The sequence below is a fragment of the Cheilinus undulatus genome, linkage group 3, assembly GCF_018320785.1.
Source record: "Cheilinus undulatus linkage group 3, ASM1832078v1, whole genome shotgun sequence".
Lineage (NCBI taxonomy): Eukaryota > Metazoa > Chordata > Actinopteri > Labriformes > Labridae > Cheilinus > Cheilinus undulatus.
This window is the reverse complement of record NC_054867.1, coordinates 16,909,941-17,486,656: the sequence shown is the minus strand read 5'-3', so window position 1 is coordinate 17,486,656 and position 576,716 is coordinate 16,909,941. Positions and strand designations below refer to the sequence as shown.

General features: G+C 40.1%; 5 protein-coding genes across 8 annotated transcripts; 3 read left to right on the top strand and 2 right to left on the bottom strand.

Annotated features, from left to right (window-relative positions):
- The first annotated feature begins 8,513 nt into the window (after positions 1-8,513).
- On the top strand, positions 8,514-34,852 carry si:ch211-253b8.5 (dysbindin). Its single transcript, XM_041783001.1, has 4 exons — positions 8,514-8,760; positions 30,796-30,948; positions 31,026-31,169; positions 31,244-34,852. Exons 1-4 carry the CDS (start codon positions 8,718-8,720, stop codon positions 31,465-31,467), a joined length of 564 nt encoding a protein of 187 aa, XP_041638935.1. The 5' UTR covers positions 8,514-8,717; the 3' UTR covers positions 31,468-34,852.
- Positions 34,853-36,021: 1,169 nt separating this feature from the next.
- Positions 36,022-52,425, top strand: LOC121506761 (cadherin-like protein 26). The gene is made up of 16 exons (XM_041782619.1): positions 36,022-36,074; positions 36,602-36,724; positions 38,421-38,570; positions 43,325-43,466; positions 43,554-43,717; positions 43,990-44,121; positions 46,679-46,861; positions 47,026-47,330; positions 47,410-47,552; positions 50,195-50,413; positions 50,496-50,717; positions 50,817-50,938; positions 51,025-51,123; positions 51,359-51,424; positions 51,546-51,629; positions 51,737-52,425. Exons 1-16 carry the CDS (start codon positions 36,036-36,038, stop codon positions 51,935-51,937), a joined length of 2,394 nt encoding a protein of 797 aa, XP_041638553.1. The 5' UTR covers positions 36,022-36,035; the 3' UTR covers positions 51,938-52,425.
- On the bottom strand, positions 52,054-55,813 carry LOC121506763 (protein LSM14 homolog B-like). 2 transcript variants are annotated; one of them, XM_041782620.1, is made up of 8 exons: positions 55,599-55,813; positions 55,297-55,478; positions 55,079-55,208; positions 54,801-54,986; positions 54,606-54,683; positions 54,257-54,397; positions 54,035-54,161; positions 52,054-52,637 (listed from the first exon to the last, which is right to left on the bottom strand). In XM_041782620.1, exons 1-8 carry the CDS (start codon positions 55,723-55,725, stop codon positions 52,481-52,483), a joined length of 1,128 nt encoding a protein of 375 aa, XP_041638554.1. In that variant the 5' UTR covers positions 55,726-55,813; the 3' UTR covers positions 52,054-52,480. The 2 variants fall into 2 exon arrangements, with proteins under 2 accessions (XP_041638554.1, XP_041638555.1); XM_041782621.1 differs by having other exon boundaries at positions 55,315-55,478; positions 55,599-55,811.
- Positions 55,814-55,967: 154 nt separating this feature from the next.
- On the top strand, positions 55,968-81,832 carry taf4a (TAF4A RNA polymerase II, TATA box binding protein (TBP)-associated factor). Of its 2 annotated transcripts, none has more exons than XM_041782618.1 (15): positions 55,968-57,922; positions 58,264-58,415; positions 58,686-58,805; positions 61,505-61,594; positions 61,791-61,913; positions 62,390-62,479; positions 63,222-63,434; positions 63,575-63,719; positions 63,818-63,920; positions 66,589-66,758; positions 66,843-66,973; positions 67,131-67,256; positions 71,443-71,499; positions 71,591-71,713; positions 80,535-81,832. In XM_041782618.1, the coding sequence occupies exons 1-15, from the start codon at positions 57,136-57,138 to the stop codon at positions 80,697-80,699; spliced, it is 2,595 nt and encodes an 864-aa protein (XP_041638552.1). In that variant the 5' UTR covers positions 55,968-57,135; the 3' UTR covers positions 80,700-81,832. The 2 variants fall into 2 exon arrangements, with proteins under 2 accessions (XP_041638552.1, XP_041638551.1); XM_041782617.1 differs by having other exon boundaries at positions 67,128-67,256.
- Positions 81,833-105,170: 23,338 nt separating this feature from the next.
- On the bottom strand, positions 105,171-479,436 carry cdh4 (cadherin 4, type 1, R-cadherin (retinal)). Of its 2 annotated transcripts, none has more exons than XM_041783129.1 (17): positions 479,332-479,436; positions 478,059-478,170; positions 327,674-327,697; positions 250,989-251,215; positions 229,977-230,159; positions 196,546-196,701; positions 183,888-184,032; positions 162,284-162,456; positions 144,452-144,589; positions 133,300-133,485; positions 131,595-131,848; positions 125,695-125,846; positions 116,014-116,250; positions 115,054-115,287; positions 114,807-114,946; positions 106,505-106,669; positions 105,171-105,377 (listed from the first exon to the last, which is right to left on the bottom strand). In XM_041783129.1, exons 1-17 carry the CDS (start codon positions 479,383-479,385, stop codon positions 105,171-105,173), a joined length of 2,787 nt encoding a protein of 928 aa, XP_041639063.1. In that variant the 5' UTR covers positions 479,386-479,436. The 2 variants fall into 2 exon arrangements, with proteins under 2 accessions (XP_041639063.1, XP_041639064.1); XM_041783130.1 differs by having other exon boundaries at positions 125,704-125,846.
- Between the last annotated feature and the right edge of the window lie 97,280 nt (positions 479,437-576,716).

Below are 576,716 nucleotides of genomic sequence, written 5' to 3'. Positions count from 1 at the left end.
GTCAATGCCCTATATTATGTCATCATCACAGCCGAGCACCGCCGCTGAATGAACCTCTGTGCCTGACAGGCATGTCTCTGATATGAGCAGCTTCCTATAATGCTGCACACTGACATTCCTGTGCAGCATTATACCATGAGACATAAATAGACAAGTGTTTGTCTGCTAAATGCCTGCAGTGTAAATGCAAATTCATCCAAATGGCCTGGATGGATGAGCGTCTTACTTACACACAGGTACAATCAGATCATGACCCACACAGGCCCCACGCTGTCATGCTGCACAGCCTCAACAGCCATATGAGGTGATGAGTTCACGACAGGAAGTATGTCATGAATGCACAGCAGTGTTTGGTGTGCTTGGTGTCATCATGATTATGGTAATCTGCTCAGAGGATGGGATTATTTGCATATCAGTAGTGACAATATTGCACTTAGTCAGCTTGATGTTTCTATCTGTGGAGCTTTAGCGCAATACAAGCAAATTTAGGCTGCGGTGCAGATTCCCACAGAAAGCAAAGAGTTCCTCAGACATGCATTTACAGTCAGACTAATGCATAAATCATTACTGGAGCATGCTAGAGAAATCAAGAGAGAAGCTTCAGACTTACTTACTGTACATGCTCCTCCATCCATCTGTCCATGGATCTGTTTCTCTGTGCATCCACCTTCACAAAGCTCGTCCCTCCATGTTCACAGACTCTCTCACACCTGTCTGGCTTCCAGTCTGCAGGTGCAAATGGCAACAACAGAGCAGAGTGATCAGAAGCATCCAGACAGACTGTCTATCAGACACGCTCTCCTCCTTTTTCTCTTCTCCTCTTCCCCTCTCTCTCTCTCTCTCTCTTTTCCCTCCTACTCGCTTTTTACATTTTACACTCCCACTCTACTTAGTCAGTCAGTCCTGTTAACCTTTCTCAGACACATTTCATGTCTCTCCCTCATCCTCTCTTACTTTCTTTCTCTCGCGTGCATCTGAACTTGTTCACCCTGTGTTTGCTGCTGAGTAGCACTCTCAGCCTCTCTTCCATTTGTAATCACACTCCTCTTCCTCTCTCTCTCCCTCCATATTTCCACCCCTCTCTCCATCGCTCTCTGTTGTTGGGTGTATAATTAGAAATGAGACTGCTGTGCAACTCCTCAGCTGATGGTAGGCGTATGACCGCCTGATGGCTCTGGCGCTCTGCCTGGTGTAGTGAGGGCGGGAAACCGTTGCTTTAGACCATGCAGCCTAGACACACATGAGGGAAAAAAAACTGCAGCACAGAAATCTCACTATCATATGTGCAATCTACACACCTAGCTAATCTCACTTCCTGCTTTTCTCACCTCAGTGGGCAGACATGGACTAATAATGTTTCATCCTGAACAAGTGAGATGGCAAACAGCATGAATGCTTTGAAACATCCTGTAATTGCTTATTTCAAAGTGTTTAAAGGTCAGCTTTAAGTACTCCAGCCAATCATCAAAAAAAGGAAGCCCTTTCATAATCTTGCAGACAACATAAACACTGTCCCTTCACCCACGCCATGCTGCCTGCCTGCTCCATTTCTATACGTCTCTCTCCTGCTTTGCTTTCTTGCCTCCTTTCATCTTGTTTTAAATGCACAAGAAAAGGAAGACTTGGCTTCTTGCTTCACGGCCGTCTCAGCAGCACAACTGCCCAGGTCTGTGCTATTGATTCTGCAGGGCCTCAGCAGGTGAACCCCCAGTCATGAAGCAACCCACGCAGAATTTAGTTTGAGGTGAAGAGGATTTCTCACTTTGAGTCACACCAGGCTTCCTCTGCCCACTCTTTCTCTCTCTTTATCCAACTCTCTGTTTTCTCTCTCGTTTCTGTCCTCTGATGTACACACAAACATACATGCTGCACAAAGCTCACAGCACGGCAAGATGCTGCATCTTTGTTTCGAGCGGCACATTAAGGCGAAACCACAACAACCACTGACATTTACAGAGTGTGTTTTTATTGATAGAAATCACCACTTACTCCCACCACTTCCCAACTGCTACTTGACAGCCTGTATTTGAAGTTTCACCTTTCAGCTTGGCACAGACACAAAGTGTGAGTTTCAGTAGTGAAAGTTTCTTTGCTTATGAGCTTTGAAATGTAAGCACTGGCAGTTTTTCATACATTTGGGTCTGCGTTTGAAGAATATCATGGAGTCATTTTCATAAAGATGACTGAAAATGTCCTAAAGATTAAAAAATATTTACAGTTGAGTCAAAAAAGTTATTAACACTGATGAACAAGTTTCTGTCTTTGTTGTTGCTCACTCAAAATCTCTTGAAATGACTCACACCACCAACCTAAACTTCCTGTGACTGAAGCATCACACGCTAAAAACCCAGTTCAAAATGTCGATGTAGTGTTTTGGAAGAAGGTGGGGATGATGTAATGCTGCTTTGTGAAGCCTCTGCATGCAAATCTTGTGTAATCAGCAGGTCCAGCTTGGAAGAGGTGCAAGTTTTGTCTTTTGTCCACTAGGTGGAGTCCAGGGCCTATAGACTGTCTGATGATGAACTTTATCTTCTAATTCAAGAGACTGTTTTGTGGGAATTTGCTTTTGGAAAAGGAGCATTGTTTTGCATTGTTTTTGCATTGTTTGATTTCAGATTTTTCAGAGACTTTGAGGACCTTCTAAAACCTCATCTGGGGTAATATGAGTCTATAAAGACATCTCTGACAGGAAGAAAATGTCATGTAAAATCACACTTCCTCACTGAGGAAAAATGTACCTTCTTTTTTAGGACTTGGGTTTATTGAAGCAGCAGCTCAACAGAATAAGTTAGAGTTGGGGTCTAGAGCCAGGCTATTCATATGAAGGTCCTGGGGCCAGGTTACACCCCCAATGCCATTTTAAGTGGACTATTTTCCTTCAGGATGATCCACACACATTTTTTATAAGCCAAAAAAGATGTCTCTTCTGCTTTAAACGAAACAAAAAGCAGATAAAGAGAACAAAGGATGGAGAACTGTGGTCAGTTGTTTGGGTCTGTGTGGGTCTGTGTCTGTGCATTAATGTGCGAATAATACAACTTGAGAAGACATTTTAGGACAACAATTAAGAGTAAAGACATGACCCTCTTCTGGGGCTTGTACAGAAAAATGAGAGAGCTAAACCAGCATCACATCAAGTGTGGATTTTAGGCCAAAAGAAAGAGCTGTTTACAGCTACAAAGACCATGAAGACATGTGTTTGAATCAACTGAGAAGGTTGTTATGGATGAGAAATATAACAGTTTAAATTAACTGAGTCTATGACAGTTATTACATAGATTGTGTGATATGAAATATCTCTCAGGTCCTTCATATGAATCCTTTCTCAGAAACTGGCCACTTTCCAAACTAACTGAAAAGCCCTGGTCTAGAGGGTCCTTGGAAAAAGAAAGAATATTGAAACTTATGTTTTCAACAGCATAAGCGGTATCATATTTCAGGAAATTTTATTTCTGTGCCTCTCTGATATTTCTGTGCCTCCACAGATATTCTGAGGGTTGTTAATGTTTTAAGAAAACCTGAGTTAAATAATGATGAATCCCTTCTGCTTATCCCCATTTTTTATAGTTTTCACTGAGAAGATCAATTCCACCTGATCCATCACCAAAGTCATAATGAATTAATCACACACAACAGCCGGTAAAGTTTTAGCTGAAGCAACAGCTTTTAGCTCACATCGTCATCATGTTGTCATTGTCAGGCCTCCATGTTCACCTGCCTCACCCAGATCAGCACCTTTACCTCGCTGATGACATCACCCCCGTATCCACCTCTGATTGGTCTAAAATGGTTGAAGAAAAGAGGAAATAACACTTTATTTAGGACCTGCTGCAAGTGAAACATGCACTTCAACAGAAATAAAGAACAGTTTTCAGGCACTGACATATCTGGAGTACATACTTTTCAGATTCACATTAATAATGCAAAATATAAAAACAAACAATAAGAAATTAAAGCCATTTTGCTCTGGTATAAGACAATCTGCATGAGTAATTTATCTCTTTGGTTATTCCAGGTAACTATTTTATCAATCAAATTTTCAATGCATGGCTTTTACTTGGAGCAAATTATCTGGGTCCTTTTCTGCGACTTAAACCACATTATTGTCACATTAAGACATAAAGGGTAGGGGTATATATCTCACTTAAAATAGCCCACATCGTCCTGAGTTTTCATTCTTTAAATCTGGTGCTTTGTGAAGTTTTACAGATGAAGATATTTCACTGATCCTGACCTGAAACTATAACACAACTCTACCTGTTTCCTCTGGTTTAGTGTTGAGAAAATTAACTGCTATTCCTCTGAATGCTCTCATGATTTACTCAGTGCTTACCTCGCTTTATCAATACAGCACAGAAAGCTGTTTAAACAAGTTACAAACCAGGGAAGCAGAGGGCTTAGCCAACCCAATTAGTGACAGTAAATGTTTTAAGCAGGTGCATAAAGATGTGTAAGTTGTTGTATTTCATATTTACATGTTTGAAAGAAAAGCTTCATGCTCTGTAGTCTCTCAGTAGCATCTCAGTGAGTCCGTGCATCCGCTGCTGGAGCTGAGCGCGTGCAACTACAGGAAGGAGGCGAGGAGGCTAGCTCGTGTTTGAGCTAGAATTATAGAACCAAAGGGAGAATTCCGCCAAATTAAAATATTGACTGTTAGTACATAGTAGACAGAATAAGTAATAATTATAATATTAAGATTTGAGGGACAAATGTCTTTAAAAATCTGCCCCCCCACCCCCCCCAACCAAGTAGTTTACTTAGCTAGCACAGCTTCATTAGCTTTAGCCTTAGCTATGTTTCCTGCGTTGTTTTTCTTGTAAGCAGACTGTTTTCTTGGCTTTATTAAACATGTTGTAAATACTTCTGGCCAGTCAGGTTTCTGACTTAACTTTTCGTAGTCTGACCCTTACCTTAACCCTTAGCTACCCTAAATACTAACCTAAAGTTTAACCCATTTTTTTGAAACATTAAGCTAGAGTCTTTCACAGAGAGAATGTCACAAATATATGGAACTGTGTTTGGCCACTGAAGTTGGATATTAACACTACAGCTAATTTCAAATGAGGACACAATTCCTTCATGATGAAGCTGAACCCCTTCAGTAGGATTTAAAGTGACTTAAAGTCTGTTTATTTACAGCCTTGTAACATCTTTTGTGTCATGGTGTAATGGATTTTCCATTAGGGACAAGAATAGCCTTCATAGCATTGTTATGGTCTGCTCCAGGTTCACTGGAATCAGTTAAAGAGACTTAATTTTCCTCTGGGGAAAAGGAGGCAAGAACATTATGGGTCAGCCTTATCATCACATTTTGGCTTGTGAGTTTGCAGTGATACCTTTAGGTCATCATTAGCACCTCTGAGTAGAACTACTTAAAATCAGCTATCTCTTCTGCCCTGAACTCAGGGATAGTTACGCCCCAGGCAAAGTGCAATATTTGGCCTTTCTTCAGTTTGCTTAAAGCAGTCATTGCAAGTTAAGAAGATATTGTCACCTCTTGCATGAGTAACAATAAAACTCAAAGTCTCTACAACTCAATGAATTAGTCTGCAGGAAAAGTGTGACTTGCTTGATAAGTCTGATAGAAGTGGAGCAAATTATGATGTTTTAGATAGTCTAAAACATCATTGTCATACTATACATTATGCACAAATCAATTCTAAATACTGTTCTTAAATATTGGAATTTTTTTGTTGTAGCCCTCACAGCTGAATGCAGACCCTTGCCTATAGCCCCTTGTAGCATCAGGCCCTGAGCAACTGCCTTCTTTTGCCTAATGGCTAAACATTTTTTTTAGCCATTGAGGCCTATTTTGTGACACATTGCTGAAGCAGAGCCTGAGCCAAGGTTGCAGATGGAAGGAGTTTATTTACAAGTAATAATAGCGCAAACAAAGGTGAATTAGCTGGCTGGTGGCAGCCAGAAGCACTGGCAGGGTGTAGGAGGCTCTGCAAGAAAAAAGGGAAAACAGTGTAATAAACTTAAAAAAATCACAGAAAAAGATCACTTGTAAAGCACATTGGATGTGGGGTTTAGAGAGCTGGGTACCACTCATGGAGCTAAGGAGATATTCTGGCATCTGAAGGCTAAACACGAGGTGGTAAAGAGAAGATCTTTGTTGCCCAATGATTGGCTGCAGTTTAGATGGCTGCTGAACTGCAGCTGTGACTGCCCAGCGCTCCTTCCCTCACCAATCAGCCTGCAGTGGAAGTGAAAACACAAAGCGCCTCCTCTCCAACACAACAATATAAACACAAAATCCTGAAAACACACAGTGTAGATTTAATGTTATTGAACTGGTTCGGCTGTCCAACCTCCACTTGTTGATCTGTCACTGTTGACCTGCACCAGTTGGATGTTTTGTGTTGACACCGTTGGGTGCAAACCTTCTCTCTCCAAAATTACTACATTTCAGGACATGGGAGAAAGGAAAGGAAAAAAATTGGATTCATACATAAGTCTAACACTGCATTGAAAAAAAACAGCATTATGTCTTCCCATATGGTAAGATCCAAGTATGTATCATGAAAAATTGAAAAATTACCAAAACTGAGCCAAAATATAATTCAGTCAGGAACACTCTTGTGATACATTTTACTATTTCAGTGCAAAATAGATCTACAGTTTTACTTGGCAGAGAAGGCTCTGCTCAAAAGATGCTCCCTGGGTTAGTCAGGCAGCATGCTTTGACTTTCCAGGGAGCACATACATAGCTAGAAACCCCCATACACGAAATATAAAGAGGCCCAATGCCCCACATCTAAATGTCTAAACATGTGACCAGGTCTAACTTATAAAAATGAGATAGAAATGCTAGCTATTGGTGCAATATCCATTTTCCTACCATCAATCAAACAGTTAATTTACTGCATGCCATTTGAACACACTTTAATACAGTAGTTATTTCTTTAAACACATCTAAAGGAATTTACCAAACTAATCTGCTTGATATAAATGTATTTTAAGGGTCTTTTCAGAGGCTTAGAGGTTGCTGTTGGTGCAAGGGGTCCTACCCAGGGATGTTTTTTTGAGTTATCAAAATATTTTGATGCTTTTTTACTCCCTCATGGTCCCTTATTAGTAATTTAAGACTGGTGTATCCTGTAAAAATATGATATGTTAAAGTTCATTTTTTTCCCCTGTGATTAATTTAAAGTTACATTTCCATGTATTCTAGATTCATCTCAAACAAAGGGAAACATTCAATGACTCTTTTGTTTTAATCTTGATTAATGCGGCTTTAGCTAACAAAAATAGACAATCTCTAAATATCAAACACACACAACCACAATCATGGGGAAGACTGCTGACTTAGCAAATGTTCAGAAGACAATCATTGTCATCCCCACAAGAAGGGTAAGCCACTGAGGCTCACTGCTGAAAGGGCAGGCTGTTCTCTGAGGCTGTATCAAAGCATATTCATGGAGATTTGACTGGAAGGGAAGATTGTGGTAAGAAAAGGTGCTGAAGCAACAGAGATTAGCTCAACCGTAGCTCAGCCTTCAGAGGATTGTCAAACAAAGCAGATCCAAGAACTTACGGGAGCTTTGCAAGGAGTGGGCCGAGGCTGGAGTCAGTAGATCACGAGCCCCTACATACAGACGGGGCCAGGAAATGAGCTACAAGAGTCATGTTCGTAGCGTCATTCCACTCCTGAACCACAGATGTTATAAGCATCTCAACTGGGCCAAGGACAAAAACAACTGGATCATTTCTCTGCCATTGTGGTCCACTTTGGAAACCGCAGCTGGAGAGAATCTCAACAGACATGCCTCCATGCCATGTCACATAGATGCAGTAGTTTGTGCAAAAGGAGCTCCAACAATTACTGAGTGCATAAATCATCATAATTTTCCATAATGTCAACATTTCTGTATTATAAATCCTTTTTTGACTGATGTTTTGTGATATTCAAATATTTTAGGATAGTGGATTTTTTTTGTGAGCTGTAAGTGTAATCGTCAACATTCAAACAAAAAAGACTTGAAATATTTTCCTTTAAATGATAAATCTAGATTATATGGAGTTTTAACTTCATGAATTAAAACAGACAAAAACAAACTTTTTCATGATATTACAATTTTTTTGAGTTGCCCCTTGAAGCCCCAGGAAACGTGCCTGTGTCTGATACAGTTTCACTCAAGCAGGATATACTCTCCTTCAAAAGAATAATGAAAATCATTCAGCATTACTAAATGTGCTTAGATATGACAGGAAGATACTTAAATGCTGTCATCTCCTGACACAGAAAAGAGCTTTTTTTTAAACAAAGGCAACAAAACAAAAAGGACATGGGAACAAGAGACATAAAAGGAGGAAGGGAGGGTGGAGTGGGTGTAAGAAGACAAAAATAACAAAGGCATGTGTCTGACTCTCCTTGGTATTTTCCACTCTGTTACATAAAATCCCTTCATCCCCCCTTCCTTCTTCCCAATCCCTTCCTCCCTCAGCTCCTCCCTCCCCCCTGTCATTGGTCAGCTGGTCGACTCCACGGAGCCTCAAACTTATTCTCTCCTCCGCTGAGCGTCTCAGAGCACCGCTGAGGAGAAGAAGGAGGGGAGTGTTGTAAGGAGAGCAGCAGGGAGACCCTCAGCATCAGTCACAGAGGAGCTCTAGAGGAGGAGGGAGATGATCGGCAGCCTCTCCGCTGACCTGCTATCACACACCCATCAGCTCTGCTTCATTATCTCTGTTTCCTGTTACAACTCTCTGGCAACATGAGCTCCTCGTCTGCCAACCTTCACAGCAAACTCCTGCCCTGTGAGTCCTCTCTTCAAACTTTTATTAGAAGAGAATGATACTTTACTTTTGATTTACCTGTACGGCTAACTTCTTCTCAAACTATTATTCAATTTAACCATTTAAAACATCATCTTTTTGATGTCAAAGTTACTTTTCTTTCTAATAACGTGTTAATAAAATTAGAAAGATGTCAAATACTTTCAAGTCACAAAGAAAAAGGGCATAAAAACAGTCTTTTGATGCTTTCTTGAGGGTTTTCTGTGTTTATGATAAACTTTTAATGTATTCTGCATCACTTTGAGTGTTTGTTTCTGGTAATGGTACAATATAAACAGTGCTGTGACAGCTCGGCTAGTGCATTAAATAGCTGCTGTTCTGTTGATGTTGCTTGAAGTGACTGGTCCAAGTGCTGTGCCAGCCAAAAAAAAAAATCAGGCAGGAATGTTGAATCATCACCCTGAGTAATGCTCGCTAATACCAAGCCAACAGGTCATATACTCATCGCTCTGAACACACATGCTCACGCGCACATGCACACTAAGCAGGCCTGGATTGGGGCCAAGCCTCAGACAAAGATCTCTTATTTCTAATGGGATTGTGGCTGCAGATCTGATTTGGGTCTATCTGCTGACTGCAGCGGGGTCTGCAAGCTTGTTCCACAAACACACAGACCCAGATCCACGATTGGACATGCAGCACACAAAGTGATTTTGTCCCACTGAGATCAGTGTGTGATTTTAGGAGGCTAAAAAGGATCAGGGCTGGGGCTCTGGAGAAGACGTCTCCCATCTGTTGCTCTGCCTGCAGCCTCTGTGGCTCAGCGGTGCAGGCTTTCACACTGTGGTTAAAGTGAGAAAGTGGCAGAGAGAGGCACATTGGCCCCGCTGTGGAGTGATGGGCTGGCCAGCTGTGGAGAGCTGGTTACTAACAGGAGGGTGTTGAAGAATTGTTTCTATTCTCCAAGTATTCTCGGCTCAATCCCCTCGGACATGACCCAGATAGGACTGAGGAGACGATACCTTTAATGAGCAAATTAGAGGAGTTCAGATCCATATCATTGTATCCTGTATGCTATGTATCTTTAATTGATTGCACTCTGAGGAATTTCTCTGTGCTGTTCTGCTTTTGTCTGCAAGCTTTAGAGAGGATACACAAGGACAAAACTGAACACACTGGAAATGATCAAAAGCACAATATTTTGTTCTTCCTTTTGCAAATCTCAAGTTTACTGTTTTGATGTATTAAAACTTTATTTTTCTTGTGAGCTCTATGAAAGGACTTGGTAGATATTTTACTTATTGATCAAAGTATTGTTTTATTAACAGGCCTATTTTACATTCTTCTGCAATACAAATTTTTTCCTGCCTTAATGGCAGCAGTCACCTGCTGTAAACACAACATATGGTCCTAAAAGGGTGTTAAATCTGCATTAATATCATAGTGGAACAAGTGTTTGTAACATCGGACAATAGCATTAACTTCAACATTAACTAAACTACATCTATGTTTTTGTCTCTACAAACTTTGCTAGCTGTTGGATGGGTTGTTGCAAATGATTTTATTTTAATGATAGAAAAAATACTTTCAGGGAAATTCCCTAGAGGAAAACTAAAGTTTATCGCATCGTATCTTTTATCATATCGCATCATATCGTACCGTATTGTATTGCATCATAATACATTGAATCATATTTCATTCTATACTGGCAAAGCATAACCATATAAGAATGATATCTCAAAAGCAAAATAAAGTTTGTTGTATCGTATCCTATCATATTGTATCGTATCTTATTGTATTTCAATATATAACACTGTATCATACTTTATCTCATCATGGCACAGCGTATTGTGTCATATCTCATTGTGCCACATCGTAACATGTATCATATCTTCATGTTTTATATTGCATTTACTGCATTATATCACTTTGTGATGTACTTTATTTTACCATGGTACAGCTTATCATTCTAACAAATAACACCCTATTTCATCGTCTCACATCACAACACCTATTGTAACATACTTTATCTTAATGTAGTGCATTGTCTCATATCCTATCTCATTGTGACACTTTGTATCATATTGTATCGCAACATATTCTATCAAGTTATATCATGATGTATCATATACCATATTAAGCCTAATTTATCTCATGGTAATGTATCACAGGGGTTCCTAAACTTTTGACTCCCAAAATAAAAGTGCCTGAGACCTGGACCCCCACTGTACCTGTAGGCAATGTTAATTTTGACACCTATCAGTCTTAGTCTTTTGATTACATGTATTTTAATTTAAGTCACATTTTAGTCATTTTTACCCTTTTTAGTTTTAGCCTAGTTTTAGTCGACGAAAAGTCCCCAAAATTTTACTGCAGTTTTAGTCCATAAAAAGTCCTCACATTTTAGTCTTTACTTTTAGCTCAAGCATTTATTCACTTGCCTAAATCTGGTACCAAGTCATGGCAGTGTGTTGTATGCACCCTGCCAAACCTGGGGTCCCTGCTTTCTACTGCTAAGAGGCAAAAGAGATACAGATGCACTGTTTTTCAACACATTTCCCCACGGTGGAGAAATAACATTGTCATGTCGGACGAAAACTAAATTTCATTTTAGTCTAGTTTTAATCATCTTGATGAAAACTAAACTTACATTTGTCAGTTTTAGTCATAACAGATCTATTTTTGGCTAGTCTTCATCTAGTTTTTGCCATGGAAGAAAGGGTGTCCACAATCATTTTTAGTCATAGTTTTAGCCAATGAAATTAACACTGACTGAAGGTGGTTGCAGCCTAGCTGAACACAGCCATATCCTGTCATATTGGATTGTACTTCATGGCTTTTAATCTTAACATAATGTTTATCTTATCGTATCATCCTATGGTATCATATCTTTTCCTTATCACGGTATTGTATTGTACTGTATTTGATGGATTGGATCATACTGCATCATATCATATTGTATCTTATCTCACCATATCCTATTATTGTTTTGTGCCATTCTTTATCATACTTTTTTTTTCACTGTGACACGTCAGTTTTTATCGTATCATATCATATTTTGTTGTGTCATATTGTATCATATCTAGCATAATGCATGTTAAGGAATTTTATCATATTGTGCCATATCATATCAAGTGTATGGCATGGTATGATATTGTATCATAACGTATCCTGTCATACTGGATTGCCCTGTAGGGCACTGATCATCAACTGGAGGCCCGGGGGCCAAATCCAGCCCCACAGAGATGATTAAATTCAGAAAATGTGAGATGGAAAAAAATAAGATGTTTTTAGGGTGTCTTTTGTCTTTAAATCCCTATAGTTATCATATCAAGATTTCAGCATTTTTGCAGGAATGACTAAATGTTTGATCCAGTTTTTACAGAAATCCACCCGCCAACTATAAATAATTATGTTGCGTGATCAGTCTGCAGTAGTCTTTTTCAACTTCAGGCTCTTGGAGAATGTGATTTTCCTGCCTGAGAATCAAAACAATAGACCATTTCCCTCCATTTTTTTCCACCAATCAGCACGCAGCATATTAGCGTCCTAGTGACCTAGTGATGGCAATCAGCAGTCCTAGAAATATGAAGCTAAAATATTTTGATTGCCCATAGGCAGTAGGGACTGATCTCACTGTTAATACATAAAAAATGCATTTTGAAAGAAAATAGGAATACAATATGTTAATGGACCAAAATATTATTTTATTTTAGTGAATTTGAAAGCCTGGCCCCCAAAGCACCTGTCAAGACAAAATCTGACTCTTGTACAAATGTAGTCGATGACCCCGGCTGTAGGGTTTGTAATCCTAAGCTTATGTATTGATTTGTATCATAGTGTTCCAAAATTGATCATAATGAATTGTTTTGATACGTTTGCTCTTCTACCAGGATGTGTGCTCTTCTTGTGATCTATGGGGCTGATAAAGACTATCACTCTGAGACTGAGACTGTGAATAGTGACTGAATTATAAGGGCTGACCATGGTAAATGCTCAGTGATCCTACCCCACTGTTTTTGTAAGAAGTGTTAACACTCTCAGTCAGAGCAGGAATGCTAAGAGGATCACTGCCTCAAAATGTGAGAAAAGTTCACATGTTGCAAATACACAGATTTTTCTGCCCTTTGGCCAGTCAGCACTTTAAGTTGATTATTAGTGTGTGATTAAACTAAACAGCCTCTCATGGAGGGCTGAATAAGATTTCCATCAGTTCAGCAGTCTGAGCTGTGAGCCCCTGGGACCCGAGCTGCTCTTCTCTTCTCATTAGTTCTCTAACAAATCCATCCAGATTCCTCAGTGTGTGGACAGAGAAAATGCCTCCAGGCAAACACTGAGAGTTCACAGAAACACAGCAGCTATGATCATATGATCCCACATGCAGCCCAAAATTAAAACATGAAGTTTAATCTCTAACTCTGTTACTGGGATGAGGAAACATATCACTCCAATACCAAAAAGGGGGGAAATGAAAGCTGCTGCTTCTATATTTATAATGTACTAACTCTTTATATTGTTATCCACATTGCATTGCTCTCAAGCTAGATATGGCATGCTATGTAATTAATCTTATTGTTCTGGTAGAGCAGACTAAAACTTTGCAGTCTTTACTCACCTACACTGTTCTAATGCCATGTAAATAACTTACTGTCTGAAACCTGCAGCACCAAATGCCTTCTGAAGGCCAAGAGAGGAACAGTGGGATATAAAGATGGAGCATTAATTCGCTAAAGAGACAGATATTTCCATCAGGAGTTCGTTAAGACCAAAAACAGAGCTAAAATAATATTTGACTCAAATGATCTGTTTGCAAGAGTTTTTTTAGGAATGCTTTGCAGCTTAAAACTTTTGTGTAGCTTTTCAGAAGATAATACTTCAGTTGTGTCCTTTCTGCCATGTGGGACTCTTGCGGCAAAGAAAAATGAGATTATACCATGCAAAAACATTCAAATCAGTTCAATTTAATTTAATTTCTGTGAGCTTTAGCTAAAGCTAATTTAGCTATGCCTGCTACATAGTTAACATAACCATAAAGCCATTTTAGCTATGCTAACTTTAGCTTTACATAAGCTTTAGCAAAAACAGCTAATTCTAACATTAGCTATCTAGCTAATGTAGCTAGATAGCTAATGTAGCTAAAGCTAATGTAGCTACAAGGCTAGTGAAGCTGTAAACTAACAGAGCTAACATTAGCTGCTTAGCTAAGTTAGCTTTAGCAAATGTAGCATTAACTCACATAACTACAGTAGCTAACTTGCTGAAGTTTTAGCTACATTAGCTACATAGCCATTTTACTCAAAACATGGGTTTGAGATATGAAAAACTCAGAAAGGTATACATACCCCGGCTACATGACTAATTTAGCTTTTTTAGCTTTAGTCTTAGCTACATTTGCTGGATTGGTTCATGGATGATGAGCTTTTCCTGTAGGCAGATATTTTGCTGGGCTTTATTAAACATTTTGTAATTAGGTTTAGCAGGATTTGAATTTAACCTTTAACTTTTGGTATCCTAACCCTTACCTTAACCCCAACCCTAACATAATAGAAGCTGAATCTGATTTTATTTGGAAAGTTTTAGCTTGTATTTCCATTCTGACAGATATGGGGTCTCACCATAACAGTCTGCACGAGGGGGTGTCTGAGAGCAGACAGGCCCCTCTCTTATAAGACCTCTTTGCTGGCATTGGCTCATGAATGTCATTAAAATAAAAAGCACCCATGTAAAAGTTAAGCTCCATCCTACCCTCTCTCACAACTTTAGTGAAAAGCTGTTAAAATGGCTTTCCCAGGTAACATTGCAAGCATGAATACTCTGTGAGTAGCTGACTGACACTCTTGAACTGGAGTGCCAGTGTTGCCCTTAGGCCCTCATTGTGTAAATACACCTTATGCAGTGCAGTTTTTATTTGAACAGTCCTCGATTCAAAACACAAAGTAAGCAGTCAGCTGAAAATGTCCAGGACGTCATGCACAGTGTGATGCATCCATCACAAATAAGCAGCACAAAAATGAATGAGATACAGCAACAGAACGGCCAGCTTCCAGCAGAAGTTCACTCCCTAATGTAGCAGTCCTTGATGTAACAGTGACCATAAACATATCTAAAAACATATAAACAAACATATCTTTTCTGTCTCAGCAGCTCTGTGACAGAGACAGACTATTGAAACAATAAAAATGAAGAGTTTTCTGGCTTTGAAACCTACCGTTAGCATCTAAGGCATAGTATAAGTAAAAAAAAACAACAAAAAAACATCTTTATAAAATGAAAAGTTCTAATTTTTAATGTCAGTGCTTGAACTATATAGAGGAAAATAAATCCAGCCAGGTAGAAATTATACACATATTTGAGAATTAAATGGCAAGAAATCCATTTATGGGCCACTACAGTGCGGTACTGACCAAAAGGGAAACAAAAGAATCCAGGAGGCCTCAAATGTAAATACTGTGGTCAGTCGTGATCCCAACATGAATATTTAATCTCTCAGACCACTTAGAGCTACAAAAATCATGTTTCAGTCTGAACAAACAGAGGAGAAAAGAACAGACCATGTTGGGTTTAACCAAACATTCCTGCAGCTCTCTGTGCTGAGGTGAAGATAGATTGAAGCAAATATGTGGAGAGACTGTGCAGCTTTCCCAGGGAGCTGTGTGAATGTTGAAATGGTTACCATGAGAGAAGTCAGCATGTGACAATTTAATGGTGGAAGACCAGCGTCTCTGTTTAACTCGTCCTCTTGGTAAAGCGTCCTTTAACAGAGAGAATACTGTGTCAGCTTTACAAGTGACGCTTATCTGTTATTAATAACGTTCTGTTATCCACTGGACCGAAGCTATTAATATGGCTTACTTTTATTAATATGAAACTACACAGATTAAGTGACTGTGCATGGCCGACCGCAAAGTGAGCATCACACAGATTTCATTGACGAAAAGACGAGGGATTTTTTTCCCCGAGGATGTTTGGATTATTGCTGAAAATAAGCTCTTATAAAACATATTTTGTCCATAAATATAACCTTCACAAATGAATACTGCTTTTGTTGTTTTGAAGCATAATCGGTGACGGTACAAATGATGTTAGGCTAAAAGGAAGTACACCAAGGTCAACTACCCTCAGCATCATTACTGCTAAGCTTCTAATGTTTCTTGTGCTCTTACTTCTTATCTAAAAAACTTTATTTTCAGTGTCAACGATAACCTGCAGAGTTTGATTCTGTGTAGTTTTGCTACAAATGACACACCAGGTAAAAGGCAGGCCAGATGTGTGGTCATATTAGTGGTGAGGATGTTTAATGTCCTTGACAAAGTCTGTAGTCCCAGTTAGTTATTTTTCTAAAACCGTGTCCTCACTACTTATGACGCAAGCAATCATCAGGTAAATAATAAGCCTCATTACATCGATTCCTGTTGTAGTATCCTGACAGCCTGCAAGCAAATGAATACACTGTGGTACTATGTTTTTCCTTGCTGTTTTCCCGACTGTCGCTTGTGTAGAGCAGTGTGGAGTGTAACTCATTACTGTAATCACATCACATTTGTTTCTAACGCAGTGGTGTAACACGGGACTGTTGCTGTTAGTAATCACATTAAATGTACTGTAAAATGATTATCTCATTTCTTCATTAATATAAATTCTCCAACTTCCTGTAAAACGGGGGCAGGGAGTAAACAAATCAAGCGTCCCTTTAAATATGAGCTCATGCAACACTCACTGATCCAGGTGGCTGACATCAGCTGGAGATCATGGAGCAAGGAGAGGGAAACTACTTTGTTTTTTTGTTGTGCAACAGGACGGTGAATGTGACGGTGATTTGTAAACTGTGCTCATGTCTGCTCCAACTCTTTACACCTGCAAAGGCTGCATGCTAACACTAGGAGACCCCCACAGGTGTGAGTGAGGGTAGACAACTGCATGATGCTGACACCTACCAAGCAGACAAAGCTCCATTTTCAACAGCAGCCACATGCGACCTCAAAAGCTGAGGAAAAAGGCTTTTGGCAGAATATGTGGAGAAAGGTTACCAACTGGGGACTTGTTCTTGGCATCTTTTTCTTTGTATTGTACCTTCATATTAAAGAGCAGAAAGGAGAGATCTTGTGTCTTTCCTCCTTGTTAGAATAAGGATTTGTGCTAATTGTAGTTTTATGCAGAATTATCAGGAAGCAGTGACTATCATTTGGTGACTATTAACACAACTTGACTTAACTAAAAACTTAACTTAGATTTTATATATATATAGGTAATCGGTAATATATAGATAATATTACAGATTATTAGCAGTAACTCTCGAGGATTTTTTCATCAGAATCATGTGAATGTGACTAAATCAGCTGATAAAGCTTGAGGCATTGATCATGACTGAGTTTCTGTGGGTGAATGGAGGTCAGTGGGACAGGACACTGAAACACAAGCTGTCCTATTGTCAGACGGGAAGAAAAGAAGGGGTTAACACTGATGTCATTGTTGTCAGTCAGACTGGCCTGATGGTGCTGGACACAGCTATGTTAGTGATAAACAGAAAGATCTAATATGCAAATAAAAACACACAAATGCATGCACTGAAATGTGGAGCAGGCAGACGCACACACACATCAACAGCTGCCATGAATTATTCACCGTCCCTGCAACCAGAGCCCTGTAAATGGAGGCTTTTTGGACAGAACATGGGGAGAGAGGGAAACCAAAAATAAAAGTGTGAGACGGAGAGAACGGTCCACTTTACAAGCTTGGCTTGTGTCCACCTGCCTGGTTTACTTTAGCTAAAAGTATTTCCAAAGATACAAGCAAGAAGTGTGAGTGTTCTCAGACAGCAGACTCTAAAAACAGAACATTACACGCTAGGAGGAGCAGCTCATGCTGCTACATCAGGATCAAACTGCTACCTGTAGCCAAGTAGAGAGACAGCGTTAATTAGTGTAACAGGCAAAGTGAAGAGACTGATCCACTAATGACCAGCTGGAGCGTGTTAACAGCTGGCTGCTGCTGCTTGGGTCAATGTTTAGCTGGAAGGCATGAAAGAGACACTCAGAAAGAATAACAAGACATCCTCTTTGGCTCATTATCCTGTGCAGGATATTTCTCTCTGCTTGCTCCATCTCTACCTACACCCTTATGTGAGCTCACTTTTGGCAGGCCTCTTTCTGCATGGCGCTTCTTTGAAGACATCCTCCTCTTCATTTTTAGCCTTTCTGCAAGTGTTCCTGTCCTCCCTGACCTTTCCTCCCTCATTCCTTTAGCAGCTCTTCTGTGTTTACATCGACTCACTCCTGCTAGTGCTCTCTCTTACTCTCCAGTTAGGCAGTCAGGAAACCCTCAATGTGAAATAAAAATGTCTCTCTGCTGACATAAAGTGTCACAAAAGGGTCTAAACAATCTACACTTCAGATCTCCTGGTCTCTCCTGGTGTTAGGAAGTGTTCTGCATGTTATCAGAATGAGTTTAAAAGAAAAACAGAGAAGGAGAGGGGCTGTGCTTTTGAAATAGGACAAAGGATTATTAATTCATCAGGAAAAGAAATTACATTTATTTTCCTTTTTCACTTTGAAAGCTTTGAAAGATTTATTTCTCTCTAGATTTCTGCTTTTTGTGGATTACAAACTTTTGTTTAAGGACATAATGTGCATGAATTGGTGAAATAACATGCAGTATAACCGACGGGCAGAGTGGGTGGTTGAGCTGGTTCTTTCTCAGCCTGAATGATGGCGGTTCAAATCCATCTCCTGCAGTCTGCAAGTTCAAGTGTCCTGGGGCAAGGCACTTGTGCTTTTAGTGCTCCTGAGAGGTAACTATATCAGTCTGTTTGCATAGGTGGTTTTACCGTTAGACAAAGGTATGCAATAGCCTCAGCCTTGTGCTCCAGGGGACCTCAAGATAGAGCCACCATGCTGCATCAAATGGTAAGTAGTACGTCTAAAACTTCTAAAAACAGGCAAGAAGAACAATCTGCATCAACACAGAATTTGGAGGAGACCCCAGGCCCCAGCAGCAACTTCCAGTCTCCCCAAAAAGCCCCATAATGTCTTCATATCAAGCAAATTATGGCCAAGTACAGCCTTACAGACATATTTGACAGAATCTGTGGATTACTGTTAGGTGAAATGGCAAGCAGTTTATAGTAACGTTTAATTGTTTGGTGGAAAAATGACCATAATTTAATTCTTTTAATTTTAAGTAACCTCTGCCAGAGAGGCTAAATATTAAGTTGTGGTGAGTTTGAGTTATCATGCACTTCTATGAGGTGATGAAACAGTACGTTTAAGTATTTGGTTATTTTTGGCCTATTCTTACTCTCTGGCTTTTTTTCCAGAAAAAAGGAGAGCTTTTTCAAAAATGTTGTTCACTTGCTGTGACTGCATTTGGCTAAATGGGGGAGCACCTCATTGATCTTTGTCTGGGGCCTTAAAATGACTAAAACAGGCCCCTAAAAAATGGGATTAGTCAATACTGATAGACAGATACACAGCATCCTGTTTCATCAGTGTGTCACTGCATCAATTTTACATGTGTGAAAGTGCAAGAATGCTATTAAATATACTCCGTGTATCACATGAACATTTTGTGTTTTGCCTTTAATTCAGACTTTGTGCATACTTATGCCACCTTTTATACATGGGCCTATCTGTATGCAGATAGTCATTATGACTGTTTTCATAAATGTCTGGTTACATGTTAAGAAAGAGAAGTAACATTTCTTTATATAGTGCTTTTCACATACATGCAGGTCATTTGGAAAGTATTCAGACCACCTTCACTTTTTCAGTTTTGTTCAGCCTGATGCTAACCTGACACACCAGATGGATTTGAGCACTGCAGAACAGGTTTTCATTGAAGAGATCCCTGTTCTCAGTTTTCCAGTAACCCTGATCAATCTCCCAGTCCCTGCTGCTGATAAACACCCGCACAACATGATGCTGCCACCACCATGCTTTACTGTTGAATGGCACTGGGCAGCTGATGAGCGGTGCCTAGTTTCCTCCAGACATAACATTTAGAATTAGGCCAAACAGTTCAGTCTTGGTTTCATCAGACCAGAGAATCTTGTTTCTCACACTCTAAGAGTCCTTCAGGAGCTTATTTTGCTTACTAAAAGTGGGGCTTTCATGTGTTTCGCACTGAGGAGAAGCTCCCGTCTAGCCAGTCTGCCACAAAGCCTAGTGACCATCGGGTTCTTGGTCACCTCTCTTCCTAAGGCCCTTCTCCCGTGGTTGCTCAGTTTGGCCAGAAGACCAGCTCTTGGAAGAGTCTACTTGTGCCAAACTTCTTCCATTTGAGAAATATAGAGGTCACTGTGATTTTGGGAACTCCAGAGCAGAAAAGTTTTTTGTAGCCTTTCCACATCTGTGTCTTGCAGCAACCCTGCCTCTGAGCTCTGTAGGTAGTTCCTTTGACTCATGGCTTGGTTTTTGCTCTGATATGAACTGTCAGCTGTGAGGTGTGAGCCTTTACAAATCAAGTTGAATCAGTTTATTTTACAGGTGTAGAAACATCTCAGCAAAGATCCAGAGAAATTGGAGGAGCCTGAGCTAAATTTCAAGTGTTATTGCAAAGGTTCTGAACACTTGACATATCTGGTTCTTGTGTATTGGCATAAATATTTTCCTGTAAATGGCTGGATAAGTTTTATATGGATTTCATGCTGAGGATTGTGGGGAACAAGAAAGGAAAAACATTTTGTCACAATCTTATTTTTACTTTCACAGAAGACAGCTGACTGCAGTATTATTTTTTTCTTGGCAGTCTGGTATTTAATGGTCAGAGTGCTGAGGCCACACAAAGATGTACCTTCCTGTAATACAGATTTTTTTACAGCACTGAGCTCATCTGTTTGTTTAAGGAAACCACTTCTCAGAAAACCTCGCTCTTGGCACAGAAAGATGCTCTCAAACTGAACATGTGGCAGACCACTGTAATAACGCAGAAGAGGAAATGATGGTTACCACTGAGGTTTCTGTTTCTGAAGGAGCTGCAGACAGAGCTGCTGCTCTAAAACAAGTGTAAAAACAACTGGATCAACAGGAGAGGCACTCTTCTCTGCTCTGTTCCTGACCTTCCCTTTGTTGTCCCAGGGGAGTTTGTGAGCTCACATTTTCAGTCAGAGCAGTGAGGGGCTAATGGCAGCCTGTGGGTGACACCGAGCCCTCCCATCTCTGCATTTAGCCTCCAGATCAATGTGGAGCCTCTGCTATTTGTGAGGTTTGAGCTTCTTAACCTGAAATTTAGGGTTCTGTCTTTGAAATGTGGCAAAAGAAAGAGGTTCATGACATTTAAATTACCTGTTGTTGCTTTTCCATGTTCAATCTAAAATCTTCTATGTTGGGCTGGTTGCACACTCCAGATTTTGGCTGATTTTAAAAAAGTGGGAGACCTCAGATGTCAGGACAGTTTCAACTAATTTTTAAAATTAAATTCTTTAAACAAGGGTGCAGACAATCAAGCAGTTCAGTCCGACCTGTAGCTCCTTTTATGCACATCAATACCCACCCTCTCACAACTGTTTCTATCTCTCTACACTTACCTCCTCAATAAATGATGGCATAAAAAGCCCAAACAATGAGATCAAGAGATCTCACAGAAATATGTGATCAAATGTTACTTTAGAAAAAAACTAATAGTACTATCGACTCCATCAGCTGACTGTCCTGGTGTATAGTCAACACAAAATGAAAAAAAAGGACAAAAATATGGGTGAAATCCAGATGGTTAAGTTCATGCTTTCGAGTTGCCCCATCCAGCAGGTGTGGTTTTAATCATTTGGAGGCCCAGGCAAAGATCAATATGCAGCCTTTACCCTTTTAGCAAAAAATAATAATAATAGAAAGAGAACAAAATAATTAATTAGCTTAATCAATGTCAGGTATTTCCACAGGTGTATAAAATCAAACACCTAGCCATGCAGTCTCCAACACAAAATGGATCATTCTAAAGAGCTCAGTGACTTCAAGCATGGTACTGTGAATGGATGCTACCTTTACAGTAAGACAGTTCATTAAATTTGATCCCTGCTGGATATTGCCCAGTCAAAGTGATACTATTAGAAAGTGGAAGCATTTTGGATCAACATTAACCCAACTATAAAGGTTAGGATTCCAAAAGTTCTGAACTTCCACTAGCATTAATGTAAGCCCAAAAACTGTGTGACTGGAGCTTCATGGAATGGGTTTTTATGACTAAGCAGCTGCATGCAAGCCTTTTCAGGGTTTGGGCTAGGCCCCTTATCATCAAGTGCACTCTTAATGATTCAGCATACCAAGACATTTGTGACCAAAGCTGGTAAAAACTCCTGCAAGTCGTCCGAGGTCATTTTTGAGTTTTTTTTACACATTATGAAAGCATAGATTCCAAGCTTTCAAATGGTGTATCATACACCCTAATCTGAGCGTATTTTACAAAGATATGCTAATCTGAATGTTAACTTCTAGTTCCTGTTTTTTCTGAGAAAACCAGGCTCAAAGTTTCAGGACTTTACATACCTTCACGCAGGCCAGGTAATGGGTGTGAACAACAGGGCCATATTTACATAAAGTCCACCCAAACCAAGCTTCTGAATCGGACTGGTGACGCTCATCAAAATATTCCCATAGGAAATCCGCCTTCATCAAACTTTAACTGTCGAGTGATCTTGAAGTTTTCCCAAGCCTGTTGATAATTCTTGCTGCTTCGTCATCGTGTCTTCTACTTTTCTTCGCTGCAGGCCTCATCTTGAGGCTTGTTGATAAAGGTGATAACTAGAAACAGCTGTAGTTACGTGCCGAGGGGGCTGGCGTTTGAGCCATGCGGTGTTAATTATTGTCCATCTCAATGGGTGAAACTGGGAACAATGCCAGGCTGAGTGGCCAATTATCACCCAGCAGTTTTGCTTTCCCCTCCCCTTAATCCCCCCACAGAGACTACGAAAAGAGGGCATTTTTAGACACAAAATCAACGCTTTTAAATATCACATTTGTGTTACTTTTTTCATGAAATGAGTAGTTTAAATGTCGGACTTGCATAAAATGAGAAAAAACAAAAAATGATCATTTTGAAGAAAATGACTTTGTATTCATTTTTCTCAACCACCGGAATGCTGACTTGCAGGACCTTTATCTGGCTTCAGTCACATTTTGGACAATGCTATGCTTCCAACTTCATGGCAACAGTTTGGGGAAGGCCCTTTTCTATTCCAACATGACTGTGCTCCAGTATACAAAGCAAGGACTATAAAGACATGGTTTGATGTGCTGAAGAACATGACTGGCCCCTGGCCTCAACCCTATCAAGCATATTTGGGATAAACTGGAATGGAGATTGCAAGCCAGGCCTTCTTGTCCAACATCAGTGCCTAACACTCATAAATGCTCTACAGAATGAATGGGCACAAATTCCCAGAAACACTCCAAAATCTCATGAAAAGCCTTCCAAGAAGAGTGGAGGCATTTATAGGGACAAAGGAGGGCCAATTTCATTACTAAAGTACATGAATTTGAATACAAAGCCATAACAGTCCCTGTTGGTGTAACTGTCAGACAGCTGAATATTTTTGTCCATATAGAGTAGATTCTTTAAACATATCAGTATGTCACTGCAGGAGTTAGGGACTGAACCTCTGACCTTCTGGTTGAGCAATGACTGCCTCTACCTACTGAGCCTCAAATGTGATCAGCCTTGATGGATGCAGTCACAATGAAGATAGCAGAGCAGTGAAAAACTCTGTCATTATGAAGGAATGGGGATCTGCTGGCAGCTGTGCAGGGATCTGCTAGGAAGTCTGACTCATCATGACATAGTTTTCATAGAAATTATAGCGAAAGGAGAATAGAGGAAAAGAAGAATTTTAATGGGACAATGACACAATCCCACTGAACAATTTAATAGGCTGAGTTGAGGTGAACTCACTTTGTGCTACTCCTGAAATGATTTCCTGTTAATGGCATCATGTCAGAGGAGTGCAGGCCGGTCCCGTTCCCATCCATCTCTGCCTTTGTCCCTCTCTGAATGGGCTCTTTCTCCCTCCTCCCTCCCCTTGAGCAGAGGGTCTGGGTTTGTCTTTATGTGGGGAGGAAGAGTGGCACGCACACACGTCCGGTCCACTCTGTCGATCTGTTTCAGTCATTCTGCACGTCCAGCTGGTTCAGAGCCCTGACCTATCACCTTTTCTCCCTCAAGTCTGTGAGCATTTAGAAGAAGGAAGGAAAGCGAGAGAGAAAGAAAGGAGACAGGCAGAAAGGAAGACAACCATAAAAAGAGAAGGCCCAAAAAGAATTAGTGATATTACTGAGTTATTACTTGTGAAATGCCAATTTATTACTATGTATTTGCCACTAAATTTGTAAAAAAGTATTAGATAATTATACTTATTACTATAAAATCATAGGTTAATAATATGCTCAGAGTCCAGACTAGAAAGACAGTAAAAACCCTGATGGATATAGAAACAGAGCAAGAGAAAACAAGAAGGAACACAAGGCTGATGTATCATAAAAAGGAAAGATTGGGATAAAATGAACAAGACACAAAGAAAAGAGGGCAAGACAGGAACGGGCAGTTTAAAATGGAGACATAATGAGGGCAAAAGAAAACAAAAAGAGATAATAGACCAAATTCTGTGAAAAATAACAAATCAAGTTCAGAAAGAGAGAGCCAGGAAGATAAATAAATGAAAGAGAGACAGAAAGAAAGACAGCATGACCACAAGAAGGAAAGAAAGAAAGAAAGAAAGAGAGAAAGAAAGAAAGAAAGAAAGAAAGAAAGAAAGAAAAAAGAGAAAGAAAGAAAGAAAGAAAGAAAGAAAGAAAGAAAGAAAGAAAGAAAGAATACCAGGCCAAGCTGTGGAGCTGCCACAGGCCCTTCACTCATCTGGTGCTATGAAACTAAACACTTAGGTTTGTGGCGGGGCTGCAGCAGACCAGACATGTGACCTCACCAGTCTTGGACACTGTGTTCAGGCGTTTCTTGTGACAGAGGATTTTCCCGTGTGAGCGGCTTTGCTAATCAGAGGTTACAGGGGTCATCCACGGCCAGGGATGTCAAATCGATAAAGGTGATTCAGAGGAAAAAAGAACTGGATAGGGAGGCAAAATCAATGCAAGGATATACATCAGTAGCTAACCTTTAGCTGCTCTGCACAGGCCTCAGCCTTAAAGTAGAAACAATCAATGCTGTGATCAATCACTGTTACACTGAGTGGGGAAAACTCCACGAGAGGCAATTTGTTTAAACCTGTAGCCTGTAATAAAAAGACATAATTTCAGGAGATGGTCTAAACAAGCCTTTTGGGGTTTTGAATCTACAATCCTTTAGAAAGGAAAGAAAAGAAAGTCAGTCATCTGGTACAAATCCAGCGTTTTGTTCGACATGATGTCCTCGCCTGGTCACATGTAACAAGGAGCTCTTTTTATCCGCACACTCACATGTCAAACAGGCCGCTCTGATAGTTACTGACATCCAGCTTTGTCAGCGCTGGCCCCTTCGTGTGTCTGATTGTGTAACATTGCAAAAAGCAGAGAGCGTCACAGACTCGCAACCTGAAACGTCTTCACAAAGACAGAAATGCTGCAATGACAAATGCCCTGGCTGATAAAAGTTAAAACAATATATCCCTTACCTCTGATCTGATGTGCAATAATAAACTGCTGAACTTTTTACTTTTGCAGATTAAAAAAAATGATTCATTGAGATGGTAAAAACCCCTCAGTTGATCTTTAAAAGGTCTCAGTTAAAATTACTCATCAGGTCAATAACAGCTCTGGTTTTCAGAGACTTCCTGGAACAAAGGCTGCGTTGTAAACTACAGCTGTGGAGTTTTAATCATATAGACGTGTAACTCTTCCCATAGGCTGATCAGATAGAAAGGAGCCACAAAGGATGAGCCCTCTGTGTGTCCCTTCAGAGACATGAACTGCTAACTTTACTTAATACTGAACTTATTGTTGAAGCATAAATAGAAGGAAATGTATTAAAATAGTTAATATATAAAACTAAAACTACCACCTGGCGGTTTAAGCCTCTATAAAGTATGCATTTTCCAGACAGTGAAAGTACAGTGCTGGGCCAAGCTATAATATGGTACAAGGTCACTGTTGTCCCTCACAACATGATAAGGCTGCTCATAAAGAGGGAAAAAGGTAAACCTTTCTGGGGCCCAGAGTCATGGAGGGGCCTGTGGAGGTTAGCAAAGACATAATCAATCCTACATTTATGCAATAATTATGGTTTATTGTACAACAATAAAGTCACCATTACTTAAAGCAACAAAAACTGCACATTTAAGTGTTGCCTGTTTCAAAATGTAAAGCATTTCTTCTTAAGATCGTATGAGCTTTTTTTTTTTTTTTTAATGTTAACATGTTGGGTGCACCCATAGACAAACATGCTTATGTCAATTTAACCAAGTCAAGACCTGCAACAATTGTGTTCCACTCTGCTGCAAAGCTGATTGGAGACGGGCCAAGAAATGAATGCCAACTCTTGGAGTCCTAAGCTATTTTTAACCATTTTGTCTCACCTGGACTTATTGTCTTAAAACACTTGTAAAACACCAACCCTGCAGTGCAAAGTCAAGCTCTAAACATCCTTTGATCAGGACACCTGGGCTTTACGAATATGTGAGCTGCAGTGATGTCACTTGAATTAAAAAAAAAAAAAAAAAAAGATTTTGGGCCTATGAAGATTACAAAAAAACCCCAAAAAAACTAAATGAAAATAAAAACTGAAAGATTTTTAAGTGTGACACAAGGTTAACAACAATGACTACAACATATTTTTTGCTCAAACTTGTTTCACCATCTCTTTGGGACTGAAAAGTGAAAAAATAATTCTGTAACAAAAAGTTTAAACCATTAAAAAAAGAGTCCTTGCACTTCTTTAAATTGGCTCTGTTTGTGCCTTTACTCAGGGCAGTTCCTGTCTGCAGTGACACAGAGGGCCACATCGCATCTCTGTCTCTCTTTCTCTCCGTTTTGAGCCATTAGACCGTTTCTGGCATGAGCCAAGTATAAAGACACCTTCAGATTGACAAAGCATGATGCGATGACAGAACAGCTTGCCAATGGTTGTCACAGCTCGTCACAAAGCGTTAAGGGATACAAAATAGCGTTTAGAATTAGTCCATAGCAGCAGAGACAATTGAAAATGGATTAAAAATGGTTGAAATGACATTAAATAACAGATTAGCTGGTGTAGATTTAATGTTTGAATAAATGCAATAATGCTAAATTGAAGCTAATGCATGCATAGATGCTTTTACATTGCATCCATGGAGGGCCTATCTACTGGACCTTTCAAGGGCCCCACCATTTCTTTGGTCGGGCCTGTCCCACTGACGTTTACACTCCATAATGTAATATGTTCATCCACAAGTCCTAATGAGGTTTGTGACAAAAATCCATCAAAACATTTTTTAAATGTTTACAAAATTAGAGGTTGCAGACCTTGACTCATGACCTCTAAATGTAATCAGCTTATCTTTGAGTCAGAGCAGAAATTTGTGCAAAGTCTGAAAAACAATCATTCAAAGCATTCACAAGATTCTATGTTTGGAAGCAAGATATGAGCATGAGACCCACTGACGTTGACTTTTATATTTGACCTCCATGACCTAAGTAGTTCATCTGTTGGTCAGAGTGGACTTTTGTTCAAATTTAGAAGCAAATTTTGAAACATTTTTGAGAGGTTTTGTTTAAAAACAAGGGATAAAAATGAGGCCCAATGACCTTGACCGCATACCTTTGACACCCAAATTCTCCTGAGATCATACTTGAGTCAAATTAGAAATTTGTGCAAAGTTTGAAGAAAATCCCTCAAAGCATTCAAAAGGCACAGATGTACGAATGGATGGACAACCTGCAGATGCACTCAGCCCTGACCGTTGCTGCTGCAGAGGCATTATAAAGTGAACTATTGATTAAATTATTGTTTCAATGAGAAAATAAAGTAATGTGCAGATGCCTCAGGATATTTTTACAGAGTTGCAGTTGTAAGGAGGAGGATGAATGAGGTTGAGAGGAGCATTAAAAGTGTTGTCAGACTACAACTGGAGCCGTATGAATCAGTTAATTAGATTATTATAGCTGCCAAGGCAGTTAAGTGAATCTTTAATATTTTGTCAACAGTATAATTAGAGATTAATTACTGGCATTATTTTATTAAAACTAGGCCTCAGCATTGAGCATGGGCCAGGAGAGAACACTTTTTGTTTTGGACTTGATTCAGATGAAACAGAACAGATCGTTCATACACTCTTACAGAAACAGTGGTCTTGCTTCAGGTTTATGGGGCTGGGCAGATAGTCTCATGTTTCATGTGTTTTAGATGTACAGAAGTCTTGATCTCTGTCCATGCACACATGATGAAAGCCCATTGGTGCTGTCAGTAACTCCAGCTCCGGGCTTTGAGTTGTCCTACTCTTCTCTTCCCTCTAAAGCTGTCTGCCAATCTGAACCCAGAGCCAGCGAGGTCAGAGTACCCAGGAGGCAGGCTGTCACACAGGCCAGAGCAGAGCCGAAGTGACTGGCGTGTGTCCTTCTGTCCACACAGACATGTGCCTGCTTTAAACTCGTGAGGCGAAACTGCGCTGATGCTGCAATCTGAGGACGACAACCTGTAGCTGCTCTGCATTTTTTTATCTACAGGGCTTGCAGCTTTCCAGAGTTGAGCTGTTAATGAATTATATCTGTAGATCCTTGAAGGTGGTTTTAAATGGGGACCTTTGAAATCACCAGTGACAAACAGAAAGTCCCCTGTGTCTCTGTCTTTCCTGGTATTGTCAACATCCGGAGTTAAATGTCTTTCTGTTCCACAGTGGTCTATTTATGGAGCTGCTGCTCTCAACACACCAGATAATCTTCATATTATTCCAAGTTTAGTCAGGGCTTCAAGACCTTATCTAATTACTCTTAACCCTCCCTGCAGGTTGTCATACTTATGGTAAAGGGAGACATCACTCTAAAGTGTGCAACATTTGGATTCTGAGCAGCAAAAACAGGTCACTTACACTTAATAATAGACTTTTGCTTGTTCAAAATGAGGAAAATGCGAGCTATATCTTTCTTTTAGAAAAAAAAAAGTTTGTGCGCAGATTGATCTACATGCATACATTTCCAGGTGGGTTGGGATTTATAAAGAGAATTGTGTAAAGATGTGGAAGGCCATAGTTTTTAAATCTGAATTATTCTTGGTGCACGCCGTTTCCAAAATGTGGGCTCATGTACGCTTTCAGGCTGGATTCTATGCACTGTTTTATACATAAATGAGACTTCTGAACTTTTTGCACATATGCAATGCATGCTATCCCTCCAGTTTAAGGTGATGACCAACACCTACCACATACATGATGTATGCTAAACATAAATTTGGTGACTTTTCAGTGCAGAAACTGTGGAGCATGTGCAGAATGCCAGTCAGGTTAGGGTTGATTAAGATTTATACAAACAAAACTAAGTTTATCTCCAACTATATCATCTAGGTGTACTAGTTCAACTTAAATACGATTTAGCATTGTCTCAGTCAGACTAACATGTTAGATGCACTTTAAAGACCAGTTGTAGTTGGATTACCAAGGGGGCCATATTTGGGTGTGGGGGTTGGTGTAGGGGGAAATGGAATTGTGTGGTACCTTAAACACGACTGACTTAGTAAATACCTGACTAGTTGCTTTTGTGTGAAGGTACATGTGCTTGGAAAAATTATGTGTTTTAATAGAGGAATGATGATGGAATGGATTCTAAATCATTCACGTCACATGATTGACTTATGTCTCCTGGCTGTGTTAAATTTCAATCATAACAGAGCGCTTAGAGAGGAGATCTGTTCTTTGCATGTCTCTCACTCACAGCTAAATGTCTCCCTCTCCTGGCTGGTGACATTCGTCCCCCTAGTGTCCGCAAAATGGGCTTCAAACTGTGTATTATACAAGTGACAGCCCTGCCTAGAATATCTAATGCTATATTGGAACGATAGGAGAATTCTCTTCAATGTTGTTTGGAATCAAACTTCACATCGTAGCTGAAGCTATGGTGCAATTAAAAAAAGTATTCACCCCCTTGGATGTTGTACCATCTTAGCAATTATTTAAATCAATTATGGTCAATATATTTGTCAATATTTGACAAAAAAACCCATTTAAATTCAAAGCAAAAACAGATTTCTACAAAGTAATTTCAGCTAAATGAAAAAATGAGATATAAGACAAGTGCATAAATATTCACCCCCCTCAAGTCAGTAGATGCACCTTTGGCTGCAATCACAGCACTGAGTCTGTGTGGATAGGTCTCAATCAGGCTTGCACATCTGGACACCGCAATTTTGCTCCATTCTTCTTTGCAAAATTGCTCAACCTCTATCAGGCTACACAGGGATCAGGCATGAACCGCCATTTTCAAGTCCAGCCACAAATTCTTTATTGGATTGAGGTCTGGGCTTTGACTCAGCCACTCCAGAACATTCACCTTGCTGTTGTTAAACCTCTTCTGTGCAGCTGTCACTGCCTGCTTTTTCTTGCTGGAAAATAACCCATCTCCCATGTCATAGTAATGAGATTGTCCTCCAGGATTTCCCTATATTTTGTTGTATTCATTTTACCCTCTACCTTTACAAGCCTTCCAGGGCTGGCTGCCGAGAAACATCCCCACAGCATGATGCTGCTACCACCATACTGCACAGTGGGGATGGTTTGTTTGTGGTGATGTGCAGTGTTGGTGTCCAGCAAACAAACTGTCTTGTCTGATGGTCAAAAAGCACCATTTTGGGTGTTCATCCCGAGAACTATTGACCACTTGAGAAACATTCACTAGAAATTCACAGTTTGTGAGACTACTTGAAGCAACTGGCTGTTTCTTTAAAAAGAGGCTGAGTATTCATGCAGCCACTTATTTTAAATTAAATTCTTTTTAATTGACATTATTTTGTAGAAATGTTCTTTCACTTTGACATGAAAGAGTTTTCTTTGTTCTGTTTTGTTTTTTTGTCATAAAGCCAAATTAAATTGGCCATGACTGATTTCTAAAATCATTAAAAGGGGTGAAAACTTTATAAAGACACTTTTTATCTAACTTCCTGTTCTTATGCTGTGATTTTTAGCTGAGACAGAGCACGGTCAAAGGCTTCCAGATGTGGACGCAACACAGCAGCTCAAGATGAGAGAGAGACAGCGGTTCTTTGAAGAGGTCTTCCAGCATGATGTGGACGTCTACCTGTCCTCAGCACACCTTTGTATACGAGACTACAAGAGACGTAAGTTTGATAAGAATGCTAACAGATTAAAACACATCCATATGGACATCATTTCATCACTTTTATCTTCCCTCCAGCTCCAATTGGCAGCATCTCCTCCATGGAGGTGAATGTGGACTTACTGGACCAGATGGAGCTGATTGACATCTCAGATCAGGATGCGCTGGACGTCTTCTTCAGCTCTGGCGGAGATGAGGGGGCAATGACCTCCCCACTGCCAGGTATTCAAATGGACATAAATTATAAAACACACCACACACTGTAATCCCTGACAGTATTCTCTTCTGATTCACAGTCCAAGCTAACAACAACGTCATCAGTAACGGACTCTTTCGGCACGTTCTTGAGGGCCTCGACGCCAAGCCTCGCTCGTCCTCCACATCTTCAACCTCTTCCTGCGACAGTCAGACCCCTGACGCCACCGGAGGAAACACTCCTGTGGTCCGGTCTGATGATGAGGAAACGCACACAGGCACTCTCAAACGAAGAGAGAAGAGTCAGACTCCGTCATCTTCATAGGAGACCACATTAAAGACTGTCTTCACACATGGCTCTTAACCTTTCCTTTGATTTGTGAGTTGTCGGCTGGAGTCTGTGCATCTTCTGGAGATAAGAGCCATGAACTGTAAATACAAAGATTTTTGAATAACTCCTGCGTTTTCAAATTTGTTTCAGCATGTGTTGATGGACTTGCTCCTCTGTTTTTGACCTCACATGACTTGTAGTTGATGACCGCTGATTTTTGTACAGTATTAACACAACTGAGAACAGTGAACGAGGGACTAGAAATAAAGTGATCGTAGTTTTTTAGGATGAAATGGTAAGAGAAGGATCGGAGTCTTTTTTGGTTGTTGTTTATGCATCTGAAACAAATATGGAAACATGGTTGTTTACATTTTGTTTTAAAAAAGAAAAAAAAAACAATTGAAGTAGGCATTTTAAATTGATTAAGGTTCACTTTTGGAATTTGGAAGAGAAAAGAGCCAAATTGACTATGTAACAGTCATGAAACTTAGCTTAGTCTTTGGATGATAAAGACCTAAAGTGTTTTTGTTTTCTTCAAAAATTGGTGGAGACCAAAAACTGAGCTATAAGTGGATTGAGCTCATATTCATCTGGTGGACACAGGCATGACCTCAAATAAGGGTGATCGGTGTTATTGCATTAATCACAACTGAATAAGGCCTATCTTTTTTTTTTGTAATTAATCACATACTTTATTGTCCCTTCCAGCACACTTGTTAAGCCACTGCAACATCTCCCTACAGCCATAGTGATGTAAATAGATACACCACTACACTTTGATTTCTCATTTCATATTTAAAAAAACAGCTCAGCGGGTAAGTCAAAAGTCATTTGCACTTGTCATCAAACATTTACCTTTTCAGACTTCCTTTATTTTCTTATTAATCTATCACAAGTTCATTTTTCTGTGGTCACATTGTGTCATAACTTTCAATCTACCAGTTCCTTTTTTTGTAAATAAAAGTTGGTCTGTAGCCACACAGGAAATTCATTATCCTTAGATTAAAAAAAACATATCAAAAATGAAACAGAAACACAACTGGAATTTCAAAACACCACAGGTCTCAGACACACCAGACCACTTAGCTACTGTGAGACGCCACCTCTATCAGAACATAGACATAATTGGCTGGGACAATGCATTTCCAGTTTTATTTTTATTTTTTTGATTCAGCTTCATTCATGAACAAGGCTGGCAGTTACATTCATAAAATACCCATATTGCTAACATTTCAGACTAAGCAATATTCATATAATCTGGGATTAGATTATAGACCTGGTTTAGAAGTGGTTACAGGTTCTGTGGCTCACTTTAGCTTTGTTAGCTTTAGCTAGCTAGCTAACATAGCTAGGCTAGCTATATAGTGTGTTCCAAATCACATTAGTGCATAAGTATGCAGAGTGTGTTCACGCTGAGAAGTTTTGGCTACTCAAATCCAGAATACTACCCCGACACTCAAAATAGCTGAAAATTGAGTGTGGGATAATGGGCACGTAGCTCATTTTGTACTGTTAGCATGCTAACGTGCTAACTAATGGTGTCTGAAATCACTCTGTATTACACCATTTTGTAGTGGTGTCCAAATTCTGAGCGACGATGGGTATACACTATCTAGTGCACTCATTCTCTCCCACAATGCATTGTGAAAGTAGTGAACAACTTATGGTCACTAGTCCAGCAATATTCAGCAATACATGCATCTTGATTGCTGCTCTCAAATATGACGGACAAATGAGAGGAGCACAAGAACACAGATCAGCACATTTTTTAAAGGCTTTTTTTGTTTGTTTGGTTTTAATCAAAGTATTTAATCTGTAAGAAAGTGTTAGGGATTCAAAGACAAGTTACTTCTTTACCCCCATGATGATTACAAGACATAATGAGACCATCATCCTTATACAAAAGTAAGTGACAAAACACAAAAAATATTTATAACTATTTTACCACAAAAGTCACAAAACGTTTTAAATATAAGTATTTTTTAATTTTTGTCAAAATCTGTATCATTTAGTATCAGTTTTCAGTGTAATTCTACCTTTAATTTTGATCCCAAGCTGTTGTCATTGATATCTATGAGCCATTGGTACTCAACGTTTTAACTGTGAGACAGTGATGATGTCATTGTCCGCGGCCGGAGTAGTGTTTGAAATAATTTGTGTTTTGGCAGATGAGTCCACTATTAAGTCCACTATGCTGCTCAATATATAGTGGGTAGGGATTAGGGAATGAATGTGTGGTTTCGGACACAGTCAATGTTAGCATTTGCTGGCTAGCTAACATGTCATTAGCATTAGCAGCACATTTCAATTTTATTTTCCTTATGGAACAAATTTAAGCATGACATACACATTATATGAATTCAAGAGAGTTAAAACAACCATTACTTCCTGTTGAAAAAGAAGTAGAAGAAGAAAACAGAAGCAGTAAACCGCTGTCAACTCTTTTCAGTGAAAAAATATTAGTGCACAGTTTGAGACAATTCTGACCCTCTGTAATAAAGTGCTCTGTACTGCATTTGACTGTACTGTCTTACAGTATACTTACAGAAATATGCCATTTGAGACACAGCGACCACCTCTTGTTGTAAACGATGTTGCTATGTTAGATTTAGCTTTAGCAAGGTGGGCTTTAGTAGTTTTGTCAGCTGTATAGTTGATGTAGCTATGCAGCTTATGTAAAGCATATGTAGCTAAGAAGTTAATGCAAGCAACGTAGCTACATATGTTTTAGCAAACCTAGCATAAGCTAACAAGCTTCGTTAGCTTTAGCCTAAGCTATATTATCTGCGTTTGCATGTTTTTTTTAATGGAGAATAAGATTTTTCCTACATGCATACTGTTCACTCAGCTTTATTAAACTTGTTGAAGTTAGGTTTTGAAAGTCAGATTTTTGAGTTTTAACTTCCCTTATCTTTAACCCTTAAAGTTTTGGGTGCATTGCCATTCTGACATGCATCTCACAGTAGTGGTATGTTGCAGTGGCTTAGCCAAAGTGTGCGGAGATCTGCGATCTACAGCCAGACTGTCTTGACATTTAAACTACTTGTAGGATATATATGTGGTGCTAGTGGTCTAGAGAATGACTTCAGTTTGCTCTCTGTGTGATTGGGGCCAGAGAAAACCACTGAGTCTTGCCTGTATTCATCTGCAGGAAATTATAGTTTATCCATTTCTTACTGGTGGCAAAGCACCACTGAACTGTGCAGATGGCTGATGTTATCTTGGGTTGTGTTATCTAACCTATATGACAAGTATGATTGTGTGTCATCAGCAGAATAGTTAACCTTGCAAAGCAGATGGATACGCCCGTTTCCTTGTTTTTCACTGGCGAATCCATCTTTCAAAGCTCCCGTCTGAACCGTTTGGGCCTGGTTAGACAGTGACAGGACCAATCAGTGTCAAGGGGCAGTACTTTCAGGCACAGCAGTGTCGTGACATAAACAAACAGCAGCAGGAGCTAGTGCAGTTATGGAGGCAGAAATTTTTTTTTTTTTTATCAGAACATGAGGACATTTCTTCGTTGAAAGAAGAACAAAGAACAGCAGTGAGTTGTTTTCTTTTCAGAAACGACAAAAGTCGAGTACTTAAATGTCTATAGTCACCATGTTTTGCGTTGTTCCTCACTAGCTGAGCACGCGGAGCTCGATAGCAGCTACGTCACGTGTTTTGTTGCTCTTATTGGCCTGTAGAGAACATTCATCCAGTCACACTCTGAGTTTTTTACAAATCCTCTGCCTTTTCTCAAACATTTCGTATTGAAGCTTTCCCAGATGGATGTGTGAAACACATCAATCTGGCGTGTCAGGTTACAGAATAGTTGTATGAGAGGTGAAATCGCACACAAATAGAAATCCAACTTTTAGTTTAGTTTTCACCTCTCCATCTAATAAAAACAGCCATTTTTCAAAGTATTATTTGTTTTAGAGCCATAAATTAAAACCAAACCACAAATGATGTTAAAATCACAACATTGTCCTGTACATGCATTTTGATCCTCTGATTTCAAGTTCTCATTTTTAATGACTGTCTCACAGGATTTCTTTGTTTAAACAATAAAGTCAAAGAAACAATTTTTGTTGCGCTTCTAGGAATTGATGCTTTTGTAAAACTGTTGTTCTCAGACATGTCCTGATGCTTCAGGGGAAACCTGAGGATACTACAGTCAGAAACCAGCTGGACAGCCTCATAAAAGGCCTCATGTCAAAGTCAAGTTTGAAGAATGCAAAGGCCATAAAAATAGTGTTTGAACAATGCATTGTTTTCCCCTTAGTATTTTTGCAGAAGGGGTGATTGTTAAAGTTATAGCACATTAGACCAATAGCTGCAAGGTTGTATTTCAAAAGGCCTGATTCCAGCACGCTTTGTTAATTCTCAGGAAAACATCAGGAGCAAACAGTGGCGTGTGTAAGACTGAATATTTTTGAATGAACACATAGCATCGCATACACGCTGTAACCTGATTATCATATTCATGTGTGTGGGTGTGTAAAGCAGAGAGGGCAGGATCTCTGCTGGGTCTTTATTTGCTCAGAAGTCAGAAGAGAACTTGCAGAGTGAGCTGGATGACCCAATCAAGCATAATGCTCTTCTTCTCCCTCCTGGTACGTACAAACACAGAATTTACGATTATATGATGCACCTTTAATTTGAGATTAATTCTGATTTAATTTAATTCAATGTCTGATTTAATCCCATGTTAGTGAATGTGAAAAAGTTTTAAGATGTGACATCATACAACCTTAGATTCTGTATAAAGATTGCAGGTGGTTTTATAGTCATCAAATAAGATTTAGTCGATCAGATGCTTGTTTTTTAGTCAATATGAATTCTCCATCACTCTCCTGGTGTGTAAATTAATCGACATGTCACGGGTCAGCATTTATTAGTATTATTATTCACCTTGATGAATACACACAGAGGAGAGGCTAGGTGCAAAGTTCACTCTCCCACTGTGATGCTTTTGTTTCTCCGGACATGCCTCTGTGTACTCTTCAAACAAACTGGTTCACCGAGTCTGCAGCTCTAAGACTTATTCCCAGATCTCAAGATAACATAAAATGTAAAACGTTGCACGCTTTGTCTGGGTGAAAAAACTGAGACTCAGGTTTGGTTGGTTGTCCATCTTCAGGTGTTTTATGTTCTGAGCGCATCGTGCTCAGAGCAGCTAAGCCGCCACAGAAGAGCCTGGATCATCGAGTCCTTCACCATCGAGGAGGGACATCCAGGACCCTTTCCCTATAAACTTGGCACGGTGAGAAATCCTAAAACTTACAGTTAACACCAGCTATTTAAAAAGAAAAGGCTATGACCTCATTTTTAAATACAAAGCACAGCGGACAATCAGAAAGTATTCAGACCCCCTTCACTTTTTAGTTTTATAATGTTATAGCCTGATGTTCAGTTGTTTGAATTTGTTTTTTCTCAACTAAACAGTATGCCAGAATGACTGATTAAAAAAATATAATTTTAGAAATATTTGCAAATGTATGAAAACTGAAAAACTGAAAAATCACATCGACATGAGAGTCCACCTGTGGTAAAGGAAACTGATTGGACACTCTATAGAAGGTCTCACAGCTGACAATGCACATCAAAACAATGACCAAGCCATGAGGTCAAAGAACTGCCAACAGAGCTCAGAGACAGGATCGTTGCAAGGCACCGATGTGGGGAAGGCTACAAAAAAATCTGCTGCACTGAAGGTACCCAAGAGCACAGGGGCCTCCAAATTCCAAAATGGAAGAAGTTTAGAGCTGGTCCTCTGGCCAAACTGTGCAAGATGACCAAGAACTTGATGGTCACTCTGACTGAGCTCCAGAGTTCCTGTGTAGAGATGGGACAAAGTCCCAGAAGGATAACCATCACTGCAGCCCTCCACTAATCTAGGCTTTATGGCTAGATGGGAGCCTCGTCTCAGTGCAAAACACGGAAGCCCTGCTTCGAATTTGCAATATAGCTCCTGAAGGACTTTCAGATTGTGAGAAAAAAGATTCTCCAGTCCGATGAAACCAAAACTGAAGTGTTTGTCCTCAATTCTGAGCATTATGTCTGAAAGGAAACCAGGAGCCGCTTATCACTTGCCTAAAATCATCCAACAGTAAAGCATGATGGTGGCAGCGTCATGCTGTGGGGGCGTTTGGTCAGGGTTGAGGGAAAACACACTGAAGCAAAGAACAGAGATATTTCTCAATAAAAACCAGTTCTTCAATGCTCAGGACCTCAGACTGGGCAAAGCTTTCTCTTGACAGTGACCCTAATTACAGAGGGGTGGCTTAGAGACCACCATTAATGTCCTAGAGTGGCCCAGCCAGAGCCTTCACTTGAACCCTTTCAGTTATCCCCAGAGAGGCCTGAAAATGGCAGTCCACAGACTGAGCATGAGAGGATTTCTAAAGAAAAATGAAAAAGAAAATCTCCCAGTCCAGGTGTGTTGAGCTTCTTGCATTATATTCTTAAACACTGAGGGTATAATTGCTGCCAAAAGTGCATCAGCTAAGAACTGAGTAAAGGGTCTGAATGCTCGTGTCAAAGTGATCTTTCAGTTTATTCTTTTTGATAAATTTAAAAAGTTTCTAAAATTCTGTTTTGACTTTGCCATGATGGAGTACTGAGTGTGTAGATTAATGAGAGAAACAATGAAAGAAACAACTGTAGCATCTGGCTTCAACACAACAAAACTGAAAAAGTGAAGGAGGTGGATACTTTCTGATTTCTCTGTAGGTACCCATTGTCTTTTTTGACTAATACGACAACATGCATTCCTGTGCAATGTTCATAAAAGAAAATCACTTTTCCATTCAGTTTTCTTTGTCTGTAAAAGCTTTGTGGACATTTACAAGCTCTATAATCTTTATCCTTTAATCCAAGTAAAGAGCCTCATTTTAAAATGAAAAGTCACAAATCTCTTCCTGTGAAAGCTGACGGTTGTGTTTGGTGTTGTGTTGTAGATCCAAGTAGTTCGGGATAATGGGATCTACTTTGATCTGTTAGGGGAGGGAGTGGATGAGGAGCCAAAAGGAGTCCTGTCCATTGATAAGAAATCTGGTATCGTGTATGTCAACAAGCCTGTGGACCACGAGGAGAAGACTGAATTAAAGGTCACACTAAAATCTACTGCTGTGTGGTGATGGTTTCTGTGATTTCCATGCTTCAGAAAGCTTTGACTCATTGTTTTATAACTGGTGCTCTATAGAAACGAGAGGAAGCTCTTGGCTTAGACAGTTTGTTTTTGTGGCTGGCTTCTGTAAAGATAATAAATACTGCAAAAGATACTATCAGCCTTCTGCTGTACTAGTTAAACACCTATCTGATTCTTTGGAAGAGAACTTCCTCTCTGTGTTACGATCCAAACACAATTACAAATCAGAAAGACTTTACAAACATTCACAGCTCCTGTGAAGATTGTTTAAATAGTAAAAACAGATTGAAATTAATACTGACATCTGTTTCTCATCCATAAAGGCACATGAGACCTTAGGACAGCACACTTAGTTCAGAGAGTTTCTGTTTTAATCCAGCTGTCAACACTGCTGTGGGGTAGCTGTAATGTCAAGCAATTCCAGCATAAAGCATTATTCAACACCAAACATATTTTGACCTGCAGGTGCACTGTAAGGCTGAACTTAAGGGTTGTTTAAAAAAAGTCAGTTGCATTAACTTGAAAATCCAAAACAGCTTTATCAGCTCCATTTCCTGAGTCAATAGAACAAATTTTTAGTTTTGAAGAATACTGATTCTAAGTATTGTTTGTCATTGTACTCAAATTGTTTGACAATCGACCCTTAATTTGCATATTTTTCCCAGAATGCCTTCAGGCATTAGACAGTCACTGACTCAGTCAAGCGAGTCCCTCATCTGAGTTGTAAGGAAGATGTACTGAGTTCTGAGGAAATGCACTTTCTGGATCAAGTGCATCTTTCATACTTTCACTGTAAGGCTGAACAGAAGAAAGTTGTTAAAAAAAGAGTTGTTAACTTAATTCAAAACAGCTATTTCAGCTCTATTTCCCTTAGTAAATACAACCCTTTACTGTTTTAAGTAATACTCAACTGGGGCTGCATGGTGGCGCAGGGGTTAGCGCTGTTGCCCAACAGCAAGAAGGTCCCTGGTTTGCCTCTCGGTCAGGGCCTGTCTGTGCAGAGTTTGCATGTTCTCCCTGCGCATGTGTGGGTTCTCTCTGGGCACTCCGGCTTCCTCCCACCGCCGAAAACATGCTTATTAGGTTAACTGGTGACTCTAAATTGCCCGTAGGTGTGAATGTGAGCGTGCCTGGTTGTCTGTTTCTGTGAGCCTGTGATTGACTGGCGACCAGTCCATGTTGTACCCCCCCCCACCCAATGACAGATGGGAGAAGCGTTATAGAAAATGGATGGATAGTACTCAATCACAGTATTTTTTGTCATTGTACTTAAATTATTTGACAATCATTGCTTAATCTGAAGTTTTTCCAGAATGCCTTTTGGCATTAGACACTTTTGCACAGTGAGTGAAGTTACTGACTTAGTTAGACAAGTCTCACCTGTGAGGAGAAGCCTGTGTGTCCTTCCAGTTATAGCTGTTTAAGTTGGCCTACCTTGGTTGAATGTTTAGATTAACGTATGTGATAGAAATAAGGGAAAATTTTAGTGGATGAAGATAATGCAGCATTACAAAAAGTACTAAAAAAACATGTTGTTTTGAGTTTGATTCAACCAAAATATTAAAGTGTAGTAGAGTTTCCACAGTTTAGTTTAACTCAAAAAAGTAAAGTTCACATAAAATAAATGTCCAAGTAAGGATATATATATATATATATATATATATGTATATGTGTGTATATATATATGTATGCATTTTTTTCAGTTGAGTAAATTTTAGGTAATCAGTTGCTTCTAATGTTTTGAGTTTTATTCACTCAGTGAGGATTACTCATAAATTTTTTCCACTATTCAAAAACTGAATCAACTTAATCAGTTAAAAACGTTTTTGATTATTTTCAGCTACTTTGGTTTTGCAGTGTGAGACAACTGAAATGAATAATGTTTTTTATTTCTTTAAGAAAATACTTCTAACACCGTATTTCCACTTTCCACAAAACTCCTGCAAATGTTCCTCAAATTTTCAGATTGAGCTGCGTGTGTGAATGCAAACTGTTTTCCCTTGGATGAAAAATATTTTGAAAAAATTCTCTTACATGCAGTGAAGTTACTCCATGCTCTTTCTGCTGATCAGTACCTCATTAGCTGATATTCTGGATGCACTGGATAACACACACAGCTGACATGGATGGATAAAATGTTCATATCATTGTTGGTATTTGTGCCTGTTGTCATCTTGGACTACTTATAAACATAACCACAGCGTCCTTTTATGCCGGGAGAAATTAATCTGAGCAAAAGTAAATTTAACTCAATTCACTCTGTGACAGTAAAGGTACAAGTTTCTAGTTTTACATGCGTCTAGTTTTGAAGTTTTTATTTGCTACAAAATCAAGGCATTATTCATTCAGATAACAAAACCTGATCTGTTCAGTACCCATGAACAGTCAGGGTCCCCTTGCAGTGCATTCTGGGCATGTTTCCAGGAACAAATCTTGACAGAGGGCTGCATGGTGGTGCAGAGGTTAGCACTGATGCTTCACAGCAAGAAGGTTCCTGGTTTGCTTCCTGGTCAGGGAGTGTCAGGAAGTGTGCTCTCCCCGTGCATGCATGGGTTCTCCTGGTATTCCAGCTTCCTCCCACCACCAAAGACATGCTTGTTAGGTTCAATGGTGACTCTAAATCAGTGTGCGAGGGAGACTGTTTGTCTCTATATGTTAGACCTGTGATTGGATTGACTGGCAACTGGTCCAGCGTGTACCAATCACGTTTGGGAAAGGCACCAACCCCATAGAAAATGGATGGATGGAAGTCTGAACAGACTGCAGAGCAAAGACTGGAGTATACAGAGCAAAGAATGGAGATATTTCAGTGTTACACATTTCAGAGTTGATTTGAATTCTCTTAACCTGGCACGCCAGATGGATGTGTTTCACACATCCATCTGGCAAACCACTCATAGACAGGGTCTGGGAAAGGGCAGAGCCTTTGAAAAAAAACTTGGGGGGTAATTGGATGAATGTTCTGTCTGTCACATCTTTACGAGCCAATCAGAGCAACAAAATACGCGATGTCACTGCTTCCAAGGAGTAAACTACATAGAGAACTGCATAACACAAACCATGGCGACTGTAGATATGTCAGTACACGACTTTGGTTGTTTTTGTAAAGAAAACAACTCACTGCTGTTCTTTGTTCTTCTTTTAATTAAGAAATGTTATCAAGTTCTGATAAAACTGGCGCTTTAGCAGCATCCATGCTAATCTCTTCCGCCAAAATTGCACCAGACTCTTGTTGCTGTTTGCTTATGCGCCCGCAAGTACTGCCCCTCATCGCTGATTGGTCCTGTCACTTTCTAACCGGGCCCAAACGGTTCAGACGGGAGCTTTGCAAGATGGATTCGCCGGTGAGAAACACGGAAACTGGTGTATCCCACTGCTTTGCAAGGTTAGAACTCTCTGCCATCTTAAATGTGGCCATATGTAGGTAGATTTTTCCCATGATGCCCTTGAGCCGAGTGTTTAGATGTGTTTAAATGTGTTTTAATGAGTTCAGATTTTGCCAGCCTGGTGCGGAGCCAGATGTGTTAAATATCTGGGGCTGAGCTCAAACGAGCATTTCACAGAGATGTTTTGCTTAGCAGGCAGTTGTATACATATTTTTATGAAATTTGAAACAAAAAATTAGAATTAAAATGCTGAAACATCATCATTTGGGCAAAAATGATGCAGTCCAACATGAAAAAGAAATCCTCAGTGCTTACATAATTTTTTTCTCAATCTGAATGCACTAAAATGGTCATGTTCAATAATTTCCAACTTTGCCGCTTAATAATGTGTGCCATTTCTTCCTTTGCTTTCTTTGCATAGGTAGGGTAGGAATCTTGTGTTAAAGTTTATGAAAGGAACAATGTGTTTCAAATAAAGGAGAAACAGTTAAAAGCAACATTTAGGGTTGCAAATATTGATTTATTCACAAAAATGCTGAAAATTGAATTTTTTTTAGAACAATGTTTGTTGTTAAGGGTAAAAAGGATTGGGTTTTTCAAAAATTATTGTAATGTTTTAAATTATTATCACATTTCCATGTTGTGATCAGTTAGGCCCAACTGTTTATCACTTATTTCTTTTTAAATCGGCCTATCATAGCATATATAGGCAACTTACTTTTAATAAACCGTACAGATTTGGGGCTTTTAAGAAAACATTCGGGGCTTAAGCCCCATAAACCACCCACTTGCTCCGCTTATGTTGCAAGAGATCCCTGCTGGGATTCAACTGCTCATGTTTCTGGAGAATTGTTGTTGTATTTGACATTAAACACTACAGCTGCAGTTTCATCTGAACAGGAAAACATTTCTTCTGCATGCAATAGTTCTGTGAAACAGTCCATATGGCCTGTTGGGTTACAGGAGTCCCCAAATTCAACAGAGCCTGGAAGCCCCTTACCGTGTTTTAATAGAAATATTCATTACTCTTCAAGAATTTCAGTTTTCTACATCTATCTTAAAAAGCTGAAGGCTCATATTTACATCAGCTGAGCTTAAAGTCTGTGCACAGAATGATACTGTTGGTATATCTCCACACTGGAATCACATTAGGATAGTAAGATGTATATAATTAGACTAAGTAAAAGTAGCTGATGAGACAACAACACAAAGATTAGAACATGCTAGTGCCTTTATAGACAGACTGAAACCATTCTATGGAAAACCTTAACCAAACATTATTTCTTTCATCTGTGACTAACTTTGAGTTCTCTCTCTCAATCTGTAGCTGAAACTGAAGGCAAAGAAAGAAGATTTTTCCATCAACACTGAATTAGGGGTTTATATTTCCATAGTGGACATAAATGACAACCCTCCACGCTTTCAGAACGATCTATATGAAATCAGCGTCAGTGAGGAGAAAGAACAAGGTGACCAATACAATGTTTCCTATATCTCTTAACAAGAGGCTTCTTTGTTCTAACAGCAGCCCTAAAGGTTTGGTTGTATCCCAACAGGCTCAAGTCTCCTGAGGGTTTTGGCCAGTGACAGAGACCAGAGAGGAACAGCAAACTCAACATTTCACTATGAGATCAAATCTGTGTCTCCAGATATTCCAGACACTGAGTTTTTCATCGATAAGTCTGGGGAAATCTCATTTCAAGGATGTTTGAATTATGAGGCAAGGACACACTTTGTCTGTCAGCTGTATAGTGAATCAAACAGCTGTAACTGAGAGTTAGCACTCTGTTTTTTGTTCATTTAATGCTTGACATCCAGAAATTGCAGTGAATTTTTACTATTACAAATGGATGTATTTTTAACTGGAAAAAAAAACTCCAACAAAAATGAAGTGTTTATAACAATCTTTAAGGTTCTTCACTGGAAATGTGAGAATTAAATAGTGTGGAAACAAAACTATGAATATGTCTGTCTTTCTTTGCATGCATTCAGGCTGCAGAAATGTTCACAGTCATGATTGAGGCAAAGGATCATGGTGAGGTCGTCAGTCTGTCAAGTTCAACCACCGTTCTCATTCATGTCCAGGATGGAAACAACCACCTGCCAACTATCAGTGGACATACAGTAGGCTAATTCTCTATAACTTCTCTTCACATCTGCAGATCACACAGTTCTTCATGCTTTTACATACATGTACACTTGACCTCAACTCTGTAATTTAATTATGTGCAATGCATTTAACTGACAAGTTGCTGTTGCAAAAAATTACGACAAAACTATCAGCAACCTGGGAACCCGATAGATTAGATATTAAGACTAGTAAGATATTATTATACATTTTGCCACAGTAGGATGAAATATCTGATTTTCGAGGTCCTAAATCCCTGCGACTGTCCAGTTAGACTATATTCATGCTTTAGCCCTTCCAAACAGAGATCTCAGATGTTATTTCTGGACCCTCCCAGTTTGGAGTATTTGGCCCTGAGTGCCCCGGTGCCACAGCTGCCTTCTTCTGTTGTGTTGATGTTGCTGCCATTTGGGATTGCTGAACCTATCAACACTGCCACCTTCAGCTGGTTATCAAATTTTACTTTGTCTGGTAAATAAGCCACCACCTGTTTGTCAGTTTGGATCTTGCAGTCCCACAGGACATTGGCTTGTGTATTATTAACCACCTTCAAGGCAGTCTGGCTGTAGACTGCCCCCTCTTCCAGACCACTACTGTGAGACTAGGACAAAATACATGCTGAAACTTTCAAAATAAAATTGGATTAAACTTAGGGTTAGGGTAAAGGTTAAGGTAAGGGTTAGGATATAAAGGTGAAAAGTTAAAAACATGACCTGCATTTTACTTAAAAAAAAAAAAAACTCTCAAACAGCTCAGTTGACAAGTCAAAAGTCATCTGGCCATTGTGTTATCTTAACTGTTGCTTCATATCTTTTTTAGTCCATAACATGTTCCTTTTTTCCATGGTTAAGTTGATGTCAAAATCTTCTATCTACCTATAAAAGCAGGTCTGTATCCAAACAGAAAGTCAGTTAGCTTTACTTTAAGATGGTGGACAAATCCAAAGTGACAAAAAAATAAAAAAATGAATTTAAAAGCAAAATAGTTTAAAATTAAATTGTGATAAAAAGAGTGCGATTAAGGGTTGGATTAAACATTATCAAATATTTTAATCTTTTGACAGCCCTACTAGTTAGGAAACATTTAATAAAGCCAACTAAACAACTAATGTAGCTAAGACTAAAGCTAATGAAGCTATGTTAGCTATATGATGCTGAAGACGGTAAACCTTTTACAGCACCGATAATCAACTGGCGGCCCGGGGGCCACATCAGGCCCTCCAAAGCTTCCTGTCTGGCCCCCAAAAGATCATTAAATTCAGAAAAGGAGGAAAGGATGATGTTGTGGTTTTAAGAATATCCCTTGACTTTAAATATATGCAGCTGTTAAATCCACTCCAAAAAACTAATATTAAAATGGTTTCAGAATGACTTAACATTTGATCTGTTTTTACAGAAATTCAGAATTAGTGGATATTTAAAAAAGGGGTTCAGGTTGGCAGAAGTGCTGCAAAAATGACCAGATAAAGTGGTGAAAAGGGGCTAAAGCGTGGCAAAAATGGGTGGTAAGTGGCAAAATGGGTTGTGGAGTGGCACAAAGGGACAAAAATTGGCAGAAAAAGTTGTAAAAGAAGGTTAAAATGTGGAAAAAATTGGAAGAGGTAAAAGGGAGCAAAAAGTATCAAATACTGGTTAAAAATGAGAAAAAAATAGTGTAAAAAAGTGATGAAAAGGGTTAAAAACTGGCAAAATAGAAAAAAGTGGCAAAAATAGACAAAAGAGTGGCACAAAGGGGATAAAGCATGCAGGAAAAGTGGTTCAAATGGGTTTCGAATGGCAATAAATGTGTCAAAGAGGCAAAAAGTATCAGAAATTGTTTAAAAGTTGCAAAATTTGAATTTAAAGTTGCAAAAATTGCTGAAAAAATTTAATGAAAAGTGGTTAGAAAGTGGCAAAAATAGAAGAAAAGTGGCTAAATGGACAAGCGTGTATAAAAACATACAGGAAAATGGGTCAGAAAGGGTTAAAATCTTAAAATCTTATGCTTAGGACCTGTTTTTGTGCAGCCATGATTAGTGCCTCTGTGCTGGAGTGTTTTACTGACACCATTCATTCACTCATGTTTTAAATTGTTAGATTCTACATTTTTCAACAGTTTTATGCATCACTTACTCCACGAAAAATGTAAAAAGTCTTCTTTTGTAGTGTGCTGTATCTCACTTCGACACCTACCCTGCAGCAGTAAGCAGTAAAAAGATACCTACATAAAAATGTCTAATAACTGATGGCTTTGTTTGCTTTACAGGCCACATAGAAGCATCAGTATCATTTTAATTTGTATCATAATAACCAGCTAAAAAGTCCTCACAGGAGCTTTAAATAAAAATGATATTTTACATGTTTTTATAAATATTAACAACATATTTCAGTTTAAAAGTTCTTTAACAACAGCACTATGCCAGTATTTACTCTGTTAATTTCACACTTTCAAAACACAGCTATATGAACAACTTAGTGATAAATTCTTATCATCTTTGAATAAACCTAGATGATGCATACACTAATCACATGTCTGCATCTTCTCCCCTGACTTTTGCACTGTGGATTCATCCAGGGCTCTGGTAAAGTCAAAGAGCATGAGACTGGGACATCTCCTCTGCGTCTGCATGTGACAGACAACGACAGTCCAAACAGCCAGGCACAGACAGCCAGATTCAGCATTCAAGGCGACGAGACAGACAGCTTTAAGATAGAGACAGACCCACACACCAACGATGGAGTGCTGACTGTAGTAAAAGTGAGTGCTGTTTGACTGCATGCTTTACATTACTGTGACACTCTGACATGTAATTAACACACACAGTATGTCTGTCCTACATATTTTACCTTAATGTCACTCTTCAGTGCTGAACAAATAACTATTAAATGAACAATTCATCTGAAACCACTCTCTTCTTCCAGCCTTTGGACTTTGAGGATGGAGCACAGAAGGAGCTGCTCATTTCTGTGGAAAACGAGTTGCCTTATTTTTCCTGTAAAGTGAAGGAGAAACCGTCCTCAGGCCCGTGGAAAGTTGATGTGACTAAAACCGACGGAGCTCAACCTCATTCTGTGAAAGTTGTGATTGAAATCGAGGACGTCAACGACCCCCCGGTGTTCAGTGAGACCGTCAAAGAGGTCATGCTGGAGGAGAACTCTCCCGCAGGAACCTGGGTAGAGAGAGTGACAGCTGTAGACCCAGACTCCAGTCACGCAAGAGACTTTGTGTAAGTAGGACTTTTATTCCAGTAGGTTTAGCCTCTTATTTTGAATCTCTTGGGCTAAAGTAAAGTGGGTTTTCCACAGGTACAAAGTCGGGCATGATCCTGCTGGCTGGGTGACAGTGGATCCTCAGAATGGAGACATCACAACAGTCAATATACCAGACAGAGAATCTCCTCAAGTCGTCGATGATGTCTACACTGTCATACTGCATGCTGTGGATGATGGTAAAACCCTGTTCATGGAGCTAAATTTCAGCCAAAAGACTGAAGAAAGAAAGTCAGTTAAAAAAATGCGTATGAAAACTAGAATTTAAAACAGATTAAAAAACTATTACACTATAAAAACACAGCATTATACAAATATTACTGCACATCGCTACTAGAAGACAGTATGTGATGATAAATTATTATGATAGGAGAAGATTGCACCAGTGTTGTAATCTACTGAGAAGGCTTGCTTAAAGACTGCAGCAGGAGGGAAGGATCTGTGCTATTTTTCCTTCACACATGGCATGTGAAGCAGTCTGTTGCTGAATGAGCTGCCAGAGCTGTTACTGTGCCATGCACGGAGTGGGAAGTGTTCTCCATCAAAGATGATAGCTTTGCCATCATCCTCCTGACTCCCACCACCTCTGCAGGCCCGAGGTGGAAACCCAGAACAGAACTGGCCTTCTTTACAAGTTTGTTTAGTCTGTTCCTGTCTATAGCCGTAATGCGGCTGCCCCATCAGACCACGTCATAGAGTATGCCTGATACCATAGCAGTCATTAGAGGTCCTCAGGTCTGCTCCCTGCATTGAGAACCTGAGCCTCCTCTGCAGATGGAGTCTGGTCTTGCCTTTCTTTTGTTGACAGGACCTTGTCAATCGTGTAGTAAAGTCAGAGTACTCCGTCCAGCCATCCATCTTCTTCGCTTATGTGAGGCTGGCTCAGAGTTCTGTTTACCATAAATAAATAAATAAATAAGAATAAATGGAATAAGGCCAGGCTACACATGTCTGGAGATCGAGTTAATTTTACTCTATAAAAAACACCCTTAAAACCAATGTTTCAGTAAGTAAGTAATATCCATTCATATTTTAAACACTACTACAAAAATGAGACTTACTGATAGTTAAGTACACAGCAAAATCAGTGTAGTCAAATTAACAATCTCAGAGTGAACACTGACACTTTCACAGTGTCGAATAAACATAAATAAACACTTTGGAAAGTGTTAATATCTCAACTTTCTTGTGATGTTAATTTCTAACACCCACCATATTATTCTGTCACACATTAAAGTCTACTTTTAACATAATAATGGGTGTAAATTTACAATATCTTGCTCATCAACTCTTCACAGTTTTTGTATTTTCCTGAGATTGCCGCCTCATGGTGAATCTCCATGGCACAGAGGAGTAACCTGTGACACAGATAACATGAAGTGACAAACTCTCAGCCAGGCTATGCCCTTGATGAAGTAAAGTTAATCAGATAAGCTTTTGCAAAAGCATCAAACATCAAAATCAACAAAGATGAGCAAAGGAATCCCAGCAGTGATCACTGTGCAACAGACAACATCGCAGGTGTAAACATACATACTTCCTAAAACAAGTCCAGACACTCTGCTCAAGGGCATGGTGGGAAAACTCCACCTAAATATCCAAAAAAATTGAAATGGCAGTGAGCAGAGCTTTGATAAATTGTTTGACTAACAATGATGGATCAACACTCAGAAAACTCCAACGCTGTAGGCTTTTGAACTCAGAATGTAGTTAACATTACACTTTGGGAGTTCAAATCAACTCTGAAATGTTCAACACTGAAATACCAAAACTTCAGCTAGGTAGCTCAACACTTGTTTGTAGTGTTTGAAATGCACCCCTTAGTAGATCATTATCAGCTATTTAAATGTTATCCTCACGTTAACATAGTGAGATGTAAATATTTATGGAATCAGTTGCTAAAAAAATGTAAATATAACTGAAATAAAGATGCCATGTTTGTTAACATATACAGTATTTATCACAGAGGGTGTGATAACCAACACTTCCAGTGTCACATCCAGGTTCAGTGCAGAGTCAAAGATCCCATTCTTAACCAACTTTTGCCACTTGTCTCCCATATTTACCACTTTTAACCCCCTTTCACTATGCCCTCTCATGCTTCTGTAAACCAATGTTGCCCTTTTAACTGCTTTTCACCATTTTTCTGTCGCCTTTTAGCATTTCCTAACTCATGCCTGTATCCAATTTTTACCACTTTGTAACCTCATTGAACACTGTCTCCATCCTTTTTGCCATATTTGTTCCACATTTTGCCTTCTTTTTAAAATTTTTTATCATTTCTTGCTACTTCTAACCTATTTTTGCCATTTTTAACCCCTACTCACTTTTTTAGCCACCCTTTTTTGGCTATAAAGGTTATATTCTACTACATCATAAATAAACAAATAACTTTTGTTCCTTTGATAAGAGTGGTTATTATTCAGGTTGAAAATAAAATATAGGTATCACAGCTTAACTTTATAATGGATTTGGAGTTTGCTGACCTCCTTGGGCCCCCCACTTGGCTGGGCCCCAAAAAGCTCCACCTTTTTACTACCTTATGGGTGGCGCTGCCCAGTTGTAATCCTGGTACTCTGCTTTGCACTTGAAAAGGTGCATAGAACTTTTTAACAATACTACTCAAACTTAACCACTAACAATAGACCACATGAAAACTGAGAAAAGATCAAAATCATGAATCTTTCTGCTGAAATTTGGCTCCATGAATCTCTCAATGATAGGCAAATGTACAATATTTGTTCTATAAGGTTGATATCTTTGAACATTTTAATCAAATTTGATTGCTATTCTCAACTGTTTTGTTTATTATTTTGGACAGGTAGTCCACCAATGACGGGCACCACAACATTGATCATCCATGTGATTGATCAAAATGACCATGTGCCTCAGTTGACAGACAACATGCTGCATATATGTTTATCTAAAGACACTGCCAACATCACAGCCTTTGACCTGGATGAAGATCCCTTAGGAGGACCTTTCACATTTGAACTGCTGGGGGACGTGGAAGGAAAATGGAACCTAAACCCCTCCCATGGTAGAGCCAGCCGTTCATAGTAGCTAAATGTTTCAAAGTATGAAATTCAGAAGTATACATATAATGTGATTATTTCTCACAGGGTACACAGCCCACTTGGTAAAGGAGCCCGGTGTATATGCTGGTTTACACACAGTTGATGTGAAGGTCTCTGACATGCAGGGAGAGTTTGGTGTTTACAGTCTCAGTGTGACCGTGTGTGACTGCTCTGTGACGCCCAACTGCCGGATCCGTCGAAACACCACCGCAATCCCTGCCTTGAGTGCTATCGGGATAATGTTTGCCTCGTTGTTTTTACTCTTGAGTGAGACACATCATTCCCCTTTTAAGCTATACTTTAAGTGTTAAACTGATATTTGATTGCAATCAAAAGCTCTCCTCTCTCTCTCCTCGTCTCTGACAGTTCTCCTACTGATGGCAGTTGCCATTTCCTGCAAAAAGAAGTTCACCCCTCTGCAGACCGGGGAGTCCTCTGGAGAAACCCTCCTCACCTCAAACACTGAGATACCAGGGACGGATTGCAAGGTCACAGCTCAGAAGCATTTGCCAACAAACCAATGTTTACATACTCACTATGCAAATATCAGTGACTGTGTTCTTTATCTTTCAAGGTTCCTGAGAATTTCTTGGCTGTGCCCACTAACATAAAGGATCAGGACATCACGCGAAGTCTGCCAGATGGACTGCAGCTCACACAGGTAGAAGTGCAGGTGGGGACTGACAGAAAATAAAAGGGCAAACTTTTACTGTTTTGATTGCTAAACTTGAAGAACCTGAAGTAGATGTGTCCACCATTCTTCAGATGCTTTAAAATAACAGTCTTTTACAAGTTCAGCCACATACTTTGATGGAGACATCGCTAAAGATTACCACCCTGAATGTGTGATCCAAAGATGTGTGCATGGACACAGCCATTCTCACAGTTCCTTTCGTCTTTGTCTTCAGCAGCAAAATATATTCAACAGTTATCAAAGGAAGGAAAATCTTTATCTAAGAAGAGACATGAACCAGGTATGTCCTCAGGAGATTCGGGATCACTTAGAACTGTCGACTTTCAAACATTAATTTTATATTGCTTTGGGAGGAAATTGCTGCAAAGTTCATATTTAAATCAACTTTCTCTTGTGTTCAGATTGAAAAAATGGGCTCTAAAATTTTCAACAAAAGAAACTCAAGCTATGCATCAGACAGAGCCATCTCAGATCTGCTTCACTGGGTTGGTTTTGCACTTATATCATTTTACTCTGCTGCAGCAGGGACAGCAAAGTACACCCATCAGAGCAGAATACACACCATTTACTAGAGTTTGATCTCCTCTTACAGAGGCTCTCGACTGTACGGGAGAGGGAGGGAGAACGCGTTGACTATCAGCCTCACCTCTACGCAGACGAGGGAGACATGGACAGACTCTCAGAGCTGGACGACATAGTCATTCCTGACCAGGACTCAATCCAGAAAACATTAAGAGACTTGGGGCCAAAGTTCAACCAACTGGCTTCCATTTGCAGGAAGTCAAAGGGTTAAAAATTAATGTTTCCTGCAGCCAACATGTCGAAGCAGGAAATATTTTCTAACTGTACTTAAGATTGTAATATTGGATGTTTGTGGGATATACCACGTCAAACCAAAGAAGAGACTCACTCTGTTAATCATTTAATAGCAACTGTTAAGAGTCCAACACAGTTTCTTGATTTACGTTTTGGGGAAAAAAAATAAACTGCTGTCCTCCAAAAACTATTTGGAGTTACATTTGACAGTCAAGAAATAAATACAATAACCAACAAAACTAAATAGTGTGCCTAGTGGCCTATTAAAGGGATAAATTTATATTGGATTTAACCAAATCATTACCAGTGAATATGATTCCAGCATACAGCTGTTATTTTTAACAAATGGCTCTCCCAATTCATAGAACACTTCTTTAAAGTTCAGAATTATCTTAATTTAAATCTCTGAAACAAAACAAAATCATATTATCCTTGAAATCTTCAAATGGGGAGAAGGGAGTATTTTTTTTTAAATAAGTAGAAAACTACAATATTTACAGAAAAAATAAGAAAAATGACTTCACACCCTCCCACTGCCTATTTTTGGGAGGGTCCGTTGGTCAGTTGTGCTCTGCCCGCTACGGCCTCGGCCCCTGAATCCTCTGCCTCTAAGGAAGCGACCTGGGACTCCAAAGGTTTCCATGTTAAGCTTTTTCTCCTCGGCCCAGGTGGTTCTCCTGCGGACACAAGTAAAGTAAATTTAGAAAACAAGGTTATAGTTTTCTCAAACAACTAAAACAAAGGTGTAAAAATCATTTTAGTTAAGAGAAATTAAAAGAAAACAAGGCTTCACAAAAAAAAATTACAACCAACTAAAACTGTATTGTATACAGAAGGGGATGTAGGGCCAGAGGTGAGGGGAAAAATGCTGTGCACTTCAGAATTAAAGTCAAAATGACAAGAAAAAGTCAATAATGAAGAGAGCCTAAAATTGAGAATGAGGTTAAAATACAATTTCAAGATTAAAGCTGAAATGTTAAGAAAAAGTCTAAATGACGAGAATAAAACTGAATTACAATTTCATGAAAAAAGTTAAAATTGTGAATAAAGTCAAAGCTTATAACTATGTCAATCAGCTGATCTTAGACCCTGTGTTTATGAGACTGAAAGAATCTCATTGTTAAATCCAAAGTAAAGTTTCACATATTCATCCATGCAAGGTGTTTTGTAGAGACAGTCAAGATTCGCTGTTCCTTATATAGTCTTCAGCACTGTTCGCAAGGGATTAGTATTATGAATCATCGTGTGACGTCAGTGCGGTACATTTGCATGAGGTAAACAAACTCAATGTAAACAAATTTACTGACATTTCTGAAGGGAAGCATAATGGTGCTACATGAAAGCTGCAATGAAACATGATTTTTTTTTTTAAATTTCTAAATTTCATACAAAAACACAGCAATGTGCCCATTGCATTTTATAGGCAAGATTGTATTAAAGTGCACAGGATTATTTTTTTCACTTCTGGCCCTAATCCTCCTCTGTAATTGTTTAAAAGACAAAACATCCTTTGGTCTAGTCTTTGACAAACTGATGCACCTTATGATTGATCTTAGGCTCAGATTTCAACATTTTGAATTGTTTGTTTATAGCAGAAGTTAGAACTGATTCTTTTCTTAAATATTTTAATGTTTTGTTGGAAAAAAGACACTGGGGCACCGATTTATCAACCTATGCATTAGTGGCATTACGTTTGTGTGCAGATTCATGAACAGCATGCATTTACATGTTTGACATTTCTAATCCTCCAAGCCACTAATTGGTCAATACTTAAAATTGTAATTCGATGTCCATGTCAAATTTGAATAAATAAAATGAGTAAAGAGAAGCCTGTTTGACTGTATTTTAAAATTATAAATGGCACTTAATTTTCACTAAAACTAAGAACTTAAATAAGGCACTCTTGCCAAATAAAAACTTACCTAATCTAACAAACCAGCAGTAAAAACCAATAAACCAACATAAACTTAAAAAAAAAAAAAAAGTGAAAAACCCTAATAAATTAAAAAAACAACCTCGTTAGGGGCACCACAAACCCCTGAGATAACACAGATAAACACTCAGTATTCATCACCTGGGTTTGAGGTCTGATGAGATGTTGTCAAAGAAGCATTTTGCTTTGTCGTAGTACTTGTCACCCAGTGTTTCCTCCTCTAGCATGACCTGGCCTTCCTGGACCTCCCCGGAATCCACATTTTCAACTGTTATAATTTAAATAAAACATGCATATAAACTTACAAACATTGCTTTATATTGCATTCAGGGTAATCAGGCAGACACATTGATGTAAACATACCTACAACCTCCTTTGTAAGGTCATCTTTAAACTGAGCATTTGCAGTTTCAAAATCAAAATCAGACTCAAACTGCAAGGTTGAAGCCTTCGAGTTTTTCACAAGAAGTTGGCCTCTGCTTCGATTTCTAGGCCTGCGACTGCCTACACATCAGCAAGAGAAAACATGAGAATCCATACAGGAGGACTGGTTCAGTAACAACTTCTAATAGATTCATCAAGCCTTGGGTTTACTTTTACACATTCTGACAAAATTAGTTTAGTTCTATGTATTTTTGTACTTTGCAGATGCTTAGGTGTGAATGTACTGTTATGTATAAGGCAGCATAAAGGAGCTATTCTCATTTTATACCTTGTTTTTGCCTTTGTTTTGGAATCTCTGTTCCTTGACCTTGAGTCTTGGTGACACTTGGCTGAGATAGGGCCCGACCTGAACAGAAACAAAGATGTTAAAAATGTTTTTTCCCCCCTTGATTTGCAAAACAAGATATGCAAATATAGAGTCGTTATTTTTTTACATGTTACTGGCAAATTATAGTTTGCTCACTGGTGGGTAAATTCTCTTTCTGAGCCTGGGAACCAGCCCGGGTGGATCGCTGGCTGGGACGTGTAGGCTGTTTGCCTTGTGGCTGGGTTACAGTCTTCCCTCTTTTCTGGGCAGTGCTGGTCTGTGGTACAGTCTGGACAGCCTGCTCCACCATGGGAGCTCTTCTGGCAGGGATGCCGTGGAGTCCTGAATGATACAAAAATTAGGTGAGGCTTTACCTACTGCAGATGCAAGAAAAACGTTTGCTGTAAGGTCTGTGTTACACATTTCAACATTACCTAGACCCAGGGCTGCGTTGTACTGCTGGTTCAGTAGAGAACTAGCAGCCAGCTGGTTGTAGGTGGGCATCATGTCTCTGTATGGACTCCAGCGTGGGTGATAAGCAGCAGAGGGGTTGCCAATAGATGACTGAAATGACAAAGAATGAATTAAAAACTTTTGTCAACTGTCAGTTAAGAAATTTCAATAAAATGGTCCATCTAAAAAAAAAACCCACCCTCTCTGAGCCACACACCTGTACAATAGCTGGGTCACGAGGCAGCCCATGATGTGGTTTTGGTGGTTCTGACACTGTGATGTCTTTAATGTCGCTGCCTCTGAAGATTATGTACTCATAAATTTCATCTTTGGGTGGCACTGGTCTGTCTGTGTGCCGGTCCTCTGTGCCATAGGATTTAACTGTTGGGACAGAGTTAAAAAGGGAAAAAATTACATACCTGCATGCTTTGGTTAGGCCTTCTTATGTCACAAGTACTGACTTCAAGAGAAAAGCAAATGAGTCTGGACTAGTAAACCTACCTTTGGCTAAGGCAACCGTCGACCTCTCCGTGTCGACAGAGGACAATATACCCTCATAGCGAATCTGTGCCTTTGATATTAAACTTATCTTACTGCCAATGTAAGGGGTTCCTCCTCCACCACTCATTTTTGCAACAAAATGCGTTCGCAAAAGCGGCGTCTGAACCACACACCATCAAATACACGCATAAACTAATTAACGCCCTTAATCACCGTGCACCTGTGTGCTTTATAAGATGCAATGACGCGTCGTCGCTAGGCACCTGTGTGGCAAGAAAGGTAGTTTCTTTTATCAGCCGGCGTGCACCGCAAGAATCACGGAAGGATTTCTGTCTCGCCCGCAGCTTTGGCATATTTACGTAATTTAGGCTGTTATTATAAGACAGTCGGATGAGCTTTTATAGCTTTAGGATAATTATAACCGAAATGAAAAAGTGAAAAAATAATCTTTTCTGTGATCACTGTATTTTAAAAAGACTACAGGGTGCCTTAATGACTCCTGTTCATCAACTTTAAGTTTGTAACATTTAGAAAAATAAAGTATTTGTATTCATTTTATACTTGAATGAAGTAAGTTCAGTTGTGTTTTTATTTTATGTTTATCTCTAAGTCAGCGTATATGGGAATTTAATGGCACTATAACCAGTGACTGCTGACAGTACAACACATTATTTCCTCTCTAAAAGAGGGTGGGGCGCCCTCAAACGACTCATTACAACAGCAACTTCACTCGCTGGCCAAAAACACTGCAGCCATCTTGCACAGCGAAACGGGAGTGATTAAACTCTGAAATTAGGTTTGTTAGCTCATTGTAAACCAGGGTATTATTTGACCTACTGTCAGACGGTACGATTCTGAAACTGAAAAGTTATCGTGACAGCACAAACACTCCGGCAACAAGCTAGTATTTGGTAAAAACATTTCGTCTCCGGTACGATGTTGTTCCTTCTCAGGCATCCCATGGAATGACAGCTGAAGCCATTGGTACCGCCTTTTACAATGCCGAACAGCCAATCAGAGCTCGCTGAAATCCCTGCACGGAGACGTTTAGCCGTTGTGCGCAAGCGCATGTCAGTTGGTAAGTACCTCACTTCTCATAAGCTCGCAGGAGTGTGAAGATGGCGGTTGGCTCCGGCCCGCTGGATGATCCTTTAGTGCATACAGAGGTGAATAAAGCGACAATTTACCATCCTGTGCAGCTTGTAGAGTCACAGCTGTCGTTCTTGTGTCAAAACAACCACTTGAATAGGCACGAGACAGCCGGTAATTACATGGCTATAGTTCCGGGACAAGGGGGTAGCGCGAGCTAATGTCCAGCTGGGACTTGGTCAAGACGGTTGCTGAAGCAGGTACGCTGTAACTACTAATATTGTTTTCCTCTTTGTCTCTATGAGTAAACACAAAAACAGGCAGCTGACAGCGAACGGTAGTTTGTGTAAACTAGTCTTGCCCCATCACATTCAAGATTGTTTGTGGTGCTTCTAAACAAGTTGAAGTGCAGGGGGTCTAATCATAACGAGGTCCCCATGGTTCAACTATGGATGCATCGACGGCCAGCACGGACCACAACACTGGACACGACCCTGGCAAACCACTTGTTGTTAGTGGCAGTGTAACTTCTCTTCCCAATGCACAGGGGAAAGTAGGCTTATACTCTGTTCAGACTTTCAATGGGAGCCAAACTATGAACTCTCACAATTCAGGAAGCGCTGCCTCTCTGAGGGGGGCGACAGTGACGGGTGGCACTGGTGGCAGCAGCAGCACTGTTACTGCGATATCTGCCACAGCTGTCAACAGTGGACCAGTGATGTCAAAAGGGCTGACCGCTGCGTTGATGCCCCCTTCATCAAACAGTGTAATTCAGACGCCCCTCGTGAACTCGCAGAATGTTGTCGCTTCACCTCAGCCTGTGAGCCAGGCAACAGGAGCCACTGTGGCACTCGTCAGGCCGCCTATGCAAACCGCGGGGCCGGGGACTATGAATGGAAACAATAATACGAGCCCTGCTGTGGTTGTCAATGCAACAGGTCAGACAGGTATCAACATACAAACCCCGCTTGTAAACAATAGTCAGCCGCCAAACCCGGTGTCTGTCAGTGCTGGGTCGCACATAATCAAAGCAGAGCCCCCCACTTCTATAATACAGTCAGCACCGCAGCCGGCTGTCACTCCTGAAACAGTCGGGGCTCCCCGGGCTCCGGCGACGGTAGCTGGTGCTCCAGGTGGGATCCGAGCACTTTCACCTCAGATGCTGGCCCCAAGGGTCCCTCAAAGCTCACCAGGACAGCCCAGTATAGGCCTACACAACATCCAGCTCCCCCCTGGTGAGTGAAGTCACGACTTTTTACCTTAAGTACACTTTCAGTAACATCTCTCAACTTTAGATATACACACAGTTGGTTTCATGTTCATTTGCCTCTGATTAATATTTGTTTAAAGAATGTTATCCATTATTAAATGGGCGTCTTGTTTGGATCACTTCGATGTCCACTTATCTGTTTTAAGCTATGTACACTGTTTTGAGACCTACAACAGGAACTGATCATGTTTACTCTGCATTGTGGTTTATGTTTAATAGAAAATCATCCATTTAAAAAAAACTCCTGTGTGATTTAATGTGATTTCTCTCATAGATGTCTCTCTTATGCTTTCTAACTTGTTTTAGGAATGATGCTTGTGCGTAGTGAGAGTGGACAGCTATTGATGATTCCTCAGCAGGCTCTGGCACAGATGCAGGCCCAGGCCCAAGCCCAGGCCCAGGCACAAGGGGGCATGGCACCTCGGACTGCTACTCCAACGAGTATGCCCCCTGGCCAGGTAAGACCACAATGTCAGCCCTGATAACAGCATCATATTTTCTTTCAGCATGCCTTGATTGATAACCATGGTGATGCAGACCTGTTAATATATGTGCATGGAAATAAGGTTGTTTTATGTTATTATCATGTATTACTTATCTTTATTTCCACTGTATATAGAAAAAACAAAACAAGCTTTTTACTAATGCCCTAAGTTGTAATAACTACAGTCTCTGGATTGATGAAACCAGGTGATGCACATCATATCATGCTCTTTGCCTTCTCTTAGGCTCCTGGCAGCACCATTATTAACAGACAGGTGGCTCCCAGCACCATCATCCGTCAGGGCTGTCCAACTCCTACATCACTTGCTGCGACCACCACTCTTCACAGACCTCAGATTCTTCAGGTAACCCAGTCTGTTGATGTCAAGATATTTTATGTTTATTTTATGAAGTGTTGATTGCTTGCACAAGCCACAGATGATGATGATACAGTGTTACATTAAGTCATTTGAATTAGGTCATCAGGATATTTTACACTGCTCTACAGCTGACCAGCTTATGTATCATAACAGCACTTGTAGGATCTTATGGGTTATTCCTCATTGTAATAAAGGGAGCTTATGTATGATAGATTTATTATCTATTCTCAGCTTATTTTTAACATGGCTTGTTGATGGTTAAGGAAGAAATTCTTAAGTCATAATTATTTAATCTAATTTTATTCAATATTCAGCATGTGCAGTATTTAATTTTTCCTGATATCTGATATGCCAATATTTCCAAACTCATTTTAGCAGTACTGATATGGATGTATGCACCTTTTTATTGTAAAGAGCACGCAAGTCTGTCCTGTACATGTATTGAGCTCTTACTCTCATTTATTTATTACCTATTTATTTAAGGAAACAGACATAAAACAAGATAACATTTCATTCTAAAATAAATGATAGATGCATTCTTTTTTAAATACAGACATTTAGTAAAAAGAAAATGAAAAGTAATTTCTTTAGATTACATGCACATTATATGCAAAGTGTATTTTTAACAGTAAGCAAGAAAACAAAACTTCATCTTCATCAGACAACACTGTAACAACCATTTAGATTACTAAGTGAAAAAGTATACTTTGGCCCTCAGTCAGTACAAAACATGTTAAAAAAATCCCCAAAGAGACCAGATAAAAACAAGCTTCACAGACTTTTTGCCAAAGTGTTTTTTTTCTCAGGCATACCTTCATGACCCACTGAGAAGGTCTCCATGACCCACCAGTTTAGAATCAATGGTTTAAACCATCCTCCTGTGTGACAGTTTCTATTTCACTCTGCAGAGTCCACAATGTGTGCTTTGCGTGCAGCTGTGTCACTCTTTTAGTATCATCTGCTTTTGTTGTATACGGTTTTGCATCTGCTAGCTTACAGTATGGTAGTTGAGCTCACAGCCTCGGCGACTGAGTCGCTCTTGTTGCTTGTTTTCCTTACTTAGGAGTCTCTCCGGTCAAAACATTACTCAACAGTAATGGTAACACCAACAATTTGCTTCCTATTTATTTTTAATATATAATAACATATGTAATGATAGTGATTATGACTGAACAAGGAACACAAGTTTTTAGAAGTGGTGATGAATCTTGCAGGCCTGGTCTGTGTTGTTTTGTATTCCAGTGTGTTCTCAGCAGTAAAGCAACTGTTTGCAATGCATAGTGGCTGGGGTGGACTTGCGATGGTAGGAGGTCTTGCGCAGCATGTGACGGGGGCAGCTGCATGCACTTGCGGCTATGACTTTTCATTTCTCAGCACTTTATACTGGTATATAAGCTGCAGACGAATTTTTAGTTGAAAAAGTAGGTATTTGAAATGCGGATTATTAGACTGATTTCGCTGCAGATGTAATAAATAAACAACATGTTTTCAGGGTGGTTGTCGAGTCCTCCTTGCATCACACGTACTTTAAAAGCGATGCAAACAGCTACTTTGCTGTCTTGTTCCCACACCTTAAACTTCACACACACAGCCGACATGTTGAGTTTGTTGTTTGCGCATGTCCAGCGTCATCGCGTGCATGTGATTATGATGTCACATTATTGGCCGTACAGATCCGCATACATTTTATTATCGACCGACACCGTTAATTAACTTTATAAGCTATTATCGGCCGATACGACATACTGCCGATAATATCTTGCATCGCTAGCTAAGACAAAGGCTAGAGCTGCTCCTCCTAATTGACAGGGTTTATAAAGTCCATAGTCCCATTAAACTCCTCCACAAAACAATCAAAATATATGTAAATAGCAAAACAATAACAGAAAAGTAATTCAAGACAGCAATATAATGTGCAGAACCAGATGTGTTCGTTATCAAAATGACAAAAACACAGACTATAGAGCTTGACATGACTCATAAATGGTCAGACTGTAGCATTAACATTACTTCATATTTTAGACAACAATAACCTTAAATGATTTTCTTTGATAGAGGTAGGAGAATCAATTAAAAATGAGGAAAAGCAGGCAGCTGCAGCAGAAGTCTGAAACCATAGCCCTTTTCAAAACAGTAACCAGTTTGCTAAAAGGAACAAAAATCACTGTCAGCTGTTGAGCATTTTAACTCATTTACAGCTTCAGTATATTGAACTTTCACTCAGCCAGCCGTATAAATGTAAACGTTCGCAGCTCACATTTGCACATGGTAATGAGACATATGTGTTGAAACATGTCATTTGTTTTTGGCTCATGCAGACTTTTCCCTCTTACAAGTTGATAAAGCTTTATTTGTTACACATTTAAATACATCTGTAGATCTTGGAGTTAGATCTGTTGTAGTTTAAACATTTTCAGAAGTCACAGTTCTAGAGAGCTAAATTCTCTCATGGTCTCTTAAGAAAAAGAAAACCCACCAGGTTCTTTTTAAAGGAAGAGCACTTAACTGAAATTCACCACTACAGAAGCACACCTGTTTCCTGTTTAAAATGAAATTTTACGCAGTTATTGCATTTTGAAACCTTTCTCATGCCCTCACATTCCCATGATGACTTGACAAAGTAGTGTTTCAAATCAATCCAAAATCTTAATAAGTCACTGTTATTGTGATGTTTGTGTTTCCAGAGCTCAGTTGGGGCTGCAGTTCCAGGAATGACCCCCAGGACTGTGAGCCAAACAGCTGGGCCCACGGTTACCTCGGTAACAGTGAGCAAAGTGAGTCGTGCTTAACCAAAGGACTCACATAGAGCTGATGCTCATGCACTGTCCACTCCTAATAAGCCCATCATTCATACTTTACTGGGCGTAAATATCTGTGCAAAGAAGCCAAAGCTTGCTGTGGTGTGAAGCATCATTAATGTTGTTATTTATAAACGAGACTTGATCAGAATGGTGTCTGTTTATTTTGCAGGAGACAATGGAGAATGTGAAGAAATGTAAGAACTTTTTGTCCACACTGATCAAGCTGGCATCCACGGGGAAGCATTCAGTAGAGACTGCAGCCAGTGTGAGAGAGCTGGTCAAGGACCTGCTGGTGAGTGAGCACTTTATGCAGGAATCACAGAAAAGCTTGCCATCTGCTATAGCATGTGCATGTTTTATTACCTCCGCCAAGGAGGTTATGTGATTGGCAGGGTTTGTTAGTTAGTTTGTTTATTATTTTATTAGCAACATAACTCAAAAAGTTATGGACGGATTTTGATGAAATTTTCAGGAAATGTCAGAAATGGCATAAGGAAAAACTGATTAGATTTTGGGAGTGATCCAGATCACTGTCTGGACCAAGGAATTTTTTTAAAGGATTCTTTACTATTGGGAGATAAGGCTAATGGCGGAGGTCTGTGCTCTCTGAGTGCCTTTTTAGTTTTATATATTTGATTGGGATGCTGACAGATAAAAGCTTCTAAAATTTTTAATCCTTTAAAAGTGGAAAACATTCAGCTTGCAGAAGTATTACCTGTTCCTGTGAATAAGACAGATTTCACTCCCAAATCTTCATGTTACCTACAGGAGGGCAAACTAGAAGCTGAAGAATTCACCAGCAGATTATACAAAGAGCTAAACTCTTCACCCCAACCGTACCTTGTGCCTTTCCTAAAGGTAAGAAAGCTGAAAAAATATCATTTTCATATTCATGACATAACTCTGAGCAAAGATTGTTTACATCAGTGGTTCTCTACTGGTGGGTCAGGACCTAAGACTGTTTTTTTTTTTTTCTAGTTTTTCTTTTCTCTATTTCTTCAAATTGTCTTATTCTATTCCTTGCTGTCTCTTGCTCTCTTTGGTTTTTATTGATCATTGCTGTCTGTCTATTCCTTTGTAAAGCACTTTGGGCTGCATGTCTATGTATGAAAGGTGCTATACAAATAAATAAAGTTGAGTTGAGTTGCCAAGCTGTTCCCATTGGGTTGCTGATGTGTGCCAGGATTAAAAGTGGCAAAAAGTCAATGATGTATGGAAGCCCTCAGAGAATATACAGTACATCCATACATTTTTTTTTATGTTTTCCTGTGATGATGGGTACATTTATATGTTTTTCCTCAAGATTTTAACTTAATTATCTACTTTCTCTCTCATAACAAAGCTGGTTTTACCAAGTTGATAAGGGAATTCCTCAAGAAATGACCAAATTTCTATGGTATTTTGGGAAAAATAGAGTAAAAAATGTACGCAGGCATGTCGTTCTGTATTTATGTGCTCTATAAGCATTGTTTGCTTTGTCCTGTCTCTTTGTTTAATCATCTTTTTGTGGTGTCTGACTAGTTGAGAACCACTGGTTTAGATCATGTGATATATATTTTCTTGGGATCTCAGTAATGTTTGTTCCTCTGTTGTCTTATAGAGAAGCCTTCCAGCACTGAGGCAGCTCACTCCAGATTCAGCAGCCTTTATCCAGCAGAGTCAGTCCCCCCAGCCTGCCTCAGCTCCAGCCTCTTCCACCTCTGCCACCCCTACCACTGTGGTCCTGGGCAGCCCAGCCCCCCGCCTCGTTACCCCAGTCAGCAGGCCCCAGCTCCAATCAGGGGTCAGCAAACCAGGACAGACCCCCTCACTGGTAAACTTAGTCATTAATAGCCCATATCTGTACCCCAAATTTGTAACTTAAAATGTCCTTTATATCAAAAATAATCAACTGTGAACTACCCTGCTATACAGAACAAACATTCACATATTCTGTCTACATTGATCCTGCAGGTTCTCCAACCTCAGCAGCAGAGAGCGATACTGAGGCCTCAGGTAACCTTACCGGTAACAACCCCCATGGTGACACTCAGGAATCAGGCCCCTGGACGCCTCATAGTGGGACAGCAACAGGTCCAGCTCAAAGAGCTGCAGCCAGGTGAGGAAATCAGTCTGCAGCACCTCTGTCTGAGAATGTGAGAGTGCTGTTTTAATGTGTGACCGTGTGTGTTTATTCTGGCTTTGTTTCTCTGCCAGTTCATGTGAGACCAGAGGGGCCAACTATTGGTAAACAAGTCTGTGCAGCAGCGTTGACCCCAGCTCAAAAGAACAAACTGAAAGAAGCCGGGGGCACTTTCAAGTAAGAACAAAGACAATTGAATTTTAACCAGTTTTACCTGGAATGATGTTTAATGTCAGATGTTGTAATTGTTATGCCTTGGTGTGACAGAAGTAAAACAGAAGGCTTATTTGAGCTCATTGTTCAAATACATTTATATATGTCTTTATACCTTATGTGTTTATATTTGTACCATAAAACTCCTGTTTATAACCTTTACTTTTAGTCTAGTATTGCACGATCTGGTAATAATGTGCAATTTCGAGTGCAATTAAACAGGACAATTTTCGATTGTTATTATGATATAATACATAAAAGGTATCATTAGCCGACTTGCTCAGTTATCAAGGAAAATGCAGAGGATAATGATGGTTTTGAAGCATTTATGTCAACCCCTGGCTTGTGGTAAGTGACATAAACGAAAAGAGTAGGGATGTGCAACAGTTGAATAAAGATTTATTACAAAAACAAGTAAATTATAAATGTACAACTGAATGAATGAATGAACATAAGCTAAATCAAAAGGATGGGTCAGGCTTGGGGCAGGCTGACTGGGAGAGAGATCAGCCAGAAGCCAGCTTTTATAGACTGGGTGGAGCAGATGGACCCAGGTGATCCACACCAGACAGCTTTACAGTACCTAAGAAAGAAAGACACTTGCAAGCCACACAAACAGACTATACAGGGGCTGTCAACCCCCCCATAAAGTCAGTGCTTCAAAGGGAGACACTTGCAATTTTTCCTAGCGTAAAGAATACAAAACTTTAAGTTTTTACTGTACTGCTTTAAAAACAATGTAATATTTTACAAAAAAGAACGTTTTTCCTTTATTGAAAATAAAGATACTTCTTCAAAGTGCAATAGTGGCACTGTTGTAATCTTAAAGGCCTTTCTATAGACATTTTTGTAAACCTTTTAAGTACTTTTTGATACAAAAATAATTTTTAAGTAGAGTTTGGAGTGGAATTTTTGAATTTTAAACACACCAATAGACCCACATTTTTTTCTTTCTTTATCAATTTCAATTTTTTTCAGTTTTTCTTCATTGCCATGAGCAAATCTGTTACTGCCAAAGCAGTTTACAAAACAATGTACAAAACAATTAATCCTTACTCCTTAAACTTACAAGTGTGTTCTAAGGACTGAAGTTTGAGGTCTGGTCTACAGGTATTTTATTGTTTTTACTACAGAAAATGATCTGTCTTTTTTAAAGAGAATTTTTTTAAAGATATGTTTAAAGGCTTTTTATGCCTTTATTCAGAGAGGAGGACAGTGGATAGAAGCAGAAATGGGGGTGAGAAAGTGGGGGGAGACATGCAGGAAAGGAGCTGCAGGCTGGACTTGACCCTGGGCTGTCTGTGTACATGGGGTAGGTACCTAAATGCACGGCCATCCACGCCCCAATGTGAATTGATTTTAATTTGAAAGTTTACGCTCCATACAAATGCAGTCAACTTTTACCTAGTACTCTGCAGAGCTCACTGTCTGTCGTCAGGTCGTTACAGTGCTGTTTGAAGCTCTCAGAAGGCAGATAAAGCTTTATTTTCACTATAACTGTTCATAATACACTTTATGTAAAATATACATGCGGTGCAATGAGATGACTTCAATGTTTTGATTTCTAAATATCTATATTTAAAAAAGAATACATCTTTCATTTGTTGAAGGGTCAGATTTTGTTTCTCTTGTCAGCTAATTAATTCTGAAAAATAAAGGCTGCCACAGTTAAAGGAATGCTTCAATTCTAGTACTTGGTGTTCCCCCCAACAAAGTGTGTACATATCTTAATCAATATCAGCATCAGTCAGAATGAGTTTGGAAATGTCCAAATATTTGGTGGTGACAAAAAAGACAATGTTGTGCATTCCTAGACTTTAAAAATTATAGTAAAATCATAACAAACAAAATTGTAACAGATTAAATTTTAGTTGCTGATGGAGTCCTATTTTGCAACCCAGCTAATCAAAGCTAACCTGCTTCTCCATGGGGAGGGAGGGAAAGACCTCCGTTACTATCATGAATGCTGTGTAAATGTATCAAAATGTCTTCAGTTTTTTAGTAAATATCGCTACCATCATGACAAAACCTTCTATCTCCAAAATCACCACTTTTAATGGCATGAAAACAACACTGTTTTTTTTTTTTTTGTATTTAATTTTAACAGTGAATGGTGATTGTTGGCATCCTTTTGACTTTTTTTATTGGTTTAAAATGTGTAAAATCTAGTGACAGATGTAGGGTGACCAATAGCCCTGATTTATGAAAAAATTAGAATAATAATAAATGGAGATATGAGGTTTTAAAATGTAAGGACAATAACATTTGTTTTTATATACTTTCAACCTTTATTTTCTAAGAATGCAAAACATTAGATTTTGCTGATATTTGATATTCTGGTATTTCCAAACTGATTTTGTAGATAAGGACATCTATAACAAACTTAATGCTGAAAATGCCTTATAATATTTTTATTTATTTTTGATCCACAGTGTATTTCAACACTCATTGTAAAGTGGCCTCTAACTGAGACCTTCCTTGTTTTATTAGAATATGCAGCAACACCAGGCTAGTAAAAAAAAAACAACCCTTTAAGTGGGATTGACTTGTATTAGAAGTTTGGCGTTATGTTCGACATGCATCATGCTGGAGCCTGAAGATTGTATTTGCCTGACCACACATCTGTTTACAGAGACGATGATGACATAAATGACGTGGCCTCCATGGCTGGAGTGAACCTATCAGAGGAAAGCGCTAATATCCTTGCAACCAGTTCTGGACTAGTGGGCGCTGTGACACATTCCTGTAAAGACGAGGCTTTTCTCTCCTGTGCTGTGCTGCAGAGGAGAATCCTGGAGATCGGTAAGATGGTGACAATGTTATTGACTTTATGACATCCATCTGTACACCTTCACAGCCCAAGGTGACTTGCTGTTTCTCTTCCAGGCAGGAGGTATGGTGTGACAGATCTTGGTGCAGAGGTGGTGAACTTTGTTTCCCACGCTACTCAGCAGCGGCTCCAGAACCTGCTGGAAAAAGTTTCCCAAGTGGCCCAGCAGAGAAACATCAATTTTAAGGTTTATTTATAACTAAATAAAAGATTGCTAGAATGTTTGCAGCCTTTTATGGTAGTTAAATATAGCAGTAACCAAATTCTTAAAGGAGGTATTTATCTGTCGTGCAATCATTTGTTCTTTTCATGGATTACACTGCGACATATCTGTCTGTCAGCAGGAGGATGACAATTATGAGCAGAGCAGTGATGTCCGTGCACAGCTCAAGTTCTTTGAACAGCTGGACCACTTGGAGAAACAGCGGAAGGAGGAGCAGGAGCGAGAGATCCTTCTTAAGGCAGCTAAGGTACCGCTGGTGTTGACATTTCTATTGATCCTTTGGATACTTTAGATATGTTGTCATGACTTGAATGTAAAGGCCTTTCAGTAATGAATAGCAAGATCAACATTCTTTGAGAGACTAAAGCAGAAATTTTCACGCCATTACAACACATGCTTTGTTTTCTTTCAGAATTTCCCATCAGGGGTTGATTAAGTTTTTCTAACAATGATTCAGGGTCTTGATACATGCATTCACACACCTGTCACTGAAGATCTTGCTGCTTTAAACAACACAGCTGCAGTTTTAAACATGTTACTATTTTAAGGCTATAACAACATCTATAACTTTCTAGATTCAATTGATATCAGCAGGTATGTAAAATGTGTTGATTTGTTTGGCCTACATTCAGGGTGTTTGTGTAGGTCTTTGCAGCCATGTGACTACTACGCAGTGTTGGGGTAGTTACTCAAAAATTTAATCCATTATAGTTACTCTCTGAAAAAGTAGTGTTACATTACTAAGTTACTCAAGACTAAAATTTGCTATTTACACTACCAGGCACTTTACTTTTGCATTATTCGTCACATGACATCTTCTGTAACTTCATTGCCAGTGAAAATAAAATGCTAAACCTTACATATTCCCACATTAGTGTAATATAATGTAATGGCACTATTTCGTGCAGTAGAAGGCGTACGTGAGTAAGAAGATGTTACAACATGGGACTGTATATACTGTATGTGCTCTGTAAGATGTTAATGGGCAGTCAGGTATGTCTGTTGTGTTATATTAAGTCAAGTCATGTTAAACTGGGAAATATTAGCAAAGTCTAGCAAAATTCTTTTGAGCTTTACACAAATATCTACTCTGACTTAAGGGTAAACTAAGTAGATAGATTCTGGTTGTTAAAGGTCAAGGTCACTGGTAGGCCTGGGTGATATGGCCTAAAAATCATATCATGGTATTTTTCTTGCCTTTGACTGTAACGGTATTATATCGCAAATTACAAAATTAAAAAGAGATAATGCTTTTCAATCCAAATTCAAGTGTTATTAACCCCTTCTCCCCTGAAAACAAGCCTTTGATGGCATACTCAATTTATGTCTAAGCATAGGAACAAAGAAAAAAAATGTTTGTTTTTTTTTTAGTCTCTCTAGGTTTACTTCCGTCTAACTACACTCCAAGTTTTAAATTTTATCTCTATCCTGATGAGATGTGTTAAGCTACTAATGACTTGGATATGTTGAAGGTGTCCACAATAAAAGTGTTTCAGAAAAATAACAGCCTTGGACTTTTATTGTGAAGAGCTTGACAAGGTAGATGGTTTAGCATTGAGTTAGCTTAGCTTTAGCTGTCGTACCGGAGAGTTTTTGCAGTTAGTTTACAGCAGCCTATTTGACCTCATTTGACATTGTAGCCTGGACCTTTGACTCACTGTGGACTTAGAAAAGAAAGAAAAAGTTAAAATAGACCTTTAAATAGGGATGCACCGAAATGAAAATACTTGGCCGAAACCGAAAACCGAAAATGAGGAAACCAAGGCCGAAAACCGAAAACCAAAACACCGAAAGAAATTATTATGCCCATTATTAGTACCATTGCATTCATGGCTATGACTGTGTACTAACTTCACTAAAATGAATTGAAATTGCAAAAATTAATATTAATGCTTCAAAGAATAAATTAATTACAAAATTATGGAAATATTTAGTAAGCACTTTATTCTAACAATGCACAATATAAAATAAAATAAAATACAAAATAAAATGTTTAACTTGACCTCACTCATGTATAAATTAAATCAGTGGTTCTAAAACTTTTATCAGTCATATACCCCCTGTGAAGTATTTTTTTCAGCCAAGTACCCCCTAAACAGCACAAAGATTTTTGGCCAAAAAGAAAGACATTGAAGAGTGCTGTAACAGCCGTCTGATTTATCAAACATTGTAACTGAAAAACACTTTCAAATTACAAATATTTGATTTTTTTTTCATACATTTTAAATGTTAAAAATGCATGACTAAAGTCATGGCACATCTTCTCATCTCTAAATGTGGGAATTCAAATTAATGTAGCTATTGAAAACAGTGACTGGAAAGGCTTTAAACCCAGAAGTGTGCAAAACTCTGAATACAGTGATTGACAGGCATGTGCCAGTGTGGGTCAAACCATCCTGCCATGGGGGAGACTCAGGGGGTTTTAGGGTGATTTAATTAAAGAGCCTACAAAATTTTAAAATATTTCAAATATTTAAATTTAGAATCTGTAGTGAGTCAAAGCAAGCTTCCACACCTGCAACATCATTTTGCAGCGCGACATTGCTGTGGATATTTAGAATGAATGAAAAGTCAGTCCCTCCTCTAACAAACTTGGCTGGCACAGTGAATGAAACCGTGAAACAAAATGGCACTGACGTCCTGCCGCGTTATGCACGGAGTGAAGGACAGAGAGGGACAAACCTCCTTTTATCTTCTGCTTCAGTAAATATCACTGTTTATCAGAGGACAGAGAAAACTCACCGCAGAAAAATGTGATTTTAGAATGTATGTAATATACTCGCAAAATTGTGTCGCTCCTGACGTTCAAAGAAAGGCGCTATTTTTCTTAAATAGTCAGCATGTATTTTAAAATCTTGCGTACCCCCTGGAGTGCCTTCACATATACGTACCCCTATTTGAGAACCACTGATCCAAGTGTGTGCTGGCCGTGGTTTTGCTTGCATCATCACAACGTCATGTTTCGACCTTGTTGTTTCGGTGATAAAAGTCTTTTGGCCGAAAATGCACTTTTGGGCCATTTCAGTGCATCCCTACCTTTAAACGATTGTTTAAGCTGTTTTAAGATGAAGACCTGCAGCACTGGGCTCTACACAAACTGAGACCAGCCAAAGCAACACTTAGCTTATGTTAAAGCCCCAGGCAAGCGGACGGAGACTGTACACTGACTTCGTTGCTGTACAGCCATCAAAGTTTGAGAGAAAAGAACGTGTTTTTGCCTGCAAACCATGCTTAGTTTCAATGGCAAGAGCGAGTGACATTCGGTTAGTTACCTGGCCACACATAATACTAGAGCTAAACGTGCCGTTGACTGGAGTCAGCCTGAGCTTTCCGTCACAAATCATTTGCTCCTCCAGCTGTGGGAGCGGATGTGCCTCGTGCATGCATCACAGCACAATGTAGGCATTCAAACCGGTGATGACGGTGTTGCAGAAATCCATACCGTGGCAAAAACTTTACCAGTGACGGTATTAATGCCAGTTTACTGCCCGCCTCTAGTCACTGGTACCTTAAATCATATGAGGACAATATTTGAAGTAAGCATCATGGGATTTTTGATGAATTTGTCACAAAACTACACCTCGACTTAAGGCTGACTAATTACATTTTGGAGGCCAAAGGTCACTGTGGCATTAGGGATACTGTGACTGCAGTGACCTTGTACTGTATTGTATCTTGTCTTGACCCATCAGTATACTTTTTCTGCCCAGCAATTGTTACCCTGTGGAGGCATGTATCCATAAGGTGGTTGTTCGGGTTACAAATGTTTTTGAGATACATTAAAAGGCACAAAATAGGCTGAGAAATGAATAGGAAGATCTTAGTTTGCAGATATATGATGTTTACTATTACAGCTGTGTACTGTCAGTGACGCAGGCTCTTGGCTACATGTTATGTTTCCTCTAAGGGGGCTTTTCTACTTTGGCTTTTGGCTGTGCCGAGCCAAACCAAGCCATGCTGATTTGCTTTTCCAACACCAGTTTGGTTGAGCCACGCCACGCTCAAATGGCCCTGCTCATGAGTAAATCCCCTGCCGCGCTGGGCTGCTGTGCTGAGTCAAACGAAGTCGAGCTGTTCCATGCCGCGCCAGTAATGGAAAAAAACCTATAACTCTCCACTATCTCTAAGTTAAACTATAATAATGAAGGTAAACAGAGTGCATTGTTTAATAGAGAGTAGGTTTTTATTCGAACTTCAGAATGAATTATTATTGATTTCTACTGACCTTTTCGGGTTTTCCGAAGGCAAAACAAGAACATTTAATCTGTTTTTTAAACCCAAGTTCTCATGAAATTGTGAATGTAAGAAGAATAAAGTTTATTAATTTTCAAACACCTGCAAATTCGACCGTACCTCTAGACTTCCAAGAGTAAGAGTTGAGTGCTTCTTCAGCTGACATCAGTTATTAATGTGTCTTGCTTTTGGTCTTGCAGTCTCGAGCTCGGCAAGAGGACCCAGAGCAGCTGCGTCTGAAACAGAAGGCAAAGGAGGTAAGTTGAGCAGATCAGTGCAGTCATTTAGTCTTTGTTTCTATAGGTCTGTGTGCCGTATACTTCATGTTGGTATGTGTGCTCTGTCCAGATGCAGCAGCAGGAGCTGGCTCAGATGAGACAGAGGGAGGCCAACCTGACGGCACTGGCAGCCATCGGCCCGAGGAAGAAGAGGAAAATTGTGGACTCTCCGTCATCGTCTGCTGCAGCTGAGGTGACCCATCACAGTATCCCACCCAAGTATAGACCTATGAGGACTAGATGTCAGGATTATATCAGGGAGACAAAAGACTTAAGGAGATGGAAAAAAATGTAAAATTAGAACAATATTAAGAGATAAAACAATACAGGCTGTAAGACGGAACAGGAAAAAAGATTAAGAAAGAACTATAAATGAAAAAATAACAGATAAAATCAGTCAAAGAGTGAAAAAGCAAAAAAAAGATATGATAAAAAGTAAAAGAAAGAACAATTAAGCCTGAAAACATAAGAAATTAGAAGAGTAAAATGAAAAGAGATGATAGTGAAATGATGCAGTGAGAAGACAAAAGTCACATAGAATTTATAAATGTGAGTTTTAAGAAGTGATTCCAAATAAATCTTTGATTCTTTTGGCCTTATCTACATAACTCTGCCTTTCTAAAGCCCTGACGGCAAAGGTAAGATCTCAGTTTTATGCATTGACTTTAGAATGGCCATTTACCTGGATCCTTGACCCACAGAGCCAACAGCGATTACAGGTCAGGAAACCCATTGCTAAGGGTTAGCTTTTCAATCTTTGGTAACTTTTCTTCCACTGTCAAACACTGAAAATGACTGGAAAAGACATGCAGAGAGCTAACTTCATGCCACCAGCTTGGCCTCACCAACAAAATGCATCAACACTATAAAACACCAAAAAGGTTGCAGTTGTAATATAGTAGAGCAGAAAAGCTGACACAATAAGAATTGTGTATTTCAATACGTTCCTAGGTAAAAGCAAACAATGGGCACTAATCCCCAATCGTTCTACAGAAGACATCAGTTCTTAAAACCCTCTTTCTTATCAGCACTCAAATATGAGCAATAAAACATTAAAGCATTTTTTAAAATTAGTTTTACATTTTTTGTAGGTAACTAATATCCACTAAAAGATTGCTTAAATATGGTCAAATGCTTCTTTAAACATGCAATGTTTGATCTTAACAGCAAAATGATGAATCCTTAATAAGAATTTTTGCAGGTTTAGGAGTTTTAGTATTTGACACTTATTTGAAACAATTAAAAACTATGTTCACACACAAGGTTTAATGTGTTGAAATGGTGTTCCGTCATTTTAAAGTGTCAGGTTGTAGAATAAAAGTACTGTAGGTGTTAGTCAAACCATGAAAAAAAAAAATCAAAATTCATGTGTCATGAATCCCAGACTGGTTTGTCTTAGAAATTTTCTTTATAACAAATTTAAGAAAAACCATGGGAAGACATGAGTGAAATAGGTCCCCTATTGATACCTGTTTTGGTGGTGTGACAACAGAAATGATAATCTGGATACCGGAAACTGCTAAGCTTATTTATTTCTTTTGATATTCATTTGTTTTTTAATTTCAAACCAAAAGAAAAGTTTACTTAACAGTGAACACATACCAAATTTGGTAAACTGCTAATAGTAATAAAAAAAAATCAATAAGATTTTCCTGAAAATAGTTTAGGGCCTACTTAAAATTAAGTATTTCCACTGAATTATCATTATTAAACCAGAAGAAGTGTGTGCAGTGTCTCTGCTCTCTGTAATTTAGGATCTGTTCTTATTTAGGTCATGTTATGGGCGTCAGTGTTTGGGCAGGGTTATAAAGCTGTCATCAGTCCACAGGTGGAGATGTTAAGAAAACTTGTAGGGACCAGGAGACATCGCTGTCTCTGCCCTCTGTTCTCCAGCGGTGTTTAACAGACATAAACTTGAACTTGAAGCATGCCTTCTGCATCAATCAAACAAAATTGTTAAATGTGCTGCCATGACTGTGAGGTTTTGGTGTTTGTAATTTCTTTGAAGATGAAGCACTGTGAAAAAATCAGGAAATATCATCTCTCTGTATCACTGCTCTGTTTAAGCAAAACAGCTGGCACTGGCACTCATTTGATCACCAATTGCTGCATGCTCTCTCTCATTCCTCTCATGTTATCTTTAGGTTTAAATATGAATGTATATTAGTTTTTCTCTTCAAAAAACTGTACTTTCGGGAACGAAACGTAAAAAAAAAATGGATATTGTACGATTCAAAGCAAATTATATCAAAAAAGTATCAAGGTTTTGAAAATTTTAGCATTAGACAACACACAAGTAAGTATCATTGGGTCACTTTGCAGTTTTCAATCTTTTGACTCACGTTATTCAACAAGCAAGTGCACAGAGACAGAACTGTCCCAAACTGAAAAAAGGGAATGGACTTGTGCTGGTAAAGTTCTTTTTAGTCACCAAACAACTTAAAGTGCTTTAACACCACAGATCACACTTACCCATTCACACACTGATGGTGAGGGAGGCTTTGAAAAATATCCATCAAGTATAAAATAATCCTATCCAAACACACTGACATGTGACTGCAGGAGCTGGGGATCAAACCCCTTATCCTCAGTTTGAGAGAGGGCCAACTCTGCCACAGTTGCCAAATGTAGGAAACAATGACACCTAGTAGCATCTTTTCTCAGTCACCCAAGAGAAGCGAGTACAGAATATGAATACACTAACAGTCTCTCCCTTTTTTCTCTCCTGACTGAATCAGTCAGACTAAATCGATCTGGCGACGAGCTGTCACTGCCAGCACACAGCGCTGTGACAGAAACCTGCTGTCAGTCATCTGTACTGTTCACATACCTGCAGAAAAGGAACATAATGAAGCAGGTCATTAGTTCCGGCAGAGCACTTCATTCCTGCTCATTGTCAGCTGACAGTTGTAATTAGAGATCACATGAAAAAAGACACCTGCCATATTCAATCAATGCTGTGAGACAAGGTGACAAATCTTTTCTCAGCTACTGCCTATGCTTTGTTTCACCTGGTTCACATCACATATTTATTGAGTGAACTGATCTCCCCTTTGATCATAAATCTGTGTATCTTGTAGTTTTTGATCTTTAAGTAATGATGTTCTTTTCCTTTATGTACAGTATATGAAGCATGTGTTGGGTTCTGCTCTGTTAAGTGAGAATGTTTGGCGGTGTGTTTGATTCCCTGCTGAGTCTCTGTGCGGTATTGAATCGCTGGGGAGCATCTACCAGCAGCGTCTGTTCTTTCAAATAAATGTCTGACAGTTGGCTGCAGGAAATGGTTCTATATTCTTTATCTATCACTGACAGGAACTGGCATGTAGACTTTGTCTGGGAACAGTTTGTTTTCTCCATTCTTTTATTTACTTAATTTGACAAAGTCTGCATTGATTGAGCACTACTGCTTTTTAGGGAGGCACGATATTATCAGCATGATATTGGTATCATGAACATTTCTGTGGATACTGACAACCAATATATCAACTGTGTGCTTCAGCAACATGGAGCTTATGGGGTTTTAGCTATGACCAACAGACCTATGCCAGCTGAAGTCTTTTCCTAGTTCCTTCTCAATCTCTAAACTTTAAATGTATTCAAAGCCACCCATAAGGGGGGATGAAGGGAAGGGCTTTCGCGGACTCTGTCAAATAAGAACCCATAGAGATCTGCAGGATCATGTTAAACTGTGATAGCCATTTTTTCCTGATTGAAACCACTCTTATCAAAGCAAGTAGAATTTATTTAGGTATTTATGCTGTAATACAATAAAGCCTTTTTTTAAGTGTTAACCTATTTTCTTCACACAGAAATATGGACAGAAGTAGGGGTGGAAAGGGGTTAAAAAGTAGCAAAAATTGACAAATGGGATAAAAAGGGGTTAAAAAGTTGCAAAAATGGGTTGTAAGTGGTAAATGTGATTAAAAGGGGGAAAAGTGGAAAAAATGGTTAAATGTGGTTTGAAAGTGTAACAAATTGTAAGAAATAGTGGTGAAAGTGGTGAGGTTAAAAGTGTCAAAAATTGGTAAAAAGAGGCAAGAATAATTTAAAAAGGGGAAATTTGGTTAAATAGGGGTTGAAATTGGACAGAAATGGGGGGAAAGGGGTTAAAGAGAAGTAATGGTTCAAAGAAGTAAAAAAAAGAGGCAAAACTGGTTAATTGTGGGTTCAAAGCTGCAAGAATGGATAGAAATAGGTGTGACAAGGGGTTAAATAGTAGTGAGAATTGACAAATAGGGTGAAAAGTAGTTAAAAAGTGGCAAAAATGGATGGAAAAAGTGGTGAAAAGGGGTTTTAAAGTGGCAAAATTGGTTGAAGGAGAGAAACAATGAAAAGTGGCAAAACTGTTTAAATGCTGGTTGAGAGTAGCCAAACTGGATAGAAAAAATGGTGAAAAGGGGTTAAAAAGTGGCAAGAGAGGGTTAATAAGTTGCTGAAAAAGGTTTACAGTGGCAAAATAGGCAGAAATAAGCAATTTGAACATCAAATAAATGTAAATTCACATTCACTGGGTTTCTCAGGGGCCCAGCCAACTCTGAGCAGGCCTGATTTTAAGGACTAAAGTTTTAGGTTTGAGCTACATCTGTAGGTTTCAATTTCAGTGTCGGCTACATTTAATTGATAAATATCGGAATATCAGATCCCTGCAAAAATATAATATTGTGCATCCCTACTACTTTTATTTTATATGGTCTAGCTAAAGACTCATTTGTGCTGCCCCTTAACCCGTTTAGACCTAAATACACCTTGAAAAACACCCTCTAGGACACCAGTTTAGCTCAGCTGGCAGAGCAGGTGCCCATATACAGAGGCTAGAGTCCTTGATCCACTGGTCACATGATTGTTTCTGGAGCCTGGCACTGATTAGTCTATGTCTTCCCCCACTCTCTCTCCCCATGTTTCCTGCCTCTCTTCAGCTCTCCTATCTAAATTAAGGCATGAAACCCAAAAAATAATCTTTCAGGGGAAAAAAAACTAATTATTGTTTGAAAACCTGAGGCTTTCAGAAAAACTGCACTGCATATCAACGTTTACTAAAATCTTTATGTCTCAGCCTTGGTAGCAGATAGGGACAAGAAAAAAAACACCTTTGAGGGCTTAAGCCCCTGCATTTAACTGTGAAAATAAAGTTTTTTATAAAATTTGATAACATTTTTTAAGTCACAAACATCCTCCTCTCCAAACATTTCCCTTATCCACTGAGCACCAGCAGGTCCCCAGTCACACTGTTATCTAGCTTTCATCAACTAAATACAGCTGTGCTCATCCTCTATGTTGTCTCCCTGCCTCAGGTTTTCAGCCATCATCTTTCTCACTGCTTTAAAACTTTAAAACTTCAGCCTGCAGTTTTTACAAATGGCAGCTAAAGAGCCAAGTCCAAAACTTTTATCTCATGCACTTCCCAGCATGCATTTGAGCGAACTGTATTATTATGACATGTCTGTCACATCTTAAACACAACAAGATCATCCAGTGCATGCTGGCATTGCACCATGCTTTAGAGATGAAGGCATTCCTGCATCTCATCCAGTCTAAATGGGTTAAAACATGTTGAAAAAGTTAATTAATTTGAGTTGTATTCAGTTCTTTCTAACATAGCAGTGACTATTGAATAACACTCTCCAAACATTTTCTTCACAGGTTTTTCAAAGGTTAATTTTCGTCTACTAAAATTGTATGTGTGAATTTATCTTATAAAGAGTAGCTATATTCAAAGACAGAGTCAAGAAATGAATATCCTTAAAAGACTAAAAACAAAAGTCTTCATCACTTTCTAAAGGGCATCTCTGGCACAGCAGTTTTACTCGAGGACAGCTCTACTTTCTTATTTGACCCTAATAGAGAAAACAGTTAACTAGCAAACAAACATCCATCCCTTTGTTATCTTGACAGCTTGATGCTGTTCAGGGTCTGAGGGGCTAAAGTCTATCCCATCAAGCACAGGACAAAGAGGGGGAGGAGGGTGCTTTTCAGGTTAGAGCTCTGTTAAACTTCCAATGTACAGAAAACATAAACATCACTCCCTCTTGTTCCTGCCAACTGTCTGCTTCAACTAGTGGTTCTGTTTCAACCTTTTATCCAATACTTCATGCTAGTTAGAGCTTTAATCCAGTGCTTACCTCTTGTGGTTAGTCTCCTTGTTTGTCAATCACTGATGTAATCAGCTTTTGACTGTGTGAGGAATGCAGGGCATGCAGGAGAAACTCAAACAGGAGAACATGCAGGCTCTGCACAGGAAGGGAGCACTTACACTCAGTCAATCTTCTGCTCCTTTTGGTAAAAAATATTCAGATAGCTAATTACAGTGCATTCAGAAAGTATTTAGACCTCCTTCACTTTTTTTCAGTTTTGTTATGTTGCAGCCTGATGCTAAAATCATTTAGTTGATTTTTTTCTCTTATTAATCTACAATCAATGCCTCCTGATGACAAAAGTGAAAACAGAATTATGGACTTTCTTTGGCATTTTTTTTTTAATCAAAAACTGAAATATCACATTGACTTAAGTATTCAGCCTCTTTGCAGAACCATTTCATATTGGTGCCCAATTTCTCTACAGAAGGCCTCATACTTGGAGTTAGCAAAAAACCCCAAAAAACTCCACATGAAAGCCAAGTGGTCTGTCATGTATTTTTCACTGAGAGGCTTCTGTCTAGCTACTCTGCCATAAAGCCCAGATCAGTGGAGGGCTGCAGCGATGGTTGTCCTTCCAGAACTTTGTCCCACCTCCACACAAGATCCCTGGAACTCAGTCAGAATGACGATCTGGTTTTTGGTCACCTCTCTTACTAAGACCCTTCTCTCCTGATTGCTCAGTTTGGCTGGGCTTGAGCTCTTGGAAGAGTCCTGGATGTGCCAAACTTCTTCAATTTAAGAATTATGGAGGCTGAATACTTATGTCAATATGATATTTCAGGGGACATTTTTATCATGGAGTACTGAGTGTAGATTAATCAGAATACATCTTTTTTTTACTGTAGCATTGTGCTGAAACAAAAACAAAACTTTAAAGAAGTGAAGGGGGTCTGAATACTTTCTGATTGCACTGTAGTTCAGAAAAGGGTTTCATGGATGCATCAGTTTGACATTAGCAGTGACCAATATCGACCCTTTTTACAAACATCAGCCACAGGTAGAAAATGTGAGCATTAGCTGTTGTCAGCAGCTGATGTTTTTACTGTTGTGTCCTGTTAATTCAGTGTTTGTTTTTAGCACACATTACAGCTAATTCAGAAATAAAATTAATTATTGGGCAGAAGATGTGACCTTTTGGATAAATTGATCTATTTCTAGTTAAAAAATCAGAGAAAATGGGGGTATCATGGGTGCGTTACACCCTAAGAAGTAATGAAATATAAACATTGGCATCAGCCATCGGCTGAATTGTTCTTCTAAACATCTGTATGTGCATTGGTCCTGAATTTTTCAAGTTCAGAACTAAAACATCAGTCCTTAAGACACACTTAAAAAGAATAAGAAAAGAAACAAATTTCAGTACTTGAAACATGCTTAATGGTTTAAAAATAAGGATGAACAAAGAAGAAGACTTCAGAAGGCATGGTTCTTTTGGTCCAGCTTAAGACTGCACACATGTATTCATACATTGGCTAATATTTGCAGTTAAAATAGGGAGACAATTAAGGCTAATATATTGGTTGTAAATATTGGCAGAAATTTTCATATCTGCAGCTATTTTATATCTTATAATTACATTTGCAAGCTAAATCTGCTAATATCCATTAGGGGTGTAAATCACCAGTTTCATCACGATATGATACAATATTGATTCTCAGAACAATGATTTGATATTTGCTGATACCACAAAGTCTGCCACCATACAATTTCAATTTGATTCGATTTAAAGGCCTGTGATGGATTTCAGACGATATTGTGAACCCATTTACCACAATCTGTTACTTTTCACATAATGGAAAAAAAACACAGTATTGATACTCTCTTGGCTGCTAGCCATTACCTGCTATCCGTGCCTAGCAGTGTTGTGACTAGTGGATGGGCAGAAACTATCATAACCAAGCACGTGGGGGAACTTTCAGAATAAAAGTGTAAGGTAAAAATGGCGATTAATCTCGATGTTTATACTTTTAATCGATTTTACTTAAATCATTGCTCAAAAAATCAATATATCGATCCAGATCGATGAATCGTTACACCTATAATATCCATGTCATGCTGAGAAAATCAAACAAGATTTTCTGATTTTTTCCTCCTTGTAAAAGGTCAGTGTTTTTGACAGATTTTTTTCTGAAAAGCAAGGAAGCAGGCTCCTGTTGCCTCTCTTGCCCTGGTAAAGAAAAAAACAAAGCCAGGCAGGGGTCACACTGGTCCTCTATCTACTGTACCTACAGTCATGGACGAAAATATTGGCACCCATATTTTGAGTTTTGTGTAAAATTATGTCTATTTTGTCTTTTTTCTTCTGATTTTTTGTGTTGCTCCAATGCACAGAAATGAAAAAAACACATGTATACCAAAAACATTTGTAATTGCAACAATTTCTGGGAGAAATGGTGTATTTTCTAGAAAAATTCCAGGGATGCCAATACTTTGGTCCATGACTGTACCCATAATTAGCTCAGGAGCCTACAGTGTCAGCCATTCAGCATAACTAAACACAATGTTGACTAGACAGGCTAAGGATAATAAGCAGAAGAAAATACTATGATATCTGTTCTAAATCAAGAAAGGGTCCAGAATAATCTAACAAAAAAAACACTATTATTATAAGTACACTTAATTAAAAAAAAAAAAACCTTAGAACAAGTGAATAGCTCCTACAAAAAGTTTAATGCTAATTAAAGTAAAATTTAACCGGTATTGGACAGGAGCAGTTTTTGTGGGAAAGTTCCTTTTGGTCCATTTAGCTGGAAAACTTAAGTAAATTTCAGTAACGGTGTTTTAAATGTAGGATTTTATATTTAACAGAACTTTAAAATCCCTGCATAGATACTTCTACTTGACCATCTCTTTCCCCATCCCATCTGTCTCATCCTGCAGGGATCAGGATCAGGTCCCTCTCTGTCTGGCGGGGCCGGTTCATCAGGCTCCAGACCCACACGGCAGCGCATCACGCGTGTCAATCTCAGGGACCTGCTCTTCTGTTTGGAGAACGAGAGATTTACCAGTCGCTCCCATTTCCTCTACAAGGGCTTCCTCAAATAGGTCTGATGTCAGAGAGGAGAGGAGGAGGAGGGGTGGGAATAAAGTGTGTGGAGAGACCAGCAGCTCCCACCGCACAGAGAGCTTCAGAGACTCTTACAAATAAAGAGGAAGAAGGCTGCGGCTTGGCACATTTCAAGGTCTTTGGGATATAGATGATAACCTGAAATACTGTAGTAGCCATATTGGATGGCCTCTCTACCTCTCCCCTCAGTCTTTCTTTCAGAGCAGTCATGGACTGATTCCCCTTTATCTGCCCCTTCTTTTTCAAGAAAGTGCATAAACACATGACATGTTTTTCTGAGGGTGATTTTTTTGTATAAACAAATGACCTGTTGTACAATTATGCACTGTCACACAGTACAGTTTATTTTCTGGTCATTTCTTTGTGTGCATTAGGTTTTTAAAGCAATGAAAATCAACAAGAATGTTTTAATTTGATTTAAACCACCGACCTATTTAACAGACTAATGATTTAATTTTTTTGTTTGGTCAACTTAATTTAGTTTAAGCTTCATACTGTGTAACCTACTGAGTTGCCTTTCTAATGAAGAAGCCATATAGCCATCCTGAAGCAATTAACCCTTCTGTACTCCTGAGGCAGTAGCTCCCTCTCTGTCATCATCATCATCACTATATTTGATTTTTTCTGCATATTTATTTACTAAACTCAAGCTCAAATGAATGTTCAGTTATTTATTTAATTACTTGTGACTCCTCATTTTTTTGTGTTGCTTAAATTCAAAACAAATGTGCATTTTTTTTTTTGCTTATATCATGTTTAAGATAATCTGTTGGGTATATAGTTTTCAGTGCATGAAAAGAGGTGTGCACTTTTTTTAAACAATCTGTTTATTGTTCTTTTTTAGTTTGACATGTATTGATTTCAACTTCAGAAAGCTTTTAACCTTTATTGCTATACCAAACATACACCTACTGGATACTGATTTCTATTTTTGTAGCTTCCCACCGACACATTTTTACTCTTTTAATAGTGACTGACGTTGTCCTTGGAAATGAGAAACTGGAGTTTCTTCCTGTATATTTGTAAATGTTACACCTAAAGTTTTACACACAGTTTTGTATAGAATTGAGAATTTATCAATATAGCATAAAGAAGAGACACGTTTTCTCTATTACAACTTTGAATAAATAAGGATTTTACAGAAACTGGAGCTGTTTTGTCTGTCATCCTTCCACCAGAGGGCAGCATTGCAGCATTAGTACATCTGCAACTCTCGTGCTTGAGGAAGCTTTGTCCATGAATAAGCCAAATGTCTTTAATTCCTCCTTACTCTACCTGCCCACAGATAATTCCAGCTAATCCCCAAACATCTGTAAAGCCACACGTAGTACACAGAGTGTCCCCTGGGTCTATAGGCAGCCATTGAACACAACTCCCATGAGCGCAGCACACAGCTCCCAGAATGAAATCACACTCACACAGTCTGCTAGCCGTCTGTGCTCTTCTTTGTTGGGCCGTCTTGTGTGAGTCCGTCTCCATTATCAGCCAACACACAGTGCTTTGGCAACAGCTGCAACATCAGCTGCTTACATTCACCACGACCACAGGCTGGAAATGATTAGGCCGTTCTGCCTCTGGGACCGCAGCCTGATGTTACAATGATTGGGAGCAGCTTTTGTATCTGCGTCGACCAAAGGGGAACAATAAGTGCAGATTTGGAGCAATGGGGTGGTTATGAACCACAATCACATTTTTTCAATGAAAGTACATGTGTTGGCCACTAGGTGGCAGTAGCTCATTTTACTACATTACAGCATACTTGTGTTGCTGACATGGACTGAGCTGCACTCTCAGGTTCAACTTTAAAGCTAATATCAGCTGCTAACATTTAGTTGACTCTCTGTCAATGTGGGCCAGCCCATGGGGTGCTGGATTGTTTAATAACATTGAAGCATGCTGCTTCAGTGAGGAAACTGAGCCAAATAAAGCCAATCTTTGAGTACAGAACCGGCATGGTCTGACTAGTCCATCATGGCTTCCCTGCCTGGCGTTGAGTCAGGTACGCCTTGCCCCTTGTGCCACGGCCCAATCCAATATTTTTCTTGGTAATCCCGCTTCCACTCCTCAACACTGCTGCTCTTTCAGAGTTAAGTCCACATAAGCTTCCACTTGAGTGCCACAGACAGAGCAACAACAGGGATGGTGTGGTTGCCTAGCGACGTTTCAGTCACTGCACCTGAGGGTGTTGGGTAAACACCCTGAGCCTGCCAGAGGGGAGAAGAGAGAAGTAGTAGCATCACTTCCTTCCATGACATTTATAAAAGAGGGCTGCAATTAATTTGTTACATTCAGTGTTGTCATTTTGGCTTCACCTCAGGGTGAGATTATATAATATCTAAAGTAAGACTATTTGTGTGTTTGTAGGCATGCTCACACTCACATCTTTGACTGTTCCTCTGTTCTCTCATGCTTTTGTCTGATTCCTAGATGGGAATTGACAGCTCTGATAGTTCTTCTCAGCAGGGGGTTCCTCTCATACTTTCATAAAAAGTCTCCGCTCTGAAATTCTTTGCTTGTTTGTGTTCACACATGGGATCAGATTTGATGATAGTTAGAGGCTCATGAAAGCTCCCCCTGCCCCCATTTCTGACATGAATATGATTGTTATGATAATCTTTATTAAAGTCCCAGTGAAGTGAAATCCAAACTTTGTGTTTTTTTCACACTAGATATGTTGGAATAAGGCTGCCGTAAACATGTGAAAACCCTGAGATCTATATGTAACTGAATTTTGGATTTAGACTGTTAAAAAGTTGTTTACCTCTTTCCTGGTTTGGTTTAGTTTGAGCAGGGTAAATACAGGAGCCCATGACATCACTGGTCCCTTTAGGGAATAACCCCACCCCCTAGCAGTTCACATCAAAAGAGTGGTGCAGGAATGAGTCCTAAAAAGCAGAAAAGAGATAGCATTTTACCACTTCTGGTTCCCTCATCAGTCAAGAATCTCATAGACATCCAGAGAGAGTTTAACATTTTTTTCTACAACATAAAAAACATCTGAAAAGTGCTGCACTTTGATTTTTATATCTTTTCACTGCTTAAAAAAGTGGATGCTAAAGGGCAGCTAACTAGGACTACAGCGTTTGTCAGTACTATTATATGGCATCGCGCCGAGCCTCTCACTCGTGTCCTTGCATTAGACTCACAGGTGATGACATTAAATTCAGTTAGCCGTGTTGTAGTTCAGTTCAGTGTGACTATAGCTTTTTACTTTCATCAATTATATTTACCAAAAAAATGATGCATATATAATTAATCTATGAAGATTTTCTTTTTAAACAAAATATGTAGGTTTCATAAACTTAATTGGACAGAGGTCTTATTTTCAGCAATGATCCAAAAACCCACTGAAAACTCCCATAGGCTTGCCACTGAGGGATCCTATGTGATGGGTTTTGCCTACAAAATTACGTCATCACTGCATTACTCTATTGTTTGCTGATGTCACTGACTCCACTGAAAGTTAACAGCCAGCTACATGCTGTGTTTTTGGTCACTGTGAGGTAAATATCCCAAATCTATCAGCCATGGTGGTCTACGGGTCATTAAAAGTGTCATAACAGAGTGATTTGTGCCAGAAAACAGTAAATTTAATGCCCAACTTCTGTCTCTCTTCAGGCAGAGCCAGGCAGCTGTGCTCTGATCAGTGTTCACTGTAAGATCAGGGGGCAGGCTGATGCTGGAGTACTTGTCTATTTTTCACTTGAACCAGAAGCAGCAGGAACAAACACCTTACCTGCTGTTTTAATCCATACTTCCCTTGTTTTTAGTCCTGGATGATTAAAAAGAAGCAGGTTGCAGCTGCCTATGTTAGCATTTACTAAAGTTTACTGAAGTATTTGATGATGGACACGGTATATACCTGCCAAGTCTGTCACAGTAAAAGCCTCCAATTCAAATCATCATTGAAGACTTTCATTTTGAAGAGAAATGTCAAGAAATGGAATGTTTTCAGCAAACCAACAAAGATGTTTCACAAACAGGGAAACAAAACTTTACACAACTCAGAATATGAGGTATAAGAACTCCAGAAGAGTTGAATACAGGATAAGAAAATGAAACTGAGACTTTTTAGCTCTAAACCAGTTGTGTCCAATCTATGGCCTGGGGGCCAAATGTGGCCTGCAGCCAATTTTTGATCGGCCCTACAAAAACTCTTTCAGTTAAATGAAATATGGCCCTCAACAGAGCATGAAGCCTGTGCTTGACTGTATTATTACTCTTAGTTTCAGCACAAAACAGTGGTACCATGTCAATACTGTAAACAAACATTTTGACAAGTTTTTATGCAGTTTTTTCAGGGCTAAATTGAGACAACACTATAAATAGTAAAGATATTGATAACCAAAATAATAAAGATATCTTGATTTATAACACCCTTATGGATTATAGCAGCAAATATCAGCACCAATGATGTCCCGGGGTGGAGCCAGTGGTAGCCAGAGCTGACAAGGGCCCACTGAAATCTGATTGTCCTCCCCAAAATCACAAATGGAAAAAGTTTGGACATCCCTGCTCTAAACTGTCTATCTGTCATGACTGAAATGTGATTGTTTCTCTCGTGGCTGACAGAGATGACTGGTCCAATAGAGCAGATGGATGATTCCTCCTATCAGGTTGTATTTCTTGTAAGTGGGTGTGGCTTCGGCTCAGTCAACTGACACACCCACACCATCCTGTGGCAGATTGTACAGCCCCATTATTCACTATTTTAAGTCTTAATTTTTTCAACTAAAAGATGTTTTTTGTGACTGAAATTTTGCCTGGTGGTTTATTACACAGTGGCTTGTCATACAACAAACCTGAAATAAAGATTTTATTTTATCACTTTACAGGGACTTTGAGGTAACACCTCTATTGCTAAGAAGGTTATGATATCTGTCTCACTGACATTGCTTTGTAAACCAATAAATTAAAAATCCACTCATAATCCTGCCTTATTCACGCTGAGACAAATGCCACACTAAAGTCTGTTAATTAATATGATCCTTTTCAACGCCTCCTTGCATATTGTTGATTAAGCTCTGAGCATATAAATAAAACTCTCAAAGGAGGGACATGAAAATGTGATTTGGATGAACTGATGTGGTAAACTGTGATCCACTGGCTGCTCTTTATCATCTATTAAGATGTGCAAATCCAGCAGCCTATAACCGCTTTTATCCTGAAATAAAACATAATGGTTTCTCGAGGAATCCGAGCCAGAGACATAACATGCAACACCAGTTCATTAGTTTACACCCCTTCAAAAGTCTATTTCCTCAGCGTCCGTGCCCTTGCTCTACACAGGTTAATGCTGACTTTAGGAGTCTTTTGTTATAGGGTCAGCTGGGGCACTTTGCTTTGGCCTGGAGATACTATAATAAGACCAGTGTTTATGACCCGGTGCTGAAATGGGTTTGTAAGCGCGGCTGAACTGGTGAGGTATTGATGCGGGGGTTAATAGCCCTGTTGGCCTCTTTAATGGAGCTGAATCAGGTCAAGCAGCAGGCAGTGTCAGCCCACAGGAGAGGAACATCTTCATTTACGAAGTCAGCGCTTATATGAAGTCATACAGGCCCCAAAATGTGTTATACACCTGTGGTTCACATGGAGGAATGTGTGACATGCACTTTAACATGAACTCTGATGGACAACAAGCTAACGCACCGGTCTTTATTTGTCAAAGTCTGACATGAAAAGCAAATGGATTGAATTTCAAAGCTCCGTTCTTTTATTCTCCACCTAGATGAGGATTTGTATAGTATTGTAAAAATGAAGCGTTCACTATAACAGTGGGAAACAGACAATGAAAAATAAGAACCTAAGGAAATGCTCTGTGAGGTTCTGCCTACTCACAGCAGGGGTCTGTGCTAAATGCTAACTCTAGCAGTGCAGCGTTTCCACCAGTCACAATGCTCAAATGCTGATGTGAAAGTGTTTTTCCCCATCATATTCACAGTTTGAGTTAAGCCTTTTAAAACATTCATATTCGCCAAAGGAGCTGGGAATGTTCTGGAAGTATTTGGTTATAAACACTTGTGTAATGAGAGGCACATTATTGTGTGAAGAACATTCAGAAAAAGAGGAAATATTTGCTGTTTAAGTGAAAAGAGTGACATGCTGACACTTCTAAAGAGAAGCTGATGGATTAACAAAAAAGGCAAACTCAGAAGAGATTACATTTTTATTTTATGAAACCAAAAGGTTGTGAGACTGACAGCAAAAAAGCAAAAAAAAAAAAAAAAAAAAACCCATACAGAGTCTAGACACTGTAGGTGCTGGAAAAGAAAGACAGAGGATGTGATGTGGGGTGGTCACCTCAAGAGCTGAACGTGATGATCTGGACAGGAAGTGACTTGAGAGGAGGAACTGTTTGAAACCCTTTGGGTACCCAAATAAGATAAAGATGATAAAGTGCCCTCTAGGGTGCTTGTAAAGCAGAAACATTGTGGTAAAGTGCCCTTCAGGGTGCCCTCTCAATGCAACATCTAATAAGGTGCCCTCAAAAGATAAAGTGCCCTCCAGCTGCCCTTCCAGTTGGCAAGACATGATAAAGTGCTCTTCATTATACCCTCTAAGTAGATGAAATGTTGTAAAATACCACCCAGGGTGTTTTCCAGCAGACAAAATATGATAAAATGCCCTCCAGGGTGCCCTCTAAATGAGCATAATGTAGTAAAGAGCCTTTCAGAGTGCTTTTCTAGCAGATGAACCATGGTAAAGTGCCTTTTAAGTGTCCCTTAAGTGGACAAGATAGGAATAAGTTTTCTCCAGGTTCCCATTCTAGTAGACAAGAGAAGACATGATAAAGTGCCTTTCAGGATGCTCTCTAAAAGGGTGGAATGTCATAAAGTGCCATCCAGAGTTTTTTTTTTGAGGGGATAGAATATGATAAGGTGCCCTCCAGGATGCCCTATCACATTTTATGTACTGGAAAAACCTCTGGGTGGCACAATAGATTGACTTTTTATGGGACATATCATGATAAGGTGCCCCCAAGGGTTCCCTTTCACAGGACAAAGGGTAAAGTGCCTTCCAGGGCGTCATAGAAGTCAGAAAAAGGAAAAACTGCCATCCATGTTCCCTTTTCAGAGGACAAAATGTAAAAAAGTACCCACCTGAGTGCCATTCTAGCATAAAAAACATGGTAAAGTGCCCTCTGAGTGCTTCTTAAGTGGACAACATGCAAAAAAGTGCCCTCTAGGTTGCTTTTCAAGCAGGAACAATGTGATAAAATGCCCTCCAGAAAGCCTTTTAAGTTGACAAAATATGAGAAAGTGCCCTCCAAGGTGCCCCTTTAGAGGACAAAATATGATTAACGGTCTTTAAGGTTCCCATTTTAGAGGAAAAAAATCCAATAAATTGTCTTCCTAGTGGACATTTGGTGGTAAACTGCGCTTAAGGGTGCTCTTTAAGGGGTTAAAACAAGATAAAGTATAGTGCCCTTTATGTAAGAAAGGTGTGATAAAGTGCCTTACAGGGTACCCATCCAACAGACAAATTAAGTGCCCTCAAGGATGCCTCTCAGTGGACAAGATACAATAAATTGCTTTTTAGAGGACACTTGCTTGTTAAGTGCCCTTTAGGGGTTCTCTTTCAGCAGTCAAAACAGGATAAAGCACTCTCCAAGGTGCCCTATAAGTGCTAAATGTGAAAAATTGCCTGCCTGGTTTCAAGTTCCCTCCAGAGTGCCCTTACAATGAGGGGCACACTGTTAGTAAGCAAGGCGTGATAAAGTGCCTTACAGGGTACCCATCCAACAGACAAATTAAGTGCCCTCAAGGATGCCTCTCAGTGGACAAGATACAATAAATTGCTTTTTAGAGTGCCTGAAAGGTTGCCCTTTAGGGTTCTTCAGCAGTCAAAACAGGACACAAGCACTCTCCAAGGTGCCCTATAAGTGCTAAATGTGAAAAATTGCCTGCCTGGTTTCAAGTTCCCTCCAGAGTGCCCTTACAATGAGGGGCACACTGTTAGTAAGCAAGGCGTGATAAAGTGCCTTACAGGGTACCCATCCTTCAGACAATTAAGATAATGTGCTTTCTAGGGTGCCTTTTAAGTAAACAAAATGTGATAAAGTGCCTGAAAGGTTGCCCTTACAGCAGAAAGACACAAAAAAATGCCCTCTACATGGATGAAATGCTATACAGTGCCTTCCAGGATGTTTTCCAACATACAAAATGAGATTATAAAGGGTCCTCAAGGTCCTCATTTCAGGGGAGAGAATTTGATTAAGTGCTTTCTATTGCCTTCTAAATGGACACAGAGTAATAAAAAGAGTGAGCAACTTAATCGAAATATATCAGACTTTCTGCTTGAAATAAACAAATCCTTTTGTCAAGTTTCATCCAGTTGATACAATGTATATGTAAACCAACTTTCATGAGAACCCTGTCAGACGTGACACTAAAACCAAACATTTTAACATGGGATGGCATCAGGGGTAAATTCAGAGACATGTATTAATGCTGGTATAACATTTCATGACAGTCCATTTTAAGATTTGTCAGTCTTACTGATGGACACATTGACATTGCTATTCATGACGCAGAACTTGGCTTAAAAATGCTTCGATTTACCTAAAAAATAAACCACGTTTACACAAGATATTCACCTCACCTTGGAGCACTTTTGAAGTTGGGGGAAAAAAAATGAATAATGTATAAAAAAGTGTCACCTATTAAGCTGAGAATCTCCATGAAACTTATGTAAATTCTACTCTTGAAATATTTATATACATAAGTCACACATTTAAGAACAGAGTCATCAAACGGAGTCTAATCCGCTTACATGGGGCACATAGCCAGATAGGCTGTCCCCCCTCCCGTCTTGTAACTATAAAATCATCATTACATTTACACGGCCAGTTCTGTTACACACTGTTGGTGGTCATTTATTTATTTATACTAATGAGTGTGCTATACATCCATTATTCATGGTAAGAGTTGCTGTGTCTTCCTGCAGTAATGCTGACAGTGTGAATCAGGAGGGCAGATGGGAATGGAAGCTTGATCTTGCCCTTAAGGACACCAGAGACCGACTCGGCTGTGAAGGAGTCATCTCCTACCGTTTAGAGGGGTAGCTTGTGTCCCGGGGAAGGCACTTAACCTGTGGCTAAGGTAAGGAATTACATGCAGTTGATTAGAGCAGCCACTCTGCCTGAGGATGCAGCTTGAATTTCCAACTGCAGTCTAGCATATAATCACATCCTGGAGTCAGAGATGCTCAGCAGTAGCAGCAGCAGCATAGATTTCATGTACTTGTGTGGAGGACTGTCAACAAATAATACAAGAGCCATCCAGCAGTGCGTCATTTATGCTGATTATATCAAAAGTGCTACTAAATATGACAAGTGGCCTGTTTGGGCAGTTGTGTGATAGTGTTAACATACAAGCCCTGATTCCAAAAAAGTTTAGACGTTATGGAAAATGTGAATTAAAAAGGAGCACAGTGTTCTGCAAATCCCTTTCAACCAACATTATATGGACAAAAGTATTTGGCCACACCTGTTAATTATTGAAATCAGGTATTTCAATCAGACCCAATGCAGTAAGTCTATAAAAACAAACACTTAGCCGTGCAGTCTCCATTGATTCGGTGAAGAGCTCAGTGACTGGTACTGTGATGGATGCCACCTTATCAGTAAGACAGTTTGGGAAAATTCCATTCCTGCTAGCGGAGGAGTTCTGAACTTCCACTGGCATTAACCTCCTGAGACCCTGCATGCACATATGAGGGTTTTACATTTTGACTTTCCTACAACATTACAACCAATTCTTCTATTAGAATTTTATAAAGAATTGTCCAGAATGGCCATAAAAATGTAAGTAATATGCTTGGAATGTCTGGGGAATTTGTTTCAAAATTTCTTGAGTTTCTTAAAAATTTTTCTTTGCACATTTTGTACAGTTTGATTTAATGGTGCTTTTGTGCTTTGAAATTTTAGGGAATTTTACAAAATTTTTGAGGAACTGATATTAAATCTTTGTACATTTGATTTGAAATTTGAGTGGGAAATTCACTTCAATTAGTCTTGAATTTTTATTGAATTTATAGGGAATTTGTTTGGAAATTTTCCACAATTTTCCATGGAAATCTGGGGTAATCTATCTGTAAATTATGGAGAAAATGATCAGAAATGTTGGATGGAATTAGCTTTGAAAGTTTGAGGAATTTCCTTGGAAATTTTCAGGAATTTTATCAGAAGTTTTGGGGAAAATTGTATGTAAATCTTTAGGCTTTTTCAGAAAAAGTTACTGAAATGTTTTGGGAATATTTGAGGACATTTAGGGGTATTTTTATTTAGGGACTTTTAGATTTTCACAGATTGTCTTAGTAATGTCTTAGAACTTTTAGATTTTTTAATTCTTTTTTGAAATCTCACATTATTTTAAAGGGAATTTTCCAGGATCTCGAGAACTTTTAGAGGAAATTTCGTTCATACATGACCTACACAAGTTGTCCATCATCAGAAAAGGGACTACGCTGTACATCTTTCAATGACTGACACCATTTCTATCTGACCTAACTGCCCCCTACCGACTCGTCGAAAGACATTCAAAATGTATAAGAACTAAAACACATTTAAAAAAAAAAAAAATCAACATTTTTTTGTGTGATGTACAGTAAGAGAAGCCTGTTGTCCTTGTATGCAGACATCATTTTTAGGTGAAAATTACATCCTTTTCAAACACAAGGCTCAAAACTGTACAGCAGGCTCTTCATGGAATTTCAATGGCTGAGCAGCTGCATGCAAGCCTTACAATACCAGGTCTCATGGAGTGGTGTAGAGCACACTGAGACCGGACTGTGGAGCAGTGGTTCTGTGGAGGGATAATGATATGGGACTATTTACACAGTTTGGGCTAGGACCCTTTTCTCCAGTGAAGGCCAAGCTTATTGCTTCACCATACCACCACATATTGGACAATGCTATGCTTCCAACTTTGTGGCAACAGTTTACCCCAGTGCACAAAGCAAAACATGCTTTGATGAGCTTAGTGTGAAAGAACTTGACTGGCCTGCACAGAGCCCTAACCTGAACCCCAAAAAGCACCTTTGGGATGAACTGGAACAGAATGAATGGACTCAAATTCCCACAGACACACAAAATCTTGTGGAATGTCTTCATATTAAAGTACATGTATTTGAATACAATGTCATTACAGTGAAATGGTCAAATGATCCAAATACTTTTGTCCATATAGTAAATTTTTGACTGAATCTCCACAAAAGACAGAATATTTCCTGTTCAAACTGAAAAATGTTTGAAGGTTTTTCATTTTAAGGAGACTCCACTGATGTACCCATGGTCTATAAAGCTGGTCCAATCACAAAACACATAATAAAGAAAAAGAAAAACACACACATTAGCCTCATATTTCTTCTTTTTAATAGCTCCATCTCCAAAAACACTTCATACCGCATTTCCAATATTTCCTCTTGTGTTTTATTCCAGACTCCTCCACAGACGGCTGCCACAAGCCAAAGAGAAACCATGTTTTTTTGCATGCTGAGCAGAATGCCTTGTGACAGGTACACTGAACTTCACGTGTAAAACAGCTGGAGTACCCCTTTAAGAATTCTGCTTAAGTATTAGCAGCAAAATGTACTTAGGTATTACAAGTAAAAGCCTTCATAAATCCTCTCAGAGTGTTTTAAATTATTGATGCATTAACTGTAAGGCAGCTCAGTTATTTCCTAGGGATCCAGAAATCAACCAGTCCTCCTGTGCTGGAATAAAACTACCTTCCTTTTTTTTATTGTGTGTCACTGACTGTGTGGTGATTTCATTGTATCATGCTATCCAAGGGTGAGTGCTAGCTTAGATCAGGGCACATCACTCTACCTGCAAAGCTCTCTCTTCTGTTGTTCTGTGTTCTCCTTGGTTCTCTTTACAGTTAGTTTTCATGTGCAATGTTGATGCCTGGAACAGTAGTTTGTCTGTGGTGGCCTTTAGGGACCATGGGCTAATGTAGGCCAGCATTATCACTATCTGGAGTTTGCATTAAGATAAGATTAAGATCTTTGTATTGGTATGGTGGGCGATGAGAGCTAGTATGGATTAGAGTGGCTGTGGGACTCTAGAGTTCACTGACTGGCCTTCTGAAGGTGTTTTTGGGAATGGCAGGATAAAACACTAAGGGAGGTTCCCACTCGATAACCCCTGAGATGCTCTGGCTGCCCATCAGTCTGCACAGTTGGATTGAGGGCCCTGAGAGGGGGCGTGTACTGAACGGAGCACTATGCTTTCAGAGGGCACATTTATCTAGTGTTTATTTCAAAGATGAAGGGATTTTAGAGCCTTTTTGAGCTTCAATGTCTACATGTCCCAATACTTTTAGGAGTTGAGTGCCCCAAAGGTTTTTATCCTAAAATAACCCTGGATAAAGTTTATGTTGGATTATCAATATTTATGAGCTCATGGATTATGCAGCTACATAAGTAGCTCTGTGATGCTACACTGGCTTTACTTTGAGATGCATGCTCACAATGGCATAATATAATGTTAACTGTCCGTCCTGTTTGGCAAGTCAGCTGTAAAAGTGCAGTGCAGACTCATTAAATCTTATATCTCTAGGCAATTAGATACAATCATGATGTCTTCATTATTCCTGAGCGGTAGTGAGACTGACAGCAGGATAGGATGACCCCTCATTGGAGTCTCACTGATGAGACTATTGGAGGTGACATTTGTGTGAGGAAAGTTTGCATAAAGACATGCTAAAATGACCTGTCAATCACTGGTGGTCTCAGAGTGGTCAGTTGCCCCTCTGGTGCCCTAATATTGAAATAAATTCAGCAAAATTGCACTGGCTTTGCAATTCTGAGATATCACCATGTAAGTACAAAAGATTCATAAAGTGCCCTTTTAATGCCCTTAAAATGAACAAAATTTGACAAAGTTCCCTCTTTAGTGCCCTCAAGATGAATAGTTTGACAAGTGCTCTGTTAAGTGCCCTCAGAATGAACATAGTTTGACAAAGTTTCCTATTAATTGCCCTCAAAAAAAGCAAAATTTGACAAGTGCCCCATTAAGTGCCCTCAAAATGAACAAAGTTGGACAAGTGCCCTATAAAGTGCCTTCAGATTGAGCAGTTTGACTAAGTTTCCTCAAAATGAACATGGTTTGACAAGTGCCCTCTTAAGTGCCCTCCAAATTAACACAATATGACAAATGCCCTACTAAGTGCCCTCAGAATGAACAGTTTGACAAAGTGCCCTCTGTAGAGCCCTCAGAATGAGCATAATTGTGCAAGTGCCCTCTTTAGTGCCCTCAGAATGAGCACAGTTTGACCAAATGCCCTCTTTATTGACCTCAAAATGAACAAAATTTGACAAGTGCCCTATAAAGTGTCCTCAGAATAAGCACAGTTTGACTAAGTGCCCTTTTTAGTTACCTCAAAATGAACAAAGTTTGACAAGCGCCCTTTTCAGTGACCTAAAAATTAACACAATTTGACAAAGTTAAATCTTTAATGTCCTCAAAATGAAAAAAAAATTGACAAGTGCCCTCTTTAGTGACCTCAAAATTAACAGTTTGGCAAGTGCCCTATTAAGAAAAATCAGAATGAGCACAGTTTGACTAAGTGCCTCTTTAGTGAACTAAGAATGAACAAGTTTGTCAAGTGCCCTCTGTAGTGCCCTCGAAAAGGAACAAAATTTGATCAAGATCCCAATTAATTGCCCTCAGAATGATTACAATTTGACAAAGTACCTCTTTAGTGACCTCAAAATAAACACAGTTTGACAAGTGCCCTATTAAGTGCCCTCAAAATGCCCAAAGTTTGACAAATGCCCTTTAAAGAGACCTCAGAATGAGCAGTTTGGCTAAGTGGCCTTTTTAGTGCCCTTAAAATGAACAAAGTTGGACCAATGCCCTGTAAAGTGCCCTCAGAATGAGCAGTTTGACAAGTGCCCTCAAAATGAACAAAGTTTGATCAAGATCCCAATTAACTGCCCCCAGAATGATTACAATTTGACAAAGTACCTTTTTTAGTGTCCTCAAAATGAACACAGTTTGACAGTCTTTGTATCTTTGTGAAGTAAAGGTTTAGTAGTCAATAATTTCTCACCTTTTCGATAACAGTTGTGCATAATTTAAGGACTGCAGGAGGGATACTACAGTGGCTGGTAAGGGCAAACATCCTGCAAAAGCCAGACGCATTCCAAATGAAACAAAATAGCTTCAACAAGAGGAACACTTCAACTTTAGAGACAAAGCCAAAAGTCCAAGCAACCTTCATACAGGAAAACGCGATACAACTGACAAAACACTCTCCAAGAATCAAAAACCTAAAACTTCAAAAAGTACCCAGCCTCCAGGTGGCTCTCTAGCAGGAAGAGCAATAGGGAGAGACGGACAGATAGAAAAGAGAATGAGCCAAGAATAGACGTGTGATTGTGTTTGGAAGGTCATTACGCAGTAATAATATTCATTACCAGTTATGTAGTTACATTAGGGTGTGAATTGCTGGGGGGATGGGACAGATTTCCCCTCTCTGATGATAAATTTTCATCTCTGGGGGGTATACGTTCTTTTCCTGCCAGTTGTACCGCGTTTCCACTTTTAAAGTTCTTTTGGACTTTTGATTGCGTCTCTAAAGTTGAAGTGCTCCTCTTATTACAGCTAATGAGAAGGAGATGTTTCTTGACAGCTTTGTTATATGTCAAAAAAATACATTTCATTTTTGTTTGGATTTTTTCCACCAGGGTTTCCTAGACTTGTAAATAAGGCTACAAAGGAATGGATGGATAAATGCTAAAATATAAGCATTAGGGTGACTCGTTTTTTAAGATCGTGGCAGTATCTGGTTGGTTAGAACTTAAAAGAGTAGCCATCCAAAATCAGCTGATTTGAGAAGCAGGAAGAGATGGAGGAGAGAGGTGCAGAGAGTTCTGAATAAATGATGAATTAATGTCTGAAGAAAAGAATACAAAACAGTCTTCATGTTTGATCTTGCATGGAGCCTCAGTGAAACTCTCCCTGAATCAAAAATTAAAGAAAGAATGTTTAAAAGCTGTCAACACATTCCACTCAAAGACAAAAATAAGGCCGTAGTCAGAGTTATTTACCTCTCCCTTATCCCTTTCTTGCTTGCTAACTCACACTTCCTGCTGTCACTGGCTGTTTCATCAGCTGAGTCCATCGATCCAGACATGTGGCATCTCACCTTCAGTGTTAGCCAATCATCTTTCTGCTCCCTGTTTAGATATGATTCTCTCCAAGTGTTAAGTTCCTTCATGCTGCTGTAACACGCACCCCTCCATCTCCCCACAGGTTCACAGTATCATCATCCATCAATTCATCATCCGACCGGGCTCATCAGCCATAAACAACACCACAGTCCAGTCTCCATGGGAGGATCTCTCTACTGCTCATGCAGTCAGTCACAAAATATCCCTGCCTGATTATATCATTTTTTCAATGATTCTTCTTCTCTTTATTTACTTTCTCTCCTAACTGAAGTTATGTTCGTTTAAGTGGCACAGTCTAGAGTTCACTGACAGCATTAGGATTCTTCTCCTGTGGCTCAGCACAACTAAAAATGATAGAATTAATGTTCCCTCAGCTTATGTCGCTACCAGAGGATCTACTTTTAACAGGCAAGACAGGCAATTGCTTGGAACCTCAGCCCAGTGGAGGGCCCTGTCAGGCTGACTTAAAGTACTTATCAACAGCAGAAACTTTCCCCAGGACTAGGAACCTTTTAAGAACCTATACTTTTTGACCACAGGAACCAGAATCAGGCAAAAGTAGCTGCAGGTGGTTACTGTGGGACACCACATCTGTCAGACAGATTGAACTTTCAGTCAGGTTAGGGCAAGGTGTTAGGAGTGTTAGGATTCTAAGAGCCTAATGTTATGAACCTGACCTGCAGAACCGGATTTCAAAATGTTTTATAAAGCCGAGTAAACAGTCTGCAAAAGGCAATATAGTTCATCCTCCATGAAAACATAATAACCAAAGTAGCTTCCATTTTTAGCTAATGTAACTAATGCTGCTAACATAGCCAATGTAGCTAAAGTGCACAAAGCTCATGGATTTTCTAATGAAGCTACAAAGCCAACATAAGCTACATAAGCTATGTATCTTCATTATCTATGACTTACATAGCTATCTTTAGCTACATTTTCTAAAGCTCACATTGCTAAAGCTTACTGGATCTGGACCCCAGTGGAAATACAGACAACACTGAGCCACAGGAACCATTTGGTTTCTTCAAGAAAAGTATTTGGAACTTGAAATTCCTGGTACTTTTGGTTGAAAAGCATCCACAGTTTAAACCACGGCAGCAGTTAAGAATGTGCATATTTTACAATGACAGTCAGGAACCACCTGAACTGGCCCCATCTAACAGGTTGAACTTGCTTTGTTAAGTGTTACATGCATTCTTCCTGTGGAGCTCATGGAAGTCACCTGAGAAAACTTGAGAGCAATTATTCCACATGATCTGTCCATGAGTAAAAGAAAAAAGTCAGAGGAAAATGTGGGAGAAAGAAGTTAAAGCCTGTTTATTTCCCTTTAAATGGTGCTACATTTGTAAGGATCATGCATTTGTGGGATGAGCAGCAGAGCTGAGTATGTGGGATGCACCCATGAAAAATTTGCCAAATCTTCTCTGCCAGTGCCAATCAGCTCATTCTGCCATTTACTTGTTTGGTGGATTGGATGATTGAAGTTGGAAGAAACAAGCCATAAAGGCAATTTAACAATATTTAAATTTAACATTTGTCATTTATCTCTGACACTACTCTCAGATGGAACTTGGCCTTTAGTTTGGAGTTGGTACTACTCAGGCTCATTCCAAATAATGCTGCAACTTGATTTTGCAGAACACCAGCTAGAAGTTGCCCTATTGCACAAGCCCTATCCATGTCAGACAAACGTGGCATGCTAATTCTTGCAGAAGACGCCTAGTGATGACTGTAGCAGGGCCAATGCTCACATGGGTTCCTGGGGTACCAGGTGCTCAAGACAAGGGTCAGTAGCAAAATAAGCAGTTTTGCATCAGCAGAGAAGATCTGAACATTTTTTCATGGGCACAGTCTGCATACTGAGATCTGATGCTCAACCCACAACAGTATGTTCCTTAAAAATGTGGCACCATTTATTAATCTATTATTTATTATTACTAGTGTTTGCACATCATAAATTATGATTTATACAAGCACAGCTTTCACAAATGTAGGGAAGTAAACAGGCTTTCCAACAGTATAAGATTTACTGCCAGATGCATTGTTACAACAAAGAAATAATCTACCAATCACAAATTTTCTCAAAGTTTATTTTGAAATGGTTTCCAAAGCTTTGGAATTAAATAAATGTTCAGATTTAACATTTTTTCCCTCTCTGTCAGATCATCTCATGGATGTAACCTTGCAAAGCAGATGGATATGCCCATTTCCATGTTTTTCACTGGCATATCTATCTTGTTAAGCTCCCATCTGAACTGTCTGGGCCCAGTTAGAAAGTGACAGGACCAATCAGCGACGAGGGGCAGTACTTTCAGGGCGGCAGAGTCGTGACGTAAGCAAGCAGCAGCAAGAGGCCAGTGCAATTATGGTGGAAGAGCTTAGCGTGGATGCTTCTAAAGCCTAAGTCTTATCAGAACTTGACAACATTTCTTCGTTAAAAGAAAAACAAAGAACAGCAGTGAGTTGTTTTCTTTTCAAAAATGCTAAAAGTCGAGTACTTACATGTCTATAATAGCCATGTTTCGTGTTATTTGATAGCTGCTACATGTTTTGTTGCTCTTATTGATTCTAAGGACAGAGATGTGACAGACAGAACCTTCATCCAATCAACAAAAGTTTTTTTTCAAAGCCTCTGCCTTTTCTCAAACATTTAGTATTGAAGGTTTGCCAGATGGTTGTGTGAAACAAATCCATCTGGCGTGTCAGGTTAGATGAATAGTGGTTGAAAGAAACCTGACAATCTAGACTGAACATTTCTCATTTACATTGGAGTAAATATATTCCATCTCCATCTGGGCAGCCATGCATTTGAAAGGGCAGAACATTAAAAACAAATCTTGGAGGATGATTGGATCAATGTTCTGTCTGTCATTACCGGTCAGTCATAGAAACTAAACAGACTAATTGGGCATATGCTGCCCTGGGGAGTGAACTCCATAGTGTGAGCTCCATAGACAGCCATTATTGCTGTTCTCTATCAGTGGAACCATTTGGGAAATCAAACTCTTGCCAGAGCCGGTTGGAAGAAGAGCAAAAGCATCTCCCCTGCCAATAAAAGTTTTTGGTGTGTTTTTTGCTGTTTTTTATAGAGTTATGTTGTCCAGTTCTGAAAAAAACTGCCTCTATAGCTACATCCAAGCTAATAGCTGCACCACTTGTCATTGTTTGCTGGGTTGCAGTTAACCTTCTCATAACTACCACCTCATTTTCCTCAAATGTTGCTGATTGGTTCATTCATCCTCAGACTGGACACACATGTTTCAGCTTGAAGCTGCAAGATGGACCTGCCTGATGACAGCCATGGGCCATCCATCGACCACTGCACAGTTTGGTTGAGTCAGTTTTTGTCAACTTCAGTCCCACTATTACCAGTGAACAAATATGGTTAACTAACTTGCATACTGGAGTTTTTGAGACCTCAGAGTTTGGGGACCCTGGGATGCTTGCATTTTTTTTCTCCTTATACAGACAAAGACTTGGCATCTTTACTCTGCCTGGTGCTTTGTTTCTTGTGATAATTTTTGTGAAGAAGTGTCTGCTACTGGTAAAAATGGTAGAAAAGGAAACATTCCTCTACCACTACAAGCATGACTCATCACTTCATCTCCACACAGAGGCTGCATTATAATTTTTGTGTGTGTCAAACTCAGCTTGCATGATATAACAGAGTAATGAAAATTGATAAAGATATGATAATCATATTTCTAAGTCAACTCTTGATGCAAAAAAATGAGTGCACATATTTCTAGGTCAAAGCCTTTTCCTGATTGGTATTCTAAGTCACAACATCACTGCTTTGCTAAAGTCCTTCACTAGTTAAGTCTTTTTTGATAATTGGATGTAAATGAATGTGTCCTATTATGAGTACACATGTACAGAATGAACAAAGGCTGTTGAATAACAGAGTAGTAAATTATTTATTGATCCGACTGCACTCTAAAAAGCAATCATAATTAGCAGAAAGGCTCTTTTCAGACCTTGTTGGATGGTGAAACAGGCAGTGTTTCAGCCCTGACTGGTGGGAGCACTCTCAGTAATAGCAGAGAGCCTGTACTGGACCAGTCATCCATATCATAAATGGCTGGTTGTTAAACAGTAGATATTCTCTTTCCCACTTGCCGCAGGAACATCAAATTTATTCTGCTGCTTTGATCTCATTTTAGACCGAGTCCTGAAATAGCAGGAGGCTCGGAGTGGTGTCAGCAGAAACGCAGCCAGCAGAGGCAGGCCAGCCTGGGCGGTGCCTTCACTGAACAGCTCCATCGACACTAAACAGGGAAGCCGGCATCAGAACCAACATCCGCTGCTGTTTTCTGCGATTGGACTGTTCCCAGCACAAACCCAAGAGACCCACTAGCTTTATGGAGAGGAAATGAGAAGAGCCAGGCTTGGACATGTTTGAAGAGGAGAACTTTATTTACAACACACAAGGCACTGGCTGCACGCCAGCAGCAAAGCTTTCAGTCTATATGCGCCATTTATCAAGGGAGCAACTCCGGTTTGCTTTCGTCTCTCACTCTGCCTTTCTGCCACAGAGAAACCAAGTGAACTTCGGCTAAGCTCATCAAAGAAACCATCCCTGAAGTTAATCTCTTTAGCTGCTGACTAGCTATGACAAAGATGACCTTTTCCCAACCTGATTATTATTTCCGAGCAGTGCGGCCCACCTCTGATGGTTCTTTTATTAACACAGGTCCACGGCAGAACTCGCCATTGCAGTACAGTAAAGGTTAACTTGGGTTTATTACTGAATGCTCTCATTACTCATTTCTGAGGCACTCAGAGGAAGATGAAGAATCAAAGCAGCCTTTATTAACTACTCCATTCTGCACCTTTAGCTCTGATCACTTCTTCATTGCCCACCCCTCTCATTTGCGGTCATAGAGGACAAGCTAGAATTAAGTTTCCTTTATCCTCTTTTAACCTCTTTTTCAAAGCCTTTTCTAAATGTTATCTGTTGTCCCTGCCGTGCTGGAATCTCTCTTCCTCTGCCCCTCCCTCTTCCTCGTGCTGACCCTCTCTTCCATCCTACTAATCACCTCTCCACACGGCCTACCTGCATCCTCCCTCTACCTCATATTTCTCCCTCCCTCTCTTCCTGCCTCTATGCCTTCTCTCTGGGTGTCTCATTAAAGGCGCTCTATCTAATGAGATTACGCCGTGGGGATTAATGGTGTGGCTAATTGATAGACACACAGCCGGAGAGGATTAAATCCCTTTAAGTCCCTAGCGGGTTTTTTTGGCGCTTCGGCTGACTAATTGAAATCACGGGAATGGACACAAATATACTTCCTGACCCTGTACGCTGCTCTGGAAGCCTTTCTTCTGAGGAGCAATAAAAGGACAAAAAGTGGGAGTTTTATTAGAAATTGTAGCCATATCCAAACAGTGAGGTCAAAGATTAACTGTGTAGTTCCAAAGGGAGTCTGTTCTGCTTCATTTCTCTCTCCTACACTTAAAATACATGATTCCACTGTGTATAAAAAAGACTTGGTAATCATTTGGTGTGCAAATAAAAAACAAAACATCTCATGGAAGAATAAAGGTGGAAGAGAGAGATATTTTAAGCAACAATGTAGATCGTTTTAATTACATTAAAGCATATTTAAAATGCCTCCATGATGTGTCAGTATAATGAGTAGATGATCCCAGTGAAAGCTGATGCAGTCTGTGCTGCTTCCAGCTCATTCATCATTACTCTTCCCCGGCTGATCCATGTGGGTGGGAGGGGCCCAGAGGCATGCTCTGCTGTCTGCCAAACTATCTGCTTTGATATGACCACTGTAGGGTGCTTGCATCAGAAACACTCCAATCCAATAGATGGTGTCTTTGAGTCTGGAGAAAGCTGTTATAAATGACCACAGAAACAGGAGCACATAGTCCCAAGAGACCCTTCATGGTTTAAAACTGGAAACACCATGGCGGTCATTTGCACTGTTTTCCATTAATTTTACATATAACTATCAAATCAAAACTGCGATGGTCCCTGTCTGCTCCTAAAGGTCTTTAATTTTAAATGTCTATCCATCCATCTTCTTGCACTTATCCGGGCTGGGTCGTGGTGGCAGTAGGCAGCCCAGACATCCCTCTACCCCAGACACTTTCCAACTCCTTCTGAGGCATTCTCAGACCAGACAGGATATAGAATCCCTCCAGCCCAATTTTGGGTCTTCCCCTGAGTCTCTTTCCAGTTTGACGTGCCTGGAAGACCTCCACAGGGCGGCGCCCAGGATGCTTCCTGATCAGATGCAAAAACCACCTTAACTGGCTCCTTTTGATGCAAAGAAGCAGCAGCTCTACTGCGACTCCCTCCAGTTGTTTGAACTTCTCACCCTATCTCTTAGGTTGAGCCCAGCCCAGCCCAGCAGCTTGTATCTGCCATCCCCTCCTTTTGGTCATTACCCAGAGTTGACTGTTGGATCAAAACTCCTCATATGGAGGAAGTGATCCACTGTTTTCCTGCAGAGAACCATGCCCTCAGACTTGCAGGTGCTGACCCTTATCCCAACCACTTTACTTTCAGCTGACTGGAGTGTTTCTGTCTGATTGGAGTGTGTCAAGCAGGCTTTAATAACAGGGTAACAATTACTCTGCTTTCCGGTCAGGCTTGATTTCTACTGTCTTGATTTTGTTCAGGTTCAGAAATAAAACGTTTCTCCAGTCCTGCTTGATATGAAGCTGTATCACAGTGTTTCAGTTTTCTTTTATAAACTTTGAATTCAAATTCTATTTGTCACACATGGCTGTGTCATTATCCTCCTGAGACCTTAGCTTTTGTTTGATATGCATTTTTAGTTTCTCCCACTTATCAGTGATAAGTTGGACCTGATAAATATAAATCTTATCCCAGGAAAAAGTTTTTGTAAAAAAAAAAAAAAAAAATCCTGCTTACATATGAGGTCAATAGACCTATCTTACTGCACATTACAAACAAAATTATTTCTTTACTTGGAATAAGTAATTTTGATTAAGTTTTACCACAGAAATTCTTCCTGGAAGGACTTAAGAAATTTTCCTTTAAAATTATTCGATATTTTCAAAACACAAAAAAATCCCCTCAAATTTCCAAGATATTACCAAAAAACATGTTTTAAAATGCCATAAAAAAAATCCTCGATCATTCCCCCCAATTTTTTTTTGGGAAAAATCCTTAAAAGCTTTGAGCAAATTCCCCAAAATTTAAGAGAAAATCACACCCTAACTTTAATCAAATTCATAAAAAACACAAAAAAACCCCCCCCCCCCCCCCCCCCCCAAAAAAAAGCCCAATTAGACACTGAAATATACAAACATAAACATATCCACCCAAATAAAGCACACCCACCTGAATTTCACAATCAAATATTAAATAAATAAATTCAATGGAAAAGTAAGGAAAATTTCCTAAAATTTCATGGAAAAATTTGGAGAAAACCCCACATCAGATAAAAAAAAAATCCAGATAAATTCCTCAGATTTCATTGAAGTAAAAATTTCAAAAATAGCTGAATCTATGATAGTGTTGTACAGACTGCCAAAGTGTGTTGTCCTCATATATACAGTATCTGCAAGGTCTCAGGAGGTTAAAACACATACTTTCACATGATGCATGTTGGGAATATAACAAAAAAGATGTCACACTTTCAAAACATGTCTCTTTTATTTTCTGAAGCACACATCCAGTATCTAGATGAATGGGTAAAAGAATTCCAGGACACACTGAGTTATAGAACAACTATCAGCAGGCATTGCCAATGAACCCTCCGCCATTCCCAACACCGGGGGCCACCAGGAGGAACACGTCTGTCTGAGACAATTACGAGTGAAAACAGGTAGAGGAGGGAGGTGTTCTCACATATAAAAGGAGTATAGAAAGCATGTCTATAAAACAAAGAAAAGAAGCAAGAAATGTAGAAGCAGGCATCTTAAAAATGAATTAACAGAAGACAAAAAATAATTCCGGATATTAAAATGAACGGGCCAAAAATCCCCCTGAGCCCAATGAAGAGCCGGAGAAAGAGCAGCAACTTTAATGTCATCAATACTTCAAAAATAGGTATCTTACAGTATTTTATTTTCTCAGTGTCTTTATACAGAGTATATTCATATAGTTTCTGCTGACTATTTTCACATTCTCACCACATAGTAACAAGTGCTTTAAGTAAATCATTTAGAAAAAAAAAATCATGCACCTTTTAATAGTTTTGTTGGCCTATAAAAAACAGGAATGTTCAAGGCGACAAAAAAGAAAATCTTCCTCAGATGCCTTTGTTCCAGGTCATTTCAAGGTTCCACTTTCTTACACTGTCTGACTAATCAGATCATGCCAACATAAGCTTTACACTGTGGAGAAAGCAACACAAAACCATACAGGGCAGGCAAGCGTCTCAACAGAAAGGCTCCTAACGTTATGAGTCCAGAGAGGAAAGGCAGGCATTCTCCGCTAAATTAGAAAACCCCCACATGTATAAAAAATGGTCTCACACAATGTCAGCGTGTCGACAGGTGATGCTTGTGAAAGTCAAACTGAGCAGGTCCTTGAAAAGGAGGGTTGTCTTCCCCCACGTCAACTCCTGTTGGCTTTTTTAGGCCATAATTCACTGGGTTATGGTATCTGATAGTCTGCCCTGGTTGTGTCCTTTCCTCATGGGACTGTCTGCTGGGGTTGTTGATCTGCACCGCTCTGATAGCAGAGGAGAGAGACAGGCAGGGCTGGTTTGAGGAGCGCAGGGGGGCGACGAGAGAAAGCGCCTCCGCTGTACTGCACGAATGGCAACCGATCCTGAGTTAGCAGGAGTCTGATACAAAAACACACCACAAAAGGCACTTTATAAAAAAGACAGTGCTTCTGTTCTAAGGAAATTCAAGTTGACAGAGTGAAAGAGAGAGTCAGAGTCCCAAAAACATTCTCTTCAATGTGAGACTAAAGCAAGAGATGGTTTTGTTTTAACAATCAATCAAAGCACAAATTCACTATCCTGTCTCTCACAACCGCCTTGATTCATCCCCAGAGACCTCCGGGTCCAGCACGGTGAGAGAACGACAAAAGAGAGAAAGAAAATCACACTACAAACTCGCCACTAAAAAGTATAAAGCCAGAATACAATTGCGTTGCAGCAGGATTCATGTTTGTAGGCTCGGCTGCTGTGAGCCCATTGAAGGGTCTGTTCCTCACATTAAGCCTGCACCACGATCGCTGCTCCTTCACATGGTTTCTAGGAGCGCCCATCCGTTCGACCCCACCTCTCCTGACCCCTGCCGCAGCCCCGCCCAGTCCCCCATCTCCGCTCTCAGTCATCGTCCCCTCCTCCGTAAAGGTCGGCCAGCTTCTTGAAGCGAGGGCCCCAGTCGTTGAGGTAGTCGTAGTCCTGGTCCCCTGAGCTGATGGAGTTGAGCGAGCTGACGGAGCCGGCGGTCGAGCCGCTGCCCTCGTAGTCGAAAACCAGCAGAGAGTCATAGGGAGGAGCGGTGGGGTCGTTGTCTGCTGCCCTCAGACCCTGGAGAAAAAAAAGATGGATACAGAGAATGTGAAAGATCTGCAAAAGTTTCACGCTTAACACTCTGCTCTGTTCTATTCTGTGTGGTTTTGTAGCAAAACTCGACTAACCCAAAGGCTAATTGTTGTTCACCTGAGGCGATGGTGTTTCACACAGTGTCAGGTTCAGATGGCTGCTCTGTAAAAGTTGCAATAAACCGTGTCTCATCTTGCTCACACACCCATTTACCCTTTTATTGCACCATCATGGTCTGAATGATGTTCCAGAGGCAGACACCAGATTGTGTAAAACAACAGAATACTTTCAGGAGCATGCCTGCTTCAGGGATGGGCAACTTTAGGTACTGAGAGGACCACATAAGTGTTATTCTCAAAGCCAGAGGGCCCACACATTATGCTGTTCTCTTAGTCTAACGACTAAAGACTTTAAATTTAACAAAAGCAACAAATGTATAGCTTTCATCATGCAAATACAAATAGCAATGTTTAATTTAATCATCTAAACTTAGAATTTAAGCTGATTTAAACACCTTATTTAGTTTGTATATCTTTTTTCAAGACACTTCCATAATATTTATCAGCAATATTAGCACCACTATTTTTAATCATTACAAGCAAGTTAGAATTTCTTTTACGATTAATTATGTTTAAAATATCACTGAATCAATTAATTTATAAAGGCACAGTATGTATATTCTCCAGTAAGATAAGAGATTTAAAAAGATAAACGCAAAAAAAGTTCACTTCAAAATAATTTTAAAATGTCCTTACTGCATTGGTAGATATTTTTACTTGCTTTGGGCAATTCAGACCTTATTTTTTTGCATAATACCTTGAAATAAGATGTTTAGCTGGACATTTCAGGTGAATGTGGCTCATTTAAAATAAGTAATAGGATATTTTTGACCTGAAGTCAGACAAATAGGCTTGCCAAGCTTTGAGTTTTCACAGTAAGTGAGGGCAAATCTTTCAGTCTGTAAGAGTGAAGTTGCGTAAGCCTCAGTGTGAGACACATCAGTCAGGTAGCATTAAGAGACTGTGAACACAGCTCCACTGTCCAGACTATGAACAGAAAAAGTTCTGGAAGCATTTTCTCTTCAAACACTTTTCTTCCATTGTTGAACTTACATCATTAATGAAGTCTCCTATGTCTCCAGGGTGGGGCAGACTGGGTCTGACGGGGTACTGGGACTCGGCGATCACAGGTCTCTCGTCCACCCTGCGCACCCCCGAGGGCTTGTTAATGATGTGGTCTAAGGACTCGGGCTGCTGCAGCTGGCTCAGGTCATAGTCCTGGATGGAGGCGAAAAGAGAGAGTATTGAGACGCACGGCATGTTTCTGACTTAAGCTCTGTTTGAAAGTCGTTCATGTACTTTGACCTGGTCCTGTTGTCCGCCCTCACAGACTCCCACACTTTGATGTAGTTTTCTGTAAAGTCTCACGGCTCAGGGCGGACTTGCAGAGAAATCGCTGCTACAAATCTGTGCTTTCTAACAGACTTCTGAGCCTTTTATAAATCTCCTGCAGACTTTGCTGGAGGGAATTACCCACAACTCTTAGTCCTCTAAAGTTATAAACAAAAATGTTATAGGAAGTCTAAGATGATAAAAAGTGATAAAACACTCAGAGGAACATGTTTATGTAGGATATTAACATATTATATTTGATCTTTTACTCAGAGCTCCTGTGAAAAGTTTTAAGTGGTGATAAAACAGACTAGAATTTACAGTGGTGCCTCTATATGACCAATTAAAGCAAACCAGACCATCGGCAACAAGACTGAATATTTCTATAAACTTGTCTGACATGCCTGCAAACCATAGATGAAGCTGAGATGGATAGTTGTCACACCAAATATCAGTACCCTGCAAAAATACTTCTTCCATGCCCCTAAAGTCACGGTTTTAGTTTTACTCCATCTCAGAGCCACTTTTGACTGACAATATAGCAGCGACTCACCACACTGACTTTATGTCTTTCTATAGTGTACTGTACTACATTGGTCCAAATATACTTAAAGAAAGAGAAAACGTATCTTTTACTAGTTATGAAGCTGAGTGTAAATGTGGCATTCCCCAGTGATCAATTCTGTGTCCCATTCTTTTTACAATCTATGTGCCACTTGCTTAGCTCCTCATACCATCTCTTACTATGCAGATGACACCTATCTGTACACCTCAGTGTCATCACACGACTACAGTCCCTTCCTCTCATTGGTGTTGAAGAAATAAATGAGTTGATGTGCCAGATTTTCCTGCAACTATCTAAAGAAAAAACTTAAATACTTGTCTTTGGTCCAAAATAAGAGCGGGCAAAAGCAAGTGATTCCCTGACTCCATGACACTAAAATCTACCGAGCAAACCAGGAATTTTGGTGCAATCATGGACTCAGTTCTTGGACACATAAAGACAGTTACAATTTCTGCCTATTACCGTCTTAAATATAACAAGAATGAAATTATTTCAGTCCAAAGAATCCATAAATTAATGCTGTTGTGTTGTGAAGGAGTTTCCGTTGGTCTGAGTGAAAAATCCAGCCGTCAGATTCTTCACTGACACCATGAAAGTGGAGCACATCACACCACGCCTCAGATCTCTACACCGGCTTCCTGTGAGTCAGAAGATCGATTCTGATTCCTTGTGTGTAAAGGGCGGAATGGTCTAGGGGCAAAATGCCTATCAGCTCTTTGAGTCCCTTAGGAGGAATCCAGACCCTGCAGAGACCCTCTGGGACAGGTTTACAAGCTGTTCCCAGAACCAGAACCAAGCTTGGTATAAAAGCATTGAGTTTCTATGCTCCTCATTTGTGGGAACAAAACCACCGTAAAACCTGTGGATTTATACGTCTGATAGCTCTGTTGGCACCAGGACTTTAAACATCTGTATCTACTACTGTCGCTTTAGCTTCTTCTTTATTTCTTCTTTGATTTCTACAAATATTATTTAAACTGGTCTTATGGTTAAATCTAGCTTTGAAGTGACACACTTTCTTGCTTTCCTTATTCTCATGATTTCACTTAGGACCACTCTTATCATACATTTGACCATTTTATTACAATACAGTTTTACTTGCTGGAGAAAGCTCTGCTCAAAAGATACTCCCTGGATTAGCTAAGCAGCATGTTTTGACTTTCCAGGGAGTGCATGACTAGGAATCTCCATATGGATAGATACATTTATGACAATGTGTACTGAATACAATGTTATTATTTCAAAAGCAATTAATCCATAGCAGCATGACTATGGAGGAGCTCCTCCTGTAAAGGAGGAGGCTGGGGTGGAGGGGGTTAAGCAGTGTGATGCATCAGCGTTAATGCAAACAGGGATTAGTGAGAGGGATGTCATGTTTAAATTCACTGCTGTGTTGACAGACAGAGCTGTGATTGGCTGTGGGAGCTGGGAGACGATAATTGGGATCAGCTGGCTGTCAGCTGATCAAGACTGGGCGTATGACTACACCCTGTCCTGCATGAACTAACGCTGAGCTTCATTTATATTCATTAAGTTTGAAGAATTATTTTCATAAATTTCTACTGGTTATCTCTTTATAGTGCACTCACTGAAATATTTTTAAATTCAATGTTCAAGCCCTAGAATATTATTGGTGGACATCCCATGACTGTTTTACTTTTGCCTCTTTTTTATAGGTCATGTCTATTTAAAAAGTTTCCATAGAGAGTATGCAAATAAAGATGTGATTTACGGAAAAATAAACTCATACAAAGTCAAATGAATATTAACTAACATATAAAATATGTAAATATTCATTGTATATGCATAATTATTTTTAGGAACATAATGACAATTCAAAGATGAATCAGCATGCTGCTTTTCCATAAAACTTAGGACATGAAACGGCAACAGGTCAAATCACATGGAGTCATCTGAGATGACATCAGAGCTGGTGAGGTTGTCTTTACATTTGGATTGTTTTTGGAGGCAAGATGTGACAGGCTTCAGAATACTGAAAAATCACCCATTTTAATAATTATTTGTTGAAAATATATATAAACTGGTAAAATTGACCACTGGATCACTCTTTCATTTTTTACATGTCTGTGGTAACATGTAACTACACTATAGAGAACTATTATCCAACACATAACAGAGATGTAGCACTGTTGTTAATACCGCGGTATCGTGGTGACAAAAGCGCCTCGGTGTCAGGGTGGATGTGACAGTAGGTCAAACAGAAGGGCGAAGTGGAGCAGAGTGACCGGACCGTTATGATGAACTTAGTATGCATTGGTGGGTCATGTGCAGCCCCAAGTAATGCACACGGAGGACAGGGTGGGAGCTGGAGCGGTGATCTTAATGGGTCATGGATCAGCTGTTATTTCATTAGATGTCAAACCAACAATATTAAAGTGTCCAGGGCATCTTTGTAGTCTTTTATAATTTCCAGTTTGTTATTGTTTTCTGTTAGGAGGGCTGCTGCTCCAAGTGTCTGCCCAGTCAGTCAGACAGCTCATTAACATTTACAGCCATGGACACAGAAACAGCTTGTTCTGAGCAGGGCTGAAACAGAGGGTTTTTTAGACATACAAAAATCCTAAACTGGAGGTATTTCTTTGACAACAGACTTCACAGGCATTTCGTGGGGACCTCTGAGATTAATATAAACTTGCTTTAAAAGGGTAAAATATGTGACCTTTAATTGGAAAATGTCACAAAAAAGGACAAGATCAGTAAAGAAATATGTTACTGCTTGTCCACAGGCGGCACCAAATCAGCACAAACTTTAAATTCCTCACAGGAGCTTTAATTGATAACAAACATTTGAATATGATCTTTCTACCTTACTACTGCGTTCCTCTATGCAAAGCATGTTTGTGGTTCTTGTGCATCCCAGCATGCCTCTGGTCTGCTCTATTTAAACACTCAGACAGTCTGCTGGTAATTATGCATAAATTATTCCTACTGCACCATGTGCTTGCTGTTTAATCAATATCTGTGAGTCTACAGTAAACACTTAATAATAGTCAGTGGATAAAACAAACAAGCTTAACAGTATTCTTAAAAATTCTTCCAGTTGTTTGACCACTTGCTGTAAACAGAGCAGGTTGCTGAGGCGTCTTTCCTCCTGCCTGCAGCTCATTGTTATTTTGGTGCTGAAAAAGTGAAAATGTGCCAAATGAAGGCTGCAATCATCAAACGCTGGCGTGTGTTTATTCTCTAGATCCCTGCTGAGTGTGGGTGTTGTGTCAGAAATGGCAAAATTAATAATACACTTCTAAATTAATCAAAGCTGTTGGAGGTTAGAATCATTGAAGGTTTTTATTTATGTGGAGAGTAAATATAAAGAGGTGGTGTTCAGTATTTACTGTAGGTGTGTAACTGATGATTTCTGACTCATCTAATGGACAGAGTTTCACTCCAAGTTAAAGTTAGAGTTAAAGCCAAGCTGCCTTGTTGGACTGAGGACTTTTTAGAAGGCAGAGGGCAGGAGGTAGCCTGAAACTGTTTTTGAAAGTTTCACTCAGAATCTGAAAAGGACATTTTGATCTGTGCAGACTCTTTCTGCAGAACATCAGAACAAAGCATTCCCATTTCTATGTTCTGTCACTGACATTAAATTCCTCCTGCGAATCAACGAGTTTTAAAAATGAGAGAGACTGCATCACCCACTCTTACTTTGAAACCAGTGGAGCTTATTTATTCAGTTATGTCTATCAGTGGTGTATTTAGTTAATTCAGGGCAGCTGTTGCTGCTCTAATCATTGGATTGTCAGTTTGGTCCACGGCGCCTGCAGCCCAAATATTGACATGTCCTTGGACAAGACATTGAGCACCATATTGCTGCAGACAGCTGAGCCAACCTGCAGCGTTGCCAAGTCTGCTTGTTATAGGTGACTTTGGGTTTGTTTTTCTGGAAGGTTGCTTACAAATATTGTAAGAGTTATGTTTTATGGGGCTTGTATCTAGAGTCTCTGTTTGAGCCTGTCCCGTTTCTCTCCAGCTCTCTGTTGACATTTTTCAGCAGGTTTAAAGACTTGGACTAGTGTTGCACAGCAGTAAAAAGTAGAAGAAGAGGGGGGTCTGGGGGTCCTGCCCAGGACATTTTGGGCATCCAACACTTAATTTCCTTCATTTTGTTAAATATTTAATAATAAATAATACTGAAGGTTTCTCTCTGGCCGTGCTCACACTGAGGGGCCGGGCTGACACACACAGTAACTGCAACGTGGGCAAACACACACAAGGCAGAATAATAAAAAAATTAGCTAGAAAACAAAGACTGGAAAAAAACACATCTTAGGCAGTGTGCTTTCTAAGATTTAAGACCTCTAACAGGCAGATTTAAAACTTTTTACAGCCTTAATTCTTAAAAGTTCAACTGAAGAATTTGTAAGACTTTTTAGTTTGAGGCTGACACAGTGTGGGATCTAGATTTGAACTCAGAAGTCTGCTTATAGACTCAACCAGAAAAAGTAGAGCTGTTTGACTCAAAATAAAATTATATATAAAAAATCACTGTGTTTATCTGTTACATTTTCTTTTTAATTTAAAAGAACCACAATGTATATGGTAGAAGGAAGCAGTCACTGTGTAAGTTTATCTTTCAGGCCTGGAGTTAAGTCACTTCTTTTGGGCCTCCATAGACTTGGTCGCTTGTTTTTCTCAGAAGATCTGGCAGCACTGCCAACATGTCTGAACTTGATATGGTGTGATAAAATTAGAACTGACTGGCAGTTTGGAGCTTTACACAGTAACCTCTTATGGAATAGAGAGTAAATGGTAAGTGCTAGCATGTGTGGTCAAGAGAGCACAAAATTGCCTATGATTGCCATCAATGCACCAGACACCCAAGGGGTCATATTGTTATGAAGGGGTCTGGTCAGAAAATCTTAAAGCTGTAAATCAGAAAAAGAAGCACTTTTTGAAGAAAACAGCATTGCACTGACTTAAAGTGTTTTAAGCCAATGTCATTAAATCTTTCATGACAGGGAAATGCACCTATTCTAAGAGATGAGCTCTATTTTTGACAAACATTTTCAAGGTTTTTTTTCCTCCCAAAATTTTTTTGGTTGCATCTTACCTTTCATTCATACATGGTTTTACACCCTGCAGAGGTGGAGTCAGGGGGTGGCTTACAGGGCTAAAGCCCCAAATGTTCTGTCTGATAAACCTTCAGTCTTTCAAGTTGGTAAAAAGGGGTTTTCTGCTGAGCGTTATAAAGGATGACTGGAAATAGAAAAAGATGAAAAACAACAACAGCAACAACAAAAATGGATCCTGCTGGTCATAACATAAAATTTTATTCTGGCCACCAATTATACAAAATAAACAACCATTTTTTAGAGAAAAATATCACTTTTAACATTTAGATACTGCATAGTAAAGAGTACTAATTAACACTGTACTGGAATTGACCTTGTTCTGTAGTAAATAAATCACAATCTGAGTAAACACATTTCTCTTTTATATTCTTTCAAGCACCAATTATAAATTCTTATACATAACCCTCTGAGCTCTACGCTATTTTTAATCATTTTGTCTCACCTGGACTTTTTGTCTAAAAAAGCTTGTAAGACAGCAACCCTGTGGTGCAGTCAAGCTCTAAACATCCTTTTCTATTAGGACAACCTGGGCTTTAAGTTTATGTGCTGCGGCAATGTCACTAAGTTTAAAAAGCTAAAAAAGTTATGGGACAATAAAGACAAAAGAAAAGAAAAAAACTAAATGAAAATGCAACTTTTGTGCGACACACAGTAAACAAAAACAACTACATGCCAAATGAGCAAAAAAATGTCCTGTACCCTCCTAAGTGTGAGAAAAATCCCCTCAAATTTGACACTTACGCACCACTTACAGTCACATTCTAATGATTAGCAGAGAGATGGAGAGCTAAAACAGCGTTTATCAAGCATGTTTTCTGTCAAGGCATCCTTTAAGATTTAAAACAGTCTCATCCCAGACAAAACGTATTGATAAAAACAGCATTCTACATGCCTATGACTACTGAGAGATGTACACAGTAAAAGAATTAACAAGATGACCTGTAAAGCACTTTAATAAAACCATTAAAATGCCTTTATTTTTCCAGAATGGGCAATTGGCTGAAAGCTGAAAAAATGAACAAAATGAAATACAAAGACATTTGAAATTCTTGCGCAGTGCGTATTTACACAAGACTACTCATTCACTGAGCCAGATGCTGATATGATTTCAAGAAAATTGCATTTGAGACAATTCTACCTATTTTATACATGCTAGGGAACAAATAATCTGGATATTTGTGGTAATTCTCTGTTAAACTTTTATAATATTATTGGGGGCACCCCTGCCAATGCCATAAGGCATCCCAGGGTGCCACAACACCCTGGTTGAGAAAGGCTGAGCAAAAACATTCAGGACATGAACTAGTGACTGTAACAGTTTTGACAACAGTCGTCTTTATTTTCTGAGAAGAAAACATCATCCCTGGCCTGTCTCTGTCATGTACAGGGTTATTTTGACATTGATGATGGCTGTTTGTTCAATGGATAAATACTAGTGTTGTACTCAAAACTACACTATCTGAGACCAAGACTTGCCTGAGACCAGAGTGCACCGAGACCAAGACAAGATCAAGACTTTTGGGAGCTGAGACCGAGTCAAGACAGAGAGAAGTTAAGACAAGACCAAGACCATAAAAATCAATTTAAAAAAACATGGCAAGATGGAACATTTAAAGAGCATTCTCTCTATAATTTCAGTTTTCTTTTAAATAAATCTGACAGATTTAAACAAGGTGTCTGCAACTCTTTTAAAGCACAACATGGAAAAATCTCAAATCTTAACACGTTTGTTTAACTTCTTGTAAAATAAAAAAAATCCTTGTAGTCCATGTATTTCAAAAGGCACTGAAAAGTCGTAGTTATTCTGAATATCTGAAAATGAGATGTGTGTCTCTATTTGTCAGGTGAATGAGACCCAAAGGAAGTGTTCAGAGGTATTTCTGACTAGAAATAAGATGGACTGATGTCCGGGTTTTTTCAGGTGTAGCTATTTGTTGTTTTAGCAAGTGCTGCTCCTTATTATCACATTCATGAAGTGGAAGAATAGCAGACCAGTGCTGGTCTTGACTGGTCTTAATGGAAAATCCCAAGTCCAGCCAGTCCCAGACAGAGACAAGACCGAGTAAAAATGCTCTTGAGATGGGTCCACGACCGTTCACCAATACTACAACACTAATAAACGCTTCAAATTAATTATCTTGATCTGGAAAAATACTTTTGGTATCTTGTGGACAAAATATAAAATGATTAAAAGCAACAATGTTATCAGTAAAAAACATCGTCAATCTCCAGCTGTAGCAAAACTAAACTGTCTTCATGCATATATTTGTGTCTTTACTTGCTGACTAGTTAGTAGGGTCTGTTTTTTCAGTGTGCTTTTAATTGCATGTGTTTATGATTTTTCTCACTTGTGTCTTTGTTATATTACCTGGTCCTCCTCTCCTCCTCCCTCTTCATCGTACTTGAGGATGTTGTCTCTCACATCGTCCTCAGGGTCGATCAGAAGAGGCTTCGCTTGCCGCTCCTTCTCTCTGCGCTTCATCCACACCACAAACAGCAGAACCATGCCTGAAAAAACACACAAAACACCATCAGTAACACACAGAAGCTGTAGATTTGTTCTTCTTGATGAGCACAGTGCATAGTTTTGGGGATTTCTGCTGTGTTGTACTCACTGAGCAGTATGATGATGCAGATGAGTATGGCAATGATGGCCCCGGTGCCCAGTCCAGCAGCTGCCACGGCCCCTGTGGCGCTGCAATCCCCGCTATCATCGCAGGGACAAACTTTGACTCTGATGAGAGAGCGGTTGGACAGAGGAGGGTTCCCTGAATCAGACACAATGATTGGGATATCGTACACATTGGCCTCCAGGTAAGGAATCCTTAACCTCAGCTGGGCGTAGTCTCCTGGTGAGGCGGATAGAAATTGTGTCGGATGGTGAGAAAACAGTAAAAAGAAGGGAGAGGAAATAAGATTAGACAGTGTACTGCAGAGAAATTACATTGTGCTTTCTGCAGGATATCATGTCATCATGCACACAACTTTGACTGAGTGACACACCAAATAAAAGACACCAAACAAGCCAAACCAAAGCAATCGTCTTGACATATATGCATGCAAGGACACATTAGAGATATATAAACTCAAGAACGTATATGCGTCTTCAAGCGCTCAGTCAAGCCGAGACTAGAGCCTCAGAGGGAGAAGAATCCAGGTATGAGATCAGATTTGTCCTCAAGACAACTACTGTGATACATCCATCTGAGTGGATTAGGTGACAGATCGGGCGCTCAGGGGACAGAGAGATGAATGGATCTCATTTGTCACAAAGGATAGATCGTACGTCAGCGCTGGATGGCACCCGCGTCTCTCACTGTGAGCTTTGTGAGACGTTTTGTTAAACTTGGACTTCTCTCACAGCTTACAGCAATCCCTGCTCACCTGATTGATGTCACCAGTTACTCTGCAGAGGGGCTTTTGCATCCCATCTGTTAAGTTTATGGTTTAATTCAACTGGGGATGCCGAATGGTTATACATCATACCCACACGCCTCCTAAATGTTACATCACAAGGATAGCATTTCTAAGAAGGACTGTAGCTGCAGTAAACACAACATGCAGTATTTAATTACCGCTGAGTCTGGAAATTGTCCAGTTGCGGCGAACGCTGGCAGGAAAAGAAGGCAGCTCAAAGACAAAGGGCCCCACGTTTGGATCAGCGTCGGCATCAGAGGCTGTGATGTTGATCCGAGAGTTTGGGCGCGCTCGCTCACACACCTGGGCCTCACGGGGAACCAGCACCGGTGCATTGTCGTTCACATCGATCAGGTAGATCTGGAGGGTTCCAGTCCCGCTGGCTTGAGGCGAGCCTGAGGGGAGACGTACAGAGAAGATGGTGAGATAAAAAGAGAGAGAGAAGTATGGAGGTGAAGGAGAGGATTGGAGATGAAATGATTGGAGCAAAAAAGCAGAAAAGCAGAGTTGGCAGACAGTTGATGAAAGGAGCTAGAGAAAAAAGGGAAAACAATCTTTCCACTTCAATTACTGTTTTCCAGCTGATTCAAGTGTAGAGGTGAGAAAATGAGGTGTACAGAAAAGACGCTATTGAGAAGAGCAGGTTTGATTACTGTGGAGGACAACACTGTGTACATTTACGCAGGGGCAACCAAACAAAACAGCCAAAACAAATAAAAAGACACATACATTTTTCAGTCCTTGTGTTTAGAGGCATCTGCTTCTGAACACGCTGAGGCAAAGGGACAACACTCATATAAAGATTGCCGCTATCTGCACTCTGCAAAGCCCCCTGGGAAATGACTCAAACGCTAACCCTACACTGCATCCAGCAACACAAGCTCATCATAACTTATTCAGGCTTTTCCCATGACTGTCAGACCAGAACAGAGCCATCAGGCTGGGAGGCACATGTTTGATGTTTTATGCATTAACAGCAAATCCTCTAATGTGTTCTGATTACAGTGAGCACATTGACTCGACTGCACCTTAACCGACTGAGAAATGTTGTTTTGCCGCCACACTGTTCCCGCTGCTGTTGATGCTGTTCAACATGGTGCTGGGAATAAGCGCCTCATTGTTTTTTAAGTGCGCTGCTTGCTTCCCAACGAGTGGAGTGAACTTGGAGTAGTTTTGTTGGTCTGATTCAAGTCAGTGCAACACAAAAGCAGTGAGAACATTTGTAATGAGACTGAACTCTTGTCTAAGGTTAAATATTTAACTCTGGGACTAAAAACATAACTAAAAACATAGTTGGACATGTCTTTAGCTGTAAAAGCTTCCACTCTTCTTGGCAGGCTTCCCACAAGATTTTGGAGTGTTTCTGAGGGAATTTGTGCCCATTCACTCTGTGGAGAATTTATGTATTCATGAGGTCAGGCTCTGATGTTGGCAAGAAGGCCTGACTCGCCATTTCTGTTTCAATTCATCCCAGTGGTACTCGATGTGGCTGAGGTCAGGACTCTGAGCGGGGCCATCAAGATCTTCCACACTGAACTCATCAAACCATGTCTTTATAGTCCATGCTTTGTGCGCTGGGGCACAGTCATGCTGGAATAGGATAGGGCCTCCCCCAAACTGTTGCCACAAAGTTGGAAGCATAGCATTGTCCAAAATGTTTTGAGCATTAAGACTGGCCTTCACTGGAGAAAATGTGGCCTGAAAAACAGCCCCCCTTTCTCCAGTGAAGTCCACATGTCTTAGCATGCAGGCCTCATTTTAAATAACTAAGTAGCATATTTTCTGTTATTTGTATTTTAAATCAAAAGGAAATATTTTTCTCATTTATTCAGGGGAGGAAAACGTACCTTAAATTTGTCTTAGGAGCTTGTGAGCAATGTTTCAGTCCTGAAGCATTATTAAGAATTTATCTCTAGTTTAGAGAGGTCAGCATTTTCAATGACAAAAGGGAGGTGGAAGAAATCCTGTGAAGACGGTGTAGTACTGTTTGTCTTTGTACGCTCTAAAAGTGTCTAACCTCTGGTTGTGACTCTTCTCCGTCTGCTTTTTATGCTTTATCAAAACATGACATGTTAGAGCTTCATATTTTTGTTTCCAGGCAACTGTCGATCAAATTCAATCAAACCTTCTTCCAGACGGTCCCAGTGAAGCAGCTGAGATCATGAGTCTTTAACTCTTATGATAAATATTACAGAGTAATGTTTTCTCCTGCACTTAAACTCAAACTCATGTTTGTTAACTCATAAATGTTTAAATATCACAGAGAAACTGTTAGAGATGTTCTGTTTTCAGAAATTTCACAACTCATAATGTCTCATTTCAGAGTTTATTTTCACTGGGATGTGGTTCAAAGTAATTTAAAAAAAAACATTCAAAGTGGTGCTTTAAAAGAAAGAACATGGTGTGAGTTTATTTTGTTTTTCTGCAGTCATGAATACTTCAGTGACAGGATTCAAACTAAAGCAGGGAAAGTGATCAGATAATTATTTTCAATCCCAGATGAATCCTTTAGAGCACTGAGCACATGTGAGAAATATGGGCTGTATTTTTCCCAGTTTGTCTTTTATCATAATAAACTTTTAGCTTCACTATTTCTATGTGACTTTATAGCCAAAGTTACTTTACTAATGTTGACTTAGAATAAGACATTTAATCAGCATCATGATGTCTTTGAGTGTTTTCCTCCTGAAATATATACACCATAATACAAGAATTATCAATTTCCATGCATTGTGTCCCATAAGTATCAACAATGTAAACTGCTCTTTAGATTTTCACTTATATGACTTCCTATTGTCTCCATCTGTCCATTATATGCCAAACATTAATGCCTTTCTTTAGCTTGTGCTGTCATCCCCAGAATCCTTCACTGAACATGTCAACCCAGTCCTCCAACAGCTTCACTGGCTGTCATACAACATACTGACTATAAGATTCTCCTCCTTATATTCAAGGCTCTGTACCTGTCTGACCTCCCTCACACCTACATCTATTCTCTGATCTTTCACCTTCACTCTTGTCATTGTATCTCTGGCCTGCTGAATTTCTATGACAGAGGCATTAAACTCAATTACAGCAGGGGCTGAAATCTGAATTCAGGTCTAACCTGAGGGCCTAACAGGGTCAAAATTTAACCATAAACTGTCAACCTTATTTATTTCTTAACCTTATTCATTACAAGAAATGAATTATGGGGAAAAAAATACAATTTCTTATTGTTTAACTCTTTACGTTTTCATTTTTTATGATGTAACAGGGATATTTTAAATCATAGAGGTTAAGTTTCCAATTTTAGGAAATCTGCAGACCTCATACTGGTGGGCCAGCCATGATCAGAATATGATATGATCTTGTGGGCCAAGTATAACTGTATCATGGGCCGGATTTGGCCCCTGGGCCTTGAGTTATACACCCCTGCTCCATGAGGTCTTGAGGAGTCAGCTGTGCAGCCCCTGGTCTCTGGAAACCTCCCCAATAAGCTATCCATAGCACAGACTTTTGAGTCCTGCCTGAAAATTCAAGTTTTTTGGATTGTAACCATTTTCTATTCTGCTTTTTACTGCAAATTATTCCCCTTTTATTGTAAATAGTTCACTCGGACTCTGATGTTGTTCCTATTACTGCTGTGTTTATAAGGTGACCTTGAGTGTTCTGAAAAGTGCCATAAAAATGTTTTATTAATATAATAATATCTGTGAATAAAAACATGTTAATAAAGCACTAAAAGAGCAAGTTTGTGAAGCTTTTGATAGCAAATATACTCAGAAGAAGTGCTGGGCCTGAAGCCCTTTAATCCCAGTTAAACAAGACATTATTACACTGCTCCTTCATCCAACTTTCATAGCTCCACCAAATTATTCCCCCAAATTATTACAAAGCTTAAAGGTAAAATCCATAGATAAGCCAGAAAAAGCCAGAGAAAAAAGTCAGAATTTTGAGATTAAAGTCTGACCGGGAAGCGAACCTGAAACCTTACACCAGCGTTATGTTGTAGAGAAATTTCTCTCTCTTTTTGACATTAAGTATTTGCTTGCACGATGAAATAGCTTGTGTTCAAATTTGTGAACAAGTTTGCTAACTCTGCACTGTCAAGTCCTTCACTCTCAAAGGTTGCAGATGTAACATCTGCTCCTAGATGCTTATTGACAACATTCAGTGATCCTCACAATGATCAGAACATTACAACCTCCAGTTATGGATGAACTAAGTATATGCACTGCTGGGTAAAATGCCCTGCGGTTAACTAATGTGGCCTTGATGTGCAGCTGTAAACACACTACACACTGACTCAGTGTAGAAGAGCTTAACCTACTGCTCATCGTTGCTGTATTTGAACGCGTTTCCCCCTGAGACAGTAACTTGATGCATTAACTATGTAAAGGTCTGGTGCCTGAAGCCCAAAGGCCCATCGACCATCTTGTCAGTTATGATTGGCTTGGTGATTTGTTGCTTCTTACGCTTGGCTTGGGTGGAATAAGTAAAGAGAATTTCAATCAAAGTGGAATATATCCCCTTGTTGACACTGGGTTTTCAAATCAATACACAGTCAACACTTTGAGCTCAAGTTGGTGTGCTTGGGGGCAACACATCTCTCATCTCTCACCAGAGCACCAACACCTGGATCCCTCCTACTATACACAGAGAGCAAGCACCCCTGCTTGTACTGCTTTAGTTCTTTAGCTTTGTATATTGTAGCAGCACCTCAGGCTGATACTTGAGACCTTCATCGACAGGTATTTTTATTCTTTTTCTTCTGGCAGGGACCTGGAAATGAAGGTCAGAGAATATATTATAAAGTATAGAGTACAGCACCCAACAGACCATCCTACTCATTCACAACCCTGCTACAACATCATATGACATCTGGAGGAAAAGTAGCAACATAGTTTCCATTCTTTAAAAAAATCTGTTTCCAATGTTTATGAAATAATTTTGTGTAAAAAGGAAAGTCCTTATCCTCCGAGTAATAATGGGTTTAGTGGAGCTAACTCCTACCATCTGTTAGCCCTAAAAATACAGTCATGGAGAAAATTATTGGACCACCCTTGTTTTCTTCAATTTCTTGTTCATTTTAATGCCTGGTACAACTAAAGGTACATTTGTTTGGGCAAATATAATGACAACAACAAAAAATAGCTCATAAGAGTTTAATTTAAGAGCTGATATCTAGCCATTTTCCATGGTTTTCTTCATAATAACCAAAATCACTTAAGTTCTTACATCAATAGCTATGGCATTGTACTGCCAAAAACAGTGCTTTTAGGCATTCCATGTTTTCTTTTCTGTCTGTTAGTCACATGATACACACAGGAGTTAGTACTTGATTGCATAATCATTGTTTTTGATGACTGCAGCCATGCGTCTTGGCATGCTCTCTACCAGCTTCTGACATCGTTCTGCTGTCACAGCAGCCCATTCCTGTTGCAAAAATTCAACCAAATTTGCTTTGTTTTTGGGCTTGTGGTTCTCCATTTTGAGTTTGATGATGTTCCACAGGTTTTCAATTGGATTTAGATCTGGTGATTGAGCAGGACAAGGCATGGTTTGAATGTTCTGGTTCTCCATCCAGGCTTTAACTGACCTTGCCATGTGGCAAGGGGCATTGTCTTGTTGGAAAATCCAGCCATTCGAGGCAGGAAAGAGTTTATCAGCTGATGGAAGAAGACTGTTTTCAAGAGTAGCCCTGTACGTGACCTGGTTCATTCACCCTTCACACAATTGCATTTGCCCTGTTTCACCCATACTGAAACAACCCCAGATCATCACCGATCCACCCCCATGTTTTACTGTAGGGGCGAGACAGTCTGGTTTGTAGGCTTCTCCAGGCCTCCTCCTAACCATTAAGTTGGCTGGAGTGGGCATTAAGTCAAAATTGGATTCATCACTGAGGAGAACCTTAGCCCAATCATCAACAGTCCAATCCTTGTGATCCCTAGCAAAGAGTAACTGGGCCTTCCTCTGCCTTTCGTTGATGAAGGGCTTCTTCCGTGCCCCGTGTGACTTCAGACCAGCTTCAAGAAGTCGGTTTCGAACTGTCCTTGCTGAACAAGTCACATGTCTCGACAGTGCCCACTCATTTTAAGGTCCCTGGAGGTCTGACGACGATTCCTGACACAGGAACGGATGAGTGCACAGTCCTCTTGTGGGGTAGAAAGACGTTTCCTGCCTCGAGCAGCTAGGAATTTGGTAGTACCATGTTCGGCTTGCATTTTCTTGGTGTAATGAACGGCTGTCTTGGAGATCTTCAGTTTTTTGGCTACCTGTCTCTTACTCATGCCAATTTCCAGCAGTGCCAAGATGGCTGCCTTTGTGGCTTCACATAATTCTTTTGTTTTAGGCATTATGTTAGAGCTGACAACTTCTGAGTTGTGCTACGGCTTGAATGTAAGCAGTAAACCACTCTAGGCCTTTGCATGTGCAGTGCTGCTTATGACATGAAATGGCCTCTTATATACCCTGGGAATACAATTAAGCTTAAGCATGTCAAATAGGACATAAAGTATTATGGAATCAGCTGCATTTTTTGTCATGTTCATTGTATTCTTCAGGTAATATACCTTTAGTGGTATCAGGCATTAAAATGAACAAGAAATTGAAGAAAACAGGGGTGGTCTAATAATTTTTTCCATGACTGTATATCTCCATATTGTACTGAGCTGCTTTATTAATCATGCCTTTTGGATAGAAGGCATTCATTTTTCATTAACAGAAAAGAATGTTTGAAACGAAACAATGTGAAGATGATTTCCATCCAGTCCTTACAGAGCCCTTTGTATGCAGTGTTTAGGTTACTTACACAAGTTTGCACATCACAGCGCTGTGCAAAGTATTAAAAAGCCATGTTAAGATGTCTTCCTTCATTTTCATGGTTGCAAGTAAAAATTTTGGCCTTGATTTCTTACATGGTTCCATGTTTGAAATCCTCAGAGAGGACACAACTTGGGTTAAGATTAGTGACAAGTTCTCGCACATCTTTAAGCTGTGAACTGGCTAAAAGATTGGGTATTATCCATGGAGCATGTGCAAAAGAGAAATCCCCACTAACTGCACACAAAATGTACTCAAACTGATCAGCTGAGCAAACTGCATCCTGTCCCATTTACATGTATGTAAATGAGGGGCACAAATATTCAAAACTCAGTGCAAAATTGCTCCACTCAGATGCAAATCAGCCTCATTAAAATTTGCACCTAATCCATATAGGCCCATGCTAACTGCCACAGGCAGTGAAAGTGGGGCAATTTAACACCAAATGAAACCAGGTATTAACCTGGCACTATCTCTCTCTCCCCATCTCTCCTTGTCATTTCTCCTATTATCACCTCAGTCAGTCATTACTGTGTATCCTAAGATACATTTATAATCATCAAAAACGTGCTGTGGAACTGGTAGGACCTCATCATGAGCCACTTTAGAATAAAAAAATGTTTAAAAATGAAATCAGTAATTATTGAAATATATATCTTCCTCTGCTGCTATGTCCATCATCAGAAAGCAATATTATTTTGTTTAGAATACCCTGCGAGATGAAATATCTGAGGAGCAGCAGTGAGTATGAAATGGCTTATGATATTTTACATTATAAGGTCAAACTTTAGAGCAGATTGAGAGCATGACAGTGCGTGATTGGCATATTGAGCTGTTTCTGTTTTCAGCACTAAAACAGTCCTAGATATCGAATCCTACTGTCAAACAAAGCAGGATCAGCATAGACAGATGTGTCTCTAATATTTATTTGTTTTATTTTGATCATTCTTTTGAAAGAGAGAGAACGAGTGCATCAGGATGTTGGAGGGACTGTCATTACTCACGGAAATTGGGTGAAAAAAATCACAACATTGAGTGTAAAGAAAACTGTAGTGTCTAGCTACGTTTCCATTACAGTTTTACGCTAATCTCTTCTACCGTAATTGCACCGGCCTCTTGTTGCTGCTTGCTTACGTCACGACTCCACCATGCCTGAAAGTACTGCCCCTCGTTACTGATTGGTCCTGTCACTTTCTAACTGGGCCCAAACAGTTCAGACGAGAGCTTTGCAAGATGGATTCGCCGGTGAGAAACACGGAAATGAGCGAATCCATCTGCTTTGCAAGGTTAGGTGCTAGTAGCATGACACAAAAACTCCTATTCAATCTAGGGCTGTCAGTCACCACCTTGACCAAATAAAACAATGACTTGTGTGGATGCAAAAAAATTAAAACGACTGAACCACTTCCCACAACAATGATGATGGAAGAAAGGTTTTGGACTCAGTGTGTTTGACAGACAATAAAAATTAACCAAGCCCAGGGTGATGTCACCTGTTCTCTAAAGCAAAGCCTGAAGATGAGGGTAGTGTAAAAAGTAAAGAGGTGAGATTGAGGCTGGCCTTGAGCATCCTGGCAGAATGCTACAATACACATGTCATATTATCAGCCATAGCCTTTATCATGCCAGTACGTGAGGGTTTCTTAATGTTAATAAAATCATAATAGACTAACTATAAAAGATTCTGCTCTTGACCAGCAGGTCCAGAACTGTATTACTGGAGGGCCTCTTATATGGTTATACCCTAAAACAAAGTGCACCCGCATTCACAAAGTGATAATAGTTTTAGTTTCTGATACCAGGTTTCGCCCATTATGATGTGATGACACACTGTGGCAAATACAACACTCATCCTCTGTTTGAGCAGCAGTACCTTTGTTCTGATGCCGATAAAAAAATAATAATAGACAGCTCCCTTTATAGTCAAATAATGATTGACATATTGTTCATGCAAATATTTCAGAGTAGAAAATATCAGAAATGTCCAAAATTTTATAGCAGGATGTCAAAACGCTAGTTTAAGCAAACTGCTGGCATCAGACTGATAACAGTGACAATGCTAACATGTGGACATTTGACACGTTTACATTTTCATCTCTGCTTGGTGCTGGGAGGCCAGTCAGCAGTAAGGCTTATGAGAATGTTATTAGTTTTAAAGGTATTGGGGCATAAACCAGAGACCAAAAGAAGAAGTGAAATTTCTTACAATTAAGAAAAGGTTCAGAACTTGCTTTTTTTACTGTGGATTATGGGTAAGGTTATCTGAGGTAAGCCTTGAACCAACACTTGCTGTAGTTATTTTGCTATATGCCCTCACTTTTGACTGGCAGGATGCACTGAGCGCTCTCTTCTTCTGTCCTCTCCCTCTCTATCTCTCTGCATTCTCATTTCATTAATGCTTTTCTAACTGGATGCCAGACATTTCAGGGGGGTGTGAGGCTCTGTCTGCTTTGAGGTTGCCAAAATTAGATTCACTTATACTAACTAAAATCATGATAAAACACTAATGAAAAGTTTATGCAAAGTTCTCTTCAGAAGAAAACGTTTGTGTGGTTATTTTATATAGATCTGAACAATGAAAACTTTGATGTTAATTTTTGACATCTATGTAACACCTTTTTTGTGTGGGTCCTGGTGGTCTTCAGCTCCTCTACGATACAAGTAAGGGGGGGCTCATAGCAAAAAAAAGTTGGGAATCCTGGAGCCGAATAAAGGGATACAAGAGTCTTGAGACTTGTCTTGTAGGAGTCTTGTACTTGTACTGAGCTAAGAGGCTCAGAAAAGCCCGTAAACATTGTGTAGTGATTGAACAATGCTACTGATTGCTATTCAGTTAGCTGTGTTTTGTTAGATTCATCTCCTCAGAGTCAGCGCTGAGCTTCCTTAGTTTTTGAAACATTTTTGTCAGAACCAAAATGGTGGTGTGAACAACACTGCCAAGTCCAGCATCTTATAATGTGGGGGGATTGTGCCCCTGTGTTTGTTCTTCTGTTTATCACATAATTATAACATGCACATTCTGTCAGACTTACCAGACTTACCATTGTCGAAAGCCAGGAACGTGGCCTCATACACGTTGTTTTTGACGTACATGGACTCCCTGTCGAGCATGGCCATGGTGGTGATCTGACCATTCGTTCTGTTGATCTTCAGCCAGTTAGCTGGGTCGGACAACTTTGAGTATCTGTAAACACAAAAACACACCAACATAAGCTGTGAGACGGACAAACACTTGACTAAAAGAAACACAATCCTCACATTAACTTTCGCAGCCATGTGTTGCTTACCTTCCAGCAGCTGAATCATGTACTTGTTTTGTAGTGTACCCATTATCACACTGAATGTTCATTACCATAATAAGCAATTTCAGCCAAGTACCTTAGAAATATTTCAGTGACATGGAGAGTTGAACATATGTTCACTGAGCTTATCATAGCAGCAGCTCATTAGCATGAAGACCGATGAAAACCTGAACCCATCTGCAGAACAGTCAAGCAGCGCTCTTAACAACACCACCTCTCTTTAGACACACACATCCACTGCGATGGCTCTCCCTGCTGTCACCTGTCGTGACAACAAGGCGGGGGAAAGTGACAGCTGCAATTAAAATCTCCTTAACAACTGTGACAAGTTCTCACTAGTGACCGAGTGGAAGGAACGCTTTCCGCTTAGGCCTAATGAGGATTGGTTAATGTGGACAAGCGAGAAGTCCCACCTGTGGGTGGATGGTCAGTGTGTGACACCAACGACGAAAGGTGAGGGTTATAGAGACTGGCTGATGGAGAGCGATACAAAGGTTGTTTTTAAACGTAGCGTTGTTCATAGAAGACTTGATGATGGGAGAAGTGGGTTTAATTAGAGCACTGCGCTGAAGGCTGACACTGATTGACCACAGCGACACAGGCATGAAATACACAAGTTCTACTTCTAACTAAAGAAACACGGTTCATGATCATAATAACAGAAGGACAAGGTGACTATCTTCCATCACATTTCATTTTTCTCTTCAAAAGATTAAAAAATAGCAAATAATTTCTGTTAAAAGAGCTTTTCATGCAGTGTTAGAGGGGATCTGATGTTGCCCTGCAGCTTTAATTTGCATGTTTGTGTCTCATGTCTAGCACTCTCACCTCCCTTCTGTGCCAACAAGATGTCACCTTATGCAGGCTTCATTTGCAGCCAGGACAGTAAAACGTCTTATGGTGCTTGTGATGACAGGAATAAATCTTAAACCAAATAAATGAGGTTTGGATCAAAGGGTATCCAGGGTAGCGTTAACAGCTTAGAAAAAAAAAAACAAAAAAACAAAAACCTCCACTTAGATGCTTTATTTGCTTCAATATTACAAAATATGCTTGTAAATCTGGAACTACTGCCAAATGTTACTATGCCTCTGTAACCTTGCTAGCTGTTGCCATTCTGTTTAATGTTTTTTTTAATATTTACACTAGTCTAGAGCAATGAAAAACAGACTGAAATTATTTTTATTTGCTCACGTGCATAGAGAAGGCACAGGGTCACTGCAACCTCACACTATGCATAGTTACAGTGACCTTTGACCTTCCAAAATCAAATCAGTTCACCCTCACCTCCGTTGTAGTGTGTATTATATGCCACAATCTAAAGAAATTCCAGAACAGATAAAAAACAAAGTCACTGACATCTGTCAGTCTGGAAAGGGTTACAACGCCATTTCCAAGGCTTTGGAACTCCAGCGATCCACACTGAGAGCCATTATCCACAAAATGAGAAAACTTGGAACAGTGGTGAACCTTCCAAGGAGTGGCTGGCCTACCAAAATTACTCCAAGAGTGCAATGATGACTCTTCCAAAAGGTCACAAAAGATCCCAGAACAACATCTAAGACGTATCCTCTAAGTTGCAGGGGGATGATGTGTGAAATTTTCAGAAAAATTCACAGCGAGCAAACAGGAGAGGGGGTTGTGGCATGTACAGTGCCAATAAAAAGTATTCACCCCTTGGATTCTTTACTTTCTTATCCATTTTATAGTCCAACCATGGTCAATATATAGTAATTTGGCTTTTTTTGACAAACCCCCCCCATCTCTTTAAAACCCCTCTTAAATATCAAGGCTTGTTAAGGTAAAAGGTAAAATGAATGCGGCGAAACATAGGAATGTCCTGGAGGACCATCTTATTTAGTCTGCAAGAGAACTACAGCTTGGGAGAATATTTATTTTCCAGCAAGACAATGACCCTGAAGTATACAGCAAAAGCTGCACAGAAATGGTTGAAAGACAACAAGATGAATTTTCTGGAGTATTCGAGTCAAAGCCCGGACCTCAATCCAACAGAGAATTTTTGGTGGAGTTGAAAAGGGATGTTCATACCTGATCCCTGTGCAACCTGACAAAGTTTGAGCAGTTTTGCAAAGAATAATGGAGTAAAATTGTTCTTGTCCAGATGTGCAAGCCTGATATTCACATAGACTCAGTACTGCGATTGCAATCAAAGGTGCTTCTACTTAGTACTGACTTGAAGATGAATATTTATTGAGTCACTTATTTTACATTAAATATTTTTATTTAACTGACATTACTTTTTAGAAATCTGTTTTTAATTTGTCATTGAAGAGGTGTTTTGTTAATAATAATTTTTGCCAAAGGCCAAAATATATTGACCATGATTGATTTATAAATTCAGTTAAAGCTTCCAGTATCCTAGGGGGTGAATTTTTTTTTACCATTAAGTCATTGATACGTCATTGTGTTCAGTCACATGTAGTTGTGATTCAAAGGCAGCTTTCAATACAGTGTTTGCCTCCTGAGACTCCCTTTTCCCGCACTCTGTTAGATGTAGAGGGTCTCCCATGGGAGGTGAATACGTGAACAGGCATGTGAGGAAGATATCAGGGCAGCCTATATGGATATTTTCTGGAAATTTTCAGGAATTAATGTGTGAAAGGCTGAAGAATGAAAGAGGATTTTGATAAAATATGTATCTAAAGTGTGTTGTTGTCTTCCTTGGCCTTGTGTAAATGCCAAGATATTTTCTCTGGTGTTGATTCACATTTAAAAACTCCAGTTTTTACGTGTCTCATGAGTCTCATAAAAATCCTAAAACTGAGTCAAATGCAGAAACATACAAGTACAAACATACATTTGTCCCTTGCTTTTATATAAATCCTGTCTCTAGTAATACTAAATTAAGCAGACAAAAAGGCTAGGCCACCAGTGACACAGAAAAAAAGCTAGAAATGGAGAGACATAATAAAAAAGTGGCTCTCTTCCCACTGCTTTCGCTCAGGCCTTTTGCTGCACGTTGTTGGGTGCCCGTGAGCATGTAGGCGTACGTTTGTGAGTCTACAGTTGTGCTTTTCTTTGCCTTTTGTGTGTGCTTTAGGGCACAAGCGAGGTCACCGAAAGGGAATACAGCAGCAGCAGAGAAGAGGTGAGCTGTCTGAGCATGAGCCGAGCGTCTGCTGGCAAGCTGCTTTGGAGCAGACAGCAGCTCTGAGGTGCCGTCAATAAAAAAAGGCCCACAGAAGTACAGGCAAGAAAGTGACAGGGTCAGAATGAGAGCGAGACAGAGAAAGAAGAAGGGAGGGATGAGAGAATAGAGAGTAACAGGGGAGTTACTTCTCTCAAAGGGCAGCAGAGCTCAGCCCACTTAGTTTGCATGACATGTCTTTTAAGAAGAAACCTGAGACTTGGGTAATTCTAACTATTCTGCACAGTATAGATATAAGAGCGCATCTCCTAGCCTCTTTGGCTTTCAATTCAGTAACATTTCTACAGGGTTCCTCAGTGGAAGCGGCCGTCTCACTGACATTAAGAAAAATCAATCTCTCTCGTTCCGCTTGGCGATGGAGCAGAACGATGGCGCTGGACCTCAGTGGGCACGTGGGAGTTTCCTTCACACAGGGTCGATGCCTGGGTGGCAAGATGCCCGCTGTGTGTCATCCCACTTAGTAAGGATGGTAGGAGGGATCAATGAAGAGAAAGAAAAGAAGGAGATAGGGATCTTAAGAGGGCAGACAGACAGTGTCCAACTCATTACAGGATGACCTCTTCACACCAGTCACCTGGCAACAGGGAGGTAAATAGAGCCTGGGCTGAGGTGGGGGGCAGAGCAGAGGGGGGTCTGCAGAGAATGTCACAGTACAGGGACAAACTGTGCAGAGAGGGTTCATCGCTGTATTCACACAGCTGGCAGTTTCCTCTAACTTTGACCTCAGCGTGGGAAGCTTAAATGCTTCTATGAAAAGTTAACTTTGGTTGTAGAAGTTTATACTTTGAATAAACAGAGAGAAACAGGAGAAAATGTTTTAATTTTACTGTTTCTTATGACATTAACAACTGAAAAGCGGTATTAATTTCATCAACTAAAACTATGGCTTAAAATGTTTGTTGTCTACCTTTTTCTATGAGGAAGACAAGACTAAGACAAGCTATAATGAAAATTTAGTTTAGTTTTTTTATGATCTTTGTGATGTGAGGCTTGCCTGCAGTTGCTCAGCCATGGAAAACCTATTCCATAAAGCTCCTGCTGCACAGTTTTTGTGCTTACATTAATGTCAGTGTAAGTTCAGCGGAGCGTTGGTGGGATAGCTGAAGAGGGACAGGAAATACGGGAAGAGAGTGGGGTAAGATATGAACCAAACTGCACAGGGACCAGGAATCAATTCTGCGACTATGGCGTTGAGAGCTATGCAAATGGGCGCCTGCTCTACTCACTGAGCTGAAATGACACCACCCTGATTTTACAGGATTTTCCACTCTGTGGCTGAGTTGCTGTTGCTCCTAAACGCTTCCACTTTCTAATGATATCACTTATAGTTGACCGTGAACATCGAGCAGGGATGAAATTTCACAAACCATCTTTTTGCAAAGGTGGCATCCATCACAGTACCACACTTGAAGTCACTGATCTGTTCAGAACGACCCATTTTATATCACAAATGTTTGCAAATGAAGACTGCATGGCTAGGTGCTTGATTTTATACACTTATACACTTTTATACACTTTTATACACTTGGTTTTGATTCTGATTGAAACACCTGAATTCAGTAATTAACAGGTGTGGACAAATATTTTTGTCCATATTGTGTGCCACTACATCTATATAATAAAGGATGACTTTAGCTTTGAAAACTGTTGGAAATATTTATGGTTAATTCAGTTATTAATCATAAAAAAAAATATATAGGCTATATAACATAGGAGCCATCACTCTTTAATCGATGAAGACATTTCAGTGTAAAATGTAAAAAATTGCGCCTTTGAGTCATCGGCCATTAGAGGAACTTTATCCTCATCTGTGACTACTGTGAAATAAATCTCAGGATGAAAGAAATCACACAGCAGCTGTTGTTTTGGCATAAATAAATGAAGAATGCAGCAGGCGGTACGAAGTCTAAAAAGAAAAGAATTGACTTTGACATGAAACAAATAACTTAACATTAGATCAAAAAGGTTATGTAATGCAGTCTGCATAAATTATGAAGCTACATTCATTTTCTAGCAACTGACACTTCAAATTTCTTTTAAGCAGCCTTGTTTTTAATGTGTTAGAGTTTTTCCCTTGTTCTTTATTTACTATGCCACTCAATGTAATTAGTTTTCTTCCCACTCCCACCATGAAAAATTAGAAAACAAAAAAACTGACAAATGGAAAAGCATTGCATCATGTAATCTTTTACACAACAGAAGAACAAAAGACAATGAATCATTTTATTTTGAATTTGGCTGCTGTTATAAAGATTTTTAATGGGAAATAGCTCAAATGAGAAATGTAATTAAAAAGGGGTTTTCTTCATGCTGAACCCTTCCTTAATTAGCAGCTAATTGTAGATGTGTCACTACATTTTATTGTTTTGTTTTTATCATCTTAAGCTTTTTGGCTCAGTACAATGTTATAATTTACCCTGTTAGGGAGAATAAAGGGGGCATTTGGTGCCCTTTAATGTACCTGACAATCTGGTGGATGAAGTGGTCGGGGTCCTGAGCAGCAAACACAGTCAGCGTGGTCCCTGCCGGTACGCCCTCCTCAAAGCGAATCATCTTCGGGTTGACGGGGAAGACGGGCGGCTCATTCACATCCTGCACCGAGATGGTGACTCCGGCTGTGGACTGAAGTGAGGACTGGATGCCGCTGGCCAGGTGGGCCTGGTTGGACACCACCACAGTCAGCATGAAGGCACGATTCATCTCAAAATCCACCGGCTGGATGAGCACAGATGAGAGGAGAGACAGACAGGGAGAGAAAGAAGGGTGCAGAGTGATGAGGATGGGAGGAAAAGGAGCGACGCTGATTGCAAGATTGGTTCTAACTGAGTTTCAATTTGAGAAATGACATACAATTCAGAGAAAACAATGTGAGAGCAAAGGACGCAGCCATCAACATCTGGCACTTCAGCGCAGGTGGACTCAAGGCCTCCCATAAAGGGGGATAAAGGGGAGGGCTTCCTGGGGCCCAGCCAAACTGGGAGCCCATGGAGATCAGCAAAAACATGGTCCATTATAAAGTTAACTATGACAACAATATTTCATTTTTAACCTATATAATAACCACTCTTACCAAAGCAACAAATATTTTCTTTCTTTCTTTATGCCTTAGTAAATAACCTTTTCAAAATGTTAAACCTCTCATTTTCTTTTTTTAAATACCTTTGGTAATGTTAACAGTGTGGATAGGCACATTAAACTAAACCATTTGGAAAGAAAAGCAAGGCCCCAAAGATAAGCCAGGATATGCACAAATGTATGGATGCCAGGAAATATAGGAGAAACTGAGACAACTTTAAGAAAAAAGTTGTGACCAAAAGACAGAAAAAGGTGAAAAGTGGCAAAAAACATGGCAAAATTTAAAAAGGGGCAAAATTTAAAGGGGCAAAAATTGGAATAGGAAGTTTCAAAAATGGGTTTAAAGTGACAACAGAAGTGGCTAAAAATGTTTTAAAGGAATTGAAAATGGGTTAAAAGTGGTAAAAGTGGGTTTAAATGGGAACAACGGATATAACAGGTAGTGAAAAGCAATTAAAGGGACAAAAATGTGAATAAAAAGTTTTGGAGGGGGATTTAAAGTGGTAAAAATGAGTTTTCAGAGGCAAAAACATGCTGAAATGGCTTAAATAGGCTCAAAATGGGCAGGAACCACAGTGCAAAGGGGTTTAATGGTGGCAAAAATGGGTGGTAAGTTGATATGATATTATAAATATTATAAGATATGAGATTATAAAGTTCAGCAATAGGTTTAGTGGCAAAACTGGGTCAAAACTTGCAACAGAAGTTGCAAAATTGGCTTTTAGAGAATTGAAAATGGGTTTCAATGGCAAAAATGGACAAAACAGGTAGTGAAAACTGATTAAAAGCGGCAAATGTGGCTAAAGAAGTTTTGAAAAGGGTATAAAATGGCAAAAATTGTTTAAAAAATGGCAAGAAGAGGATGAATGCTAACCTGACACACCAGATGGATTTGTTTCACTCATCCATCTGGGAAAGCTTTAATAGGAAATTTTTGAGAAAAGGCAGAGGATTTGAAAAAAAAAACTCGGAGCGTGATTGGATGAATGTTTTGTCTGTCACATCTCTACGGGCCAATCAGAACAACATAACTCTTTCACTTAATAAAAGTTGGATACCAGTCATCAGAGAGTGTGCAGATTCTGCTTTACCTTGACCACTGTGAGCATGCCCTCGTTGGTGATGGGGTTGGTGCGGATGGTGAAGTGTCCAGAGGGGTCTCCGCTGACGATGCGGTACACGGCGTTCCAATTTGGACTGTGGGGTTGATCCCTGTCCACCACGGTCAGGTTTGTCACCACCACGTTCACCTTGTTCTCCGGCACCTCTCCTGAAAACTGCAGAGTGGGGGCAGGGAACGGAGAAGATGGAGAAGATCACATTAGGCTGATGTTGCTCCAGCAGCACGCTAACGAATGTTAATAGGCTGATTTATTGAGATTCACTTTTGCTTGTGCAATCATCAATCATTGGGCATTTTCTGTAATTGTTCTTATGAAAACAAACTGCTTTTAGTGTCACCCCATGATGCTCATTACATTGAAACATGAAGAGAAAGAAGCTAAACGAATGGGGGACAAATTAGTGGGATGGGAAAGGAAGGAGAAAGGGAACATATTGGTTTAAAAGTGGATAATAGAGAATCATATCTTCCATTATGCTAATGCTGTCCCTCATTCCCTTCTACATATGAAACTCTTTATTTTAACTAATAGATTTGTTCAATTAACTGTTTACTCATTTAAATGAGATTCTGTGCATTCACCAAATCTGAGTCTTAATAAGCAATTAGATAAGTACTGTAATTAAAGCTGCAGTAGGAATAATCTTTGACTAATGATCTTCATTATTTTGCAATCTCAAACAACTCCCCTCTGAAGTAACCGTGGAGGAAAGTCTAGGACAGCTGCAGAGTCTGAAGAAGCCAGTTTCACAGAGCAGAGGGATACATGTCCTCCTCTACTGGGCTTTGTCTGGCACTCAAAGGTAGACACACACAGGCGTCTCCACACTAAAAGCTCTTATTGTCAGAAGATAATCCGTATTTCCTCTTGTGAAGTGTTAACTTGTTTATGGTGAGTGTCTGCCAGCTGCTGTTCACTTTAATGGCCTCATCATCGTGGGATTGAAGCAGTGTCCAAACCACTCACTTCCTCTCTTCTCATTCTCCCCCCTCCCTCCTTGCCCCGTCTTTCTCCTATTCCCTGCAGTATGACCACGCTGATAAGCACAAAACAAATTAAATATGCACTCTCAGTCCCTGCAGCGTGGGCTCCTCCATTTCATTTTCACCTCGAGCTTTAGCACAAACCTCCCCCAGCTTGTTGGGCCAAATGGAATACGCTCTCTCAAAGGCCGGCACAAGGGTGCCGAGGGGAGGACGCTTCTAAAATGGCCACTTTCTTCAAAATGCAATATGGATCCATTGATAAAACCACAGCAGACACAGAGTCTGAGTTTCTGAGGGGTTGTGTTGTTGCAGAAAAGCAGGAAAAAGGAACGGGAATGATCAGATTCGGTAACTGTCAAACAAGATCTCAATCTGCCCTGCCAGTGAGAATAAAAAACCAAAGAGACAAACAGAAAAAGAGACATAATTAGATGGAGCATTTACAAAAGGTTTTGTTGGTGCTGTAGATTCTGTTTTTATCAGCTTTTAGAAAGAAACTAGAGTTTTTTTTTTCAGACTTCAACAAGGACATAATTCAGAGCAAAACCTTCAAAGAATGTGAGTTTGTTAAGCCAAGAGGATGAACAGATTCAAGAAAAAACCTCCCTCAAAGAAAGCTGTGTTGATTGCGAACAGGATTTTTATACTAAATATTGTTATTGCCGTGTTTTAATCATTTTTATTAATATTATCTTTATTACTTCCTGTTTTATTTTGTACTTTTTACACACCTTGGTCTCTGGCCTGACATGTTCCCACCTGCTGTGCATTAGCCCCGCTCTGATTAGCCACACCTGTGCCTCGTTATCTCCTGATTGTCTGTGGTTAATCCCAGTGTTTCCTTCCTCATGTTTCCTGTCTGTTGGGTTTGTCCTTTAATTCTTGTGGTCTAGCTTTCACTTGTTTGAAACCTCATATATGTTTTAAATATATATATATATATATATATATATATATATATATATATATATATATATATATATATATATTTTTTTTTTTGTTTTGTTTTGTTTTGATCTAGTCCACACATAGACTAACCTGACATGCCAGATGGATTTGTTTCACACATCTATCTGGAAAACCTTCGACATGCAGGCTGTGTCTGAAATCACTTCCTATTGACTACATAGTGCACTATATAGTGAATACGCCATTTTGTAGTGGTGTCCAATTCTGAGTGAGCATTGTTATTCACTATATAGGGCACTCATTCTATCCCATAATGCACTGTGAAAAGTAGTGAACAACCGATGGTCACTAGTCCAGCAATATTTACCATAATGCATCGCGATTGCTGCTCTATAACATAATGAACGAACAAGAGGAGCACAGGAACATACATAAAAACTTTTTTAAATGCTTTTTTGTTCGTTGGTTTTACCAAATCTGTAAGAAAATAATAAGGATTCAAAACAGTAACTTTTTCCCTATGATGATTACAAGACATGATACCGTCATCTTAATGCAAAAATAAGTGATAATACACACAAAAAAAATTATATTGTTTTGTCACTATAGACACAACTTTTTAATCTATTAGTATATTTATGTTTTGGGAAAATACATTATATTTGTATCAGTTTTCATTGAAATTCCACTGTTAATTTCAATCCTCAGCCGTTGTTGAGAAAATTTACGAGCCGTTGCTGCTAAACAATTTAATTGTGAGACGGCCATGATGTCATCGCCCGGGCCGGAGTAGTGTCCGAAATCCTTTTTGTGTTTTGCAGTTGAGTCCACTACATAGTCCACTATATGCTGCTCACTATAGAGTGGATAGGGAGTAGGGAATGAGTGTGTGGTTTGGGACACAGCCACAGTGTTTGGGAAAGGGCAGAGCCTTTGAAAAAAAAAAAACAAAACTTGGAGGGTGATTGGATGAACGTTCTGTTTGTCACATCATTACGGGCCAATCAGAGCAACAAAACACATCACATCGTTGCCACTACCGAGAAAAAAACTCCATAGAGAACAGCCTAACGCAAACCATGGTGACTGCAGACATGTAAACACATGACTTTTGTCATTTTTGAAAAGAAAACAACTCCCTGCTGTTCTTTGTTCTTCTTTTAACGAAGCAATGTAGTCAAGTTTTGATAAAACTGGCACTTTAGCATCATCCGCGCTAATGTCTTCCGCCATAACAGCACTGGCATCTTGTTGCTACTTGCATACGTCACAACTCTGCCACGCCCAAAAGTACTGCCCCTCGTCACTGATTGGTCTTGTCACTTTCTAAGCGGGCCCAAACGGTTCAGATGGGAGCTTTGCAAGATGGATTCGCCAGTGAGAAACAAAGAAACGGGTGTATCCATCTGCTTTGCAAGGTTACACATAGACATAGCTTGTTTTTTTTTTTCCACAGAGGGTTTTTTTGTGCTTGTCCTTTCATACACATGCAAACAGCATGTTAGGACACTGAAAATGCACTTTTTGGAAAACTACTTCCAGTGTGGAGATTTTTTTTAATATTTATTTTTGAGAACTCTACTTGGGATGTCATCACGTTTGTTTCAGCAGCCTGGTAGGCTTAGCCAAACTCGTGCTTGTGTAATCATTGCCAACTGGACTTTACACATGTTCCCACTATGTTGATGAACATAGATGGACTCCACAGCTCACTGCTGCTTCATACAACACTTCAAAGACAAAAATCCCACCACAGTGACTTTGGACTAGATTTGGGTTGCTGGGACATCTTTGAAAATGACACGGTCATTGCAGAGGAACAGGGAGAAAAATTTTCTTCATTGCTGCCTGTAAGTGATCTGTTTCTGTCCTGCTGCTCCTGAGGAGGACAGACAATTGCTGACATGACGTTCTCTCCACAGTCATAGTTCATTTTTGTGTTTTCCACACAGGAAAGTGTTTTTGAGAATGGCTTACCAGACATGCCAAACAGACTGTTTCTCATAGCAGTTGCATTGATAATAGGGCTTCAGGAAAACAATCTGATTGTGAGATTTTTCACCCAGCATTGTGATTGTGGTTAATTTTTCTTTTTTTTTTTCATCTTTTGTGTTTTTCAAGAAACATAAGCAATAACTCATTATATGTTATGACCAACACAATATTAGACTAACTGAATTAAGGCTGAAAGTTTAAAAACAAATCCAATCATTATTATCTTGACTCATACTGCAAATTCAATTTGAATTTTTGTGGTCAAATGTATGTTAGTCTCATTTTGACAAATTAAAATACACAAAAATGAGTAAAGCAGGATTTTTGTAAGCTATTCTAAGAAAAATGATACTCGAGTGATGCATGATGTGCAGGGCATTAAATCTCTGCTGCAAAAACAAATTTAAACTGTTTTTTGACACATTTCAGGTGAAAACAATATTGCACCTTCAGCCATTTGAAAATTGCAGTAGGACATATTGTGAATTGATGAAAATTCTGATTAATTGTCCAGTCCTAATGTATATATTTCAAATTCATTTGGGAATCTCCCATGCAAAACCTTTGGAGAGGGCAGAACTTTCGAAAAATTCTCGGAAGGTGATTGGACGAACATTCTGTCCATCACAGTCATCAGTGCCAATCAGAGTGACAAGACCAAATGAGGCAGTAGGTAGAACAGCTCTGGTAAGTATCCTTAGCTCGACAAGTTAGCGCCTCTGTAGTTTAGTGACGGTGGAGCTTGTTGGTAGATAAAACTCATGCCAAGGCCAGTTGGGAGAGGTGCAAATATCTTCTCCACCACGTGAAGTTTTTAGTGTGGCTCTTTGCCCCTGTTTCAATAAAGAATGTGGCCTATAGCTACATCAAACATCCAGTGGCAGCAGCCATTACAAATTAGTTTACAGTACAACTCAATCCAGCTCGTTACTATCACAGACTCATGCCAAAGCAGGCCAGTCAGGTTTGGGAGTATAGGCCATATCCTGTACTGCTCCTGATGGCCATCATCCAGGCCTGCACCAGGCCCATGCCTTATCTCTCCAGGTATCCTCCCAGCTGCCCCTTCCGCGATGCACGCTGTCACCCCTGGCATCTAGACATGCACATCGGGTCCTGGGCGCCTAGGCCCAGGACCCGATGACACCTGGGTGCCTAGGAGAGCACGCCAGGTGCCCTTGAAAGCACAGTATCAAGCAGCTGACCCTTCCTATCCTCGCTCTCCTAAACATGCTGGCTAGAGAACGCATGGTCTTGCCAATGATACCCAAAGTCCAAGTCTGCAGTTGGTGTCAGTGTTATGTAGGTGAACTGCTCTACAATTTCTGGCTCTCACCACTCACAGTCAAAGATTTGATGACAGCATCCAAGGCATCCCCAAATGCCTGAAACTTTATTTTGGCCCAGGAGACATGCATTTCCAACGCTTCAGCCTCCTCACTCAGCAAGTTAAGAGCCCCATCAAGGACATCTACAGCCTTTGCAAGAATCACAGCATCATCAGAAAAATCAAGATCAGTGATCTGGACATCGTCAAACACTGACACTCCACAGTCCACTGCCTCTGTTACCTGCCCCATTGTCCAGTCCATACAGGTACTGAAGAGTGGAGGGAAAGCAGGTCGGGAGAAGCAAAAACATAATTTCCGTCATGAAAAGCTTTCAGGGCTGTTCTTTGCTCTTTATTTAATAAAGTCATGTCCAGTTCTGATAAAACTGTCACTATACTATAGCTAGGTCTGAGCTAACTCTACACCAGTGGCAGCCGTTGTTACTGGTTTCCACTACGACTAAACCCAGTGGTAGCTACCTCCTTGCTCCTCAAATGATGCTGACTGGTCTAGTCTGTTTTTAGACCTGGCACAGTCGTTTCAGACTGGAGCTTTGTAAGATGTATTTGCTTGATGACAGACTTGGAATCTGGTCAATCCATCTGCTTTGCAAGGTTATGTGTGGACAGGATTTTTTTTTTGAAAATGGAGAAGGAAAAACACCTGACTACGTAACTAGGCCTTCGTTGAGTTTTGTTTGTTGCCTTGATTACTTTTGTGTGTATTTACCTTTTTGGACTTGTGTCAACACTTTGATCATTGCAATTTATTGGGTTAAAATATTCCTTTAAATAAATGACCTATGATCCATGATTTGATCCATGTTCTGTTCAAATTGTCAGGCCTGAATCCAGCAATAAATCAGAGATAATTTGCAAGTAACTTTGCAAGCAGCCAATCGCAGCAACTCTGTGACTGCATGGGAGATACATGGGGCTTTCTCTCTGCAACATTCAAGTTTCAAACAAGCATCTTGTTCCATGTGACTCATGTCAAGAGCTCTCTGTCTCTGTCCTCACCACAGTTGTGCAGAGAGCAAAACTGCTTTTTTGGGATGTATACTGATCCCCTGTCAGTGTTTCTGTCCTTATTCCAACATAACTAGCTAAGTAGGGCAGTCACAGTGGCATCGGTTGGTGTGCATCCCATAGACACAGTCAGCAACGAGAGGAAAACCAAGAAAATGTCACATCTGTTTGAGGGGGAAACAAGCCATTAACCTCAATGAAGTCATACTCGTTGTGACCAGACCACATGTTTATGTGAGCTACATGCCTATATCTCTCTTTTTTTCTCACCTTAGCTTATATAAAAATGGACAGAGGGGGGCTTTTGTTGCTTTCACGTTCAGTTTTCATTTGTGAAAATAAAAGAAAAGTCTTCTCTAATATATAAAAAACACAATCAGGCAAAATGCAGAGTGCAGGGTGAGCTGGGGTCAGGAACATTTCAGAGCACACAGGTGCAGAGGGTCTTTTTTATTCATCAGATATGTTTGAAGGCTGACACCAAACAAACCCGGCCTGTACAGATTCATGGATCATTCTGATCATCTAAACAGTCCATAGTCACGACTAGCCTTCAAACATCTGCAGTGAAACAGCAGACATTATTGGTGCTGTGGAGCTGTACAGACCCCAAATTATGTTAGAAAATAAACCTGCCTCTCTGTGCACTGCCCAGCAGGGGAAATCTACAACCTTCTTACTGAAAATTGACTCAGCAAATGAAAATGTTCCATTTTAGACCACAGCGCTCTGGCTAAACAAGACTAAATGAGCTCTTCTTTCCCCTTATGGGGCTCTGAAAACAACACAGAATGGTTATGACAACATTACATATGAATAAATGCAACAAAAGCAGACTCCTACTAATATCAGACCAAATTCAGTCTCCTTAGCCCGGCTGTTATACTGCAGTAAAGATGATGCTACAGACAACGGGAACCGACTCTCACTGTCTTTCCCAAACCATACAGACTATCAAGAGGCTTTTTCTAGCAGCACAAATCAAAGTCAAAGAGTGGGAAGCAGAGGAAAGTGGTGGATGGCACTCTGACTCTTTTAGGTGTTTAAAGCTGCAGCTCTACAGGTGAATCACAAAAAGCACTCAGCCTTCATTTAGATCTGTGCACCGGCGAGGCTAAGTCCAGACTTTTGACCTTACAAGTCCTCAGAGAAACTCTCCAGCCTGCAATCCTATTTCAGTGAATGAAACCTCCTGGGAAACTTAAGGAGGTGTATGATACACTTGATTAGTTTGCTTGATGAGATAGCTTGTGGACAGTGGCAATCTGTTGTCTTCTGGTTATCTTCTAATGAAGAACATAGCACTCACATGGTGGATCCAGGCTCATGTGTTGATATGAATAATGCATTTGTTTTTTTTCTTTTATAAATGAGAGTCTATATATCAGCTTGGTTTACGCCCCCACAAGCAATTCCACTTAATTAGCCTGCTTATGTTTTCTCTATGCCTCCCATAGAGCAATGAATTCTTCATGCACAAATAATTACTGAAGCACTCAGAGTTGAGTTGAATTCGTGGGATGCAAAACAAAAAGTAGAGATTGACAACGCAGTGGAAAAACATTACGTGGAGAGGGTTGTTTTTGTTTTTGTCAAAGTAAGGGGTATGCAACAATGCCATATCTTTATTCATTTTATTATCTACTATGAGTGAGTCATGCAGAAAAATATGGTGAAATGCTCCTTTACAGCTTAGGCATTTTCTCAGGAGGTTATGTGGTCCAAAGAGATGAGAAAGGCTTACTAGAACATGCCACATACATGCATGTCAAGGGCTTTATACATGTTTTTGAGTCTATTGAAGCGCAGGATGTCCATTGTCCTGAGTAGCAGGGTGAAAAAGTCAAGCGCAGAAGGGAGCGCAGAGCATTTCTGAGCCGGTTTGCTCTGTGAGCCCCCCCCCAACAGCTGGGGAGCTCTTATCAGAGCACGCGGCTGGAACTTCACTGGCACGCATGCCGCAGACGGACCCGCCGAGGAGACGGGGATCACAGTGTGTGACGCTGACATACTGCTGCTTCTGCCACTGAGCTGCAGACGGCATCTGTCTCTCTTTGGGATCTCAAAAATCCGAGCATTGACGCAAAGACGGGCTACGGCATCTTATCCCGCTCTGATCAGGAAAGTTTTGTGTTGGGGAAAATACAGAAGCAACAACATAAAAGAGTGTTTTTTGTTAAGTTTCTGTCTGTTCAACCATAACTTTTTCCTCAAGCCTCACTTTAAAAAGAAAAACCTCCCTACTTGACCACAAACACTACAACAGTAAAGTGTATTGTAGCGTGACTTCCTGTCAGACCAATGTGAAGGTATCAGGGGCCAGGGCCAGATGTGTGTAGACAAACCCGGGCCACTAGAGGCCCTGCTGGCACGGAAAACAAGAAAAAAATGGAGGAGAGAAAGAGATCATCTCTTCTCACTGGTCACTTTATTAGGTACACATGTTCAACTGCTCATTAATGCAACAATGAGCCACTTGCATGGCAGCAACGAATGTTTAAGCCATACAGACATGAACTACACCAATGGTTTTAGAATTTTTTTGGCCTGGGCACACCTGCCGTCAAGTCAAAATCATATTCAAATCCATTAAGGATCTTCAACTCATATCACAGTGACTGTTTTTCAGGGGTCATCAACTACATTTGCATGTAGGCCAGATTTCATCTTTTAAATAAAATAAAAAAATAATTCTGAGATCAGCCACAAAGGGTCAATTGAGATCTTTTAGCTATGTTTCTGGGGCTGTCTTTGAGTTTTGATGCTAACATTTGTGCTGTCATTGGTGCACACTGGTGCTCAGTAAACAGGTCTTTAGATTTTGTAGCAGAAAAGCACCCTCAAACAGCCTGAAGTGAAAGGCTAACACAGAAAACTGCAGAAGTAATTAGGACTAGCATGATAAATATGTGTTTATTATGCATCATATTCTTTAATAATGGTTGACAGGTGTTTCTGTAGAAAGAGATCAATTTGTTTTTTTTAAGATTTATTTTTGGGCATTTCATGCACTTTTTAGATAGAGGAAGGACAGAGACATGCGGCAAAGAGCCACAGATCAGATTCAAATCCAGGCAGCCCATGTACATGGGTAGTGCCTTATACCACTTGACTATCTGCGCACCCAGAAATATATCAAATTTGAAGTTATTCCTAAAGCTGCTTCAATATTAATTAGTTGGGAGGGACCACAGATACTCTTTATACCATGACCTGCCATAGGCTGCGTTTCCATTACCCTTAGAAATATGCAAAATCTAAATAGAGCAATAAAAAACTGGTAATAGAAACACCTAAATTTTGAAAAACTTCTCAGATATAGCTAAAAAGTGTTTATGCCCTCATGAGGAGGTTTTTCAGACGTTTCGATATATAAGTATATCGCAAAAGTGTAATCAAAACACTTTTTATGCATTTACAAGTCATGGGATGTGACGTACAGTGTCACATGACCAGTTCACTCTGAGACAACATGGCGCGGTACGTTTGGACAGAAGTGGAGACGAGACTTTTCTTAACATCATACTTATACCCTTATACATGGCTGTAGCGGATTCAAGCAAGATGAGATTTTACAAGAATTGTGAGCCTCATTCCCTAAACCTGCCTTAAATGGAAACACATTCAAAGCGCAATTGTACTTAGTTGAAATTTAAGAAATATTGCTTTTATTTTGTAAAAAACTGTAATGGAAACGCAGCTATATTCTCCTACTCAGATTTTATGAATTTTATGATTTTGGATTGGTCTAAGAGATAGTTCAAATCCCAGTCAGGTCCTTAACTTTGGATAAAAGAGTAACATCAGGAGTGCCGCAACCATTTCCTGAGAGGGGTGTGGTCAGGGGCGGAGTCAGACAGCTCATTTACATTTTTGCGACTGGATAGCTCATTGGTTTACATTGCTGACCGTGGTGTGGGAGGTTGGAGCTCAAATCCGCCAGGTACACCAGTCCCAGTTGCAAGTCACTCTGGATAAAAGCATCTGATAAATGGCATTGTAAACTGTAGTAATCTTTTGGGGGCTGTATGGGAAGCTTTGGGGGTCCTGATTGGGTCAACAGTTGATGATCACCACAAAAGTTGTTAGAATAATATTTAATATGTTTGCACAAATCTCCAAGGCACACCTAGACTTGCCCTGTGCCATGCAAACCATTTGAGAACCAATGTTCTAGAACATAGGTTTCCAACCAGGGGGGAGCACCAAAGATCTTAGGGGGCCTCTACTCTGAGGCTGCCAAAATTAGATTTGCAAATATTGACTAAAACCATGACAAAGCAAGGAAAAATGTTTGGGAAACTCTAGTCTAGATGATCTGAAGTTAACGCCGAGCATCAAAAAATTTAAAAAAAGATGTTCCTGTTTGTCTCAACTTTTTCTATGTTCTTCCTTATCCTCCATCAGTCTCAGCTGTTTTATATGCTTTCCTTTCATCTCAATGTCCTCTGAAGACAAATAATATTTTAGCAGCTTTTGTATGACTGTTATCTGTCGCAGGGACCAGGTAATATGTTTTCTAATATTCATGATGTTTGTTTTTTCACAGGGACCAGATGATATATGCTCTTATATTAATGATTGTTGTCTCTCAGAGAGGTGAGATTATATTCTTTTTTAATAAGAGGCCGTCTCCACCTGTGAAAAATCTACCTAAGAAGCACAAGGTGGCTCTCTTATGTGGCATTCAATAAGAAACAGGGAAAATGCCAGATACAGGGTCAACACTGACGTGCGACTTTCCTTCTATGTGGCTGCATATGAAGGTGAGAGAGGGTGCCTGGTGCTCACTCTACCACTTTGGCTGCTGAAAAGTCTGTATCATCCTTCACCTGGACATTTCTTATCTATAGGACAGCTGTGTACTCACCGTTCTGACCGTCAGCTCTGGGGGATTGTCGTTGATGTCAGTGATGCTGATAAGCGCTGTGGCCGTGTTGGACAAACCAAAGTTCAAGTTGCCCTCCATGTCTGTGGCCTGGACAATGATGGTGTACTGAGACACTTTCTGTGGGAGGAGAAGAGAGGAAACACTCAGGGAATGGTATATCAAATAGCATGTCCTCAAAAAGGCGATGTAGAGACAGAGGGGGTTATGGGAGTGAACACAGGGGAGACAACGATAACCAACAACGAGCAACCCTGTAAACTGGTGACTTTCAGCTGAGTGCGTCTGTGTATGTGTTTGCATTAGTTCAGTGTTTACTAAATACATATCTGGTGAGTATACAATGAAACTAAACAAAGAGACATTGGAAAGACTCTCTCTGCTTTAAACAGCTGTTATAATGTTGATATCCACAAACACAATCAACTGAAAGTCACCAGTTAACATTGGTAATGCTGGGCAAACTACTGAGGTTCAGTTTAATCACAATGTTGGCTTCCCACAATCACAGAGGCAAGATAAACATGGTTAAACAATTACTGTGTCATATTTTAGTTTTGTCTGTAGTTTTTATTAGATGGTGAATGCTTCAATGCTAGATTTTTTCATAGTTATTACAGTACTATGCAGAACTTTTAGGCATGTTTGGGCTGAAGTAAGGCGTGTAATGGCGAGAATGCCTGCTTAAGGGTACCATCAAGCAGGAAGGAGGATTGACAAAACCCTGGTCATGCTCTGGATGTCCTTGATATGACCAGAGGTATGGGATAACAATAAAAAAATAACAAAGTCCACACCTTTAGGTGGAGTAAGGAGTGGATTTGGTGTGTAGGCCCAAACGGGGGTAGTGGTTCCCAAGGGGCCCCCTTGGTGGGGGCGCTAAAGATCTCAGGGAGGTGAGGCTTGGTCTGCTCTGAGATTGTCAAACTTAGATTTGCACATATTAAATAAACTCATTGGTTCTCAACTGGCGGGTCAAGACCCAAAAGTGGATTCTCAGAGGTCTTTTCAATGGATCATGAATGTGTGCCAAAAGAAATGGCAGAAATGAACAAATTTTAACCAAATGTCTGGGGAAAATGGAGTGAAAGAGATGTATGCATGCAAGTCCTTCTGTAATGATTTGCATTTTAAACATGTTTTGTTTTTTTCTCCATGTTCAGTTATGTTTTGTTCTTTTTAGGGTCCAAACTACAGCTTTTTTTCCATTAAATAAATTAGAGTGGTTTGATTTTTTTCAAAACTTGGGTCACAAATTGTCTTAAGGAGGTGGTGATGGGTCCTGATGTCTGACCAGTTGAGAACCACTGAGTTAAATTATAATAAATTACTTAATAAAAAGTTATATGATTATCTTTTGGTAAGTTTCCCAAGTTTCCCAAGTTTCCCACGTGGATCTGTCTGGGTGTAGTAGGGCTACTATGGCTTAAAACCAACTGCCAGAAGTCTCTGGCTGTCCCTAGAGGTGAAAAGGCTAAAGAGATGCTTGACCTTGGCTGCCGAGTGACACCCGTGTGTCAACATGGTTTTAAGCTAAAGATTTGGGCCTGATGTTTGAAAACTAGCAGTGATGTAACAACTGGGTCAAAAACTGGTTAAATTTGTGTAGTATGATCCAGTCCAAAGTAATCAGTAGCTGTTTTATAACATTTAAAGAGGAGAGAGTCTCAACTAATACTTCACTGGTTTGTTCCTTTTTTTTTTTTTGTGAATGACATCGTAAAATGTTGACCGCCAAACCTGAAAACAGTGATCAATCAATGCCCATCTCTTTGTGCCATGTAACAATGACATAGTGAGTCATAAAAATGACAAATAAATGAATGCATGAATAAAAATCATTCAAAACTCACAGCCAAACATACACATCTACCCTTCTTTCACAGCTCACTAAAACAAAACAACTACTGGAATCAATCAGTACACCTCATTTGCTCAATAACAAATGGTAAACAGCACACAGACACACACACAGACCCACACACGTGAATGGACATACACAATGTTGCAGGGAGGGATATCATGTAGGTAAAAGGCCCATCCATTATTGCCTAAAAGTCTTGGCTTTCCGCTGCGGGAACAGACCTGGATCATCACTCATTTTAATGGAGGCACCGCCACTTTAAGCTGCACCACAGTGCTGCGGATAAAACAGGGAGGTGAACCGGCCTTATTCAGTCCAGTTACAGTGAGAAAGATTCAGTCAAAAGCATGCTGCAGAACAAAAACTGCAGTGCAATTTACACAAAAATAGGAAAATGGAAAGGAAAAACAAAACTTTTTAATAACCTTTCCATTGTGATTTAAATAAGAATGGGGGGGGGGGGGGTAAAACTGATATAACTGCAAGTCAGCACAATGTAGCTCAGTGGATCCCCCTCCCAGGACCAACACGGGGGAAAAGATGTGATGCATTGCTTTCAAAGATAACACATTTGTCACTCCCAAAAGACTTTTTATGAACATCAGGTAAGAGTTTTACATTAAGTCTATTCAATTTATGCAAACCTAATTTGACAACCTGAGAGCAGACAAGAAGGGCAACAAATAAGGTGCTTTGGTAAATCTTCTCCACTTGGAGGACAGCAACGAGAGCAGTTTGTCAAATCTTATCCACGTAGAAGGCACTTAAGAGGGCACTTTCTCAAATCGTATCCACTAAGAAGGCACCAAAGAGGGCACTTTCTCAATCTTATCCACTTAGAAGCCAATAAAGAGGGCACATTGTCAAATCTTACCCACTAAAAAGGCACTTAAGAGGGAACTTTGTCAAATCTTGTCCACTTAGAAGGAACTAAAGAGAGAACTTTGTTAAATCTTCTCCACTTAAAGGACACAAACGAAGTCCCTTTGTCCACTGTTATTCACTTACAGGGAACCAACAAGGGCATTTGTCACGTCCTTTCCACTTCTGAAGGTAATCTTTAAGGCACTTAAAATTTGGGTCACCTGGAGAGCCCCAAAGATGGCACGTTTTTCAAATTTGCCATGCATGGGGCACTCTAAATGGCGCTTTATTACATCCCACAAAAAACAAGACATTCATTACATAAAAAGGCATCCAAGAGGGCACACTTGCAGTTCTTTTCAATCTTCAATCTTTCAATCTTTTAGCACTCCAGGGGACGCCCTACGAGTCTGCCAACGAACATTTTCTGGGTCAATCAAGGAGAGGACACAAGGATTCACAAGGTTATAAAATAAGACAGAGCCAGTGGCTTCACTTTCCACCATGGAGGTTACTGCTTGGTTTAAACAAAAGTAAAGAGCTATTGGAGAAGAGGCAGCGCAGCAGTCCACCACTGTGACTCTGTCCATGGTGCTGAAAGTTCACCCCGTCCCCTAGCTCACCACTGGAGAGGCTGCACCGTGTGTGCATGCCTCTGTGTGTTTGTGTTTTCATCCTATCAGCATAAGCCTATCTGCTTTGTGGTCTCTTTCTCTATTAATCCGTTTGGCTCAAACCTCCATTATGTTACAGCAAAGAGAGAGAGTGAGACAGAATGAACGTCAAGGACAGGCCAGCGTTCTGCACACAGGGCCGGCTGCTTTGTCTAGCATTTACAATGCATCCTTTGATGGTCTAATGCCTGTTTGTAGCTAGGCTAGTTTTGCTGTATTCATCCAAGGGTTGCGCTTTCTGCTGTATTCACCTCAGGGTCATGCTTTCTGATGACTTCACGGCCAGTGGCACAGGTGTCAAAGACTGCCACTGTGACAGGATCGGGAACATGCAGGCTGAGGTCTCGTAGGTGAAGATGTAGGAGTTATTGCTTCCTTTTCATGTGCCTGACTCTTTGCTTTTTTCACTTCTCTGACTTTTTTTCTCTCCTCACTTTTTTTCTTGTTCTCTTTGTTAACTCCCATTCTGCGCTTCTTTTGATCTCTTGCTATCTTTCTCATCACATCTTGGTTGCTCAGTGTTCTCTGCCTGTCTGCTCCCTATCTGTCTATCTCTCTGTCTGTCTCTCTGCCTGCGTCTTTGTATCTGGAGATCTCCTCACCCTCCCACTCTTTCTCTTTCATTCGTGAGGGATGCAGCTGATTGTTTGATCAGTCAAACCACTAAGGCCAGTTGAAACACACAGCTGGAGTCATTTAGCATCTCTCCAAGTCATTACCAAGTGCACAGACATGTTAATCTGCACCAAACCATCCTATTAATGAAAACTCAATACTGGCTGCCCTTTATTAGAGTCATAATGAAATATCAATACCATCTCCCCTCATAGAGTGCCCAGTAAATAGAGCCTCATATGAATGTGTCTCACCCAGCACGTTCATTTAGATTCAGTCACATATATTAATCTAGAAATAGCACCAGATGGCTGCAGAAGCTAATCATCTGCAGCTTTGATGGACGCTTTTTTCTCCGGTCAGGTGAGTGGAGCCGATCCAGCAGGTGGAGCTATCACACAGTGGGAGGTGTGGCTGCTGCGTCCCATCTCATCCTGCAGGGTTATATCACTCATCTGAGAGTAGTTGTGGGTTTACGACCCTTCTAGTGCACACATGCACTTCCGCTAATGCTTCAGTGAGTGGGAACAGGTGGAACACTCAGCCTCTTACACCAGGTATACATGTGCACATGCACACAAAACACTCTCACAGTGATGCTGTCCAAAAGTGGCTGCCCATACAAGCTAGTAAAGGGCTCTCTAAAGAGCCCTATAGAAGCTCTGAACAGAAAATCTCTCTGTTAGATTAGAGTCCAGCACTGTCAGGAATTCAACCATAAAAACTAGCCCCCTTTCCCTAGCAGGGCGCGTGCCTCACAGACTAAATCTGCAGAAGCTGAAAGCCATCCGAGGCCACAGAAACACCTGTACGCAGGGCTTCGCCAACAATAAAACCCAATCTCCTTTCTTCACACACACCAAATGAGGTCGTTTACCATCCAGCATGCTGAAGAAAGGGAAAAAAATGGCTCCAAGCGATCAGGGTAAGCTACACGATAAGTCAAGCCAAGCAGCACACGGAACGTGTGGAGAAACCTGGCTGCTTTGGTGTCTAAGCAAATGGACTTGTACTCCAGTGAGACTTTGTTAGGTGGAGGAAACAACGGCATGAACAAGAGATGGGGTTTCAGACAAGAAAATATAAAGGAGTGGCTATTTTTTTGTAAAACATGTTTATTGGTGAGCTAATGGTGTCTGAGCTGAGTGAGCATTTTCTCTTGGTGTGCTGAAAAGGAGCAATCAAAAGAAGGAGAAAGGAAAAGGGCTACAAGAATGAGCGACTTGCTCTTTCTTTGTGTCATTTGTGGATTGAGTTCCGGCTTGCCAGGCTCCTACTGGCCACAGTTATTAGCTTGTCACTTGCAATCTGTCTCAAATGGAGGCTAGTGCTGGCTTTAACGGTGGAGACCTGCTCCTGTTCTTCCTTTGACCACACTCTTTCTTGACCTCAGCGCACCTCTGAGTCAGTGAACCCCACTTCAGGTTCAGTTCACTTCAGATGATATTCAAATTCCTCAATTTAATCGCATTTATTACATTAAAGTTAGATTCATTTCAGCCTTGCTCATGAAATACAGGGATGTCTAGTTAAAAATGAGGTAGCTCCAGTTTGGCAATCTCACAGAGGAATAAGTTTTTTTCTCTTTTCACATCTTTCCCTAGTTAGGGCTAAAAATATGCTAACTAGTCTGTTTTGTCTCCATCTTCATCACTGCTCCACTCCTCTTCCCTCACGGGGATCTCTCTGGTTGGGCTGAGGACAAAACAGCTCAACAGTTTTGAAGAGAATACAAGCCAGCGAGCTCAGCTCTCTGAACGCTTCCCTCAGAAACGTAGGTAAATCTGAGATATGCACTCAGAATCCACTTGATTAGATACGCCTCCACATTTACGCAAACAGCTCGCAGTCACATACTGGATAAATAGAGGCTGTGAGTCACATATGGATAAAGCTGCTGGAATAAAGCACTCCACATGACTGGGCATAAAGTTTGGTTAATCTTTCAAGTGACAATCACAATACAGCAGACAAAACATGATTAAGCAGACTGAGGCACGGTGATCATGCTGTTGTCAGACTTTCTTTCTCCAGCATGTCACAAGCAGATAAAAACAATAATGCCAGACAGCAGACAAAGGCTTCCTGTTTAGCCCTGCACGGCAGCACTCCAAGTTACAGAGCAAAACGAAGGTGATCATGTGTTTCCAAAAACCTGCTCGTGATTGCTACATGGATGGTTGAAGAATTTTGACATTTTATAACACCATAGCTCCAACATGGGCTGCACGGCGACACAGGAGTTAGCATTGGTGCCTTACAGCAAGAAGGTTCCTGGTTCACTTCCCGGTCAGGGCTTTTCTGTGCGGAGTTTGCATGTTCTTCCCGTGCACGCATGGGTTCTTTCCGGGTACTCTGGTTTCCTCCCACCACAAAAACATGCTCGTTAGGTTAACCGATCACTCTAAATTTTCCATAGGTATGAGCGTGAGCGTGTCTGGTTGTTTATCTCTATATGTTAGCCCTTCGATTGACTGGCGACCAGTCTAGAGTGTACCCCGCCTCTCGCCCAATGACAGCTGGGATAGGCTCCAGCCCCCCCCCCCCCCATAACAAAAAAGGATGGATGGATAGATGGCTAGCTCCAACAAGAAAAATGGAACCACAACTTTGCAAATCTCATAAACCCATATTTTTTATTCATTTTAAATAGCTACATAGCTAATCTTGAGCTAAAGAAGTTATATTAGCTTATGATGTGTTTCCTTAAGCTAATTTAGCTACATGAGCTATGTAGCTTCAATACCTAAATAGATAGCATAACTATGTTAGCATTAGCTACATTTGCTGAACTCACGCTGCTAAAGCTAAAGCTAACATTGATACACTGACTCATGCAGTAGAGTTAACTACGTAGCTAGAGTAGCAGTATACACTTTAATATAGTGAAAGCAAGCCATTGTTTTTGTAACTACTTCCAGAACAAGTCTGTACATAATTTGATTCAAGATTAGACCTCTGACTTTTTATTCTGTTTTCTTTATGAAACACTTCCTAGTGTGTAATATCAGGAATGTTAGACTAAATTTTAATAGATTAAAAAAAATAAACTTTTAAAAAGGGGGGGGGAATTTGTACTGGTAAATTATTTCACTTCTGTCCTTACAGAGGTGGTGTCTCACAGTAGTGGTCTGCAAGAAGGGGTGTCTGAGAGCTGGGGTCTGCAGCCAGACCCCTCTCAGTTAGAGTGTCTCTGATCATCTTCCCAGCAGATTGGAGAAGAAACGATGACTCTTCACACACATGAAAACTACAGGAAAATCTGTCAGGATAATTATTAGAACCATCTGATGATCAGGCCTCCTCTGACTTTGGTCAAAAGAGGAGGATCAGACTGAAAACTGGCACAATTATCTTGTCATGTGTGCCATGCTTTAAATATGAATGATAATGTGACTCATGGATCAGACTATGAAAGCTGGATAAAAGGGCACTGGAATAAAATGTTAAGGAGATGAAGATAAATGATAAACTATAAAACTGCTGAAATTGATTTAGTCAAAATTTGATCCATCTAACATCATAAAAAGATGAAAGCATGCCGGACATTTACAAAATGTAGAGAAAGTAGATCAATCGTGTTAGGCCATCTGACCTTTAACTGGACCTTGGTCTGACTAAAATCATGCTCAGATAGTTTTCTCCTAGACCAGCAGATCTATATAATGCCGTTAGGGGTAGATTCACTCTTGCATGTATACACCTACTCAACCCCAGAGTAGTCTAGGCTCTACACATGCAGCACAATTCACACACTGGGCTGTGACCCAGAAGTCAGCCAGCATAAATATGTAAAAGAAAGTTGGGAAGAATACAAGACGGTCAGAAGGTCAGCATGGTGAGTAGAGTGAGAGCGATGCATTTATGGACTAGTGAAGAGACATGGCTCATGCTGTGACAGCTCAAAAAGAGCTTGAAAGTCGACCACGCTTTTATGACAAACATCTCTTGGAATGAAAAACATACTCTTACTAATGCTTATTTTTCTTATACTTGTATGTTTGTTGTATTCTTTTTGATTTTGTGGCTTGTTCATTCAAACATTCCTAATATATCCAGACCCACCCACAGAAATTGCTTGGTCCCATATGCCAAATTAAAGCGCCCTCCTTAGATCTGAGTTAATAATATTAACGCATGGATCAGCAATGTTAGCACTAGCCTCCTGGCAGCCAACTGTCTCTAAGGTCAGTTTCAGATCAACTTTGAAGCTGACTGAAAAGTTAGTTAACAAGTCATTGCACCTCCTGTTCTTCTTTCTCTTTTAGTATCCCAACTTGTTATCAGGGCCTGGCATGGCTGAGAGGAGTCCAAAATCTTGCTGCTATAATTGGCGGTGTGTCTGTCTGTACAATGTTGCTCCAGTTGTCCTTGTTACCTCTCACAGGACTCCTTGGGTGTATTTGTTAGAAAATTGTGCCATAACAAAATCAGAAACTTGTACAGATTTTCAATAAAATCCAAAATCTTCGCACTTTTCACTTCAGGTTGCCGCCCCTCACTGTCCCCATCCTCAATTACGTCACTTCCCCTGTATAACACATACTGTATGCTCACTTCACTACTGTGCTCTTAAACACTTCTCCGTGCTCTAATCAAAGAGGATAATACAGGAGATCGCTCACATGTTGGTGTTAGAAATCATGGTTTATTTGTTAGTTGTAGTTGGCAGTGCTGCGTAAACATGAATATGAACATGTGTCTGTCTCTGTGCAGCCAAATGGTGTGATGATGTTAAAGCTGCACAGTAAAGTGCATGCTCTTAAACTTTGCAAATAAGGCACAGCTTTAATGCTGCCCTTATTGTGTTGTAGGTCAATCACTACAAATATGCACCGGTGTGCAGACATGCTGAGCCATTATGCAGTTGTTTTTGGGAAAAAGCACTACTTTCCATGCAAATTGGTCTTACTGCATTAAGTACTAATGGGGGGGTGGGGGGTGGGGGGGGGTGTAACAGCATGGTCTTGAGTGCTGATGGAAGTGCACTGCCGTTTTTAACTTTCAAGAGACCAGGAAAAAATTCCACCTCTGTATGACTGTACAATAAATGTTGATAAATGATTTATAAATAAGGTTGGAAAATATTGCTTTGACGTTGCTATTACTAAGCCATAAACAGGAGTTAAATCAGGCTGTGCACGATGCAGGCAGGATTCACACATCTGCTGGGAGTGGACAGCGCTCACTGCTGGAGTGGGCGGTAATGGTCAGAAATCCAGCGGGAGTGGTTAAGAAAAGCATTCCCCGCAGGGCTCTAGTAATTATTGAACAGTAAAGCTTGACTGGCCCATGACTTGAATAACATCAAATAAATAAATAAATAAATAAAGCTCATGCAATTTTAAGAAGATGGGGTGTACATTTTGAATTATGACATTTTCTAAAGCCATAAAAAACAAAATGTGCATTGTTGTTGCTTCTTTTGATAAGTTTTTGTTAAAAAGTAATATTTTGTGGGTGCTGGTTTTTGAGAGAAAGTATCCATATACAGAGGCTTGAGTCTTGCACACTGGTTTCGGGATCGATTCCTGAACTTGGCACTGAAATTCAAAATTTCATTTAATCTGAAAACAGGATTTTGGACCGCTGAGCAATAGTCCAGCACAATGACAGCAAAGCTTCTTGGAGTCATTTGATATTAATGGTATCTCTAATGTCATTAGACTAACGCTGGCTAAATTACTGATATGAAGGTTACTGATAATGAGGTGTAAAACTGCGTCGTTCTGCCTGTCATCTGTGGAATCTGCATCATTCTCTATTGTCTTAGGCTTTACATCATGCAGTTACAAATCTCTGACCTTAAGTCATATGGTATTTATCCAATCATGATCCACCATGCTTTCTCTGAGGTCTAACATTTGGACACCAAGAAGCTGAACTACACTGAGCCAATGGGATTAAGCCCTGTAAAAACCCCTTCATAGGGGTAAAAGCAGGAAAACATAGAGTGGACAAAAGAATGAGCTTACACATATCTTCAAGTAAGTTGCTGTAGTGGTAAACATTTTTCACAGAGCTGTTAAATGAATGTCTGACCTTGACCAATCTATAAAAGGATTATCTACAAAAGAGAGCAGAATAAACATGCTTGGAGGGGAACATGAACAACAATTCAAGCTTTTCTGGAGTTAAAAAAGGGTCAAATTCAGCACTATCTAGGAGCAGCTACTTAGGCAGATATTTTGAATTGAACATGAACGTTACAGCAGTTTTCTTTACTTTGGCTTTGTTGTTTGGCTCTTAGAGCTTCGCTGCTATTGTCAAGCTAACTTAATTTAGCAGTTCTGACCAAATAAAACTGGAGACCACTGCTGATGCCTGCTTTCAGCCTGTATCCCCAGTCAGGCTCTGCAGATCCTAATGGAGCCAGTCTGTGGGCACTCATGTCCTTAAGGCAGACCAGGCGATGTCCTAATAAGTGGCGAGACAGAGCTACGTGGAGCTGGCATCAGCCTGGTGGACAGCCTGGCATCGGGCCACGCTTCACCATGCAACACCAGACGGTTCCAATCCAGGACTCACGGGGGATTGAGACAGCCTGGGGTAATGAAAGACAACAGGAACTGTCTGCCAGTGGAACCAGAGCCACGGAGGGGGAACATGTGTGCCAGCTGTGGCATCCTGACATCTCTCACTGCCTGCTACCTGCTGCAGCAGAGCTGTGCCTTGGCAGAGATATATCCCTTCCAAAGGAGACCCTCTAATATCTGTTTTAGTAACATTTCAAATTTAAACCTTTTAATGTGACAAATAAAACCAAGCACGGCTCAGGAAAAATAATGCCACTATAAATAATTTTTTCTTCAACTATTTATGGGTCTGAGAAAGAACAAAATGAACCTCCCTGTTGTATTGGATTCAGTATTTTGCCAAACTTTCCATCATCCAAACAAAAAAAATTTAATTTTATATTCTATCAGCAGAAAATGACAGCTGGTCAAGACAACAAGAAATACAACACTTTCCATGCTGCAAAAAGAAACAAAAACAAGTTCATACTGATTTTAAGACAACAGAATATCAACGCTTTAACTTAGAGAGAGGTTCTGCATGCCAACAGGCAAGGCGGGTAGCTGCCTTGGGCAAATCGGAGGCCCCTGAGTGCTGAGAGACACAAATCCACAGCAATGGCTCGAAATGTGCACATTTTGCAATGACAGTAGGATAACTCCCCATGGGGACCCTGTTTGAGAACATTCACAGTCAATGTGTAGCTGGGATTTTTGTTGTTCTGGTTTTTATTGTGCTTCATATCCATATGTTTAAAAAAGTGAACTTTGGAAATAAAGAAGAGATTTATGAACTTTTTAAATAACATAAGGGCTGAACACTGGTTAAAGGAGCCCCTTGTGACTTTTTAATCCACACCAGACTCACCACTGAATTTAGAGAGGCTCCAGGAATCATTATTTTGTGAAATAGGCCTGATATTTACTTGCAGCTCTTATATAGGCATGAACTCCACCAGTTTTTCACACTGCATTTGTGTGATGTAAGGCTGGAGATAAACATGTTGTAGACACATGCAGAGATTTGATGGCTTCCATGCATCCCCCTGTGTAGGTTTGACACATTGACTGTTCAAGCCCTCAAAAATTAACACAGATGCAAGATGCAGTAACACATGTTGGAGCGGCAGCGTGGAGGTGGAGAAGGTGTGACAGCCAACAACAGCTCAAAGTTTTATAGACAAACTGATTAACAAAACTCACAATTCTCCACATGTGTAAAATGTACCACAGAGACAAACATGTCTGTCAAACCAGCTGGTGACAGAAAGATTCTGCTGGGAAAGAACATTTTTAAATCTGTAAAAATAATGAAAACAGGATCACTGATCAGTTCAGCCAGTGATGATGTAAATTGGTGACTTTCAGCGAAGTGAAGCCAGGACTTTTCTTGCAGCACTTTAGTTTTTGATTCAATCCATACTTGGTGAGCATACTCTGACACATTGTTCATTTTGTTGAGTGAAACTATGACAAAAAATGTTAGTTGGCTAAGTTTAGTTTTCGTCAAGGACACTAAAATGAAAGTCTCAGCGTAATTTGTTGAATGTTCAAAATCCATGATATTTCAGTATTTTCATCAGTGTATTTTAAATCAATTGAGGTAAATAAACTTTACATTTACTGTTTTTAATTTACTTTTACTATGGCTAATTAAATGAGTTCAAAGAGATTAAACATCCAAACTAAAAGTACTGATCAAAATATGAGGCTTTCTGCAGCACTCCAGCCCGGATGATGTGGGAGGAAGGAAAGAAACTCTTTGTGCTCAACTGCTTGTGGCTGACTGTGCCAAACTTGAAGGTGAAACTGGGAGCATGAAGCACACAGTGGAAGGCAGCTGGTTTGCTGCTTAAATGGTGAATGAAAGGCCTGTGAAGCGGGGTCAGAGGGGCTTTTATTACCTGTGGACCCCCTGTAGAGCTTCCTCAGGTCATTCTCCTTTCAGATAGGGGACTGTGTCTTCTTTGTAGGTGCTGCAAAGGATCCTGGGATGATAAGTCTCTCATTTATGGTCCATTATCTGAAATTTCCCTCCAAAACTGCAATGCTTGCCAGACCAGGGTGCTTTCTCCCATGACTGATTCCCAACATCTTTAACTCAAATAAAACTATAGAGAGGAAATGACTAACATGACAAAACTAAAGAACATTTTAATCTTAAGATTGAATTTTAAATATTTAGTGAAAACTAAACAAAGAAAACTCTGCCTTTTAATGAGCTGCTATAACAATCTATCAAGGCAGCTGGCTCAAAGTCATGAGTTAACATGGTCACTTGTTAAACCAGCACACCAGGAGCATCACATACATACGTCCATCCATCCATCTTCTATTCCACTTATCCAGTTGGGGGTCACAGTGGGGGGCTTGAGCCTATCACAGCTGTCACTGGGTGAGAGGCAGGGTACACCCTGGACTGGTCACCAGCCAATCGCAGGACTGACATATAGAGACAAACAACCAGGCACGCTCACAATCACACCTACGGCCAATTTGGAGTGATCAGTTAACCTAACAAGCATGTTTTGGTGGTGGGAGGAAGCCAGAGGACCTTGAGAGAACCCACGCATGCAGAACATGCAAACTCCGCACAGAAAGGCCCTGACCGGGAAGTGAACCAGGGAACCTTCTTGCTGTGAGGCAACAGCGCTAACCCCTGCACCGCTGAGCAGCGCCATCGCATACGTATGGAGGAAAATGTACAAAGTGCATATGGTGTAACCGATCACCAGTCATCAGTCTGAGCTGGTGTGATGTTACTACTGATATTTATATTGTTAGAATATTGACAGGAAAAATGGCAATATAGATATATATAGATATAGATATCCACACATTTGTCTAGGTTAACCTGTGATAACAAGTACATTTTGATCTTTTTCTCAAGATTTTAACTTATCTTTTTTCCCGGTTAAAAGAGCTTGTTTTGCCAAGATAAGTAGAAAATTCCGTTAGAAACTTCCAAATTTCCATGCTGAGTTGGGAAAAATTGGGTAAAACAAAATACATGCAGTAATGATGTGCTTTTTTTTGCAGTTTTTAAAAGATTTCAACTTTTAAGTGAAAAAACATCCAAATCTTCCTGGCACCATCTAAGAAAGTAACCGCTCCATGGTTAAATCATGAATTAACTATGGTTGTCCATATTTTTTTGAAAGCTGTGTTCAACTTCTCTAGCCTGATTACTGCCAGACCTGTTGAATCAAAAACTCCCTTCAGTAGAACCTGTCTGATAAAAGTAGACTAAAAGATCACAAAAGGAAACGCATCATTCTGAGCTCTAAAGAAATTTAAGAACAGATGAGAAACAAAATCACAAGCCAACCACTGTGAGAGCCATTATCCACAAATGGAGAAAACCTGGAACACTGGTGAGCCTTCCCAGGAGTGGCCAGCCTAATCATGTGCTTTTAAAAACATGTCACTTTTGTATCATTTAAGGTGCAAACTTCAACATTTTTTATTAAGTACACTGAATCGGTTGAATGTTTTGAAGAATTTAGGTGACTATTTTGCCTAAAGAGGCCTCATACCTGAGAGCCACTCCTACAGAGCTGAAATATTCCTCGATCAATCAGTATATAATGGCTTACATGCAGATTTAAGGAGCATTTGCAGTGGTCTGTGTACTTCTGCTGTAACTTTACAGTGTTAAACACACATGTATACCCCTCAGTGCACCTTGTTAACCAGTGGGCGAGAGCAAACAGAAGCATGGGAGGTCACTAGAGGAGAGGAGTTTGTGGGTGGAGAGTGAGGAATAATAATTGGAGTTCATCGTGTCAGAGGTAAATGATAGCAGGCTAACCTCCATGTACGCCCTGGTCTCCTCAACACGAGAGAACCTGCTTCACCCCTTAATTAGCACATGAATATTCTAATTAGGCCACAGCATGGGAGAGAGTGAGGTGATGGATACTATATGAACTACTGAGGTGTTTCAAAGGCATTACAGTGTCACTATAGGTTGTGTGAATGTTTGTGTAGCAACTTGTGCATTCAGTTGGCAGGGATCTAGTTTGACACCCTGGATGTTACTGATGACACATCCTGCTATTTCCTGCTTTAAAACGGCAAACATAACAGTACGGGCAGTGTGTGACGCCAACCTGTCCCCCCGGTGTTTGAGAGCATTTCTGTGTTTGTGTTGATGACCTTGACAGCAGGTGGGTGAACTCCCAGGTGTGTCCCAGTTTTTAGCGGGAGGATCAGATGCAGGTGGGACGGAACCTGGCTTGATGTGCCCGGATTAATGAGCTTTCCCTCACTCACATCAGCTGCTACTGCCGCAGTCCGAGCCAAGCTGGAAACGGGGACAGAGAGCTGGCTGGCGTACACTTGACTCATTTATATTGTCCCACAAATGTACAACGCTGTCATGCCGTGCCAGCACAGTATTAGATTTGGAGGAGGAACCAGCATTGATGTATTGTATTCTTCTGTTATCAAAACCGGGTTCTGTTCTTGAGATTTTAGCCGTAATTATTCTCCAAACACACTTCCTCTACTGTTGGTAAAATCCTATTTTAATTTCCAGAGTGCTGGCCAGCTGGGTTTAGTGCTGAGAGGGACCAGAGGGACATCTCAGAGTATAAACATTATGAGACACACTCAACGCTGCTTTAATGTGAGTAGTAAAATCAGCCAGCTAAGTTACGAGGATGAGATTGCCCTTATACTGGTGGCATACGAATGAAAGTGCGCCAGCTGAATTCTTTTTAAACCAAAAGGAAATCAAGGAAAGCATATATTCAGGTATGCCTGTATGTTTGCATGACAGAAAGTCCCCTATAAACAATCTGTCATGGAACATTATCACCAAAAGTCACCTGATGCAGCTTGGAATAAACAAGAGCCGACCCTGTGTAACCCTCCTCATTAACAGAAGAAGATGTAAGATGGAGGCGGGAGGATTGGGTTGCTGGTGCCGCTGGTGGTGTGTGGGATGGCAAACAACTGCAATAGACGCGTAAACAAGTGGTGGATGGCACAAAAGAAGACGAGAGAGATCGTCTGACCTCTTCGGCAGAGAGGTGCAGGATTTGCACGTCATTATTTCAACCAAGAAAACACTATATACACTGCAAATTATTTGGTGCTTACCAAGATTTAAAAACTTAATAAAGAAGTGTTAGATAATTTATCTTGTTTTAAAAGTTAATTTCTTATTTTAGTGCGTAACTTGTAACACTTATTTCTAGATTTAACAATCTTATATCAAGATATCTTCTTAAGTCAAATTATCTTGTTGCATGGACAGATAATTTCACTAGTTTTGAGATTTAGTGTTTTTATCTTATATCAAGCCCGCCTTTTTTGCAGTGTATCGGCCTGTCAGTTAATACATAATAACATAACATGAAAAACTGGCATGAAAATATGAATTTCATGCTTGATTTGTTACGATATTTTTGAAAGGTCAGTGCTGTTGAGAGTGATCCTTTCCTTAAACATTTATTTACCATAAAACCCAATATACAACATACACCTTTTACTTATTTTTACATCTAAAATGCCGGCTACAGCTAATACACCAGGACGACTTTATACAACCAGTATAAACTCTAAGACATGCAACGTCATTACTATAAGGGCATGCATCTGCAGCTGCCACAACGCATGAGACCTAACAATCAAAAACTGTTCCCCATCCATTGTGTTTTGCAAGCAGCTGCTTCAGATTCAACATTCAGACTGTGCTGAAATACATAAAGATACAAACCACACTGGCAGGAGCAGGCACTGCTTCTTAAGTGCTCTTCCCACTCATCATGTCATAACCGTGCATTTAACCCTCTGAGTCCTAAGCTACTCTTTTAACCATTATGTCTTGTCTGGACTTATTGTCTCAAAAATCTTATAAAACATCAACCCTGTGGTGCACAGGCAAGCTCATAACATCCTTTTTACAGGATAACCTGGGCTCAAAGAATATGTGTGCTGCAGTAATGTTACTTGAATTCTTGAAAAACTTTTTGTGTGACACACAGTACACAATAGTGAAAAGGACTTTTTTTTTAAGCGCTAACTTGTTCTCCCATCTCTTGGGGACCAAAAAGTTAAAGAAAAAAATATGGAACTGCCTGCCATTGGTTGTCCCAGGCATGTGACAAAACAATATGGAGGCTAATGCTAAGCTAGTGCCAGAAACGACTGAAAAAGGATTAAAAATAGATTAAAAAGACCTTTGATGTCAGTTACTGGTGTGGATTTAATCTTTAAAGGCATATTTCAGGATTTTTTATCCAATCATAATCCTGCATGGCTCCTCTGAGGTCTAACAATTGGACACCAAGAAGCTGAACTACACTGAACCAATGGGATTAAGTCCTGTAAAAAAAACCCTCATAGGGGTAAAAGCAGGAAAACAGAGAGTAGTCAAAAGTTAAAATGGGCCAAGAAAATATGTCAGCTTGCCTGTGCGCTGTGTCCAAAACGTACAAAGCACTTCATTTCTCCCAAAACACCCCTCTATGTCAGGCATGTCTCTGAGCTCTTAATAACCACAGGATCAACTTTCACAAAAATCCCTGGAGGCTAATGCCACTACTATAGCCAAGCAACTCGTATGACCCAACTTCAAAAATCCTGAAATATCCCTCAAGATGCCCACTAGAAAAGGTACTATAACAGCTATGAAGGGATGGATAGCGTCTTTAGAAAGGCACAATGGCAGGATGAAAGAGTAAAAAATTAAGAGGCTACACTTATGATTCAAAAGTTCTTCCAACTTTTTTGTAAGCTGTGTCTCTTCTTATTGTGTACAACGTCTGTCTCAGAGGGTTAAAGAAAATGGGCGGTAAACTGTAGACTACATAGACTTTGCAGAGTGCTGGTTTGACTGAGGAAACTCTTGTCTTATCACTGCAGCCTGAGAACTAAACTACCAAATAGCTAAAAGATGCACAAACTGCAAAAAGATGACACATGGTACTATAAGACACATCGCTACACTGAAACAGCATGTTTTGGATTTTGCTGATAGAAATTTAAACATCATGCGTGATGACAGTTTTCATGAATAACAAACATTAATGAGCTTTTTTAAGCCTTAGGAAAAATTCATATTTGCTCTTACAATGTTGCATTGCGCAGCATCACATGCTTGCCGTCCACACTGCATCTCTTAAATATTGAATTTTTTAAACTTTGTCACATACAGCTTAAGTATCAAACAATTTTGAAAGTTAACTTATTAGTGAATTCCAGTAAAAGGATGGGTGAAAAAAAAAAAAGCAGAATGTTTGCATGGAGAGAAAGATACAATGCATACACTGACCTCTCTGTCCAGGCCTGCTGCCACGGTAACAATGTCTCCAGTCTCACTGTTGATGGTGAACATGTTGGGGATTGGACTGTGGGGCGTCTGAGAGAGGATACGGTAGCGCACCATGCCGTTCGCCGTGGTCGAATCATCTGAGTCAGTGGCTGTCACTTGCATCACGGACGAGCCTGGGAAGAGAAAGTTAAAGGACATTCAGAGCGAGGCAGAACTGATGGAAAAGTAGATGATGTACATCAGTGCACACAGCGGTAAAGGAGGTCAAGTAAGGAGAGAAGAAAGAGAAAAACAAGCAGGCGACATTCATTAAAATTCCATGTTGTGCTTTTCAAGGTCCTCGACACCTCCACACATATGCGGCATTTTTTGAAAACACATGTGGCATAATGAAGTTTTCCTGTAAACCAATTACTGTTAATGAATTTGCCAAAAATATCAAAGGCAGGAAAGAGGGCATGGAAGACAACAGAGGCATTAATAAACAAGAAACAAGTCAATCAGACTTTGCAAATTGCTGTGACATTCTCTGTTCTTTTTGTGAGCAACTTTTAGAGCAGAGTACAAAAAAACACCAAACCATTAAATAAGCCCCTATTTTAAGCTGGGCTGTTTGGTCCTTTGTTTATAGAAAGCTAGTGGGGCAAAGTTTCCACCTCTGCAGAAAGTCCATTTAGTAATGAGCAGTGCAGGGTCTTCTGCCATTTCCACCATCCATTATTTCAGCCTTCAGCGGCTCCGTGGCTGCCCTTAATGCTCCGATGCTCTCTCCCTATTTGTCTTAGAATCACAGATAAACACCGCCATTTAAGGCAGACAGCTCAGAGGTAGAGAGGGGGAGGCTCTGGGTACAGAGTGTATGTATGTCAGGTGCATGTGTGCATCTGTATGCACGTGCTTCTGTGTGTCCTCACATCACGTATCAGGGTGAGACGCTGCATGCCCCAGCGTCTTCCCTCAGCAGAATTATTGATTTGCACAAGTTTGTCAGTTGGGCTCACAAATGCGACCAGGCAATTAGGAGCACTTTGTGCTAGAAAGAGGAGAGATCACCTCGCCTCTCTCAGAGGGTTCTGTGAAAATGTCACTTTCCATCAGGCAGCCATTTACAAGGTGCTGTTGCTGCTGACAGAGGAGAGACTGTCAGCTCACAGGAGGACTGCAGAGAGAAGAGATGGCTGAAGCACTAACATGCTTGAATGGGAAGACGGTGTAAGTAGAAGAATCTAGAAAGGAGAGAGACAAGGACATTCACCTGAAGTGATAGAAAAAAAAGGAGAAAAACAGAAAAGGCCTGCATCTCTCCCCTGAAATAATGGAAGCTAGATGAACTTTGAATCTTTAGTCTTATTTATAAGGGAAGGAAAGAGACAGAACACTGTCTAAGTTTACTGGCAACATTTAGTACTTAAACAATACCTGAGTATTTGTTCAAGTAAGACTGTGATCAGGAGTTTGCATGCAGGTTTGCTCATTGTCTCTTTTATGAAAATGTGGGGATTAATGTTGGTAAATTTAAGTTATATTTCACTGAAGTGTTCCCACAACATCAGAAATACATTTTTTTTAAGCGAAAACTTCCCCATGAGGAACAAGTGAGTGCAAGTGAAGCTGCTGTATCTAACGTACAGTACAGTAGTGGTTTTATACCCTTGTAAGATTTGTGGAGAGTTTGATGGTTTTAAAAACGGATAACACCCAATCCTACTCTGGCCCATTAAAAAAAAAAAAAAAAGTTTCAAAATAGGGGCACGGATGGCCTAGTGGTTCGCTCACACCCCATGTAAGTGGGCCCCTTGGGTTCTGGTCCAACCTATGGCTCCTTCAATTCCCCACTCACCCATCTTTCCACTTCTGTCCACTGTCCCATCTCACTGATAAATGCAAAAAAGAAACTCAAGATGCATCAATAAACAAACAAACAAAAAAAGACGTTTTCAGAAATAAACAGATATTAAACTGCGGAGAAGGTGTGCTGGTGTGAACACTATGCTAGTGAACAAGCTCTGAGTGTGTTATGAATGCATCCTTAAATTTCAATCTTTCTAACAAATCCTCTAAATATCATCCTTCTGCACAGACTGTAGTCCTCAGACCAGGTTTCTGGTGGTTTGAGGCACAGCCATTCTCTGCATTCTCAAGACAGGAATAGTTTGCTTTTATTACCTGACCACTGCTTGTTTAAAGGCAAAGACACCACTGGTCCAAACAGGAGCACAAGTTAATTAACCATTTATCAACAGAAGTGCAAGGCATAATTAGAAAAGCACTCAGAGAGCGCAGACCTCCGCCATTAGCCCTATCACCAAATAGAACAGAATCCCAAAATCTAATCAGTTCTTCCTTATGCCATTTCTGACATTTCCTGAAAATTTCATCAAAATCCGTCCATAACTTTTGGAGTTATGTTGCTAAGAAACAAACAAACCCTGCTGATCACATAACCTCCTTGGCAGAGGTAAAAACTGCAACTGCAATAGGTATGGAGGGGGAGACTGAAAATGGCAAAAGACCTGTGAGGATCTGGACTAGATGCTGATAAACTGAATTGAGGTGGCTGGGGTGGAGGAAGGTTGCAGGGTTCACACTGAAACATCAGGCTGACTGCAGGAGGAAGAAAGAGATTTAAAATATGACAGGTAAATGAACAGACAAGGCTGTGGCAGAATCTGGTTGGATGAGAACTCAAGAGAGTGGACGCCTTAGTAGTTCCAAGTCTATTCCCATAATTGGATCTTTAAGGCAGTATCATCCCAGAGATTGTCGATACGTTCAGGATAATTACATCTCTGCAGTTTACTTCAATCCTCATTAAGTTCCTTAGGATTTTAAAAGTAAAGAGTCCAGTGAGAGACTGGATATAAAAAGAATTACTACGATTCCACAGAGGACAGCATTGATATAAATAATCAACCACTTTGTCCCATGGGATGTAAAGCTGGATCACATGTCAGCGCTGCCAGCTTTCATTAAAATGAGGAGGATTCATGGATATGATGATGATGGTTCGTTTAAAGATCCAAACAAGGTTCTCCATGCCTGAAAGGGTTAATCTCTGAGCTCGTTTAATTCCTCTTTAATTTGAACACTAATTCCAAATCCTAATTGCTTTTCCGCCAAAATCACTGGAGCTGAAAATAAAACTGGCGGCAGGCATGCAAACTGTTGGCCATTTTGCCCACGTGACGCGAGATCACTGCTGGGTTCGGTTTATCTCCTGCCTAAACGTAAAACCAGAGTCAACATCTGCCGCCCAATTAGAGGGAAGATGAAGAAAAGAGAGGGAGATGGATGGTGATAGAGTAGTAATGAAGAGATAGACAAACACACAGATGCAGAGATTGGGTGCAGAGGAGGAAATTGCAAAGCAGAGATAGAAAGTGAAGATAAGAATAGAGGCGAGAGGGATTCCAAAGACGACTAAAAGCAAAAGTACAAGAGGAAGTCAGAGAGCGAGAGGGGGTGGACGGTGTAAGAGGATAATAACTCTCATCAGTGGAGGGAAATAGAGGGTGAAAGAGAGGCTGTGCACGGTGGCTAGAGAGCCAGAAGGAGCAGTAGAGGCGGAGAGGTAAGAGGAAAGGTTGAAACCAGGTGAATCTTTGGGAGAATGGAGAATGGGACACATTGAGGTCGCTCAACAGCGTCTGATATAGCTTTGCTGCTCTCTGAGGACACAAACCATTCAAAAAAAAACTTCAACTGAGGTCAAAAACTGGCAGCATTGATAACAAGGTACAAAAGCCAGATCAAATGAAGCCTTCAGCGAGCGCTCCATTCACAGGCATGAGGTTTTTGAAGGACAAACAGCTGAGCCCGAGCAAGTCCGACCACTCTATTCAAGTCTGTCACACACAGAGGCGACTGCGTTTTTTATGTCCAGGCTTCTGTTTGCAGTTAAAGTCCAGTTAATTTTCTGCATGGAAGCTGTTTGGAGATCCCTCTTAAAAAGTTTTGCAGAAGTTGGAGAGAGTTAGGCCAGAAAGTTATTGATTTCTGACAGAATGCCCCTTCTTCTAGAAATGTCTTGGCTATACTATGATGAACTATAATGTGTGTTGAACAGTGCTGAGAGTAGGTGTTGTGGGTGAAAGCAGGTCCCAGAGGCTTGTCAATGAGCAGCCCTCAAATCATTCAGTGATGTGATGTGGACATGAGCATCCATGGAGCTGATGCTGCTGTGTCAGTTTAGCCTTCACAGAGCTTCCCTTAGTTAAGATGGCAAAGGTTTTTATTTTATTTTATTTTATTGTAATCTTTCAGTGAATAAAACTTCAGTCTGGGATAAAATTGTATTCTATGTGTTTGGAGGCAAACTTGAAGATAATGAAGTTACACTTGACATCCTGAGCTTGTCAATGTAATTGGATTGTTTCACATTATGCGAAAAACATATGAAGAGTTCAGCTGCAAAAACAGATAAATGCCACTACACACAATGGTAGCCTAAATGATGAGCTTAGAGTTAAAATTAACACTTTCAATTGAGCTGTCCTCTGATCTCAAATCTGTTTTGGTGCAAAATCCGAAAAAGCCTGTGGGAAACAGTTCATGTTTTGTCGCAGAAGCCGCTAGGCGCCGCTGTTCTTTCTTACCGGCAGCTGGGGAAAAAAAACCCAAACCAAAACAAACAAAACAACAACAACAAAAAAAAAAAAAACCCACGCTATGCCCTGCTGTCTCGACTTTACACTACTGACACTGCTTGACCAGAGTTCTACAACAAAGTATGTGATAGCATACTAGAGAAAGGCAACTTCACTGCCGTTAGCCTCACTACAGACATTTGGAGCTCAGGTGTTTGCCCCGTGTCACTGCTGAGTCTCTGAAAAATAAGTGAGGGGAGAAAAGTGATGTAGCAGCTCTAGTTGCCCTTTAGAAATCGCACTGAAATAAAAAGAGTGCCTTGTATTTGATATCTGGGTTTTATTCCAGTGTTAATATTTTGATTTACATCTCAGAATAAGCTGCTACACTTTTAATAAGGATTGTTGTTTTGAATCTGTATGATTCATATGTTTTTGATCCTATTCAATCTAAACTGTTTACACCACTTTAAAGTGGAGTTAGGATGTTTTCAATTCGTTTTTTGAGTTTAGTTTTTGTTGTGCCAAATAGAGTTAAGTTAACTTCTAAGTGGAATTATATATTTAAAATTCATTTATTGAATTCATTTGTTATTGTGACTATTGACTCTGCTGCACCACCTCTAAGTGAAAGTGAGGTTATTTGAGTTAACTTTTTTTGACTGCTCAGGTCATTCAGCTGACCACTTTAATTGGATTTTGATTGTCTGATTGAATACTAAACACTGCACTAAGTAAATATGTAAATTTACTTTTTGACAGATAATTAAAGCAAAACAGCTATTACACCATTCTGAGCAGAAATGTGATTTTATGTTTTTAACAACAATATTGGCTGTACTGAGTTAAATGGAATAAGTGTGAGTTATCTAGTAGTAACAACTGAAACTCTAATCTAGGTAATTATGAGTATCGGATCGGGACTGGGTATCGGCAGATATTCAATATTAAAAAAATCGGATCGGGATCGGAGGCCAAAAATGCTGATCGGGACAACTCTAGTAAAGAGGGTATAAAATTTGTCAGTTCTGTTCCTTCTCTTTTTCATATCATGTATTTTGTTCCAATCATGCTCCAAACTACTACATATTCAATTGACTAAACATGCATTGTTTAATTTTTTTGGAAACTTGGGTCGTGATTTGTCGTAAGACAGACTGGTGGGTCCTCAGGCTGGACCTGTTGAGAACCGCTGCTTTAGATGGTAGTAGTTGTGGTGGTAGAAAAAGAAGAATATATACTTTATTAATTCCTGGGGGAATGCACTTCCACACTCTGTCATTGGTTTTTCTTCATGTGAGAAAAACAAATCCACATGCTCAGATACAGTCCTGCAGACATACAGTAGTCAAGTAGCTGTAGAGTTATGGGCCTTGCTCAAGGGTGCATTGGTCGTGCTTTAGTAGGGATTTTTTCACCTCTCCACCAACCAGACAAACTTCCATACTTTGGTCGGGAACTTGAACTGGCAACCCTCCAGTTCCCAAGCCAGTTCTCACAAGCCTAAACTACTGCACCCCTAGTCTAAACACCCTTCAGCAGTCAGAGTCAACCCATGTCTGAGAATGGACGTGAAACTGTCCTTAGTTCTGGTAAAGCCAGCAGCAATAAACCACTTACAGGCTAGCTTTACTTTTCCACGTGGTATTAACATCTGTAATGTAAAGTGTATACTTTCTCTTTTCCTGGAGTAGCCTCACTCATCTGATAAATCTCAGTTTCTCTGTAGAAAACATGTAGATACAGCTGCTTTAATGGCTCTCACTTCAGGGGTATAGGCACAAAAAAAGCAACTTATTTTCCAGTGCCAATAAAAAGTATTCCCCTTGGATGTTTACCCTGTCAGGCTGCACTACAGAACATTCACCTTGTTGTCTTTCACCCATTTCTGTGTAACTTTTACTGCGTCAGGTCATTGTCTACCTGGAAAATAAATCTTCTCCTAAGCCGTAGTTCTCTTGCAGACTAAATAAAGCTGTCCTCCAGGATTTTCCTATATTTTGATGCATTCATTTTACCTTCTACCATTACGAGCCTTCCTCCAGCTTCACAGAAGCATCCCCACAGCATGATGCTTCCACCACTGTGCTTCACAGTAGGGATGGTGTGTTTATGGTGATGTGTGGTATTTGGTGTATGCCAAACATACCAGTTTGTCTGATGGCCAAAATGTACCACATTGTCTTTATGGTGTAATGGTAGCCAGTAATACTGATTTACCAGTGACTGGACCTTTCAGACACAGATGTCTTTATTGAGACACATTCACTCAGGTGATCCTCATTCACTCACTGTAAGACTACTAGAACCAGATGGCAATTGGTCACTCTATAGAGCTACTTTTAAAAATAATACCACCTTAAGCTACTTTTTACTGTGGTTTAAATGTGAAGGTAGCTAAATTTTACATACTTTTAAAAACTTAAACCTGAAAATACATGATAAAATACTTGAAATTATGTCCAAAGAATCATGATAAAAGGCAAGTAAGTGGCATTGCTAACCTCTGGCTTCTGATATCATCTTTGTATTTGCTTTGTGACACATATGGATGTAACAGTATAGAGCCCGATGACAGCCACCTGCTTATAAAAGTCTACATCCAACACGGCTCCATGCTCCTCCGACCTCTATCACGCCATCTCTCCCCCTCATGTGCCAATCCCTAATGACCCCCTCAGGCAAAATGCAGGGAGAAAGTCTCTTAAAGCTCTGAAACTGTTAGCAAACTCTTCAGTAGAGAGAAAGAGGAAAAAGAGAGAGAGACTCAGACCCTTTCCCTCCCCTGGGAGGGCAAATCGACTGTGAGAGAAGGCACTCAGCTGCGGGTTTTGATCTTGCACACTCATTTCCGAAGGCCTTTTTTTTAAGAAAGCCTGACCATAAAAGGGAACGATGAGCTGTCAGAGTTGTGGCGAGAAAGAGGGGGGTAGCAGAATGACAGAAAGCGGCAGATGTTCTGAACACAAGAGCTTTCTGCAGGAGTCACGCCACATCAACAAATCTTCATCTAAGTCTTTTTTAAAACTAAGTCACTCTCCATGTCACAGTGTTTAAGGTTTTATTGAAAGTCACATCATTTTGGTGACCTTGTTACATCATTTCCATTTCGACTTCATGAGTAAAACCAGGAAATGAACCTGTCTGCCCATATTTAACAGATATGGCTCGTTTTCCTCCCCCTCATTTCAGATTGAATCCTATTTATTCCTTATTAACAAGAGCCTAATATGATCAGATAGCTCATATTGTCATGTGCTGTCTTGTTACGTTTGATTACCTGAACAAATTAAATTCTATCAGTCACAGGTTTATTTGGTGCTGAGCTGGAGCCCGGTGGCAGAGAGTGACAAATGAAGCTGTTTCAAACTGATCCTGGCTGGTTTGATCGGATCTCTGCCTGCCTACATTAACATCTGGTGGCCGTGATAAGGCCTGTTCCCTGTTGGTCCCCCTCTTTGAAGGCTGTCACGCAGCGCTACATGTGAAGATCTCTTGTAATGCTTCAGAGAACCTTTGATATCTTGGTCTGTAGATACAGCATGTGATACTACTTTAGCTCGACAAATATATCTCCCCCTTCACTTGGCATTTACAGCAAATAGGAACGGGCATGTTTTTGTCAAACCATCAGCAGTAAAAATATCAAAATATATTAATAATGAGTGGAATTCATTTTGATTCTCTGTGCACACTGAAGATGAGGGGCATGCTGCCCTTTGTGCATGACTTTTGACAATGTCAGTGTGTATGGATGCATATGAATTGGGTTAGTTAATGCTGATGACCACTCTACATAACAGCCTTTAAAACCAGTGTGTGGTAGGTGTGAGCTGAGCTGTAAAAAAAAGCACTTTAAGTGGTCAGATAACTAGAAAAGCATGATAGGTTGTTTGCAATCACATGATCCCAAATGTCTTCTGAGAGATAGGAAGTGGGGGACAGCTGGACAATGGACATCTACACTGCAAATACCATCAGAGGATTTTTACATGGATTAAATATGATTCTTACACTTCATAAAAGTGATTTTTTCCCTATGCTTTAAGAGATACACTATATTGCCAAGAGTATTCATTCACCCATCCAAATAATTGAAATCAGGTGTTCCAATCACTTCCATGGCCACAGGTGTATAAAATCAAGCACCTAGGCATGCAGACTGTTTCTACAAACATTTGTGAAAGAATGGGTCGCTCTCAGGAGCTCAGTGAATACCAGCGTGGTACTGTGAAAGGATGCCACCTGTGCAACAAGTCCAGTCGTGAAATTTACTTGCTCCTAAATATTCCACAGTCAACTTTCAGTAGTATTATAACAAAGTGGAAGCAATTGGGAATGACAGCAACTCAGCCACAAAGCGGTAGGCCACATGAAATGATGGAGCGAGGTCAGCGGATGGTGAGGCACATAGTGCGCAGAGGTCGCCAACTTTCTGCAGAGTTAATCGCTACAGACCTCCAAACTTCATGTGGCCTTCAGATTAGCTCAAGAACAATGCATAGAGATCTTCATGTAAAGGGTTTCTATGGCCGAGCAGCTGCATCCAAGCCATACATCACAAAGTGCAATGCAAAGCGTTGGATGCTGTGGCGCAAAGCACACCGCCATGGACTGGGTTTGGCGGTTGCCAGGAGAACAGTACTTTTCCGACTGCATTGTGCCAAGTGTAAAGTTTGGTGGAGGGGGATTATGGTGTGGGGTTGTTTTCAGGAGCTGGGCTTGGCCCCTTAGTTTCAGTGATAGGAACTCTGAATGCTTCAGCATACCAAGAGATTTTGGACAATTCCATGCTCCCAACTTTGTGGGAATATTTGGGGATGGCCCCTTCCTGTTCCAACATGACTGTGCACCAGTGCACAAAGCAAGGTCCATAAAGACATGGATGAGAGAGTTTGGTGTGGATGAACTTGGCTGGCCTGCACAGAGTCCTGACCTCAACCCGATAGCACACCTTTGGGATGAATTAGAGCAGAGACTGAGAGCCAGGCCTTCTCACCCAACATCAGTATGTCACCTCACAAATGCGCTTCTGGAGGAATTGGAAAAAATTCTCATAAACACACTCCTAAACCTTGTAGAAAGCCTTCCCAGAAGAGTTGAAGCTGTTATAGCTGCAAAGGGTAGACCGACGTCATATTAAACCCTATGGATTAAGAATGGGATGTCATTAAATTCATTAAATATGCGAGTCAAGGCAGGTGAGTAAATACTTTTGGCAATATAGTGTATAAGACAGTCATGAGGAGTCTGGGATAAGAGGCTAGCTGAACTCCTTTTACAAATCGAAATATGCTTACTTTTATCCTAACACGGGTTTGATTGAAACGGTTATAGACTATTAACCAAATAAACCTTGTGATGTAAGCGACCAAGTGATGATGTGTCATTCACTCACAAGGCTGTGCCGCCAAATGGCTCTTTAATGTGAACCACAGTACCTGGTTTGAATTCCAGTTTTCTTTCCTCCTTTTTTGTTGTTCTTTTAAACCACATTTAAAAAGCCAACCAAGAGCTGTTTGGGAACAAAACAACCAGCTCTACTGAGCTGTGCCAAATGATCTGGATCTCTGGAAGCAGTGGATCTCCCCTCAAAACAAGCAAGGCTGGAAGTTGGTGACATCAGCTGAGAAAACAAGGGTATGATCAGAGTTTAATATGCTAAACCATGGCCAAACTGTACTGAACCAGACCACTATGTGGAAACAGACCATACATGAAAGTTATGAGAATCCAGGCCTTAATTCCTGCCTGCCATTTCTCCATGAGTTTTTTTGAGCTTTTAATTTATTTTGCCAGAATATTTCACTACTTTTGAGACACAAAAGAAGCATAGAAATTAAAAATGTTTTTGCACTTTGCACACTTATTTGTAAACAGCTCAAAATGGCCTTTTGGTAGAGTTTTTCTATGTAGAAATTACTACTTGCCCCTAAAGAGGAATTCTCTGCTGCTGCGTGACGCCACCTTCAAAGAACCAACACAAGCTCAAATTATTTTACTGATGAATGGATTTGTGTTCTTTACAAAAAGACTATCTAATTTTAAAAAAAAAATGGTGCATACATCAGCATACCTGCCTGGCCTGGTAGGCTGGACAATGGCATTAAACCCCTGCAGGGTATCATCCAGAACATTGGCAGATAAGTTTTCAAAGTTTGAATCCATCCAGTTTTTTGCAAGGAAGTTTCTCAGTGTTTTAATCGCCCATTCTGTTGATTTCTTTGTCATCCTTCTTGTCTTCATTCAAATCGTCCCTTGTACCACTTCTCATTGTCAGTATTTCCTCTCATTCCTCAGCAGCATCCAAGTCATCAAAGTTGTTGTATTCACTATAAATCAAATGAATTATGTAATATTATTGGTGTTTTTAGTTACTCTGAGAATCTGACTGCGTGTGTGCTGAGGTTACTCCTCTAATCTGCGGTGCATTAACAGTGTAAAGATTTGTTTTTTACTGGGACTACTTGAAAAAATCAAATGGTGTCCAAATATAAAAAGCTTATGGACACCCTCTAGCTAATCATAATTGAGTGTTTACCAAGCTCATGGAAAAATAGACTATAGTTGTGACATAATGGTGAGGTTATCACAGGTCAGTTTAAAGGCAGCAGGGAAGCGCTGAAGGCTCAGGTGGACAATGCATGGCTGATGAATACATTGTACACAACCTGAGAAGAAACACCGCAGAACTTTGGGATTGTGAAACTAAAATTACAGTCCCCCATCAGGACATGAATTAATTATAAGGATTGTTTTGCAAGTTGTGAAAGTGTTAAGTGGAGCATTTTTTTAATCATTTTTATAGCTGACAAAATAGCAGAATAAAATCTCTAACCTTTATTTGACTTAAAAAAACATTACCATTAACACCAGTGGTGTCTAACCGTGCTGATTCTTTCATTACCAAGGATTTTCAAATCTTTGCAGCTGAGACTTTGTATGGAGTGCCAAGTGAAGTGAACAAATTCATTTTGTTTTGATCGTATCAAGTGGTAAGTGAGAAAATATGCTTGGCTGGTTATTATTGTGGCAAAATTGTTCTGAAATTAATTTTTTTGTAACATTATTCATGAGGCCAGTAACCCTCTCAAGTTTCCCACAGCTCTTCATCCTGAGACTTTATTGAAGATAGAATATATAAAAATCACAGAAATGTTTTCTTGTTGAGTTCTTAGTTTGCAGGTGTGGACATACCATGCATGCCTGTCAGAGAAACTGTTAGTATTTTACTGTGGATTTGGTTACACATGAATATTCTTTGATGTTTCAGCCAGGTTGCATCTTGAGGGCACGGAGAGATGGAGGACTGAGATATTCCAGCAGCATCTCTGGATACTCTGCCCCGAGCAGCACCTGTCAGCTGCCATGTTGTGATTCAGCACACCAGCTGCTGCCAGGATGGGAAGAGAACGTATCACCCGGAGTGACGCCTCAGGAGTTTCTACGGCCATCTTTGGATTTCACAGAAAGATCCAAGCCACATGTAAACTCTGTCTGTGCAGGAGATCTGTGAAGCACAGCTAACTAAGTGCACCTTGTTGACCTGCTGCCTCTTTTGATATTAACATGAAATTCAGACTTTTGTTTGAAATGAAAGGTCAGTTTAAATGATTTAACCAGAGAGGCCAGGGTTGATGTCGTGCTGTTTCAGAACAGTGAATTAGTGTCAGTAAGTCAGAAAGGAAAAGATAAAGACCAAAAGGAGAAGATGTGAAAAAAAGCCAAAGAACTTGAAGCACCCTTCAGTTCTTCTATCAAATTTTAATTTACCCAGCAGCCTTGGTTTTTTATTTAATGTGCTTTAGCAGAGTTTATGTCGCTCAAAGAAAGGAGTGGAGAAGAAAGTTGATATCACTGTATATTACCTCAAGTGCTAACTTAACATTGTCCTTGTGTTCTGTTATCTACTTGCAGTGCTGCACAAAAAGTGAAAAGCAACTTTAAAGACTATTTCGCACTTAACTTAAGGCCTGAGGTGAGTCCATAGAGTGTCAGTAAAAGATTAGACTGTGGGGGATGTAGTGGTTTCATATAAAATGTCTCTTTGTATTTAAATGAGGTTTGTTAATCTTGCAAAGCAGATGGATTGCCAGACTATGTCGGTCATTAGGCAGATCCATCTTGCAAAGCTTCAGTCTAAAATGATTGTTTGAGAATGGACGGAGCAATCAGTGTTGCTGGAAGAGAATGAGGCAGTAGCTACAGATGTGTTTTAGTTGTACTGGAAGCTGGTATGCGACGGCTGTTTGGATGTTGCTATGGCTGCAGTTTTAGTGTACAAAGTTTTTGCTCTTCTTTCGAGCAAGGATTGGATTCACCAATTGGCGCTACTGATACGTCTCAATTAAGGCGCCATCTGTGTTGAGTTCACTCTGGAGCAGCCAAGGCATTATGGGCCCGTCATAAAAGTTTGAGAGATAATTGACTTTTTTTGTATTATATAGCTATGTGAATGCTGTTTAAAACCTAAAGTGCAACTTTACCTTGAAAACATGCAAAGTCAGAATTAAGCAGCTATCACCTGTGAAGTCATGACCAGTCATATCAGGCCTGATTATGCCAGTGCAGGTGCCCTTGTGCATGCATGCGTTTCTAAGCAGATCACCGGATGATCCATGAGGGACAGAGAGAGAGCTACAGGTGAAGGAGAGAGACTCAGCAAGTGGAAGTCAGAAAACTTTTATAACCACCTTTCCCTCATCGATCTCATCCGCACTGACCGCCACTGCTGAGAGTCAGTGTGATTTTCAGAAGTGGCTCAACGTTTCTTAATGAGACGACGAAAACCAACAAAACAGATAAGGAAAGACACGAGTTAATGCTGACTGTTGTCTTAAAAGCAAAAATCAAACTGTTTCTGATCAAAAATCACACACGCCTATGTGCTGATCTTTTCCCATTGACTCTCTCTCTCTCTCCCTTTTACGCTCTCTCTTTCTGTGATCAATGAACAAATAATAATCCATCTTATTCATCACTGGTTTGTATCTTTTTGTAATACATGATATTATGCAGTGGGAGTCAAATACCAGTTCCACTTTAGGATTTTGAATAATGTAGTGCTGTTAACTGAGATCACAAAAAAGTAAAACAGGCTAACACTAGGTAGATAGCACACAAAATTATGTATTACTGTTTCACACTCAAGTAAGTTATGGCAAGTCTACCTTGAATGGTAACTACATTACAATACAGCTAACAATCAAAGCTGAAAAGCAGTACAGAATGTTGCTGTCCAATTAATTGAGTTTCAATTATGATTTCGGTTTTAGAGTTCTATAACATTAAAAACCAAGAAAATCAAGGCCAATGATGTGTGCCATGATGCCCTCCTTTTGTGGTTTGGCAAATTAAGTGTACTCACTGTCCCTGTAAAAGCACAGGGAGTTCCTGCAATGTGGTACCTGAACATACTACATGTTTGTTTTTTTTTTTGTGAACAGCGATTAAAATTTCAGTGTTCTATTTGTGAGTGACAATAGCTGCATTTCCATTACCCTTAAAAATGTGTAAAATCTAAATAGGGCTATAAAAATCTGATAATGGAAACACCTGAAATTTGAAAAACCTCTGAAATATCGCTTGAAAGTTTTTACTCTCTCATGAGGAGGTTTTTCAGATGTTTCGATATAAAAATGTATACCAAAAGTGCAATGGAAACATAAGTTCCCTCCGAGACAACATGGCATGGTACGTGTGGACAGAAGATGAGGCGAGACTTTTCTTAGCATCATACTCATACCATTATATGTGGCTTTTGTCATTGAACTACACTGAACAGACTTTGCCTCTGAACCATCATCCGCTGCCTTCATCTTTTGTTAAAAATTATCGAGGCAACCGCTGTAGATGCAATCTGCATCCAGCTTCCTTATGGAAAAGTCATGCGAGATGAGATTTTGTGCAAATTGCGAGGCTCATGCCCAAACTCCCATCAATGGAAACACATTCAAAGCACCGTTGTACTTAGTCAAAATTTCAGAAATATCACTTTTATTTTGCGAGAAACTGTAATGGAAACACAGCCAGTGTGAGCTTAGCTAGATCTGATAGCTGAATGTGAATCCATGCATCATGAGATGCTGTTGAAAAGCGCTTTACCCCAAAGCAGATTCACTGTCTGCAAACTCTGCTTCCTGTCTGTCAGTATGTGCTGGGTGAGATTGTAAGGTATGGTACTTCCAGGATGAACTTCAACATAAAAGCTGTTTAATAGGGGTGTAACGGTATTGGTATTCATCCCGCACTGTCACGGTACGGCTGTCACAGTTCGGTGCACGCAGTAATATGACGAATACATCTGAGTGCGTATTAAAAAAAGTCGAGTTCTCACTTCAATCCAGGTGGCGGCAATGAGCCTAAAAGCTGCCAGCAACCGCCACTACAGTAGAAGTAGCAGTTACAAAAACAAACGAAGAAGAGTGATGGCGTGTGTGGAGTTAGAAGAGCCGCCGGCATCTGTGAATCATATTAACTTTACCTTCAGCCTCGGAGGAGTGAGAGAGGGACACTGCAGCTGTGTCATAGGTAAAGTTATCCTCAGATTTCACATGGCTTTAACCTATTTATCCCCCAAGATGGGCTGTGAAAGGTTCTTCCAAACTTTGTAGTAGGTCCCATTGGTTAGAAAAGTAATCCAGTGCTAAAGTCAGTGTTGAAATCAGCAAAAAAGACACTAATTTGCATACTTACAAGCTAAATTGCGGTTGTGTGATGATGTGTTCAAGTTGGCTGGGAAATTTTAGTGTTTTAAGAATGGGTATAAACATGTCAATATATCAATGAAAATAACCCAGTTATTCAAAAATGTATTTTTTATTCATATTTTTAATCACTGAAGAACTTTTGGAGGGAGGTCGCAGTATTATTTATTATTTAAATGTAATTTATTCAGCCTATTTATTTTAATACAATTTAATAAAAAAATCAAAATAATTTTTTTTTCTATCCGCTTCAATCACTGTACTGAAAATGTACCGAACCGTGGCTTCAAAACCGAGGTACGTACAGAACCGAAATTTTTCTGTACTGTTACACCCCTACTGTTTAACTTAAGTGTAAAGCCCAGTTCAAACTAAAGATTAACAACGTTGTGAGGCACTTTTAGAACGTCACTGGCGATAGTTGCAGCAGTCTGAACTGAGCCATTGCAGCACCAATTAAACCATCTGATGCAGTCACCTGCGATTCAGCTTGTCAAGATACAGACAGCTGGTTGCAGGTAGTTGCAAGCAGATAAAAGGGGAAATCTTTTTTTGAAAGTTTTGTAAAATAAAGTCATGCCATTAATTTTGGAAATTATTACATCAATCTTTTTTATCATTAATCATCAGGATAATCACATAATGATCTCAATATCAATAGAAATCATTGTGGTTTTTAGTTTAGTTATTCGTTTTTTACATTAATTGAGCAGCTCTAGCATGGACTGAATGATGCTGTGGCTGATGAGAGACAGCAGAAAGTGGAGTGGATGCACCTAAACTGCCCTTAGTCCCAGGCCTTTCCATGACGTTCTTAAGCATTTATTGAAATCCCAGAATAGATGCACCTCAGCTGAAACTGAAGGGTTTAGTTACTCTTCAGGGCCGTGCATGTCTGCCACAAGCATCTGTGTAAGGTTTACAGCTACACAGTCCTACAGTGTAAGCTTTGGCATAGATTAAATGCCGAAGTATAAATCAGGCTTCACACTTTAGACTGTCTTTTGTGTTTCTTTGAATAAACAGACCATCAGGCCAGTCGGCTTCACAGCCTATTTTCCTCATTAAATTTCATCACCAGTGAGTGAAAAGACAGACTACAAGTGCTACACTCCAGTTTCAATATGCTTTTTGATACCCAACCCTCAACACCTGACACAAACAAATGTTACCTGGAAGTAGATGCTTAGTGAAGGGCACAGCAATTATCCTGCACGTACAGAAGGCTAATATATTTCTTGTTAATTGGTATCACAGGCTGCATTCTGTTCAAAACAAACCCTAATTCAAAGACTTTTGTCGTCGCTCGCTCCCATTTTAAACAAAGTGGAGTATCAGTGTAAAAAAAATGAAGAAAGAAGCTTTTGGAATGTCTGGTTGCACTGGCTAATTAGGAGCCCTGTATATAGAGCCATGCTCCACTGAGGAGTAACCACACACACAGACAACGCACATGCACGCTCACACAGTCAATCCCATACTTGTTCATCTGTTCACACATACACACACACAATGCTTTTCTATATTGTTTACAAATCCCCCTGAGATTAAACTTTGCAGCAGAACAATATCTTGAACGCCGTGAAGACAAACATGGGTCCTCGGGGTCTGATTGTTAGAACAAGAGTTCTTCCAGTCGAGACATGAGAGCTACTTGCACATTCTGCTCCCGTCTCCGGCTTTGCACTGACCACAACTCTGTCTCCTGATTCTGAGGGATGGTCTGCGTCTCTCCATGCTCTGCAGAATCTGATAATGATGCATCCAGCCAAGACACCCTCACACAAATATCGCATGAGCTTGACCCCATCTCAACTGGCTGAAAACTTCAAAAGTCACGGTGAGTTCACAACTAAAAAATGCTGGTTAGCCACCCGAGTGCAGTTTTTTTTCTTTTTTGAGGATTCTGTAAGTAAAATTAAATCATGAAGAATTTCCGAGGGCCAGATGAAAACTGAAAAGAAAAAAGATGGTGTGATCGGTCAAACACACTGAAGTAGAATGACCCATAAAGACTCAAATTAATTAAAAGTCAAAGATATATAAATGATCTTTGAGCAATTAGGGGCTGTGTGTTACACTGAACACTTTCTTCTTGCAGTTGTTAGCCGTTTAAACTAATCCGATAAAACCTTTCAGCTATTCATGAATCAGTCTAAAGCACAGCTTCAAATGGATTATTGCACTAATAATCTTCTGCTGAGCACAGCACAGAGGCTACAAATGCCAGGAAAAGTGGTAATTTAACGTGCATTGATTTCAATGGTTACAATTGCAAATGATTACAGGCTTGTATCAAATGTGTTTTATGGCCCTCATGATGACTCAGTCAATCAAACCCGAACAAAAAGTGCCATTTGAGATCATATTGTTCAATAAAAATGAAGGTAGTACTTCTTGTTCAACTATTCTTTGGTGAAAGCTTTGCTCCCTGCAGGTATGAAACCCTGAATCTCATCTGTGCAAACGGGACACATCATGACCTTCTGAACAAGATACATTGATGCATTTGTGAGGTGATCACAGGAATGGGAGCAGATTATCTGTGGTCCAACTGAGGCACTCACTTATGTAGGGGCTGTATTAAGTTTCTGTATATGCACACACAATGGAACCATTTATCATTTAATTTATAGACCTCTCCAGTAGTACAGTATAGATGCTGGATTCATATGTGTATCTAATAAAACTGGATGAAGGATTCACCACTTTGAATGTATGCATTGCATTGTATTACATACATGAGGCATAACTGATGCTGTCTTTAGCAAACGCATAAAACTCCAAGTTTGACTTTTGCAATAAGAGCAACATGTAGCGAGTGTCCTCGCTTTGTAGAGCATCTCTGTTGACCTGTATGGGGCTTTAACACAAGCTGTGAGCTGGAAAAGTTCATTTTGAGCTGAGCACTGCAGCCATTTGTATAATAACAGCCTAAAAACTGTTTGAAACTATTCACTGGTGCTGGTGGAGCTCCGTGGGTAGAGCAGGCATCCATAGGCAGAGGCTATAGTACTCGATGCATGGGTGGCAGTAACGATTTTCAGTGTCAGTGTGTTAGCTGCATCTCTTACCCCAATCTCTATCCCCATGTTTCCTGCCTCTTTTTGGCTGTCCTATCAAATAAAGGCCCCAGTGAATAATAATAATTAAAAAAAAAATCTGTTCATGTTGATGGGCTTATTTTTAGTCCATGATGATTCAAATAAATGAGTTGTGCCATTAAACGAGATCAGAGAAGCAGCTGTAAACATGGTAGCTTTGTACACTCACCAGCACCTCTGCCAAGTAAGATTTAAAGTAAACACACTATTTCAAACAAGTTTTTCAAAATAAAAGTCTGTAATTGCTATTTCTCTCGAGTGGTTTTATTGCTAACGCAGTAAATATGATATTGTTGGTAGGAGCTTGACACATAAGAGAAATTCAACCTTAAAATGCAGGTGAAGTTACAAAGACATGAATGCAGAAAGACTTTTTTTCTGTGATCTTATACACAGACATGAGTTTAGTGTGCTGTCGCTGGCTTGTTTTAGGAGGAGAAGGTGGCTTGTTATACCTTAATGAACATTAAAATGTACTATCTCTTGATTTTTTAGTCCTGCAAAATAATACTGTTATCAGAAAGAGCAAAAACATAACAAGATGAAAAATACTGTGATACTTTTAGTTCTTGTATATGTGGTATATATATATATATGCTTTATATGGTATATGAATATATGCTTTTATACTATGTATTAAACAAAACGAAATAGGGAAACCTGGATTGATCTCCAACTGATCATAAGTAGCCGATATTTACTGAAAATGATTGAAAATTTAGGAATAATGCTTTGAGTCCCTATTCCAATCCCCTAGTCAATACTCTGATGTCTTAAAGAAGCACTGGGTGTGCATTTAAGTGTAAATATAAAAGACGACTAAATTACAGGCTACTAAGTGCAAATTAAACTAAAATGCAGCATCTTAGACTATCTGCTCAAAAACAACTCTTGCAGCATCTTTAAGCAGCGGTTTTTAAGATCCCAAAACTTTGTTTTGAGTTTCTTCAATTAAAAAAGGGAAGCTGGATTGTACCAGCAGATCACAGCCTGTTCACTTAAGTTAGAAAAGTTTTAGTCAGTAGCTAACAAAAGGTACATCATGATGTGTTTAAGATCTGGAACTGTCTATAACATGAAGGTGAAGTTGATGTGTTTTCATCTAAACTCAAGTAAAGCGAAATGTGACTCCTTTATGAGAACTTAAATATGTACAGTTATTTGGGTGGGATTTCTTTCTCACCAATATAGAATAATTGCATCATTTGCATAAAATAGCTGAGTTAATGTTCTGAGACTTATTGTCTTTTATTTATTCCACTATTTGCAGTGTTAAGCCAAGTGATCATCAACTGGCAGCCCAAGGGCCACATCATGCCCCCCACAGCTTCCCTCCTGGCCCCCAGAAGATGCAATTTGGAAGATGTGCAAACTGTGTTGCGGTATTTAGGGTATTTTCTAAAATCACAACAGCTATTAAGGCAACCCCGAAAACAATTAAGATGGAAACAGTTTTATCCAGATTGACTTAATGACTGGCCATTTCCACAGAAATCCACTTGTCAGTCATTATAAGAAAATCTGATTTATGATAAACACATACTCATCAGTTGATTCTGGATCCATGTTTTTTTTTCTGTGACCACCACAGGAGTCACATTTTTCCCTTCTGAGAATCAAACAAACAAACAACCTGACCAACTGCTGAACCAGCTGCTATATCAAAACATGCATTAGTACAGGCTGATTTAACATGGTTGGTATCGGCGAGTGAAAAACCTAACTTGGGCACCACAAAAAAGGAAACGTGCTCCACTGAAATGCACAGAAAGCTACTAGCAGCTTGCAACAAAAGCCAAAAAGTGTACTTTAATAGAAGTTCAGACCCTGAAAAGGCAAATAGCCAATCATTGATAGGGTTTTAGGGTGACCACTTGAGAGCCGAATAAATTTTTTGGGTAGCACTGACCCCTCAGCCCTGGTCAATACCCTTCATTGGGCCTGGGTTAGGGCTCAGTGGTCTTTATCCTAAATTATTAGTAATATTTTAACTTAAATCTAACAGTTTTTTATTTCTATTGCTTGCTTTTTCAATGATTGCTCCTTGTGTGTTTGCTCTTTCTAAGTGTTTAATGTAAACTATATGGGCAAAAGTATCTGGTAATTATTGAATGCAGGTGTTTTAATCAGAACAATCAGAGGGAGTAACTGTGTTCTTCAGGTGCTACCTTTGCAATAAGATGGTTTGTGAAACATCACCCCTGCTGGATATTCCACTGTCAACTGTAAGTGATATTATAAGAAAGTGGAAGCGTTTAGGAACAACAGCGACTCAGCCACAAAGTGGAAGCCCATGTTAAATCTCAGAACTGGGTCAACAACTGCAAGGGCACATGGTGCATTTAAATGTCCAACTCTCTGCTGATTTCATAGCTGAAGAGTTCTCAACTTCCACTGGCCTTAATGTAAGCACAAACAGCAGCAGGAGCTTCTATGGATTTCCATGGCTGAGCAGCGACATGCAAGCCTCACATCACCAAGTCCAATGTCAAGCATCGGATGGAGAGGCGTAGAGCACACAGACACTGGACTGTTGCAGTGGAAACGTGTTCTGTGGAGTGATAAATCATGCTTCTCTGTTTGGCAGTTAGATGGGCTGATGCATTGTGCCAACTGTGATGTTTGGTGGGGAGGGGTATGGGGCTGTTTTTCAGGGTTTGTGCTAGGCCCCTTATATCCAGTGAAGGTCAATCATAATGCTTCAACATACCAAGACATTTTGGACAATGCTATACTTCCAACTTTGTGGCAACAATTTAGGGGAAGGCCCTTTACTATTCCAACATGACTGTGCTGCAGTGCACAAAGAAAGAACCATAAAACATGGTCTGATGAGCACCCATGGAGAAACTTTGGGGCTACTGGAACAGAGACTGCAAGCCAAGCCTTCTCATCCAACATCAGTGCCTGATCTCATAAATGCTCTACAGAGTGAATGGGCACAATTTCCCACAGAAACACTCCAAAATCTTGTGGAAAGCCTCCAAGAAGAGTTGAGGCTTTTATAGCTGCAAAAGGATGGGCCATCTCAACATTGAAGCACATGTATTTGAATACACTGCCATTACACTCCATGTTGGTGTAATGGTGTAATAGTAAAGCCTTCTTTTCCCCATAAATGTTTTAGCTTAGCAATGCTTTAAAGACAATTTGAATGTACTTCTTCATACTCCAGTGTTACCATGTGCATGATTTTAAGCCATCTTACCTGGTTTGGAGCCTTCAGCCACAGAGCCGTTGTACACCTGGTTCTGAAACTCAGGTCTGTTGTCGTTCATGTCGATCACATAGATGTACAGATCAATCGGATTCTCCACCTGGTTACCATTCATGTCCACTGCATGGGCTCGCAGCTGTGGGTATACATAAATGCACAGACAGAAAAAAAAAAGATGGGATCATTAGCATTCGCCTCTGGATGTAAGCCTGAATCTATATTCCAAATGTAGCTCTGCTGACAACAGGCCACTAGCTTGATTGATATGAAACTCTGCAGACTGTCTGGACGGGAACTCAGCACATAACACAACTTTGACTTTGCTAATTGGCAACTTTGTTCAACTGGCAAATGTTCTGTTTCTTGTCTGCCAACAGGGCATGAGTATCCCGTTGATATCTTGGCACGGACAACAATAACGCAGAACGGGGCAGAGTAGTGAAATGTTCCAGACACACAAACAACACCTTTTTCGTTGTAAGCACAGCCAGAGGCCCGAAAAATATCAGAGGTGTTACTGCTCAAGCTGTGGCTTTTTTTCCTGTTTGGGTAAGAATTTAGTCTCGTTTGGTTTGACAAAGCTCACCATTTGGAGGGCTGTGCTTGACTGATGAGCTGTTCCTTCACAATTTGTGAGAACAGAGAGAGCAAAAAGGAGGGGAATGCAGAGGGGGGAAGTGTTGCAGGGAAAAGGCGCATGAAATGGAAAGAAGAGCAGGAGTGACTGAGCCTTGTGCAAGTAAATGAGAGATGAAAACACAAAGAGGCAGTGTGGGGGTGTGGGGGCTCGAACAGGGAGGACTGACAAAAGCAATCATCATCTACGGTGGGATGTCTTAATCTCCACCACTGCTGCTACACCCTTCTCTCCCCCACCAATCCCTGCTAATGATATCGAACATAACGCAAAGCTTTGTAACAGCCCCAGTCTCTGCTCGCCGCGACTTACATTAGCCTCATTCAATTGCCTGGAAATTCATATCCTCTGCAGAAATGTTATTCCATCACGGCTTGGCTCGCTTAGAGAACTTGGTTCCTCATTCTGGCTGGGAGTGACACACAGGCAGCAAGCAATTTTGTCTGCAACAACACGGTGGAGGAGGATCTGCCTGCCAGCCTATTCACAGGGAGTCGTGATGTATTGTTGGGTGACATGAGAGATTGAATGGCGGCACCTGCCTTCACCAAAACACAACTAATCATGTCGGCTTTTGTGCCTGCCTGTCAAGGATGTATCAAAACACACCCAGACACGCATCCAAACAGTGATTCAGACACATGTTTACGCATATTAACACAGGCGCTGACAGATACACACTGAGGAGACACAAACACCAATCAGAAGAGGCCTCTTTAGCCACTTAATGATCCTCAAGATGCTAGTTTTCCATTGGCTGAAGTACAGCAAACAAACATGAGGAAGAGACCCAACAAACAAACAAGCCCAATCTGTTTTCTCAGCTGTGAACACTGCACGCTGAGGGATGTGTGACTATGATTTGTGTGACGGCTTCACTGCAGGATGTCTATGTGTAAATGTAGAATGGCTGTGGAGTCTTATCTGTGCGTGCATGTCTGCCCTTTTGGGTTAGTGTTTGTTTATTTATGCACTTTTCTTACGTTTCTGTGATGTGATTATTTCTATAACTTCATCTGTGTTTGCCTCTGTTAGTGTGCTCCATTGAGGATTTGGAAATGTGATCTGAAGGCCTGGAGGAGCGTGTGTTCCACTCAGACAGCAGACCAGAGTCTGTCTGCGAGTCTGCATCAGTATTCTGCACGGTGACTTTTAGTATGACTGGACCAAACTTAGAGGAAGAATACAGCCTGTTATGTAGGTCTCTTTATCCATAACATAACCTCCCTTTTATCTATTCAAAAAGCCTTGACAGTTACCTCTCTACATGGTGCTTTTACTTTTATGTGAAAATATTTTAGCTATTGCCTGTTAAGCCAAAAAGCTTTAAATTTATAACCTTGCAGGTTTTCTCTAACAATTGCTGTTTGAAATGTACTTTTTTGTCCACTTATCAAAGGAGCCTTGGTGATGGTTGTGGTGAGGGAGTGTTGATATAAAGACTTGAGTTGTAAATCTCTCAGTATCTCGCCATCCAATTAGATTCAACTCTGATGGTAATGATTTTAATTAATTTTTGATTCAAAATGATTCCTGATTCACAACACAATCCCATGTTGTTAGAAAGAGGTGAATTTTCAGCAGCTGCTCCAGTCTGCTTGATAAAATGTGTTCAAGATAATACTTGTTTTAGCCTTTTTTTTTGTAGCATTTTTATCAGCTGATTTAAACAGTGTGAATACACCAAGGAAAACCTGACAGAAAACACAACATTATTTATGCTTACAGTGCCTATATAAAGTGCTTAACCCCTTAGATGTGTTACCTTTTTACTGATTTTATGAACAAATCATGGTCAATATAATTTGGTTTTTACGGAGAAAGAAACCTCTTTAAAGAAAAAATGTGTCTTAACACACTTGATATGTTGGAATATGGTTGCTGTAAATGTGAAAACATTCAGATCAACATGTGACAGGTTGTTTAATTTAGCTTGTTAGAAAGTTTTTCACCCCTTTCCTGGCTGGGTTTAATTTGGGCGGGGCAAATATGTGGAATGGCGACATCACAGGTCCACAAAAGGGAATCAAAATATCACAATGATATATAATCACCAATCAGTTCATCTCAGTACAGTCTGTTGTTAGCAGATGTCACTGCCTTTATTGACAGTTAACAGTAGGGCTGAACAATATATGAAAAATAATGTAATTGCAATTTTTCCCCAATGTTGTGATTAGTGGGGATGCTAAGCATCCATACTATTGATATTTTTTTTATATTTTCATGCTATTCCAGCAATTGAATGCAATTTTCAGCTACTTTCAGGCTACTTTCAGCTATTTTTAGGCTATTTTCAGCTCTTTTCAGGCTTTTTTCAGCTATTTCAATCCTTTTTTGAGCTATTGAATGGCATTTTCAGCAGATGCCCTATATTCTTATGCTATTTTCAGCTATTTTTGTGCTTTTAGCTATTTTCAGCAGTTCTTCCACAATTCAGCTCTTAGCATCCCCACGCAATTTCCGCTGAAATTGCAATTTTGATCGAGTTGCAATTTAATTATTTTTAAGTCCCTCTTCTTATGTATGCTTCAACAAACACAAGCAATACATCATTCTACATGATAACCAGCACAATGTTAGATAAATTGAAATAGGAGTCCAAGATTTTGCACGAAATATCTTATTGCGATTTTTGCTTATATAACAAATTAAAAGGGATGATCATATTTATGTCATTCTAGTTATAGCTGTGATTTGCTCTTGTTAATTAACAAACAAACTCAAAATCAAACCAACCTCTGTGGCCCAGGGATAGTGGATCTTACTCAGGCTAAAAAATTGTCCATACAAAAATATAGCTTCTTATGTGTTTATTCACAAAGGTTTCTCCCAAACAATTGGTGTTGTCCTGGTGTGCTCCTAACTCACGCCTTCATAGAAAAAAAACCCCATTCACCTGTGGCCGCCCATCCTATCCTACCTGCCCATAATATACTAGTAGATGTCACCTTGTGCCAAAAGTCCCAATCAATACTTAAAACTCTATATGATAACATTAGTGATACCAAAATTAATCCTCAAGTTCTCCCCAAACAAATAATAAATAAAAGTAAAATAATCAAACTAAACAAAACAATGTGAATAGCTCTAACACTAGCGTTGATAAACTAAACATTAACAAGAAAAGTAGAATTTTAGTAAAGCATACTAAAAAAAGACATTTGTATGTTTGCATAATGTGTAGCAAATATAATCTCTGCAATTTTTTTTTTTATCAAACTAGTATTTTGACAAATGTCAGACTAAAGAAATATTGCTCTGTCTGCAATTCACATTGCAGCAGGTCATACTGCGATTCAATCCAATTTGCAATTAATTACCCAGCCATAGTTAACAGCCAGTTAAATGCTGTTTTTTATGTCCATTGTGACGAAAATCTGTCAAATCTGTCAGCCACAGTGGCCCATGGATTACAAAATACTAGCCTCCAATTCTAATCATCATTGAAGACTTTTTTTTTTTTTTTAAGAGCAACTTCAGGAAATTACGTTTTTTTTTTTCAGTGGCAACTTAACAACAAAAAAGTCTTAGAAACAGGAAAGAGACTTAAGGTCAAAAGTCTCAGAATATGACTCAGTAAGTGAGTTATTAGGAACACTTGAAGAGTTAAATAGAGGATGAGAAAAAAGAAACAGATGTTCTAGCTCTAAACTGTCTGCCTGCCATGACATAAATGTGATTGTTTCTCTGGTGGCTGGCACAGAAAGATGACCGCTCCAACAGAGCACACAGATGATTCCAACATTAAGAGAGGATTTTTTTTGTGATTGGGCGTAGCTTCGGCTCATTCAACTGACATGCCCTCCATGCTGGAGCTGATTTTACTGCCTCACTTTTCATGATTTTCAAACTTTATTTTATAAAATGAAGCTTCGCGTAAGTTTAGTCAGGAAGACCATATTCTCCACGCTGGTTTAGTAGTTCATGCCTGCACTCCCTTATTCATGCTCTCTGTCACACCATAATCAGCTGCTCACAACACCTGGTCACACCTATCCAATAGCACTGCTCCACTCCCTATCATATCACTGCTGCCCATTTTAAATGTGGCTTTCTCCTCCATCAGTTCATTCATGACGTGGTTCGGAGCAACCCTCCACCCTCCTCAAGGCATTGTAAAACGAATAAAGTTTAAAAATTCAAGCTCACAAAGTTTCCTCACAAATCCATAAAAATGCAAATACAATCATGATTATTCATAAAATAGTCATTTTGGAAATGGGACTCCTCAGAGTAGGAGCCCAGATATCAATGTGTAATTTACAAATAACATACATAATACGCACAAATATCCCTCACTGTTGCTGATGCTGTAGGAAAGCATGTGTCATGGTTTTACCAGCGACCATGTTAACTGGTGACCTTTATCTGAAACTGTAGCATGCTGGTGTTGTTACTTTAAAACATAAAGACACTAAGAAATATCAAGAACTACTGCGTCTAAATACATTTCTTTACATTCTAATTGAAGTCATAGTTTAAACACAATGTCATAAATACAAAAACAGTGATAAGAGTCTATACGGTCTGCAAAAAACTCTTTCCTTACATATTCAACTCTGAAAAAGACAAACGTATAAAAACCTTTAAAGATGAATAAAAGAAAAATAACCCTCAGGCAAAGTAACAGCCTCCCTCACCTATCCATCACAGCAGAACACAGAATAGACCAACATCTAATTTACTGCTGGATCCTTCAACCCACTTCAGCCAAGCTGCTCTGAATATCTCTTAGTTTTTCCCCCGCTGAAATAAAGGAACATTTTAGCTGGGATGGTCCATGACCCATTTCAACAAGATAGATCAACAAACTCAGAAACTAACCCTGAGCTCTGAGTTGATCTACCTTCAGATGAGAAACTATGAGTTTTCAGTTTCAGAACAGCAAATTTCCACTTTAAACCAGTAAATTTACTACTATAATATCGTAAATCGACACCTTTTATCTAATACAATTATAGTCTTCTCTCAATGCTTTAGCTCATTTCTTCAAAGTGGCACAATTTGTGTTTAATCCTCAGTGTAATGTTGGTTTCAAACATAAATGACTCTCACCTTTATCTTTTTTAGTTCATCAATTCAGCCCAATTAAATCCATATTAACCAACGTAAATGTAACTTCATATGGAGTGATGCAGACCTGTCATCTATGATCGTCAACTATGGGATGCCATGTTTGATAAAAAAAAGTATGTTCAATGTAGTAGTGTCTTTATATGCATAAAACACACCTGATATGAACTGAATGAATGAAAGAATGCAGACATGAAACAGCGTCTCTAGCTCTTGCAGGGAGAGAAGACTGAGAGAAACCCCTGACCAGGTTAGCTTCACAGACTAAGTTACCATGGTAACTGACTTCAAGCTTAAGTTTCCACTCCTTTTAAAACAAGCTGGACCCACCCCTCATTCTTGAGTTTGAGTTTCCTCCTGCTTTATGAAATAGAGCCCAGGTGGATGAGAGATATGCTTGTGATAGGTCTTTGAATATTCAGCCTTCTCTGACAGAGATCCTTGTCCCTGATGGGGTTATCTGATGGGGTTAATGGGGTTATCTCACAGCTCCATAAAATTGTGACCTTTTAACCAAAAAACCTGAGGAGTCTGTGCCTGAGCCAAAATAAAGGTTTAAAACAAACATGGAAACAATTCTCTCTTTGTCTTCTTCAAAATATGAACAAAAACTGCATCACCTTTTCTCAACCTGATCCATAAATCTGTGTTAAACACACAAACACTCATTGTTCAGTGTAGTACATGCATTTTTCAAAGAAATATGAGAAAAAAGTCTCATATTTACTCAATTCTCCTCCCGCCCTCTGGACTCAAAGGAGATCTGTCTGACAAAACTGAAGCTCAGGCTAACACCCACTCTCCTCACCTCACAGATCACTTCCTCTGGTGCTTTTCTGTCAAAAACAGCAGCCTCGTCTCTCTTTTCTCTTGAACCCAAAACTAACAAGCAAAGTTTGTCCTGCGAGAGCGCAGCAGCACTGGGAACTTCATGTCAAGTTGAAAGAGAAAAAAAGCATGCGGCAAAGTTTCCCCTGGGTCAAACCATGGCTACATTCTTTAAAGTGAATGATTCATCACATCACAAACAGCACGGGTCCACAGGGGTATCGATTAGTGATGCATACATTCTGATACTGAATAAAGCAGCTGTATTGATCAGTAAGAATAATACTGGGCATGTCTTTTTTATTTTCTGGATGTCCATTTTGCAGGGAAAAGGGGGCAACCACATTGACATGAAGGGTGCAAAGGTTTAAGGCTGTATCAGCAAAGCTGTGACTTTTCGCCTTGCATGAAGGTTTACGTCCTATAATTTCTACATAGTCCATGATTTAAGTGTTTCATTCTGCTCTGACTGACAGCATACACCCTCACCCACTGGATGAATCTCTGAAGTGGAGCAAAGCCCAGAGTAGCTGAAGATGTGAGATCACAGAAATACTACAAGTTCTTTTGAGAATTGCAAGATCAAGTGAGGAAAACCATGTATAAAGTAAAACCACCACGAAACTAATAGGTTATTTTGCTTATCTGGGGTTGGTTTCCTGTTCATTTCCATATTTTTCCATGATTATTTGCTTTTATCATGGCAGTGATAGGGGTAGCGTGTTACACAGTCATCTGTTTCCAACGTATTTTTCCTTTGAGCCCCACAACTGGTATCTAAGAAAAGCTGAGCCCCTGTGACCCACATGTTGTCAAAAACTAACATTAATTTTCACTGTTTCTTTAATAAAGCCCTAAGAAAACTGGGCAACACGTGTGGTTTATTCAAACATGCCTTTATACAAACTATCTAATAAGTGATTAATTATGATTTAAGTTATTGCATTGTGCAATTCTAATCTTGGTAACTTAAGAACAGGCAAAGTCTCAACACGGAACTACCATCTTTCCTTTAAGAAAAAAAAAAAACATCCCTGGCCTGAAGCATCATTAGTGTTTCTGTTTCTCCCCTACCTGCATGTACACCACTGTCTTACTGAGCTTGTCAGATGGCAGAAAGGATGGCATTCTTCTTTAAATGTAATATTTGGGTGAAAGAACAGGGGTCTGGTGGTAGATCGTATATCTCTGATTGCCACTCTCACAGATCGTTCATCAGAGGCCCCTTATATCTCAGAAGCGCTGTAGTTTGCCAGTATACATTGCCAGTTTTAAATGTTTTTTTTTTTTTTTCAAATTCAGCTTATTCATAAAAAAATAGGCAGTTTTTTATGACATAACCAAATGGCAAACATTGCATACTAAGCAACATTTCTTAAATAAACAGAGATAAAAGTCAGAGGTCTAATCTGGGACTAAATGATGTGCAGACAAAGAAGATGCACAACAGCAAGCTCTCGCTTTGTTAGCTTTAGCTAAAGCAACTGCAGCTATGCTAGCTATGCCATTAACATTACTACATAAGCTAATTTAGCTAAATTAGCAATATGAGCTAAAGCAAACTCAGCTAAAGCTGAAGTAGCTAAATGAATCGTGTGTCTACAAAGCTTACATAGTTTTTTGTGAGTTTAGCTTTAGATTCAGTAGCTATGTAGCTCAGTTATTAAGCTAAGTTGGCTTTAGCAATGTAAGCCTCAGCAAACATAGCTAAAGTTAACTTAGCTATATATCTACATAGCTTACATAGCTGTTTTGTGAGCTTAGCTTTAAGATACATTAGCTATGTAGCTCAGTTATCTATAGCTAAGTTGGCTTTAGCAATGTAAGCTTTTGCAAACGTAGCTAAAGCTAGCTTACAGAGCTGTTTTGTAAGCTTAGCTTTAGATACACTAGCTATGTAGCTCAGTTATCTATAGCAACGTAAGCTTTATTGCTTTATTAAACGTTTCGTAATCAGGTTTTAGAGTTCAGGTTTTTAACTTTAACTTTTGGTATCCTGACCCTTACCTTCACCCTAAATGGAAGTGTACTCTGGTTCTATTTCTAGTTTTAGCATGAGTTTTCATTCTGAGATATATGTCATCTCAGATGAACGGTCTGCAGTGAGACTGTCTGATGAAATGGACAAAAAGATTGTCATGGTTAAACGTAGGTTCAATGGCTTGTGTTGTTCTGTGTTTTTAATGGGTTGTTCCAGTTAAGAATAGGCCAACAGTTTTATGTACACACAGCCTGTGCGTGATACTGTGTACCTTTGTCCAGTTTGTTGTCATATTAATATCTGCAAAGTTTTCATATCTGCTATGTTAGGCTGCAGGATGAGAGCAGAACTGATGCATTATACAGGCTGCATGATGTTTTAATAACTGACAAGTGTGAGTAATTAAGGGGATACAGGGTATACTTCTGTGGAAATACACAAGAGTCCTCTAATGTGTTATTTTCCTCAGTCAGTCATGCAGTAACATAATAAGTTAGCTTTAAAAGTTATGTTACACAATGCTGACCATGGTTGAGTACATCCCTTGGTCCATGGTGTCATATTACTGACCCATGACTTGTGGATTGGCTGCAATTGTGATTTCATACTTATATAGTGATCGGATCTTCAATCAGGAGTCTACATTATGTTGTGTACTTTCAAACTGACCAGAAGCTCTGTGCAGTCCCCTTCCTGCTTGAGTCAATCTACCTTGTGCAGTGTGGCACGTGTGGCAGCGAGCTTTGCTGAAAATAGACCTGGCATGTATCTCAAGTGGAGCAGGGTGAAGTGATGCATCTGGCATGTGCTGAGAAAACCCAAAGACTGACTTAAAAGGGAGGGATTTGCTCTGGATGGAACACTGCACAGATGGGATGGACTATGTAGAATCTGAGGATGAACTGTACAACTGTGTCTTCAGCACACATAGGCACTGAGCTCTAAGTTTAACACTCATACCCTGTATAGACCAACACCCAAAGCCCAGTTACTCATTGTTGGGACCAGAACAGTTGAAACAGTGCATGCCAGTGTAAAGGAGCTCCATTCGTCCTAACATGTTGTTTTTCACTGTGTCAGAGAAGTGTTTACAGGGCAGCTGTCCTTTTCCAAAGCCAATATACCGCCTGTTTTATTGATCCCAGTTTGCTGGTTGAGTGTATGAAAGCAGGTACAGAGAGTCAGAAAGCACACACAGCAGCGTCCTGAGCCTGAACACAGCAAGTTAAGTAACAAGAGGCTCATCTCAGACCTAATGGATCATACACAGAAGTACAACACTAACCAATCAAGAAGACAATCACCCAGAGCTTTGTGTTTGTTTATAGTCACTGCACAAAGTGTTTCCTTAGTGTTTATATTGTGTACATACTTCTGAGAGTGTGCCCTGATACACTCTCCTTTATTCTAAACTACCTCTGAGACAGCAGTGTGCTTTTGAATTAGCCCTATCAGCAGCGTAGCCATCCGTCATACTGACAGGCACGTGGGCTCTGGGAGTCTGACACCAGAGCTCACCTCGAGTGGAGGTGTTAGTCTTTGCTGATATAAATTGAAACCTGTAATGTGCGTATATGAACCAATGGCCTCGCATTAACACCGGTCTCATGTGGCTTGAATATTTAATTCACACATTTACGAAGCTGTTTAACCCGCAGTTCCAGAGGGGCCAGTCATGAACTCATATCTACTGCCTGCTTTGTGTGCCTATGTGTGTGTATGGTTGTGGGGAATCTTATGGGCCATATGCAGGCTAACTGTACATCTATCAGCCTGCATCTTTGACCAGCTCAGCTGTGAAGTGCTTGAGGTTAGTGTGAAACTATGTTTGGAGGTTGTGAAGTAAAACAGCAGCAGCACAATGTGGGAAACGTGCATGCAGACAGAGAGAAAAGAAGGGGGAAGAGAGACCCTGTTTAGGGTATGAACACACATCAAATATGAATCAGCATTCAGGGCTTGTACCCACACAATCTTTGTGGGCCCACAGAAATGTTCGCACAGACTTGAAGCTGCACCTGCTCATTAACTGTGATAGAGAGAACAACATTTTTCCTCGCCGCTGTCTCTTGTTCACCGAGTTCTATCTATCCTACACCGCTCTGTGCAGCTAAACTTCAAAATGACAGCTCAAGTGGCTGTGTGTTTTGCCAAGGCATTCATTATTTCATTTGGGCTTCTGCATCAATCAGAGCCTGGAGAGGCTCATATGAAAGTCCTGGACAGCATTTAACAAAGAACAACAAATCACTGGATGAGGCCCAGATGATGGTGGGACATGAGACCTCAGAGGAAGAGTAAGGTGGACACAGAATGTAAAGAAAAGGCACATTTTCTTGTGGGTCGTTAGGAAATAATGAGACTGATGAAAATAGAGTGGTAGAGAGGACAAAGAGGCTCGATCTCAATACACCTCTTGCCCCAACCACTTAGTCCTATCCCTACAGGTTGCGCATTCAAATTACAAAAAAAACCTCTTTATGTCGAAGCGGATTTCTACAGAGTAATGCTAATTAAATAAAAATTTGTAATGTGAATTAAGTGACTGTATAACACCCCCCCCACACACACACACATTCCAGTCAGTATTTAGTAGATGAACCTTTGGCTACGATCACAACACTGAGTCTGTGTGGATAGATCTTTATCAGGTTTGCACATCTGGACACTGCAATTTCACTCCATTCTTCCTTGCAAAACTGCTGAGGGTGTGAACATCCCTTTTCATCTTCAGCCGCATATTCTCTATCAGATTGAGATCTGGACTCTGAGTCGGCCACTCCAGAACATTCACCTTTATTGTCTTTCTGTGTAGCTTTCACTATATGCTTCTTGTCTTGCTAGAAAATAAATCTTCTCCCAAGCCGTAGTTCTCTTGTAGACTGAAAATGATTGTCCTCTGGGATTTTCCTGTATGTTGCCAGAATTATTTTACCCTCTACCTTTACGAGCCTTCAAGGGCTGGCTGCTGAGAAGCATCCCCACAGCATGATGCTGCCACCACTGTGCTTCAAAGTGGTGATGGTGTGTTTGTTGTCCTCTAAAAAACAGCATCTTGTCTGATGGCCAAAAAAAGCCCCTTTTTGGTCTCATCAGATCAATGAACTTCCTTCCGCTTGACCATGGAATATCCCACATGCCTTTTGGCAAAGTTTTAATTAGTTTTCTTCAACAATGGCTTTCTCTTTACTACTTTCCCATAAATCTCCCAGAATTTATGTAAATCATCTGCTTGATTCGAAAATTATGCTAACAATCTAAAACCATAATTTCATGTTATTTCAATGCATTATGGTCCTTTTGCTTTCAAACAGCCTTTAAAAATGCTCATTGTGTGCTGGGTTACATGGCCTTAAGTTTCCTGATTTCTACCAGGTTTTCAAGTATTCTGTTTTGTGCTTGAGCATGTTCACAGCATTTTTTTTTTCAGAAACAAGGGTATGCTCTTGCCCTGGTTTAAAGAAACCTGATTTTGCTACCTGTAAAACTGAAAGAAAACGCAGTACTGTGGCATGTATACGCCTTTTCCCACTTACTGACAGCTGCCAACTAGCTGAAGAGGTTTGATTATACTGTTCATCTCACTTCAGACACTTTGAAATGTTTTGGATGTGTGGCAGAGAGACACCTGGTCCAGTCCTGCACGGAGAGAGCGGGTGACCGTCAAGCTGCTAAGTCTGCAGTAGAGCGCCTGTCAGAGCTGATGGCGGCGCCTGAATGCCTGAATGTTCTGGCATTTTAGATGAACAGTGATCTGAACAGTGAAATTTTCAAGTCATAAATTATACCAGAGCATAGTTTACTCTGGAGGCAAAAAATGACTGATGACGCTACAAGTTACCAAAAGTCCCAAGCTCTGTGAATTGAAGTTGGATTGACGGCACTGTGAAAGCATCCTGCTACATTTTTTTGCATGTCCCAAACCGTAACTGTACAGTTTGTGTACAGGTTAGTAGTATTTAGCATGAATACAGGGATATGAATAACAAGATTTCTCTGTGTGCATATAAACGCCATCCTAGGACAAGGCTCACAACCAGGATGTCCATATAAAAGCACCCCAGTAACTCTGTTCAAAGAGAAGTAGTGAAGCATATCAATGAGACTGAGTCCTAGTTCTCTCTTACATGAAAAGAGGCTCTCTCCTCTCTGTCCAGGGGCTGGGTGACAAACATGTTGCCGCTGATGGGGTCGATGTTGTAGATCCCAGTCGGAGGCTGATCAGCTCCTGCTCCTGTGATGCTGTAGCGGATCCCAACATCCTTGTCCTGATCTGAGCGAATCTGAAGACAGAACCAGAAAAACAAGTTCAACAAAGAGGAAATATGCTTTTTTTCATGTTTTTCAGACTTCGTGTGCACTTTCAACAGTAGCACAAAATGTTCCGAGCATAGTGACATTAAAACACAATGTGAAATACAACCCAAAATTGGAGAGAACATGGAGTGATATTTGTTAGACACATTGATTATAACATTTCCACTGACAGCTTTCTTTTGTGAACTTATAGACAGAAGGAGAAATACAGAAATCCCAGCAGAATGAGGAATAGATTCACTCTTTAATATGTCCTCTGACCTGTTGACTTCCTGTATGTTTCTAACCTTTACTACAGCTTTCCGTTGGACCCTTAACTTGTAAAGAAGTAAAAGGGTCTCACTACCAGCAATGATGGTAATTGTGACGTTCAGCTAAATGATGTGAAAATGATTCAGTCTATTATTCCTGTCTAATTCCAATGTGAGCTTAATGTCTCAATGTGCCTGTTCCACCTTTAATACCGCTGCTTTTACTTCATTGCACAATCCAAACTGTGACATTTAAAGAGAGATTTATTTTACCTTGAACAAGTTTCAGTGAGAGCAGCTCCACTGTCACAGCAATAAAAATATCAATACTCTTGCTCTACACCTTACTGACGTAAAGAAGACAAAGGGAGATGAGATTGTAGCACATCTCCTTGTTGTATTGATTTTCAATGGGCTCTTTGGAAACTATTGTCTCACCAGATAGTACAACAACATTAATACCATGTAACTCAAATAGATGGTCTGATAGTGATACCATTACTAAGCCGTTGTACAGCCATTGGCACCTATACACCGCCATGATACTTTTACTGATTGCATGTTGCAGAGGTATTTTAAGAAACTTGTTTATATTTTGCGAGTATAATCATGAAATAAGCTATCTGTGTTCTGGTCTAGTTTAGAAGGAATAATGGACATTCATTAATGAATAGAAACAAAGGAACACACTATGCTGGGCTTTGGTAACTCAGGGCTCACTTACACCATGCAGTCTGTACCATGCCAAAGCTTGACCCCCCTTTGACCAGCAGTTGCACCGCTCACTCCCTTGGTGGGCTTTGGCATCGGTCATAGACATGAAGTGGGCATATGGTGCATAACCAATACAGCCAAACTCTCAAATTTGTTTTCAACAATTTCAACATTACAAAGCTAATCTGAACAAAATGACTCAAAATAAGCCACAAAGAATTACTCAAAACAATCCGGCTGCAGAAAGTCACTCTCACAGACCCTACATCTGAGACTCCATCTCTATCAGAGTTAAGTGTAAATTGTGGATACAAGTTTTTTTTTTAATCTTTTTTTTACATTTTTAGAACCCGTATTAGAGGTAGATACACAAACTGTGGCTCAGTTTAGTTTCATAAGCTTTAGTTAAAGCTAACACAGCCACACTAGCTACATATTTAACGTTACTACGTAAGCCAATGCTAAATTAGCTTTCTCAATGGGAGCTTTAGCAACTTACATAGAGAAGTAATGTAGAGAAGTTGGCTACAAAGCTTCAGTACCTGCTTTATGAGCTTAGCTTTACCTACGTTAGCTACATAGCTACGTAGCTATACACTACACTACTACATAGCTGTGACTGAGTATGTCTATCGGTAGTTGAGTGAGTGAGTGAGTGAGTGACGCTTTTTGCATGAGGCATACAATACAGAGTTGCGTTTGCTTGTGCTGAATGCTGGCAGTGATGGCTGCCTCCACTGTGTTAGCTTGGCTCTAGTTAACATCATGTATGGCTCATCCAGACAGAGTTGATCTGTGGACGGGGTCTACTTCTGCTGAAAGTCCTTTAATGGCTGCCTCTACTGCTCTAAATACTCAGATATAGCTATAGCCTCTGTTTAACCATAACTGGGCCACATTTCTGTATGACAAAGGAAAAAAAAACAACCTTATAAGCCTTTCATGTTGAGAAAGATGTTTTTACTCCTCTGCTGAGCTGCTTCGGCATGACTATGTGATAGTTTGGGGGGGGCTGACTGTGTAAATGCTTGTGTACAATGGCTGCTTGAGGCGCAATCAGCTCTGAATTAATCACCGCAGCACTTTCTCAAAACTGGCCATTTCTTCATTGAAACAAGCGAAGACAGCAACACTAAAAGCTTTATGTGAAACATGGGACAGCTTTGTTGACCTGTTCTCATTGTGTTTTGTCCCCAGGCTAGGACTGAGTCGAGCAGAACTTCTGTCTGAACCAGACAACGCGTCTAAATCCACACGCAGAGAGCAACACTGAAAGCTTTCTGTGACAAAAAAAAAAAATTCTCTCTCCAGTCCCCGCCTGTTTTGCCATTGCTTTCTGATCATGGCGGTGAGCTCGTCCCGTTTACTAAGTTAGCGGTGTTAGCTGTTAGCTTGGATGTCGCATTAGGACCGCTGTTGTGTAGCCTACTCCGACCTTGATGCTGGTCTTGTTGAAATGAGGGCACAGAGCCACAGCGACAGCTTGTCTTGTGCAGAAGAGAGCATTTTGCTCTTTTCCAGTAGCGTTGTTTTCCATTCCCTGTATTTCCCTGTCTGTTCTCTACCTGCAGCTCAGAGCAGCTGAACCGATGTGTGTCTGTGTTTGACCAATCAGATGCGGTAGAACAAAAGCAGGAGAGGAGGGGGGATGATGCTGCTCAGGTTTCATCTCCACAAACACAGAAGGAGACAGACAGAGAGAGAGGGCAACACCTTTGTAAAGTTCAGTAACCACCTACTATAGCTTTGGCTAAAAATAAACTACAAACAAGCATGACAACATCACTCTGTCGGGACACACATTTCAGTCAGGCATTTCAACAGGCATCCCAGATAATTGTGGTCAGCCATATACTAGGTTTTTACCTAGTCTTGTTCATCTGTTAGAGACCCCACACGTGAAGATAAAAAGTCAGGCATTGAACAATTTTTATCGTACTGTGTGTGGTGTGCTCCGATAATCTCAACACAGCACACCACACACATCATGATTCTGTCCCAACACCGATCTAGAATCTCGTCCTCCAAGCCAGAAATCTCCCTTGATCACACGTGATCTAACAAAAACGATAAAGAAGAAACATAGCAACAACCGATAGCAACAACTGGAAAACACAGCATGCAGCATGGAAGAGGACGTACAAGAAGAGGGAATAATGGTGTTCTTGGGACAATTTTTAACGGAAAAATTACGAACTAAAAAAAAGAGAAGACTGTGAAGAAAATCCTGGAAACAGCACGAACACGGACTTTATAGTCTACTGGGTGAGCTAAAGGGGGGGTTGTTGTCATAGACATTATATACATATATAATGTCCATGGTTATTGTCAGTCAGCTCACTTCTTGATTTGCTTCATTCCATTCCAAGTCACAGTTCGCGGAGTCATGACTCAGGAGTCGTCGGCTTGCCCACACACATGAAGATTTTTGGTCGTAAATATTGAACAAGTTTAACATTTATGGTTATCGGCCCCAACCGTTTTTGTAGCCAATTATCAGTACAAATTCACTCTTAACACACCTCAGACCACAGGATAATCTTATAGGATAATCTTATAAGACATAAGATAATCGGGTGTTTGCCGTCCTTGGTCGGGAAGGGGGGAAAACCGGGACAAAAACAGCCTGATTATCTTTATGTGTGTACCCCGCTTAAGCTTCAGCACAAGGCAGTGCTACCATGCTATCACTGTAAACAAACATTTTGACAAGAAGTTTTTATGTTGCTTTTTTTCAGGACTAAATTGAGACAACACTTTAAATAGTAAACATATTGACAACCAAAATAATGAGAAGTGTGTGTAGGCCAGGTGGGGCCTGGAAGGATTGGGGGGGGGGGGGGGGCAACTGATGTAAGTATAACCTTAATCCACATACCAGACCAATTAAAACTGTCTAACACCTCTCTATACAGAGGGTCCCCTCACCTCCACGCAAGTTTCAAACATCCAAGAACGATTTTTGCATCTTGCATGTTTCCAAACCCTTTTTTAAATTCCACTGGTTGCCACAGTTACAATTAGAATTTACAATCTGATTGTTTAATGTCAATAATATTCCTGAATTTTACACACTGCACCTTTAATTGTAATGCCTCTTTAAGACCATCAGTGACAAGACGGACTATTTTTATCTTTGCTGCTACTATTTCATCAAGGTTGGATTTTATTTTTAGATTTTTAACTGAATTTAACCTTTTAACACAGGCAGAATATCTACAACATTTCTGCTCTTTTTACTAAGCTTAAACCTGTCTTGTTGAAACCTGGTGCCAGTCCTCTCAATCTGTCAACTGTCAGGGAAAGCAAGGTGGTTGAGTCTAAAGCAAAATTCTTTTAAAAAAATTTCATGATTTTCCAACACATTATTATGTTTGTTTGGAGTTTAGAGCAATCTACAATGACAAGCTCTGCCATCCAATGACAAGCAAAACACAATAATTATACAAAACTCAAATTATTCACCATTTGAGTTATTTGAATAGTGTCATCCGCAAAGTAAATTATAAGCTTTACCAAAATCAAAATATAATGGTTAGAAAGAATTCCGTTATTTTCCTGCAATTAAACCATGATCACAATGGTGAATAGTGAGGGTCTTTAGATGCCTCTGTCCACTAATATCTCCTTTTTGTTGTTGTTATTGGCAGTGCCAAAACCCTCAGAGTTTCAGGGTTTTTAAGCTCTTTTCAACATTGTTGCTCAGTTCTGAAGGTTGACCTCTACTTCCCTTGTATCCTTAAGGTCTTTTTTCAATAGCTCAGTTCACTTAACTTTTTTCTGTCATTCAAGGAAATACAGTAGCACAACAGCAACATGGAAACACATAATGATTGTGTTGAAAAGTCATTTAGAATCAACCTTTGTTCAAGATGACATTCATCTGAGAGAGGTGTTGACGGCATTCAGGGTCCTGCCCAAAGGCTCACACTGAATACTGATTGTGCACTGACTGGGATTCAAACCCCTGATCACTTGTATAAAAGCCAGCAATGTAAACAACTGAGCTATCAAGTTGCCAAATTACTCTGAGTTAACAAGGATTTCTTTATGGTAGTAAGATTTAAACCTTAGTTCAGTTCAGTTTCTTCCTGGTGCCAGATGCTTAACTGACTGAGCCGATGGGGAGTTTAATTCTGTCCTGATTCAAGCAGCAGCTCTCAGCCTCAAAAACTTTTAGCCTCTTGTGACAATGTAAAGGGCAGCAAAGTTCCAAAAGTTGAACTAAGATTGCTTTTAGCACAGGGACAAAAAAACAACTGATGCCAAGGGCGTTACTGCTCAGGACACTGAGCACTGAAACTGCTTGTACTCCACTGGTTTTGTATGAAAAATGGGCTCAGACAAGGCAAAGAAAACTATGACAATGAACACTCGCCCTGGGTTCAGGGCTGCCCACAGAATTGGCTGGGAACCTGAAGACCCAGAGAATTGGCCCTCCACATTTAAGATTCATTAATATCAGTGCGTATGTGTTGGTTCAGTAGCATCGGTGCTAGCATCCTGGCTAACACCTCGTAACTATTACTGAGTTCCAATGTTGGAATTACTTATCTGAGCAACTTTTTAACCCCTTTTCAGCACAATTTCTCACTACCACTTTTAACTCATTTTTGCAATTTGTTACCTTTTAAATGCCATATATTTTCCTCTATTAAGCTCTTTTTGCCATCATTTGCCATTTTGTCACTGTTGTGCCATCTTCAACCAGTTTTTGCCATTTTTTTTTCTCCTTTTTGGCAATTTTTACCTATTTTTTAAACTGTTTTCCACTCTTTTTTGCAGCTTTTTTTGCTTCTATTTTGCCCTTCATGCCCATTTTGCGACTTTTTGCTGCTTTTTGTCCATTTTTTTCAATTCCAACCCATTTTTGCAGCTGTTTTTCCACATTATCCCACTTTTAACCCACTGATGATGATTTTCCACAATTTTGGCCAGTCTTTTCCACTTCTTTCTGTTTGTTTTTTAAACACAAAACACAAAACATAAATCTTTCGTGCTTTATTTTCTAAAATCCTGACATTTGGTAAAATCATGGCTTATTTATGAAGTTTGACATTCATTTCCTAATGGTTTAGTTCAGTGTGCCCATCCACATTGTTTACATCACCAATATAGAGGTAATCCTGTCTCAAGAAAAGGGTTTAACATTTTGAAAAAAAAAAACTTTATTTGTACAGAATATTTTTCATTGCTTTAAAATAAGTGGGTATTATTCAGGTTAAAACATTTGGTCACCACAGCTTATTTTTACAGTGGAATATAGTTTTGCTGACCATAATGGGCCCCAGAAAGCTCTCCCCTTTATCTCCCCCTTATGGGCATCCTTGCCTGGGTCTGTAAGTCACGATCTAAAACCCAGTGCTTTTAGAGGTCTGTAGAGTGTGATCAGAGTGTTCTGTCTTAGATTGCATAGAATTTAAAACATTGTAGTAGTCAATGACTCTTTAAACTCTGTACTTTGGGGTGATTTCTATGAATTCATGGATCCAGGATGATCTTTATTCTAGTGCCACACATCTTCATATCATCTTTTCTTCAACCTCGCCCTCTGTTTCTGAACATAACACAGCGTTGACTCCTTTTTCCACTGGGACTGAACCATCACTATGGTTACAAGTCTGAGAGAATAATCACAGAGTCAAATGGAGTAATAGGAAGGCTTGGCTCTTTTTTTTCTCTCTATCTTTCTCTTCCCCTCCTCTGCAATTTTCCTGGTCTGTGGGGCTGCAGATCATGCATGAAAATGAAATTACTTCATCCGTTCAGCAGTGACGGCGGCTTCTGCATAAAACATCTCTCTGTTTGAACATGATACCCTCTCTCTTAATTTCCGACGTGGTCCTCCCACACAAACGCTGTAGCACTCGGCTACTAGCTTTCATAGCTGCAATTTTCATTTCCTGAGCTGCTTCACCCATGATCCATACGTGAACCCTGCAGGTGAAATGTAGAGCATTGAACAATCCTATCAATCAGTAATGTAATCACTGTAGCATGGCCATGATACTGTAAGGGTAATTACATTATTATTCATGACGCCCACCAGCTGTCAATCAAAGCAGGACTAAATCAAGGCGTAAATAATAATCATTCACCCTCTTCATCATCAGTGTGATCTGTTTGAATTACATACGGATAATATGCAGCAGAACATACAGACTGTGCATTTGACTAATGAGAACATGCCTGAGAATCCCTCTGTCTCATCAGTGAAGCTGACAAACATTTTCCAGCCTCTCTGTGCAAAGCTGAAAATGAACCGAGGCAATCTGATCCAGCTACAGGAGCATGTAAAGCTGTAGCAAGCCAAGTGTTGGACAGGTAGAAGATTCTGTGTGCTGGATCAAGAAGACCGGCTCAGTTCAGTAATTCACACAGCTGTCATGCAGGAAACACACGTATGAAGTTTTTACTGGCAACGGCCCTGTGCCTCTGTGTGTGGACGTGTGGGTCTGAGTGTGTGCTTTTGTGCGATCGCTCTCTTCATTGGAACTTCAAAGCGCGCCGTGTGGAGTTGGCACATCGGTATAATAGCCCCAAGAGGAAACAAAGGGGCTCTTACACGTCAGGTGGCCTGTGTTTCCTCGCCTGCTAAATATTCCACGTGAAGGCCGCCTGGGACCAGATGTCACATTTGTCAGTGTCTCTTAATGAAGAGTCTTTATATCAATAAATTGAATAAATGAAGAAGCAAGGCTTCTCGGAGTCCTGGGAATCCCTTGAGTGACAACTGCTCAATTGAGCCATTTGAATTGAATGCTAATGGTGAAAGCTGGGATCCCTCCCTTGCTCCCTCCCTCTCTCTCTGCATTCCCTCTCTTACTCCGGTACCTCCTGGCAGATAGAATGGCTACTAATCACAGTCGAAAAAGCAAAGCAAGGCAGATGCAAGGGACTTAACTGGCTGTCTGTCTCCGTCAGATCAGACCAGACATCAGATAAGTGACCTATTTGTAGCTCTTTGAGAGTGATTTCCTTGATTACTGACAACTGCTGGGGGTCCTGTGGGACAAGCTATCAGTGTGAGAAGAAAGATAGAGAGGAATGGAGGCAGAGAGGCACAGGGAGAGGAACCAGTGGGGAATAGTGGGGAAATTAGATGAAGAATTAGTGTTCTGTTTAACTCCTCGGGGTGACGCAAGGCACACAAACAGACAGAGGAAGGAACGGAAAGGAATACATTTACATTTATTGAGCGTGGCGGCTGCCTGCCTAATTAGCACACTGTGAAGTTTCAGTCTGGCCAAATCTACTTTAATTGATCCAACCCTGTATGATCACCTTATCTGCATAAACACTTTGATTCCTACGTAAACGCAGACTCATTTGCTATTTATTTGATAGTACTAGGGTTACACCCATCTACTTAATTTGGGTTTTTTTCTATCAGTGCTGCAGAAATGACAATGCAACAAAGGCGAACACGTGTAAGGCTGCATTTCTCTCCCTGGCTGTGTTTTGCTTCCAGGGACCAACAATCATTCAACCAGGAAGTCATTAAAGGACAGTGTGCTGGAGGCACCCAAGGGATCATTAAGGGTTACTGTGTGCTACGGGCTAATGTCACACAATAATGGGAATCTGTGGTTTACACTCTTTAATAGCCACTTTTATGTCTCGTCCAGGCTTAATGGTTCAGGCTGCTGTTGTACTTCTATCACACGATCACACGAGAGCACACGCCTCTCTCTCCCTCTCTTTTTTATTTTACGTCTCTTTATGGGCTCAGTCACCTCATTTTGCCTCTAGGGCACATCAAACACCCCCCGCAGGTTACACAGGCTCAAGATCCACACCAGGAGACCGCAGCGTCATTCAACACCAGCACAGTAGGAGCCAGCCATAAATTCACAATCACTCACCTGGTCTATTATCAAGAGGACAAAGCTGCATGCTGCTGCCACTCAACATCATTTTTCCAATTGATCAAATGCTCAAGAGGAAAAAGAAGCCCTCCTCTGGAGGTCAAAGTTAAAAGAGTTTGCAGAATGAGGGCTCCTTTAAAAGCTGGGATATCTTTGAAGTTTCAGTAGTTTCAAGCCAAATCCACAGAAGAGGCTGTGTAACAAGAAATCAGCAGGTTTGGGCCAAAGATTTCATAACAGTGCACTAAAATAAACTATAATGAATTGTTTCCATCATAAAGTAAATTGCTTTGATTGCAGTTTTCAATTTATGAGCCTGAATACATTTCTACTGCCTCATTTATTAAGATTTTTGTAAACAAAGAATCAGAGAGACAACAGAGACTGTGACAAGCAGAATGAGCGCCTGACAGCTCCACAAATCAAACAACATAGGCTTGTTTTAGCTCTTTTTTCTAGTATATATCAGGACCAAACAGCAAAAAATAATATCTCCGTGATTATATCATTATTAGTGATACTAGGGACAAAGATTTACATAGTCAAATCTCTCTAGTGAGATCTTGCCAACAGTGGGTGACTTCCTGCTTTTTTCACCATGAATCCATCATCTCAGTGATTTAGTTAGCAGGCTGGCACATGCTTTGGATTTAGTCTTTTTAACCCTTTCTAAGGCAATCATTGAAATACTTCGAGATTCAAAATTGAATCCCTAAAATATTATTGGTGAACATCCCATGACTGTTTTACTTTTGTCACTTTTTCCATATCTTTTACATGAGTATGGTGAAAATCAAGGTCAATAAAGTGACTAAATATGGTTCTTCACCTATTTATGTAAAAAAAAAAGTTTCCTTAAGCAGTTAAAGCCCATTGTATCATATTTGATACACACTTCTATGAGACTATCTAATTAACATGATCAATAAATTACTTAAAAACCTTTTGAATACAATCAGATAACTGATGTAAAAAAAATGCCCTCCAGTGGATTACTAGTTGCCAAAACTGCCTAATGTATCAAATGATAAAAAAAAATGTTATGGCATTTATTTATTTGTTTTTTGATTTCCGTAGAACAGAACCATTTCAGTTCCAAAAATGAGAATTTTCTGGCTATTTTTTGAGTAATCAGGCTCTAAGGGGTTAAAGTGTATGCAAAATTATTGAAGCAGAACTAAAACAAATCAGTTTTACATCTCTTTTGGTTCCAAACAAATGACCTGAAAATCATAACCAACCATGATAAGGTGACGAAACATTACAAAGGTGAATAGTAGTGATGTCATGATAGGTTATGTTTGTGTAGGATTTTCATAAATCACTGCAATTTTAGAGTGCAAAAGTTTTGGGGTGTAAAATGACGTCTATATTATCACAGGTAGCCAGTTCATCTGGCAGCTACACTAAGGGTATTTTCTTGGAAAAGACACTATTGTAATGTAGGATCAATACTCTATAGGCTCTATTATAGTCTACTCTATATGATAAGGAAAATAAGACACATAATAAGACGGCTCATCTATTGGCCAGAACACAAACTGGAATCCCATCTCCTTCCACCATTGTTTTCTACCATATAAAAAATTAGGCAACGATGGATTTCTGCTTTGCTTTGGTGTCAGCATGAGCAGCAAGCAAGGTAGCAAGTTATCCAGCATGTTATGAATCTGTGCTGAAGAAGGCTAGTCAGAATATGACATCTTGTTGTGGATACACAGATGCTGAGCAAGGACATTTATTTGTGTGTCCTAAATGACAAGTACATCCATAAATCATTACGCTTTTTACCACTTCCTCCCTTAAGTTTACAAGTTGTCCCTTTGTGTTCACACCTCAAACGAACCGCATCAGGATCCATTTTGAAGTAAACTGAGACTCCCGTTTTCAAGTGGACCACAGTCCACTTCTTTGGTCCACACCAGACTTCAAATGTGCTTTCACACCACTCCAAACAAACCGGACTATCTGGGGAAACAGACCAGAGTTCATTTAAAGCGGACCAAACAGCTCTGGTGTGAAGCAGCTTAGATTCACATTAACATTTCTAATAATGATTAGAGATGTAATGTTGATGTTGGTTGATAGTGGTTGTCCACGCCAGTGATTTAGAAGAACTATTAATATACTTATGTGTTCATTTCTGAAGTGTTGCAGATGGTTTAAATGAGCTCTTTTAAATAGACTATTTAAAGCTGAAGGTCTGCAGACAGGAACCTAGCTGCCTCCCGGCTGCTCAGGAGCTGCCAGGGGAAAGCTAGGCAAGGGCCGACTCACTGTGGCCAATTATCAGTCAGCCTTTGGTGTTAAGCATTAAACTGATCGATAGTCATCATGGGTACAAACTTTTTTGAAATTGTAATACTTCAGATTATCTTATGTTACAGAACAGTGCTGCCCAAAGTGTGGGCCGGGGCCCCCTGCTGGGCCCCAGAGATACTGCAGGGGAGACCAGTTACAATAACTTAAAACCATTACAAAATGTTTTTAGTAAATTACATTTTAACAATCATAAAACACTTAGACCCTAAGACTTAGAAGCGTAAAAACAGCCAAAATTTTTAACTTCATCATTTATTTTGTCTGATACACACAACTGGTGTCATGGTTTAACTCAGGGGTGTCCAAACTTTTTCCATTGGGGCCACATATAGAAATATATATAAGGATGGTGGGGACACTTTCATATACCACACCTTGATATTAAAGTAAGTAAAAACAATACACAGAATAAAAACGTGTTGTCAAAATGTTTGTTTACAGTCTTAGTATGGTAGCACTGTTTTGTGCTGAAACTAAGAAGAAGTATACAGTCTAGCACAGGTTTCATGCTCTATTGAGGGCAATATTTCATTTAATTTGAAGAATTTGGGGGGTAATTTAAAAATGGGCAGGCCCCCAGGCCATGTTAACTGGTGTTGGATTAACTGATGATACCCCGTGCTCTTGATGAGTCAGCATTGTCCTACACCATTGTCCTACACCATTTTTCAGCTTTTATCCTCTGAATACACACATTAGACGACTCCGCCAGACCGTCAGATCACTGGAGACCACACACCTGCCGACCTGCCTACGACCTTGTGTGATCACGGGGCTTCAGAAAAAAACAAAACAAAACACGAATGTCTGTCGATACCTCTTGCTGTCTCTCCACAACAGCCTATCCTGGCATGTGTTACAGGTGCAGAAACAATCGGAAAACAAGGGAAAGACTCGGGATGAAATCATGGCTTAAATTAAGTTAAAGTTGTGTTCATGTTTGTGAGTGTTGAAAGTACGTATGATCTGGCTGTGACGCTACCCCGTTTGCTCGCTCTCATTGGTTGTTGTGGGTACTCTGGCAGCAGCACTATGACCTAGAATTGTAAATATCAAACGTGTTTCATATTTACGATTCGGGATTTTGGAGGCTAGGACGCGATTTGGAGCAGTAAAGCAATCGTGTTGACACCACACACATGCAGACTACTCAGACAAACAGTCGTTTGCAACGTGGCTCCTCTTGGGATACGCCCCCGTCAGGGGAGGCCCAAATCAGGCGTAAAATCCTGTAGTGTTTGGCCGGCCTTAGGTTAGTGGGCCCCAGGGGGTTTTCAGGTCTCACATTGTGCTGCCGCATACTTAGGTATCGGAAAGGCTGTCAGAGAATATTGGAATCTATTCTATAATCCATCCTTGACTGGAACAAATCATATTTAATCATCTTTTTTTGTCGTAATATTTGTAAATCCCTTGTTAATTTTAATCAAATATTCATTGTTAATAAGCACCAGTGTTACATGTGTGATAACAATGATGATGAGGAGAGACAGGAAGGATAAAGTTAGCTATTTATATTTGGGGTGAGGGAGTAAATGCCTTCACTTCTAACAGTTTTGTATAAAGATCTTAATGAGTGTTGGATTGTTAATGTGCTGCAGATAAACACAGTAAAGTCAAATTAAAGGCTTGTCTATGCTGAGGTGTACTGTGGGAGGAGGTGATGCCAAACACTCAGGGCACAGACAGGATATCACAGATCCCTTCTGGCGCCCTCTCAGTCACGCTTTAGCTGTCATAGCTGTCAACCATAATTAAGGCAGCGTGTGCCAAATATCCTGATGCCTTTTAATAGAAAGTACTTACTGACTGGATGCCTCATAGACTCACAAGGCTGCTCTGCTTTCAGGCTATGTGAGCACACAAGCACACACCAAGTCTAACATATTGCTATTAGGTGGGAAAGAGAAAGATTCTGATTCTTATTAAATAAAGTTTGGATAAAAGTGAAAAGTTCTCCAAGTCTGGATTAGTTTGAGGTGTTCTGTTTGAGCAGCAGATGGTTGATTTATTGTGTGGATTTGGGTTCTGACATTTTCAAACAGGCTTTTAAAGGAAGCAAATCTAATTTGCTTTCTGATGCTTTTCCTCTCCCCCCTTAAATAACTCAAATTTTACTTCAAGTGGTGTGAATTTTCAGTAATTTCAGCTCGAAGCTTGTATTTTTAATTTCTATGGGCTTTATCACCCGTTTTTACACCACTGCCTGTCGACTCGGGGACATGCTGGCAAGATGTGAGATAGTTTAAAAATATGCCGTCATTTTTTTATGTTTCCATAGCAGATTTACAGCGGGTCTTGCACCTTGTGAGCAGATCTAAAGAAAGAAAATGATGCTGTTAGGCTGAAATAGACTATTGATTTTCCTATCTGGAGCAGACTGACTTTAGTGTCAATGCTGTTAAACCTTCTTGTTTAAATATTCAGATGTGACAACAAGCCTTTGTCCTCGTGGGGATGCTGGGATGCCGTCTAACATGAGTCACTGCAAATGGCTGAATTGCTTCGTTAAACAGCATTATCAAAAGCATCTGCGTGTCTGCGCACTACACAGGCATCCTTGAAAAATCGCTGCGTTTGATAATGTCTCATCCTTCCCCGCTGTTATACAGTATCTGTTTTCTCTTTGTTGAACATGAGGGAGATGGCAAAACTACATGCTTTTTAACTTCCTCTTAAATTTCAGTTTTGCATTGCTTTGATCCCTCCTGCTGTGTGCTTGTCACTCTTCAAAGCAGATGTGCCCTGCTTTTGATGGGGAAGAGGAATTCAAACAGTCTGATAGGCCATCCACACAAACATCCAACAAAATGACGAAGGGGGGAATATGGAAGGCGAGGATGAAAGAGGGGAAAAAAAATGGAGCGATGGGCTGACAAAATGGAAGCAAAATTTCAATTATGGAAAATGTGGGACGTCGACTTTTTGCCAGCCTTCAAACTTTGCTTCCTGAAAAAAACACAATGCCAACTTTACAAGCAGACGCGGTGATAAAGAGGGTGAAACCTGTCAGTTTAGAGGCGTCATGTGAGGGGAGCGATGCGGGTGCTTTTAAAAATAGTCCTATATGAGGTCTGTGAGGGAGAAGCTGCAGAGAGCTCAGGTTTAATATCTCTCAAGTGAGTGCCGCTGACAGGCAGCGTCGCACACAGTTATCCCTGATACTCATAAAGAGCAGCTGTGTCGAAGCCCCAGCACACAGGCATGTTAGTCCATAATGGATCGCAAACTGAATGGGAAATGAATCAAGCCTTGTGCAGCTCAGATATACAAGCTTTTCTTTTCATTTGTTGTGCTCTCCCATTTTTTCTGGCATGTCCTTCCATATCAGTTTGTTTCTCTCTCTCTGACTTTCTCCCTTCTTCCAGCAAGAGGGAATCAGTGAGATTCCCATCAACAAGGCCACTCATAAGAGGGGATAAAAGGGAGGGCTCCAGCCGAACTAGGGGCCCGTGGACGTCAGGAAAATCATAGTCCATTATACAGTTAATCCGTGATTACCATATCTTATATTCAACCTGAATAATCACCTTTTTTTTTTTTTTATCAAAGTAACAAATATATATAATATTAACAATGTTGATGCACATGAACTAAACCATGTGGTGTAATGTCACACTTCAGCTAACATGATGTGCATAAACATCAGGATGCTAGAGGATAAAGTAGAGGAAACTGAAATAACTTTAAGGTGACAGTTTATTTAAAGTTAAAAAATGGCAAAAATTAGCTGGGGAAAAAAAAGTGGTGAAAAGTGTTTACAGACTAGAAAAAGTAGGTGAAAAATGGCTAAATTGGGATAATATTAGCAAAAATGTGCTAACAAAGGCTAAAAAGGGCAAAAATGGTTAGAGAAAATGGTGAAACTTGTTAAAAAGTAGCAAAAATCAATAAAGTGGTGAAATAGGCAAAAGTGGCCGAAATGGGTTTAAAAGAGACAAAAATGGGAAAGAGCTGCCAGCAGGGGCTAAGTGAGGCAAAAGGGGCAACTTGGTTGGAAAAAAATGGTGAAAAGTGGGTAAAAAGTAGAAAAAATTAGCTTAAAGTGGCACCATTGGTTAAAGAACACAAAAAAGTGGCAAAGATGGCTAAGCAAGGCAAAAAGGGGCAAAAATAGGCAGGAAAAAATGTGAAAAGACGTTTAAATGTGGAGAAAATAGGCAAAAGTGGCAAAAATGGGTTTCAGGAGACAAACTAGGATAACAGCGGCAGGAAGGGGCATACAAGGGCAGAAAAAAATTGTGAAAAGCAGAAAAAAGTGGCAAAAGATTGGGTTGAAAGTGGCAACAATGGGTAACAGAGGCAAAAATATGCAAAATTGTGTTAAAAGTGGTAAAAACGGGTGGATACAGTGAAAAGGGGTCTAATAGTGGCATGAAAAAGTGATTTTAACACCATTTTTGTCTCCAAAATAAAGTAACTGTTAGCAAGGACGCGAGCACCCAATGCAACTCATCCAACAAGCGTGCATTGATATCATCAGTAAAACACAGCTGGGGACGGCTCATTTGCTGGGTTTTAGGGGCACAGCCAATTCAGTCTGCAGGCCTGCCTATTGATACCAACGAGCAAGAGTCTCCACCTGAGGACGGTTTGTCATTGTTATTCAAACATCCTTCCCTGCTTTCTAGTGTGGTCAATTGAATCGAATAAGCTCCGCAGGTATCCTGGGGTAATGTTTCTTCAAAGTAGATTTATAGATAATGGAGAAAGGCTTTTTTCTTGACAATTTAAGGAAACAAAGTTGAAACCTTTTTAGGGGGCCGGTGTTGTCTGCCTCCAGAGGAGCTGCTTTAATGTGATGTTTAAGAGGAAAAGACAATCCAGTTACAGGTAAGGGTGAAGATAGGGAAAAAGCTCTGAAAAAAGTGTAGGGATAAGGAGAGGTATTGTCAAGAAGTATATCTTTTAATGAGCAAGGGAGAGTTTTACGAATGCTGGCAGCGTATCCAATAAATAACCTTCACATGAAAGTGTTTGGAGCTTTCAAAAATAGATATCAAGTCTTTGGAGGGATGTATTTTTTATTCAAAGCTCATAAGAATCACTGCTATCTGGAGGTTGTTGCTTATAAAATTTGACCGTGACTTCTCTGATGTCTCTCTCTCAGTTGAAAAAAAGAAACTCCGACCTGTTTGTCATTTATTGATACCTGAACAAGAGAAAATAGTCCCTCAGATTTAACATTTTACGTCTGCTAAAAAATAGATTAGATGCTCTCTCAAGCGTGTGCGCTTACACGCACATCACTGCCTCCACCTCAGACCATTAACCAGACGCAGGGAAGAAATGTAGGATTGGAGAACGGGGGCAATTAGAGGGAGAACAAATATTAATGGAAGTTAAGAAGTGACTCACAAAACCAATTACAGCATTAGCCAGGCAATTTAGATGAGCTCTGCAAGAGGCGAGAATCCTGTTGAAATGTACCGGCGGTCTCTCTGCATTAACAATGGCATTAATTCCCCTGATTCACAGTGAGGGGAGTAGAATAGAGCAAATACAGCCATTCTGTCTGGAGGTATAAAGAGAGCCACATTCCCTCAGTCTGTGATGGGAATAGAGGAGGCAGAGGCCCACGATTGTGTCTTGGCCAACTCCAAATGGACCTCGGATCCCGGAGAGTCTCAACTCATTAAATTCTCCTCCCCTAACTATGACTTCCCAACATGAGCTAGGTGGGGAAGTTACTGTACCAATCTACCACGCACAGAAGATTTCCAATAAAGCCTGCTCCACACATGAAGATTTTTAAAGTCAGAACTAAAAAGAGTGGTGCAGTTCTGACGTAATTTTGTGGGCAAAACCGGAAGTTGGCGTTGCATGGGTTCCCTTGGTGTCGAGGCTATGGGATTTTTCAATGGGTTTTTGAATTATTGCTGAAAATTAGCTCTGTGTCCTAAGTTTTATAAACTTACTTGTTTTGTTCATAAAGATAATCTCCATAAATTGATAATATAAACATCGTATTTGGTTCATTAATCTAACTGACGAAAGTAAAAAGCTAATGTCATGCTATACTGAACTACAACACGGTCGACTGAATTTAACGTCATCACCCATGGATACAACTGAACTGCAGGCTCAGTTGCCTCACTTCTGATGATGACGTATAGTCTTCCCGACAAATGCTGTAGTCCTTGTTAGCCATCTTTTAGCAACTGCCTTTATTAAGATGTGAAAATATATACAATTCAAAGGTGGGGCACATTTCAGATGTATTTTATGTCGTAGGATAAAACGTTAAACTCTCTTGAGCTTGTGTTCACCACAGACCTTATTTCAGGCATTTAACCAAAAAACCCATTCAAAAATCCCATAGACTTTCAGACGAGGGAACCGGAAGTGCTAAAATGCTAACTTACTTCCGTGTTTTAGGGCTCATTTCTGCACCACTCTATTGTTTCAATGTGAGAGACCTCACACATGAAAAAAATAATCACGGATTTTATTGTTTCATTCGAATACTGTGTGGTGTAGAATGAGAGGATCAACACAGACTACCAGAGTCTCAGCCTGGTCTCCACTCAAAGCTACAAATCTCTACTACAAATTACTATTGAGTGAAGATTTGACAAATCAAATCAGTGCTTTCTCTATTGCGTTAAATTTTTCCTGCAAAAAGGTTCGGGGTATAAATGGCCAATTCAAAACAATAGAAAAGAAATTTCATAACACCAGGTGCTACACAGCGATCTTTCAGGAAAAGCTGCAGACTGACAGACCGACCTGCAATCTTCACATACAATGTCTGCACTGTGCTCTGCAGTGCCACAGTTTTTGTTTGTTTGGCAGCAGCCGGCAGAAATTTGTTTTCACTTTGACATTACTCAAAGTGATTTTTATTCTCAAAAAGCCAAATTGTTTTGACCATGATAGATTTATAAAATCACTGAATGTGTAAAACATCCAAGGAAAATTAGTACTTTTATAGGCAGTGTAAATTATTGTGCCCTAGACAAATCATGAAAGATGTTACTCAGTATGCTCATGTAAAAGACTAAAACTAAGGTTTTTTTTATTTCATTTTATTTTATTTAAGTTAGGTTTATAAGCACACAAATACAGTTTTAGTTAGTTTTTTCAGCCTAGATTTTTGTGTAGTTTTAGTCAAATAAAAATGATTTTTGAATGTTAGTGTTAATTATTGTATTGGTTGAAGGTAACTATGGTAACCTCGCACTAAGATGACAACAGTGTTGGCTGCTGGACACTGGCTACGGTGAAAACAGCTGTATTAGAGAGATGTAAAATACAGAGTTAAGGGGGAGGGGAAGCTTCCTGCTGCTCGAGCACTTCCCATCTTCACCTACTGCTATTGTCAAACTGAATCCCTCAACCCAACCTGCTTCCACAAGCTCCCACAGGGGACACACGACCCTGACAGCACAGCCAATCAGCAGCACCCCGAGGCCACATGAAAGCCCTTCTGGCATGCCTAAGGCTAACGGGGTCCAGCCAATCAGCTGGAGGCCAGGCTTGAAAGGAGGGCCGTGCTTGGCTCAGGGAGCTGCTGAGGCTGCCAATGAGAGTCCTGAGGGAAGTGTGAGTGGCTCAGAGGGAGGCTGCCAGAGGGGTCAGAGTGGACGAGGGCAGACTGACAGTTATTTAGTGAGAGGCAGAGTTCTGTGTCACTCATGACAGCACTCAGCTTTTGTACTGCTGGGTGGTTTCTAATGGGACTGTCACCTTCTAATTGTCCAACAGGGGGATGCTGGGAATGACAAACATGCACTCAAGCACTACAGTACAGAGATACACTCAATAGTACATGGATACACAGGCATACCACAGGCATGTTTCTTGGAAAAATCTCACAAGACCAAGTATGTAAAACTGCACCGACCTCCACCTCCATTAATGGCCAAGGCCTGGAGCTAATTTATGAACTACACCTAGTACCTTGCATTATGTGTGTATAATATCTGAATATATTTGCACTTGATTACATCCCGTTAGATTCCATCTAATTCTTCTGCATGTTAGTTCTATTGATTTTAACAACACTTTCCAAATGTCCCTCATACTTCTTTGCACACAGATCAGGGATAATGAATGTAGTTTAAAAGCTGGAGGGTTGGAGACTCAGAAAGACCTCTGTAATCAGGGCTTTTTCTATCTGTTGGCAAACAAGCTGCAAACACACAGCTGGCCTATTACTGATACCAAAATGAAAAAATAGGGGTTTAATTTGATTTTTATTGATATTCAACACATCTTGCGTGTCATGTTCAAAGCTGCATTGTGTGAATTTATGTAAAATCTTTCACCCGAGTCTCTTGGACAAAAACTACAATGTACATAAGCAAATCCCCTCCTCCCAAACCCCTTCCTCAGATTGATCTCCGTTCAAATATGCAGCCCTGTTCTTATGTCTACTAAGTATTTTAGCACATCCATAGCCTCTACTTCAGTTTGGAAAGGCCATTGGCTCTCCTTAATTTGAACTCCTGTGAGAAAACTCTCACATACTATTAGAAAAGCTGAACTATTGTGATAGTCGGAAAAAAAAATTGGACCATTAAAAATACATGTAAACATCTTGGTCTGACCAAAATCCTGTCAAATCAGTTTTTCTTGAAGTTAGATTAACACATCCACATAATGCAGTCGATATTTTTTTTTTCATGCAGGTTTACACCTCAGTCAGACTGGACTAGGTATCCACACCAGGCATTGACCCAGAAGTCAAACAGCATAAATGCAAAGTAACTCTTTCAGAGTAGTCAAAGATGTCATGGTGGACTCTCTCACTCATCTTTTTCTTGCATGTTCTCTCAGTTTGTGAGGATCTAGGCAGACTTATACATGTGACATATTTCTTCCATTTCCTGATGATGGATTTTAGGGAACTCCAGGGAATGTTCAGCACCTAGAACATTTTTTTTTGTATCCACCCCTGACTTTTACTTTTCAGTAACCTTTTCTCTAAATTGCTTGGAGTGTTCTTTTGTCTTCATGGTGTAATGGTAGTAAGGAATACTGATTAACCAGTGACTTGACCTTCCAAACACAGATGTCTCTATACAATCACTTGAGACACATTCATTGGACTCAGATGATCCCCCCCTCACTACTTGTGCGACTTGTGCTGAATTAGGTGAGTCAGTTTAAAGGGGGTAAATATTTGTGCAGTCACTTATTTTTATTACATATATTTATATACTTGGCATTACTTGGTAGAAATCTGCTTCCACTTGACAAAAAAAAATGTAAATGTTTTTTTCTGCTAAAAAAGCCAAATTATATTGACCATGATTGTTTCATAAAATCAATGAAAGGGTAAAAAATACAAGGGGGTGAATACTTTTATGGGCATATTATACACTAGGACAAGGACAGTAGTCCTTTTAAACCAAGGTAGCTTATCTTTATGCATGCATGTACTGACGGCCATTGTGTCACTGCATACAGGGTTCCTAAGAGAGGAAGGCTGTCTCTCTTCAAAAGTGTTGCAGCAAGGCTAATGGTTGAGAAAGAACAGTCACATGAGAAAAAAATCAGGTTTTTTTTTTTCTGAACCTCTGGCTGAAGAAAACAAGCAGAACAAAACACCATCCTGACGATGTTAACATAGAGCTGAAAACAACAAACCCAGATGGAGTTTTATTACACTTTTAATTTATTAAGGAATTTACTCAGGGGCATTTTTATCAAGATACATTTTGTTTCTGCTATATTATTGCTTAAAATGTCCCATCATATAACTTGATATGATGCCACCAGGTTGCCGACTAAAGCAGTGCTTCTCAACTAGTGGGTCTGGACCCAAAAATGGGTCACGGGGTGGTTTTCATAGGGTCGCGAACTGATTCCTGGAAAAAAAAAAATTATGGCAAATAAATCGAGAAGTCCTAGACTGAAAGAAAGCCTCTAATAATTTCTCAATTTCTCCAGGCCTTTATAAAAATCCAACATAATTTGCATTGTAAAAGCATGAAATGTTTACATGAACGTCCTTCTAAAGTTTTGGTCCGTCTCTATGTTCAGTCATATGTTTTGTTTCATCCAAGGTCCAAAATGCAACATTTTCATCATTGTTATTTAAAAAAAAAAAAAAATTTGAGAAATCTGGGTCGCAGTTCACATGACAGAAGTGGTGGTGGGTACTTTGGCTGGACCAGTTAAGAACCACTGGTCTAAAGTACAAAGACAGCCTGTCACCAAATTCTGTTTGAAACCATTCCTATCTCCATCCTGTTTACACTTAACTACCAGTTAGAACTGAATTCAGTGATGGTGATCCCAGAGTCACTAAGGATGATTTTGTACTAAGAGTGCCTGCCAAAAGAAAGCTTCTGAGTGTATTAGTTTGGCATAGTTAAATACACAAACACAAACAATTTTACCTGAGCCAAAGTTCTCAGGTTCTTGTAACTACTGTATGTTGTATCTGAGAAAAAAGGAGCCAATTCATCTAATCAGGTACCACTTCATACCAAACAAAGCGCCAACTTCAGGGTTTAGACTCAAACTTCATATTTTCTTATGATTTGGATCCTCAAAGAGATCTATTTTTTTTGTTTGTTTTATTTACTTTAATCTCAATATAATTCAGCATCTGTGAGGATTTGTTGGTTTGTGTCAGTTGTGGCAACCTCAAAGAATAAAACAGTACCCCTTGTCTGCTGATCTTGTCTTGTATATTTGTAAGTATTTTTATTTATTTGTACAAAAATGTCATCTACTTCCTTTAACTGTTGGTTATAATATTCATCAGAACTCTTTGCCTTAGAAAACAAAGATACATGCCGTTTTGCAGCGTGCTGTTCATCATTTTACCTCAAGTTGACTCTATGGATGTTGCTTCTGGTATTAAAAATAACCATAGTCTTTATGCTGATGATCTTGTAAGCTCTGGTAGCTAATAAAGGGGATCAACATGAGTTGCAGGGTGTTTATCAAGTTTGTAGGAGGCACTGGGGGCATGGAGTAGCCTGAACTCTGAAAAAGAGCCCTATACCATCATTCCTCCTTCACCAAACCTCACAGCTGGCACAATACAATCAGGCGATGTTCTTCTGACACCCACCAACCCCAGACTCGCCCATCTGACTGCCAAAGTATTAATTTGTAACCACTCACATTCAACCCTTGGCATTGGACTTGGTGATGTGAGGCTTGCATGCAGCTGCTAAGCCATGAAAACCCATCCAATGAAGCTCTAGCCACACAGTATTTGTGTTTACATTAATGCCATTGGAAGTTCAGAACTCTTCAGCTATGGTATCAGCAGAGCGTGCAAGTTTTTGCAGGCTTGGTACCTTACAGCGCCACATACTGCTCAACCTGACTCCTAATACTCACAAAACAAATGTATGCAAATTATTTTGCCTTTTCTTTTGCTGAAACTCAAAACACATTTTCAATTTTGCAATGCATTTGTATGGAAACCCCACTAACTTTAATAACCAGAGGTACAACATTCAACCGTCCGAAATGTGGTGAAGACTGACAGATATTTGCCTCTAAAGTCATTCACCTTAAAACAAGGAAAGTGATTGTGAGACAAGTTTTTTTTTGGTTTCTCATAGTTTATCAAAGACAAACATATTGTTAAAAGGAAGGAGAAGCTGCAGAGTTTGGGTTGTTACCAACTTTTGTCAACAACGGAGTGGTTTACCAAAACTCCTGTTAAGTATCAGCGCTGTTATTTGTAAGGAAACCAGCATTTGCACTACTTGAAAGACATTTTTATAGGTGTGACGTTCAGATTGAAATGATTTCTCACAATAAGACCTCTGAGACGAAACCAAGCCTCCAAAATTTACATACAACAAACTCCCTTTATAAAAGAGGCTCCAACCCTATGTCAGCTTTGCCTCAGCAGGGATTGTATTCATCAAATGACTCTGATTAAGGTGCCAGGTTTGTCTGCAGGAGCTGGGTTAGATAGCTCTCCATCATGAAACAGCAAAAAATGTGAAAGAAGATTAAAGGAAACTTTATTCCTAGAGACCTGGTTGTTATTGTGGAGCTCCTGGATTCTGGGACACACACTCAGAGGATGGTGCGCACAGAGAAAGAAGAGCGAGGGGAGTACTGGTTCAAACCAGACGAGACAAACTTTGTCTGCTCCTTGAAGCTGAAAGCTAAACTCACTGTGAACCTCAATCTCAGACAGACACTGCACTTTAAAATGAAGATGAGTGAGGGAGACTTATTTATAATAAGTGAAATATTGTATGAACCAAAGCGTATTGACTGTGTTGATAGGAACCATAATGGCTGTGTTAAAGAGATACCACACAGGAAGTACTGTTGTCATTTTGAGAAAATGAAGTGGTTCTGCTGGTTATAATTACATTTGGACTTGATTTATGAAAAAGAACAGGTCTTGGTGCTTTATGAATTCATCTTGGTGCTTGATGAATTCATCTGAAATAATGATGACATGATCAGTTGTCTGTAACACTGAGTGGAGGATTATAACCTCAAAAATAAAGAGCCCTGCTCTACCAACTGAGCTACACCAGCACCTATGTTTTGCTGTTTTTGAAGTCGGATTGTATAAGGTATGGTAGTGGCATTAGCCCCCAGTGATTTCAGTGTCAATACCTCTTCATAAAGGACACGCTTGGAAAAGCTAGGCCAAACAGTGTTGCAGATGAGTTTAGATTCTCCCCATAATTCAGCGAGCAATTACGGGGAGCATAATTGAAACTGCCTTAACTGGCAGCAAGTACTAGCTTCCTCACTGGCTAGAGCATCGTCCCTTGCTGGTTTTCCTCAAGTGAGAGTGCAGCGCACTTTGCATTGTGGGACACAGTATGTGAGGGAGACTGGTCTGATAGACATCAAGGTAGAGTTTGGGCAATGCATACTGCATTTTGGCCAAATTGTACATATACTGGTAGTATAGATGATGGTTTCAAATCCAACCACAGGAAAAAAAAACCCTGTACAGCTGATTCAGAGGGAGTTAATTTTGCTTGTGTTTATTCTACATTACCTTTTGCAGATGTTGGATAAAGTGAAGGAACTGGTAAGCAAGGAAAACTAATCCTGAAGTAATACAGTTAAATTTAGATGAAGCTGGGTCTGAATAATTCAGTTTACCTAGCTTTTATACCATTATGGTGGTGGAAACACACACACATACATGATGTACACATGCAGAGTGCAGACAGTGTAGACGCGATGTGTTTTGTTGTGCAGGAGATGCAATAAAAAGCAGACAAAACAGGCGCATCCAAAAGATATTATAGGCTCATTACGAGCTGTAATGAAATACACAGTGCGATATGAGGTTGTAAATAAACCACTGGGTTTTCATTTTGGGGACTGAGCACGCAGCATTACAGACATTATAATGTCATTGAGGTAACTTGCTCTCATGAGCACTTAAATAGATACATCACATGTCTTTCAGCAGGTAAATCCAATGATAAAAACAAAAGGCACATATTTCTACTTCAGGTCTTCTACTGTCAAAGAGTCAGAGTTGTCTGGACTGGCAGGCCAACTCCAGCGTTTGTTTTTGTTTGTGTGCTCCTGTTTTCTTTTGATAAAATCCATCTAAACGAGGTGCCCCCAGTCATTCTGACTGCGATACATTCAGAACCACACTGTGCCGTATTATATTACCCATGAGCACTAGCATAATGGGCTATTCAAAATAATGAGGTAAACCAAATCATACTGAGATGCACTCTAATAGGCCCGTTCACCTATTCACCTTAAGACCATCATTTCTCCTACAATGCGAAAGTCTGATAAAGTCTATATATTATACATTTCATTATGATTTCATTTAGCCGCTTGGAAAGGGCACCGAGTCACACAGAGTGAGCGAGAAACAGCTAACGCAGACATTTCTCTTAGTCTCTCCCTCAGCTGCAGAATCACATAATATTAAAACAACGTCCACAATGTGCTCAATTATTTCCAGCTCATATTGTTCTTTTCACTGTCCTAAGCGTGGGTCAGGGAGGGAGACCATGTTTGAGGCCTTCCTAAATGAAAGGAGTCTTTTCTCTCCCATATTCAGACTGCTTTCCATCAGTTTTGCCTCATTGGCCCCAATGTAGGTGCTGCAGGAGACGGTTGAGATGAGAATGCCACAAATGGCCTGAAACTAATGTTGGCCTCCCTCACCCTGCAGATTTACAGCACACTCCAAAGACTTTCTATTTTTCTTTTCAGTTTTTTTTCCATCACAGCCTGTCCCCCCTTTTCTCTCTTTTCCATCTACAGCCGTCAGTTTCTCAAAAGGAGTATCTTTCAACATCTACCCCAGTATCCATTTAACTCAAGCTGTTTCTCAACCTCTCTATTTCCACCACACTTATATCTGTCATGTCAAATCATCTGACAGCCAAAGCTTTTTCCATTTGAGCGCAATAGTAAATCAATGGCCTCAAAGCTGCACCACTTGTGTTTATTATGACTGAATCGCACATGTCAGGGTTAAAATGTCTGATATGGAAAGATGCTATTGTTCATCACTGCTGTGTTTTTATAAGTGTATCCCCAGTGTTTCTGAAGCCTTTCCTTTGTTTTAGAAAGTAGCAATCAGAAGCTGAACCTCATTAGCTTGAGGACTGTGATGTCTATCATAGGTGGAAATATTAATTAGCTTTTAAAATTGAATGTAATTTGTCTGAGATCAATCAAATACCCAACAGCAGCAGTGAGAGCTACATTAGCCTCTCGGTGCCACGCTGCCAGTTCTTTCTCCACTTTCATTCTAAAAGAGAGAAACCCATCAGAGGTCTATCTCACACCTCTTTGGGCGCGTCATTTGCATCTTTTGATGCTTGCTAAGCTGTAATTACACTTTGAAGGGTTAATCAGTCTTTTTAACTTTTTGAACCTGGATATTTAAAGGTCCAAGTGAAGAAATAAAGTCTAATCCAAAAGAGTTTGCGTGGTGTATGAGATTAGTAAAGGTAGTTTCACCATAAGACACAGGTAGGCAATTGTCAGGGGCTTAAGATGTTGGTGTGCATTTAATATGTGGTATATGTCTGGAATAACTAATAAGGGGCCAAGTGTGATTTCAAAAAGCATCATTTTCCAGGGAGGATCTTTGGCTCTAAGTCCTAACCTAACCTCGGCTAGCCTACTGTTAGGAATAAGCATGATAGATAGAGTCCCTCTTCCTTTCCTTTCTTTTCTCTTTGTAAATTGTTTTGGACTGTTTTTCATGTGGGAAATAAATATTGGGTTAAGCTGTATTGGAATGTCTGACCGTCTTGAATGCACCATAACAGCAGTGCATGCAAGGCTGCGATTGTGTCACGTTTAAAATAACATAAGAAGACTCAGGTAGTGGGGAACGCTGCCACTGAGGAGAAGAAGACGCCACCTTGGACTCTACAGCTAACCAAATCCAACAGACATGAATGAAACTGGTCATTGTTTCTTAGTTGTTACCAAACCGAACTAAAACTGAACTGAAAGAAAGCTTGGGCTCGCCGAAACACGCAACACGTCAACAGTGAACTAGGCCGGAGGTCCTAACGACAGCGGCATGCAGGTGAGCTTACCAAGCTTGTGTTTATCCATACTGAAAACCAGTCCTCTTTTCTTTAATACACTTGATGTAAGGGCTTTAGTTTCTGACATTGTTTATTCACCCAGGTTTAGCCCGTAACACTAGCCCAACCTAGCCAACCTAACCTAACCTAACCTAGCCTAGCCTAGCCTAGCCCAACCTCACCTCATCTCACCTAATCTAACCTTACCTTACCTCACCTCACCTCACCCCGCCTAACCTAACCTAACCTAGCCTAGCTTTCCAAAGCCAAGTCAAGCCTAACCTAAACTAACCTCACCTAACCTAACCTAACCTACCTAGCCTAGCCTAGCCTAGCCCAACCTCACCTCACCTCAATAACCTTACCTTACCTCACCTAACCTAACTTACCTAGGCTAGCCTAGCCAAGCCAAGCCAAGCTGAACCTAAACTAACCTCACCTCACCTAACCTAACCTTGTCCAACCTAGCCTAGCCTTGCCAAGCCAAGCCAAGCCAAGCTGAACCTAAACTAATCTCACCTCACCTTACCTAAGCTAACCTAACCTAACCTAAACTTGCTTAACCTAGCCTAACCTAGCCTAGCCTCGCCAAGCGTAACCTAAACTAACCTAACCTAACCTAACCTAGCCTAGCCTCACCTAACCTAACCTAACCTTACATAACATAACGTGCAGTGTTTCCCTTATTTTGAATTTTAAGATAGCTTTTCTTCAGTTTCTATTCTTACAGAGTCCATTATTTATGACATATTTGCTAGTGCTCTGTATGGACTATGGGGTGGGGAAAAGGGGTTGGGAGTGGAGAGAAGGATGGGATGGAGTAAAGGGCTGTCATGAACTTGTATATTTTTCTTTCATTTTTGTTTGTGTGCAAAGCATTTGTGCTGCATTTTTTGTATATAAAGCACTGTACAAATGAAGATTGATTGATTGATGACAGCAAGATCCAAGCCCCCCAAAATGTCCCAAGATTGTCTTCCTCTCAAGCAAATCACAGTAAGGCAGAGCCCTATAGGTATACTGAAACAATGAACAGGTGGTTCATATGTGAAAAATGGCATTAGACAAATGAAACTTAATGAATTTTGGAATAAGAACAGATACGCAACCAGAGATTCTGTTAGCAGGAATTTACTGGTCTTAAGCCAGTTTTACAGGTGGGTGTTCAGCAGCTAAAGATATTAACAACCAAAATGTCCTGCCTTAAAACACGCCAATTGCCAAATAAGTAAATAGTGAATAATTACATATTATATATTTTTTTACCTCAAAGATATATTGCAATTTTTTTTTATCTAAACTCAAACTAATAAAAACTCGAGGTAGTTTTACTACAAACCAGTTCCTGTTCAGTGCTGGGGTTTATCTACCTAGGCAGCACATGGCTAATTTAGGCGGTAAATATTCAGAAGAACATCATGGATAATAGTTGGGTGGTATAATCACTGATGCAGAGGCAGGGACGAGGAAAGGCCTGGACCTGGCAGAGAGATGTAGTGGTCTTCGATGAGTGGGTAAGTCTAGCTATAAAGAATTCTCAGATCAACAGTGTTCTACACAGACTCATGTCATGCAGAAATTTGGCTGTTGTAAGCTGCTAAGTTATGGTAGCAGCAAATGTGCTAACAGGCTAAGTTAGAGCTCATGCTGTTAACATGAAGCTGTTGTTTGTACGTTAACCTTAGGCCTTTATTTTGTAACTGACTAACCTTGCAAAGCAGATGGATGCACCCCTTTCTGTGTTTCTCACTGGCGAATCCATCTTGCAAAGCTCCCGTCTGAACTGTTTGGGCCAGGTTAGAAAGTGACAGGACCAATCAGCGATGAGGGGCAGTACTTTTGGGTGCATCAGCAAGCAGCAACAGGAGTCCGATGTAATTATGGCAGAAGAGATAAGCATGGATGCTGCTGAAGTGCCAGTTTTATCAGAACTTGACAACATTTCTTTGTTAAAATAAGAACAAAGAACAGCAGTGAGTTGTTTTCTTTTCAGAAACGCCAAAGTCGTGTACTGACATGTCTACAGTCGCCATGGTTTGCGTTATGCAGTTCTGTATGGAGTTCACTCCTTCTGTAGGGGTGCAGCTTGGTAGTGGCTACATCATGTGTTTTGTTGCTCTGATTGGCTCACAAAGATTTTTTTTTCAAAGGGTCTGCCCTTTCCCAATCGCTGTCTGTGAGTGGTTTTCCAGATGGACGTGTGATACATATCCATCTGAGTGCATGTGTGTAAGGAAAAGCTCACAGCTTTTATGTTTTTTACAGACAAACAAATAAACAAAAGTCTTTCCTCAGTCATTTCCAAGGTCCAGTCAAGATTAAAATAGATCCAGCAGGCTGTAAGAACAGGGTAAAATTTACTCTGGTTGACTGTCAGGCTCAGTTTCTTGGTCTTGGGTCAGGTTTGGAAATAAAAATGTGTCCCCAGTGTTGTTCTGTGCAGACATAAAGCTGACTCACAGTTTTTGTGTTTTTGTATCTTTTATTGCAGGTTATCGGTCATCTGGCAGTCATTTTGGCTGGAGACTAAAATGTATTTTATTATCAATAATTACTTTAAGTTATAACTGGCCTCGAGACATGATAAAATATCTAGATATGGCAAGTTTGAGTTATGATACACCTGCTGTTAGTGCTGTTGGAAATTCTGGAATCAGTGTTAATTTTTTGCAGATATTTTAAATTAAGACTTTTTTAAGAAAGATATTTTTGTTCTTTTCATGTCTTTATCAACAGAGAGGACGGTGGATAAAGTCAGAAACAGGATGAGGGAGTGGGGAAGGGACATGCGGGAAGGGAGCCACAGGCCAGTTTTGAACCCAGGCCGCCTGTGTATGTGGATTACAAGGCTGATGAAGAGGACTGTCCTGCAGCTACAACCAACATTTTATGTCTGAATTCTACTACCAGGAGCAGACATACATTTTCACATTTTGATTTGATGCAGATACTATGCCTAAAAGACTTAGAGATTCATCATACCTTACAGCTCATGCTCTCTCTGTCCCACTGCTTCACATAAAAAAGCACTTAGACAAGCAGATGTGATTCTCCTGCTCTCTCTCACCTCTGCTTGTGTTTTGACAGGTACCTTTTAGTCTTGTTTAGCTTTCTTGACAAAAGCTAAAGATACTTTTCCTGAGAGTTTTTAAATCAAAGATCTATTTTAGACTTGTCATCATCATGTCTTCCATATGGAACAAGGGTTTTTGATGAACATTTTTTCCAACATTTTATTTAAGTCGACAAAATTAAAACAGTGTGGAATATTTAGTGCAGACTTGGGATTTGATCCTTGCTTTGGTGCAAGAAAAAGATGCTTTAAAATATCTTGTTCACTCCCTATGATTGCTAAATGGAGAAGGGCCTCATACTGGTCTGTGTCTAGAGCCTCAAAATGCCCCTAGAGATTAACCTTCCCTGCTCTGATACCGGCCCATTAGCGCCTGAAACCCTCTTGTTTAGCCTCCTTAGCTGCCTGTCAGTGCTGTGGTTAGAGCCAGGGACCAACATACTCATGGAGCAATGGACAGCATGAGTCATATCCACCATGGTGCACTGCTTCAAGCGGCAGCTGAGGGCTGAGACACACCTTTACTGTGTACGCAGGCTGTAGGATGGCTCCAAACACCTAAACACAGCCTTACTCACCCAAAACATATTTGGTAATCACTTCACCATGAGCTCAAAGCACACCCTGGATGTTCAATCCAACCATCTAACCGCCAACATGTGATCTGAGGATAAAAGAGAGTGCATGTCTCCAGCAGGGCAGCACAATTGGGTGCCCTCCCCAACACCCCATGGCCCCACTGTGTGTGTTTTTTGTGCGAGGGTGAGTGCTTCCATGCTTTGCCGGAAAATCTGTCCTCTCTCCGACACGTTGGTGAAAGGCGATTTCCGTAATCCGGGAGTGTAAGCCTCGCTGTACAAATGGGCGTAAGGGACTTTGTATGTGTGGATGTGTATGTGTAGCAAAGAGCTGCATGTCTGTCTGGGTGTCTGATAAGAGGCACTGCACAAGGAGAGTTTGGAGTAGAAGCATTGGGTGTGATGCTGCCGTGGGGATTTGCTTTGGATGTCTCTTATTTCTTCATGTATAGATGACGCACAGCAACAACAACAATGGTTATGCATGACATGGTAGAAACAGAAGAACTTCTGGTCAGACTGCTCGTCCCTCAAGCATACTTGAAGCCATTCATTCCTTCTATCCTGTTTTTCCTGCAGGTTTCCCTGTGCTACTTGGTAGAAAATTGGAAATGGAAAAAGGAGATGAGAGAATGAATCTAACATGATGTTGGTCTTTCAAGTTGAGCATCAATTTACCTTTAAATTTTGTTTTTTTAACACAGTGCACTTCTGCATTTTATGAACAGATGGAAATCATTTGTGGCATTATCATTAATAATACCAAGTACCTTATACAGCCCAACTTTAAAAATACGGATATATCCCTTTAACTGCAGCTGGAAGCGGCTGTTCTTTTGCCGTAAGGGGCAGACCTGACCATTAGGCAGAGGTAGGCATAACCGGGCCCCCTGAATACATAACTAACCTGACCATTCTTCTCAACCATCCTGTTTTTTAAAGTTACAAGGGGTTAACACACTCATTAAAAGTGTGAAATATACAGCAAATGTTGACATGTTAGAGTTACATAAGAACTTTAAAAAAAAGTAAATATTTGTGTTAACAAAAAAACTTATTTACCTTTCAATTTAAAAAAAAAAACTTAAAAAATAAGTTTTTAGTTGTGCTATTTTACCAATTATTGTATGAAAAATTTGATGGAAATATACTGACACATAAATGCATTTGGTCATTTTTTAAAATGGTTTTGGTTTTGGCAAAACATGACTGTAAACTAAAGAAAAAAAAAATCTAACATTAACTACATTTTTTTTCATTAAGCAAATTATTATTTGTATACATCTTTTTAAATAAACTGTATTTTAAATTTGTATAAATGAACTTTATACTTTATATATTTTTAAATTTTATATTTTATATATTATATTATATATATTAATATTATACTTTTTATTGTTTTTTTTTATTTACATCTGTACAAATTAGTAAAAATAAAGACGCAAATTTAGTATCACAACGCTCTGATGTCATTTGGTAACGTGATGCCCATCTAGAGTCTCCAAATGTACATTTTTAAATTCACCTGGACATCTTATGTTCAAAAAACACTGACAGCCATTATAGCTTGATTTACATTGCCTTATGAGTAGCACTTTGTTGGGGGCAATGGATGTGGAGAAGGGCCCCATTCATGTGTTCCCCCAGGGCCTCAAAATTGCTAAATCTGTCACTGCTTTATCTCATTCACATTTTGTACTGCTTAATTTTGATGAATCATGACTATTGTCTACATTCGGCTGCAATTTCTGTTCCGTTATAGAGGGCAGGCACTTTTTCCTGTTTTTAACTTTTAACATTTGGCATCTCAACCTTTACCTCAGACCTTAGCCTAACTCTAAACAGAAATTTAAACCGATTTAATTCTGAAAATTTTACGAGTATACCTCTTCTGCCAGAGATGGTGTCTCACATGAATAATCTACAACAAAGGCTGTCAGAGATGTACAGTCTGCAGCTAGACCGCCTCGCTTTTCTCCCTCAGTGTGTGAAGTTCATTCATGGAGGTGGGCAAGGCTCGGCAGAGCCTCTCCACTCATCTTCTTTTGTTACTGTTTTTAATGAGGGCCTGGTGAAGGGATTTCCATACTGTACATATAAAGTATCATCAAATCCATCAGTAAATTCAGACAGGATTGTCTACATGCCTTTATATTTAGTATGAGTGCTTGTTTTCTGGTGTATTTTGCTTTGTTTGCAGCTTTTTAACAGTAACGCTGAGGCCTTTACTGAAACAGTGAAATAACCCAAAATAATGAGCATCACATCATATTCAGTAAAATGATTTAAACTCCTTTGTTCGCTGCCAGACTCAAAGTTTATCAAATTGCCTGCATTCATAAACACCAAACATTTATCTCAGTTAAAGGAGTGTTTGGGGAGCTTAGAACAATATGGATGTCATTATTATCATTTTAAGTGTGTTGTAACCTACAAAGAGATGCTCCGCGATGTGAAAAACAGTCTTGTAGCTTTATTAACAGGTGTAGAAACACCAGAGAGAGAATACTTCAGATCTATTCTTCTGAGACCGAGCATGAAGCTAGTATTTGTGTGCTTTCCAGGCAGGGATTTTTTTTTTGTCTACCCGTCTGCGGTGCCCAGAGGCGCAGCAGACAAATCATCTGGCATCATGACTTAAATCGGAGACAAGAGCAACGCTTTTCGCCTGCTGGGTTGCGTCTGATAGAAAATACCAGAATGCTGAGTCTCTTGGCCTCATGGTGATTCTGTGAGGTAGAACTGTATATTCTCTAATCTCCTCTCCTCGATTGTCTGAATAAGCACTTAGAAAACATATATTGGTTGGCTACCTAGTTTTTTTTTCAATCAAACCTCTTCTCTTCAAAGATAAGTTCTCTTAAAGTTTTTTTTCTCTCTTGGCTCACCAAAGACATTCTGTATCAGACAGAGATGAGAGGTTTTTGGTGGAATTTCACAGAATGTCGCTCACCCTGACAAGCATGTGAGGGAAGGGTCCTCGGGAGTTTTCAGGCACATTGATTGGTGGGATGACCCAGTCTCTCTTCTGTCGCCTCAGCCCATTGGCAGAGGAGCTCCTCTGATGTTTTCTAGGAAACTTGATAACTCTGGGTTGGGATTCCCAGACTCTTGACAGCCTTTCCTCAAAGCCATTCTGAAAAAGAAGAGAAAAAAACCAAACATATCATACCATGTCTTTCTTTGAATAACTCGTACATGTTATCGTTTGAAGAGTACTATTTTCTTTGACAGGTTGGAAGATGAAGCTTTACAGTGCTATGAAATGAAAAGTTTCCCACTCCGCAAAGATTGAAACTAAAGTACTAGGTGTCAAATTTACAATACAGCCATTCTGGGAGAGTGACACATGGGTATAGAAGAGGAAATATAAATGTTTCTGCTGGATCACATTTCAGGGAGCTTTGACATGACACAGTTTAGGTGGTTTCACACCTGGACTGTTTGGAGAAGTTGTTCTGAAACAGAGGGGCATTTCTACTTCGGCTCAGATTTGCCCATAGTTGAACACCAGACTCTAATCACAAACCATGACGCCAAGTGAGAGGTTTTGATCTTGGCAGAACTAGCTGTAGGAAGTGTTTTGTGCATTCATTAAGAGCTGCATTTGTTGTGTTTTTGTTTCTGCTTTTGTGCTGCTGATTTACTTTGCTATGTCCATTTATGTCCAGTAGCAGCCTTCCCCTACAGAAACATTAGTGACTGGCGTCACTACACGTGTTTTGGCTACATTGTCTTGTTTGTCGTAGTCAACCATTTTTAGAAAATCAATCTTGTCTTTGTCTCTTCTCTATCTCTCTCTTACACGCTCACCATGCTTTGCTTTGTTTTGTAAATAGCTTGTTCATTGTATTTAAATTATAATAGTTATTTGTTGAATTTTCACTGACAACAACTGATGCTGCTTTGTTTGCAAAATCCTATTACAGATTAAAAGAGAATTTGTCAGTGATTATTGTGCATAATACTTTAATAATGTGCCAGCTGAGGTCAGTGCTCATTGTCACACCTTCAGTTCAAATACTCAAATATTCAGATACCAGTATTTATTAAATACAACAACAACAGCAGCAATAATAAGAATAAGAATAATCTAACATTAAAACCCCAATAACTGGTTGATTCATCAAACTATTATATTATAGTAGTAGAACTAGAGTAGTAGTGCTCCTACTACTATAGTAGTAGTAGTTATCTAAGCTGCAGCAGTTCAGCTATCGGGGAATTCTGTTCATATATGAAAAAAAAATTATAGAACTAATCCTAATTTTGCTATCTTCACTCTGCTCTTAGGGCTCTGGTGCTATGAAGCATAAAAATGGTGACATGCTTACATTACTCATGTCAGCAGAGCTTCAGAGGACTCAACTGTTCAACAGCTTGTTTAGTTCACAGAATTTTATCCAGGAATTTGTTTCATCACTAAAACCTCCACTTTTGGCGAGCTGCTCTCAGAGAGCTTCTCTGTCAATAGTAACAGGTGTTACAGTTTAAAGAGTGACCGTGTTAATTGGTAACCTTTAGTCACTTGTCTGTGATGCTGCTGTTACAACAAATGTTAAAAATGCCAGGAGTACTCACAAATACTTTTAAGTTTATCTATTCATTATAATATCTCTTCTAGCTCATTAGACATGTCTTTATAGAGTGACTGAACCCTCAGACTAGTTTCTTCAGATTAAAACCTCTGCACAGGGCCATCCATAAAGGGGAAGGCTTCCAGGAACCAGACTCAGGAGCCAATTTCAGTGGAGGTTTGCAAAGATGTTGTTTGTACTGAATTTAGGCAGTATCTTTTTTTTTTTTAATCCAAACCTAAAGTCTTCCATTACATGGAAGCAATGAAAATAAAGATTTATTTGTTGATGCTTGTTTTAAAGGTGGGTCCATTGAACTTAACTGTTAGTGCAGTCATGTCAGTGTGTTGAGTCATGTTAGGCACCTGCAAGAGACATTGTTCTGTGTGCTCCAATGATCAGAGCCAGAACCAGGAGGCAAACGTTAGATAGGTGGCTCATTCTACAATCCAACATATACACATTGATGTTGTTAACGCTGGTAATATTAAGATCCATAATACTAAATATGTCTGGGAAGGGCCCATTTACTGAGCCTTTCAGGGGCCTGGCCATGTCTGTGGGCAGACCTGTTTATGCATGGGAATTTAGTAGTAGTGTTGATCAGTTAGAGTGTAAATCTTGCCATTTTAGCATTGAGCATTTATATTAAACATTTTATTTAAAAGTCTACATAGTGATTGCCTTCTACAGGTTGAAACTGTCCACTGTGACTATATTTTTCTGAAGACTTGTCCTGTAACACATAGAAGACATTTAGAGTGATCAGGTCCAACTCATTCATCATAGATGAAATACAAACATAAGGTATGTGATATCGGTTTATGACATCTCATTTGGCTCAGAGAGAGTCGGAACAGTCATATAACATACATGCAGGAAATATTTAGACCCGCTTCACTTTCATCCAGTTTTGTTATGTTGCAGCCTGATGCTAAAGTCAATTAAAATCATACTGACATTTACTGAATGCATTATACAACTGTAAATGTGTTAATTTTACAAGGTTTCAATGCCAATCCTTATTCAGAAAGCAATAATGTTAATGTTTATCTCACTGGCCATCTGATCTAGGCTCCCAGAGACAGGTAAACTGTACATTTTTTGTATTTCAAGTGGGCCTGTTAATATTAAAGCGTTAACGCTCGTGATTAATGTTAAAAGGTTAAAGGCGGGTCAAATGAAGCCAGCAGTGATGAGTGAGGAGACAGACCCAAGTCTTTTTCATGGCAAATTTCCATTTAAAAAGCTGCCTAATGGAAGTCTGGATGAAACAGAAGTTGTGTGTACATACTGATGAACTGTCTTTACACCGAAGCACAAGTCTACCACCGCTGAGCAAAGCACATCTTTGCCAATGCTAGCAAAGACGCTAACAACAACACGAGATCAAGCCATGACAGCTAATGTTGCTAATGTTAGCAAAGATGCTAACAACAAAACAAGAACAAGCCGTGACAGCTAATGTTGCTAAGGTTCGGAAAGACACCTACAATGACAGGGGATCAAGCCATAACATCAAGCTACACCTGCACAGTCCAGCAGACCAAAACGACAACATCTACGCTAACTAATGCGATCGCTAATGTGTCGCCGGAGACTGCAGACCATGGACATCGTTGATGACAACGGGCTTCAACACATCATCCGGGTCGCCTCGGATGACCTATACCACAGAACACCTACGAGAACTACTGTCACAAGAATCCATAAACTGTATGACAGCTAAAAAGGTAACAAAAGTGAAGCAGCTGGCCCGAGCTACATTTATTTCACTGACGAGAGACCACTGGACATCAGTCAGCAACTTCAGCTACCATGAGGTAACAGCACACCTGATCATTCACTCTACAGCAGGAGTTATTTTGTACCTGATGTGTTTGTCTTCTGGGCTCATTTGCAGTTTATAAATATTATTGCTCAGTGAATTAAGACACTCTGATTTACAAAACACAAATAAGTTTAAAAATGCAAGTAAATGTAGAATTTTAAATGTTAATTTATAGAAAATAATAATAATCATAATAATACATGTTTTAATAAAAAGTGCTTCCAAAATGCTGTACATAAAGTTAAAATAATGAAAATAAACACTTGATAATAAGAACGTTTAAAAATAAAAAAATTACTGAAACTAAAAAAATGCTGTGATTAATCATGATTAATCATGATTAATCACAGTATAGTGATGTGATTAACTTGATTAATTTGTTTAATTAATTGACAGCATCAATTTCAAGATGTGAAATCGGTTAAGATCCCGTCGTTCCCATTTGATGCTATTACTTTTATAGAATGTTTTTACCCAGAAAGGTTCAGGACCAGTGTTGTTGGGCAAAAACCTGGATGTTTGCTCTTCAGTAGGTGTGAAAGCAGCCTTAGCCTGCCTGATGCCTCAGATTCTGAAAATAAAGGACCTCCTCAAAAGAAAAACAACTGTATTTTTCCCACCAGGGTGCTTGCTCTTTCTGCATCGTGCACAGAATCCCCCCGAAAAACATTATACCATCCAGTCCCTGTCCTCTACGTCCCCACTGACAACAGAAAACAATGCAACACTTTGGCCTGACAGGAGCCTGTCATAAGTTAAAACAGGTACTGATGAAATAGCGGTGTAATAAAGAAAGCAAGAGGAGAGAAAGAGGCAACCGCCCTGAAGTTTTGTCAGCACAGAAATCACTTGTAAGACAAGCAACTGAAAATGTCAGCCACGACTGGAGAGATATTTTCTTAAAAACAACTTTGAAAACAAAGTTTAAAGACTATCTGGTTGACTTTCCCTCACAGGTTTGTATGTATATTTTAGTTTTTTTTTGCAGTTAAAGTAAGTTTGAACACAGAAAGACAGAATGCATCATGGGAATCTCCTGTATAGAAATGTATATGGGAGTGTATACAACCCCCTGCAGCTATATCTGCAGAAACAAGATTGTGCTCATGCTCTCGCTGCTAAAATAGGGGTTAGAAGGGTGTGTAAGAGACTGCGTGTTTCTCCCAATCCTCTATGGTGTCCTCCTTTGTAAGATGGTTGTATTGCTGTAATCCACCTAATCCTATTGTTGTCTCTTGCTGTGTACAAACACACACATGCATGCACACACACTAGCTGGCAGCATGCTGCTGTCACCTGAAGCTCAGAGGAAATCCGCCTGTTCATCCCACCTGGAACACACACGTAAAGGCAGAGTGGCACGTGTGCACACGAGCAGCGCAGTCATGCCAAACACAAACCACCCGCTCTTCCTATCAATGCACACCTGTAAGCCACACCTGTGAAAGCCCAGTGTATATTTTTCATCCTTTGTTTGAACTCTTCACACATTCACAGCTCAGAGGATTGAACAGGCAGCTCAGCGCAGACCTCCTGACAGCCAACGCTGAGGGTTTAGTGACGTAAAGCGGGCAGGGCTTGGCGGTTGGAGGACAGATAGAGGAACAAGTGGACCAGATGTGTTTCACAGATAAGATAACTCTCATTGCAGCTCGACTCATCCAAAACATTCACAGGTACCAATTGGCATGAGCGAAGCTGGGTGCTGCCAGCCCCCTCCACGGGAAGCAGGTGGAATTAGTCTCTGTCTGCGTTTCTGTGGCTCTGTGCATATTTGCAGATGCTCATTTGAAACAAACAAAAAGCTGGGAAAACAAACAAGGATGTACGAAAACAAACAAGCACGCAAATGAGGATAAACAGCAGCGCTCTCTGGCAGATAACCATGAATTATCAGCGCCGATTATAAGTCAGTACTCAGGGACGGTTAGAACATACATGACACCACGGCAGTGTTCTTCCTCATCTAATCTGAGCAGTGAAGTGAGCTGCTGCCATGATAAAACCCTTATCTGCCTCCACAGCGATCAGCAAAAACAATTAAAGAATAGTTTCTTTATGCGCCAATCTTTATGCAAATGAAAGCAGCATGACTGCAGTAAGGATGTGGAAGCATTTGATTGGTTGGATCCTAAAATTCCTGTGAAAATGTTGCCAAACAAGAAAGAGACAGTCAGGCAAATAAAAGGGAGACATACTTCATTGTAACTCTGCTTGTGGATGATATCAACACAATGATTGTATGTGACTGTCACTTTCAAACAGAACGGCAAATGGCACGCTTTCAAGTTAATGGACAACATCGAAAATATAGGGGAATTTAAAAGTGGATCATCCCTGCATGGGAGGTCGAGAGAAATGGTGCTTATTAAAGCTGTGCATGTGCAGTGGCTACGTCTGCCTGCACATATGGAGCTCATGCATGCTGTCCTTCATGTGTGCACATGTACAAATGTGTAAAAATAATGCATGAGCATATGCGCGAGTATATTTGTCCATGTGTTTATGTGTGTCCCAGACTGTTGCTGTGTGTGAACACATGACAAGCAGTCAGTAAGTGTGTCCCCGCTGTGCCCGCGGCTCCTGAAACCCAAAGGCGGCCGGGGCCAGCTGGCAGCTCTCTGCTCCCAGGCAGGCTGCACATTGCTGGGGCATTCTTTAGGCCTGCAGCCCTCGAGCCCTGGAGCTGACATCTGGAGGTTATCAGTCAGACAAACAGGCAGAACAATACAGTGTGTGCTCATTGCCCATTCTCTGTTCAGAGTGGCTGTGAAAACATTTGATCCAGGTCTTTTGATGTTATTTTTTGTCTTTAGTGTTGCTTTTCTTTGCTGGTTCACTGTGATAAAAAAGAGATGAGTGCTAGTCTTCAGTGAGGAAGATGCTCTCCCAAGAGAGGCTCTCTGAAAAATTCAAGTGAAGAAAAACAACAATGAAGCCAAACTTAATACAAAATGTATTGAAATTCTCCTAGCAGTTGTTTGCCTGTTGAGATGTGCAGCTTTCCAGTGTGGATTGTCAACATAACCAAGTTTAAATTCAAAAAGTTAAAGCACACAACCGTCCGACCCTGCTGGTGTTGCTTTCCAACAACCTGTGTACCCCAGGGTCCTGCATTCCACCCTGCTTCTGGCCTTCGCTGTAATCTACCTTGAACAGGTGAGGCCGTCTAGGGAGAGTGCAACAAAAATGCAAATCAAATAAGCACTAAAACCAGCTCCGGCAAACAGTCAGGTCCAAATCCAGCGGTGCATAACTGATGGGCTCTAAGCTGGTGGAGAAGGCAAACCAACGTGCCATGAAATCAGTACGGGTTGGAGAGCACTCAACGAGAGCCCCTACCTGTGTGAGGTGTGATAGCCTGAGTACATAAACACAGCAGAGAGGGCTCTCAGGCCAAAGATGCTCTACACTTCAATTGCTGTGGTATTGTAAACCAGAAAAATTAAATACTGAAATGAGCCGCTCCATCATGGAGCACATTCCAAGTATGCTAATTTCTGCTGCTGAAACTGAGCTGTGAGAAAGCAAGCCAGTTATTAAAAGCACATCAGCGCACTCACCGTGCTGTACAACAAAGCAGGCATAGCAAAAGGAGCATGCTGTATTGTGTAGAGTACAGATGAACCAATCATACAATTTTAACACCCCACTATCTCTTTCTACACATTATCTACATGCACACAAAGCCTGCAAACAATATGAGCCACTGTTTGAGCTGTCTGTCTTTTAATCACCATCGGGGCACGGAGGATATCCTGAGCCGCTTGCTGCCTTCACTGCCTTGGCTGCGTTGATTAAGCAGAGGCGGGCTGCGGTTAGGTGATGTGATTACGATAACCTCTTTTTTTCAAAAATAACTATTGACTTTCAGAACAAAGAGATGTGTGATACCAACTGCTCAACTTTGTGTGTGTTTACTGGAGCAGAAAAGGAAAATGGGCCACACAGTTCAAGAACACAGCGCCGATAATGCAGAGGAGCTTTACCTTCAATTTCAGGAAATCATCTCTTTAAGCTGCACACGGCAAACTGTTAGCTGAAATGTAGACTTCACTACAGGTTATAAAGCAATGTATCACTGGAAGAAATCTGGCACAGCTTAATTCTCTCTATCACAGCTGCTTAAAGAAGTAAACATTCTACTTTTATGTTGCAAGCCTCTCGAGCCAACACAGGACTCCTGTTTGGAGAGTAGCGAACACTCAGTCCCTGTTGAAGAAGAAAGGCCTATTGTCTCTAATGGTGCTAATGAGCCATATAGTTTTTCCATAAATTGGTCATAGTCTCACATCTGTAAGTCAAAGACATCATTCTATTCTAAGTACATATGCAACAATCATGAGAGATTAGTGCAAATACCAAAGTTTTTGTCTTTACTTCTTATGGTGTAACACCTACACTACACAGCAAATACTGGAGTGTTGAAATCTTAGTGTTAAACATTTCAGAGTTGATTTTAACTCCCAAAGTGTAATTTTAACTCCATTCTCCTTTCCATTGTAATCATCAGTATTAGTATTGATCTAAACTCTGCCCAATGCCACTCCAAACCAGAGTGAGGTTTCCCCATCATGCCCTTGGACAGAACGTTTTAGATGTGTTGATATGATTCCTGTTGTACAGGGATCTCTGTACACACTTCTGCACCATGAGTTAAGTTCTCCACTAAGTTAGTCATTACTCACGTCTGCATTTAAGGGTGGTGGACTAATTTTTAGACATGTGGCTTTGCCATGGATGTTCAGAGAAGATGGCAATTTTTCAAGTAGGAAAAGTGGACTGCATTGTGTCTACAACTAAAATTGCAAAACCTGCAAATCTGCAGCCATGGTGAAATAAAATACCATTTTGTTGCTTTAAAATTACACTTTAATGTGTCAGAAAAACATCTGAGAATTATATAATCTAAAAAAAAAAAAACAAAAAAAACAAAACAAAAAAAGAGACAATTTAATTTATCACTAGAAGAGCTGAATTGACACTGATGATTTTTCTGTGTATGCCAGCATTTTCTCTCGTGCTAGCCTCCTGAGAGCTAATATTTGGAATACATTTTTTATATTTAGCCTGCTACTTATTTGGGATTAGTAGGACCTGATAAGCATGGTAACCAAACATTATATCACAACAAGAAGTAGTTATTAAAAAAAAAAAAATGATAAGACACCATTGCATAACAATATGGGCCATTTTAACCAAAATAGTAGAAAACAGAGTTGGAAATATATTTTTTGTACCCAAATTATATATATAAAACCTGACGTGAAAAGCCTAATTCTAAAATGTTTGATAAGCCAAGTTAACAGTCTGCTTACTCCTGCATGTAAAACATTCAAACGTAGCGTATGTAGCTAACATAGCTCTGTTAGCTTCATACTCTATGTAGATAACATAGCTAAAGCTAAAGCTCACAACGCTCATGTATATTTCTAATTTCAGAGCTACAAAGCTAACACTAGCTATGTACACTACATAGCTAGATAAGGTTTGACAACATTAGCTTTGGCTACATTAGCTTTGGCTATGTTTGTGAGAGCTTTTGTTGTTTGAGCTAACATTGTTACCTTGGCTTAAGTAGTATAGTCTATACTTATCGTTATATTAGCTTTAGCTAAGGCTAATGAAGCTAAAATGAGCCACCATATGTGTATTTACTTCTAAACAGGTCTAACTTTCCCCAGAGTAAAATCTATCTGTTTTTCCCTGTTTAATTTATGAAATGTTTCTTAGTCTGTAATGTTTGCAGTGCTGTTATTTCATGAATGTTAATGCCCAACTGTCTTTATGAATAAAGTTGAATAAATTAAAAAATAAATCTGTTGTTCTGGCAAATTGTGGCACTTCTGTCCTGACAGAGGCAGCGTCTCAGTTTAATGTAGTGGTGGGCGTATCTATCCTAAAGTATCGATATATCAATATTTACATAGTACTCATTTGGTATCAAGTACTTCTTAAAAGTATCGATATTAAATGAGTACTTTAAAAAAGCGTCTAACCATGCACCCCATCTGTTTGTTTGCAGTTGCCCTCGTCTGTCTGTTGTGCCAAAAGTCCACTGCCGCGCTGTTTTCCGTGTCACGTGACTTTGGCGACCAATCAGATAGAGGAAACTCGCACATACACACTCAAGGCATCAGCATACACATGGTTATTCAGAGTCCTCATGTCTGTATCAAACTGGCGAGAACAGCAGAAATAAACTGCTGCAGCTTTGTGGAATAACTTTACACAAAAATGCAAAGGTGAGTCAGCATTTCCCGTGTCTAACAAGTTTTTATCTCAAAGTTTTAAAAAACTGATGCATGAAGAGGATGTTAGTGTCATGTCTAATCTGCACCGCTCACTTTCAGACTAAAGACACTGATGGTGTTTTTCACTGATGGTGAGCCAAAGCCACAGCTAGTGCTGTTAGTCATAAAAACCAGGAAAGAAAGTTCTGTGGCTGACTCTGATGCAGGTGTGATTCATTTTCATTGACTTTGAGAGTGTACTTCTAAATCTGTTCCTCTTCATTACTGTTTACTAGTTTTTCTCCTATAATTTGACTGCCTTTTCCAAAAGTTTAGAAAGTTGTTTGCAGCATTTTCTCAAACCACACATTGAATAGTCCATGGATTAATTAACTAATTTAAACAGTCTAACCATTAGGTACAGTGGGGAAACAAAATAGATAAAAACAAGTCCCATATCACAAAAATATATAAGTTAAAATCCTGCTTTGTAATATGTTTTACCCTGAATACTTAGTTAGATAGTTAAGGATAACTCGGAAAAGAATTAGTTCTATTTATTAAGGCTGATAAATAAATGATAAAATATGTTTTTTGAGTTTTTATTGGCCTTATTCATATCATTTTAATAATTATGTATGCTGCTGCTTTTACAAGCAAAAAGTATCGGTATCAAGTATCAGTATCGGTGATACTGGTCCTGTATTTACTTGGTATTGGATTGACTAGTTTAATGGCCTTTGAGAGGGGATGGCTGAGCTCTATGGTCTGTAGCCAGGCTGTCTTGCTTCAATTTAAGACAAACCGACCAGCCTGAGCTGCAAACTGTGTTAGGTGCATGTAAGCAAAAGTTTTTTTGCTAACTATAATAATTGTATTTCCATCTCTAAAGCATTGCTCCTGCCAAATTTGAGCAGGTAGCCAAGAATATATTATCTAAGCTTGTCATACAACAGAAGAAAAGTTGTTCTTAAACCTTTGGCAACTAGAAAACATGCATATGTAGAATAAAGGTTTTGCAAGCTGGAAAAACTACAGACTGTGTTAAAACTTGAAATAAATAGCAGAAGAGCAGGTGAACCAAAGATGGCAAAGCTCTCAGGGCTTTTCATTATTTGTGTCACTGGAGGGGGCAAGATTTTTCTAAGGAACCCAAGTGAGCTATCATTTCCCCTGCTGACTCATCCAGAAAATCCTGAACCTAAAACTGATGAAAGACATTTTAAACGTCTACATTCATAATTCAAACTTATGTCTTAGTTTGTTTCATTTTCACAACAACCTTTTCCAACACAAATAAGCAAAATTTCTGATTCTGCCTTAAGGACTAAAATGTTTTATGTATAGCTGTGATTCTGTGTTTGTTCTTATAAGATTAGACATTTTCTCTTGTTGCAGTGTACAAAATATTAAACTGAAGGGCCAGACAGTCTGCAGGGAACAGGAAGTCCTGGGGGACATTGTTAACATGACCTCCCTCACAGGGTCAGACTCCTGACTGCAGGGCTGTTTCACTTCACAGCAGCTCACAGTTCCAGACCAGACTTCACAGCTCATGCTCTGAGTTTTGATTCCTCTAGATGAAGGGATGATTTCAGTCTAACAAATGTTCGATTCTGAAGAGAACAACATGTAACAAATGCATGAGTCAACCAGACGGAGGAAGCCTACAAAAAACAAGATCGTAAATGTCATACTTCCCACTCAGGTCACAAAAAGCTGATAACAGCAGTTAATAAGTGAGAGTTTTCAGTCTTGTGGAGGTTGTCACTCAACATTTAACGCTTTGCGTTTAACACACCTAATTGATGTGAGCCCATCAGAATCAGCGGTATCACTCTGTTCTGAAACAGAGAGACACAAATGACTCAGTTGGTATGTTTAGAGAAAGTTAAATTATTATGTTAGAATAAAACTGGATTTTAATATACATGCTGATATATAAGTGAAACTGTTCTTAGCTGAATTTCACAAAGTCAGACCTGGGTAATGTGGTCTGACATCTATTTACTCATGTGAGGGAACAAGAGGGGACAAGACCTTCTGTCCATTCTCCACAGTTTCCTTGACTTTGGCCCAGAAGTTGATGAGCATAAAGGGAGTCAGTAGCTAGCTCTTACCATTTGACCTAAAAACAGTTCATCACTTGCTTACTTATTGACAGGAGGAAGGTAACTAGCTGACTAGAGTACCATCGTGATCAGCTTAAAGGAGCCATATTGCTACCATCATAGCAGGGGCATTCATGCTACTGTTAATAAATCAATCCCCTGATCAGGTTTCTTACAGCCAATCACTGATCACCAGTGACCCAACTACTGATAAGATACCAATCACTTTGGTGTTCTATATATCAGCTGTATTAGTTGTCAGTCTATATAGCTTGGTAGTGTACTGGGATCTCATACAAGTAGAAGAGTAAGCTGATTAAAGGGGCACACAAGTCTTCCTTTTACTGACTATGTTCAACAGAGCAGTACAAAAACCTCCTAAAGAACAATGCCACAAGTATGCTACAGTAAAGAGGACTGAGTCAGTCATGTGCATACACTTTTGGCATGTAGGGCACTGGGGACTGGTCCCAGGGCCTAATTTACCACAGCCCAGGGCTGGAGTTGAAGGGGAGTGCTGATGTCTGCGATAACCACAAACCAAACCATCATTGTTTGGCTTTGTGTGCAGGCTGAAGGTCGTTGGATGACATAACATGATTTCTTTGATTTAAAAAAAAGGAAAAGAAACTAAACATGATCACTGAAGTTCTTCAAGCATCACTTCTTGTCATCTTTTCTTTTTGTGTCTGAGTCAGTAAAAGTAACAGTAAAATGCAAGGACAACCAGAGCTCGAATGGGGTTGTGTGAATCCTCCTCTCTGCCTGATGGTTTCCTCATGTGGCTGAATCAGCACATCTACTTCAGCTTCAATTTTCAGCTATTCATGCCTTAAAGTTCAGCACAGTACTGTACATAAAAGGAAATAAGTGTCCAAACATTAACTCAGCTACATTATGCAGCTGATACATTGATTTAATTCTGCTAAGAAAACAAATTTAACCCCCTAACAACTCTATTTATTCACATTTCTCACCAGAACCCAAATTTTCTATCAATAAAGTCACATAAAAACAACAAAGAAATGTCATATACACCATGAGCATTGCCTCTGGCTCTGCATGGCAACGCGTGTGTCAGATTTGCCTTAAAACACTTAGTGGCACTTACTGATGTTGTTTCCCCTTGTCTAGAGCTTTGCCTGTGCTGTAAAACTCTAATGTACATCGCTTTGAAAGAAAGTGTCTGCTTAATGATCCATGGTGGAACTTTTCTTCACTTATCACACTAAACCAAACAATTATAAACAATATAGACTTTATAATAAAGTCAGCAGGCATGTATTTGGTAGTGGCTGAACAGGCATACAGCAAGGTTTTGTATCCATTTAAGCTACCAGCTTTCAGAATTAGACATGAAACCACTAAACAAAACAAAAGAGCTAACATGAATTCACTGATGGGATTTAATCTGCTGTTTTCAACACAGATTTCAACTCTAAATTTCCTTTTTTTTAACCAAAGGAACTTGAAACAAAATTGGGAAGGGTTTATCACAGCAGCTTCAAGTGGAGGACGACACCACATATTAACTAGGTGATCAGACTGGTGACTCCCAGCATCATTTCCAGTATTTGGATCTTGTGTTTTAACCCTTCACCTTTACCCTAAGCTGTTTTTGTAACCATTTTGTCTTGCCTGGACTTGATATCTTAAAAAGCTTGTAAAACATCAACCCTGTGCTGTACAGTCAAGCTCTTAGCATCCTTTTATTCAACCTGGACTTCAATGTGCTGCAGTAATGTCACTTGAATAAAAAAAAAAAAACCCTATAGGACTATACAAACAGAAGAAAAAAACTTAAAGATTTATGTGTGACACACAGCAAACAATAATGACTATGACTATTTTTGCACAAACTTGTTCTTCCATCTCTTGGGGACCAAAAGTGAAACAAAAATAATTCTGTGACAAGAACGCTTTGTGCCAATGTTTGAAGTGGTTCCTGTCTGCAGTTACACAGAAGGCCACATCACAGGCTCTCTGTCTCTCTTTCTCTCAGTTATGGGCTATTCATGTCATCCCCATCATGATCTAAGTGTCTAAGCCGGTCACAAAGCAAAGCTGGTACAAAATTTAGCCTAGCACCTAGCAGGAGAAATGCTTTGAAATGGATGAAAAACTGGATAAGAAGAAGTTAATTATTGGGTTTACTGGTGTGGATTTAATCTTTAAATCACCCAAGTCACCTAGGTCCAGGCCTTGCAAGCAGAGCTTCTGCCAGTCTCAGAGGGTTAATAAATATCGTCTAAACATGATTGGCTGCTAATCAATCAGGGTATCCCCACTACAATGTATGCCTTCTCCCATGGTTGCAGCTTACATTAGTGTTCAGCAAACAGTTCATATATATTCTCATGATTTTATGTCTATGGAGTCAAAGAACCAATCAGTTGTGTGCGGATGCGTGATTCTACAGAGGCGTCTGTTTCTGTTGAACGCATCTGAGGACAAACTGACAAAAACACATGTAACCAGTGTTCCAGGAAAAAATGTATGTACCTGTATGCCTGACATGCCTTTCAAATTTCCATGTGATTAGAGAAAACACATTTGTTTCTTGTTCAATTATTGAATCTTTCTCGAGCTCTACGATGTGGGGAACATAATTATACAGTGAAACTACATCACCTGGTCCTTGCAGACTCCACCAGTGTGGAACATTAGCTCAATCAATGTCAATTATTTCTCTCTCTCTCTATTATTGCTCTGCCAGGAGTGGGCAGAATTTTAATCCTAACACTTATTGCTTCAGCTACATGACTTCTTCTTCTGCTTTTTGTCATGATTAGAAACATGACTGAACATTAAGCCCAGTGGCGTTCAACAAGTAATGCAAGAAAAATGATAATAGCTTTGAAGTGAAGGGAAGTGAAAAGAAGCAGAATTGCCTGTTCACTGGGCTTTGAATAGTTCTGCAGTTTGCTTTAGCTAATAATGCTGCAATAGCAAATAGAGCCATGGAGCTGCTTTCATAAGGAGCATCTATGAGAAAGAGGAGTGTGTGTCTTTCAGTAGCTTATTATTCATTTCAATTCTTACTCTGGGGTCATGATTCAATTCAAAATCAATTTTCAATTCACACTAGTTTCTGAGTGACAACACATTTCGTATTTGTTATAAAGAAGTGCAGGTTCAGTCTATTGTGCACTGTGAAGATGAAAATAGTCATTTGACAATAAAAAGACCCATAAACTGTGTACAAGATAATACAGCTTTCACACTTTTAACATACTAGTAGTGTTTTAGCTTTTAACAGTGTAAATACAAAGAGGAAAAACTAAAATAAAAATATTTATTGATGCTTTAATTGCAAAATATATAAATATGAACATGGCATGTGCTTAAACCAGAAAACCAAGTGTTTGTCATGTAGACTACTGACTTCTATCTGAATGTATCAGTGGTTATGGTAGTTACAACAGACGTCAAATAAAATTCAGCATTTAAAGTCTATAATAAACTTCAAGTAATGAAAAAAGTAGCTACAGAAAAAGTCTCTTCAAGTTGTCATAATTTTTGTTACAAAACCAAGACACATGTCAATGCCACCAGTTAAAATGGTCACTATTTAAACTATAACACCGGTCTTTGAAACTAAAAAGATGATGGATCTTGTTTCTTTTGTTGTCCCAAGTGGTAGTATGTTAGACACAGCCATACATTATCAAAGGCTGCATCCCAGGTCACTAATTTATCAGTCTTTGGTTAAGTCTTTGGTCAAACCAGAAGTAGTTTCTGACCCGTCATCTTAAACACCATCCCAAAGGTCCTTAGCTGGTCTGAGGACGGAAAAACTAAGATTTGAATGAGAGCAGTCATTCGGGATGTCTTTTTACTGAAAGACACACCCCTTATTGGATCTCACTCTCTGATTGGACGCTGCTACACAGTGGACGCATGGGTGTAGCACAGAGGGGAAAAGAGTTTTGAATACCCAGGTCCACAGTAGGGAGGGGCCTGAGAAGCCTGCAATAAAAAGTGTTTTTGTTTATTTTTCTTAGTGATTAGTGTCATTATTATATGTTTCTCATAAATGGGGAAATTATGGCTTAGAAATACAATAAAATGCACAGATATCTGAAAAAAATGATGCAAAATTTGTTCTTTGGCTAGCCGGGGCCCCTGTGTAATATTCTTTCTGGGGGCCCTAAATCCCGAGCTATGCCTCTGAGTGGATGTTGGTGAAACTTCATAACACCAGCAGAGATAAATAATGGAGGAGAAAGGGAGCTTACTATAGACAATAAACAGACACAACAGACTAAACAGAAAAGAGGCATCAGCAGTTTGAAAAGTCAGTAACTGAAATGGTATAGTGTTTAAGTATTTACTGTGAAATATTAAGAATAAGCTCAAAATCAGTATAAAAGAGTGGATTACTATGGCAGAGCTATTCAATTACAAATTCAACTGGGCCAAATTTCAAAATCAAGAAATGCAGTCGGGTCCAGCATGTTCGGCGCCAAGTAAGCAGCTGGTAATGTCAAATTTTTGAACCAATACAGATTGATCTGATGAAAAATATGCACTTTATTTACTTTTTTCTCCCTTTTAAATTTGGCAGCATGACAAAAGCACATCAAAAAGTGCGTAAAAACACAACAACAGAGCTGTATTTGAACATAACATGAGGTAGTAGAAATGTTTTTTTTTTCACTTGAATAAAGATAAAATACATATGATGAAAAATAAAATGACATTCTGTAATAATTTTGGTCACATTTTACCCAGGCATATCTTAAAGTGCACAAAAACTAAATTTGCACAGTTGTAGCTACAGTTGAGAAGGACATATTTTACACTTGGTATCTTGGGGCTACTTCTTTCAGCAGCATTAGCCAAGCTTCAAAACAACACGGTGCATTGTAGGCAATTAATTGTATTTATATGTATATAAATAACTTATTTTAGGTAATTAATCAGATTTATTCTATTATACATTGATTATTTGTGGGATTATTTAATATGCAAATTCATTTTATGTGTAAATATTTAATGCATTTTTATTCTTTACACTGCTTTGGCAGTAACAGATCTGTTCATGCCAATAAAGCAAATTGAAATTAATATTGTAGGTACACTGTTTCTAGGTGCGGAGTGTTGCATTCATGGTCTAAAATACTGTGGGAATTTATGAAAATTTGAAAAATAGGTTGCCCTCTGCATCTCTGGCATGACCACAGTCTGGGCCTGTACTATGGAGTTTAATATTTGACTTGTGTGTTGATTCACCACCACCCGTAAACATGTTTAAGGTCATAAAATCAAAAGAATCAGATATAAATATTTCCTTTCGTAGACAGTTATTTCTGTGTTTATTAGAATATGAAGAGAATCAAAATCAGACAGCAGCAGTCTGTCTGTCAGTAAAAAACACTTTTTAAATCACTGTGGGGTCAATAAAGTTTATGTTAGTCCAATCGTCAATGAGCATCAGGTTTGATCGTTAGCCTTCAGACGGAACAAATAGGCTAGTAAATAATCTTATATAAAAAAAAAATCTGCTGGTAGAAAGAGTCTGCATGTCTTTTAATAGACAGCTGGTTCCTCTTCATTTTTAGGTGTTTGTCCAAAGGGCCAAAGTGAGGCCCTGAGCAGACTCTGAATTGAGGCCCCCAACACTGCCCCCCCCCCCCAAAGTCTGTGCAATTTTAGCCTTAGTAACATATAAAAGATGCTGTTCTTAGTCATAATTAAGTTAACATCAAGGATAACATACCAAAAAATTTCACAGACCTGTGTTTTGGAACAAAACTAATTTTGTGACAAAAAGTTACAGAAAAATGATCATTGCTTTTGATGATCATATTCCTTGTTGCAATAATAAAGATAGTATTTTCAATGTCTATCCATTATTTTCTAAGATAATCACTGTGGGATAATTGATTTCATCATAACATTAATCCCAGTTTAATATATTTTTTTACTGGGGTCTTCTTCTCAAAATAAAACATTAAACAGCTGATTTTCCCCCCCTTAACCCCCTTCACAAACACCCCTGCACCCCTCCCCTTCCATCACAAACAGCAGTTCAACAGTTTTGCTTCTTTCTTTTCTTCAATGTTTTTCAGCTTCTCTTAATAGTAGTCAACCATGTAAGCAACTGTATCATGCTTTCTTTTAAAATCAGATGGATCAACAATTTAGCATGTTTGGCATGTCAAATAGAAAAGGCTGTTTCTGCAGCATGCTGCATTGGATTTTACAGACCTACAGTAGATCTAAACAGAGGCTCAAAGACTAATTAAAACAAAAACAATCAGTCTTGATTCTGATGCTCTTGTTTGCTTTTTTTCGATCATAAAGAGGCATCGGTTTGTTTCAAAGCCAGCCAAAAACCCTCACAGCAGCTTTATCAAAATCTAACCAAAGACCAGAATCAGCTGGTGTATGTTTACTATAAAGTTCAAAGGCGGCTGCGTGGTTCTGCTGTAACTTTAGGTATTTTGTGAAACAAATTGCTCGTCTCCACTGATTGATAGGAGCCCTAATCAGTGTGATTCCGTACTCTTTCTATGACAATGAGGGATATTGAAAGAGAAAACTAGCATGGAGTGGGATTTAATAACATCTTATTGAATTTAAATCCTGCCTTAAATCCGCTTATCAAATCTAAATCCTTTTTGAATATTTCAGTAAATAAAAATAGCTTTATCTTTCAACACTTGCCAATAACTACAGTCTAAAATGATTAAAACAGGATTTGTGATCACTATTTGTCAGCTGATAAGGCAGAAACAATTTTGTGTTGCAGCCAAGTTTAATTTTCCCAGCCCTTTTTCTATCATTTGAAATGGAGCAGAATAGAAGAAACTGCTTGACATATTAATTAAATGTGCTGCCTTTAATGCAGCAGCGATGATGCAGGGAAATGAATGTTACTTTCACCGATCATTCTTTACAAGCTTTATGCTCCAAATGCAAGAGGTCCCAGTGCAGAGCTGTTAAGTGTATAAAGTTCAAATGTTGATCTAATATGCATCAAATATTCTCGGTTTTTCTGAAGCGTAAAAATCCACCGGGAATCACTGAGTGTTGTTAAATAGTGATGTTTTCTGTTTTCTTTTCTTACAAACTATCTTTAGCAGAGCATGCAGGGAGAACATTAACACAACAACAACCAAAGCTTCTTTAGAGCCTCCATGGAATTATTATAAATTAGCAGCAGCAGATGTTTTATAATCCTCTACTGGTGATAATTATCTGCCATAAACTATTTTAGTGTCAAAAGGAGAAGCCTTATACCTTCATCTTTCTTACATTTAAAGCTGCTAGAGGGGACGATAGGGGAAAAGAAAACTATCAATGGATATCATTCTTGTGTTTTATTATTATAACAACATATATCCAAATATTTAAATAAAGTGAGTATTTTTCAGTTACGTGTTTGGTCAAGTTTAACTTCCTGCTTGTGCTGAGGCTGAAAAATATCCTGACGATATTGAACACAGGGACATTTGAACATACACTAAAGGGGGAAATTAAATGTATGGATGTTTATGGAGGTCAGAACTGGTCAGAGTATCTATGCTTAGATAACATAGTTCTGATCATGTGGTTACAGAAATGGCTGAAAGCTACACATCATCAGTTTTTTGGAAAACATTAACCACCATATTTGACAGCATAAAGTTTTTTAAAGTGATTTGGGTCATATTTGACTACATTTTGTTAGTAATGGAGCACATGACTCAGGGCAAAGCCAGAGCACAGAGGCTGGAATAAATTCAAGTTTTGAGCTAGTAATGATGTATTAACTATCAAGTAATTCCATTTAATTTTGTGGCAATTATCTGATTTCGCCCTAACCCCATAGCCCTGACCCTAACCCTATAAAATACGTGATGATTATCCAGAAAAGACTAATTTAGTGGACCAAAATAAAGAAATTAAATAGAAAATTAGCAGCTTATATCCAATAAACTATGTGTTAAAGTACCACCTAATCAACAGAGATATGCCACAATATTACAAGGTTAGGGTTAGGGATAAGAGCAGCGGTTCTCAACTGCCAGCCTCAGGAACCCCCACCACCTCCCCAATTAGCAATTGCCACACATGTTGCAGAGCATTTTTCCCTTTCTACACATATTAAACATACAATTTAGACTTATTTGGAACAACATGACTCAACAAAAAGACAGAACAAGTGCATTATATTCAAGAAACCCTTAAAGGTCACATATTTTAACCCTTTAAGACAAGTTTATATCGGTCTCAGAGGTCTCCAAAACATGCCTGTGAAGTCTGTTGCTGAAAAAACTTTCCAGTATTGGATTTTTGCATGTCTTGAAACCCCTTCTGTTTCAGCCCTGCACAGAACGAGCCGTTTCTGTGTCTGTAGCTTTAATTGTTAATGAGCTGTCTGACTCCGCCCCTCACAGGAAATTAATGTGTCTTAATGGATGTAGCTCTCCTGATCAGGAGAAGAGGGCGGAACTTTCTTTCAAGCGGGGGAAGGTCAATTGAACCTGGGGGAGGTGCTAACTCCCCACATGACATCATGAGGGGAAAATCTGATGACGGCTTGTTTTAGCACACATTTTCTTAAAAGTGGAGAAAGTTGGGGGGATATTTCTCATACTTGAGTGGATTGTGGACAGGCCAGGGGCACATATTTTTGTTAGAAAAGCCTTAAAAAGTGTATTTTGCATATGTGACCATTAACTAACATGCATGCATACATTGTATTTTATACCATGTCCAAAGATAAGGAGTAAATGGTTGTTTTGAAGGGATTTGGAGCAAATAAAATGTTAAGATAAGAAAATCATTTTTTTCTTCAGCAAAAACAACCAAATTTTTTCAATTTCATGGGAAAAACAGAGTGAAGAGGAATGCATGTATGTATTTTGGCTTAGGCTGTCCATAGATCAAACACAAAACAGCTCTGTGACCCATTTTTGCATCCAGATCCACCAGTTGAGCATCACTGGGATAGAGGGTTAGGGTTAGGATAAAATACCACCTAATGACCAGAGAACTGCCTCATTATCATGAGGTATAACTTGATAATTAATATATTTTTACTAGGTTCATACTTTTTAATATTACAGAGTTATTACTTGGTAAAATGCCACTTATTACTAGGTAATTACCACATAATACATAGAATTACTAGATAATTAGGGCCCACTCAAATGAAGTGTTACCCAACTAAATAATCACACCATGATAGCTTTGCTTCCTGCGTTTCTTCTTGGTTCTTACCTTAGTCAGAGGTAAAGGATGAGGGTGTCCAGCCAGGGCCAGTTTAACAGTCGTCTCCCAGATGTGTGGGTCATGGAGCCCCCGGGCTGTCACCATGAACTGGACAGGCTCTGAAAGGTTGGCCACCTCCTGCTCGGCATACACCGACCCATCAGGCCGCACACTAAAGTTAGGGTCATTGCTGATGAAGCCCACCTCTCTACTGTGCTGGCAATCCTCAAACTTCACTGCAGAGACACACAAAAAAAGGGGGAGAAGGGGGAAGAATTAAAAAGCAGCACAGAGAGATTTAGTCCATGAGGTGTTTGCGAAAATCCCTGACACATCTGGCAGCCTTAAGATTAACCTGCATCCATCATGACATATCTTGAAATATCTCCTCCCCTTGGCTGTCACTTTTGATTCCCTGCTTTGACGTCTTTGGCAAAACAAACTGCTTATCAGTTTCTAAACCGGGATACACGAGAGGGAACCTAATTCTTTTTCAAATCATTCTTCACCAAAACTAGACAGATAGCGATGTCAAAACAGCATTTCCTTCAGCTTCTCAGGGGAAAGCATGAAGAGAAGGTCTAAAGCACATTAGGCTGACTGGGCTGATTCCATGCCATGCTTTGCTGCCAAGCTCACGGAGCAGAGGCATGGATGACATTCAGAGAGTTCTGACTGAGGCAAGAGAAGGGAGCTGTGAGGAATCTCATGTTTGCACACACAAAAAAAACTTTGTTCCTATTCTGGTTTGTTGTTTAATGAAGCGTTTGTGTGCGCACAATGTGGAAGGATGGTTTGGTTACTGGAGTCTTCTCTCTGATTGAAGGGTTTGGACAAAGAGTGTTGGACTGTTAGGTGCATCAGCAATGATTCTGAAGTTCAGCTGACATGAATCGACAATCACAGCCTCTTAGACACAACTATGCAGAAAATCCTTTCATTCCTCTGATGAATTTAATTAACACTCAGAGCATCATTCTCCCATGATTCACAGCATGATGCAACGGCATGAATGCTCAGAGTGACGAATTATTGTTTTCAACATATCTATTACGTTAACACACACAAACACACCATCCTTCGCCGCCTTTACCCCCAAGTTGTGCTCTGATCGTATCTCACCAACTCTGACTGCTGATAACAAGACAAATTGATTTCATAAATCACCGAGGGAACAGATCGCCTGTTAAGAGTGTTGGCAGCGTGATTTCTCAAAAATCCAGCGTGAAGAATTCTGCTCAGCACGCTCTTTTTTTTTCTATCGAGCCATCTTTTTAATTTATCGCCCAGCTTCCTGTCAAAAGCAGCTCCAAAACAACAGGCTAATAAAGCAAGAGATCTGCTCGGCCACCACGGCTCGGCAAATGAGGCAGCTTGTTTTCTACCTCTGAGTAATTGCAAGCGTAATGGGACTGATGGTAAACACAACTCTGACAATGTGTGCATCTGTCTGTGTTGACAATCCATATTTTGATTAAATAAAATACAGCCCAGTGGAGGACGTCCTTATGTGACTGATAAGTGATTGCCTTACTTTGGGGATCGTTTATCAAAGCAGGGGGCCCATTGAACACCAGGCTGTGACAATATGACACAGACCTGCTTGAATTGTCCACAGATGAATTGTGATGGCAGCCATGTATTATGTAAATGACTTCAATTAGCTTGAACTGAGCAGGCTAATTGTTGTCACTTAGACAGGTCTCTTGTGGTGCAGCTGCAGAAACGAGGCTTAAGGACACTGCAAAGCGCCGCTCATGAATGCCTGTTCATGCTTATGTGTAGGAGGAGGCTCAAAGCTACTCCAAGCGCGTTGCATAAATTAATTTACATCTGATTTCTGCAGCACCACCAGTGAGGTCTCCCAGGGTCCCTCTGTTGTGTACTATGGTGGTGCCAGTTGGCATGGGAACACGCATGGGGTCTAGCATTGTGGTGCAGAGTGTCCTCATTCTTTGCTAGGGCGCGGGGCCACCTCTCAGTTTACCATTCGCCGCCTACTGGTGTGTTCCCGCCAGGGGCCGGGACCATGACCCTGATTCCTAACACGTCTATTTAGTGTGAAGATATTCATGAATGCTTAGCTATTCATTAAAAATCCTGTTCACAAAGCACATTTAAATCAGTTGGTGGGATCTGATCTGTCACGCTGTTAAATGGAGATGAAAGCAGCAGAAAGACACAGCGCCGAGACGAGATACTGATAGAGAAACTATGCATGCGTGTGTCAGGGAGAGACAGGGAAGGAGATGGAAGGATAAAAGGAGACTGTAGCACACAGAATACAAGAGATAAAGATAGATTATGAATATACAGAATAAACAATAACTGGGAAAAATACCAGCCCTCAAAAATCTAATTCTTTGTATTAAAACCAAAAGAAAAGGGGAGCTAATGCACAATGCAGATGATGCATTACTGTCACATCATAATGGAACAGAAACAGTGAGTGAAGATTACTAATCAGTGCTTATTTATTGTCATTGTTCCCTGGTGCATATAATTCATTTTGGCATTGCATGCTTGGCAAACTACGGCACGCTTCTGTTTTCAACTTGAAATGTAAAACCCTCAATGAGGCTGTAGGGTGTTTTCTAAATGGACGACCCTGCAGGTCAGAGTCTGGGCTCCTTCATGAATAAGAAAAACATAAATATTTCAAAGCAGGTTCAAATCAATGCTGCCACCGGACTTAACTCAATCATCAGGTCAGCTCATCGGGAGCAGCAGGTCTGAGCTGTAGAGACAGGGGAATGAGCTGAGTGCATCTGCAGCCTTTGGCTATGCGGGAAAGAAGATGACATTTCCTATATGATGAAGATGTGGAAGTTATAATAAAGTCTGGCACTTTCATGCTCTGCTGCATCTTCTATAGGTGCATACAAAACTTTTCTGTCACACTTCAGCAAAGACAGTCTTCTGTGTGTTACTCATATAAATGTATAAGGGTCATTGGTTGTCTGTGGGCAAAGATTTTCTGAGCACATTGCTATCATCAACACATGTAAACTAACAGACTAGATAAAATAATGTCTCAGCTTCACCTTGAGTGCCTGTCTGGCTGAAAACACCACATCTTGTGAGCCCAGGCCCCAAAACATGCTGTATGCAGACCCTGATGAATTATTCAGCACCCTTGTGTTTGCACTAGTATGTTTTTTATCAGGCTGTTATCTACAATATGATTAATATGAGTAACCTAAAAAAAGAAGCAGCCAGCTTTCCCCAATCATCTTTTAGCATGTGTCTTTTAGCATGTGTTTGAGAGCAAAGGCAGCATCCTTGTTGGTATTGTGGTGGAGTGAAAGAAACACACCATCATGGTGCTTTCATTTAATCTCGGAATTTTGGAAAGTCTTAGCTGCCAGTTGGATGCATCGGCAAAAATCTGCCCTGAATTCAGAATTCTGACTTGAAAGTTGGAGCGACCCCAGTTACAAACTCAAATGGAAAGCATTCAATTTTGGTGCAAAATCATTCTCAGCTCCAACATCCAATATCCAAGGTCAACAGACCCCAGCACAAGTATATGTACTATACAGGGGAAGTGACGTAATGGGAGATGGGGACAGAGGGAAACTGAAGTGAAAGGCTCAAAATTTTGAAATTTTACAGAAAATCAGTACATAATTCTGATTTTTTTATGGCACCAGTTTCAAACCAGTACATCCAAGAAGTCTTCTAAGAGGTATCAAGGGCAATCGGAGCAATCATGTGGCATGCAAATCCAGACAGATAAACAGACACACAGACAATTGTAGTACTAAGATATCTGCAATCACATATAGCTATGGGTCTTCTGCATGTGAGGTCACAGTCTGTCCTGCTGTGTCCTGCCCCCACCTGGATGGCAAAAGGTGCACATTACTCACTTGAAACCAGAGCTAAGTAAATGCTTCTGCCTACAAATTCCCTGTGGTATTCTATGTAGTGCACATTTTGTTCACGGAAAGTTTAGAAAACTTGAAATGTCAGCATTAGGTGCCTGCAAATCATTTATAAAGTGGAAAACAGCATTTTTTGAAGTAGTCGTAATATTGCATTTGGAACAGCAGGACTGGATGGCAATGCTAGTATAACCAATGCTAACAATGCTAGCATTTGTTAGAACTAGGAAACCCCAGTATTACAGATAAAAACATGACTCCATTTACTGGTGACTTTCAGTTTTTAAACCCTTGTGTTAGCAACTTTCAGATGAGATGTTGAAAACAGAGAGCGCATCCCTCTTTAGTCTGATGGGCAGATTTTGGCTTAAAAATTAAACGCCATGCAAACAAAAGGTATTTGAATAGCTATAAATTCATCCAGTCTTATGTATGCTTTAAGACCCATAGGTCACTAGTTGATGGACCGGCCATCCTATCCTGACCATATGCTGTTAGGCCTATTTAAGTCTGATGAGCACTTTTATTTTTACCATGCAGATTTTCATGTCTTTATTGAAGCTACATGTGATGCTTCCACAAGTCATTTAAATCAAACGCCAGGCTAAGCTGCTGCAAGATTAGATAATGGGTGAAGAATGGGTCAAAACAAAGAAAACTCAAATTATTTTTTGGTGGGGATGGTTCTCGAAAATTCCACTGAGGGCCGCAGTTTGACTAGGGGAAGTCTTGTTCCAAGAGTTGTTAAGTATGTTATTATGGTATTTAAAAACTGATTTTTGTGTCTAACATGGCCCTTTGAACACATGCAAACAAGCTGATTTGACAAAAATCATCGAATCTCTGAAACTAAGATTAGTGCATTGACATAATGTGGTTGGGGATTTACCTTTGCATGTATGCACCTCAATCTGATTCACGCCTTGTTTGCACATATGTTTGATTATGGAGGTAAGTAAACAGGAAGTCCATTCATTCCTATAGGACTCTCTGTGATATCTGATGTCCCCAATAATATTTTCATAATGAATGTGCCTCAAGTACATTGAAAAAAATTAACTTTTGCTGTAATTCTGGAGAGATTGCATGAAAGCGTGCTAGCTGACCAACCTGCTAACTAGCTAACAGGCTACGACAAGTCATATTTATCAAGGTTGAAATAAAATACTGTGACATTAATCGCTTTGATATGATATTTATCAGGATTTATCAGTTGATATGAAGTGCTGTAAGAACATTCCGGTAGTGTCAGATAAATTGAAATATTCAAAGGAATAGTTAGAAAGGGTGATTCAATAAAAGATGGGCCATTTAACATGTAAACAAACATTTTGATGTATAAACAAATTAGCTCAGCTTATCCCATTTGGCTGTTCATACAACTGTATATGAAATATATTCTTCTTACCAGGTTGGCCAGCTTCTTCAGTTATTTCTTGATACCCATTATTAGTCCTCTTATCTCAGTAATTCCAGTGAACACAAATTCCAAACTGTCAATAACCTGGACAATCATTTCCCCAACAGCTACAGGTAGTTTATCGGCTTTTAATCCATCCGTAAAAGGTGCAGCTCCTTGCGTTTGGACACTCGGTATAATATGGGGAGGTGTTAAAAAGTGGCAAAGATTGGCAAGAAAGGTTAAAATTTGTAAAACTGTTGTTCAAATGGCCAGGTTACGTTGTGAAAAGGGGTTAAAAAGTGGAAAAAATGGGCAACAAAGTGGCAAAAAATAGGTTGAAACAAAGGTGGAATAAATGTAATGAGAGGTTTCTAACAGTGGCATGAATGATCCAGTGATAGCTCGACACCTTTTTCAGCTCCAGAAAGAAGTAACTGTTAGCCAGGACGCTAGCACTAATGCTGATCTATCACACATGCCTTAATATCATTAATCAATCACAACTGCATTTGCTAGGTTTTACAGGGGCCAAGCCAATTCTGTGGGCAGACCTGAGTGTTGATTCAATCATTATGTCATCCTTTTTCATTGTTGAACCTTCAACTAGTGCACTGGTTGCTAACTAGTTAGTTGGTATGTGATGAAATAAATCAAGCAGAGGAAGGTCTAATAGTCACTAAAGGTAGAGGGCTAACACTACCTCAGTCAGACTTTCTTTCTTAAGCAAAGCAATTTCCCTCCAGTCTTCATAAACATGGATAAATACAGCTATCCTGTTAAATGGCCTAACTGAACTTTAACCTTGACTAGAACTCTGCATGGAAACATATAGATAAACAACATGCTGATTTCTACATCTCCAAATCAGGGATATCATAGCAAATCATTCCAAGTCACTAGCTGGTCTTGTTTACCCAGAATGCATCCCTTTTTAAGTGTAAAATAATGCCAGGAAACCTTTCTGTGACCCCACACAGCCTTAGGCTTTGACTTAAATCTGCTGTATCCCACGCAAGCAAACATAAACTTGACTGTGAATGAAAGAATTTACATGTTGTATAATCTTAGTATCGTACTTTGTAATACACAGGGCTTATTGCAGTGTGCAGGCGTATCTAATGAGCTCTATGGGAAGGATGATTGTGTTTCCTAAACAGCTATCTCAGCAGTTCAACATCAGAAAACTGTGTTAACTCTATACAAGTATTGGGTCTTCTTGCAGCAGCCTCCTGACACAGAGATCAATTGTGTCAATTGCTTTCCAGCTCTAAAGGTGTATAAACATGTGTGTGTCTCTCTGCTGTGAGTTGGCAGTCGATGAAGAAAACAAAAGGGGTATTAAACCACCTGCTCAAGTGACAGTGCTGTGTTTGCCTTCTGTTTTGTAGCCTAGATATTTGTAATTTCGTGCATTGTAGGGTGTTGGTCTGCCTCTGGGAGGCTTCTATGTGAGTGTTTGTGTGTGTGAGTGTGGGTCTGCTCCTGTGTGGGTGTGTTTTTGTAAGTGTGTCCTGTATATTTTAGTGCGTCCTGCCATCCGCAGCAGTGTTTGGCAGGCTGCTGAGGCTGGTGTCATTCTGCTTGGCTGCTCTTCTCTGGACTCGGACGGCAGAGAACATGCTGTCCAACAGAGCGGCTAGCGCGGCACACACACGGCTAAAACAGAGCAGGCAAGCAGCCGTGACTACCCACCACCAAGGGCACGCAGGCAGCACGCTACACACCTGAATACAGACACAGGGAGAGAGAGGGAGAGAGACACATTTACGCTCTTTGTCTCTGCCTGCTTGTAGATCCACGACAATACCCCAGAGGAGGCCAGAGCAGCTCTTGTATGGAAACATTACATGTGCATAATGTAGATGGCAGGTGGTACCACCGCACAATCTGCTTTGTGCATCCACATGGAGCATGCCTCCCTCATTGCTGTGCACCCGCCTACACCATGTTCACCTGTCGACTGTTCACACCTCCTCTCTTCTCCCTGGCATTCTTCCCTCTTCCTGTCACCCCCCTCCTCCTCTCTGTCTCGCTTCTACACTCCTTAAAGCTCTCACCCTCTTTACCTCTTACCACCCTTCTTTCCTCTCTTTTTAACCCTCCACCTGTGCTCCTCCGCCCCTCCTCTCCTGCTCGGTTCCCTGCAGATGGAGGCTTTTTCTGTGCATGCAAACCAGGACAGCCAGTCTGAGCCGACGGCGGAGCCAGACATAAAAACAGGCACCCTGGTGGGTCAGTTATTACCTTTGTTAAAAGGAGCTGAGACACTTGCCCAAAAGTGATGAAAAAAGACATCACAGAAAGGTCAAGATCACATAAGTCTGATTTGAACATTTATTCACTTGCTTTTTTTAAAGTGGCTTCATGATTTTAAAGGTGGATTTTAAGAGGATCTTTTTATAGACTGACTTTTATGTAACACCTTTATTACTACTCACAGCCTCCCTTTTATGATTTCTGCTGCTATTCTGCACGGCTCTTTTTGTATTTATTGCTTCTACTTTCACTTGAGCTGAAACACTTTAACTGTTTTGATTGGAAAGGTCTATAAATAAAGATTTTAGATGTCAGCTAAAATAGCCTGACAGCAAACACGCTGTATGTTAAATGGACAGGTGTGACATAAATAAACCCTTTTCTGCAGTTGACACAGAAAATTTGAACTTCAAAGTCCCACGGTGGCACACTTTGTAGAGTCAGGTAGATCAGGAGGGGAGCTGGTTAAAAAAATGCAGAGCATATGGAGCTCCTTTTGTTAAGGAGCTGTTCATCCCAGTCGTGGCACAGTACTAAGTAAACACTCCCTCTGGTGCCCCGTCGCTTTCCTCAAGCCAACGGGAAAATCAACGCCACCCACTCAATTTGCAAATAACAGTATTTTTGCCAGACTGAAGCGGTGATAGACAGCAGCACAGAGTCCACCGATGAGTAAAACAACACTGAAAACTCACAACATACTGTGTGCAAGAGGGAGTTGATACATTTGATAAAAACTTAAAGAGTTTTATTTTTTGCATGCAATTATTATTGGCAATCATGATCTCTTAAGAAATTTAAGATTAGGCAAGTTATTCAAAGATTTCAAAGAATCAGATTTCACTCAGCAGTATTAAGAATTAAAAGGGACATATCATGAGAAACCCACTTTTCAGTAGTTTTGATAATATCGTTGCATATTTGAAGTATCTACTGACCCCAGAATGTGAAATAAGCCAACACAGTCCTTTGTTGGTGGTGTGCCTATGTCTGAAATCATGAAAACACTGAGTCTGTTAATAATCTGTACTCACCATGCCATTAAAATGCACTATATGGACACAATTATTTGGCCACACCTGCTTATTATTAAATTTAGGTGTTTCAATCAGATCCGTTGCCACAGGTGTATAAAATCAAGCACATAGATAATTCGTGACATTTTTGTCCCTCTGGATACTCCACAGTCAACTGTATGTGATATTATTAGGAAGTGGAAGCGTTTAGGAACAACAGTAACTCAGCCACAATTAGAAAGACCGTGTAAAATCACAGGTAGTAGTAGAAGAAGGCACACGGTGCATCAGAGTCACCACAATCTGCTGATTCCATAGTTGAAGACTTCTAAACCGCTGGTGCTAATGTTAGCACAAAAACTGTGTAGCAGGAGCTTCGTGGAATGGGTTTCCATGGCCGAGCAGCTGCATGCTGGACTCACATCACCAAGTCTACTGCCAAGCCTTGGATAGAGTGGTGTAAAGCACACTGACACTGGACTGTGGAGGAGTGGAAACATGTTCTTTGGAGTAAGCAATCATGCTTCTCTTTATGGCAGTCAGATAGGTGAGTCTGGGTTTGGTGGATGTTGCTGGGTTTGGGCGACTTATCTCCACTTATCTCCAGTGAAGACCCATCGTAATGCTTTAGCATACCAAGACATTTTGGACAACGCTATGCTGCCAACTTTGTGGCAGCAGTTTGGAGAAGGCCCATTTCTATTCCAAAAAGACTGTACCCCAGTGCACAAAGCAGGGACTATAAAGACATACTTTGATGAGTTCACTGTGGAAGAACTTGGCTGGCCCACACAAAACCCCGACCTCAATGCCATCAAGCACCTTTGGGATGAACTGGAATGGAAATTTAAAGACAGGCCTTCTTGTCCAACATCAGTGCCTAACTTCAGAAATACTCTACAGAATGAATGGGAACAAATTTCCCACAAAATACTCCAAAATGGAAAAACCTGGCACAGAGCCAGGCAGCTGCACTCTGATCAGAAGCATTTTTTAACATTTGAGAGGATGGGATTTCACATGAGTGGGCGTGGCTTCAGCTCATTGAACCGACACGCCCACACCATCTTAGAGCAGATTTTACTGCCTCATTTTTCATGAATTTGGAACTTAATTTTATAAAATTAGAGATGTTTCTCGTGACTGAAATTTAGCCTGGTGGTTCATAACACAGTGATCTGCCATACGACAGACCTAAAATAAAAAAAAAATTTGTAGTCTTTGACAGGGACTTCAAAGAGGCATACACCAAAACTTGTTTATACAGGGTAAAAAGTCCTCCCCTGATGTTTTTTATTTTGACTTAATAGCACAGATGTTTCTTAAGACCACAGTGAACTGTGTAAAAAGTCTCCTTTAAAACTGAAATATAAATGAAATGATGAAGCATTTATTTTTTCTTTTTTGCTCTGATTTTTGGTGTCGCGTACAAAAAGCTGAGCTCATTTCTTAATGATAAATAAGTCTCAGTGAAACTAAATCAATTAAACACAACAGCTTAATTCATTAAGTAAGAGATTAAACACTACAATTACAAATGAAAATCTTCTGCTTCCAGCAATGAACTAAAGAAAATCAGAGTCCTGTGAAAAACCTGTGTGTTATCTCCAAAATTTCAGGGATTCAGAGAGAGAGAGAGAGAGACTGTTTCCAGCTTGACTGCCAAAAATCTTAAATGTTCTCATATGGGAACTAAACCAGTTTGATGAACTAAGAAAATCCCTAAAGGTACATTTAATCCTTTAGTATGAGTTTAAACATGAGAAATGAGTGAGTGAGTGAACACGTTTACCTGACAGCGGCTTTAAATCTACTCTAAAGACATTTGAGTTGTAATATTTCTCGCCTGGAAAAGGCAAAAGAGATCTGAAAAGTAGCTGCAGTGAAATCAGCGTGACTGGCAAGTAAAGATGTCAAATCTATTTTCTGATGTCGTGATTTATCACAACTTACATGCTACTGCTTGTGAATCTGCATCCAAATCCACGCTACCCCATGCAGAACATATCCAAGCCTTTAAAACTCTCTTGAAACCCGGCCCACTGTGCCCCCACAGGAATGCTTATAACGGATGCAATTTACATGTTGCTGTTTTTAAAACACTGCAGGTACAATGTGACTTTCCTGGAAAGACTTTTTTTTTTTTGCCGCAGTTGGAAATGAATTTCTCTGCCTCTGCAATTCTCTGTTTTAACAAAAGCCCACACAGTTTCCTCTGACAGCTTGCTCTTACAAAAGGAAACTACTGCGACTCAAGTGTTTGTGTGCGTGTGTGCTTATGCGTGCAAGGGAGCCAGAGTGAGAGAGTGAGAGAGGAGAGGGACACTGGAGTGGGAGTGTTTGACACGAGCTCTTTGCATATACGATGATTACAGCTGATGCATAAATGGGTATGGATGTCGTCGACTAGCCATGTTCGCATGGGTGTGTATGTACATGCGTGGGTGAGAAGGTGCTGTCAACCTCTATTTGTGTGCATCAATGCTCATGTTTCACTTTTTAAACACCACACGCTTGTTATCTGGTGCCGGTGCACTTACGGGGCTGAACAAAACCTTGTCACAGTCTAAGTGTACTGTCACATCTATAGGGCCCATCTGCCCACCAGCCCCTCCGCCCCCATCCCGTCACACCTTTGTTTTCCCTCTGTCACCTCCGTCGCTCTGCAGCAATGGAGGAACATCTGTGAAAGGCCCTCCTGCATTGGCTCCTACCAGGCTGTCAGGCTACACAGAGAGTCTCTAAACATACAGGATGTTGTGTGGGCAACAAACTCCGAGGGCTTTTACAGAGGTTGTCACCACATTTCAATGGATTATGAAGAATTCCTCACAGGTATTTGTTTTTCCCCTTCATACCGCCTCACCTGCATGTTATCACATTACACAGGAAGCATTGCTCTTCACTGCAGCGTCAATCTCAGCCTGTTAAAGTGCTTTCCCTGTCCTCTGAGTTTTTGCTGGGGCACTTTTTTGGGTAAAGCATTCGGGTTTTTCACAGCCTCGGCCTTTCCTCTTATCTCTGCATTTGCCTGCTCTCATGGGCACGGACATGAGGAGGCTTGAGGAATGAGAAAGGGGAAAAGAGGCGAGATAAAGAGGGAAAGCGGGAGCAAAGCAGAGCGGATGCAATTAAAAGAGTGGGTCACAGATCGCGGTGCCAGGCGTCACTGTGATTAATACACCACCATTCAGCCCAGGAGCTGTTCTCCTCTCTGTGTGGACTCGTGTATGTGTGGAAGTTTTGTTTGTGAAGCTTGGATATGTCAAAGCAAACTGCAGCTAGGGGGCACCAGTGTGTCAATACGTGCAAACCTCAGGTGGGCCGGGACTGGCACCGTCTAGGGCCACGTCAGGAATGGTGGTGACCTGAACAAACAGGTCTAATGACATGATTCGTCTCTGTCTGAACACTATCAGTCTGTCCAGGAGATAATCAATCCATTTTTTCATTCTGTCTCTTTCAACAGCAGAAAATACACAGAGGAAAGGTGCGGGCACATACGCTGGAATGATGAAATATCGTCTCTTTAACCTCTTTAAGACCAGAAATACTTAAACAACCCCACTGATGTGAAAATTCACTTAAATTATGATATGACATGACATGATGTGACACAACACTATGCAATACGATACAATATGATACAGCATGATAGAATGTAGTTCAGTGTAACACAGCATGGTACAACACAGCTGGTGTTCAACCTTTTCAACCTAAGATCAATCCAAAATGATCAAAAATATGTTACACTCAATTAGCGTATAGCATTAGTTCAGGCAAGTTACGAAGTCCAGCACTGCTATATAATTGAGATCAGCTAATCTCACACAAGCTCTCATCAGCTGACGGCCAGCTGATTTGGATTAAAGCATGCTATTGGCTCGTCGCACTCATGCTGCCATATTTAAACTGCTCTAACCTTGCTATGCTTGGCTGCTCCCTCTGCAAACCACTTTTCACAACCCTCCTCCACCCCAGCTCCTCCTTCTTAGAACAGCCACATATAAATAACAGCAATAACTGCAAATTTACAACTGCTAATATAGAAACACTATCTATGACTGCAAATTATGTGTGTCTTGACAAAGTGACTGAACTTAAGTTATTGTATAGTTGCAGTAATTATGCAGGGTTGTACAAATTGCTACAACACACCAAGACTTGGCCCAAGGCACACCAATGTGTCTTGCCTCACCATTTGAGAACCACTGCAATATAATATGATACGTTTTGATATGATATGGTGGATTTTATTTACCATATAAAATATATATATGTATATATATATATATATATATATAAATATATATATAAGATACACCAAAAGTATAGGATACCATCCCATCTCATCTTATAACATGCCATACCATCCCATACCAAACTGTACCATGCTGTACCGTACAGTACCGTGCTGTGCCCTACCGTACCGCCCTGTCCCGTAATGCTCTGTTCTGTCTAGCCCTGTCCTGTACCATCCTGTCTCATCCCATTTCATCCCATACCATACCGTATCGTACTATCCCATCCCATAAAAATTATATTATATTATATAATATAATAATGTCAGGTTCAATTAGATATGATACAAAACAATATGATGCAATAGTACACAATGTTAGATTACAGGAAAGGATACAATATTGTACAATATGATACATATCACAATGGTAATAAAGAAGACTTTAGCACACTGATTTTAAAGTTTACCTAGACTATAAAGACACAAGACTGAGCTAAACATATGATATAAAAATATTCCTCTGTATTAATGAACAGCCATGTACTTTTTCTTCTTGCAAACATAGGCTGCATTTCTTCAATTCATTATTCTTGAAAAAGAAAGTGATACTGATAGTATGGTAAAACAAAAAGGCACAAACAATTTCAAAACAAATCCTTAATGAAATATTCACATGTTGAGCAAAATCAGGGGAAATCTCTTAAAGAGAGCTGAAGTCTTATTTTCTGGTACAAAAGCACTGAAAGCTTTTATACAGTATCAAATTCAACCCTAACCCTAGAGACAGTTTTCTGGGTGTTTTCTTGACTCTAGACTGGTCGACTACAGTCAGTAAGGAATTGAGTTTAATCAGATGTGAAATTATTAGCCTAGAAACACCCTTACATCCCCATCATTTACAAAGCAAAACTGAAAAATATAAACTGTTTTGACCTTCAGTAAACTCCCACTATCTCTGATTTGTGTTTGTTGTTTTTTTCCATATTCTTCTTGGACCATCTCCTCAGCAGCTACCCACTAATTTTTAAACAATGCCAAATCAGTGATTCCTCGCTTCCAATCTTGCTCCACTCTGTAGAAAACCTGTATCAAGGCAAACTCAGCAATTCCCACGATTGAGTGGTGGCCTTTCACATAATGTTATGCAAATAAGGAATGTTCCTTTCCTCCAAACACAACAAGCTGCACAAACATATCATGCGATGCTTCCTATTATTCCTTCTCATCTGGCTGCCACTCAGCAGACCTTGCCTTCAAGGCTTCCCCTTCGATTTAGCACGAGCAGAGAAAGAGCCGCGCTTTATCACAGCAATATCTTTTTTAAGGAGGTGAAGCGAAGAAAGTGCCTCAAGGCTACACGCTGTCTGTTATCTCCCAGTACAATATAATAATTTCACATCGCCCAGAGTGGGGTGGTGGGACCTTAGCTGGGCCAAGTGACAAGGAGGGGAATGTGAGCAAACCAGGGGCAAGGATCCGGGGGCATAAGGGGCTTCTGGGAAATAGCTATGACCCTTACTCAAGCAGATAATGACTGTAATGAAAACCCATTATTCTGAAGTAAGAATTTTCCTGTCACGTTGGAGTTGGATTGTCCTTTCTGAATGTGCTTATTACAGAAAAGGCTGTAATTTTAAATGAAAGGCCACACAGTGCCCATTAAAGTCTCCACCCCCTTGGATGTTTTACCCTTTTTGTTGAGTTTATAAATCAATCGTAGTCAATTAAGTTTGGCTTTTCTGACACAAAAGTGTACAAAAAAAGCTCTTTAATGTCAAAGTGAAAACAGATTTCTACAAAGTAATGTCAATTAAACAGAAATATATAATTCCAAATAAGTGACTGTATAAATATTCATACACTTTAAAGTGACTGACCTTATTCACCAGAGGTCCAGCCAACTGGCTCTAGAAGTCTCACAATTAGATAAATCGGGATTACCTCAGTGCAGAAAATGTGTCTCTGTGTTTGTAGTATAAACACACCTGTGTCTGGAAGGTCCAGTCACTAGTTAATCAGTATTCTTGGCTACTAGTACACCATGGAGACATAAGAACACTCCAAGCAACTCGGAGAAAAGGTATGAAAAGTATCAGTCAAAGGATGGATAAAAAAAAAAAAAAATCCACGGCTCTAAACATCCCCCAGAGTGCAGTTAAATTCATTATCAAGAAATGGAAGCAATATGACACATGTAAATCTGCCTTGATCAGGCTGTCCTCAAAAACCAAATGACTGTGCAGGAAGGAGAAAGGCCATCTAGCCACCTTTGACTACTCTGAAGGAGTTACAAGCTTCAGCAGCTGAACTGAGAGAGAGAATGCTACTATGCTGGGAGACTCCACGGTCAAGTGAAAGAAAGTTCTTTGGTCTGATGAGACCAAAATAGTGCTTTTTGGCCATCAGACAAGACACTATGTTTGGAGGACACCAAATACTGCACATCACCACAAATACACCAGCCCCATTGTGAAGCACAGTGGTTGCAGCATCATGCTGTGGGGATGCTTCTCTGCAGCCACCCCTGGGAGGCATTTAAAGGACCAGGGTAAAATGAATGCAGAAAATCATGGAGGACAATCTTTTTCAGTCTGCAAGAAAACTACGGCTTGGGAGAAGATTTATTTTCTAGCAAGACAATCACTTATAGCAAACAGGGAAAGTTGCACAGAGATGGTAAAAACACAACAAGCTGAGTTTTTCTGGAGTGGCTGAGTCAAAACCAAGGCCTCAAACCAATAGATACATGAAAATGGCTGTTCATACCCAATCCCAATGCAATCTGACAGAGCTAGAGCAGTTTTGCAAAGAAGAATAGAGGGAATGGATGTGCAAGCCTGACTGAGACACAGACTCAGTGCTGTGATTGCAGCCGAAGGTGCTTCTATGTATTACTGAGTTGAAGGGTGTGAATATTCATGCAGTCACTTGTTTTACATAATACATTTTTATTTGATTGCCATTACTTTGTAGAATTCTGTTGTCACTTTGATATTCTCAAGGTTTGTTTTGTAAATTTTTTATTCAGAATGCCAAACTCCATTGACCAGAATTGATTTATAAAATCAGTTAAAGAGTAAAACATTGAAAGGGGTGAATACTTATAGGTACTGTATAGGTTTCATACAATAAAGAAAGGTTGAAATACAATAGCAGTGCTCAGTCTGAGTGTTTGTGTCTGCAGTACCTTTCAGCTGGTTATTTTTAGCAGCTCTTGATTACCCTGGAGACTGGCCTTAATAAATACAATAAGTAAAAAACAGGCTTCCTCCCTCTGCCCCTCCTTTCTATGTCCTCAGAGAAAACCAAAGACTCACTCACAAGGTAATCAGCTTTTAATTTTCTCCCCTTTTCCTCTTATGTTCTCTTATTTTATCTCTATCCCTCTCCGCTCTCCATCACCCTCGCTTATAACTGAGTCGACCAGCAGCCTCCTTTCATCTCCGCTTCTTCCTCTTCTCTCCTCCATTTTTCCCTCTTCTCGTAGTATTAGCATAAAAGTGTTTGCATCCTTCCCTGGTGATTGTTTAGCTGCTGTGTTCAGCATCTTGATTTCATTCCCCACAATTTGGCTAATTAGCATCACAAATATACACTTAGAGAACAGAAATATCTTTTATGGCTGACAGACTAATTTAAGGGAATGGAGGGAGAGGCAGTACTAAGTTTGTGTAATAAAAAGTGTATCACCGTGTTTCAATAATGAGGTGTCTTATCCAAGTCTGCTCAAACTTCACTTTCTCTGCAATTATGGAGAACAGGGGCTGGCATGTCTGCATTAACTGAATAAAACAGCCAACCAGGCAGCTAAAATGGGAAACATATTGGATGTTCAATGGTGATAAAAGGTGTAATCACAACAAGAAACAGAGCTCTTATCTTGTCCAACATCCTCTCAGCCTCCCAGATCATGTCCTCTAAAGCCAATGATTAGACTTAAGACAGATCTCCCTCATTATCCGTCGCTGTCATCCATTTCTCTCTAATCCTGTCTCTACTACAAAGACCCCTGGGGCAAACGATAGGCCAAGGCCAGCCATTAGTCTCCAGGCCCGGAGACCAGGGACAGACTCGACCGTGTTTTCCCCTCAGAGGAGATCAAGGCCATCTCAGAGGTCTGCTACACCCTCTGCTATCTCACAAGTGCCAAATCCTTCTTAATTTGCTCTTCATTTCGGTATGCACTTGTTGTATGCGGAGATATTTGCCTTCACACAAGCTGTCGCTCATCTGATTTTAAAAAGGCAGTTTTTTCAAATGGGAACATGCAGCTGAAGTGATGTCAGAGTCATTGTTCAGACAGATGCTGCCATCTGCAGCTGTAAAGGTCATTCCGCTGATCAATAAGCCACGTAACTGATGAAAGTAATTGGTCTCATTGCTGTCAACCAGCATTCAAAAGTGGTTATCGGATGGGGAAAGCAGATGACGGTCATCTGAAGAGCCTGGCTACGTGGACAATGCGGGTGAATTGTTGTGAGCTGGGTGCTGATGTTGTCATTATGTAGATAAACGCCTCTCCAACTAAAAGCATGGGGCAATAAGGCAAACAAAACTGCAATCAATGCTTGCTGCTTCAGGCAAAACAATACACTTTATTCTTTTAAGTGTAAGACTCAAAAATACAGCTAAAGGAGCAGGGAAACTTGGTATTACATTTAATTATTAGTTATTAGCAAAGCATGAATCAACAGACTGCTTATTTGGAGCCTTTTGGTAAAATGGGTGACACTGTTTAGACCTTAGCACAGAGGTGCCGGGAAAAAAATCAATCAATATTAATTTATAAAACTCTGAATCAATTCAGAAATGTCCAAAAATCAATATTTCAAAACTTTCTATATTCATTCTTTTTAACAGAAGCCAGTTTCTAGCACTGCTGATATTTCCCTCCATGCACCGCTTTAATTTCCCTGCTACACAGATGCTGCAGGAGGTAGGTGGTTTGTTAGCGCTCAGTGTAAGTAATATCTAATGTTTACAGACAACTAAATGCCCATTTACATTGTATTTAGCCCACTAGTCTTAAGTGGAGAAAAACAGAAAACTATAATTCACTAAAAGACAACTGAATCAGCAGGTGTAATGTGAGGCTGGTATTCTAAGGAGAGTGTGGCTAAAGTTAGCGGCTAGCTCTGCCAGCCTTTGTCCCTCTTTGCAGATTAATTTCATTCTTAATGTGGCTACTGGTCACTTTGCTTAAGTAGTTGCACATGAGTATAACCCTCAACAACCATACAACTTTATTCCTTTGTTGTGGTTCAAAAAAATGCTACATGACGCTGTTCCAATGACATGCTAACCGCTAAGCGTGTCATGTTAACGTCTGGGGTGGTGCCATGGGAAGAACACTGGGATTCCAGGCCTGTGTGTATTTAAAAAAGATAGCTAATTAACCTACTCTTAAATCTTGCACTGACTGATTTCATAATGTTACACTATCAATTAGCCGATGCTTTTGTCCAAAGTGACATCATGGGACTGGTGTTCATGGCGTTAAGGACGTTGCCAATAGGACAACACAGGATACTCATTGAATGGGATTAGAACTTCCAAACTCCTGTAACAAAGTTAGTAATGTAAACCACTGAGCTATCCAACAGTTTAATCAGCTAACCACACCCATCCCTACTGCATATAGTTGTGTCTGACATATTGACACACTGCCTATGTCTATGGATCTGTAAGACATGCAGCTTGTTCTGTTTCCACAAAAAGTGTAAAGATACGCTGTGGAGTCTGTAATCATCCAAAGGGAAAGAATGACCCAACTTATTCAGAATGCTATGTCTGCTCCCTCTGGATCTGTTTATATCAGCTCTCGCTTCACATGGAAAGGACAGTGAGTCTTTTAGGATGCTCATGTTTCACTGAGAGGTTAAAACTTGTTTCATAATTGATTTTTTCTGACAAAGAAAAATTACTCTCACATGGTATTATGATGCATTACTATCCCCAGGTGTTTGTTTATATTTTCAACATGAGTAGTTTTCTGTAATTTGTTTCAAAATTGATGGTTGAATTAAGACAATCTTACCATTTCAGCAAGGAAGTTATTGATAACATTAAGGTGGAAAATAAAAGGGTAGGTTAAATACAGCCCAGCTGTCATTGGGAGAGAGAAAGGGTACACCTTGGACTGTTTGCCAGCCAGTCAGTGGTCTGACATGAAGAGACAAGCCACCAGGCACATTCACACCTATGCCCAACTTTGAGTTACTGATAAACCTAACAAGCATGTCTTTGGACTGTGGAGGGATTGTGTGTTGGGGTGCCATCTGAGAACCCATGCACAGGGAGAACATGCAACCTCTACACAGAAAGGCATTTTCTGACTGGAATTTAAACCAGGAACCTTATCACTGCCCCACTGCAGCCCCCAAATCAACTGCAAGACTCAGAATTGATGCTGACTCTTACTGTCAGGAGGAGGGGGGGCAGCCTTTAAAATATCCTGTGCACTTACTGTAAGCCAACATTTCTCATTAACTCAGTAACACCTCTGTGTAGTGAAAGCATTTCTCCCTTTGTTGTCAGCCTTTACACGATCCCAGTCTGAGCTTGGCTCTGTTTGGGCACTTGAATCAGAAGAATACTGTCTAAGCCTTTCAATGTGCAGCCCTCCTTTAAAAGCAACAAATCTCACTTTCTTTCAACAGCTTTTTGCTTTGAAGTCACCTTGGCCGGTTCCAGAAAATCAATTAAAAACATGACTAATACATTTGTGCCTAACACTTTCCACTTCTCCTCTTTACAGCGTTTGATGTCCCCGACTGCCGAACACTGTGTAAACGCAGAGATCACAGAGATAGTGATGGGGGGATTTCAGAAAGGACCCCTTCACAATTATTCTCTCCCTGGAGTGAAGCTCTGACCCCAAGCGAAATTAAATAATGAAGAACATCACGGGACCCCTGCTGTGCTGTTTTTGGACACCTGAAAAGCCCATTGGTTAAAGCCTAATTTAAATACAAACCCTGCTTTACTCTCTCAGCCCTGCAATGGTGTTTCACATAGAAGGATTTTGTAAATAATCTAATAGAAGTCCTTTTCTTTGCACACCCTTGTTCTCTCCACCACTAACCTTCCTTTTATTTCCCCCAGTGGCAGTTATCACAGAGATCTGCAGTGGTCTTCTTTTAATACAGGCATACCGCTATCCCTTAAGTGGGCAGTACTAAGCCTCATTGTGTGCTAGAGATGTAGGAGGGACAATGGAAGAGGCTAAACCTTCCAGCTCAACTATCTACCAGGAGGGAATGGGAGGTCAGTCTCTGTGGGCTGTAGCGCCAAAACCATTATTCTTATCACTGCAGGACAACTCACCGCAGGCCAGAAAAAACCCTTCTGAAAGGTGAAGTGAGTGTGCCTCTCAGTGTGTGTGTGTGTGTTTACCTTCTCCCCGCCTCTCTCACACACCACACATTTCTGTATTTCTCATTAACTGATAATACATCACTCATGACCTTGTGATAAAAATACATTAACTGGAGACAAGTCATTAATCTGTGAAGAATCAGGCTGTTTAGGTTATCAGTTGAGGATGGGTATACTACGTGTTATCACAAAAGTGATGGGAAGAGCATTAATTGCCCCTCTGAAGCGAGTTACTATATAGCTATAGTGGAAAAGCTCTATGAGTTGTCTTTGGGTTGAGTCAGTCACAGTTGGCTGTCATGGAGATATGAGGTTAAGGACTGACCAGCATGCAATAGGAATCTACAAGCAGGAAGTACAGCTGCATTATTGGACTGTTCAAACTATATCAGTTTGCTGTTATACACTGGCTAAAAGCAGTTAATTGAAGAGTGAAGTTATAGAGTGACATCTGCATGACCAAGGTATTTATTCATTTATTTATTTACTATAAGGGACAGTGCACATTAATGAACACAGACATGTCACTGACAAGTCTGGAATCAGATGTCTATCTAAAATCAGATGTCCATCTAGATTTGTCAGGTGAATGAGGCCTACAGTGTTCAGAGGTATTTCTTTTCTTTTTTTTAAATATTTTTTGGGCATTTTTTGTGCCTTGATTTGATAGAGGAGGACAGTGGATAGAGTCAGAAACAGGGACAAGAGCAGGGGAGAGACATGCGGTAAAGGGCCTCAGGCCAGATTCGAACCTGAGTTGTTTGGGTACATGGGGCGCACCTTAAACCACTAGGCCACCTGCACCCCAGAAGTATTTCTGACTAGAAATAAGATGGACTGATGTCCAAGACCGTTCTCGATACAACACAATGACTCATATCAGGATCCGATACGCATTTATGCTAAAAAAGAAATTCTGATTTTTAAAAGTTCCAACAGTCCTATGGAAATAAATGTAATTATATCAAACAAAATAAACTTAATGTGACAAAAGTAAAACTGCATGTCACATCACTTAAACATTACAGATTGTTAAGCTTATTAAAATGACTATTTTAATTATAATAGCACATGAATGTATAAGCAGACTCTTATCTAATAATTTACCGTGAGGTAACTATTAACTAAGCCATCTAAATCAATAGTTTGAACAATAAAAAAGTATTTTTCCCTCCTGAATAAGGTGGAGTAAAGTTAAATGCAAGTATTTATGAAGTAGCAGTCCACTGTCTCAAATTTACTTGAGTGTCCTAAATATACAGTATATTATTATTCCACCACTTTGGTTCAGAGAGGCCTAAGATACAACATTATGTCCATAGCATTGTCTCATGTCAAATACAGTTATTTCATCTATATATATATATATATATATATATATATATATATATATATATATATATAAATATATAACATCTTTATGATGTTATGATGTTTCATCACCATTACTGTTGACATGTTGAGTGCAAGAAATGACGCCACCGTCTTTCATTGTTTAGTCATCTGGTTCAAGCATGGAGCGGTTAAGGATGCTTTCTAACACATTCAAAACATTATAAGACTCAACATTTGACGTTAGTGTCCACTTATATTCTGCTAAAAAAACACATGCTACAAATGCTGCTAGGAGGCCTAAGTAAGTCTCTGTTGCACTGGCACCAGTGTAACTTCAATAAACAACATGAGCTATGGCTCTGTACATTGTTTAAAACCCCATTTATGCATACTGGTTGCTAAATTTTGGTGCCACGACAAAGTTCACTTTCCGGGCATCTTCTGCTATGAAACTGGACGGGCTTGCCTTTGTAAAAATTGCATCATGCATCATTCAGTGTGGAGGATCGTGAGGTTTTTAACTTCAGAGATAGCCGAGGCAACACAGGAGGCCGCTCCTCTGGCTGCTCTGTTTTCAAAGCCTGACAGGCTGCTGTGTTGAACTTGTGACATCTTAGCCAATCAGGTTCTGTTGTGGACGGGACATTAAGTGAGAGTGTAAGTGAAGGAGAACTGAGCCTGTGGGGAAGAAACACAGTAGCAGACTTCAATTAATCAAACATATTGTTGACCTGTAGAATAAAACGCAATGCCAATGATCGGCCAAATGTCAATGGCAATAATCAGCCAGAAGGATTATTGGTTGAGAAGACACCTAAAGTGGGTTCGACTTTATACTTCATGGTAAGGTTTCACTGCTTTATTGCACCAACATAAACCCTACACAAATGTGTTGCTTGACTTTTCAGAGTGTATTTTTCTAATATTACTGCAAATTCGACAAAATTGCAAGCATGCATTAAACATATAAAAGGAGCTATGAAAATACCGAGATTAATGGAAATACATCCTGGGAGCTGAGCTTGTTCTTATTCCGAAAGTGTTTGCATAAGATACTTTAAAGTAAATGCAACTGCTGAAGCCATAACCTACAAACACACATGTGAATCTAGTTGGCCCAGTTCCTTAGCTGCTTGCTGTGTGTGCATACTGATAACCATTTAGTCTGAAAAGTTTAGTGTTTCCTCTTCAAAAAGCACATTTGACTGAGGCAGGATTAAAAAATTGAGGAGCTTCTGCTTTAGGTGTAATGTAGTAGCTATCAAAACAGTTTCTTGTACTACCACTGTGGTCTTAGATCTATATAAACCCCTTATCAGCCTTATTTTCTCAACTCACCAACACTGTCTCACTAGTTCTGCAGCTATTTTAATTTTCCCAAATAAACAAACCTTACTTGAAAAATCAGACTCTAAAATTAGACTGTTATTGTTTTGTTTTGCCTCTGAGAAGCCAGCAACATTTTCCTGTTTGTGTGCAACATAAAAGCACGAGAAGCAAAAAATAATTATTTATATGGAGTAAAATATGTCCAATTCTTCCTGGTATGATTTAATTAATTAAATATGTGCTATAATTACACACAGCTATTATCTTTTTCATTACAAACAATTAGAATACACCATCACTTCTGTTGATTTGGCACCAAAACGCGGTGGCTAGTTGCCAGCCTGGCAAACCACTTCAAAAAGTCTCCTCTGAGGCCTCAGAGATGTTAAGCTGAATTATTTTTTCACTCCAACACAAGCTTGAGAACAACAGACCCCACCAGAAATAACTGGACTGAGTACAGCACACAAAAGCCCACTGAGGGCCTTTGTCTCAAAGCAGGGTTATTAAATGACTAACAGCACTGAATCCCAGGAAGAATAGCTCCTGTTACTCCAGTCCGGTCAGGTTTGAGAGTTCAAGGTTTTTTTTTTTTTTATTACTTCAACAAAAAATATTTTCTGTTTATTGAAACAAGCACAAACACAATGCCTCTGAGCCCACAATGGCAGAACCTTCAAAGAAAGATCAGTGCAATTTCAGCTGCTGGATGTGAGCGATGCGCTGGTTAATCTTTTATAGATGTACCAAAGCTGGAACATGCAGGATGATACTAAAATATTTGAATTTTTCATTCCAAGCTCTTATTTTTTTTTAACAAGTATCGATTCATCTAGTTTGTAATTCTAACAAGGATGAACCTGCCTGCTTTGCTGTTGTATCTTCTCTGTTCTTACAGTGCCTTTAAAAAAGTATTCACCCCCTTGGATGTTTTACTTCTAACTGATTTCATAAATCAACTATGGGTCAATATGTGTTTTTTTTTTTTTTTTGGCCTAAGAAAATTGAGTAAAAAAAAAAAAAAATATATATATATATATATATAAATGATAAATAATAATAATAATAATAATAATATTAGTAACACTTTAATGTCAAGGGGAAACCAAAATTTGACAAAGTAATGTCAACTACAAATATATGTAACATAAAGTAAGTGACTGCATAAATATTCACCCCCTTTAGCGTGACTGACCTAATTTAAGAGAGGTCTAGAAAACTGGTGCTATCAGTCTGACAATTAATGAGACTGGGATCACCTGAGAGCAGTGAATGTGTCTCAAGAGATTATAGTATAAAGACACCTGTGTCTGGAAGGTTAAGTCACTAGTTAATCAGTGTTCCTGGTTACTATTACACCATGAAGACAAAAGAACACTCATGGTCGTTGAACCATTTCTGTGTAGCTTTCCCTGTATGCTTTGTGGTCATTGTCTTGCTGGAAAATAAATCCTCTCCCAAGCTATAGTTCTCTTGCAGACTGAATATGATTGTCCTCCAGGATTTTCTGATACTTTGCTACATTCATTTTACCCTCTACCTTTACATGCCTCCCAGGGCTGGCAGCTGAGAAGCATCCCCACAGCATGATGCTGCCACCACCATGCTTAACAGTGGGAATGTTGTGTTTGTCGTAATGTGCAGCATTTGCATCTTGTCTTATGGCCAAAAAGCATAATTTTAGAGTCTCCCATCTGCCTTTTGGTAACCTATACTGGAGATTTAATGAGTTTTCTTTGACAGTGGCATTCTCTTTGCCACTCTACCATAAAGTCTTGACTGGTGAAGTACCCAGGCAACAATTGTTTTATGCAGAATCTCTCCCATCTCAGCTGCCGAAGCCTGTAACTCTTCAGAGTATAGGTGTCTTGGTGGCCTCTCTAACTACTCCCTTTCTTGCACGGTCACTCAGTACACTCAGGACAGCCTGTAATGGCAGATTTGCACATGTGCCATATTCCTTCCATTTCTTTATGATGAATTTGACTGAATTCCCAGGGATGTTAGGTACCTTGGACTTTTTTGTATCCATCCCACTGACTTGTACTTTTCATTAACCTTTACTCTGAGTTGCCTTGAGTGTTCTTTTTTCTTCCGTGTATAATGGTAGCCAGGGATACTGATTAACCAGTGAATGGACCTTCAGATGTCTTTATCCTACAGTCACTTGAGACACCTTCACTGCACTCAGGGGGTAGATATTAATGCCATCACTTATCTTTTATTTTGTCTAATTGACATTAATTTGTAAAATTCATCAAACATTAAACATTTTTTGAATTCTTTAGACAAAAAAGCCAAATTATATTGACCATGACTGATGTATAAACTCAATAAAAAGGGTCAAACATCCAAGGGGGAGAATGCTTTTTATAGGCACTGTACATATTGTGCTGGTATTACAAAGAAAATCAGGCACCAAATATGGATGTGAAAAGTATATTTAAACCTGATAATCACCATGTAAACAGAGTCTGTAATGACCGGGGGATGTGCTTTACAGAATCAGCCATACTGGGATCACAGCTACAGGCTTAAAATATCAGATAAATTCCTGAGAGTGATTTTCATGCCAAATTCATGATTTAGTCGTTCTTGCCAGCGTCAGTTTGTCAGTGTAGGTGTTAAACTTTCCCAGCCTATCCAAGCTAACAAACAACATTGCTAGTGTCATGTGCTGCAGCTCGCTAACCTATACCGTATGCTCGGACTTGTGCTGTCTGATCTACATAAATCTCCGTCCTGCTGCAGGCGGGGAGGTGACAGAGAGGCAGATGAGGACATCCAGTGTGCTATGAAAGATGGTGGCAGCCGTTCCCCCCAGGCCACAGTGATGGCACTACATCGATCCAGCCACTCTGGAGCCTAAAGTGCAGAGCCTTTTGGCTTTGTCAGCACTGTTCAGCTCTGCAGTGCTCCAACTCCCCCTGTTTACTGTCAGAAACCCTGGAGGAAAAACTCTGAATATTCTCATGTACCAGCAGCCAGACAGATGGGGGGAGGGATTGGCTAAATAACAGCTAACTATTCGTCGAAGCACTTCTTTATGATTTACTAGCTGTTTTGGGATTCAGGTATATTAATGTTTACTGTCAGGCAGAGGGGGAATCAGAGATGACTACAGGAGCTGTTCCTCCTTCATCTGCCTTTAAACACGAGCACCTGTTTGTCCTGTTCAGCCTGCCAACTGCTCCTCAGGAAACTTAATGCTACTAATCCACTCATATATTTACTCAGATGGAGGCCTAGTGGAACTACTGAAGGTATTCACTGTTGTCTTCAGGTGGCCAGTGTTTGTCTTCTAAGGCCATTCACTATGTACACTGGTTTATATGGTGTGTCATTAATCTCTCAAGTCACTTTGGATGTACCCAGAGACTTTCTGCTCCCTCTCGTCTGCTCGCTCACAGAGTAGAATCAATACAGGCCAGGCCTTGGACTTTGAGCTTTCCTGTTTTTTTATCCTTTTTTCCTCTTGATCTGAGTCAGAGCACAGGCGAGCAGAAAGTCTGCAGAATCAAAAAGCACAGGCCTTGGCTCTGAGGAGGCCTTGAAGTCAACAGACAGAGAGAGACTAAATTTGGTTGAAACCTCACGTCCTGGGGTTAGTCTGGGGCATTCTGAATGTGGCAGCCAAGGATACAGACATCAGACATTTTTGAGTGACCCTGGGTCATAACAAGTCAACATTTTACACGGCATGTCCATAAAGTTATTTAATTCCTTCTTTCGTTTTCTACAAATTCTTAATACAGCCAACTTTTAAAGAGTATTTTTGGCCTTTAATGCTAATGACAGTGGTAGAAAGGCAAATTATGGGGAGTTTGAGTGGGGATGATATGTACCAAATGACATCAAGGCCAAGACTCATCTTGCACCACTGTGACTAGGAAAACAGCCTCCATAGAAGAAGGGCATGTTCTGAACCTAAGCTAAACTGGTTCCCATTTACAGCTCATTTTTTCAATAAGTTAAACCAGCTAGATGAAGTGGGCTGTAATGTGCATTAGTCAAGGCTGTGAAAAAAGGTGTCTGAAGTTCCATAATCACACAGAAATTAACACAAATTAATCATACTCCAGTTCATACAGCTGATCAGGAACATTTCATTAAAGGAGCATCGTTCATTGACCGTAAATGTGTCAAAATACCAGTTTAGTCTTTTAGCAGCAGAGATGTTCTGCTCTACACATCATGCAAACATTCAAGTGTCATTCCTTTCTTGAATATTTTGCAAAAATCATACTTCCTCATTCTTTGTATATGTTTCCTTATCAAAAACAAGAATGACTTTAAGAAAAGATAATTCCCCTGGCCACTCTTTGCAAATCCTCCCAAGCTCAGTCAGCATGGGCGGGAACCGTCAGTAGACAGCCATTTTCAGGTCTCCTCAGAGATGTTTGATAGAGTTCAGGTTAGGGTTCTGGCTTGGCCACCTTAGGACATTCAGAGTTGTCCCTTGGCGACTGTTGCAGAACTGATTTTCACTGAGAATATCTCTTTACTTTACTCCATTCAGCTTTCCCTCAACCCTGACCAGCCCCCCAGTCCCTGCTCATGAAAAAAATACCCCCATAGCATGATGCTGCCACCACTATGCTTCACTGCTGGGAAGGTACTGGGGGGGTGATGGACAGACATAACTTTAGAATTGAGGCCAAGCAGTTCAGTCAGACCAGATAATTTTGTTTCTCATAGTCCGAGAGTCCATCAGTGACCATCAGGCTCTTGGTCACCTCTCTAAGGCCCTTCTCCCCCAGTTGCTTAGTTTGGCTGGGTGACCAGCTCTTGGAAGAATCCCGGTTATGTTAAACTTCCTCCATTTGAGAATTATGGAGGCCACTGTGCTCTTGATGGAAGGAACCTGAGCTACATCAATGAGATATTTCAGTTTTTAATAAATGAGAAAAAAAATCTGCTTTCACTTTGTCATGATGGAGTTCTGAGAGTAGATGAATGAGATTAAAAATGAAAAAAACTGTGATGATTATTAAGTTTAGTTTTCTTCAAGGAGGCTTAAATGACACTAAATTGTTAGTGCTGAAGTGTTGAATATTCAAAATCTGACATTTATCCACTGTGCATATTCTGTCAGTATTTTCTTAAGTGTGTGTTTCATTTATTTTTTTATTTTTTCTAGTCATGGTAAAGCTCACCAATTTAAAAAAAAAAAAAAAAATGTATGTTTAAGTCAAATAATTATTGATAGTGCATTAATCTCAGTATTTTGCAGTTGTATTCATTTAATAATATGGCTAATTAATGTAGTAAGAAAATAATATTGACTAAAACTGACCTAAAATGTTTCTGAGTTTTTGTCAACTAAAATGACTAAAAATGACTAAAACTTAATAACATTTCAAACTTAAGAATAAGACTTAAACAAAAATGAAATTAAAATAGCTCAGAAAACCAGCACTGGCTTGTGTAGTCCTGAATTTACGCAGAAGCCTGTGAACATCGTCTCAAAGATGTTGGAACAATGCAGTCTTGTGACTGCTCTACTGGGTAGCACTGTCTAAAAGGGTATTGTGTACTGTAGTGTGAGATGAATGGCTGCAGAAGACAAACCAATTTGTCAGATCTATTTGCAGACATCTGAAAACACCCAAAGTCCATTCCTCTGCTTTTGTCACGCTTTTGTCCAAAGCAACGTAAATCTGAGATTGGATTCAGGATCTGTAGGATTCATCTCCATCTCCTCTTTTGTCATCTCTCTTTTCTTCTTTACAGTAACTGCTGTAAAGCAACTACTGCTCAATATCTATCTGCTTGAATATTGGCGGCCCACACTCTTGGACACCAGTTTAGCTCAGCTGGTAGCACAGGCCCCCATATATAGAGGCTAGAGTCCTTGAGGCACTGGCTGCAAAATCAATTCCTAATCCCAGCGCTGTTTGGTGCATGTCTTCCACCACTCGCTCCCTATAAGTCCTGTCTCTTTTCAATCAATGGCCTGTCATAATAAGGGAAAATAAAATAAAAAAGAAGTGTAGATGTACGAACCAAACCTTACAACAGACTCAACTTTAGAATCAAGCTCTTTATCTGTTAATGAGGTCATTCTTTCATAATGCAAAAGCCCCTCTGACTTTAATTCAGCAAACACAAAAAAATGTTTTTAATAACACAAGATCTTGGTTTGTTTTAAAGTGTATCCTGAATTCAGTGGGTGGTGTTTTGAAATCATCTTGTTTAGTCACTGGCTGAAAGGATAATGTCTTATCCTTATGATGTCACCATCAGCCAATCAAACCCCAGGATTTTGATCAGCACCCTGAACTGCTCGTCATCTTTGGACGCAGCTTGGCTCACTTCCCATCAGTCTTTACAGCAATAAACTCCCATAAAAAAAATATTTATCTGTAAGAATAACCATCACTCTGCCAGGACTTGTAAAAGTGAACTTAGCCTTTCTGCTGCGCACAGGGAAAAAGCTTTCATTCACTCCATGACTATTTGTGTGTTCAGCAATAACGGAGCAGAGAAATCCATTAGGCACAATTGCTATGTTGGCATGGTTACTTTTTAGGTGGGATAAGCAAATTCCTGCACACACAGGGAAATTTGCAGGGTTGTCAGATGTGGAAAAAGACAACAAATACCCATCTCTGCAGCTTTGCATCAACATAATAGAGCTGCTTTGTTGTGGACTGAAAAGAAATTCTGTTTCCCCAAAGGCATTTATGATGATGGCATGTATGAAGTAGAAGGACCCATTAAAGAATCCATGTGTTGTCACTTTAATCCCACTGATGTTTTTATTTTTCTTGAAAGCAGCAAATTCTGATTATTGTAAAATCTGGTGTAAACAAAACATTTTTATTACCTATTTTTCATTGATATAAAAAAAATGCCTGTGCTCTTTAGGTGTCACCAATATACCAGCATTCATAGCTTTCAGTCATGTGACTGGATCAGAGGCCTGGAGGGTAAAAAGAGCTTAGGACAGTGGCAGGTACCATTGACTACTATGCAGAGCAGCAGCATCTGGCATTTTAATTCTACCTCTCTTCAAAACTATGCATGATTACACCTGATGAATGGAAATTTGAGATATGAATTTAAACATTAAGATGTACCCACTTTTGCCCCACATAAAGCATATGGGAGACTTTTTTTTTTTAAATGTAACTCCTTTTTTTAAACAGAACTATTGTTTCATTGGTGATGTTTACAATGTGGATGGCACACTGAAATGAGGTAGAAAAAGCAGATATAAAGTACTTTGATGGGGAACAATGACTTTTTAAAAACTGGTGAAAAGTGACAAAAATGTATTGAATGTGGCAAAAAGTGGCTGAATGGGCTGAAAACTGGTCATAAGTGGCAAAGTATCAGAAATGGGTCAAAAGTGACAAAAGCAGGTGAACAGGAGCAAAATGGGTTTAAAGTGGCTAAAGGAATTGGCAAAAACGGGTCAAAAGTGGTAAAATGAAGTGGCAAAAACTGGTGAAAAAAGTTAAAAAGCAGCAAAAATAAGTGAGTTCAACTTCAGATCCAAATAACAGTTTGACACTCTCTTCAGCCCCAAAATAAGGCAACTGTTTACCTGGGCCGAGCACCAATGCTACTGACGAAACACACATGCACTGACAACATCAATAAATCACAACAGGGGATGGCTCATACATTAGGATTTTTCAGGGACCCAGCCAATCCTGTTAGCAGGACTGTGTGTGACACACAGTAAACAAATATGGCTAAGATTTTTTCTTAGTCAGATGGGTTCTCCCATCTCTTGGGGACCAAAGAGTGAAAAAACACAAATTCTGTGACAAAAAGCCTTCATAATATTCACATTTTTGCATGAAAAGTCCTCGCACTTTATTGTGTTGGCTCTATTTGTGCTATTATTCAAAGCAGTTCCTGTCTGCAGGGACACAGATGAACACATCACAGGCTCTCTTTCTCTCTTTCTAGCTCATTTTGAGCTATTTGGGCTTGATTTGCCCAGTCAAACACTTGCAGTTTACCACAGTATGACCCGATGATGGCAAAACAATATGGTGGCTGATGGGAGAAACAATTGAAATGAATTTCAAAATGAATAAAAAGACGACTCGACTCCCTAAATATATGTGATTAGAAATAAGGGGTGTGGGTCTGTACTTCCCAACTATCACTGCAGGCTGAGAGCTCAACGACTATACTGTCAGCCAGCAGGATTGCATGTTCCACATTAAATAATCTGCTGCTGAGCTCAATGGAAGTTGTCACAGAAGTTTGAACTCCCATAAATATTCTGATAGTGTCTCCAAATAATTTGGATCTGGTGCGATAAAAAAAAGAAAAACAAAAAATCTTTGAAAAGTACTTATCAACTTAAAGTAGTCGAAGTGTTCATAAAGGTAGATAACAGACATTCTCCATTATAATAATGGAACAGCATGACATTTTCCTTCACTGTACTGGAAGAAAAAAATAAAAATTCTGAGTATTTTCTATGAAAAGCTTGCTGGAAAATGTCAAGCCATCTGTCATTAAAGATGTGGTGACATTTTTATTCCATCTTTTAAAGCTCTGATTCAATCTTAGCCAACAGCAGCCCTAATCTCTGCTTCCACCCAACAGACAGAAACCAGACAGATTAACTCAATTACTCTTTGACTTGAGTGAATGAAGGAAACAATACATTTCTCATTTAAGCCTAATCCTGTGTGGGAGTAGCGGAGGAGTAATATATTTCAGGTGGAGGGAAGGCAGAGAAGGGGATAAAGGCAGGAGCGTGTGGGGCCTGAAAATGAATTCCGAAGCAGCCAGGATGTTTGCTCATCTTTTATCATGCTTTCTCTTAACTACAGCTGGAGAGTGAGAGCGAGACAGCAGGCGGGAAGATGAAGAGGAAGCAAGGGGGAGACAGATCGAGAGATAGACGTGATGGAGTGACAGACAGGCAGAGAGTCAGACGGAGGGGAAGAGAAATGGGAGAGACAGAATGGGGTTTACAGCTCCAATATGTCAGAGTTAGTTTGCGAGATAAAGCAGCAAAATCCACCAATTTCCACAGTGCTGACACACCCCAACTAATACCCTGCACGGGGCATTACAGTCAGCCCTGTGTATGAAACACAGAGTGACACATGTGTATCTGTATTTTCTGCAGCATCTGTTGCAGGGCCACAGATGGCTGCAGACATCCTTGCCACCGCTCCACCTCGTGGGAGATGAGTTCTGTGATGACGTTTTACCGACAGCGTGGGCCATCTGTCAAGACATGACGGCTTGTTTTCAACTTCCTTTTCTCTCTCCCTTTACGCTGAGGTAGGTTGTGGAAAACTCAGTCGCCATGTGAAGGATGGATATTTGTACCGTGAGCATAAAAAGGTCAGGGCCGGGCGCTTACTGCGGCAGCAACATCAGTGAAACCCTGGAGCGGCAACAGTGGTGAAACCCGGGATCCTCGACAAAGCTCTGTCAGACTGCAGGAGAAAGCTGTCAGTGCAGACGCCTAAACCTTTACCGCCCTTCCCTCTCCCTCACACTCACTCTCGCCTCGCTCTGACTCACTGTGTCAGCTCTTCAAACACTCTCCCTTCTCTCCTGCCTTGAGCGAGACGCAGAGAGCAAAAGGAAGAATGAGTCCGTCTTTGGCTGCTGTAAACAAAAAGGAGCATTGTGGTGTGTGGATTTCTCTCCCCAGTCAATGCGCCACATCAAACTCCTCTCTCAACGTGCAAGATGGAACTCTCTCCCCTCTTTTTCCTCATTTTCTGCCCCTTTGGTTATCCGCGGTTAAAAATAACTTGAAGGGAGGGGAGATAATGAAGATCTGATGGGGACAGGGCCCAGACAGTGATCCTGGAACTCTGAAATTGACTTGAGCAGCTCCACAGCTTTCTCCTCTCGCTCCTTCTGAAGGGTGATGCAGACTCATTAAAAATTCATCACTCTTCCATGAAAAGAGCGAACGTCTGCATTTTGGCCGGACTGTGAGACAGACAGAGAGGTCTGGACCGTCTGCGGGTTCGGTGTATGTGATCATGTCTGGTTCTGCAGACACTGACGTCTGAGTTTTTAAAAGCATGAAAAAATCACTAACAAAGTTTTAAAGTGAACACAGCCTTCAATCTGTGTCAGCACCAGAGTTGGGAAAGTTTCTAACATCTTCTAAAGAGAAAGAGAGCTCAGTGATTTCAAGCATGGTACTGTGATGGGTGCCACCTTTGCAAACAGCTGGTTCATGAAATCAGGTAATCCAAAGTCAACTATAAGCGACATTACTAGTTAGTGGAAGTGTTCAGGAACAACAGCAACACAGCCACGACGCAGAAGACCACATACAACCACATAGTGGGGTCAACGGCTGCTGAGGTAACTGGCACGTGAAAGTCACCAACGCTCTGCTGATTCCAAGGCTGCAGAGTTCTGAACTTCCACTGACATTAATGTAAGCATAAAAACTGAAGCTTCACAGAATGGGTTTCTATGACCAAGCAGCTGCATGCAAGCCTCACATGGCCAGATCCAATGCCAAGTGTCAGATCGAGTGGTGTAAAGCACATTGACACTTGACTGTTGAGCTGTGTAAACATGTTCTGTGGAGTGATAAAGAATGCCTCTCTGCTTGGCAGTCAGATGGGCCTGTCTGGGTTTGGTGGATGTCAGGAGAATGTTACTTGTCTGACTGCACTGCGCCAACTGTGAAGTTTGCTGGAGGAGGGATAATTTTACAGGGCTGTTTTTTAAGATTTGGCTAGGCCCCTTATCTCCAGTGAAGGGTGATCTTAATGCTTCAGCATGCCAAGACATTTTGGACGATGACATGGTAAAGACATGGTTTGAGTTTAGAGTGAAAGAACCTGACTAGCCTGCACAGAGCCATGACCTAAACTCCACTAAGCACCTCTGGGATAATGCTCTACAGAGTGATTGGACACAAATTCCCATAAAAACACTCTGAAATCTTGTGGAAAGCCTTGCAAGAAGAGTGGAGGCTGTTCTTGCTGCAAAAGGGGGCCAACTCTATATGTATGCATGTATTTGGATACAATGTCTCTGTTGATGTAATGGTTAGGCAGCGAAATACATTTGTCCATTAAATGCATTTGTTTTGCCCCAAACTGATAGCTGTACAAGATTAGATTTATCATCACACTAAATCTTGAAATTTATGTCGTTAATTGCAATGCAACTCCCCTTTACTGTTTTACATTTATAACTGTGTAATAATAATAATAATAATAATAAACTTTATTTGTGTAGCACCTTTAAAAACAGAGGTTTATAAAGCGCTTTGACAGCAGAATCACAATTATGACAAAGCATCAAACACAAACAGCAAAACATCACAATAAAGACAAAACCCTGACAACAGAAGAACCCATGAAAAACTCAGCCAGCAATGTAAGTCCAACATCATAAAAACTAGCAGAACATCCTAAACACGAAAATGATGTCAAATTAGAAAGACATCATAGAAATCCAGATATGTAAGATTCTGTAATAAAAGTGAAGACCAAGAAAACCCAGAATTACCTAGACCACTCCAGGCAACACAGGAACCAACTAAGAGACCTAAGGACCAGAAATGTAAAAGCATTTAAAATAAGGAAAGGAATATAAATCAAAATGGTAAGGAGGAGAGTAAAAACAATTTAAATGTGTAAGTCAGCACACGAAAATTAAAATTGTAGACAGTAAAAATATTAATCATTATCATAAGTAATGATAATAGTCTGGTAAAAACAATATAACTGCAAAAAGATGGGGACACAATAAAAGCAATAAAAGAAGGAGGGGCTCTAAAAAACAAGCAGGAGAAGTGGAGATAAAACATAAAAATCAATAAACACAATATTCAAAGCCGAGAAGAGCAGATATAGGGGCTTTGAGGTCAGATTTGACAGAGATGTAGATCTAAGAGAAAGTGGTAAAAAGACGGGAGACAGTAAAAGACAGAAGACGACATCACATGAAAGCAATGTATGAGTCTGTATGTGTTTTAATTTAAAAGATGTCACTGATTCTGCTTGTCTTATCTCCTCGGGCAGGTTGTTCCAAAGTTGAGGCGCCCTGACAGAGAAGGCCCTGTCACCTTCAGTTTTGAGCCTTGACCTTGGAACGACCAGGAGGCCTCCGCCAGAGGATCTAAGGCTGCGGCCTGACTGGGGGGTTAAAAGTTCTGTTAGGTAGTTTGGAGCCAGGCCCTTCAGTGCAGAGTAAAATCTTAAAATCAATTCTAAAACTTGCAGGGAGCCAGCGTAAGGATGCCAAAGGGGGTGATGTGATGCCGTCTATTAAAACCAGTTATAAGCCTAGCTGCTGCATTCTGGACTAGCTGTGGGCGAGAGAGGGGTTTTTGAGTGATACCTGAGAGGAGAGAGTTGCAGTAATCGAGTCTGGAGAAGATGAAGGCATGGATGACTTTTTCAAGGTCTGACTGGCTGAGTATTGATTTTATTTTGGTGATGGTTCGGATGTGGAAAAAACATGACTGGACAACTTTATTGATATGGGATGTGAAGGTGAGATCTGAATCAAATATTACTCCTAGATTTCTGGCTGTGGGTCTAATGTTTTCTGAGAGGGTACTGAGATTCGACTGTATGAGCTGGGTGGAATTTTGAATGTTAAAAAGAATAATTTCTGATTTTGAGTTATTGAGTTGAAGAAAATTCTGAGCCATCCAGCAGTTGATATATGTAGACAGTCTATGACAGCAGCTAGGCTTAAAGGGTCCTCAGGTCTCAGGGGCAGGTATCTGTGTGTCGTCTTCGTAGCAGTGAAAGGAGACCTTATGATTCGTAATGATTTGGCCTAGGGGCAGCACATAAATAGAAAATAAAATCTGACCTAAAACCGAACCTTGTGCACTACCAAAACGTGCTCATTAGGTTGACTGGTGGCTCTAAATTGGCTGTGTGGGTTAATGTGAGTATGCCTGGTTGTCTGTCTCTCTATGTCAGCCCTGCGATTGACTGGCAACCAGTCCAGGGTGTAACCCTGCCTTTCGCCCAATGACAGCTGGGTTAGGCTTCAGCCCCCCCGCGACCCCCAACAGGATAAGTGGTATAGAAAATGGATAGATGGATGGGTTTTATACTTTTGACTTGTGGTATCCTAACCCAAACCCTTACCCCATATTGTCAAAACTATGGCTTGGGGGCCAAATGCATCCCGCAGTCCACTTTTGATAGGCCCGCAGCAAGTGTAAAATGAAATATGACCCATAGTATAACATGAAGCTTGTTTGTGACTATATTGTACTTTATAATTTCAGAACAAGGCCTCTTTACCATGTCGTAAACAAATATTTTGATGAGAAGAATTTATACGTTTTTTCGAGACTAAACTGAGATAACACTGTAAATGGAAAACATATATATATATATATAAACATTTATACATAAGGCATTAAGAATAAGACTGTGATGTCTGACTTACATGGTTTTCATATTACTCATCTTAAAAGTTTGGTTTCAGGCCATGAAAGAGTGCTCCTTTGTTCTCTAGCTTTGTTGTGATGCCTTTTTTGATGTTAAAACGACTTGATCAATAAAACAGCAAAGATATTGAGAAGCTGTTTGATTCAGAAAACAATGGTGCTCCCACCAAGTACTGAAAATGTAGTTAAACTTCACTGCTGCTTATTTGTAGTGCTGGCAGAGCCAAACACTAGACATTATGTATTCTTAGTGAGAGGATATTTCTTATTCTTTTCTGTTTTAATTGTCCCTTATATTCTTACAATACAAACCATCAAGGCTAACTGCAGTGAAAGAGCTCCAACTACGCAGCGACTGCAGAAAATAACTGTTGTATAAGAGCCACAGCAGATCCAAATATTCTTGAAAGCATTTTTTATTTCAGGGTCAGGGCTTCTTAAAGATCAAGCATCCTCGAGTCTCATTGAGTCTCCCAACATAAGCCAGTATTACCAGCTTTACATGAGTGCGTTTCCCTGCTGCACTACAAGTGGCTTCAGTGGGTTTATGAAAATAATCTGCTCATAAATTTTTTTGGAGAGCACAGAGTTTCTCCTGCCAGCAGAGTTCCCCGGTGAATGTGTTATTTAGCAGGTGGAAAAAGATCAGAAATCTAAATTAAATGAGCTATCCAGCTCCCACAAAGCACCTTTGAAAAATCCTCAGTATGTCATGTCCCAGCTTTGAAAACACTGAAATGGAATACTGCAGCTGATGCCGCTTCTTGGAAAACCTTTACACCTCTTCAAAACGATGAAAAGTGTAAAGAGTGTCAGAATGAATGCACAAGGACATCTTTATAAAGCCACAAAAGAACGTGGTCAAATGAGTTTGTCTGCACTTAACACTCAACATTTCTCTTTCTTTATGTTGTTCAGGTAGAGAGCAGCAGGAATGAGCAGTGTCCTAATAAAACTGATAAGCACTTATAGAAGACTTTAATTCAAACAAACCTTCCTCATTTCTACCTGCTTTATCTTTTCCTAAGACTTTCAAAATAAGAACTGTTTTTCTTGGAAATATGAGGTCCTATAGCTGCTTTTTAAAGTATTTAACCTGCAGGCATCAAATGTGTCCTCTTTGCAAATCTGACTCATTTAGGTCAAACACTGAAATAATTCACCTGTCATCTATTTACTTCTAAAATTTAATTTGTCTTTTGCATTTTAATGAGCTTACAACATGAAGGAAGCATCCTGTTTGGTGTTCTCCCACTCAGCTGGAGGAATTCACGACAATTCATTTGTGAACACAAAACTGCCATTTGTGTCACCTCTTAATTAAAGGTGTGCTTGTTAGAGCTTCAAATATCTGCTTCCTTTCGCTCCATTATCGGCACCAACTGCTGTCTTTGGAGCTGATTAATTCTTCACTGATGTCAGGAACAATTTCAATGTTTCTATCTGATGTTGGTGCAGCAAGTGTACGGAGAGGTTTTAGAGCTTTTTCCATCACTCACAAATTGAAATACTTCAAATTCTAAGCCCTAGGAAATTATTCTTGGATATTTCAGGATTTTTGAAAAACTTTTGTCACTTTTCTATTTATTTGACATTATTACGTTGAAACCAAGGTCAATGAAGTGTCTATATACATAGTTCGTTGCCCATTTATGGCCAAAAAAAAAAAAAAAACAGTTTCCATAGAGTGCATGCATGTTACAATATCATTTATGGAAAACTAAACACAAAAAAATCAAATGAGCATTTTCTTACACATAAAAAAATATATTGAAATAAATTTTTTATACACATAAGTTGAGCATATAGTGTTAGTTCAGGCAGGTCACAGAGTCAAACGCTACCATCCAATTGAGATCACCTGATCCCTGGCTAATCACACTCATGTTGCCAAATTTGCCAAATTTAAACTGCTCTTGCCCGGCTAAGCTTTGCTGATCCCTCCACGAGCCTCTTTTTGCAATCCTCCTCCACCCCAGCTCCTCTTTTATTCTGCTTGTGACTTTATCAATGTCATTCTGTCCTCACTGACGCCAGCTCTGCCCTGGGTTTATTGCTACCCCTCTCCCTGCCCCAGGCTTTCCTTGTAAGCATAGGAAAGGCAGAAATGTGTGCTCTTCCATTTCGATGCTTTCCATGTAGGCTTGTGGAAGGGCAGGAGGATCCCAGAACAGCCTCATCACCAAATATGAATAACAGCAATGAAAGCAAAAACTGCTAATAAAGAGAACAAATTATAGCCCAAATCATGTGTGTTTCTTGACAAAGTGGTCCTGACTGAATTATACATAATGGCACTTCAATGATGAATCGACGTTCTGCTTTTCCATAAAAATTAGGACATAAAGAGACAGGTCAAACCACGCATGATCTGATATGGCTGTAGTGCCTCTTGACAGGCTCAGAGACATCAGAGTTGGCAGAAGACCTACAAAGATCAAAAATGTTGAATTATTAAATTAATTTTAGCAGTGATGAAACTCACAATAAAACATTTTTTTTTTATCATGAATGTAAAATAAAACTGTTAACACGTTATAAAAATGATTAAAATAACATATTTCACTATTTGTAACTCTCATTTTTCCTAATAATTCCACCAGAAAACCTAAATAAAATTGTATAAACCATACCGGTGGGTTGCGAATGTGTGCCAGGAACAAAAATTGATTAGTTTATCAAGTGCTTTTATTTTTTTTTCTTTATAGTTTAAGTTTTTGGCAGCTGACAGGAAATCAAACAATGCTTGACAGAATTGTTTCATGATTACCCTTGAATTTTCCTTTTGCAGTTTATCTGAAAACTTTGTGGAATTGTCCCTGTGAACTTTTCGTGAAGTTTGAAATAATTGGTTTCATTCAGCAATTGGTTTTGGGTCCTGAGGCAACCCCAGTTGAGAACCACTGCTCTAGAGTACTGTTATCCCATATTATAATGAGTTATTTTTCAAGAAAACACCCTTATTATGTTTTCTAGATGAATTGGTCATACATTTTAACATAGATAACGTTTTACATAAGGGCCATTTGTTTGGGACCAAAGAGTCGTAAAACTGCATTTTTGCAAGTTCTGGAGGAAACAAAAAGTTTGAGATTGGTCGGGTGCTGTATTGGCTGAGAAAAGTCCTTCTTGTTCTACTGTTTCACACAGAGTTGGGGGAGGCCATGAAGGAAGTTGACTGAAGTGACCATATATGGAATTTGCATCATAAAGGGTTAAAACCTTTTTTTTTTTTAAATGTATGATTATTTTGTCTTCCAACAACAAAAGTTACATTGAGAAGGACTCCAAATGAAAAGTGGTATTAATAAGGGGATCATAATCAAAAATGAGAAATCCCCATCCCTAACACATGTAGTGGTAACAAGAGCATTTAATAAAGAGGGCCTAATAAACTCCAGAGTGCATGACATAGACGAAATAAGGCCTTTATGATGCTGTTGGGTCAATGGGTAAATCTGCTCTCTCAGGCCGGCTTGGATACCAAGTCTAGTACATTTTTTAACAACTCCTTCCACTTCATCTCTGTTGTGACATTAGATTTAGCAGCTCAGATGTCCTCCTACAAAGCCATGACCTCCAGCTCCTCCTGAGGGATCCCCAGGAGTTTCTAGACCAGACAAGATATGTAATCCTTTCAGCAGTTGTGTGTCTATGAAAGGGTCTCCTTTTGGCTGAATGTGAGAGAAATACCTCCACAGGGAGGACGGTGTCCAGATAAGATCCCCAAAAGAGCCTGAACTGGCAGACTCTGGATATCAGAGCTCCCCAACCGAAACACCCTGTGACATATCTGACAGCTTGGGGTTGGTGGTGTGATTTTGTTTGGTAGAAAAATGAACAAAAAACATACAGTGCCTGTAGAAAGTATTTACCTCTTGGATGTTTTACCGTTTTATTGATGTTAAAAATCAAACGTGATCATTATAATTTGGATTTCTGGACAAATACATTTTTCCAGAAAATATTTTTAATGTCAGAGTGAAAACAGATTTTCTACAGTAATATCAATGTAGAGAAAAATATGTAAGGTCAAATAAGTGACCACATAAATATCCACCTCCTTCAAGTCAGTATTTAGTAGATGCTGCTTTGGCTGCAATCACAGCACTGAGTCTGGGTGGATAGGTCTCAATCAGGCTAAAACATCTGGACACTGTAATTTGACTCCATTCTTCTTTGCAAAACTGCTCAGGAGGTCTGGGCTTTGACCCAGCTCCTATAGAACATTCACGTTGTTGTCTTTAAACCATTTTTGTAACTTTGTCTGTATGCTTGGGCTCATTGTCTTGCTGGAAAAATGAATATTCTGCCAAGCCGCAGTTCTCTTGAAGGCTTGATGAGATTTTCTTCCAGGATTTTCCTATATTTGCCGTCTCCATCATGCCGAGAAGCATCCCCCGCAGCATGACGCTGCCACCACCATGATTCACAGTGGGGATCCAGTCTGATGGCAAAAAGCACCATCTTGGTCTCATCAGATCATAGTCATAGGTGTCTTGGTGTCCTCTCTCACTAGTCTCCTTCTTGCACGGTCACTCAGTTTGTGAGGACAGCCTGATCCAGGCAGATTTACACCTGTGCTATTCCTTCCATTTCTTGATGTCAAGTTTACGTGAACTCTAGCGGATGTTGTGTCCTGGAATTTTTTTGGTATCCATTTTGCTTGTACTTTTTACTGACATTTTCTCTGGGTTTCTTGGAGTGTTCCTTTGTCTTCAGGGTGTAATGGTAGCCAGGAGTACTGATTAAGTAGTGACTGGACCTTCCAGACACAGGTGTGTTTTACTACAATCAGTTAAGATGCATTCACTGCAATCAGGGGATCCCAGTTTCTCTAGTTGTGAGACTGCTACCTCTGTTGAATAAGGACAGTCTCTTTAAAGGGGGGTGAATCTTCATGCAATCACATATTTTACATTACATACTGTATTTTTGTAAATGACATAACTTCGTATAAATCTGTTTCACTCTGACATTAAAAAGGCTGTTTTTTGCTAACTTTTCTGGTCAAAAGTCCAAATTATATTGACCATGACTGGCTTTTTAAAATCCATGCAAGGGTGACACATCCAATGGAATAAATGGTATTTGCAGGCACTGTACATCTAGAGAGACAATGTGACACTTAAATTTATCTATTCTCCTCTAACTGTAATAACTTTGACTTGAGTTCACTATAATGGGAAGAGTTAATATTTAAGTACAAGTTATTTAAGAGAAAAAAATCACATCTTTATTGGACATGATGAACTTTACTTTAGTATTGACTCTGTAGATACAACACATCTAAAGGAATAGAGCCAGTTTTAGATCTTTTATTACAGAGAAATCAAATATAATAGCCAAGAATAGCCTCGTCTGTGGGCGTATGACAAGCTTCTAATGCACACAGGCCACAGGCTAGGAATTGATTTTAGTCAAAACTAGTAAAATTACCTCCACATACTTTGCATTTCATCAGCTTTGTTCATATATTGCTTCCGGCTACATTGAGCTCTATGTCTCGCAGAAGTCCACATATAAAGAAAATGAGCGTTTCTATGTAACAGAAATATGAGGGGTGATGCTTTGCTGCTGTGATTTTTCGGCCCTTACTCCCTCTGCACACAGACACGCCCACACTGGGCTCAAACATCATGCCTTCTTACCAATAGTGAAACAGAGTTATCGATTTTCTTGGAAAGAGTTCTCATATGTGCTGGAAGCCATTAGATTATCGGTTTCATAATGACCTTCTCTAATGCGTGGAAACACACAATTTACATAAATCTTTCAGAATCCCATTCATTGGCTGGAAAATTATTGAACATGCTTTGAATCAGATTATTGAAGTGAAAGCAGTGCTGACAGGTTGAAAATATTTATACATCAATTCCCAATATGTAAAGATCTCACCTCAGCAGATACAAGCTTGTTATGATTCAATGTACAAGGGGGAGAAAAGCAGCCACAGTGGGATTATTCTTCAGATAGTGTGAGTGGTGCTTTTTTTCAACACACAGGAATGGTGGGGGTTTGATTTCAGCCCTGCAGCTGGTGCACATACACTGACCTTCCCAGGTTAAAGGTGCGCCAAGGACTTTTTAACACAAACAAATAAATACCATGTTTCCAGTCAGTTCTCACCATAGAAATCGTCTCTGTCCTTGAAATCTGAGAAACATGAAATCCTTAACATCCTCATGACATCTGCAAAGCATGGATGTGTGTTGTGTTTTTTTTTATTTTTTTTTTATTGCACGTTTGGAAAATGCCAACGAAAAACACGACAATTTGAAAAATACTCCACAGCCAGACAAACAGGCGAAAGCTTCAGCAAGGACCTTTAATCTAGCGAGGTTTATAAGAAAGCTATAGCCCAAACAAAAGGACCAAAAACTATTTTTTCTATGAGTGCACTTAAGTATGTGCATGAAATATATGGAACCATGTTACTATGACTGAAAATCTACAAATTCTAATTTCTTGAAGTCAGACCAAAGCCCAAGATCACTGGAACCACAGAGGCATGTCACATCTATCCCTTCCCTCATCGGTAAATGAAAAACAAAACAAACAAAACAAAACAAAACAGTATTTCACTGACAGCAGTGGCCTCCGGTGACATGGATCTGGAAAATTCTTTGTACTCAAGAAACAAGGCTGAAGGTCAATATTGGATACTTGTGATCTTTGGGCCCTCATTAATGCCATCATTATCTGTCAACACTTTTTGCCATGCCATCCACAAATGCAAGTTAAAGTTGTATCATGCAAAGAAGAAGCTACTTGTGAACATGATCCAGAAAAACCATCAACTTCTCTGTGCTGTGCCTATTCTAAATGTTTTAAATAGGATGGTTAAAATGGACTGCAGCAAAATGGAAAACTGTTCTGTGGTCAGATTAGTAAATTTTAAATTCTTTCAATCAAAATATCATTGCTGAAAGTACACAGAGGTTTAAGAGCATCATATGCTCCCATCCATACAGCATCTCCTTCAGAGAAGACCTTGCATATTTCAGAAAGACCATGCTTAACCACACACAGCATCCATCACAACAGCATGGCTTCACAATAGAAGAATCCGGGTGCTGAAGTGGCCTGCCTGCAGTCCAGACCTTTCATCAGTAGAAAACATTTGGTTTATCAAATAACAAAAAATCTGGCAAAGAAGACCCAGGACTGTTGAGCAGCTAGACTCCTGGGTCAAACAAGAATGGGACAACAGTCCTCTGCAAAACTCCAGCAATTTTACAGACTGTTGTTGAAAGAAGAGGGGATCCTACACAATAAACACGGCCTTGTCTGTGCATTTTTGAGGTGTGTGGCTACCATTAAATTCAAAATTAGCTAATACTTTAATAATAATACTTCAACATCTGAATTATTTTTTATGTTCTCCTGTGAATAAGATGTGGCTTTATGAGACTGGCAGTTCCTTGCAGTCAGTTTAAGTGCTGAAATAGGTCATTCCTGCACAACTGCACCAGCTTCCAAAGTGCACTGAGGATGAAGACAGTCTTTAAGGAAACAGACATCTCCAGCAACACTCGCACTTTAGAAAACATCTTTATTAAACCAACATGTTTCGGCTTGTAGCCGTGTAGTAGGATGACCCTGCTAAGCCAAAACATGTAGGTCTAATAAGCTTGGTCTCTAAACTACAGGTGTCACTGGTCATTCATTTCACACAGTACCCCAACATTTTTGGAATTGTATCCCGGTTTTCTCCAGATAATTCGGCTTCTTCCAACAAACTAGAGACATGCTTGCTAACTGGTGACTCGAAATTGCCCATGGGTCTGAGTGTGAGCACACCTGGTTGTCTATATGCCAGCCTTGGGACTGACTGGTGACCAATCCCCACCTCTCGCCAAGTGACAGCTGGGATCTGCTCCAGCCCCCCGTAAACATAAGCAGCCAGTAGTTAACTTAACTTAACCTACTGTAGCGGAACAAGTAAGGCTTCCTTTAGTGAACAGATTCTCCTCCAGTGCTTTTATACTGAGATAAGAATTCTTGTCCAATTATGCAGCCTGAGCTATCACTGCAGCTCAGTTTAATTTTGCCTTTCAAATATACTGCATAATCATTTAAAGCAGTCTAAAAACATTTGTCTAAATTCATATTTTCTTCTTTTTAAACAAGGTCAACAGTTCAGCAAGTCTCTACGGATTTGTGGTAAAAGAAAAAGGAAGCAGCATGTTTTCCCAAAGTGTTGAATAAAAGGAATGCTTGAAAAACAGGAGTTGCTGTAAAGGCAAGACAGCGATGGCAAGTCTGTCTTTAGCCAGTTAAATAGAAAATACAGGAGCATCTTTAAGATCTTCTTTTCTCAACATCAAAGACTTGCAAACTGTACTGGAGGATTTACAGAGCTCTATAGCAGATGATTATAAATCATCTCAAATTATAAGGTATTTCTTTAAACATCCGTTCAAAATGACTTTTAAAAGAAACACCTGTTTTCACTTGTTGAAATAAAAACACTTGTTAGGTGCACTGTGATAATCTGATGTGGATAAATGTGTTTGTTCATCTTCTCCATCCAACACTGTTACATCTTTGCTATGACCTTTTGAAAAGGTGATATGGGTGACCTTATACAGGAGCATTTGAGAGAGAAATAAATGAGAAAAACACCTTGAGAGAGACTACAGTAAGAGCGAGAGAGAGACGGTGAACAAATTGAGAGAGTGATCATGTATAATTTAAAGACAAGTGGTTCTCCCCTGAGCATCTCTGTCAGTTAATAGGTCACAGTTATTAACGCAAAAAGCCGCAGCAGCCTCAGCGGTATGTCACAGCGTTTCGGAGGCAACAATAAAGGGGGAAATGAAAAGCCAAGAGGACAGGAAAGACGAGGAGGATTTAGTAAAAAGAGATGTGAGGAGAAGATAAAAGGGATGAGGAGAGAAGGGAAAAAGTAGAAAGCATGAAAATTAGCAAGGACACCAGGGAGCCTGTGATCAGATAAAAATAGACTGAAGAGAGCGGGATGAAGAGGAGAGTCATGTTCATGGTGAAATGTGCAAGACCTAAATAGTCCTCAGAGCGGCTAATGCACCCATGTACCACCGAGTAAAATGGCTTTTATTATGAAAGCAAAGGTTAGATGAGTGTGAACATTTCCTCTGTTTCAGGTTAGTTTTCATGCTTCTGTTTTACACAGGCAGATTATTACTTATTACAAAAATGGAGCTTGTGTCTGTGAACAGCTTTTTTGCATTAGCGGTACCCAGAAAATTGAAGGGTTCTAGCTGCAGACGGTACATCTCTGACTACCAGTCTCACAGACTGAGACGCCATCTCTTTCAGAACAGAAGATGTTTTTTATTCAAAGTCAGGCAGTCACAAACAATTAGGGTTAGACCCATTTAAGAAGTAGTTACACTAAAAGTGACTTGCTTTAGCTTTGTTAGCTTTAGCTAAAGCTAACATAGCTACGCTGGCTACATAAGTTAGCTTTAGCAATGTGAGCTTTAGCAACATAGCTAAAGCTAACGCAGCTATGTAAAGAATGTAGCTTATGTGGCTACTTTGTTGGCATTGCATTAGCTACATTAACTATAAAGCTTACACACCTAATGGAGCTACATAAGTTTCACTTGCTCACTTGGATTATCAGGTCAGCTTTTTAACTTTTAGCATCATTACCTAAAGCTTTTACCTAACCCAACCTGACACGCCAGATGGATGTGAAACACATCCATCTGGAAAACCTTCCATAAACGGCGTTTGGAAAAGGGCAGAGCCTTTGAAAAAAAATTCAGAGGGTGATTGGATGAATGTTCTGTCTGTCACATGATTACGGGCCAATCAGATCAACAAAACACGTGACGTTGTAGCCCCAAAACCGAGGTTCGTGCTACCAACGAATAAACTCATGGATAGTTGCATAAGGTGAACCATGGCGACTGTAGACATGTCAGTACTCGACTTTTGTCGTTTTTGAGAAGAAAACAACTCACTGCTGTTCTTTGTTCTTCATTTAAAGAAGAAATGTCGTCAAGTTCTGATAAAACTGACGCTTTAGCAGCATCCACGCTAATCTCTTCCATCATAACTACAGCCAGCTGAGATGAAGATCAGTAGAGGAGGGTGGAACTTTCCTCCAAGCGAGGAGGTCACGAGGGTAAAATCTGAGAACGGCTTGTTTTAGCACACATTTTCTGAAAGGTGGAGAAAGAAAGGGGAGGAGGGAATCAATTTTTCTGGTACTTGAGGGGATTATGGACAGACCAGGGGCACATATTTTTGTTAGAAATGCCTGACAAAGTGATTTTTGCGTAATATGTCTCCTTTAACAAACTTCCCCTTTGAATCACATATTTTGATTACATGGTATTTATCCACTGGTGTTTGTTTTTGCACCTGTTTTTATGCTGACGTATTTAACATACTGAAAATCAAATGAAACGAGTTAAACTTTATCTGAACATGTTTATGTGCCAACATTGAGGACGGAGATTGTGATGTTGCTGTAAAAAGCCAAACCCACAAACATAAACGCCCTAGGTCTGCTCATTATCGTTGCTCTTACTCTCATTTTGGACCTAATAAATAAATGCTGGTAGTCTTGTAACTGTTTTTCTTTTTGCCTGCTGCTGTTTTGCTTCAAATTATTTCTGAGAAAGTCTGCCAAGTTTCCTTCAAAGAACTCCAGATGTCATTAGTTTCATGTTTGGCGTGGGTTTCTGATGAGGAGAAAATAAAGAGAAAACTTCTTCAAGCAGGTGCTCTGCTCAGCAGTTTTGGTTATTTTGCATGTTTTTTTTTTTCTTTTTTAATCTAAGACAAAAATGTGCAAACAAATTACACCTTAATGTTTTTAGTTCACTTGAGGTTTTGGCTGTCAGGTTCTAGCTCTGGTAATATGTACAGATACATGACGCTGCATTGAAGGAAGCAGATGGGAAAGGGAATTGTTGTTATAAAGTCATACTGTTTAAGTCTTGGTTGTTTTTCATAAATGTTGGGATTCTGACAACTGTTTAAATGTGATTGCTTTCTATAGGAAAGCCACTTCAATCTCTAGAGCTGGCACAACATTTCATATTGAGAAGTATATTTATCCTCCAGACTGGAGCTAACATTATAGTCAACAGTTGTGTTTGATATTCACAGATACAGAAGAAAGGGCTTGTTTTAATGAAAGGGATTATTGTTCTATTTGAATAGGTTTAATAAAGCCTGAGGGAAGAAACTGGATATATTTGGTCTTTCAACATAACACTAGCTTTGTAGCCCTATTGTCAAGCCAGTCAAGTGCTTTCACACCAGACCTATCAAACCATGTCAAACCATGCCCCATGTACTGGGGCACAGTCATGTTGGAAAAGAAAAGGGCCTTCCCTTAACTGTTGCCACGTTGAAGCATGTGGCTGACTTTCTGATGTTCCTAAACGCTTCCACTTTCTAATAATATTGCTTAAAGTTGACTGTGGAATATCCAGCAGGGATGAAATTTCTCGAGCTGTCTTATTGCAAAGGTGGCATCCATCACAGCACAACGCTTGAAGACACTGAGCTCTTCAGAGTGACCCATTTAGTATCACAATTTTTTGCAAATGGAGACTGCATGGCTAGGTGTTTGATTTTCTACACCTGTGGCAACAGGTCTGATTGCAACATCTGAGCTCTATAATTGACAAGTTTGGCCAAATACTTTTGTCCACATAGTGAATGTTCAAGGTGAAAGCTGATATAGATTTTAATGAAAGCCTGCTTTTTTGTGCCCATAATTGTGAAACGTATGCATTATGAGAGAAATAGCTGAAGATAATGTTGGCTTTGATGTGATATGAAATGTGGTCTGGTCTCTCCCTGGAGTTCCATCATTCATTGTCTCTGTTGTCACTTTAACAATAATATAAAATGTAGTCAGAATCTTAACATTTATACAGCAAACTACCTGGAACATAACCGTACAGCCTGATAACAACATGTGAGCTTTCCACTGTTAGTGTGACATCACAGGATCATGGCCACCTTGGAAATATGATCCATAGTTTTACAAAAGTTTAGGACAGAGAGTGAGACTCCTTCTGAACCAGGCATGATATCATGTGAATAGTTATTGAAATATGTTTTGAACTGTGGCATCGTGTTTATCCAGAACCCACACAAAAGAAACTGAAAAATTTCAGCATGTTGCATAAGATTCTTTTGATTTCAAAGTAAGTCAACACTAATAGAGGTTACTCATTATGTTTAGCAGAGGTTAAGAGCAGTTATTTAATAATCGAGAATTATTAGAGTGATTTACAGGGTTTATAGAGTTAAAGCACTCTAAAGAGATGAAGCTGGGACAGAGGGAACATAGAGAAGGTTCTTATTTTTAAATAAACAGGCTAGAAAATGTGCTGACTTTCATGCAAGACATGTTAAACAAAGTGAACAGATTCTTCATGTGATATTTAACATCTGTATTCTACAAACCCAAGTCCAAAAATGTTGGGATATTGTTTAAAATGTGAATAAAAAACAGAATACAAAGACATGAATATCTTTGTCAACCTACATTGAATCAAACACAGCACAAAGACAAGATATTTAACGTTTAAACTGATAAACTTTATTGTTTTTTGGAAGAACACAAACATTCTGAATTTGATGCCTGCGGCATGTTTACCACTGTGTTACATCACCTTTCCTCTAACAACCCTCTGTAGACGTCTGGAAACTGAACACATTAATTGTTGTAGTATTGAAGTGAAATTCTTCCTCATTCTTGCCTGACAAACATCTTCAACTGTGCAGGGGTTCTCTTGTATTTTGGGCTTCCTAATGCATCATAGAGAGACAGGTCTGAATGCAGGCCAGTTTGATCCCTGCACCTTTTTTACTGTGCAGCCATGCTGTTGTAACTCATGCAGAATGTGGTTTAGCATTGTCTCATCCCTGAAAAAGACATAGTTCTAGAATCAACCTCTTGGTAATGTTCATGTCATCAGCGCTTGAGCCTGGGGTTAAAGAGTGTTTCAGGTCTATCATCAGCAGACACTCTCTCCCATGCCAAGGTGATCATTCCCTGGCTTGTGTCCAAGTGGGGCAGCAAACCGTAGAGCCCCCCTCCTGATCCACAGCCACCAGGAGGCTTTTTCTGCCACCTCCAGAATGTTCTTGGTGGCTGCTTTGTAGTCCTCTTACCACCAGGAGTTTGAGTGCTCGTGGTAGTGTGCAGCCCGCAGAGCCTCAGAAGCCGACTTCCACTGGCCGTAGTGGTATGTGATGCTCCAAAGCCCCCCCAACACACAACACACAACATTGTAGAAGCTAGCTTTTGTACTTTACATTGATAAGAATGTGGATGTTCTTTTCCTCGTCAACCCAGGGAACCCCACGCTAGTTTTTGCAATCTTTAGTCCACATGTGTTTTTAATGCAAAAATGCACAAAAAATCTCAACCCTTTTAAGCACAATTAAGTTCTAGACATACAGCATATACTTTCTTGACTATCAGAATATGTGTGCTGTAAGGATAAATGTATCCAAAGTGATGTGATGAAAAAGTCAGAGTAAAAGAACAAAACAGAAGTTGAACCTCATAGAACTTCATGCAAATCACACCCAGATCAACAATGACCAAGCCTTCACATCTGAATTTAGTTTCTACAGGCCTTATTTATCAGGAGGAAAAATAACAGCCTTCTAACAAACCAATGACAGAACCTATAACCATCAGTTTTCATCATAAAACTGGTATTCCAGTGCATAAAATGCACTTGAAACCCGTTTTAGAAGAAACGTGGTCTTTAAAGAGGACTATTTTTTCTTTCCTTCCCAAACTGGCAGATGGCTATCTCTTGTCTCTTGTTGATCTTTGGCTGGCCCTGATTGGTTGGTACCACCAAAAATGCAAAATAAGAAGAAACTGAAGCATCATGATTGGATGACTGACTGAGAGGAAGTTTTTGTCTTTAAATTCTGGTGTCAAAATGGATGACTGAGAGTAACACTGCTAATAGTTTTTCATTACGAAAAAAACATCATAAATAACATCATAGTCTTAGCAGTATGGATTTGTGTCAAAGTGCTGCATAAACACTGTGCTTTGCGCCTGGAATAAGAATATTCTGGAAAATTTAAGCTTCACATCACATCTTACTCCGAGAGATCCGTCTTATGGTTCCTGAGATTTCGTAAACAATGTGTAAACAAGACAATAGAGTGGGGTTTGAAAGGTTAACCTGGAAGACTCAGAGGCCGTCAATTCTAAAAAAAATTTGACATGAAGACTTGTTAGATGACAGCACACTTTTCCTCTTTAGATCAGTCCATCAAGATGACCTCAGGCCCAGAGAAGTCGATGATATTTCTGAACATTGTTGATACATGAATTTCCCTTTGCAGAGAGTCTTAACTAACATTTGTAAATGCAGTGCTGTATGGTGTTAGCTCATAATATGTTCTTCAGTCCTCATTGTAATATCCATCACAGAACGATGCTGGGTTGTAATGCAGAGCTGCCAAACTGATCAAATTCCTCTGATTACTCTGAATTTTTTGATAGTATTTTGGACTGTAGATGTGGAAATGTTTAAATTCTTGGCAATTGCATGTTTTGGAATTGTCTTTATCAGTGTTTACTTATCTGGTCTTTGTGCTATTATATTCAATTAAATATAGCTAAAAAGTATTTGCACTTTGCTCTTTTCTGTTTAAATTAACCTTTTACATAACATCCCAACTTTTTTGGAATTAAGTTTGTACATATTGAGCAAACTGGGTGTACTTTTCCATAAAAAAAACTATCAAGTGTACAAGTATTCCTGCTGTATTTATCAGGAGGAGCCTCACGAACGGGGGCACATTTCTAAATTGAGCCAAAGCCTCTTCAAATTCCGGTGCATGACCCCAGAAGCATCCATGCATCCATGCACAGTCATGCAATTTCTCCTGACATGCTATAATCATGAATTCATCTAGAAATCCTGGCATGCTTGGTCAAACATATTTAGCCAGCCTGATATTTTGCTGCCCTCTGGTTCCCAACAGTCTCTCAGACCTCCTGGAAATAACCTCTTTAACTTCTCGGCGATGAGATCATCGGCTGCTGCAGTGTCCGCTAATCTCCTGCTCATCACAGCTGCACAGGGCGCCATAGGTTGTGTGAGCATACTTAAATAAATGTGTTTGCCGCAGTGTGTAGTGTTGAGCTAATCACTTAACAGGTACTCACAGGGAGCTTGTGCTCTACACTGCTGAGAGAGAGGCAGTGCTTGTGTGTGTTGATCTGTGTGAGAGAGGGGGAGCAAACTGAGGATGACTGAAGGGTTTTGGCAGAACGAGGTCACTCTGTTCTACCAGGTGAATTTGTGTGTGGGTGGACAGGAAAGGGAATATGTGTGCGTGTGTTTGTCCAAGTGTGTATTGTAAGTGTGTACATATGGCTTAACTGTGATGTCTTCAAATGTGCTGCCATAATCTATTTTTCATAAATGTCTCATACTTTAACAAAATACCATCTATTTCTGTAACCATTTGAGATGGATGGTTGGGTATCTTTAAATAGAGCAACTTTGCAATAATCACAGATGAAAACAGTTTTTAATGCTGATTTAATAGCATCTGGGCATGATTTGATTACGCAAATGGGTCCAACTTGACTCCTCAGGCAGTATTAGGAACACGACTGACAGTGTGTTTCCTGTTTGTTAACCTTGCAAAGCCAATGGATAACCAGGCAGATCTATGCAAATCTGAAATGCTTGTGCCTGGTCTAAAAGCTACAGGCGGGTTTAGAGGTCGGTAAATTGCTGCCAATGAAGCAGTTAGCTTGGGTGTAGCTACAGAGCTCCATAGCGTGATTCCGGAAGTAAAATTCCCATTAATTTACTGGAGAGTGGATTTGATTATCAGTCATACAGTCAGGGGCATAGCTAGGAATTTTGGGCTCCCAGAAAGAAAATAACACAGGGCCCCCCTGGCAAGCCATCCAAGCAAAAAATGTGTCATTTAACTAATATCCATGCATATTAATGTATTTTTCAAGTATAATTTCCCTATACTATTGAGCAAAATTGTACGATGGATGGATTATAATTGGTTGTAATATTTCCCTTACATTATATTATTAGCCTATAAACAAAGTATGACACAATATAGCATTTCAGCTTTCTAACCCCACATCAGTAAAATGCTTATGTATTTCTTCACCACTTTTGGTGAACCTCTCCTCCTTTTCACAGCCCTCAGAATAAAAACCCTTTGTTTTCCCTACATTCTCCTCCTCCATCATCCACATCTTGCTCCCTATACCTTCTTTCTTCTCCTCCACCATCCACATCTTGCTCCCTATACCTTCTTTCTTCTCCTCCACCATCCACATCTTACTTTCTATCCCTTCTTTCTCCTCCACCATCCTCATCTTGCTCCCTATACCTTCTTTCTTCTCCTCCACCATCCACATCTTGCTTTCTATCCCTTCTTTCTTCTCCTCCACCATCCATATTTTGCTTTCTATCCCTTCTGTCTTCTCCTTCATCATCCTCGTCTTGCTCTCTGTCCCTTCTTTCTTGCGTTAGGGTTAGACTAAACCATTTGGACTTTTTGAGGGGAGAAGCAGGGGCCCCCAAAAGTTTATTTTACTCTATTTGATTCAAATTTCAGTCTGTTGACCAATTAATTTAGTGTCCTCAATTTTATAATAGTTATAATTACAAAGAATAAAAACCCCACATCATTCCAGGCTTCTTAAGGGCCCCACCCTACTCAGGGCATGCATAATCAGTACCCCTTTCCCCCCTGTGCTACGCCCCTGCATACAGTGCCTATAAAAAAGTTGCTGTAATTGTGGCTACCTCTGGTGTAACAGATCACCTGTTTGTTCTTTACATCTTTAAATCTTTCCTCTTTGATCTACCTGAACCCTCCATACAATGACTGACTTGGTTACATCTCTTCAACAAGGCTTTTTAGGTATCTGCCCCCAATCCCTGCAGGGAAAACACTTCTATGTGGATGCGTTCCTATATAAGTACCCAGCTAATGTAGCCCTGCGGACCCATGCAGAGATGAGATGTGATGTGAACACTGTGCTGCTTAATGAGAGTCATAGGAGAAGCCAGGTACATGTCTTGTGTCCCTCCAGCCAACACGGAGCACTGCCCTTCTCTCTCAGCATCATTAACTCCTGCAGTAATGATGACAACAAAACACACACCAATACGGAGGTTAAGTGATATTTTTTTCTTTGTGTGCCAACACAAAAAGTCATCTTTCTGGTTGAGAAAACTAGGCTGTTAATTAAAATTAAGTTTTTGTTTTCACATTTTCTGCAAGATTCACGTCGCTTATTAAAGTGAAGAGAAGCAAACAATGATACAAAACTGCGCATATCTTGGAAGGTGATGTTGTGTGCAATGTTATGATTTTAATGAGGGATTAAGAGTGTTTTTTTTTCTCATAAATGGCTGAACACTAAGGGTGTATCTCCTGGGAGCACCTTTTACTGTTTGATTAATCCAGCTGAAGATGCCTGGGAGCCCTGTTCTTATTTGTTGCCCTACAGGGTGTATTTCGTTTTCTGCCTCAGACAAACAGTCTTTCATTTATCACATAGCGCGCTGAAGAGACACCTGTCGCAGGTGCTGGCACCAGAGAGAGGCAGGAAAGGAGAGCCTGAGGGAAAACTAATGTTCACTGTGCTTCGTCCTAAATATTAACCAGCCGCTTCCTGCTCTAAACCTGCTGATGGTCGACACTTCTGCTTAGACGCAGGCAGGATGCGGCCCAATCCTCCATGGACGACACTGCCCTAGTTGTGCTGAGGTGACCCCCATGTGTTCTACACGGACTGAACATTCGCCACTGTTATTTATGAGCAGCAAAGGTGTCCTTTTGCAGGGAGAGCATATGCCACCTGTTTGAGCAGTGGGTTTAAGTAGAGTGCAATGTGTTCTGTAAAGGTGAAATAGGAGGTGCCTGAATAGAACTAACCTGCTTGGCAAAATGGGATGCAAATCTCAAACTAGACTGCAAGCTTTTAATATAGACTCTTTCAGCAGATATGTTGGACCCATTTTACTCCGGACAAAGCTATCATTTTAAAGTATTGTTCTTAAAGTAAAGCCATAGTCACATACACAGAACGCCTGGTAGAGGTGCATGTGTGAATGCAAAAAGACCTTTTTCACCCAGACTTTACCAAGACCTTCTCTCGCTAGTAAAATGTCAACATGAAGTCAGGTTGAGCTGATGTGATGCTGCAGCAGGAAATTCATTCATCCACTATCTATAGCACTTATTCTGTTCAGGGCCAAGGCAGCTGGAGCTGACCCAGCTGCCGCTGAGCAAAGTTGTGGAACATCCTGATCTTGTTGTTAGTCAATTGAGAAGGGTCTGAGTGGAGACCGTACATTTCTGACAGCCTCTCTCATAGACCATTCATCTGAGACATTGTATATCTCAGAAAGGAAGTGCTGTAATTTGCTGTTTAAACACATTTCCACTTTTAGATTTTTTAAAATTCATCTTTATTCATCCACAAACTCTGGAAAGTCTAATCTGGGATTCAATTATGTAAATACCAATTTCAAAAGTTGCTACACAAACAATGGCTTGCTTTAGCTTTGTTAGCTTTAGCTAAAGCTAATATAGCTATGCTAGGTATATAATTAACATCACTACATAAGCCAACATAGCTCAGTTCGCTTTAGCAATGCGGGCTTTAGCAAACATAGCTAAAGCTAATGTAGTTATGTAAATAACATACCTATGTAGCATACACAGCTGCTGTGCTTTAGCTGCCTTAGCAACATATCTTTGTTAACTCAGTACCTTTATTAGCTCAGTGGATCCATTAGCTCTAGCAAAGTTAGCTTTACCAATGGTAGAGAAAGGTAACTTAGTTACAGATAACATACCAGCGTAGCTTACATAGCTGTATTGTGAGCTTTGCATTAGCTACTTTAGCCACTTTAACTGTGAAGCAACATTGTCTCAGTAGCTCTGTTATCTATAGCTAAGATAGCTTTAGCAAACATAGCTTAAGCTAAATTCACTGCACAGATAACATACCTACATAGCTTACATAACTGTGTTTTTGCACTGTTAGCTTTGTAGCTTAGTTTGCTATGTAGCACCGCTACCTATAGCTCAGTTTGCTTAAGCAATGTGATATTTAGCAAATGTAGCAAAGGCTTACTTAGCTTTGCAGACAGCATATCTATGTGGCATACAAGACTGCTTTATGAGCTTAGCACAAGCTACGTTAGCTTTGTAGCTCAGTTTGCTTTGTAGCTCCATTAACTTACTCCATAATCTAGCAGCTTACACAGCTGGTGGAGATAAGTAAGCATCGCTGGCTTTTAGCAGACTGTTTTCTCAGCTTTACTAAACATTTTATTTTGAATGTTTTAATGTGTATTTCTATTCTGATATAGATGGCAGTAATACAATATTTGTAATTTTTTTAAGGTTTTCTGTAAGATAAAGATAAAAACAGTTTCTACCATTATTTATACAGTATCTGAAGCTAGTCATGTCCTACCTCTAAAAGAGGTCAAAATATAAAGAATCTCCACGAGGTTTGACCTGTCTCTGGTCCATGTCCTAAGTTTTATGGAAAATCAGCATGTTGATTTATCTTTGCACTGTCACATGTGTCTGAAAAATAATTGTGTGTATACATATTTTGTATTTAAATGTGTTTTTTGTGTCAGTAAATACTCATTTGGCTTTTTGTGTTTATTTTCCCATAAATAACATTTATATGCATATACTCTGTAGATGTTTTTTTTTTTTTTTTTTTTTTTTTTTTACATAAAACCAGAAAGGAACCATATATGATCACTTTGGTGACTTAGATTTTCACTATAATAATTTAAAATATATAGAAAAGTAATAAAAGTTAAGTCATGGGATGTCCACCAATAATAGGGCTTAAAATTTGAATTTCAATGTATTTCAATGATAGAGGGTTAATCAAACAGGAGAAACAATCAGGAAAATGTGACAGCCAGTTGTAATCTTTTTTGTACACGGTTATAACGTTTAATTAAGACATCAGAGAAATCACATCTTATGTTTTGAGGTTAATGATATAAAATAGATCTTTATCAGAATGCTACTGCAAACAAGCCTCTATCTTTCCTATTTAAAGTCGTCTTTACAATGTGACTAAAAAAATTGCTATATAATTTGTATTCATGTCTGTCTCTTTAAAACCAAGTTTAGCTTTGGCGCTGGATTCAGGTTGGAGAGAGCCTTTGCAGGGACACCTTGAGCAATCTCCTCCTGCTGATCCTTTTATTTCCTCTTCTTGACGAAGGTTTCCATTTAGGCTTGCAGTCAAGCAGAGAATTAAGGATGCAATCAGAAGTGAAGATATCCATCTGGACTGTATTTGTGATTAAACATAGAGGGCATAGGTTGGCTATTTCCTTATTAAGTGCTGTTGTGCTGAATAAGGGCTCTTGGGATTTATTATCTGTTCTTTAAAATTCATGACATTGAAGAGAACTACAACAAAGACCTACATCAGTCAGCAGTCGCAGCAGTGCGGCCGAGCACACAGGCCTGAGTTTATTCATCAGTTTATCCTTGTGGAAGTTGAAACAGCTTTCAGGAAAGATCTCTTCCTCCATGTTTAATGACACTGAAGTGTATTTACTGAAGCAGCCTCTTTGTCCTGGAGTATGCAATCACTGGCTGGACATGTCCATGTGCACATGCATGCTTCCCTGCACAGGTGCAAAGGTGCACACAAACACAATGAAGGCAGAGCCAGTCGATGGACTCTCAGTGAACTTTTCCACCACTTCAAAGCATCAAGGATGAGCAGAGGACTCTGTTTCCTATAATGAAGAGGAGATAGTTAATCTGGCATTAACGCCTGGCTTCCCTTGAGGAAACACCATGATTCAGGGAGGTGTGATGGGCTCTTCAGTATGCACACAGGCACTCACTCTCGCCGTCTCTATCTCTCTCTGCTCCTCTTCTTTTCCTCCCTCTCTCCGTTGCGATACAGACACACCACAAAGAGCGGCTGAATGAAAGGGGCGTGAAACGGACATCGATTTCTAATAGGGAACTTTCTAGATCAGCATGGGGCTCGGCCTAAGTCCCGCCTGTGCTCTGGTCAAGGACACCATGTGTGGGAGCATCAACTGGACCCGTCTCTCTCTGCCAGGCACCAAATGAAGCGACGCAGCAGGACACAGGGATCAGAGAGCAGTGGGAGTCTCCTTTCATCTCAGGGGGATTAGCACTCCCATAGGATTGAAGCATACATGTGTGTGTGCGCTGTGTAACTCTCTAGTAGAAGTATCTACCTTTTAGCCACAGGCTACACACTTCCTGTTTCTGCTGCATGCTGGGATTCCCCCCAAGGCCACAAATATATGAGGCTCCATAGGCAATAGAGAGATGAAGGAGAAGACATCCTCCTCGGGCGATTGCTTAAAATAAACATGAAACTCTGTTTGAGCGCTCTTTCCTCATGTGCAAGAGTGGCGGTTATAGGCTGAGTTATTCCTCTCTTGGTTGATTATATTTAAAATATTCAGCGTGTAAAAACACTGTTTAAAGCTCCCGTTGTGTTCAAACAGGAACCTTTTTGTATGAAGCACCGATCGTAGTAGCAGCATCACAAAATATGTTGACATTTGCTGGAGAGTGCCATGTGTAGTAACTCCAGTAGACATTAAACATGCATGGGAACAGCGAAGGCTTCACTGGACTGTATCCACTCATTCCTATTGAAGCAGCAGCACCATGAGGGAAAAGGTGAGGCGAAGAGCAAAGCCATCTGGGAAACAGGATCGCGTGACAATCGGCAGGTCCCTGGATCACCAGTCACTTCACACTAAGCAACACCTCTAGTGTGGCTGCAGCACAGAGCTGCCAGCAGCACCGATACATTCAATCTGCGCCTCCCTTTTATTCTCTCCTCACTCTTTATCTTTACACTCTTTACACACACAGCAGGACCATTCTTCCTGCCTTCATTAATTTCTGCCACACAACCTGACACTGATGGCAACTCTTCACACACTGTCAGCAGAGGGTGTCTGTGTATCTCACCTTGTGCAGACTTGTGCCTTTATTGATGTCGCTAAGAATAAGAATGGCTCCTGCTGCGCTCTGTGTCCTGGATACCAAGAACCACTCAGCTCTAACTCTTCAAAGCTGCCTGTCTGGACATATCCAGGTGCTTAGACTCACCATGGAGGCAATTTAGCAAGATTTATGTCCAATTACAACAGTCCAAATGTGAATATATCATATCACAGTACCCATTTGCTGAGTAAAAATTGGACAGCTTACGTTTAGCATTATCTGATAAGTGATCCTCTACTTTTTGATGACAGCGTAACTTCCTAAATGTATTTTTTTAACTCTATGCATTATATATGACACCTCTACAGCACTATTTCAGACAATTTAGCCCACCCATGCAGCTGTGCTCTTTCTCAAACCAGACATGCTACCACTGATTGCCTCGGCACAGCTGTCCACCTGCAGCATGTCGGCCATGCCAGCCTCGGCCCGGACATCGGGCAGCAGCGGGCAGCTCATAAATGAGTAATGGCAGTCACATTAACATTCGGTGGTAGGGCAGGCTAAGGGCGAGAGGGAGGGGGTCTCAGGGAGTGCAGGCGCTCCCCCTGTCTTATAAAACAGCAGCTGATTAATGTTTGATTCTCGCTGGCCTCATTCTTCGGCTCGCACAGCGCAAAGCTAATCTACAGAGTGGGCGAGGACGAGAGTGATGGAGTTGTAAGAGTGGGGTGAAGAAAAACAGTTTGTTCAGGTGCTGTTTGGAAAAGGTTGAGCCAGCAATAGGCTGTCTTTCCTTCAGCACTAAAATGAAAAATATCAGCCGAGCGGAACAATGCAATCAATTCAAAATGAATTGGGGCATTGATATGGTATAGCATGAAAACAATGGTGAAGGATTGAAGCAGGTCAACATGGGGGTCATTTTAGGTGAGTTATGAAATACAGGCTTCTACACAAGAATAATTCAGCATATGAAACTTGAGCACCAAGGGCAAAAACAAAAGGAATACTAGTGATAACTGTGCTGTTATTTCTTGTTGTAGTGCCTATATATCTCAACAAACGGAAGTTAAAGACATTTGGTATAAACTGCACAAAGGTTGTGGATGGTACACTATACAGACAAATGTATTTGGTCGCCTGACCATTATAGTAAAAGGGACTGTACTGGAATTGTATTCAAATACATGTACTTTAATATGGAGTTGTCCCCCCTTTTGCAGCTATTACAGCCTTCACTCTTCTTGGAAGGCTTACCACAAGATTTATTCATTCTGTAGAGCATTTATGAGGTCTGGCACTGATGTTGGATGAGAAGGCCTGGCTCGCAATCTCTGTTCCAGTTCATCCCAAAGGTGCTCCATGGGGTTAAGGTCAGGGCTCTGTGCGTTTCAGTCAAGTTCCTCCACACCAATCTCATTGGGGCAAAGTCTTGTTGGAAGAGAAAAGGGCAAAGCATTTCCCAAAATGTCCTGGTATGCTGAAGCATTAAGATTGTCCTTCACTGGAGATAAGTGGCCTAGCCCAAACCCTGGATAAACAACACCATACCATTACCCCTCTTCCATCAAACTTTACAGCTGGCGCAATGCAGCCAGGTCGGTTTTCCCAACATCCACCAATCCCAGACTCACCCGTCTGACTGCCAAACAGAGGGGAGGGTTCGTCACTCCACAGAACACGTTTCCACTGCTCCACAGGCTAGTGTTGCTGTGCCACTCCATCCAACACTTGGCACCGAATTTCAATAGGCTAAACCGATTAAATAAAACCATGAAGGGTGAAAAATCCCTTTAGGTTTGAGTCAACCTAAAGCTAAATGTAACAGCTGTTTTGCAAATGCTAAATCTTTCTCTCTCTATGTGCTACTCACCGTCATGGGTCGTCAAAGTTGAACAACCAGCCAGTTTCATGTTGTTGCTCAGCCTGGTTGGAGTTTCATGTTGTCTTGTTGTTATTGTACATAAATCAAATTTCACTGTACAAGCTCCTTTGTAGCTATATAGACCGCACTTTTACCTGAGTACAATAGTCTTTACAATTTGAATACAGGAGCAAAAGAGGGGTGGATGACGCGGTTTTAACTCTTCTTAACTTTGTTTTTAAACACCTTGAAGGCCCGGCCACCCATGCACATTTGTTGTTTTTAGATTTTACCTCTGCTTTTAACACAATTCAGCCCCATATTTTAGCCTCTAAATTACTATCAAATTTTAACCTGTGTCCTAGTATTGTTGGCTGGATTTTATATTTTTTAACAGACAGATCCCAGAGCGTCAGAGTGAACAGTGCTCTGTCTGCCGTCCTCCTCTCCTCCACTGGTTCTCCACAGGGCTGTGTCCTCTCACCCATTCTATACATCCTGTACACTGATGACTGCAGAAGTTTACACCCAGAAAGACATATCCTGAAGTTTGCGGATGACACAGTCATAGTGAGTCTGCTACAGGGGGAGGACACAGCTCCTGGCCCAGTGGTGGATGACTTTATTCAATAGTGTGATGATTCATTTTTAAACCTGAACATGGCAAAAACCAAGGACATGTGCATAGATTTTAGAAAGAACTCCAGTCCACCACTTTTAACAGTGATCAAGGGGGAGATTGTGGAGCGTGTCACCAGTTTTAAATACCTTGGTGTGGTTGTCGACAATAAGCTGTCTTTTAACGAAAACACGGACACTGTTTACAAAAATCACAGCAGCGACTGCACTTCCTCCAGATGCTCAACTGGTTTGGTGTGTGCAGCAAACTAATATCAATGTTTAATCATGCAATGGTTGAATCTGTTCTGACATGTGCCCTTATCTCCTGGTTTGGTAGCCTCTCACTGGGAGACAAAAAGAGGCTAGAACATGTTGTTAAAGTTGCAAGTAAAATTATTGGTATCACATTACCTGACCTGTCCACAACCTTTTATAGGAGAGTAAACTTTAAGGCTCAGGACATCAGACAGTGCCCTGATCATCCTCTTCATACTGAATTTGAGCTCCTACCCTCTGGCCGGAGATTCAGGCTACCTAAGGCTAAATCCAACAGGATGAAGAATTTATTTATTAGTCAAGCCATTACGCAACTGAATTTAAATTTTGCAAGTGAAGTGTCATAATGCATTCTATTGAGTGATCAATGTATTATTAGCTCTGTCCTCAGCTGTCCCTTAAGGTATGGGTGTACTAACCCATTTTAGTGTTGTACCTAAACTTGTGTGATTGTGTTTCCTATGTTTTATGTTTTTTACCTGCTTGCAAAGCAAATTTCCCTTAGGGGACAATAAAGTGGAAAGTTGAAGGAAAGTTGAAGTTGAAGTTGAATTTGTAGATAAAAGTAATTAGCCACACCTGTTGATTACTGAATTCAGGTCAATCAGACCGTTTGTCACAGGTATAAAAAATCAAACACCTAGCCATGCAGTCTCCATTTGCAAACATTCGTGAAATAAAATGAGTCGTTCTGAAGAACTCACTGACTTCAAGCGTAGTACTGTGATGGATGCCACCTTTGAAATAAGATGGTTTGCAAAAGTTCATCTCTGCAGAATATTTCAAAGTCCACTGTAAGTGATGTTATTAGAAAGTGGAAGTGTTTAAGAACAACAGCAACTCAGCCACGAAGAGGAAGACCACATAAAATCACACAACTGCAAAGACCCATGGTGTGTAAAACACTCTGATGATTCCACAGCTAAAGAGCTCTGAACTTCCTCTTGCTTTAGTGCAACCTCAAAAACTGTGCAGCAGGAGCTTACTGGAGTGGGTTTCCATAGCAAAGCAATTGCATGCAAGCCTCACATCACCAAGTCCAATGTGAAGCGTCAGATGAAATGATGTAAAGCACACAGACACTGGACTGTGGAGCATATTGAGACATTTTGGACAATGGTATGCATCCAACTTTGTGGCAACAATTTGCGGCAGGTCCATTCCTATTCCAGCATGAGTGTGCCCCAGTACACAAAGCAAAGACTATAAAGGCATAGTTTGATGAGTGCAGTGTGGAAGAACTTAACTGGCCCGCACAGAGTCCTGACCTCAACCCACTTTTGGGATGAACAGGAACAGAGATTGTGAGCCAGGCCTTCTCATCCAACATCAGTGCCCGAACCCCAACATCTCCAAAGTCTTGTGGAAAGCCTTCCAAGAAGAGTAGAGGTTGTTATAGCTGCAGATCTGACTCCTTTTTAAAGTGCATGTATTTGACTACTATATTATCACAGTCCCTGCTGGTAAGGTAGCTGAATAATTAGTATCATTTCCAAAGTGCCAACACTGACCCAGTCTTCTCTGATCACATTTGGCCTACAGCTGAATGGACTTGTTCCAGAGATTACTGCAGGAAAACTCTACAAACAACCTAAATGAATGAGGCTGACAGCAGCTTAAAAGGTTTACAAACACACTTTAAAAAGCACCCTCCTTAAACTCTCACATCTAACAGTCACAACCAGTGTAATCCAGATAAATGGACACCCTGAATCTACAATGACAGATTCTATCTTTCCTCTATTTGTGACAAATGCAGCCCTGCGTGCACACCTCATAGATGGAAGTGAATGTACTTTTTTGGATGATCAGGGAGAAAATTGTAAGACTAAAATGATTCTGACAGTTGTGTGACTAGGGAGCAGAGGAAATTAGAGTTTGTCATAGGTGAGAAAAAAAACGCCTCCTCATACTTCACAGAAAACACTCATTTCATTTTTCCGTTCCAGGGAGAATACTTTACTGAGTGTTTCACAGTTCACTTCCCCTGTCTGCGTAAAACTATGTGGTAAGACTTTGCATTGCATTACAGTGTCGTCCTGGAGCTATTTCTGAGTGGAAGCACTTAAGAGGAGAACAGGAACATCCCGTTTGGTGGCCTTTTTTAACAACCATTATGTAGAGGATTAATCTTTGGTTTGTAAGATGTTAGAGAAGAATAGTCAATGTTGACATGAACATCTGAGTTATACTCCATGTAGCAACATAATTAGTGATTTTAAAGCATTTAGTGCTTTTAAGTGCAAATGAGCAGTAATTGTGCTACAGTGCTATGTCATTAATGGAAAAAGGCCCAATGAGAGTAAAAGGGCTCCACATTAAGGCTACCATTTCCCCCTTACATATAAAAATGCACCAGACAAAGTGAGTTAGATCAAGTTTGAATAACATGAAAGTGTCAGGTTTGGGTCGGTGAAGAAATTTCAGTCACATAAAGGGAACTACAGATCGAATAAACGTCAGGGAAACGTGGACTCAGCAGGCTTCATCAGCGAGGGTGTTGACATGCACTACATGAAGCCAGCTAAGGCTGTAATCTTATAGAAGTGACAGATTAGCTCTTATAACATGAAGGGTCTGCTATGCACAAATACAGAACAGACACTGATGCATTATGCACTCATTTGCACATACACACAAAGTTCAGTATATCCTCACAGTAGCAGAGTAATCTGCATTAGGAACACTGAGAGGTAGCTGTGATTGACAGGCAAATCGCTCATGCTGAAATACCCATTTGACAGAGAGAAGCACCAAATGCAAGAGTTAAAAGCCAGCCACAGAAATCGCCTCAGTATACTCCACATGAAAGCAAACTGGAGTATTTCTTGTGCCTTTGAGGAGCTGAGCATCTAAGGTGAAATGTGAGGGGAAGAAAACAGGCAGGTTTTTTTTTTTCAACACCAGGAAACTTAATGCTCTTTGTGCAAACTGGGGTGCCAATCAAGAGCGTGCTTCTTTGAGGGCCCGGCCTCATGCGAATGTCAGCTCCGTAATACATTATAATTCCACCCCAGATCCTGAGAAATGACACAGTTTCCAAAGCTGCACTCGCTCCGGCGCGTAGCTCTGCCAGGGAGGGAAAAGGAGGGTTATAAAAAACGCTCGCCTTTTTGTTCAAGAGACATTGTAATTTAACTGTTGGTAGCAGGCAGTGGCAATTGGCTTTAATAATGGTCTCTACACTCTAATTTGTGCAGGGATTTGCCTGGACCAGCCTTGTCTCACAGGCCCTTAATGCTTCTTTGGCATCCAGCCTCCTCGCTGAGAGAAGGGGAGGATGTGCCTGAGAGTACCGAGCGGATGGGAGAGGAGAGATATATAAAGGGATGGAGGAAGAGCTGAAGAGGGGAAAGTCTCCTTCAGCAGGAGGTGATGATGGAAAGGATAGATACTAAAGTGGGCTCTGCTATTTCCTGTTCCTCATAATATCACATAATGTTGCCACAATTAACCCAGGAAATGTAGCTTCATTAGTCCCAGTTGGGGTGTTGAAATGAAGCGTGAACTAATTGGTCAAGTATGCACCATGCCTGAAATTATGGCTGCAGTGGAGGGTAGAACTACCAAACAAGTAGCCCCAAAATGTCCCCCTCAAACAAAACAATCATTCATTTTACCATAAGCATAATGGCACTGCAGTCATGTTGACTGCTGACCTTTAATGCTTGCTGTGAATACATGATTAGTTGATGCAATTGAAGGCCTAAATAAAGGAGTTTCAATGTTGGGTAAAAGCTAAGTAGGTAACTAGGAACCAATTTCCTTTTAATGGCAAAAACACTCGGAGTGGATGACGTCAGTAGCAACTATTCACAGACAGATTATTCATGTAGCAAGAATGTAAAGTGCTAACATGAAGAGACCCACTGTAGTCCAAATCATGGAGGATAATGGCAACACAGAGAAAGAAAGAAAAAATGACTTCCATAGAGAGCTACATTCATATTCAGTTAGGTGTATTGGAAAAAGTTGTCAGTATGAGGCATGTGCTGTCGACTGTAGCTTCTGTTCCAAAGTAACAACCGGAATCTGACACACCATGTCCTCTCTGCAGACAGAGGTAGTATTTTGCAGATCTGCAGATACTTTGTGTGATGATCATAAAGTTTAAGGGAACTTAAATTGTCTGTTATTATTCATTTTTATTAGTAGCTGCATCAAACAATACAACTATAAATGGAGCTTAATCAGTGCTCATGATAGGGGATGCTACAAAATTGAAGGAATAAACCGATACATGTTGGTGTGCTATGAATTAAAGGCCGTTCAAATTTTTTAAACCATTTTGATTGCCTGGACCTGGATCACATATACTTTGTCTTTTTGGTCTTGGTAAATTAAAATGGTCTTGCTTGTATAACACTTTTCTAGTTGCCTGACAGATCAGTGTCCTTTGTTCTGCAGGTCACACTTAACTATTTACTCTACATTCACACACTGATGGATAAGGCTGCTATGTAAAGCTACCATCAGTCTAGGGCTGTCAGGATTAATTGCAACACGCCCCAATTAGTGCATTCATTTCTTGCAATCGCGAATAATTGCAGTCTTTATTGTTGCTTTTCAAAAACTTTGGTTAATCCACATTGGTGTCTCCATTCAGCCACAGTGATGTTAAACAAGTCCGCTAGTGCTCCTTAGTGTCTCATTTCACTCAAAAAAAACTCACCGCCATCTCAGTTGACAAGCCAAAAGTTATTCGAACCATTCTTATCAAACATTCACCTTTTTAAAACTTCACTTTCTTTCTTTTCAGTCCATAACAAGTTCATTTTCCATGGTTAAGCTCATGTGAAAATCTTCAGTCTAAAAGCAGCTCTGTATCCAAACTGGAAGTTCCCTACCTTTACTTTAAGACAGTTTGAAAATCCAAAATTAAACAAACTGGTTTTTCATGCAAAACAGTGAAATCTTTAAACACTATCAATGGGGTCTAATTATCCTGATTAACTACAGAAATCCTAAGAGTAATTAAAAATCTGAGTCTTTTGACTAATCTGTTAACTATTTATGAACTACCATAGAAGGCAAAAACGTTGAAAAACTAGAAAAGTACTCAGAGAGCACAGACCTTTGCCATTAGCCCTATCTCCCAATAGTAAAGAATCCTTTAAAAAATCTTCAGTACGACCCAAACTTTGTGATGGGAGTAAATTTACTCATGTAATTTTTAATTCTGACATCACCAGGCAGCCTCTACTACCATTGGCTGTGCTTTTTATCCCATGGCTTCTACCACCTGTCTACCTCCGCGGTGTTTGTCATTCCCAATCTCCGTCGCTATTTGTGGTGTTTTGAACCCTCCCCAAGATACCCCCACTATGTCCCCATGTGCCCCCCACCACGGCATTCACTGATTACTCCCAACCCGGTGGGGTGGAAGCACAGTGAGGCAAAGCATTGGTTTTGCCGCCTGGGGAATGTCATGGCTGACGCATTGCCTGCCGGTGCCAACAGATGCACCGACAGTCTCTACCATGGTCTCACCCGATGACTGAAAGTCATGGCAGAGGGTGAATATTCCTCTATTCCTCCCAGCATTGTGAGTATTCTTGCTACAATTCGCTGTCTTTCGCTCTGTTATGCTACGACTCGTCTCCTCGACCGGGCATGTCTCTTTTGAACTCTATAAACTCCAAAATTTTGAATAGAAACACACCAAAATATGCTGCTGGAATTGGAGTTACTCATGTCCGCCATCTCCTGGTGTAAAGTAGTAACAACAGTAGAAAAGCACTCGCAGAGTGCAGACCTCCGCCATTAGCCCTGTCTCCCAATAGTACAGAATCCTTTCAAAAATTCCTGGATCCAGACGGTGATCCGGATCACTCCCAAAATTTAATCAGTTCTTCCTTATGCCATTTCTGAAATTTCACCAAAATCCGTCCACAACTTTTTGAGTTATGTTGCTAACAAATAAACTAACTAACAAACTAACTAACAAACCCTTCCAATCACATAACCTTCTTGGCGGAGGTAAAAAACAAATTGTGCTCAATCGCAAAAAAAAAGCATGTTTATAAAAATAAACCATTTACAGAAGTGCAATCAAACCTCTAAGTGTGCCACATACACTTCAGCATATAAATGTGTGCAGAAGATCATGTTAAAACAATAACAAGTGCGACTCGTGACCTGTAAAAAAACAACGCCATAGGTTCATGCAGACAAACGTCATCCTGCGTCATCATAAAGTAGGAAGTGCTGAGAGAGGCAGCAGTCCGGATTATATTATGGCATATTGTTTTTGATGTGTGTGCTTTTTACTACATTTCTGCAAAAGAAGGAAGGATATTTCTGGAAGGAAACAGTTCTCTGGGACACACTGAATGTATGATATGTTAGTGCTACTCCTCTGGTTTCAGATGCAGTAGAATATATTGCTCCATCTCATTTGGTTGCAATTCTACCCACAGTTCAAGAGAGATATGCAATGGGAGTGCTGGCACACCAGCGGTTTTAAAGGGCTACCTTATCCCATTCATACACATCCATATACCACTGTCACAAAGAGGAAGCAATTTGGTGTTACCCCTCCTCCACCAAACTTCACAGTTGGCACAATGCAGTCAGGCAGGTAACATTCAAACCCAGACTCGCCATCTGAAATTTCACAAACCATCTTATTGCAAAGGTGGCATCCATCACAGTACCACACTTGAAATCACTGAGCTCTTTTTATTATGCATCTCGCTGTTAGCAAAGGGAGACTGCATGGCCTGTAGCAACGGGTCTGATTGAAACACCTGAATTCAATAACTAACAGGTGGGGCTAGATACTTTTGTCCATGCAGTGTATGTGGAAGTTTTCTTACTGCTAGTTCAAGACAACTTTTACCTTGATACAAAGCTACAGTAAATTTTCTAATGGTTTTTGTAGGACAAAGGGCTCCTTCTGGCACAAATTCAAATACTTGATCATGATTTAAAGATCATTTTTGACCATGGCAGTAAGTTTTAATGTCATCCCATTTAAGCAGGGTTACATGATGGTTATATTTTGCTTTTTACTTTGATGAAAATGAGCCCAACATGCTATGGTAGAGAATAAGTGACAATTGGATGTAAAAACACACTGTTAAGCAAAGTGGTGTCCCTAGTGAACAGAGACTTTTTATTTATTTAAACTGTGCTCTAAACTTTGGACTTCATTGGCTCCTGTAGTTTCCTGTCCACACTCATCTGCATAAAAAAGGGAGATCCTCACCAGAAAAATACTGATCAGGCCTTATCTTTTGGAAACATGTAATCCACTGAGAAAAGTTGGACTTGTAGCCATTAGGCACTGTCCTCTGTGCCTCGACTCTCTGCCATCTCAGCCTTTGTAGCGAGAGCAAAGCTTGTCTCCATTCAGCTGGGAGAACTGGTCAAAGCCGTGAGATCAAGCAGCTCCCAGTGCTTTTTTTCCCCCCTCTCGGAGACTTAAGTTGTCTCAATAGTTTTTGGAAGATGGTGAGCGAAAATTCTCCACAGAATAAGATCTTATGTTTTCCCCGCTCTCCTGCAGGTCTGACAGCATTTTTGACGAAAAGTTTGAAAATTTGGAAACGGTAAGTCTTAAATTGGGTAGAAAATAGAGGCCCCTCACTGGAGACAGGCTGCCATTTTTTATGCTTGTTTGTTTCTTTCTTTGCTGCTTTTTCTCTTTGCACATACTCTTGCACAAACCATCTGCCATACAGGTCCTGTGCGACTTTACTTCAAGAGCTCTTAGTGGCTGTCTTCATCAGCTCAAGATCTGCAGCAGAAAAACAGCTTTAATTGGTTCTGAGAGGGAAGAAAAGCAGAAGGGGTCACACGCTTCAGCACGTTTTAGAGAGAGATGCTTGGGAATGATCAGGAAACTGCATTATATCCAGCTCTTCTTTGCAATGGCTTGTAATGTTTACACCACCACATGGGTCTTTTTGAACATCATTCCTTTTGTTTAATTAATAAAAATACATTCTTTAATTATTTAGTGGGCTGTGATTCAACAACACAGCAAAAAAGGTGAGCAGTTCGGAGCGATAACTCTCAAGTTGCATGTCATTGAATCAACCCGTCAGGTTAAAATTGCCAACTGTAATATTTTACACCACCCTGTCAATACCCTTAAGCCTTGAATTTGCTCCTCTCAGCACACTGTTATGCAGCAACTAAGATTGAAGCAGCGAATATCGAAACACTGATGAGCTGTGTTCAGGATCTTGCACTACATGGGGAAAGGAAACCCTGCAGAGTGCAGCCAACGCTGCAGTCCGATCTATTCCAGCAGGCAATTACGGCACTTTACCAAGGCCACTAGGAAGGCTTTACTTCAATTAGGCTGACAGAAATGGCCTCTCTGACACATCAGAGGAAAGAAGGGATGTTTTCCCTCCTCTTTTTTCCTCTTTGCACTGTCAGGGTTATTCACCGCTTGTGTTGTTTCAGTGGGGCTTTGAGACATTAGCTTCTGTTGTTGCTTTAGCTTTGGAGACATTTCACAGCCCATTAGCTGCTCTTTCAGCCCCAGCCACTTCTCAGAACCAGTGAAGAGAGAAAGGGGGGGGGGGGGGGGGGGTGCACTGATAAAATGATGGGGAGACTGGACATAAAGTATTTGAGTGGATGCTCCTGGGGCAGAGGTTTGAGCACGACATAAGAAAAATAACCCATAGCTGGAGAAATGCTTTAATATTTTTGGAAATATGCTTATTAGCCTTCTTGCCAAGAGCTAAATGAGCGGTAATGATGAAGCTCCAGCCAGTAGGTGCTTAACCTATAGCCTAGCATTAGAGCTGGAGGCTGAGGGAAATGGATATCATGGATCTAAGTGGTTGCAAAATCCAGCACTTCTAAAACTCTCATCATAAAAAAAAAAACTTTGACAGATTTTTGTTTATTTCACAGAAGCTGTGTTCACAGCAGCAGCGGCGCTATTAAAGAAGTAGCTTAAATTTCCTGTGTGGTTAGTGTTCAGCCCCTTTTACATTGTTAGATCAGGTTGGTACTTTTACTCCTTCCACCTTGGTAAAATAAATAAATAAGGTGTAACAGTGGGGTAAAGTTGTCTGACCCTTATAAGGGGTAGTAGCAGAGGGATGTTACCTTATAGGTCACTCATTGAAATGCTTGGGATTTTAATGGTTAAGCCTTAGAAAAATACTAATGTGTATGCATATTAAAATGCTAATAATGGAAAAATAAACACATATAAAATCCTTTTAACTGCAGCCCTATTACTGAGTTATTACTGGGTAAAATGCCAACTTATTACCAGAGGTGGAAAAAGTACTAGACTATTATACCAGTAAAAGTAGAGTTAGCTTGGATATAAGTAGAGGAAAACATACTAATCCATAAATCTACTCAATTAAAAGTAGAAAGTAAGTCATTTAAAGTAGTAGTTACTAGTTACTAGTAGTTACTTCTGATGTTTGAGGGGGTTATACCCTACCATATCATTTCTTAATATAAATGAACTACAAGAGATTATGAATCTAAAACCAGGTTGATTTTTTAAAGGTGAAACTTCACCTAAAGCAAAATGCAACAGCAGGTCCGGATCATTCGGCTCAGTTCAACAAGAAGAGTCTGCTTCATTCGGTACCACTTTGGCTTTTAATAAGTCAGACAAACACGGCCCACGGCCTATTTTTACTTGGCCTGCAGCAAATTCTAGAGCTAAAATGAAATATGGCCCACATTAAAACATGAAGCATGTGCTTAACTGTACTGTACTTCCTGGTTTCAGCATAAAGCAGTGCTAACATGTTAAATCTGTAAACAAACATTTTGACAAGAAGACATCTAGATGAATAATGTCCTGATTGATTATCACAGCAGATAGCAGCAACAATAACTTTTCAAGGGCAGAGCCAGTGGTAGCCAGGGCTAAACGGGGCCCCCTGAAATCTGATTGGCTGCCCAAAATCCTGAAAATGACTATCTATTTGCCCTATCAGCCATCAACTAGCCATTTAGGCATACTCAATCACCAAGTATGTATTAACTTACAGTAGATTGGTCTTACTAATTTTAAAGTCCTCATAGTGACGAATATGAAAGTGGCCCCACCATCCTAATATATTTCTGTATGCGGCCCTCTGTGGAAAAAGTTTGGACACCCCTGGTTAAAAGTAACCGACACATCATTACTGGCTACTGACCGTCATGTGCTGTGAAAGTCAAACTTCTGGCCATTTTCTTGTTGGCAGAAGGCTAGAACCTCTTTGTTTTGGCTTTTAGTGTTTTTACGCGGTACTCAATGCTTTTATAAATGTAACTAAGTACAATACTTCCTTTAAAATGCACTTAAGTAAAAGAAAAAGTAAAAGTAGTGATTTTGAAAAGTACTCAAAAAAGTACAATTACACAAAAAAGCTACTCAATTCCAATAACTTCAGTAAATGTAATTACTTTCCACCTCTGCTCAATACTAGGTAAATACCACCTTATTCTTGAGAAGTTACTAGATAAATACCACTTGTTACTATGAGGTAATTAGGGCCCACTAAAATAAAACATTACATTTTGTCTTTTATGGAGCGCATTCATGTTGACTGAAAGACAAGGAACTGAACTGTTTTTCACAGAAACAACTGTGTAATGATACTTTTTAAGTTCTTTCAAGTGAGTATCACTGCTGATGTTGGTCTGGTCTTCCTCTAAAAGAGATCTCTGATGTCAGTGGTAATAACCTGGCTAAATAAAGCTTTATTAAAATAAATATTGGCTCACAATAAAAAAAAAAATCAGGGCATCAAGGCACATCTCTTGGCATACCTTGAACCCACACAAACCTCTGATATTTTGAAACCCCAATTTTGGCATGTTTGCAGAGTGGTATCACAATGTCCAGTCACACATTGGGGCGTCCCTATAGCACCAGTGTAGGAGAGCAATGGTGGTGCAGCAGAACCCCAATGTAAGAAGGACCTCAGTTTCACAGTATTATGTTACATCAGAGTGTGCTCACGGGTTAAACAGCTTATTCTGGAGGTCAGTGTATCAGAAGGTGCTTGTTAACAGATTTTCTTGTTTTTCAAAAGAGCAGAAGAAAGATAAACCCATTATCCTTGCTAAACTAAGTGAACCTGCAGACTCTGTCATACAAACATGACTGATGATGATGTTTTTATCTTGTTTTAGTGAGATAACTGGTTTTTACTTAACTGTTTTGGCATTAAAAGGATAACTGACTAGTTTTTTTTTTTCCTGTGATAAAAGTAACCAGAGAGAGAGAAAGAACAGCCTCTTTACAATTTGAGCATAAAAAGACATTCATATGGCACACCAGATGCTTGACTATACCGTCTGTAATATAAAAAAGAAAAAAACACTGTCTACATGCACAGACCTGGTAGAAATCCTATCCTGCAGCCAGCGGTCCAAGAACTTCATTGCAGTCAGGCTGGTTACGGTGTGCCAGTGTGAAATGTGGACTGGGCAGGAGAGAGTTAAGCTGGTTTCCAGTGCAGTTGATTGGGTTGAACAATTTGCACGGCTGGCAGAAAAACCATAATCAATCCGGGGACTATAGATAAAGACCCTAAAAACCAGCCAAGCACAGCGTTTTCTCTTATCGCAATTACACCTTGCCCTCCTGCCTCAGGTACAGCCAATTAAGCAAGGAGAGGATGCGCCGGCAGCCACTTCACATGGAGGAGGCCTATCAGCCAGCTGCAAACACACCCCATCACTGCAGAGGGGCAGAGAGGAGCTTGTTAAGCAGAGGAAGACACACGGATAGAGCTCTGAAATGCACTGTCTTGCTCTGCGGGTATATACTGTATGTTTATGTGCCTCCAAAAAACTCCAACACACAAGCATGAATGAAACTGAAGGGTGTGAAAGATGCAGACTCGGCTGAGAGATAAGGAGTCTGCTCAACAACTGCCTACTGGCTATGTTTTGGACCAAGGGCACACAGACCTTGCCTTAACACTTTCTCCTCTCAGTGTCTCATCTATGTTTTAATCCATTCATTACTTACGTCTTCTTTTTCACCTTTCATTGTGGGAGATTATTCACATTAAGTGACTGCTCAGCAGAACAGAGGGAGGAGTGGCAGGAGGGAGCGTTCGTGTGTTTTAATGTGAGTGTGTAGGACATTTAACCCTTCAAGCCCTGGGCTATTTTTAACCCCTTTGTCTCATCAGGACTTATTGCCTTAAAAAGCTTGTAAATCAACAAAGTGGTGCACAGTCAAGCTCAAGGCTGCCCATAAGGGGGATAAAGGGGGAACATTCAGGGGCCCAGCCAAACTGGGGGCCAATGGGGTCAGCAAAATGATGGTGCATTGTAAAGTTAAGCTTTGATAACCATTTCTTCACCTTAATAATAACCACTCTTATCAAAGAAATTTGTTTTAAATCTTTTTATGCCATAGTACACAGCCTTCTTAAAAATTCTTTTTTTCTTAAAACAGAATTAAAATGGGCTAAAAAGTGCAGAAAAGGTGGTGAACTGGGGTTCTAAAGGTAGCAGAAATGGGTTCAATGGGGCAAAAATCAAGTGTATGTTGTTAGCTCAGGCGGCCGCAGAGATGAGCACTGTCATATATTGAAGATCAGCTGATCTCACACAAGCTCTAGCTGAAAGCCAGCTGATTCGCTCTGAACAACTGCACTCACGCCGCTATATTTAAATTAAAAAAAAAAAAAAGCACTAGGACTGTTTTTTTTTTTTTGCACAAATGTATTCTTCTCTCTCCATTATTCAAGCAGTTCCTGTCTGCAGACACACAGAGGGACACATCACAGGCTCTCTGTCTCTTTCGACCTACTATGAGCTCTTTAGGCTGTCTCTGGCTTAAAAATGGATTCGTGTGGATTTACAACGCCTTCCAAATTATTAAACAAATTACATTTTTTTCTCTTATTTTCCTAAATATTAATGCAAATGACAGAGTACTTTTCAAGTCATCAGCCATTAGAGCATAATTCAAATGTTTTTGAACAAAATCCATAATGATAACCGACAGAGCACGACAGAGTTTTAAAACATTTTATTGGTTGTAAAGAACTGAAAATGGTTAGTTGTTGAATTTACAGCATTAGCAGGTCATATTTACTGAAATCAAAAGCTATTCCAATCAAAAACATCTTAACAGGCCAAGTTACATATTAACATAGGAGCCCTTCTTTGATATCACCTTCACTTTTCTTGCATCCATTGAACTTGTGAGTTTTTGGAGAGTTTCTGCTTGAATTTTTTTGCAGGATGTCAGAATATCCTCCCAGAGCTGCTGTTTTGATGTGAACTGCCTCCCACTCTCCTAGATCTTTAGCTTGAGGATGCTCCAAAGGTTCTCAGTAGGGTTGAGGTCAGGGGAGGATGGTGGCCACACCATGAGTTTCTCTCCTTTTATGCCCATAGCAGCCAGTGACTCAGAGGTATTCTTTGCAGCATGAGATGGTGCATTGTTATGCATGAAGAAAATTTTGCTACAGAATGCACTGCTCTTCCTCTTCTTTTTTTTTTTTTTTAACCATGGAAAAAGTGGTCAGTCAGAGACTCTTCATACTTTGTCGAGGTCATTTTCACACCTTCAGGGACCCTAAAGGGTCTCTCCTCATGAATCCAGCCCAAAACATGACTCCGCCACCTCCTTGCAGCCTTGTTGGGACATGGTGGCCATCCACCAACCATCCACTACTCCTCCATCTGGACCATCCAGGGTTGCACAGCATTCATCAGTCAACAAGACTGTTTGAAAATGAGTCTTCATGTGCTTCTGGGCCCTCTGCAACCGTTTCTCCTCGAGAGCATTGGATCGGGCGGCCAGATAGTAGATTTATGCACGACTGCAAACCTCTGGAGGATCCTACACCTTGAGGTTGGTGGGACTCCAGAGGCACCAGCAGCTTCAAATACCCACTTGCTGCTTTGTAATGGCATTTTAGCATCTGCTCCTTAATCTGATGAATTTGTCTGTCAGAAACCTTCCTCATTATGCCTTTATCTGCATGAACCCATCTGTGCTCTGAATCAGACACAGATTTCTTCACAGTACGACGATCACGCTTAATTTTTCCTGAAACATCTAATGTTTTCATTCCTTGTCCAAGGCATTGCACTATTTGATACTTTTCAGCAGCAGAGAGATCCTTTTTCTTTCCCATATTGCTGAAACCTGTGGCCTGCTTAATAATGTGGAATATGTGGAAAAATGCATTTTGAGGTTTTTATTTTTCTTAAAAAATAATGGTTATCATTATGAAGTTTGTTTGAAAACATTTGAATTATGCTCTAATGGCTGATGACTTGAAAAGTACTCTGACTGTCATTTGCATTAATATTTAGGAAAATAAGAGAAAAATGTCATTTGCTTAATAATGTGGAAAACAGTGTAATCTTTTAAGACCTCAGAAAGTTACCAAAGTTCCAGGCTCACTAGAAAAGCCTCTTCAAAGGCTACGAAATTATGGATAGTGTCGTTTGAATGGTAAAATGGCCTGATGCAAGAGTAAAAAAAAAAGCATTAGGCTACTATTTATGTTTAAAAAGTATTATAACTTTTTGTAACCTCTTGTGGCATCTGACAATGTTGGTTTAGGAGATTTAAAACAGGAAGACATGAGATCAAAATCAAGGCTGGTACTCAGGATATGCACAAATCTTTACCTATTGTTGCTCTGTATTTCCTTTTCCTCTTTCAGGCCAGGCTCTGTTGTAAAAAGTGTCACACTGTTGCTGGCATGGCGATGAAAAATTGATCACAGAAGTCTCTCTGTGTCACTCTTTCCTCCACCAGTGGATGGAGGTTAACCAGGCGCACAAAAATAAACCGCAAGTGCTTGATCTGAACCACAACTTTACACTTCCCTTCCCTCTCTCCACTCTGCAGTTTCCGAGCCCAGACACACAGCGTGGGGTGTTTTGTCTACACCGTGTGATGCCACAGCACCAATTTAGCGAGACAATTTCACCCCAAAGCATCATCCTTCATAGAGCAGGGAGCAAGTTCAGCAAGATCACTATTTGTCACAGTGCCACACTGAAACTCTGATGGGATGGAGCATGTACGGGGGGGGGGGGGGGGTTATCTATAAGCACACAAAGCAGTATTACAGAAACACAGCAGCTGACAGTAGTGCTGTCACGCTGCTTACAGGGCAAATCAGACGTACACATGAAGCACTGCAAAATAAACCAAAGGCATAAAAAGATGGCTACAGATGGGCTCTCCCTTTCAACCAGTGCGATAAAGTGATTAAAGTGCTCCTCCAAGCCAAGGAAGCCATTAATAACAGCACAACAGAGGGGAGTCAAATTGAAAATAAAATGAAAAGCGAGGCCGAGGGGGCGAGTGCATCTACTCTCTATGCAGACAACACAGTGTTTCATTAAAGCTGGGATGAAACAAAGTGAAAATGATACTCCTTATTGGCTCTTTATTGAATACTAGTGAAGTCAAAAGGGGGTAAATTGACTAAGTAGGTTGCACAGAGAAAATATGCTAAATTCAAATTCTGATTGGCCACATGGGTCCATGGATTGCTGCTTTCATAATCGCCCTTGCTTGACGTTTTCAGCATTTTCTGCAACATGCAGTGGATGAAGAGGAAAACAGCTTCCTGGTGATGCAAATGATGTTTGTGCTTGGGCTCCCCCACCGACCCCTCGCATGTGAGAATGGTTCCTTCCACATCAACACAATCAGCCAATCCACTGTTGCTGGCAGAGTTCACACACAGATGGCTCTAAATCAAGAGAGAGTGCAGCGTCAGTACTCACCACGCTCGCTGGACAGGGTGGTATCTGTCATCGGGGAGGGAAGCAGAGAGGGAAGAGAGGGGAGAGAGAAGATGATTAAAACATAATAGGTTTCAGTAAAAGTGGCATTGCAGGTTTGGAGTCGCAGTTAAACAGAGGGAACAAAACAGATCAATTTCTGTGGATTAATGGAAAGTCACAGGCAATAGTCGGACAGTGACACATACAGAACATAAAGCTGCTACTGGAGAAAATTTGCTGTCACAGCTGCATAGATACTCATATTTGTCTCTGTCTATTATCCAGGCAGTACCATTTAACCGGAATACTGTTTGTTTTCTCTCTTATACTTGTTGTCATTGCCTCCAGCATTGGGATTCATCATTATCTTCAAACACTTGTTGTGATTTCTTTATTGCTCTTGTGCTCACTCAGTGAAACACAGGAGAATTGCAGATTATTGCATATGCACATTGCACACACTTGTGTGCATTTTTGTGTGGGAGGTATTTATTCAGACCTTGGCACCGCAGCCCTGTGACAGAAAGTGGAGAGGCATTTCGAGGAGAGTTTGACGTCTCTTTCTTGCATGGTTGCCTGCCCTTCTCATGTCCTCCAGCATCGTGAGATTTGATCAGAAGCAATCTCAGTGACTCATTTTTGCATTTTGTACTTACATTTTTAATCTAGGAAGCCTTGAAGCTGACTGAAACTCAGAAAAATACAGAGTCTGACCAAATGAATTTGGTTCCTGAACATTGCATCCCAGCAATGACAGTATAGCAAATAAACAAAATACTTAAGTAAAGTCTCTTGGCAGCCCTAAGCCCCCCATCTTAAAGGACTTGATTTGTTCCAAAAGTTCAAGAAAACTGTTTATCGATAACTTGAACTTTGCCTTTTTCAGGAAAGTTTGGGCCACAGAAGTCTTAAATACATATAGCAATGTTACCAGACCAACAACTAAAACTTCTCAAAGACTCTCAGATTGATTACCATAAAAGTTTGGGCAATTAGTTTTGGTCCCCAGGGGAAGAATCCCACTAACTCTCCTTTAGTGCTCCTCTGGTAGGTTGATATTTGTTGCTCTGAGTGAAATGTCTGGACCTCTATCAGCTGAACTGCAGTAAAATTTGGTGCACAAACTTAGATTCCCATCATGTTTAATGCAAACCTTTTTCACTCCTTTAGCTGCATATTTTATTTACATTTTCATGTCTAAACGTTGGTTTAACACCCTTCATTTGAAAAATGTCACCACGATATTGTAGGCGGTTTTATTCGTTTTTTGACATTATAGCTATTAGCCACAAAAGATGCAATGATAGGCAAAACTAGGCTACACAGCTATGCAGTTGGGGGTTTTAGCACCACAGAGTTAGCAAATTAAATCAAAAACGAACAACAATGTAGATGCATGTTTATTTTGTATGGAAATAAATCAGTGCTTCACTTTTCTATCAGGACCCTAACAACCTGATTGGATTGCAGCAGGTGGAGGAACATGTTTGTAAAGCAAAGCGACTTTTTTCATCAGAATTAGCAAAATTATGTGGATTAAGTGACCCCATCTGCATAGCTGTATAGCATAGCTTTAGTGTTGTCACTCAGCTGGACTTTCCTAAAGGCAGTGAGGCTGACCAACATCTCCTGTGGCTAATGAAAGAAATATTTACATCTAAATCATACAACCTAACCACCAAAAACATTGGTAAATGTGTTTGGTTAAAAAAATCCGGCCTAACCCTACCTGGCCTCAGTCACGTTCTCTCAAATCTCTGCTTGGCCCATTCCAGTAACTTTATTTATACTAGGGGTGTCCAGACTATGGCCTGGTGGCCAAATGTGGCCTGCAGCCCATTTTTGATTGCCCCCCTGAAAATTTATTAAATTAAATAAAATATGGCCCTCAACAGAGCCTGATGCTTGTGCTAGACTGTATTATTCTTCTTAGTTTTAGGACAAAGCAGTGCTGCCATATTTACACTGTAAACAAACATTTTGACAACATATTTTTGTGCTGGTTTTTAACTAAATAGAGACAACACAATATTAATAGTAAACATATTGGCACACAAAATAATAAAGATCTTGATTTATAACACCCTAATGGATTACAGCAGCAGACAGCAGCACAACTGATGTTCCAGGGGTGGAGCCAGTGGTAGCCTGAGCTGACCAGGACCCTCTGAAATCTGACTGGCCTCCCCAAAATCTTTAAAAATGATTGGCTTTTTGCCTTGTCAGCCATCAACTAGCCATTACTGTCATAATCATGACATGACCTGTCGCTCACATGAGGTTTTCTGAACATTTATAAATGTTGCCCTTAAGTGTAATTTGGTCCATTGTGTCACCTTTATTGCACATTTGACATTATTTGTTTCTTTTTTGGCTTATTTGTACAGTAAAGTAAGGCTGCAGCCAGCTGTTTTAACCTAGCATAAAGACTGGAAAACCCAGCTGAGAGTGGAGTAAGATCCAGTTTTTACTTATGTGGCTCTCAAGGAAAGGAAAAATTTGGGATGCCCAATGGTGTAGTGATGTGTGTAGAAGTGGGTGTGCTCCACATTTATTGGTGACACAACTGACATGCCATAAACTTCAACTTCATTAGATAAGAAAGAAAGAAAGAAAGAAGCTGGTTTGGATCTATAGCTAATAATAGCAGCAAAAGCAATAATAATCAGCATCGTGATCATCATCAGCATCACATGATTAAAAATGTTTAACCTTAACCATGGTTTCTTACTTTTTTCCTGTAATGCATGACATTGTTCTCAGTTTTAATGTTTGACAACATGCAGTAGGGGCACATTTTCAGTCTTAGGTCTTTACTAGCAAGTGCTAACATGCTAACACATGAATCTCAAATGATGCAGCCTGAACATCAGAACATTTGCTTTGTCATAATGAGGATAGCACTCTGATGTGAGTAAATCACTGAAGCACTGCCAGCTTCACCCCCAGAGAATGCTAGCACTCTTGAAGCACTGAAAGGATGGACCATATGTTATAAGGATGTGTTTAGTAAATTTGCTGAAGAGGATGATACGCTGATTGATGACATACTTCCACAAACGATAGCTGTGAATGAAATGGGAATGTTTAACATATGGACCGTATGCGTAAGGACCTTGTCTCTGACATGTAATCACCACTCTGAAGCTGCTATGAATAGTAATGACGATGTAATTCTCACAGTTGGATCAAAAACATTCTCAACATGCCAGAAGTCTCACTGACATGTATTGTAGCTGTACATGAGCTATGTTTAAAGGTGCTATAGCAAAAAACATTTTTCCCAATCTCTTGCATAAGTTTGATTTTAGGCTGTTTTGCATGCTATCCATAAATAATGTACAGCTTAAAATAGGCTGCACTGCCAACTACTGAGTAGAAGTGTGAGAGTTTGGTGTAAAGTTGCATATCCCTAAGGCAGAAAAAGACTGATAAGAAGACTTCATAAATTATCATTTAAATTCAAACTGTAAACCAAGGTTGATACATATCTCAATGAAGCTGATTTAATATCACATATTTCTTCCAAACTTTTATTTATTTCTCAATTTCCTGCCATGATTCGATGCCAAGTGATATTATTGATGCCAGCTTTTGTCTGTTTGTGTAGCTGTTGATGTAAAAACGAATAAATCCCAAAGAGAAGCTCTTTTTTCCCACTCATGTCATAACATAATTCAAGTTTATCTCTAAATCTCTACAACTTTTTGACTTGTTTACAAAAAGCAAACACATTACTATCTAAATAAGAGTTTTGCTCAAAGACTGTCTCCATTCCTCCTCTCCATGTATAAAGGCACCCTGCTCTATCCCAACAGAACTTCGCTCCGCACATGTTCAATTATTCATCTCCCTCTGTCAAGAATTCAGCCTTGCTAGCACTTGCCAGTATCCCCCACAAATTGGCAGGCAGGCTCATATTTGGCATATGGTGCAGAGCAGTGCTGCTTTTCCTTCTCTCTTCACTTGGCCTGCTAGCACTCCCAAGGATACTCACAAACACACGCACAGCCACAATGCACACGCACACCAAATGATGCAACATGTCTGTCAGTTTGTATGTGAGACCCGCCCCCCCCCCCACTGAGTATTTGGGCATTCGTCCACAGCTTCTTTGCAACAGGTTTTAGCGATTTCAACAATAACAATGCATAAGATATCACAGCCAAATCAAAGCACAGCCCAGAACTCACATGACTGCTACACTTCAATATACATCATTAGAGTTAAGAAAACATTTGTGGCTAATGTGAAATAATATCTTCTACAGTGAGCCTACAAGGTGTTTCATTATGTACTCTAAGCATTTTTAATGAATGGTGCACTTTGGTGCCATTCACATACTATAAATAAACCTTTGGCCATGCCACAGCAGAACAAAAAGAACAGGTGGAAATAAAAGACAAGCTAATGATGGCTCAATTAGATTAAGCTGCCCTCTGGCTCACATAACACTGTGGTCTGTGTCCTATATTGCCTGTGCTGCTAAGGGATGCATCTTAAATGACAAAATCTGGAGAATTGACTGCAAACCCACTATGTGACCATTTCTCCAATAGGGACAGTGAAGACATTGTATTCAAATACATGTACTTTAAAATGGAGCTGGCCCCACCTTTGCAGCCATAACAGCTGTCACTTCTTGGAAGGCTTTCCACAAGATTTTGGAGTGTTTCTGTGGGAATTTCTGCCCATCCATTCTGTCGAGCATTTATGGACAGGACCGTCTGGCTCACAATCACAATCTCCATTTCAGATCATCCCGAAGAGGCTTAGTGGGGTTGAGGTCAGGGCTCTGTGCAGGCCAGACACATGCTTCAATACTGAACTAATCAAGCCATGTATTTATAGTCCTTGCTTTGTGTACTGGGGTACAGTCATTTAGGAATAGAAAAGAGCCTTCCCCAAACTGTTGTAGCAAAGTTGGAAGCATAGCATTGTCCAAAATGTTTTTGTATGCTGAAGCATTAAAGGTCACATGCAATGCAAAATACAAATTTTCAGGCTTTTTTAGCAAAACATGTGTCCCTGGCCTGTCCGCAAACCCCCCCAAGAATGAGACCCCCACCCCCAATCTTTGCGAAAATGTGTGCTGAAACAAGCTGCTCTCAGGTCTTCCCTTCATGATGTCATGTGGGGCGTTAGCACTCCCTCCAGGTTCGGTTGGCCCTCCCTGCTTGGAAGACAATACAGTCTTCCTCTCTTGATCCTCCTATCAGCTGGCAGCTGAGAAGCAGCTCCTTCTGAGCAGGGCTGAAACAGAGAGGGTTTTAGACATGCAAAAATCCAATACTGGAGTGTTTTTCACTAACAAACTTCACAGGCATGTTTTGGGGACCTCTGAGACCAATATAAACTTGTCTTAAAGGGGTTAAATATGTGACCTTTAAGATTGGCCTTCAACTGAAGATAAGGGCCCTAGCCCAAACCCTGAAAAACAGCCCCACACCACTATTCCTCCTCAACCAAACCTCAAGGCTGGCTCTATGCAGTCAGGCAGGTAATGTTCTAGCCCGTCTAACTGCCAAACAGAGAAATGTGACTTATCACTCATGACTCATCTGATGCTGGGCATTGGACTTGGTGATGTGAGGCTTGCATGTAGCTGCTCAGCTGTGGAAACCCATCTCATGCAGCTCCTGCTGTGCAGTTTTTGTGTTTACATTAATGCCAAGGGAAGTTCAGAACACTTCAGCTATGGGATTAGCAGAGCAAAGGTGACTTGAACGTACCATGCGCCTTAGCAGTTGTTGACCCCACTCTGTGATTTCATGTGGTCTTCCCCATAGTTGCTGTTGCTCCTAAACACTTCCACTTTCTAATAATATCATTTACAGTGGACTGTGGAATATCAAGCAGGGAAATTTCACTAACTGTCTTATTGCAGAGGTGGCATCTATCACAGTGTCATGCTTGAAGTCACTGAGCTCGTCAGTACAACCCATTCTTGAATTGGGTGTTTGATTTTATACAGCAGTGGCAGCAGGTCTGATTCAAACACCTGAATTCAATAATTAACAGGTGTGGCCAAATACATTTGTCCACAAAGTGTATCTCAAAAAGAAGTAAATACATAAAAATAAGTCATAAAAGTACATTTTAGATTAGTCCACTGTCTGCAGGAAAGAACTGATAAAAAGCATGAAAAAGCAAAGAAGGATGTAAGCCAAAACTGAACCTGATGCACATTAAAAGTGTGAAAAGTCATTAGGAAGGAAGAAGTTGACAAACTTTGACAGTAATGTGGAAGTTTAACCTCAAAACCTCAAAGTTTTGTGTGATTCTTGCCCCTTGTGCACCTTGTATCACCTCACCATCAGTGGAAATGTTCCATTTAATGAGAGCTTTACCAGCTGGGTTAGCTAATTTAAAGAGGAGAATCAACTCATATTGTGGGAAACTCAAACAGACTTTTAGATAATTGAAGAAAGCAATCATTCTGAGGTCACTGCAATCATTTCCAAAGCAAGATTTCTTAATTAGTTGATTTCTCAGTAAATGGTTGTGTAATGAAAGGATAAGTGATAAAGTAAAGAGAGTGGGTTGTTACTGTTGGATCCTGCTCGCCCTGTCAGGGTTTCATTTCACAACAGCAGCTCATAATACATTATTCCTTACAAATTATGAAACAGAACTAAATTTAAGAGGTTCTTTGTAGCAGCATTCTTGCACACACCTGAATAGATTCACTGAGACAGAAAACAAAAAATGCAACAGAGTCTTTGTTGCTGTACACAATCAAGCTTTCAGTTAAACTTGAAAACATTCTGAGTAAAGGGAGAGAGAACAATAACAGGTTATCTAAAGGTACTTCATCTGATTTCTCAGTCTTTTTAACAGGTAAATAACGTCATTTCTTAGGTTTACTGCAGTCAGCTCTTCAGGTTGTTGTTCCTGATAGAAACAAATATTTTTCTTGCAGCAGTTTAAGCTTCATAGATTACAGCGGCACAGTCTGCTTACTTTTCTTTCTTTTCAGAAAAAATAAGAGTAGAGCTATACAACTAGCTGTGTAACAGTATTTGTATCAGCTGGCTCAGACTTCACAGTTTGGTGCATGCATTGGTACAATTTGTTGGAGTAAAGAAAAAAGCCAGAACACAACAGACGACCCACACTGGTTGGAAATTATCTACCCTGCAAATATGTTTTTCTGCCGTGTTAGGTGAGTTTGCTCAAACAATTAGCCACTGTGGTTAGTAAAAGTAGCGCAACAGGCTCATTTGTGACGGTAACAGTGTAGATTGAATCATGATTTTAGTTTTTCAGCTCTGATTTTATGAGCACAGCAAGGGAAACCAAGATATTCACTCACAAGGAGGCCTGCCTCCTTCACAACAAAAAAGCTTTATGCTGGAATGGTTTGACTTGAGCCCAGCACACTTGAGCCCAGCACAGCAGGGCTTTGCATCTCCAACAATGCATCAGCTGCTTAAAGCTTGTTTTAAGTCCAATATGACTAAAAGATGGTGGTTTTGGTTCTGCAGATCTCCTACAGTATAAATGTGTAAACTTAACCATGATGATTTAAAATATCCTTAGTAAATCATAAAAATCTGAAAAGAAAAGAGTAAAAATTGTTAGACAAAAAGTCAGGAAGGTGAGAAAAGATATTAGTTTGTGTTGGTACATTTTATTTTGTATTCTGACCTTTTCATCTCTAAATGTTTAGTTTTTTTTTTCATATTTTGACCTTTTTGATCCACAATTCAAAACTCTAAGTCATATCTTGATGTTTAAACTCATGATTTTGACTTTTAATCCCATATTTTGACCTTTAAACTCATGGTTTTGACTTTTAATCCTATATTTTGACCTTTAAACTCATGGTTTTGACTTTTAATCCTATATTTTGACCTTTAAACTCATGGTTTTGACTTTTAATCCTATATTTTGACCTTTAAACTCATGGTTTTGACTTTTAATCCTATATTTTGACCTTTAAACTCGTGATTTTGACTTTTAATCCTATATTTTGACCTTTAAACTCATGGTTTTGACTTTTAATCCTATATTTTGACCTTTAAACTCGTGATTTTGGCTTTTTGATCCCATATTTTGACTATTAAAGTCATGATTTTGACTTTTAAATCCCATATTTTGACCTTTAAACTCATTATTTTGACCTTTAAAACCCATATTTTGACCTTCAAACTCATTACTTTGACTTTTTCAATCACGTTTTGACCTTTAAACTCATTATTTTGACTTTCTTATATATTCACCTTTTAAAAATGATTTTTCCTTTAAATTTTGTGTTTTGCCCTGATGAACTAACAAGTCTGACTTTTTCTCAGATTTTGAGCCTTTAACTTATGATTTGACTGTTTAAATCTTTAAATGATTTATCATCAGTGTTGAGTTGAAATTTTTTTTTTTCATATCTTATTTCTGGTGAAAATGAGGTTGACAGTTTACGGTCAAATGTTGACCCTGTTAGGCTCTCAGGTTAGAGCTAAATTCTGTATCCGGCTCCCGCTGTGATTGACTTTGACACCTCTGGACCAAATAGTTCGGCCCTCAGGATGTCTCACTGAAGCGAACCTGGCCCTGGACTCAATATGAGTTTGACACCCCTCACTCATTCCCTAATCCCTATCCACTACATAGCGTAGTGTATACAGAGGACTATGTAGTGGATTCATCCGCAAAATACTGAAATGGTTTCAGACACTACTCCAGCAGCAAACAATGTCGTCACTGCTGTCACACAATTAAAACATGTAGCAACAATATAATAGATATCCATGACAATGGCTGAGGATCAAAAATAGGATCATTTATTACTTCACAGGCTGTCAAAACTATCACAGGAAGTCCTTATATAACCCTCATTGCTCCTTATCGATGTAATAGGATAATCACAGAAAAATCAGATAAACACCACATTTTTCCATGTTGAAATGCTAATGTGTTAACACAGGTTTATGGCATTTAACATGCTGTTAGCATCACTAATGCTAATTACATAGGCTAATGGCATTCCCAGATGCATCCGTCATCATTGTGTCTAGCGCAAATCCACTAGCCGCTAGCTTAGCGGCTACTGCCAGTGTTTTTTTTTAAATTTAGTAGCTTTTACATGCTTTTGTCAATAGTTAGCGGACTTTCCATTGCTCACGAATGAACATTCAGGAACTGTGCACTCTCGGTCAGGAAAAGAGAGATGTATTCAAAAAGACATGTTTGTTCTCCACAGTTTAAACACATCAGGGTGGTATCTCTCAAGAGTGGCAGTGAAAATTGCCAGCAGTGAACAACAGCTCTTGGATCAGTCAGCAATTACAGAAATCTAGAATTATTATTATTTCTTCTTATTTTCTGTTGAGCTAAACCCATATTGAACCGTGACTGAATGAGCTGTATGTAAACTAATCTTTAATTTCATTTGCACATACTTGACATCTAGATTGATGTTTATGGTCTAAAATGTTGTCTTCTCCCAAAGCCAGTTAGAGGTCTCCCTAGAGCCACAAAGATATCAACCAGCCAACCTGCATTTACTTGTTTCGCCATCCATTGAGCATACGATGAGCGCTCCTATGTGTCTCCTGCAGCTGCTGAAACATAAAGCATTTGCTGGAGCTGCATACTACGTTGAATATGATTTTCTTTAAAAACTTTCATGCAGAGCTAAGTGTACAAGTGAAATAGCTTCCTGTGCCAAGACAAAACAAATCCCCAGCACTGAAACAGGTATGTGGCCCATCACTGTGACAATTTTGTGCCGCCTGTGTTGCTCTGCTCCCTTGTGAATAAATTAAAATTCCTCATTCCTGCATGTGGCACAGTATTTGTTTTATATTTATCCAGCACATATGACCTCATTCCTCGTAAAGCCAACTGCTGCTTCGAAATGAATCAACAAAAGGCAGGAGATTGTGTGGATTCACCCACGTTACAAACAACCAGAAGGTCATAGCCTTTCTTTTTCTGCAAAGACCATATTTAGAGCTCCCACAAAGCTTTAAATCACATTTGCATTGTGCGTTTAACCTTTTTTCCTGCTCTGGCTACAGAAGCTCACGGCCACCCACAGTATTTCTAATGAATGTGATGGTGAGTACAAACAAAAGGTTTAAAGGCAGGTGAAATGTTTGCGGCGTATGCCGCCACCTGCCCTGTCTGTCTGGATCAATGTTAGCATGTCTGTTTACATGCAGATGTGTCCTCATGCCAAATCCTCTTGTTGCCCTCCTGATGACTCATAGAGCATTTTCAGCTAATAAATAATACATTTAAGACTCTAATCAAATTGAACAAATGAGTATGTCTAGAAAACTATTAATCAGAGAGCAAACGTGTATTTACAAATACAACACTGGCACAAACAATCAATTATTCATAAAGTGAACGCTGGGTAAGTGGGCTTCTTCCCGGGTGAGATGCTGCCATAATTGGAGTGGGACTACAGGAGTGTCGGCTGCCGTGTGTGTATATGTGTGGGCGCTTGTGTGACTGTGTAGTGTTGGTGCGCCTATGTTTAGTGCCCCCCACCCCCCCACAGCCTTACTCACACAGACACAAACACCTCTCCCCATGCGCCAAACTTCCCCCAAACACGACACAAGCAGGCAGAGTCGGCTCATTACTGCCTAATGAGTTGTCTGATTAGTGCCGAATATAAAAGCCTTATTGTCAAGTGCTGTATGTTTATTTTGATTAATTATTGTACTAAAGTGACTGAATGGAAGCACAATGACATGGAGCATTAACGTTCTGTGGTAATAGGGCCCTTGTGGAGGGAAAAGTCATACATTCAAGCCTCAATGTGACACATAAACCATGCCCGCTGCACAGAGATGGTTTAAATTAGACCAACAGATACCAATGTTTAAATTCTGCTCTAAGCTCCAAACATGCAAATCAACCTTTATGATGGGATTAAAGCTGACCAATCCATGCTCCTGGACAGTGATGTCTCATGGTAGGCATCAGGGTCATTAAGACCCTGGCTCACGGTGAAGGGGGTCTATTGGTGCTCATCGGTTATCGTAACCTTGCAAAGCAGATGGATTTGCTAGACTGTCATCAGGCAAATCCATCTTGCAAAGCTCCAATCCACAACATTTGTGCCAAACCAAAAAAGGTTCTGACCAATCAGCACCCCACTACTGACTGGGTTTGGTTGAACTGTGAGCCAATAGCAACGGCTGCTGCCAGTGTTGTGTTTACCGTGGATGTAGCTATGGTACTGCAGCAGTTTTGTCAGAACTGAACCACATTTCTCTATCAAATAAAAAGAAAAGAGCCAAACTGGAAGCTTTACATGATGGAAAAGATGCTCTTCTGCTGACCTGTTTTAGCATGAGTTTGAGATCAGTACAGTTGGGGTTGAGTTGCGCTGTAAGCTGGTAGCCATTAGCTTAGAAATAGCAGCAGTTCAATTAAAGGTTGACCACATTTCTTTATCAAAAAAGGAGCCAAGAGTCGCACCAAAAGCTTGTCTTATAAAAGAAGATAGTGTTGCATGTCTTTGGCATGAATTTTAGCCACTGCTAAGCTTTGCTGTTCAAACGCTACAACAGCGCTAGCCTGCTCAGGTTAGCACTGGAACTTCTACCTCATTTTGTCTTCTCACTCTGATCATTAATTTGACTGACAGAAATTCTTTTTCAGTCCAGCCCTTAAACAACCTCTCACTGAACAATTTTACCTCTGCTCTCAGTTTGCAAGTCTGCGGAGTGAAGTCTGCGCATCAATAGATAAATGCAACATCATGTCTCTGCATGCAGGTGACTGCTCAACTGTCTGCCAGCGTGATACACTATATTGCCAAAAGTATTCGCTTACCTGCCGTGACTTGCATATAAACTTAAGTGACATCCCATTCTTAATCCATAGGGTTTAATATGATATCAGTCCACCCTTTGCAGCTATAACGGCTTCAACTCTTCTGGAAAGGCTTTCTACAAGGTTTAGGAGAGTGTTTATGAGAATTTTTGACCATTCTTTCAGAAGCACATTTGTGGGGTCACACACTGATGTTGGACGAGAAGGCCTGGCTCTCAGTCTCTGCTCTAATTCATCCCAAAGGTGGGGTTGAGGTCAGGACTCTATGCAGGCCAGTCAAGTTTATCCACACCAAACTCTCTCATCTTCATGGACCTTGCTTTATGCACTGGTGCACAGTAATGTCTGAACAGGAAGGGGCCATCCCCAAACCAAAAGCTCTTGCAAGCATTTAGAGTTCCTTTAACTGGAATTAAGGGTTGATTGCCAGATAGACAAGCATGATTCGTCCCTCCAGAGAACGCTTCTCCACTGCTCTACAGTCCAGTGGCGGTGTGCGTTACACCACTGCATCTGACGCTTTGCGTTGCACTTGGTGATGTATGGCTTGGATGCAGCTGCTCAGCCATGGAAACCCATTCCACAAAGCTCTCTACACACTGTTCTTAAGCTAATCTGAAGGCCACATGAAGTTTGGAGGTCTGTAGTGATTGAGTCTGCAGAAAGTTGGCGACCTCTGTGCACTATGCACCTCAGCATCCTCTGACGCCACTCCATCATTTTATGTGGCCTACCACTTGCTGGCTGAGTTGCTGTCATTCCCAGTTGCTTTCACTTTGTTATAATACCACTGACAGTTGAATGTGGAATATTTAGTTGCGAGGAAATTTCACGACTGGACTTGTTGCACAGGTGGCATCCTATCACAGTACCACTCTGGAATTCACTGAGCTCCTGAGAGTGACCCATTCTTTCACAAATGTTTGTAGACACAGTCTGCATGCCTAGGTGCTTGATTTCATACATGGAAGTGTTTAGAACACCTGATTTCAATTATTTGAATGGGTGAGTGAATACTTTTGGCAATATATTGTATGTTCCATGTTTAGAGTTGTACTCTGTAGAGTGCTTAAATTATCAATCTATACTTAAGAGGAAAAGGTCATGCATTACTTACAAAGTGTGAGAACATTTACTCCCCCTGATAGTTGATTTATGTTTAGGGTGTCATTTACTAAACTATAAGATTTGAGGGTAAATGTTACTGAAGACCTCATATGTTGTTATTCTGGGGTTAATTGAGATAAGCTAATTCAAGCTGCTTTACATAATGGAAATATACCTCCTGTCTGAGAAGTAATCCTTGATCATTGCTGTAAATTAAATGTTCTCACCCAGCAAGGTTTGACTTTAGTGAAGTTACTGAGAGTGATTCAAACAGGGAAATGCTTCAGGTGATGCTATTTTGGTGACTGCATATCAGTCACTGTATTTTGCAGAGAAGTCATATCATTACATTGCTCCGCTGCAGGATAGAAGTTATTATTAACACCAACCAGCAGGTTAAAAACTTAGTTTTGATCCTTTTTCCTTGACTTTGTGATCAAAGTTTAGTTATAATAAAAATATCTCTGTCAGGTTTGACGGCAGACTTGCAGGTATTTTTCCGGCAATTATTCACTTTGATCTTTGATCATCATGTTTTCAGTTCAATAGAAGCGCATCAGCTCAGTTTAGTCGGGCTGACATGCTTTGAAGTGCAATTTTCTGTTATCATGAGTGCTGTAGCTACTGTGTGACTAATGTCGCATGAATAAATGTATATGAAGTCAGAGTAGACGCACTCACTGTGCATGTTTCTTAATATTTAGATTTACATTGAGCTAAATGCAGGCACATGAAAAGAAATGAATTCTAAAATGATTTAAATGGTAGAAAATTAGATTCACTGCCTGTGAATAAGGCTTATTTTCTTCTCCATGGTTCGCCTGCTTCTCTCAGTGGCCCTCGTGTCCGTGAGCAGAATGTCGCCAGTATTGTCAGAGGGGGGACTCTGGTTCCTGGCCTGTTGCTCTTTACACACTTTAAATCAGAGGTAATGGGGCACTTCAGGAGACCGCTGTTACACACACCAAACTGCCAATACACTGTAATCACTGAAGGCTCCTTTTCTTCTCAGATAAGCATAGCTTACGTGAACCGCACTCTAAACTAGCAGGCTACACAGGGGATATATTGACATAAGTTAGGCCTCAGAACAATGTGATAATATGCTTTTATATCACCGCCTTTTACAAACAAGAACAAAATCACAGGTTTACACATGGCATGTTCACTCAAATAGCACAAGTCACACCAGATATGGCATCACGTCTGAAAACTAGTTCAGGCAGAGCTTGCAGTGCATCATTTTCCACAATCACTGGACAAATATCCTCACAACTAGGGGTCTAATTAAGCTGTAAGATTTCCAGGTCTCTTTCTCTGCTCTACATCAGTGCTTTTCTCTTACTTTCAGACCGATTACCCCAGTATCCACCTGTAGGCTTTCATATCATCTTATCACTCCTCAGATTTCTCCATCTAAAATAAATCTGCAATCTGCTGCTGCAATAAACATTTGAAAACATTACAAATATGAGTTGCTGAGCGAATATTACATTTTTTATATCTCCTCTGGAAAGCTTTAACAGATGAAGGCATTCATTCACTTTCCTCAAGAGATGTCAAACTAAATGTTTTCTATCAGGCCTCCTATCATCCACCACTTCCCTCTGCTGGGTACCAGAGAAGACCAGAAGACAGGATGACTCAAGCCAGAGTTTCCTGCCAATAATGTTGTCAACAAACAAATCAAGTCTTTGAAAGTAAGCTGCAGATACTTATCTTCTTTTCTGACTCCGGGGCTTGAACAAAGTGAGGACTACTTAACATGGCCAGCGTTGGGTTTGTTTTTTAATAAGCTTTCTTTGTTTTTCACTTCCACTTGCAGCAATTGTCAATTACATAAACTGTTGTGTTCAGAGAAACAAAAGGCAGTTGCTCAATAAATCAACAGAGGGAATACTAACAAGATGAGAAACAACTCTGCCTTTATTTATCTAAACAGACAGAAACAAGTAGAATTATGTTTGTTCAAGTTTTGGTTGAATACATTTTGAAGTAAGCATGAAACACTTGTGTCTGAATGGAAGGATAGGCGCTAAGGGAAGACAGCCTTAAACCTAGTTATGCCCCTCACAGTGGGCCCCACAAGTCAACCATCCACACCGATGGAAGCAAACAGCCAGCACTTTGCCAGGGTTGTCAAGTGGGAGCCCCCTTTCGCTGGTTCCACTCAGTTAGTCCCACAACACCTCCAGAGGGCTGAGCAGTGAGCTACCACAGTGTCCCAGAGTCACAGAAAACCTTCTCTCACATGGCTGTCACAGCTAGTGATGAAGCAATCCAGAATTTTAAGCTCTCACCCAATACCTGTTTTGTTTTTTTTCTACCTAAATGACCATTAATCTGCTTTTCTCCTCATATAGTCCTGCCCACTCATCTCCTCTCTCTGGCTTCCTCTCTAGCATCTTTTCCTCCATTTATTGTAATAATTGACATAATCACTGCTATAAATAGAAAATGTGATTCGATTTAAATACTATAAAAAGCTGTTTTCCTGTTTACTTTGTTTAGAATGAGTCCAGTGACTCAGATCATTGCCATAAGTCAAAAGACAAGTGGAGGACCAAAATTTAGTGAATAGACCAACTATAGTGAAATTTAACATCAGTTCGTGGTAACTTGTGCAAAAACACAACTCCGGTTCATCAGAGAAGGACCTCAGACAAGCTGTACTGTAAGACACACAGCTAAAGGATGTTGAAAACGTTGAGTCAACTTGAAAATAAAGATAGCTATTTCAGCTCTATTTTTCTGAGTTGATAGAAGACATTTTTAGTCACATGTTAACAGTACTTAATCATTCAGAATCAGAAGTTTCTGCCATTGTACTCAAATTATTTGACAATCATCTCTTCACTCCGTGAGTGAAGTTGCTGACTCAGTTGTGTTTTGTTTTGCAGGCTTCTTTCTCTTCTTTGTTGGTTGTTTAATAGCAGTTAGCAAACACTTCAGAACATTACTGACACCTCAGTTGGTGGCTACTGTCAAACTTGTTGTCTTTTTATTTTCCTTTTTGTAATGCTTCTGACGCATACACATGTCATGACAACTGTCTGAACCGTGACCCCCAAACCGATTCAACTACTGTTACACCTGTATTTAAAAGCACACAAATACGACACCGAACAACTTGAGCATTATATAGTTGTTGTTTCAGAACTCACAGAGAAGGCCTAGTGGGCCTGGGACTTGGGTTACTTTTTCAGGACCTTAAAGGGGACATATTATGCAAAAATCCTTTTTTCAGGCTTTTCAAAAAAATATGTGCCCCTGGCCTGTCCATAATCCCCTCAAATACCAGAAAAATCCTTTCCCTCCCACCCTCCCGTTCTCACCTTTTAAAAAAAAAAAAATTCCCCTCATGACCTCATGTGGGGAGTTAGCACCGCCCCCAGGTTTGGTTGGCCCTCCCCGCTCGAAAGAAAGTTCCACCCTCCTCTCCTGATCTTACTCTCAGCTGAGATGATGGATAGCTCAGTGGGTTACCCTGCTGACTTTGGTCTGGGACACTGATGGTTCAAATCCATCCTTAACTCTGGATTAAAGTGTCTGTAACATTGTAACATCAGGAGTGCCACATTCCCTCTGTTTCCTGAGATGGGTGTGGTCAGGGGCGGAGTCAGACAGCTCATTAACATTTAAAGCCACAGACAAAGAAACAGCTCATTCTGAGCAGGGCTGAAACAGAGGGGATTTAGACATGAAAAAATCCAATACTGGAGTGTTTTTTTTCAGCAACAAACTTCACAAGCATGTTTTGGGGACCTCTGAGGCCAATTTAAACTTGTCTTAAAGGGGTAAAATATGTCCCCTTTAAACTTCAAATGTCTTTATATGCAATTTTAAAATCAATTTTTGATCATTTATTGCTGCTAACTTGAATATTTTCTTTCCAGAAAGCTTTGTGAGGGTCTGTCAAACAATGGCAGGCAGTTCTGTCATCACATCAGACACCTGTAAAGAGTTACCTGGATCAGAAAGGCCCATCTCTAATCATGACCCATGCATCACCTTTGACAGGCTCAAGCTCAGTACATCCAAGCTCCAGTTAAAGGCAATGCTGACACAACAGACCTGAGTCAACAGCCCCAAATTGTCACCACAAATGAGACAACTACTTCTGGTACTGACATTTCATATGGTAAAAAACTGCAAAGAGAAAATAGAGGGAGAGAGGAAAGTCTGATGAGAGAGCTTAGCAAGATGACAGGGGTGCCCTGACTGGGGCTAACACTCACCCCTGCCTGACAAAGCTTTTGCTCTGCCTTCCCCTCATGAAGGAAGAATGGAGAAAAAAAGAGGTGGTGAATGGTTTTCTTTTACCTTTATTTCTACTTACAGGTGGTGAGATGTATGAACTATTTTTGATGTGTAGCACCCATAATCACCTGTATGGTCTGTTGGTTATGAACATTTATAATCATAAAATTGATGAAATATCTGAATGAATCTATACAGGCCACAGGATGTTAGAGTTTCTGAAATAAAAATAGCTTTCGCGCTGGCCAGACTTCCTCCCAGTCTTGTGAGTAACGAAATAATGGATGTAAGCAATTACATTTGCCTCTCTTTTCTCTCCACTGTCTTATCACTTCATAATAATTATTTTAACCTCAGAAGTTGAATCATTCCTATATTTGCCTGCTTTAATGTATTCTCCACACTGATAGACCTAAATAGAAATTGAATCTAGCTACTTCTGAGGTATTTGTACTTTCTCTCAGCTAACATTAAAACACTTTCCCTGAAGGCTACAAGCATTTAATGGGGTGACTCAACCTTAATGTTAATGCACTGTAGGTAGCAGCCGATTAATTTTTGTAGCCTGGTAGGTGGTTTCATTCCAGCATGTAAACATCTTATGTGGAAGGACATTTGGCATTCGTGGGTGTGCACTGGAATGAATTTATACGCTTTGTCCACTCAAAGGCAGCATTTTCAACCTCTGCTCTCTCTGATTAAATCCAAATGAATATGCATGCACCACGCTCACTCATAAACACTGGAGCACCATGAATCACAGCGTGTTGTGCAGCGTCTTGCGCTGAGAACGCAGCCGCCGACATGAAGAGACAGACACCGAGGCAAAACGAGGGGGAGGTAGGTGAGGGTGGGGGTCCCTTCAGTGATGAACTGGTGCTGACACAGCCAGATGTTTAGTTAAAATGCAGAGCCCCGGTGAGGGATGGGGGGGAGGAGATGACACGCGCTGCGGGGTCTTTAGGCAGCCGAGTGGTGCTCTGTAGCTGCTGCATGTCCCTGTTAGCAGTGTGTCAATGGATTTACACAAAGATGATCAGCCAGGGTTGTTGTCACCTTACAATAACATTTAACAACAATCAACTGTATTGTGAGACTCTAGAGATGTGAGTCTGTCAGTATCACAGGATTAGATTAGATTTGATTCAGGTGGTTATGCTTTGATTCAAAATTGATTTCCAATGAGGGCTTCATGGAAATAACATCAGTATATAACCAAATAGAAGCCGTGTTAATTTAGAAATGCCACTTTATTTAATCTGTGAGAACTAATAATGCACCATACAACTCCCTTTGGTCTTTTCCTTTAAGGTTAAAGGAAGTAGAATGAAGTGGAGTTTGGAAAGCCAGAAATTTAAGTTAATATTTAAGTTATACTGGTCTAATTGTTTTTTGCCTTTTTCCTTCACAAAAAGAAACACAATTTTGTACAAGTAAGTGTACAATGATACACCTGAACATGTCACCTCAAAAAAACACATGTATGCGCCCTCTCTAACTTGGAGACTGAAGCTAAACCTACACCTGTGTGGCTCATACGTATTAGCCAGAACAAGTATCGCATTGAGGCCCATCTCTTCCCTCACCCCAAATCTTCCGTATTTTAAAACCAAAATGTTGGCAGGTATGCCTGTACAATACGAGGTGCTACACACTTGTCACTTTAGTGTGAGGAAGAGCAGCAGTGCTCGCAATGTCACCACTTTGGTGCAGTAAGTAACTCAGATTTTTGGAGCCCTACAGTGTGCGAGACGTTATTCCTGTTATTTTTACTCCAGTTGAAATTGTCCATAAGGTGGGAACATGAGCCATTCCTGACACATTACTGTTGTTTAGCACACGTAGAAGACACATAGGATCAGTCTTCCTCTTAATTAACCAGGAAATGTAGAATCCACGAGTCTTCAGCCTTTTCTTTTGGGAAACTGGGCCTGGCTGAGCAACTCATGGCTCTATGTGTAGTGTAGACACTACATCAGAATGATGCTGATGCTGGAGGCTAGCCTTCCTTTAAGAATTCATTCAGAACAGTTCTCTAATATTGTTTGTTTTCACTTGATTTGTTGGGTTATGACAGTTATAAATAGCATTTTTGTCACATTCACAGTAACATGATCCCTGACTCTTATTTTCAACTTGGACCTTAAATGTAAAACAAAAAAAAATTACAGTACCTCTTAAATGAAAAAAAGAAAAACAGCCATATGAAAATCCTTCCCATTCCTTTGTTTTGACTCAGTCACTATAAGTTTCTTTGAGTTCCTACCCAACCATTAACCCAGATGACTGTCCATCCTGGTTTCCTGGGAGATGAAGGGATGCAGAGAGGATGAAGATGAGGCAGATGATAATAGGAGTGGAGACCACATGTAGGATCAGGCAATGGGAAGAATGAAGATGAAGACCAAGGGCAGTCCAATGGCGGGGACTCTGGCCATGGTTCTGAATAGCTCTCAAAATACAGCAAGCACAAAAGTCCCTAAAATTGTCAATTTTAAACTATATACATGTATATAACTACATAACTATATATCTGACTCTTTCTTGTAAAGTTATGTCTCCACTGTGGGTAAATCTGTCAAAATGCAATGCATCTGTATCTATTCTGCCTCTGAGCTGTAGAAGGCAGGGACCCCAGGTGTGTCAGGGTCCATAGAACTAGGGCTGTCAACATTTATCTACAGTCTCATTCAAATTTCATTTGTTATTTTTTACAGATTTTGAATAATACTTGAATATTTATGCATTTTTTTAATTAATATGTACAGTGCTTAACAAATTTATTAGACCACCTGTCATATTTGTATCAAAGACCATCCAGCATCATGAAGTGCTTTAATGCGGACTCTTTCATTTTCAGTGAGCTCTCCATGTTTTACCATTTTGAGCAGGAATGAGGAATTTCAAACTGAATTCTCCCAAATTTGAGCTGGCTCACTGGGCTTCTCTGAGAAGTCAGAAACTAATCAAGCATAACATTCAACCACTAAAAATATATTTTTTTTGTTCAGGAATGCAAATCAAAAACTATAATTTGACATATTTATCAAGAAATATTAATGTGCTTTACTATTTTTTCAGTTTTTTGTAAATCAGTAAACTTGAAAATTCATGAATAACAATAATAATTCTATTTTAGCATTAAAAATATAATTTTGGTTAAAGAGCTTCAACATAGTGGTGTATTAACCATTGCAGAAACATAAAAAATGATTTTGGTGATTACCAATGCTGTTAATTTAGGGAAGCTGTGGCATAAACCTTACTTTGGTTAGGGTTAGGGTGGCCTAATAAATTTGTTAAGCACTGTATGTAAAACGTTCAGTTGCTTTAATCACCGTGTAGTAACATATTTGTCCACTAGAGGACCCTCTAAAATTACACTGCAGATTGTAATGAATGAAATAATGAGCTAAAAAGCACAAGTAGTTAATGTTAATTTTTATGTACTTTTTTTAGCCACCTGCACCATTTAGAGGCCTTTAACGGGTATTTTGGTACTGATGGTCAACTTTAAAACAAACAGGCTAGAAATTAAATGTCAAACAAAAAAAAAATTAAATCGCGCTTCTTATGGCGGTGATTACATCATGTTTATATTGAACAAAACATAAAAAAAAATGATGGTACCATCTTGTCCCTACATGTTTTTACCTAAAAACTTGAGGCGATCCACGTTTTCTGAATCAAGCACAGGGCGTTTATTGCTCACTATCGTCCCAGCCATGTAGAAGACCCTCTACGCCCTGATGGAGGTGCCCGGGATGCACAGGTAACAGCATGCCAGCTGGGACAGCATGTTACTGTCGGTGCACATCGTGGTTTTACTCTCGTACATCAGCATCTCTTGATGTAGCGAAGCCTCACTTGCCAAATCACAACCAGCGTGTGCACCTTGTTGGCGATAAACACTGGCAGCCATCGCAGCGCCTGTGTTTTGGTTTGAAAACTTTATTGTTCATCATGTCATGTGTCATGTGACAAAACATTTGGTTCCTTCACCTACATACGGGAGAAGTAGAGGCCAGGGAGAGAGGGGAGAGACGTGAGAATGATTATTAAAAAAAAACACATTCAAATAGTAACTTCAGCTTTCAAATAATAATGAGTTTTTAAATATTCAAATTATATTCCAACCCCAAAATTCGTCCCAACAGCCTTACATAGAACCAACTAGCATGATTTGGTACCAGATTTAGGCGAGAGAATAACTGCTTTGACTAAATATAAAGACTATAAAGGGTAGAAATGACTAAAATGTGACTAAAAGTAAAAGGTATTTAATCTAAAAACTAAGAATGAGTCGAATGAAATTAACAATAGCTGCCAAATTAGCCCTGGTTCCACAATAATAAACTCATTTCAAAGTTTAATACAATTTCTGTTTTTTTAACTACATAGATTCTGAAACATATCAAATTTTTAACCATGAAATGCTTGTTTTCAACTTTTGGACTCAAAAATGTATATAAACAACCACAAATGTCACAGAACTCATGGAATATAACCTGCTAGCTTTGCTAGCTTACCACAGTAGTAGCACTTTTAGGCTATTTTAAACCTCGACCAAAAAAAAAAAAAAAAAAAAAAAAAAAAAAAAAAAAAAAAAAGTTATCTAATGTCATCACTCCAAACTTTTTTTTTTTAACTAAAAAAACAAAATCCAAGCAAATGATACCACAATACTAAAAAAGTAGCAGTACTACAATGCAGTTTTTTGTTAGCTGCTAACTCACCAGGGAATCACTGTGCACGCTGGTCATACGGAGAAAACAGTTTTGCATGATGTTGAATTCCACTTAGTTTCATCTCTCTTCATGAACCACAGCATGGTCTGGGCTTTTTTCTAGCTTTTAACAACTTTTAATGTCTTTCAAAGTTCTCTATTTCACTTCCAACGGCAAGCTGATCAATCTGTCATGTGTGTAGGCTGTCCACTGGTTTTTGTTTTCATCAGACAGCAAAACTATCCAGCAACACATGACTTTTCTTTACTTGGCTATGCCAGTAGGCGGTGCTGTGCTCAACCGCATAAGCAAAAATATTAACTTTAGTAAAAACAGGACATTTTCGGGGCATGCCGATGATCGAGTGGCTTGAGGCAGGCACCGTGTATGTGCGTGGCCCGGGTTCGAATCCGGCCTGTGGCTCTTTGCCACATGTCTCTCCCCAACTCTCATCCCTGTTTCTGAGTCTATCCACTATCCTCCGCTATCCAATAAAGGCACAAAAACGCCCAAAAATAAATCTTTTAAAAAGAGAAGGATATTTTTGACTTTGACTCCTCTGACTATTGTCATAGACAAAAAAATAAATTATTTTACCCATCTTTAAACTCCTTTCATCTGTATTTATTCAAAGGATATTACATTTAATAGATTTTTACTGTGTGCCCTGACTACCTTCGCTACACTAACAGCGCAGCTTATCACACCTCCCAGCTGCATCTCTGTACCAGGTAAGGTGAAGACAATGCATGGAGGCTGCTGTGCTCAAACTGTCATTGAAAATGCGTATGGATGTACAAAGCATGTTTAAAAAATGTTAAATTTTGGACATTTTGAATCTAATTAGAATGGTAGAAAGTGATATAGTGATTTTGAATTGAGCTGAGCATGTCATGTTTAAAGCTAGAGAACATTCTCTCAAACTCAGAGCTTCTGCAAATAAAAACCAATAAGAAGCAATGTTTGAGAAGCAATAAGCCGAGTCTTGTGAATGAGATCACATCACCAACTAACAGCATCAACAGCATGTCATCATCATCATCATCACTGCTATCATCATCTTCATTAACATCATCTCTGTCAGCGTCTCCCTGCTGGCTCATATGGGCTCGCTGCAGTGAGCCGTGATGGAGTCAGTGACAGGATGACAAGTGATGGACTGTAATGCATTTAATTTGTTGTCTTAAGAGAACTTGAGCTGCAGAGACAAGCAGGTGGCGCATGATGGGCCAAGACACATTCTCACTTCCCTCTCGTTTCCTCTGGCTCCACTCTCTTCCCCCTCTCTATCCAAACTAATCTCATTTCCCAGTAGCTTGAATTGAATAAATGTCTGTCATTAAGACCGGTGAAGGATGGCAGAGGGCCTGGGGAGATCAAGAGTCGGGGAGGTTGGGGAGGTCTGAGGGTGCTTAGTGAGGCTCTGTGGATCCACAGAGGCTGGGCGGGAGATGATGAGGGTGGATGACAGAAGTGGACACTGATGAAGGGGCTCCACTGCTTTTTTTTTAACTCTTTCCTCTCCTCCGCGTTCTGTCACTAAAAGGCAAAAATAGCAGCTATGCTGTCATGTTGTGAGAAGAGGAGAGCTCTCTGCAGCAGCTCGGCAGTCTCTTACAATTTGCTCTGTGTCAGCTCATCACCCTTTGCACCACCCCCAACCCACCTCCCTGCAACCCCATTTAACCATTAAGCGAACAAAGAGCACTGCTGCCTGCTCACCAAGCAGCAAACCCTCCTCGTTTCCCTTATTTCTGCTGGCTTCTATTGACAACCAGCCGCCAACAGGTACGCTAAAGAATTCCACATCCACCTGGGACTCATCCTTGCAGCCCAATCCCTCCAATGTGTGACTATTAGGAGGCAGCAAAAGGCTGCCATCAATCCCCAAGGTGTCTATTTGATGATCACCACATGGGAATGCTTCACTGCTAGTCTTAGCTAACCTGCCGCGCTATTTTAACAATCTCCCCTGGGTCTGTTAGAGGTTTATTATGTGTCTGCTGCAGGAGCAGCGTGGCACGTTATGAGATGCATGTCGACACGTAGACACTGCTTCATCAGCTTCCCTGCAGTGTGTTTTCAAGCAGGTTGTTTGGCTCCAATTCCCAGGGAAAAAAGGACAAAAACAGGCCACAGAAGCCTCTCAGTGTTGTGACCCCGCTGAGGTGCTTTCTGGAGACGTGAAAACAGAAAATGACAGACTAGGAGTCTTGCTACAACTGGTTGTCAAACTGGTTCATTCAGACGCTCCCCTGAAAGGACCAGTGAGAGCATTTTGACAGGTGGAAGCCCATACAAGCCGGTAAAATGAAGTCAGACCTTAAAATGCAGCATCAAACCGAACAGTCTTTCACATTCACCTCTCACAGCTTCTCAAATGTCAATGGCCCATAAATGTCACAGTTCTATAAATACACTTAAACGTCATTGATGTTCTATTTATGAAGTTAAATACTTTGATTTCCGTGAATAAAAACCTGGGGTGTATTCAGCTTCATCTGAAGATCTAAATACCAAGAAATGATGACAAGATACCTTCATAAATGAACAAAACAAACTAAGCACCCTCATGTCCAAGCATCTCAAAGCATAAAGGGGACCTTCACGACTTTTTATAGCATGAAAAAATAGAAATACAGTGTTTGTTTTTGTTATATCTCTGATTTCAGTTCCCCTTCTCTGCATGTGTGCTTCTCTCCCTATCTCTTTGTTGGAGTTCAAGGAAGTGGCAGCAAGCACAAGCTTCGATGGCTTTCTTTCCTCCCTTTGGCTTAGAGAGGTGATGAGCTCACTTCTAAGTACGGACGCAGGGAGAAGGTCAAACAGAGCACTTAGATACATGAAGGCACTAAGTGGACAGGGAACACACTTTAATCCCCTCTTGTGAAGGACTTTAGTGGCACTTAGGGGCCTTTGCTTTACAACACTTTCCTGAGGCGTGCTTTTAAGTTTCTAGTTTATGCGCATGTAAAAAAAAAAAAAAAAGAAAAGATTTTTATAAGTACAGACGTAATGAAACAAAACAATAGGTTCTTTGCAGATGATGTCACACAGCAGCAGAGAAGAACCCTTTAAGGACAGTTATTAATGTCTGAAGAGAGAAACGCTGTTTACAACTATGCCAAGAGCAAAAATATGAATATTCTCTATTCTTAACCTCCTGAGCTTGTATTTGGTAACAATTTTATTGTCTCCTTCTTAATTGTGATTAGTAGGGCTTGATAAGTATAATAGCTACATAGTGTCTCAGCAACAAATTGATGTCCTCATATGAGGACAGTGGGTCTATATCACTGTATAACACAAAAAAGACACCACTGTGTAACAAAATAACGTCATTTCTATCCAACAGGTGCAAAAAAGAATTAGTAATATCCTGGAAGAAAAAAAATGTATTCCAGTTTTTAAAGGCCTATATAGCTATTGGTAACACTGAAGGTACACATTTCTACATTTTTTTTCAGATTAAATCTTGTTTTGCATTTTCAGGTTCCTACTATTTTTTGGTCTTCTGGATTTGTCCGTACTAGAGCAAAAAGATTTTTTAAGAAATAAAAAATATCTTAAAGAGCTTGTCTGGTTTTGTTTAAATCTATATTTAGAACACACACACTGTATTTCCTCTAAAGAAGACCAGGAGTCAAACTGAGGCCGGGTCCCCTATCACAGGTTAGGGTTATGGTCCGCAACAACAAATAAGGGCAGTTCCCGCTTAATAGGCAGGGCATCATAATGGATTAACATGCTAATTCCTGTGTGTTTTCAGTTGAAACAACACAGCTTTCCAATGTACGTCTGTTTAAAGGCACAGCTTTTCTTGACTTGATATAGATCATTCTGTGTGACGCTACTTGGCCAATTAAATCCTTTGCTCAGAGCAAGCATTTAGAGCTCTAAAGTACTAACTGTCCTTCATTCCCATTCATACCTGAAGGCTGTCCCCAACTTCCTGACCCCCAATGGACATTCCATTCAATATAGTAATGAGCTGCAAGGTTGTCTGCAATCACATGATCTATCACGTGATCGCGAACAGCCAAGTAGAAAGTTGCCATCCTTATCTACAGTTGCACTCTGGGATCATTTGTATAAATGATCACTGGATTTCTGTGTCAGGATCTAAACACAGATGTCTTGTCTGTGATGACTTCTACCTGTTATGCTTGGGAGCATCTGAGTTTGGCTGCATTACTTATAGTAGCTTAAGGGCCTCTTTCACCACCCTCCAAGATTTTTCTCTGATAGTTCCAAATTGCAGCAGTGTTATTAAGTAGATGACTACTACGTCCTCATAAGCTAGAAGCCCATGCATGCTTTCCAAATTAGAATGGAAAAATACCTCTTTAATTTCCATATGATGGCATGACACTGCTGCGCCATGAGCACACGGCCAAAACAAACACACAGAAGCGACACAGGATCAAAAAGAGAAGCAAATAGGCAAGGGGGTATGCCTGTTTAAAATATTTCAATGATTATACAAAGGATGCTGCATTAGAGATACTGAAGTAGTTCAAAAGTGGATGTAGTGCTTGAAATCAAACCCCAACAGGCTGATTTAATGAAATAATGTTTAGTAGTTAACAAGAAAATCACTCACACACTGCAGAGCTCCAAAATCAAATTATTCATTGCATCAATGTTAAAGATGTTTTCTTGTTCACTTTATGGGTTTTCTTTCAGCTCAGCACCTGTCCACACTGGTCTGGATGTGTGCAGTAAGATGTTCCTGCAAGCGTGATGTGGAGTTGTGTCAGAAGTGGATACTAAATACAGTAATTTTCTATCAAACTCTCAAGAATAAGGTGGTATTTCCATGTTAGATGTTTTACAAGTCATAGCACTGTAATATTAAGGACATATTTACCTATAAATAATATATATGTCATCAGGTAATGCATTGTAATATTGTGGCAATTCTCTGGTAATTACGTGGTATTTTACCCAAACCCTAATCCTCTAACCCTGACTGACAAGGCTAAACCGAACCCCCATCTCGGATCAGCTCCAATATATCCCCTATCCAAGTGCCTTACCCTAAACCTAACCATTTGGGAATGAGGGTACAAACCCTAATAATACCAAAGTGACAATAAACATCAATATGCAAATGATCTTGAAAAACCAAATGCAATTCAAAACCACTTGAAAACCTTCTGACTAGATATGTGACTCACACTGGGTTTTGATGGGCTGACCTGGCGGAGGGAGTCTTAGTGTTTTGAGGCTGAAACAGTTAATTACCAACATGCTGTGCAATCCACATAAAAAAAACACTCACAACAATAAAAACACAATAAACACTGGACTGGTACCTACCCTGCTTTCAATGCTGCAAACTCCCCAATCATAAATACTCATCCCAAGATTCCTTAACTCATCCCTTTCTGACCAGGAACCTGTGTGAATGTCTTGGGGATGTTAGGCTGGAGTTCCTTGAGAAATGTGAGTGACCCTTGGCCCTCAATTCCAAACTGTCTGGGTGATAGCCAGGACAGGGAGGGTCAGTGTAGCTTTTCTAGCTTAACCCTCATAATATTGCAGCTATTCTCTGGTAATTAGGTGGCACTTTATCCTAACCTTAAGCAGACTTCACGGCTAAACTTAACCCAAGTCTTGGATTATAACACTAAAGTGACAATAAACACCAATATGTCAATAATGTGTGAAGTTGGGCAGGAGCTCTCTGAGTAAGGGTCCATGCTTTCCCTTGGCCCTCTGTTTGAACTGACTGGCCAACGGCTTGGACAGGAAGTGTTATTGTATCTTTTATAACCTAACCCTTGTAATATTGTGGCTGTTCTCTGGCAGGTGGTATTTTGCCAAGTAATTTCTTAGAAATAAGATGACAGTTTTCTATAAAAGTTGCTTCATAATTCCCATGTAATTTCTTTATTTTGGCTGGCTAAATCATGAGTCCTTCCTGAGTATTTTTCAAGTAAATTACAGGGTTAGGGTTAAATACCATCTAATTAACAGAGAATTGCTGCAATATTACAATGAAAGACTTGTTAATAAATACATTATTATCTAAGTATTTCTTCCTTAATATTTCAAGGTTATTACTTGGTAAAAATGCCAAATTATTACTATGTAATTACCACCCCATTCTTGAGAATTAACATGGTAATAATTACACTTATTACAATAAAATTACTAGAGAATTTAGGCCCACTAAAATATATGGTTACCTTTAAGTGCAGTTAACTCTGAATTAAAGTGATTTACAGTTTGTGTCCCCCGACCTCTCCAATGCTTACTACCTCAACTATCCACAGATTTCATGGATGTCCCTGAACATGAAGGCCAAACCAACCACGTCTCTTTTTTCCCATCTGACTCAAATCTTTTGTTCTCAAACTCCTGTGATTTCCCCCTGCACTTCCATCTCTCTCTCCGCTTGCTCTCAGTGTCAGAGTTTTGTTCCATATGTGCTGTATTTGCATTTTTATGAGATGGCAATTGACTTGAACAACAAACACAATAAAAGTGCTATGCAATTATGCCGTCTACTAAAGCCTCCATAGGGAGCAGATGCTTGTATTCGTATGTCATGCTGTCATCTGTTGGCATAACCTCAGTGAGAGGAGCTTTTCAATAAAAGCACCCTCTGTGGAGCAAATACAACCGCTCTGCGTTATGGATGGCAGGAAGCTGTAAAAGTCCATCAACTTCCAAACTCAGTTTTGTGTAGGGCCTATAAACTAGAGTCTGATCTGTTCCAATACAGCTGCAGAAAATATATTTTGCTGTTTGGAGGAATACAGTTGTCATGTGTCTGACGGGACAGCAGATATAAAAAGCTTGTTTTTTATTTGATGCACGTCTTTATTTGATGCACACCATGCCGCAATGGTGCACCTTTTTCCTGTCCACAAGAGGGTTTGCTTAAAAAAAACTCAACTTTTGCTTTCTCTTCTGTGTTCAGGGGTAAAAAAACAAAGATAGGAAGCAGCTAAGTGAATAAGAGAGTAGTTTATTTACTGCAGCAGTTCTAGATTTCAGAAACACTGCTGAGGCTACAGGTGTCAAATGTTTTATTTATTCTTCAAAGTTGGAGCCAAGCAAACTTTAATCATCCGACTTGTTGAGACTGGGAATGAATTAGCAGTTGCGCAGGGTTGTATGTTTTCCTTGGATTGCTCGCTGGTCGTACACGGGCATTTATGCATCAACACAGGACAAACTAAGGCAGACAAACAAGCGCTCCAGCCCATCTAATAACAGTGGGGCTTATCAGCCGCCTCTGCCTCCTCTAATTTTCATCAGTTTTGACAAGCCCATTAAATGAATCTGGGACCAAAAATAAACACGTTTTGTTGAGCTGAAGTGACAGGCAGTGATCACACCTCCCAATGTTGGCGAGAGAGATACGAGGGCTTTTAATTAAAAATGTGGGCCCGTGTACATCAGCCTGAACATGATAAATAGAACTTTAGCCTTCCGGTGCAAACTGGAGCGAGAATACGACAGCAGAGATCCAAGCAAGCATGTTACTGGTGATCATTACCACAGATGAATATTCTGGAAGGTTTATAGAGAGAGTGTTAGTGGGAGGATTACAGAGCAATCCTTCCTCTAATCCCGATCTAATAGTAAAGAGATGTATCACCTTTCTTCACTGTATTAGTTGTGTGAATATAAGGACTGAATTCTTGATAATACAGCAATCAACTTTACTTTTTGCTTTTTTAATGGCAAACAGAGCTGTATCTTTTCCCCACAGTTCATACCATGTCAATCCTCCCGTGTCCGAGTATGTTATCTCAAACAGGCCTGTCTGTAGCAAATTCAAATCACATAAAGATACACAGGAGCAGCCTTTTGAATCCTCGGTGGACCGTGCGCCACAATACGGCTGCAGCAGAGGCGATGTCAGCGCTCAGGGCCATTGACAGCCAACACCTATTTTTCTCAGGATGACATCTTTATCGGCGGGCATTGTCATCCACTGGAAAAACACAAAGGGACCTCTGCGTCTGTCAGCAGCACAAAAATCAGTTTCCATGACGACGCCGGTATCCAAACTTCCAAGTCAATTCTGTCACAAACGCTGACATAAGGTGAGCTATCATGGCGTTTTTTTCCCCTTCTTCATCTTGCTTTTGCTGCTCCTGCTCTGACGTTTTCGCCTCCTGTTGAGTTGTCGTGTGCGATTACTGACCCTATCACTCTTCCACAGCACAGTCTCCTGCTCTCTCTCTCTCTCATTTTCCTTTCTTTGATGGCTATTTATTACCCAAAGCTGGACCCCTGGGTTACATTTGGGAACATAAGTGGAGAAATAGAGGCACTGACAAGCACATGATGAAAAATTAAGTTTGTAGTTTCACAAAGGCAGGAGGGTCATGATTTAGACTTTTAGGACTGCACTGCTGAGCCCTTTGTTCTGTGCTATGGGAAGATTATAGATACTTGTGGTACAAATAAGACAAAAAAATTATGCCAGCTTCACATTTATCCATGGGCGATATCCATTTTTTTAACAGTTAAACCTCCAGGGTATACTGTGCTTATTAAAAGTATTCAACCCCTTGGATGTTTAACCCTTTCACTGATTCCATAAATCAGTCATAGCATATATAATTTGGCTTTTTTTACCCAAAAAAAATCCCGATAAACCTCTTTAATGTCAAAGTGAAAACTCAGAGTAGTCATAGGTGTCTTGGTGGCCTCTCTCACTAGTCTGATCAAGGAAGATTTACACGTGCCGGGACGTGTTCTTTTGTCTTTATGGTGTAATAGTAGCCAGGAATACTGCTTAACCAGTGACTTGACCTTCCAGACACAGGCATAACTTGAGTCACATTTTGTCAGACTACTGACACCAACTGGCTGGACCTCAGTTGAATGAGGTCACTCACTTTAAAAAGGGTGAATATTTATGTAGTCACTTATTTTCCATATATAGTTTTTGTTTAATTGACATTCTTTTGTAAAAATCTGTTTTCACTTTGACATTAAAGAGATTTAAAGAGATTTTTTGTTAGTATTTTTTTGTTTAAAAAAAAACAAGCCAAATTATATTGGCCATGATTGATTTATAAAACCAATAAAAGAGTAAGACATCAAAGGCAGGGAATTACTTCTATCAACACTGTACAACATTACATCCAGGTGTTTCAAAACCACATGTAGAGCACCTCATGGGTTTCAGGGGTGCCGGAAGTGATTTACAAAGTTTACAAACCCAGATTTGCCCATCTTATTGCCAAAACAGCAAGGTTTGATTCATCACCCCACAGTCAAGTGTCACTGTGCTTTACACAGGCTTGCATGCAGCTGCTCAGCCATGGAAACCCATTTCACAAAGCTCTGTCATCTTATTTCTACATTAACGGTGGTGTAAGTTCAGAACTTTGGACCTTTACCTGCTTTATGCATGCACCTTAGTCATCATTGACCCTGTTTGGTGATTTTACATGGTTTTCATCTTTGTGACTGAGTTGCTGTTGTTCCTAAATGCTTCCATTTTCTATCAGTATCACTTACAGTTGACTGTGGAATATCCAGCAGGGATGAAATTTCACGAACCATCTTATTGCAAAGATGGCATTGATCACAGTACCACGCCTAAAAGCACTGAGGTCTTTAGAAAACAGAACAGTTTGTATCACAAATGTTTGCATGGAGATGGCATGGCTAGGTGCTTGATATTATACAGGTCTGATTGAGACACCTGCATTCAATAATAGCTGTGGCCAAATACTTTTGACCATAAAGTATATTTTCACATCTTACAACAAAGATGAGCTCCATGAAGCTGCAAGCTCACTCTGTGGAAGACAATGAAAAGTTACTGACCACTTAAGCACTTAAAGTAACCTTGATTTACTTGCCTTTCATGGTCTACATTTCTGTTTTTTAAAACTAAATCCAAACTTTAACCACTATGACACTGATATTGAGTGACACATTTATAACTTTCAGATAAACTCCAGTGCTAACTTGTACATCGAGTTTTGCAGACAGGGGTTCCATTGTCTAACTCCTAGATCGTTGTTGCTCTGCCAACCTCACTTCTTTCTTTGGTGTATACAACGCTACACTGGTGTGCCTCTCTGCCTCTGTTGAAAGCAACTGTAGCATGGCAGGCAAAGCACGGTGCACAAGGTGCCACTTTGTTTGGCTCTGTGCATGTTGCACTGAAACACGGTTCCAACCTGTTTTTTGAGTGTAGGAACAGAAACATACACTGTAGCAAAGCCTTCACAATTAATTAAGCATGACTTTTCACACTGTGGTTAAAAGACATCGCATAATCGTCCCATCCCTACTCTGCACTAGTACATGTTGTGTCCCTGAAGTGCTTTGAAGAGGTCTATGACATTATTTTAAGTCGTTGCCAGGAGAGCCTCCTGCTCTTCCAAAATATGCAGAAGTAAGAACACCTGAGAAGTAAAGTGTGTGAAAAAAAGATATGAAGAAGAAGGAGGGGCAAAAAGGGAGTTGAAGCTCCTTGGGCAAATATTCTGCTATTTTTTCCTCTATCCTTGTTTGCCCTGCTCCGAGTAAATGTCAGACTGTGCTGGCAGGAACAGCTTATTATAAAAATCAGAACCTGAAGAATCGTGCCCTAGTGCACCGAAAGTAAAATATAGAGAATAAGCCGCGGTGAGAAGAATAAGCTGCAGAGAGGATCCTCTTCCTTCTTTGCCATGACAGTCATGACGGTGGCGATGACCACGAGCAGGGCAGAGGCCTACGTTCAGTGCCAAGCCTGCTATTACAGTCAATTGTGTCTTGTAAAATGAAATGAATCATTACTAGTGCAGCATGAAAGAACATAATCTGGCTTCCTTTCAGCTGCCCACCCCATGGGAACTGATTTGTGATCGCTTCTGAAGATAGACTGTGCATTCAATCAACAATGCAGCGTTGAGCTTTCAGGCCACCCTGCTGAAAGGCTGGAGGGATACAAGAGATCAATAGAGATAAATTAATTACTGCCAAATGGGGATTCTGTGTGGCCAGAGTTACTACAGAAACACAAAACAGTGTGGCAGGCGGCATAAATGATAATGAAGCTAATATCTGCAGTGTTAATGCACAGTCCACGTGACTTGTCATGTTAGCTGCATCATGCACGCTGGTTGCAGGAGAGTCTTAAGTGAGGCAAGCAAAAACATAATGCTTGCTTTCCAGGGAGGTTTGTCTCATTAATGTGAGTGCTACTCATACAAATTTATGATTTGAAAGCAATTAAGAAGAAAACCAGAGAGGAGAGGGCTGATATGATGAGCTGCTGATGCACTTATCGCAACCTAGCAGCCCCCCCTTCTGCACTGTAAGGCGGGCTACCTCCTCCTGGTTCGCTCATCTATAAAGAGAAGCTGTGTGCCGGCTGCCTGCCTGCCTGCCTGCCTGGGGGCTACATTTGCTACAACACTAATATCATAGAGGCAACCAATGAATTCCTAAAGAGCACAATCAAGGGAGGAACAACCCCTGCCGCTGACACGGCTCTGGCAGTTGCCTCCCTTCCTGCTACTTACATAAGCAATATTCCAAGTTGTTGTTTTGTTTTCATCAAGTTTTCCATTAAAAGTGGCATTTCATCTAAATCAAGCCCTTGGGGTGGGAACCCAGACAAAAAGTAAGGGAGATGAGGGATGGGGAAATTCTCACGTACAGTCTCATGCATGCACGGCGAGTCTGCGCTGTGTACGCCTGCAGCACCTAACTGACTCCATAATCACAGAGAGTGCCATTATTTGTTGCCATCAGAGCAACATCAAAGCAATTACATGTGTCTCTGCATTCAGTGAGGTTATTAAAGCAAACAGCACGGCCATTTATCTGAGATGTGTAAACATCACGGCTTTCTCCCCCTCTCTGTCTGCTCTTACGCTGCAGGCTCACACCGCTGAAATCAAATTCATAACTATCCCAAAGCAAGGTGGATGTGTGAGGTGGATGTGTGGCAGCGAGGAGGGGAGGGGCGAGAGGGCACAGTCAGTCACGAGACATGAGAAATCGCTTCCATTCTGCACTTACTGCATATGAATCATTGTTCACTTGTCACATTGCCACTGGAGCGGGAGACTGAGAGAGACACCAAAGAGGAGAGAGAATAAGTGTAGGAAAGGAGGAGGAAGGGGAATAGAACGAGCCACAGCTCTTGACCAAGCACTCGTCTTTTAGGAGGATTGAGTCTGGGAAATATTTGTCCCCTCAGGCATCCAGTCGCAGAGTTTGCCAAGACTCACAGAGGTCCGGGGTCTTTTAACAGTCGAGAACATGCTGAACTTCCCCAGAGACCTCACCACATTTCCCACCAGAAATGAAAAAACTAAGACATAATATCAGCACAGTACGGATAGCCGCACACTTCAAAAAAGTGAAAAAGAGTGTTGCCTTGAAGCACAGCGGCTGTGTTTAAGTGCTGGCTCCTGCTATTTTCCCTCGTTTGCCGAGTCCCTGCAATATCTGTACAAGTGATGAAACAGTTATAAGAGTGCTTGATGCACTGTCCTCTAAAGGAAAATGTTACTTCTTGACGAACGTAGCTTTGTGGAAATTGACCTGACTCACTTTTTCTTATCCTCTCTATACACATTTACACTCACTCAGGGTCACATATATCTATCCCAGCATGCACTGGACAAAAGATCTGACAAAGAAGGAGTTTTTCTCTCACAAGTGGTCACGAGTGATTTAGAGGCTTATTCAGGCTCTCATGCTCATAGATTGTTTCTCAAGTTCACTAAATATCACTTATTTAATCTGAGGCCTTGAGTGATTCTGATATTACCTCCATATTTGCCTTATGTTTGGACTCCTCCAACTAGAGAGGAAATAATCTGCCTCTTTCGAATGTTGAAAACAGATTGTATGTTTTTTCACCTGTTAAGTCTGTTGTATTGGTTTCTGTTAGGAATCTATTAGTTTATTGGAGGGCTGCATGGCGGCACAGGGGTTAGCACTGTTGCCTCACAACAAAAAGGTCCCTGGTTCGATTACCGGTCAGGGCCTTTCTGTGTGGAGTTTCAATGTTCTCCCTCTGCATGTGTGGGTTCTCTCCAGGTTCTCCTGGCTTCCTCCCACCACCAAAAACATGCTTATTAGGTTAACTGACTCACTGTGGCCGTAGATGTGAATGTGAGCGTGCCTGGTTGCCTGTCTCTATATGACAGCTGGGATAGGCTCCAGCGCCAGCAACCCCCAATGGGACAAGTGGTATAGAAAATGGATGGAAAGTTTAGTCTGGTGGCATTATTTTTAAAAGTAACTTCTTAATTTACAAGTTGGCTGCCATTAAAAAGTAACTTGGGTAACACTTTATTTTAGTGGGCCCTAATTACCTGGTAATTTCTTAGTAATGGGTGTCATTTCTCAGGAATAAGGTGGTAATTGCCTAGTAATAAGTTGGCAATTTACCAAGTAATAACTTGGATATATGATTAAATTATGAATATATTTACCTAGTAACAATCTATTAATCATCATGTAATTTCTCATAAAACTGTGGCAATTCTCTGTAATTTGGTTGGATTTTATTAAACAATTCCTTAAGAATAAGATTGTCATTTTTATAAATAAATTGCTTGATAATTCTCATGTAATTTCTTTTTAGGCCCACTAAATTAAAATGAGTCCTTCCTGAATAATTTACAAGTATTTTAAAAGGTAGGCTAATTATTAAATGTCTTTATTTGTAATTTATTTAAAAAAAATGTCCTTCTTAATCGTCATTCTAACTGATTGGGTAACTTCACTCATGGTGCAAAAGTGTTTAATGCCCATAGGCGTTCTTAGAAAATGCTGACGATTAAGGAATGATTGTCAAGTAATTTGAGGACAATGACATACTAAATACTTAAAGTGATTGGTTACTGTTTATCTAAAAATAAATAAAGGTGTTTAATCAACTCAGAGAACTAGAGCTGAACTAGCTATGTTGGATTTTCAAGGTATCATAACTCAATTCTTTAAACGTTTTATTGTTTTGTGTTTCAGTTTGTAGCTCCAGCCCTTCCACCAAAACAGCTCTCAAATGAGTTTAAGTGAGGCGCAGAGGGAGCCATGGCTTGTACTCTGGCTAGTTTGAAAGCAAGAGAGTGATGGCAGAATGGCAGTTGTGTTGTTGCCAAAAAGTTTAAACCAGCTCATTCACATGGAAACACGTTGATGTTTTCGTAACAGTGCAAACAATTTGCACAATCCATGACACAGTTGTGTCAGCTCTTCAAGGCAACAAAACAGATGTATTCAATCATTTGAGATTTACACACCAAATGTTAAAGACGATCATCACAGTCAATCAAAACCACTGTGATTATAATATTTCCTATAACTGAGCAGCCCAAATATGATACTGGGAAGAGGTAGGTTGAGTTCTGCTGTTTCTCTTAACACAGCAGTCCATTTAAATATGACGTACTTCTCACTGATCCCTGCTTGCAGATGCACCGCACTGCTGCTGCTGCTGCTGGCAAAGCTTGACCTCCTCCACCCCAGCCTCCTCCTTTATAGCATAAACCTTGTTTTACCCGCACATTGAGATTCATGCTATACTTTTGAACTAATCTTATTGTATTCAGTACACATTGTCAAAAATGTATCCATACATGGGGGATTTCTAGCCACGTGCTTCTTGGAAAGTCAAAGCATGCTACTTGACGAACCCAGGGAGCATCTTTTGAGCATAGCCTTCACCGCCAAGTAAAACTCCTGACTGAAATGTAGATATCTGCATTGTTTAATCTTTATATGTTTGCAATTGTATGATTGTCTCTTTGTTCTGTCTTTTTAATGAGTTATTGTTGTGCACTTGGTGGCATCCTCTCTAAAAGGTGGGCAGAGCTATCTCTCATCCCCATGTGGTGGCAGAACTAACAGATGGAGAGGGACAGGCTCAAGTAAAAATATGCATTAAACATGTTTGAACCCCTGAGTGAACCATGACCAAGCAAACAGAAGTAAACTTCATTTTTCAACAATATCTTTCTGCTAGATTTGATATCTGCCATAATTATGTTCAAAATGTTACATATTTCACCTTAAAATCAAATATAAGAGTATGCTTAATGAAGTAGAATTCCTCTCTCCACTTCATGTGAACATTACCTTGCAGGATGCAGTTTGTTTTTCTCTTTCCTTTTGGTTCTAGCTCTTTATGCTGAGGTAGAGATTATGTACTTGTGATGTTTAAAATAAAAAAATAAAATCGACTTGAGCTTGAACTTGTATTGATCCCTCTCATCCAGGGCCTGTAACTCACCCAAACTGTAATGAAGCATTTAAAGATTAGGCTAATTGGTCCATGGCAGGTGAAGAGTTCATCCTCTGTCGCCCTATAAGACACTTCCTCTCCTGCCAGGAGACACCATCCAAAATATCTCACACACGCACTTAGAAGGCATAATTACCCGGCTGTTTTATACGTTGTTTCATTATAAGTGCAATTGACTTGTTGGAGACATAACCGCTGATGCGTTCAGAGGTGTTGTGTCAATTTTTGATAGAGTTTCCGATTGATTTATTTTCTCTGGGAAAGTGAATCGATGGAAATCTCATTAAGGTAGAAGGTAAAGGTCACAGCAGACGTAGAAATGAACGCTCCAGTGGTTCCTAACACTCTCTCTGTATAGTTTTATAGAAGCACTGGTAACTTACACTCTGTGGTCTTCACTGTGACGTAAATCAAAGTTTGTATTAAAACTAAAAGTTCAGGAACAAGTTTACAGAGAGGGATAGACAACCCTGTCACCTAATGTATAGTCAGACACGGTAAATTCATACATGTATTCTGTAGGCTTTCCGATGACAGTGAGTTAAATTAAGTATTTGTCTCAAGATTTCTCCTTATTATCTAATTTTCTTTGATTGACAAGGCTGGTTTTTCCAATTTATCAACTAATTCCACATTTCCATGATATCATGGGAAAATGGGCTGAAGTTAAATGCATGCATGCATTTCCTTCTGATATGATGAGCTTTTCAAACATGTTTATTTTGTCCTGGATATTTGATTGGTCATGTTTCATGTCATTGGTTCAACAAATTGTAGTGGCTGAAATAAAATTTAAAAAATCCGATTTACGTATTCTCTTGAGGAGGTGGTGGTGGGTCCTGATGCCCGACCTGTTGAGAACCACCGTCCTAGAGGGAAATAAAGGTTTACACTGTCTTCCTGTGTGATGATTTCCACTACCCTGGCCAAAACTGAGTAGTTTCTGTCGTGTTGCTCTTTTAGTAGCATCTGTTTTCGCCACATGAAGTTTGCACTACAGCTACTGCTATGTTGGATTAGCTCTAGTCAGTGATAGTTGTGAAGTACAGACCCACAGCCTGAAAGTCATGCTGCCCACCCACCTGCTGTCTTTAACTGAGAGATCTGTGGCACCAAAATGTTGCTCTAAATGGTGTATTTACTTAACAGTATATCACTGTTGTTTAATAAGTGATTATGACATAATGAGGGAGAAAAGCTGTTAAACGGTGGCACTGTTAGCCTGGTATGCATGGCTATGCCTCCTAGCATGTTCTGTACAGTGACGGGGCTCAGCATTTTAAAATGGTAAGAGATTGCACTGACACCAACTTCTTTTTAGATGTAAAGATAGGAATAAGGTGCGCCATTCACACTGGATTATGTGGTAAATGTATCAAAATTAATTTAATGTAGAGTAACAACTAGCTTACATTGACAATTAGCTTGCTCAACACTGACTAATATAGAACATGGACTTGGTCTTGTGTAACACTTTCCTTGTCATCAGAAAAACCTATTCACACCCCGGTGGTGGACGTTGCTAAGTAAAGCATCCATTAGTGTGGGTTAATTTCAGCCATACACTTTTATACACAGGTGAGGGTGAATTAGGGTCAAATTTTTTGCCCAAGAACACATCAACATGTGACTACAGGAGCTGGGGATCCAACGCTTGATCTTTTGGTTGAGAGACAAACAACTCTACGACTGTGTAACAGCTCTAGCAATGCTAACTAACAAAAAACTATTTAAACCCTCTGAGCCCAAAGCTATTGTCTCCCCTAAACTTATTGTCTTGAAAAGCTTATAAAACATCCTGTGGTGCACGGTCAAGATCTAAGCATAAGAATATGTCTGCTTCAGTAATGACACTGGAATTTTTAAAAAGTCACAGGATTATAAAGAAAAAGAAAAACTAAACAGAAAGTAAAACTCAAAGATTTGTATGTATGACACACAGTAAACAGTAGGACTTGTGTTTTTTTTTTTTGCACAACTTTGTTCTTCCATCTCTTGGAGACCAACTAGTGGAAAAATAATCATTCTGTGACAAAACGTCTTGGCTCTATTTGTGCCTTTTTTCAAAGCAGTTCCTGTCTGCAGAGACACAGAGGGTCACATCACAGCCCCTCTGTTTCTCTATTACATTTACTCAGGCTGTATCCTGAATAGATTTTAAAGTAAAAACATGCACAGTTTGGCAAAGCATGAACCGCCTGTTGGCACAGCCCAGGTGACAAAACAATATGGCGGATAGCATTAGCTGCAGAAAAGATTGAAAAATGGATTGAAAATTGATAAAAAGATGATTTAATCTTTAAATGCCTTGGAAGTCACCCAAGTTCCAAACTTGCCAGAGAAGCCTCTGTGAGGGCTACGAAGGCATGGATAGCATCATAGAATGGCAAAACAGATGGAAATAAAGTAAGTTGCTATGATTTATGGTTTAAAAGTTATTTTACCTTTTGTAGCCTGTCATTACTTGTTGTGTACAACAATGTTGGTCTCAGAGGTTTAAATATACTCTTGATCAGTGATTTTTAAATGTTTTTCGCTCAAGGCACACTATCTTCATGCCCACGCAAAATTGTATGTTTGGTTCATGTAAAGTCAAAGTGTGACCCCTGGCTATTAAAATTCACAATGTACACCTTAACATGCCTCACGCCAACATTTTGGTACAACTAGATTACATAAATCCATGTGAAAAAGTGTTTTTTGCAGCCTACGCCAGCCTTATATAAAATGTTGTTCAAACAATCTGCTGTAGCAAATCCAAACCATTTATTAACTGTTAATTGTCAATTTTACACCAAATTATCAAAATTGCATGCATACAAAATAAAGGCACAGTGTGAAAATACACAAAATACTTAGTTGTCTAAGAGGTTGTCCAATTTTTGGATATTGGGAGTTTTAAAACTATATTATTTTCATCACAGTGGTAATCTTGATCAATGATAGAATCCAAAAATACCAGTGCAGCCTTATGTAAAAGTATCTTTGGTTGTTGTGAAGTCATTTAAATCAGGCATGGTTTTACAAATTCCCAAGGCACACCAGTGGGCCTTGCCACACCATTTTAGAACCACTGCTCTAGATCAGTGCTTCTTAAAGTTTCTGAGTCACAGCATACATTAAGGGATTTTAAGAGAAAAGAAGTTATAGGTGGCTTTGCAGATGCCTATCTAAACAAAATAAATGCTGTTGGCTAGTAAATTGTGCTTAATGACTATGCCAACACTTTCTTTTCCTTTTGGTTTTTTTTTTTTGTTTTAATGTCTCTGAAAACTGGGCATTAACAGTACTTTGAAATCTTCTGTTTTTGAAATAAAAATAAGGAGGTAAATACTCCAAGTCTCATTTTTGGTTGAATCCCCAGAAAATCCTCAGACCTGAAATTGGGCTGCTCTGCACTGAAGTTTGGGAAAGACTGCTCTAGAGAACAGAAGTGGGACCAGCAATATGCAGTGATGGGCTTTTATGTGTAGCAACAACAAAGATGTGGTCCATCACAGTCTGTGTGTGAGAGAGAGTGTGTGTGTGTGGCTGTTTAGACGAACAATGGAATTTTCTGAAAGGCAAACAAATGGAGCTCGGCAATTAGGTGCTTCAATGGCACTGATTGGGGATGACAGGAGCAACACACTACGTCTAACGTACCAGCCATACACACACAAAAACACACAGCAGATAACACTTTGCTTCATTTACTGCAATCCCAAATTGAATCTGATAAGCAATTAATGGTGTAATTGGCCGTTGGAGAGGTTGTCTTCTCCCTGGAGTCTGGCTGGTTCCACGGGGCAGTGGAGTGGAGAGGGAAGGATGTGTTACTGATAGCACTTGGTCAATAGAAATAAAATACTCTGAAACTTGTTAGCAAGCGAAGAAGAATGATGACACAAGTCTAGCACCGGGCAACTGACTCACTACAGGATCTAAATAGCAAACAAGAACAAATCTCATTTTCTGTTCGACTATTCTTTCTCTTTAGGGCTCTTTGCACATTACGTGATGACTAACAGTCTAGAGCACTAATGCAGTCGACAAAGCAGACTAGGGAGGAGGTAATAACCTGCTGCCACAACGTAATGGAGGCAATGCATCGCACTTAAGATTGCTTAGCTAAGTCTGCTGCAGCCCATTTACTACTTTCATTTGCTCACTTTGAAAAATGTATTCAACTAGGCTTATACAATTTCTACTTGACCTTTATTAACAGAGCACTTTGTTTTCATCGGCTTTAAGTAAAATGAAAAACCACTTAAATTAAAATTGCAAGGATTTATTTTTTCTTTGTCTTAGCATAACATATGAAAGAAGCAATAACCACCCAATGTTTAATATCCACCTCTGCTGTTACAGGCAGGGATGGCGATAGCAATTCATAGCTTTCACATGAGAAAGGTTGGCTGTCTCAGCTGCCACCTGTACATGCTTTAGTTTTACTTTTTACATGAAATAACTGGATGTACTAATTATTGAGGAGAAAAATCCACTGGACTTCTACAGAACCCCTTTAGAGAGATAAAACCCAGGGAACATCTCTTGGGAAGTAACCTCCTTTGTTTTGCCTTTATTAGATAGAACTGAAGAGGGACGAGCACTATGGGTACAGAAAGTGGGGAGAGGCATGAACCAAACAGCTGCAGAATTAGAAACCACTGTGACGAGGCCTACAGCCTCTGCATACGGGCATCTACTGAGGTCACTTTTTTAGCTTCATTTTATGCAGACATCTACATTGCGTTTGCACGTTTCTCTAAGCCAGTGGTTCTCAGATGGTGTGGCAGGACACACTAGTGTGCCTTGAGGCAAGTAAAAGTATGCCTTCGGTATCTGGCTGGGCCCCTGAAAAACACCCAGAGAATGGGCCCTCCCCAGTTGTGATTTATTGATGATATCAGTGTATGTGTGTTGGATCAGTAGCATTGGTGCTAGCATCCTGGCTAACAGTAACCTCATTTAACCTCTGGTGTCAAAATTATTAACTCATGCTACTTTTAACCAAGTTAACCAATTTTTCTACCCAATTTGCTGTTTATTTTGACAACTTAAACCATTGTTGCTGCTTTTTTGCAATTATGCAAATTTCTTTAAATACTTTTCACCCATTTTTGCAAATTTTTTGGAACTTTTTGCCACATTTAACCAATTTTGGCTCCCTTTTTGGAGGGTTTTTACCTACTCTTGTTATTATTTGGACATTTTTTGCCAATTTTTAATCACTTTTAACCCCTTTTTTACCACCTTGTAGCATCTTTAACCCCTTTTGCCTCTTTGCTGCCACTTGTTACCATGGTGCCACCTTTTTGGCACTTCCAACCCATTTCACCACCTTCTTGCCAATTTTCACTCACTTTGCCTTTGTCTGGACACTTTCTTGCCCAATTTTGCCCATTTTTTAAATTACTTTTAACCCACTTACCACCTTTTTACAACATTTAACCCTTTTTGGCCACTTGTAACCCATTTTGCCACCTTTTTGGCAATTTCAACATGTATTTGCCACATTAAAAACATTTTTTGGCCCCTTATGCCAATTGTTACCCATTTTTGACTCTGTCTTGCCACTTTTTGCCCAATCTTGCCATGTTTTTTCCATCACTTTTAACCAATTTTTGCCACCTTTCAGCCACCTTTAGCCCACTTTTGCCACCCCCAGTTGGCTGGGCTCCAGAGCCTCTCCCCTTTATCCCCCCTTATGGGCCACCTTACTGGTCTATCATTTAAAAAGTCTATTTTGTATCGATATGAATATGGTGCGCCTTGAGATTTTGGCTTAACCTTAGGTGTGTCTTGGATGATTAAAGTTTGAAAAACGCTGCTCTAAGCTGTTTCTCACTGAGCTTGTTCAGAAATATGGCAATAACCAAATGAGCTCTCCTCCGCTCCTGTGTCAGGGCCCAAACATAAGAGCAGGTGATTGATGAAAGGCCTGTCCCATCATGCCTGACAGCAAAGGCCCATGCATTCATCCTGAGGCTTTCTTAATGGAACTGACCTTGTAAGAACCTCACTCACTCATTCCTTATATGTTGTCTTTTACTTCTTCCATTCTACCTCCTTTAATCCCAAAGAATACTGTCTTTCAAAAAAACAAAGCCAAAAGCACAGATGTTGCCCCCTGCTGCAGCCACATTGTATTTAACTGAGTCAGCAGAATTATAAACGCTTAGTTCATTATTAATCCATTTCGTGTCCCGGGCGCTGATCCAGCTGGGAGAAATGTTACTTTTTCAGAGCAGAGTAAAGCTATCAGGTTCTTAAACGCTGTGTTTTTTTACTCTCTCAACATAATTAGGTGCTAAGTCCCTCATCTAATCTCTTAAACACACAAACTTTGACACTTTTGCTAAAATAATTTCAAGCTTACCCACAAACCCTGCTGTTGGTCCATGTGGAGATGAACATGCAGGACTTGTCAAATTCAGTCTCTGGTTAGGAAGCAGTATACATTTATTTTCATGGTGTGTTGCTCAGAGATACTCCAGCAAAATTTAAAAACCAGTGTTTCTCCGTAAGTCTTTTACTCAAACTAAGGGTCCTAGCTATTTTATAACGCACACGTCTTCATATTGCAATCAGTGACACTTAGAAAGAAATGTTATTGAAGCATAATAATAACACAAAAGTTATTAAATATAAGAAATTATGCTGGCTAGGCCAAACCATCTTTAAATCATTGACTTACTGCCGCTGTAGCCCTGTCTTGAATGAATAGTGCTTCATCCTGACTGTCTTCTTTACTTGTTAACACACTACAGTTCTTGGCATTTTTCTCACATAGCTCCTGTGTCTGTGACACTTCATTTCTCTTATGTCTAAAATAACTCTGAAATGTTCATTTTCACCACAAGGTTATTGTCAACAACAATGCCACAGCTTTAATGCCATGCCATCCGGACAGTTACAGCCAGTCTGTTAACAATTAACATGAGAATGACTTGTTTCTATAGTAACATAATGCATGCTGATGAATCCAGGTCTGATAGAGGTGATGGAAACACTGAGTGTTAGAGCTTAATGCTACAAAAATGTGACGAACCTTGTGAGGTAGTTCAGGCAGTAATTTCAAGCACAACGATACACACCTGACGTGCATCCAATCAAATCAAATGACTCACATCCAGATTCAGTGGTCTTTTTAAGCTTCAAGATTTCTGGTCTTTTCCTCTGCTCTGTCCTGGATCGGCACTGTGGTCTCGCTTCAACCCACCTCCACCCCAGCATCCACCTGTTGGCTCTGATTGGGGGTTTAGGGCGTTAACTCATCACTCCTCAATTCTGCATGTAAGATAAATTGGCGAGGAGTGATGAAGTCAGAGCCTGACACCAAACTATGCTATGCTATGCTACCATAATAAATGCTTGAAAAATTGCAAACGTGAAATAACTGATTGAACTAAAATAAAATAAAAACAGAGACAAAATATCCTTAGTTTCAGTCTTTGACAGCAATAGACTGACTGACATGTGCACCCATGAGTGGGGAGAGTGAAATGGCCTGATTTAATTGGAGGAGACTTTACAAAACGGTAATTCCAATTCAGTTCGATTCAATTCAAAACACTTTATTTGTCCCTGAAGGGCAATTAAAAGGCACAGAGAGCAGCAGCATGGACAGACACTCAACATTTAAAACAAAACATGTGCTAATGACAACTGTCTATTATGAGAAAGAGCATCAATATGATGCTGGAGTACAGATGGGTCAGAGTTAAGGAACTGGACTGCTGTGGGCACGGAGGTGGCTCTCCTTCTTTGTGTCCTGCAGCCTGGACAACGCAGTCTGCAGCCTGACGGTAGCTGCTCAAACGCAGAGTGAAGAATGTGTGAGGGATCTTGAAGGATCCAATGATTTTTGAGCAGACTTTTGTAATGGTATGAAGGCGTGTCCAGTTTTGCAGGCTGATTGAATTGAACCAGCAGGTGAATGAGAAAGAGAGCACACTTTCAATGAAGGAATGGTAAAAAGCCATTAGGATGTTTGAATTAACCCCAAAGTATTTCAGCTTTCTGAGTAAACATTGTCTTTAATGGCATCTCTTGAGGATCTCCTCGGTGTTGGAGGAAAACTTCAGGTCTTGAGTTGTTAACAAACATGGAGATGGAATAAATAAATGAAAAGTGAAGAGTCTTTTTGGGTCTCACCCCTGACAGGTATCACTTAGTGCTGAAAAAACAAAAGCTAACACTAAAACTAGTAAAACTTAAACTAAAATGAAGCAGTAAAATAAAAACTAAACTAACAAACCCGCAGTAAAAGCTAATAAAAACTCAACTGTAATTTAAAGCAAAAGGTAAAGAATAAAAAACTTATTAAAAATCCATAACTATTATAGCCTTAGTCTGATGAGACCAAAATGGTGCTTTTTTTTGGCCATCAGAAAAAACGTCATCATCACTGCACGGTGGTGGCAGCATCATGCTGTGGGGATGCTTCTCAGCAGCCAACCTGGAAGGCTTGTAAAGGCAGAATGCAGCAAAATAAAGGAAAATTCTGGAGGACAATCTTATTCGGTCTGCAACAGAAGTACGGCCTAGGAGAAGATTTATTTTTCAGGGAGACAATGATGCGAACAGCAAAAGCCACACAGAAATGGTGTAAAGACAACAAGGTGAATGTTCTGCAGAGGCCGAGTCAAAGCCCAGTATGCAGGTCAATAGAGAATTTGTGGCTGGACAGGGGGTGAATACTTTTCATGGGCACTGTGTGTTATCTATAAGGGTAATAGGATTACAAAAAAAAATACAATAAATTAAGGCTATGCTTGTAATAACAAAACTATCTACATTTTTGGTGTCCATACTAGAAGAGTCAATACATTGAAAAAATGTCTATATTTTCATTAAGTTATTATATTAATGCTTCACAGATGTTGCTGTTCAGCTAACAGGCTGGCTCCTCGATCCTAAATTTGCCGCAAGCAAGAGAGACAGCAGTGTTGGGTGAGCTTTGCCAGTAAAAAGAAACATATTTTTTTAAATTCATGATTGTTTCAAAGTCTCAAAGTGTGCCCAGAATAAATAATTGTGCCAAAATTTTGAGTACAGACACCTTAAGCCGACATTTTTATGTCTTTTATTTCTCAGTTCTGGTATATAATGTGAAAAAAAATGTTATTATCACAGGAAATTCAGTCAAATAACATGGAGCTCCAAGCACATCTGCACAAAGGAACAAGTTTTGTTAGCATGCTTCTATTCATCCATGCCTGTTCGTCTCTGCATATGCTGTCACACTGTTCAAATCACAGGTGGGCTAATATGGGTGCTGTAAAGTCTTATTGGTGACTGATGAAGACAGATTGATGTCAGCTTGCATTACCTTCCTGAGTCTGTATAATTGCTCTGTTAGTAACATCATTGCATATTCATTTGTTGGACAACCCAGTGGCACAACAAATTGATCAGCGAGCTCCTCATCCTGCTCAATCCAATAAGCACATATGTGAAACACTCCCATCCGTAAACAGGATCTCAGCCGTGTTTCCTGACCACCCACAGTCACAACACAGAGAATGACCACACAGCAATAATATGATTTTCTGTCTATTTCACATTTTCTGGAGGTGCTGTCCACAGACACAGCAGCATGATGCATACTTGATGTGTAGAACAAATTCCCTTTAGCCTGCAGCATGTCAAGCGTATGTCCCTGGAGGGAAAAGGAGAGGGAACACTGCAGACTGAACCGGCAAGCAGAGAAGAAACAAGGCAGCAAGAGAAGAAAAAAAAAAAAAAAGATGGAGAGAGAGCACTGCTGGGTGAAGCTAGAGCGCCGCTTTCCAGCTCAGACATTTGACCACTTTGCTTTGATGTCCTCCATACAGGCTTTTTCTTTCTATAGTATTCCCTGCTGCATGTTTCAGTAAACTGAACCACCCACAGGTGTGCCGCCTGCATGTAAACTATCCACAATAGCACTTCTTCAAAGCTCTGCTGAATTTGCCTTTCACATTTACAAAATGTAACAAAATATGTCTCCCCAGGAGAGCGTCTGTGAGCTCCTATTACACTATGAGCAACAGCAGGGATGACGCTGAGCTAAGGAGAGTCAGAATACATTTCTGTTTCTTATACAGCATGAATATTTTCAGTCTTGTGTCTTTTAGAACTCCTTCATATGAGTGACCAGGGCTGGAAACGGGCCAGACTCAGTCAGCATCCTGGAGTTTCATCTCAGAGGGTACATAATTTGGTTTTGGGATATTTTTGCCCCTTACATGACCTGTTATAGGAAGCCCCTAGCTTAACCAATCTAACTTTCAGGTTTTGATATTAGTCTTGGTGGTTAAGTTTAGCTACCTGAGAAGCTTCACCCAGGGCACATGTGCACTTTGATAAAGTTCTGCCTGCCTTTAATACTGTTAGCAAAAAGCTGAGCCACCTCAACTCTTGTTGATTCACTTCTTTTCCTCCTGTTTGGAAGTATCAGCAATAAAAGTGATGTCAGGCAGCTGTCTAAAATATGTCCACTGTAATGGAAATACCTGTAGTTTACCACTAGAGGAAGGAAAGTGGGATTGTCATATTGTTGGCTGTATTTTGATTGTAATTTATTTATTTATACAAGCAGGGGGGCCCTTGGGAAAAAAGGTTGGGAACTACTGGCCTATACCATCAGGTAGAAGACAGGTAGTAGGGTTAAAATATGAGAACTGCTTGCAGCCTTATGGTGATTTTAGTCTGCTGCTATTAGACATGCATCTTGGCAGAAACATGGCTTGATTTTCAGTTTGTTCGCATGTTGACAAGTCAGGGCTTTCAGACGGCCTGATTTGCATGTCTCACATGAAAAGAATCTAGAGAATTTAGGTCTCGCCTAGTTTACAGTTATCAATTTAGATAGGAAAATGATACAGAGAGAGACATATTTACCTTGTTATAGCAAATATGTATGTCCACATTTGCAGAACATGTTTGCATTCTGTTTCTTGCTGAACCTGATGAAGGCCACGAGCTAGGATGTGTCAGTTTTCTCTAAACTTCTACAATTTGTGCAGCTTTTGATTTCGAAACCGGCACAATGTGTTAAAGGACAGATAAACACAGTATAAGGATACTTCAGGTTTGAGCTTTTCAAAGAAAGACGCAGTTTAACATTTCTTTGGAGAAACTCCCTTTGTTTGTACAGAATGCTTTTATTCTGAATGGTTCCTGGCAATGGCTAGAGGTTGTCAGGAGGGGGACAGCCATTAGGAATGAATGGGAACAGAGGAAAGCTGGTACTTTACAGCTCTAAATGGACCTGTGTGCCAAAATATCATCAGAAAAGCTCTGCATATTGAGTATCATCTAGCCAACTTAAGGGAGATAAGAGTCTAGAGAATTCTTGTACTGAGCTAAGAGACAAGTAGAGGTCTTTTTACAAATTAAAAATGACTTGTTTTATCACAAACATGCTTTGATTTAAACGGAGATGTCCTATCAAAAGTATAAACCTTGTGAGCCATGGAACCGAGTGATGATGTGCCTTTCACAAAATAACATGTGCAGGAGCGCTGCCACAGTTGCAGGCAGAAAAACATACTGCCAGTCTGAAACAGCCATTAGAAGGAAAAAAACATTTTAACTATCAGAAATGACAAAAAGGCATTGGCTAGTATTGCTTTGTGAAAAATAAAGCTGTATAGACCCAAACAAATATCCTCACCACCCCCATATATGACTCTCACTTACGTTTTAGTTACCTTGCCTCATCCCATATGAATACAGCGATTGGAGATTGATTTACTGTGTAATACATTTGACAAATGTTTCTATAATCAAAGCTACAAATGTCCTGAGCACACAGTGAGCACTTAATCCCAGGGCACATCAGGTCCCCTCTTCCTCTGCGTCCTGATAATAGTTAAAGTGAGGCAGGAATGCTGATGAGGAAACCCACTGAGGAGGATCTGAGGATGAACCTGCCATGAACACCACCTGCTTTCCTTCTTTTATCCTACATTTCCCATCTCTCTCTGGTCTTCCTCCTTTCAAGTCCTATCATAGGTTTGCAGCAGCTCCACATTTTCCCACATTCCTTTCCGTCCTCTCCAGCTATCTTTTTTTTTCAGTATCTCCGTCTGCCTGTCCCTTTGCCTGTCCATCTGCATCTTCATTTCTTTCCCTCTTTCTGCACCCCCATCTCTCTCCTTGTATCCCAGCCCCTCCCTCACACCAGACATCTGAGCCAACAATCAATGCCATTTCATTCTGGTGAGGGAACAAATGGAATTCCAGCTGAGAGAGTGGCAGCAGGCAGGGAACAAAGGCTTTTTCTGTGACGCTGTCTCCTCGCTCTGCAGCAGAGACCCCGGCTCTCTCCGGCTCCCTAACACCAGAATACATATGGGTCTGTTGTACAGAAGAATACCCTGACCCTTTTACCATTCCAAGAATGTAGAGCCCTACATGCTACTAAAAAGGAGAGAAACTGGTGGTGATGTAGACGGGACTAGCAGTGTGTGTAATTCTTATCTTTCTCTGCACATGAGTATTTTCAGCATTTTTTCTCTCATTTCTTGCTTGTATGGAAAAATCCTACAGTTAAACTCCTGTTAACATTTCTCTGTCAGAACCACCTTAGTTGCAACCAGTACAGACTTGAATGGGAAAGAGCCAGGGCCAGAGAGGGACTCATTTTCAGCCCTAGAGTTTCATGGCAGAGACTCGCCCGCTTTGGTTCGCAAACTTAAACTTGAGTTATTGAATTGTGTAATACTTTCCTTCCAGTAATATTTTTAAAAGGTATGAAAGATCACATTTAGCATTTGGATAAATATTCAAACTAATTTGATCAATTATCATTTTTCACATACTGGAACAACAGTTTACCGGTGCCTTACTGACAGCAACACTTGTACTACAACTACTGACACAAAAATCAAGTTTGAAAATTGCCTCTAACTTTAACTACAATTTGATTGTTACTATCATTGCAGACTGAATAAGATTGTCCCCCAGGATATCCCATATTTGACCGCATTCATTTCCCTCTACCTTTACAAGTTTTCTAAGTGCGGCTACTGAGAAGCAACTCCATGGCATGATGCTGCCACCACCGTGCTTCACAGTGGAGTTGTGAAAAGTCTGCCCACCAACATTGCGCCTTGCCTTATGGCCAAAAAGCACCATTTTGGCCTCATCAGATCAAAGAACTTTCTTCAACTTGATCATGGAGTCTCCCACGTGCCTTTAGTAGAACTCTAGTCCAGATTGAATCTGAGTTTTCTTCAACAGTGGCTTTCTCTTTGCCACTCTACCATAAAGCTTTGACTGGTGAAGAACCCAGGCAACAGTTGTTTGCAGAGTCTCTCCCATCTCAGCTGCTGAAGCTTGTAACTCCCTCAGAGTAGTCATGTAGTCATAAGTGTCTTGGTGGCCTCTCTCACTAGTCTGTTCTAGCATGGTCACTCAGTTTGTGAGGACCAAGGCTATTATAACTAACTAAAACTCAACTAAATGACAACAATTAAAATGTAAAAATCATCTAGTCAACTGTAACTAAATAAAAAGTAAGCTTCACAAAAAAGAAAAAAAATAACAAACTGAATTCTGTGCTTACAAAACTAACTAAAATGAACTAAAATTAGGGGGAAAAACATCCTTAGTTTTAGTCTTTGACACCAGCATGCTGACTAGCATATACACCCAAGCCTGGGGAGTGATTTGATTGAGGAAGACCTCACACAATGGTTAGTTTTGGTTTTGAGTTGTATTCAAACATGAAATTTGAATTTATAACATGAAAATTGACAAGTAGCCTTTATGTATTTCAGAATTATATGATGCTGACCCTTTCTGACTGTTTTGGGTCTCACCACAAACAAGTGCCCCTTTATGCTGAAAAAAAAAAAAAAAACTAACAAATAAAACAGTGTTAATTTTGGCAGCTATTTTTAGCTTCAGTCTTAGTTTTGAAATCGTTTAGTTTTAGTCACATTTTAGTCATTTCTATCCTTTTTAGTTTTAGTCTAGTTTTAGTCGACTAAAACTCAAGACATTTTAGTCTAGTTTTAGTCCATAAAAGTCCTCACATTTTAGTCTTTACCTCTAGTCCAAACACTTGTTCTCTTGCCTAAATCTAGTACCAAGTCATGGTAGTGTTTTCTATGTAAACTGCCAAACCTGGGGTCACTGTTTTCTACAGCTGAGAGGCAGAATAGCTACAGCTGCATTGTTTTTTGACAGATTTACCCACAGTGGAGAAATACGGATTTTGAATGTCCAACAAAAACTACATTACATTTTAGTCTAGTTTTAGTCATCATGATAAAAACTAAACTTTTTTTTTTTTTTTTTTTTTGTCAGTTTTAGTCATCACAGATTTATCTTTGTTAGTCTTGGTCTAGTTTTTGTCATCGCAAAAAAAATTCTGTCAATGAACATTTTTAGCCATAGTTTTAGTCGATGAAATTAACACTACACTATTATGAATAAAAACTAAACTAAAACAAAAAATTTTGCTAAATAAAACTAAACTAGGAAACTAGCAGTGAATACTAATAAAAATAAAATTTAAAATATAAATTTAAAAACAAAATTGACAAATCCAAAAGTAATCACCCTTGCTGAGGACGGCCTGATCTAGGCAGATTTACCCACGTGCCACAGTCCGTTTCTTGATGATGGATTTAACTGAACTCCGGGGATGTTCAGTGCCTTGGAAGATTTTTATCCATTCCCTGACTTTTATTTTCAATAACATTTTCTCTGAGTTGCTTGGATTGTTCTTTTGTCTTCATTGTGTAATGGTAGCCAGGAATATTGATTAACCAGGGACTGGACCCACGACAGTCTCCATTTCACTAATTGTGAGTCTACTAGCCCCAAGAGGTGCTGTCAATTATTTTACCTAACACATTCTTATTTAACTTTTTAGGAATCTGGCTTCACTTTGAAAACATTCAAGAGGGTGAATACTTTTCATAGGCACAGTAATGTACTTGGACAACATCAGGACCACTACTGATTTCTGTCTGATGGATGTTTTGAGTTAAAATGTGACTGAAAATGTACATTATTACTTTGATGCTTTGGTAGTTTTAGAAGCAATCAATTATTGAAAAAACGATTGCTTTGTATAAGTGTCTGAAATTTAGATAAACAATACATAAACATAGCCTTAAAATGCAGATTCAAGGTTCATTTTTTTAATCTTTAAAGGCAATTTCATGACATTTTTGCGATCTCTTTATGCTGTTGAAGCCATGTCTTGTCATTACTGAGTGCCAGAACAACATATTGCATTCCCCTGGTCTATGTAGTCCTATCTAAACCTTGACCCTTAACATCACATTTCTTGTTTCGGCTTAAATAGTCTTAAAGTTAATCCACACACAACAACAACAGATGGTCTTTAACTGGCCTTTCAAGCTGCTAAGAAATGAAATGATGGAAGCACTGATGTACCGTCACTTTTCATCAAATGGCCCATCATTTGTGATTGAGACATCAGCAGATGTTCTTTTTCATATCTCTGTGTTTTTATTGCATAGCTGTGTATTATCTAGAAACATGAAGTGCTTTTCCTGCCTATGAGTGAACCTGCCTTGCCTTGTCTTTGTTAGCTCTTATCTCTCTCTAGTGGTTTATAGACTAGATAACTTGAATTTTTTGAATTTCCACGAATCTCTGTGCCCTTGATAAGAAAGAAGACAAAACAACCATCTCTAAAGGAAACAGCTAGAAACGTAACAGATTGGTTAAATGACTGCTGTTACCATCAAATGGATCAAATTCAGCTTGGTGAAGAGCTGATCCATAAAACATTACAAACTGCTGCTCTTCATTGAAACTACATGAGCAAATGTGGTATTTCTATTAGAAAATCTGTGTTTTCTTTGACTATATCCAGAGATAAATGATGGTTTTGGCAACATGGCAAATCTATAACGTCTGAAGAGGAGGGGATGTTGTTTCTCGTGTCTTCCTCCAGCTGCTGCCGTCAATGACGCCCTCACTGGTCACAGCCATTGATTGTTCTGTTTCTCTGCCTGACAATGGTGCATCAGGATGGAGGATGGATAAAATAACATATTAGTAGCTGCCTGTCTGACGCACAGCACAAAGATGTGTTTCATTTAAACCAGCTGAGATGTGCCAACCAGAAATAGCACTAAACTGAAGGAGGAAGGGGGAGAGACAACATGCCTCTCACACACAGCATTGTCACAGCTCCCCACATGCTCAGAGGAAATTACGGTAGAAAAAATGTGCCAATATTCAACAAAACACAATATTCAATTCAAATTCAATCAGTGAAACTTCCAGGGTTTTTGCTATTCTATTTTACAAAACAAACAATGTCATAACAAGACACCATAATCACTGAAATAAATAAATACACATTAGTCTCTTTTGCTAAAAGATGAGGATTGTTCTTCTTATTAACGTGACCACAAGATGCCAGTTGTCAAAAAAAACTGAAGCAAGGCTAAGCATTTAAATATCCAACAAGGGACAATTTTTATTATTCCTCAAATGAAACAGACTTAAGATGTCCAATTAAAGACTGCAGCCAAACGTGTTATTTGAAGAGGCTTGATAAAGATGAATGGATTGGCTCATTTGTTTAAAGTAAATCATTTAAAACTTCACGTTTATTAATTCAGGCCAGACACTGACATTTGACAAAGACACAACAGTGGTGTTACAGACAAAAACCTAACCTAACATCTACAAACCTAACATATTTTTATACCATTGTTAATGAAAACAGATTGGCTGTATTCTGCCTATACTACTGCTGAATGCACTGTGTCCTGCATAATACCTATCATATGCTGTGTACCCTGTTGACAGAAATATGTAGTATGATTTGTGTTTTAGTGCAGGGTATCTGGAGTAGACCCACTTATCTTTCAGTGTCCATTGAGTACCAATCCCCTCTCCTAGGAAAGCCAAGGCAGCAAAATATCATCTGTGCACATAAGTGGGCTGCTTTGTAACACATCACTACCAACACAGCTAAGAATCATGGAGAAGTTCATTCAAAATGCATGAAGTTGTCTCAGCATAGGCGGTGGGTCAGTGGTGATTGTAATGTTCTCCCTGCTTATGCTGTTATTTCACCCTGAAACAGAGGGAGAAGTGACAATGTACAAAAACTGAAGACCCCTTTTTAGGTGAACTTAATATACAACAAGATCTTACATGTCTTTGTTTATGATAGTTATCCTCTGCTGGATCAGCTGCTAAGAATATATGGTGGATAAATAATGAGTAAACCCACTTCTCCAGGCACAACTACATCACTGTAATGTCCAGTTGGCCATTATTTCACAGTAAGCTGGGCTTGTCAAAGCCAGTTTCAGGCCTTACAAAGTATAGCCCAGCTAATGGCAAATGCTGCTAGTGTAGCATCCACCAGTGTTACCAGTGTTTAATTCACAGCATTGCATTGTAAAAATAGTAGAGTTATAGCTAATGCTTTGGCTTTTGGCCATTGTGATCTCCTGTTGGTTGGTGTTTCATACTGTGGGAGGCCAGTCCAATGCCTACTGTAGGTTTCATCCAAACTACTACATCCATTCTTTGCATACTGAGGATCCTGTAATCATTTACATGCATCTTCATACTACATTTGGCCTACATTTTAGGTTTTCACTTTAAAAACAATATGAGGGGCAAACTGAAAATACTAAGTAACAAGTTTCACAGCTTTTTTGAGTGGAGGGGCCCAGCTTAATACTTCATGTTGACCTTTAGTTGACATATCAAACTCATAGCTATAGTGCACCAATTAGTTCCTTATTTTTTCACTCAACATTATTAAGTTGGATGTTTCAGGGAATACAAAGGACTGATGTGCCACAAGCAGGTCTGAAGGCGGGGAAGGGTGGGGGGAGACGTGTGTCAACATGTGTGTGTGATTTGCAAGCCAAGGTCAAGCTTGGTGGCTTTCTCTTTTGTCCAGGCCTTTTCACTCCTGGTAATGCACCTGGAGACCACCGGCAGTTTTCAGGACCTTGAGACATTCACAGCCCGACCAGGGGGCTCATCACAACCCTGCTACATGTCAGGATTGTACCCTACTTTTTGTTTACTCGCCACATCCATCCCTTACTCTGCCCTAAAGATGTGGAGTTTGTCTCTTAGTGTGTGTTTTTTACATTTTTTTTTCATTGCATTCAATTTACCATTGTATTTTGAAAAAAAAAAAAAAACACTAAAAAAGAAAAACAATTCACAAGTATGAACAATGAATAGAAACTTCCATATCTGCTGGGTGAAGTACAATAGTGCACAAAATGCTGCGGCAAACAATGTTTTTTTAACCATAATTTCAAAGTAAAAGCCACATTTTTGATATAATAACCAAGCACAATACTCATTACTACTACTACTACTATTATTATTATCATTAATTAATTCATTATTTTTAAAAATCATCTCTGAGTCACAATACCTGTGAAACACTTCATCTAAACTGTACTGCAGCTGCCAGCCACTGTAATTGTTCTCAATAACTACTGTCTGGCTGCCACAATGAAGTGCTAACTGCTATCATACCAATAGCATCTTGTATAGAAAAGCATGGTTTAGCACTATTCTGATATGGAAAACAGGAGAACAGTTGTCCAGGGGCCGTGTCAGGTTATACTCACATTTAATCATTGAGTGAAGATATTCAGTACAGAAATGTGGATGTTAACCTGCAAAGAGGATAGTAGGGCTGCAGTGCCAGCATGTATTTATTTTTCTTTAGACTAGTTGGCTAAACACAATCAAATTTTGTGTTGAATCGGATACCCTAGGAACATCACTAGTCATGATGTTAGTTCCGTTAGCCTGTTAATGGCAATTTAGCATCAAGCTTGCTTTTACTAATAAACTAAGATGTGGATTTTGGTCCAGCTTTGAGAATTACAACAGGAAACACAATGAACTTTCTGTTTAAGGCCTCATGTTATCTGTAAAACCAGCAAAGATAATAAAAAACCCATGTGATTGAGATCACCCTCCTGTTTTTCTTAGTACCCCGTGAAACCTACTCCCTGCCCCCACCCTCAGTCCTCAACACCACTTTAACTCCTGCACCTCACTCTGTGCCAGCTGCACGGGGCTCCCTCAGGCATTGCCCTGCCTGGATGTCTGGCCAGCTGTGGCCATTACCCCCAAAGCAAAAGAGAAACATTGGTGGAGAGCAGTGAGGAGAAAAAAAGGGGGCCCAGAGTGAAAGGGAGTGTAAAAGAGAGAGTGACTGACCAGCTGTGAGAAGCCGTTTCACCCCTCTATCAAAAACCGCCCCATATATAATAAAATACTCCCACATGAGAGTTACAAAACACAAGAGCGTGCCATGTTATGTGACAAGCGAACAATTCTGAGATGCCCGATATGATGGAATAAGCCCAGCGAGCACAGCGATGGGCTACTCGGTGGAATTATTAATGAATGCACTGACATTTCTTTTAATCACCATGCCCTGTTCGATGCTGTCCAGCGCTGTGGGAGGTGAGAGAGAGCGGGAGGGAAAAGGAGAGAGAGAAAGTAGTAAGAGATAATGATCAACATAATGCATCAGCATACGGTGGATTGTGCAATGGATGGCAAAAATAAGTCGGTGATCCCCGAGGGAAAATTCAGCCCTATGCCAGAGCAGCCCAGGAGGTCCAGCTAACATTAACACACATTATACGCTAGGCCAGACTTACAGCAGGACACCCATCACATGCTGTTAGCATCTCTGCTCCTTTTACTCTCTTCATTTGAATTTATAATCAGCTGGACTGTAATGTTTGGTACCGGTCTGTGTCATCATGAAGCTCGGTATTTTCCATATGTATGCTCATAGGATCATCCTTTAAGGGGGTTAAACAATATTTATGCACCAAATTTCCTAATAAACCTTTGCAGGAGACCTGCTACTATGTGTGCAAATGATGCATATGAAAGCTCACATTAAAGACATGTAAATGGCTATAGGCAGTGTTCCTGCAGAAAAGGCACATTTTCATTTTCCTGCTGGCTTCCTCTACCTTCATATGACAGCAGCTTCCTGCAGATCTCATTAATATCTGCTTTTAGTGGCATATGCTTCAAATATTTGCATAAAACATTACAATAGCTGTGCAATAATCTGCTCCTTGATTTAAACTAGTCGCATTCACAGATTCAATTAAATCACCATTACTTTGCAAGTTGCATTAAGTGCAATCAACAAGGGGAATGGAAAATTACATTTCCTTTAACCAAATTTGCATATTTCCCTGGCACTAGTAATGTATTCAGCAGCTCCCTGGCAAAGAATCTGCTTACTTGCTTCCAACTGCTAAAGACAGCTGAGAAAACTGCTCCACACTTTGTTTTTCTAGCTTTTGTTTTTCATGAGATTTCATTATCCAAACACATTTTACAGCAATTTCTCACAGGATGGAATTAAGATAGCCACTCTGTTTGTAAATCATAAGAAGTATGACATACATTAGCACACGCTGCTACATTTCAAGCCTCCACGGTGTGAATGTGGGATTTATTTTAGCCCTTTAGCGTATTTACACACTCAAACATGTGCCAGCTAGACACACGACTAACAAGTGTGATGCTAAACACTCATGTGTGAGTCACGTGTAAGCGAGAGGGCAATGTGTCATGCCTTCAACAGTTTTGGCGAGATTTCCATAAGCATTTTAATTCGCATTAATGGTGACAGGCAGGAAAAAGCTTGTCATGTCTCTCTGTCACAAACAATTAAAATCCTCATTCCTTGAGTGCGCATGATTCAGGCCGTGCATACTAAATCAACTCAACCATACCTGAGCTTCTGTTTTGCCTTCAAGCCACACGCTCAGTTAAAGTGAACCTATTAACATACAAAAACTCAACTTCTCTCCCCGCTCCCCTCCTCTCACCTCTCGCTGTCAGCTGGAGTCCACTCCTCACTAACATCAGCATCCACAAAGCCTGCTACTCACTATACTTCATAGACAGCCAGGCTGACATTAAGGCAGATGGATTTTCTCTCAATCCGCTTAAGACATCAGACGCTGAGTGACTTTGTTCCATTTTTTAAAGAATCATTTTAATACTGCTGCTTTCATGTGTGAGTGCCTCCCCGCTGCTACAGATATTGAGTCCCTAGACTGCTGCATGACAGGCAGTATGACACTGTCAAATGAGAGCGATGAAGTGATGCCTAAACTCCGCCCACATACTTCAGTCGGTAGACTTAATGTGAAAAAGATATCAGCAGATGGATCTAGACAGGTGTATGTGGAGATGGTGGGCAGAGATAGAGTATTTAAGTTAGAGGAATCAATTCAGTGAGGTCTGAGGTCAAATTAGGGAGGAAATTCATTAATTCACAAGTCTCTCAGTTTTAATCGGGCCACTTGATGTTTTTTAGCCGTTGGAGTTTTCTCCTCTCTGCTAAAGACTGACTTACCCTTTAAACTTCCTGGGGATTACAAAGTTTTTCAGGCCCACAGAGGTTAAATAAAGGTTAGTTTATGCAGGATACAGAAGTCACACGCCCAGCCGTGATCAGCTGATGGCCAGCTGATCCCAATTATTGCCTCCCAGCTTCCACAGCCAGACACAGCTCTTTCTCTCAACACAGCGGTGTATTTAAATATGATGTACAGTGCTTAACAAATTTAATAGACCACCTGTCTCAGAGACCATCCAGCATCATGAAGTGCTTTAATGCAGACTCTTTCCTTTTTTAGTGAGGTCTCCACATTTTACCATTTTGAATAGGAATGAGGAATTTCAAACTGAATTCACCTTTTTAAACCCAAATTTGTGCCAACTCACTGGGCTTCTCTGAGAAGTCAGAAATGAATCAAGCATAACATTCAAGCACTAAAACTCATTTTTCTGTTCAGGAATGCAAGTAAATAACTATAATTTGACATTTATCAAGAAATAATAATGTGCTTTACTATTTTTTCAGGGTTTTTTTTGTAAATCAGTAAATTTGAAAATTCATGTATAACAATAATAATTATATTTTAGCATTAAAAATATAATTTTGGTTAAGGAGCTACAACATATTGGCGTATTAACCATTGCAGAAACATAAAAAATGATTTTGGTTTTATCAATTTTTACCAGTGCGGTTAATTTAGGGCAGCTGTGGCATAAACCTTACTTTTGGTGGTGGTCTAATAAATTTGTTAAGCACTGTACTTTTGATCGAACTGCTGCTGCAGGTAAAGTGTAACCTCCTCCACCCCAGCCTCCTCATTTATAGCATAAAGCTGGTTGCACCCTCATATTTACATTTATACTATTGTGGATTAATTGCTTCTGAGCTTATTTCATATGCATTATCATACATTTTTCTATATAAAGTATATGGGGGTTTCTAGCTATGTGCTCCAGTAATTCAAAACTTGCTGCTTGACTAACCCAGGGAGCATCTTTCAATACCGTCTCACCTCCTTTTTAATTACAGGTTAGCTGTTTTATTAAGTTCCTTTAATGTTTCATTACATTGCCCATGCTAACATTAGCACTTGATGCTGACAGGGAGAGCTGAGACAGATGTCACCTGGTCTTATGACTGAGATCCCTGCACAGATGCTGATGCCCATAAAACATCCTGTATAAGAACATTAGAGTAGAATGACTGCATACTGGGTATGATGATTTCAAGCTAAATTGATTTTTAATTATAATTCAGAGGAAAAAAGTTCTTTGGGTGTACATTACTTATAGGAAAATCTTATTAACTTCGCCTTTTATAACCATTACTATATTTTATATTATCATATATATTATTATACTATATTTTTGTGTTCAGTGGCTGCAGGTTGAAATTAAAAGTAACTAAATTAACTAGTTCTGGATGTTCTGAGTGTTTTTTCGTGTGTGGTATTAAAAAGGGTATCAATATTGCTGTTTTAAAACTTTAAACTTATGGTACTGTGACAACTCTTGGTCAGATTGTGTAAAAAAAGAGTAAAAATGAAAAAATATAACTGCCAGTCTGGAAAGCCTTGTCTTCCAGTAATCCAGCCAACATGTTTTTAGGGGTCTGATCCCAAAGTTGACCATCACTCATCTTGGCAATTCCAGTTCCACCAAGGTATAGTAAGGAGCTGACTGGTGGATGCTCTCCAAGTTCAGAATTAAAAATCTGTTTTGGGCTCACCCAAGGGTGCCAATCTGTATGTTAAGAAGGCAAAATATTAAAAGGGGGAGAAAAATCTCCTCCTCCAGTTTGTGTTGGGGCTCAAAGTCACAAAAGGCTCATCTTCACCCCTCAAACCTTATCCGTCCACACAAAAGAGACTTTCTCCTCTCTTCCAGAACTTGAATTTCTTCCAAACTCATTCCACCACAGGGGCGTGCAAATCCAAACTTGTCACTTTCTGACTGTTTTTTTTTTTCCTTTTCAAAGGCTAGAGGAGAGGAAGGGAGGAGATAGTGGGAGGCCAGGAGTGAGGCAGTTTGTCTGATGTGAATGTGTTTTCTGTGTTATCACTTTGAGTGTCTGAGTTCCTATGTTGGCCCGATAACACGCTGCCTCTCGCCTGCTTTTCTCACAGTCTGCTAGAATTGCTAAGTCATTTTGTGTCAACACAGCTCGGCCCCGATGAGCCAGAGTCAGACGCTTTCTGCGCTGCGTGCTGAGAGATCGTGACTTCTTTTCTGTGCTGTGACATCGTCAGACAGGGTGGTGGGGCAGCACCTCAAGGTCACGAGAGCCTCTGTGACACAAACATACCATTTTCATGTATCTGAAAAGAAGGCAGCCCCTATACAGTTTACAGTTCACTTATATATATCTAGCATCACATAGAAAGCAGTTTTTTTTGGGGGGGTCATCGTGTGTGCTACGAGTGTAGCTCCATTTCTTAACATGGGTCTGAATTGCACAGAGAGTGATGTATCACCATTGCCTGCTGCATTCATCACCCCACGTGGCAGCTGCAAATCACATGCATGGCTTCCCCAAACCTGACCTTTACAGGTAATCATAATTTCTCATAATATAAAGACATAAAAGATGTGAAAAGAGGAGGAATAAAATCTGAAACACAGGAAGCAGTTAGCTTTTTGTTTGCTCCTCCACAGTGAGAAACACAAGAAAAAAAAAAACAGAGGGAATAATGCAGGGATTAGGCTCATAATCAATCAAATAGATTAGAAGCAGTGACAACAGTGCAGGCAGCGGTAGCACGTAGGGTCCGCAGTCAGTCGGCAGGAAGTGTTGAGTGTTTTGGATGTGATTGGCTTCTGGAGGGGGTCTGCAGGAGAGGAGCAGCGCTACATCGTAAATCATGCTCCCAGCTCCTTAGGATTGGTTTAAATCGAGCTTCTCTTTTGGGCCTTGGCTGGGTCCCTGGGCTTATTAGAGCCTCATGCTGAGAGAATAACCGAGCCTGCTATTCATCAGGAAGGCCTTAAAAAGAAAGCCAGGCCAGACCCATTCATTTAGATCATCCATTTATATGTATCTCCTTACATAATACGGTAGCATCTTAAAACAGCGCACAGTGCAAAGTGGCTGGATATGCTTGCCTAGGGCGCCAAGTTCTGGTGTGTGCCGGCTTAAGCCCCCTAACATTTTGACTGAAGCCCGGAATAATGTTAGATGTAAGCACTGTGGTAGGGTAAAAATTCACTTGAATCTACTCTCATAAAATGCTCAGTCTGACTTGCTTAACCACACAGCCACTTGCTTTCCTATTCTCTAAAGGAGTCTTTTAAATGAGGGTGGTCCGAGGGTGGGTAACCAAGCTTAAAGTGACATTTTTTAGCTTTTGGCTGAAAACAAAAGGAGCCAGTTAGTTTCAGCATGATTGTGACCTCTATTGCAGAGCATACACTGCAAAAACTCCTATCTTAGCAAGTGAAGCTGACTCATTTCTAGTCAAGATTGTCCTATTGCATTCATCTTAAGCTGATATTATATTATTTTAAGATATTACACATGAAAAATAAGGTCTCAACTACTTAAAAAGCTTCCAAAATGAAAAAGTGGTCTATGCACCCTGCAAACAATGCTAAAATTCCTGAAATAAAGGTAAAGGACTTATTCTAAGAATTGTATTGGCTCGACTGCTGCACATAGCAAGACATGCACAGCATAACAGCTTATTTTTTAAGTTTACCAAGATTCGTCAGCTAAATGCAGCATTTCTTAAGTGCAATGACATATCCTCACTAAAAACTACCTGGTAACATTTGAAAATTGTATTTGTAGACGTCCGATCTGACAGCATGCTTTTACATGATTGACAGGATAATTACCAAGCTTTTTTGAGATACACATCTATCTTCAGCTGAGTGAGACATTATCTATGGGTGTGTATGAGCTGCCCAGGGTGATTTATTACCGTAAAAAGAAAATAACCAGAAAAATAATGATCCATTTTTACTTTAAGCTCCCAGTAAAGCTTTCCCAAATGTATCACAAAATAATTTATGATATCAATGAATTAAGAACCTGCTAAATTGCCACGCTGCAAAATTATGGGGACTATTTGTTTGCACAGATGGGGAGTACTGGAGAGGAAATGTGGTGTAGCTGGATCGTGGGTGGGAATCATAGCAATATTAATTTTGATAATGAAGATGTAACAGACACTTTCATGTGGAGTTTGCAAAAAACTCAATATGAAAGCCAAGCAGCTTTTCATGTGTTTTGCACTGAGGAGAGGCTTTCGTCTGGCCCCTCTGCCATAAAGCCCAGATTGGTTAAGGACAGTGACGGTTGTCTCTTTGGAACTTTGATCTCTTGAGCTCAGTCAGAGTGACTATCAGGTTCTTGGTCATCTCTGTAACAAAGGCCTGTCTTCCCCTATTGCTCAGTTTGGCCAGGGGAACAGCTCTTGGAAGAGTCCTGGTTGTGCCAAACTTCTTCCATATGAGAATTATGGAGGCCACTGTGCATTTGAGAACCTTTGGTGCAGCAGAATTTTTTGTAGACTTCCTCGGATCTGTGCTTGAGTCCCTGAGCTCTGCAGGCAGTTCCTTTGATCTCATGGCTTGGTTTTTGCTCTGATGTGCATTGTCAGCTATGAGGCCTTCAGTAGAAAGGTGTGAGCTTTTCCAAGTCATGTCTATCAGTCGGATTTACCACAGGTGGACTTCAATCAAGGTGTAGAAACATCTCAGCAGTGATCGAGAGACAGCTGTTTTCTCTTTGTCATGATGGGGGGCTTTTTAAGGTAAAAAATGATGGGGTACTGAGAGTAGAATAGAAATGACTTTGTTTTTTTATTTTTTTTTAACTCTATCATCAGGCTGCAACATACCAAAACTGAAAATAGTGACAGGGGTCTGACTTTCTGAAAGCACTGTATACCACGTAGTTAACGCAGTCATCCCTCCATTTTCTATACTGCTTTTCCTGATTGGGGTCTCAGGAAGCTGAAACCTCTCCCAGAGGCGGGGTACACTCTGGACTGGTCGCCAGTCAGTCACAAGGCAGACATATAGTAGAGACAAACAACCAAATGCATATGCACAATATGAGTAGGACTGCATTGGAGGAAGCTTTACTTTATAATCCTTTCATCTTAAGACTAGGACTAAATGTCAACAAGCTGCTTAAATTAACCCTGAGTTATTGTCCTATGTTCCCTTCAAATGTTATGACACAGCTGGGTACCACTGCTGCACTCGCACTTTTTTTCTATATATTTCCAGTGTTTTTTATTTCTACTTTTTCCTTTGCAGATTTAACAATAACCAAGTTCAAAACATCGTCTTTACTATAAAAAGAGCAGAAGAACACAAGCATAAATGTGTAGAGAACAATTACCTCTAAACTACTCCTACACGTATTTGCCATCAAGTGCGAGCGACAACAAAAGACTGAGGCAGAACGCTGAAGCTGTGAGGAAAACAACTGTGAATATCTGCACTGTCAATATCATGGATACTAAATCTTCACAAGCCCAACAAAAGCTAAAAAAAATAAATAAAAGATGGTATTCAAACCCAATCCTCTTTGAATAGTTGCTCTTTTATCTGATCGATAAAGAGGGAGCTTTGAAATTTTTCAATGGCCACATGAAGACGCAGTCCCAGAGGGAGCTTTGTGACTCTGGGTGCTTCTTTGAAATGTTATTGGAGACGTCCAGGCTGTTTTTGTTGGCTCTTCTTTTCTCAAGGTGTCACTAAAAGACTACCTTCTCAAATCACTGTAAATGTGTCCATTACATCACACAGCTATTTATATCTAACCATGCCAGTCTGATATTGCATACTTAAGGACCTTTTCCAATACTTCGGAGCTATACATGGTTTTATAATTGTAAATAAAACTGTGGCAGTAAAATTCAACAGTCTTCAGTACTTTGTGGATCATTGGTTTGCAACCTGGGGTCCAGAACCCCCTGTGGGGATGAAAAGCTCCCTTACTGGTGAAATTTGATTTGCACATATTAACTATTATTCACATAAAAGGCTTACTGGATAATTCATAAGAATTTCTTGAGGCGAGAAATGAGCATGCATGCCTATCCTGTTGGGATTGCATCAATGAATAAAAAATTGAAAAAGTTCTTAATTTTTTCTAACAGTGTATTTCATATGGGTACGAGGAGCTCAGCTTGTCTTAGAGAGAGGCTTCAAGGAAGAAAAGTTGGGAACCAGTGTCATAGATGATAATGTAAGTGGAGCGACTTGGCTTATCTCAGCATGGCGGCCTTGGGAGCCATTCATAAACACTGGCAGCCTTACACTGACAATGACCTGAGCCTGATTCTGCTCAGTCAGCAAAAACTATGAGTAACATTCAAAGAGGACGTGAAGGACCGGACTGGGAGAACAAAAGAGATGAAGTAGGTTGGAAGTGTGCTGACACCAGAATAGAAAGTTGCATCACCTTCATTTAACCTTGAGGATTTTCAAAAGCTTTAGAATTTCATTTCCTATTCAGAAAAAAATTACCACGGTGGGTATGTCAGCACAGAACTAGGGGCAAGGCAGGTAAAAGGTGTCATGGTTGAATCATGTTTAATTAATCCTAAAGTCTCTGAAACTGTGTGATAGTGTCACTATTAGGGATATGCACAGGTATCCGGTTAAATAGTATTATTAAATCAAATTAGCCAGCATCCATTCGATGAGTTGGTTTAAATAATTAACAGAAAACCATCCTGCAAACTGCGGGCCTGCAAAAATAACAGTTTAAATAATTACCTGTCATTTTTTCCTTAAATTTGGGCCTGAAGTCCTGGTCAGATGAACTCTTAAAGCTGTAATGAAGCCTCTAACCACTAGTAGCCTTGCTGCAAGAGCTTTTCCCTGGCACTTTACAGGATGTAAATATGAAAAGCTAAGCCATTAGCATGCCATAGGAACAGTGCCCATGACAGTTTTTTTTTAACTCAGAGATTGAGATAGAGTTGTTTGGGTGTAACAAATAGTGAAATGCAGTTTAGTGAAAAAATTAGTTAACAAAGGTAACAACAGGAGGGAAGTGGAAAAAATGGGTTAACAATGGCAAGATCAACAGAAAAGGTGGTGAGATATGATTAAATATGTAGCAAAATTGGTTAAGGGAGTCAAAAATTTATGAAAGGTGGCAAACATGGGCAGTAAAAGTAGTGAAAAGTGTTTCACAATGGGTTAAAGTGGCAAAACAGGCAAAATATGTAGTGAAATTGGATTTTGAACATATCAAAATTGGTTAAAATTGTAAAAATGTGTTAAAAAAGATTACAATGTAGCACAACTTGGTAAAAAGAGCACAGAATGGATTAAAATTGTGCAAAATTGATGAAAAAAGGCAAATTAAAGTGGCAAAGAAAAAAGAAAAAGACAGGCAAAAATAGGCTGTGTAACGTGATCAGAGGGGTTTAAATTTGGCAAAATTGGTTTGAAGTAGCAAAAATAGAAAATGGGTAAAAATTGCACAGAATTGCTGAATAATGGAAAACAATCGTGGCAAACATGGGCAGGAAAAGTGGTATAAAGGGATTTAAAAGGGGCTTAAATAAAACATTTCAACATCAGAACCCAATGATAGCATGAAACTCATTTCAGCTCCAAACTGGAGTAACTGTTAGCCAGGACAGCAGCACCAATACTACCACTATTTGCATTGATTCTTTGAATACATCACAACTGGGGAGGTCCCATTCTCTGGGTTTGTCAGGGGCCCAGCCAACTCTGTCTGTGGGCAGGCCTGCAGCAGGGGGATCAAGCCCCAAATGTTTGTGTCCACCAAAGAAACGAGTGAAAGTGGAGGCAAAACTGGACAGCAAAGAAGTTGTGGCTAAATTGCACCAGCCAGCGCTAAACCCCAGCATACAGCAACTGAGGGATATTATGCTTGCAAAATGTTCCTAAATGAAACCAGCTTAGTTGGGATTTAAATCCTAATATGTCACCAATCAGCAGTGTCGTGGTTACTATTTGGTGTTTACAACCTAAAATAAATAAGTCAATAATGACAGTATTTTCTCTGGTTATGTAAAATTAGATCAACTAGTAACAATAGGCATGCTAGATGATGACAGTAACCCTTTAGTTTATTATCTAGTCAGATGTTCATGTGAGGTTAATCCTAGTATACTATAAAAATACTTGAACCAAACTCGTTATTGTATGAACAATGGCTCCAATTTTCAGAAATTCCCTGTTATTGTGAAACCAGAATCATTTTCGTCAGTTTAACATAGGTGTTAAAATTCATAAGTGCTGCATCCCCATACAGAGCACGTGCAGAATCTTCCTCATCAAACCCTCCTGATCAAACCCATGATGGCTTATCGTGGCATGACTGTCACACCCATACCCAGTCTTCAGGACTATTGTGTTACACAAATGTGTCTTCAAGCACCATAGCCCATCAATGCAGCTCACATTGATTCTCCTGTCTATTTATTTCTCCCCCCGTTCGTTGTCTCCTCCAGCTGAACAAGCGGCTGCTGATAAACACAGGCCGTCGATGCAGAGTAAGGTGATGGGATTAGGCAGGGACATCCTTCAAAAGGTCTCTGTCTTGTTCACAGGGGAAAGGTCAAAGGGAGCACGGAGGATGGTTGGGGTTGTCCTGAATCTGAACAAGGTGACAGGCGAGGAGTGGCAGGTGATAAGCCCACTCGGGAAAGGGCACCCATGCCTCTGTGTTGTCAGAGATAATGAGTTCATGGGTAGGCCAAAGGTCAAATGAGAGACAGGCATGCACGTGGATGCAGTGCTAATCACAGTCACACATAAAAACATGCTTTAGCATGGTGGACACATTGAATATGAAATACAAACAGATCAAGGAAGGACATTTTTATAGCAGTATGACCTTGTTCATGCTACCAGTATATAGGTGACAAATTCAATGAAGCCCTTTAATTAATCACAATTATAGACAGGTGCTAACAGAAAAACATTCACCTGCTTTAAAGTGACTGACCTAATTCAACAAAGGTCCAGTCAACTGGTGCTAGCAGTCTCACGATTAGTGAAATTGGGATCACCTGAGTGCAATAAATTTGAATGAATGTATATTAAAAAAAAAACCTGTGTCTGGAAGGTCCGGTCACTAGTCAATCAATATTCCTGGCTACCATTTCACCCAGAGGACAAAAGAACACACCAAGCAAATCAAATAAGAGGTTACTGAAAAGTATAAATTTAGGGGATGGCAAGAAGGATACTAGTGAGAGAGGTCACTGAGACACCTATGACTACTCCGAAGGAGTTACCATCTTCAGCAGCTGAGATGGGAGGGACACAAAACAGCTGTTGCCTTGCTTCTTCACCAGTCAAAGCTTTATGGGAGATTGGCAAAGAGAGAGCCACTGCTGAAGAAAACTCATCTTAAATGTTAACTAGAGTTTGCCAAAAGTCATGTGGGAGACTCCATGGTCAAGTGGAAGAAAGAGTATTTGGTCTGATGAGACTATGATGGTGCTTTATTGCCATCAGACAAGACGCCAAACACTGCACATCCCAACAAACACACCATCCTCACTGTAAAACATGGTGGTAGCAGCATCATGCTGTGGGGCTGCTTCTCACACAGCAAAAACTGGAGTGTTAAATTCTCAGTGTTAAACATTTTAGTGTTGATTTTAACACTCAGAGTGTTATTTTAACTCTATTCAGAGTAAATGGTCTTCAGTGTTGGAGTTATTTGACAGTGTTAATGCACCAGTGTTACTCTAACACTGTAGAGTGTCAATTGATCCAAGCACCGCCTACTGCATTTTTAAATCTGGAGGCCAGAGTTTTCCCATCATGCCTTTGTGCAGTATGTATTGATGTGTTTTAGATGCTTTACATGTATTCAGATGTCTAGCTGTGTTTAAGTGTTGCCTGTTGTACAGGGATCACTGCTGGGATTCACTTGCACATGTTTCTTGAATTATCTTGAGTTCTTAAGTTTTTGACGTTCAGCACTTTTGCACCATGAGTGTAGTTGTCTGCTAGGTTGATTACCTCCTGACTGTGAGAACAGCTTTAACAAAATATTGGAGAGAGTGCAGTCTGTCAACTCAGATCATGTTCCAGCTCTGAGTCTGCCTCATTGCTCCATGATTGCCATAAAATACCTCATGTTGCTTCAGTTACACAATGTGAGGTGGTAATCAATGATATCGGGTGTACCTGATTAGAGTACTATCAACACTACTCGATGTAAATTTTTAACACCATACAGTGTTGGAGTAACACTGGTTCAGTGTAAAAAAAGTAACACTTTGAAAAGTGTTAAATTAACACTCAAAAGTGTGGACACATATAAACACTTTTCTAGTGTTGGATTTAACACTCTCAGTGTTGATCTAACACTGGCGATTTTGCTGTGCAGCAGTTGGCCGTTGAAGGCTTGTAAAGGTACAGGGTAAAATGAATGCAAGAAAACATAGGAAAATCCTGGAGGACAATCTTATTCAGTCAGGAAGAAAACTACAGTTTGGGGGAAGATTTATTTTCAAGCAGGACAATAAGCCAAAGTACACAACGAAATTTACACAGAAGTGGTTTGAAGACAAGGTGAATGTTCTGTAAAGTTCTACTCTGTCATAAATCCACCAATGTGGAATGAGAATTATGATTACCTACAAAGGTCAGAGTTTGCAATCCAGTCCAAATGATATCCTGAAATAAGATTTTACCCTAGGCTTGTCTGGAGAATGTGGCTCATATTAAGTGTAAGGTGATATTTTGACCAAAAACCAGACAGAAAAACTTGCTAAGATTTGAGTATTTGCAGTGCATGAACACCAAAATGTATCTTACTGGAGTAAAGTGATCCAGAACCAGTTCTTTTAACTTAACCCAGCAAATGGGAGTCTGATCAGTTAAACCGTCTGCTTTAAAAGAGAAAGAGAGAAGCAGACAGAGCTAGTCATCACTGAAGGCATCATAACCTTTACAACACAGTGGATATCACAGTCATTCCCATAACTTAGTCATCATGATCCAGCCACATTGATCTACTCAGATCCAGGGTAGCGCTTATAATTCAAAGACCTGAAAATAAAGTTTTTAGACCCATGTGTGCTTGGTCTCTGAGTCTGCACCACTGTGAACTTGTGTGACTAATTTCTGTTCCTGACACCAAAGTGTGACTCAGATATATTTACCAGTTCTGTTAGTGTCAACTGCTGCCCTCTGCTTAAAGACATGTAAGCAGAGCATATTATATTCCAAAAAGCCTTACAGACACCAATGCCGGATTCAGTGCCGCATGCCAATCTGCTGGTGTTTTTCAATTAAAGTGTTGACATGGTTTAGGCAGTGGGGCTGTCTAGTTGACAGGCCAGTAATTACAGGTGCTCCATTTGAGCTATCACTCTCTGGTAATGGCAGAGCTGTCACTTTCACAGGTCTGATGATACAAACATTCATCATCACAACTGTCTGGACTTTTACACTGCACAGCGTAAACACAACTTTGCAAGCATCACAAGGCAGCGCTACTTTAACATGCAGATGGGGAAGTCGGGTTTAAAAGCTGTTTGAAGCTCTCTGAATCACTGAGCTCCTGGGACTGAGCAGCATCACAAACTGTGAGATGTAAATGAAAAAATCTGTTTTTGTGATCCAATTATCACTGCACATCAGAGAGTGACAGATGTCTGTCTGTCTGTTTGAGCAGATGCGATAGTCCTTATCTTAAACATCTAAAATTACACATTAAGACAGTTTACATCAAGCACAGTGTCAAAAAAGACAGAACCCAGCAGTGAAATAATGCTTAATGTGATTTTTTGATCAGGCAGTCCCTGAGCTCCCTGGTGATTAAGCCTCTGAGCCTGCAGTGGCTCAAACTGGAGGCATTTTGTTTAAGGGTTACCCATCCATGCGTCTGTCTGGATGTTCTGTCTGGGCAAATCTTCAAAACGAAAAATCCAAAGAGCTGTTTGAGGGATTTTCTTCAAACTTTGCACAAATTTTCATTCTGATTCAAGACAGAACTGATTAGATTCAAGGGGTCATAAGTCAAAGGTCAAAGTCAATAGGCCTTGTGTTTATCCTTTGTTTGTGAATCAGATACCTAAAGAACGTAGCCTATTAAGTATTTTCTTAAACTTTGCAGAATATCCACTTTGACTTAAGAATACACCAGCTAGATTTTGAAGTCAAAGTTCTGTGCCACTGAGCTTTGTGTTCATCCCTTATGAATGGAATATCTAAAATAAAACTTCAAGGGATTTTCTTCAAACTATAGACAAACATCCACTCTGATTCATGAATGAAATAGCTACATTTTGAAGGTTATAGGTCAGAGGTCAAGATCAATGGGCCTTATGTTTATCCTTTAATTCTGGACATAAAATTTCAACAAAGCTTTGAGAGATTTTCTTCAAATTTTGCACAAATGTACACTGTAACACAAGGATGACATAATATGATTTTCAAGGTCATAGGTCAAAAGTCAAGCTCATGTTCATTGCTTGCTCGTAAACATGATATCCCAAAAATGCATCCTCCAGACTCTGGGACCTTGAAGAGTGGAGGGGCACAGAATCCACGTTGCTTGAAGTCCAGTGTGAAGTTTCCACAGTCAGTGAGGATTTGGGCTGCCATGGCATCTGCTGGTGTTGGTCCAATGTGTTTTCTGAAGTCCACAGTCAATGCAGCCATCTGCCAGGACATTTTAGAGCACTTCATGATTCCTTCTGCTGACAGGCTTTATGGAGATGCTGATTTCATTTTCCAGCTGGACTCGTCACCTGCCCACACTGCCAAAGGTACCAAAAGCTGGTTCAATGACCATGGTGTTACTGTGCTTGACTGGCCAGCAAACTGACCTGACCTGAACCCCATGGAGAATCTACGGGGTATTGTCAAGAGGAAGATGAGAGACACCAGACACAACAATGCAGATGACCTGAAGGCCACTATCAAAGCAACCTGAGCTTCCATTGCACCTGAGCAGGGCCACAGGCTGATCGCCTCCATGCCACGCCGCATTGATGCAGTAATTCATGCAAAAGGAGGCCAAACCAAGTATTGAAGGCATAGAAATGAACATACTTTTCAGGAGCCTGACATTTCTGTTAAAAAATATATCCTATTTTTTATTGATCTTATGTAATATTCTAATTTTTTGAGACACTGAATTTTGGGTTTTCATTTCTGTAAGCCATAATCATCAAAATCTCAAGAAATAAAGGCTTGAAATATTTCACTCTATGTGTAACAAGTCTATATAATATATGGGTTTCACTTTCAGAAAGAGTGACAAAAAATATTGAACTTTTTCATGGTATTCAAATGTTTTTAAAAGTGTACCTGTAATTGGAAGTTTGAGTATCAGTATTATCAGCCATGAAAACTCAAAATCAGTCAACCCCTACCACTTTGTAGCCTGATCCACTTCCATACTTGTACTGTCCAGCAGATGTATTCCACTAGATGGCAGATTTAGTTTTTACTTACAATCACATTTTAGGGTTTTTCCTCTAATTGAAAAAAGAAATGGTTAGTAAATTGCACAATTTGAAAGCAGAAATGTTTTGTCACAAATGATCAGCCACAACAGGGACTTAACAGCTGAGAGTAAATTCCTGCTGGTGAACAAAATCATTCAAAGGATAAAAATGGCCTTTCTACTGTTCGAGTGGTCACAGTTTTTATGGTGATATCAGGCCGTTTACACGTTGAATAATTGGTTTGGTAACAGGGGCAGAGTAGCATCATGCATCCTCCACTACAAAAAAGGCTTAGTTTATGAGATGTGAAAAGCACAAGTATGAAGACCATATGGTTTGATGGAAAAAGAGAAAAATCTCCGACCAATATTTTGTCAGCAGAATGTTTTCAGTGGAGTGTGATGAATTCAGACTAAGACAGATGTCACCTTACAGTGCAGACTGCTCTGCTCTGCTTTGTTTTTCTTGAGCCGCACAGCCAATATTCCTGCACCGCACTAAACTCTCTAACCCCAGAAATCAAAAATGGGGGGAGAGGGGAGGGCTGGGAGGGAGAGTGTGAAAAATGATAAATCTGCGAGACTTGGAGATGCTTTTCCTGGTGGAATCGGATGCACTTAAAGCATCAAACAGGAGAGGAGATTCTCCCAATCGGGCAATTTGAAAACAATCACTGCGAATTGTGGAGGTGCTCTTTCTTGCAAGGCCAAGGCCATGGTACCATTGTTCATGTCAGCAGCACTAAACATGCTGCAGCAGAGGCTGAGAGGAAAGTTTGGGGAGTACTGGAGGAAGATACGGACTGAAGTTAGAGGTAAATGGAGGCAGATTGGTGCAGGCAACAAGGTGTAGATAGGAAAATAAACTTTAACTCAGCGCTTTTGGTATTTAAATTGAGCACAGATCTTCTGTTCGATTGCCTTAATGATCGGCTCTGTTGCTAGCGTCCTTGCTTCCTCAAAATGCTTACATTTCCAAAGGCTGGTCTTCAAGTGATCCATCACGATAAATCAAGTCCCAAATAGCTTTCTAACTTCACACCAGAGCCAAAATACTGTCTGATGCATTTTATGCCTGTACTGTAAACAGAGGCTCCTGATGAAGGCAGCATAGCTTTCTAGATTGAAAGACTGACATCAGAAGTCTATGATAACAAAGGTACCCTTCTCTCCTGCATTAGGGCGACCAATTTCAAGACCACAAGAGAGGGGAAAAGCCATGGGGAGAGAGAAGAGAGGAAGCATTCACCATCTCCCAATACCTCATTTAGTACACTGACCTGGGCATTAGAAGCTGTCAGACTGAGTTAAACTTGGGCAGGTATCCATCCACTCAGCACAGGATACTTCATTTCACCCATGAGTGAACGGGCAACAGCAGAAAAACCCTACTGGCAGAGAGAGCTCTGACAGAGAGTGTCTCAGGGTTTGTGTGTCTGCATATTGAGTGTAAAGATATTCAAAGAGTGTTTTTGCAGAGAACCATCAGGTAGAGGTTGGAGGTGGGCTCCTGGTCTTTGATTTGAATTTATCTGTGGGCCGGAGAGCTAAATGACCATGTAAAGCCTCAGGCAGGCCTGCAGACATGACTGTATGTATGCATAAACTACAGTTTCAATCCTCATGGCTCTTTTCCCAGATCATTTCTCAGAATCCTTCTTTTTTTGAATGCTCTCAGCTGAGTAGACCAAAATGCATTATTCAAGAAGTTATTTACATGAAGCTAGACCTGCCACTTGTCATATTTGTTGTCAATGTAATGCCCTAAGCTTTTTTAACCATTTTGTCTCACTTAGACTTATTGCCTTAACCCTTAGAGCTCACGCGGCACAGATCCATGCCGCAGGCACACCCCTTTGACTCTAACTTGTTTTTTCCTATGAAAGCTCTGTGTTGTGCCTTTCAAAATATATTCTTCATGCATTTGTAGCTCTTACAGAATATTTTCTAGTGAGCCCGGAAATTAGCTGACTTGGGTCTCTGAGTACAGCATTGTCGTATACAAGAAGTACCACAGTTTAGAAAAACATTAATAACTTTTGAACCATAAGTCATAGACACTTACTCTTTTTTTCCTCTGAAAACTTACTATTTTGCCATTCGTTTTCTACCCATGATGTCTCTGTAGCCTGAAAGGACGCTGTTCTAGCGAGCTCGGAAGTTCAGTGACTTTTTAGGGTCTTTGAGGATTAAATCCATGGCGTTAGATCTGATAATAGGTGTCTTTTTGTCCATTTTTAATCCATTTTTGATCATGTTCTTTGGCTTTCTTCGGTGGGTAGTGCCATATTTGTTGAGGGCAATGTTTACACGCAATGCATTGTGGGAGGGGCTGTCCTCCAATAGCAAGATGTTGTGTCTCTACTGGCACAAAGGAATGTCTGCAAAAAAGTGCATGGATTTTTCTTGTGTAGATGTGGATATTTTGAAAATCTTTAGTCACGAAATGTTTATTTTTTCACAGTTTTGTCCCCAAGAGATGGGAGAACAATTCTGTGCAAAGAAAAGGCTTAGTCACTATTGTTTACTGCATATTATCAATAAAAATCTTTGAGTTTCAAATTCAGATTTGTTTTTTTTTTTCTTTTGTCTTTAAAATACTATAACTTTTTCAAAATTCAAGTGACATTACTGTAGTAGATATATTCTGGAAGTCATGGTTGTCCTGAAAAAAAGGATGTATAGAGCTTGACTGTGCACCACAGGGTAGATGTTTTACAATTATTCCTGCACTTTAAAATGTGACTTAGCTCTAATTTTTAATTATTGTTCGTTTTAACTTATTGTTTATTATCTGTCTCTTGAATATGTATTATTTATTATGATGTGTGCAGCTGTCCTGCCTCTTGGCCAGGTCACATATTAGCGCTCAGTGAAGAAATCCCTACTCCATTACTATTTGCCTCCACAAATCAACCGTGCAGAACAATAGGTAGCATGAAACCTGCACTGCACCAGGGTTGTCCACCAGTGGGAAGCCTTCTTCACCTGTGTTTCAGCCACTTAATCCCATGACACCTCCAGAGGGCTGAACAGTGATCTCCAGCATCCCAGAGCCCCCCCCCCCATGCCAGCTCTCACCACCCACCATGCCAACCCGGAGACATCATCGTACCTACATTACCGCATGGCACACAAAGCCTAAATAGTATGCCACCTTCAACAGACCCTGGCTCCATACATGCAAGCTCAATGTAGTGACAATGCTGATACTACCTTCCTTAACACCACCCATAATTAAGCTTGTTAGACATCAACCCTGTGGTGCACAGTCAAGCTTTTTAACATCCATGACACTTAAGGTTAAAAAAAAAAAAAAAAAAAAAAGTTATGGTCCTATTCAGACAAAACAAAAAAATGCATGGGAATTGAAACTCTGTGTGACACAAAATAAACAAGAATAATGTTTGCACAAACTTCTTCCATCTCTTGGGGAGCAAAAAGTGGAAAAAAAATAATCGCAGGACAAAAAACCTTCACATATTGACATATTTACATAAAAAAGTCCTTGCACCTTTTTGTATTAGCTGCCTATGGGCCATTATTCAAAGCAGATCATGTCTGCAGTGACACAGAGGGCCACATCACAGGCTCTCTTTCGCTCTTTCTCTCCAACATGAGCTATTCAGGCCATCTCCTCAAGGACCTAAGTTAAAATACAAGCTTAGTTTGGCAAAGCATGACCCAACGGCCAAACAGCCTACCATTGGTTGTCACAGCCCATGTGACTACCACTGTTGGAAAACAAGATGATGCTAATGTTACGCTAGCAGCAGAAACAATCAAAAATGGATTAATAAACGGATAAAAGGAGGTTCAGTGTTTGACTTACAGGTGAAGACTTAATCTTTAAAGACCCTGGAAAGACACCCAAGTTTCAGGCCCGCTAGAAAAGCTTGTGTAAGGGTTATGAAGGCATGTATAGCATCACTAAAATGCTACAATAGAGGGCTTCCAGACTGGGAAAAATGTAAGTAGCACAGACATAGTTTAGTTGAAGCGACTGCAAGCCTGTACACATGGCAACAGTAGAAGAGATTGCATCTACAGCTTTATCAGAACTGTACCTCACTGAAAGCTTTTCTTAATGGAAAAACATCATTTTGCTCTTCTGAGTACCAGCTTTTGCAAGAGTATAATTTACCAACTAGACTGATATTGTAGAATAGTGTACTTAGATGACAGCATCTGCATCTGAGCATGTATTATGTAGTTCACTCCCTACTTTACTTTACTTAACAACTTAATTTTGTTGCTCTGATTGGCCCATCATGAATGGGACAAAAGCTCACCAAAACTCCCTCCAGGTTTTGTGAAAGTTTTACCCTTCCCAAACAACGTTTATGGATGTTTCTCAGATGTAGGTGAAATACTCCTCATGCCATGGATATATGAAACACTCTATCTGATGTTTCAGGTTACTATCTTCACCTGCAAAGTTAAATCATCTTTAGAAAGAACAAGTTTATAATAAATAACTTGTGGTTGCATAGCAGTTCAACCAGAGATCCAGTCTTAGAGATCTGTTTTGGTTTGGATGACTGCATTTTTAATCTGCTGAGAAAACTATACACTGACCTGCATTTACATTGGCTGGCATGCAGGTGTTCTTACCAGCAAAGCTCTGATACAAAGCAACACAATGACTGCCACTGATTTAGTCTGAAGGCTCTTTTGAGATCTCCGCTGAGCTTGATGTGTGAAAGAATGGGGCCTGGGCTGTCTGCAGGAGAACATTATCTATATCTAAAACAATTTTATCAACAAAACACAGCAGAAGTAATCTAATGGGCCCTATTTGGATGGCTTATATGATGCTGCTGAAAGTGCGCACTGCAGAATGATTTGGGGCATTTCTGACTATATTTTCAGATTTTCAGAAAAGCTGTGGCATTACCTGTCTGCACTATGGCAGGTTTTTATCTCACAGTTTGTGTATACAGAGCAGACAACTTGCAGAAAACAATGAGTTGTTGGAGAGTTTTAACACTGTCAGATCACATTCATTGGGTTACTGTGGCAGCTGATATTTATAGTACCTATACGTTTCACCCTTTAGTTAGTTTTGTAAACAATCAGGTTCAATATAATTCGGCTTTTTTAACAAAGAAAAACTCTTTAATGTCAAAGAGAACAGAGTTGCAACCAAGTAAAATCAGTTAAATAAAAATATTTAATGTAAAATAAGTGATTGCATAACTATTCAGGATAGATCCAGCAGACTGCTGCTAGTAGTCTCACAATTAGTGAAATGGGGATCACCTGAGTGCAGTGAATCTGTCTTAAGTTGTAAAGACACCTGTGTCTGGAAGGCCCAGTCACTGTTTAATCAGAATTAATTTCAGAATTTAATTCCTGGCTACCATTGCACCATGAAAACAAAAGAACACTCCAACCAAATCAAAGAAAATGTTGTTGAAATATATAAGTCAGGGGGAAGATACAAAGAAAAATACAAGACACTCAACATCCCCCAGGGTTCAGTTTAATCCATCGTCAAGAAATTCAAGCAATATGGCGCATGTGCAAATCTTCCTGGATCAGGCTGTTCTTACAAGTTGAGTGACCGTGCAAGAAGGAGTAGTAAGAGTAGCCACTAAAACACCTATGACTACTCTGAAGAAGTTCCAAGCTTAAGCAGCTGAGATGGGAGAAGCTACAACAACTGTTGCCAGGGTTTCTCCCCAGTCAAAGCTTCATGAGAGAGTGGCAAAGAGAAAGCCACTGTTGAAGAAACTCATTGAGTTTTGACTTGAGTTCACCAAAAGGCATGTAGGAGACTCCCTGGTCAAGTGGGAGAAAGATCCTTTGGTCTGATGAGACTATGATAGTGTTTTTTGGCCACCAGACAAGACACCAAACACTGCACATCACAACAAACACACCATCCCCACTGTGAAGCATGGTGGTGGCAGCATCATGCTGTGGGGATGCTTCTCTACCGCTGGCCTTGGAGGGCTTGTAAAGGTAGAGGAGGAAATGAATGCCGCAAAATATAGGAAAATCCTGGAGGACAATCTTATTCAGTCTATCAGCGTGTGTCCAAGGACACATCAACATGGTACTGCAGGAGCTGAGATTGAACCCTCGGCCCTCTGGCTGACTACTGACTACCCATGAAGTCCCTGTTGGCCCTCTGCCCTTTTATTCGCAATTTGATACTTTTCTTATACCTCAGATACTTCATGATTTGGTTTTGGAAGGTAATTAAAAAAGGCTTTAGGTATTAAATGATGGTTTCTTGCTCATAATTTCCAAATAGCTCTGACCTGCTGTGTCTAGTTATTCTAACAGTGCTGCTATTGTTGCTATTTGATCAAAGCGTCTCCTTGTATGGGTTTAATGCATCCACAGTGTGATTTTCTAAAGTGACAATTACAATAAATTGCTCTTAGTGATTTTGAGTTGATCACTGACTGCACAGTGAACTGTTATTGTAATAAACATTGATTTTGCGTCTCTGCTCTACTGTGGCTGCTCTATAAAGGATGCACCACAACTATAAAATCAAAGGGCGTTTAACTGGTTTTAGATTGCTTTTAGAAATGAAACATTACAGTTTCATTGACTAAACCAACCTATAAAAGATCAGTGCATGGCTTTACCACTGCAAATCCCACATCCACTGTAGGGCAGCATTTAAGAGTCCTAATTAATCACTTTAATATAGAGAGTGTAATCTAATACACAGCGTGATTGGTGTTTTATTTGATATACAAATAGGCTTTAGAAGTAAAAGATAAAGCACAAGGAGGGGTATCAGTGTGGTCATGGTGCACCGCACTAATGCTATCAGTTTCTGGAAGTAAAAAAATAGCCTCGATGCTTCACATTGCGACAGAAAAGCTTAAAAAATAGCTTTTTATTAATCACAACTCAACTGTGTTTTATCACACTGATCAGAGTGTGCTGCAACAAGACTTTCATGCCAAGGGTCAGCTGAGATACTTTCATGTCTTTGGATGAAGTTCTTACTCTGTTTTATTTTTCTATGTACTTCATCATCAAAAAGGCCTGCTTTTTCACTAACCTAAAGCTCTTGGAGCAGAACCAGTCCTGTGAATTTGATGCAACTTTTACGCTCATGTTTGCCTGTGAAGACCAAAGCTGTCCAATGCAGCATTTCACCTGAGCGCAGCCTCAACTCCTGCCAACACTGTGTGGCATCAGTTACTGCTGGTAAATGTCTCTGAGCTTCTGATCAGCCTCTTAGAGCCAAACTTTGATCATGCATGTCTCCTCCCTGATCTGGTTGAAGGGTTGGAAACCTCTTTCGAAGCCCCAGGCCACTCGTGCCACAGCATCTCACATGGATTTAGGTCATGGCTTTAATTTGGTTAACACAGAGTGCTTAGCGCTTTCTTCCTTAGCTTTTCAGGAAACACTTGGCAAAGACTGCTTAACACAACACAAAGAGGATAAAAAAAACAGAGTAGGAGTATAAAGGTCAAATAGTTCCCTTTTGATCACTGTTGGTTGATCTGGTGTTCATTTCTATTTGATTCTGTGATTTGTTTTGCTTCTTCTTCTGTTGATGTGAAAATTAGTAAATATAAGTTTATGCTTTCTTAAAAGGGTGTGTGTTGACATAAAATCTTGTGGTTTTCCCCTCCAGAATGATCTCTTCTTTTTATGGTTTTGTATTTTCCCCCTCTGACTGACTGACTTGTGGCTCGCGCCAAGGATTGGACAAAATGTTACTATGAGATTTACAGTCAGTATTCCATTTATTGTGTGGAATTTTGAAATTGACCAGTTGCTACACATATTTTCATTCCTGTTTGGACTGATCTGCTGTACGTGGACCAGCATGTTTTGGCAACAGCCTCCACTATAAATAATTCCCAGTACTGTGGAAAACTTTTAGGCATATTTGGGCCAAAAACTGAGGCTGAATCAAAGTTTGGATGTGACGTGTAAGCTGCCTAAAGACTCCCAGGAAAAATAATCTGTTAGAAAATAACAAAATCCATACCTTTAGGGTGGAGTAAGGGGTGGATGTGGCGAGTAAGAATGGCCTAAGGTACTGTCCAGTAGGGTCAGCATGAGCACTGGTTATGCTGTGGCTGTCCCTAGGACCCAAGGCATTTTACAAGGGGTGAAAAAGCCTGGACAAAAGAGATGTCGTCATGCTTGACCTTGGCTGCAGAGCGACACACGTGTGTTGACATGTCGAGCTTGACTCTAGACCTCTCCCCTGTCCTGCTCCAGTTGGTGTGGCACATCAGGCCCTGCGAATCCTTAGCGTCCTACATGCCTAAAACTTGTGCACATTCCTGTATCTCTAGTAAAAGAGTATGGGGTGGAGCTTCTGACATGTGATGGAGACAGACCAGTACCTGTGAGGTAGAATTACAAAGACTGAAGGGGGCTGAATTTGCTCCGGAGTGCACTTTGCACTGCCCAGACACAGTATGTGGAGTTTCAGGGTTGTTTCAAGCTCATCACCTAAAACTTGCAGTCTGTACTCTTTATGTTTTGGCATTTTAGTAAATCCGGTACTCAGAGCTCCAGTAACTGGTCTTGAATTTTGGCAGTAAAAGACCAGTGGACATTTTTTGATGCCCCCTCAAATCAAATCAGTCTGGAACTGGGTCTGACAAGAGAACAACTTTCCACAAATAACCTGGTTCATCCAGCTGCCTTGAAGCAGAGTTGTTTTCTCAAATATGTTTCTGCACTTGCAGTAAAGGTTTTCTGAGTGCCTCGTTGTTACTGCCATTTCAATTCAGTGTCTGTTCATCACTGATGGATGTACAATGACATCAGAGCCTCAGTGGAGGCTGAAGATCCTGCAAAACTATCCTGTTTTTCCATTACTTTGGATTTGAACTATTTTCCTTTTAAATGTTTTTCTATTTTTATAGCTATTGATTCAATGGGCTATTATAATCCCTTTAAAAATATATGTAATATTTCAAAGAGCCTATTTTTTACCATTCTGAAAACCTAAATTATTCAGGTTTGTGATCATTTTTAGTTATTTGTCATAGAACATACTCCACAAATGAAAAACACATTTCTCCTCCAATTCAACCTTTTCTTTGACACCTTCACTTATAGCTGTTAGTGTTTCCTTATTACTGGCACATCTGACACTCCTGCATTGTGCTAATATTGCTGTATTCCAGTTACACATTTAATGAGATAAAATACAAGTGAGACTGTAAGAGAGAATCTGTGATTTGTCAAATATTTCACTAATTTAAATGAACATAGGGAAATAAGGAAGTGGCACTGACACCAGTGCTTAAGTGGAAATAAATAAGTGCCGGTACTCTGCTAAATCACCTGTTACCAGTGTGTCACACAATCACAACTGATTTGGATGATATGGACCAAAAATCAGATCTCACTGATTTTTCGCAGCTCAAATATAATACACGATTATATTTGAAGACTTTTCTCTGAAAGGAAAAAAACATAAACAGCCACATCTTTGTCAAATTTACTCTTATCAAATGCAAAATGTCAGACTGGAACTTTTATTAACAGCCAGAGTCAACATGGACATGAAAAGTCAAATAAAATAAACAACATGTTTGTGTGGAAAACAGAGAATATCAAACAATAAAGCTCTTCAAAGAAAATTAAGCAATATAATGCTGTTATCCCATTAGACTCGACATTTGGAATAGACTATTTCATGGTCAATAAGTGCAAAACTGTTAGTGGTTCATACTCCTAGTATTTCTGACTTTCTGTCCCTGGTTTCCTACACTATCTACTGTCCTGTCCTCTATAAATAATGACAAAAAGCCCCAAAATAAACCTGAATATGAAACATGAAATAACAAATTAAGACTAAAAAAATCGAAGCAAATAATTAAATGAAAAATAATTAGAATCATGAATAATATTAAAGTTTGTTATGCAATGAATTTAGTTATTTTGCCTTGTCAGTATCAGCTAATGAAACAGCTAATTCTCTCTCTGACTCCCTGCTGATTTTGTAAAAATGACTTCGTACACCCAAACTGGTTGTCTTTGCCAATAAGCCACTTCTGGGAGCAAAAATACTTCTCTTGATATTTTGACCAACAGAGCCATGCGCTACAATAATGTATCCTTTTAGATGAAATCATGAATCACCTGTAAAAGCTGTGGAGAGGACTAGAACACACCTGTGAGAAGTCCCATAGGCTAGAATACGTCCCAGTACGCTAAGAAGTTAAATGAAGAAGTGGTGGTACTGTGGACCACTGCGTACCAACCTTAATGCTCTGCCCAACAATGAGCTGGAACATAAGCTGCAAAACAACTAATTCTACAAAACTTTTAATACTTCTCATTTTACAACTTTACTGAAATGGAAGCATTTGAAGAACCAATCTATTTCATGTTCTGTTTCTGTTCAATATCATAACTTTTAATCTAAAGTATATCCACTTAAAAAAACAGGGAGAGGGGGATAACCAACCAGTTCTGTTTGAAATTCAGATTTCTTTCGGGCTGGTTGAATTTGTTGAATTCCCTGCCAACTGTGTTGCGTCCTCCTCCTGCCTTTTCTCATCTTCATTTTTCTACCTGTGGGCACTTCATAACTGACCCTCCTGGTCCATCCCTTATCCAGACTCTGATTTATGAAGCAGAGGGGAGGAAACACTTCCTGTCTGCAAATGCTGTGGCACAAATGCTTTACATTTACCTGATCAATGATTAAAAGACTGAATGCTATACAAAGAAAACTGTGTTTGTTTGTTTGTTGTAAAATTTTATGGTTTATGTTCATTTGTGTGTTAGTATTATGGGTGGGTAGGTGGGTTTAGTGATAAAAACTCTGGACACATTAGAGCAGTGGTTCTCAACTGGTCAGGACCCAGCAGTCTATCTTATGACAGATCGTGACCCAAGTTTTCAACAACTCATGTGTAGTGAACTGAATATGTTGCAGTGTGGAGCATGATTGGATCAAAACACCTGATATAAAAAAGATAAGGGACAAAACTGACCAATTTTATATCCTCTTTCCCCATCACTATGTGCTAATTTTTTCCAATATTCCAGAGAACTTGTGAAATTAGGTCATTATCATGGGAAAAGTAGCCATTTATTGCAAGAAGAGGAGATAAATAAGTTGAAATATTGATCAAACATTTAATTTAATGTCTAACAAGGACTTCAGGACTTTTGCCACCATTTTTTTTTCAGACAACCAGTTGCGACCCACTGAAAACTGCTCCGCGAACCACTTTTGTGTCCCGACCCACCAGTTGAGAACCACTGGATTAGAGAATGAGTATACTGGCTTGGATGGCTTCAATTTCTTTCTGCAGCAAGTCAAAAAGGTTCCCCTTAGTGAGACAACCGTCTCAGGAGCCAGAAAAAATGTAAACTAAATTATAACATTACGTAACACCACTGGTTATGTATGAGTGAAAGGGAATCAACATTATGTGAAATGATTTTCCTCCCTTCCATCTGGCATTTTTGTGTCAAAAACTTTCTGAAAGAAAAAATCAGCAGAACTAATGAAATTCCCATCAGCCTCGGCTGTACTTTGTTTAGCACTAATTAGCAAATAATGTGCATGCTTGCACACAAAATTGAGATATGATGAACCTACTAATTGCCAGCATGTTAGCATATTACCAGTTAGCTGTGAAAAGTACAGCCTCCCAGAGTCATACTCTGATCGTGTTGTAGGGTACACAATCTTCTTGATTGGGGAATCAGTTTTTCTGCCTTCTTACTTTAAAACCAGTGGTTCAGTTTTTTCTCACCCATAAACACTCTTGTAGCCTCTTCCACTTCCAGGGGAGAAATTGGTCTAATATAAAGAGCATGTCTCCTTTTTCTCTTCTTTAGTACAGCTGTGAATAAGAGGGATTTCTGACAATTAAAAGCAAAGGCACACAGGAAATAAGTGTCTGTATTTGAAGCTGGGGAAAACAGGAAGCAAAGCTAACAGATGAAGTGAGGAAGAAACAACCAGGTCAGATCTGTGAGCACTAGTCAGCTTCTCAGCAGCCAGCCAGCCAGCGGCAGGCTAACGTGATCTGCATCTCAATCGGCTGCAACACAGCACTTGTCCTCTGGCACACTGGCAGCTCGCAGCCTCCTTCAGATCGAGCTGCCAGCAGAGAAAGAATGAGCCCGTAAAGCTTCAAGGTCACATATAGGATGGAGACGGCGAATAATAAACATGTTGAAATTGACGGCCTTGAGCCCCAACCTGGACAAGCTTTCAATTACACATTGACAGTGTGCTAATTCAATGCAAGATCCAAGCGGCTGATTGAGTTTGAATGGTTGCTGCTTGTGGGATTATGAAACATGACAGGCTTTTTATAAGGTGTAATTAACGCTCTGATTTTAATGGGGACATGACAGATATTAAATTGGTTTCAGATCCCAGTGTCAAAACTAAATTGTTGTTTGGTGTGGTGGTGTGTGTGTGAATTTTGTTATGACACGTAGTCTTTAGTAACCCATTCATAATCAATCTCAGCTTCTTTTCAAAACTGTTTTATTAATAAATACCTCTTTTCTTTTTTATTTATTGGGATTTTAAGGCATAATAATAATCAGAGTTTGACACATATATCATAAATATAAAATAGACCATTCAGGGGGCTTTTAACGCTTAAACAGATGCAGGAAGTTGATGTATGATACCGCCACTTCAACAAGGAAGATCAACAAGTGCACTCATTCAAAGCTGCTGTAGCCTTTAAACATCCCTCCTCAGCCCTAATGATGTCTCTAGGTGCCTAACTTTTGTTTTTATGTTCAGCTGAACAGCTTGCAACAGGGCTCAACCATATGTCTCAAATGCAAACACAGCCTCAACTAACACGTTCAAGGAAAAGAAAAAAATCTGCCACTGAAGCAAGAAAGAACAGTTCTTATGAGCCCTGACTGTAAATATAGTACTGTATATTTCACCATTAAAACCCCCTTACAGCCTGTATAACAAAACCCAGAACTCTTGTACTTCTAATTCAAAGCTGTGAAAGCAACTATGACTGGAATTGTCATATCGAACTTCTACACCAGCCGACGTCTCTATAACCCCCCCCCCTTCTGAAACCCCACTGTTCCTCCATTGTAATTCTGCAGCAACACCTGAAACAGCACTTATGTGCAATCTTCCGAGACACATCCCTTTCTTCTCCCATCTCTGTGAGCTCCAGCTGTAGCTACCTCTCTGTCTTTCTCTGCCGTAAATACTAGCAAATGGAGTGTACAATAGCCGGTAAAAACCAACAATTAGAAAGCCCATCTCCCTGAGGGAGCGCTTGTCAGAGCCACTCATGCCCATCAAGCAGATCTTTCTTAGCTCTTGAATTGTGCAAATAGAGGTAAGAAGGAACGCTGATGGACAATACAATACCAGTTATTGTCTCTTTGACATCAAATAGGAAATTCTGTCGAGCTATTAGAAGCAGATGAGTCTGAAAGAATGGAGAGAATTCCTTTGACTGCATTTTCTTTGTCTTAATGTGCTCTTCATCTCAACGATGATGTTAACTAACACCTTGTTTATAGTTGGCTTTTTTAAGTTGAATTTGGGTTGAATCGGTATTATAATACAACCGTGAGGCCAAAAACACTGAAACTCAAGAGGATCTGACAGCAGACCTTTACAACAGGGTGATCTCCACCATGGGGCAGGAAGTAACGTACATTACCCAAGCGTACATTTTCTGCTCACTGTTAGAGGATACAGTAAGAGGCTGTTTTTCAAAACAGCAGAATTTCATGAATAAAAATCGATAATATACTGAGGGCAATAAAGTTTGATTTAACACACTGCAAACTAAGGAATATCCAACTATGGTTAGGGTTTAGCACTCAAGCCCTAATAGTTAGGGTTAGGGTAAGGGGAGGGGCATAATATCAAAAATAATACACTACAAACTATGGACAAACCAACAAGAGTTAACCCGCCACTTCCTGTCCCACGATCAAAGTCGCCCCATTGTAGAGGTCTGCGATAGATGAGCCCAAAATGCTCCGTCCTGGAGGTCTGCAGCCAGATGCCACTCAACAAAAAAACATCTTTTCTCATTCCAAAGCACTGGTGGACTCAGAGGGGGGCGTAAGGGGCCGTTGCCCCAGTGATGCCCCAGTTTTTAAAGAACCCCATAAAAGCGCCTTTTTGTTCGCCTTTATGGTAGATATATCAGATAAAATGTCATCTTTGGTGCCTGGGCCCACTTGCGCATGTACTCAGTCTATGACAGCAGGTGACGGTATGCATGTAGCTGGTTTATAACCCCGCCAAGGATGAGAAAGAAGAAGCTACCATGGCAACCACTGGGGTCATGACCTGAGGGAAGATTGTTTTTGTTTTGACACAGCAAAAGTTCATCCTGCAGCCATGGGCGATTTTAAATCAGTTTTTAAGATGCCAGCAACTTTGCTCTTCGTATCTGCACATCTATGTGCAGCTCAGAGGATTAAATGGGCTCACGCTGCACAGATAAAGCAGTTTTGAGGTGACAGGAGACTTTAATCACCTTTGCATCTCCTCTTACTGACTCCAACTTGTGTTCATCCGTAAGGTGAGTCACAACAGACCATTTATTGTATGAATTCTGATGATTTCCGCCCTTTATTGAGGAAAAATGTGAACAAACTGCCGCACTGTGGAAAGAAGTTTAGCTTTTACGATGATATAAAGCTGATACGGCGCTCTGTCCCGTATCCAGGCACCGTTGCATTCACATCTCATCCAAACTGAGCCAGAGTCCACCTGAATTGCACACGAGACCACCTTCCCCAGTGGGCCCGGGCCTGGCATGGTTCGTTTGCATTCACACTACCCAAACGATCCGGACTTTGGGCTCAAGTGCACTTGGATCCGGGACCAGGCCCCTAATGTGAAAGCACCCTTAGACAATGCATAATCACTTCTATTAAATCAAATTTTCTCCTATCATTTCATTTCAATGAATCCCTGGTGAATTTGATCCAGTGATCACGTTAACTGAAAATTCTGTCATTGACAGATTTTTTTTTTAATTATAATGGATTGTCTGAGCCCATCACAGAGAGACAAAGCTGCCGTTGCCATGCCTTAAACTTTGTGCAGAGTTTTAAGCAGTGAGTACATTTCACAGACTGTAGATACAGCCTCATAAAGGGTTGCTTTATTTTAGATCTATAGAATGTGTCATTTCTAGTAATTATTTTGTGCTTATCTGTGTGTGAAGATGGCAAAGAATGATCTGTATGCATCATGCAGCTTTTTCTGGGAATTAATGTTCCCTTTTAATTCAGAAAACTTTATTAAAGAAGAGTGATCACGTCATGCAGAAAAAAGATGATTAATTGAGAGCAGGTTTAGAATGTATGAGATAGCAGCAGATTTTCGAGTGATCAAAGGCCTAGATGATGCTTAGTTAGCCGAAATACAGTCTGTTATAGTGCTTTGCCATGATTATTTATCTTAATAAAAGATGATCAACCTTAAAAACAGTCTTTTGAAATGCTTTTTATCACTATTATTTTCAGTTACATAGGTCTTGCTTGAAGATGAGGATTGAGCTCCACTGTTACTGCGTTGATAGTTTCTCTCAATGCCAATTAAAATTGAATAACCTCCGAGATTGTTCTTTGTATAAAACATCAATCAAGAAAATTTTGCTTATTAAACTAAATGCTACCAATAAAGTCATATTTCATTATTTTACATCAAAAATACCAAAGAGAGAAAATTAAAATGACAGATTTTAACCCTTTAAATCCTAGCGTGTTGCCGATGACGCTGTTGAAGCACACTTTGCATGACCATAATTGCATGACTGTTTGTGTCATCGGAAAAATTCAAACAGTTTCTGAAAGCTGAGAAACTGTGCTTCACAGCCAGCATGTGGTTATTACTGTAATTTCCCCTTTTCTCACTAAGATTCAAGCATAAAGTTCCCCCGTTTTTTCATTTTAAACTGTTAGAACACTCTTAACATGCAGTAAAATGTGTTTAATCCATGTTAATTATTTTTCCGTCGTCAAGTTATGATTATAAGGGTTTTCTCCGTTTTTTAAACTTATTCGGCCGGGAGCTCCTCGTTTTAGCTGTCTACAGTCTCAACATGCAGTAAAATGTAAATTACTGCCATACGTTAAAAGTTCTAAGTATTGTGGAAAAATGGGCAAAAGCACGTACTCACAGGACATTTTCTGGGTCTTTTATGGTTAAAATAAGAAAAGGGTCCAGAAAATCAGGTTTTAAAGGGTTAAAACAAAAAAAAGTCATTTTTACAATCTGTAATTTTAAATTCCAGACAGTTAAAAAAGTCTAAAGCAACTGTAATCTGATCCTAGCCTGTGAATCAAGATCCGAATCAAATCATGTTGCAAAGGAGTGATTCCCACCCCTAACGCAGTGGTCCTTAACTTTGGGGTCGGGACTCCCTTGGGGGTCGCAAGACACTGAGAGGGGGTCTCCAGATGCCCTGAAAATTACGAATATTTTCAAAAATACACTGCTGCCATTTTACAGAAATTTTGTAAAATTTTGTATCCATTTTCATCATTTTCTCCCACCAATTTTAACACATTTTTACCATTTAACACCTATTTTTGTCAGTTTTAAACTCTTTCCACCAATTTTTCCTGCCTGTTTTTGCCAATTCTAAACCAATTCTTGCCACTTAAGCCACTTATTTTTTCCATTTTAACCTCATTTCACCATATGATATGATAATTTTTGCTAGTTTAACTTATTCCTGCCAATATCTACATATTTTTTCTTTCTCAGTTAACCCTTTCTTGCCATTTTAAAGCCACTGCAGCCACATTTTAACTCCTTTTTAGCACTATTTATGCCCATTTTTGCCTTTTTGCCATTTTTGCTATTCTAACCCATTTCTGCTACTTTTAAAATCCGATGTCACCACCTTTTCCACCATTTGATGCCATTATTAACCCATTGTAGCAATTTTTAAAGCATTTTATTTATTTTATTTTTAAACAAAGGGGATTTACATTTTAAGTAATTTTTTTACTCCTCAAATGATTAAAAAAAAGATTGTTTTTTGATAAGAGTGGTTATTTTTTTTAGGTTAATTATAAAATATGGTTATCAGAGAATAACTTTACAGTGGACCATGGTTTTGCTGACTTCCATGGGCCCCAAGTTTGGCTTGGCACCAGAGGGCTCCCCCATTTATCCCCCTTCATGGACGACCTTGTCTGACAGTTTTGAAATGTGCATGGCTGTGTTCAACCACCTTCAGATACTGTGGGGGTTCCCTGTCTCTGGCACCTTTATTTTGGGGGTTGTGGGCTGAAAAGGTTAAGAAGCACTGCCCAAACGAATAGACGTGAGAGCTTATTAATTCACAGACAGTCTGCATGTCTCTAACATGCAACACAGTAGGCGTCCTCTCTCCAGTCAGAACTATCATCATTTCCTCCAGGGTTACAGCTCTAATGCATCGTCAGATCACAAAATCAGCGAGAGAAACTCTTCTACATCCTTGAGCCGAAACTTCAGACGAAAGCGCATTAACCCTATTACCAACCCACTGGAATGTGAGGAGGAGCCCTAACCAGCCCAAACCCTCCGCCTGCATCAATGTGAAGAGTTGCATCCATTTTCTCTCTGGAGGGTTCATGGCTGCAGGGCTGCGGCTTGTCAAAAACAATTACATCCCTTAGTCTCCGGGAGGGCTTCCTCTTAATTTGAACTGATAAGCATCTACTTGCATATTAGCAGTGAGGCCCAGCGGTCATCCTGCTCCCCACAGATAATAGACTAGGCTGGCAAACAGCATTTGTCAGGGACAGCCACTTACCTGGGTCGTGCACGACATGCTGAGCAATGCTAATAATAGCCACTCAGACAGACTAGCAGTTAGCAGGCCGCGAACCCCAACCCCACGGCTGGCCAATCAATAGTCATTTACTCTTACTCTCCTTTCAACTCAGCTGAGGGGGAAAAAAAGACGTATTACCGAACCCCCTTCTGTTGTGTTAAGGCTGGAGAGTGAAAAAAGACTTTTCCAGTCCCTCTGTTTATACTCCAGTAGATTCTCTCAGGCATGAATGTTGATCTGAAACTTGCATGTTTACTAATCATTTCATGGCATGCAGCTGAAATCCAATATAAGTTTACAGGAGCATGATGAGAGTAAAATTGTATTAAAAAGCTAGAGGGAAATATGAAAATAAAACAGTGCCTTTCTCTCCATGTGGTGGCAGTTTATTTGTTCACCATGGGCGGCCCAAGGCTTGCAATATCCTGGGAAAGTAGCTCACGTCCATCTAAAGCTGATGGGTTTTCACAATCCTCTCCACAAAAACGACTATGAAACACAACCTTATTACAAGGAAGAGGGTCAACATGACAGATGGACAGACAGATGGATGAGTGAAGACATGCATTTGCTGTGTACGGAGGAAGAGTGGCTAACTAATAGTGAGATGGAGGGGAAAATGATGAAATAAACACAAGTCTAGAGGAAAAGACGGTGTGATTAATTCCTGTTCATCATCTCCATTCATGCAGCACACAAGCAATAATGGCGTTCATTTGGCTGGCAAGTCTGCCTGAGTGGGATGTCGTTTCCTTATGGCCGCAGGTTGGCATTAGCCCAGCACACTTATATCATTAAATCACTCATTAGTGGTGGAATAAACGACATAATTCGATTTACGGAGCCGGTATCACTCTCCTAGCAAACAGGTGAGTTGCACAAATACAATTACACGTCAACAATGACTTCAGGGTGGCGAAAATTACCAAGGGAAGCCGCCGGCTGTCGTTGTGCATAACTGCACATCGACATTTACAGGAGGATAAGAAGCAGTCCCACTCCTGCATTTTCACAGTCTCTATCTCTCTCTTTGTATGGTGTTAGGCTCCTTTGTGAGCAGGGACACAGCTGTTGACATTGATGTCGTTTTGGTGCTCCCTTTGTTAAAAGGAGGAGACTCTACACTTTGAAACATTTACAGGTCAACTTCTAAACTTTCCGTCTTTGCTAAGGCTCTGGAACCTCTCATGAGTGACCAACTTATAAGAGTTATACTATCCAGAAACATTTCATCTGAGCATCAATAAGGTTTTAGAAAAAAAATAGAGAGTACAAATATCACTGCCTTAAAAGTTGTTAGTGATTTTATCAAGTCATTGGACAATGAGGATACTGTGCTGCACAAAAGTGGAAATATTTTGGAACACTGTGTGTGTTGGTCTGTCAGCCTGAACAACAGGTCTACTGGTTGGACTGTTGATTGTAAAATAAACCACAGTGTGGACAGACTGAAGGCCTACTTCTACATATCTCAAAGCTGAAAGTTGTCTCAGAGTTCACTCTTGGGACCACTTTATTTTTTTTACACTTTATGTCAACAGTGTTGATCATGATTATTCCAAAAACGTGTCGGTCAGGACCTTTTGGGGGGTTGTGAGACACTGAAAGGGGGTCACCAGATGTCTTCCAAGGAATATTTTTTAATTATTTCAAATTGTATATTTTATCCTAAACCTGCTTTCTGAGAGTTTGAAAAAAAATTCTCAAAAGTTGATTGGTCAAAAATCTGTCTAGCGCATTCATCACAGGCCAATCGCAATAGGACAAAATGAGGTGGTAGACATGCACAGCTCTGCTTCTTTCCTGAACTGTACAGGCTAACTCATGCTGAAGCCTATTCTGAGACATGAAAAAAACTCCTCTGCTAAGACAAGCTTTCCATGTGGCTCTTTGATTTTATGCTTATAAAGAATTGTGATAAACCATAATTAAACTGCCGCTATACTACAGCTTAGCTAATAGCTACCACAACAACAGCCACTGCAAACTCATGCCGAAGCAAGCTAGGAGAAAAGCAAAAACATCTTTTCCAGCAAGAAACTCTTTCAGTGTAGTTCTTTGCTCTTCTTTTAATGAATAAATGTTTTCCAGTTCTGACAAAGTTGCTACTGTAGCTACATCTGAGCTACAGTACATGCAAACTCACACCACAACTAACCACGTTCCCCTGCAAACTCATACTGAAGCAGATAGGCAGCATCTTCTCCATCATGGAAATCTTGCAGTGTTGTTTTTTTGCTCTTTATTTCATACAGAAATGTGGTCATGTTCTTATAAAACTGCTGCTATGCTATATTTTTATCTAAGCTAAACACTGCATAGCGGCAACCATTGCTATCAGATTTCAGTACAACTACATCCAGCCCATAGCTACTGCCTTGTTCTCTTCTGTGACACTCATTGGTCAGAACTGTTTTGGATTCAGCACAAACTGGACCTTTGCAAGATGGATTAGCCTGATGACAGACATGGAGTCTGGCAAATTCATCTGCTTTGCAAGGTTAGTCTTTTCTGCTTCACATTCAAAAGCTGGGTTATTATTTCAGAAATGAGTCTCTTTTGCTGCAGAGAGAACACTTTTGCTGCCACTTTAATGCCTCTGATTGAGTACAGTGATTTTTTATATATGCATACATCTTCTTAATGCCTTAAATCTCTGCAAACTGTTTACTTTGGTGAGCTGAGGTTTGTAACAAATCTTGAGTCCTTAACTCATCATTGTCATCTGTATGAGTTGGTTGGCCTTCATTGGTGACTCAAAGACAAAATCATTGGCATTTCCTTATTTATGAGGCTATATTTAAACTGCTTCCATCATCCTTGTGTGATTTTATTCACATCAAAAGTACTGGAAGCTACGCTCCGTGTCTTCACTCTGTCCCCAAAGTTTGCTTTCAAATGGGTAAAAGGAGTTTTGGACACACTGCCGGGAATCTACTGAAGAAAAATGGGTGTCATGGGGAGCTGGTTTCTTAAAGGTGTGGGAGGAGGATGCATCAGACTGTAGATATTTTAACTGATGACTTTCGTCTCTGTGAATCAGCAGTTGGTTGATCAGTGTTTGTAGTGTTTCATGTTTGAAACTTTGTTAAATATGCTGCTTGGCCAGACTATCTTGTAAATGGGTTCTTAATCTCAATGAGGCCTTCCTTGTTAAATACATTAAAAAGAAAAAAAAATTAATCATTTCATTGGTACCTCACACACATGCAGGACAACATTCTGTACTACCAAGTTGAAGCTAATATTGACTCATGTCAAAGAGAGGCCCCCAAATTTTATCAACTATACAGAATCTCTCTTGCTGTGTAGGACTCTAATAATGCTTATTTAAAAAAAAAATAGCATTAGACCGGTCTTGGCTAGGAAGCATCTATCCATTTACAGTAAAGCAGTCCTTTTTGTGACCATAAAGGCTACAACCATCAACTTACTCCAAGTCTGATCTTCTAATCTGGAAAAAAATACCAAGGAGACAAACAGCAGGGTCTGGATTTATTTGTTTTCCTGTTATTCCACTAGTCATTTGACAGATTTCTACCTAGAACATCTTCGAAGGGGCACAGCCCCAAATCATGTGCAGATAGGTACCAACCTCAGCAGAACAGGCAGCTGTTGGTCTAAGGTCCACTCTACACAAATTACTAGTTTTGAATTGTGTCAATTTAAGAGTACGTGCCCTACGCCAAACTTCATTCCACTCTACCTCAGTGATAGTCCTACTTAAATCAGTGCTCCACACTCTCCTTTTTCTGTGAAAATATTGTGGTCTTGTCAGTAAGTTCTGTGTTTAGTAAATGTTTCTAATGGCTTCAGCTGCACTTCTTAATTGGAGGTATTTCAACCGAGGTAATTGAACCAAAAAGGTTCCTGCTTCCAACTCCATATATGATTTCAATCTGTGAATAAATCTGCCACTTTAGAAATGCCACTTCTGCAGAACTCCCTCCATTGGAGTGGCTTCCTACCTCTGGTAAAAGAGGGATTATTGCAAAAGGGCACTCATGGAGACTGTTATACTGCTTCTTTTATACATTTCTGGACTGTCCTCTAAATGTTGTTTGAGAAACTAAGACAAAGATGATGCTCCTCTGTACCTTGTTGCTTAACACTGTGAGGCTATGCTATTTGTCTCACCTGAACATTTTGTCTTAAAAAGCTTGTAAAACATCAACCCTGTGGTGCACAGTCAAGCTCTCAACATCCTTTTTTTCAGGACAGCTTGTGCTTTTAGAATGTGTGTCTTGCAGTAATGTCACTTGAATTTTTAAAAAGTTACGAGACTGTAAGACAAAAGACAAAATGAAAAACTAAACAAAATTAAAACTTAAAGATTTGCATGTATTACACACAGTAAAAATTAATGACAAAGGGTTGGTTTTGTACAAACTTGCTCCCCCATCCCTTGTGGACCAAAAAATCATTCTGTGACAAAAAGTCTTCAAAATATTTACATATTTACAAAAAAAGTCGTTGCGCTTTTGTGAATTTGTGTCATTATTTTAAAGCTGTTCCTGTCTGCAGTGACACAGAGGGACACGTCCCAACCTCTCTGTGTCTCTTTCTCTCCATTATAAGTCATTCACTCTTCTCCAGTTGCAAAGTGTTTGCACATGTGCTGTTCAGCAAAGCATGGGTAGACGACAGAACAGCCTGCCGTTGTTTGCCACAGCCCAGTCACAATGCACTGTGGGATACAAGCAGATAATATGGCGAAAGTATTAGCCGCTAGCACAGGAGAGATTGAAAAATGGATTATAATCGATGTATTATATCGATGTATTATATCGATGTAAAGATGTTCAGTATCAGAGTAAATGGTGTGGATTTAATTTTTAAAGACCCTGTATAGTCACCCAAGTTCCAGGCTTGCTAGAAAATGTTAAGTTAGAACTATGAAGGCATGGATAGCGTCATTAGAATGGTATAACAGAGGGCTTTCAGAAAAAAAAAAACATTGAGGCGGCTATGATTTATGATTCAAAAGTTACTTAACTTTGAATAACACATCTCTTCTTGATGTATATGACAACAATGTCTCAGAAGGTTAATAAATACGACACCTTTCAACTGCATGGGTTGGATAAATTGTTGGCCAATGTTAATTGAATGGAATGAAGAGATCTTACTGTCTTAATAGACTTCTTAAGCATAAAAGCCTGATGGTACAGTTGGAGATTAGGCAGGTTGTCTTTATTTTTTGAGACCGGATATTGCCTTTTGCCAATTCCATAAAACATATTTATGTATTTATGAACATTCTTGTGTATTGTTGGGTATTTAGATTGGCAGCATGTTAAGTAAATAAAATAATTTTGGGAAAGCAATCATTTTGTGTAGAGCAAAGAAATGGATAATAAGCTACTCCATATGCTACACACAGTTTCATCTGCATGCACCAAAGTTGAAATAACCAAAGTGTGTTTGACATGAATAACACATAAAAACAACTTCAAAAATGCGCAATGGCCAACTCCTTCTCTGCAGAGTTGTGTTTACAGAAGTGAAAATCTGTGAACAGTAAAAGCTGGTCATATATGTGTCTTTGGCTGCCTTGTTTTCACATTAAATGTGTTAAATTTCACTGCTGGGCCTCAGAAAGACGCCATTCGCCGGCGATGGTTTGATCAAAGTGAACAGTGTTGATGTCATGAGCAGTTAGAGCCCCGACAGAGCAGACAGTCCATGAGCCATCGCTGCCTTTAAAGAAAGACGGAGAGGGAAAAAAGGAGGGGGAGGGGGCAAAGAAGTTCAGCAGAGGAGGACACCGAGGGTGTTTTTTGTTTGCTGAGCGTCTAAAACCTTTTCTGTTATTCTGTTTGTCTTCAGCTAATTGTATGCGTGTCTAAATATGTGAATGAGAATGAATAATGTGCACACACTGCAGCTTTTGTGCAGGGGAATATTACTACAGCAAAGCATAATACTCGGTTACAATACATATTCAGATGAAGTGATTCAGGAATCCAGTGTAATGCGAGGGGGGATTTGGATAGATTCCAAATAGTCTTCACTCATTTGCATGTGAATGGTCATTGCCATTAGTACGGTGAACATGCTGCAACACATGATAAGCACATTTAGGAGGGAATACACTCCATATTGGATCAGGAAAGTTGCATAGCCCAAAGAAAGTTGCTCCTTCCTTCCCACACAGATATACAAACCAAGTAAAGCTAGCAGATGCCTTTTGTACCTGTATTTCATCCTGATCCTGAGGGGCTTTCGCCTCCCCTCTGTGTAAGCAAAACTGACATCCTTTATAAAAGATTTATGAGCCAAAGATGCAAACGATAGAGCGTGAACTCCCTTGGGTGCAGCCTCTTCCATCTGTGAAGGATCACCTGTTCTTAGGTGGGCTAAGCGCTTGTTCCCTGCCAGTGTACTAACAGGCGTTCTGGCCGTGGGGAGCAGGCAGGGGGCTGCAGAAGGATGCTGCGCAAGAGAATAGCCTCCTGGCAGCGTCTGCAGCCTGGCAGAGTGATGCTGCTTCAACAGCAGATATTATAGAGTTCTAAAGCAGCTGACACTACTTTCTAGTGGCTGTGGCGTTCCTTAAACACATGGCCAGAGGCGACTGGAAAGTAACTGATAGAAATCGGCCTTTGATGTGAGAGCTAGAGAGGATAATTCAGCAGTCTTCACATGGGTTTTTAACTGCGCATTGACCTGGGAATCAGTTCTGCTTTGAGGGTTCTGTCGGAGAGATTTTCAAAGAAATGCAACAAATCAGCACAATAAGATCTACCAGTAAAGGTGAGACCTCCAGGGAAAACAAAACATGTGATGGGAATTCTACTTGTCTGTAGTGCCTCATTTTAAACACAAGTAGGGGAATGAGTAAAGCAAAGATGCAACACAGACACCTAGACATAGGACGGCTCTTCTCTTACAAAGGCCAGATTTAGAAGGGAGTGAAGACGACCAGGGCACACCGGCTAGACCAAAAGGCTAAAAACTGTTGGAAAAGGAGTGAGGGCTGAATGGTATTGGGGAAAAAACTAGGGCTGTAGCCAACCAAGGAAAAACTTAGTTGACCAAAATTACACCCACACACCAACCAACCAGTTGGTCAAGGTAGGTAGAGAGAAGAGATGGGCAGAAAAAGAAGAGAGAGAGAGAGAGAGAAAACCTTTTATCTCAACATCAGCTTAATCTATGACAGCCTCTAAAAAAATGATTCCTTAAAGCACCACTCTGGTAGTCTGAATGATCTTAAAAATGAACTTAACAAGTTTTATAAAGCATTATCTATCATTTTTAACCTGATTATAGTTGTACTGGAATAAAAACTGACTCTGAGAAGATCAGCATGCAGCTGCCTCAGCTCTTTAGAAAATTATGGCCTGCTTGTATTAATACATTATGATAGTTATCAACAGGTGCTCTTGTTCCAGTGTAATTTATGAGCATTGAGAAAGCATGCAATGTTTATTTTCCAAGGTAAGGAAAAAAATGCCACTAGTCAGGTCTTAATGACCATGAGATATCATCTTTTTCTCTTCTGCTCTCTGTCTGTCTTTAACAGACAGCAACACTTACATGTACATTTGCAATACAATGATAAAGGGACTTAAAACCACATATCTGCTAACCAGCACGATCTTAGAAAAAAATAAAAATTTGAATAAAACATTCACCAAAAAATTAACTAAAAATTTACAGACATTGCCAAGCTAATTTCCCCAAACTAAAGGCAGATTCCACCTTAAATTTCTAATCAAATTCCCCAAAAATGCACAAATAATTTCTCCCAAAATTCCAAGACAAATTATGGAAATGAGCCAAACAAATTCCCCCAAATGTCCAGACACAGTTCCTTAAAAAATCCCCCCCAAAAAAGAAGTAAATTCATACTCCAATAAATGTACCACCCCCTCGAAAAAGAAAAACTTTAAATCAAACTATTCAAAATATGAAAAATATGTTCCCACAAATTTCCCAGGCATTCCAAGTGAACTACTGAAGTTTCTATGGAAATTTGGGACAATTATCTCACGAATTCTTGGGGCGTGCCGGTAGTCGAGTGGTTAAGGCGTGCACCATGTACACGGGCGGCACGGGTTCAAGTCTGGCCTGTGGCACCATTTCCCACATGTCTCTTCCCGCTCTCCTCCCTGTTTCCGAGTCTATCCACTGTCCCCCTCTATCTAATAAAGGCACAAATAGGCCCAAAATAAGTCTTTGAACATGGGTTCAGGTGGTGTTCATAGCAGAAATCCACCCACCATGGATCAGCCTTGAGTAATTGAGCATCTTCTTGGAACACCATGTGATATCTGTGATAGCGGCAGTGTCACCTGTAGCCTGAATGAAGCAGGAGACGCTCAGACCAGACATGCGCGGTGCTTACTTCTCTGACTGCTGATGTTTATTTCAGGCAAACTTTGATGCAGGTCAGTCGTGGAAATAAGAAAACTAGCAGTTTGGTTTACATCCAACAACAAAAAAGTGGCAGCACAACATGCGGGTGATGTGACAAACATCACACATCCTTCGATGTGACTGTTGCATACATCACCATGAATGCCAATGATGTCATAAAACGATACGGCGTTCAGCCCAGCATCTACAGTGATTTCAGTGTTGAGGGAAGCTCTGACATCAAATCCCACAAAGCACTGATAGGATTAGAGCTCTCACCCTTTTATAAGCCCACAAATGGTCTGAGAGAGATCCAAACTGCTGGTCAGTGTGATGGGACAGCAGTGGCACATGTTCAATCTGAGGTTTAGTGTCATCTGAAGCGATTCATGTCAGACCAACACTGTTCCCTCACCTGCACAGACTCTACTTCATTCTCTGCCTCATTCCACTTGTTATTCAGATAAATGAATAGCTAAGCGCCGTTGCCTTGACTGAGTTGTGCTCCTGGGTGAGTACATTCAGCCCAGTCTCCCACAGGAGGAGGGGGTAGCGGCACTAAAATAATGCTGGGCTTTGTGAGTGGGGATCCTGCTTCATCCCCCTCCCGTCTATTCACCGTCTCTCCCGTGGCCTCCCGGGGCACCTCTCCGCACCTTCCTCAATCACTCTGAAAGATAAATGGGCCCTGGAATAAAGTGGGGTCACACTTGTTGCTTTTATCAAATTTTCTATTCATCCCTTGTATAAACTTGATAGTCCTCACCCTGACCAGCCCCCCCGGGGCCGCTGAAGGCTCAAACAATGAGAGCGGCTGTCTCCCAGAGCTGCTTGCTAATATGGAGGGCATGTATTTTGTCTCTTCAGACACATTTAATTGCCGACCTTGTTCTCTCGCCCCGCCCCTGGTGCTGTTATGTCCCTGGTTTATCTCGTTTGTGCTCTGCAGTCTAATGAAAAAACTATAGCTGTTATAAACAAAGAGATGAAATACAAGAGGCTGGCCCGTATCCTCTGTAATACAAGGGAAAGTGCTCCTGTCCGTGTCTGTCTTTTTAGGTCACATCAGAGAGTCGGTGTTCAATTAAACACAAAAATCTATCACAACACTTTTTTAATGGTACAACATGTAGGACTTATAAAATGAAATGTCACATTTCATTGAATAGTTCCAACATTTTTTAAATCTAGAAAAATCTTAGTATCAGTAATGGGCTGGACACACAACATGTTTACCATTGCCATGGAAACACTGGATGTTAAATCAAAGACTAGCACTGGAAGTACTGCTGCCATTATGTCACTGTATCTCATTCATCTTTTGTTCTGCTGTCTTGTGATTTAGCACAGTTATTCTCCACCATCAGTCGAATGTTTTGTTGCCCAAGCTCCCTCCATAACATATAGATCCACCCTCCCCCAACACTCATTTCCAGGGACAGACCTCATTTTGAGAGACACATCCTACACTTGTTCCCCAGACTTGCCCCTGAATGTATAAAAAAAAAAAAAAAAAAAAAAAAAAAAAAATCACAAATTTAAGAAGAAGCAGCAGCTCGGAATGTGGTTGCCCACAAACAGCTTCTTCGTATTTCACTATGTGGAAGAGTACAACCTCTACCTCGCCCGCTCCACCCACCGGAGCCTGCCCATGACATTTTCAAAATGATCTTCTGTCAAAAACTTAAGAAAATGTTTGCTGTTTTCTCCATAGAGGCATTTGATGAGCGGTTAACAGCTAATGCTAAACCCAGGCATTTCCTGTAAGTAGTCAAATTGTCCTCCAAAATAAAGTCAACTTGTTTTCTGCCAAACCTTCATATTAATAACATGATAAAGGGACTAAATACAGAGTATTTGCTGACCGGTGAATTAAACAGGCCATGGGAGTTAATGCTTTGAGAGAGAGAGAGAGAGAGAGAGAGAGAGAGAGAGGAGGGTCAGGCAGTGGTGAGAAAGCGAGGTAGAAGCAGCAGGAACTGTTTTGAATCATCAATTACCCATTTAAATGACTTGGACTAATATGAAATTTTGCATAAAATCGATCCCCTTCTGAAACGACAAAGAATCAGCAATTTCAATGTCAGTGTACAGACATGATTAGAACATGAAACAGGCTCATTGTGAAAGGCCTTAACACTCTGCATGCTGACCTGTATTCCTCTGTGACATACTGAGACACCTGCAGCAGCCTTTCAGTGCGCTGTCATTACAGAGACTGACGCACTTTCACTAATCTACGGTGTTGAGGTCAGTGAGAGAGCCTACTGGGTACAAGATTTTTAAGTAGATTTAATAACCTCCTTGAAAGTCCATGTGTGCAAAATGGAAAAGGTCTATGCATGTGTCTCTGTGTGTGCGCTGAAATGTAGGCTCATCCTCATCATCCCAGCACATGACGGACAGCCCTCAAAAATATCTGTCATCCTTCAAAAAAATCTGTCAATGACGGAGAATGTTCGGTTAAACCCAACTGTGCTGTACCAGCAACAGTTCACCAGCCGTCACTGCCAAAACTGCCACAGATAAAGAAAGAGCCATGAGATTCCTAAATTTCCAAGAGGTTCTTAATATTTTGAATACAGCAGGAGTAACAGGTTATCGACTCCTGTGCTTCTCTCCTACTGCGACCTTCACGCCCCTCAGCTCAGCCTATATTCGCCGCTCTCTCTCAACCCACTCTCCACCTTCATTCCCACCCTACAACATAAAAGGCACAGCAGGCTCTGGTCAAAAGATGCTGTCTGGGTTGGTCAAGCAGCATGCTTCGACTTCCCAGGGAGCATGTGGCTAGAAATCCCCAAATACTGTAGATGGATGCATTTATGACAGTGCGTACTGAATACAATAAAATTAATTCAAAAGCAATAAATCCATAGTAGAGTGAATCTCAGAATGAGGTTGCAACATGCTTTATGCTATAAAGGAGGAGGCTGGGGTGGAGGAGGTTAAGCTTTGCCAGCAGCAGCAGCGTGGTGAATTAGATTTAATGCAAGCAGGGATTAGTGAGAAGTGTGTCATATTTAAATACATTATTGTGTTGAGAGAAAGAGCTGTGATTGGCTGTTGGTTTACTGTTTATACTAAATAAATATATTCAAAACAACCAGTTTAGCGGGGCTTACACTATGCTCGCACTGGCGCCAGATCTGAGATCTGAGAGAAGGCTCAGTGCATGTACTGAGTTTAAATAGTGTCACACTTCCTTTATGCCACCACCTGCTCTCCATAGTCTTAAGCTGTGTAATATTTCAACAACATAGCTCTCAAGCTCTGAAAGTAGACGCCATTATGTTGGAGAAGCTTTGTGTGGCTTTACTTTTTCCATTTACACTAAGACTTGACATTTCCAGACTCATCCACTCTTGTGGTGTTTAATGATGAGAACAACCTCTTTCTGTGGAGAAGGAAATGTGTGGTGAAAAATGTAGTCATCTCAGTACGACCTTGGTTGTAATTCATACTGGTTGAGGACATATTTCTACCTTGAGAAGAATTTTGAGACTCAGACAGAGAAAAAACAGCCGTGATGATAAGGAGAAAATTGTCAAAATGGTCATTATCATACCAGGCAGCTAAAAGAAATTCCATCTGTGGCCTGAATGAAACTAGCGTCATTACCGGGCTTTGCTTTAGAAGAGCCATCAGATCAAGAGGAAGGTGGGAGCTGGGAACCATTATCCATTTGTTAATTGTGTCTGAAAGTCATTACTCATCCACCTTTGACCTTACAGGTTTCTACAGGACTTTACTGTCAGTCAGAGATGGAGCCAAATTGGTTTTAACTTCAAATTAAGTAGAGCTGATACTCCCATTCAAATCATCAGTTATTTTCTCCCTAAAATCAGCACCTTTAGAGCAAATCTTCCTTTTTCTCTCTTTATAACTCACTCTGCCATGTCTTAAAGGGACACTACACCAGTTTTACACTTCAAATTTGATTCACTCATCATGAGGAACATGAGAATTAAACCGGATCAGAGTGCATGATAGGTGTTTCCATTTTAATGGAACAGAAGGGGAAATGAAGCAAACTAAGGAAAAATTAAACAGACTATCTTGTCTTCTTTTCTATGCATTTTGGACAAAATTAACAGTTTAAACACACATTTAAGTTTTTGCTCAACAAGCCACTGTGGTATTTTACTTTCCCCTTTAACCAAATCACACAAAGAATTACTGAGTCAGCGTTCTCTTATATTTGACAGACCAACATCAACTATATGTATAGCTTGCCTTTTACCAATATCCATCCAGCTGGGGAACTGCACTGACCACAGTAAACATCATCAGGATGTAAATGACAGCTCTTTCCAGCTAAAAATAAAACTTTTTCCTGCTTACTCCCTGCTCATTCGTTCTGCCTCTGTGACTAGAACAGCAGAGACTTGCGCTGCCTGTGACGTCACAAGCGTACCCCCTAAAGTCCACCCGTACACTGAGGGTATGGGTATGGGTGGGCATGAGTGCCCACGGAAACACAAACTATTATGGGGTTTACCACCATACCAACCGTACTCAATCAAACTGGACCACCTGGTGGAAATGCAGGTTTTGTTGTGGAAAGTCTGGAAAGGCAATCTTTACAACCATCTGATAAGTAGGCCTCCACTGACTTAGAATCAGGCTGATAGTCTGTATGATTCTCTTGTTAGTGTGTACAAGGATTTACTGTGAAAAATAAGGATCTTTGACTGCAAGATAAACTAGATTTCATATAAAATTTAGGTATAAAATTCCACTTGATCTGGGTACATGTCCTTAGTTTTGGTTTGGACAACACGTTTTCAAGATATTTTCCTTCAAACCTTATCAAGTGCTTCTTTTTCAGGGAGTTGACAACCCCACACAAATCATTCCTACACTTTTCTTTCTTATTCATAAATTTGCAAACATTTCTACAATTATGTTTTCACTTTTTCATGATGGAGTACTGAGTGTAGATTAATGAGAATAAAAATTAATTTAACTGATTGAAGCATCAGGCCGCAACACGGCAAAATAAAAAAAGTTTCAGTGTTTGTTTTTCTGCTGATTTATTTTACTTTATTTCCTGTTTTTCAAAGTGTTAGGAGTGTCTTGGTTTTAAAAATGCATGACATAAAATCAATGAGTAATCGTGTTTTGCAATCGTGACCTCAATATCAATAAGATTGATCAAGATTATAATTTTTGACGTGATCAAGCAGTCCTAGTAAAGATGCTTGAATTGCAACAATTTCAAGATAGTTTGGATTTAGACCGTAGATCTCCGATGCCCTCAGATGTCAGAACTGAAGTGCTGAAATTTGCAACATATTTCAGTTTTTTCTGGAAATTTGACTTTACTCATAAACATAGTAAATTATGGGGGTAAATTATGTATCAACACATTTTAGAAGCAGATACGCAAACGGTGGCTCACTTTAGCTTCATTAGCTTGAGCTAAAGCAAACAATGCTATGCTAGCTATGCAGACAATGTTACTACATAATCAAATGCAGCTGAGTTAGCTTTAGCAATATGAGCTTTGCAAATGTAGCTACAGCTAATGTAGCAACGTAAGCTACATAAGATATGTTCATAGCCTAGCTACATACATAACGCAGTGGCATAGATTATGTAGCTAAAATTAGCTTAGTGGCTTCCTTTGTATAGCTATCTATAGGTTCATGAGCTTTAGCTTTAGCTACCATAGCTACCATGACTGCATTATCTACATAGCATATGCAGCTAACAGTGCTAAGAAAAAAAAACAGCTGCGTTTGCGGCATTACAATGTTTACATGGAGGACAAGCTTTTTTTTTCCTGTAATCAGAATGTTTTGTAATGAGGTTTTGCAGGTCAGGTTTTTAACTTTTTTCAGGATATTTTTTGGCCTTTTAATCCCATTATTAGGTATAGAAGGACAGTGGCTAGAGTTGAAAACAGAGATGACAGAGTCTGGGAGAGACATGTGGGAAAGAGGCCACAGGCCAGACTTGAGGCCTTCTGCACCCTAGGTTTTTAACTTTTGGTATTTTTACCCTTACCTTAATCCTGACCCTAGCCTAACAGAAAGTATAATCCAATTTTATATTTTAAGTTTTAGCGTGGATATTGATTCTGACAGATGCAGTGCTCTGATTAACAGTTTTAGGAGGGGCCATCTGAGATCTATCATCTGCAGCAAATAGCAAATCTATGAACCAGTAGAAAGCATGGTACAGCTCTAATCTGTATTTTATAGTTTTTTAAACCCCACCGTAGGTTAGTCAGTGCTCATGACTGAAAAGTGCAACAAAGATTGGTGGAATATTCCTTTAAATTCAGAGCTGGTTCACCAGTCTCTTTAATCCAACCTGTCTGCTCTTACCTGCCTCTCCTTCAACAACAGCAGGAGAAGATGCAGGGCTCTCCACAGATAGCTCCCCCTGTGAATAATGCCTGAGCTAATGAAACATCTTCTGCAGCTAATCCCTGTTCCCTTAACTCTATTAGTCTTACCTTTATTTGGTCTCTTCCCTCCCTGGGGGGGCTGCCAGCTCAAAAACAGTCCATCAGACTGCATCTTTAGGGACAGCCCCCTTTGTGGGTGCTGCACTCCTTCAAAAATACCAAATAAAGGTGTCCTTAGGCATCAGAGGGGCCCTTGAGTGAAAAGCTTTCTCACGCCCTCACACATATTTGTATAACTGCCACACACACATAGCTGCAGCTCATCAGGGATTCAGCGTCTGTTAAAGGGCAGCCCATGGACCTGTTTATCTTTCCACTAAAAACCTGCATGTTTGAGAGAACTTGTGTATGGAAATGTTTCTCACACTGCTTGGTTTGACTTTGTCTCACTTAAGCTGCTTTATCCCACAACATAAATATTAGATTAGCCACATTTAAATATTTGTGTCCTTTGCTTCTTTTGCATTTCCATTGCTTTTGGGTTGCCCTGTCGTTCTCGTTTCTTCTTGTTCTGATCCCGTTTAATGACTCTCCTGATTTAATGAGTCACTCCTCAACTTTATGAATTTCATCTAACTTTAAGCAATAAATTGTGCCCCTGAGCTTCGACACCACGTATGAGAGAATGGGATAGTAAGAGCTACAGCTCGGGCAGAGGAGACCTGCAGTGGGGGAACAGGTGCTACAGGGTAATTACAAACACAGCAAGCTTTTAATTATGCTCTCTAGTATGAACTGTTAATGAATGTGAACCTCATGCAAATAGCGATGTGTTCCCACTGTGTCTTCACACATGTGCAATCAGCCGCATGCTTTCTCCCTCTCTTTCCATGCACACTCATCACACAGACACATTAAGCATTTAAGAGGGGGATTGGTAGCACATAGAGTCAATGCAGCGCCTCTTCATGGCTGAGAGTCTCCTCTAAAACCAGGCTCTTGCTCCTCCAGAGCTTTTGGTAAAAATCAACTCATGTCAGAATCACCTATATTCTGTATCGATTCAGAAAATCACTGAGAGTGTTTACATGGACTTAATCATGCCAGTTATGAGTCATATCCTGGTTTTGATCATCTTTGGGATACTGTGTTTACATGAGCACAGATAAACTTCTCTATGCTAGTTTTCAGATCTAGCTGTTCTTGCTGTATATAGTTGTACTGTTGTACTTCACTATGGTATTGCTGCTGTGCTCTGTTTTTAGTGTCTGAGTGAGTGCTCTGTGTGTGTTATTTGTGTAGGCGTGCAGCTTTGTGTCGTCCCGTGTGTTTCTGTCCATGTGTGCTGTCTGTCTGTCGTGGTTGTGTTATTAGTTTTTATTTATTGCTGTGTTTTTTTGGCTGTTCTTGGATCCCCCCCTGCCCTTCAAGAGCCTACATGGAAAGCATCAAGCAGGAGCGGTGCACGTTCCTGCTTTTCCTGCAAAGAGGGAAAGCCTGAGGCAGGGAGGGAAGCAGCAATGACCCCAGAGCAGAGCAGGCATCAATGACAACAGAATGACACTGATGAAGTCAGCAGCAGAAAAAAGAGGAGCTGGGGTGGAGGAAGGTTGCAAGAAGCTAGCAGAGGGAGCGACAAAGAAATGCAGGCTAAAGCAGTTTAAATAAGTCAGCCTGAGTGCAATTAGCCAATCACATGATTTGCACATGAAGCAAATCAGCTGGCTATCAGCTGATAAGGGCTTGCGTGAAATCAGCTGATTTCAATTTTATGGCAGCACTTGACTTCGCCTGTACTAACAATATATGCTCAAAATGTCACATAGAGTGTAAAAGTTTGACATTTTTCTTTTTTTTCACTTTTTGTTTCAATGCAAGTTTCATTCTGATTCGATTATTTTGTGAAAATGCTCAATTTTATTCAGTTTTTATTATTTTAGTAAAAGTTTTTTTCTTTTTTTGTGAAGCCTCTTTTTGTTTCGAATAACTCAAATATTTTACATTTTAGTCTTGTTTTGTAGGTTTCGGTTAACTGTAAAAACACTGGTCGTAGCATTTACTTAAATTTAAAAAGCCCCTTTGTTTAGTTTTCATTGAATTCACATCTGCCAAGAATATTCTAGCCATGACTACCTATTCTTTCAGGTAAAAAGTCACCTGTTAATATGGTAACTTGTTTAACCATAACACCTGCTCTAACATCACTGTCGAACTTTAGATTTATGATGTTTTAAAAAATAAATAAATACTTTTGCTGCTGAAGCATACACGTTTAATTCACATGAATCCATCTTTCCATGATCTGGGGTTGTGGGGGGCTGGGGCCAATCCAAAAGGTGGGGTACACCCTTGACTGGGCACCAGTCAGTCACAGGGTTTTATTCATGTTAAATTATTTTGCAATTGAAGCACAGGCTAAAGTCATATTTGTTTTAGGTTTTCTTCTGTGCATTTAAATTACTGTTAAAAACAATACAAATGTGCAAAAAAATGAAAGATCTTGACCAGATTTTATTCAGCTTTTTAATGCCAAATAAAAATGTACAGCTCATCAGTGCACAGCGACTGAAGTACATGCTGAATGAATCCCCTCTTCATGAAATGTGTTGGGAATTGGGAATGGGTTTGAATTGAATACCAAGTCTGAATCGAATCGTGACCCCTAGAGTCAGAATCACAATCTTCTAAAATTGAATTAAAGGAAACTAAAAGCTTCACATCATTACTAATAACAGAAACGTTTGACAGTTTTAAACTTTATGGGCTCGGTTGTCATCAGAAGAAGCACTGCTGTGCAACAAAAAGGGTTGTAAAGAGGTTTAAGGTGTCATGCATTGTAAGGACATCCTCTTCAAAAAAAAGCCTGCATGCTTCCTATGGTCCACCGCCTTTATTTTTTCAAAGCCTCAGCATCTCAAAAATCTTCCTTTTGAGGGCTTGGTCAGCCTCCTTCTTATGTTGCTGTCTTGTTCCTCCAGCTCCTCACTGTGGGATCTAATCCCTGTAACCTCACATCCTTTCAGCTCACCTCCAAGCATGATCCTGCCGACACAGATGGAAGCTCTGATAATTGATTCACTATGAAATCCCTGTCTGTAATCTTTTCTCTCTCTGTTTTGCTGTGTTTGCGTGTGATTGTGTGCTTAATGTGTGCACTATTGTCTGGCTACCATTGGTTTTTCATATGAATGCTAGATAAATTATTGCTTAAGCTATTCAGCTAAAGCTCTCCAGTAAGAGAGAAGAATCAGCAGCAGCGGAGAGGCTGTGTAGTCGACACAGTGGCTGTGCGTCCTGTCTGCACGCTGCTTTTCCCTCTCGTCGGCGATGCTGCCTCGCTGCGTTACATTCTGTCCCTCCATGTCTTCTTCCCTGTTCTTCTATCTCGCTGCTCCACTTTCCCTTGCTGTCCTCATGTCATCTCTGTCGCCCAGATCTGTGATGTTACAGAAAAAAGAACCAGCCAAGCCAAGCGGCAGACTTTAAGGCTTTTCTAAGGCACACAAATAGGCTGCAAATCGGATTAGGGCGGAGGGGAGGGAGCCTTTTCTATTGAAAATCCATTCTGTGATAGGGTGGACATTGTATATACAATGACAGGCAGGACATACACTTGTCTCTAACTGTGTGAGGGTGACAAGCAAAGAGAATGCCACAAATCTGCATGAAAGAGAAGGCTTTCATATTGAATGCAACAGTGGATGATGCTGTATTTGATGTTTGCACCGAGGAATCTCCCAGATTCTTTGTGGTCTGCTATTATTATCCAAAAGAAAGAGCCAAACAGAGCGAGAGAGTCTGTGAATGTGCACAGTCAACACATTCATGCAGCATCATACCCTAAAAATACTAATGTGCAGTGGTAAAGGGTTAATGAGGAACATTACAGAGGGACTGAAGTCAGGAAATAATAGGTCTGAATACTTTTTCCATTTCATTCTTAATCAACAGAAGAACATTATTTAATTGTTGATCTTTAATTCCACTTATATGACATCTGCGTACATGTCTTAAATCTAGACCTAACCTTGAAAGTCTTTAAATTGTATTACTAGAAAATCCCCCAGAGTTCAGTTAAATCCATCATCAAGAAATGGAGGGAATATGGCACATGTGTAAGTCTGTCTAGATCAGGCCATCCTCACAAACTGAGTGACCGTGCAAAGAAGGGGACTAGTCAAAGATGCCACCAAGACATGTGACTAATCTGCCAAAAAGCATGTGGGAGATTCCAGAGACTCTCTGGTCAAGAGAAACAAAGTTCTTTGGTCTGAGACCAAAAATGGTGCATTTTGGCCATCAGAAACACGCTATGTTCAGCAGACACCAAACACTGCACATCACTACAAACACACCATCCACACTGTGAAGCACAGTGGCGCCAGCATCATGCTGGGGAGATGCTTCTCAGCAGATGGCCCTGGAAGACTTGTGAAGGTAGAGGGTAAAATGATTCAGACTAAATAGAGGAAAATCTTAGACAAATTACAGTTTGAGAGGCAGGAGGACAATGACCTTAAGTGTACAGTGAAAGCTACACAGAAATGGTTAAAAGAAAACAAGGTTAATGTTCTGGAGTGGTCAACTCAAAGCCCAGACCTCAATCCAATATAGGATTGAAATGAGCAATATGGCAAGGCTTGAACATCCATAGGGGGGAATAACTTTTTAGGCACTGTAGCTGCACTATAGCCCCAATTAAAATGCATAATCTTACCTACTATAAATACAGTAATGCACCTTTTTTCTGACATCCCAATCTACCTGTTTTGTTAAATGTCTCTGTTGGTCTATAATAAAGCTAATCTTTACTTAAAATTGACATACAGTAGAAAAAAAATATTATCCCTATGTCACCCCAGCTCTGAAAAACAAAGTGCATGGATCCATCAAAATCATAAATCCTGTTAGGTGTGGAAAAAAATCGGGGATTTATTGCCTTTAACCCCTTAAAGCTTGATAAATCAAATAACAGCCAGAAAATACGCTTTTTTGAGGACTGAGATCTTAATTTATCCTGGTAATCATTGGATTTAATCCATTGCCATGCATTAGATTGTATTCAAAAAGATTTTAAGGAAATTACTGATGGTTTTGATTAGGCAGTGGTCTTACAAAAATTGTATCAACAGGCTTTAAGGGGTTAAAAGCAGATTTATCTGCTACATATGGTGGTTTAAGTAAGATCGACGACCTACATCACTGACATCGACTGCCACATTCAGTGCCTATAAAAAGATTGTTTTACCCTTGTATTGATTTTATAAATCAATCATGGTCAATGTAATGTCAATTAAACAAAAATATGTCATGTGACTGAATGACAGAGGTCCAGCCAGTTGGTGCATGTAATCTCACAACTGTAAGAGAAAGTCAGGGAAACTAGTCTATTTCAAATGTTTAGTCTAATGGGGGAATAGCTTTTTATCTGTCTTTATATTAATCATTGGTATTTGATCTATGTGGATTTGACTGTTTTTTGGTGATTTTTGGTCCATATTGCCCAAATTAGCTCCATTATACAGTGACTCATTGACAACAGGAGACTAAAGTCAGTACCAGCATTTCTTTTTTCCCACTTAAAGCGCTGGTGTAGCTCCATTTAGAGCTTTAGCATACTCTTATTCTTTCAAACTCTTCTTCTCTTCCTTCCCCCCTTATGATTTTATGCACCATCAGGAACATGTGACAGCAAACAAGCTATTTTGGCGCCCTTGAACTTCTATTTTTGATGCCATGTGATCAAAACAGGTGTTGGTATCATTTGATTTCTTTTTAACTATGAAGTTAAAATTCTGCTTGATAAGCCAGGGACTTTAAAGCTTGATCACACAGCAGTATGGACACATTCAGTGTATCCATAGAGTGGACCATAACCCACAATGCTTTAGTTAACTGAGCTTTGTCACCACGCTCTAATTCTACAGGACTGAACCACAAATCAATTGTTTAATCTAAAGATCAGTGCAAGAATTCAGACAAACCATCAGTTAAACCAACATTGTTCAGCTTGGAGTAAATGATGCATGTGTCGGAGCAAGTTTTGTTTCCCATAAGTATTTACTGCAACAGGATTGTGCATGTGCAATTGACTGAGAATAAACTGCAGTGCCCCACTTTATGTTAATGAAGGAGCATGTCATCCAGAGTAACAGTGTTGTTCACCAAGGCTTTTTCACAAGCCTTTGGACAAAAGAGCTTAATGACACTGGGGAACAGACTACAGTATTTCAGACTTTCACAACAAACACGGTCACACAAACACGGATCCATTAAACACTTCTGCTTATGGAGAGAACTGCAGACTTATTTTTTAGACCTTTTACCTATTTAGAGAAGTTTTTATAGAAAATGTTCAATCATCGGGGTATGCACGTGGAACCACAGCTTGTGGTGTGTTCATGTTTGTCTCTTTATTATACACTACATGTAACATGGTGGCCTGCTGAGATACACACTTTCCCTAAAGACAAGCTCAGGAGGGAATGAATGGACCCCTGCGGTCTCCATTTTTAGAGTGCTTTATTGTTTCTGCCTATCCTTATGCCAAGAACGTTGTTCTGTGCAAACAGAGCAGAGAAAAAAGTGGAAAAAACAATCTTCAAAGAACAACTAATGGACATAATTCAGCACAGTGCCACCATGGTATTTATGCCCACATGGAGAACACAGAAGCCTGCTTTCACAGCGTTATATAAAATGTAATTACACATGGTATTTCACAATGAGCAGGAAATGTCAGCGGCTCATGTGCACAGAGAACAAGGACATTACAGAGAATCTTGGTGCAAAACAGGAAGTCTGTGAGTTGTCAAAAGTTTCAGATAGTTGATATTTTGCTTGCCGTCTGAGATGCTCCGGTGCTCGGCTAAAGCTGAGCAGGCTCCAGTTGATAATCATCTGCTTTGTGGGGGGAAGCAGGGGGAGATGGAGCAGATGGCACTCGTTTTATTTTGCCGCGGATGCTTTCTCTGAATAAGGAACGCTCTGCTGAATGCCAAGCTCTGCAGGAGAGGAGAGGCAAATTGAAGCCCTCCTGCACCACGCTCCTCATAAGGGAAAGAGCTATTGTTGTGTGCGTGTTTGTGTGCGCGCACTCTGGTTCCAGAGTGACAGGCGAGTTCTGCTCATTCATTAATGCGTCCAGCTCGGGGATAGACAAACCAAGCAGGAATTTCATGACCTCACTAGCTCATGTTTTCTCTCTCTTACTACCTCACTTACTTCCTCTCTTGCTTGGTGAGGAGGGAATCTGTTGTTACAGCAAATAACTGAGAAAAATAGAAATCCAGACTGAATACAGAGTAATGATTTACTGTTTCACCCTAAAAAGTGTTGGCATTCAACTGGGAGTACAGCCCTCAATGGTTCCTGAAGAGGCGACAGACCTTGTATGTACGCTGAGTCTGACCTCGGTAGTTTAATCATGTAAAATCCAAAGGCTTTTTACAGAATCTAACACTGCTTCAGTGGTCTAAATGTCATATTTGGTGGCATTTCAGTGAGCAACCGTAATGAGAATCCAGAGGGGATTCATAAGAGCAGAAGAAGTAGAATTCAACTTAAGCACAATCAAGCCTAAAAGGCTGCCTGTGAAATACATAAATAAAGAAACTCACTGTTAATGGAGGGAGTTTCTGTAGCAAAGAGACCAATGAAGAGAGGGAGAGGACGAAGGGCATCAGTGATCAACAGGAAATAGAGCAGAAAGGGAGAGAGAGCTAAACTAAACCCATAATGTATGAACGCAGACACAGTCTTAATGACATCAACTACAGCAACAATACAAAGCCTGATGATACAGGAAATGCTATGTGCTCATGCATGCCCTATACTGCTACAACAAAGAGGTGGAGGTGAGGTGGGCCTGAAGCCTCCAAGCAGGGAACTACAACAAGACTATCAATGTAAAGAAGCAACTGCTGTGGTTGAAAATAAGCCTAATGTGGAAGTACAAAAAGCTGCAGTTCCTGCACTGTCCACATGAGGCTGTGTGCAGAAACACCTCAAAGGGATACTTCAACATTTTGGCAAATTCGTCCATTGCCATTATTCCTATAGTCTTAGTAATAGATCTGTTACCTTCAGTTGTCGGTGCAAGCTATTTTCAGATCGGCGCTGCTGAGTTCGGACCTGCTGTGCCAACTCAGTGTAAGCAGACAGTAATCCGGCTTTCACTCATCAAACTCATCAAATACACAATCCAACAACTCCAAAACGCTCTCATGGACAAGTTGTGACCAGCACATTCACCAAGCTATGAAATAATAACGTATACTTATGTAACATTACGACACATGAAGCAAATACTCGGAACTATTTCTTGAGTAAACCACTGGGTGGAGTGACACAGTGCAGCAGCCATGTCTGGAGTGTAGTTCCGGCTTTGCATTTAGCTTTAAAACATCTCAGTCTCGTAATGTTCCATGATTATTTCATAGTGTGGTGAATGAACAGGTCACAACTTGTCCACGAGAGCGTTTTGGAGTTGTTGGATTGTGTATTTGATGAGCTCAATGAGGGAAAGCCGAAATACCATCTGCTTACATTGAGTTGGCACAGCAGGTCCAAACTCAGCAGCGCCGATCTAAAAATAGCTTGCACCAACAACTGAAGGTAACAAACCTATTACTAAGACTATAGGAATAATGGCAATGGACGAATTTGCCAAAATGTTTAAGTGTCCCTTTAACATGTCTGTAATTTTGTTATAAGCCTGTAAGATTACAGAAAAGCAAAAGAAACTGCTCTCAGTTCTCACTATGTAAGGCAGTAATGTAATTAATACATTTTTGATGTAATGCTACCCAACACTGCCAGTATGTACCTGTATAGAAATGAGCAGCTGATTAGGGATGGGGATCGAAGGCAATTTTCAAAATCCCACAAACAATAACATTTATCTCATCAATGCTGCTATCCATTCTCACAAGCTCAATGACATAACATCAATTTAAATCAAGCATTATGCCACGCATCACAATGATGCATGTAAAAACATACATCAGTTCTTAAGAAAAGGAACATAATCTAAAAGCACAGAACCATAAATACAACAATAAACACACAGCGCGGAACCTTCAACAGTCAGCTTGAATAACAATAGAAAAAAGACTCCAGCTGTGCTGAGAGTGGTGTGCAATCATATCACCGGCTTCAGCTGCTACATGACAATATCATTCTGAAAAGTTTTCAGATTTAGAAGCAGGTCCAACAGTTAGAAATATAAATCCAGAGCAGGAATCTGTGGCGGGATTGGCAGTATAAAAGTTCATTAGCAGTCTTAACAAGCTGAAAGATGGTTACTTATGATGCATTCAGGTAAGCTCAGTAAATTAGACAAATGTAAGCTAATAAATGTCTTGATGTGCTCAAATGTCACATCAGGAAAACAAAAAAATCTTTTTTTTTTTTTTGTTTTACAAAAAACTTCAGTTTTACAGTTGTGATGATGAGGAATGTGTCGGTTTTTCATGGATCTAGACAGAACAGATTGAACTCAACCTGAGAATGTTCTTCTTGTAACTGTCTCATCCTTATTGGCCTTTCTGAGAAAATAAACAAAAACATAAACAAAAAACAAACAGAAAAGCGTCAAAAGTCATACCAATAAAGACTTGGCTCGATGAAGAGTATCACTGGCAGCATCAGTTCAATAAAGATTAAATCTTAGAGAGTGTTTAGGCAATTTTGTGCCTTTTTTGTTTTCTGTTTGGATTATTTTGACTATTTTATTGCAAACAATGGATATTTTGAAAGTTAAGTTGTTTTCTCTAGAATTATGAATGTTTGACATCAGAACCTGCAACAGGTCAAAAATAAGCACTGTACACTTTTTGTATACACTCAGTAACTTAAAAAAAAAAATGCCCCATAAAAAGCACAATGTTTTTTTTGTAACAGTCGTATGCATTTAGAACAGTTTATTAAAATTTTGAAATTAAAAAAACAGTATAATACATAACATTAGAGTTGTTGCTGACTATGAACATATTCAAGGGAATCCCATTTGATTAAAGTGTGTTAAAAAAAAAAAGAAATTGTGATTTTTACATAACAAAAATCCAGTATTGTGCACCCAAACTGGTGCTGAAAGGGTTAAATTTCCCACAAAAAAATAATTAAAATTTGATTTTATGATTAAGCAAGATACTGATTAAAAAATTATTGTGAAAAAAATGCTGTAAATATTTTTTATTGCTTTTTGCCATTTTTGGCCTTTGACATTTAGAGTGTAACAACTCATCAAAATCTTAAAATTAGAAAAAATAATTCTGCATAAAAATCAAAGTTGTTGCTCATTATTGACATAATCAAGGCTGTGATCATCCCCTTCAAGGAAATCCAAATTGCCTGAGTATAAAAAGAAACATTTTTTGTTTTTTACATTACAAGACTCAGGGTTTTTGCACTTAAACTGACATATAAAGGGTTAAATTCCCCAACATTTTTTATATTAGATATTTTTGATAAGTTCTGATCTTGATTAAATAAATGCAAAATAAGTTAGATAAAAATATGAATGTATAATTTTAGTATTGTTATTTATTTAGGCTGCCATTTTTGGACACAAACACCCTGAGAATTTATTTTACACTATCTAAGGGTTGACAGTCTCCCTCACTACTACTGAATTTCACACCTGTATTTTGAACCAGGCTGTAAACTTGTTTAAGTGTATTATAGTATGGGACTTAATGGGTATGGCTTAGCTTTTGCAGCCACCCTCAAGTGGACACTCATGGAACTGCAGGTTTCTGCTCTGACACATTGGTTTCATCTTTCAATAACCAGGACTGCTTCTTGAATAAACCCAGAGAGAAATTGCCTTCCCTTTCTAACCTTTGTTGTCTCTCTATCTTGCACATCTTACAACAGTTTGACCTTTGACTCTCCAGCTCAAAGTCTTCCCCTCTCGACTGTCTAACACGCTCTCCCTTTGCCCTGCATGCATGCCCTTTTACTGCAGTGCAACATGTCACGGCGTTTTGTGGAGTAAGCCATCCATTTAACTCAAACATCCCTCTGAGATCTCCCTGTTATCGTTTGTTATCAATGGAGCCCTCTGTGTAAATGGAAGCAGACCGCAGCACAGTTTGGATCCCATTTCAAACATGTAGCAATCAAACTGAGGTAGCCGAGGCAGTTTCCATCTTTTGTAATGACACTGAAAGAGCCCGATCAATATTATCTGATTCAGAGAGTTGCATAAACTGTATAGATGAGGCTGACAGTTAATGCTGTTCCACATCACACAATGTGTGATTTCTGCAGGACTGTGCTGATTCATACATATGTAGTGAGGCCATCTGAGAAGCAGGCTGCCACCCCCTGCCCATGTGCCATCTTTCTGTGCTGGACATGCACACTGGCAGTGGCCAGCATAAATGATTGAGTTGGATGTTAGAAGAAAAGCTCTTGCCAAGAGGCCGCAGCATCCATGCTAATGTGCTGACAGAGCCTAATCTAAATAAGTGTGAATAAAAGGGCTTTTACTGTGAGTGCTACATCTAAAGTAAAGAATCGTACTGTAAATTGCTTCATCTTAATCAAACAGTAGGCAAGACAGAAATTCAATTCATTAGGCTTTTAACGTTTAGCTTTTACCTTGAAGCCAGCAATCACTGGCAAATGTATGTTGGTGTATGTAAGGCCTTTCAGGCACATCTTCTGTGGGCACTGTTTGTTTGCATGGTAAGTCTGTAGTCTCCTGAAGCCCATCTGAGATCAATCACTAGGCTGAGCATGATGGAGAGGCCTGTCACAGCTCACTGTTGTGGCCTTGATTCAGTAAAACAAATAAAATAGGCAGAGGCAACACAGAAAGGTTCAACACAAGCTAGACAAGAGACCACACCAAAGAGCATTCAGAGGGAGGGTGACTAATGAGGAGGGGGATAAATGTCAAATAGCTAGGCAGGAAGAAAAACGATGATGTGGGAGAGATAGAGCGGGGCGAATGTATACAGAAAGAAGCCTGCGAGACAGACTGGATCGGAGGCGGACCTACAGGAGGCAGCAGGCACAGCTCTGATGTCTGCTTGAGTTAGGCCAGCTCAGCTCTTCATCCTGTTTCTTCCCGACAGCATGTCATCAGTGCAGCCCTCCTCTGTTTGGACCCTGCTGTGGATGCTGCAGCGTAGGCCATGTGATGAAAGGGAGGAGCCCCGAGAGACGTTAAACGCAACTTCCCCTCGCACATGCTTTATATTCTAGCATGTCAGGGCGCATCAGAGCAGTGCCGGCCTGAATAATACTTTTCCTCTTGCAATGATGTCGGCCGTGTAACCTGAGCGCTGCAGCACTCAGCTCTGCTCGGTTGGATTTGATTCAGCAGCATTTATAAGACTACATATGACAACGCAGCATTGCTCTTTCCCCCAACATAACATGACCGGAGGAAGCCATTATACAGTCCTGTCAGCACTTAACCTTCCCCCAGCGCTTCAAAGAGGCGTTCATGAGTGGGTAGCTCCGAGGTGAGGCCCCCCCTGGGAGGCCTCTGCCAGACCCCGGGCCCTGCACACTGCACCGTCAGATACAGCACCGAGTTCACACATCAAACTAACTCCTGCAGTTCAACTCTACCTTAAAGAGAACATGTGGAGGGGATGACGGCAAGCAGCCTGTCAGCCTGACTGGTCAGGCAGAGGGAGAGGTCAGAGGTCGGCTTTACACCAGCTGAGAGAAACTCAGCGGTTATATGAAACACATCATCTGACTATAACACAGAGAAAGGACTGGAAACAAGCCTCTCTCTTTGAAACTTTTCTTTTTAAAGCTGCCTGGTCTGTCATTGTGACACAAACCTTTCACTTTGTTCTCATTCTAAGAGGAACAAGATCGAGCCAAGGCGTAATGAAAGAACGGTGTAGAATATGTACCTCACAGAAATAGAAAATGACTGATTTAAATAATTCAGGTGGGTTATACTGTTATAAGAACAGCAAGACTCTTCCATTATCAAACACAGTACATTGTACTGTATGAATACACAAAGGGTATGAATAATCCGCTTTGGCTCTAAGAATAAATATGAACGTTGTAATAATAGTGTACTTGGATTCAAGTCTAGGCAGTATAAATTCTTAATTCCATATAACTGGTTCTTAACTAGTGGGTCTTCTTAACTATGGAAGCCCTAAGTGGACATGAAGTGGTGTGCAAAAGTTTTAGGCATGTTCGGGCCATAAACCCAAGACGCAGATGTGGCAAGTCAGCTGCCTGAGGGTACCATCAGGTGGGAAGGAGGACTGGCACAACCCCGGTCATGCTCTGGATGTCTTCGCATTTTATCAAGGGCATAGTCTGTGGAAAAAATAAAGTCTACACTTTAGGGCGGAGCAGGGGATGGATGTGAAAGTAAGCATGGCCTAGGGCAGTAGTTCCCAACTATTTTTCCTTGGAGCCCCGCTCTGCTCGTTACAAAGTCGAGCTGAGACCCCCCAAGACCTGAACAAAAAAATTATAGCGTCATATTTTTGCCAAAAATTGATATCCACTCAATTGTTTCCTTGTAAAAACCCTAAGGAAGTGTCTCCGCAGGTTTTTCTTACCAAAAGTCCATTGTATAAACCATGTACTAAGTGCTTTTTCATTATTGATCTTAATATTTGTAAATCTAATTTTGACACCCTCAGAGCAGACAAAGCCTGACACCCCGGTACCGGACCCTGGCCTAGGGCAGTGATCATCAACTGGTGGTCCGGGGGCTGTATCAGACCCCCATAGCTTCCCATCCAGCCCCAAAATAATAACTTAATTCAGGAAATATGCAGAGGATAAAAGATTTTATGTGTTTTATCTTTTGCCTTTAAATCTCCACAGATGTTTAATATCTGCCCAAAAAAAAGATCAATATTACTTAAAAATTAAGCAAAAATGACTTTATATTTAATTTGTTTTATAAAAATCCACCTGTCCAACATTAAAAGGAAATATCATGCATAATAAACAAAGACCCAGCAATCCAGACTTGATTAATTCTGCAGTTTTCTGTCAGCTTCCCATGTAAAATGTATTTTCTCCTGCCGGGAATCAAAACAAAAGACCTGTTTCCTGCATTTGTTTTTAACCAATCACGGCACAGCGTATTGTTATCAAACCCACTGACAGACAACATGACAGCCCCAGATATGTAGCCTATACAGATGGATGAAGTATGGGCAATAGGAACTCATTTTACTGTCACTGCCTAAAAATCACAAACACTTTGAAAAAAAATACAAACACTAATACATTAATATGTTAATAACAGCAAAAATATTTAAATTAGTTTAGTTTATTTTAAAGTCTGGCTCCTACATCATCTGTCAAAATGACGGTATAAATGTAGTTTATAACTCTGCACTAGAGTACTGTCCAGCAAAAGGGTTGTCACAAGCCCCTGATCTGGATGGCCTGGAAGATGCCATAGGTCGGGCATATCACTAGGGGTGAAAAAGTGCAGACAAATGAGACTCCGTTGAGCTTGACCTTGGCTGCTGTGTCTACATCTGATGATTCTTAGTGCCCTACACGCCTAAAACCTAAGCATGACTGAACATCCATAAATTATGATACTCAGTTTTTGGTTGTTTCACAAAATCTGAACATGTTCATCTCCATATCTTAGGATAACAAAAATTGTTTTTCACAATTATGTGTTAATATCTTGAGATCACAAGAAAACAAGCAAAATGTAGAGGCTTTAAAGGAAAAGTAAGTCAAATTAAAGCTACATGCATATCCTGATGGCTTCTATAATGGTGCACTCATGTTTGTGTAATCTTTTTCTTTATTTTCAGTCTCAATCAAGGTCCAAACTGCAATCTGTTCTTTTAAATAAATAGAAGTAGTTAAAATTTTTTGAAATTGATGTTGCAGTTTCTCACTAAGAGGGTGTTGGTGGGTCCTGAGGCAATACAAAGTGAAAACAGCTGCCATTGACCTTTAAACAGCTTCTGATCCCTGCTGAGTTAATAAAACTCAAAACATTAAAGGCAACTGATTACATAAAAAATGATGTAACTGCAAAATGACTCTAAAAAACAGTATCTGTTTAGGAGCTGGTAGTCTACCAGTTTAAGTTATATTAACTCAGTTTAACTGGTGCATCTACTTTGGGTTTATTTTACATTTTTTTCCAGCAAGATTACAACATGGAGACTTTCCAACACTAAAAAATATCTTTAAATTCATTTTCTTCATCCACTTCAATTTTCTATTATTTTTATTTTTTATCACACACTTTAATGTGGAACATTACGCCACTCAAGGTGACCCAACTGGTGATGTCCCACAGACAGGATATCTCTAACTGAGTCTAACTTCACCCATGGTGCAAAAGTGAATGCAAACTGCAAATCAAGGGATGACTCTCAAATAATCTGAGTACAATTACAAAAAGGACTAGAATGAATGAGTGCTGTTTTAATGAAAAATGTGTTTAATCTACTCACAAAAAAAGAGCTGTGATAGTTTTGGATTTTTAAGTTAAGACAACTCATTTTTAAACAGCCTTTAACTCTTTGGTCTTAAAGTGTAGACAGCCAACTATTCTTGATGGATTTATCATGTTTTGTCAGTTTTGGGGGGTAGGGTGGGGTGGAAGGTCATGTTTAGTAGGTTTTAACAGTTTTTATTCTTGCAGTTGTTTTGTGTCATATTACCCCTGGCTTTGTTATCTGGATGCTACAATCTTAATTACTGCAAAACAAATCTTCCTACGGGTGCAAATCAAGTCAACTAACCAGAGTAGTTGTACATTTGCTGATTATAAAGGCCAAAATATGCATGGCCAATATATCAGCAGTACATACCAAAATTTAACATTTCAAGCTGAATCTGCTGATACCAATCCATCTTTCAAGAAATGAGTCATGTTTTTGCACCAGTGATAAAAAAAATGACACTATGTGATAGAACAACTGAGACTCAAGGCCAGTATCAATAAGCTAAAATGTTATTGTCTTTTTTTTATATATATATTTTTGGGGCTTGTTGCTTTTATTCTGATAGGAGAGCTGAATAGAGACAGGAACTATGGGGAAAGAGAGTGGGGGGAAGTCATGCACCAAACAGGGCAGAGTCCAGGAATCAATTCCCTCAGTGTGTCAAGGGCTAAAGCCTCTCTGTATGGGCACTTGCTCTACCAGCTGATCTGAACCCTAACCCTAACCTGCTTCTGATTTTCTAGTTTTGAAAAGTCCAGAACCAGGTTTTGATCTACATCCCTACAGTTTAAAAGAAAAAAAGTATCACCATATTGAAAAGTGTGCTGGTTCTACATAATAACAGCTGACACCAATCATTACAATTGAGATGATATTGTTGTGATGGCTAAACCCTCTCATTAGCAGTAATGCGTTGTTAAATACTTGGAGCCGTGGTGGCAGCCATGTGCTGTACAGCAGCTGCAGCTGGACCAAAGTTCCTTTTTTTTTTTTTTTTTTTTTTTTCTGCTGTGTGGGAGGAAGTCTTTGACTTTAGCCTTTCTGATTCCTCTGAAAGTCAGTTTCTGGGTTCACATAAGAAAGGAATTGTGCTTGATTTTTCTGTTTATTCCTCTTAGCGCTTTGAATACATCACTACTGAGGTTTGACTTTTGATCCTGCATTTATAATATGATCATGATTTTGTCAGGTGAAAATTCCTGTCTGAATATTTTGCAGCAGTGAATTTGCATTCACTTTGGTGTAGTTTGGGGGTGTTTCAGCAAATCAAAGAGTGTCCAGCTACAGTAACTAAAAAGCCTCCTTTAAGCCACAGGAGTGTTTTTCTATAAGTGTTTAAAATGCTCTTGTGCTGTGCATAAACACTTTCATAGCACTCTTACAGTAAACCTGACAACAGCTCCTCAGTGATCATAAATCTGCTGTCTGCACCCATGTGGCACTATTTACAGAGAACGCTTGTACAACACATCAGGATTCATGTGCATTTATTAGCCCTGAGGGGTCCATTCATTAACCGATTCAGCCCTGATACAAAGCACTCATAACCCTGTTATCAGGCAGCGCTGCACCCCTGGAGGTAACATTAGAAGTATCCTGCTGTAGCCTAACTGCCCTCCTGCTGGATCCTCCATCACTGCAGCCGGAGCCGAGCTGGAGTCTCTGACCACACACTTAACTCCTCATCACACTGGCTGAACGGCAGTGTGGGAAAAAAAAGCCGTATGGTTGCTTCACAGAGCGGGAGTGGAGGTGTCATCTCATTTACCTTGATTTACATTTCATCTGTGTATGGTTTGCAACAGTCACACTCGGCGCTGCAGTCATATGTGGGCTGTTAGCTATTCATTAAGGTGCCATGTTTGATGTGTGCAGCGCCATTAACGATCCCAGGCTGGGTTTTATAAATACATAATGATGTTTACCATGAGATTGATAAGAGTTCCTCATTTAAACTTCATAATAAAACCAAGGTTGTTGCCCCCAAAGGTTCACTCTGATATTCAAGCAAGTTGGAAAATATCTGCTAATGGAAAAATTCTATTATATATAGTCCATTCAGAAAGCATTGAGACCTTCTCCATCTTTTTCAATTTTGTCATCTTACAGCCTGATGCTACAGACAAAAAAAGACTTTTATTCTCATTAGTCTTCACTCCATAAACCACAACATTCATGAAACAGAACTTTAGAGTTCTTTGGAAATTTATTAAAATAAAAAACTGAAATTTCACATTGACATTAGTATTCAGACTATTCGCAACGACACTTGAAATTTAGCTCAAGTTCCTCCCATTTTTCTTGATTGTTGCTGAGATGTTTCTACACCTTGACTGGAGTATACCTGTGGTAAATTAAGTTGATTGGACATGATTTGGAAAGGCCCATACCTGTCAATGGAAGGCATCACAGCTGAAAATGCATATCATAGCAAAAGCCAAGCCATGAGGTCAAAGGACCTGCCTACAGAGCACAGAGACAGGATTGTTGCAAGGCACAGATCTGGGGAAGGCTACAAAAAAGTTTTGATGCTGTGAAGGTTCCTAAGAGCACAAGGGCCTCCACAATTCACAAATGGCCTCGACTTTGTCAAGGTTTTGCAAGAGAGGTGACCAAGAACCTGTTGGTACTCTGATAGTACTTTCAGACAGACATGCTTCTGGTTCTGGTTCTGGCTCTGGCTCTGGTTCCATTCCGGAGTCTCAGAACCTTGGTGCTTTGTGGCAAACCAGCCTGTGTTCACACCAGTTTAGTGGGAGGGCATGATGGACATGTATCACCACATCCAGCTCAATTTTTACCCAAGTCTTTCCTGCTGTTCAGGTATTTATTCTCCAGTTTATTGACTTAATTCATTATTTGGTCTGGTGTTCAGGTGAACTCAGCCTTCATTATCTCTTCCACAAGTTTGGCATATAACTTGACCCTCCTTGTACTATTCTCCAGCTTCACCTGGAATTCTGTCAATGGCCAGATTACAACCAATTTCGTCTCCTCAGCAGACAACTTTTCTCCATTTTCTGCTCATATTCGCATCTCAAAAGGATGTCATACGCCCACTGATGATGTCACGGTTCCCAAGAAAGAACCAACTATTTTTGGTTCCAGCTGAAAACCAACTCCTCAGGTTCAGAACCATTTTTTTTCTCGGTTTGAAAGCGCTGCCCAATTCAAAAATAAGTTCAGGACCAGCACGGAGCCCTGCCAGTCTGAAAGGCCTCTCACTGAGCTCCAGAGATCCTGTTTCGAGGAGGGACAAAGTTCTCGAAGGACAACCATCACTGGAGTACTCCACCATTGTGGGCTTTATGGTGGAGTTGCTAAGCCTCTCCGCAGTGCAAAACACATGAAAGCCCTCTTTAAATTCAGTCAGAGCGGCAATCAGGTTCTTGGTCACTTCTCTAAAGGCAGATCTCTCCCGATTGCTCAGTTTGGCCAGGTGACCAGCTCTTGGAAGAGTCCTGGTTGTGCCAAACTAGTTCCATTTGAGAATTATGGAGGCCACTGTGCTCTTGGGAACCTTCAGTGTGGCAGGAACTTTTGTGTAGCCTTCCCCAGATCTGTGCCTTGCAACAATCCTGTCTCTGAGCTTTGCAGGCAGTTGCAGGTATTTTGGGTCTGACTGCTTATATCAATGTGATATTTTAGGGTTTCTTTCTTCATAAATTTGCAAACATTTCTAAAATTCTGTTTCCACTTTGTCTTGATGGGGTACTGAGTATAGATTAATGAGAATAAAATGTGTTGTTTTTTGAACTGTAGCTTCAGGCTGCAACATAAGAAAACTGAAAAAAAGTGAAGGGGGTCCAAATACTTTATGTTGTTATACATATAGAAACAGCTGACATAGGCTAATACAGACATTGTGAGCCAATGTAAACCCACCGTGAAGCGCTACATGTGAATGGAAGGAGGTTTGGCTCATCTGCAGTGCGTCGGAGTCTCACATGTTGGCAGAGCTCCAGTGCTCTGCTCGCTTATTCATCTATTTCTCACACAGCCAACACACAAACACAAATCTGGCATCTCCTCAGCCACCAGAACAATAGCATTTGATTCACACAATATCATTAATCTAAAACAAACCAAAATTCAAACGCGCCATATGATTGCCACCAAAACAAATAGTGCTAATTGGCATTTAAAAATTGTTTTCTTCAGGGAGAGAAACGCACCACAATGTACAATCAAAGGGTATTAAAATTACATTCATTCAAATTCCACTGGGCTGATTCCCAACAGTTCTCTAAGACCAGACTAAACTCGACATCCTTAAAGAAAATATTCATCCAAGAGAGTACATTATGCATACAAATGTGCCACAGGTTCGAGAAATGCTATGTAGATTTGCCAGTTAGGTGGTTCAGGGTGCGGAGGAAGTAAATAAATAATCCTTTTAAATAATTCATTGAAATTCATGTTGCTTTGCCTCTAGCCTTGAGAGTATTTAGAATGCAGCCTGCAAGGGCCTTGCTTCTGACTGGTGCTGCTGTGTGGTGAAATTATTGAAAATGAGAGGAAGCTCAAGCGTACACGTTCACACAAATCACATGCACAAACAGGAGCATGTACAGTACAGCATGTATCGTATGTTCTATAAAGGAGGGAAAAAAGGACAAACACTGTCAACATCGTATCCCCCTGTTTGCTCCATTTCTCCCCAGAACGTCAGATAAGAATCTCCAGAGTGTGAGGAGAAGTTCACACAGAGCTTCAGGCTGCTGAGTACACTGAAGCTCAGGAAGACGGCACGCAGGAATACACAGTGATACAAAATGAATCTAAAAGTCTGCTCATGGAGGAGAACGGAGGGAAAGAGGAGACAGAGGGAAAGAGGAAAGGTGATGAGCAGGGAGGTAAGGACTCAAGGCTAGTGATCCATGAAGTGACCCGCTCCTGATGATGTCTTTACCTGATACAATTACACCATCAATGACTGATCCCACTACCTTCTCTTTCAATCTGTCTGTCTAACAACTTCATAAACGGTGTTTTTTTTGGGGGGGGGGGGTGTGAAGATTATAGCAGTAAAAATGTTGTCTAAAAGATTTATCCTGCAAAGCACCAGTCTTAAATGTTTCAGTCTGAGGATTACTCAACCAATCAGCATTATTTGAGGAGAGAGAAGCAGTAGCTAAGACAGGGTTAAGTTGCCCAGCAAGCCAAACTAGCTCTACTGATAGTGAACAAAAGCTGGCGATACACACCTACTACTCATTTATTTTGCCTCTTTGATTGGTCCTTAATGAATGTGACAGACTGAGCTTTGTCCAATTATTTTTGAGATTTATTTGAAAGGTTCTGCCCTTCCCAAACACAGGCTATGGACTGTTAACCAGATGGATTTACAACATAACCCATGCAGGATGTGTGAAACAGTCTATCTGGTATGTTGTGCCAGGCTATTACCTCTGCTATTAATTGACAAGAGGATGCCTGATGATTAACTGAATATCTTAAAGCATTTTCATTATAACACAAAATATCCCCCTCCCTGAGTGACCACAGTTTAACAAATCAGAAATATAATAAAATCATACACTCATGTGCATGATTTTTAGGCATGTAGGTCAAGCCAAGGTCAAGCTTGATGGCATTGTTTTGTCTGGTCCTTTTCACCCCTGGTGATAAACCCGGAGACTGCTGGCAGTTTTTGAGCTCTTTTAAGCTTGATCAGGGGTTTGTGGCAACCCTATGAGTCACCTGGAGAGTACCCTAGGCTGTGCTCATTCGTTAAATCTGGTACCACCATGGTACAACAGCTGATACCTACTGGACCGAATTACAACGCAGATATTGATACTTAATTTCAGAACCCTGCCAGCCCCTGGTACCCCAAATGAAAGATAAGAAATACATTCTGGTGTGAATTGGTGTGAACTGTATTAAGTTTCACCAGTTTCTTTTTCTTATCCCATGTTTAACTGGAATCTTACAAAGATAGTTATGCGAATCATTTAAGATAACTAGACAGATTTTTAAATTTTCCCTCAAAAGTATAGATTCAGGCACTGTTTAGGCACCGGCACCAAATAAAAGTATCAATTTTGAGTACGAGTGTAAAATAGCTTCTTGCCCATCATATGTAGATATAAAATTATGGCATCCAGTCATCAACATATCATGTTGTTCGTCCAGCATTCAAGCTTCTGAGAATAGTCTTTTCCTCTCAGTGAAATGCATCCCCATTAAGAACAGTTTATTAGTTTTGTAGGTAAATAATTATGAAAAGCTGACCAGATCACAACAAACAGCTAATCTTTTCCTTTTAAGACTGTCTGACAGCGAGATATCCTTGTGCAGGAAGAACTTCAGAGCAACTAAAAAAAAGCTTTTAAAGAAGTTTATAAAACCATGTTGGTAGGTGCGATTCTCTTGAGCGAAATCCTTAAACACCAGGATCTTTCTGATTTGAATTTTGAATTTTTTGCACAGGGGAAATATGCAGCCAATGTAAAATTATGTACATAGTTTTTTGTGAATAGCTATTTTAAAAGCAGATTCTCAGATTTTCCATTCTGTTGGCAGCAGGACAATTCATTATAAGACATGATTGATTTGGGAGTTAGAATAGTGTGACTGCACAGAAAGAAAAGTCTTTTTGTGTGTGAGAACACTATTGTGACTCCCAATCACAGTAGCACAGCTGAAATAACCTGGGAATCAGTTACCTGAAAATGCATTGTTACAATAATTCAATCCCTTTTTTTTAATCTTTCAGGAACATTTCCTCTGTTCATTAGTTTTTGTGTTAAAATGGTTGCTGGCAGTTTTTTTGTCACACAAAGTTCAACCAGTGGCTCCCAGACATTTTAAATCTCAATCCCTTAAACCAGAGTGATTAGAGGGATTGAACCAGAGTACTGAGAACAGCAGACAGTTTTTAGCTGCATTATAATACACAGAGGAATATAAATGAACAGCAAGAGAGGCTTTAAACTTCAAATGCTCAACAGGACCCTTCAGTGTTCATTGGACACAAGGTTTTTAATCCTTCTCTCCAAAATGAATGATGATGAAAACCAGCAAAAAGATCACTAAATAAATAAATAAATAAGGCAGTGAGATATGCAAAATCAGACTCTCCAACTCTCTTCACTGGGGTTTTCTTAACACAAGTCAAATGTTAGGCTGTGTGTTATACTTCCTCATCTGATACAAAAACGTGCATGAACAGAGGAGAGTTTTCAGGATGGGCTGGGGTGCGTGTTGTCTGCTGTGAGAGAGGCATAAGAAGACAGCGAGAGGAGCAAAAATCCAGAGAGAACTGCATGCTAAAGGCTTAAAAACTTCCATGTTAGATATACTCAATCTTCAAAATAGGTTGTTATTCATGGAGTATATTTGATATATTGCCCAGCCCTCCTTTGTACCACATTGTATTGTAAATATGGGATATTTTAAATTAATTACGGCAAAAGCATGGGCTAGCCACAGACAGGATTATTTGAAATGCAATGGTAGTTAATCTCATAAGGTTCAGACAGAGACAGAGTGAAAAAAATGTGTCACAAAGTCTCAAGCCCGCCCAAAGAATTGCCTGGACCCCTGAACAATCGAGGGAATGGGCCCTCCCCAGGTGTGATTCATTGATGATGTCAGTGTGTGCAGGATCAAAAGCATTCTGGCCAACAGCAACTTCATTTTGAAGCTAAGTAACTGTGGCAAGCTATTTTTTTTTTTCTAATTTACTTATTCATGCCAATTTTTGACCCCCTTTTCAGCACTGTTTCTACCCATTATTCTCTACATTTTTAACCAATTTTTGCCACTTGTCCTTTATTTTACCACTGTTAACCTATTTTAACTATTTTCACTCCTTTATCTGCCAATTTTTGCCACTTTTAACCCACTATTACCACTTTTAAGCCGCTTTTCACCATTTTCCACCCATTCTTAACCCTTATTGGCCCTTCTCAACCAATTTTTGCTGCTTGTATCTGATTTTACCTCTTTGAACCCATTTTGCTACTCTGTAAACACTTTTACCACTTATTTCCATTTTTTACCACTCTTAACCCTTTTGTTGCCATTTTCCACCGATCTTTTGGCTCTTTTTGCAATTATTTAAATATCTTTACCTTAAAGCTACTTCAGTTTCTTCTACTTGCTTCCTTGACAGCCTGATATTTGTGTACATCATGGCCTCGCTTTGAATTGTGTCATTACTATCCAAATGATTTAGCCAATGTGCTCATCCAAATTATCAACATTACCAAAAAAGGAAATTCTGTTTTAAGAAAAGGAGTTTAAATTTTGAAAAAGGCTATATTGTACTACAGAATAAATAAAAAATAGTCATTTTAGAATTCATTTTGAAGAATTTTTGATGGACCATGATTTTGCGGACCTCCATGGCCCCCCTATTAGGCTTGGCCCCCAGAAAGCTCACCCTTTTATCCCCCCGTATGGGCGGCGTTGTACATAACCATAACAAAACATTCACTAAAGGTGGTAATGTGCATATGGGACATAAACCCTAATTTGTATGCTCTGCCCATTTAGAGTTCAGTCTACTAACATGAACAGAACTTAAATAATAAAATATCAACAACATTTAATCTCTGGTAAATACAATATTCCAATAATATAGTAACTCAAACCACTGACACAGAAATGATCAAAATATTCATGGGTATAAGTAATACTGGTAGAAAAAAACACAGTGGAAATAAAGTCCTAACATAAAGAATATATGGGTGTCAATAAAGTGTTTAAGGCATTCCTGAGTGTACTCCAGTTGAAGACAGTACTTCCTATTTTATCATACAGTGTTACACAGCTAGCTATGTTTATCACACATATGACTGCGCTGACGTTCAGGCCTTCTTCCAACTCCTCCTCGCATTTCATCTACCATGCTGCAGGGCCTGAAGGTGGAAAAGGGGATTGTACTGTTGCCAACATCCAGCCTAGCTCTACGATAATGAGCTCTTCAGGCCCTGAACCTGACCGGAGCATGTGAAGTTATCTTAAAAATAACAGACAAACTATCACTGTGGTCAGAGCCTCATGTGGTGTTTCACTGCTTTAATATCATCTTGAAATAGCATAACTAAAATGCTAATGCAGCTGTGAATCACCAGTTGAAATGAGGAAATCCACCAGAAATCTACGGACGGTGGATGTTTATTCATGACAGGTGAGTTATGTGCATTAGGCACATCCCTGCAGGGAAACAGAGCTTATACAGGCAGGATGTTTAACTCTTAGCTTCATAATGATACTTTAAGAGAGCTGTTCAAAGCTTTCCATGTCCTCTGGTTAGAGACCGGTTCAGCTAAAATGACTTCACTACGTTTGCTGAGGGCTGGGAATCAAAGAGGCACATGTTTGAGCTACTGTATGCAAATTCCATCAAAATCCTTTTCGTTTTTAGCAAGCACCAAAGAAGAGAGCGAGTGTCCTTGCTCATTCATTCATCTCTTGAATCGCTGACATGTCATCACTAGGATTAGCCTTGATCTTAGCTCGGTTTACACGGCTATAAATATGACGCTGCATTCAAATAGGTGCCTGGATGTAACAGCCATCATTCACTTCACCACAGCCTTGTGGTGGCTGTAATCATGATGACACAGTAATGTGACTGCATCCGTTTTCCTCTCACCCTGGCTAAATTGCTGTTTATGGCAATAAGACAGCTTCTATTCCCAGAGGCCACAGTTAGTCTGACTGACTCTTATTGTCTTACTGCTGGATTGTGGTGCAGAGCACAAACACTGTCACCAACACCTCACCGCCACCCCCCGCCTCCTTCCCCTCTCTCTGTTGGTTCTCAGAGCTATTATTTTTATCTGAAAACCTATATGAGGCAGCGGAGAGAAAAGAGACGTGAGAGAGAGATGGAGAGGGGAAAAGAGGCTCACAGAGAGACGGAGAGGAAAACTGTGATTCTTCTGAAGCTCTGATCGATGCAACCAGCGTGTGTCTGCAGTGCACGTTGCCAGCGAAAAAGGAGGGTTCTATTGATTTGCTCCTGTATTTCAATCACAAACAAAGGGTTCTCAACCCCTGATTTTCCTCTTTACTTCCATGAATTTCCACTCTCTCACTAAACAAAAACTAAAGTGCCAAACCTCAAGCTTAAACATATTTGAAAAATTCCATCTTGTTATGCCGAGACAACAAAAGACATGTTTCTGTGCACAACTGGGACATCTTTGGCATGGTAATGATCTTTCATGTGGGTTTCTAACTGTTGCTAGCCTATGGCTGTTATCTTCTCTTGGGTATTTACTGAGTGCAAGATCTACATAACTCACAAAATATGTCAAGAAGTAAGCAAGCCGTTCAAAAGACACAATAAGATTTGGAAAATAATACTCTTTTTCCACAGCAATCAAAGTATGTGAGGTTCTTCGGCAGTGTGCAGAAACACACAGGTCTGCAGGTGGATTATTATAATGTAGGAGAAACCCGTCGGGGGTCGGGGCTAATGGTATAATGGCACTTTTAACATTTGTTCAGATACCTACAGGGGCCTCTAGCTGCTGCAATGAATTAACCTCTGTAGTGAGTGTTGAAGTGTGTGTGTAAGTTCAGCTCCAATTATAGATCAGACAAGGGAGGTTTGATTTGTTTGGTGTCTTAGTTTGAGAAGAAACTGGTTCATAAGGAAGTCAGTCAGTACTTTTACATGCACAGCTATCGACTTCCAGGTAAAAGCCCATTGTGGAAACTGTGGAGCATGCACAGAACACCTAGTCCAGTCTTGTAAGATTGAGGTGCAAAGACCACCTGTTGGCTCAAAATATAGGCCCATTCAGTGCTTGTTACAAATGAGATGATGCAATTTTTAACACCTTATAAACGGGTTTGCACGCACCTAATACTGACTTTCTAAGCTACATTGTGCACTAGAAAGAGCACTGTTGCAAATTTGTGGACGAAAGTATTCAAACTGCACTGGTGCTAAGTAAATAATAGTCCCTTTGCCATCCAGATGGGGGTTGGACAGAGCGGGCCTTACTAGTGACATCACGTGCAAAATGTCTTTACATGCAAGATCAACAAATGTCAGGACAGGGGTCCAGTTAACTGGTTCTAGTAGTCTCACAATGGGGATCACCTGTGTGGAGTGAATGTGTCTCAGGTGATTGTAGTACAAAGATACTTGTGTCTTGAAGGTCAAGCCACTGGTTAATCAGGATTTATGGCTACCATTACACCATGAAGACAAAAGAACACTCCCAGCAACTAAGACTTGAAAAGTTTAAGCCAGGGAATGGATACAAAAACAAGGCTCTGAACATCCCCCAGAGTTCAGTCAAATCCATCATAAAGAAATGGAAAGGATATGGCACACACTGTATGTCAATCTGCCAGAATCAGGCTGATCTTTTATTTTCCTCTTCTTTTCCCTTTATTCACTTTTCCTTTCCTTTCTTTGTATATAATGTATTCAAACTTATGCTTATAATAGAATGACAATTTATGATTTTCCTTTCAAAATGAATAAATAAAAAGTATGAAAAAAAAGAAAAGGGCTGTTCACTCATGATCCCTGTGTAACCTATAACAGCTTGAATGGTTGATATTTGTTTTCAATTTGACATTAAAGAGTTTTTGTCCTCGAAAAGCTAAATTATGATAACCACGATTGATTTCTAAGAGGGTAAAATAGGCACTGTATGACTAGATTATCAGTGTGAATTAGTCTGAATTTAAGAAATTCAATTGACCACATTATCAGTCAGACTAACATGCATTTGAGTTAAGTTGAACTAACAAAAGTCGACTTTTTCTAACGGCATGTAAAAGCACTGAATGAGAGCCTGATGAAGTGTCTCTAGGTAGTAAAAGGGCGACAGTCAGAGAGACTGCAGAGATAATGTGTTAGTGCAGCCAAAGCAGAGTGAGCAATAAAAGCATAAAAAGATTCATTTCGTTGCTGACATTATGGCTGCTGAAGGCAGGAAGGAGGAAAAGGAATGGATTAAGTTGTATTGTATTCTACAACCCAATATCTTCTGTTTATTCTGGTCAGTAAAGCATATTTTCAGATTTGTCGGCCTCCCACAGACAAATCTGCATCACAACAGGACAGAGCATGCCTCCGTATTGTGATTTCCAAATCAGCCATCTGAATCCGAGCCAGAATGAGCTCTTTCAAACAGGCCGTCTGTAGAAAGTATGACTGAGTTTCCTCTTCACTACCAATAATAATATCTTTCAAACAAAGCAAGTCTCAAAACCAAACTGGAACCACAGCAGCAGTTTTAGCAGGAGAACACCTACACACCTAGGGTGAAACATACAACAAGATTAAAGGCGATGGATTTCTCTAAATCCTGATTGTGAGAAAATAGATTCAGACACAAACAGGGACACCTTAAATAGATGAAGAACTGTTTATTATGAAAAATGCACAAGTTGTGCTGGTGGATTCAAATTAAATGAGCTGACTAGAGCTTGACAAGAAATAGTTCCCAGCATTCGGCATCCACAAGTCACCATGCATGAGCAAATAAGGTTGCACAGGGCCTGCCTGCTTTTTAGATCAAAATAGACAGCAAATTGATACAATCAAATCCAGACAGCGTCACCACCACAGGAGATGCAATTTCCCCTCCCTTTTTACCATGATGGAGTCAGGATTTGTGTTTCTATTTTCTTTTATGGTGCCATCGTTTCCCAAACTGTTTCTTTTATGTTCCTCAGAGCCCGGTGAAAAATGGAAGAGATGCTGTATATCTTTCAACACCAAGGCTAATCTGCAGTTCACACACACACAGTTTATACGTCGCTGCATACGTCATCGGAGTTACACTCATCCATTTGTTATTTAAAAGAGAGAATGGTGGCAACAGTGAAACAAACCAACTCCAGCAGTGTTTTGCTTATGAATTTTTAAAAGTTAAAGGTGCAGAAACAATGTGGGTAACAGTGGGAATCCTTGAGATGGACTCTCATTGAAGGCATCCTGCTTGTTTATGCATCCTAGCACAAGCAGCTACCCTAAAAGCCATTTCAAAGGTTCAATAGTGGAGAAATTTTCACACAGAAATGCTTACATTGATTTAAAAATGGCTATTATACTGTATATTTTTGTCATTGATTGCTTGCATCACCATAAATATTTTGACAATTATCAAACAGATGAATTCTTAAATGTCACCAGTGGTGCTGCTCAGCTCTGCCAACTTATGTGACCTGCTTTTCATTTGGAATTGAGAACTCATTTCATTAAAAAAAAAAATAACTGCACCCAACAACAATGAACTTCAGTTTTTATTTCATGTATGAATCTCAATAAATGATGGGGAAAAGCTGTTAAAAGGGGACTTCCTGAGAAGAAAGTCTTGGGAAAAGCTCCTCCAACACTTGTAGTTAGGGTCCAACCAATTAATCTGCCTGCCAATTTAATCAGCCAATTATAGCCTATTAAAAATAATCAGTAACTGACCAAATGCTGATAGATACCAATGTAAACATTTTTAAATTTTGTTAATAGAAAGTGGTGAATAAGATTTGGTTAAACTCAGACATGATGTCTGTGTTCTGTGATTTATCCAGTAGAGTTGTTTTTTGACATTTATAAGTATTGGAACACAGCAAAATATTTTGCCTTCAATTCATATTGTTTTAGCACATATTTGAACTAAATTCAATGGATCAGGAGCAGTTTTTAAAGTGGTTTTATTAATAAATCAAAACATTTCAATGGAAAAATTAATTGGCCAATGTTTCAGATGTCAGAATTTTTTAATGTCGGTATTGGCATCGGCCCCTAGAAATCACTTTACTTGTAGTTTATTAAGTTGTACTCTAAACTACAAGTGTTGCTGGCGCTTTATGTTTCCTCATTACATACAAAGCATTCTGGGATTGTCTGCAGCACACACCAGGAGAGCCACATTTAGCAGCTTTTCTCCATCATTATGTGAAATTCATCCATGAAACAAAAGTGTAGGTTCACTGTTTAGTAAATGAAATGCATCAAACATGACTTTTATGAACAGAGTCCTCAACTCAATACAAGAAATCAGCTGTAGAGGAGGACATGTCGAGTAGCAAATCTGGTCTCCACTTGACCTGAACATGTCTAGTTGGGCCACAACAATAGGGGGTCTGGGGTTGAACTTGCAACTGATGGCAGCGAATAACCATGATTTGTTGCAAGAAACTGAGCCACAGTCATGGTAGAGTTGGTCGTCTTGCAACTGGAAGGGTTGCAGGTTTGATCCCCAGCTCCTGCAGTCACGTGTCTTTTTGCCAATGGACAAGACATGTAGCCCCAATTTGCTCCTACCGCTGACTCCATGGCATATAAATGTGTATTTGTATTCACTAATCTTGATGTCAAATTCTCCATAGCAACCATTGCCATCTGTATGAATGTAGAGTGAAAGGGTAGGTGTGACCTGTGGACATATCTTGACAGTTAATTTGTCAAGGTAAGTCCAGTTCCAGTTTTTAAAATGAGACTTTCTCTGGTTTTGAAAAATGTTTTAAAAATATATGGTACTCAAATAAAAATGTTTATAGGTTAAGAGTAGTCATTTTTAATAAATATAGACATTTCACAGCAAAAATTCTGCATATGTCCCTTTAAAAGTGAGATCCTTGGTTAATGCTGAGTGCTACACACAAAGCATTCTGGGATCTGAAGGGTCTTTTTAACAGTTTTCTCTCTCCTTTTGTGAAACTCATCTGTGAAACAAGGATGACAGTTTGCTGTTTAGCAGGGTGGGAAATTAGCACCTGCCACCAGCAAAATGAAGGTATTTTTGAGCATGTCAGGTGAATTTGTTCAACTTATCGGCCACTGAGGCGGGTAAATAAAAGTAATGTAACCGAATGATTTTGTGACAGTTAACCGAGCTCTGGTTTTCTGCTCGTGTAGTTCTGCTACTGACTTCATGTTTCCGCTAAGGTGGTCTTTGAAACAATGTTTTGCTCATTTTAAGTCCAAAACAGTTCAATAAAGCACTAAGTCTGACGTGAGATTGCAGGAAGTGTGTAGAAAATATTTCAGTCAGGAACACTCTGGTCATACATTTAACCATTTTATTGCCAAATGGATATACAGCTTTACTTGGCATGGAAGGCTCTGCTCTAAAGATGCTCCCTGAGTTAGTCATGCAGCATGCTTTGATTTTCCAGTAGCTAGAAACCTACATATAGATATATATATTTGTGACAAAGCCTATTGAACACAATAAAATTAGTTAAAAGGCAATAAATCCATAGTGCAATGAATATGAGGGTGCACAGATGTTATGCTAAAAAGGAGGAGGCTGGGGTGGAGGAGGTGAAGTATTACCAGCAGCAGCAGCAGCGGTATCAGAAGGGATTAGTGAGAAGTACGTATTGAAATGGGCCACTGTTACAAGAGAGAGAACTGTGACTGACTGTGGGAGCTGGAAAAAAAAATAACAGGGATCAGCTGGCTGTCGGGGATGATTTCCTCAAAATGCAGGAAAATGCTATTAAAAAATGTGTCTTAAATGATTACTATAAGCCTTTATTATTTATCACACAATAATAAATTGATTGTTATAATAAAGTGAGCTGGCCACCACGTCTCTACTCATCATCTTTTGAAATTGTTTTGATTTAGAGCCCCCTGGTGGGGAAAGTTTCCTGCTTTGCATGGGTATGCAAGAGTTCAAATAATCTCAGAGGTTATGAGAAATCACTGTGTTGCACTCAGTTAATTAAACAAGGTGAATCCAGGTGAGCTCTTTTAAAATATTTAGATAAAACGTATAATAGTACCTTATAAATCTCTGATTTTGTAAACTTAAACAACAAATTCCCTTCTGCTGTGGATGAGTTTGTAGTTCATGAACTGAGGCATGTCATTCCAGCTTCAGCTCTTAAATCAATGTCTCTGTTTTAGTAATGGAGTTAGTGATTGTTAATTAACACTTAAAGGAAATCCTCTGTTTGACTGACAAGTTTAGCACCTTACCACTGCTAGCAGGTCCCTCCCTCCTCTGTCTCTCCCTCCTTCCTCCCTCTCCCTCCTTCTTCTCCTTTGCTTACTAATGAGCCATGAGATTGACAGCTGGATTACTGGGCTGGTTTGTAATCCTTTAATTTCTCCATTTAAGATAATCACCCTCTGGATGGAGCGCTGCCTACGAACACACGCACAGACAAACACAGAAAAACACACAATGCACACACCACGCCGTGTTTTCACGCATCTAAAAAATGAAATGCGTGTTTACACATTAAACAAAAAGGAACAAGAGGAAATGGTAAAAACAAAAGCAGGCAGGCGCCCTGATTAAATATAGATTCCAGGCTGAATAAATCCAAAGGACAAGTGGAGCACAAGCCGCTCTCTGGCGAGGGCCCTTTTTTGATATTAAAGTTTGGAGAACAAAGGCATCTTGACAGTGAAGTCTTTTAATTAAGGCGATAGAGTAGCAAAGGCCCTGTGGCTTCAAAAATGACTATACAGTACAATACAGAGGAGCCCTCTAGAGATGCATTTAGCCGCAGCTTAGAGGGATCTATGTGTTGAGTGGAGCCGAACGTAAATCATTTTGATTGGCCCGTGTTTTTCATCTCCTCCACTGCCGCAGACTGAGAGTATGAGTGTAGGAGAACATGTGAGGTCAAGTGGCAACACAAGGTCAAACTCCTTGGCTGTAATTCATCAATAAAGTGAGGAGCTATGTGTCACTTTGAGCCCATGACTCAGGAATGAGAAGCAGGTGGGGGAGGACAACAAGGAGGTACAGGCGAGCGAGAGGTCAGCGAGGACAGTCAGGGACTCTCATTCACAAAGCTTATCACTTGGTAGATAAACATGCCCCAAATATAACATTAAAAGTCTGGTTCAAACAGAGCTAGCCTGCTCAAACACACAGTTAGTCTGATGTGCATGAGCAAGTGTTGCTGTCATGATGTGCTTCTTCTGTGCACCAGAAACTTGTTCATAAGGATGACCCTCAGGAGTGATTTTCAATGAGGGAAAGTGATCCATTTCCTGACGACAAACAGAGTTTCCATTGGAAATAACCTGGCTAATCCCATTATCCCCGCAAGATTTGTAAATGTAGTGGTTGGACTGTAAAATGCTTTAATTAGAGTTTGATGGACGGTAATTATCAGTCTAATCTGTTGCGTCAGTTTAGTGCAGATGGTGGGGGTTGGCGTCTTCAAGCTGGGGCAAGAGATGATGCTACATTGTTAGTAAATAACAAGAAATTAAGCTTCATTACACCAAAGCTACACTCAGGAGAAACGGAGCAAGCTACGCTACGGCTACATGCCAAAAGCAACTGACTATATCAAAGCAATTTTCATTTCAAACAATAAGAGGAGTATTAGAAGTAGACGTAGAAGTAGTGGTATGATGATGATTTTTTTAATGCTTTTTGTCAGTGCTAATTTTGTATTTCTAGTTGGACTGCAGACCACAGATCTCAGAACAGGAGGGATATAATTTGCACGGATGTTCTAGAAGTTTTTGGGGGGTTTTTCGGGGTTGTTGTTAATTCAGCTTTAATCATAAATAAAGTCTGGCAGTTACATTCAGGAAATAACCAGATTACAAACATTACAGACTATTCAAAAAGTCATAAATAGAACAGACTGATTTAAACATTCTTTTGATAGCTTTTAAGGAACAAAACAGGCAGACCCCTCACTTGTTGTCCCCCTATGAACCAGATCCCAGTCTGAGATCGTCTGGTAGAGCTCTACTGGCTGGTCCAAGGCCAAGGCTGAAAACCAAAGCTGATCCAGCTTTCACTGTCAGAGTCCCCAAACTTTGGAACAGCCTACCAGAGGAGATCAGACTCGCAAAGTCAGTCCCACATTTAATTGATCTACTCAAGACTTTGTTTTACAAAAAAGCTTTTATTCTTTCATTTGAATCTGTTACTACTAATACTTTATCTCTCACTATACTGTACATATTTCTTGTTTGTTTCTTTGCATGATTCTGTCTGCTCTGTTTTAACATATGTTGTGTACAATACTTTAATTGTTTTGAAAAGTGCAATATAAAAGTATATTATTAATAGTTTTTTTAATAAAAGTCAGAGGTATTAGAATATGTATAGTTATGTTAACTGTGACTCACTTCAGCTATGTTCACTTTAGCTAAACCTAGCATTGCTTAGCTTGCCACATAGTGAACTTAATTTTGTATTCCAATATAGCTACATTAGCTTTAGCTGAAGCTAACATAGCTTAGCTAGCTACAAAGTGAACGTGAATACACAAGTCAATATAGCTAGGTTAGCTTAAGTTCAAGCTAACATGGCTTAGCTAGCTATATAGTGAACATAACTATGTATGCCAATATAGCTACATTAGCTTAAGCTAAAGCTAACATAGCTTATCTAGCCATGTGATGAATGTAGCTACAGTAGCTTTGGCTAAAGCTAACACAGCTTAGCTAGCTACGTATTGAGCATTCCTACATATGCCAATATAGCTACATTATCTTTTGATAAAGCTAAGACATCTTAGCTAGCTATGTAGTGAAGTCACTACCATGCTTATAAAGCTAAAGCTTATAAAACAAAAGCGAGTCACTGTTCACCACTTCCAAAACAGGTCTAGATTTAGCAAACGTAGCATAATCTGATGATGTAGCAAATGTAGTGTAGTGTAATGTAGTGTGTTTGCTTAAGCTTCAGCCATGCAGGTTATGTTGTCCCAGTACCAACATAGCTGTCATAGCTTTTTTAGCTTTTGTGTAGCTACCAAAGGGTGAAAATGTTGAAAATAATTTAATATTTGGTAGCTTTGATCAGCGTTTTTACATCTGACTCTACACATAAACCAATAATGCATCAAAATCAAAAGCACTTTTACACTTATAATTCTTAATTGATGTTTATCACAGTGGGCATTTTTGTTCTGAAAGGCTCTAGGGGCACATAATCTGAATGATACTGGAGGGTTAATCACAATTTCAGATTTTAATTGCTTGGCATGCCTTTGTGCTGAGTGATTGGTAAGTTTTTCAAGTAACTCGATCATCACTACACAGTCATGCTGTTCTAATACTCTCTCTTCTTTTGTGCTCGGCTCACCACCTTCTTTGTGTCCAGACAAGGACGTCAACAAGGTGAATCCTCTCAAACTGCCTGAGTGGATACAGATCCACACTGAGGTGATAATAACATGCCCAGAAGAGACATACAGGGCTAAGATAGATGGAAGAAAGAATAAAATAAACTCCTTGTCTTTTCTTGGAGTAGTAAAGTCTTGCATGACTCAAAGCCAATCACGACTTTGAAAAAAAAAAAAAAAAAAAAAGAAGAAACAAACTCATCCTGATGATAATGGAAATGGAAAATTGGTTCGAAGAGTTTTTCCACATTATTTGTTTCAACAGGCAAGGATTGCAGTGAGCTCTCTTTCTCCTTTCTTTCCCCGGGTTGGACGAGTTCAAGGCCTTTCATTTTGTATTTATATGAAAAACAATTATCTCCCAAATAATCTACCTACATGACACTGTCGAGTGCATTGCCATGACACTAAAAACAAGGAGGATAACATGCAAGTGAATAATTAGAGCAGAGAAAACAGTGCTTTAATACTAAGGACCTGATTTGTATTCAGATGCATGTAAATCCCGCAAGCCTGGAGGAGGGGGGAGAAAGCTTTGTAATGAACTGGGGGATTCTGGGTTACACTTACAGCTAAAAGGTGAAACAGAGGTCTCTCAGTGGGAAAATTGTTCATTTCTGGCGGTAACAAAAAAGCCAATACTCTCTTAGCCAAGGCCACTGATCGTTACAGCGCACCGAGATGCAAAGCACTAAAACACATTGATTGTGCAGGAAGATGCTCAATTAAAAGAAGATCAAATAAGAAATGCAAATGGTATTCACAGAACACAAGGTCATTAATGTTAGAAGTGTGTTCATTTCTTAGAAAGGAAGCTTTTCACTACTTTGATAGCAAATGAAAAGATCCATCAGGAAGGTTAAGCAGTAATTTGGAAGCAGATTCAACGAAGTGAGAGAGAAACAACACTTAAAACTTTGAATTTTTTTTTCCTTCTAAATTTGCCCTTGTCTTAACTCCAGGAATACAGTAAGTCTCTACTTCCTCGTCCAACACAGTCTCTTTCTTATCCGTTAATCCCTCGCCAAGGACTCTCTTTTTTGGCTTACACCATCAAAAGTGCCTCGATTCTTCCTTTTTCTCGCACTATAATCACTCTGTGATTTAACCCACTGCCGCCAGCTCTTGCAGATGCAGTCTGAGGTCTGATAAGATCATGGCTGGCCTCGTTTGAAGGTCAGAAATCAGGGCACAATTAGCTCACCTCGATTTTGTCAGGAAAAGTAGATCTAGTGCACACAGTAGAGGAAAGAGAGACTTTCAAAAATGCAGCAGAGTGTCAGAGTGAGTTCCTCTCTGACAGCTTCTCACAGTCTGAAGGCGAGGAGGTCGTGATGAATCATGCCTGCCTCTCTACGGGCACCAGAGTGAGGAGGCATTGAAACTATCTGTGTTGTAATGAAACTCCATGAGAGCACATGCCACGACCCGGTCACCAACCCTCAGACTAGAGCTAATACCAGTACACAATGAGATCAGCACACTACAACTAATAAAATTCACTAGAAGCACTGAGAGGAGGCAGTAATATTTCCGCTGACACCCGCTTTCCCATCTATCAAAACCTCTTTTTAGTCACTACCTGTTCTGAGGAAATGACTACAAAACAGGATGAAAAGCATTGTGCCGAGGCGTGTACTATATCTTGGGTGGCTTGCTTGATGGAATTGGCTCGGCATGTATGTCATGTTATAGGGAGTTTGAGGGATATAGGAGCGTAGTCTGGGTTTGGTAAGAAGGCAGGCGAGATAAAGAGAAATGATGTGGCTCATCTTGTGCACCTGTATTCTATCAGCTCGCCACAGACTGCAGGTCCTGGCTGCACAGATGAAAGACTCTCTGGAGGACAAGAGAGACGTTCTTGAGTCAGACGGAAAATGGCATCCCGCTTATCAAATGCCTGGAAACGTAATCCCACCTCACTGCTCCTCAGTTCTCTGGTCTCTGGTCTCTACTTATGAAAGCCCTGTCACTTTGGATAGCAGGTTAGGAGTCAGAAGTTCCTCCACCGAGCAGCGAACGCAGTGCTGGCTGTTTCAAAGCAGATATGGCTACGTGCCAGATTTTCCTGCAGTCGTCTAATTGGGGTCATGTAACGAGTCATTTCGGATGTGTAACTTCTAGAGATGGAATTAAACAATGGAAAACGTAAGCCGAAAGCATATTCCTGATTAAAGCATGATCCTCCTTAAAGTAATCTTTTAGATTAAAGTACAGTGTGCTGTTTTCCCTGCATGCACTGCAGTACGAATGAAATAACTGCAACAAAAAGACCCTGTTTTAAATCAGAAGCCCTTAGATGACGGAGGGAAGGAAAAGACACTAAATTAAGGATTATTTTTTCACAGAGAAAGTTCTCCAGTGATTCAACCAGGGCTGCCCATAAGCGAGGAAAAAGGGGAGAGCTTTCTGGGACCCAGTCAAACCTGGGGCCCATGAAGGTCATAAAAATCAAGGTCCATTGTAAAGCTGTTAAGCAGTTTGTTAAGCTGTGATTACCATATTTGCTTTTTTTATACCCAAATAATAACTGCTCTTATCAAAGCAACTGGTGATTTTTTTATTTTTTGAAGCTGTAGTATATAGCCTTCTTCAAAAATGTAACCCACTTGTCTTGAAACAGAATCAAAATGGGTTAAAAGAAGCAAAAATGAGCGGGAAATGTGGTGATATGGTGTTTCCAAAGTAGCAGAAATGGCTTTACATTGGCAAAATTATCTTAACAGAGGCAAAACAAATAGGCAGAACATGGAAAAAATGGGTTAGAAGTGGCAAAAATGTGCAGGTACAAAAAGTGATGAAAAAAAAATCTCTGCCCATTCTCTAGATTTTTCAGGGGCCAATTGTCAGGGCCCAGTCTCTGGGTTTTTCAGGGGCCATTTTCTTGGTTTGCAATGGTTCATTTCTGGGTTTGACAGGGGCCATTCTCTGGCTTTGTCAGGGGCCATTCTCTGGGTTTGTCATGGGCCCATTCTCTTGGTTTGTCAGGGTCCATTCTCTGGCTTTGTCAGGGGCCATTATCTTGGTTTGTCGGGGTCCATTCTCTGGCTTTGTCAGGGGCCATTCTCTTGGTTTGTCAGGGGCCATTCCCTTGGTTTGTCAGGGGCCATTCTCTTGGTTTGTCAGGGGCCATTCTCTTGGTTTGTCAGGGGCCATTCTCTGGCTTTGTCAGGGGCCATTCTTTGGCTTTGTCAGGGGCCATTCTCTGGGTTTGTCAGGGGCCATTCTCTGGGTTTGTCAGGGGCCATTCTCTGGCTTTGTCAGGGGCCATTCTCTGGCTTTGTCGGGGTCCATTCTCTTGGTTTGTCGGGGTCCATTCTCTTGGTTTGCCAGGGGCCATTTTCTGGGTTTGTCAGGGACCATTCTCTGGGTTCATCAGGGGCCATTCTCCTGGGTTGTTAAGGGCGCATTCTCTGGCTTTGTCAGGGGCCATTCTCTGGTTTTGTTGGGGTACATTCTCTGGGTTCGTCAGGGGCCATTCTCTTGGTTTGTCAGGGGCGCATTCTCTGGGTTTGTCGGGGTCCATTCTCTGGGTTTGTCAGGGGCCATTCTCTGGGTTTGTCAGGGGCCATTCTCTGGGTTTGTCAGGGGCCATTCTCTTGGTTTGTCAAAGGGCGCATTCTCTGGGTTTGTCAGGAGCCATTCTCTGGGTTCATCAGGGGCCATTCTCTGGGTTTGTCGGGGTCCATTCTCTGGCTTTGTCGGGGGCCATTCTCTGGGTTTGTCAGGGTCCATTCTCTGGGTTCGTCAGGGGCCATTCTCTGGGTTTGTCGGGGTCCATTCTCTGGCTTTGTCGGGGTCCATTCTCTGGGTTTGTCGGGGTCCATTCTCTGGGTTCATCAGGGGCCATTCTCTTGGTTTGTCAAGGGCGCATTCTCTGGGTTCATCAGGGGCCCATTCTCTGGGTTTTTCAGGGGCCCATTCAGGGGCTCAGTCAGATCTGTGAGCAGGCATGGATTCAACACAGAGAATAGTAAAGAGGCCAGGGCAGAGTGGAGGTGGTAAGCCCAGGCTTGGTTAAAGAATAAACATCCCCTGTGTTACTCTCTGCTAGATTATATTAAGTTCTCATCATTTCTATCTCATGTAACGAGAGCAAAGTGGCCTTCTGCTGTTCTTTCTAAAACCCTCCAGTGAAAAAAAATCTGTTTGTCTCCAAAAAACAAGGTTTCTGCAATTCAATAAATCCATCAAAGTCATTTCTCTGTCACAAAATCCCGGTGAAATATGCAGTCAGACAGGAGTCGAAATCACTCCAAGCAGACTTGTTCATTGTCTTTCAGCAGCAGCGAGGGGCAAAGGGTGAAACTCATCACTGCTGTCTTTTCAAACAAGCACTGACAGAGACTTAAAGAGACACTATTCTGACTGAACTGTATTTCAAATCAATTCCTTTTGTGCTTAGGCCTCATCTCCTTGTCCGTGTTCTGAGGTGTCTGTTCCGGCTCTTGGAGCAAGGTGATGGTTTACACAGCGATGTGCAATCACTGGAATATTTCTTTTCATGGCTTATCTGCCCACAGTGGGAATCTGCACGGACCACGATTCGAGGCCCGGCTGTCTGCTTGCCTATGTGCCTCAGCCACCCCCTCCAATCCTGAGCCAGCTCCCAGACAAACATCTCCATGGGAGCGTGTGATGATTTATTCAGCACAACTTAGTGGCAGCGCCGAGATTTGTCAGTTAGTTAAACAAAGGTCTTTTATGGTCAACCACAAAGCCATAACACCCTTTTTAACCTATAAAGGCAGCCAAGAGTGACCTAAGGGGGAAGAGAATGATGCATTACATTCAAATCTGACCTTTCAAGTCTTGACCAGACGCTTGATTTTACCTTCAGGTTGAAGTTTAGAAGGGTAAAGTGCCATGCCAATGTTTTTAGCAAGATTTTGAATATTTCCTACTTCCGGCTTTGGCTTCAATTCAAAACCATGTCTTCACTGTGCAGTGAAAACCTGAACCCTCTGTATGTCAGATAGATCAAAGCAGCAGTGCCCAAAGTAAGAAATTCTTTCTAAGAGTCTATCTAAAATGGGTCAACATGCAAATTCAAAAAGAATGAAGAAAATAATAAGGTAATGATAAGAAATAATAATTTTATTTCTCATGAATTGTTATAATTGTAGCTCTTGAGGAAGTTAGAAACATAATTAAAATATCTCTTACTGTTATTAGGAAAATTGACAGCCTGCTGCTGTGGACCAGCCTGTTTCCTACTGCTTTAACTAACAAAATCATTTACTTCTGTGTTGTGATGAAGCTAAAATTGCAGGTTAGGTTGGACAAGAAAACTGTAACATGTGTGATTGTGGCTCATAGTTTATTCTAACTTACCCTCATAGCTCTTATCCTCTCATCTCTCTTGCAGTGCAAATATTGAAAGTAATCTCTGGGTCGAAAATTATTGTTGGATCTTTAAAGTAGAAGAATGGAACATTTTCTTTCCAGTCATTCTGGTCTGATTTCCTGTTGCAGAGTGAATTTTATTCAACACAAATTTCTTGTGATGGAAGCGCTGTTAGGCTCAAGAATTAAATTGATCAATGGACCAACAAAAAGAAACACTTCTGAAGCAGAAAAAAGAGCGGAGATTCAACTTTTGCCAAACATTTAAAATACAATCATGTCATTTAGAAAGCAGAGTGAGGAAAAGCAGTATTTGAGTCTAACTAGAAGGAGAGGCATTCACGAGCAGCCAGTGAACTATTTCATTGGAGATATAATGATGTGCACAAGTTTTAGGCATGTAGAACGCAAAGGATTCATCACAAGGCCTGATGTGCCACAACCAGGGGCTAGAGAGGTGGGAGAGGGCAGCCACGATCAAGCTCGACAGTATCTCTTTTGCCCAGGCCTTTTCACTCCCAGTAATATGCCCGGAGACTGCGAGCGGTTTTCAAGCCTTTGAGACATCAACAGCAGAACCAGGGGCTCATGACAACCCTCCTACCCACCTAGACAGTACCCTAGGCTGGGCTTACTAGCCACATTCACCCCTTACTCCACCCTAAAAATGTGAACTTTGTGATTTTTTTCTTCAGATTATTTTCCCATGGCCCTGGTAATGTTCAAGGACATCCAGAGAACGACTGGGGTTGTGTCAATTCTCCTTCCCATTTTCGAACCGATGTTAGGCATGAAAATCAGCTCATACCATGCTGACTGAATTGCTTACAACGCACAGCCATTTTGCATGATTTATGTGCTTACAGCGCACAGTCCGAGAGTTGTGGCAAACAAGTTTCCTTTGAAAAATCCCCACACACTGAGGCTGAAGTTGTTTCCAGTCATATTCATGGTGATCTGAGATGTCGTCTGACAATTAACAAGAGAAAAAAATGCTCCAAAGTTGAGGATTCTGCCGTGTTTTTGCTCTCACTGTTTCAGTTGTCTGAGTCGTGCTCTCGCTGTGGGAGTGAGTGTAGTCCTACAACAAAATATCAAACATGCATGAAACCTATCCGGCCATCAAGAGCAGCTGATCTGACCATGGTTGGCCATCATGTCCCCCTTTATACTGCAAGACAAATGGCGCATGGCCATGCAAAAACTCGGACTGAATATCACATAGTGTACATCACTGTCTTCTTTCATTTAAAGGAGAGAGCCTTGTGAGCTAGTTAAGGCAGACAACTCAAGCATGTATCATACCTTACATGCATCCTCCCAATTTGCAGTTGCTATTTAAGCTGCAAGATTTCCCTTTTCTCTCTGCTCTGCAATTGCCAGCTCTGTCCTTAATCATTACTGCACTCTCACTGTCAGCCCACCTCCACCCCAGCATCTCTCTGTAGGCTCTGACAATGGATTAAGGATATTATCGTAACACTCTTCAAATTCTGCATGTAAAGTAAATCTGTGAGGAGTAATGAAGATGGCTCATCAAGCATGTTGCAATACTTAAACAATGATAAATGTGAGTTGACTGACTGAACCATCGTTTATCAACAAAATACTGAAGAAAAAGTAAGTACATACGAATAAAGTGTTATGATTAGATGACAACTTCTGACAGCATGAATATACAGCTCAAAAAAACAACAGCAGCATTAAGTGGTAAAACTGAACATAAACTCCACCAGTCAAAGTCATTCGACATTTCTAATGGATGCAATCTACAGTGGACAACATGCTACCAAGAAAAAACAGCCAAAAAATTCCCCTATGCTTCCTCATCCCTATCCCATCTTTGGAGCCATCTCCACTAGTGCAATGCTTTAAATGTGAGAAGTGCATAAACTCCATCCTGCATTAGGTACTATGTTCAAGCTAAGCTACATTTATATTAAAGCACAGCTGGTGCAGCCCACTGCAGTTTACAGCAAGAGCAACAAGGAAACAGTTATTACATTTTCAATTAAATCTGATTGGTGATAATGAATTTGTCATCATAACAATCATGCAGTCACTTCCTACACAACCCACACATCAGAACAATGACACCGAGAAAAAAACACTTTACCGCAGCAACAGAAAGAGCAGCAGTCTGCATATTGTTCAGCTCCTGGAAACGGAGCCCTGCTTCACACTGCACCTGCTTGGCCACAGCTTTTTAGCTTCTCCCCATCGCTCACTGTCCGTCTCTCCAGGGAGACAACAGCCCCGGCCCACAGCGGTCCAGCTACCCCCTATAGCCAAGCTCTGGTTCATCTCAGACCCTCCCTCGTCTCATCCCGAGCACATTCATTTTCCTGGAAAGTGACAGTTTCAGGTTATACATATTGTGGCGTTAGTATTAAAGGCTTCCTCCCACTTTGTGGATAGAAAACAGAGCCTGAGTAAGGCTCGCCCCTGCACATTCATCATCGCACGAGGGCTTAAGCTGCAGCAGCACATATCCCTTTGAATGGTCAGTTGGGAGGACAGCGCTCCTCTCAGATTGATTTTCACAAAGAACAAACACAAAGACAAACAAAATGAAAGAGCGACACTGGAACCAGAGGTAATATAGTATCAAAGCTGGAGCCGCTGTTGCACATAAGCTTCATCAAATTGATGCACCTCAGCTTTGCAGCAACCTTCATTTAAAGTGAATGTCAGTGGCTAATATGTACACCAAGACATGTCCAGTTTGTGCAACATCCCTCCGAGACACGTACGCATAACACTCACAAACACTGAAGAGGAAGTAACATATTTTATCTGTCTAGACACATCATCTCCCTCTGTTAACATTGTTGGGTCAGTAATGATGGCTCAGCCCATTTCCAAACAGGCAGAAACCTTGAGCCCCTGAGCCCCCTCAGGCACACTTGCTCCCTGCTGACCGGCTGCACCGTCCTTGTCAGCCCGCTAAATAACAAAATAACCTCCAGAATAATTCAATTGTTTTGCTCGCAGCCAGAAAGTGCTCAAAACAGCTGTTACGATGAGAATGCCATTTCCTCCCTGCAAATAGCATTTCACATAATAACAGGCAAATATTTGGCTATAAAGCAAAGTGTCAGGGGAGAGTTAAGCTTGTTGTACACAATTTTAGAGATGTTGTAAAGCGTGAAGAAGGACAGAGTGATGAGGACGCTTGGAAGAACCAAACAACATTACAAAAGCACCAGCCATGACTTTTAGAGCAATGTAAAATCTGCAGTATCTGAGCACTTATGGGGGCAACATGATCTGTTTTATAGATCAGGGCTGTCATAACTTTTTCACTGAGAGCCACATGAACAAAAATATGAGAGTGGGCCACTTTGATACACAAGATCTCACCTTCAGCCAGTAATAAAGCCAGTAAAACCAGTCCAATAGGTTAAGATTAAAGATGCACTGATAGTGAAAGTAACAGGTTTGTTTTAACCTCCTGAGGCCTGAGCTTTTGTTTGGAAACGCATTTTCAGTTTCTCCCACTTATTTAGGATAACCTGATAAGTTTTAAAGTTCAGCCTTATTCTTATACAAGAATTAGCTTTGACCAGAAATGATGTCCACAAATCTTCTGAAAGTCTGGTTTCTGAAGAATATCCATCACGGCAAAATGTAAAAATTCCAATCATATTCCAAAAAATGCACAAATAATTCTACAAAATGTCAAGGAAAATACCTACAAATTTCTTCAGTAGCTCTGGTTCTAGAAGTAAGTTTCACATTAAATCCTTTGAAACCTTTATGTCAGCACCTCTAATGCATGAACCTGGCTAACTAGCTATCTACACACTTATGATGATAAAACCTTTGATTCCAAAAACATATAAAACAGAGGACAAGGACCTACATATCCCACAATCTGTTGCGATTCCTTTAACTCATTGTTAAAGCTCAAGTATGTAACATTCAACTTTGCTCCGCTTTTCCACTGAAGTCCATGGCCGAATTACAGGTTAGAAAACACTTCATCTAAGCATGAACAAATCCTACATAGGACTCAACACTGCTGGTGACTCTGCCACTGTATCAACCTCTCACTGAGCTGAGGTGCAAGCGTACCTACTACAGCAGCCAATAGGAACGCTCCCTCTGACCTGAGCTTTGATTGGCTGTGAGTACTAGCCTCCTCATTGGTTGGAGCATCGTCTCTTGCTAGTTTTCCTCAAGTGAGAGTCTAGCATGAAGAGGCGTTGCAGAAGTGTGTTATTCTGTTAGATGGCTTCAATAACAAGACCCTGACAGGTTGTGTTAAATAATAAATCCCTTACTACAACTTTAAGGATAGTTTTTCAAACTTTTAAACCACGCATGTACCTTTTATTACAAGTACAGCCATGTGCATACGTTTTAGGCAAGTGGAGTCAGTTAAGCTCAACGGCATTTCTTTTGTCCGGGACTTTTCACTCCTGGTAATATGCCCAGAGGCTGCCACTGGTTTCCAGGAGCTTCTTGAAAATAGATTTTGATTTCAGTGGGACTAACCTGGTTAAATAAAGGTTAAATAAAAATCTACAAGACAACCAGTGGCTCATGGCAGCCCTACTACGCACCCCAGACAGCACCCTGGGCCATCCTCCACCCTAAAGGTGTAGACTTGATTATTTTTCAAACAGATTATTTTCCCATGCACCTGGTAATATGCAAGGACACCCAGAGCATGACCAGAGTTGTGTCAATCCTTCTCCCTGCCCAATAATGCCCTCAGGTGGGCTAACCTGCCACATCTAGACCTTATTTCAGCCTCATTTTTTTGCCCCAAAATGCCTAAAAGTTCTGCACAGTCCTGTATCTTTACTGTAGTGTTTACATTTCAAAGATAAAGATGTAACATATCATAGTTTGTGTTTGTGGCAGCACAGTACGAACTATGGGTTCTGGCTGTTGCTGTCATGAACACTCAGAGTCCCAACCCCACAAATCTGAGACATCTATGGGACACTCTAGGATTGTGGGTAGTGTAGTATTTTGGATTGGATACCAAATTAACTGTTTTCTTACAAAAAGGATGACATTTATCAACTTTACCTTCTACAGGAGCATACTCAGGCATCCCGCTGGAAGTCTGAGTTGACTATTTCTGATATTATCCACTACAGAGAAAATTAGTTGGACTTTACTTCTGAAACTACGCAGGTGAGCTCTATAAGCTACTGTAATCAGAGGGTTAGGATTCAAGATATTGAAGTCTTAATATGGTCACAATAATCGGCCCTCCATTAAATTCCTCTTGTCAAAATGTTTGTTTACCGAGTCGACCCAGCAGCACCAGCAAGTGTTGAAACTGAGAAGCATAGTGAAGCACAGCTTCATGTTCAAGCACCATTCATATTTCATGTTATTTGTTGTACTTGCTGCCAATTAAAAAAGGACCACAGGCCACAGTTGGCTCACAGCCACAGTTTGGACACCCCTGATATGGCTGCATGGGACCTTAAGAAGAGGATTTAGAGGATTATTTTTCATCATAACCAGATTTCACCTGCCAAAAAAGGAAACCCATAAAAGACTGCCGCATAATTCCAAATGGCATGAGATGAACCTCACAGTAGATTTGGTACATTTTCTACTCTGAAAACAAATGGAGCAATGAAAAACAGAATTGAATTTCTCTAAAAAAAGCAGAGAGAATAAAAGGTCTGGAAAATGTATTACAATGAACAGTGAAAAATAAAATGAAAGTCTTGTGCTTCCAGCTGCAAACATGCCGCGAAGCAACAGGCCGTTTAATGAGTCTGAATACTGCTTAGTCAGTCAGTTAAAAGGGAAGATATGTTGTTTTTTACTGCAGCCAGTCAGTGTAATAAAGGTGCTCACTGATCAGTGAAACTCCATATCAAATGACAACTCCTGAACACAATGCATGGCTCACCTGCTGTCACATCTCATTTTATCACATCTCCGATTTCTTTCCACCTCAGCTACATCACTACAGGATCTTTGAGCTTGTGTATTTTCATGTCAGTGCTCCAAGTGAGCCGCTTATGTTGCACCAACACAACCTGAGTGTCTTCTGATATTCTTTAGAAACAACGGAGGAGCCACTCGCACTAATGTACGCCCCTTCCACACTCTTTTGTCTCCCTAGAGTTAAATCTGAGCAGGAGGGAGAGAATATCCTCAGTGTGTAGATGAGATCCAGCAGTGGCAGACTTACCTTTGAGGATGCTCTGTCCGTGCAGTACGTCTCTCGGGACAATCACTGTGTAGAAGTTCTGGGAGAAGCCGGGTCTGCACGGGGCTTTGAGGGGCTGGCCTGCCTTATTCCCCTGAGGAATAAAACAAGACAGCCTGTTAAGCATTGGCAAATTGACTTGTGGCTATGGGGTCATAAGTTGATCTCAGAGTCTTTTCAGACTGATATCGAACCTCTCTGTCTCTCTCTGAGGGGCTTGCTGCAGACAATAACATGCTGCATACAGTCACAGTGGGAATCTGCAGTTTAATACACCTGCTTTATTTCTCTGAAGAGAGACTCTGACTCTCATGAGAGATACTTAACCACTGAACAATGAGTCAGTGAAGTATCCTTGCAAAGGCAATAATGAATGCTACTTTCAGAGCCTCTAATTGTTATAAGAATCATCATGCATGGAATTAAATAAAAATCCTGGCTCAAGTATTGATAAAACCATAAAAATGTGATGACTATGGCAGACATTAATGCTGCTGACTGGACTGAGAGAGCATATCAAATGTGCATGACGAGAGAAGGAAGAGAGAAGTAAAATGCATTAAATTATAGTTGATACATAGTTGCATAGAGCAATGCACTTCCACAGAGTGCACTTGCAGAGATGCTTCACCTCATTTGATGGATTAAGAAAAATGCACATGAAAACAGTGTGTTCCCTGGCTCCACATCATCAAGACTCAACAGAACAGCTGGTGCCAATGAGAAATTTGGCTGATGTGACAGCAGAATTCACCCACTTTTGCAAGAAATGAAATGTAGATCATTTCTAACATCAGCTTTCTTTGATTTCTTAACAGATGCATCAATTAGAAACTTATTCAGCCAAGCTATTAATCCTAGAAACCTTAAAAATGAGAGGTGACAGTGCGTAAACGTGCGTAAACGAAGTTGATCGCAGCCAACAGAAGGAAAAGCCTGTCCACAAACCGCTGTCCTCTGCAATAATGCACTGCAGTTCATTTAGGCGTGAGGATGGGGAGGCTAATGTACAGAGTTGTGAGTGACTTTTAACCACAGTGAGATAAAAATACTCCTGACCTTAAATGTCGCCGAATTAGCTCGATTACACGCATCATGTTGCCTTTAGCGCAGCGCTGCGGGGGGAAAGTGAGCCCCCCCATCAGACACTTTGAGAGGCTCAGGCAGCGCGAATCCAAACGTTACCAGCACTACAGCAGTGCAGCACTTTCACTCCACACTCACCCAAAAGACGAACAAAATTAACTCATCTTACCAAGGATGCGCCCACGAGTAAGGTGCACGCCAGGATGACGCAGCCAACGTTCATCTTTGAAAAAAAAAAACGCGTGTTAGAAAAGAGAAAGAAAGGAGTCTCCTCCGCCAAAAAAAACAGCTCAGTAAATTCCCGGAGCCCTGCTTCTTCTCCTCGGGTGCTGAGTGAGATACCGTCCTTACTTGTCTGGCGCAAAAGTGCCGCTGAGACAGAGATGCTGCGCTCCAGTCCAGAGGAAGCCGGTGCCCATTGGATGACAGCGTCACTACAACCCCTCCTACCGCCTGGCGGAGCAGTCACAGGAGAGAGGATCTGCGCTTCAGATGGCTCTGTGCGATCACAGCCGGCACACTCCTGGGATCTATGGGAAGAAAAATGTATTTTCCAGGCTATTTAGATTCATATTTTAACTTCAAACGGAGCAAAGGCGGGACTGGGAGTGTGAGTGACAACCAACCATCCGAGTCTTTTCATGTGTCCATCAGCCAACTGGAGTCTATTTCACACCCCAGTTCCCCCCTCTGCCACTGATCCGCGGTATAAGTGCGCCAGGACCTGCAGTTATTAGCTTTTTATTAAAGCTGCTATGATAGAGCACTGCGGGATAAGACTGTGATCGTGAATGTGAGCCTCAGACGAAATAAAGTCCACAGATTCAGCAGCCTGTCTCATGATCTGCAGGAAATGTGGCCATTTTAGCGAATCATTAAGCGCAATGTTAACTCCTGGTGGAAACTATCTTCTGTTATGACTTTGACTTCTGTAGAGGATTGTCCCAGTCTTCATCTATAGAAAGAAATATCTACAAAACTATCATTTACTGCAATTATCTGCTAGCTCTTTGTAGATAAAGTTGAAGAACAGCATAAATGGAGCAGGGGTTCCCAAACTTTTTAACTAATGACCCCCAAGTGCAAGATCTCTAGACCCCCAGAGTCCCCTGAGGTGGTTAATGTTGCTCACAACCTCACACACTCACTAATAGACCTTGGCTTTACCTACACGGTCTGACATAAATAAAACAAAAGAACACAGCAGCTTTAAATCTAATTATTTTATAAAGTAAGCTAGTGGGAAAAAGGCTGAATGTACTCTCCACGTACAGACTGTGGCACTGAGAGGACTACATTTAAAAAAAAAAAGCATGGGTGATGTGTGTGTGTGCATCTTTAAAGAGCAGCAGGACCCTGCATTATTGAGTTTAAGTGCATACTAAATATTTGAATTATTTCTAATACATTATTGTATTTTCATTTTAGCATGAATCTCACCAAATGACCATGGTTTTATTTTGAACATAATTTATACGGTGTATTTATTAGGATTATCAAGAATTAAGATTTAACATTAAACTTCTGTAGTTAATTGCTGTTAATCTCCTTTTCAAACTGTTTCTGTGTCCTTTTGGGTATTTGGACTGCCTTGAATTAGAGTAACTGACTTCTTGTTTGCATACAAACCTGCTTTTATTTTGAAAGATGATATGAAACTTCAGGTCAAGGCCACCTATAAGGGGGGGAAAGAGGAGAGCTTTCTGGGGCCCAGCCAAATTTCATTTATTATTTAATACAGATTTTGAATAACATCAAATGATAATGCACATTTTTTATTAATATGTGTGTAAAGCGTTCAGTTGCTTTAATCCCCATGTAGTTACACATTTGTCCACTAGAGGACCCTCAACTATTACATCACAGATTGCAATGAAGAAATAATGAGCTAACAACAAAAGTAGTTAATGTTAATATTTATGTACTTTTTTGTGCAAACACAGCCACCTGCACCATTTAGAGGCCTTTAACAGGCATTTTGGTACTGATGGTTAACTTTAAAACGAATAAACAGGTTAGAAATTAAAAAAAAAAAAAGAATTTAAAAACACAAGGCGATCCATGGTTTCTGAATCAAGAGCGTTTTTTTTTTTTCACTATAGTCCCAGCCATGGAGAAAACCCTCTCCACACTGACGGAGGCGCCGGGGATGCACAGGAAACGGCATGGACCTGGACTGGAACGTTTTCCACCACCACAGCGGGCTGCTGTTGGTGGGCATCTCAGTTTCACTCTCTCTTTACTCTCTCTCTTGATGGAGCGAAGCCTCACTTGCCAAATCACCACCAGCGTGTGCACCAACTTGGCAATAAAGATCCCCAAACATCCCCCATGGCGGCCATTGCTGCGGGTCTGTGTTTTGGTGTGAAAACTTTGTGTGAAATCATGTCACGAGACATGTGACGAAACATTTGGTTCCTACACCTACTTATGGGTGAAACGGAGTCCAAGGAGAGAGGGGAGAGACTGGAGAACAATTTTAAAAAGCAAAAATATTTCAAAAACACGCTTGAATAGTAACTTCAGCTTTTGAATATTTATATGTTTTTAAATATTCAAATTATATTCAAACCTGGAAAATTCATTCCAACAGCCTTAGAGTCCATTGTAAAGTTAAGCTGTGAGCCACATTCTAGTTTTATCCTGAAAAACAATCACTCTTATCAAAGCACCAAAACATGAATTTTATTCATTTATGCTTTAGTACAATATAGCCTTTTTTGAAAAACATTAAAAACAGAATAACCTTTTCATCGATAACACTGAACTAAATGATTAGAAAAGAAATGTCAGGCTTCATAGCTAGGCCATAATGTGCAGAAAAGTCATAATGTCAGAAAATACATCAGAAAAAAAATGCAAACAAAGGGAAAAAATTGAAATATTGTGAAAGAGACACAATAGGCAAAAGCAGCAAAAATGGGTTGAGAACTGGCAGAAATGGGTGAAATACAGCAAAAACTGGTAAAAAAAAATTGTCAGAAAGTGGTAATAGTAGGCAGAAAGTGGCAACAAAGGGTTAAAAACGGCATAGAAAGGGAAAAGGGGTGTGAAGTGACAAAACATTGGCAAAAACTGGCTAAAAGTGGCATAAAATAAAAGGGCAAAAAATGGTCAAATATGGCCAAAAAAGTTTAACACTGGCAGAATATGGGAAATATAGGCAAGTGAAGTAGAGAAAGTGGATGTAAAGTGGCAAGCAAGGGTAGGAATGGGAGGAATGGGTTAAAAGTGGTAAAAAATTGCCAAAAATGACAAAAAAAAAAAAAAAAAAAAAAAATGCATAAAAGTGCCAGATAGAAGTTGATAAAAATGGGTGTCAAGTAGCAACAAAGTGGCCAAAAATCAGTTAAAAGTGGGAACAGAAATAGCAAAAGTGGGCAAAAATTGTGTTGAAAAGGGGTTAAAAGGTAGCACAAACAAATAATTTCAACATCAGCACTTAAAAATAACTTGACATGGTCTTAAGCCCCAACATGCATGAGCAACAATGCTACTGATGTAGCACACGTGTATTAATATCAACAATAAAAAAACAGGGAGGCCCTACTAGCTTGCTAACGTAAGTGCTGAAGATGTTATTGTTACATCTGACTGTGTTGCACTGTTGTTAAGCCAGAAGGGTTGAATCATGACAAATATAAAGAGGGCATAAAACGTCTAGAATATTCTAAATATGCCAGTTGTGTTTCTTTCTCAAAATGGCGCCCCCTGTGTTTTATACATCAGGGAGAAAAGGACAAAATATTCTTTTATTGTTGTAATCTTATACTTAGATTTTTCTTTGTGTTTTCCACGTTATAATGTTTTCATTTAAATTTAAGACACTAAAATTTATGGTAACGCATCTACATGTCATGTGACTAGTTGTCATGAGTGCCTCCAGTTATCCTCCAGTATGATCATTAATTTTTGTTTTCATATGATCCCTCTACAACAATCTTAACCATTACGGTTGTACCACAGTTTGAGAAAATACCCATTAAACAGATGTTTTTAGATAACATTGCCACCTGAGACTAGAAACAGCTGATTTAATGCACTAAAATTCTGTTTTTTTTATGTTGACGTAATTTTATTTTTAGATATTCTTTTTTTCAATTTCACTTTAAATTAAACCTTTACATACTTAAAGCCTTTCAATTTTTTAAAATGATTCTCTTCAGGTTTGTTCGCCTAGAAAGAAAGATGTCACAACTACAGATGATTGGCTACAGGTCCCCTATTTGATGAAAAAATGACTTTTGGTCACATATGCTGTGTTATATAAATGTCTCCTAATGAGAAAAGCTTTTTTGAAATAAAACGTATTTAATCTGATGTTATTTTTTTGTACTATAATGCACAAAATTGAAGAAATAACTGCTGAACATGTTCATATGTGACCCAGTAAACATGATTTTGTGCATAAAAATATTACGAAAAATTTGGGCATGAATGGGTTTATTAAAAACTTGACAGTATGTCAGTCTAAAACACCTGTGCATCAAGGCTTTGTTCATTTTTTCATATTTTTATCAGGGGACATATTCCTGACCCTGAAAAAGACCTCCAAGACCCACTTTTAGGTCCCAACCCACCCACTGAGAACCACTGCTCTATAAGACTGTAACTCAACACACAGAAGAAAAACAGATGAAGCAAGCTAATAATAAATTCTTCATTTCTGCACAGCACCGTGAGATAAAGCCTCGGAAAAATGCGAACTGTTCCTTTAACTGGTCTCACAATTTAATAATGTTGACATTTGTGAAACCTCAGATCAGTGACTTAATTTCCATATCTGAGAGGTCATGACAATTTAATCCCATCAAAAGGAATAGGACAGTAGAGCGGTGTCAATCAGCAGAGCCCAGTGCCTGCCCCTGTCACTGACATTCACTCTGCTGCTTTATTTTCACCACCAACTCCTTCAATATTCAAACAACCGTCTCCCAACGCTTTTCCACTTTCTCTCCTTTAAACGCTATCTTCAAAATAAACTCCTCCAGGCTGATAATTAAGAAGTACTCCGTGTCTCGTCGACTGCAGCTTAGTGTGTGTTTTCGGTCCACAGGGCAGGATTTTTTTAAGGTCAGAGATATCAGTAATACGCTCCACTCATCTTTCTTCAGGGTGTTGTGCTTTTGCTTTTATAACAGCCTGCAAAACTTGGCAGAGGGAGTGTGTGACAAGGATTTAAAGCTCATGTCTTGTACTATAAACAATGACTAATAAATAATGTCAGAGCTCGGTATCAGTCACTGTCACTTCCTCACATGGGAGCAGCTGCTGACAGGAAGGACACTTCACAGGGAAAATGTCTGAGTGAGCCGAATGGGGCACGTCCTCTTAGGAAAAGGCTTCTGAATGCAGCGTGACCAGATTTCCCGGCATAAAGTAGTAAGAGAGGAGTGTGCACATCCTGCATCAACTTAAAGTGAGAATTTGAGTCTAAAAGTGTCTGGTAACCAGATCCAACCCCCTTCAAAAACAACAACACTGAGTGCTTTTAGCTGAAAGTTAGCATCACAGAAGTGTGACAAAAAGAACAGGGTATGAGTTGGTAAGTCTGTTGCAAAAAAAGTTTAGGGAATTTCCATGTTTTTTGATCAGAATAATCTTTACAAATAAACCCTTCTTTTATCATGTTCATGCAAAAAAAAGTCAAAAGAGGCTAAAATGCTAATGTCATGCTACAGGAACAAAACACCACATTTCACTGACTTTAAACCAGGTTAAAGTTTAAGCTTCTTTCTCCAAAAAGGGTTTTTAACAAGGTCAATAAAAGGCTAAACTGGTCAAAGTATAAAGATTTCAGTGTAACATACCTTCACTGAAAAATGATGCTAACAATACCAGATGAAAACTCAGCTTGCAGGCCGAACAGAATCATATTTCTGATATTTCAGATTTTTTGAAGTTGAGTCATATTGAGGTACCTAGAGGCATTCACATCCTCTGATTTCAGTGAGCAATGCTCCTTTAGGAAGGACTCGTTGGTTGTACTAGCCAGGAAGCTAGGCTATACAGCGTAACAGATGGGTACAGTTGCTCTAGTGTTTTTTGGTAAAATTGGCCACAAATGTTGGCTGAAATGTACACACAATTGAAAAATATTAAGTATTTTATCTATTACCCTGACAACCTCTGTGTTTTTGTAACTGTTTTGCAGTGCAAACACACGTAACAGGTAGCCAGAGCCTGCATTGCAATATACTGACAGGGAACAGCAAATGCTCTGAACCATCAATCATTTTAAAGACTTGGACGGATGCGAATGAAGGCGAAACTTAAAACTTGTTACGCTTTTAAGCCCCCATTGGGCTAATCATACTCCCGCTACCATTTTGAAGCTGCTCTTGCCAGCAACTCTCTAAAAGACGCTTTTTGCTACACTGCTCCACCCCAGCTCCTCCTTTATTCTGCATTTGACTTGATCAAAGTGTTTCTGTTGTCATTGATGTCTGTCCTGCCTCGGGCTTATTGCTACTTCTCTCCCTACCTCAGAATTCCTTGTATGCACAGGAAGAGCAGGAACATGTACTTTTCCTGCTAGGCAGAGGAAGGGCCATAGACCGTAAAAAGAACTGAACCAAGCCTGTGTGACATCAGCCGTATCAATGCCACTTTAAACTTTTTAAGCAAAACTTTTGGATAACTAACTAAACAAAAAGTCAGGATAGGTATGACAGATTTTAAAAACAGAACTGCCTTTAAAGTGCTACTCACTGACAAAAACAGAACTCAGTTCATGTGGCCTTCAGATTAGCTCAAGAACAGTGCGTAGAGAGCTTCATGGAATGGGTTTCCATGGCCGAGCAGCTGCATCCAAACCATACATTACCAAATGCAATGCAAAGCATCGTATGCAGTGGTGTAAAGCACACCGTCACTGCACTCTAGAGCAGTGGAGACATGTTTACTGAAGTGACGAATCACGCTTCGCCATCTGGCAATCTGATGGTCAAATCTGGGTTTGGCAGTTGCCTGGAGAACAGTACTTTTCTGACTGCATTGTACCAAGTGTAAAGTTTGGTGGAGGGGGATTATGGTGTGGGGTTGTTTTTCAGGTGCTGGGCTTGGCCCCTTAGTTCCAGTCAAAGGAACTCTGAACGCTTCAGCATACCAAGAGATTTTGGACAATTCCATGCTCCCAACTTTGTGGGAACAGTTTGGGGATGGCCCCTTCCTGTTCCAACATGACTGTGCACCAGTGCACAAAGCAAGGTCCATAAAGACATTAGTGTGGATGAACTTGACTGGCCTGCACAGAGTCCTGACCTCAACCTGATAGAACACCTTTGGGATGAATTAGAGCGGAGACTGAGAGCCAGGCCTTCTCGTCCAACAACAGTGTGTGACCCCACAAACCCGCTTCTAGAAGAATGGTCAAAAATTCCCATAAACACACTCCTAAACCTTGTGGAAAGCCTTCCCAGAAGAGTTGAAGCTGCTATAGCTGCAAAGGGTGGACGGACGCCATATTAAACCCTATGGATTAAGAATGGAATATCACTTAAGTTCATATGCGAGTTAAGGCAGGTGAGCAAATACTTTTGGCAGTATAGTGTATGTCAAAAAGTACAAGTACACAAAAATTACTCAATTACAGTCATCTGAGTAATTAGTTACTTTCCACCCAGGAAATGATTGTAGCCATAATTAAGCCCAGCTGATTCATGAAATTCAGCCAGTTCCAGAAGACTGGTGAATTATTCCTCTCAAAAATCAAGCATGTCTGCAATACAAACACCATCAGGGCAACTGGTGTAAGGCAATGTTGAATTCTTCATTAATCCTCATAAAATGTTAGCCATTGCTCATTTTATTTGAGGAGTAAGATGTTACTGTGGTAACAGCTAAAAAAGAGCCTCTCCACACTGACATATTGTGTCTACTTTCATTTCTATTTCACAATTTGGTCTGTCTGTGCTTCTGCAGTCATTTGTGAGGAGTTCAACAGATTTTTTAAACAAAATCTCTCTATTATAAACCACATTAATTGACTAATAATATTTTCCTTCATATCTTTGATCTCTTTTTCAAAGCTCATGTTTACAGCAGCAGCATTTTTTGCTGAATGTGTTCATCACCAAAGCTCAGATTGGGCTGACTATTTTTGATATTTAAAGCTCCCACTTGAATAAATCATGTCTGACTGCATACAAGGTTACCAAGGTCTTTAACCACATTTTTAAAGAGGGAAAAATATCTCTCTTTTGAAAAGTTTCTTTTCATAACACACTTGTTAAACTCTGAGGTTAAACTCTGTTAGTATCAGTCAGCTCACACCTCCGCATTACACTCACTGAAAAGGTGAGGCTCCCAAAAACATGTTTATATTATTATCAGTCAACGTATAAGAAGCTCTGATAATACACCTCTGTGAAACACAGATTTTGTTTGATGAAGGAATTTCACATTGGAGGTGGGCGGAGCTGAGCAGCATATCTCTACTGGACTTGGAAATGTCTAATAGGGCCACAGTAACAGTGTTACAGGGATTTAGGGGGCTAAAGTTTAGCATTACGTCAGTAGGCTAGGCAACAGAGCATGCAGCTAATGTCAGAGAATAATCAGAGCTCAATCAACAAATGAATGAATGACTTTATTTCAATATTTCGTCTACCAAGGCAGTTAAATTTACTGCGTTTTTGGCTGATTTATGGCTGAGCTCATGTGTTCTTTCATCTGTGTGATTGTCTGTGGTTTTTATGTTACACTGACTGTTTGGTGAAGGCAGGAGTACTGGGCAGTCACAACTGCAGCTTGTTAGACTGCAACTAATCCTTGGCAATCAAGATCCCCTTTTAACCAGCTTGGGTTGAACCTCCAGACACCAGAGTATACTACAGCATTCAGTGTGGTAACCTGGCTGCCTTTCAACCTCTGAATCTTGTGATTTTTACAAGGAATTTTCAGTGAGTTTTAACCTCGTCTTTGACCTTTTATTCCTGCTGTTTTGCAGTGCCTCCGTCGCTGTTCTAGTGCTTCTGCCAACTATTGCCAACTCGCTGTTGTTTGAACTATCATTCATGATGTGAAACAAACTCCTTTAAAGTTATTTCCTCGTCTCACGCTCTGCCCTTCAGATACAGAAGGGTAGCTTTCAGTCACAGTTCCCTTTTCCTTATGTGGCAGTCTTTACAGTAACAGCCAGTGTTTCCTCAGCAAAAATAAACATTTTGTTGTGGCTGTATCACTGGCCACTGCTACAAGACACGTACTGTTACACTTATGAAATATAAACTACAAGAGTAGCCACTCTCTTAATCAACATAGGCACATTGCTGCACAAACTTGGTTTAGAGCAACATGGACTCATCAATAATGCTTGTGTCTGACTGTATTGAATTTTAAAAGGAGTCTGACATGTTTTAAACAGGGGATGACATGTAAACTGATCACTCTGTGCATGTTGACTCAGATTGTAGTCAAACAGGTCAATAACGGAGCTGACTTTGTTAAATCTTCGTCATGATCATTTCATGTAAATGTGTTATCCAGAATAAATGATGAAGAGCTTTGTTCACATGTGCACTCTAAAACAATGAATTTAAGTTTTTCTTTTGGAGTGTTTTTGTGAAGTATTGGTGATGAGACAGTCCTTAGTCCATCACTTTTAGCATTTTCATCCGAAGTTCACTGAGTGCACAGTCTGCAAAAGAATTAGTGTTTTTATAAGTTCAAGTTTTCAACTCTTACATGCATTAATTATTTAACAGAAAGTTCTTGAATTTATGTATTGAAGGTTTTCTGTCTGTTGGGGCCAAACTTAAATATAATTTATTTATGGATAAGGACTGGAGAACAGCCAAATTATTCCACACCAAAAATACTTGTTTGTATTGATGGTTTTTAAACCTTTTGGTGTGATTTGCTGAAGCTTACATGCACATCTGACATGGTATGAATGTAGTGTACTTAGGGTATTTATACTTCCACCCTTTCCCTTTGGGGAGGGTTAATTTCCTCTGTTTTTTCCCACTGCTTTTGAGAGAGTTGAGCAAGTACTGCTGAGAATTTGGGTATCTGAATGGGGGACCTTACACTGTCCTTTGCATGGGGATTAAAATTACCAACAACCAGCCCTGACTGACTAACTAATGCTCTCATTTTATTTAGGGCCAATTTGTATGTTGCCATTTTGTTACACGCCTGCAAGATAGTTTTTTTTTCCTTCCTGCCAGGCAGACGAATGAACTGTTCAAATGTTTTGATGTGACATCCCTGAGCCGATGGTGTCACTGCCATGAATATATCCTAAAACAGACTCTGTTTGTGTGAACTCTGCTTTGAACAAACAGATTCACATGATGTGAAAGCCACACAGAGTTCATCAGCGCTGCTTTCACAGTGATGCCGCTGCACCGATGATGCAACTATTGCAATGTTGTCAGCTGTGCAGAGAGGAGGACGACTTCCCTCCTGTGTGAAACTTCCCTTCACTGCTGACCAAGGAGAAAACTTCACACATACACATATCAGGAGCTACAGTACGAGACAGCCTGGAGACATCAACCAAACGCTCCACATTCATCTACTCTCACTGTCAGAATAGAGGAAGGATTTCTCAACAATGCTCAGGTGAAGGTGTTATTGAAACATCTGAAGGGTTTTCAGTGTTTTTTCATCAAATGAACTCAATGAAGAAGCAGTTTATATTATGACACCTCTCAAAAGATTCAAGGGATTATGTCTAAGCAGAATTCTCTTGAGTTGTCTTTTTTCTAAATTCAGTGCCAGTTTGCTACAACTAAACATTTTCTGTGGTAACAAAAAATGACATTTGATCAATATTTACAGTATGTGGACGAAATGCTTTTAAACTGCAGGTCACACTGACCCACTCATACCCTATTAACACATTGATGGACTTTTAGATGAAGCCACATTTACAAAGGTCTCCTTCATTCTCTCACTCTGGTTCAGTACACACAACTGAAATCATATGAAAGACTGCTGACTTGACAAATGCCCAGAAGACAGTCATGGTCATCAGGGCTTGACATTAACTTTTTTGCTCACCAGCCACGGTGGCTAGTGGTTCTGCAAACTTACTAGCCACTCAGTACCTCCACTAGCCACAACTTTGGTGTTTGGTTACTCTGAGCTATATGCCAAATTTGGTACAAAGGGTATGATATGACACACGTGCTCTACTTACCCTCAGCAATATGATCAATATCAGCTCTTCTCTTAATAAAGCACTTCTCCCTGTACATACGAAACAGCACACTACTGAGATATGGGTCAGACTGTTAGAGACAGTCATCTAAGAGTCAAAACTCTTAGATTTTTATTTTCTTAATGGGTATCAAGTTTATGCTAAAATTAAAATACTGTTAACTGGCTGTTTATTAGAAAAAGCTACAGCAGATTACAAGAACATCTCTAATTTTCACTCTGACAGATCTTCACCAGAGAATATTAAGTGTCCAACTTCTCCTGTCTTCTGCTCTATACTGTATGGAGGAAATGTTTTCATATGTGTGTCTAATACTAATTAAAATATCTCTTCAAATAATAGATGACTTACATTTGGTGATGAAGCTAACATTTGGAGAACATTAAACAACTGATGTATAATATAATAAGAAAAAAAAAATCACTATGTGATCAGTTACAGACTTTTATCCTTCTGCCTCTGTTTCTCACTGCCTCAGTGAACTGATTTAAAGTTTCAGAAGTTCTCTTGTCTTTTATAACCGTTAATTATCGATTTATGGCAAATTTATAATTAACCCTGAATATACAAACGTTAAAAGTTTCAATGACATTTAAAGTATGCGCATCTTTGCGGAGGTTTTTTTTTTCATTTAGATCACCTTCAACAAACAAAGAATATAGATGGAGTATTAATTAAACAATATTTAGACACACCGCCCGCCCTGGCTCACACAAGACATAGAAACACACAGCTGGAGCATACACACATAAACGGCGCTGACACACATGGACAGAGAGGTACTTTAAAGCAGAAAGAGAAAGTTCAGGTCTGAGTTTATCTTGCAAATTCTGAAACATTTTCCCTAAACAGATAGAAGCCTTCAGTCTTACCAACACGTCAGTGCAAGTGTGTGTCCGTATATGTCTGTGAGTGTCGCGTTTGTGTGTGTCATACAGCATCACAGCCCTTGGCGCTGCGTAAAATACGCACGAATGGGTGAAGAGACCAGCAGCTTTTCTGTTATTTTGGAGGGAAATTTGAGCTTTTATGTGCCGAACAGCCTCTCTGTAACAAGTCTAAATCATAAGGGCTAACTGACAAGCACTTTCAGAGTAAAGCATAAGTTGTGACACTGATAAATTCAACCCGCCATTGTTGCTAATTAGAGCCACGCTGCTACCCGCCATGGCCGAAATCCACCCGCATTTGGCTAGTTGGCGGGTGTCAATGTCAAGCCCTGATTGTCATCCTTCACAAGCAGGGTAAGCCACTGAAGGTCACTGCTGAAAGGGAAACTTCACAAGGAGTGGATTGAGGCTGGAGTCAGTGGATCAAGAGCCACCACACACTAACAGGTCCAGGAAATGGGCTACAGGTGTTGTGTTCATAATGTCAAGTTTATCCTGAAACAAAAAAATGTCATTGGCATCTCACCTGGGCTAAGGAGAAAAGAACTGGACTGTTTCATCTGAAGTAAATTTTGATTTTCATTTGGTCTGAGAGTCTGGAGGAAGATCTGAGAGGTACAGAATCCAAGGTGTTTGAAGTCCAGTGTTCATCTTCCACAGTCAGTGATGGTTTGAGGTGCCATGTCACTTGCTGCTGTTGGTCCACTGCTTTATCAAGTCCAGAGTGAAAAAGACAATTTTACAGCACTTCATGCTTCCATCTGCTGAGAGGCTTTATGGAGAATACATACTACAGTGCTTAACAAATTTAATAGACCACCACTCAAAGTAAGGTTTATACCATAGCTGCATCATGAAGTGCTTTAATGCGGACTCTTTCATTTTCAGTGAGCTCTCCACGTTTTACCATTTTGAACAGGAATGAGGAATTTCAAACTGAATTCACCTTTTTACACCCAAATTTGAGCCGGCTCACTGGGCTTCTCTGAGAAGTCAGAAATGAATCAAGCATAACATTCAACCACTAAAACAATTTTTTTTCTGTACAGGAATGCAAGTAAATAACTATAAATTCACATATTCATCAATAAATAATAATGTGCTTTACAATTTTTTCAGTTTTTTTTTTTTGTAAATTCGTAAATTTGAAAATTCATGGATAACAATAATAATTATATTTCAGCATTAAAAATATTATTTGGGTTAAAGAGCTTCTACATATTGATGTATTAACCATTGTAGAAACATAAAAAATGATTTTGGAAATTACCAATGCTGTTAATGTAGGGCAGCTGTGGAATAAACCTTACTTTGGTTAGGGTTAAGGGGGTCTAATAAATTTGTTAAGCACTGTATGTATATATATGTATATGTCTATATATATATATATATATATATATAAACAGTAATGGGTTGTAATGGCGAGTACACCCACCTGAGGGCCCCATCAGGCAGGAAGGAAGATTGACACAACCCAGGTCATGCTCTGCATGTCTTTGTACATTACCAATGGCATGGGAAAATAATCTGATGAAAACAAAACAAAAACCACAGCTTTAGGGCAGAGTTATGGGTAGATGTGGCACTTAAACATAGCCTACGGTACTGTCAGGGCGAGAAGGAGGGTTGTCACAACCCCCTGGTTGTCGTGTGTATGTTCTAAGCACCTGAAAACTGTTGGTGGTTGCTGGGCTTATTACCAGGGGTGCAAAGGCCCGGACAAAAGAAATGCTGTTAAGCTCGACCTTGGCTGCTGAGCGACACACCCAAATGTGTTGACACTAACCCTGGCAGCCCTCCCTCCTCTCTTCAGCCCGGGTTTGTGGAACATTAGGACCTGTGAAGAACCATTAATGCTCTACATGCCTAAAACTTCTGCACAGTACTGTATAAATATATATATATATATTTACATTATCTCACTGGTGTTGGGCCAAAACCACCTATTTCCAAAATCACCACTTTTCAGAGGATTAAAAAAATGCTGTTTTTGAATTAATTAATTAATTATTGAATGGTGATGGCATTGTTTTGACACTTTTTGTTGCTTTAAAACTTGTCAAAACCCACCCACAGATGTAAAAGGTGACTAATAGCAGATTTATTTAAAAACAAAGGAAATCATGATAAAAGGAGATGAGGGGGTTTTGACCAGACACCAGCAATATATTTATTTTTAAAACATTTCTTAGCAAGCTGCCCATGACCTTTATACTATTGAACAATTTCCTCTTACTTTTTTAATAAGCATCTTTTAATGAGTATATCTGAAGCTAAACAGACAAAGTGTTGGTTTTAACTCAAATGGGACCCTGAAGCAGAGGTGGAGACAGGCAGATAAGTTTTATTATCAAAACAAACGTAAAGCAGGCTGTGGAGGCAGGGTCCAAGCTAAGGCAAAAATCTTCAAAGCTGAAGCAGCAGCTTGGCACACTGGAGATGGAATTATCTGGCAGCATGGTGGAGTTTACACCAGGCCTTTAAAAGGAGCTTGATTAGTTGAGTGACCACAGGTGTGATTAATCAGCTCCTGCAGCACAGTCAGCTTCACCCTGCCTCACACAAACCCTGCACAAAGAAACAGAGAGGAAGGGAGAGAGAGAGCAACAAACAAAAAACTACACAGAATCATCACAGTACCCCCCCCCCCCAAGGTTTACCTCCTGGCAGCCTTCCGGGCTTGCCTGGACTACGAGCGTAAAAGTCTCTAAAAAGTTCAGGGTCCAGAATCAGTCTGGGAGAAATCCATGAATGCTCCTCTGGGCCATACCCCTCCCAATCAACCAAGTATTGGAAACCCAACCTCACCACCATACATCTAGCAACTCCTTCACAGTGAAGGTAGGATGATTGTCAGTGATCCACAGGGGCGGTGGCTGGAGGGCTCAGAGGACTGGTGAAAACTGGCTTAAGGAGTGAAACATGAAAGGAGGGATGGACATTGAAAGAAGCAAGTAACTTCAGTCTTACAACACTGGGGTTAATGATGCATTCAATCTCAAATGGGCCAATGTACCTGGGTGCCAGCTTCTAAGATTCGGTTTAAGGAGGGAGGTCCCGAGTAGATAGCCAGACCTTCTGGGCAAGCTGGTAATAGGGGGCTGGGATGCGATGATGGCCTGCCAGTCTCTGATTTCGAGCAGCGGTGCATGTGAGAGCTGCTCTGGCCCCACGCCAAACCTGATGGGCTCGCCTGAGATGCCCCTGAACCAAGGGGAACTGCCATGTCAGTCTCCTGGGCTGGGAAAAGAGGGGGTTGGAAGCCATTACAAGCCATGAACAGAGACATACCTGTGGCAGAGCAGGCCAGGGAGTTGTGGGTGTATTCGATCCAAGGAAGGTGGGTGGACCAGGGGGCTGGGTGACAAGTGGTAACACAACGTAGAGCTGCCTCCAGATCCTGATTTGCCCGCTCTGTTTGGCCATTAAGCAGGTGGTAACCAGATGACAGGCTGGCAGATGCTCCTAAGGCCTGACAAAATGCCTTCCATACCTGGGAGAACTGTGGGCCTCTGTCAGACACAGTGGGGGATTCCATGAAGCCTGAAAACATGCTGGATGAGCAAATTAGCAATCTGGGGAGGAAGGTAGTTTAGGCGGGGAATGAAACGCACAGCTTTGGAAAAATGTTCAACAAAAGTCATGATTGTGGTATTACCTTCTGAAGGAGGAAGGTCTGTGACAAAATCCACGGCGATGAGTGACCATGAGGAATGGGAAGGGGACATAGGAGGCCAGCGGGAGCATAGTGAGAGGCTTTACAGCGGGCACAGTCCAGCGACCCTCTTGTGGCTTGTGAGCCTGGTCTTTTGGCTGAGCAGGACAGTTGAAGAGGATGTGACCAGCCTGACCACTGTAAATGCAGAGACTCTGAAGAAAACACTGTTGTTGTTCAGCAGGAGTGAGCCTCATCCTTCCCAGCTGCATGGGTTCCTCAGTGCTCTGGGGTGAGGCAGTCAGTGAAGAAACTCTAGGTGAGGGTTGATCCATAGGCAGAAGAGGTAGACCTGAAGGTGCATGTGGTTTCGCGGGCCTGGCTGAGAAAACCTGTCTGCCTGCTCTCTCCCTGCCTCTCTCTCTAAGGCTGTTATCTAAACGAATGGCCGGGGATATTAACTCATCCAATAATGAAGTTTCATCTCAAGCAGCAGGGACTGTATTACCATTTTTGTGTTCATACGTTCAGTATTTATTCGGAAACATAAATGACCACATCACAGGGCACACTGTACTCCAGTAGTCGGTCTACCAACACATTTATGAGCTTCAAAATCAAGACACAAAAGGGCCAAGTGTTTTTAGTATCAACAAAAATAAGCCTACAAATGATCCAGTCCTCATCAGCAATGTTCAAAAAACAGTAAACTTTCAGTAGTTCAAAGACCAGATTATTTTGATCATGCTTTTGGTGGAGCTCATGTCTAAGAGACCAGCTTCCCCTGGCTCACTTTTTGTTCACATCCTTTCTTCATTCAGTATTAAAACTGTACTACATACTACTGCTAGACTTCTTGAGTAGTTCTCTGCAAAATAAACTATCATCATATAGGATGTGCCATACTGTACCAATAATTTATGAGTGTGTCCTTCCCTCAAGATTCAGACTGATGTAGTTTTCGGTGTTTGAAAATCAAGGTCTTGCTCCAAAGTATAGAAAAGTGGATAAAGAAAGACAACTTTCTCTAAAGTATAGCAAAAATCCTCCATCTCCACAACACTGAATCCTTTCAGACTTTCAGGAACTGCTGTTTTGTTGTTAGCTGCTGCTCCTAAGTGAATGAAATATTGATATATGCTCTACAGAAATGCCTGAACACCACAGGAAGCAAATGGTCTATCAGAAAAAAAGACTAAAGTAAACATTTTTATAACACCTTTAGAAGAGCAAAAGATGTGAGATGTATACAAAGCAATTTCACCCATGATTTGCTTTTTAATTTAGTTTAAGATTAGATAATATATCTGCGCTCTGTTCCAGAGGGTTTCACACATTCAGAGTTACACTGAAGCAGCTTTTTCTGCCTGCAAAGGGATCGGACAGGTGGTTCTCAACACCTTTTTTTGACAAACAGCATTCACAGGTTAGGAATGAACATGAGGCCAAATTACATTAAAAAAATACTCAATTCATGTTTGAGTCACAGTAGATGTTGGTGTGAAATTTAGAGAAAATCCTTAATGGGTTTTTAAAATATCAGATTTACAAGCAAGGAATGAACACAAGGCCATATGATCTAAACATCTGACCTCCAAATTTCAGTGATGTCCTCCCTGAGTCACAGTAGATATTTGTGCCAAATCTGATGACAATTGCACAAAACTTTCCTGGGATACACTGCCTATAGAAAAAAAGTATTCAGCTGCACAGGCTCACCATATCCCTTTCTCGCTTTCTGGACCAAAAGAAATTACAGAATCCTCTTTTATATCAAAGTGAAAAGAGATTTCTTCAAAATAATGTCAATCAAATACAAATATGTAAGGTAAAATAATAATAATAAGTGACTGAATAAATATTCACCCTCTTCAAGTCAGTATTTAGTCGATGCACCTTTGGCTGCAGTCACAGTGCTGAGTCTGTGTGGATAGGTCTAAATCAGGCTTACACATCTGGACACTGTAATTTTACTCCACTTTCCTTTGCAAAACTTCTCAAGCTCTCTCAGGATGCATGGTGATCAGGCATGAACAGCACTTTACAGGTCCAGCTACACATTTTCTATTGGATTGAGGTCTGGGCTTTAAGTTGGCCACTCTAGAACATTCACCATGTTATCTTCAAATGATTTATGTGTAACATTCGCTGTATATTTCAGGTCATTGAAAAATAGTAGTAGTTCTCTTGCAGACTGAATAAGATTATCCTCCTGGATTTTCATTTTAACCCCCTTATACCTCTGCAAGCCCCCCAGGGCCTTCTGCTTAGAAGCATCCCTACAACATGATGCTGTCACCATCAAGTTTCACAGTGGGATGTTGTGTTTGTTTCCTACAAACACAGTGTCTTGTCTGATAGCCAAAACTCCATTTTAGTCTCATCAGACCAAAGAGCTTTCTCCCACCTGACCATGTAGTCTCCCATATGCCTTTTGGTGAGCTCTAGTTGAGATTTAATCTGAGTTTTCTTCAAAAGTGGCTTTCTTTTTGACCCTCTCCCATAAAGTTTTGATTGGTGAAGAATCCATGAAACAGCTGTTTTATGCCGTCTCTCTCATCTCAGCTGCTGAAGCTTGTAACTCCTTCAGAATAGTCATAGGTGTCTTGGTGGCCTCTCTCACTTGTCTCATTTTTGCACAGTCACTCAGTTTGTGAGGACAGCCTGATCTAGGCAGATTTACAGATGTGCCATAGTCCTACCATTTCTTGATGATGGATCAACTGAACTCAGGGGGAATGTTCAGTGCCTTGGAATTGTTTTCATATCTACCCTCTGACAGATACTTTTTCTTTTATCTGATTTTCTGTAATGTTCTTTTGTCTTCATGGTGCAACAGTAGCCAGGATTACTGATTAACCAGTGACTGGACCTTCCAGAGACAGGTATCTTTTATGCTACAATTACTTGAGAAACATTCACTGCATTCAGGTGATCCCCATTTCACTAACTGTGAGACTACCAGCATCAGGGATGCACATGAGGCCCAATAAATGCAAGCTATAACTTCCAATATCTAGCCAGTTTATCCTTAGGTCAGAGTCGACATTTGTGTGAGGTGTAGAAGAAATGCCCTCAAAGTCTTTCAAAGACATCTGTTCACAAGTAAGAGATGAACATGAGGCCTTCTGATCTTTACATTTGACCCAAACCCTTCAAAACAAAGGCCCGATGGATGGATATACTGAAAACATTGTGCTCCTGACCTCAGACACTGCTATCACAGAGGCATATAAAGACATTTGAAATCAATAGGTGATGGGTCAGTTTTTATCACAGACATTATAACTGCAGTTGTAATGTAACATCACAAGGTCACAGTTGTTTTGAGTATTTAACAATGAGTGTCGAGCCCCTACAGACACCTGTATCTCTAACCTGCTGACTGCCATTTACTGCACCATGATCGCCTGATAGGTCCATGGAGAGAAGCTTGACGGTGATGGATGACGCTGGATGTCATTTGATTTCTATTTGAACCGGAACATCAGAATCTACTCCGCCTAATTAACCCGCCTCTCTGTCTGTTTCACCTCAATAGACCTCAACAGGGAGTGTGAGGGGGAAAAAACTGTAAGGCAACACACCCACAACATGCTTTACACCCAGTTAGCGCCTTTGTCACATAAATAGATTTTTTAAGAACTCTCCTGAGAGACAAAATAAACAGGTTCCAACGGTGCCACAGAAACACGTCTAATACTGTTGATTTATTTTTCCATTTACAATTTTGTGGAGGAACACAAAAGCTGTCTGTTTTGTTCCCTGGCAACAAGGCTTTTTATTAGTCAGAAATACATCATTTATATACCACAGACATGTGGAGAGAAGATGGTTAGGCCAAGGCTATGCAAAACTTTCACTGAGGGTCACATACAGAAAAATGTAAGGATGGCTGGTACGCTTTCATTTACCACCTTTTTAGTAGATTAAAGTTCGTAAAACTAATCTGTTGTAGGTTGAGATAAGTGGATTGACTGAATATGCTTAGAGTGAAAAGAACAGCCTACTAGGGCAGCTGTGGCTCAGCAGATGGAGTCGTTGTCTTGCATTCAGAAGGATGTGGGTTCAATCCCCAGTTCCTGCAGTCACATGTAGATGTGTCCTTGTCAAAAGACACTTGAACTATTTGCTCCCACTGCCACTCAAACAGACAGTTCATGTCAGACACCATATATCTCAGAACAGAAATACATGCTAAGACTTTCAAAATAAAATCTGGTTAAACTTCTGTTTAGGGTCAGGGTAAAGGTTAAGGTAAGGGTTAGGATACCAGAAGTTCAAGGTTAAAAACCTGACTACAAAACATTTAATAAAGTCAAGGAACCAGTCTGCTTAAATGAAAACAATCTAACAGAGCTCCATAAACTACATAGCTAATGTAGCTACACAGTCAATGTAGCTAGCTAAAATAGCTACATAGCTCACGTAGTTACATAGCGAGCACAGGTGCATAGCTAACACAGCTACATAGCTTACATAGATACATAGCTCATGTAACTACACAGTTAATGTAGCTACATTGCCAACTTAACTACTTTATTTTACTTTTTTTTTTTTTTTTATTTCACCTTTATTTAACCAGGATTTACCATTGAGATACCAAAGTCTCTTTTACAAGGGAGTCCTGGCCAAGACAGCAGCATAGGTTTCACACATAGGACATTAAACAAGACATAGAACAAAGGTTACATCAATTGACAAATTAGCAGCTTTCAGCAGAAAAAACATGTGCACACACTGGTGAAATGTTCCCTAATTCTGGTTTTGAAATCTCCTAAACTAACACAACACTCAAGTTAAAGATGACCCTTTAACTTTGACCAAGACGATGGCGCAAAAACATTAAAAGCTCTTTGACCAACGACAGAGTGAGTGCAAGGAATCTCATACATGATGAATCCATGAGAAGGAAGATTAAAACTACTGACAGTTTTTGGAGTCCGTAAAGAACAAAGATGAGAGGGTAATTCATGTAAAATAGCCTTATAAAGAAAGATATACCAATGTTCCATCCTTCTGTTGTATAAGAACGACCAACTGAGTTTCTCATATAAAACACAACGATGGGTCCGAAAACCCAGATCAGTGATAAATGGCAAGGCAGCGTGGTAGACTGAGTCCAACATTTTCAGAGAGGATGAGGCAGCATGCACGTAAAGAACATTACCATAATCATTACAGACAAAAATGTTGCTTGAATGAGTTTCTTTCTTGCAACAAAAGAAAAACAGTGTTTATTTCGATAGAAGAAACCCAGTTTAACCCTCAGTTTCTTTGCAAGACAATCAACATAGTCTACATAGCTACATAGCTAATGTGGCTACAAAGCTTACATAGTTACATAGCTAACACAGCTACATAGCTAACGCAGCTACATAGCTAACGCAGCTACATAGCTTACATACTGTAGCTAAAGCTAAGCACACAAAGCAGGTAGTTAAGTTATGTAGCTGCCTTCTCTATGTAGCTATATTAACTTTAGCTATGTTTGCTAAAGCTAACTTAACATAGCATCACCACATTGTGAAGAAACTAAGCACAAGAGCCAAGCACAAACTTCAGGTTCTAATATGAGGCATAAACAAAATTCTTTAGAAACTCCATTTTGTATTTACTTCAGTTGTCTTTGTGAGACAACCGCCGCACCCTCTTTTACACCTGGAACAGCCTTCTGTCTTCTTGTAAGGCTGTCCACAAGATTTAGGAGTGTTTTTGTGGGAATTTGTTGGATGTGAATGCCTGGCTCACAATCTCCATGCTAGTTCATTCCAAAGGTGCTCTATGGGGTTATCGTCAGGGCTCTGCATGGGCCAGTCAAGTTCTTCCACATCCAACTCATCAAACCATGTCTTTCCTTTGTGCACAGGGGCACAGTCATGTTGGAGTACAGAAGTGCATTCTCAAAACTTTTGCTACAAATTTGGAAGCATAGCATTGTCCAAAATGTCTTGTATGCTGAAGCTCAAATATTTGGTCTTCAATGGAAATAAGGGGCCTAGCCCAAACCCTAAAAAAGAGCCACTAACCATTTTACCGCCTCCACTAAACTTCATAGTTGGCACAATGCAGCCAGGCAGTTTAGGTTCTCCTGACATCCGCCAAACCCAGACTCACTCATCTGACAGCCAAACAGAAAGGCGTGATTCTTGACTCCACAAAACACGTTTCCACTGCTCCACAATTCAGCGTTGGTCTGTCTTATACTACTCCATCCAACAAATTGGATTAGACTTGGTGATGTGAGGCTTGCATGAAGCTCCTTGACCATGGAAACCCATCAACCCTCCAATGGTCCAGTATTGCCTGTAGGCAACATACCACTTTTTGGCCTTGTGCACTCACATAATACATTCCCAAGTATGATCAAACACTTCTAAAAACATGACAGGACCTTAAGTAACCTATAAAAGTGTTTTGACTTGTCATTTGACACTCTAGATGCCATCTTGAACACGTTTTGTGCAGATATTCTCACACAAAACAGCTCAGCCATTGTGCTGCAAAAGAACTGCAAGAAAATATATTTTCCAGATATGTCTGAGGCTGGAAAAAAAAATGTGTATATAATTATTGATGGGTAACATTTAATTTCTAGTAGTTAAATGTTGCATTTTTGATGAATAAATAATGGAAAATTGTTAAAATATACATGTTGCCTTGAGGCAACGCCGCACCATTATGGAATTCTGCAAACACTGTACTGTTATGGAGTGCACAATGATACCATTACATTTGGTTATTGTGCATTTTGGTATAAATCTGTGATTACTGAAATAAAAACAAGGACAAGGGCAGTGAGATTGATCACAATGAGAATGAGGATGAGGAAAGTGAAAAGTGATGTGGATCAGGATGAGGACAGTGAAGGTAAATGTACAGCAATGAATATTAGCAATATAGTAAGATATAAAATATTAAAAATAATTATTTTCATCATTAAAGTTCAAATAACATGAAATGCAACCTGTTGCAGCTACTTTGCAATTCCAATATGCTTTAAAAAAGATTTTGTTCAAATTTTAAATTATGTTTTTTCTTGTTCATTCAATTCCATAATGGTGCAGTGGTGCCTTGAGGCAATGCACCCCAAAATTACCCTTCAAAAAAATCTTTTAAATTTTTTCTTAGATTATGTTTATTCAGTCTATTTTATGACAAATAAACACCACAAATGTTTTTTTTTTTTTTACCACCTGGCATCATAATGCGGACCGTAGAGGGTTAAGCTCCATTGCACAGTTTTTGTGTTTACATTAATGCCAGAGGAAGTTCAGAACTCTTCAGCTATGGAATCAGCAGAGCGTTGGCAACTTTTATGTACCATGCACCTTTGCAGCTGTTGACCCCACTCTGTGATTTTACATGGTCTGAGGCTGAGTTGCTGTTATTCCTAAATGCTTCAACTTCTGATAACATCACTTACAGTTGTCTGTGGAATATCCAGCAGGGAGGAAATTTCACGAACCATTTTATTGCAGAGGTGGCAACTGTCACAGCACTATGCTTGAAGTCACTGAGCTCTTAAGAACTAGCTTTTTAGTATCAGAAATGTTTGGAAATGGAGACTGCATGGCTAGACGTTTGATTTTATTCATCTGTGGAAACACCTGATATAATCATTAACATATTTTAAGTGTGTTTTCAAAGAGACAGACGAAAGAATCTTGCACTGACTTCAGCTCCCTGATTAAGCTTCATGATATAAAGCTTTTACTGACAACCTCACATGTGTATTTTTGTGAACTGATTGCCTGAAAGTCATAAAGCCTTGTCTGGATTTCTCACTGTTCCAGTGTAAATGTTGGAGAACTTTTTGGGTGCTGGTGCCCTAGTGCATACAGCTGATGCCCTTACTTTTATTTTCACCCCTGCCCCACAACATCCTGAGTCCAACAGTCCCCAAAGCTATCATCTAAAACACAGAAGGCTATAAGGATGTGATACACTCAATTCTCCATTGCGCCATCAGTTTTTAGCTTTCACACTGTAATCATCACATAATATTGCCACACTTTAAGTAGCATCATAAAAAGGCACACAGGAGAGCTCATTCAGACATGTATGCAGACTTTGGTGAGTAAAATCTGTATTGTTTCACTAGAAGTAAGGCTCTTTGCTGAGACTATGGATGTGCTCCATGTGATTTTGCTGGTGTGCACTGATATTTCAATTAAAGATAATATTCTTAGAAAGCTCATGTACTCTCTTGAGGAACTATAATATCTCTTATTACACAGTGTGTACTCACATTAGGCAAATTCATACTTGCTTAAGCAAAGAAATGCAAACACAGCTCTTACGTGGCCACGCTGTGTACTTCTCTGCATGTGTGTGTGTTGTTTGCGTGTGTGTGTTATGGGGTGGGGAGGCAGCTAATTAATAAAGAAGCAATCTTGGGGGGGAGTTCTTTTCAATAACGGAAGCAACTTCTGAATGTCTACGAACGAAAATGCAATAACACATAAAACTGCTGTGTGAATAATTCAGAGGCAGAATGCATAAATAGTGGATTAGGCTTGATTTAATTATGTCTGTGTGAAAGCAGAGCCCAGCTTTAAACAAACAAACACAGGCAGCCGGAATGAAGCAGTTCAGCACCCAAGTGGCACGGCCTTGCAAAGGAGCCAAATCAGGCTTCAGTAGAGATCAAAAACAAGCAGGAGCATTTAGCCAGGGCCAGACAAAGACAAGGTATAATAGACTCAGCTCCTCTTTTCATCACTGCTTAGAGAATTGGATTTGATTCTCTTTATTCTTTTCACGAGCAGATAATTGTTTTATTTACTCCATAACATTATCCTCTAAGTCACCTGCATCAGATGATATTTTTGTTAGAGAAAAAGCAGTTAGCTATGATATTATAGAGACTTGCCTTCTGGAAAACTTGTATAATGTTATTTCTATAGAGCTGGATGTTTAAATGTGTGCTGAATACATTTCCAACATTCTTTATCTGCTGCAGAACGCAGTCAGCACATTGGCTTTTATTGATTTGCTGTAAGCAAATATTAGAAAAGCTATATGAATGGCTGCATTACCATAGAAATAAGTCTGCGCGGAGGAATATGGTCACAACATTAACATCTTCATGGCCACTCATGAGTCTCGTTCTAAAACTGATCTCATCACGTCACTCAGGAGCGCCTATTTCAACCCTGATAAGACTGCGGTTCATTTGCGAACGCCAGTGGCCCTGAATGAGAGCAGAGGAAGCCAACCTGAGAGGGATGTGGTGAGAAATGATTGCGGAGTTTAATCTGGGCAATGGTAACCAATATGTGGAGCCAACAGAAAGCTCTGTCTACACGGGCTGAATGTCTGATTGAGTTCAGGTGGAAGAATGGGACTTGGCAGCAAGAAAGGGAACACCCCTTTCATCCACAGCCATCCGCTTCCATTACAACACACCTTTGAAAGCAGCAGCACATAATCACACCTGAAACTTGATCAGAGGGGGAAAATTGCTGCCATTCAGAGGCGGTCGCATTCAAAACTTCAGCCGTGTTCGCATCATGCGCACAATGCAACCAAAGATGTAAAAGTTTGACTATTTGATTTATGCTAATGCAGCTTTACTTTTACGGCCACCCTTGCTTTCAATTTCATGGTTCCCATAGTGCATGGGGAAACCATGCTCTATTCATAACGATAGAAAATAATGAATTCTTTCTGTCAGGAGCCGTCAGCCTCCTGCAGCTCCCACAATTGGCAAGATGGTTAAACCTGTGTATAGGTGTCATACATCTTACCCTATTTGAATTTGCACTGCCCTCTGTGTCTCCTTCCAGGCACAGATATGAAATATTGACTGTTTTCATCTGGGCCTACAGCCCCCAACCCCCATTAAACCACCACCCCCAGCTACTCGGCTTTCAAAGTGCTGGCGCAGCAAAGTGGAAAGAGTGAAGGAGCAAGAGGCAGATATATAATAGGGAAGGGTGGGATCAGCAGGAAGGGAGGCAGGCATGAGGAAAAAAGATGTAAATCAAGCATGCAGTTGCAAATTATGCATCAACAGAAAATCATGGGGGTTATATTAAATCAATAAGAGCTATAATAAGTGAGAAAATGGGTGATTCAAATGGAAGGCGAATGCCAAAAAAAAAAGAAAAAAAATGAAGGCAGGTTGAATATCTGTGAAAGCAGAAAATTCTCCTCTGCAATTTGAGTGTGAATCTGAAGAGCTCTGCCACACGGAGGGTGTGACAAGACATGTGATTGTGCAGTAAGTGGTAATTATACACCCCAGCCTGCGGTCTGCTGCTGAGTGACAAACAGTCTTCCTGCTGTTCACTTGCCTATCTTAACATCTCTAAAAAAACAGGAGGGAGAGCTCCAGTGGTGAAGCTGTGGCTGTGCCACCAATCTATGACTGTAAAAAACACATGCTTGGCCTGTCATAATGATTTCATTCACACTGTAAATTCAGCGAAGAGGACAAAGGTAGTTGTTAGCAGCAGAGCCAATTATCTGTGCCCAGGCTTTGTTTCCCAATGAAAATTAAAGGGGACAAAGGTAGAGATGCAGTAGCATGCCCAGTGGAGATAGCAGGATAAAAAAAAAGCTGCTGGGTACACAAAAAAGATGAGCTTGGATGAATAGAGAAGGATAACAGCATAAATCAGAATCATTTTCCTGAGAAAAATCTTTATAAAGTACAAACTTTACTAAACTGCAGCTTCAATCTTCTGTCAGACTCTCTGTCTTATTACAGACTTTACAGTTTTTTCCCTACCCAGACTCATTTTCTAGCATTTATTAAAAGACTATTTTAACTTAAGTGCAACTGAGCAAAGAGATTTGGTTGAGGTGCATCTTTCAGTAAATGCTTTTAAAATATCATTGTGTCAGCATGAGCTTGGTTAGGGTCATTACTCTCTAGAGTCCCTATATAACGAGGTGTCCACAGTGGACTACCATTTTTAGTGCCATATACATACACCGACTTCCAAATTATTATGTGAATTGTATTTTAGTGTCATAAACATTCAAATTTTTGTTTTTCAATGAAACTCATGGATGATATTGTGTCCCAGAGCTCTTTTGATCACTGAAATCAATGTCAGACACCTGTGATAATTAGTTTGCCAGGTGAGCCCAATTAAAGGAAAATACTTAAGTAGGATGCTCCACACTATTAAGCAGGCCACAGGTTTCAAGCAATATGGGAAAGAAAAAGGCTCTCTCTGCTGCCGAAAGTGTCAAATAGTGCAATGCCTTGGACAAGGTAGGAAAACATTAGATATTTCATGAAAAATTAAGCGTGATCATTGTACTGTGAAGAAATCTGTGGCTGATTCAGAGCACAGACGGGTTCATGCAGATAAAGGTATAATGAGGAAACAAATTCATCAGATTAAGAGAGCAGCTGCTAAAATGCCATTACAAAGCACAAAAACAGGTATTTGAAGCTGCTGGTGCCTCTGGAGTCCCACCAACCTCAAGGTGTAGGATCCAGAGGCTTGCAGTCGTGCATAAACCTACTATTGGCCGCCCTATCCGATGCTCATAAGCAGAAATGGTTGCAGTGGGCCCAGAATTACATGAAGACTCATTTTCAAACAGTCTTTACTGACTGTTTACTGATGAGTGCTGTGCAACCCTGGATGGTCCAGATGGAGGAGTAGTGGATGGCCATGTCCCAGCTAGGCTGTGACGTCAGCAAGGATGTGGCGGAGTCATGTTCTGGGCCAGAATCATTGGGAGAGAGCTGGTAGGCCCCTTTAGGGCATGGTACAAAAAGAAGAACAGTGCCTTCTGTAGCAAAATGATCTTCATGCATGACAATGCATCATCTCATGCTGCAAAGAATACCTCTGAGTCATTGGCTGCTATGGGCATAAAAGGAGAGAAACTCATCCTCCCATGACCTCAACCCTGTTGAGATCCTTTGGAGCATCCTCAAACTAAAGATCTATGAGGAAGTTCACATCAAAACAGCAGCTCTGGGAGGCTATTCTGACATCTTGCAAGGAATTTCAAGTTCAAGTGCAAGAATAGTAAAGGTGATATCCAAGAAGGGCTCCTATGTTAACATGTAACTTTGCCTGTTAAGATGTTTTTGATTGAAATAACTTTTGATTTCAGTAAATATGACTTCCTAATGCTGTAAATGCAACAAATGACAATTTTCAGTTCTTTACAACCTTTAAAATGTTTTAAAACTCTGTTGTGCATAATATGGAACTGTGTATTTTGAGGTTATTTAAAAAAAAAAATTTAATTATGATGATTGTTCAAAAACATTTGAATTATGCTCTTGATGGCTGATAACTTGAGAAATACTCTGACTGTCATTTGCACTAATATTTAGGAAAATAAGAGAAAAATATCATTTGCATAATAATTTGGAATGCGGTGTACAATGTTTACGAAAGCATTCAGCCCCTTAGATTTTTCACCCTTTAACTGATTTTATAAATCAGTCATGGTCAATATAATTTTGCCCTTTTGGACAAAGTGATTGCATAAATATTCACTCCATTTAAAGTGACTGATCTAATTCAGTAGAGGCCCAGCCAGTTGGTGCTAGTAGTCTTACAATTAGTGAAATGGGGATCACCTGAGTGTAGAGAATGTGTCTAAAGTGATTCCATTATAAAGACACCTGTGTCTGGAAGGTCAGTATTCATTGCCACCATTACACCATGAAGACAAAAGAACACTCCAAGCAACTCAGAGAAAATGTTATTGAAAAATATAAGTCAGGGGATGGATAAAAAAATCCAAGGCACGAAACACCCCCTAATCATCAAGAAATGGAAGGAGTATGGCACATGTGTAAATCTGCCTTTATCAGGCCGTCCTCACAAACTGAGTGAGCGTGCAAGAAGGAGACTAGTGAGAGAGGCCACCAAGACTCCCATGACTACTCTGAAGGAGTTACAAGCTTCAGCAGCTCTGCATACAACAACTGTTGGTTGGGTTCTTTAGCCATTCTCCACGACAACCGCTGGGGATCTAAATAACCAAAAGAAATGAGAAAATAATAGAATTTCACTTAAATATATCCCTTTAGTCAACATATTTTCACAAAAAAACTTTCAAGTGGTAAATAAATTAAAAATTTTGTGAGTTTTTACAAAACAGTTACATATGTTTGTGCTTTTTCCTACTACTTTCTACCACTATTCCTACTAGACTGTTTGCTCTATACAAAGAAAATAATGTTAGTGGTAAAAGTACTGGTGATTTAATGGACTATATAAAAGGAGAAAAATTAATTAATAGAAATAAATAAGCTGGACTGCTTGAGGTCTATACAGCAGGAGTCAGATTTTCAGTTAATGATAGTATTATTAGGTGGAAAGGTTTATTCATTATTGTGTGTAGGGGGTGGTCGTATGTTTTGTTTTGACATAAGTATGATTTTTTAAAAAAGATTATTTCACTGGGATTGGATAGCTTAATTGGATATTTGAAAAATAGCATAATAATCTATGTTGTCCTCACGTGTCAAAACTGTAACTGTAAAAACCTGCACGTGTGCGGTTAAATTGGTACTCAAACACCAACCTTCAAAGTATAAGCAGAGGAACTGATGACCATCTTACGTTACTGTTTAACAAGTCATTTTTTATGAAAATCCTCTGGCAACCACAGCTGCCAGTAATTTACCATATAAAATTATGTTTTTAACAGTTAAATGAAATAAATTTAAATAAATGAGTAATTGTTTGTTTTTTGCAAAATCATTTTGTTTCTGTGTGCAAAGTCAAATTCTGAAGCATCCAAAATAAAATTAGAATGCTTGGAAAAGCTGCGTTAAAAACTTGCTCTGTTTAACAGCTGGTGAAAAATACTTTTCAAACAAATACAATTTTTTATAGGAGGGTAAATAATTTCATATTCATCTGTAAAAATTAATAAATTGTTACTAACAACCCTCTCTGTGCAAAGGTGTACAGTAGTGGCTGAAGTCTGTTCTTCCTTGAAACTTGGAATGTTTACCAGAAAACAAAAACATATCTGTTTGTACAAAGTTTTAAAAAATATATTAATCCCACCTGTGTCACTTTGTCAAGGACATTTTCTTTCATCTATTAGTATATTTCATTGTGTTTCTGCACACTTTCCTGTTAAGTTAGTGATCAAATCTTCAGTTAGAAAAGTCATTTGAAGCTCTGCAGCATCTTTCAAAGCGTCTTTCTGACAGGATGAATCACCTTGGGCTTCAGTAACCCTAGATTTGTTATGATTGGACACATTGATTTTCTAGTCTGTGTAGTTGTTGTCATTTTTACTGTAATATGAAGGGAGCCAAAGTCCAATAAGGTTGTTTCAGATTAGTTTATTTTACCCAGGAGACCTTGGCCAAGTCAACTATGAAAACATACCCAATGCTGACTCATTAATTCTGCCTTAACTTTTTTCTTCCCAAATTAAAATCTAACAACGCCTCAAAGTCCTGATACAAACTGATGACGATTCAGCCGTCCTTGAAATTTTGACTATCTGTTGTTTTTTGTCCCTTAGAAAAATTGGAGCTTCATTCATTCTGTATCAACAGGTTGCACTGGGGAGATTTAACCCACCGCTGCAGGACAGGTGCAGGTGTAACAATGACTAAAGTGAGACATTCAAATGAAGTAAAAACATAATAATAAAGACCTGACATCTGCTCATCCATTAGGAGATTTGAAGCAGCTTGTTACACAGTTAAATCTTGTTCCAGAACAAGAGTGTATCACTCTTTCTAAGTTGGCTGACATTGTCTTGTTAGAAATGTTATTTTGATGTAACCGCCAGCAGTCATTTATTTGCAGACATTCTGCCAACTGTTTGTTGACATTTGTGTTGTTCTTTTTTCACTGAGTGGGTGATATTGTCTGTCTGAGAAAGAGCCAATCTCTACCACTTGTATGATTTGGAGTGAGGCAAACATAAATGCTCATTAGTCAGCGACATAAGGTAAGGATTAAATGTTGTAAACACAGGATTTATAAAATCTATAATTATTTAATGGTGTTGTTTACATCTAAGACTTTCCGGCTAAACACTTAATATTCAAAACTATTTTCTGTGAGGGGGATGTCAGTGGCCTATTATACTAATCAGTGATCCTTGGGCTGAAACTGTCCTCAGGATGGAGGACTAACAGTCCAGATTGTTTCACACTGTCATAAATTTATAATGTCATTGTTCGTCCAGACTGCTTCAACTCTGTCACTCACTCTAGAGCTTAAAAGAGATAGAGCTCTACAGAGCCTTTTAAAGTATTCATCTCCTCGGATGTTTAAACCTTTTATTAATTTTATAGAACAACTATGGTCAACATAATTTTGCTTTTTTGACAGAAAAATTTACAAAAAAATCTATTTAATGTCAAAGTGAAAACAGACTTCTACAAAGCAATGTCAATTAAACAAAAATATGTATTGTACAATAAGTGACAGCATAAATAATCACCCCCTTTGAAGTGACTGACCTAATTCAGTAGAGGTTCAGCCAATTGGTGCTAAGTCAGGGGATGGATGAAAAACAGAATCCAAGGCACTGAACATCCCCAGAGTTCAGTTAAATTCATCACCAAGAAATAGAAGGAATTTGGCACATGTGTAAATCTGCCTAGATCAGACCGTCCTCACAATCTGAGTGACCTTCAATGAAGGACTAAAGCGAGAGGGGCCACCAAGACACTTATGACTACTCTGAAGGAGTTACAAGTGGAGATGGGAGAGACTGCATAAAACAGCTGTTGACCAGGTTCTTTACTAGTCCAAGCTTCATGGGACAGTGACAAAAAGAAAGCCACTGTTGAAGAAAACTCAAATTAGATCTGGACAAGAGTTCACCAGAGGGCATGTGGGGGACTTCGTGTTCAAGGAGAAGAAAGCGCTTTTTGGCCACTGGACAGGACTCTTTGTTTGTTGGACACCAATCACTGCACATCACCACAAAAACACGATCCACCCTGTGGAGCACAGTGGTGGCAGCATCATGCTGTGGGGATGGTTCTCAGCCCTGAGAGGCTTGTAAAGGTAGATGGTGAAATGAATGTGGCAAAATATAGGAAAATCCTGGAGAAGATGTATTTTCCAGCAAGGAGCATGCAGCACACAGACACCTGATATAAAAGGTGTGATGATGTGGATATACACAGAGCTGCACGCAGCAAAACACAGCCAGTCTGACAGAGGCGTAACTGAAGTCACACTTCTCAAGTCCATACTCGCCATAAGAAGACCCCCCTCCCCTAATATCCAGATCTAAATGTGAGCTCAGTCAGGATGACCGTGCAGCTCTGGACTGAAGCGACTGGATCTGTGGACGGTCCATCTCCAGTCAGACAGCAGCAGAAGCCTAACAGCTATGGGTGTGTTTGTGCTTTAATAGGATTAGCTGGTAAGTGAATTAGAACCTGAAACTAGCAGAAAGTGGGTGTAATTGATGTGCTGCTATCCAGGGTGCTTTTAGTGGAACCACAGCTCTAAGAAAATTATCACAGCTAAATGAAAAAAAAAACACTAATTTAATTAATGTTCTATTTGTATTGATTGCTAAACAGAAATATTCTGTGTTATAAAAAGAAAATGCTTAAATATTTGTGCATTTTTTCAACAGCCAATATGAGAATTAGGGAAACCCTGATTTCTCCAAAAGTCTGTAGATTTGATTTTAATGTGAATGTTAAGATCCAGGATATTTTTACAGCTATGTCATTTCACCCTGTTTATACAAGGACAACCCCAGAGGCCATCTCCATCCAAAACATGTCAACATTTCATTTTCTTTGTTAAATAATAAAGGATACAGTGTACAAACAGTATATGAAATGTCTGAACAACAATCATATGTTTCCAGCATTGCTAATCGTGCAGCAGGATGATCCGCGCTGAGCCTTGTTAGAGAGGCTGCAGGTGCAGCAGTGGGCAGGCTGTCCTGGTTTGTGAGGATCTCTCCTCATACTGGCACAGCAATGTGGATACAATAAGGAAGTGGGACTCTTTTCCTGCTCCGTGCAGCCAGGACTTGCCATCTTCATATCCAGGCTGGTTTGACCTGTGGTCAGGTGTTTATAGAGACATCACTTAATTAGCTGTGGATGATGCCGGACACACATAAGGGCCCACCATCTGCTCCCTCTGCTGCGCCAAGGTTAAATATTCTCTTGGCGAGATGGTGAGGAAGGCTCCGTGAAATGTGTAAGCAACAATGGATGGGAGAGGGTGAGTAAGAGAGATTTAATGGAGGAAAAAAGGGGATATTTCATATTCTTTTTAATGGACTCAGAGCTCCTGAATAATAAAGCATCTCTGCTGAAGAAGAAACAGCATGACTTGTGAGCACTTAGTGCAAGAGAAGTTAGGAATCTTTTTAGTGAAGGATGATTTTGTTTTCTGAACAGATGTGACACAAATACCAATGAGAAGAAAGGAACATGGTCAAAGGATAACTCTAACTTTTTTGTATTTCTTGACTTATTAAGAGTTTTTCTTGTTTAAGTTCATTAGAAAGATTACATTACTTCCTCTAAAAATCTGCTGATTAAAGCTAGTAACAGGTTCATTTTCCATTTCCCATTCTCTCCATTATCAATGTAGTCAACCAAAAATGTCAATGTTTTTTTCTTACAAAGAGATTGTAATGAGCTAAAAATATTTGTTTTAATCATGAAAATTCTAAAGAAAAGTATGCTAACTTTTCATTACTGATGGGAGACAACTACAGTCTTACTACTGGACTGTCTGAATTTAATAAACTGTGATTTTTTTTGTATGTTTGAAATCAGTCTGATAAATACCAGCAGAGGTGATGTTAGAGAGCAATCTGTGGTAAGTTCTTGTGAAGCAGCATGACAAAGAAAGCTTGAACTGTTGGAAGGTTGATTTTGTAACTTGTCTTTGTTTTTGCTTCAAATTACACTCAAATGTGATACCTTCACTTGGCTGAAAAAACTCAACTCCCATGCTGTTTTAGAACAATCAACTGGTGATGGGTCATTCATGAACGAGCTAGTTCAAAGAGACGGCTCTTTTATGTGAATGATAAGAGCCGGATCCTGTTAGAAAGCTGTTTTTCTATTTCTATAACTATTATTATCATTATTATTATTAGTAGTAGTAGTAGTAGTAGTAGTACTAGTTGTAGTGGTAGTAACATTTGTATATAGATTGTGTGTCTCTGGGTTTTTTGATTGATTAGTAGGGATGATCTTTTATCCTCCACCACAGGTACACCATGAATTATGGACTCATGACTGATGGTTTAGCATTAATGTTTTCTGTCAAGTGTGTCATACATCCCAGCCAGTGAGCATATTTCATCTAACCCACAGGGTGTTTTGGGGCGACAGTAGATTTTGAAAAATTACATCCTTTCATTAAGTTTAAAAAGTGAGTATAGTTGTAGTAAAATTTCTGCCGAAATATCAATCAAATGTTATGATATTGCTTGAACTGGCAGGTCACATGAAGTCAAACTGGTACCTGAATGAAACGCAGTTGAGAGCCAAAAGAGCTGACTCTTTTTGCTGAGCCAACCCAAATGAGCCGGATCACTGAAAGAGCCGAAACTCCTATCACTCCAATCAACATGTTTGCTGCTGCTACATAACGATCCTCCTAATCTTTGCATCTGCACTTTAAAGCTCTAAATGCAATGTGGCATGGAGCCAATCAGTCCGTGGCACCGCCGGGGTGTTGCTCTGATAGCGGCCTTCAGCTTATCTGTATTGTTGAGTCTGGCGTCTCTCATCTTCCTCTTGACATTTCCCCAGAGATTCTCTATGGAGTTCAGGTCAAGCCAGTTGGCTGGCTAATCAAACCCAGTAACACCATGGTCAGCAAATCAGTTTCTGGTAGTTCTGGCTTCACTGTGGGCAGGTACCAATTCCTGCTGGAACAGGAGATCAGTATCTCCATAAAGCTGCTCAGCTGATGGAAGCATGAGGTGCTTCCAAGCCCTCCATCCCTTCCTTCCCTCTCTGTGCGTCCCTTGGATTCTGTTCCTCAGTGATCGTCCTTCATACTCTAGAAACTTGATTTTCAAATTAAATTTAAAATTTACATTCACCCCCTGAGCCCTAAGCTATTATCTTGACCATTGTGTCTCACCTGGACCTTTTATCTTAAAAAGCTTGTGAAATGTCAACCCTGTGGTGCACAGTCAAGCTCTAAACAACCTGGGCTTTGAGAATATGTGTGCAGCAGTAATGTCACTTACATTTTGGAAATTAAGACTGAAAGATTTTTATTGGTTAGGGTTAGGGTTAGTAAATATTTACGACTCAGGTTTTTATTTATTTTTTTAGCACAAACTTCTCCTCCCATCCCTGTAAGCCAAAAAAGTGAACAAAAAAATCATTCTGGGACAAAAAATCTTCAAAATATTACATTTTTACAAAGTCTTTGCACTTTTGGGAATTTGAGTCATTATTAAAATCAGTTCCTGCCTGCAGTGCCAAAGAGGGACAAATCACAGCCTCTTTCTCTGTATTAAGAGTCATTCAGGCCCTCCTCTCCAGTTTCTTAGTCTGTGCACATGTGCTGTTCAGCTAAGCATGATCTAACACGGAACAGACATCTGTTGGTTGTCACAGCCTATCACCTTGCATTCTTGGCTACAAGCAGACAATATAGTAGCAGGCTAATCCAGCTAGCTGCTGGAATTATTGGAAAATAGATTATAAATGGATAAAAGTCATTTAATATTGGACTAACTGGTGTGGATTTAATCTCTTAAGATCCTGGAAAGTCAGCCACATTTCAGGCTCTCTAGAAAACGCTCTGTAAGAGCTACAGTGTGGATAGCATCATTAGAATGGCACAACAGTGGGCTTTCAGAGGAAAAACAAGTGGCTGTGATTTACGGTTTACAGGTTATTTAACTTTCAATATTAGTGTCTCTTCTTATTGTTAGGGTTAATCTGAAAACAGGAGTTTGGACCACTAAGCAACAGTCCACTCCTTTTTTCCACAGCCCTGGTGAGATGCTTATGACATCCCTGGTTCAGGAGTGGCTCCGCACCAGAAAGACGACACTAGTAGCCCACTTCCTGGAGCTGTCTGTGTGCGGTGTCTCTTGATCCACTGACCCCAGCCTCGGTCCACTCCCTGTAAAGTTCAACTAAGGTCTTGAATCTGCTTTATTTTGCAGTCCTCTGAAGGCTGAGCTCATCTCTGTTGCTTGTGCACCTTTTCCCTTCCAGTCAACTTTCCATTTTGATACAGCACACCGAGAACAGCCTGTCCTTTCAGGAGTGACCCTCTGAGGCTTACCCTCTTTGTAGAGGGTGACAATGAATGTCCTCTGGACATCTGTCAAGTTAACAGTTTCTTATATTTTGATAAATATTGGATTTTTTATTTTCATGAGCTGTAAGGGCTGTAATCATCAAGACTAAAAGAACTGAAATGTTTCACTTGTTATGGGATGAATTTTCTGATGTAAATCACAGGAAAAAATGAACTTTTCCATGATACTAATCTTTTTAGATGAACATGTAAATCTTAATAATATATAATATATATAGCAAGGCCTCAATATGGGCAGAGGTAAAGAATATAAAAAGCATTAGGGCCAACAGCTATGGCCCCTGATGGAGGTAAGTAAGGGCCACAGGGATTCTGAGCACATCAAATGCTCACCCCAACACCAGGGTCACCTCAAAGATCAGGGGATTGGCTAATTCGGCTAATTACCCTGGAAAATACTGATGAGTTCTTCCATTAGCAGGGTCACCTTTCCTTCCCTTGAGTCCCAGCGCGAAAAAAAAATAGCAATTAGGATAAAGCTGAAACCAAATACTGCATTGTTAACTCTGGGATTCTTTATTGTGGATGCTGTGAAATAATTGCACTGATAGGGGTGGTATGTGTGGGATGCTGTCGCTCTGCATCACAAAGTGTGTCTTTTTGAAATAGGCAAACTTTTTAAAATGTGATCTGGGTATGGAAATGTCTGAGAAGTGCTTGAGAAAAGAAAAAGAGATCCCTCTTCCTCTGAGCAGCCACCTGCTCCACCACATCCATCTTGTTCATTGCTGTGTGAATGTTCCTGCTAACAGCACACCTTTGTGCAGAGTGAGCCGTCAAGATACTTTCATCCGCCTCTGAACGGACAGGATCACATATTCAGGGCCATTATGCTTCAGGGGTGATGAAGATCAAACATCAAATTACTGTACGACTGATTTAGGGCCATTTAACAGTCTCTCTCTCTCTCTGACACAAAGGAGCTGAGTGGAATTTTTCTCTCGTCAGATGGAACAATTTCAGGGGACCTTTTCTGCGCTGCATTATAACGTCTGAGTTTAACTGTCATCTCAGCCCTCATTAGGAGACTTCCATGGCAACAGTCTAAACGAGCAGTGGTAAATTTGTGTACTGTATGTATGTGGATGTACATGACCGCTCTTCTCTGTGTGCATTCATATGGGTAAAGGGAGGAAAAGCAAGCAGAGGCAATCAGCTGATCTCCTGAACGATCCCAATTTACATGAAAGCCAATTACAGACGGAGGAACGTGTCTGGATTGAGAGCAGAAACAAAAGAGGTGCAGTAGAACATATTAAAGAAACAGACAGAACAGAGCTAGGATGAAAAACACTGGATCATCTGAGGGCATGCATGCTTTGAAAAAGCTAACAGCTTCCTTTAAGACAATCCAACACATCTGCATGTTCAGACTCCCTCCTGCTGGGAGGATCAGAGTTTGGAAATTAGAACAAGCCTGTGACACGTCTGTATCTCCTTCTTTGTCATTTTTATGTAAATGCATGACCCTTGCATGCACACATTTTCATTTTCATGTGTGTGAAAATTTCAAAGCAAGAAGTTAAAAATAGACGTTAAATTATTTTAGCAAAAAGCGCTGCCTCTGCTACCCCTGTGTGAAAGAAATGACATTCATTCGGCTTCAGTTCATCATGCAAACAAATCAATATTTATCCTTAAGCACGGATTTAAATCAAAGGCACTGGAAAGAAATGTTCACGCAGCATTTGAAAATATAACCTTTTTATCTGTAATTCTTGGGAAATTTCCTCCCACAGTGATAGGTGGAGAATGTTTCTTTAAATCTGTCAATCAGGAAGAATTCAGGGAAACGACCAGGGGAGGGCGAGAGGAGGCAGGATTTATAGAGAGACACTGTCTTACTGCATGTTTGACTCATCTGTCTAGCTTGGAGAATCCAGCTTATACACCTGGCAACCTCCAGACTCAGCTCAGCACTTCTTGCTTCAGCTACAGCCCAAATTCCAAAAAAGAAAAAAAAATGGGGTGCTGCAAATACAAATAAAAACAGAATGCATTAATTTGCAAATTTCTTTTATCAGATGTTGAAACTGAGAATTTTTACCCTCTAGAAAAATATAAGCTCACTTTGAATTCGATGGTAGCAACACCTCTCAACAAAGAAAGGACAGGGCCATAATTACCATTGTGTAGCATCCCCTCTTTTTTAACAACAGTCTGTAAACATCTGTGAAGTTAGGAGACACGTTGCTGGAGTTTTGGGGGAGGAATGTTGTCCCATTCTTGTAGGATTCTAGCTACTCAACAGTCCTGGGTCTTCTTTGCTGGATTTTTGTTTTATGATGCCCCAAATGTGTTCCACTGGTGAAAGGTCTGGACTGCAGGCAGGTAAGTTCAGCACCTGGATTCTTCTGCCATGATGGATATGATATGTGGTTTAGCATTGTCTTACACAAATATGCAAGGTCTTCCCTGAAAGAAACCTTGTCTGGATGGGATCACATGTTGCTCTAAAACTTCTCTATACTTTTCAGCATTGATAGAGCCTTTCCAGATGTGTAAGCTGCTCACGCCATAGGCACTAATGCAACCTCATACCATCAGAGATGCAGGCTAATGACCTGTGTGCTGGTAACAAGCTAGATGGTCTAAATATTATATATAATATTTATATTATATATAATAATATAATAATATAAAGCCCAATATTGTTGCATATGACAAGTAGAGACAAAGTTTATTCAAAGTTAGAAAACCTTCAAACCATAAATCTTAGCCACCTACTTTATTTTCCTCTGCAAGCCCTCTGTTTTGCTGTTCTAGTGGCACAATCCATGCTAACTACAATAAGAGAATTAAGTTTACAACCTCGGGCGTAGTGGAAAGATGCAGAGGGTGCTACAAACAAAAACACTTCTAACTACAGAATTAGCTGGGCCCCCGAAAAACCCAGTGAATGGGCCCGTCCCCGTCGTGATTTATTTACGATGTCAACACGTGTGTTGGATCAGTTGCACTGGTGCCAGCATCCTGACTAAGTTACTTCATATTGGAGAGATAAGTAAGTCACATTAGGTCTGATGTTGAGATGGTTTGATCTTGCCACTTTTTAACACATTTTCACCACTTTTTCCACCAATTTCTGCTACTTATAGTTCTTTTTCACCAACTTTGAACACTTTCAGTTGATTTTTGTCAAATTCTTCCACTTTTAACAAGTTTTCAACAATTTATCCAACTTTTACTTACACATTTCTACTACTTTAAACCCAATATCACCACTTTTTTTTGCCATTTTCCCCCTTTATCTCATTGTTGCAACCTTAACCCATTTTTGCCACTTTTTGCCAACCAATATTATCCACTATTACCCTCTTTGTACCAATTTTATCCTAGTTTCACAATTTATTTTTGCTACTTTTATCCCACGTTTTGCCATTTTCTTGTGACTCTTGCAACTTTAACCCATTTTCAGTGCTGTTTTTTTTTTGCCACTTTTTACCCATTTTTGCTTTTTTTTTGTATATTCCCCCCTTTATCCCAATTTTTCCAACCTTAAACCAATTTTTGTAACGTTTTGGGGAATTTAAACCCATATAGCTACTTCTTTCCTCTTTACGATTTGTTTTAACTTATTTTCACAATGTAGCTTTGCCAATTTACTCATTTTGGCCCTTTTTGCCATTTTTACCTGTTCTAGCCTTTTTTTCTTGTCTTGTTAACCTTTTTTTTTAGCATCTTTAACACCTTTTGCCACTTTTAACCAATTTTTGCTACATTAAACCTGTTCTTTTTTTGCCTGTTTCTTGCCAGTTTATTCCCATTGTGCCACTTTCAACCCATACTAGCCACTTGTAACCTCCTTATACCATTTTAACCCTTTTCACAATTTTTTTTTTCAACTTTTTTCCAATGTTTTTCCATTTTTAACCCATTTTCACCACTTGTTGCCCACTTTTTGCACCATGTTGTAATCACTGAATCAGTTTTTCACTATTGTTGTATCACTTTCTTCTATTTTCTGGCACTATGACATCTGACATTGCTTTCCAAATGGTTTAGTTAAGTGTGCCCATCCACATTGTTATCAATACCATAAAAGAGGCTTTACTGTACTACAGCATAAATAAGTAAAATTAGATTTGTTTCTCTAATAAGAATGGTTATAATTCAGGTTAAAAATAAAATGTGGTTGTCACAGCTTAACTTTATGGTTGACATGATTTTGCTGACCTCCATGGGCCCCACAAAGCTCTCCCCTTTATCCCCCTTATGGGCTCCTCTGTCCAGGATACCCCCATATTCTGCAGGTTCTGGAGAGTAGGTCAGTCAGAAGAGTGTGGTCCTTAAAGGGAGGGAGGCCTTATAGAGACAAAGTAAGGATGATTTTTTTTTCTGTCTCGTAAATTATGCAAATCTACTATAAAGGTTTCACAGAGTGAAGATGCTGTAAAAACCTTGACATGAGTATGAAACGGCAGTATGAAAACAGAACCAGCAAGAAAGAGAGCCATCATTCAAACAGCAGGCCTGCAAAAAGGAAACCTTTTTGTTTGGTGTGGTGCTCCCCCAGCAGGAAGGCGGGAGGAAGTTGGCTGAGGTTCGGGTTCAGGTGAGGGGGCACAGAGGAGGAAATGAGTGGAGACAGTGGCTGCTCTCTGCGGTGAGCCTGTGACACTGCCTGGCCACCTGTCAGACCCAGTTTGCCGCCTGTCAGGCAGCAGCTTGGGGTGGGACAGGCAGACGAGGGGCTAAAAGATGGAGGCGGGGGCGGGGAAGGCCGACGATGATGTATGAGGGACAGATGCACTGGTGTTCTTAGATCTGTGTCAGGTCAGGGGGAAGCGTTGACGGGGAATTTTAACAACACAGAGGTTTAGATCAAAATACAACAGCAGTGAGTTAAACAGATCAAGCCTGCTATAACTTACAAAACTAACCACGGGACACTTTTATTTTGAAAGGGACATACTGTAATAAACGCCTAGAATAATGTCATTTAGGTTTATCTCCAATTATGAAAAAATTACAAAAAAGATCAAATGTTTCAGCAGCAGGTTAGATTAAATTTACTGCAGATGACAAAAGTTAAAACCCCACTCTGCAAACAATAAAAAACAAAATAAAATAAATCAAGCAATACTATATTTCTTTTTCTTTGGCACATTTCAGCAAAAAGGTTCATTAATCAAAGGATACAAATAAACAAATGAAGCAACCAACATTTTATTTATCATTTATCAATCCACTGGTTATCTAAGTGATCTGATTTATCTGAGATTTTGTTTAAAGTGAGAAAAGAAAGCAAACAAACAAAGATAACATCTTTAATATCCTTGTATTGCCTGAAAATTTGCAATTTAATTTTAAAATAAATGAAGGAAACACATTGTTCATTTTTTCACAGTAAGAGCAGAGCCCATGTGTCAGGGCATGTTTCCTGAGTAAACTTTTGTACAGCGTGTGAAATCATCATGACCATGGCAGGTAGGCCTGTCTGATGCACCATCCACATATATACAGTAATAAGAGAACGATTAGGAAATATCTGTGTCCATGCAGCTGGCTGCAAAGATGTGCCTTCTGCAGACGAGATGGTTTTAAGAGGCGGCTCTTTTATGTGAACCATGGGAACCAAAGTCTCTGGTTTGTTTGTAGTATTACATTTTTTAAATGAATAATTTCAGGAAAATGGTTCAAATAAAAGGCTAAAATGGCAGCCTATCAGATGAAGAGCTATTTGGGAGCTTAAAGAACTGATTCTTACTAAGCTGAGTCAAAGATCTGGATCACTAAAAAGAGCTTGAATTCCACATCACCTTTTTCCTAGCCGCCACGATACTTTGCATGAAATGGCGTGACTTCCTGTCCTTGCTGTCTAAACAGGACTCTGCATGGAAATGAGATGTGAGAGAAATGAGATGCTAATCTGATTATTGGAGCGATTTGGAGATTAAAATATAAAAACGTCATCTCTTTCAACTCAAACAAGAAGATATTATTTCTCTATGTCTACTAAAGAAGACAAAATGAAGAAATCACCTTAGCTAACATCAGGGCCGTTTCTAGCCATTTTGGTGCCCTGGGTGAACTTACAATATACGTGGTTAAAGATGCATATTTATTAAAAAATGCAGAAATATTAATAGTAAGGTTTTTATTTATTCTGTAGAATGTGCTTTTAAGCTTTTCAAAGTAAAAAAAAAAAAAACATCTGATTTGGGTTTTTTCAGTTTGGCAACAAGGATGAAATTTCCATGTTGTGATCAGCAGGGTCAATCTGTTTGTCATAATCCATATAGTTCTTTTTATATTCATCAGTAATCAGAGACAACGTACTTTTACCAAAGTTAAAGACTTAATGTTTTGAAAAAACATTAGGGCATAGACCCCACAAGCCCCCCCATGGCTCCACCTCTGACTGATAAACTTATACATTGCACAGGATTTACACATGATATCAGCACAGTTTCAGAAACGTAGGGTTATAAACACACTAGGAAATCATTATTTACAGACATATTTCTAGAGCACCCACAGCAGTGTTTAATGAGAATTATCCTGTTAGCTCTACTAAAAGAACAAAGTTAGAGAGCTGCGTTGGGATAAGCTCTGAATTTAATTTTTGCTTGCACTAAAAGTGTTTAAGTAAGTAAACAAGTCACAGTGTAATTCATTAAATGCACACAGAAGCTTTAACACTCTTCATAAAGCTTCTCTTTTCATAAAGCGTTTAATTTACGGACTTTTGCTGGGTGGCACTGTTGCGAAAAACCCTGGTCCTGGTTCTACGGTCCTAAATTTGCGGTCCATCTGAACCTGCTGTAACTTGTTTAATTGCAATGCTCCTCTGCTTCGCTGGTGCCGCTGTTTTGACAAAGCACGGGTCCCAGTTCTACGGTCCTGAACCTGCAGTCCTCAAACTGCTGCCTGAGAGCCTGTCAGATAGGGACTATTGGGCATAGGTGACAAAGGCAGTTGCCTGAGGACCACGCTGAAGGGGGCGCTGATGTGAGCCCTAAATATTTAAGTCACCAGCTTAACATGCATGTCAACTCCTGAGCTTCATGCTCTCATCCAGTGGTTCCTGTACATTTTCTGTCAGACTCCCCCTTTGGCAGATGAAAATATTTAATCAAATATACATACATATCAACATGTCAAAATATGTAAACGTACAACAATCACACTGCCAGTCAAAGTTTTTGTGAATAAATTCTTTTTTTTTTTTAATTTGCCATCACATAAATCCCCAAAATTTTGTGAATATATCAGAAACCCTCACCTTTGTCAGAGTTTTAAAAATCTGACTCTCTAAAGATGAACTTTCCTGAGAATAAAAGCATGAACATCTTTGAGATTTATCCTCCAGGTCCTGCAATAATTTCAGTGACTACTGTGGGCTTACTTGGTGCTATGGATCTTTGGGTCTTAAGTACAGGTGTGAGACTGCCACTCTCAGTTCATTTTCAGTGTCCAGCTTTGATTTTTCTTGATTGAGGCAACAGCAGAAAAAACTCACACGGTTCAGATGTTTGAAAAAAAAAAAAAAAGGGAAGCGTGTGGCCAGGGCTCTGTTGCCAGTAATGGTTACTCCTTTTCCACTCCAGCCCAAACTTAAACTGGAACAGCGTTGTTGAATCGTAGTTGACATCAATGATTTACTCTTCTTCTGCAGCACTGAAGTCATCAGCTGGTGTTGCTTTGCCCCCTTGTCATGAGGGGGCACCCACGTCACCCCTGCTCTAACCTCTGCACCCCTCAGTCTCTCTCTCTCTCTGCTAGTAGGTAATAAGACGGTATTTCAAATGGCCATTTCAGATGGCGTCTATTTTTATGCTTTCAGTTTGATTCTTGTGGTTTGACTGTGATTCTCAATGTATGTGTACTCTTAATTAAAACACTAACAGTAATATTTCAGATGTGTTTCAGTAATATTTATTATTTCTTAGATGGAGGCTTTGAATAGCCTCAGAGCTGTCTACCTCTCTCAGTGATGTACAGTGTTATCCGTGCATTTCCTTTTTACATGTTAAGGAAATGATTGATGATATTGTAGTAATAATTTTCCTGTCTTTTTCAGTCAGCTGAACTTGTCAAACAACTCCCTCCATCCCCCAGTCAAATTCTATTTTATTTTTTTCCTCAGCTGACCGTAAAATGAGGAAATGTGGATGAGTGCTGATGCTGATTTGAGCTCCTGCCCTCTGGCAAGAGATTCAGATTATCAAAGGCCAAGTCCAACAGGCTGGAAAATTAGGGTTTTTTCACTCAAGTAATTACACTACTAAATTTACAAAATGATCCAGCAAAAAGCACATTATTTTTGTCGACGGGTGTTTGATAATGTTTCAGGATGGTTTTACTTTCAGTTCTCGTATTTCTGCATTTACCTCCTCTTTGTCTCTGCTTCTCTCTCTATCTTTTTCCGTATCTCCCTCCTGACCTCCTTCTGACCTTCCAAATTTAGCAATGTCCCGACATACATGGAACAAGCTGTGAGCTACATCACTGTCAGTTAAAAGTAATAAATGAGGAAACCCTAGAATAATAAGTCTGGCACTTTATATTCCTTGTTCTTTCTACCAATGAACCAAACCTGTATGAAAAGGTGACCCCAAAACCAAGACATGCACCAAACTGTGACCTCTATGAACTGTTAAACCCCTAAAAAGTGAAATATTTCAAGAAGCCTTTTTTGTTTTAATGTTGATGATTACGGCCTACAGCCCATGAAAATCTAAATCCCCTACCTCCAAATGAGGGAGAAAAATGCTGACCTTCTGGAAAACAATGCCCATGTATGCAGTCAGTAAGTGGTTGGAGGTCCTTTTCCACAAATTACTGCATCTATTCAACGTGGCATGAAGGCGATCAGCCTGTGGCACTGCTGGGGTGTTATGAAGTCCAGGTTGCTCTGATAGTAGCCTTCAGCTCATCTGTATTGTTGAGAATTCACCAGAGATTCTCTATGGGGTTCAGGTCAGACCAGTTGGCTGGCCAGTCAACACAGTAACACCATGGTCAGCAAACCAGTTTCTGGTAGTCTTGGCTTCAATGTGGACAGGTGCCAAGTTCTGCTGAAAAGGAAATCAGTATCTCCATAAAGCAGAAAGCCTCTCAGCAGATGGAAGCATGGTCCATAAAATCTCCTGGTAGATGGCTGACAGTGTTGACTCTGGGCTTGATAAAGCACAGTGGAACCACAACAACACCACAAATCATCACTGATTGTGGAAACTGAAAACACTGGACATCAAGCACCTTGGATTCTCTGCCTCTCATATCCTCCTCCAGACTCTGGGACCTTGATTTCCAAATGGAACTTAAATTCAGAGGACCACTGAGCAATAGTCCAGTTCTTTTTCTCCTTAGCTCAGGTAAGAAACTTATAACGTTGCCCATGGTTCAGGAATGGCTCGACATTGGGAACATGATGCTTAAAGCCCATTTCCTGGCCCTGTCTGTGTGTGGTGGCTCTTGATCCACTGACTCTAGCCTCAGTCCACTCCTTGTGAAGCTCCTCTAAGTTCTTGAATCTGCTATATTTGACAATCCTTTGAAGGCTGAGCTCATCACTGTTGCGTGTGCACCTTTTCTTACCACACTTTCCCTTCCAGTTAACTTTCCATGACTATGCTTTGATACAGCACTCTGAGAACAGCCTTCCCTTTCAGCGGTGACCTTCTGTGGCTTACCCTCCTTGTGGAGGATGTCAATGATTGTCTTCTGGACATTTGTCAGCAGTCTTCCCCATGATTGTGGTTGTGTGTCCTGAACCAGAGGGACAAAATGAAGGCAAACTGGACTTTTCCAAAAACACTATAATATTTTGTGATTGTGGAGTTTTCACTTTCGTGAGCTATAGGGAGTAATCATCAAGATTAAAACAAAAAACATCTAGGAATTTAACTTTCTGAAGTAAATCACTCAGAGGTCTAGACCTACTCTCTTTCAAAAAAAAATGTGTTGAGAAAATGTTGTGAATTGGCGCGATACAAATGAAGCCTGACCGATAGATTTAGTCAGTGGTTCTCGACTGGTAGAGCCTCAGGATCTACTATCCACTCCTCAGTGAGACATTGGGACCCACGTTTCCGACATTTTAGGACCAATTGGATCAATTTGATGAAAAAAACTACAGTTTTTACCTCCTAAAGTACAAAACACAAGATTAATCAAAGACAACATACAAAACACGCATGTTTTAAAAGAGTTTAAGGCATGTTTTGGCACATTTGGCTTCAGGAGCACATTGGTGACCCACAGAAAAGGGCCCCATCACCCACTTTTTCTCCCAACCCACTAGCTGAGAACCACTGGGTAAAGCTGTCCCTAATGTAACTGTGTTATTGTTGCAGTTGTCTGAGTCTGTGTGGTTGAGTTTTGATGCTTTTATGCTTTTAACTAACTGCGAAACAAATTTGCCTTAGAGGAAAATAAAGTTAAAGTTGAACCACTTCCTGTGTTTTATATATTTAAAGCAGTCCATACCCCATCAGGGTGCAAAGACGTCTTTGTGTCTTTTGATTGAATTTAATTAGATTTTCAAAAGAAGAGGGATGAAGGTGTAATTAGTTCTCTTTCTGCTTTAATATACACATTACAGACAGATCTGTCACCATAGAATAAAACAAAAAAGTGTGTCACATTTAGAGCTAACAGCTCCAGTGTCATTCCAATCCCTCTCCCAGTCTGGGGTCGATATATTCTCTCCCCTTCATGAAAACCTTTCCATGTGGTCACTGGGGGAAAGAGATAGTGTGAAAATCTGACATGTTGTATTCTGTTTGAGGATTGCATTAATCCTCAAGTCTTCCTCCAGTTGGCCTTCTCCACATACTGAGGATAAATATTGAACAGTGGCGCTATACAGAGCACACTCATACACAGACACGGTACACAGAGATAGAAACAGAGGGAGAAAAGAGCAAACTAGATACACTTCACTGGGCACATGCACATACTTGTTCCATGGATGAAAGCTGATATCAGGCCCCGTTTGCAGCAAGGTGAGGTAGGGGACATACTGTCGGAGTTCTTCAACACCACCGACCTGACAACACCAAGGGCCTAGGAGGAAGACGGCTTCTCCCCATACACGCTTCAGCTCTTCCCTCTCCTCCTCGCACACTACACGCACGCAGAATCCCTGACCTCTGCGGTGTGAAATGGAGCGCTGGGGAGGGGGGAGAGGGGCGCAAAGTGAAGGGAGAGAGCTGTCAGAAGAATGCATCCGACGCACACTTGACAGGAGGGAAGTTCAGATGCGAGCCCTCATCATGCAGGCAGAGCACGGGGGGGTACGTCTCAATTCAAACGATTCAGCAAACAGAGCACAAATCAGGGCACATTTCCCATATGTCAGCTGTCTGAACCCATACTGTTACTAAATCTGTAAACATGAAAACCTCATCAGCTCTTGAATGTTGAATTTTCCACCCATATACAGTGTTTATAAAAAGAATTAACCTCCTTTGATGTTTTACTTGTTATTGATTCTACAAATCAGTCATGTTCAATATAATTTAACAATACAATTTGGCTTTTTGAAAAAAAAATACAATTAAACAAAAATATGTAAAGCAATATAAGTGACTACATAAATCTTTACCCCCTCAAAGTCCGTATTTATTAGATGCACCTTTGGCTGCAATCACATCTCTGAGTCCATGTGGATAGGTCTCAATCAGGCTTGCACATCTGGAAACTGCAATTTTACTCCATTCTTCTTTGCAAAAATGCTCAAGCTCTGTCAGGCTGCAAGGGGATCGAGCGTGAACAGCCCTTTTCAAGTCCAGCCACACATTCTCTATTGGATTGAGGTCTGGGCTTTGACTTGTCCACTCCAGAACATTCACCTTGTTGTCTCTAAACCATTTTTGTGTAGCTTTCACTGTATGCTTCGGGTTGCTACAAAATAGATCTTCTCCAAAGCAGTAATTCTATTGTAGACTAAACAAGATTGTACTCTAGGATTTTCCTATATTTTGACACATTCATTTTACCCTCCACAAGCCTTTAGGGCTGACTGCTAGGAAGAATCCCCACAGCATGATGCTGCCACCACCATGCTTCACAGTGGGGATGGTGTGTTTGTGGTGATGTACGGGACATAGCGTTCTGTCTGATGGGCAAAAAAGCACCAGTTTGGTCTTATTGGACCACAGAACTTTCTTCCACTTGGCCATGGAGTCTCCCACATGCTTTTTGGTGCTTTTTTCTTCAACAACGTCTTTCTCTTTGCCACTCTCCAATAAATCTTTGACAGGTGAGGAACCCAGTAAACAGTTGTATGCAGAGTCTCTCCCATCTCAGCTGCTGAAGCTTGTAACTCCTTCAGAGTAGTCATAGGTGTCTTGGTGGCCTCTCGCAGAAGTCTCCTTCTTGTACGCTCACTCAGTTTGTGAGGACGGCCTGATCCAGGCAGATTTACATATGTGCCATATGCCTTTCTATTTCTTGATAACAGATTTGACTGAACTCCAGGGGATGTTCGGTGCCTTGGTAATTTTCTCAATACATTCTCTGACTTAAACTTTCCGATACACTTTTCTCTTAGTTGCTTGTAGGGTTCTTTTGTCTTCATGGTGTAATGGTAGCCAGGAATACTGAATAACCAGTGAATTGGCCCTCCAGACATAGGTGTCTTTATGCTACAATTACTTGAGACATATTGACTACACTCAGGTGATCCCCATTTCACTAACTGTGAGACTACTAGCAATTGGCTGGACCGCTATTGAATTAAGTCAGTTACTTAATTTTAATTTAATTGACATTACTTTGTCAAAATCTGCTTATACTTTGACATTAAAGAGGCTTTTATGTCCAATTATAATGACCATGTATGATTTATGATATCAATAAAAAGATTAAATATCCAAGGATGTGAATACTTTTTATAGGCGCAGTATACTAATTTCTTTTTCAGATCATGGAGGAGAAAGTGTTAAAAGCGTACATCAAGATTTTTTCTCATAAACACTTTGCTGTAGGGTTCGAGGATAATTTTCAAACAAGCTCACAACAGGCTGTTTATTCATGATTTATGGCCTCCTATCAGGCTGTTCTGCAGTAGCATCCCACCACCCTGGGGTGTCTGTTGGAGTCATTTTCATATCATGAAATTGATACCCACTCTCTTCTCTGCCTGCCGCTTTCTGTACATCTGACCTAATCAAGTATACAAGATAAATCTGTGCCGGCCATGTGATTAGGTTCTGATCATGTTTATGCCGTCTCTGCCTGCTTCCTAAAGGACTGATAATCAGCAGTGAGTTATGGCAATAATAACCAAGCTTCCTTATAATAAGCTAATCAATTCAATCTACTGTCAATTGGCCCAGATTGATGCTGCCTCTTTGTTCCCCACAGGGGGGGCTGTAATTGAAGGTTTGTACGTCGATTGACTTATGCTGAGTAAACATCTGTTCTTTAATATCTCTCTTTGAGTGCTGCCATTAATTATCATTGTGCCAAATTAACAAAGTACACATTCAGAGGAATATATCAACATTCAGTTTGTTTTCTGATAAATGAAATGTCACCAAAACATCGGCGCAGTTATTTTGTGCTTCCGGCGGCACAAAACTTTGACTATTTCCATTTTAAAAAACAGTTTAAATCCTCCAAAGCAACATCAACCCAAGCAGAGGATGAAAGTTTACAGCAAAACAATAGCACAAACCATGTGTGTACTGCACATGGCCTTTCTTAATTCCAAAGGAAACTCTGCTTGTTGTATTTCTATCAAACACCCACATGCTTGGCCTTTCCTCTCCATGGAAATGCTGCAACACTGACCCCTCAGAGACCTGCTGTGGGTCTGCGGTTAAGGGTTGTGAAGAATTTGTAAAAGAGAGAAGAGGGAGAGAGATCAGAGCTTCTCTCTTTCCTGAGGAGTAATGCAGCTCTCTCTAAGGAGAGGAAATCAGAGGAAGGGGTCAAGCAAGGATATTGAACTGGACTTCAGACGAGTCTGAATTTCAGGATATCTATGCTGACATGAAACCACCAAATTAAATTCAGTGCAATTGAATCCCCCTCTGCTCTGCTCTAAAACTCCCTCTCCAGCAAAGCAGGCAGAGAGGAAAAATCAATAGTGTATGTATTGATATTAATGTTCAGCATTATGCGTCTAAATGAAATCTTAGCAGCAGAGAGGAGCATAAGGCCTTTATTAACAACATGTGCTTAAATCACATTAGCATCTAGCTCTGCCTCTTAGGCGGCCGTCCTGCAGGTAAACCAAACTGCTCTTTGCTGTGTTTACCTCCCGCACAACTCGGCTTTTCTGCCAAAGAGAGCCTGCTGTACCTCACGTGTCAGAGTGGGAGGAAGCAGATGGAAGAGGCAAAATCCTCCCCACTGCTTCATTCATGTCCTTGCTGTTTAAATAACAAACCCACAATGCAAAGCTGTGTGCAGCATGCAAAAGGTCAGTTGGCTCATGCTCAATGAAATGTTTTTTCATCACAAATCCTTGGCTATACTCTAAATTATGAGAAGCAATGGCAGTTTCCACAATGAATAATCAATGGGTGAATTCATGCAGTACACATTTGGTCTCACAAATCTGTGCTAAAGCAACTGAAGTAACCAATAAAGCTCAATTTAAACAGGTGTGCGAGTTGAATAGTGTTTTAATGTTAAATAGTCAGAATATGCTTCCAAATACCATGTATCACTTTGAAACGTTAGCACATTTCATGTGTTTAACATGCAAAATGTTGAAATAATGTTAGTTAACATCATCAAGTGAGAATACACCATTATTGTTAAATGATATTTGAGGTGCCTAAACTGCTAGGAATAGGTTAGGACAGCCTCATGTTTTAGCTTAAATTAGAGAGAATAATCATTTTATTTGCTCATGTCAGGAAACATTTATGTAAAGCCAATGACATGTGGCATTAGGCGTATTTATTACGAAAGGGTCAATGCATGACAGATGTCCAACTATCTGGGAATAATGGGCGATAAGGAGACCTGAACCAGCTTGCTATCAACGTCACATGTCATCCTGCAGCACAAGCAAAAGTTCATCAGGAGGTCACCACTGATGAAGAAAAGTTAACTTATGAAACCACAGACTCTATAGCAGACATTAACCTTTTAACTTCATAATGTACTTGCTCATGGCAGAAGCAAAAAAATCACAGAATCATGTTGAAATGTACTGCAGATCAACTCCAGGAAGGCAAAATAATCTGTTGTTGACATACTATGCATCAGCTCGCAGTTCCCTGTGATCTCTGCTCTCTTGTCTCAAGCTGATCACGGCTGAGCTGAGCTATAGACACACGTCCAGTGTGCGAGGTTGCTCACCTTCAGTCGAAGCGAAACCGTGGCACTATAGAGCACAGCGTGGCCGGTGTATGTCAAAATTACTGTTAAGAGACAGGACCTCATCCAGAGCACTAAAATGTAAGACTTACAACTGATATGTCTGGCAAGAGGGCTATTCAAATGACAAATAGACATTATAACAAAAAAAAACCTTTGTCTATAGCAGGGATCACCAACTACATTTGCACAAGGGTCAGACTTTCTTCTTGGCAGACGTTGTGGGAGCCAGACTGTTAATTAAGCAAAAAATCTTTACAGACATTTTGATTTCCATTTTAGGCATTAGCAGTAAATTAAGTCCCTATCGCCTGTACTGCAGCCAGCCACAAGGGGGCGATTGAGATATTGCAGCCACATATTTCTGGGGCTGTCATGCTGTTCAACACAAAGTTAGAGTTAAACATGTCAAATCCTGATCAGTGAATAAGACATGCACTAAACAGGTCTTTTGTTTTTTTTTTTTTTTAGATCCAGGCAGGAAATTGGTTGATACTTTAACTAGCAGTTCTAATCAAGACTGGACTGCTGAGTATGTGTTTATCATGTATCTTATTTATTAATAATGTCTGACAGGTGGATTTTTGTGAAACTGTTCAAGCATCAAGCAAATCCAGAAAAAAAGTTTTAATATTAGTTTATTTTGGGGATCCTTTAATAGCCGTAGTGATTTTTTAAAATGAAAAGATGCTGTAAATACCATAAAACATTTTCCTCATATTTTGTGAATAAAATAATCTTCTGGGGACCGGATGGGAAGCTGTGGGGGGCCTGATGTTGCCCCTGGGCTTCCAGTTGATGATCAGGGGTCTATAGCCTACTAGACATTTCAGGTTTTCTTATATCCCTCTTAAAGTCTTATAAACAGTTAGAAGAGAACAGTTTGTCTCTGTCATAAATCTGCATATCACTGTCGCTAACACAAAAAATGATAATAATGCCTGAAACTGAGATGCTGGCAGATGAATTTGCCAGACTCCCTCTCTGTCATCAGGCAAATCCATCTTGAAAACATTCCACACCGTTTTTGCCAAACAGCATGCTGTTCAGACCAATCAGCATTATTTGAGGAGGCGTTGGCTATGGGCGAAGATTAGTTGCACTAGCCGATTGCAATGGCTGCCAGTGTGGTGATTAACTCGGATGTAGCAACAATCTAGCGGCAGTTTCATCAGAACTGAACTACATATCTCTATGAAATAAAGAGTAAAAGAACACTTAAAGCTTTTCATGATGGAAAAGATGTTTTCACTCTTCTGCTGACCTGTTTCAGCAGACGTTTGTGGTTGACAGTCTGCGTTCCAACCCTAACAAAGATTCAAACGAATTGAGGTAACAGCAGCTGACCTAACTAGCGTTTACCACACTGTGCAACACTCCAGTTCATGCATGGACAGAAGACTGTGGTATTAAGCTAATACCCTTCATGTTTCCAGACTCTGAGATTGCTAAAAAAATGTCATGTGGTCATACAAACGCAGCATCCGAAGTTACAGATGTGCTTGAGAAGCAGCAGGTTAAGGGCCCACCCACCACCAGTTGCATTTAAATAAAAATATGTGTTAAGTTTTTATTTGCATAATCTATTCTGTGCTACTGAATCCATCACACGGCAAAGCATACAAATGTTATTGTTAAAGTTATTTTAGACTACTTTGATGCACTGGTATCCCACATTGTTCCACACAAATGTAGTCTTTGTTCCACATTTGGTGAGTTGGGATCTGGTCACTCTAGGTAGAAAGGGAGATTTGTACCATGGATGTGCAGCTGAAAAATCTGTGGCAACTGCGTGATGCTTTCATGTCAATATGGACCAAAATCTCTGAGGAATGTTTCCACCACCTTGTTGGAACTATGCAACGAAGTATCAAGGCAGTTCTGAAGGAACAAATGGATCCAACCTGGTCCTAGTAAGGTGTACCTAATAAAATGGCCGGTATGTGTTTAAGGGCGTGAACATTTTTTATTATTATTTTTTGGGCATTTCTACCTTTGTTTTGATAGGACAACTGAAGGGAGACAGGAAATCTGGAGAGGGAGTGAAGGAAGACCTGCACCTAACGTACAAAGGCCGGGAACTGATTCTGCGACCAGTTCGTCGAGGACTATAGCCTCTGCTTTTGGGTACCTGCTCTTCCTACATGGACCCTACATGGGCCTATAGGTGCTTGTAATTTAAATGTCAACTGTTTAATAGCTGTCACATTTATCAGCACGAATTCATGTGTAAGCTGTGACTGGCCAGATATGCATGTTTCACAAGTGGCTCTTGTTGTAAGATCATTTCTACATCCAAGTCTATGATGGTTTCTGCACAGGTTTGAGAAATGACAGCCAATGTCAAACCTCAGGTACTGAGGCTGTTGTTCTTAATACATTTGGCCTTGGTTTAAATCAAGCCTTTCCTCATTATTCCCCATCTGTTTCCCCCCAGTTTCAGGCACTTTCCCTTTCCTGTCATTCCAATAAAGGTATTAAAAACAAATAATAAAAAAACACTTTATACATTGAAGTGACAGAATTTATGTTCTGTTGAACAATATTCTGAATTATATTCAAGAGCATAATATATTTTTCCAGGGTTCTTTCTGAGTCACATTGCTCCACTGAGGACATATTAAGGCTTAAAAGAGGTACTTGGTGTCATGAGTGCTTGACAGACAGCTGTCCCAAACTTTCACACTCAGCCGTGACGCTGTCTGAAACCAAGGACAATCTAATCCTTTATCCAAGCAGAATGAAGTTGTTTTGGTTAACTGTGGATCATATCCAGGTGGTTTTCTACAGCTGTGAAAAAAGGAAACACACAGATAACACAGTTTGAAAGGAAATCTTTCAGTGGTTAAGTTATAGTGATAAAATGAGCGCACATGAGATCTAGGGCCTGGCAGGTATTAATTGCTATTTTGGTCTAGAAAATGGGGCTCAAGTTGTCCAGAGGCTGTGTCAGGTTATACTCACATATACATGAAGTGTTGAGTGGCGATATTCAGCTCAGGAAAGTGGACATTAACCTGCAAAGGAGTGATAGCCTGCAGTGCTAGCAGTGCTAACGTTAGCAACATTCTGCAAACTAACTTCACATGTTTTACAGCTGCAGTGTGAAGTTGGTTTACAGAATGGATTTGTTTGATGTAGAACTAGCCTATTAAGGGCATTTATATGTTGTGTTTAACTGAATGTTATAGTTTAAGCGTAGTAATATCACTAAAACAAACCCATCAACAACAAAAAATGGACCTTAATTTAAAATGTGAAGCAGGATCCATGTGATTGATGTGGAGAAGATGAAGAGGCCTCTTCACCCTCCCTCACATGGCTGACAGATAAGAAAGGTGCATGAGCAAACGTCCATTAGACCTTCTTCAGACCAGCATTTGGTGCACAGGGTTTTCAATATTCATACTAAATCTGAATAGAAGCATGAACTCGTCAAGCCTGGATGCATTTAAATATTGAGTAGCTTTCCATCATTTCTGTCCTGGGGCCTGCTCTCCAGATGAAAGGTAAGAGAGTGGAAAGGCCAGGACTGGTCAAGTGATTTAAAAGTGCTGATATCTGCATCCCTTTGAAAATCAAATGCATTTCCTTTGTCACGGGGCTGCGTCTTTGATACTTCTTTCTTTTTTGTCACCATGATGCAGCCTTCTGCTGTGTCACAAAGAAAACAGGTCTGCTGTAAATGGAAAGTGACTACATTTTCACATCCATTTAATTCTAACAGATTAAACACCCCCAAAAAACTCTGCAGTGCTCCTTCAAAGTTCTGAGATGAAAAAAAAACACATCTACTTTTGCATATGCCTATAAAACAATCAATGTACAGCAGCAGATGATGCACTTACTTTTAGCTTTTAAGAGAAACCATGTCAACAAACAAGTGCATGCACTGTGTACACCTGCTTCAATGATAGGACAAACATGCACTTACATTGCTTTGACACAGCCATTACAACTAGAAGTCAAAATCTAATTGGATTTATGCAGCAGGGCTTAAATCTGAATATTTCCTGGCAGAAAGGACACATTTCTTGCTTAAACACTCAGACTGTGATCCTGTAAACTGGTGGCTTGACTTGACTGAAATAAGATGTTGACAAAAACATCCCTAAGCATCATGGCATTTATATGCTTTTAGATGGCTTGGTATGGATGGAGAAATATCTCTCAGTTCAAAGATTCACCTTGAGCACCCTTGAGGTGACTCACCGCATTTAACTGACTTTAGCGTTGTAGACTAAAATGCATCATAACCTATAGCTGTTACTGGTGCTTCTTTTTGTTTAAAGGTTTATTTTTGTGCCTTTATTTGATAGAGGAGGATAGTGGATAGAGTCGGAAACAGGGACGAGAGTGGGGGAGAGACATGCAATGGGGGGCCTCAGGCCGGATTCGAACCCTGGCCTCCTGTGTACATGGGGTGTGCCTTGGCCACTCGGCCACCTGCGCCCCCATTACTGGTGCTTCTATCATCCACTTTGATGACTGAGGTCATAATTGTTCTGATTCTGCAAGTGTCGCATGAGGGCCTGTTTCCATTTGCAGTAAATTTTTGTGCAGGCAGCACTAAAAACCTAATTTTCAGAGTGCTTCTTACTGGCACTTCCTGTTGCAAAAAAATTAAAAGTTATCTCTTGGCATGACTGCTTCCCTCTGCAGTTGCCTCACCTCCGAATTCCACATACACTGTTTGTGCACCTTGCACACTTGTAGGTTGTCTGGAGTGCTGTCAAGAACTCAAGGGTGTTGTGAGAGCAGCAACAAAAAACTGCTGATGCTGAGGGTGATTTTGCACTGAATGCACTGAAATGTATTGATTTTGTACTAAAAATAAGCCCTACTAGCACAAGAAATTGGATTAATAGACTCGTGCCCTGAGGCTGTTACAAGTATGGCCTCTTAAGACAAATGGAAAACCATTTATTTTGTCACTGCTCCATCTATGGCAGCTGTCTTCAGTATGTTTCCACACTGACCATACATACTCTGATAATGTCCTCTACACCAGCTGTATGTGAGACTACGAGCAACTTGTACTGACAAATGGTAGCGAGACAAACCACCCCCAAAAAGTCAATAACTTTAGGTCTTTTACTAATTGTACTTGTTTAGTTTTATTAAAGAGGATACATTTTCTATCAACCACGCTCAGTATGGTGATGAAATCATCACATTTGATGCACACATCAGCTCCTGTCTGTTTACTGTATGAGATTATTTTCATTAAATATATATTGATATTTATGAAACTGAATCACTACAGCCAAATTTAGAAAGGTGTGAAGGGGCAGGGCTTTGATAAATTTCAGATGGTGCCACAAGAGAACAAGTCATTCAGCTTCTCCATGTTTCATAGACATCTTAAACATCAACCATATATGCTTCAGGGGGGAATACTATTGTTGGACTGTAGAAAGACAGTGGCAGGTTAAGAAAGGAAGTTTTTGACCTTAGACCTGTGTGAGAACCCTGAAAGCAAGTTTAAGACTTTTTTAAAGACCTTTTTAAGATGTACGGTCATGACTGGCAGAGTGAGTGTGCAAAAACAGAATGATCTGAATCATATAACGTTGGCTACAAAACGAAGATTGGATAAAGACATCTTAATCAATGTGCCTTTTAAAATTTAAGACTTCTTCAAAAAAGTAAGACTTTTTAAGACTTTTCAACGATCAGCGAAAACGCTGTGAGATATTACATTGATATGACGTACAGGCATGATACCAAATGCATATTGATGGCACAAGGGCATAGAAATGCTTGCATAAAGCTGTTGTTCTAAACCAAAATGGCAGCTTAATGACTGAATATTACAGTTTAAGAGGCAACAAGGCTGTGTTGACCAAAAGTTACATAACAACAACACTTTATAGAAACATTGTATTGTACCATTATGTATTTCATTTTGTGACTTCGATGATGAGGACTAAAAGTTGTTCTTTTTCCAGACAAACTCTGCTCTGCTTCCTCCAACAGCAGCTTCTGTATCTCTGCAATGCAAAGGGGACAACTAAACATCAACATTGCTGTGGGCTGTTGTCAGCTTTCAGACAAGTCAAATTCCACTCAGGGAGGAGCATTTATAATACACTTTTTGTTTTGTGCCTGCTTTTGGAGAAGAACGTCAACATTGATGACCACAAACAGCGACGGGAAGTCTCCTGTGGAATGAAAACTTGAGAGAAGTTGATGTGGGAACGTAAATCTTTTAACCAAACAAGGTTTCCTGCTACTAGAGCATCATGTCAGGACTGCCTGAAAAACTGCTGTAGACAAGGATCCAGCATGGCTAAAACGAGTCCAGCTCTTCCAGGGAGGCTGATTTATAATCACAGGGCTTGCCAGCACTCCGAGCACACCATCTGGGATCAGGGCAATGATTTCATTAATGACAATCTCAGCATGGGGATGGAGAGGCTAATAGGAACAAGAAGCAGAGGGACTCCCTGCCAGGACCATTGTCCAGATGAGGTCGCACCAAGTACCAGTCCAGACCCATCAGCTCCTATAAATAGAGCTGGAGAATCGCCCGGGGGCCAATCTCATGGAGGTCAGTGGTGTGGATGATTGTCTTTGTGTACGTGTGTTGGCATGTCTTGACACAGCAGGTGTGAACGCAGTGTGTGTATTTGGGTGAGGAGCTGCTAATTGTTGCCTCCAGTGACACCGGACACTGTGGTGTATTGTCAGAGCTCTGAATCATCCTCTCTTAAGCTGACAGGACAGGCGTTATTCTGAGCCATCAAAGTGGACATGTCAGGACTGAGCGTGCCATGGGGATTCAGGGGGCTCAGCGTGGGACGCCTCTCTCTGGGCACGTTCCCTCTCTGGTGGCGTATGAAGATGACCAAAATCAAAACAAGAATTCTTCAGAGTCAGGCATTTGGCAGGTCTGTCTCCACTCCACTGGCACTCAATGATCCACGCAGGATTTGTCAAATCTTCAGACACCTCGTCACATCTTCACAGCTTTGCACCTGTGAAATTTTAGGGAAATTAATCATCAGATTTGAAGTGAGTCCAAAAGAAGAGGGGATGTGGTTTCCAGAATCATACATGAACTGAAATGACTCCTAAGGTTGAGCTGAAATAATAAGTATTTCAGTGAGACTTCAGAAACATTTGATGAGGTTCTTACAAAAAGTATCAAACAGGATTTAAGAGTGAGGGATTCCCTCACACGACTCATTTCTAAGATTCCGTTTTTCTTAAAGCTTTTCATTTTTTACCAGTCTTAGTTCCTTAAAATTTAATTTTTGCAGTATTTAAAGATGTAAACATGAAAATGCTGCACTAAACTGTCCCTGTGGTCTATTATTCATTGAGACACACTTTGACATCGACTACACCTCACCATAACTGTGGTTGTGGGAGGAAAGTGGGGGTAGATACCTAGAGCCCAACTAGAGAATGGAGCTTTGGGCTATGACAAATATGTTTGTATTTGTCTGTAAAGGCTGCAATCACGTGATCCCACATGTCCACTGGAGGTCACCCTTTAGGAATGAATGAGAAGTAAGGAAAGTTTACTAACGTTCCAATTTATGGCTCTAAATGGACCCTGTAGGCTTTACATATAATCAGAAAATGTATTAAATACAATCCGTACACCTTATAAAAGTTTTTTTTCTCCTACAGTTTAAGACATTTACCTGACGTGGAGGTGATCAATATCCAAAATACTCAGTCCTTCAGGCCTCCTAGCATCGACGAGCCAGATGAAGGGAGACTTGAAGAGTGTTGTACTGAGTTAAGAGGCTAGCTGAGACACTTAAACATTAAAAAATGCTCATTTTGTGCTTTTCATTGAAACTTTGAAATTCTATCAACCAAATAAACCTTGGAGGGTGAGCGGCCAAGAGACAATGTGACGTTCATGATGAGCCTATTCTACAGAACTGCTCTTTTCTGTTTGCTACCGTAGCTAACTCCTGTTGTTATTTAATCCACAATTAAAAAGCCAAACTGTTAGCAGATGAAGAGCTCTTTGGGAGCTGAACAACCAGCTCTACTGTGCTGCGTCAAATGATCTGGATCTCCTAAAAGAGACTGATTTCCGGCCACAATGTGGAAGACTGGACAGGCATCAGGAAACCTGGAGTTCAATGAGCTAAACCATGATAACTCTGTACTGAACCAAACCAGACCAATGGACCACACACAAGTGTTGTGTGACAGCACTCACCCAGGCTTTAGATGAGGCTTTTTATATTCCTACCTTCTACAGTTTTTTCCTGACGTTTTTAAACTTTTTTTGGCTGACCAATGGTGTCAGCTCTACACATGGGTCTGTATGTGACTGCCTGTCTGACTGAGTGACTCTACTTTCAGAGCCGTACAGTAGAGCCCTGCGCGGGATTGTTTTCTTCATCCTGCTCCTGTCTGCTCCCGCTGAATTTCTGACCATTACCGCCCGCACCGCAGCGTGTGTGTTACACTCCCGCCCGCACCCGTAAAACCCTGAAAATTCATACCTACACAATAATAGAGATGCATTGATTTTGTGTCTTCTCCTGTCCTGCAGGAGAAAACACGTCATTCTATAGGCTATTAATAGAGATTCATGGGCAGTGCTTAATGCAGACCAGGTGTTGTCCCGGCAGTAAAGGGGAAACAAAAATGTCACGGAATACATCAAAAACAAAAAACAGTGCCTTGTGCAAAAACAGACCAAGAAGATCATGTGAGTGCCAACAACCTATTAATCTAAATGATTAAAAAAAAAACTCTCAGCATAAACTTTCACAACACAAAAACCCGCTTTTTCAGTTGAAATACTTATTTATGAAACTGTACTTGTCTCGCCATTGAGTATTCAGTAGATATTAATCTGTTATTCCATCAGAGCTTGTCTGCAGAAACAAAACTTGTCAGACTTGCCTTGTTTTCTTTTTCTGCCATAAAGACCTTGTTTGAGCTTTTTTCTATATCATTTGTTGACTCCATCCTGTCGCTAGGCTGCATCCTGGTCCCGCAGTGGATTTTTTTTAGCCGCCCGCAGCAAAGTTCAAACCGCCCGCTCCTGCGAGATTTGCGTTGGGTCCCTCCGGGTCCCAATGCAGCCCTCTACTGTACAGCATTGCATAAGCAGAGGAACAGGGACATCTAACGGTGGTTCATGGAGCGTGGAGAATGCTTTTTGGACCAATAAGTGTTAATTAAGGAAGACAAGACCATAGCTGTGGGTGGGGTTTAGTTGTACTCAAACCCATTGCTATAGCTTCGTCCAGTGTGGTGTTCAGCTTGGCTGTAGCTCCAGTAGAGCGTCATTTTTACCAGAACTTGGCCATGCTTCTGCATGAAATAAAGAATAAAAACAACTCTAAAAGCTTTTCATGATGGAAATGATGTTTCCGCTCCTCTGCCGACCTGTATCGGGTCAAGTATGTGATGGTTATCCTGTGTTTTGGGCAGTTTACAACTATGCGAAGTGTTTAAAGTCCAAAAATTGGAACACTGTTTTTTTTTATAAAGCTATGTTTGTTCTGAAAGGAGTGAAATACTCAGACAAAAAAAAGTTTATGCTTTATTCCATAATTACACAATGTGAATTAAAACAAGCCCCCATCCCGAGCCTGGATAATGCTGATGTATGGTCAGTCTCCACAAAGCAGTCCAGTTTATTTCAGGACAGTTTTGACATGGTTTAGCTCATCAAACTCTGACCTACTCATCTTTATGCAACATGAAATTTCAGATCCAGATCATTTGGCCAGTGGAGGTGAGCTGAGTAGGATGGCTGGTTTTAATTGTGGAATAAATAACAACAAAGTACGTAAGACAGGAGACTGGTACTCAAACACGTGTTAGCTACAGTGGCTGTAGTTCATCATGGCTAACACAAAAAAACCATTTCATAATCACAGGCTTATTCATGAACATCACATCAATACTTGGTTACTCACCCAACAAGATTTATTCAGGTGACAGTAGATCACTGTTTCAATTAAAAGCATGTTTGTGACAGAATGGGGATTTTTTTACAGATAGCCTCTTCGCTTGGTAAAAGACTCCTCTAGACTCTTTCCCCCCTTCACCTTACTCCACAGAGCTAGACACTAGGTTGTCTGCAGTTTTGAGTAATTTGTGATACTTATCACCTCCACACCAGGTACATCAGTCACGCTGGTAAAAATCACTTTTTTTGTAAAGTGTAGGGATCACACTCTATGTATATGAAATTTAGAGCTACAAAGTACTAACTTTCCCTCATTCCCATTCATTCCTTATTACTGTCCCACACTTCCTGTCCCCAAATGAGACATTTTGGATCACATGATTGCAAACACCTATTGCAACCCTATATGAAATCACAATCATCAAAAATATGATATTTACAATTACAGATCCAGGAGTTTCCCAGGCTGATCCAAAGCATAAGTAAAATTTGGGTTTATAATTGGCGGCTACAAGTATGGATGGGGGCATATTGGGCCCGAAATCAAGCTTAAAATTGCCGGCAGCATCAGGACTGGTTAAAAACCATTCTTTGAGCAACTCTGGGCAGCAACTACTGTCAAAGTTAGATTGTTTGGTTACTAAGGTGAGGTAAGGTGAGGTAAGGTAAGGTGAGTGCTCACTTCTCACAGTGGGCATAGGACTGTGAAATCGATGGGCTAAATCATGCAATCTGGTTAGAAAATGTGGGGACAAATTTATGAAAAAAAAAACATCTGTGTTGAATAAATATTTACTCATGTATAAATCCAACAAAATGTTTGCAAACATGTCCATTTGCAACGTGTCCTCTTCTCATGCTCTCAGCTCTCTCAGCGTGAGTCGAGGCTTTAACCGGTGATTAGATGCACCTGGGGAATGAGATTCTCTGTGCATGCATTACTTTGCACTAAAGAGAGTCCAAAATGGTCTGAAATGTGTGCTAAAAAGCACTCCTTGTTCTTGTATTTCATATTCTTCCTTTAAAAAGTAAAGCCTCTTTAAAGTCCTCCAAACAGTTCTTTGCTTTAGGAGCTCTCTTAGAGGCTATGATACTTTGTGGATGACTTTTATCTTTACAAAGATTTAGTCTTAACTTAAAGAAAAATCCAGAGAAAACGTCAGAATTGAAAGAACAACAAAACCCTGCAGTGCCCTACGCGAAGGAGCAGAGAGAGAAATAGGATAAAGGGGTGGGAGGTGCAGAAAGTGAGAATGAAAGGGGAGGAGATGGCCAGGTTTGGATTTTTGCTTTAATTGTAGTTCTCCTAAAAATCTGCTATTCCCACCACTTACAGGTTTTCAATTCACTTTCAAGAGTGGCGACTTAATAGCTGCTTGTTAGCTGACAACATAATTGAATGTTTAGCTGACCTTACTAAAAGTTTCTTGAGTACAGAATATAATGTAGGGATCCAGCCGTCTATGTGAGAAGTAGCAGACATGTCTTGGACTTAGTAGGGGAATGCTATTCGCGTGGTGTAAAATCAGGTATGTTTGACTTACTTGTGTTGAGTTTATTAAGTTACATTTTTTATTTTGAGGTTGGATGAAAAATTGACATTAGTCGACCTTATGCTGGAGGCTTTCATCCACCGTGCATTTTAAAGGCTGGAGGCAGAAACAGCTGCTTTTAGGGGGACTTGTCTGCTGTGTTACCTGTGAGGCCTGATGCAAGTAAAATGTCAATATAAAACTCATTTCACCATTCATTTGTTTTCATTGGCTCTCTTACATTAAACTTTATGATGTGATCTCTATAAAGTGTGTGCTTAAACCACTGTATAAAAACTATGAAAAAAAACAAAACAGCTATTTGGAGAAAAAGTAGTAGATTTGTTTTTCAGAATTTGCTGCAAAGAAGTGCACCACTAGGGCTTTTCCACCACAACTCCTGGCTGAGCTGAGCCAAACCAAGCCGTGCTGATTCATGTTTCCATCACCAGTTTGGCCAGGCCAAGCCGTGCTCAAATGGCCCTGCTTTTGAGCCAGCGCCACCTCCAAGTGCGCCGTGATGACGTCAAAGTGGTTTGCAGGGTGTGATTCGCTGGTGGGGGGGGGGGTTTACCCCTTCTGTTACTGATAACCCCCCATGATAAATTTTCAGCCCACGGTGAGACAGGGAGATACGTTTTTTTCCCTGCCTCTGCTCCTTAAATATTTATCACACAAGACCAAAACTTGAGATTTATGTACACATTACAGTCTGATAGTTGCGCATAGCTGGGATTGTCACACTGGCAACGAGTAAGATCAGGAGGGACCAAGCAGGGATTCAGTATTACAACTTATAACAAAAGTTTGACCCTTTCCCCTTCTTATAGACAAATCAATTCTAGACTTTTTAAAAATGAAATGCTGGAGATGTTAGAAACATTCATCCCATGACAGAAACAGTCTTTAATTTATTAACTGGAACATGCAGTAAAGCATGCAGTTCTCACCACCTTCCAAAAATATGATTATGTTCATTTTCTGCTATCGAGAGAAATCAATAATCAGAGGACTGTTCTTTAACTTCTATGCAGGAAAATTCTCTCCTTTTGATGATGAGCATGAATTTTTGTTGTTTACTGATCATGGAGAGAGAGAGAGAGAGAGAGAGAGATGGAGAGAGAGAGATAGAGAGACAGAGAGAGAGAATGTGAAAAGAGCGACGTGCAGCGCTGTCTGTCAACGGTTTGATTTTTGCTGTAAAATGATGTACAGGGCTGTCAAGATTAATCGAGGTTAACATGATTATAATTATGTCCACAATTAGTGCACTGACAGTTTTTAATTACCATTAATCACATGCTTTATTGTACCTTTCAGCACACTTTGATTAAGGCACAGCAGCTCCACCACTGCCCCTTCATATGTAATTTCACCTTCATAAGACTCAAAGACAGCTCAGTGGACAAGTCAGAAGTCACCTGCATCCTTTTAAAGATCTTTTCTTTCATTTTCAGTGTATCGCAAGTTCCTTTTTCCATGGTTAAGTCCAATCTTTGATCTACCACTAAAAGCAGGTCTGTACCCAAACAGGAAGTCAGTTACCCTTAGTTTAAAACAATTGCAAAATGCAATAAAAAGGGTACAATTAATTGAGATTGACTACAGATTTTTTGGGATTAATCATGATTTTAACTGGTAAACTTTTGATAGCCCTGGTTTTTAATTTATCTTGCTTATTGTTTTTCAAATTTGTATTTTGTATTTCACCACCTTTCTCCTTGTGTTGCTGCAATGACAGAATTTCCCCTGAGTTTCAGTGAAGTTTTATCTGATCATATCAATATCACTTTTTTATTCAATGTTTTAAAGACCCTGGAAAGGGAAAATTAATCTGTATTTAGGTTTGTTGTATGACAGGTCACAGTGTTATGAATCCCTAACTCAAATTTCAGTCAGATAAAACATCTCTAAGTTTATAAAAATTAAACTTCAAAAACATAAAAAATGCGGCAGTAAAATCTGCTCCAAGATGGTGTGGGCGTGTCTGCTAAATGAGCTGAAGCCACGCCTACTCAGGTGAAATATGATCCTCTCAAATAAAAAAAAAAGTTACGATCTAAATGTTGACCTTATGACCAGAGTGTAGGTGCCTGACTCTGTACCAGAGAAGAGACAAAGTCCGTCTTCTGACTCATATCTTTGTTATGATACTTAAAATGATCCATAGACCACTGTGGCTGATAAATTTGGCAAATTTACCTCACAATCAACAAACAAACAACCAAAAAAAAAGAAAAAAAATTTTAACAGATTTTTAACTTTCAATAAAGGCAGTAACATCAGCTAACAACAGACTGTACTGAGATGAACTGCTCTGTGATTCTATATCGTAGTGTTAGAGGGGCAGGGTTATTCCCTACTGTGGACTCACGGCATCATGAGCCCACATATTGGCCCCACCCACAAGAAACCAAGCCAGGAAAGAGGTGAAAAACTTTCTAGTGGTCTAAATCCAGAATTCAGTCACATGTAGATCTCAGTGTTTTCACATGCTACCGTATTCAAACATACCTAGTGTGTTAAGACCAAAACTTTGGATTTCATTTTACAGGGTCTTTAATTCATTGCTAACTTGTAACTATATTTTTTACTTATTCATAGGTCTTGTTTTTAACCCCAACTTGTAAGGTGACCTAGAGTACTTTAAAAGGCGCCTATAAACAAAATGAATTGTTATTATTATACAGAGGTGTGAACTCGAGTCACGTGACTTGGGCTCGCGTCTGACTTGAGTCACAATTTTGATGACTTTGGACTGGACAATATCATCAAAGACTTGCAACTCGAATTGGACTTTGACATCAATGACTCAGGACTTGACTCCGACTTTAGTCCGATGACTTGAAAATACTTGAGATTTTCAGTGAGTGTGTTGAGTAACTTGTGCCCCCATTCAAAGTATTCAGCTAACGCAGTGATACTCAACCCGCGGCTCTCTAGCCACACCTATACATACAGACACACTCACCACACAGACACACACACACTCACATTAGATGAGTTAAAATGACTATATAACGTCTTCAGAAGTTCATTTGTTGTTGCACCGCTTAGCACTGATTATATCCTGAATGCTATGTCAGCACTCCTTTAGTGTGATTAAGTTCTGTCACACTGGTCTTATTTTATTTAAACAAATAAAACAATTAAAAATGCATTCATTGTATTTGTCAAATTTAATAGATTGTTACATTGTTAAAATGGCATTTTATTTGGTAAACACTGCTTATGACTTGAAAGGACTCTAAAGTTTCAAGCCTGTGACTTCGGACTTGACTCGACTGTCTTGTCTTTACTTGAGACTTGACTTGGACTTGCACATCTTTACTTGAGACTTGACTCGAGACTTGGGATTAAAGACTTAAGACTTACTTGAGACTTGCAAAACAATGACTTTCTCCCACCTCTGTTATTATATCTGGTTAAAATAGAGTCGCTGGTAGATATTTGAACCCAGCAGCCACAGTGGCAGGGAGATGAAAAGTTCAATTCCAACCCTGGTGCGTCAGTGTAATTTTAGCTGACCATGTTCTTCTTTGCTTGACTACAGGTTTACCTACATCATGGCGAGGTAGAACGAGTTGGTCAGTGGGTGAGAGAGGACGCAGAGTGGTATATTAAGAAGAACCCTGAGTCTTGCTTTCTTTCTAACTTTGTGTCTGTTCATGTGTTGAACTTTTCCAAAAATCGATTAAAGGTGAAAAAGTGCTGTGCAGTCCCGACATAATTAGGTCTGTGCCCTTAAAGCCTTAGTGTGGTGCTCACTGGTGGTTTACAGGTACATGTGAACATAAAAAGCAGAGGTACTGATGCTATAATTAGCCAGAACCATGCTCTGTGGCTGAGTACTGATGGAGAAACCGCTCTGATGCAAGACTTATTTTAGAAAAGTGGCCTTTTTCTTTGAACCTGTGTTGCAGTTACTGACCCCTGGTCCCTTGAGTTTTTAAAGCAGTCTTTGACCATGGTTTATCACATTATGGAGCCCCTTCATTTAAATGTATCCTCAAGTAAAAAGAACATTTTAATCTGTATTCCAAGCAGAAGAAAATAAAAAAGGTTTCCAGGGACTGCTGCGTGTGCCACCAACATTACCGCCACTCTTGATTCTATTTTCAAACTATAAAGTAACTCTACATTTTCTCCCACATGTATTGAAACCCTGCATAAAAATGTTCTGTTACAAGCTGGCTGCCAGCAGTGATCTGAGCTTTCACTCTCCCCTAGTACAGCATGCATTTGCTACAATAACTCTGGCGTTACAGCAAAAGCTGGGACAGGCGTGAGCCCTGGTGCACACCCTGATAATTCATCAACTGCTTGTTTTTTTTTTTGGCAGGGGAAGCTTTCAGTACACACTGTGCTCTAGTTAAAAGGAAAGAATCAATGCACTGTTGGCTGCGTGTTAAGAATTTAACTCCAATTAGATCCAATTTCCAGGTGCCTGCTTGAGATTATTTTGTTTTGACAGAAGTGTGGAGGGGGAAACATACTGAGCAGAAATGTTAAATAAAGTAGCTGGACAACATGGAGCACAGACCCCAGTTTGTAAAACAGCAACTGGATTATTGTTGAAATATGAGACTATTGAGATTGATCACCTCTGGAGAAATGTTCAAAGATTTCTTTGGCTTTACACCACATTCCAAGTTAATATGCTAATTGGATTTTAGTGTCATAAACATTCAGATTTTTGTTTTTCAATGAAACTCATGGATGACAGTGTCTCAGAGCTTTCTGGATCACTGAAATCAATCTTAGACACCTGTGATAATTGGTTTGCCAGGTGAGCCCAATTAAAGGAAAACTACTTAAGAAGGATGTTCAACATTATTAAGCAGGCAGCAGGTTTCAAGCAATAGAGGGAAACAAAAAAGGATCTCTCTGCTGCCGAAAAGCATCAAATAATGCAATGCTTGGACAAGGTATGAAAACATTAGGTATTTCACGAAAACTTAAGCATGATCTTGTACTGTGAAGAAATCTGTGGCTGATTCAGAGCACAGACAGGTTTATGCAGATAAAGGCATAATGAGGAAGGTTTCTGACAGACAAATTCATCAGATTAAGCGAGCAGCTGCTAAAATACCATTACAAAGAAACGAACAAGTATTTGAAGCTGCTGGTGCCTCTGGAGTCCCATGAACCTCAAGGTATAGGGCCCTCCAGAGGCTTGTAGTTGTGTGTGAATCTACTGGTGGATGGTTGGTGAATGGTCATCATGTCCCAACAAGGCTGTGACGTCAGCAAGGAGGTGGTGGAGTCATGTTCTGGGCCAGAATCATGGGGAGAGAGCTGGCAGGCTCCTTTAGGGCTCCTGAAGGTGTGATAATGACCTCGGCAAAGTATACAGCATTTCTGACTGACCACTTTCTTCCTTGGTACAAAAAGAAGAACCGTGCCTTCCTTAGTAAAATTATCTTTATCCATGACAATGCTTCATCTCATGCTGCAAAGAATACCTGTGTGTCATTGGCTGCTATGGGCATAAAAGGAGAGAAACTCATGGTGTGGCCCCCATCCTCCCCTGACCTCAACCCTACTGAGAACCTTTGGAGTTTCCTCAAGCTAAAGATCTATGAGGGTGGGAGGCAGTTCACATTAAAACAGCAGCTCTGGGAGGCTATTCTGACATCTTGCAAAGACATTCCAGCAGAAACTTTCCAAAAACTCACAAGTTCAATGGATGCAAGAATAGTGAAGGTGATATAAAGGGGGGCTCCTATGTTAACATGTAACACTTGCCTGTTAAGATGTTTTTGATTGAAATAGCTTTTGATTTCAGTAAATATGACCTGCTAATGCTGCAAATTCAACAGATGACCATTTTCAGTTTTTTACAGCCTATAAAATGTTTTGAAACTCTGTCATGCACAATAATATAAAACAGTGCATTTTGAGGTTTTAATTTTTGAAAAAAAAAAAGTTATCATTGGGAGGTTTGTTCAATAAAATCTGAATTATGCTCTAATGGTTGATAACTTGAAAAATATAATCACTGTCATTTGCATCAACTATTTATGAAAATAAAAAAATATATCATTTGCATAATAACTGGGAACAGGGTGTAAGCTAAGCCATGGATATCGAGGGGAATGGTGGTTATCTGCATGAATGCTTCTCTTATAGTCTTTTTTTCTTCAAACTTTACATCAACTTTGATGACTTTATGTCCACCTTTCATGCCTCACTCATCCCCTCTCCAGACGCATGCAATCTCAGAAATAGAGTACAATCATTCACTTATTTTTTCCTCTGGTGAGCACTCCAATTCCCCGTATGGATGGAGACCATTACAGATCAGACAGGGCACGAGGGAATGTGTCACGTCGGACTGTTAGACCAAAGAGTCACAGGTGGACACGTGACAAGTCATTAAGTCTGGGCCCTGTCCCGGTGTAGGAGGGAGAGCCTGGGGTCAAATGGAGACAGTGACTGTAGAAGTGTAGCAGAGACAGACAGCGATCATAACAGGCCTAATGGGCAGGACTAATGGTGCAATGGGCTCCAATTACATCCCTCTCTGACAGCTGCTCACCAACGACTCTGGCTTCACCTGTACAGGGAGCGCCGAGTGAGCGAGCGATGGGCGGCTGGATGAGGACATTGTTAGCTGGCAGAGTTATCTCCCTAAAGGAGACGGTGGTCCAGTGCACAATTTAAGAGCTTCGCTGTGCATGGTGGATTTCTGCTTTAAGAGCAAGGGGGCAGTTTTTTTTTGTTTTTTATCTGTCTGAGAATTCTGGGGCTACATCAGTCCACATACTGCAAAATACAAAATAAAAGCCACACTTTTAATACTTAATTTTTCATCATATACAGTGCCTTGAAAAAAGTATTTGCCCCTTTTCTGATTCCTGATTTGTTGCATATTTATCACACTCAAATGTTTCTGAGAATCAAACCAATTATAAAATCTCACAAAGACAACCTAAGTAAATACAAAAGGTAGTGTCTAAATGAGGATTTTTTTTTTTTTTACCAAGGGGAAAAAATCCAAACCTATCTGGCTCTATTTGAAAAAGTATTTGCTTCCCCTTGTTAAATCATGAGTTAACTATGATTAACCACAGCTCTTGGAAAACTGAGTTCACACCCAGGCTTGATTACCGCCAGATTTGTTGAGTCAAGAAATCACTTAAATATAAGCTGTCAGACAAAGTAAAGAAGGCTACAAGATCTCAAAAAGGAACGCATCATGCCACAATCCAAAGAAATTAAAGAACAAATGAGAAACAAAGTGACGAAATCTTTAAGGTCTTAAAGGTTACAAAGATATTTCCAAGGCTTTGGGGCTCCAGCAAACCATGGTCAGAGCCATTATCCACAAATGGAGAAAACTCGGAACAGTGGTGAACCTTCCCAGTAGTGGTTGGCTAACTAAAATTACATCAAGGGTGCAATGACGACTCATCCAGGAGGTCACAAAAGAACCCAGAATGACATCCAAAGAACTGCAGGCCTCAATGGCCCAAGTTAAAGTCAGAGTTCATGACTCAACCATAAGAAAGACACAGGGCAAGAATGGCATCCATGGGAGAGTTCCAAGGCCAAAACCACTGCCGACAAAAAAGAACACAAAGGCCCATCTCACATTTGCCAAGAAACATCTTGATGATCCCTAAGGGCTCTAATTTCGTGGCGCAGCGCAAGGTGGCACAGGGTGGCAGAGCGTGGCGCACCCCGCGCAGTGGTAATTTCTTCTGGCGCACCACTGTGCGCAGCCAATTTGGCAATTTGGTAGACCGAGCTGCGCCGAGATGGGTGTGGCAGTGCACCAGGGAGAGGTGTCGACAGATTCAGCTTGGCGCAGTGACAATTTCATGCCAAAACACTGCGCGGAAGGTGCGCTGAAAGCCCGCCAGCCCCAACCTGGCGCAGGCGAAGCACGCCCGGTGTAGTGGTAATTTGGCTGACAGGGACGCAGTGCGCACACGTCACCAAAACCTCACATGCAGGTTTCCAGAGTGTCAGGCACATTTCAGTGCAATAAACAATCACAGCAACCACTATTTAATGTAACTGTCTGAACCAGCATATATATTTGTATCTATATAAATTGTACCGTCACATCTGATGTCAGATCAAAGATGTTTGTCACGCGTAATTGAAACTCAACCTGATGGCAGCTGGGAGTGATAAAAACTAGCGAGTTCACATCTCTCAGCCAACCACAAACAGCCACGGCATCCGATACGGAGTATATACTTGGCTTCTCTCATCTCATGGAATTCAAAAGAAAAGAAAAAAGAGACGCTCGCTGAATAAATGTAAGTCAGTTAAGGATTTACCAGTGATTGCCCATATTTCTCTGTTTTAATCTTTATTCTTAACGTGATCCAAAAAGATGGAGTACATTATTGCAAGGAGGATGAGGAGGAGATACCGAGAGAGAATATATCACCAAAGGTTCTCCTATTTGGCGATGACAGAGCAAGAATGCAGGTGGATCACAAGCATGATGCCTGGATTAGCCTGCTGCTGTGTTTAATGTAATTGTCACTTAATTTTGTACTCCTATTCATGACACAGGAACAGATTACATCTGTCCCGCAAGGTGGTCCACACAGTGACGCGCATCGTGGCCTCTGCTGCGCAGCCCGGTGGCCACTGTGTGCCTTCTTTGCTCTGACAGCTTTTTTTTTTGGCCCTTCTCCTTACATCATTGAACTGTTTTTTTACATTGGACAGCGGGCAATATCTGGGCAAACTTGATTGACAATATTAGTAACTTCCTCCCAGGAAGTTTTTGCATCATCAGCCCGTGGAGGTCTGTTAGCATTACCATATATTCTGGTACTGCAAGCTTGGACCTCCCAGACCAGCACATCAGTTTCCTCCTGGGAGAAGCTGCTGCTGCTGTCTTTGTCCATGGTGGTGGCGAGGTGACATTGGCACTGCGCCTTGCTCGCAGCGCATTTAAAGGCGAGGAGAGGCGTTCATTTGATTGGTGAAGATTACACTCGGCTGTGTTAAACCCACTCACGCCTTCTCTCCTCCCTCTTTGCCACTTGCGCTGGTGGGAGGGACGGAGGAATGGTTGCACCGTGCACGAAAATTTCAAAATGCCCTGGACACACCCCGTTGGCGCGGTGTAGGCGCGGCGCAGGGCAGGTGCGCCGCGCCTGTGCCTGGTCTACGAAAGTAGAGCCCTAAGACTTTTGGAGAAATATTCTGTGGACTGACGAGACAAAAGTTGATCAGTTCATGCCCTCAAGCTCAAGCACTCTTGGGTAAGGCAGCAGGACAACGACCTGAAACATACCAGCAAGTCCACCTCTGAATGGCTTAAAAAATAATAGTAATAATTAATAAAAAAAAAGGTTTTGGAGTGGCCAAGTCAAAGTTTGGAGTTAAATCCAACTGAGATGCTGTGGTGTTCATGCTCGAAAACTCTCCAATATGGCATTATTGGAGATAAAACATTTCTGCAAAGAGAGTGGGCCAAAATTCCTCAAACAGCTTATAATGTATATGCACACACACACACACACACCCCCACACACACACCCACACACACTACCACTCAAAAGTTTGGGATCACTGGCAAATTTCTCTTTTTTCCAAAGAAAAACAATTTCATGCAGTTTACCAACAGTTCTCACTGTCACTGTCAGTCATGTTGCACAGCTGAAAACCATTTTACTGATAAGGGAGCAAAAAGACTGGACACTGGAAGACCAGAAGAAGGTGTTTTGCACGGCTGAGTCTAAGTTTGAGGTCTTTGGATCAAACAGAAGAACATTTGTGAGATGCAGAACAAATTAAAAGATGCAAGAACAGTGTTTAAAACCATCAGTCAAGCATGGTGGAGGCAGCGTGATGGTCTGGGTGCTTTTGAGGTGGTAGAATAGCAGATTTGTAAAGAGTGGACGGGACCTTGGGGAAGGAAAGTTATCACATGATTTTGCAATGCCATGCCATACCCTGTGGGCAGCACTTGCTTGAGTCCAAATTCATCCTACAACAGAATAATGAGCCAAACACACCTTTAAAATGTCTAAGAAATATTTAAAGAATAAGCAGTCAGCCAGAATTTTGACTGTAATGGAGTGGACAGCCCAGTCTTTGGATCTGAACCCTATGGAGCTGTTGTGAGAGCAGCTTAACTGTGTAGTGCAAAGGAAGACTCCATCAAGCCAGTCTATCTTGTGTGAGATGCTCCAGGGAGCTTAGAATGCTGCAAAAAGGTGTTTTTTTTTTCCCAGAAAACAAGAAAAATTCCAAGTGATCCCAAACTTTTAAGCGGTAGCGTATATAAAGTCCCCTCCAAAAGTATTGGAGTAACTGCATCAAGTCTGTGACCCACTGACATCACCAAACTTTAGCATTCTTCTTTTGTGATGCTTTTCCAGGCTTTCAATGCAGCCTCTTTCAGTTGTTGTTTGTTTTAGGGGGTTACTCCCTTCAGTCTCCTCTTCAGCAGGTAAATGCATGCTCTATAGGGTTAAAGTCTGGAGATTGGCTTGACCAGTCGAAAACCTTCCACTTTTTCCCCCCTCACGATCTCCTTTGTTGTTTTGGCAGTGTGTTTTGGGTGATTATCTTGCTGCATAATGAAAGATCTCCCAGTCAGTTTAGTTGCAACAAAATGTGTCTGTAAACTTCTGAGTCCATTTCTGCTACCATCATGTGTTACATCATCAATGAAGATGAATGAGCCTGTCCCAGAAGAAGCCATGCAAGCCCAAGTTATGACATTACCTACACTGTGTTTCACAGATGAGCTTGTGTGTTTGGGATCATGAGCAGATCCTTTCTTTCTCCGAGCTTTAGTCTTCCCCCAACTTTGGTAAAGGTTCATTTTTGTCTCATCAGTCCATAAAACTTTGTCCCAGGATGTCTGAGGGTGGTCGCTGTACTTCTAGGCAAATTCCAGCCTGGCCTTCCTGTTCTCCTTGCTAATGAGTGGTTAACAACTTCTGATGTAGCCTCTGTACTTTTGTTCACGAAGCCTTCTGTGAACAGTAGATGGTGATACCTTTACTGCTGCCCTCTGGAGGTTGTTGGTGATGTCACTAACAGTTGTTTTAGGGTCTTACTTTAGCGCTCTCACAATGTTTCTGTCATCAACTGATGCTGTTTTCCTTGGTCCACCTGTTAGACATCTATTACTGAGTTCACCAGTGGTTTCTTTCTTCTCTAGGACATTCCTAATGGTTATTCTGGCTATGGCCAATGTCACTGCAGTGGCTCTGATTGATTTTCATCTTCTCTCAGCTTCACAACCATTTGTTTGTTTCACCCATAGACAGCTCTCTGGTTTTCACGTTGGTTACACCTCTAACTGAAAATACAGTCTGCACAAGAAAAAAACAAATCTGATAAATTAGTGTAATAGGACACAGCTGGGCAACAAAACACACCTGTGAGTCACATGTTTCAATACTAATGGGTGGGTTCAAACAAATAATATTTTCAAAGTGGTGTATCGGATTCAGACATAAACACCTGAAAATAAAGGTGGAAATGTACTGTCTCATATTCCTCTTTTGATGTCAAACCCAATTGTTTTTAGTCTACAACAAAATATAAATTAATTGTGCCCACCGTTCCAATACTTTTGGAGGGGACTGTAGCTGGACTTGAAAGGGACTGTTCATGCTCAATACCAATTTAACCTGACAGAGCTTGAGCAGTTTTGCAAAGAAGAATGGCGAATGGCAGTGTCCAGATGTGCAAGCCTGATTGAGACCTATCCACACAGACTCAGTGCTGTGATTGCAGCCAAAGGTACATCTACTAAATACTGACTTGAAGAGGTTGAATATTTATGCAGTCACTTATTTTACATTACATATTTTCATTTAAAATTGCTTTGTAGAAGCGTGTTTTCCCTTTGACATGAAAGAGTTTGTTTTTGTTAAATTCCCCGTCAACAAAGCCTAATTATACTGACCATGGTTGATTCACAAAATCGATAAAGGGGTAAAACATCCAAGATGGTGAATACTTTTTATGGGCACTGAAAATGTAGAGAAAAAATATATAATGTGTAGGAATCATTTAAATATAGAATGAAAAAAGTTTCGTATGTAAAACAGTTTTGAGAGGATTAGAAAGAACCCATTTGAGTTAAATCCGCTCTGTAACAAGTGAACTATGTTCTGTATTATTCTGTATTGAGTACAATAGCTGTGAAGTTGTTTTCATTTTGTTTGTCATGTTCATAATGAGTTCATAACTAACATTTAAAGTTAAATAAAAAAATCTTTTAGAGTAAAAACTAAAAAAAAAAATGTAATCAGATTCAATTTTACTCTGTGTAGAGTTGGACCAAATTTTATATTTTTCAGAGGATAATTTTATCAAAATGAAGTTGTTTACTTGCTTAATTTACTGTTTAAAGATGGTTTAAAATAGTTGTTTTGTAATATTTCTAGTGCTTTACATGGTCGTTTAAAGCATAAATGTCTTTGATATTGTAAAAAGAATGCTACTACAAAAAGACAATCATCTTTTGCTATACAAAAATGATCAGTATGTCCATGAAAGCTCAAAGTTTGGAGCCATCCTTTGGCAGCATGATAAATTATTCTATTTCCTCAGTTCTAATCAAAATAATAAATATGTTGCTGTGCTGAGCTTTGCAGCTTCAATCGATCCACACAGAGTACATTAAATAAAGAGTAGGTCCTTCCTCCAAAGCCCTGCACACTAATGTTCCTCAGCATTTTAACAGCACATTTGTCTTTGCGGAGGGCCGCGGTGAATCACTCTGCAGTGCTTAAAGAATATTCATTCACTTAGTGCTGGAGAAACCTGTCTGCTTCCTGCCTTTCTAAATGGCTGCGGATCATTATCAGTGATAGAGAGGGGTTTTCCCCCCTCTTTTAGTGCAGGAGCTTTGTTTACAGTATGTGTTTCATCTGAACAACCGAGCTCAGCATTTGTGTTGATGGATTAAAGCTTGTTACCATGGCAGGAGCATTTTGGGCTATCAGTGAGGCACGTCACTCCACAGCACATAAATCATTGATTTAGTTAGAGGCAGACTTGTTAAAAGGAAACACTATTACTTCTTATTACAGCTTGGGGGTTATTTTCACACTGTTGTTCTCATTCATATTAGTAGTGATAACAAAATAAATGATGAAATTATTAGGTGGCTCCGGCAAAGAAAGGCATGCAAGGAACACAAGAGAGATGCTCAGCTCTCGAGCATTAGGAACATTTATCTGTAGCGGGGTCGGGGACCCGTGGCTCTGGGGTCACATGAGGCTCTTTTGCCCCTCCCAAGTGGCTCTTTGCAGCTGTGCCAAATTTGAAATTAAAGATTTTTTTTTTTTTTTTACATTAGAAGAATATTTTTACCTCCACCGAGGAGGTTATGTGATCGGCGGGGTTTGTTATTTAGTTTGTTCGTTTGTTAGCAACATAACTCAAAAAGTTATGGACAGATTTTGATGAAATTTTCAGGAAATGTCAGAAATGGCATAAGGAAGAACTGATTTGATTTTGGGAGTGATTCGGATCACCGTCTGGATCCAGGAATTTTTTAAAGGATTCTATACAATTGAGAGACAAGTCTAATGGCGGAGGTCTGTGCTGTTACCACTTTACGCCAGGAGATGGCAGACATGAGTAAGTTCAATCACTTTTTTATTAACAGGCAGGTGCATAATGGCAATATGTTAATATAAAATTATGTAAAGTAATGTATGTAATGTAAAATTACGAGGTGTCAAATTATCAGCAGAGGCACCCTGATAATTATACGATGGTCACTTGCCAATGAAAATAATTAATAAAGCTACTAATTTATAATAATACGTTTTGGGATCAAAATAGAAAGTTTTACTAAAACAATAATTTCTTTCCTCTAGCAACGCCTGAGGGCTTGACTAATAACTGACATTCCAACCCCATAACGTTCTTAGGTGGCTTTCACACTAGGGGCCCGGTCCCAGATCTGAATGCTCTTGAGCCCCAAGTCCGGTTTGTTTTGGTAGTGTGAATGCAAACAAACCGTGCCCGGGCACCGGGTCCAGGCCCTCTTGGGGAGGTGGTCTCGGGCACGATTCAAGTGGACTCTGGCACAGTTCAGATGAGATGTTAATGCAACCGCGCTCAGACACAGGACAGAGCGTCATATCAGCTCTATGACATCATTGTGAAAACTAAACTTCTTTTCACAGCGCAACAGTTTTTTCTCATTTTCCTCAATGAAGGGCAGAAATCATCAGAATCCAGCCAATAAACAGTCTGTTGTGACTCACCTTACAGATGAACACAAGTCGGAGTGAGTGAGAAGAGGTGCAAAGGCAAGAAAAGTCTCCTTTTCACCTCAAAAACCGTTGTATCGGCGCAGCGCGAGCCCATTTAACCCTCTGAGCTGTAGTAGATGTGCAAATACAAAGAGCAAAGTTGCTGGCATCTTAAAAGTGATTTTTATCATCCATGGCTGCAGGATGGACTTTTTGCCGGGTCAAAATAAAAATAGTCTTCGCTCAGGTCATGACCCCAGTGGTTGCCATGGTAGCTTCTTCTTCTTTCTCCTCCTTTGCGGGGTTGTAAACCAGCTGCGTGCATACCGCCACCTGCTGTTTCAGACCAAGTAAACATGTAAGTGTGCCCTGGCACGGTTCGATGTTGCTAGTGTGAAAGCAAGCCAGCGGGGGGAAGGGGGAGGGGGAGGAATCGCGCCGTGGTGCAGTTCGAAACATTTGGGCCTAATGTGAAAGCACCCTAACTGATGTTAGATTTGTGTTTTGATTAGCTTTATAATTCCTCTGGAGATACTGTAGTTCCTGTTCATTGTCTATTGAGCCAATACGTGTCTACATCAATGAGCAGTCTGATATGAGGCAGACAGACAGACAGCAAGCATGGAGGGAGACAACGAGAGGACCGTTACAGTCAGTAGAACAACGAAGCATCAAACTGCATGGACTGTTACAGACTGTGAGAGTAAAGAAAATTTACAGGTTTACTTTTATCCATTTAACTTTAATGTCACCTTCTTATTAAGTTGCTATCACTCTGTGTTTGAGGGAACAGAAGGATTTCTTCATTTACATTAGAAACATCAGTTAGGATGTGATTATATACATGGATGTGTCTTAAAATGTTGGAAATATCTGATTGTTACACTGGTTATAGTTATTTTATATCAGGATTATCCAAACTGTGGGCCTTTTCAATAAATTTAAGGTTATTTCTATTTAATTGGTGATCAATTTATTCATTTACATAAACAGGACACTCTTTATGGTAAAATTAGTGGAAAGGTTAAAAATAGAATTCCAAAAAAATTAAAATTTGGCAAAAAGCAAAACACATTTCATAGGGCCCTAAAGGAGAGATTAATAGACAGAGAAATGGGTGAGTGGAGGAAAAGAAAATTTTCATATTTTATCAGCGCAACAAGTCCCTGAAATCGCGACCAGATCCACATATCACACTAACTCAAGGTAGACATGAGGATGTTCCGGACCTTTGGTTTAATACATTTTCACCGACTGGACCTCTTTGAATTTTAGTTGATTACCCTCTAGACACTCTAGTGCTCTAGACATTGGTGGTGGTGTTGATGAGGGATGCAGGATCAGATGAGGACTTCTGAGAAGCTGGACCAGGAACCAATGAGCAAGCTTGGAGGAGGAGACATGAGGTTTATGGATGGTTTATGCAAGTTTTTATTTATTCACTTTTTAATATTATCATTATTATTTGTAGTAACTTATTTTTAAGTGTTTTGATCTCTAAATATCCATCAAACTGTCCTTGCATATTGCTTCTTGTCTGTTTTATATGTCTAGTTTCACTGCTGCCTTTGCACAAAAGAAGTTGCCTAACTGATGCAGATACTGCACAAGTGTAACAGATTCATTGTTCATCATGGGAGAGGCTCCGTAGGTTAAAGTTCAGTGGTGGCCCCAAAAGTGCTGCTGCAGAAGGTTGGAGATCTCATGCTCGATGTGGACGGGACCTCCATCTGTCCATCCTCCGAGGTCCGAAACCTGGGCGTCATCCTGGACTCCACCCTCTCCTTCCAGTCCCACATAAAGTCTGTCACCAAATCTGCCTTCTATCATCTCAAGAACATCTCCAGACTCCGACCATCACTCCCTGATTCTGTGGCTGAAACACTCATTCATGCTTTCATAACCTCCCGCCTGGACCACTGTAATGGAGTCCTGTCTGGAGTTCCCAGCAAAACCCTGGACAGGCTTCAGTACGTCCAAAACTCTGCAGCTAGAGTTCTCACCCGCACTAGACCCTGGCAACACATCACTCCGACCCTCATCCACCTCCACTGGCTCCCTATCAAGTCCCGTATCAACTACAAAGTCCTCCTCCTCACATACAAATCTCTCCATGCTCTGGCTCCCCAGTACCTTTCTGATCTCCTCCATCCATACACACCATCCCGCAACCTTCGATCTTCAGACACCGGCCTACTTTCCATGCCCAAAACCAAACTCCGAACCTATGGAGACAGAGCCTTCAGTGCTGCTGCTCCCACCCTCTGGAACACTCTTCCTGCAGACATTCGTAGCGCTCCATCTCTAGACATTTTCAAAAAACGTCTCAAGCACCACCTGTTCACCACAGCCTACAGTCTTCACTAAACCACCCCTTACACTCATCCTACCCCTCACATAGTTTGTCCATGTCTATGTGTTCCTGTAAAGCGTCCTTGGGTTTCTTGAAAGGCGCTATATAAATTCAAGATATTATTATTATTATTATTATCACCACACAAAGTTGAAGACATCTAAATAAGTTAAAAATAACACTAACTTAACTTTTCTAGCTAGACTTGATGGTCTAATACAAATATTCTTAGAGACGGTACATACAGGAGGACTACCTCCTCTGTGCACCTGCTCTACCAACTGAGCTGAACCAGTGCCCACATTGTGGTGGGATTTTAATAAGTCTTGATAGAGTTAAATGTGTAATATCTTGTTATTTCAGTGACATAAAATCATGCTGAATAATACTCCAGTTTCTGTGGTGGAAGTTTGTCTCAAAGTCTGGTGCTGTATTCAAAGAGTTATTAAAGCCCACAGTGTCAGCTGGAATTTAAAATAAAATGCCTTTAGAGCATCATGGACAGGGCCAGGAGGGAGAAGGCATAAAAGTTCCAACCTTGTTCTGGTTCCATAGCCTGGATGTGCAGATGTCTCTCCACTCCAGTTTGTTTCTGTCTTCGTGTCGTGTTCAGCCTGTGTTTCTCCTTGTAGTTAGATCTGACCATTTTCTTAGTATTTCTGATGTAGCCTCCAGAGATGGGGCCTCGAGTCCGTGACTTAGACTCGAGTTGCACTTAAGTCGCACACATCAGTGACTTGAGACTTGACTTGGACTCGTGTGCAAAAGACTCGCAACTCGACTCGGACTCGTGATTTGGGACTCGTGCACAATTTTCAGTTTTTTAATTTTTCCATCATGACCTCCCGTCCCCCTGTCACTCTTTTTCCCTTTCCTCCCCTTCTTTTTGACGGTTCATGCGCCTTTTACGCAGCACCAACCTCTCATCCTCATCCTCGTTCATGCTGCATATGACATACAAACGTGACACTCACGCACACACCTACTGTGAAACGCACGCTAACATGTTGGTTGTGCAGATTGCAGACGCTGGACTTCTGTCTGTTGAGGGCAAAATTTTCAGAATACCAAAACTCTTTTCTCCTGCATTAACACTCCTCTCCATGGAGGATCAGCGTCAGCGCTGTGTGTGTGTGCGCAACGGCTGTGTGTGTGTCTCTGTGACGCCCGCGTGAGCCATGGGTGTGCGCAATGTTAAAATATTATTTGGTTAATAATTCCCTTAATATCATATGTTTATGGGAAACAAATGAATGTTAGAATCTCTGCATTGCTGCTTATTGATAATGAACCAACATAAAAGACAACAGGAACAATAAAACTTTATGCGGTTCATGGGGGAAGTGAGATACAGAGATAGACAGAGAAGGGGCTGTAACAGAAAAATCATAACTAAAGAGTCCAGGAGATTTCAGCTGAATAAAGTCAGATTTAGCTTGATTTTAACCTTATAAAAAAATCACACTCAATTCAATTCAATTCTGTTGAAGATCTGTCCGAGTGAGAATTAGAAATGCTTATTAAGTTTTTATTTATTCATTTATTTATTTTCAGAATAAACAGTTCATTAACAGTAAGTGTTTTTTTGTGTTAGTATAAAATTACTACAATTAAAGAAATATATCTGACAAATAAGAAAATTTAATCTCCAGTGTCTCAGTGTCTATCAGTGAAGTCTGACTCGTGTCTGTTCATATGTACACAGAGAGGAGCTTTATTAAGAGGAGAGCTTAAACTGATCATTTTGATGAGGGAAAAAGAGAGAGCATGTGTTTCATCTTATAGCAGAGGTACATATGAGATATAGAAAATACATTTCCAACAACAGAACTGTGGCTAGTTGAAACACTGAGTGGCTAGTAACCATTAGCCACAGTGGCGGCCTGGTGTGAAAAAAGTTAATGTCAAGCCCTGATCACATGAAAGTGTACACATGCGCACACCACAGCCAGCCGGCCACAGACAATACCCCCGCCCTACTGATGGTGTTAACACAGTACAGGATTTAGATTCTTTAGACAGAACAATGCAGTGGTCTAAGCAGACTGGACTTCAGAGGCAGATCATAGAACGCTCATTACAATCGGAGACTTGAGACTTGACTTGGACTTGCAAAAAATGACGTGTGCATCTCTGGTAGCCTCTCATTCCTGATACTTCTGCCTGTGTTGTTTTTGACTTCTGTGTGCTGTGCTAAGTTGCACTTTTAAGCTCACATTTCCTTGTTCAGTGTGATATTTGGATTGGATCCCGGCCAAAAAGACAAGCCCTATTCAGTGCAAAATATGAACGCAGTAAAGCAGTTCTAACCTCTCTTTATGTGCTGACCTGAAAACAGCGTGTGCAGAATGGTGAAAGAAAATAAACAGCAGAATTAAATTAGCTACATTTGGTGCTCAGGTTGCGTGTTGGTCTTGTGTGACCTGTGGGCTGCCATATTGATTGAGTTTTCAATAGCAGTCCATGAGGCCTTGTGAGAATTCAAGGAAAGGGCAGCTGGTTTTATTTGAATTTCTGAGCAGGTGTCAGTTTTGTTGTGTGTCAGAATGACAGTGTTTAATACTAACTAACAAAGGAAAGGAACGAAGAGAGAGAGAGAGTGGGGAAGAGAGCAGGAGAAAAGAAGAGAGAAAGCGGTATGAGAAGAGAGCAAATCATGGAAGCAGAGTGGAGGTAGCAGCCTGAGGCTAGCGCATCCTGATGTCTCCTCTTAAAGCAGGGAAATGAAATGAGAGAAGTGATGGAGGAAGATGCCACTCATCAGGGCCAGGCCTGCCATCTTCTTATCACCAGCAGCAGCCTGTGGCTGGAGGGCCACACACAGATGAGAACGGCGCTGGTGCTGAGACCACAGGGTATCCACCAAAGCACGTTCTGGCTATGAATGATGTATGACAGGGCTAAGCTAACGCAATTCAAAACAGGCTCAAACTGCAGCAAATCAAGGTCCTGTAAGGTTACAAGTTTTAAGGAGGCTGGTCTAATGCTAGTGTTTAAGAGGGGTCACAGGTTAATTGCCTTTCCAGCAGTGGACTAGTGTGCTGCAATAGGATTTCATGAAGATGGTGCAGTAATTCTGTCGATCTCCGTGTCCTCTCTCACTCGGTTTCTGCATGGCAGACGGTGCCGGTGTGGGAGGATTTTACCACTGGCATTGCAATGGTGAGCTGACCAATTTCAAAACACATCTGTTCAATTATACCTGAGAACCTGGAGATAATTAACTCTCTTCCCTCTGGCTCCCGCTGAATTACTATTGATTCCAGCAACTTCGGAGGCTGCCTCAGCTCTTCTCTGCAGGATTGTGTATGCAGAGAGATTATTAAGTCATAAACCTGTCATTTGTGTTTTTTCAGCTCCACAATGGGTAGACTTTGAAAGCTTAATGGGTACATAAAACTATTCATAGACAAGTTAATGAAGAGATGGCGGAGCTGAGAAAAAGATGAATGGGAGAAGTTAATACAGTGCAGTTTCATGAGAAATCTTATAAGAAAAGGACAGATTCATAGATAGATAGATAGATAGATAGATAGATAGATAGATCCTTGAAAGCATAACTTTCTTTCCTATCTGTTCATGCCTATGATCAGTAACCATGGAAACAAACAGCAGTCTTTAATTTGAAAAACAACGAAAGCATGCCTTGCACCTTTCCATACCTATTTACATGTTAACAAAGAACCTTCCTGTTATATCGTTCAGAGGGTTCAGAGGTATAAAAGCTGCTGTCCTTGAGATGACAGAAGTGCATTTCAGTCGGCTATAGTTTCCAAAGCAGCCTCCCTTCAGTGAGTCAAATAGAGGCTGATATAATGAATTGCATTTCTGACGCTGAGGTTAGTGAGCATCGACTTTAAAAAACAGTCCAGCAGATTCCAGTCAGTGTCGCCAAGTGTGATTATTATAAGTGTTTTTTTCTACAAATTTGCTCTAAAATATGACCAGCTGCAGATTGCTTTTTATTAGATGGTAAAGTGTTGCTGCTCATTTGGGCTTACCTTGCTCCCAGTAAACCCCTCCTGGTTTTCTCCTAGTGTCCTACAAAGAACTATTCAGACTTTCCCTGTAATATCCCCCTCTCCCAAATCCTAATCCGAATAGTGGGTTAAAGGGATATTTTGTCATTGCAAAGTTGGGTTGTATATGTAACTTGGCAATACTAGTGGCACTAAAATCTCTAGAGGCTAATGCTACTACTATTGCCAAGTGCCTCATGTAAGTCAACTACAAAAACACCGAAATATCCCTTTAATGTAGATGCTCTGCTTACCACCAAACAGACTTATCCCAACCCTGACATCAATTATCATGTTAACTTGATTAAAATAGCATTACAGCACCAGAACACTGACTGACAGCTGACAGTGATCCTGATACAAGTGTAACGTAATATGAACTTGCAAAAGTTAGCAAAGTAGCACTTACCTGTGCTGTAATGAGGAAGAATTTCTTGCTCTTCACTTCCCAAATGGCTGAACTATTGACTCAAACACATCATAAATCCATAAAACTGTTGATATTGTAGACTTTTATCCTGGCAGCAGTGAAAGGAGAAGGATACTCCTGTACTATATGGACTGGGGGATTTTCTGCCATTCTTCTTTGAAATCCTTTCAAGCTCACTCAGGTTGGATGGGGACTGTCGGTGGACAGCCATTTTTAGGTCTCTCCAGAGATGTTTAGTCGAGTTCAAGGCAGGGCTCTGGCTGGGCCACTCTAGGACATTCATAGAGTTGTCCTTTAGCTGCTACTATGTTGTCTTGGCTGTGTCCTTTGTCATTGTCATATTGGAAGGTAAAACTTTTGTCCAGTCTGAGGTTCTGAGCATGGCACAACAGGTTTTTACTGAAGCAGGATGCTGCCATCACCATGCTCCACTGTTGGGATGGTGTTTGGCAGGTAATGAGCAGTGACTTGTTTCTTCCAGACATCACGTTTGGTTGAGGCCAAACTGTTAATTTTGGTTTCATCAGACCAGAGAATCTTGTTTCTCATAGTCTGAGTCCTTTTGCAAACTGTGCACTGAAGAGAGGCTTCCGTCTAGCCACTCTGTCATAAAGTAAAGTTTGGTGGAGGGCAGCAGTGATGGTTGTCCTTCTGGAACTTTGTCTTATCTCCACACAGGACCTCTGGAGCTCAGTCAGAGTGGCCTTCAGGTTCTTGGTCACCTCTCTTACTAGGGCCGTTCTCCACTTCTTTAGTTTGGCCAGGTGACCAGCTCTTAGAAGAGTCCTGGCATCAACCTAGGTGATACCAGGTGGATTTTGCCTCTCTGGAGTTATGAAAATTAGATGTGAATATGTTTTTTTTTTTAATCACAAATAATAACACAATGTTCAAGAGCATAACTGGCTGACATTTAAAGATTTAAAAAATCAAGAAGTATTTATAAGCAGGGTCTGTTCTTTTTTGGAATATAATGACACTTTTGAACTTAAAAAAATCATAGATTTACAAGAAACCAATATCCGAATGTCTGTATTTGAAAAGTTGATCATTTATGAAAAAATATATACATTTTTGAGTTTAAAAAGTCCTACATTTTGACATTATAAAATCAAATATTTCACTTCACTTCACTACTAAGTTCTAAATTCACAAGAAACTAAACTGAAAACAGTGGTCGGATGACCCCAGTTTACAGAAATGTCTCTAATCCAGATGATGATAATAAAATCACAAGTTTTTCCTTACTGATCAGTCTCAGTAAGAAATGTGATTTGATTATGCTCTTTACTCAAGCAAGGAAAACAGCTTCATATGGTCTGATTTTCCTCCTCACAATTAGCTATTTTTTACTTTATAATCTCAAAAATTCAAAGTGTTGGTTCTCCCAAATGTATGAATTTTAGGCTCGAAAATTTCATTTTTTCTCATAAATCAACACATCCTCTTTATTTTTAGATTGACCCTGTAGTGCCACATTATGTAATAGCGCTGCGTTATGTAACCCTAACCATAGGACTTAATGTGGGCTCCAACGTATGCCCTACCCAACTACCTTGCCCTAACTCTAACGGCTTAGTGACTTATGCCTAAACCTAACCCCTCTTCAGGGCTCTAGACTAAACACCTAACCTTAACCCTAGGACTTAAGGTGGGCTCCAGGGTATACCCTACTACTTTGCCCTAACCCTAACCGCCTAGTGGCTTACAAAATGCAACGTTATTACATAACGAATTTAAAATTTATTACATTATTACATAATGCGGCGTTATTACATAATTTGGCACTACAGACCCTAACATTCTGTCATAATAATGAGTGAGTTGTACATAGATCTTTTGACTAGAACAAATGTGTGTAGGCCTTTTATGTAGGGATTTTGTCAGTGAAAACAATAAAATGTATGTTTAACTTTTCAGTGAAGGTCTTGGGGGGTCTTAGCTTTTCTTAGGTGAGAGTAGGGAGGAGCCTAGGACAAAAGGTTGGGAACCCTTAACTCTACATGTTTGCAGTCTTTCATATATTCTTTATATGGGATTAATTACCATAAATTAGTTCATCTCAAAGCTTGTCAAACATACATATATGGACTGATTTGTTATTCTATTTGCCTGTTTGTTTGGGGGGGGGGGGGTGATTTACTTGATAAGCCACATTTTTTTTGGAGGGGTTGTTTATGCAGGCATTTGCTTGTTTGTTTCTCTTATGAGATCTGGAAACACTGATTTAAATGCTACAGAGCGTACAGTCAATCAGATGGATCTGATTTTAGTATGCAGCTTTTCAGCAAGAGAATATCTGACACCACATTGATTTGTCTGCATCTGCTGCACTCATACTGGGTGTTCTTATTAGTAAAATCAAATATCTTCAGAAACAGAGGACAAGTTATTCTTCGCTGGCTTATTTCTATCATTCTTAATGTTCTGTGGCTAAAAAAAGATGGGAAATACAAAAAAACAATTCCACTTCAACCTTTGTAAATATTAAAAGGATGGATGAGAAAATCCAATATCATCTGTTTCTTAAACAACCCAAACTTCCTCAAATTCTCGGCCCTAAGCTGTCTGATAAAAGGAACAACAAGATGGAGCGTTTCATTGCTGGAGTGTCCTCATGCTGCACAACTGCTCTCCATGCCCAGCTCTGCAGAAAATCAATTTGCACCCTTCAGAATTAACTGTGTCCAATTCCCATGGATATGTTTATTTCATTCACTCCAAATGAGATTATGACCCAACAGAGTGACCCTGAAAATATCCATAACAAATCCATTTCTTGATGCATGGCCGAGACAGTATTGCTCATACGGTGGAGCATAAAAGCGGCCTGTGTTATGTGTTTTTCACTTTGCGAGAATGAAGGAGAATGTTTTAGCGATTACAGGTTCAGTGCAGCATCGTGAAGCGAACATTATCCACAAGTTCAGGGCTGCCTTCTTTCTGGTGTTTTTTAGAGTTTTCTGTTCCTGGCCTGCAGTAGAATCACCCTGTGGGTGACTATATTCAGTATTGTTCTTTAAAGTCCCTATCTGATATCAATACCCCGTTGAAACTCAATAGAGTAGCATGATTGTTTAAAGTGTCTGGCTCTAACAGCGGCACACTCTACTGGTTAGGTGCTGCCTTCAATATATGAACTTTTCATGCTCTAGAAAAGTCATGCAGCCAACCCCAGCACATATAAGACAACAGAATAAATACTGATTCTGCTCATTAGATTTTATCTGAGATACACATGTGCTGCAGTTTGGAGAGACAAGGGATAAAGGCAGACCTGTTTTGTCCAAAACTACCTATAATGAGTGGCTGTTTTATTTATAGAGTGAACAGTCTCCCTGCTGGAGCTGATTTCATTTAATGACTGGCAGACAGCGTTAGAGTGACTCTGCCTCTGGCTGCTCAGAGTAAAAAGCTCTCACCTTACCAGCAGCAGTGTGAACTAAAACCCCACTGATGCCTCCACCACTTAAGAAGTGCCACGGGTCAGTACTAAAGCAGCCCATGTTCTTGCATTTAAAAGATGAAATTAGTATGCGTTAGAAAAGAATAATCAAGCCCAGCTAAGGAAGAAAAAATGTTCTCTGTTTTTCACATTATTAAATTAGAAATATATTTACTGGACAAAAATTCTTTTCCTACAGGCCAGTAGGCTCAGGCAGAGGTAAAGCAGACACTCATACAGAGGCTAAAGTATTTGACTGTAGCTTGTGAACAAGCTGGTTCAAAGATCTGGATCCCTTTTGAGGGCAGATTTTTAATTATTAATATTATTATTATTTGATTGACTTAATAGTGGGGCTGGGCATTTTCTCAAGCCTCCACAGCCACTATATGATAAATACAAAGTCCAAAACAAAATTCACTACAGCAGCTGTTCTTAACTGTAGAGCAGTGGTTCCCAAACTTTTCACAGCCCATACCCCTTCAGACATTTGACCTTCAGCCATGTACCCCCTACTCTAACGCACTTATAGCAGCTAGAAAAAGAAATGTGTCTGTGAGCCTGCTGCCACCCTACCTCCCACATTTAGCATGCATAACATACAAATAAAATCTTTTAAAGTGAATTATTTCTCACAAAATAGATTTATTACCAGCATTTTCAGTGAGCAACACCAGTTCACTTTTGAAAAAAGAAACTTACATTTCTAGAACAGATTCAGTTGTGAACTTGAAACTGTTAAGTACAAACTCACCACAGCTTTAATGAGAAGGGTGTCTGACTGAACATGTTACTATAAATTTCTGGCAATGTGAGCAGGCACCTCAGACTGTAGGCCTATGTCTATTTTTATGCCAGTTTCAAAATGTAATCAGGCTGTTTTCAAATCGTGTTTTTATTTTTATTTTTCACATATCCCTGGGGGTACGAGTACCCCAGTTTGGGAATCACTGTTGTAGAGGATACAAGAAAAGTTTAAGGAATCCTATACTTTGCAAGACCAGGTTTTAGATCCTCAGAGATCCAAAATACACATTTAAATACTCCATACATATTATCACTGAGCAAGTAATGAATGCAAATTCAATATCTAACTTTTAAAGCCTTAAACATATTTTGACTTCTCAACACCATTCATTTTGACAGCACAAACTGCCTCAGTGTGTTGAGTCTAATTGTTAATGCTAACCCTTAATTAGCCAGGTGTCTTGTGTAGATGAGAGGAAGTCTGGCTGCAGATAGCAGCTCTCAGACACCCCTCTTGCAGACTGTTGGACACACTAAGACCTGCACACAGAATTGACTGAGACTCTGAAATACCCTGTGAATGGCCCCACCCCTTTTGTGATTTATTAAGGATATCAGTGCATGTGTGTTGGGTAGTACTGGGGATCCATCCTGGCATCCTCACCACAAAGCCTCCTGGCTAACAGTTCCCTCATTTTGGAGCTAAAATGTGTGTCAAACTATAATTGGGTTCTAATGATCCAGTTAATTATTTGTGCCACTTTTTACCCCCTTTTCACTATTTTAACCAACTTTCTGCCACTTTTAAAGCATTCTGCGATGTTTAACACATTTTCATTTCTTGTGCTGCCCATTTTTGCCACTTTTATCCACTTTTAACCTGGTTTTGGCAGCTACTGTTCTCATTTTTGAGAAGTTCGACTAATTTTTGCCACATTTTAACAGCTTTTCACAATTTTCTGCCAATAATTGGCCCTTTTTTTCTCTTTTTTAACCCCATATTTGCTGCCAATTTGCCAATTTTCCCCTCTTTATGCCTCTTTTTGCAATTGACCTATGGCTAAGCCACACCCCTCCACTCACTCGGACAAACAATGAACATTCAGTGACAGGCGCTATTGCAGTTGTCACAGCAGGAGACATTTCACAGGAGGCCATTGATGATTTCTGGAGACAGAAAGATCACATATCATCTAGAAGTCACCAAAGGGTCTAAACTACGCATTGGAAGGATCTATTAATCATTTTATCATCAAGAAGGTCGATTAAAAGCTTCAGTTACAAGCCCAAATTCACAGGTCCCAGTGCAAACGTGATAAACCGCATCTCGTTGCCATCACAATCTCAGACCACAAAACAGAGGATCAGCATCTAAGTGCCACTGAAGTTAAGGTTTTTGGCTCAGAATATGACAAAAATATAACGGCCTTTTAACCATCTTTACCAAGAGTGTCTCTCCGTTAGTCTGGTGCTATAGTATATTTACATTGACTCATTCAGCATAACGTTTGCCAACCTTTATCTCGGCTATTACAGATATGTTAACGAAGCAAAGATCCAGAAGTTGAGGTTAGTTTAACTAGAGCCCTTTGGACAACAACTAATAATGATGTACGATCACCAAAGTACAAAAACTAGAACAAAAAATGCCAACGAACTCCCAACAAACAACGTGAGACATCGAACAATGCAGCTAGGAGCTAACGTTAGGCTAACTTTAGCTAACGTTAGAGATATTAAGGATAACTTTACATTTCTTTCCAGCAAAGTAACAATATGTTTCCTCAAATATGATGTTGGCTTACCTTAGAACAGATGTTGTTAATTTTATCCACGTTGAGTTGATGTTGTGGTCTACCGCAAAACTTGAATCCAGAGAAGACACTTTTCTTGGTTTAGATGTGGCTTAGGAAAGGGTAAAAAATACACTCCGTCGCCCAGCCACTCAGGATACCTTGTGTTGGAGTTGCATGTACCCCATGAACACCGTTTGACCATTTTTAAACTTAAAATTTCAAACAAAACTCATAAAACCGGACGTAAACTGACTTTCTCCCATTCATTTCAATGGACGTCCAGGCAGCTAATGTCCGAGTGTATTGGAGTGGTATACGCACTGTGATTGGCTCATCACCTTTGAGGGCGGGACTTAGCCATAGGTCAATTGTTTAATCTTTGTGTCTCCCCTTTAACTTATTTCAGTCTTTCTACTTTATTCTCTGGCCTGCTGAGGTTTGTGTACATTATGGCTTAGCTATGAAGTCTAACATTAGTTTCCAAACACTTTAGTCCATCACATTATTAACATTGATTGAAAAGGTCATTCTGTTTTAAGAAACGGAGTTTACATTTCAAAAAAAGAGTATATATTTTACTACAGCATAAATAAATAAGTTGAATTTATTCTTTGTTTTTTTGATAAGAGTGGGCACTATTCAGGGATAAAAGGACCTTAATTTCCTGTTCTCCATGTCCCCACCATTTGACTGAGCCCCAGAAAGCTCTCCCCTTTATCCCCCCTTATGGGCAGTCTTGGACACACCACCAAATATGGTTATTTGCAAGGTGCACCAGTGTCCACTCACTCTCCCTCTCCCTCTCTTCTGGTACTTGCTGCACGGAAACTTCCATCACTTCTGTCCTGTAAATTCGCCCATTATTCTGCAACCTCCCTTGTAAAAGGTCATCTTCTACCATTGTTTAGTTTGTGAATTTATGATAAACTCTGTGAAGCTCCCATGCTGGTTCTGATCGGGAATTAATTGATGTTGTCAAACTTCCTGGAGCAGATCAGCTGTTTTAAAATCAGTTCGCAGGCGAAAACAAATAGAGACAATGTATATTTTTAGGTGATTTAACAAAAGATGATAACAGAGAGGAAGAGAAACAAGCAAAACGGATGAGCTGCTGTGTGTGAGGGAAGGGGAGGGGTGCAGGGGTGAGTGTGAGGGGGTGAAAGGGGGGCAAGATCAGCTGGTTTATATCAGTTTTATTTTGAGGAGAAGACCCCGATAAAACAGATAGCTAATAAAGTGGGATTAATGTTGTGATCAAAATAATTAACCCATAGAGACCACTTTTTTAGAGAGATGGAAATTAAAAATGTCATTATTATTGCAACAAGGAATATGATCATTAAAATCAATGATAATTTTACTGACTTTGAACTGTGTTCATTTAGGGCCTCACTTCACCCCATTTTTTGCCACTCTTTAACCTTTTTGACCAATGTTTAACCCCTTTTTTCCACTTGTTCTGTACATTTTAAGGCCTACTTCCAAGGGATGATCTTTCCCCACACCACTTGGACACCGGCACACCATGCACTGAGGACCGCTTCGTACCAGGGATGTCATATTAGCTGCAAGATGTTTTGGAAAGCCTGGATATTTCCGAAAAGTACATCATTAAAAGAAGCACAGCTGGAGTAAAATGCAAGCACAAATATCAGTCATATGTCAAAATAGTGCTAAATTTGGCACATCTACTGAGGCAAAAGCGGCACCAAATGAAGACTTGTTTGGGAGCCAAAAGAGCAGAATCTTTTTGCAGAGATCCCCATCACTGTCACAGGATCAAATCACAATCCTTGAGCTGTTTGATGCATGTCATCCACCTCTCTCTCTCTCTCCCAATGTTTCCTGTTTCTCTTCAGCTGACCAATCAATATAAAAAATTTTTTAAAAGCCTAAAAAGTCATGTTGAAAAACTAAGAAAGCATCATTTCCTATGAGACAGTTGCCACTAATCCACCCAAGAGCAGCAGCTTCAGAAGACTACAGTCCAAACGACCTCAGAGAACCAGAACAGGGCCAGGGATCAATTTGTACTTCATTGGACTCTAATTTAAAGTCACTCAGAGTGATTCAGTTGGCTGCAGGGGCAGGTCCAGGGGCCCTGGTAATGAGATTCATCCACTCCTCGCTATCTTAAGCCAGCAATGACATCCTGCACATACTTATCCTCCACACCTTAGGTCACTAATTGGTGGTCTGGCTCCAGGACCCTACCGTTATTTAATTCTGAGCATTTCCATTTTTACCTGTGCAGCTTTTTATTTATTTTTTATTTTTTTGTTTTAGCTGCAGGAATGTATTTCAACTGGCACAAATGTTCTTGTCTTTGTCTTGTCTTTCTGGCAGCCTAGAAAGTTAAAGACTGACGAGTTAGCTGGAGATTAGTACACGTGATGCTTATCAGCCAATCAAATCCTTTATTCAGATCTACATTTTAAGTGGAGCAAGCCAGGGTTGTGACAAAAAAAGTTAAGTGCATAGAGGAGCAGTAAGACAGGAGGAGCTGATGACGCTGCAGGTGAACTTCACAAGTCAGGACAAGTCATGTCATGCTTTAAAGTCCCTGTAAAGTGGTGTTTTTTGTGTCATAACACACTAGATATATTGGAATAAGATTTCTGTTAACATGTGAAAACACTGAGACCTATGAACGACTGGAATTTAGATTTAGATTGTCATCACTTTCATTGATAGGTTTATCTTGGGCAGGGCAAATGTAACACCCCATGACATCACAGGGCTCTGGAATTACCCCACCCCTCTAATGCTACAACGATGTAGAAAATCCCTGAGCAGTTTATTCAAATACAGCCTGTTAGCTGTTGACACTGCCTTCAGTGAAAATAAACAGCCAGATAAATGCTGTGGCTTTGTTCAGAGGGAGGTACATTTGTCAAACCTATCAACCACCATGGAATTTCGGGTCATTAAACTTTCATAATAGAGAGATTTTTTATTAAAAGAACTTCTGTCTGTCTGCTCTGGCACAGAGCCAAGCAGATGCGCTCTGGGCATAGTTCATCACAAGGTCAGGAGGGAGGCTAAATGCTTGCGTGCTAGTCTATTTTTCACTTGAACAAAGAGAGCCAGGAAATGGACATTTTACCTACTGAAGGTGTGTTTTAATACATATTTCACTGCCAATGCGCCTGATAATGCTCAGCTTATGTTTGTGTTCATTACTACTCAAAGGAGTTCTGCAAAGGCCTGTTGGGTGTGAGGAGAGGACATCTACCTAGCTATAAAGAATATGTTAACAGGGGCTAAGACAAATGGTTTTAGATGAAGCTCCTGCTATGGTAGGGGGACAGAGCGAAGCTCTATTAAGAATGAAACAGGATGATCTTGAGATCATCTCCTTCCACTGCATCATTCCTCAGTCAGTCCTGTGTTCCATCCTGTCAGATAAGTACGCTGAGGTGATGAACAAAATGATAAGAACCTTTTTTCAGGACATTTTCCTACCATCAGCTTCATATGCTGAGGGATTTTCTCAGCAAAATAGATTCTAATGCTGATGACCTTCTGCTGCATAATAGCGTGAGGTGGCAGCACTGTGGACTCATCTGAGTAAAAATTGCAGCTTTCTTGGCACAACTGAAGAGCCAGAAAGCAACACATTTTTCTCACTTTCTAGACGATGAGAGGATGGTGCCTATTTTATTTTGGCTGGCATTACTTCACAGTTGCCTGGGCTGAACATAAAGCTACAGATTGAAGAATTTTGTGACCCGATGACACCTGAGGTGTTTAAGGAAGACCTTCAGGTAGACTGTACACACTTCCTTAGCTACTAAGGAACAGGTCCGAGTAAGAGAATTGTTTTTGCTTTTGTAAACCAGGGTCAAGCTCAACACATGTCGACACGTGTGCCACTTGACAGCCAAGGCCAAGCTTGAGGGCATCTTTGACCCCAGAGATCAGAGACCATCTGCAGTTTGCAGGCCCATTGGACATACAAAGCATGACCTGTGGTTCATAGAAATCCTACTACCCACCCAGACAGTACCTCAGGATGTGAATCAGCCATGTGGACAACAAAGACTTAGGCCTTGCAAACATTGCAGAGACCTGATTTTGTAGTTTGAAGGGAAATTTCGACGTGAAAACGGACCAAAGTTCATTTAAAGCAGACCAAATGGCTCTGGTGTGAATGCGCCCTTAAAGACTTATCTTCTCAGCATCCCTTGCAGCACATTCTCCTCTCTGATAGAAGAAGACTTAAGGAGAAACTGCAGGGGGTCCACAGGTAATAAAAGCCCCTGTGACCACTACTAAAAGGTCGATTTGAGCCCTACCTTGTCTTTTGTGTGCCCCTGCTGCAAAACTAATTTCCCTTCATGGGACAATAAAGAGATTCTGATTCTGATTCAGTATGTGTTGGTTTACTTTGCTGTGCCCATTTATGTCCTGTACAATGCCTTCACCCACAGCACTAGTGTTACTACCATCTAAGTAGTAACACTAGTTGTAAGTCCAGCTACTGGGTTTCTGGTTGGTCAAGTTACCGTTCTGAGTTTGTAGACTCCTTAGTTCCATCAGGGAGCTTTCTTTGTTTGTAGTCTACCATTTTTCAAAGTCACATGTGAAGCCATTTCAAGACCCTGTTGTTCTGTCTCAAATTCCCCCAACACTTCCACATGATCACCACACTTTGCTTCACTTTGTACATTGTTTGCTTATTTATTCAGTTATTTAACCTTTATTTAATTCTCGAAAATCATTGAGGTTTCCCTCATTTACAATGATGTCGAAATACAACAGAGACACAATTAGAACAAGTTATAACAAGACCAGAAAGTATGATCAATGAAAACAATTACACACTGTGGGGAAATTATTTGAGATCATCATCTTAAATTTTCCAAGAGAAACTAATGTATCAATCCCCAGATTTTGTTTTTAAGTTGTTCCACATTATAGGAGCACAGTAGCTGAACAAAGATTTACCTAATCCAGAGTAAACTCTTCGGACTTGAAGCATTAAACAGTCAGTAGAGAGAGTATTGTAAGTATTGTCCAGTGGTCCAGTTCAGCATAGATGTTAAATAAGAAGGTGTACATCCAATCAGGGATTTATAAATGAAAACATACACGTGTTTATCACGCCTTTGTGCTAGAGAGGACCGACCAACTTTGCCATACAGAATACAGTGATGAGTGTGGTAAGGATCCCCTGTTATGAATATAAGAGCAAAGTGATAAACAAGACCTAGAGGTTTGAGTGTGGAAGCAGCACCGTGTCTATAGAGGACACCATCATAGTCAAGTACAGACAGAAAAACAGCTTCAACTAAATTTTTCCTGCAATCAGGAGGGAAGTTTGGTTAGTGTATGTATAGAAATCCAAGTTTCTGCCTAAGTTTACTGGTAAGGGTCTCGATATGGTGCTTAAATGTGAATGATTCATCCAGCCATATACCAAGATATTTATATACAATATTTATATACAATATTTCAATACTGTTACCACTGTGAATAGTTAAAGGCTGTAAAAGTCTACATCTCTAGCTCTGGAGAAGATCATAAATTTCATTTTACTTGTATTAAGAACTATCTTAAGAGAAATAAAAGCATTTTGAAGACAATTAAAAGCACATTACAGTTTCTCTACAGCTAGCTGGGCAGAATCAGCAGAGCAGTGCAAAATAATATAATCAGCATAAAGGTGAAAATGATAGTCTGTAAAGGAGGAAACAACATTATTAATACAGATAGTAAATAAAATAGGGCCCAGAACTGATCCTTGTGGGACACCTTTAGATAAAGATAAAAACTCTGACTGAATGTTTCCAGCCTTAACACACTGGAGTCTGTTGAAAAGATAGCTATTAAACCCATTACAAGTAATAAAATCAAAGCCAGTATTAAAAAAGTATCTGAATAAGAATACCATGATCGACTATATCAAATGCTTTCGATAAATCAATAAAAGCAGCAGCACAATGCCTCTTCTTATCAATGTCAGAAACAATATTAATTATTAAAGTAACAGCAGAGGCGGTGCTGTGCTTAGCTCTGAATCCAGATTGATGGGGGCTTAGAATACAATGAACTGACAGCAATGTTTTGAGTTGTTTGTTAACCAGTGATTCCAGGACAGACAGGATAGTTTGGATATTAGACGGTAATTGCTAGAATCACTAGTTTCTCCACTTTTATATAGACGGGTCACTTGAGCAGATTTCCACATAGATTGGAGTACACCAGAAGATACTGACAGATTAAAAATGTGGGTAATTTGCTAAAAGATGAATGGAGATGAAAGCTTTAAGAAGAATGGATCCAGATTATCTGCTGCTGTTACAGTGTCATTTAGACACCAACTGGCGAACATCTGGGACAGGTGTTCCTGGTGTTAAGGACCCTGCCATTGTGCCCTGGCATTGAACCCCCAAATTCCCATCCCAAAGTCAGCAGTGTAAACCACTGAGCTATACAAGTTAGTTTTATTATAGTTATCTGATGCTGCTGCTTTGTTCAATAAATTCTCCTATACATTTAAAGAGAAGTTGTCTTGAGACTGCTGTGCATACACATTGAAATAATCTGCTGTTTGAGGGGGCCTGTCATGATTTCACATCTTAAATTCATTTAAATACTCTCACTTGATTGCTCATATTACACTGTAAAAACAGATTTTGACTCTTAGTATTTATAACATATAATTATTAAGTTTGTTTCACTAATTTGAATGTGTAATTTAATCCTTCTTATATTTTTTGACTAATTTCAAAATGTGCTGTCTCCATTTCAAATGAATTTATTTTAATTGTGTAAAAGTAACATAATAAAACTTTGTTCAAATAAGTTGGTTTGAAATGTGTTAAAATAATGTAAAAAAATTGTGTTCAACTAAAGTGATTGTAATTATGTAAAAGTAATCTTAAAAATGTGTTCAGGCTAGTTGATTTAAATGTGTACCAGGAACATAAAAAAACTGTGTTCAAATGAGGACCACATACTGCCCTGTCTGAGCATGTGCAGGGAGAAACTGCCATTTTGTTCTTTCCTGGTTGGGATTTACACTTTTCCAAGGAAATTTTCAGTGCTGCAGTTACCCACCCGTTTGGGATTTACTGTTTTTGGTGGTGAAGCTTGTGTCAGGAAGTTAAATAAGTTTCTGTTCTAAGTATTTTTTGAACACATATAGCTGTTTTTATAAGGTTATAGCCATAGATATCAAGACGTTGCTAAAACTTGGTTATTACTCAAATTATTTGAGTCATGACAAATCTGCAGTTTTCCCAGAATGCCTTTGGGCACTAAACCTGTATGCACGCAGTTTGCTGCTACTGTCTTGGTGAGGACACCCTTGAAAGAGAGATTTTTAATCTCAATGAGGTTTTCTTCTGGTTAAATAAGGGTTAGATAAAATAATTAAACAGAATGCACCATGAGTGAAGTTGCCCTCTCAGTTAAAGAGGTCCCACCTATGGGGGAGATCTTTCTGCTGTAAATGTTAATAACTATTGCATGGCAGATTGACATTGGTGAAGCTTTAGCTACTGGCTCAGTAGATCTCCAACAGTCGCTGCTGTAAATGATTGCGTAAGATAATCCACCTTGGGTGAAATGATAACATAAAAAAACCTTTGTCATTGAGTACTATTTAACATCATAAGATAAGCAGTTACCTATGACGATAAATATACATGTAATTTGTTGAGCTAAAACTATAAGTAAATTAATGTGGAATTACTTAAAAATAATAAGTTGAGTCAACTTAAAAAACATATGTGGAATTGAGGCGAATTTCTTTTGTGCAACTGCTAAAGTTGATAAAATTGAGTTAATTCAACTCCATTCATTTGAGTCTAGTTAACCTAGGTTTAGTTGGCTTTTCTTAAAAAAATT

Bases quoted from the DNA above. Each gene is read 5' to 3' on its own strand.
- si:ch211-253b8.5 (XM_041783001.1), top strand. From the start codon at position 8,718: ATGAGCTCCTCGTCTGCCAACCTTCACAGCAAACTCCTGCCCT. The intron at 30,949-31,025 runs GTAAGTTTGATA...TCTTCCCTCCAG, and splicing joins TATACGAGACTACAAGAGAC to CTCCAATTGGCAGCATCTCC. The intron at 31,170-31,243 runs GTATTCAAATGG...TCTGATTCACAG, and splicing joins AATGACCTCCCCACTGCCAG to TCCAAGCTAACAACAACGTC.
- LOC121506761 (XM_041782619.1), top strand. From the start codon at position 36,036: ATGACCCAATCAAGCATAATGCTCTTCTTCTCCCTCCTG. The intron at 47,553-50,194 runs GTAAAACCCTGT...TATTTTGGACAG, and splicing joins ACTGCATGCTGTGGATGATG to GTAGTCCACCAATGACGGGC. The intron at 50,414-50,495 runs GTAGAGCCAGCC...TATTTCTCACAG, and splicing joins GAACCTAAACCCCTCCCATG to GGTACACAGCCCACTTGGTA.
- LOC121506763 (XM_041782620.1), bottom strand. From the start codon at position 55,725: ATGAGTGGTGGAGGAGGAACCCCTTACATTGGCAGTAAGATAAGTTTA. The intron at 55,209-55,296 runs GTGGGTTTTTTT...TTGTCATTTCAG, and splicing joins AGGTGTGTGGCTCAGAGAGG to TCATCTATTGGCAACCCCTC. The intron at 54,684-54,800 runs GTGAGCAAACTA...GTTTCTGTTCAG, and splicing joins GAAAGAGAATTTACCCACCA to GTCGGGCCCTATCTCAGCCA.
- taf4a (XM_041782617.1), top strand. From the start codon at position 57,136: ATGGATGCATCGACGGCCAGCACGGACCACAACACTGGACACGACCCT. The intron at 57,923-58,263 runs GTGAGTGAAGTC...AACTTGTTTTAG, and splicing joins CAACATCCAGCTCCCCCCTG to GAATGATGCTTGTGCGTAGT. The intron at 66,759-66,842 runs GTAAGATGGTGA...TTTCTCTTCCAG, and splicing joins GAGGAGAATCCTGGAGATCG to GCAGGAGGTATGGTGTGACA.
- cdh4 (XM_041783129.1), bottom strand. From the start codon at position 479,385: ATGAACGTTGGCTGCGTCATCCTGGCGTGCACCTTACTCGTGGGCGCA. The intron at 251,216-327,673 runs GTGAGTACTGAC...GTGTCTCTGCAG, and splicing joins CACCCTGTCCAGCGAGCGTG to TGAAGTTTGAGGATTGCCAG. The intron at 115,288-116,013 runs GTAATTAAATAC...CCGCCTCACCAG, and splicing joins GACAATTTCCAGACTCAGCG to GAGACTACGCCCAGCTGAGG.